The sequence below is a fragment of the Oryzias latipes genome, chromosome 13 (assembly GCF_053564925.1).
Source record: "Oryzias latipes strain Hd-rR chromosome 13, Olatipes_Hd-rR_3.1".
Taxonomy (NCBI): Eukaryota; Metazoa; Chordata; class Actinopteri; order Beloniformes; family Adrianichthyidae; genus Oryzias; species Oryzias latipes.
Genome location: NC_136249.1, coordinates 1,921,148 through 2,497,863, shown reverse-complemented (window position 1 = coordinate 2,497,863; position 576,716 = coordinate 1,921,148). Strand labels below are relative to the sequence as shown.

The 576,716-nt window shown below is 42.0% G+C and overlaps 5 protein-coding genes and 5 long non-coding RNA genes across 18 annotated transcripts; 6 read left to right on the top strand and 4 right to left on the bottom strand.

Annotated features, from left to right (window-relative positions):
• The first annotated feature begins 71,820 nt into the window (after positions 1 to 71,820).
• On the top strand, positions 71,821 to 79,026 carry mrps22 (mitochondrial ribosomal protein S22). The gene is made up of 8 exons (XM_004075959.5): positions 71,821 to 71,984; positions 74,046 to 74,203; positions 74,408 to 74,572; positions 75,334 to 75,477; positions 75,990 to 76,073; positions 77,601 to 77,746; positions 77,844 to 77,952; positions 78,752 to 79,026. Exons 1-8 carry the CDS (start codon positions 71,855 to 71,857, stop codon positions 78,842 to 78,844), a joined length of 1,029 nt encoding a protein of 342 aa, XP_004076007.1. The 5' UTR covers positions 71,821 to 71,854; the 3' UTR covers positions 78,845 to 79,026.
• Positions 79,027 to 79,150: 124 nt separating this feature from the next.
• LOC101158875 (COPI coat complex subunit beta 2) lies at positions 79,151 to 92,606 on the bottom strand. Of its 9 annotated transcripts, none has more exons than XM_023961666.2 (23): positions 92,289 to 92,606; positions 91,177 to 91,919; positions 90,579 to 90,716; positions 90,389 to 90,475; positions 89,737 to 89,863; positions 89,165 to 89,313; positions 88,784 to 88,930; positions 86,585 to 86,684; positions 86,349 to 86,491; positions 85,649 to 85,848; positions 84,052 to 84,162; positions 83,675 to 83,763; positions 83,489 to 83,595; positions 82,797 to 82,940; positions 82,580 to 82,710; positions 82,257 to 82,464; positions 82,059 to 82,169; positions 81,557 to 81,771; positions 81,369 to 81,461; positions 81,014 to 81,194; positions 80,849 to 80,926; positions 79,779 to 80,513; positions 79,151 to 79,554 (listed from the first exon to the last, which is right to left on the bottom strand). In XM_023961666.2, exons 2-23 carry the CDS (start codon positions 91,177 to 91,179, stop codon positions 79,480 to 79,482), a joined length of 3,372 nt encoding a protein of 1,123 aa, XP_023817434.1. In that variant the 5' UTR covers positions 91,180 to 91,919; positions 92,289 to 92,606; the 3' UTR covers positions 79,151 to 79,479. The 9 variants fall into 9 exon arrangements, with proteins under 9 accessions (XP_023817434.1, XP_078786241.1, XP_078786242.1 ...); XM_078930115.1 differs by having other exon boundaries at positions 91,177 to 91,232; positions 92,289 to 92,481; XM_078930116.1 differs by having other exon boundaries at positions 91,177 to 91,229; positions 92,289 to 92,481.
• A 2,176-nt stretch (positions 92,607 to 94,782) lies between these two features.
• LOC101166154 (retinol-binding protein 2) lies at positions 94,783 to 96,580 on the bottom strand. Its single transcript, XM_004075960.5, has 4 exons — positions 96,409 to 96,580; positions 95,325 to 95,503; positions 95,126 to 95,227; positions 94,783 to 94,911 (listed from the first exon to the last, which is right to left on the bottom strand). Exons 1-4 carry the CDS (start codon positions 96,479 to 96,481, stop codon positions 94,858 to 94,860), a joined length of 408 nt encoding a protein of 135 aa, XP_004076008.1. The 5' UTR covers positions 96,482 to 96,580; the 3' UTR covers positions 94,783 to 94,857.
• A 51,818-nt stretch (positions 96,581 to 148,398) lies between these two features.
• LOC144981414 (uncharacterized) lies at positions 148,399 to 150,734 on the top strand. Its single transcript, XR_013647074.1, has 3 exons — positions 148,399 to 149,525; positions 149,595 to 149,699; positions 150,354 to 150,734. It is a non-coding gene; the product is annotated as an uncharacterized LOC144981414 (long non-coding RNA).
• A 1,018-nt stretch (positions 150,735 to 151,752) lies between these two features.
• Positions 151,753 to 152,858, top strand: lpar5b (lysophosphatidic acid receptor 5b). The gene is made up of 2 exons (NM_001293063.1): positions 151,753 to 151,791; positions 151,938 to 152,858. The coding sequence occupies exons 1-2, from the start codon at positions 151,753 to 151,755 to the stop codon at positions 152,856 to 152,858; spliced, it is 960 nt and encodes a 319-aa protein (NP_001279992.1).
• A 12,756-nt stretch (positions 152,859 to 165,614) lies between these two features.
• Positions 165,615 to 569,994, top strand: LOC101159373 (calsyntenin-2). Its single transcript, XM_011483059.4, has 17 exons — positions 165,615 to 166,093; positions 308,615 to 308,737; positions 387,658 to 387,853; positions 408,115 to 408,323; positions 420,920 to 421,069; positions 454,088 to 454,273; positions 455,892 to 456,149; positions 461,322 to 461,443; positions 517,362 to 517,524; positions 527,323 to 527,489; positions 536,889 to 537,037; positions 550,547 to 550,758; positions 554,345 to 554,515; positions 559,626 to 559,771; positions 561,717 to 561,840; positions 565,026 to 565,210; positions 566,437 to 569,994. The coding sequence occupies exons 1-17, from the start codon at positions 166,030 to 166,032 to the stop codon at positions 566,644 to 566,646; spliced, it is 2,835 nt and encodes a 944-aa protein (XP_011481361.1). The 5' UTR covers positions 165,615 to 166,029; the 3' UTR covers positions 566,647 to 569,994.
• Positions 238,975 to 248,968, bottom strand: LOC144981386 (uncharacterized). Its single transcript, XR_013647052.1, has 3 exons — positions 248,830 to 248,968; positions 239,286 to 239,393; positions 238,975 to 239,113 (listed from the first exon to the last, which is right to left on the bottom strand). It is a non-coding gene; the product is annotated as an uncharacterized LOC144981386 (long non-coding RNA).
• LOC144981387 (uncharacterized) lies at positions 270,449 to 273,380 on the top strand. Its single transcript, XR_013647053.1, has 2 exons — positions 270,449 to 270,515; positions 272,094 to 273,380. It is a non-coding gene; the product is annotated as an uncharacterized LOC144981387 (long non-coding RNA).
• Positions 320,995 to 323,494, top strand: LOC110016272 (uncharacterized). Its single transcript, XR_002874420.2, has 5 exons — positions 320,995 to 321,117; positions 321,915 to 321,983; positions 322,501 to 322,575; positions 322,891 to 322,944; positions 323,022 to 323,494. It is a non-coding gene; the product is annotated as an uncharacterized LOC110016272 (long non-coding RNA).
• Positions 473,469 to 475,609, bottom strand: LOC144981385 (uncharacterized). Its single transcript, XR_013647051.1, has 4 exons — positions 475,476 to 475,609; positions 474,544 to 474,733; positions 474,335 to 474,464; positions 473,469 to 474,159 (listed from the first exon to the last, which is right to left on the bottom strand). It is a non-coding gene; the product is annotated as an uncharacterized LOC144981385 (long non-coding RNA).
• Positions 569,995 to 576,716: the final 6,722 nt, after the last annotated feature.

Below are 576,716 nucleotides of genomic sequence, written 5' to 3'. Positions count from 1 at the left end.
TTTTGAGCGTTCCATTATAAAATGGATCCATCAAGCCGGTTTGAATCTTCCCATTTTTTGGCCCCCGTTGGTTTTAGGTGCATAGAAAAATGGAACGAACCGGTTAGGGCGGCGCTACTGTTGAAACCCGTTGATTGGCTGAAGGTCATTACGACAAAAGAAAGCGTCTGTATCCTCTTCACCGCCCGCAATCTTCTCTTAAATATTATTAAATGCTTTGTTTACACCAAGAACCAAAAGCCAAGTGGAAAGAAATGAGCTGCAGGATGACCTCCATTGTTGTTGTTGTTGTTAACTTCACTCCGCATGTGCCATGGCGGTCCAACTTTAAGTGAAAACGCCCACCTGAATTGCCTGGACCGTTCTGAACCAAAACGGACCGGACCGTTCAGTGGAAACGAGGCTGTAAAGTCCACTCCGATCATCTTTTGATCTGTTGTTTAAGCGTCCCCAGTGGTTTTTTAATTATGATTATGTTATTTTAACCCAAATCAAAAAACCTCTGTTATGTTTCAGGACAGTTTCTGCAGAACTATGGAGTGATATTTCTGCCACCCCGTTGCACACAAAACTTTCTAAGTCGCAAGTGAAAATATTAAGTATTTGCTTTTCAATTATTTTTTATTTTGCTTTCAAATTTTTTTCTTCTGTCAAAAACTTTTTTTGCGTTTGCAAGACGCGTGTTTTGACATGCCTTGTGTCACATCTAGTTTTTTTGCTGTCTTTGATTTTGTTGACATTAGTTTCTGTTTAGTGTGATAAAGCTGACATCAAACAGCAGCTGATTGGTCCAGAATCTAACCAATCAAATCGCCACATTTATCTAACATGGTGTCTGCTTTCAGAAACGGAACCAGTTCTTTTTACCCTCAACATTGTCTCTTTGGATGAAGACTTTTTCATTTTTTTAATCATTTTAACAATAATTCATACTTTTTTTCTTTTTTAGCGTTGATGAATTTTTAGTAAGTCAGATTTGTGAATTTATGGCTGAGGATCTCCTGAAACTCTAAAGTTTATCTGCTGACATTAAATCAACAGGCCTGTGTGTGATCTGTGAATCCTGCAGAGCAAATTATTGGTAAAAAGTTTGATTTTCTTTAAGATCTGTTTGTTAAAACAAACAGAGTTAATTTTCACTGTGTCTTCTGTTTTAGAAGTCGTGAGAGTTTGTCCAAAGTTTAAAAAAATACTCATGAGAAAATGCTATTTTCTCTTAATATTTCAACATTTAATGATTAAAATCAAACAATAGTTCAGATACAAATCCTAAAAAAATGTAACTTCCTGCGGGACGGAGTCGGAGCTTGGACGTTTTTTTTTTTTGCTGGAGACATTTTAAACATGTTGGTCACTACACTGACATGAATAAATACTAAACTCTGTTTTATTTTAGCTGCTTTGCTGCTCCTTTTGGGTTTTACTCTGAGAGAAAGAGGCCAGGATGGTTGAAAACGGCAGAATCCCGTTAGAACAGAAGCGACGCACCAGCAATATGAGACAGAGACACCGGATTGGTTAGAATCTGGACCAATCAGCAGCTGTTTGATGGCAGCTTTGTCACATCCAACTGAAACTTAATTTTCAGAGATAGTAAAAAAGTGAGATGACACACAACGCATGCGAAAAAAATTTGGCGCTGGCAGTGGCAGTCATGTCACGCTAAGTCACGCTCAAAGCAAAATCAAAGATAGGACAACGCATGTGAAAACGTGTTTTGCAAAAGCAAAAATAGTTTTTGAAAGCAAAGAAAAGTTTAAAGCCCAAAAAAATGAAAGTAAAATAAAAACTAATTGAAAAGCAAATATTGAATATTTTCACTTGCAACTTGAAAAGTGTTGTGTGCGATGTGGTGGCAGAAATATCCCTCCATACAGAGCGGCAGCACTTCTTGAGAAATTCCCCTCTAAGTTGTGGGCAGAACAGTTGGTGCAAAGCAGCTCCACCTTACCTTACAGTCCCAGTTTCTGAGAGCTCTCTGTTTACAAACAAAACAAACAATATTGGAGCTATCCAGCAGTACAGTATTGAGCCAGACGCCAGCTCAGACGAGGAAAATGAAAGCGTCCATGGATCTATTGGTCTGCATGCATCAGAATGGAGCAGAGCAGGGAGCTTGGTCCGTGCAGCGTATTTTCTTCCTCACAAATAAGCTTTTTCAAACAGCATTCTGCTCACTATTCATAGCAATTTGAATAAAAAGACACACTTACACACCCTCAAAACTTAGAAATTGAATTTTTAGCGTCAATTTTTTGCTATGTTCTCCATTATCAGAAAATGCCACCAAAAACACCAAAAACATCATTTTCTTCAGAGCGGGTTTTTTAAAGTCATTGGGAAAATAGCTGAAGTCTTTTGGTTTTGTGCTACAGTAGGCACAGGAGATGATACTCCCCTCATCTGCTTTAATGCTCTTCTGCAGCTCAAACCCCATAATATATTTTTTTTAAACGGTGCCTTTTCTTGATCATTTAAGAGATTCCGCTGTTGCAAAGATCAACTTTTCAGAAGGAGAAAAGTTGTCCTGAATGCCTCAGTTGAGCAGTAATCAGGAGCAATCATGCATCTGTCACATCCTGACCTCCGTCTATCTGTCTACTCTGAATGTGTTGACACTCACTCTGTTCCTGATATCTGGGAACAACCAATCCCACATCCCCCTCCTCACCTCTCACTCTGCCCCAGCCTTTCCCTTCCCTATCGCCGCCGAGGACACAGGCCTCATGGGAACCGCCTATCTCCACCCGGCGCACTATCAGATTGTTGACATGAACAGATACCCTTCGTTCAAAATATTTTGCTTTTCCTAACACTGACATTGGCCTACATGGACCTTCATCTCTATCCCCGTTGGGATAAACAGCTTCTGTGTGGTGGGCGTGGGTGGGTGTGAATGTTTGTGGGTGTCCACATCTGCTGACAGGTGCATTAAATAATCACTTTAGGCATTTTTTGGAGATTGAAGCCAAATGGTTAGTGTGTGTGTGTGTGTGTGCGTGTGTGGGGGTGTGTGTGTGTGTGTGTGGGTGGAGGTGGAAACAGAGGGAAAGCGAACCGATGTGAACTCTTGGCAGATGCTGCAGTGAGAAGACTTTCAGTGTACAACTATGACTTGATTTTCACTGAACCAATGAAGATGTGAAACAAAACTGGCATTGATCTTCACCAAACATTTCTGGTCTTGTTATCTGCTGCTTGTCCAGTTCTTAAAAGAATTAGCATAACTGGTAAAATGAGACCCATGCGGAGGTACTTGCACTATTCCTGACGGAAAAGTCACTTCCTTCCCTGTTCTCCCCTCCATCCCACACTCTCGCCTTGGAGAAACTACAATAAAAACAAATCAGCCATGTTAGACCCCAGAGAACCCCAGTGGCTAAACACGCCACTGCAACCGCATGCTTATTTTTACCTGACACAGGAAAGAGTTCACTCATAACAAACACTGGGCGAGGTGATGACAGATCTCATTAACCCTATTATGAATAAAAGGGGGAAATCAGGTCAGGGGTGTGAAAGGGGGTGAGTGGAACGTGTGCCTGGACGCCTCCCTGAGGTCCGGTCTGACCTTCAATGCAACCTGATGTGGAACACACACCCTCAAAACAGAAACAAAAACACAAAAGCATAAAGGAGCAAACTTTAAACTACAAAAATGTTGAAAAATGACTTTGCATATATAAGCTCAGACTAAAACCCAACCATGACATTTGCCTCACAAAGTCACTGACAGATGAGTAGTTCCAGGCCAGTTGTACCTGTTTCCACAATGGAACAAAGAGCATGTGGCTGCAATGTGTGCTGACAAGCCACTGATCTGATAACGCGTCCTCATGTGACCTAGAAGACGCGCACTGAAACAACAAGGGCTCCTGAGTTTCAGACGAAACTCTAAGATGGAAATGTCAGATCAAGGTGACATGGTCTGTACTTTTCTGGAGTTTGGCCTGAGTCAGATTCCGGGCCAGCCTTATCGCTGTAACAAAGAACTGTGCTAAAAACATTTGTCGTCTTTGGCTAAAAAAGTGATTTTAAGATGTTGACTTTAAGGCTTTGCTATTTTTCCCCCCAGCAGGTAGCAGTGGACTGCAAACAAAACAAGAAACAGTCGTCATAGTTTTAACCAATGTAGTAAAAAAAAAGAGAGATAAAAATCAAGTCAAAATCAAGATATAGATATTTTTTAAAACAGCTGTGTTAAATTGTTTTGCATTGGTAAATCCATCAAAAGAGAAGCTATGTCTTTTAACAGATTATGACAAAAGCATAGACTGTCCTTTAAAAAAATATCTGGCTCCAGTCAATTCAGTCGCCATTTTTTTGCAATATGGTTGAAACCAGACGTCAATAAGTAGTGATTGGTCTGAGTCGGTCTGAGTTAGATTTTCTATGCAAACTACTCTTGCTAGTCAGGAGTGAGCTTGCTGGAAGGCCACACCCCCTACCACTTGGCTACATGAAATCTGTCAATCCAACGTTTTGAACGATCGATGTGAGATCACACACTTATATTGAGGCATCTGATTGGCCAGTTTATGACTTGAATAACTTGCAATGAAGAAAAAATGTCATAAAACAACAAGAATTATCAAGAAGATGTTAAAAAGGCGTCAGATCCAGAACGGTTCTTCTGACCAATAATATGACTGAGTTACAGCTGTTTATTTCTCTATAGACGTCTATGCGATTTTGACTTCTTGGAACCAGCGGGCACTTCCTGTTTGGAATGCCAGGAGGGGAGGAGTCACTTAGTCTGGTTCCCTTCAAGAGTCCATGGTTAAAATTGAAGCTATTGATAGATCTGTACAGACTGGCAAATGAACTATAGTCAAAAATAACACAATTAGGAAAAAGCCGTCCCACTAAAGCCTGCATGAAGACTTGGCAAACGGCCACAGTTCTGATAAGTGCCCATTAAGAAACAAATGTATTCCCTTTTAAGAGATTTCAACCAATTTCCTGAAGTCCAGATGCTCCTTTGAAGAGCGGGACTACTGAGAGGCTGCGTGTGCCACTGGGTCGCCAAGGTGACGGGACATTCAGGCAAGAAAAACAGGAAGCCAGTGTAAGGATTAAGTCTGATTGGACCCCTTCTTGTTCGCGTGCCGTGAGATAAGAAAAGCTGCTGCCAACCCACCCCCTTCCCCCTTAATGGAAGCTCACAATGACCACGAGACCTCACGTAAAACCTGAAACTTTTAAATTAAAAGCAAGTCTTTCATATAAACAACGAGAACGACCTTTTGTTCCCAACATTTTCTGATCCAATAAATTACATCCTATTCTGTTTGAGGCAGATGCTCTGGAACATGGTGCAACCATTTATAACCATGTCACTTTACCACCAATTTATATCATAGAAGGCCAGGGAAGGTCAGTTCAATTCAATTCCATACAATTCCATTCCATTATATTTATACACCCCAACATTACAACAGTCGTTTCAATGGGCTTCATATCCTTAATTGTATAATAAACATGAATCATAAAGAACATGAAGTCATAGAATTCAATAGGTAAAAGCTAAACTAAACCAAACAGACTAAACTAAACTGGGCATCCCTGCCCTTAGACCCTCCTTCGAGGTCATGGAAGAAAACCACCTCTGTTCTCCGTTATCTTACCTGATTCCTCCTCTTCAGGTCCTTGGAGTGTATCAGACAAAACACCTGTTGGTCAAATTAGAAAAAAAGGACCATTGCATCAAACAGTTACTAAAAATGCTTTTTAAAGTTAAACATTTATAAAACCCCTACAATTAAAAACTGTGTTTTTAACATGTTCTCTTGCCATTTTTGTGATGATGAAGGAAATATATAGAGAAAATTAACCTTAAAATTGCCCCTCTGAGTATTTCTTTATCCAAATCTTTGTGAACCAGGAGCAGACGGAAAGAAAAGCACCTTTGAAAAAGGTGGAATTGTCATGTAGTGGCTACACTGGGCAGGTCAGAGTCTCTCTGCTCTGCTCCATTCTGATCCTCCACCTGCAGACACACAGACCCATGAACGTCTTTGTTTTCCTGGTCTGAGCTGGAATCTGGATCAGAACTGGACGGATTGATCGCTACAATACTGATTCCCATTTTGTTGTACTGGTAAGGCTTGGTGGGGGGTGTGGGGTTACTCCAGTTTGCACCAACTGTCCCACCCACAAGTTTCTAATGAACTGCTGCTGCTCTGCAGAAACTATGTCCTAGATAACGACACAGCTTTTTTTTTAATTGGCTAAAAACAGCAAAATCAAAATAAATTAATTAGATTTTTAATCCACAAAAGCCCCCACAATATTTTAAAATTGTTTATATTTTTAAATCTAAGTATACAGATAAACTATCAAAATGTCAGTTCAGAAGTAAAAAACAAAAAAAAAGGAAAAGGAAGTGTCCATCACTATTTCAGAGAAAGAATGGTTTTCAATATGTGCATCATCTCAGTCTTCTACTTCTTTATTACACCTTCAATTAAAAGCAAACAATCAGCCGATCCACAGACGTGCTGGAGACAGTGTGACACAGTAAAGGCAAATCACTCTCATATCTTCTGGAGCTGTTCGCAAATAGGACCATTTTGGCTTTCTGTTCCATCATGTTTTAACAAACGCTCTGCACTGTACAATCCCCTTCACTCAGGCAGTATTACATCTGGGTAAAATCTCTGAAACAGTCACTCCTCAAGATCAGTATTTGGTGAAAATATTGCTAATTGCAGCAAGGAAAGCAATAACCAGAAGATGGCTTAAGCCAGAACCACCAACCCTCACAGACTGGACTGAAATAGTGGAGGAGATCTACATCATGGAAAAGATGACTTTTGTTTGAAGATTGAGAGAAGGACACTTTAAGGAAAAATGGGACAGATGGACTGTATATGAAAACTCACTGGCCACTGTATGACCTGTTTACATTTCTGGAATGGCGGCTGTCATGTCTTATTTTTCACCTTGCTTTTTTTTCCCGCCTCACTTGTTTTTCTTTACTCTTCTTCTCTTTATTTGTAAGACTTATTTTGTTTTATGTCATGTACTTTTGTGTTACATCTTGTTTAAAAAAATGAAAAATAAAACGTAAGTAAAAAAAAAAACAGTGTTTTTTGCTGGTTCAGCATCTGCTAAAATACTTCATTGAATAATTTCAATGTAAAGTCTGTCCAGTTCTGCTCACTAGGTCCTTCAAGTTCAGCCTTTTCCATTTTTTTTGGTCTCTTATTAAACTTATGAATGTGAGTCAATCCTTCAATCTGTAAAAAGAAGCATTTCTGAAACAGAAAATCCTCATCGGTTTAGTAAGAAAAGGTTACTGTGAAGGACGGGGCAACCCATTAGAATTGGAAGAGTCCTATAAAAGCACCCACGTGAAAAATAGATCATTAATATAGTTTTAGATGCAACGAATATGAGTTTATTTTTTAACATCAACCGTTCAAAGATCTACTATGGACAGCCAGCTGCTTTATGGTTCAACCTTGAAGGAGCTCTGGGGGGAAAATTCAGCACGTTATCTTTCTAGGTAGACAAAATCTTCTTAAATTTTGTTTTGGGAATGATTCAGGAAAAAAAACCTTAAGAAAAAAAATAAATTTTGTTAAAATAAAAATGTTACAACTGAGGTTCACAATGTAGAAACACATCTTTATGGCATTTAACACCTAGATTGTGGTTGTTGTTGTGTGGGAAATACAGTTTTTTCACAAAAATACTGAGTTGGAAAAAGGCACCAACACTGCTTAAGATTAAAAGTCAAATCATCCAGAATAGACATCAAATAGCAAGATACACGCAGTGACCTTGTAGGTTTAAAGTCATCCTTAATCTTCATCTCAACCCCAACCCCCACCAGCTCACCTGAGACCCTGCTGCACCTGAGAGAAGAGTTGGTTGACAGTCTGAGGGCTTGTCACAACACCAGGTTGCTCACACTTGTTCTAGGACAAAGGCCTCAACACCTGTGGGTGCAGAGGTCAGAGCGGAGCTCTGCAGGGATGGTGGGGTGGAGGGAACGTCCCAAAGTGAGCTTAGTACTTGAAGGTGTTGGAGAGGATGAGTGGTGTTTGGAGCGTAGCTGAAGAGGGAAATGAAGGACAATGTGTGGAGCGGTCGGTGCTGCTGCCTCGTCATATTTTCCAGGTGTGCGCCACCGTCTGGGTTCATCTGCCCTTCCTCCTGTCAGCTATACCTGCTCTTTGAAGCCTGGGGAGTCTTTCACTCTCTCTATCCTTGTAGGCCCACATTCCAGTAGCACACACGTGCACATACAAAAACACACCTGCACACACGCACACAGACATGAAGAAGCACAAACAGACAGAGGAGAATGTAGAATGAGGAGGGGATGGAAGGAATAACAAAGGAACAAGAGGGGAGGGAAGGATAAGCAAACACTTACTGTGCTTCAAAGAGATGAACCCAACACTGAGTGAAAGCAGAGTCAATCAATAGAAAACTGTTTCCATCCATTCTTATGTTGATTGCATACTTATGTACAGCTAAAATATTTATTAGTAAGTAAAATAATATTTGCAAACTAAACTAAAATTTATGAACAGCTAAGTGCAAATCCTTGCCAGTATCACTATGGAGCCCTAGACATGCCATAAAAAAAGGATTTTTCCTTCAAATTAAAAATGTTTGGCCAAAAACTAGCATTTTGTGGCAGCTATTTAGTATTTCCTCACCACTAATTAGCTTTTTATGAGCATTTTGTGGGCACCAATTAGTACAATCTGCTCACAAATTAGCCTCCTAAATTTTTGACGATCTATTACCAATTTGTGCCAAACCAGGCGTTGTCAATAAGCAGTGATAGGTCCAGGTCAGTCTGAGTCATCGTTTCTATGCCAACCACTCTCACCAATCAAGTGTTCTGAACATTTGATGTGGGACCAGATTCTTTCATTGAGTCAAATTTGAATTTACCATTTGAATAACTTGAATAACACAGAAAGAATATTAAATCCGAGGATTAGCAAGGACAAGTTGAAGAAAGGTTACTTTGACCAATAGAATAGCTGTTAATTTCTCTATAGAAGTCTACAGGATGTTGGCTTCTTGAAAACCATGAGTACTTCCTGTTTGGAACGGGGGGGGGGGGGGTGTGTCAGTCTTTTCAGTTGTAAGTCAATAAATATTTTTTCTCCCACATACGTTGACACGCATCTCCACGCGTGCTCCACAAATTGATTCATAAAAGACTCAACCAACTTTGTGGCGATTCGATACAGTACATATGGATGTAATCTGGATACATTTGGCGTTTGGCGTGCCTTCTAACAGACTTAACTTCAAATTTTAAAACCTACATTTTGGGTCATTAACACTCTTAAGTTCTTTGTGAGTATTAAAGTGTCATTTTAATGTATTCAGTGTCAGGAACTGATGGTGTGGGATCCAAAATGCAGGAGCCCAGGCTTGGTGACAGAAACTCAAACATTTGATGAATTAACGGGAACATGACCAAAACCACAGAGAAGCAAAAAGGGTGACAAAGCAGAACAGAGCAGATGACCTGACACTGCGGAACTAAAAAACAGACCTAAGAGAAGATTAGCTAAATGAAGACCGCTGTGGATGAACAACCTGAACCAGGTGTGACAGACAGAACATGACAAAGACAACATAAAAACCAAACTACACAACAGGACCCCTCCCCAAAGGGGCAGATACCCAAAAATCTGAGATGAGGGGACCTGGAGGAACAAAGCAAAGACCAGTCCAGAAACAGTTTGGGTTCCTGTAACCTAGCAGAAGTTAGAGGTGACGTGGTAAAGCCCTCCTCAGGAAAAGACATAAAGGGGATCGGCCGCGGTGACCCTTTTCTGGAACAGGGAAAGTGCACAACGGGGATGAACGGTGACCATCCTCAGGGAAGATGGTGGAGTTTCCTCAGCAACCTTCCTCAGGAACAGACATGAAGAGGAGCGACCCCGGCGATTCCTCCACAGGAACGGAACAGGGAAGACGGAGCAGCGGTCCCGGTGACCCTCCACAGGAATGACTGGGTGGACGTGGAATGGCATCAATCGAACATGGCTGCAGGAAAACCCATCTGACGTGGAATGAGACGGCGTGGTCTGCGGGGACCAAAGAAACCCTGCCACTGCAGCAAAAATTCTCCTCCAAAATGCATGGCATGGTGGCTGAAACTCAGACTTTTATTAAATATACTTAAACATGACAAAACACATGGAGACAAAAGACTGTAGCGAGGCAGAGCATTTGCTTTACCATACAGGTGACTTTGGCAGCACATTCAAAACAACACAAAGTGTTTCACTCGACATCTACAGGAGTTCTGAGTCTCCTATGAGTTGTAAAAACATCGGCAACAGTGGGCCATATGTAAACCAGCACACCACGTTTGACCAAATTTCACCAACTTTGTGTCATATTAATAAGACTTAAAGTCAAAGTTAATGTGGTAACTGAGATTCTACAATCTCCATCAAAGTTTTGTCTCCAACTACTTGTTTGCTGTCTCAGGTTTTGAACATAGAGCCAATCCCCAACTGCCATTCCTGAATTTGACATAGGCGACACCTGTACATATCAAATATTACTGTTTCCCATAGGACCACTGGAGGACAGTGCCTGAAAAGAGTCATTTCATATCGACTTGCCGGCTTAAAAGTCTAATTCACTCCAAAATAAAGGTAAATACAGCCCCGCATCAAAAACCTTTGAATTTTTTGCTGTGTTTTCTATTTGTAACAATTCTGGGAGGGGGAATAGTTTTTAGAAAATTAGCTTTAGTGATTTGTCTAGAGGTCAAATTTGATCATATTTATAAATATGTTTTTATTTTAATTGGCAGGTGGGTGATGGCAAAGCGGAAACCTAATAGGTGATGTCAGAGAATTTCCATTCAGTGTATCTAGGAACACAACTCACAGAGACAAACACACATATGGAAACAACGTCCCCATGTATTGTGGTGATGATGTCATTTGAAATCATGCAGAATTTATTTCCAGGCTTTAAAGGTTGAAGGGTGAGTGTTTGTGCATCGGACTCATTAGTGTCAAAACATGCAGAGGGTACATGAAGAAAAAGAAACACCAAGTTTTAGAAAAGGAGTTTAGTTTTGTTAATAAACATGTTCTTTACAAGTTCCCAGTATTTTCAAATTTCCATTTCAGTTTCTGTAACTGATGTGGTCTTGATTACAATCCCTATCTTAATAGAAATAAAGCTTCACCTTTATTGTAAGGATTTGATAACAAGTGCTAGGACATTTATGCGTGTAGTCTTGTCTTTTTGTGAGAAATTCATAACTTTGTAACAGTTTCAAGCTTAAGCCTGAATAACCTTTAGTATCATATTTGATACTCTCATTTTTTAGACCCGCATATCATATGAATGACTCAAAGTTTCCTTTAAGAAACTTTGTGTATAACTTAATCCATGTTTCCTGCCCTGTAGTTCATCATCCTTCCACTAGGGGAAGCGGAAGGGCTTTTCCTGCTCATTTCAAAATGGCTGCTACCGTTAAATCTAAAAGAAAAATGTTGACGTTAATTTTTTTGGCAACTTTTCAAAGCTATATGGTAAGTATGACTCACCTACAGTTGTTCAGTTTTAAACTGAGTTTTTTTTTGCCTGAGCCTTAATGTCAATCTGTCTCTTTTGGCGTTTCCCATCAGGGGTCGCCACAGCGAAACAACCTCTCCTCTGAGGATGAGTTGCATGGTTAACTTGGCAATGTTTTATGCTGGATGCCCTTCCTGACGCAACCCTCTCTATTTATCTGGGCTGGCACAGAAGCAGAGAATGGAATAGGGAGCAGCCGGGATTTGAACCCTGGTTTCACGGACAGAAGGCGCCGTAAACCAGCACGAGCTATAACGGCTCCTTTCTGAGCCTCATTGCCAATATTACTTTAAAAACGTAGGTAAAAACATATCGAATCACCCAACATATCATAATGGATACTGTCTATAACTAATAAAAACTACATTACAAAATTTGTCTTGAGTATTTCCTCAAAGGGTTTAAGGGGTTAATCTTAATTCCAACAAATGTAACATTTCTGTCAATGTTTGTTGATGTAGGTGGCTTACTGGGTCAACTAAAAGTAATTTCCTGGGAATACAACTTTAGCCTTCAATTACCACAGATTCAACAATAACAACAGTGATCAGTGGGACCAAAAAAGTGCTGTTACCAAGGACATTCTCTAACCCCAACCTGGATACAAGAACATAACAAAGAAATCATTGCTGCTTTAAACTGCAATCTCCATCTGAAAACATCAACTTACCTGAATGTCTTCTTTTGTTATCAAAGCCAGTTTGGGGTCTTATGTAACCTTTAAGAAATCAGCTCATGCTAGAAAGCCGATTCATCTGGTTTCTTTAGTGTGTACCAACAAAAAAAGTGTCAAAGAGAAAGTGTGTTAGAAGAAGTGTGTTTTTTCTGTCTTGGCTTCAGCCATATGGACTATTTCAAGAAGCTTCAGTTGTTGAAAAACAGAATACAAAGTTAGAATCCATTTTTGTAAAGAGCGAAAAGAGAGCATGATGGGGTCATCTGGTGCAATTTTGCTGTTTGACCTCTGTACTTGATGGTGTCGTTTTTCATTTCAGGTTAATTGGGGCAGAGATGACGATGCGTGTGCTGGTGCGCTTCTGTGCACGTGTTTGTGTGTGTCAGAGTTTAGGTCACGCTTGTATATCTCAGTCTCTCGGCCAGGTGCAAGGCAACTCTGCAGAGCTTTTATCCCAAGCCGATCCCTGGGAATGCAGGGAATTTCTCCCAAACACTCCTGGTCACAGTGCCCTAGCAGCTCCTACTCTCACACAGATGCACCTCCCCTGCCTCCACCTCCTCCAACCCCGACACCATTGACAGACACAGCCCAAAGAGCAGACACCTGGCTTCACACACACACACATTCACACACCCTGGGGAACTTCGGTGAAAGTCAGGGATCAGCAGAAACACTCTAGAGAAACAGGAGAAGACAGAAGGGACCAGATGCGAGTCAGTACTCAACAAAAGAAGGAGGCGGAGGGATGGGGGACGAAAAAGTGAGACTGAGACAAAGACACGGAGCAATGATTGACATGTAACCAATCAGGAAACGGCCCATCGCCATTAGGCGCAAACATTTTATTGACAGGCTTTTTTCATATGTTGAACATCATGTTCAAGGCCAACAACACATGCATGTATGAGGGTGTAATGATTTATTTTAGCTACGATTCCATTGCTGTCATAATTTGTGATTCCTTGGATTTCTTCCAGATCATCAAGTGGAAATGAACTCTGTGTCCAAACAAACAAGTAACCAAGAATGAATGTTAAATCCATAAAGTTCAGCTCACTGTTGTTTTTCCACATCCAAAGAATCCAAAGGGAACATTCTTAGAACATTCTAGACACTGGATGGTCACATGACTTTACTCAAAGTCTGTCCACACATTGGACTGGAATGATGGACTGATCCGTGTTAATGACATCGCATGTGTGTTGTCCGCTGATGCACTTTGTCGTTTTTATGTGACAGTAAATTAAACCTATCATGTCTCTGTCCAAATGGTATTTTCTAAGATTGTTACCATTGATGTGCTTCATTTTGAATCCGTTTTTAATGGTATAATTCGATTCGATTACCAACTGTCCTCAGACAGATTGATCAGGTTGGATCATAGGAATAGAAATCAATTTATTGATTGATTGAGTCCATTAATCCTTACACCCCCGTGTGTGTGTGTTGGTGTGTAATTCTGCAAGTGTGTTAATCCCCAGCTAAATGAGTCTGGAAGGATTGATTGTGGAAGTGAAAAGTTTTGCACCGTTTGTGTGTTTTCACACAAACAGTGCATGCATGAGGCCATGTATGAAGGACAGTCTAAGCAGACAAGCAAGAGTTAACTGAGTCTCACTGCCCGTCTGTCTGTCAGGAGTTAACACCACCTAAGCGTGCTGTCAGGTTCTCTTCCTCTTCTTTCTGTTGCCTGTCAGTCAAAGCCCTACAACACAATACCACACCTGCGTCATTGTGTACAGATTTGATAGTGGGTGGATTCAAACGAAGAACAAAAAGTTTTTGGTCCCCTCCCATCCACATTTAGATGGGACATAAAGAAAGAGCGTAGCTTGTGGAAAACATCAAACAACGTGGAGGCAAATTTCTGTGGCGTGCAACTTGGTCCCGTCTTTCTGTTGTTCGGAGTGGCGTGTGCGTAAGTCTCTTGACCCAATTCACATGCTACAAGAATGAAAATCATTTCACTCCTGGGAAGAAGCTCCTTCATTGATGTGCACACACATACGCACACACACACACACACCCACACACACACACACACACACACACACCCACACACACACACACACACACACACACACACACCCACACACACACACACACACACACACACACACACAGACTTGAGCCAAGCATTATCCAAACACTGCAGGGCATGAATCCTCACTTCAATCCCCTTTTCACTCAGTCTGTGTCGGCACTTATGAGGCCAAAGCAAACATTAGGTGTGTTACGCTCATCTCTCACACACAGCCCATCCTTTTCAGACCACCTGATGTTCTCTTCAAAGGTAAGAGCTTTTCTTCTGAAATTGGTGCAAGTTCCAAAATACTTTAAAACGTCTCAATGTTCTCTCAGGATTCTATTCAACTATTTTAAACAGAGACTTGCAGTAGATATCTTTCAATGGTTGGTATTTTCAGCCCGTACTCAGAGCAGAGGCAGGAAAAACCAAGTGAGTTCACTGCTGATGCAGACAGCAGGTTAACAAGGCTGTGAATGTCAGCCGTGCTGCAGCGGTGCAGCTGTGCGGCGTCTCCGTCAGTCCGACAGTCTCTGTTTCACTTAGAATTCCTTGGCGGCTCGAATAGACCGACAGCCCCCCCCTCCCCACAGGCCCCACAACGCCGACCTGTTATTGGTTCCCCAGGGGGGCCCGGACCTCCCCCACACTTACACTGATACAGACATTGCTCTTGTGGGGGACGGCCTAGCTGTTGTGTGTTTTTCTGTTGCTGCATGTGAGCATATTTTAAGATTCTGACAGAGAACTGATAAAAACCTGACAGAAACGAAACTTGGCCCAAAAATTGTTACAGAACCAAAAGCAAAACCACTTGAACAGCCACTCCGATGGAAATGGCGTTTTTGGTGTTTTTAACATGTTCCTGTGGCGTTTTTCTGATGGTGGATGACATATTTTAAGAAAGTTTAGCTAAAAATAATATTTCGGTGTAATTTTTAATGTAAATGGTTGTAAAACAGAAGCAAACGAAAAATTGCCGTTGAAAAAAGGGCTTAGCGGTACATCTGACTAAAACTACGCTGGGAGGGCCACAGTCTCCCTGCTCTGCTCCATTCTGATCATCCACTGTCAGATCAACAGATCCATGACCGTCTCTGTTTTCCTGGTCTGAGCTGGAATCTGGATCAGAACTGGACGGATGGACAGATCTGATACTGCTGCCATTTGTGTTGCATCGGTAATGTTAGGTTGAGGAGGGCTGTAAGCTAGCAGGAGAGCATGAACAGATGGATGTCGGGAAGTAGCGGCAGGCTTACTCCACACCCACAGTCCCACCATCGTAGATGGAAGGGGGGGGGGGGTGTTCCATGCCAACAGTCCCGCCCACAGGAAGATTGCTAATGAACCAATGCCGCTCTGCAGAAACAATGTCCTAGGAAATGACACCAGTTTTTGGGATTTTGCCTAAAAACAGCATATTCATAGTTAAAAGACTACTGGCAATGTTTTGACCAGAGATGAAAAGATGATCGGAGTGGGTTTTTTAAGCAGAAGTAACATACATGGACTGAATGAAAAAAGAGTCCAGAAGAAAGCCTTCTTCTTAGACATCCACCTAAATGTGCAAATCCACAAAAAACTGGCAAAACAACTTGCTTTATTATCAGAGTTTATTAAAACTAGGCAAAAGTTTTTGATACAGCTGAAACTTTTTAGAAGTATCTTCAGTACTGGACACACTGCGAGGCTTTAGAAATAATGGCTGCTTCATCGACTTCACTCTTATTCTTCTAACCAGCTTTGCACATGAGGGGTTTGCTTGTGTTTTTACATAGTCTGATGCATTTTTCTCAGGGGAGCTTCATAGCAAATTTACTGGATGGTCAGTAAATGCAGCTGAGACAATTTGACATCATTAATAACAAATTTTAAAGGTACGGAATGCACTTTTCTTTTGCTTGAGGAATTTAATCTTTTTATCTTGAGATGGAAGATGTGTTGTTTGGATCGCAATAGTGTAGATTGTAATGATTTCACATTCTAACAAGAGCTTTATGTAGAAAAATAAAAAAAACATGGTAACACTTTATATTAAGATTCCTTAACAAGCTTTGTTAACACATTAACAAGCATTATAATAGAATTTTTAGGGTGTTAGTAAACATTCATTAGTACAATAAATCTACTAAGGTTTATTAAATTACTTAGTTAACACATTTACAAGCATTATTTAAGGATGTTTTTAAGATGCTAATGATACATTTATTGGCATTATAAATGTCTGACAAATTTCTCAGTGTTTGATTCTGCTGGCTGGGCACACACTGGCACGGAACTGTGTCAGTAACAGGTGTGTGAACCCAGCTGGCTGGGAGGAAGACTGTTAAACGGTGGTGGTTGGAACCCAGGATTGTGACCATGAGACTTCAGCCAGTTTGTTTTGCTGTTTGTGTTGTTTGGTTCTCAGCTATGTGAGGGTTGTGGGGACACTTAACCCTCTTAGGTGGGGGCAGTGTAGCGACCTGGGGGTTAGCCCTGCCTTCAGCCCCTAAGACTCATGGGAAGTGGGGAATCTTGGTGTGAAAACCATGAGTGAGAGGGCTGGGAATAGAAGTGAGGGCCATGCTGTCTGGCTGTATGTGGTGTGTTCAAATAAATGGATGTTGATGCTGAAAAGGAGACTTAGCTTCTCTGCCTTTTTCTACCTCTCTCAAAACAGTCCGGGGTCGTGCGGTGAATGGGGTGTGGACAGCTCTCCAATGAAGCCACTTTATTAGCAGCTCGGCTATAGTGACAGATCAGCGGGGTCGCTACAATATCTTACTAGCATCTTACACATTAATGAAACCTATTAATTTGTTAAGTTAGTTAATAAAACTTATTAAGCTTATGACCACTTAGGCTTGTGTGAGACATCTATAATGCTAATAAATGTCTTACCAGAACCCTAAACAATAATAATACTTCTTAATTTGTTAACAAAGGTTGTTAATAAATCGTATTAAGCTTATTAACACTGACACATTTGTTAGGCATCTATAATGCCAATAAATGTATCATTAGCATCCTAAAAACATCCTAATAATAATGCTTGTAAATGTGTTAACTAAGTAATTTAATAAACATTAGTAGATTTATTGTACTAATAAATGTTTACTAACACCCTAAAAATTCTATTATAATGTTTGTTAATGCGTTAACAAAGCTTGTTTAGGAATCTTAATATAAATTTGCAGACGTCATGTGACCTTCAGATTAGCCCAAGTAACTGCACCCTTTAGTACACAGACGCTTTACCTCAAAACAATATACACTCCAACACACACACCCAAACACACATACACAAGGAAGGTGGGCCCTCTGATCTTCTGTCCCCTATCCCATCCCTGGAGGGGATCCTTCCTGGGCCCGGTGGCCCTCTCTTCATGCAGGGAGAGGGATCCCTGAGTTCTCTGGCAAGAGCATGAGCCGGGGATCACATCCCATCTGAGCCTGGCGCTGTTGGGGGCTATTCATCTGGTTGGGCTGGAGCTTGCAGTCAGCTGTGCCTCCCTGCTCTCTGGCTCTAGGGGGCCCTGTGGCTGCTGGCCCTGGTTTGGGTGGTGGACGTGATTGCCCTGCGGGCAAATTTCCTCTCTCTTTTATACCGCACATGCTTCGGGGGGTCCTGGCTGCTGCTGCTGCTTCGGCGGCGGTCTTGGTGTGGGGATGACCGGACACTCACTCGAGCACAGGTGCTATCTCACCTTTGCACAAATAGTAAGCATGACTGAATGGAATGTTTCACATGTGTTTTTTTTTTGCAAGAGTATGTGTGCGTGAGCTGTATTGTTTTGTGTTCATGTTGACATGTTTGTATGTGAAACCTGTTACCACCTGTTGGAGCCAACAGGTGGTAATAAAAACAGGTGGACATATATACTTATATGTATATATGCTGGAAATGGTCGCCAGGTCACAGGTGACCAAGCCTGGGCAAATGAACTGAACCTGTTCTTTAACAGATTTGATTCTGCCCAGCCCCCCGTCTCCACCCACTCGGCCCCTTCTTCACACCTTTCCAGCTCAGGCGTCTCCTCCCAGCTGCAGCTGTTACCACCTCAGCACCAAACAGTCCACTCTCCCCTTCTTCCAACAGAAGCAAAGGGACCCCCCCAACGACTCACAGCACCAGACCAGCCACCGCCCACCCATCCTCCAACCCCCTTCTGCCTCACCCTGAATCAGGTTAGGATGGCGTTAAGGAGAACAAAGGCCAGGAAGGCAACAGGCCCTGACAGCATCACCTCCAGGCTCCTCAGGGAGTGTGCAGACCAGCTCTGTGTGGTGATGCTGTTCATATTTAATATGAGCCTCAGACTGGAGAAGGTACCAGTCCTCTGGAGGACTTCCTGCCTGGTTCCGGTTCCAAAGGTACCTCGTCCTACGGAACCGAACCACTTCAGACCTGTCGCCTTGACTTCCCACCTGATGAAGGCTATGGAGAGGATCATCCTCAGCCATCTCCGCACTCAGGTGAGCTCAGCACTGGACCCGCTGCAGTTTGCATATCGACCAAGCATCGGGGTGGATGACGCCATCATCTACCTGCAGCATCGGGCCCTGTCTCACCTGGAGGCCCCTGGGAGCACTGTGAGAGTCATGTTTTTTGATTTCTCCAGTGCTTTCAACACAATTCAGCCATCACTGCTGAGGAGGAAGATGGAGGTTGCAGGTGTGGACCAACATCTGGTTGCTTGGACCATCAACTACCTCACAGACAGGCCACAGTTTGTGAGGCTGCGTGACTGTGTGTCTGATGTGGGGGTCTGCAGCACGGGGGCACCTAAAGGGACTGTGCTCTCCCCATTCCTGTTTACCCTGTACACATCAGACTTCACCTACAACTCCCACCACTGTCATCTGCAGAAGTTCTCAGATGACAGTGCCATTGTGGGCTGTGTATCAGGGGGGGATGAGCAGGAGTACAGGGGGGTCATCACTGACTTTGTTAGCTGGTGTGAAGTTAACCACCTGCTGCTTAACACCAGCAAGACAAAGGAGCTGATCCTGGACTTCAAGAGGTCCTCACCATCACAGTCACCGGTGAACATCCAGGGTTCAGACATTGAGGTCGTGGACACATTTAAATATCTGGGTGTTCACCTGAACAACAGACTGGACTGGTCCAACAACACGGATGCTCTGTACAGGAGGGGCCAGAGTCGCCTTCACCTGCTGAGGAGACTCAGGTCCTTTGGCGTGTGCAGACAGCTGCTGAGAACCTTTTACGACACTGTGGTGGCCTCAGTGGTCCTTTATGGAATTGTGTGCTGGGCGGGGGGCAGTGCAGGCAGAGACTTGAAGAGGCTTAACAAACTGGTTAGGAGGGTCGGCTCTGTCCTGGGCTGCACACTTGAGTCCATGGAGGAGGTGGCGGACAGGAGGATGTTAGCTAAGCTGACATCCATCATGGATAACCCCTCCCACCCCCCTACACCAAACTGTAGAGGCGCTGACCAGCTCCTTCAGCACAAGACTGTTGCACCCTCAGTGTAAGAAGGAGCGCTACCGCAGGTCATTCCTCCCCACAGCCATCAGACTGTACAACACCGTGTCAAAGTGACACTCCACGGTCCCAGGGGTGTTTTTCTGTTTAGTCATTGATTCATTTACTTTTGTTGTAGTTGTTGTTTTTCAATTTTAAATTGTTTTTTGTTCCTGAACAGTTGTTTGTTTTTGTTCTTGGTGTGAACTTCATTAGTTATTTCTGTATTTTGAAAAGATTTGTATTTTTTTTTTACAGTTTACATGTTTTGCAGACCGCATGTTTTTTTACACTTTTGCAGCTGTATTTATTTAATATTTATTTCTTTATTTAATAAGAATCTCATTTTTGATAATAATTTTTCATAATAATTTTAGTAATATTTTTAATTATCTAATATAAATGTAATTTGTGATGTCCTTTATTGATATTATATTATATAGATTATTTCTGAATGTCGTGTTGCTGCCACAGATAAATGAAATTTCCCCATTGTGGGATTGATAAAGTCATCTATCTATCTATCTATCTATCTATCTATCTATCTATCTATCTATCTATCTATCTATCTATCTATCTATCTATCTATCTATCTATCTATCTATCTATCTATCTATCTATCTATCTATCTATCTATCTATCTATCTATCTATCTATCTATCTATCTATCTATCTATCTATCTATCTATCTATAAACTAGACAGTTGGCATGGATTCCAGAACACGCATTCAGCACTTTTAGTATATGATGTTGATACTGGATTGTCATTACCTGAAACTAGTGCATGCACCTACAGTTTGCATATTACCAAGGTTGGATCTGACTCTCCCTTTTATTGCATTTTAATTTACCGACCTCCTGGCCCTGCACGGGTATTTTTAGATCAGTTTGCAAAGTTTTTATCAGTTATTATCAATTTTAACTCTGTACTCATAATAGGTGATTTTAATAACCACATTGATGACTCTTCCTGTGTCTCTGCTTAAGAATTATTATTTATAACTGAGTCTTTTAATTTGATTTAAAAAAATACACTGGACTAGTGGCAAGTAATTCTCAGGTTTGTGATCAGCACTGGAAACAAAAAGTTCTGTCTTGAATGTATAGTCTATCCAAACTGTCTTGCAGCTAATGATCCCAGCCCTTCAAGACTGGAAAAGTGGTGATTTACGCAAAGTTAACACTTCAATGATACTTAATTTGGAATAAAAACAGGACTTTATGAAAATATTATGAGGCAGAAAGGCTCATTAGTGCTCCAAAACCAGCAAAAACATGATGTATAACTGGAAAGTAAAAGATCAAAATCATGTTCCACCTTGACGTGGTAATTTACATAAACAAGAACTGGGCGAGGGAGCGGAAAGGAACAGGGTAGTGAAATCAAAGAAGGAAACAAAAAACACTTCTTTTTGGCTCCACACCAAGTGCGCAACAATCTCTCCATCATTGTCATGTCATCACTCAATTAAAAGGTTAGGCCATGTTTATTCTCCCTATTAGGAAGATCTGAAAAAACATCAACAATCTCTTATTACCAAGACTCATTGCCTCAGGCAGAGCCACTGCTAATTGTGGCGCGTGTGTGTGTGCGTGTGTGTGTGTAAGATCTGAAACAACTTTTATTTAAACTTTGACAATTGAAACACCATATTAAGCACATTTTTCTCAATTATAAGACTTCACATGCCTGGAGGGGGGCCTGTTTTTTTTTTTTTTTACACACATCACTTTTCTGAAGTTCTCAAGACAGGTCTATCTTTTAGATAAACAATCTTTTGCTCATGATTCATTCTCCAACAAGATGCAGAGATGGAGAGCTTTTCCTACAACTGAGCAAGGAAACTGCATATCAGAGGATGATGGCAGATTAAATTCTTCAGAGGTTGGCTCGTCTGGTTCCTGGTAGTTACTGACAACGTATGGGTATTTTTTAGGTACAAATTAAATTTTGCGACAGAAATGACAAAAAGTGCAGTATAAATGTTTCCCTAATTTTTAACTTGTTTCCTTTAATTTTGTTTTGAAAAAAATAGAATAAGATAATGACACTCTCACTCACACACTTGTGTTTGCATTTCCTATTTCCTAAAGTTGTTTTGGTGCATTATTGAAGGCTAATATGCAAATTCCCACAATAGCGCTTCTATACTTGCTGTCTGAGCTACGGTCCAGCTACAGACATGAGGAGAACATGGGCTTGTGTTCAGACTTCATGGAAAACCATCTGTGCATATCTGCCAGTGATTGTGGAAGCACATGCAGTCACTGTCTGTTGGAAATACAAACAGAATGCGACTTGTTTCTCCACTTCCCAATGGGAGGGACAGTTTAGACTTCCTGTTTTTGCTGCCATGATTCCCTGCGTTGATCAATAACAATCTGACCTATATTGTCATGCTCTTAGGATGAAATCTGTTTAACATGTGAACATATTGGAACTGTTTAAATGGAGCCAATTTAATACGCAAAACATTAAAAACGTAAAAATATATAAAGAGTAGGGATGGGTATCGTTAAAGTTTTAACGATACTACTAATCTTATTGATACTGCTAATCGATCCGGTATTTTAACAATACTCTTATCGATACTTTTTGAGGACGAAAAATAAATAAATAAATAAATAAATAACAAATTAAGAACATAAAGTGTCTTATTTCCTCATTATGCAGTTTTTTTTAACAAAACATTTTACTTTATACATTTAACAACTTAAAAAGTAAAATACATGAAAAAATAAGAAAGAATAAACATAAACAGCAATGTTTTGACGTATTGCTGTCATGATGTAAATATAAAACAAATTAAATAAATGTTTGAGTTCATAAGATCATCCCAGAGAAAGTCTCTGCTTCAACTCCTGCAGTGAAAGCTGCGTCTAAATCTGATGGCCGTGTTTCCATCTGACAGAGTTTGAAGCCCAAACCCCCTCCCCCGCCTCTATACCTGTTCACCTGTTCACATCCTCTGCAGCTGAGAGTTGTTTTTTCCGCCCCTCCAGTGTTTTCTATACAGAGAGCACACAAAACGGTCATCATAGCAGCAGGTTAACACGATAGTCGGGGCGCTCTAGCACAGATTTCATTAATTTTACGCGCACCACGTGCTGTCTGAACAACAGCTCCGCCCCCTGTGCACACAAATAGCCAGACAGACCTCTCCTCTTCAGCGAGAATAAAGAAATTAATAGCATCATTAATTAACGGAAAATTGACTGACTTGGTGAGTTAAATATGGCAGATAACGTTTATATCTTGTGGGACACAAAAAAAGACTTCTCCAGTACAGATGGCAGAACCGTTGAGGTCAGATCTTACTGCGGTCTTGAAGAATGTGGCCCCGGGGCTCAGTCAATACCGGGGCTCGGTACCCATCCCTAGGAAAGAGTAAAGAAAAACTACAAATCTTCTTGCTCATTCGGCTTTTCCCATCAGGGGTCACCACAGCGAACAAGTTGCATGGTAAATTTGGCAATGTTTTACGCCGGATGCCCTTCCTGACGCAACCTTCTCAAAGCAACCGGGCTTGGGACCGGCACAGAGGTAGAGAAGGGAACAGGGAGCAGCCCGGATTTGAACCCTGGTTTCACGGATGGAAGGCGCCGCAAACCAGCACGAGCTAAACCGGCCCCCATAAAGAAAAACTACAAATAAATTATAATAAAGTGAGTTTTATTCTTGTAAATATGTTGTCACAACAAAACAGACAGCATCACACATCTGCAAATACACAAACAAACCCAACAGAACATGATTTCTACTTGCACTCTTTATAAAATAACTACTCTCTGCAGAGACTTTTTTCCTTCACACCACTGGGATAATAAATATTCTTTTAAGGGTTAACTTTGAAAAAAAAGTGAATTCATTCATTCATTCATTCATTCATTGATTCATTCATTCATCCCACTTCAAACTTGTTATGACCACATCAGAACTTAAAATACAAGAACTTTGTCATGGTGCCTCTGGCAGTCTACTCTCCCCCCTCCCCTCTCTGCTCTGCTGATTGGAACCAGCTGTGGATACTCACCTCATCATGCTCCAGCCTTCTTAAGGAGATCCAACCCCAGCATTCATCGCCAGTTCGTTACTCCTAATCGGTGCTTATGTCTGGTCGCCCAAGCTTAGTCTTATGGTTCAAGTCTGTCCTCGTACTTAACTCGCTTTGTCTCTCAGGTTTTCGTCATCACGAGTATCCACCTGGTCCAGCCTCCACGCAAGCAGCTCTATCCATCCTGGTTCCATCACGCCACGCCACGCCACGCTCCTGTCTCTCGCCATCCTGTCCTTCAAGACTCCAGTCAAAGAACCTCTTCGGGATCGGAGACCATTCGCCTCAGTTCGGATCCTATTCCAACGCCACGCAGTATCGGCAAAAATACTGACGTCATCGTTCCTGCCTATGAACAATACTACACCACTGAGAAAGCATTAAATTTGTTGGAACTACAAATTGCCTCGAATTTTCTTTCGGGTTCCAGCGTCTGGGTCTGCCACGTCATACGTAATCATGACAGAACGAACTGGCCTCATTCCAGACCCAGCTGGAATGAAGTTCTTCACCTCACGGCTAATAAACAAAGGATTTTTCTGGATCTACACGCTAACGTCTTATCTCAGATGTCAATCATCCAAAAGGATTTATTTCATTGCGTGGACGAGATATTCCAAGCTCTGAGCGAATTAACTGGACAATCCTCTGCTAATTCCACAGCTTCTGCTTCACTTCTAGTTCCTAGCAACCCAAACCACCTTCCACCACCACCTAGAATCAGGAAAATTTCCGGCTTCAACCCGAACCTTTCCACGGTGATGTTGAATCATGCAGAGGTTTCCTCCTTCAATGCCAACTTACTTTTCAGCAAGCTCCTCGATATTATCAAGCAGATCACAGTAAAATAACTCTGCTAGTGAATTCGCTAAGAAGCAAAGCTTTACAGTGGGCACAAGCCTTCCTGTTGTCTAACGCCATTTATCAACTTCCATTTGATCGTTTTATTGGTGAATTCAGACTGGTTCAGACCCGCAAGGAAGAAAAAGAAGCTACTCCCCAACTACTAAATCTCAAGCAACCCCACTGCTCAGTAAGTGATCATTTAATTGACTTCAGAATTCTTGCTGTGGAAGCCGGTTGGCTGGACGTAGCCTTAAAAGGCATTTTCTACCAATCATTAAATGAAACCATCAAAGATCACTTGTGTTCACATCCACAGACTAATTCGTTTGAAGAGCTTGTTTCCGCAGCTCTACGTTCCGATATTCGGCTCCGGGATCGACAGGCAAAGCGCAATCGCCAAGAGAAAAAAGTTTCCTCCAATTCCACCATACATTTGTTTTTAGGTGTGTGGTTATCCTGTGGATTATCACTTTTTAATGCACACCCAACAGCCAATCAGAATGGAGTATTCACCCGGACCATGGTATGATCAAACTTTTTCTTTACAAAACACTAGAATTTTCAATTATATACATACGGTATGTGTGTATAAATATATAAATATATATATCCCTTTTTTTCAAGACACATCTAGAACTTGTTGCTATAGGTGTTGGTCTCTACGTGTTTCTGTTGTTACCAGGTCAACAGGATAAGCCGGTAAATTTGGAAACAGACGGTGAAAAACACCTATGTGTCTTGTCCCTCCTCCTCCTGTCCTCATGGCTCCTTCCCTCCCTCCCTCCCTCCATCACTGGTCTGATATACTCTTCTTGTAGGGTCTAGATATGTATCTTCTCCCAAATCTAAGGCAGGACCCACACACACAGAACCACCCCTATTGAACGCCACAGAGCAATGAGTGTATGCCCCCGTCAGAGGCTTGTATGAGAGAATGTCAAGCAATGCGAGATTGCGTCTGAAGGCAGGAGATAAGGCCGGTGCTGTGATGCTGCGGTTTGTAGGAAGAGTGTGTGTTGTGGAAATGGTGCGTGTATGGTTTGCAAGAACGTCGTAGGCATATGTGTCTGAGCAGAGCAGGAAGCAGAGCCTCCTGTGTAGAGATGTGGGAGATAAAGGAGTGTACAAGTGATTGTGTGTTTGTCCTCATCTATGTGTGTCACCAGGGAGGTGGGACAAGGTTCAGTGGCAGGACAAGTTCGTCCATGCTGGTATTCGTGAGAGGCTTCTGGGCAAAGATGGGTGAAGAAATGATGGTGAAATGGAGGCAGAGAGGTGATGGTAGGGTAACGCCTAAACCTGGTGCTGCCAGAATGTGTGTTTAAAAAACACAAACAAACAAGAAGGCTGTGCACCTCACTTCCTACTGCTGTTCTGGTATTTCCTTTGTTTTCATCTTACTTTTTACACCTATGTAAAAATGTAAAGGGAAACTGATGCCAGAGACAAGAATTTAATCGGCACTTGAAAATGAAAGAAATTTGGTGTGTTTGTCACCCTGTCAGAACCCGTGACGCTTTACTGAGGTCAACCTGTAGGAACTAGTTCTCTTTGATGGGTGAAGTCATTGCAATTAGACCATAATCAGACAGATGTTGATGATGCAATGTGTTTTAGCGTGACCTAAAGGAATTCACTCTTGCCTTAAAGACATCACTACAATTGTTTATTTGTCTTTATAAAGTAACACATCATTTTAGAGAGTAATTTTCTGCAAGCATTTCAATTGATGCGATTCATTTTGAGCTCATGGCAAACTGTAGAGCATTTATACATGCATGTGAAATGTGCATTAACATAAACAAAATTTACAAAGTTATTACATATTGGTGTACATTAAGTCATTAAAAACTATGATGGTCATGTAAATGGTATAAATAAATTATTGATAAATAATTAAAAAATACAAACACACATATGTATTCATTTGTCTTCATAACCTAGGGTCATGGGACAGACATGTATACATAATATAAATACTTTCTTTCATAAATTCTAAACCATAAATTCTGACCGTTACTGTTTTATTTACCATTAAACTACACTTGCACTTACTAGAATATGGTTGCAATATCATAATTTATGCAACCTAAATTAATAAGCATTTTAAGTTCATGCAAAATCTGTATTTTTTAATAATAGTACTGTAGTCAACATGACTATAGAAACCATTTTCCACAGGTGATGTCAAACTCACAGTAAATGGTTGTACAGAAACGTCTGTCTGCGAGAACTTTCACAAGTCTGGTAAAATACATCAACTGTTTGCTTTGGCTTTGTCAAAGTGTCCAAGTACATAAAAAAAAAAGTATTCCTATATCTTCATTTCTCACAGAATGAACAATTTGGGAAAACTGAACATTTTCAAGATTTGAATTTTGTTTGTGGCTGAAAAAACGTTTTAAAAAGCCAGAAAATTGGAAAGATCTTACAGGAAAACAACTCCAGCAAATTCACCAATTTAGGGAATATTTTTGTTGATACATTTGTGTGTTTTCAGTTGCTTCATTCTTCAACCCCACAAAAGTTTATAAAAGAAAGAAATAAGAAATGAAATAAAAACGTGTCTTGAAAATGATTGAATTAAAAAAAAGAGATTTAGGTAAAAGCTACAAGTCATGTTTCATTTTTAAAAAAACTTCCCTTCTCAAGTGCTGTGTTGGATTTTGGATACAAAAAATGGGCCACAGACAAAATCACATCTTACTATGTGATTTGGTTATTAATTTGGGAACAGCTATTGAAGGAACTCCTAAGACCCGAGTTTTGTATGATAAAATTATTTCAGTAAATAACTGACCTCTGGAAGCCAAAACCTGCCCCCCAAAAAGTTCAAATCCATCCTGCAGATGACTGGAAGCCAAAGCAAAGACCTCACACTTCACAGTGGGTACCCTCTGTCTGGAAGCCAAGCACACGGAAAAACAACAGGAAAATGAGAAGAGTTTGACTAACGCCCGTCACGTTAAAAGGCCGTTGAAGCCGTTTACATCTGACCCCCCACGCCTGAAAAGAGACTTTAGACAGACACAAAGCCAGCCGCTCAAACCCAGTGGATGCAACACACACGTCTGACTCCCTCGGCACAGGAAAAGAATGATGAGGCGACTGATAGGAGCACACAAAAGCTGCGCCCCTGCAACAACACACAAACACAATGAGCATTGAAAGCTAAGCACCCGCACACCCTGACACGGCTGCAGAAAAGCTAAAAGTGGCTCCTGTTAAGAAGTCAGTTGATCTGGAAGCATGTTAGTGTAAATCTGAGCTCTGGCTTCTTGAACCCATGCATATCCTTCCGTGCTCCCTCAGTGTGTGTACATGTGAGTGTGTGTTTGTGTGTGCATGTGTGTGTGCGCGTGCAGGTGTGTATGTGACAGCTGTGGGTGTGTGTGCATGTGTGTGTAAGTGCGCACGTCCAGGTGTGAATGTGTGTGTGCAGGTGTGTGTATGAGTGCATGTGTGTGTGCATGAGTGTATGAGTGGGGGTGTGTGTGCATGTGTGTGTAGTGTCACAAGCCACATTCTGACTTGGCATCCGTCTGGGTGTGTTCAAGTGGTTGAAGCCACTCCAACAGTTGAGAAGGAAAGGGCAAATATGTGTTTGTTGTCCAAAGGCAACAAAGGAAATCAAAGTATTTGCACTCATGTCTACACTTGCCCTGTTATATAAACTTTCTGAAGACACTAAAAATAATCAGGCTTATAACAAACTTTTACAAAAATCTCCTTTTCTTAACACTTGAATACTGTTTGATGTATGAAATATTGGTTAAGGTGCTTCCAAACTGTCTGAAGATTAGTCAAACGTTGAGGTTGAGATGGAAAAGATTCCTGCCTGTGAGCTTTCAGTTGAAATTCAAACTGGCAGAGACGTCCTGAGCACATTCAAAAGTAGTCCTGACCGGGAAGACAAGCAGCCAGGAACAACAGAGATCAACCAGAAAAGGAAAGTTCTGACTGTACACTGCAAAAAGAGCAGAAACGGATACTAATCGTAAAAAGAAAATCAGCAGAAAGAGGTACAATTATCTCTCTATGCAGCAAATCATTTTTTTAACAAATCTAATACCATATTTTACGAACTATAGGTCACACTTAAAAGTCTTTTTTCCCTCTTTGTTTTTGCAGTATCAGTCTGGTTCTGTGCTTGTTGCAGACCGGGTTGGGAGTTACAGCTGTCACTGCCCGGTTTGTGAAGGCTTCCTGTTTGGTGCTTCTAAATGGGAGCAAATCTTTTTTTATATATGCTTTTTAATTAATCAATTACACGGTTTATAATCTTTTTCAACAAATGCACAAAAACGTAAAATTTTCGGCAGCTAATCTAATTAAAAATGCTTTACTGTCGCAATGATGACCCCAAAGAGGAAGTGACGTAATGTCTGCTCATGGGGGGACCAAATGGATGGCTGTCATAGAACAGGTAGCAACAACAGGTTTAAATCAGGTTAGGTTATAATTCACGAAAGTGCAGTGTTGCCATATCCAGTCAGGGCTTTACAGCCCAAAAGTCATCTAAAAACCGTCAAGTCCCACAAAAAACTGCCCAAAAAGTTAATCAGGGATCAATTAGATATAATTAGCAGTAATTATTCACCATTTATTTATTACTTCCCATTTTGATTGAGATTGAAAGTCCAACTATGAGACTTTCTTAAAAATGATATTACATCCACAGTTTAATATCTTATCATAATTAAAAGCGTAAATATTTATACGTATTTGTGAGACGTGTTACAGAGCGGCTGGATTTTTAAAAACCTGCTCTTGTGAATCTAATAGTTTTAAGAAGCATATTGATGAAACATTCAAAACCAAATCAAATATCAGCTGAGATTCCTCCAGGAACATTTTGATGCTTTCCTAGTTATGTGCAGTACCAACAGTAAAAATCCGTTTGAACATTTAGAAACAAATGATATAAATGTTGTGTCTTTATCACTAAAAGCTGATTTCCTCACTTCATGTCTTTTCAGTGCAGTTTTATGTTAGAACTCAACACTAATTAACGTTAGAGAAACTATTATATGGAGAATGAAGACATGTCATAGAAAATGTTAATAATGTCTTAAAAAAGAATAAAGCATTATATCATCAGCAAATAAGAGCATAAAGGCACAAATTCAACCCAGTTTACAGGATTGTGAGATCTGCTGTGAGGCGGCTTCCCTGTCAGTCTGCGCTGTAACTGAACAAGAAATACACAAATTACTCCGATTTTAGGGACAATGAGGACTGAAATGATTCATATAAATTGCATTTATAGGTACATTAGTGGGAACTTGTTAAGTTTATTATTAGTTGTTTATGATAGAACAGATAAACTATATTTATCCCACAAAGGGGAAACTTTCTTGTCCTCGGCAGCAAATAAAAGACATTCACAAATACAAACAGCAAAAAAGTGGCATTCACAGAGGATAAAGTGATGTAGTAAATGACAAGGGTGTGTGGGGTCCTGTCTGTTGTCCCTCCCCTGAAGCATTTTGAAGAGGAATTACATTTTTGACCACAAATTCAGAACCAAAACCACCCAATCTGGCAAGTGGCAAATGCTTCCAATGTGGCTAAAGTGTTGCATGAAGAAACAAATTGTAGTTACTGTGTTTGGGTTAATGTGCCTTATTTCGTTGCGCCTTTTATTTTATATAACTTTAAAAATAGCCCATTCATTGATGGCGTGCCTTATTGCGCCTTTTAGTGCGAAAATTATGGTAATAAGATTTCAAAATCTAGAGTCAAGGAGTTCCACACAAGCATTCAACAAGGGAAAAATGACCTAAAAAAGCGTAACTGTTACATAGAATGACTTAAAATGGAATGATATACAGTTTTTTGTTTTTTTGTTTTAAGCAAATGATTTGTACTTTTTTAAAGTTTTTTTTTTAACCTAATTGTTGTTCCCTTTGCTTATGGAGACAAAAACTAGTGTTCATATTGAATCATCGCATTCATTGCGATGAATTAATTACAGACAAATTAGTGAATAATTTTTTTACTGAGTTAAACTTATTTTTCATGTAAAACTATTGCCATTTTCTCAAGTATAAAACAATTTTACATTTTGACTGCTTTTAATAATAATTTGCTTATTACTAGATCCATCGTGTTGATTTTGAGAAAAGCTTCTTAAGCTGTAGTGAAAAGTTAAAAAACTTCAAACCTGGTAAAATATCTTGAATCTCTAAAGCGTGAAGGTTTTAGGTCTTTACAAGTATCAGAAAGTTTGCAGAGTACATAGCTGTGATTCTGCCCCATTGGTCACATCTCCAGCCCAAACGATTTGGAACTGATAACAGACTGTCACAAAGATAGCATCTGCTGGCGTGTTGCACTTTCAGGTGAAAGCAGTGGGATGGGGTGGGACCAACGGGGCAGAAGGTAAATATTTGGTCTGCCTTAAGTACTGCTGCTCACATTCAGAAGAGCAAAACTGTGTGTCTGACACGTCTCTCCTCGCAGAGAGTCAACCTGACCGCTAGATAAAGAGTCAGCTCGCGCTGGGAGATGAAGAGCTACACAGTGAGGGAAGGGTAACAAAATAAACACACAACAAAACCAAGGAGGGCTTTTCTTTAAGTGCCTATCTCCATCAGAAACATTTACTGTACCGTAGCACAACAAATAACGAGGTGGCAAGTGAGCAAAAGTCTAAACAAGGCTACTGCGAGCCCACATGGAAAGACAGAAGAGGATGGAGAGCGCTCTGATGAAGAGACCAGTTGAAATACTCTGTTTCTTAGAAGTATGAGCAGTGACCACATCTTATTTGTTTATTTCTTTGTAGGAATCTGTGTGAGTCAGCAGAAAACGGCAAAAGGTGCCAAAAGGGAAAGGCAGAAACATGCAGACACAGGAGAACGAGAGGCCAGCCGATGTAAAGATTACAAGTGGGCTAGAAAATAAAGGGGTTCAGTTGGCTAAAGATGAAGAGATAGCTCAGTCACTGAGGTCCAGTGTGAAAGAACGCCTTTCTATAGACTTCAGAAAGCTCTCAGTACAGGAAAGCCAAAGCAGCTAGCAATTTATTTATTCAACAAATAAAAAAGCAGGCATGACGGCGATCATTCCGAGCAGATATCTATTTTATTTGAGCTCTTTGCAACCTTAGAAAACTACCTTACAATACAACCAATTCACTATTTATTCAAGATTCAAGATTTAAGATTTGTTTATTGTCATTCCACACATAGTATTTGCAGAGAAATACACAGGTGAGATGAGATGTTGTTTCTCACTAGCATGACTGTGCAAAAAAACAGCAATAATGAAAACAGCAAAAAAATAAGATGAATAAAAAATTAAGTAAGTGAAATAGAATAAAATAAAGTAGAGACCAGCATTCAGTGTGAAAGTGACTATGTGCGTTTAACAGCAGTCTTGTTCATGGGGGGCTTGCTAGAGTCTGTGTCCATGTATTGTGGGGGTAATCCTTTTGGTCTTTCTGCAGAGTGGAGTTTGTGAGAGCATGAATGCATGAGGACAGTCCGTTCAACAGCCTCACAGCCTTTTTAGCTTCCAGCTGATGCTCCTGAACCTCCTCCCAGATGGCATGAGGGAGAACAGTCCATGAGAGGGGTGCTGGGGGTCCCTGATGATGGAGGTTGCTCTAGGCAGCGCTGCTCATATAGCTCCACCAGGATCGGGAGAGGTGCACCAACAATCTTGCTTGCAGTCCTGACCATCCTGCTGAGACGTTGTTTGTCCTGAACCTTCCAGCTGCCAAACCGGGATGTGAAGCTCTGAGTCAGGATGTTCTCAATGGTGCCCTTGTAGAAGGTGATGAGGTGAGGTGTTGGAACCCCAGCCTTCCTGAGTCTCCGGAGGGGGTGGAGACGCTTCTGTGCTTTTTTGATGACCATTGTGGAGTTGGTGGAGGAGGCCATGTTGTTAGTGAGTTGCCCCCCCAGGAACTTGACGCTGTGGACCTTCTTCACAGCAGCAACGTTTATGGTTAGATAAGGGGTCAGGAACCTTTTTTGCCGAGAGAGCCATAAACGCCACATATTTTTAAATGTAATTTCGAAAGAGCCATACAATAATGTAGTGTCCCTTTCCCACACGGAGACTTAACCTCTTTTAAGGTTCTTTATTCTGGTTACTGCAGACCGCAACAAACGCCGTACAATTAATTCAGCAACTCCTGAATCTCTCCCGCCGAGACGAGAGCGATTCTCCAGACTTTATATTCACCTGCTCCCGCTCCAGCCCCTCCCATTTCCCTTATTTGGCCCATAGCGGAACCCCATTGGTCCAAACTACCTAACAACAGGCTGAGCGACAGAACTGAGGGCCAATCAGATCTCTGCTTGACGCGTTCAATGAACTCCAGAACTTTTAACGCGGACTAACAGACAAGTTAAACTCAGTCCGCGACAATGTTTAAAACTAAATATACAATGAATGTGTGCATTTGATGTAATTTCAACATTTTTAAAGTACAATAAGTCTGTGGATTCTTTTCAATAACATTGTTATGCTGTTGCTAATAAATGGTGAGTATTTCTCGTGGTAGTTCTGCTGATGGTCTAGTCTGGTTGATACGTGGTGTGTTTCTGCTTCACGCAGGCGTTGAGACGTTAAACGTGATTTCTCTCTCTAAGCACCGCTACTATTGCGCGCCTCTGGCATCGCATCGCGCCGAGGACTGGTCTAATGAAAAAAAAAAAAGTATAATTAAAGATTTGTCTGCGAGCCACATGTGACCATCAAAAGAGCCATATATGGCTCGCGAGCCATAGGTTCCCGACCCCTGGGTTAGATGTTAGTGGTGGTGATTGCCAGATGTCCTGAAGTCAATCACCATTTCTTTAGTTCTGTCCACGTTGATCTGGAGCTTATGTGATTTACACCATACTGCTGATTCTACGATCTGATTCTTTGACCTAAAGTGGATCCAGATCCTCTTCATCCAAACTTCCAGCAGTGAGACTCAGACAGAAATTCCTGCTACTGAACAGTTTTCCAGATTCTTGGATTTCTTCCAGATCATCAAGTGGAAATGAAATCTGTGTCCAAACAAACAAGTAAACTAGAATGAATGTCAAATCCATTCACATGTTAGTTTCCTAAAGTTCACCACTGTGGTTTTTCCACATCCAAAGAATCCAAAGGGAACATTCTTAGAACATTCTAGACACTGGATGGTCACATGACTTTATTCAAAGTCTGTCCACACATTGGACAAAAATGTCTCATCGATCGATCCTGTAGCTTCACGTGGAACCTCAACCCACGTCTGAAGCGCTCCGGCACAGCAGCTCGTGAGGATGCAATCAAAGCAGAGCAAACCAACATCTGTTCAGTGGAGCCAGTATAAAACCCAATGTACAGCTGCATAACAGGCCCAGATACAGTGAGAATCAAAACAAGCATACCATTTGTAAGATCATAGCTGAAAAACAAGCTGTTTAACAAAAATCATCTACAGAAGTAAATATGCCGGTAATGGTCACATGAGGCAGTAAAAAATCCCCGATGTTAATCTCTTTAATCTGTTCTGCTATGTTTAAAGGCAGGAAAACTCCATCCACTCAGTTTTGCTGCAAAGGAATAACATTGTCACAGCTAAACAACACAAGAATTATTTCCCATCAGTCATTGGTATTTCTTATAACATAAAAACGTATTTGAAACAGATTTTGTTTTCCTCCACCAAAGTGAACTAAAATGCACACCGATAACAAAACTAAGAAAACCTCACCGGAATGGAATGCAGTTGTTTTATCTAAGGTACGCTCTTGCTTTTTGTGCCATAACGGGTTAAATGGTCTGCGCCTCTGTGCAGGTTTGCATGGACAAAGAGAGAAGATTCAGTCAGAAAGCAAGAGTAAAATACCCCTCACCAAATCATACATGGGCACACTGCGCTGAAGTGGCAGCAAAACAGTATTAAGGTTAAAAAAGATCATTTTCTTATGAAACATTCAGCCAAAACAGTTCAAACAACCACAGCTAATAAAACCCGCATCGATATTTGTTATTAGAGGAAGAAGAATAAATATTTTGTTCAGATTGTGTTCTAAGTTTGCCATCAGTTGATGAAAAATGAAACATGATTTGTTGTGAACAAATTAAGGAAATTGTTATTTTATCAGCCATAATTGTTTCTTTATTACTGATGAAAAAAGTGTCAGTAATAGTATTTTTCTGTTTTTGTTAATGGACTTACTTCTATTAAATGAGATTAGACACTCTTCTACATCTTTATGACATTTTGACATATAAATAAAGCATAAATATATTGTTGTAACGTAATGATTTTTAAAGCTCTCAAATGATATAAAACAAACTAAAAGGTTTTATAGCAGCAGCCTTTGGTTAGTTAAGCCATAGGTCTACTTTAAATACATGCACAGCATATTTTTTCAAACTACATTTCTTTTTTTTTTAATAAAGTCGACAAAAAGAATTAAAAGCAAAAGAAAAGAACAAAAAAAATAAAACATGAAAGAAAAATATCTAATAATAGTAATACATATATAATTAAAACTCTTGCCTTCACAGACCACACCTTTTGTTTTTTCTACTATTGCGGATCATAAGTCTTTTATTTTTTATTTAAATGCTTAAGATTCTTTGAGAAAAATTGTTTGAGTCTTTCAGAAATTATTAATTAAAAAACCTGCCATGCAAAGACCTATTATACACAAACATTTGATTTCATTTTCATATTTATATTTTTAAATGCAAAGCTCCAACAGAATGAACAGTGGGGTTGGTTTTATGGTCTTTTTATTGCAAGAGCTTGTGACCTAAAAAGCAATGAATACAAAATAACTATTTGTGACAATGATATAGAACGGACACATTTACAGTTTATAATTTAGGGGCTGAAGATGTTTTTGAATTTTGAAAATCATAACACAATACTGAAATAAGGATTTGTGCTATTTGTTGAGTTTTAACCCCAATTTGATGTAGATATTTCCAAAAGATGAAATATTCACATTCCCTCATCCAAACGTTTACCTTAAGCAACATAAAATAAAATCTTTTTATTGAACTCGTTCGGACGGTGGCCCTGAGGAAACATTTGAATCAAAATGCATAAATGCAAAAACACATTAAAACTCCCAACAAGAATTTAAAAAGCAAAACAGACAGCAAAAAACACTTTTACATTTTAGAAATCAAAACAAAATTCCAGAAACTAAAATGTAAAAAAAACAAAAGTAATTTCCAGAAGTCAAAATGAAATGTATGAATGAAATGAAAATAAAAGAAAATAAGAAATAGTAAAAGGAAGGACATCACTGATCGAAAGATGAGGTTTGAGCTTTGAAAGCAGAAGAATGTTTTGTGGTAAAGCGTGAGCAATCACTATAGCAGTGACTGTGGCCAGAGGCTTTAAGAACCACTTCAGTATAAATCACATTTTTAGAGTTTTTAACATGTTCTCGGAGCATTTTTTTTTGGATGAGATGCAGAAAAGAAATTGAGATAAAATTTGCATTTCTGAGTATTTCTGCATTTGAATCGTCATGTGAAAAAATGCTGTTTGAAAACCAACGTATTTATGACGCAGAAACTACAATGGGCAGGTTATAGTCTCTCTGCTCTGCTCCATTCTGATCATCCACCTGCAGACACATAGATCCATGAACGTCTCTGTTTTCCAGGTCTGAGCTGGAATCTGGATCAGAACTGGACGGATGGATGAATCTGATATTGATCACCATTTTTGCTGCACCTATAATGTTATGTTGAGGTTATGAGAGGCTGTGTAAACAAGTGGAGGCTTATTTTCACACCAACAGTCCCGCCCACAACTCAGAGGCGAGTTTCTGATGATTTCTCCTCCCTCTCTGCATTAAAAATGACAGCCACTTTAGGCTGTCAAGTCTTAGGACGCATGGATGTCCCGTACCTTTTCTGGTTTCTTTTGTTTTACAAAACATTTCCTTTTTCAAATCAAATCAAATATACTTTATTGTCCCAAAGGAAACTTGTGTTGGACCCAAATATAATGTAAAGTTTTGCTTTACATAATATTTAATTCATTGTTTTTCTCCTTTTACTGGATTTTATGTTTTTATTGTTCAGTGCTTTGTGATTTTATCTGTGAAAGGCGCTATATAAATAAAACTGACTTACAGTGCCAGTGACTACAAGTTCGCTGTTACACCAATCGCTACAGGAGATCTTTCATACGTACCTCACTCCATTGGACTCCATAACTTGTCATCCATTTGCAATAGATAAACTCATTTAATGTCTGTCTCTTTTACTCCAGAGCTGTCATGCAATACAACAGTTTTCACTGATGTTTCTTTCTGAGTGATTGTTCTGTTTCTCTGTTGCCACCCATTGTTGTATGTTGTATGTTGTTTGTATCTTCAGCCTAACGCTGACACTATAACAACCAAATTTCCCAAGCTGAGATCAATAAAGTATCTTTATCTTATCTTAAGTCACATTTGCGCACACACACACCTCAGTGAAAGCATGGCAGCACGCAACACAACACAACACAACACAACACAACGCAACACAATGCAACGTAACGCAACGCAACGCAACACAACGCAACGCAACACAACGCAACATAACGCAACACAACTCAACCCAAGTGCACATAGACATACAGTGTTTGGTGTGGTGTGCCGGAGTTACACACCTTTAATTGGAATTGTGTTTTGATTTCTAAAATGTAATGTAAAATGTCGTTGTGATCTTTGTCGTACTTGTTGATGTGGTTGATGTGGTTTGCACTTCAGGGCCACTGTACGTTTGAGATTAAACGTCTGTCCTTCCTTCACAGTTTTGAACCAGTCACACAAAGTAATGCTTAAAGTGAAAAGGATGTTGGTATCAAACTCCTATTACCATATTCTCTGCACTCTTAGAAGAACAAAAATCACAGCGCGTCCTATAATCTGGAGCCCTTTAGCCTAAATATGATTCATTCTGGTTGTGCTTCCTGGTGTCAAAGACATTTTTGAGGCTGTTATAGTTTTACTCTATCACGGTCAACACGTAGCAGGATTGGACTGTTTTTTTTGTTACCAACATGGTTGGAAGTTACAGGTATTGAGAACATGCTAACACTGCTAAAACGTCTAATCTAGCTAACATGTCACGTGCTACTAACAATTTTAAGGTATGTCTGAATTCCCTCCCGACCCCCTAACTACTAAAAAACTACCTAGTGGTGGACTATGTAGTGCCCTAGAGTTTAAAATGCTCACTACGTTTTCTTTTTTTAGACCAACTGTGACATCACTGATTTCCCAAAATAAAGAGATAATAAACATTTAACGAAGACTATTTATGAATCCACTGTGTTCTGATGATGAAAACTTGGAAGGTTTATTCAAAATAAATGTTTTTATTTATTTATGTTTTACATGAAAAATTGTTCAAGCGCAATACGTTGTGGTCTATGTAAGCGATCTAGTGAATATTGATGCACACTGGATTTTTGCAGAGACTTCTGGGAATTTTCTAGGGCACTGGATTTTGGACAGCACTATTAAATGGCGACTGCACCACATAGTACACTGAATAGTGAAAGAATTTAGACACAACCCAAGAGTTACTGTGAACCTAGTTAGCAAAGTTTGACTGACTTATCTCGGACTTTTGTCTCGCTGAAGTCACCTTTAAGTCGAACAATTAGGTATTTATTTCCTTTTGACTCAACATCTGTGTTTACAGGAAGGACATGACTAGAGCTGAGTATCAATAAAATTTCCAGAGTCCATTTGATTCGATTCACCAGAGCCTGGATCAATTTGATTCTTTCAATCCACTCGATTTGGTTTGATTTTGAATTTACATGGTTTACACCTTTAGTCAAATTTGTATAAAAATAAATTAATAATCTATATATGTTTTGAAGACATTCATATGAATCTGATACGGTTCACATTATGTCTCCGTAAAATATTATAACCGATGATTGTTTACACCTTACCGTGTTTCATGGTTTCTCAAACTGAGAAGCTCCAACAAGTGTGCAGATCATTAATGTTGTAAAGGCTCTAAACTATGGAAGCGAATCTGTAGCATAATTAAAAAGAAATATCAATTCTTCAAAATGCTTTTTCATTTTTGACTTAAAAACCGCTTATTATGTGTCATAATTAAACCGAAAATGCAAAGAGGGAAATCCACCCTGCAAATAGGGTTGCATTATTCAATTCCACTTAGCATTTCCAGAGGGGAGGCGGGGCGATGACGTCAGTGCTTTCTCCGTGTGTCTGGCTGCTAACAGACACATGCTAGGAGCAGTGGAGCTTTGTGTTAGCGGCAGAGAACTGATGATTGTACACAGCCTCTCAGGACAATGTAGCAGCATTTCCACCTTCTGTGTCGCACCCCCCCCCCCCCCCCCCCCCCGGACTAGCTTTGTCTTTCAACACGATCCAAAGCTCCAGATCGCCGAAGGCGGAAGTGCTACGATCTGAGAAACTAAACCATCATATGAATTTGTGTTTTCAGTGGTGTCCAGAACAGAATAAAGGATGATGTAATTCTACCGGTCGATCGCGATCTACCGGTCGATCGCGATATACCGGTCGATCTTCGATGACATGAGTGTAGATCGCGGGCCAGAAAAGATTTTAAAAAAAAAGTACTTCTTTAAAATCCACCAGCCAATCAAAATCCTCAATGAGAAGTACGGGACTTGATTGACATGGAGATTGGCCAATCGGAGATCGTCTGAAGCATACACCGCTGCAAATGCACATTATGTTCTTTAAAGGATGATACCACGGCCGCGTGTGGGCGGAGTTACTGGTTGTGGTCTGATCGCTGCATGGAGCGATGTGTTTATCAATGCATGGTAGACACTGAGAATGTGGAGAGATCAGGTTTATTATTTTGAAGAGTTCTACTTGGTAATCATGTTTCCATGTTTGAGTTCATAAAATCATCCCAGGGAAAGTCTCTGCTTCAACTCCTGCAGTGAAAGCTGCGTCTGAATCTGACGCTTTGAAGCCAAAGCCCCTCCTCCGCCTCTCTACCTGCTTTTCCTCTCTACCTGTTCACCTGTTCACATCCTCTGCAGCTGAGATTTGTTTCCCCCGCGCTCCTCAGTGTGTCCTACACAGAGAGCGCAGAATACGATAGTCGGGGCGCTCCAGCGCCGCACAAGGATGAAAGAGCCGGACGCAGGTTATAGCGGGGATAGAGCGGGTTAAGAAAATGAATGGAAGAAGGCGGCCCGCTGAAGAAATATTCAATATTGTACACATTTTATTATTAGTCAGAACTATCTTTTATTTAGAAAAATCTTTTATTTTATCAGTCCAGTACGAAAAAGAACATCAACAAAAGCTGTGTTGGGCGGTTTTTGGCTGGGTCTGGCGGTTTTCAGATGACTTTTCGGCTGGAAAACTGTGACTCTATCTGGCAACACTGGCGCAAACTCTCTGTCATCAGCGAGTTTGCCTCTGCCCCGCAGCACGTCAAGTTCCCGGCAGAAGATCGGAGTGTTTATTGAAGCTGCCCCGTGTGCCTCTCCCTGCTATCAGCTCTGCAGGTCTCGCCCGATAAATACGAGCTCATTAAGCTGTTTTTTACGTGGCTCGCGCTTCGTACGGAGCCAGCAGCGCCTTTGAAATGCCATGAAAAATGAACAAACTAAAATAAAATTTAATTATTATAAAATACTCATTATTTTCCAAAGTCACAGGGAGCCACAACAGATGGATGAAAGAGCCACATGTGGCTCTGGAGCCAAGGGTTGCCGACCCCTGTATTAGACTAATGCTAACCCGTCTTTAGGGTCCTTGCAGCAAAGAAAAAAAGCACTGACCACACGGATTTAAAAACATATGAGCGAGCAGCCCCTTAATAATAATCATAACTGTAGTAAAGCACATTTAGAAGATAGTCTCCTGCAGCTTCACGCTGAGTGTGTGTTGGTCCAACAGCAAACATTTAGCATGAAATCTGCTATAGCTGTTGATGGATCCAGCTATCCTCAAACAGCAAAATCAGCACGAAAATAATAGAGAATAAGCGGTGTTGAAGTAGAAAATGATAAAGCATTTTGGTGGATTGCTTTTTCATTTTAGTTTTGAGTAAAAAAATGCAGCTTCATCTTGAAAATGCAAAAAGCATTTCTGGTTTTGACTTTTATTTTTAATTATGCTACAGAATTGCTTCCAGACTAAACTTCCTCGCATTACAAAAATGAATGTTCTGCTTCTCCTGGAGGACATTTCAGTTTGTCCACTAGGTGGAGCTCGTGCTATAGCATTGAACTTCAATCCAGAAGATTCGAATCAAAAACTCTGCTTTATACTACAAATGGTTATTTTTTAAAACGTTTTCTTGAAAGAGTTTGGAAAATTCCTGCCTGTGATTATATAAAGCTGTTCATTTAGTCACCAACGTATGTTTAGGTTGGACGACCGTTAGCATTAGCCGTTCTTTGGGAAATTCCATTAAACGTTAGCATCAAGCTAGCAGACTTTGGCGTTACTGCGTTTGTTCGTCAGGTCACCGGAAAAGGAAAGGCATGAAAGATTGATGTCTACTTTTAGTCAAAGTCAAAGTAAACTTTATTGTCAATCTCTATGATGTTTTCACATACATGGAAATTGAAAATTCGTTTCTCTTCAAACTCCAGTCTAAACAGGGAATCTAACTTCAAAAATACAAAATAAAATAGAATAAGAAGAAAAAATAAATAAAGTGACTATAGAAAGAGAAAAAAAAGAAGCAGAAAGAGGAAGATCAGTCATCTAAACAGAATTTCCCAAATGCTCCACTTCTATATAACACTTTTGCTGTTATGTCAGTCTGAGCACAAGGATCAAACAATGCAAATAAGCAGGTCTTCATTTCCGTGAAGTAGCTGCTTCACTCTGAAGCTCATCACAGGTCTTTTGATGCTCTTGTATTTTGATTGGAATTAGTTTTTCACCCCCCTCGACAGTGTGTACCTTCTAAACAAGAGCCAGCTGTACAAACCTGGGAGTGCATCTCATCTCCCCACTGTTTGCCCCAAAATACCCCATTAGTGGACTTGTTGCTCTTTTTACCCTAAAGCATGAGTAAAGATGTGAGCAGACGTGTTCTTCTTCATGCTTGGATGTGTAAACCCCCTTTGTTATCAGACATGTATGACACAAATGTCACTGATGAGAAACACATTTCCATTCAAATGCTGTTTATCGGTTTCCATTTATGACAGTGAGTGAAATAAAAAATGGAGTTGAAAGCCGGTGTCAGGATGGAGCCTGAGCCGTCCAACACACTTGCCACATAACCCATATGAAAGAGTGTTGCATGGTGGGGCAGCACGCTGATTCAGCTGCAGGTTATTGTGCCTCAAAGGCGCGTTCTCGCAGTGAAAACATTGTGATACATCTGCACGTATTTAACTCTCAAGCATACCCAAACAGAAACAAGACAGCAGATGCACAGGAACGCACATTTCACAGCCACGTGTCACATGACGGAAGGCGAGCAGCAGACATGAAGAAGGCAGTCAGCACGTCTTTCATGAACAAAAATGATAGTTGACTCATGTGATGGTCAATCAGAAGAACTTCTATTTATCCAAACTGTGCTGTGTTTCAACAACTGACCTGTTTAAAAAAAAGCTTGCAAAATTGCACTGAAAGAACAAACATGAAACAGCCAGATTGCAAAAGGTGAACCGTCATTGAACGAGGGAACGCTGCACACACTAATGAGTAGAAATACATACAGTTTCTGCTCAAATGTAAAAACACAACAGTTTGTTTGAAAATCGATTTTCATAGTGTTCTCACTGGTCTTTTAATGATGATTATGCTGCTTTTGGGCAACATTTTAAAAACGTGTCATTTTCTATGTCATTTTTCTGCAGAGCAGCAGGAGTTGGCGTGGTGCAACCGGACCCCCTCCTGCCCCCTCTGTTGTTGAGAGCGCTCTGTTTACACTCTCTCCTGCTAGCTTACAGCCCTTCGCAACACAAAACTAATATTACCAGTGCAACAACAATGGTGATCAGTATCAGATCTATCCATCCGTCCAGTTTAGATCCAGATTCCAGCTCAGACCAGGAAAACAGAGACGTTCATGGATCTGTTGGTCTGACAGTGGATGATCAGAATGGAGCACAGCAGGGAGACTGTGACCCTCCCTCAGCGTAAATAAAATCTTTTCCTAACTGCATTTTTGCATCTGTTCCTGATTTACAACAATTTAAATGAAGAAAAACTCAAAAATATGACTTTAAGCTTTTTTTTGAATGTCCTCCATCATCAGAAAAGTTCTACCAGAACATGTGAAAACACCAAAAACAGCATTTTCATCAGAGTTGGTCTTTAGTCTGAGATGACGGCGTACTCATCCTCGCTCCTCCAGTTCACGTCCTTCATCCCCCGCAGTGGTCTCGCCATCCTCACTAAAACTCACCTCATGCTGGGTTCTGAAGATAATTTTCCCCTCCTCCCAAAAAAGCGACCCCCGTTTGAATCGCTGCAACATCCAAGCAGCAAAGTAATATGATGACACGCTCCATTGCATCTACAGGAACTGAGTATGGTGAGAGAGCTGGGCATAACCCCACATGACCATGTGGCCCACTGGACCTAGGCACCATGCAAACAGCCTCACCTGTCACTTCAGTGCAGCTTTCTCCTCTTCTTATTTGTTCAGTATGTAGTACAAATTTCCCCAGGTTGCAGGCATATACAGATCAGGGCGGCTAACTGTGCCAAACTTGGCCTACCTTATGGACCTTGTTACCCTGCCACAGAGTTCAGGCCTGACAGATCCAATAACCTCTCCACAGTTGTTCAAGGCAGAAATTGCTCGGAGCAATCCATGCCGAAGAGCGGCCTGCACCTCACCCCGCGTTTAAAGTTAGGATCCTTATCGTAATTAATTCAATAAAGTGGTAATGTGCTGCAAACCCGGCCCCCCTTTGCCTCGTCCAGTGTGCAGGGGGATATAGGCTTTCAGGTCTGGGCTCTCTCACAGACTTCAGTGTCGAAGGTAATGGGGAGCAGACAGGAGTCGGACGGTGATAGGTATGTCTGCACTGGTGCGAGTAAAGAGGCCTAATCGAATTTGTTTTAGACTTTAAGAAGGTACATTCAGGGGTTTGTGTTAATAACCTAATAAAAATAAGAAATGGAAAGCTGATCCAAGGTCAACAGTGGAAGGAGGCCATTTTTAATTTTGGAAAACGGGAGTGGGCTCCATATAATTGGCGACCATCCTGTGGAAAGGCTGCAACAACATCGCAGGACTGGTAGGAGATGAAGACAATTACGGCAACAACTGCTAAAGGACTTTCAGACCGATTGAAAGAGGAATACAAAAACAAACCGTCCAGTTAAGTTTTGGTAACGGTTGGTAGAAGTGTTCCCTCGTTTATCGCTGGGCATACATTCCATAAATGTCCCGACTGGTGAAATCCACAATGTAGAGTGACAGATGTTTGAGGTTGTAAAACCCATAATGCCCACTTTGTACACTTTTCTTTAAGCTCTCCATGTTCAAATCTTGGTAGGAAAGCAAGTCCGGGATTAGAGACTGAAAACAAGGATCTGCTTGTGATGGAAGATTTGTATAAGTTTGGCAAACTGAGCACATTCTGTACAGCAGACACGGCACGAAGGAGATTGATTGACAGTTAATCAGGATGGAGAACAGATTGACCTGTTTAAAAAAAAGCTTGCAAAATTGCACTGAAAGATCAAACATGAAACAGCCAGATTGCAAAAGGTGAACCGTCATTAACTAGGGAACGCTGCACACACTAATGAGTAGAAATACATAGAGTTTCTGCACAAATGTAAAAACACAACAGTTTGTTTGAAAATCGATTTTCATAGTGTTCCCACTGGTCTTTTAATGATGATTATGCTGTTTTTGGGGCAAAATTTAAAAAACGTGTGTCATTTTCTAGGGGCAGGAGTTGGCGTGGAGCAACCGGACCCCCTCCTGCCCTTCCCTGTTGTTGAGAGTGCTCTGTTTACACTCTCTCCTGCTAGCTTACAGCCCCTCACAACACAAAATAATAATACTGGTGTAACAAAAATGGCAGCAATATTGGAGCTATCCATCCGTCCAGTTCTGATCCAGATTCCAGCTCAGACCAGGAAAGCAAAGACGTTCATGGATCTGTTTGTCTGACAATGGATGATCAGAATGGGCCGATCTTTTTTAAACGATATTTCTTTATCTGCTCCTGATTCACAATAATTTAAATTAAAAAATACTCAGAAATATCATTTTAAGCTTAATTCTTTTTTTATTTATGTCTCCCATCAGAAAAATTATTATTAAGAGCATTCTACAACCACCTAAACACCAAGGTCATCGGCATGGGTCTTTGAGAACATCATGAGGCGGCAGACCCGTCACCACCACACACAATACTTACGTCCATACAAGCCACACCACCATCAATGTCAACAGTGTTAGTTTTCCTTTTTTACAGAGTTGCTATCTATTTTTACAGCTTTTGTCTTTACATTGTGTGTTTATCCATTTACTATGCTGATGTCGGTTGCTACTGTTCTTTTATATTTAATATATATATTATATATATATATATATGTTTTTATCCATTGCTAATGCTCTATCTTTCTTTTGTACATTTATTTGGTCTTTTAACAATTTTATGGTGCTTATATATACTTCTAATTCTCATTTATGTTAATATTTTATGTTTTTGTTCATTTCACTTTCACTGTTTTAACTGAAACTGTTTTTATTTGGGCTTGGGATGATTGTTTTATAGAAATAAAATGTACTTACTTTGTCTTTAGGGAGACAAAGGTGCCACCTGTGCGGGTACAGCAGATGAAAAATAGTTATTCAGTTAACTGTGCTGCATTTGCAGAGATGCTTTCCAATGTGCAGCGTTTCTGTTAAACAAACTAATAAGTAAAATAGTTATGTCAGAACTAAAGTAGCTTTGCTTCCCATGATCCATTAGCAGAAATAATACAAATATTGTCTCTTAAAACAGAAAAGATGTGGTCACAACGTTTTAGAGTAATTGGGAACGTGACCCGGCTTTAGATGAAAAATACAAGCCAGTCCCACGTATTGTTTTTCCCCAGCTGTAATTATTCAAACAGACTTCTGGAGATGGAAACCCTGATTAGACGGGAGCTGTAGCTCTCTGGAGTCAGCAGGTGTGTGCCAGATTTACCCATGAACAAATGTCCCGTCGAGCAGCTCAGGGAACAATACCTGATCTAGACGCTCCAGGTGCTGTGGAGCCACAGCAGCCGACTACTCAAAGACCTGCTTGTGAATTCCTGTTTGCATTTCAGTTGCATTTGAAGAATTATATGTATATATGTTAGGCAAATGACGGAGATAAAATACAAAATAGATGTGGTGACCTTTGAACGGATGTTTTCCCTCATGAGGAAATAGAAGAGCAGAGCGATAATGCTGGTCTGTGTGGAAACACAGGAGACGTAAAAGCCAAGTGTGGATGCAAAAGAGGTGAACAGGAGTGAGCAGAGAGATTGGCCTCAGATTGGACATCCCACCACCACCATGGCTTATGTTCTGAGCCTTTTCCCTGATTGTGAGCTGTGTGCTGGAACGTTTTGAATTTTGCTGTAAAAATATACACAACTAAAACACAAAACCTCACAAAGATAAATGTTGAGGTTTTAGTTTAAATAACGTATTACACTTGATTTAAGATTGAACTAAATTATTAGTAACTTTTCAAAAAGATGTAAATAAACCTTGAATATCTTGTTAATTCATTATACCTTGAAAATGTTTTTTTTTTTAAGGAGTATCTATAATGAAACAATTAGTTTTGACTTTACATAATATTTTAAAGAAAAGCTTTCATTTGATGTATAATTAGCTGTCTTGTTTCAGACAAACTGAAACATTTTATGGAGCCTATCCTGGTCACTTGTGGTTAAAGGCAGGGGACATCCAGGGGCCTCATTTATAAAGGTTGCGTACGCACAAAAGAAGGCGTACGCCACTCTCTACGCAATAGTTGATATTTATAAAAAGCAATCTTGACAGGAAAATGTGCGGTCCTTCACGCAAGCTCTGACCCAGGCGTACGCACAAAAACGGGTGAAATGAGAAACGGCGACACCGTCGGCAGACGGAAGAAACACGTGAAAGTGAAAATGACAATACTGCCTCTCATAAATAACATGAAGACTTCACAAAGCAAGTCTTACAATTACACGAACACCCGTTTGATCGATCAGCAGTGAAACAAACAAAAAAATCAAACGAAAATTACAACAGAAATTCAAATGAACACTTATTTGCAGAAAGAAAAGTGAAATATGTTCTGCAATATTGGCATGTTGTGCAATTCATCCTCATAAATAATATAGTTAACAGAACGAAATAATGTACAAAACTGATATTCTCGTCAATGTTGGGGAAAGTTGTTTTCATAGTAAAACATTTCTTCATAAGCTATGGAATTATGGTATTCATGCATATGCCTTTAGTTTGTTTTATTTTTGATAAAACAATGTATGGCGTATGTCTCAACCATTCAGAAAGCAACAAGAAATTACATTTGCGCTGATCAATTTCCCATTTCCACGTCGATTATTACCGACATCTGTAGCTTGTCAGATGTAACTAAATGGAGGGAAATAAAATGCCCCATCACAATGCGTAATGACGCACAATGGCTGATCTTGCGCTCTTAGAAGATGTGGCAAATGGAAGAATTCGGAGTGAACGCATCTTTAGACAGCAAGAAGACTTGTTGGCAAACGAGGAGGAGTGGCTTATGAGCCGGTTCCCACTTCCTCCAGCCGTCCTGTTGGACCTCTGCGGGCTTTTGGGGGGGTGTCACCCGGTGCATCTGGTGAGTCAGTGTCCCCCTGCGCCTCAGTCACCACTCCACTTAAAAGGGATTCCCCAATTATTGCCGCCAGTCTCTCATCAAGAGGGGTCAGCTGCGGTGTCCCCCCCCCACCCACTCACCCGTGGCAGACACACTCTGGCGACTTTGATGTCCGACCGTTTCTTTTTTATTTCGGCCACGGTCCGAGGTTGTGAGGCTACAGCATTTACGGCGTCTGCCACCGTCTGCCACTCACGTGCCTTTTTGGCATTAGTAATGCCCACACTGTGCCCCAAACAACACTTTTCTCCTCTTTTCCACCTCGCCAACGATAACTTCTACTTCACATTGAGTGAAGTTACGTTTTTTTGATTTCCTCTCTGTGTTTGCCATGATTTCCCAATCAATGAATATTCATTTGTGGGCGTTTCACAGACTATTTATGGGCAACTATGGGCATACCCTGGTCTAGATGACCCAACTCCCAATGTTAAAGTGCCTAGGATAGCACAAGGGTTAAAAGGTCAGGACAATTATATCCTATAAATTCCACTAGTTTTATTGGCAGATTTGTTTGACTTCTAACCCTGTTTTTGTATTGGACGTATTTTTTACTTAGGACATTTTCTTGTTGTAACCTTCACTCTTGATCGTAGTCTCATACGAAGGACAGGTGTTGATAAACTCTTTTAACTATTGTCTTTTTATCAGTACAGCATCGACTAAACTTTTTCAGCCGCCCAAAATTGATGTAAAGAAACTGTTTGCAGCTAGACTCAAAGCTTGAACCTGTTGCTAGACCTCAGAAAGCTTTAAGGTGGAAGGTCTAGAGAGCATGTAGAGCCTTCAGGCAGCTGAATCTCTGGTTTCATTTTCAAAAGAAGAAAAAATGCGAGTAGATGATACTGGCAAAAAGAAAATGTTATCAACACTTTTCTTTGAAAAATGTCATTGTTTTTCCCTGTTTTGGTTCTGATTGTGTATGTGGGGGTTCTGCGATGGACAGATGAAAGTCCATCAGTTGTTGGAAGCTCATTGGACGTGAAGAAGTCAATGTGAGGTATGAATAGAGGTGTGTGTGTGTGTGTGTGTGTGCTGGTAGGTGGGTGGTTGTTTGGTGAAGGGGGTGACAGCTCCTCAGTGGGCTCAGGATATTTGACCAACATTTGCACCCGTCCACCGCCCCACCTCCCCTCTCGGAGTCTCCACTCAGATTGATGAAATTGGATCAAGATGACACCAATAATTGGCTCAAGCTGAGGCCGGTTCACAGACCCAATGATCCATATCTAACTCTTTTGTTGCGATTGTGTCCCTGCTCCCTCACAGCCCTCCATTTGGAACGGTTTACCTTGGCTCCAACACAAGCATTTCGGCCCAATCCCCCGCCGAACACAACAGCCATGACATCATGAGAGAGACACAAAGGTTACATTTTTTGCAGATGTCTGTAAAAATATCAATGTGCTGGGTTTCTATGGTCACTCAATTCATCCCTTTTTGAGCAGGAACCCTGAGGGAGAAGCACGGGGAAAGCAGATGAGGTGTTTTAGCGTGAAATGTTTCCATTTGATATCAATATCCATGACCTGAGGCAGAGAGAAGGGGATTCAGAACTCCAAGAGAGGATTTCTCCTGAAGAACAGCAACACAAATCTGTGCTTGATCAGAGAGGAAAAAGGAAACATTTGGACACATTTCTAAGAGCAACAGGGATGGCAGTCGCAAAAGAAGGAAACAATATGGAGAGCTTGACTTAATTTATTGGTTTATTTTTGAAGGTAAGGGCTAAGCTAAATGTTTGAACCTCCAATGATGCAAAGTAAATTGTCATAAAGTGCAGCACCATCAGCGCAGAAAAGCTTAATAAGAAATAATATACACCTCAGCGTTCTTGCTTATAACCTGCTGCTGCCTGCTAAATAGGTCTGACATGTTTGTTATGCTTAGAAATTCCTGACTACTGGAATCTACTTTCATCCTTGACATTACTGATTTCTCTGGCCACAGCGCCTCCTCGGCCCTTCTCTCGCCAAACCCGAAAAGAAACACAAACATTTGAAACCTCTGGGAAACAGTTGGGATTTGAAATCCCAATATCTAATCAGTACGGACTTAAATAATGAGGCAGGGCATGGCACCAAGGTCATTGGGATCAATTAAGTCAGGTAAGTGAGGCAGGTTGTTGCTGCACAATCAGATGTCTGTCTAGCACCCTCGGCCGGTGCGTTCAATTACAGTTTCCGGCACTTTATCTAATGTCCTACTTCGGTCCCAGGTTGATCCTGCTGCGCTGCAACCATGGACAATAACTCAGGCTGTCACATCTGATTGAAGCAAAGCCTCGTGGATCCTATTGCTTTGTCACCAAGGTTACTAATCAGATTTCCATCCAGTTCGGCCACATGTGGGATTTCCTGATCAAACGCTGTGACTTGGCCCCACTGGCTGGCCCGGGTCTATTATCTAACATGGTTTCAATGTGACGGGGTCAGACACAGTGTAACGCTCAGTGAGACACACTATACCTGTCTTGTGGGGAAGGCATCCATCGGGTGAAAAGGTGAAGCACATCGCAAATCCTAAACACCAGGAGATGTGTTCATCTTCAAATTGTTGCATGCATGCCTGCCGCCCGACATGTGACACGTTTCAATAACTCTGTTTTTCCTGTAGGCGTTACTGACTAAAAGATGGTGTCAGACTGGGTTTAGACCAATGGCGGAGGGCTACAGTGATGCTTTGAATCACTGTGGAGCCAATCATGCGCTCCCTTGTTTATTGACACAGGTCTGACCTTTGAACTGAGCCTGTGCCTGCCAAGAGGTTTGCTATTAGTCATGGTGGCTCAGTGTGTGTGTATGCGTGTGTGTGTGATAGCGTACATTTGTTTTAATGAAAGTATGGGCTGTGAGTGTGTGCAGGTTTGATTTCACTTGGGCTCCTTGAAAAGCAGCCACAGTTAACATCTGCACGATTTTCAAAGTGACAGAATCTCGTCTGAGTGTAAAAACACACACAAGGCAAACTATAAAAAGACAGAAACTTTGACAGATTTGTCTTTATTTTGGCTTCAGCATACAGGTATTTGGATGAAATGTTTCCTCTGATACGTGATTAAACTGTTTTTTCCTTAGATTTTAAGTCATTTTTGATTGTTTCATGCAAATTTTAACACCGGATACGTCGCTGGCACACTCTTTGATTGTCAGCACCGTAACTCTTTCTCCATTTATGCGTTTATTAAAAAGCATCTGATAACAAAACTATAGAATGAATATTGTTTGATTTTTCATTTGGACGGCTTGTTTTCCCACCTTTAATGTGACTCTTTATGGATGGAAATGATTTTGGTTTCTGCTGGTTTCCGCTGGTTCTGATGAAGAAACGCCTCATTCTGCAATACTTTTCTGCTGATTAAGGTTGATAGCGACCTTTTCAGCTGTAAAGGGTTGCATTTTAGCACGAGGCTGCTTCTCTGTTTCAGAATTAGGTTAATTGCATGAGTGGCTGAAGAGTTATGTGTTATGAGCTAAAGCGCCGGTGCTAAAGGGTTAAACGTCAAGCTGTCCATGGAAAACACAAACATCTACTAAGACATGGATTTATTTCAAATTATCTTAAAAATGTTTGTCTATACTGTATCTCAAAGGAAAGATGGTTTCAGGGATGTGCTTCAAAGAAAAAAAACACACAAGCTAGCTCTGCACTGCATTTTAAGTTTTTGAATGGTGCACCTCTCTCATTTTTAATTATCTTGCTGTGGTGCAGTGGTGAAGCAGTCAACCCTTTGGTTGGCGCCAGCGTTTGGCAGCAACATCAGTGTGTAAATGTGTGTTTGTGGGTGAATTTGTGTCAGATCATAATCACTTTAGTTGAAGTTCAGCTCCAATCATCTTTTGATCTATTGTAAAAGTTTTCCCAGTCGTCTTTCAATTATGATGATCTTTAAAAGAACTCGTTTTCTAGGACATAGTTTCTGCAGAGCGGCAGGAGTTCATTGGAAATTCACCTCTGAGACAGTTGGCACAGAGCAACCACGCCACCTCTTCCTGTCACCCATAGCTGAGAGCTCTCTGTTTACATGCTGTCTCGCTAGCTTACAGCCCCTCACAACCCCAAGCTAGCATTAGAGGTACAACAAAAATGGTTAAAAAATGTTAAAATGCAGATTCCAGCTCAGACAAGGAAAACAAAGACATTCATGGATCTGTTTGTCTACAAGTGGACGCATCAGCATGGAGCAGAGCAGGGAGGCTGTGGCCCCGCCCAGCCACATTTTGCACTACGAATACGATAGCATTTCTTTCTTCTGCACCTGATTCACCATGATTTAAATAAAGAAATACTCAGAAATGCAATCTTAATGTGAAGTCTGAAAAAGGCCACAAGAACATGCTAACAACACCACAAATTCCATCGGAATAGGTCTTTAAACTGAGGCGTGCTGAGCGAACGGTGTCAGCTTCTCCTCCTATTATACCATAAAAGGTGGGATATTTTGTCACATGTACACTTTTTAACGGAGTGATGGAAACTTTTGCAAAGCTGCGAAAAGAATTCCAAACACCACCAAAACGGATCCACAATGCAATTCTGCAACATTTTGAAGCCACATCACCAACAGGCAAAGCAGGGAGATGTTCTTCAGTCAAACATGGAAGCCTTATGGATTTATTTAGTGGGAGGAGAACACCTGATCATTTCTCATTCAAGACCCACTCCAATGAAAACATCCTTTTTGGTGTTCTTAACGTTCTTGTAGCATTTTGTTTTGATGGAGGACAAAGACAATTCAGCATAAAACTGCATTTCTGAGTTTTTTTTACTCAAATAGTTATCAATCAGCAGCAGATGAAAAAATGCAGTTTGAAAACTATCGTATTTGTGACGTGGAAAATACTCAGGGTGGGGCCACAGTCTCCCTGCTCTGCTCCATTCTGATCATCCACCTGCAGACAAACCGATCCATGACCGTCTCTGTTTTCCTGGTCTGAGCTGGAATGTGGATCAGAACTGGACAGATGGACAGATCTGATACTGCTGCCATTTTTGTTGCACCTTTAATGTTGTCTTGGGGGTGTGAGGGGCTGTACAGTAGCAAGAGAGCGTGGAGAGGAATTTGGATTCAGCCCATGAAAACAGAAAGCTCTCACTTATGGGTGACAGGAAGGGGAGTGGAGTTGCTCCGCACCAACAGTCCCGACCACAACTCAGAGGAGGAATCTATGATCTAGAAAACGACACAGGTTTTTAGATTTAGGCTAAAAACAACATCATTTTGTTAAAAGAGCACTAACAACCCTTTGAAATAAATCCAAATATTATCAGAGTGAGTCTTTAAAGACAAACAGAAAAAACTTTTCCTTACAAAAGGACATAAACTAAAAGGTTGAGGGCTCTGCTTACACTAAGGTAAGTTCAGAGGGACGTTTTTGGATGTGACGCTTTCACACAAAGCATGTGGGAAGCACCAAGTGGATGGAGCCGGGAAACAGAGGAAGGCAGGGAAAGTGTTGAATGCTGAGGTTGATTCTATTTCACTTAATGTAACCATGGAGGAGTGGGAGCCCCAGCGCTGCCCGCCTCATGCTATTTCATGTAAATAGCTGTTACTGTCAGGCGCATGTGAGCCAACCACAGACGTGTTATATGACCTGTCTAACTAAACAGCACTCACAGACAGAAATTCCTGCTGCGGCTCTTTTCCCATCACCCAAGTGAGAAACGGCCTCAGCTGTTTAACGGCGAGGGAGAAAGACACAGAATGAGAAAACGAAGTCAAGCTGAGGGGGAAAGGAAACATTTCTTTGGCGTCAGGCAAAATGCCACTACTAAATGTCCAAGATATGAAAAAACATGAAAAAGTCCAGCAAAGGAAAGAAAAACACAGAACTTCTGGAGTGAAAAGTTCGGGTTCATCAGTCCCTTTGGGAAAATTGAAGTGCCGTGGCCTGATTGGCTGTCAGCCTGAAGCTTGATCGCCTGATTGGCTGTGACACATTCCACCGTCTTACTAACGTTAACTCTCAGTTTTGTTCAAATCAACCTGTAAAACGATAAATGTGTGTGATAGATATTTGTGTAAAAAGTCCATAAGAGGCAAAGCAGGGAGTCTGCTTCCCAATTCTTTTTCTTCTTAATCGATTTAGATCTAATTACCATAACCGTCTATTTTGTGTTCCTGGTTCTGACCCGATTGTGTCGCCGTTTCACTGCTCTGTGTTGCATTTGTTGAAGTTTAGGCCTGTTTCCACGTGCACTGGTGCAGCTTGTACCCCCATCAGTCATCAGCCCTGTCACATGTGTCAAACCATCATTTTCACACCATTTTCACCCTAAAGCCCTACGAACTAAAACAATACTCCACATCCTTCAATTGTGCCAACTGTGCCGGCCTCTGCGGCCGGCGACCCCAGATCCCCGGCAATAGGGGCATATCTGCGGGTGCCCCTCCTGTCCGCTGGCCGGCCGCCTGTGCGTGGTCACGTGTGTCTACACCGCAGAGTTGGCAGGCAGGGGAAGCGGACGTTCACACTTGTATGCATAAGCGAGAATCCATTAAGCCCCATTTAAAACAAACTCAACGTGTGCTGTTTCCTTTTCCTATGACGGAGGGCTTTTATCCAGCTGACCCAGAGGCTAGCAGCTTGAGGGCCCGGGTCTCCTTTTAGAGTTGAAAGACAGGGCCAGACCCTGAGGTTGCTCCATGTAGGTGAGAGGTCAGACACAATGCCAGTTTAAATTAAGGCTGTCCACTTTGTTCAGCTGAGGAGGGATACGGTCCCAGGCATGACACGAGGACTCTGCAACTGGAAGTTCACACATCTGCCGAGTGAAGAAGAGATTCTTTTCATGTACAAAACATCAGGGTTTTCTATTGAACAGTGTTTGTTTCAAAAGTCAATTTGGGAAAGCATAAAGAGAGAATGTGACCATATTGTTGCGAGGTGAAAATGTTGCCATTTTTGGTTGTGTGTTGTTGTTTGTGAAACTTTATGGAAATGAGGCGAGTGGAGCGTCGACATGTTAGCATGTAGCATGCTCACGCCAGAATTTGTTGTTTTAAAAGAGAAGCTTCTAATGCAGGCATGTCCAAAGTCCGGCCTGTGGGCCAAACGTGGCTGGTGTTCAAGTTTCTCTGGCTCCTGGCGTATAAGTAATAATATGCCCCCCAACACTTTCTAAGAAGTGGGTGTCCGATTTCTTGGTTGCGATTGGCTAAATGGCAAAACAAGCCGTTGTAAGGCTGTGGCTTCTTGACCATCAGAGATCTAGGGACCAAATGAAGAACAGATCTGTTTGACTCTGCGACTAAAACCACAGCGGTTTGTGCGTCTGAATAGGATGTGTTTGCGTTATTTTGCTGTTTGCATTATTTTAATATAGACGTTTACAGTGAGCATTTCACAGTAAACAATATGTAAGATTTCATAGGAACCCAATAATGTTCATGTCACCTAAAGTTTTTATTAGTTTTTTTGGTTTTATTTCTTCAAATATGAAATTCACTGTAATTTTGGTAAAAATGTATTTAGATTTTTTCTGGGCAAAGAATCCCATTGCAAAAAAAAAGAGTCATGAATTATATTTGTATTGATGTTTTTAGTAAGGATGCAAGTGTTGACCTCGCTGAATCTGACCCTCTTTGTAAAAGGTTGGACCCCCCTGATCTGATGCTTGAGCACGCCCCAAAAACCCTCATGTTTTCTTTGCCTCTTCAAAAAAGAGATTAGAATTTTAGAGTAGCAACTAAACGTATTCAAACCTTTACTTTGACAGATTAACCGATAATTCTGTCATTTAGACTTTTACAGAAAAATTCAACATGGCATAGAAATAAACGTCAAAAACATAAATGAAAAGGACCAACCACAGTTTTGTTGGTGTAATAGTCGTAGTAAAAATATACATTTTAAGGAAAATGTAAGATTTTCTTTTACTACATGTGTGAACATTTTGTTTTTTTTCTCCCAGTTTGAGATTTTCCTGAAAACGGCTGGTATATAAATGACAATGAGATTTAAAATGACACTGCACTCCAGTGTACGCTGCCTCTTCACTCTCCTTATGCATTTTAGCCACTGCAGTGTAAGTTTAGCTAAGGTTTAGGAAGTTAGACAGCAAAATCAAAACTGTTTCAAACATTTAACTTTCCAATTATTTTAATGAATAAATGATGTGCGATCATGATCTTTCTTATTTGCTGGTCTGTTTTTCTTATAGAAATTGAAACAAGTTAAATACGAAAATGTTTGCATTCACACTCTTATTTCTGTATTATTGATACAGTATTATTGTATCAGTAGTTGGGAGATCACTGAATTGACCTAAAGCTGTTTTCACAATCACTGGATGATGACCTTTATTTATTTAAATGTTTGCCACGCCTCTGCCGAACTCTCTATTAGCTCCAGATCAAGCCTTAAAGTCCAGCCGCCCTAAAGAACAAGAATCCTCTGGTGCGGCAGCAAAAGGTAAATGTTCTGGGAGGAGGGAGCCGCTCTACCTGCCCTGTGCTCTGTGCAGCTGCAGCCAGGTTAGGCGCCGCAGATCCTGGCCTCTCCTGTTTATCAAGCCCCAGCATCGGCGTAATCCCTTGTTTCATGTAAAGCTCCAATTGAAAGTCGAGCACTAAAGCCTGAGACTTACGCCGGAGCGCTTTGGCAGAGCACCAACAGGAACTGCTGGGATGATGAGAACAGATAGGGGCCAGCCCAAAAGGTGCATGAAAAAATGAGCTGGCGTAATGGGGGAAACAGGGGGGGGGGGTGAAAGAAGCAGGCCGGGCAGGAAGAGAGCATGAGTTAGGAAGCCATGTCTTCCAGAAGCCAGCCCTGCAGCAGGCTGTTTAACCCCACTCGCTTACAGCCCAACACTGGAGATTGGGCTTGACATCATGTCAGGTGAACAATGGAGTCTGCTGGCTTTGGGTTAACTTCAGAAAAACCAAACCGCTTTACATAACATCCTGAAAACAGGGCCAATTTTCCTTCAGTGTAGTCCGAATAGAAATAGGAGGAACCTGGTGGAAACACAGTGTTAAAGTCAGGATTTTTTTAAATCCCACCCCTATCATCTTTTGATCTATTTTCAAAGTGTTCCCATTGGTTACTTAATTATGACAACGTCGATTTTAGCTAAAATAAGAATAATAAAAAACCTGTGTTGTTTTATTTAGCCATTTCTGCATAGAGGCAGGAAATTCACCTCTGAGTTGTGGGCGGAATGGTTGGCGTGGAGTAAGCCTGTGCTGATACGCCATCAAACCTTTCTTTACACTCTCTCCTTCTAACTTACCAGTGACGTGCTGTCAGGTGAGGCAAGTGAGGCACAGCCTCACCTGACATAGTCGTGATAAACTAGAAAAAGGTTAATTAAGTAAATATTATTTTCCACTGATCTGTGTTAAATATACTATATTTTCAGTCAACTCAACACGTTTTCCACAGTTTCTGAGGTTAAAATCGCTGAATTTGAGTGTTGTGATCACAGATGGAGCAGAAACTCTGGGTGAGGCTCTGAAGCGCTGTGCCTCATGTCTGACACCAGGACTCAATGTTAACAGAGACGTGCGGTATGAGCCCTGCTATAGGCCCACAGAAAAGGCTTTAGGTGAGCCTGGCCTCACCAGCAGGGGGCAGACGTGAGCGGACAGCTGCTTCGTAGCTACAATGGTGCGTAGAAGCAGACGAAGGACGTCTTTCTCCATTGAGAGGAGAAACTTATTAAACTAAAGGAAAATCAGGAAGACTTTCCAACAGATCATAGAGCTTTTTGTGGAGAAGGATCGACACATGGACTCAAAAAGTGAGGCCAAACATGTGTATAATGTTTGTTTTTTTAAAAATAACATGGGAGTACGTGGATAAAAATGTAAGTAAAATCATTGATTTTATTTTTACGATCATTTTCACAGACAACATTTGATAACTGATTTAAGCTCTAGAATTAGAAGTTGGAAAAATACCAGAAATAGTTCCTGAGGGTCAAATGTGTGCTGAACACACATGTATACTTTAATTTGTTTACAGAACATATGAAGAATTTATACACATGTCTATAAAAGTAATATTCTCTGTATGACAAATGTGTTCTTGTGTGTTTCTTCTATGCTGTTATCTGCTGTTGGATGAATGCTGAAATATTTAGTTCTCTCATGGTAAATCTGAATCAGGAGTCAGTGCCTCACCAGCCATCAACCTCACCACACGTCACTGTAGCTTACAGCCCCTCACACCCCCAACCGAACATCAGCGGTGCAACAAAAATGGTGGTCAGTATCAGATCTATCCATCCGTCCAGTTCTGATCCAGATTCCAGCTCAGACCAGGAAAACAGAGACGTTCATGGATCTGTTGGTCTGACAGTGGATGATCAGAAAGGAGCAGAGCAGAGAGACTCTGACCCTCTGATTGTAGTTTGTAGCTCTTCCAACTGCATTTTTTTTTGTCTGCTTGGAATTCTCAATGATTTGAATAAAGAAATACTTAGAACTACAATTTTAATGTTAATGTTCTTTATATATATCCTCCATCTTGAATACAATGCTACACCCCCCCCCCCCCACCACACACACACACACACAATAAGTTAAATCAAAAAGTATTCCAATAGACCCAGGAACAGGCTAACATTCACATCCCAACAAAGACGCCGTGTTTGCACAAAGCTGCAAAGGTATATTTAAAACAGTCAAAACAATATCCATACACACATTTTCCAAAAGAGATTCAGATCTAATCTTTCCCACATTTGGAACACTCCACAGGAGTGAGAGTTTAAATGAAGACTTAAAGAAATGTCCAATGATTAGGGCCAAACTGCACAGAGTGTTTTATCCGCTGACACACAGCGTGGCGTTTGGGATGTCGGCCTGGTAATTTGAGGAGTGTGTGCGTTCTGGGGGCTTTTCAGAGCACCGGCTCAGAGTTAAGTAAGAGCAGCTGATCTTGCATCATATACTTCAAACATTCCTGAAATTAACAATATGTCAAAGGCTACAGAGTGCTCTCCAGCACACACTCCACCAAGAAACAAGGGATCAGCCCTTCAGTTAAGACGGCTGCTCTCTGTCCATGAGGAAGCTTTACTAATGTTATTCTTTCCCTCATTAAAGGCGCAGAGAACAGCCCTTTAAATCTTAATCCACCAACTCTGTTATCATAAGATAACATTCTGAGGCTGCAGGGGGGAGGTTCTCACCAGTGGCGGACATTGCAGATGTTTCGAGAGCTGTCCGAGGCCAGCTGTTGGAATGTTTTCCCACCGCATGAAAAGACAAGGGCAGCAGCACCATTGGTTTTCCCCACTGGGTCACGTGACCCAGGTCATGTGACCGAAGAGAACCTGACCAGTCGGTTTGGCAGCTGACCGTCGCCGCTGCGGTCGTCTCAACCGGGCAGACACTTGTCGGCCCTGGCCGCAGATCTGAGGGACGGCGACGGTCCGCCACATCAAACGCTGGGAGGCTCCCACTCACTGAGGGGGGTCATCAGACTTCTGGGCCGGAGATACGCCATGGCGGACAAACGGAGGTCACGTAGAGGAGCGCAGTTAGTTACACACCCACATCGTTACGCACCACTGCAGGTCGTGCGGTTCAGTTTAAAGCCATATTTTGGTTTTGGGCTGAAGAACCAAACTGAATTAAAATAAAGTCCATCTGTCAAATGCGACACATTGGAAAAAGACGAAACGGGTCATTCTGAAAAGAATCAAGGTCAACGGCAACGTCATGATTGATGCTGAAAGCTCTGTCCAAACACATCTTATGGGCTGCTAATTAAGATTAAACCTTTTCGGCACAGAGCGGGAACATTATCCATGGGTGTAGGGTGTCTGGACATATGAGTGACACAAAACGACAGCGTGACATGAGCAAGGAAGGAGCCAATGGAAGGTGAGGCCATAACCTCCACTTTTGCCAGTTTCAAAGTTACAGTTGGAACAATTTTCCTTTCTGTCAGCTTCCATAAACACATTTACCAAAGTATTTAAAAAAAGACTAAATTTGTACACCTAAAGTTGTTTTTACAGACTACACTGTGTTGGGAAGAACACAAGTTACTTTGTTCAACTGAACTTTATACTTTTTCATTACAATTTCACACAAAGCAGAGGGATAACATCCTGTCATTTTCTGCTTTTAATAATTCTTCACAACAATCAAGTTTATTCAAATGTAATCTATCGAATGGCTCTTCTTTTCTTTTGTCAAAATCAGTTTATATGTGGGTGACAGAACAAAGCAGTTTTGTTGTAATTATTTATAAATATTTTCCTTAGAAATGTCAGAGTGACTTTAGAAAAAGGTTCCAAACTTTTGTCAGAGGAACATTTCAACAGCTTTATTTGTAGAAATGGAAGAAATGCTGTCTGACCTCTCATGCTGCGCCCTCTAGTGGTGCATTTTGTAACACCTAGACCGAGTGGCCTTTGAACAGAGAAACATTCAAAAACGATGTTCAACATTCACAAAATATATATGAAAAATGACTAAAGACAAAAAAAGTGAGCTTTCATCCTGTTAGCACTTTCTCAAAGGTTTTGCCTTGTCACATCACATGTTACTCTTCTTCTTTTTGTGTTTTCTCTGTAAAACTTTAGATGAGAACACATTTTCAAATTTCCTTTCAATCCATCTCTCCATACTCGCTTTATCCTGCGCGGGGTCACCAGGGGTGGAGGTCCATTCCTGTCGTCTTTGGGTAAAGGCCGGCTACCCCAGGTCGAGTCACCCGTCTGTTCCAGGGGCTTTGGTTCATTTATTAGAATAAAGGTTTAAGATTCGTCTGTCTGCACATTTTTAGGGACCTCACAGAAATGAGACTTTAAGCAAAACTTTGTGTCAAAAAAGCTCTCGGAGCAATCTAAATGATGTCACTAAGTATAAAAAGATGTTTGCGTCTGAATCAGGACAGGCAAAAAAAATCAAGTCACAACACAGAGGTTTTTTTTAAAGACAGCAGACAAACAGTCCTTCAAATGATGGCAGGGAAGGACTTTAATCTATTTTTCATAGAGAAATTCCAAAACAGGCTCCTAGCAGTGCCCTGCAACAGACTGGTGACCTGTCTGGGGCGTGCCCCCCCCTTTGCCCAACAGTAGCCGGGACAGTCTCTGTCGACCCTGTGACCCCGAAAGAGATTTAGTGGGTTAAATAGATGGATGGATAGGCTTATAACGGCCTGGTCTTCCAATGAGTTTCCTGATTGCAATTCTGAGCTTTCAGATCCAATAAATGATTCAAATGAGGCCTGGAGGTTTGAACAAGCGCAGGTTTATGACAGTAAAATGATGAGAGCATTACATTTGCTTGATGAATTTACATAAAACTTTAAGTTTATAGTTGATTAGTAATGGATTATCAAATCCCATAATTCACTTCCAAGACTGTTGGCTGCAAAAAGCCTCTTTAGCCTTGGAGTTGTCATTTTAGGAAACACATGTTTTTGTGTTTCTTGCCACCGCAGCAGCGCCGCCCTGCAGCCCTCCTCCTGGCAGCACAACAACAACAACAGCAGCTGTTAGCATCTCGCGTGCTGACAGCAAGCGCGCCCCTCTCCTGCGTGACAGACGTGACAGTTATTAATCACCTTCTTTTCCGGCTGCTTCCAACAAGGCCCGGACATGCGAAAAGGCTGCTGGTCTGCGGTTGAAGGGCCCATGGCTAAAATTAGCAGCCGTTTCAATCAGCAGACTGATTCAGGGGGAGCGAGTGTGTCGGCGTGAGGGTGTGTGCGTTAATGAGTGTTTGTGGCTGTCAGTTTGAGCGCCGGGGCAGATCAGAGGACTAATCCCTCAGTGTTTCCTGTTTCCGAGGGATTCTAATTCTGCTCCCCGATGAAGATAACATTTGTACTTTTTAATCAGCGTTCTGACCTAATCATCACTGGCATTGTGGAACATCAGACAGGAGGTAGATTTACTCTGTACAAACACCCACAAGCATCTAATACGGAACCCCCAACTACCAGCAGTCAAGCTGGGTTGACCTCTGACCTTTGAAAAAGCTGGGTATTAGCTACCTTATCAGTGCCACGCTCCCCCTGTCACCTCGTCTCCTAACCACCCCAATCTCGAATTATAAAAATAACAAAGTTGGTGTAAAAATAAGGGGGGGCAGTGCTTTGAGCTACTTCTCACATTGCATTCAACCCAGTTTAACCCAGGTGGGCAGCTTTAGTCTGAAAAACAAATGCACCAGACTGTGAGGAGGACCCTGAAGTGAGGCTGCCTTGTAATTACTGTGGTTAGGTTGCTTATTCCTTTTCCCATCAGTGACAAAAAGCTGTAGTTTAATGAAAATAACGTGTTTTGTGTCGTAAAAATCTATGTAGAGCCTTTTGTAACCTCAATACATGCAAACGTGGCAAAACAATGACATTGTCTTTTTTACGAGTGTTTGGGTTTAAAGGGCCACTCTGATGAAAATGGAGTTTTTAATCTAACGTTCTAGCAGCCTTTTCCTCAGGATGGAGGACATGGAGACGGAATATTAAGCTTAAAGTTATACAGTAGTTCTGTTTTTGAAATGCTTGTGAATCAGGAGAAGATGAAAAAACTCCATTTGAAAAAGATCATATTTGTGATGTAGAAAATGTGCTGGGTGGGGGCCACAGTCTCCATGCTCCGCCCCTTTCTGATCATCCACCTACAGACAAACAGATCCATGAAGGTCTTAGTTTTCCTGGTCTGAGCTGGAATCTGGATCAGAACTGGACGGATGGACAGATCTGATATTTGGACCCCATTTTTATTGAACCCGTAATGTTAGGTTGGGGGTGTGAGGGGCTGTAAGCTAGTGGGAGAGAGTGTAAACAGAGAGCTCTCAGCAACATAATGAGGATGGGTTGTTCCATGCCGTAGGTCCCGCCCACATTTTAAATTTCTAATGAACTCCTGCTGATCTGTGGGAACTATGTCCTAGAACACGACACAGGTTCTTTTTTATTTGGGCTGAAAACTGCAGAACTTTTCTCTGCACAACCATGAATCCCACAAAAACGCTGGATTAGGTTGTTGATAATTGTATCCTATTTTAAAAAAAATTAAGTTTGTTACTAAACCTTTTGTGGACGGTTATCTATCCTGTTAATACTGTACAGTGGCTTCACTGCAGCCTGATAACATTTTTAATTTTTTTTATTTAGTTCCCACAAATCAATAACAAAAGTAAAACAATGTAATAGGAAAACTTCTGACAATGGAAGGTAAACAGAAAGAAGAAAATATTATTTAATTAATAAAGCCATTGGTACACTTTTTTCTCTCTAAAACAATAAAAAACTCTTGTGTTTCCCCAGTGTGGTGAAGGGTGCAGTGGGCTCTGGTGGACACCGCACCTGGGTGGGTTTGTCTCCTCAGACAGTCTGAACAAGAGCAACAAACCTTTTAAACCTTTAACATCTTTTTTTTTTTTTAACTTGTCCTGTCCAACAGCTGGGCAAACAGATGAGAGCTGAGGGCCTCTTGTGTTGGACATATTTTACTTTAACATCATGGGTTATTCATCTTCAGACAAACCAAAGGTATGTCTGAATAAACCCCTTTTGTAATCGAGGCCAAACTTTATTCATTTCAATTATGTTTGAAAATCTTTGGTGTTGGACCGGACGGAAAAGGAAAGAGGGGAAGAAGAGAGGGATATTAGAGGGGGGGGGGGGGGGTAGGAGGGTGATTATAGAGGGGGGGCGGTAAAACCATGAAGCAGCTTAACCCTTGTTCTATCTTAGATGACCCCCCCCCCCCCCCCCCCTTCCATTGACGTGTTCTCCCTACCATGACAAAGGTGGATAAAGGTGGAAAGATTTCATGTAATCCATGGACACCAGTGAAGATCACAAATCATTGAAGAAAAAAGGTTCAGAGCACTGTCTAGTGGGTCTAGATGACCCAACTCCCAATGTTAAAGTGCCAAGGATAACACAAGGGTTAAAGCAACAAGTTTCTGGATGGTTATTATCATTACAGTGAGGTTCAGATGTAATATACGTCTATAAGGGCGGGGCCTGTCCACACACTCAGATGTTAGAACATACCTGTTGGCTCCAAAAGTGTCCACATGTCAACATGTACACAAAACAGATAGTGTTCACACACACATACTTATGCCTTCAAACCAACTAGTGTGAAATGTTTCATTCAATCACGCAAACTATTAGTGCAAAGGTGAGCTAACACCTGTGCTCAGGTGAGTGTTCATGTTCTTCTAAAATGGATGGTGGAATGTGAAAAGAAAGAGGGAGAGTGCCCAGTCATCCCCACACCCAGACCCCGCCACAGCAGCAGCGGCAGCCAACAACACCTGTACGGTAGCAGATAGAGAACAACTGCCCCCCGCGTGATCACATCCCCCACCCAGGCCAGGGCCAGCAAGACCGCCATGGGGCCCCCAGAGCCAGAGAGCAGGGAGGCATGGGGGGGACAGATAGTGCAAGCTCCAGCTCAACCAGGAGAGCAGCCCCCCCGCCACGCCGGGAGGGCCCAACGCAGGACCCCGCCCCAGAAGAGCGCCCACAGCCCCAGACGGGCATCTCATCACCACCCAGGAGTTCTGGCATCCCCCCACCCCAATCCCAGGCACGAGCCAGGACCCCCCAAGGAAGACCCGCCCCGCGTTCCAGGCAGCCACCCACCCGGCCCACGGTTGGTCCAGGAGAGAGCAAGGCAGGGGCCAGCTGTCCCCGCCCAGGAGGAGGGCACCCAGGAGAAAAGGGGGTCCACAGGAAGTGTTGTAAGCATGGCCCGACCAGCCCCCCCCCCAACAGTTGGATCCGTTAGCATCTTTTACACATGTATACACTGTATGTTCCAGTTCTGGGTCACAGGGTTGCTGGAGCCTATCCCAGCAACTGTTGGGGGAAGGCGGGTCCACCCTGAACAGTTCTCCCGTCAATCACACAGACACAGAAAAGGGAGGTTGCATGTATGAATCCTCAAGCATGATGATGCAAACACGCATCAAACCACTTCAGCTCCAAAATGATTTTCCTAGCTGGAAGTAATGAGGCGTCAAAGGGCTATGCATCCTCATATAGGAATAATGAAAACTAGGAAAGTAAGAATGAACTATCATAATTAATCTGAATGCAAAAGGACAAGAAATGCTGAATAGTAAAATCTATAAATAAAATCATATCAGCTTTTTCAACCCTAAACATCCGATGTGACAAATTGTGTAACGTCCGGCTGGACGTAATGTAAAATCAGAGACGTCCGTTTCCAAATGTGAAGCCTTCTGTGGAGCTTAAATGGTTACCGTCGACCGCGACCACGCCAAACAGCACAAAACGAAAGACTTGCCCTGACGCCGTCTCCTCGTTCGTTTTCCGCTGCACACGCTTTCACCACACTCCTTTATATTCCCTGGCTCCTCCACCCCCACCCACACTCTTCCAATCACATTCATCTAATTGACTGGAGCACCAATGGAAACACAGAACACAACAGAATCACTCAACGCTAACTGAGGACAGCAACAGGACAGATTAACACAGCTCAACGTCGGTCGCTGCAGAATTCAAGCACAGCTACATGAGAAAAACCTTGTTTCTCTACACGTGTTTGAGCGCAGAAGTCGTCTGTAGGAAGCAGGAATCAGTTAATCTAAACAGATGGATAAAGGTCAGTGAAGGTGCAGGCCAACTCTGCTGTCATCAGCATTCATACCTCATGGGTTCCTTGACTCTGACCCCTCTAACCTCAGCTCCCTCAGCCCGACACACGTGTGTGATTGCTCACACACACACACACACACACACACACACATACACACAATTTGAACTTCATCTGACTCCCTCATTTGGCTTCTCCTTGCTGAAACTGGCAGATACCAGACCTCCATCAGAAACCTTTAGAAAAGTTGAGTCTACGCTAGAATCATAGTCTGCTGAATGCCAGTCAATTTGCCAAAAAGGAGCAGAACAGATTTCTTTTTGATAGCTTCTTATTTTCACTTGTTTGAACCTGTCAATTGCTCTAGAAGCTCGTTCGTTCGTTCATTAATTCATTCATTTATCTTCTTCTGTTTTGTCCCTTTTGGGGTCACGGGGCTGCTGGAGCCTATCCCGGCCACTTGTGGGCTAAGGCAGGGGACACCATGAACAGGTCGCCAGTCTGTAGCAGCTAATGATGATAATAAGATAATTATATTCTATTGTCGGTCCTTGTTATGCCTTTGTCACAACGGTCTTTTGGGGTGGATACGGGCAAACCTGTTCAGGGTGCGTGGGTGGTCCACTATCAACATCCTAGACTGCTGTTTTTTCTATTGGCATGCGGGGGGGGGGGGGGGGGGGGGACAGGTCGTAGCGAACACTTCTGCATCACACACGGGTAAATTAGAGTGAAGTAGCCTGTGACACCAGAATGCTATGACCCCAAGTCTTTCACACATCAGAATAGAGCTGTGAAAGTCTCTTCCAATAGGAGGTGATCATGCGCTAGTACACAGTAAAAAGAAGAAGAAGCCCCTCCCTTCTTGTCCAGTGTGAACACTGAGGGCTAAATGGCCCAAAGCGCTTTACGGTCACAGACCCGTTCACACATTCACACACTGGTGGCGGCTCCACTGCCAAACACTGGTGCCAACCTACCACCAGAGGTGAGGGGGGGTTCAGTGTCTTCCCCAGGGACACTTTGACACATGGCCGGATGGGGCGGGATTGAGCCTGCAATCTTCCGATCAGGCTCAACCACCCTACCACTGCACCACAGCCGCCCCTACCCGTTCAAGAACTGTGTTTAGCGTGTTTGTGAACATGCTCGGTGTGTCTATAGCTTCACAAATACTGCAGAAAACACGCACGGCGGTCGTGTTTCTATTTTGATGACGTCCCTGTGGAAGCCCAAACGAGCCTCAGGGGACCTGCAAGACACGCCCCTTTAGATGACCCTCTACAGGCCCGGACAACCCAAAACTACGGCTAAGGTATTGCTCTAAGCAATGGACCTCGACTGGAGATCTGATGTTGACAAGAACACTAATCATTCTGAATATTGTGCCCTTTGGAACAGATTTGGAAGCTACAAAGATGTGTGACTTCTGAGCTGGTCAAACATCTTGGGTGTTGAATGGCTGTCTGGGTGAGCAGAGGGAGGAGTTCGGGGACCTTTGGATCAGTACCCAGAAGGACAGTCCTCCTGTTCTGGAGATGGAACGACTTCTTTCCATCAACATGTCTTTGCCAGGCTGCCGGAGACGAGGATGCAGTCTGCAGGTGGACCTCAGGCTGGAGGTTTGCACGTGGTGAATGCCGCTGCAGTCTTCTGTGAATTCCTGATGTCCTTGAAGGTAATGTCACTGTGCCCTCTGCCCCCCTCCCATCCTCTGTTCGCTCCCTCGTCTCCCCCTCACGGCCTCCCCCTTACGCCTCCTATCGTTTGGTCTCCTCTGACCTTCTGTCTGCCGTCTTTTCCATCCTCATTCCTCTTCAAAGACGGAGGGAGGAGGAGGAGGAGGAGGAGAAGACTGGCCTTGAGCGCCCACTCCCAGAGCCACAACAGCTCACACACAGGTGCATATCACACACGCACACCCACACACACACACACCCACCCACACACACACACACACACACGTTTGTACTCACATTGCATTACCAGAAGCTTCAGATTCTTGGTTACCTCACACTGAAATGTGTCTCTTCTTCATCTAAACACGTGTAAAAGTAAATAAAACTCAAAAGCGGTCATTTCTTTGTGTCATTTGATTGTTTATAGGAGCCTACAGTTTAAAGACGTGCGCCAAATTTTGGCAGTAAACAGTCAAAATATTATAGCTGACAAAGGTCATGAAAGAACACAGCAGCGATAAAAGTCGCTATCGCAATAGGAGACCAAAACTTAGCCAGAAATATTCAAACATCTTCTGATTTTTTGTGTGAAACAGACAAAAAAACGGAGTAACAACTGAGCGTAACGCACAGAGTCCAGATACTTTCATCTTTAAGCAGCTGAGATGTTTCTGAAACACACGTAATCCAAATTAGTGAGTCAGGAAATGATCATTTCTGTGGAAAAAAGGCGAGATATTTGTTAAATGTGGTGGTGCCTAGATTACACACTTACCACTGAAGTGAAGTTATCAGAATTAATAGATGACAAAGCCAGGCTTGGCGGCGCGGTGGTGCAGTGGTTTGCATGTTCTCCCTGTGCATGCGTGGATTTCTCCGGCTTCCTCCACCGTCCAAAAAACATGACATAACAAAAGTACTGTTGCATTTAAACATTACAATATAGTTAAAATGATTAAAAAAAGGGGGAAAGGTTCCATAAAAATGTATTTTATAAATCTTTAAACATCAGCAAAAATGTTTTCATGATTTTCATGACTTTATAGTCGTTTGTCATATTTATGAAAGTCAAAATTAATCATGAAGTAGTTTTTTTTTATAGAAAAAATGATTTTATTTCCACTGTTTCAACAATAAGATTGAAGAGTTTTCAGTCTTGGAATGCTTTTGGTTTCATGTTCGGACACTTTTTTAAACCTTTCTGTCAGGATCAGAAACATGATTTATAAAACTGCTGATAAAAAACAAAAATGGTTTTTCCCTCATGTCCTCTGACAGTCTTCCATTTCTGTGGAGGACAGACGTCCTCTTCAAACGTTCTGCTCTCTCACTTTCCCTCTCTGCAAACACACACACACACACACCCACACACACACACACAAACACACACACACACACACACACACACACACACACACCTTTCCGCTTCACCCTGCTATGAACCTGCTCTCCGTTGACCATGCAGAAAGCTAAATAAACACAAGTGACGAGTCATTCCTAGTGTGCCCCCTGTACCACCACCACCAGCAGCCCCGCTCCTCCACCCTCCCTAGCTCACTACCCCCCCCCCCCCCCCCCCCCCCACACACACACACACACATGTCCCACACTCAGGTTTCACCTCCCAGCTTCCTGCTGATCCCAGCTCTGACACACACGTCATTCAACGTTTTGCTTTTCTGCAGAGCCGTGTTAGAAATTCCTGCTATCATGTGAAAATGGGAAGAAATCAGATTCAGGGGAAAAGGCTTTCAACCTAAAAAAGATTACAGAGTTATTTAGAAATATAGTTATAGGTAATTCTAAAGTCTGAAAAATAAGTTCCAATGAGTTTCAATTCCTTGGTGTTGATTTAGATCATGAATATTTACATCTACATATATGTGTGTGTGTGTGTGTGTGGGTGTGTAAAAATATCTGAAGTTGCAGGTAAAATCCAAAAACCAAAGAGAAATGTCTATTTTTGTTCATTAATACTTCCAGTATTGTAGTGAAAATACAAATCAATATTGATCCAATAATTAAAGTTCAAGAAGACTTTGTTTTTTATGAATATACTAATTAAAAAATTCAAACACATCTTCGTGGCTTTTATGCATGTGAGGATGTTGAAAACGTAGTTTTGGGCCTTTAGGTGTAGTTTGTCGTTGTTTAAAAGAAAAGAAGAGTTTTTTAGTTTGAGGAGTGTTTATTTTTATGCTTTAATCAGAAATGTAAAATGGAGATGTCTTTCTGTTTCTGGAACAAAACTTTGGGTTAATTAGCTTAAAATATAAAAAAAAATGAAGTTACTGTTAGTGACACTGAATAATGTATTAGTAAAGATGTGTGTATACGTGCATGTGTTTAGATGTGTGTGTTACTTTGTGCATGAATATATATTTGGATTTTCATATTTGTCAACTTGTTGTTGAGTTGCTTCCTGTGTGACTTGTATTCTTTAGGATCGATAAGTGTGATGCTTCGGTCTTGTTAATGTTGATTATTATTGAAAAATGGTAAAATTGTTTGAAGCGTTTGAAGAAGCAAATAAACGTCAAAATAAGCATAAACGTCTTCAGAAACTCCTGATCTGGACCCCGTGCGTGTCTCTGGCGCTCTGGCGGCGAGCTTCAGCTGCAGGATTACTTCCTGTCAGCACTGTGACAGCTGGGTACATCTGGCCGTGTAGGGGCCTCCTGCATCTCAATTCGCACGTCGTTTCTTGGGTGTCTGGGCCCCCGGACTCGCTGCCACTGCTCCCCTCATTACGGACGGAGCCACACCTCCATCTGTCCAGCTAATATTCAAATCCCACTACAGATCTGGAGCTCAGTCGGAGAACCGGGAACGTTGGGTGTCGTGAGAAATAAGATCCTGCAGGAGGAGCTTTTGGTTTGGTGGATGTGGCTACGCTGTGTGGTGAAGGCACGGTGGCCCCGGCAGCTGTTCTTGGGCTTATGGAGGCATGCCAGAGACCGGACTACTGTGTTCTGTAAAATATGGGTTGGAGAGCAGATTGAGACCCTAGAATGAGGCAGTATGGATCCGCTGTGCAAATCCTCCAGGGTTAATCCCATAATATCTTGTTTGTCATTTGACATATCAGCTGAACTGTCCTTTCTGATGTTGTTTTAAGCTCTTTGTTAAAAGATAGTCTTCAAGAATCAACAGCTAGAACTAAAATATGTAAACATTGCTTTTAACAAAACACAGTGTGTTTTATTCGTTTAACACTGTAATGTTTGCAAGTTTTCTCCCAAATCTTGGATGCATACATTTATTTAGTGTGTGAATGTTGCCATATCACCACATTTCATAAAACATGCATGTACAAATCTTTATGCAGATACCTTGACTTATGATATAATTGCCTCAAGAAACTTTTACAATGAGATTTTAAAAATTGTGTAGATTTTGCTTTAAAAAGTTGTACGTTATTTGTCCCATTTTGTGCAATTCATTAAAAAAATAAAGCTTTGTAAGATACATTTTAGGAAACGAACAGGTTGTTGTGGGGACAACGACAAAATAACTGTGTTGGGAATATAACTGGTCTGAATGCGTGAAAATGTTTCTTGAGGTAATCCGCTGTCCAGCAGAGGACGTCTGCTGCCATTAAAAACACATCAGTGTGTCACGGCGATCCGCTGCAGCACATGTTCCCTCATTACCACCACACTACTCTAGTACCTCCAAGACTCATTACTGCTTCTGCAGAGAGAAGCTGGACATGCAACATCCATCATATAAAAGAGCAGATCACATGTTTACAATTTATCTCAATGAAACTATTTTACAGCTGTAATTGTGAAGAACATTTCTAATTCATTAAAAATAAAGTTCTCATATTTCTGGAAGAACTCATTGCTCTGTGCACAGCCATATCATATATATTGTGTCATTTGTCATCAAAAATAATAAATAATAAATAAAATAATGGAAACCTTTTTAGAAAAATTTTTGGCTTTGAATAACTTGTAAACAGTTATTAAATCAAAGCTATATTCCAGCTTTAGATAAAGTTAGAAGGGATGAATAGAACAGAATAAAACATTATTGATCCCACAAAGGAGAAACGATAGAACTATTAGATTAAAGTAGAATGAGTTTTACTTTTATCTAAAAAGTGTTACAAGATAGTCAATGTCTGCATATTTATTAGCTGTTTTTTTAACTACTTAAAAATAATTATTCCAATATGTTTGCAGTATTTAAATGTTTACCCTGATGATCTGCATGTGGAGCAGCGTTTGTTCTTGATGACACTGCAGAGCAACGACTATGGTGTCAAATTTATGCCTAAACTATTTGGCATCAAAACTGTAAAACCAGGAATCAAAACCCGAATTCTGCAAACCAAAGAAACTGTTCCAGATTATTTAGCATTATTCAGATGTGCAACAGGAGAACACAACCTAAAGTCTATTATTTCCTGTTTAACAGGGAAAAGATAAATAAATGACACATTTGTTTTTCTATAAAAAGTTTTCTGTTTTTTCTTCTTCTTTTTGGGGGAAAGTAGTTTGGAGTTATCACCCAGACGTCCAGATTCTGCAGCTATCAGTCCAGAACAGCATGTCATAGTCAGGAATGTGTGTAGGCTACACCGAGCTGAAGCACAAAGATAAATGCAAATGCTGCAGGACTCTGATATAATATTGCTGTCTCCAAGATTTTAAAGTCCTCTGAGAACATGGCAGATGAGAGGAGGGCGCCTTTTCTCCAGGATGACGGGGTTTTGGCGGGTGTGCGGGGCTCTACCGCCACCTGGCGACGAATGAGGAAACGTCACAGAACACTAATCTGTCCTAAAATCTACCAAAAATAAACATAGACTTGTTTGTTTTATTTATTAATAAATAATATACCAATGATTGTAACTAATATAAATTAGTTCCTTAGTTAGTTTTAAGGCATTTCACCCTAAATTGTGCTTAATTTACAGTTGGAGGAATAATAAAGTATTTTGGAATTAAATTATCACAAATTCTGTTCTTCGGATCAACTAAAAGACGTTTCGATTCTTATCCATGTCATAGAGTCAGTTCTTTTTGACTTTCATTTGCACAAAATGATTGGTTGAACTCACTACATTTCCCACAATCCCTTGGCGTTGGTCAGAGGTCACGTTGAGGTAACAACAAAGATGGCGGCGCTCGGTGCTGTGCACTGCATGTTTCGGAGCTTCACCCGTGTCAGAAATGTGCACAAAAATAAGAAAATGTCGATGTTGAAGTGGAGCGCGAGGACGTGGTGTAGTGACACGCAGAACACAGGTATGGTTTCACGAGGCTGAACTTTTTTTCCAGCGGAATGAATGATTGTTTTGTTAGAGATGCTGACCTTGGGATGTGTAGCTTAAAATACAACAGATTTTCAGTCTCAGATCATTAGATAAAGTTTTAATGTTTTTGTTTGTCTTTAAAAATGAAAGACTTCCAAACGGAGTGTCTGTGAATGCGAGAACAAAAGGATGCTGGGAAATGTTTAGCAGTCTGTTACAAGCCGACGAACTGATTAGGAAAATTAAAGAAGTTCTTCACGCAATTCAAATTCAAAAGGGGAATTCTAATGATTAGAAAACCTTCTATAAAATAAACTATATTAATGACAGGAATTGCTTGTATTTAACAGCAAAATCTGAAAATACACACAAGTGGGGAAAATATGCCAAGTTAGCTTGTTAAATTTTGTCACAATTTCTGGATACATGGACATTTATTTCTACTGTTTTTAATTATATGATATAAAAATATATTTTTTAAACAAATAAAACGGAATAAAGTGGGACAGTGGCTCAGTTTTCGCTGAGGTGTGTCACACAAAGATGCTAAGGGGCTGCAACAAGCCAACATGCCATTGAAGGACCTGCAGCACGTTCTGCCTGCTGCTGATGAGACAGTGCAGACCTCTGCAAGCATTTATTTGTAAAGGAGCATGGCAGTTAGAAAACAGCTCTAGTATTGATCTTCCTCTCAAAGAGGGCAGCATTGTAGGACCAAATCCCAGCTGTGAAACACGGAGTTGGAAGTGTCATGATTTGAGCCTGCTTTGCTGCAAAGAGAGATGATCAGATCTTCATTCTGTTAAAGTGATAAACTACATTTACAGACGACTTTGAAATATACAAACCAAGTCCCACCCCAACCATCATTTGATCTATTGTAGGAGCGTCCCCAGTAGTCTTTTAGTAATGATTATGCCGTTTTCTAGTTAAAATAAAAAACGGTGTTCTGGTTTTCTAGGACATAGTTTCTGCAGAGCAGCAGGAGTTCACTAGAAATTTGCCTCCGAGTTGTGGACGGGACTGTTGGCGCGGAGAATGCCTGCCCCCACTTTTTCTTTCTTTACAATCTCTCCCACTAGCTTACAGCCCCTCACCCCCAACCTAACATTGCTGCTCCAACAAAAATGGTGATCAGTATAAGATCTGTCCATCCGTCCAGTTCTGATCCAGATTCCAGCTCAGACCAGGAAAACAGAGACGTTCATGGATCTGTTGGTCTGTAGGTGGATGATCAGAATGGGGCGGAGCAGAGAGACTTTGGCCCCGCCCAGAGTATTTTCTACGTCACAATGTTCCTTCACGGCCTTTATCAAATAAACCAAATGAATAGATAAAAAACAAGCTTTTTCCAATGGCATCTTTACATCTGCTATTGATCCACAATGTTTTGAACAAAGAAATACTTTCCTCCTCTTTCCTCTATCATCAGAAAAATGGGGCAAAAACACCAAAAACACCATTTTCATTGGAGTGGATCTGTAACCCTTGTTCTATCCTAGGCACTTTAACATTGGGAGTTGGGTCATCTAGACCCACTAGACAGTGCTCTGAACCTAACCGGGGGACATCCTGGACAGGTCACCAGTCTGTGACCGGGTCACAATCACACACCCATTCACTCTCACATTTACACCTAGTGACAATTTAGAGTTACCAATGAACCTATGAAGCATGTTTTTGGACGGTGGGAGGAAGCCGGAGAAAACTCACGCATGCACAGGAGAACACGCCAACTCCACACAGAAAGGTCCCCCATTGGTGTTCTGGTTCAGGTCCCCCAGCCGGGACTTGAACCGGGGACCTTCTTGCTGTGAGGCTACGCTAACCATTCAGCCAGTTATTGTGTTGTAGTGTAAATACTTTCTTGTATATTACGGAGATTTAATGTAGTTTAGTTGCTCTTTACCACAGCTGAGCCTTTTATTTGTGTTCTTTACCCACTTTCCTTATCCACTTTTGTTTACAACCACTGCCTGATGTGGGTGTGAAACGTTTTGTGTGTGTGTGCGCGTGTATATGTGTGTGTGTGTGTGTGTGATCTCCTCTGCAGCTCCAGGAGAGAATGTCCAGCCCCAGTTCACTGATCCAGCAGTGCAGGAACTCCTCACCAGAATAACAGGCCTGGACCTGCAGAAAGTGTTCCGGCCCATCAAACAGGAGCTCAAGCCCCCCACGTACAAACTCATGACAGATGAGCAACTGCAGCAGGTTTTTCCTACAGCTCCTCCGTCTTTCTGCTGGTGTTTCCCGCCCTGGTCCTCGGGGAACACTGTCCTGCACGCAGGCTCCGCATTGCAGTGGCAGTCATCCATGTGTTTGAGCAGGACAGTATAACATGAGGACCAGGGTTGGGAAACACTCCATTATTATCATTTTGAATTAAGTTCCATCATATCCTCTGTTTTTCTTCAGGCAACGCAGCAGGCTGCCGAACAGGCCAAGAAGCTGCTGCAGATGCCGCCCGTTCTCCCAGAGAGGAAGCCCATCGATGATGTTCTGACGGTGGACACCATTCTGGAAGGGATGGACACTGCCAGATATGTCTTTACGGACATTACCTACAACATCCCACACAGGGTACACGAAGCCTTCCTCTTCGTATGCAGCAGGTGTGGCTGCTCTGTGCCAGAGGTCTGCAGCCTTTCGGGGTGAAAGAAGCATAAAGAGTCCCACTTCACCGTTAAAAAAGGAAAAAAAGCACTTTATTTATGCGTTTGTGGCCCTTAAGGCATTCATTTATAGAATGAAGTTTACAAATACAAGTAAAGAAGATCCTTTCAAAATAAAATACACCCTCTGTCAGTAAGCTCTTCCTGTTGCAGCAGATTTACTTAAAAAGAAGCTAGAAAGTCAAACTTAACATTTTCTTTCATTGACTTTGATGCACCGTCCGTCTTTTTCTCTCCTATAATTAATTATGAACATAACATGGGTGTGTTTTTGAAGAGCTTTGCCTCTGAACATTAACTACACACTGCTGTGCAGCAGAAGATGGGAATCGAGCTGAAGCACGCTGACGATAGATTCAATCTTTTACTGTCATTTTGCAGTTATCTGACATTTTGGAAATTCCAGCTGAATATTAGTGAATAAACTTCACCAAATTCACCAAATTTACACATCCATTGATCAATAAAATTGTTAGGATTTTTGAAAGCCAACGGGCCACATGGAGGGACAAAAGAGCCACATGTGTCTGTGGATTTTCATGTTGTTGACCCCTGGTCCATGTGGAACAAGTTTCAGGGAAAACCAAAAGTCGTGCGGCTCGGCTGGATTTTCTTTTTGGCAGTGGTGTTTCAGCACAAAGACGTAGACGTTTTGCTGTCATCCCGCAGGAGAGGTTCATCGTCGTTCGAGAGCCAAACGGAAGTCTCAGGAAGGCGACCTGGGAGGAGAGAGACCGGCTCATCCAGGTGTATTTCCCCAAGGAGGGGCGCAAGCTGATGCCTCCTCTCATCTTCAAAGAGGAGAACCTCAGGGTAGGAAGCTGCAGACATGCAGCGTGTTTCTGCTTTCAACACAGATGTGACCCAATCTTCTGTTTTCTGGATGTCTGACTCTAGAAATCCTGCTGAGTCTGCAGGACTTCTGCTGCTTTTTCATAGAACATGGTGATTCTTTCTGACACTTTTACTCTCCAACATGTGGCCATAAATTAAGGAGAGATGATCTGCAAATCATCTAGTTTTTTCTTTTAGAAATCATATTCAAAATTCATATTTTTTAAAGCTATTTCTTGAATTTTGACATTTAAAAAACAATTTTTTACAGATATTTTAATATTTCCAAAGTTTAATCATAAAAGTGCTACAGTTGTTCAATTTAAATGAATAGTCATGGCAGATTTTCATAATCAAACACAATGGGTTTTAAAATGGGAATATATGCTTTATGAACTTAAATCAGTTTAGCAGGGGTGGCAGAGATGCCCATAAACCACGGTTGAAGGTCTTCTGATGTCTTTTGACATGAATATCCTTTTGTGGTGTAGATGGTGTTTTCCCAGGACCGTCATCAGGACGTGTTGGACTTGTGTCTGGTCCAGTTTGAACCAGACTCTGCAGATTACATCAACGTAAGACGACCTCCACACTCTTTAGGTCAAACGTTCAACAGTTTGTGTAAATTGTGACAGCAATGTGTGAAGGTAAATGTGTTGCTTTGGGTGTGCATCTGGGGGCTGTGTCACACACGTGTCATGTGAAGATGACGCGTGTCTGCATTTCACTGTCACAACATGCAAAGTTACACGCCTGGTTTGATAATCCCACATGTGAATTGAAAGTCAAACAGCTTTAGAACTTGCAAAGAAAACCACTCGCTTGTAAAAAACAAAAACATCCACATTTGCTGAATGTCTTGTCAGTTGCAAACAGGTGTCTCTAGAGGCAAATGCTCAAGTCTGCCCCCTGCTGGTGAAAATAGTCTTTACATCAAGAGCATTTTTTTAAGCTTGAGCCATTTGTTTCAGAAGAGACAATTTTAACCCTGGAGAGGTACAAAAGGAGGGGCGGGCACCAAAAGCAGGTTAGCCAATCGGAATGCTGAAACAGCAATTGGCTAATCAAAAAGAAAAGTAACTCAAATTAGGAAGAACCTAAAGACTTTAGAGAAAACATTGCATTATGCGTGTGCAGGCCCGCTGCTAAAGGGGGGTCTGGGCCAGCCCATCCCTAAATCAGACCCCTCCCCCTAGGACAGATAGCTATCATTGACTGTACAGTCAATTGGACCTTGGCTTAAAAAGTGACCTCATGATGCAGAAGCATTAATAGAACTAGGGAAACGTAGTATGTGAAAAAACACAACCGTGTCTGATAACGGAAGAACCAAGAAGTCAGTAAAATCCTCCCAAAGACGTTAAAGCATTTAGAAACAAATGTTTCTTTATCTCTAAAAGCTCAGCTTTATATCTTCTCAGTGCAACTTTATGTCAGAACTGAACACTGACTAATGATAGACAAACTATTCCCTGGAAAATGTCAACGTCTACAAAATAATAAAGCGTTACATCATCAGCATACGCGAGCATAAAGGCACAAATTCAACCCAGTTTACAGGAGTCTGAGATCTGCTGTGAGGCAGCTCCTCCTGTCAGTCTGCGCTGTAAGTGAACTGATGAGTGTTGGACAGTACAAGATTCATTTGTGCTTCACACACAAGAAAACACAGAAGTAACACACTTTACCCCTCAGACCAGCAAAATAAGCTAACAAACATGTAACAACAATGCATTTCTGCTTGTTTCAGTGCAGTGATGTCATGTTTAAAGTGAATCTCAGCTCATTGTTGGTATTCATCCAGTTAGCATGACTGTTGTTTTCATTGCAGTCCTTCTACATATGCTAACGCTATTACACACAAGAATGTGTGTAAATAAAAGAATTTAGACTTTTTTTTTTAAATTATTACTTTTTTAATTTACATCATGGGGATCATTCCATGAACACGGGACAGAAATGGAACTAAAAAAATCTATTTTCTGAATCATGTCCTCACTGGACACAGAGTGAAGAGAGGAAAAGACATTTCCTGTGTACATACTCGCCTTAAGTCGCTATAGGATGTGCCTAAAGATCTTACACCTGTGTTTCATGCCAAGGTCCACAGAGCCACATATGAAGACCTGGAGAAGCAGGGTAAATACCATTTGCTCCGGTCCACCCGACACTTCGGGGGCATGGCCTGGTACCTGGTGAACTCCCGCAGGGTTGATGGGCTGATAGTGGACATGCTGAAGAGGGAGCTGTGAGTCGTGGTTTACAATCTGCCATCCTGTACAGTTGCAGCACACCATTGAAGATTTCTGCTGAGCACTCTGCTGTGGATGTCTGTGTGTTTGCAGTCTTGATGATGCCGTGAGCCTCGTGTCTCTTTTCCACATGGTCCATCCCCACAGCCAGTCTGCCCAGGAGGCTGCCAGCCAACAAGCCAGTGGGACTGACCTGCTGAAGGCAAGAACAGCTCAGCTGGAACCTCCTGACAGTTCTGGTTTAGTGCTTCGCTCTTTGATCCACATTTCATGGAATTGTCCTCACTGCAGTCAGAACAGTTATTCAGAGCTTAAGTAAGGCCAACCCCAACTCAAGCTCTCCTGTCTGGGTGGCTCATGTTTTTCTCCAGTGTGTAGGAGCAATCAGGTCACATCCAGGTTGCATCCGGGTTGCATTCAGGTTGCATCCGGGTTGCATTCAGGTTGCATCCGGGTTGCATTCGGGTTGCATTCAGGTTGCATCGGGGTTGCATTCAGGTTGCATCCAGGTTGCATCCGGGTTGCATTCAGGTTGCATCCGGGTTGCATTCAGGTTGCATCCGGGTTGCATTCGGGTTGCATTCAGGTTGCATTCGGGTTGCATTCAGGTTGCATCCGGGTTGCATTCAGGTTGCATTCAAGAGAACAGCAGCAAAGTGTTGCTTGTTTTGCAGACATTAGCAAAACCAGCCCTGCTGCGGTTATTTCCACGGCGTGTTTAAAGAAAAGACAGGTTTGAGTTTGGATGGAACAAGAAGAAACGTACTTCTTTGCATCCATATCTCTCTGAAATCTAATGGACTACCATATCAGTCTGTATTATCCGGTGATCGCGTTTCCATGGCAGACTTGCAAATATCCGATGACTGCATTACCTGATTTCTGTGGGCATGCAAACAGGCTCATCTTCACCTGGAGGTGTTCTGCTAATGTTACACCTAAAGCTTGCACTTTGGAATCATGTTAAAGCGGCCATAACTCTAATCTAAATGTTTCTGCAGATCTACGCACAGAAGGAATCCCAAAGGTCGGGTTACATCAAGCTGGCCCTGCAGGCGTTCGAGCAGAAGGCCGTCGAAGGCTCATCTGTCTGATGACACACCGGGATGAACGTCCAGACGTTCAGACTGCTGCCGAGGAAGATTTGACCGCCTCTGTTTCTATGTGATGGTTCAGAATGCCGCTCAACTTAGAGCAAAGCAGAACCCCCTAGAAACCCCCACCTGCAAGAAGACATGACTATAGCAGATAAAATAAAACCAACCTTTGTACCGAGTTCCACACTTCTTTTTTGTTCTTTCAATTTTCGATTCTAAAACAATAAAGCCTTCACATTGGATGCTTTATTTAAAGACATAAAGAACCAAAACTAAAAAGATGAGACAGATACTTGTGAAGTCTTTCATCAGCTGCATGAAGTTGTTTTTAATGCAACTCTTTGGGACATGGTGGCTGGTTTGGCATTTATGTGAACAAAGTGTTCATTAAGCCTTCAAAAGATTTGTTTTGCCTTAAAACAGAAAATACTGAAGGTTCTTGGACTGATCCAAGGGGTTTGGGGAAGGGAAGAACATGGCTTCAAGTCTTTTCCTCATAGAAAGTTCACACAGAAAGGAGCTTTTAGTCAATATTTGGGATGAAACAGAAGCAACTCTCAGCTTCTGACTCTGCATCAAACCAAACACCTCCCAAAAGTCATTGCTATTTTTCCTAGAAAAGTATTAAACTTCTATTCACTCAGCAGATCTTCCTCCAGACAGACATCTGTCAGGTCCAAGTTCTCCATGTCCAGATCATCTAGGTCCTACAGAAAAAATAGAAGTAAAGTAGTAGTATTTTCTTAGGATCTTCTGTTATCAGACACGGTTGTTTGTGCACATACCTGACTGTATGTGCACAAACACAACTGTGTCTGATAACAGAAGAAGCCAGTAACAATACAGACACTATGATTGTTATTGAACTAAAGTAGTAGTAGTAGTAATCCTTTATACAACTTGGACTGTCCTCCAGTGAAAAAAAGTCTACCTCATCAGCAACGTCTCCCTCCAGGTCTTCTGCTGATTCTTCAGACTCTCCCTCCTCTTCATTGCTTCCTGCAGGGGGTTCCTCCATGGCGCAGACCTCCAGAGGAACCTGCTGTTCTGGCTCCTCTTCTGGTTCTAGAGTTAGTCCCACGCTCTGTTTGCCTTGTTCCTGCTTCGGCAGCACCAGTCCTCCTTCAGCTGCAGACTCCACGTTTGGACTGTCTTGGCTGCCGGCGGTTTGGAAGGAGGGGAACTCCTCTGTTGCTGTGTGTGACAGTTCAGGTCCTAAAGCTAGTTCACTCAGACTCTTTTCCATCACAGCTGAGACTTGTGAGGAGGTGGTCCCTGCTTCCAGATCATTATAATTGGAGTTTTCTTCACTCACTTCAGAATCTGCTGAAATTGTAAGCTCTGCTGCTGCTGCTTCACTTGGTAATTCTTCACCTGTCAGGTTGCTATCATTTAGAGATTTGCAGGCAGTTGATTGGACATTTTGGACTGGGCTGGACTGTACCATCTCTGGCTGTGAAAAGCCTTCCTCAGATGTTGTGTTGGTGTAATCTTTTGTGGCTTCTCCGTCAGAGGGGATGCTCTGCACATGTGCTGGCTCACCACGTTCAGCGGTTGTGGATTCCTGTTCTAGTGTGACAGGCTCTTCCTGCGCGGTTTCTTCTGAATGTGGAAGCTCTGTCAGCACAGCTGGAACGGGAAGTTCCACCTCTGTCTTCACCACTTCCTGCACACACAAAAAAATAAAATAAAAACAGAGATCCCAGTTTCATGAATTCTGGAGCTGAAGGGAGTGCGGCATAATCACAATCACAATTCCTCTGGGAATACTTTTCCAATAAATCAAAAGATGGTTAAAATGTTGAAGCAATATCAGTATGGCTGTGTTTTCTGGGTGGGTGGAGGTGTTTGTGAAAAAGGAGAAGGACATTGTTGTTACTTGATTTTTAATGCCAGTGTTGCAGGACTGATATTTTCAGGTGTTTTTCACACAACGTTTTTAAACCTTTATTGAAACACCACAACATAACGCATGATACAACAGCACATGCAGACTCTTACCAACTCTGCTGGCTTAGAAATGTCTGCTTCAGGCCTAAAAGCCCGACATTCTTCCAGAACGTGACGATCCTCGTTCGGCTGAAAAGTGAGAATAAATAATTCAACAGATATTTGTGCAGCTTGCTTAGGTTAGAGTGAAGTTAGTCGATGGTTTCTGCCACTGACCGTGACGAGTGGGTACTCTGCAGACGGTCTGACCCTGACTCCAGTCTCCTTCAGGTACTGCTCAGCCAGCAGGGATTGCTGGATCTCAGGGAACAGGTTGCTGTACTCTGCAGGGTCAGCTAAAGCATCTGCTGCCTTCCTGTTAACCTTGGACAGACTTTCCTTCCACAGCTTCACCACCCTGGAGAAAATGAGCAAAGCTCACTTGTGATGTGGGAAAGCTCTGATGAAAACAGCATCTTTAACCTTTATATATATATTTATACACGTGTCTGTCCTCTTGCAGATTAATTTGTTGAGAAAGTCAAATAGATGTGGGCAAATGTACCTCGTGCTTTTTGCCAAAGCATTTTACCTGGAGACCTGGCTGGGTATGTATGTTCTTGCCAGGAATGCAGCTTCTGGCAGTCGATCGGTTTCAATAAGAAGGTCCAGACATTTCTCCAGCCTACGCAAGCAAACTGCCGTTAAGGAAATGGTACCGCGGCACATGAACCTGTTTACAGTAGTGGTTCCTGCTCCTAGGTTTTAAAAAACACCCACCTCCCCTGTATGAAGTATGACAGGAAGGCCACGTTGGTTCTCCCATCCTTCTGCGCGCCCTCGGCCAGTTTGCCCACCATTTCCACGTTCCCAGAGGTGGTTGCCAGCAGCAATAATCCCCCATAATCCCTTGCTCGGTGCAGACACTCCTGAGCCAGGGTGAGTTGGCACTTAGTGGTAGCGAGTTCTGCCAGCTGCCTCCACTTCTGCTGTGACTGAAAACCGTGCAGGCCAAGGGGGATTATCATGGGATGCCAAGCTTAAACTTTAACAACAATGAACCCTCTTGTTTCCACTGACTGTGACTCATAAATTATGGATGAAAAGTACTTCCGATTATAAAATTTGTTTTCATTTTTAGTGGTTGCAGATCAGAGAAAATCATTAGCCTCATAATCCAAGCAGAGCAAAAATCAGTTCATGGCATTGTTTTTGGATTATTTGAAGAATAAGAGATAAGATATGAAATCTGTGCGTTTAACCAAACTGAAGGGTCTCTGACCTCGGCCTCCAGCGCCAGTTGGTGGGCTGTGATCAAGTCCTCCAGCTGCAGAGCCAGTTCAAACTTGTGTTCTGGGTCAGTGGACACGGCCAGCGCCTGCGCCCTGTATCCCTGTCCAGAAGAAGAAAAGACGTAAAAACATCAGGCCTTTTTGTGAATGAAAGTCAAACAGACAGATGATTAGACCAGTAAACTCGCCTGCTTCTCTAAGAAGCGGGCGACTCTGGTTCTCTGGTCCTTGGGGATCGTGGGCAGAACTTTGTCAGCAGTGCAGAAATCCTTCCTCATGACAGCTGTCTGATATTCCAGCACAGAGAGAAGCAGGGAGTAGCTGATAATATTCAGCTCCTTGTCACCAAGGTAGAGACGATTGTCTTTTGGGATGTAACCCAGCAGATACATGATCCTGCGGTGCACAGGGGAAGACAAAACTTTTAACGCAACCTTATAGAATTTCTTGTTCATTTTATTTCATCCTCTGAGAAATGGTGTAAAAAATAGCAATAGATTTTGTCTGGGACCTGTCCAGGTGGGCTATGGTGATGATCTCCGCTCCAACATAGTATTGAAGTCGGTTCAGAGAGCTGGTGTAGATGAAACAGTCTCCCACCCATAAGCCTGTCTTCACCACCTCCTGGACCTCCCCCACCACCTGGTCAGGAAAAACACAGGAATAAATGGAGGATCAGTACAGGAACCGAGACATCTCGTGGGTTTTGTGAAAGCAGTACTCCTGACCTCAAAGGCATCCTCTATCCCATCCTCTGTCATTCTGTCTTTGGACTCCTGAGCTGCTGAGATTTGCTCCGGCAGGAAGCGCAGCAAAAAGAAAGACTCGTCTGTGGCGATACACAGCAGCTTCCCGGACTCAGACCAGAAGATCTGAAGACATGACACAGCTTTTACTGGAAGATAAAACTAAACATGCAGTAAAGCCTCAGTCATATGCACCCATACGGTGGTTGACGTTTTGTGACGATTATTTGAGTCCACTTTCTTGTGAAGATAAAACGTTGATGGTTTCTTAAAAAATGTACATTTTTTGGACAAAAATTGTTTAGACGCAATGCATTGTGGTCTATATTTACCGATTTAGTGAGCATCAATGCACCCTGGTTTTTCGCAGAGACTTCTGGGAAATGTCTAGGGCTCTGGATTTTGGAATTGTAGATTCAGACAGAACTACACAATGGTGAACACACTATATATTGAGTAGGGAAAGAATTCGGACACAACCTGTTGTTCCTGTTGCCCACAAAATGCCAATACAAAAATGTGTATGAACATTTCCCCTTCTGGTGTTTACCGAGTGGTCTACGATCCTAAAATATTGTGCAGGCAGCCGCATGCCTCGTACCGGTTGCCTTTTTTTGTCCACAGACAGCCGTAAGGGCAGCTGTGACTAAGGCAGAAATTGAATTTTGACTGACATGCTTTGGTTGGATCTCGACACGGCGGATCAGGTGGAGGTTCTCCCAGTCGTAGAAGGCCAAGCCGTTGTTTGACTTCACTCCCAGTAAGAAGCCACCGAAGATTTCTGATAGGTGACAACAGAACAACAGTTATTGAAATTAAAAGTCATTTGTATTGTACACAAAAACACAAACAAAACTTACCTTCTGCTCCAAAACTGGGTTTAAATGTTTTCTTTGGTTTGAAATTCTTAAATATTTTCACCACGTTGTTGCCCTCCCTGGTGGCATATCTGTACATTCAACAATTGCATTAAATAATCCCGTTAAAGAGGTACAAAATCATCAATAACCTTTCACAGAAACTTGACTCTCAAACCAACTGACATGAGTATATTTAATCTGGCAGCATGAGGAGTTCACTGTCCTCAGAAACAGGCTTTCCTCAGCTGGACTTACTAAAATAGTGAAACTTCATTTCAGTGTTGGTTCTCACTGCGTCTCAGGAAGAGTCCACGCATCGAGAAAGAATCCTGAATTCTGAGGAGCAAATGTGTTGATTTGATAAATGGGAGACTTACTGTGAGGAGTCATGAGCCCAGACAAACTCCTCAGCAGAGCCGAAACTTTTACTCCTCAAGGCCACGGCAGTGTAGATGATGAATTCCCCATCTCCAGACACGACAACAAACCTTCCAAAACACAGAAAATCCATGCCTGAATGTAAAGAAGAGCTGGCAGGAATCCATGCTATCCATACCTTATGCCCAACTCACATGCACGTAAACGGGAGGTTGACCTGTGCATAGCCTCACCAAGCAGCCTGCCTTCTGTAGTTTTATTGCAGGACATCTGCATGCTTTATCTGCACAGGTTTGGCCTGCAGACAGCCTGTATCCACCAGTAAAGGCAGCTGTGACTGAGGACAAATGATGCCACTTCTGACAAATTGATTGACTGATTGATTTATAGTTATTCATTTAAAGTTTAATGATTATATATTTGATTAAAAAGGAAAGATCAGCCTTTTGAAACTGCAAGGCGTGGTTCTGTCTCAACTTAGTTTTCCTGGTTCTAAAGGATCGATTGACCCTCGTGATTTCACTTTCTTCTATTTGCTGGGATATCATTTTATTTTCTTTTGTTTCAAGTTTTAGGTCATGTACTGTCTATGTTTTTCTCTTTAATGTCTTTGAATAAACTGTTTATTTGTTTCCTTCATCAACAACAATACCAACAGAACCAAGGACACTTATTTTTCATGTCCAATTTCTGTAGAAGCCTCCTCACTACCAGCAATGCAAATTCATTTTCTAAACCTGAATTTCTCCCAACCACTGGATACAACTGAATAACTCCTTTTGGTTCCAAAGGAGAGCATTTTTGGAGCATTAAAAATATTTTTTTCTCTCTGGTAGTTAGTAGGTTGTGACTCTACTTATGCTAAATAAATGTGAAACGCTTTGCTCTTTTGAGTATCATGGATTTTATTTGACAGACATTCTTTTGATAGATTACAACTGATGGATTTTAAATTTGCACCTAAAGGTTTTCACTGATGTCAAAGATTTATTTTTAATTTCTATGTTTGCTATTTATTTTTGATTTACATCTAAGCGAACCAACCAGACATTGTAGTGGTGGATAAAGAACAGAGGAAAGCCGTTGTGGTGGATGTGGCAGTGCCAAGAGATGGGAAAATCAGGAAGAAGGAACATGAGAAACTGGAGAAATACCAGGGACTCAGAGAAGAACTGGAGAAAGCATGGAAAGTGAAGGTGACAGTGGTGCCTGTGGTAATTGGAGCACTCGGGGCAGTAACCCCCAAGCTGGAGGAGTGGCTACAACAGATACCTGGAAAGACCTCAGACCTCTCAGTCCAGAAAAGAACAGGAACAGCTAAGATACTGCGCAGGACCTTCAAGCTCCCAGGCCTCTGGTAGAGGACCCGAGCTTGGAGGAGAAACCACCCGTGGAAGAGGGAGGGGGCGTTTTTTATACAACATGACATTCATATATATTATGAAATGTTAGTGTTTATATTTCACAAAAGGTAAAAATACAATAATGAAAAAAAGGAGGATTACAGCTTTAATATAAGATCAAAGAGGTCATAGTTGTATTTCAATGACAGTCTTTTAAATATTGGTCTACCCATACATATTTTTTCTCACTAACCTTCCGTTGGGGCTGTGTTGGAGGGTTTGTGGGTAAATCTCACAGCTGCCCATGTCTTTGACGCCCAGTGGGAGCCTCTCTCCGTCTTTTACCTCCGTGTCTCCCAGAGTCCTCAGGCTGGCCTGCTGCACCTCGGAGTGCCGCGCCCACATGACCTTCCCGCTGGAGTCCATGGACATGGCTGGCTCCTCTCGACCCAGCTGGGGTTTTTGTGGGAAAGACGAGGTGAACATTGTGGCAAATGAAAGGACAACTGGCCATTAAGTAATACTGGGGATTGGCCATGGGCGGTCACCTCAACAGGTCAATTCTAATCCCTTCAGTTTACACAAGCTGCCATCAAATATGACTTCACTTGTGAGAGTGGATGGTGCAACGGTGCAAAGCTGCTGTGGAAGATAGGAGGGTCATGCCCTCTATTTTCTGTTGTTGTTTTTAACAGTTTGAAACTGAATCTTAACAATTGTTTTGCAACAACAGCCATTATTTTGAGCCGAGTCTCAGCCACCAGGGTCACACTAACAATCCTCCCAGAGTCGGTGCTGCAGGATTCATGAAAATATCTGTCTCAATGATCAAACTCAGGCTCATTTTACCAAACTTTTCATTATTTGGGTAAACACTGAAGGTCATTCTGGTTCTAAATACAAGTCAGAGGAAACTAAAATGTGGAAATGTTATCGTATTTAGCTGCAGACACCTTAATGATGATGCTGCCTTCATCACAGCCCACAGCCACATAGTTGGTCCCTGGTCTCCCACAAATGCACCACACCCTGTTCATGTCATAGTTAAGGCTGTTTTCCAATCTGTAGGTGTTGGAATGCCAAACTCGAACAGTGCCTGTAGAAAAAAAACACACATGGTCCCGCTGCACTACACAAATGCATACACGTCTGTGTGTGTGTGTGTGTGTGTGGTCTGCATTACACTCACCGTCCTCTGAACCTGTGAGAATGATAGGCAGCTCAGGATGGAAGCTGACACCAGTGACGTTCTGCATGTGACCCTCCAGGGTCTGAACACAGGTTTTATTCTGGTACACAAAAACACAACTGGCCCTGTCAGACGTATTGTTTCCTTGGTGATGCTCTGAAACCACGAATGTTCTTGACCTATACATCATAAATTGAACACCAAATGGCTAAGGGCTGTGTCACACAGCCACTTTGTACATTCTTTCCCCTTTTTCCACGTATGAAATTTTGATATTTCGTGATCCAAGCGTGATAAATGTAATTCACAAGTGTTTCGTCAATTGTCGACGTGCACAGATGTCCGTTGAAGGTCTCGGCCGATGGCTCTTTATGTGAATTCTGTTTTGAGCTGTTCAAAAATTTTGGTCAGAATTACGCAGTTTACTGGGAATTTACGTAGTTCATACGCAATTATTACGTACATCATACCCAATTGTGCATGATTTTTGCGAGATTTGCAAATTTGCGGCTTTCCACAACCGTTCCACTTTCGTGTCTAATAAAATTTTCATCCATGTACCACCAATGTATAACTTTTGTATCGCGTATATGCCGCACATATCACATTAAATTTAGAAATATTATGAATTTGAATTGTGAATTATGAATTGGCATACAGGTCAATATTAAATTGCAAATGCACAGTGCAATATTCATGCACAGTTCATGCATGATTCTATTAATGTGTGACGGTTATATAAATCTTAACCAATCTGAACCCCTCCCGTCCATACAGAGTGTTGGTCAGGTCTCTTGCAGGACGGTGTCTTGCTTCATTCTCTATCTTGTCCGCTCTCTCTCTCTCTCTCTCTCTCTGTGAAGTTAGGTATTTCCTTTAACTTCTTCAGTAAACTTTACTTCAGAGTTTAAAAGACAATTTTATGGGTAGAGTTTAATCACATACTCTAGTCGTAGAAATAAATTCAGGTTAAATGATTAATTGCACTATGGGCGTAAATTCCAGTCATGGGTGACGTTTCCAGCAGGTATCACATTCAGCAGCGACTGGGGCGATTCCAGTCCAATGGCCATGTGACCACTGTGACGCGAGCGATTGCAAATACCTTTGAAGTAAAAACTGGTGCGGACCAGAGGAATCCGACAGTTTAACCCTTGTGCTATCCTAGGCACTTTAACATTGGGAGTTGGGTCATCTAGACCCACTAGACAGAGCTCTGAACCTTTTTTCTTCAATGATTTGTGATCTTCACTGGTGTCCATGAATTACATGAAATCTTTCCACCTTTATCCACCTTTGTCATGGTAGGAATAACACGTCAATGGTCATCTTGACCCTATAGGATAGTACAAGGGTTAATTATAACGAAGCATCGCGAGGGCCCATGGCAGGTATGGACCATGGTGTTGACGCGATGTGATTTCTGTCCAGGACTCTGAATGTCAAAGTGAAGAAATTCAATGAAGCACAGGTTGACGTGTTCTTTGGGTGGTTTACTCGTACTTCACCCATGACTTTAATGTGGTTCAATCCTGATACATCTGTGGAAATGTCACAGATGAATCAACTTTTCTTACTTTTTCTACGTATTTTCACCATAATCAGTTTTCATCTGTGAAATATGCATGAAATGTACAAAACGTGGCCTCAAAGTCCAACTCCAATCATCTTTTTGATCTATTTTCGAGTTTTCCCAGTGGTCTTTTCATTATGATTTAGCCTAAATGAAAAAACCTGTTTGGTTTTCTAAGACATACTTTCTGCAGAGCTGCAGGACTTCATTATCATCTTTTACACTCTCTCCGCTAGCTAACAGCCCTTCACACCCCCAAACATTAGCAGTGTAACAAAAACAGTGATCAATATCAGATCTATCCAGCCTTTCAGTTTAGAGCCAGATTTCAGCTCAGATCAGGAAAATAAAGACATACATTGATGTAGTTGTCTACACAACAGAATCTACCGAACGGTTTGAATAAATACACATAAAAGCAATTTTAGGTTTGTTTTCTTCATGTATGTCCTCCGTCATCAGAAAAATTTATGTAAAAAACACCAAAAAATACAATTTTCAACAGTGATAGTCTTAAAAAAGATGCATGACGAGGGTTTGCTAGTTGGCTCACCATGACACAAATGGAAGGAGGCTTTTTAGTGTTGCAATTGTTCCTGTGTTGCACACCACTTATGTGTGATTACCTGATAATCCCAGATTTTGACAAGGTGATCATCAGCCCCTGATATGAGATACGGCTTGTCTCCTCCGCTGTAGTAATCAACACAGTTCACTCCCTTCTCATGACCCTCCAGAGTAAAGTTGGGAGTCCTGGAGCCCAACTGCCACACCTAAGGGTTAGCAAGAGAAATAGGTTTTTATTCAATAGCAGACTAAACTCCTGCTGTTAGTAAAAATAAACGGGAATTTTCTTTCAGATATGGCAAAAAAACAAAAAGCATTCCAGTGTGTTTCTATGTACATTTGGTTATTTTACATGAATCCAAAAGGAAACAATCTGTTTGTGTCCATTTCAAGATCTAAACAAGATAAGTAAAATCATTTTAAAAAATACTTTTCAATACCTTAATGGTTCTGTCCAGAGAGGCGCTGGCAAACTGGTTGTTGTCTTTGGGATTAATGACAATCTGCATGACGTAGTGAGTGTGTCCCTCAAAAACCTGACTGCACAGCCACTTCCGCTCCCAGTCCCACAGTTTGATCAACATGTCATCTTCAAAACACACAAACCCCTTCAAATGAAAAATGGATGCAAGTCTTTTGGAATTTTCTTGGTGTGTGATTTAAGAAAGCCCAGACTGTTGTCAAAAGCTATGGTTAAATCTCACAATAGTTATAAAAATGTCCTATCGTTCTGAGCAACTGCAGTTAGGGAATAAGAGGTCACAGGAATTTACACCATCTTCAAGTTATTGAACAACAAAAAATCTATAGGACAAAAGTAGAAATTCCAGTAGATCCTTAAGCGTATAAAGAAAAAAAATGAGCGGCGACGATTTTGGAAAAATCCAGGCCAATGGTAACAAAATGCAAGGAGTGCAGATATCTGCCTACAGACAGTATCTGAGGCAACTCTACAAAACAATTCTCCAAAACTAACTTAAAGGGCAATTTGTGGGAGAAGGAGGCTGCTGACCGCTGCTGCTGAGGATGTAGGGCTGTGTGGGGTGGACCAAGATGCAGCGGATGTAGTCGGAGTGAGCCTCGAACATGTTCACCTTCTCCAGGGTGTTGTAGTTGAACACTCGGACAAACATGTCGTCCTGGGAAAAAACACAGAAGAGTGTCTGCTGTGCACAAGTGTGATTTGTTTCAAACATGAATCACTGAAGTCCTGTTTCAATCATTGATGATTTTTCAAGTTTCCCAGTGGTCTTTTTATACTAATTATGCTGCTTTTAGCCAAAATTAAAAGGTTGACATCAATTTGCCCCTTTGCTGAGAGCTCTCTGTTCACACCCCCAAGGTAAAATTAGCGGTGCAACAAAAACAGCGATCAATATCAGATCTATCCATCCTTCCAGTTCTGATCCAGATTCCAGCTCAGACCAGGAAAATAAAGACATTCATGGATCTGTTGGTCTGCACATCATAGTAGAGCAGAACGGAGCTTCTGGCATGTGATTGTGTTTTCTACGTCACCAATACACTCTTTTTCCGACCCTCTGACATTTTTCATCTGCTCCTGTTTTACAACAATCTGAATACATCAATTCTCAAAATGACTCTAACATGTTTAAACCACCAAAAGCTTGACTTTCAGTGGAGTGGGTCTCTAAAGGACCTACCGCTCCGGCGATGATCCAGTGTTTCCTGGCAACAAACTTGGCCACTCTGACGGGCAGATCGCACACCTCGAAGGTTTTCACCTTCAACTGTACACACACACGAATAAAGGCCTGTGAGTGACACACGAACACTCTAGCGGGGAGTCTGAAGGGATCTGAAAGAGCAGTGATGGGATGAGGCTGGTGTTACCTGCGTGTCGTGGTTCCAGACCATAACAGTGCCATTGTAGAGACTGACCAGCATCCATGGCTCGGTGGAATGCAGGTCAACGCTCTTCACGCGCTCTGAACGAGCCGTCAGCCAACGCTTGATCTCCAACCGCAGAGGCTGTTCAACACAATGTAAGGACAGGAACCACTCCCAAAGTCATGCTAACTATCAGCTGCTGTTGTTTGCGTTTGGATAGTTTATTCCTCTGGTACTTTTGCACTTGTTAGGTTTTGGGTTTGGTTATTAAAAGGTATTGGTATTTGGTATTAAAAGGTGTGTCTGCGTGTCTTTTGCATTTTTTATGCATGCCTGCTCAAGTTTTTCTCATGTCAGTGAACACAGGGCTTCTCATTTTCCTGTTTTCAGGTTCCACACTTTTCCCTGTTTTCCCCTTTTCCCTAACTTCTTCTGTATATTTAAGAAACGCTCTGTGTGGATGCAGCATGCAGGTTTATAGCAAAAAGCCCAAGAGAAAAAGTACAGTTCAACAAGCTTCAATAAACAAATCAGCACGCATGCTATTATGAGAGGAAACATGAGTCTGAAAAGACGATTTGTTGTTGTTTTTTGTGCTCACCATAACTCCAGATGACTGCGCTGCTGTTTGGTAAAGAAGCTGCTGGTTCTGCTCTGCTGAAGTTCCTCATCCAGAGGAGAAACTTGATTACAGTCAAAGGAACGACAATGACAAGAACTTGCACCTCAGATTTTCACAATAAAACTTGGAATTTAAGTACACACTGTGAGACAGCAAACAGGCAAATAAATGAAGATGCTTGGAAAAAAAATGTCAACTTTTCTTGAAATAAAAAGGCGACGCGGAAAATACTGGGATAGTTGGACAGAGAACACTATTTTGGCGCGGTCCAGCACAAAACATTCGCATTTGGATTTATCTGATGAAAATGTCCAGGGTGTGTTTGCACTCTTCAGTTGCTGGGTAGATTCCTGCAGCACCCAGAATGGGAAGATGGCAGAAGGAGATGAAGATGAAGAGTCTTTTGTTAATTTGTTGCTTCATGATGAAACAAAAACACAAAATACAAAGTTTGCCTTTTTGGTTTACATTTGTTGTGTTTTGTCATTAAAGTTAGGTAAAACTCATGTATGTTTTCGTTTATTATTTGATCTTCTTCAAGTCGCACGTGATCTTATTTGATCTGTTTTCAAAGTGCTCCCAGTGGAAAAAAAATGGTGATCAATGTCAGATCTATCCATCCGTCCAGTTCTGATCCAGATTCCAGCTCAGACCAGGAAAACACAGACGGTCATGGATCTGTTGTCACGGTGCTTGTCAGTTCTCCTCCCCCTCCCCTTCACCTGAAGATTGGAACCAGCTGTGGACACTCAGCTCATCTACCTCACCGCCTTCTTAACCCTTGTGCTATCTTAGATGACCCCATCCTTACTTTGACGTGTTCTCCCTACCATGACAAAGGTGGATAAAGGTGGAAAGATTTAATGTAATCCATGGACACCAGTGAAGATCACAAATCATTAAAGAAAAAAGGTTCAGAGCACTGTCTAGTGGGTCTAGATGACCCAACTCCCAACTATAAGTGCCTAGGATAGCACAAGGGTTAAGGAGATCCTGCCCAGCATTCCTTGCCAGTCCGTTACCTACCTCGGTGCATTTAGACTCCTCTGTCGTTCTGGCTAAGTCTATGTTCTGGCTAGTACTTACCTTACCTTGCCTGTTGTTCCATCTCCAGGTTCTGCATCCACGAGTGTCCATCTGGAAGATCTTCCTCACGACCCGTCTCGGCTTCGCCTCACGTCTCGTCACGCTCCATCCTCGCCTCGGCTCCCAAGACTTCAGGCTGACTGTGGTTTTCCCCTCTCGGCAAGACTCGCCCCGCTCCAGCCGCGCCTCGTTTCCTGCTACGAGCCCAAGACTCCACAAGCAGCGGCTACGCTCCAAGCTATCGAACTTTTACTGCTTGAACTTTGGTTTCCTGCCTGGGAAAATTAAAAGCTCTCTGTTACACGCTATTCGCCTGAGTTTCCTTCCGGGTTTCAGCATCTGGGTCTGTCTTGTCATACATACCTTGACATCTGTTTGTCTGCAGGTGGATGATCAGAATGGAGCAGAGCAGGGAGACTGTGGCCCCGCCCAGAGTATTTTCCACATCACAAATAAAATCTTTTCTGACAGCATTTTTTTTATCTGCTCCTGATTTAAATTAACAAATATTCAGAAATGCTATTTTAAGCTTAATTTTCTCTATTTGTCCTTCATTATCAGAAAAATGCAACCAGAAAATTTTCTTCTACACGCATGTTTAGATTGTTCTGTCAAAAGTATTGTTCTGGATTTTTTTACCGTGAGAAAATGGTTTGTTTTTTAGAGGTTTGAGATTTAATCAATAAATTCAATCAAACTTCACTCAAAGTAGTTATTGCGTATTTTGCAGCTCACAGTGCGTTACAATTAAAAACAAAAAAGACAAATTCAAATAAAAACCCGCCCTTTACCCTCCCTCCTCCTCTCCATTGACACACACATCCCATAACCCCACGTACAATACTTTTTATTATAGAGGCTTAAGGCTTGGCTCTGCTGTGAGGAAACAGTGGGGATCTCAGCCACCGTACAGGAACATTGCCACAGCGCCCACCAAGACCGGGACGCCAACAGGGTCCACTTCACAGCTCCAGCCGCCTCAGTGATGGCGAGCACCAGGGAATAACCACGAAAGGACTCAACAAGAAAGAGGTTAGAATTACATACATAAATACATAACATGATCAATAAAATTAAATACATGAAAGAATAGAAAATATATATCTATTAATAAGCAGGTTGAAAAGGATAATAATTGTGTAACAAGACAAATCTGTTCTTTGAACCTTTTTTGTCTTAATTTTTTTTAAACATTTTCTAAACAAAGGGTTCATTTATTGTTGATTCCCATCTATTTTCCTCTTGATTTTCCCAATGGTTTGACACTTCCAACACCTGTTCTTTTATTTTGAAGGTAGAACCATGCATTTCCTGTTTGCGAACCTGGGACTTTTTGACTTTACTGGCTCTGTGTTTGGCTACGTGGATCCTGCAGACTTCCTGTGAGAGCAGCACCAGAGCCTGCAGAGGGGCTGCAGGACACAGGGTTGTCGAAAGTCAAGGACAGACACAAAAGCTGCATGGGTTTCACAAAAATAAGAATGTATTCACCTTTTTCTGTATTTGCTGACTTCATTTTGAATGAATACAACTTTGTTTTCATATATTTTTATAATTTTCCAGCGCATTCCATTACTTTGGCAGTACAACAGTCCATCCTGTCCATGTGTCATCTGAGGAACAGGGCAGGAAAAAGTAATCCTGGAGTCCCCAGGACCCACAAGCAAAAGTCCACCTGACACCTTCACTGGGAACAGTGGGGCAGTGGTTAGCACTGCCCCACTGTTCAAATCCCAGCAGGGACTCCTCTGTGTGGAGTTTACATGTTCTCCCTGTACATGTGTGGGTTTTCTCCAGACATTCCAATTTCCTCCCACTGTTCAAAAACATGCTTCATAGGTTACTCTAAAGCAGGGTGTTCACACATTTTTGGCAAACGAGCTACTTATCAGACAGGGAGCTTCGATAGATACCTCTCTCTCTCTTTATATATATATATATGTATATATTTATCTTTAAAGTTGACAACTTCTACTAAATCTTCAGTCAAAAATACTACTAACAACTCATAACTACGCAGTAAGAGTACACAGATCTTTGTGAGGAGATAACTTTATCAGAGTCTGATAACAGAGAAAATGTGTGTTCAGTGTACTTAAACATGCAGTGACGTGTGTCTCAGAGGATGTTCGATTGACTGCTCTGCATGTCAATCAAGAGACGTACTTCATGATGGGAATGATTATTTGCCGACAGATTTTTTAAAAGAAAATATATATATATTGATTATCTATTTTTGATGGCCCCGCTCTTCCCACATGTGCTTGGTCGATCGACGTAACTAGCACCGCGGTCTAAAGTGCCCCAGGTGTGAGTGTGTGTGTGATCGTGTCTGGTGACCTGTCCAGGGTGTGACCCGCCTTCTCCAAGCAGTGGGTGGGACAGGCTCCAGCAACCCTCTGGCCCAAAAAGAGACAGAGTGGCTTAAGGGAATGGATGAGTTTACCATTTAATAAAATCAAATTTTGTGTATCACGAAGAACAAAACCAAACAGGGACTTTTCTATAAATTGTAATAAATCTTTTTATTTGAGTTCTCCACATTTAAAAAGACAAAAAGTGTGTTTTCTGCTCTCACTTCGTCTTCTTAAACACCTGGTGGCAGACTTTGTCCAGAACCCTGATTTCCTGAAAGAGAAGGCACAGACCTTTAGACCTAAAGAGCAACTTCTCACAATTGAACGTAACTGATATCTTGGCATTTCTGATAAATGGACTTTTATTGTTATTGCCCACAGATATGAGTCTGTATAGCGGAAACAAATGTCAGCTTGTCAGAGAGCAACAAAAAAACCTTCCCCTTGGTTCATTTGCCCCCTTTCTTTAAAAAGAAATGATGTACCAGGTGCAGCTCGTCTCCCTCAATCCATTGTGTCCAGCCACGATTTTCCTTCTCCCCCTTTTGGACACAGAGCAGCTTGTCTCCATCCCATGTAACCAGAGTCTGTGACATCACCACACAGTCACACACGGGACAGGGGCATCTCTCATCACTGACAGTGCTTTAGATCATGTTTGAAGAACGGGAAAACTCCTCCCACCTTGACTTTCCGGTTGTCCAGGCCCTTGGTGTTCTCCTCAAACTCCTCACCGACTGTGAAGTTGACCTCATAGTTCCTGAAGGTGCTCAGGGTCTTCGTTTCAAACTTGTCTCCGTTTTGGACAATGACTTTGGTTTGATGCAAGTGGTTGGCTATCTTTCTGGTGGCAAAGTCAATGTCTGCGGGTCAGAAACAGATGCGGCGGGTCAAACGAGTGGCCACAACCACACACACAGACACGTGCATCCTCCTGGTTTTTGCTTGTTATTAATGCACAGCTGCATCCAAAGCAGACACACAGTGATAGGACACTCATCCTGATTCCTTTCATTTTCCTTCTTCCAAATAATTTTCCACTAGGCCAGCACAGGTCCTAAATGAGTTTCACCAAAGCCCCTTTAAGTGTTACACAGCGCCTAAGTTAAACACCCATCTTCCCCATTAGGATGTTCATACTCTACCTTGAATGAAAACTCGATTTCTTTCCATCACTCACCCAGATTCTACTCAGGGTGAATGATATATTTTACCCAGATGGAGACGCTGACGATTTCTTTGTGGGCTGAGTGCACCGTGGTTGCTTAATAAATTGCAGATTGAGCCGTAAATAATGAAAAGTGTTCCTAAGGCTGATCAATGAGGCGCCAGGAGGAGAAGAGTCCTTCTTTTTCATTTTAAATTTGTGAGCGGGCCCGCTGCCAGATCCAGGGCCAGAGTCATTCTTTTTTCCTTTCTGCAAATCAGGAGGATGAAAATGCAAAAAAAACTCAATCAATATGTGTTTGGCGTGGTAGCAGACAGCAGGCGCTCAGAGTTGGAGGTACACTGAGCCTGACAGCAGCTCAATAAGGAAATGAAGCATTAGCTCAGCACTCTTTTTTTTTTAAGCCTCCTTTCCCTCTCACTAATGAATGCGCCTTCATCCATCCTGTCACCCCCATGCCAGATTCTTAAAGTGCTCCTTCTTTTCAGCCATGTCTTTAAATGTCATACTCTAACTGATGCCTGCTTTCAGAAAAGCCTAGAAGCTGCTTCTCCTTTTTTCTTGGCAGTCTTTCATGCAATATGGGTGAGATAGACTTACCGAGGGCTTTCATGACTTCTTCAAAGTTGTCATTGCTCACCATCTCCCACCGCCCATTGTAGTCTGCAGGCATTTTTGACAGGTGTTAGGGAGCAAGTGCACGCTTGGCTACAGCTTGGCTACAGCTCTGTTGTGGAACTGGAGACAGAGAGAGTGCCTTCCAGGGCCCAACCCCTTATATACACTCCATTTGTGCGTGCATGTGTGCATGTGTGTGTGTGTGTGTTTGTGCACTAAAGGACAGGGTCCGCCTGATAATCCCTTCAGAAAGATGAGAGTTGGGCGTGTAAATCATGCAAACTTCAGATTTCGTTGTTGCATTTCGAACGCTTGGAACAGAAAAAGAAAAAAAAAGCAACATGAAATTGTTTGCTGCAGTTAATGCGCACGGCTCCCTTCGTGCATTAAGCCCTAACGCTCGATGTACTGGGCTTTTTCCTTCAATTGCTATTCCCTCACAGCATGCCATCTCATGTAATTACTTCCTCTAATGGGTTCAAATGGAGGGAAGATGGAGGGATGTTTAGAAATATTCACAGACAACCTCAAACCCATTTTCTCTTTTTTAAGGGTCTGCCATGAAGAGATTCTTCTCTGGATTTAAATCCACTTTTAACCCTTCATAACCATTCATTTTTTTATCCTTTACTTTAACAGGACATCTGTTGAGATAAAGTCTCTTTTTTGATAGAGACCTGGCCATTGGTCGATACGCATCGTTAGCATGATCAAACGTTTCCCTAATGTTTTCATCAATCATCATCATTGCACTAAAGGCAGTAAAAGGGCTTTTCCTGCTCACTTTCTAAATGGCTTCTACCATGACATCTCAAAAACACTTTTGCTAATTTTCAAAACCTTGTGGTCAGACTAACTAATCTATTGTTCTTCATTTTTAAAACTGGGTACTTGGTGTATTAAAAGAAAACAATATTTGTTGATAATAATTTTCAAAAATCCAGTAAAAATGTGTGCATCACATTTGAGACAGTGAGCCAATGAGGGGCTTTTTTCCTGAGCGTCCTCAAGTCAACATTTTTTGAATCTCAAACTAATATTTTTAGCACAAATGTGACAAATCGCCCCACAGATCATCACTGATACTATCTATATCCCACAAACAATGATATTGACATTTTTTGTGGATTTCGGCGGCCGTGGTGCAGCGGTAGGGCGGTGACCCATGATCGTAAGATTGCAGGTTCGATTCCCGCCTTGCATGCCCATGTGTCGAAGTGTCCTTGGGCAAGACACTGAACCCCACCTTGCCTCTGGTGGGAGGTTGGCGCCAGTGGTCGGCAGCGGAGCCGCCGCCAGTCTGTGAATGTGTGTGTGCATGGGGGAATGGGTCTGTGACTGTAAAGCGCTTTGGGCCTTCGAAAGAAGGTAGAAAGCGCTTTATAAGTATACGCCATTTACCATTTCATAAAAAGGTCTAAAAAACATCTTCATTCTAAATTTAAAAATTTCTGTCCATTTTTGGTTGTAGTGTTATTTACAAGATTCTTCTCCCATTCGCCTTGAACAGGTGCTCTGCAAGCGTCCTTTCAGGGTTTGACAGCATGAGACCAAGCTGGTGTTTCAGCAGCGGAAGTGACTTCATCCACTAAAGCGGATATTTGAAAAGACAAGAACTTTGTTTTAAAGCGTCACACATCTGGGTTGTTGTTCATGAAATCGTGATGGTCTGTTTGGACATTATCATCAAACCTGTTTCAATGAATTGGAATTACAAGACAATCACATAATGTGTATGTGTATCCTTCTTCAACGGCGCCGCTGTAGTAATGCTGATTGGGTTTGTGGAGCTGAAAGGTGAGGTAAGGTGCTGGTGTCATATCAACACTGATAAGATGAATAGAACCACAGTAACACTTTGACCCAGAAAGAGAACACGTCTGCACTTTTACTTCCCCTCGTTTTAACTTTGTTAGTCAGTCATTGTATTGAATTCTCTCTGGATTTTACCTGTTTACATTTGTTTTTCTTTGACTCTTGGATCGTCTCTCCTGTGGCTAACCTTCAGTCATCAGGGATGCAGCCGCCTCTCTCTACAGCACTATAGACAACATGTGTAACCAAAAACAAGTACCAGATTTTCTGCCCTACAGGGCATTATATACGGCACGCCATCAAGGAATGGGCTATTTTTATAAACGAATGTCATAAATAAGGCGCATCAAACTATAAGGCACATTAAGTGAGACAAAAGACTCAGAGATGAATCCTTACGTCAGTTAGACTTGATTACCTGTTTTCACATTAACTCTAAACCTTGTTTATAACACATGTTAGAAACGTTAGCTGCGTTGGCATGTTCACAATACCTGTAACTTGTAACGAAAAAAAATAAAAGCTGTCAGATACAAAAAGACGTTAGCATATTTACAGAAACACCCCACCTTGTTTGCAACTCAAACAAAGAACCAGACTGACGTTTACCTCCAAATCACTTCAACATCAGGAAGCACAGCCAGAAGGAATCCATACATACTGTAAGGTGCTCCAGATTATAAGGCAAACTTTATTTTGGGAAAAAATAAGATTTTAAGTGTGCCCTATAGTGCAGAAAATTCTGTAAAGTTTCTCCTTCAGAAGGTGTTGGAGAGCAAACGGGTGGAGGATGGATTTCTACAGCTTTGAAGACGTATCTGAGATCGACTCCTCCTGGTCCTGCTGCACATTCTGCCTCACTTTCTATGTGCTGTGGGGGGAAAATAAAAATCATTTCAAACTGGTGAACAAAAGGCAGGGCAACAAGTTAGGGTCCAGCGTGCAGCTTGGAGGAATTCCATGAGATAGTGAGCTGAACAAGATGATCTGTGGTAATCTTGCTTCACACTTGATTCCATCTGTCTGTGAGGTCTTGTGCAATAGGAGCAACCAAACCTGAGAGGCCACAAGAAACTTAAATTCATGACTAATGTATCATTTCATTAAAAAAAATAATTCATTGATTTCTTGTGACAAAGTTTAAACTTTTATTTTTCCATATTTTAACAAAAATGCTTCTTAGTGAAAATGCCACAAAACATTTTTTTAAATTCCATATACGTCAGTTACATATGTCAGATAATGAAAACAGATTTTTTGTGATATTTTCAGGGTTAAAGCAGAATGCTCTGGTTAGACTTTTGTCATGCCATTGCCTCGTTCCACCACACAGGGGCAGTGTTGCTGCAGGAGCTAAAATGTTCTGCAGCCTGAAGTGTCTCACGTGCCACAAGAACTGAGATGACTCAGAGCTGCTGGAATCAGGGGGCATGGGGGTGTTTGCTTATTTAGTGTTGTTAAAAAAAGTAGTTTTCATTAAAAAAAGAAAAAGGAAACAATAAAGATGATTTTGAAACATCACTTGATGATTTTGTGCATGACTTACACTCCTAGATCTGCTTGTTCAGCTTCATACTTATAGACATAGTTTGAATATTCATTTCTGAATCACACCCGTAAGCATTATTTCTTTGAGTGCTCAAACATGCACGATGCACGCACTCATACTCTGGAATCTGGTCACATCTGTCTTTGTGTGCCATAACCGGAGTTCAACATTTCTGCTGCTGGTGCCTATTAGTGCTGCAGTTTGACACAATCTTATAACGTCCAATGCTGTAGAATGGCCCACCCAGTCTAACCCAAATGAAAAGTTTAAAAAAATCTATATGCCATTTGTGTGATTTTGTTAAATATGAGTCATTAGCATGACATTTAAACTAATGCTTTGCCTTTCCATCCCCGTGCAGCTACCACAGGGGCTCCCACATCTCACTCATCTCATCCTCCTCCCTGTTGTTTTAGGGAACATCAAAGGTAAGATTATTCACTATCCTTAGAGGAGATGAACGACTGAGAGCAGACGACGAGAAGCCCCCGCTTCTGCGGATTTCCGCAAAGAGCAGATATGTTTGTAATACATTTGAAGCCCACCCATGGATCGTAATAGTACTGTCTCTCGCTGGGTGCTTTGATGTCCCCGTGAGAATTGAAAGAGCCCCAATGTTTCCATAAAATTGAAAATGATGTTTTGCTTTTATCCTCTTTATTTGAAAAAATAAAGAAATAAAATAAAAAGAAGCTCAACACTAGCTCTACATTTGTATTAGCAGAAGAACAGGCTCATCACAGGAGGTTGCCCTTACCAAGAGAATGTACTGCAATGACATTTTCCTACAAACAAGCTTTACAATATAAAACCGATCACAAAAGTGAGTGCCGGCCCATTTTTTTTTACAACTTGTACACACTCACGAGCTAGCAGCAGTATTTCAGTACTGGAAATCAGAGGTCTGCTGTTTGGACGGGCCGATGCCAACAGAACAGAACCTTTTAGGTGTCTCCAGCACATTCTCATTTGGAGGCACCTGTGGATGTGGAGCAGTCTGAGTCAAGCTCACCAGGGTGAACTGCAGAGGGGAGGAACCTTGCAAACAAATGTCAGGCACTAAAAGGCCCGCCCACATGCCGTCATGAATATATGTATGTATGTGCACACATTTTCAGTGCGGTTGTTTGTATGTCGGTTAGAAGCTATCCTTCTCCCGACCTGCATGCTGGGATCTACAACATGGCCAAGTACACTTGTCTCGCCATAAATCAAATCTCAGGTCTCCACCGCTGTGTCATTCCGTCGTCCTGAGGGTCAACATATCGCAGGGCTGACCTCCACCAATCAACATGAAGCTCCCTTCCTAAGTAAGGGAGAAAGAGGGATAAGCGATGACAATGTTAAATATTTCATGATTTCCTCTTGGTAACTCCAAATGGTCGGAACAAGACCTCATTTTCAGTAGAAACACAGGCAACTGTGGGAATGATTGTAAAAGCCAGGAAAGTTATGTGTTTCTCTTCGGTTTTTGGCTCCTCAGCTCCAAAATAAGGCTAGATGGTGATGCATTATGCATTGGATGTCTTATGTGGAGCTGGAAGGCGCTGTGGTCTTGAGGGACAAGTCTGCAGAAGGGTGTCCAGATGCACATCTTGCAGCAGGTCCAAATGCTAAGAATGAAAAATATGAGTTTTGTTCTGCTCCCACTGGGCTACGAAACAAGCAGTTAATTTTTGGAAAGCTTTTCCCAAACAACAGACAGAACTTTAGCAGATATCTTGTTGTGTGTCAGTCTATACTATAGTCGAATTTAAGGGTTGATCCGTATGAGTGCTGCTGGTTTTTGGGTTGTCTGGGCCTGTGGAGGGTTGTAGAGCACAGATGTGTCTTGCAGTTCCCTCATCTGTCCGTCCGTCCATCATCTTAGGCCACTCTAGTCATTAGTTAGGTGCACTGTCCCCTCACTGACCGTGTGCAAATGCTGTGTGCATGGGGTGTGCCTGTAGGATGCCCAAACAAGTTACACCCCGTTGTCTAATTTCTTTATTTCTAACAGGCTCCAAGCACGGAGCGCACCACATGTACACAAGGCATGTGAACTTATCACTGGTGCAGTGCGTCTGATGTGTTGTAGTGTGACTTCGGTGAAGAGGACGTTGGAGAGGACAGCATAAAAACGGTAAGGATGGAAGTGAGGACGTGAAAGAAGACACCCCCCGAAGTACTTAAGTGCAGGTTTGGGCATGATGCAGAACAACATCGTTTTAGCAAACCTGAAAATGCAAAGCACAAACTGAACTATTAGCTACGTGGAGCTCTGACAAGTCAAGGAGATGCAGCCAAGTGTTCGTGGAACAAGGCGAGGCGGCCCAAGTTGGAAGAGCGACTGGAGCGATGGATTAAGGATGAGAAGTGTGTCTACAGTCACCATTCCACTGACGGCAGGAACGCTTGCAGAGGAAATGAAAATTCATCATTTTCAAGGAGGTCCCTCTTGGTTCTTTCGTTTTATGAAACGGCGCAATCTTTCCATCTGGGCAAGGACTGGCGAAGCAACTTCCAGCAGATTACAATGAAAAGCTGTCTATCTTCCCCTCCTTTTACTAGGTCTTAGTCTTTCACTAAGAATGGGAGGCAGCACCACAGTTTGTGAATGGATTGTAGATGCTTGGGCTAACGTGTCTGCTTGGACTATTGTTTGAGCTTTGGCATCATTGATGAAGAGCCGCACGGCCACGAGACGAACCCTGACGATGACCTGACGCGTTTGATGGAAATGTAGCCTTGCTGTTCATTTCAGTATGTTTTTTAAAAACGCACACTAGGATGCATGTTTTCCCGGAATGTTTTACCGTGCCGGCGCCTTGAAACCCGGTGCGCCTTTTGTATGTGTCAAATACAGAAAAAGCACCCATAACTGAAACTGCACCCTATGGGCGTCAAAATATGGTACATGTTGTTCAAGTGTTGGTACAACCTGTCACCTGCAGTAGAAAAAATAATGTGCATGAGCCTTTTGGCTCTGCAGGCTGAAAAGCAGTCTATGATTTGAAATTTGTTTTTGTTTTTCACCCACATAAATCAAATAAATGAGTGAATTGTGATGACATGAGTTGTTTTAGACATACCACTGTTTTTCTACGCTGATAAGGGAACATTTTTGAGGACAAAAACCTGCAATGGGTGGCTGTTATAATTTGCTGGCACCTCAAAGGCATTAATATACTGTTTCCCAGCATTGAATTGAGCAAAACAGAGTAAAGGTTAAATGAAGAATGTGGACTTCCTGTGGATTGTGTGAGCATGGCATGTACTTATTTGTGCAGTGTCAGGCTCATTTATGCAGAACTTTCCCTTTCTTTTTTCTCCACTGTCTTTATTCCTTTTTTCCTTATTCTGCTGTCCTTTTGCACAGTACTGTACATGTTTTACATTCTCATTTGCACACACTTGTAAGCTGTCAAACTGCATGCTTATATCGGCTTTGCTCGCTCTAAAGAAAGCAGAGGTTCTTTTTTTAGCCTCTGACAACCTGAAGCGTGAAACACTTCCTGTTCTAACACATGAGTGTGCAAAGGCATCGCTCATTGCATGGCAGGAGTCAGGAGTCAAGGTAATATGAGCATCCATGCCAGATAAATGCATCTAGACATTAAAGAAAAACACAATTAGAAACAACAGACCGCAACAAGAATCAACCTTCTCATGTACGAGGAGGAAAGCAAGTGTGATAGAAGACGTCCACCACCCTTCTCTTCTCAAAGGATCTGCTTCTCCCCGTGCTGCTTTTATTAAGAATTCAAGTAGGAGGTGACAATTTCGAGACAAAGAGAAAAGTTCATTAGGGGGTGTCGTATAATGACCCATTTGGTTGATTCTAAGTTCAAACAGTATTCCTTATCAACTCAGGATAGTGTGTCTTAAAACCCCCTCATCCTAGCTGGGATGAGAAAAGGATGAATGAACACACAAAGCTGTTTCTAAAAAGGTAAAAAGGTCAAACTGAGTTAACATTTAAAAATACATTTAAACAATGATAATACAACAATTTCCTTCCCAATCCGCTTAGCCTTCTTACAGAAATATTGTATGTAGTTCTGAAACTGAAAAAATTGATACCTTTGGAGCTTGATTCACAATAATTAAGCCTGTAAAGTCCACTGCATCAAACAATTGACAGAAAATTAAACATTTTCTGGAATTAAGATGTTTAACTAAACCTGATGATGAAATCAACAAACTTATATTTTGCAATATCATTTTTTATGAGCTAGAGAAAGCAGCATATGCAATATGCCACCCCATGAAGCATTGAAACTCTTCTGAAATATAGAAACACATGAGTTAGGTAACTCATCATCTATAGGCAATGGCCAGATGTAGCTACAGGGTCTTTGGCTCAAGGGCACAGATAACTACTACAGAGCATATATTAACTATCTTTATATATCTATATCCATACCTGCTACAGAGTATTTTCCTGGTTTTGCTTCGGCCAATTCTTTTACAACAGTTTTTCCCAGCATAAACAGTCCTTGCATTCCTCTTTCCCTCAGACATCACACCGGTTTTGAAGGTTCGGAGCCATTGGCCGTCCTCTGAGACAGTTGTTGGCCGGTCCATCTAGTGTTCCAGCGGTCAGTAATAGTCTGCGTTTCTGTCGACACAAAAAGAGAAACGGGGGAGAGAACTAAGGCTTAAAGAAATAAAGTCAGGCCAACTGATGTGAGGTGATGTAGGAGGGGGCAAGGGAGGCAGAGATAAATGAAGGAAGAGGGAGCTTATTATAATAGAGGTTATTTCACATTTATTCCACACTGTATGCACATTGTCCTTGCCTCTGATGTGAGCTGGGGGAGTGAAATGAGAAAACTTTGGCCCAGGTTCACATCTAATTTCTTTTTACTTATTTGCTGTTTCCGCTTGTAAAGCTTTCAATCTCAGAGGCCTTGGGGGGGGGGGTGGGGTGGGGGTGGGGGTCCAGATTATCTCTTTCGTTTAGAGAAAATGAGCTAAGCTGGAAGCTACATTACCCCCTCTGCTTTGTGTGAGCTTATTTTTCCCTCTCCACCATTAGTGTGCAAAGGCCATTTGGAGAAACACAGTGGAGTGCCACCATCCTCATCAGTAAGTGTCTGGCAGTCCTGCACTCAATTATCAGCAGAACAATATCGGTGTGATGATTCGGTCTTGGGTTTGTGTCTTTGTGCCAAAGTGGTTGTACAAGGAACATTCTGATGGAGGTTTTAAATACAGCTTTCAGCATGACAGCAGTCATTCTCACTTGAGACCCTGGTATTGTACAAGTAATGTCATGTCATTTTAGTTTGTGGGATATGATGCCACAAAATCTTTGTTTAACCCTTGTGCTATCTTAGATGACCCCCCCCCCCCCCCCTTACATTGACGTGTTCTTCCTACCATGACAAAGGTGGATAAAGGTGGAAGGATTTCATGTAATCCATGGACACCAGTGAAGATCACAAATCATTGAAGAAAAAAGGTTCAGAGCACTGTCTAGTGGGTCTAGATGACCCAACTCCCAATGCTAAAATGCCTAGGATAGCACAAGGGTTACGACACATGTGAATCTTTGTGTTGTTGGTTGAATCAGTTATGTTTTTACAATGCAAACATTGACAATTTGTGTCAAATCAAAGAAGTATTGGAAAACATGACGCGGCAGAACTTTGGTGCTATGTCAAAAATAAAAAAAAAGCCAAAGGGACACAGCAACAGAACATATTTCTTAACGTACAGAGCAATTTATGACTATCTACACTTGGCCTAAGTATTATTTTCTTGGAAACAATTGACATTTTACTTTAATAAATACCTTTGACTCCAATAGAATTTGGTACGAGATCTAAAACGCAGCATTTTGTCAGATTTTTTCATCAGATTAAATGAACACTATTTTTGAACTAATAAGGCTCACCGAACCACAAGGCACATGAAGTGAGACAATAGAGCCAGAGAGAAATCCTTATTTCAGTCAGACTTTATTAACTGCACTCACAGTAACTCTAGACTTTGTTTGTAATACGCTACATGTTAACCGCATTAGCATATCACTATACCTGTAACTCCTAACCTTGTTTGCAACACCAAAAGCAGATGGATACTGTTAAAACTGTCAAGGATTTGAATTCGGACACAAAAGCAGGACGGCAGAAGTTCGAATCAAAAAGGATCTTTTAATCCAAGGAAGGCTCTTAAGCTCGTAAAGACCGAGGTAAAACAAGTAGAACAATCCGGTGACAAGTGAAACCAAAACAGGAGCTTATATACACACACATAAATGAAAACAGGTGGGTAAACAGGTGCCGGTGAAGACCGGGGTAAGTTACCTAAAGAACCAACAGAAGACAGAACATGAGTTAACAAAATAAAAGCCCGAAACCCGGAAGTGAGACAAAGATGTACCGCCCTGGCCCCGGCTCCTGACAGTACCCCACCCTCAAGGGGTGCCTCTGGGCACACCACCGGGCTTGTCAGGGTGATGCCTGTGGTACTCCCTGAGCATGCCTTTGTCCAACATCCTCGATGTGGGTTCCCAGGACCTCTCCTCAGGACCGTAACCTTTCCAGTCAACCAAGTACCGCAGACCCCGGCCCCGACGTCTGACGTCCATGATACCTTTGATCGTCCATGCAGGCAGACCGTCGATGATGCGAGGTGGCGGAGGTTGAGATGGAGGGGGCTGGAGAGGACTAGTAACATGGGGTTTGAGTTGGGAAACATGAAAAACTGGATATATGCGCATGGACCGAGGAAGGCGTAGTCGGATCGCCACAGGGTTGACGACCTTCTCCACCTCGAACGGCCCGATGAATCGTGGAGACAGCTTTCTAGACTCTGTCCGCAGCTTGATGTTGGCAGTGGACAGGAGTACTAACTGACCTGGCACGTAGGTAGGCGGCAGTAACCGATGCCGATCAGCCAGTCTTTTGTTAGCTGCGGACGAGCGAAGAAGAGCAGCGCGAGCCTCCCTCCAGATCCGTCTGCAGCGGCGGTAGAGGTGTTGTACCGACGGTACCGCCACCTCCTTGTCCTGCTCTGGAAACAATTGGGGTTAGCCTAGAGAACCCTCAAATGGGGACATACCCGAGGCAGATGACGTCATTGAGTTGTGGGCATACTCAACCCAGGGCAGAAGGGTGCTCCAAGAGGTCTGGTGCCGGGAACAGATGCATCGGAGGGCCACCTCCAGGTCTTGATTGGTCCTCTCGGCCTGCCCATTTGACTGTGGGTGAAAGCCCGAAGAGAGACTGACCGTGGGACCAAAAGCTGCACAGAAAGTCTTCCACACTTGTGAGACGAACTGTGGTCCACGGTCAGAAACAATATCAACCGGAATCCCATGCAGTCTGAACACGTGTTCCACAATGAGTCTGGCGGTCTCTGAGGCCGAAGGCAGCTTCTTCAGGGGCACGAAGTGAGCTGCCTTGGAAAATTGGTCCACAACAGTCAGGATCACAGTTCTGCCAGCAGATGAGGGCAGGCCGGTCACAAAGTCTAGGGCTATGTGGGACCAAGGGCGGCTCGGAACAGGTAAGGGATGCAGCAGGCCAGCTGGGGGTCGATTGTTGACCTTGTTTTGGGCGCAGATCGTGCAGGCAGAAACGAACTCCCGGGCATCCCTCGCCAAACTGGGCCACCAGAAACAGCGACGCAGGAAGGCGATCGTCCTGTGTACCCCGGGATGACAGGTAAGCCGAGTAGCGTGCGCCCACTGGAGGACCTGACTCCTTACGGCCCTGGGAACATAGACTCTTTTAGGGGGACCCCCACCAGGGTCTGGCTCCCGGGCCTGTGCAGTCTTGATCTCCCTCTCCAGCTGCCAGGAGAGGGTACCCAGAACACAGGAGGCAGGAATTACAGTTTGAGGAAGGGAATCCTCCATAGCCGGTTCCAGTTGTTGGGAGATAGCATCTGGTTTAATGTTTTTGAGCCAGGGCGGTACGACACCACAAAATCAAACCGAGCGAAAAAAGTGACCACCGTGCCTGCCTTGGGTTAAGCCGTTTTGCGGTCCGGATATAAGACAGATTTTTGTGGTCCGTCCAGACCATAAAAGGCTGTCCCGCCCCCTGTAACCAGTCCCGCCACTCCTCCAATGCCAGCTTGATAGCTAAAAGCTCCTTATCCCCCACGTCGTATTTCATCTCCGCCGGAGTAAGCCGGCGGGAAAAAAAAGCGCAAGGATGAAGCTTGTTGTCAGCACCCTGCCGCTGGGACAGCACAGCTCCAACCCCGACGTCCGAGGCATCAACCTCCACAATAAACTGGGCGGAGGGGTCCGGTTGGATGAGAACTGGGGCGGTGGTAAAAAGGTGTTTGAGCCGCCGGAAAGCGGCCTCTGCAGTCTCTGTCCAAACAAAAGGAGAGGAGGTGGAGGTCAAACCCGTAAGGGGGGCCGCGACCGAACTATAACCCCTAATAAAACTGCGTAGGTAATTGGGAAACCCCAGGAATCGCTGAAGCTGCTTCCGATTGACCGGAGCAGGCCAATCAACCACCGCGCTGACCTTAGCTGGGTCCGGTCGCACCTCCCCCTCCGCAATCACAAAACCCAAAAATGACACACTGGAGGAGTGAAAATCACATTTTTCTGCCTTGACGAAAAGCTTGTTCTCCAATAGGCGCTGAAGAACCAGATGAACATGCCGCCTATGTTCGCCGGGACTCCTGGAGAAAACAAGAATATCTTCAAGGTACACAAAAACAAAATGGTGAATGTAGTCTCTGAGTACATCGTTTATCATGCCCTGAAATACAGCTGGAGCATTAGATAGTCCAAAAGGCATCACCAGATACTCGTAATGTCCCAAATGCGTGTTGAAGGCGGTCTTCCATTCGTCACCCTCCCTGATGCGAACCAAATGGTACGCATTCCGTAGGTCCAATTTGGTGAAACACCGGGCCTCCTGCAGCGTCTCAAAAGCAGAGTTCATAAGTGGAAGAGGATAATGGTTCTTTACCGTAATGGCATTCAAACCTCGGTAGTCAATGCATGGGCGTCGTGTTCCATCCTTCTTCCCCACGAAGAAAAACCCCGCCCCCACAGGAGACGAAGAAGGTCTGATAAGGCCCGCCTGAAGAGAGTCAGTTACGTACTGCTCCATTGCCTCCCTCTCGGGTTTGGACAGGCTATAGAGATGGTTCTTGAGCATTGTGGCACCCGGCTGCAGTTCAATAGAGCAGTCATTGATATTCAGGAGGCACCTTGGAGAGGTCAGGTGAGGGCGGCTCCCCTACCGGGTCAGCGGAGTCAGAGTTTGGATGCCGAGCTGAGCGTAAACAGGCCTCGTGACAATGAGTACTCCAACTGACTACGCGATTGGTTGGCCAATCAATGACTGGGTTGTGATTCAGAAGCCAGGGAAACCCCAGAACCACCGGATTATGAGGGGACTCAAAAAGAAAAAAACTGGTATGCTCGTGGTGGTTCCCAGAAAGGATTAGGTGAACAGGTTCAGTGATCTGGTTAACGGTGGCGACCACCTCACCGTTGAGGGAGATCACCTGCCAAGGGCGGGGAAGCGACTTGGTCCTAAGACCGGCCTGTTTGGCTAGCTCAGCATCCAGAAGGTTCTGTTCAGCCCCAGAATCTAACAAGGCCCGAACAGGAAACCATCCACCCTTAGACACAATGTGACCCTCCAAAAGACAGGAGGTGGATTTAGAATCGACGGGCACCTGGCCTCCGCTCGTCAGTGTGCCCACCTTTAATGACGAGCGGAAGCTTTTGGGCAGTTCTAACAGTAATGACCCCGCTGACCACAGTAAAGGCACTCACCTGCTGCCATCCTTCGTCTACGCTCAGTGGGGGACAAACGGCCACAACCCAGCTGCATAGGTTCCTCCAACGGGGCTGCAGCAGGCACTGTGGGGGTAACAGAAGACATATGAGGGGAGGGCTGGACGTAAACGTCAGGGTGTCCCCTGAACTGGGAAACGTCCACCCGGCGCCCCCGCCGACGATCCTGCAGTCGGTTGTCGATACGAATCACCAGGGCGATAAGAGGCTCCAGGGATGAGGGCAGCTCCAAGGGAGCTAAGTGGTCCTTCAGCTCCTCTGATAATCCCTCTAGAAAAGCGTCCGTATGCGCTGCGGGGTTCCACCCGCTCTCTGAAGCGAGAGTCCGGAACTCAATAGCATAATCCGTCACCCGACTGTTACCTTGTGTCAGCTGCATCAGCACCCGAGCCACCTCTCTGCCGGGTTTCGTGTGTTGAAAAACCTGGGTGAAGGCGTTGAGAAAGGCAGAGAGAGAGGCGCAGGTCGCTCCTCCACGTTGCCACTCCGCAGTGGCCCATGCTCCGGCTCTGTCAGAGAGGTGTGATATTATAAATGCCACCTTGGCCCGATCAGTAGGGAAACTGGCTACCTGCAGCTCGAAATGGAGCTCGCATTGAGTGATAAACGCCCGACAATCCCCTGAGTCGCCGGAAAACCTCTCTGGTCGGGCCAGCAAACCCCCGGGGCGAGTGACGTCGTCTGGACTGGAATCACCGGTGTCGGCGCAGAGGTAGAGTGATGTGGCGGATGAAATGACGGCGGCTGCTGGAGCTGCTTTGCCAATGTCTCAATGTGATCACCGATCATGGTCAGCTGTTGCACCTGGCGCCCAGCCATCTCCAGCATACCTCGTCTGAGGTAATTTTGCTGTTCCTCTTGCTGGAGAATGACCCTCTCCTGGGCGTCGCTGCTCATTCGTGGAACTCCTGCGTCCGCTGCGTCCATGATGACCGGATCGTAATGTCAAGGATTTGAATTCGGACACAAAAGCAGGACGGCAGAAGTTCGAATCAAAAAGGATCTTTTAATCCAAGGAAGGCTCTTAAGCTCATAAAGACCGAGGTAAAACAAGTAGAACGATCCAGTGACAAGTGAAACCAAAACAGGAGCTTATATACACACACATAAATGAAAGCAGGTGGGTAAACAGGTGCCGGTGAAGACCGGGGTAAGTTACCTAAAGAACCAACAGAAGACAGAACATGAGTTAACAAAATAAAAGCCCGAAACCCGGAAGTGAGACAAAGATGAACCGCCCTGGCCCCGGCTCCTGACAAAAACAAACATTACTGTGACTACGCTAACTCCAAACTTTCTTACTAATATACAATAAAGAAACACTACATGCTGGCCAATTTGGCGTATTCATATAACACCCAACCAAATATTTTGAGCGAGTGTCGTGAACCTCTCAAAATCGCTTCGACATCATTGAGCACAACAGGAATTAATGTCTCTATAAGAGAGATTAATATAAGACGGACTCTTTGAAAAAAATATGAAGGCTTTTAAGTGTGGCTCATTGTGCAGAAAATATGGAGTTATTAGAATAGTAATGATGAGCTATTTGGTCGTAACAGAGACCTGAGAGCTTCAGTGTGTACAGTAGTGCCATAGCCTGTTTATTTTCTGGTTCTTTACTTTCTTGAACAGAGGTCCCAGATATTGTTGCTGACATTTGCTGGAATAACCTCACAGGGGCTGCAATACACCTTTCACATCTGTTATAGCTCTTCCATTAGCCCTCAGTATTTTTCAAATGATGTTCCTACCAGTATGATCACAACATGTAATATATTTTTGTCATGGTTTTCGAGGATTCGTGACAGACCCAGATGCTGGAACTCGGAAGGAAAACAGGAGATTGTATGCTAAGTAATTGTATTTATTTTCTTGCTGGATGTTGGCCGATGACGAGGATCTTCTGCCGTAGACAACAGGTGAGTAGGAGGAAGACTTGGCATGACTGGAGGGCTTCTGTGGAGGCTTAGCAGGCGAGCGGGCATGAACTGCAGACGTGGCAAGCATGGAGCGAACATGACAGGTCCGGAGGAATTCCCAGGTTACACTCGTGGTGGAATAATCCTGGAACGAGGCCTAGGATAGAGTTATTAGGCGAGAAATAATCACAAGGCGAGAACATGAGTGGCGAGAACATGGAGGAGCAACGAACTGGCGATGAATACTGGCTGTGGATCTCTTTAAGAAGGCTGCAGGTGATGAGTTGAGTGGCAACAGCTGGGATCCTCCGGAGCAGAGCAGAGAGGGGAGGGGGAGGAGAGCTGACAGAAGCACCATGACAATTTTACCTGACAATGTGTAATCTGTGTTATGGTGCCTGTCAGTCTCCTCCCCCTCCCCCTCCTGCTCTGCTCCTGACTCCACCAGCTGGGACCAATTCACCTCATCACCTGCTCTGCTCTTAAGGAGATCCAGACCCATTAGCCAACGCCAGTTCGTTACCCTCTATGGTGACTCTACCTGGTCTCAAGTCTAGTTCATGTTTCCTTTTTCAAGTCTGGCCTTGTGCTTAACCTGCCTCTCTCTGTCTCAGGATTCCAGCCTCCAAGAGTCCCCAGTGTGGATGTCAGCTCGAGTTCTCCAGCAGTCCGGTGGAACCCTCAAGCTTTGCCAAGCCGCGCTTTTACCTCCAGCCACGCCACAAGCCGCTTTGCTCTCCAGCTGCCCACCAAGTCACACCAACCTTCCTGGAAGGAAATAAAACTCATTTCTTACCTTTCACCTATCTTCGTCCTCTCTCTGGGTTTTAGCATCTGGGTCTATCAATCCTTCAAGTCATGACAGAACGAACTGGCCATACTCCTGACCCAGCTGACCCAGAAGGACTCCGCCATGCAGTCAATCAACAAAGAACCTTTCTGGAACTCCACTCCACCGCCATTACTCGGATGACTAAGATTCAAGAAGACCTACTGTCACGGATCAATGGTATGACGCAAACATTAATCAATTTACCCGGACAAATGTTTCATTCCGTCACCACAGCAACACTTCCTACTTCCGGCCAAACTTCCGCTCCCGTTCCGACCCCGGAAAATTTCCGCCTGCAACCTGAACCATTCTACGGTGAAGTAGAAGCATGCGGCGGATTTCTCCTCCAGTGTCAACTTCTGTTTCAACAAGCTCCCAGGTACTACTATTCTGATTCCAGCAAAATCACGCTTATCGTCAACTCCCTGAGAAATAAAGCCCTGCAGTGGGCCCAAGCTTTTCTGGCAGTCAATCCCATTACTCACCTTCCTTTTGAACGTTTCATTAATGAGTTTTGTCTGGTGTTCGATCAGCCAAAAAAGCAGGAAGAAGCCACCACAAAACTCCTCGCTCTCAGACAGCGGAACCGCCCAGTCAGCGATCACATCATCGACTTCAGAATTCTGGCAGTGGAAGCCGGCTGGTCTGATCCAGCGCTCCGCGCTGTCTTCTATCAATCCCTCAACGAAACCATAAAAGATCACTTATGCACGCAGCCTGAAGCCAATAACTTTGAGGAACTTGTCTCCGCAGCCCTGCGCTCCGACGCCCGCCTTCGGGAGCGTCAGCATGAAAAGCCCCCTCAGAGACGTAGGACACCTAAGCCCATACTACCGACTGCTGATGCTCCTTTCTCCCCCTCCTGTCCTGCAGAAAGACCTCACAGCTCTCATGAGGAGCCCATGCAGATCGGCATCTCACGAATCTCCGCCGAGGAACGTAAAAGGCGCCGGGAGGAGGGTGCATGTTTTTACTGCGGCCACCAGGGGCATCAGGTACACCAATGCGAGCTGCGCTTAAACTCCAGGACCCCCCCGCTAGAAGGCAGGCCGCGGGAGGGTACTCTTGCTAAGAACTTTCTCTTTCTACCTGTCAAGTTATGTAATAATGCTAGTATTATTGACCTTCAAGCCCTTATTGATTCAGGCGCCGAACAAAGCCTCCTAGACCATAGCATCGTTTCCCGTTTCTCGCTCCCTGTTGAAAAGCTCAACTCTCCTGTTCGAGCTGCAGGCCTAGGTGGACAACACCTCTCCCTCATAACTCATCGTACTAAGCCCCTATTACTTATCACCCCTGGTAACCACAGGGAAGAGGTTCAATTCTTCGTTACTCACACCCCTCAAAATCCTGTAGTTTTAGGTTTCTCGTGGCTTAGAAAACACAACCCCCAGTTCGACTGGACCAATCATTGTATTATCAACTGGAGTGAGTTTTGCCTTGCCAATTGCCTTCGCTCAGCGGTCCCTACCATTAACAACTCCCCTAGCGGTCAGTCGGAAGACATTGACCTCAGTAACGTTCCCGAGTGTTATCACAACCTCAGCTATGTGTTCAGTAAATCCAAAGCCAGTTCTCTTCCTCCTCATAGACCCTACGACTGCTCCATCCAGTTACTAGATGGTGCAACTTTGCCCAAAGGGAGGTTATTCAACCTATCTGGTCCAGAGAAAGTTGCCATGGAGAAGTATATCCAAGAGGCGCTTTCTTCTGGGCACATCCGTCCCTCCTCATCTCCCGCTGGGGCTGGGTTTTTCTTTGTGGAGAAGAAAGACAAGTCCCTGAGACCATGCATCGATTATCGGGAGTTAAATCAAATCACTATAAAAGATAAGTATTCTTTACCCCTCCTCAGCTCCGTTTTTGACTCCATCCAAGGTGCTCGTATCTTTTCTAAACTCGACCTCCGTAACGCTTACCATCTTGTACGTATAAAGGAGGGGGACGAGTGGAAAACCGCTTTCAAAACCCCATTAGGACACTATGAGTACCTCGTCATGCCCTTTGGGTTAACCAACGCTCCGGCCGTGTTTCAACGCCTAGTTAATGATGTCCTCAGGGACTTCCTTAATTTTTTCGTCTTCGTCTACCTCGACGACATCCTCATTTACTCAAAAGACATCTCCCAACATGAGAGTCACGTTAGGTCTGTTTTGCAACGTTTGGCTGAGAACCACCTATTTGTCAAGGCTGAAAAATGCGCTTTTCACACTACCTCCATTCCGTTTTTGGGTTACATCTTTGAAGCCGGCAGCATCCGGCCTGACCCAGCCAAGATAGAGGCTGTATCCCAGTGGGAACCTCCCACCAACCGCAAAAAGCTCCAGCAATTTTTGGGCTTCGCCAATTTCTATCGACGCTTTATTCGGAACTATAGCTCAATTGCCGCTCCGCTCACACAACTCACGTCCATTGCCAAACCATTCTCCTGGAACGCCACCGCTCAGTCCGCCTTCGACCACCTTAAAAAGCTGTTTGTCTCGGCCCCCATCCTAATTCAGCCCGATCCTGACAGACAATTTATTGTGGAGGTCGATGCCTCAGACTCTGGAGTTGGGGGGGTACTGTCCCAAAGGGAAGTGGGCACCAACAAATTGAAACCATGCGCCTTCTTCTCCAAGAAGCTTTCCCCGGCTGAGAGGAATTACGATGTGGGTAACCGCGAACTTCTAGCCATTAAACTGGCACTTGAAGAATGGCGTCATTGGCTGGAGGGAGCGGCTCACCCCTTCATTGTGTGGACGGACCACAAAAACCTCGCATATCTCCGTACTGCCAAGAGGCTCAATTCCCGTCAGGCACGCTGGTGTTTATTTTTCGACCGTTTTAACTTCACCATTACGTACCGTCCTGGGTCTCGCAACACCAAGCCCGATGCTCTGTCACGAAAGTTCTGTTCCACTGAATCCACCTCCGTCACCAGCGTCCTGCCCCCCACCTGCGTGGTCGGAAACCTTACCTGGGACATTGAGGCCAGAGTCATCCAGGCCCAAGGTGAGGAACCCAATCACCCTGTTCCTCCTTATGGCACGTTATTTGTCCCCAGTTCCCTAAGGTCGGACGTTATCTCATGGGCTCACACTTCACGCATCGCCTGCCATGGGGGAATACATCGAACCATCAGCCTGATCCGTAGACGCTTTTTCTGGCCGACCATTAATAAGGACGTCAGGGAGTACGTGGCCGCATGTTCCATCTGCGCCCGTTCTAAGTCGGCTCACTCTCCACCTTCAGGGCTTCTCCATCCTCTGCCTACGCCTAGCCGACCGTGGTCTCACATCGCGGTGGACTTCGTCACCGGTCTCCCTGACTCCCAAGGTCACACTGTCATTTTTACTGTGATCGACCGGTTCTCTAAATTCTGTCATTTCATCCCTCTCCATCAGCTCCCCACAGCCACAGAAACAGCGGACATTCTGGTTCACCATGTTTTTAGGCATCACGGCATTCGTTTGGACATCGTTTCGGACCGCGGACCTCAATTCATCTCCCAGGTGTGGAAGGCCTTCTGTTCTGCCCTGGGAGCCACAGTCAGCCTCACGTCAGGGTACCACCCTCAGTCCAACGGCCAGGCAGAACGTGCAAATCAGGAGCTGGAGGCATCCCTCCGTTGCATCGCCGCCGATAACCCCGCTGACTGGTCCAAGTACCTAGTATGGGTTGAATATGCCCACAATTCACATCCCTCTTCTGCCACAGGAATCTCCCCATTTGAAGCATCCCTCGGGTTCTCACCACCGTTGTTCCCATCCCACGAACTCGACCTGGCTGTGCCATCTGTGCAGGACCATCTCCAGGGCTGTCAGCGCGTTTGGCAACAGACCAAGGCAGCGCTCGTCCGCACCAGGGAGCAAAACTGCCGGACGGCAAACCGTCACAGGGTGGTGGGACCCGAGTACCGACCCGGCCAAAAGGTGTGGCTTTCCGCCAGGAATATCCCCATTCAGGCCACGTCTCGCAAACTCGCCCCCAGGTATATTGGTCCATACGTCATTGATAAAGTTATCAACCCCTCATGTGTCCGCCTCAAGCTCCCGGCCGCACTCAAAATTCATCCCTCGTTCCACATCTCTCAAATCAAGCCGGTCTCTGACAGCACCTTGTGCCCGCCTTCCACTTCCCCACCTCCCGCCCGTATCATTGACGGTGCTCCGGCTTACACGGTTAGCCGCATCCTGGACGTTCGGCGGCGGGGTCGCGGCCATCAGTTCCTCGTCGACTGGGAAGGGTACGGTCCTGAGGAGCGCTCCTGGGTCTCCCGCTCCCTCATTTTGGACCCCACCCTCATCACGGACTTCTACCGCGCCCACCCGGATCGCCGCCCTGGACCGCCTGGAGGCGGTCGTTGAGGGGGGGGTACTGTTATGGTGCCTGTCAGTCTCCTCCCCCTCCCCCTCCTGCTCTGCTCCTGACTCCACCAGCTGGGACCAATTCACCTCATCACCTGCTCTGCTCTTAAGGAGATCCAGACCCATTAGCCAACGCCAGTTCGTTACCCTCTATGGTGACTCTACCTGGTCTCAAGTCTAGTTCATGTTTCCTTTTTCAAGTCTGGCCTTGTGCTTAACCTGCCTCTCTCTGTCTCAGGATTCCAGCCTCCAAGAGTCCCCAGTGTGGATGTCAGCTCGAGTTCTCCAGCAGTCCGGTGGAACCCTCAAGCTTTGCCAAGCCGCGCTTTTACCTCCAGCCACGCCACAAGCCGCTTTGCTCTCCAGCTGCCCACCAAGTCACACCAACCTTCCTGGAAGGAAATAAAACTCATTTCTTACCTTTCACCTATCTTCGTCCTCTCTCTGGGTTTTAGCATCTGGGTCTATCAATCCTTCAAGTCATGACAATCTGCTCAGTTTGTATCTGAAACGTCCATCCAATTTGGTATGTTCCAGTTTAGGGATTCTAACTAGTACTTCATGCTAACCTCTTGGTTAGCACATATGCCTTGACTGTTAGCATCTTGCACTTACTGTTATGTACTGTTTATAAATAATGTATGCCAAGCATTTATCATGCGTGAGCATCTCTGCACACCCTGCACTAAGTTTCCTGCCTGGTGTGGTAGACAACAGCCAGTGTTGATCTTGTGCTGAGGGCCTGATCTTGTACGGCCATTCTCAACTCTCCTGCTTGAGGTATTCACTAGGTAATTATTCACTGTTTTGGTTCATGCTGATGTAGGGATGTTTTCTTCCTGGATGGTAGATCTGATACATATTTGTTCTTTATCATTTAATGCATAGCCAATGGACGTTGAAGATGGGACCAATCACGTATTGTTAGAACCTTGATATCAATAGATTTAACCAGTTTAGGATCCCAACAGAGCATTCAGAGACAGGTGAGAAATATGTGTTGACAGCCTTAATCAGAACCATTCCAAGAAGCTGACTTCTCAGAACTTCCTTTACCCTTTGATGGCATTTAAAACTTGCTGTTGCACTAATGCGTTGCTGAGTGTAATGAGCATGATTACCAGAGCGGTTGGTGGAAGCAGAATTCTAAAATATTCCAACAGTGTGAAGTAGAGTCTTCTTGTTGGTATAAAGCTAGGTGTCATCCATGGATAGGAGGTGACTGATGGTCACTTCGTTGGTTAATGGTTTATTGGTACCCAGTGAGTTGCTATACAGAGTAGTAATGGGGACACGTCACTTGAATCTGGCCTCCTATGATATTTAGAGTTTTATAAAGATCCCAATGACTGTTCCTGTTGAAGTTCCAACCATTAAAGCCACTATGAGTCATACGCTCCCCTGTATCACCAGGGGTGCTTCTTCTGATCACTTTATTACAACAACACATGATCAGCACCATACGGCAGAAAAAGGTGATTTCTTCACACCAAGCTGCTTTCCTGTTGCAGATTCAGTCTTCCAGCCTGGTGCAGGTCAAGAATTGTGTTTCTGGTGTCCTTAGACAGCTCTTTGGTCTTGGCCATAGTGGAGTTTGGAGTGTGACTGTTTGAGGTTGTGGACAGGTGTCTTTTCTATAGATAACCAGTTCAAACAGGTGTCATTAATACAGGTAATGAGTGGAGGACAGAGGATCCTCTTACAGAAGACGTTACAGGTCTGTGACAGCCAGAAATCTTGATTGTTTGTAGGTGACCAAATACTTATTTTCCACCATAATTTACAAATAAATTCTTAAAAGTCAGACAATATGATTTTCTGGATTTTTCTCATTTTGTCTCTCATAATTACATACAATGATCAAAATTACAGGTCGCTCTTATCTTTTTAAGTGGGAGAACTTGAACAATAGGTGGCTGGCTGAATACTTTTTTGCCCCACTGTAAGTTGATTTGATCCATTTAATAACTTGCCTCAGACACAACGGTCTGGTTGGATCGTAGGAATAGAAACTGATTTGCGTATTCGATTAGTTTTTACACCTCTACTATATTCTTTCCTATAGATATTCGTTTGTGGAATATTTAAATCAGGTGCATGAACTGTCTGTCATGGCAAGCTAGGCGAGGCAGACCCAGGCGCTGGAACTCGGAAGGAAAACACAAGGTGAGTAAGTTGGTAAGTCAAGTTTTAATGATATTCGGAGTTGCTTGAGATCTAGATCTGGCTGGAGGCTGGAGAGCAGCGGGTGAAGTTGCTGGACGTAGCTTGAGGTAGTTAAGGCTTGAGGCGAGGCTGGTGGTCGGAGTTGGTTTTGTGGCGAGGCTGGAGGTCAGTGATGGCTCGAGGCAAGGCTGGAGGTTCTTGGTGTTCCGAGAGGTTCTGTGGCTCAGGCAATCCGGTGACTCAGGTGTCCACTCGTGGTCAGAATGTCCTGAAGGCGAGGCAATACAAAAGTTAGACGTGAACATGAACGTTTGGACTAAACTAGAGACCAGGTTATGCACCATCAGGGACAACAAACTGGCAATGAATGCTGGTTCTGGATCTCCTTAAGTAGGTTTGGTCGGTGATGAGGTGAGTGGACACAGCTGGGAATCATCAGGAGCCAAGCAGAGAGAGGAGGGGGAGGGAAGCTGACAGAGGCACCATGACACTGTCTTTCATTTTAATTAGGTTGTCCTTGCATTAGGCTTAAATTCACTTTATTTCTTTTTTTGTAAACATTTACCTCTTCTGACAACAAAACAGCCAATCAAAACAAATGCAGTATCGGGATTTATCTTCCGATTATTCCTAGAATTTGATCTGTTCGATTGGACTTGGAACTGACATGAGTCACAGAGGGTGACTTAAAAACCAAAGTAAAAGAAATATGATTTTTGTGGATTTATGTAAAAACATGATAAAACAAAAAGTACATGTTTTGGTAAAACAACCTTACATTGGTATTAAATGATGGCATTACAAACTCTAATAAACACTTTTCACACAGAGCACTTCTGCCTTTCATACAGTGGGTTTTAAAAGGACTTGGTTCTAATGTTTGCCAGCAGCACCCTCATGCACGCTGAGCTGATTTGATGTTTTCTTGGCTTTGTTGAGTTCAGAGCTGTATTGTGTTTTCACAGATTGTAATGCCGTTAAAGTGGCACATGAAGCAAGCAAAATGGCTTTTAAATGCCACACCTAGGTCGGAGCTATAATTGTTTATTCTGCTGTTTTGTCCAGATTTTAAAACTTGGCCCTCAATAAGTACCTTTAACCTCAATCTTCCATCTCCCCCCTTGGCCCACGCCGTGCCGTCTCAGTTAACATTTATTGCGAGTTATGGACCCCATGAATAATTGATCCCCGTTCTATTTAAGATCCTGACGGGGACAAATGGTATGGGCCTGAACCGGCCAATATTTCTCCCTCCACTGCCCTAATAGGAGACCCCCTTTACCTTCACTACCGCACTCATTTTTCCTCCCTTTCATTTTCCTCTGTGTCTTCCACCTTTTCCTTTTCTCATACAGTGTCTGTACCTTCTTCCACGTTCCTGACACTATTTTAAGAACTGGATTCATTCCAGATGGTGAAAAAGACTATTACAGAGGCGGAGCTGCAGCACCATGACAAACGATCTCAGCATCATCCTGTAGCAGACAAACGGGTTTTATATTAGTAGTTTTGCAGAGGACAGGCTCCTTGGTGTTTTAAATGGAGGAAATGATGCAGAAACAACAACAGGAGTCGTAGTACATGCCTTACTGACATGAGGTAACATCACAATCACTGATTGTGACAGCAGCTTCTTTTGTCTTTGGATGTAGTCCAGTTTATTACGTGTGTGCTTGGCCTTTGGCAAGGTGCAAAGTTCTGTGTCTAAACCATATCAATGGATCACTGATCTGGATCCACAACATGGTCCAGCTGCAGCTGCAGGAGCCGTGGCAGATCATTAGACTGCATACATGCTGCAAAGAACCCAGGGTTCATATGGGTTCAACAGGCCAGCATACAGCCATAGGTAGGCGTGGGATTCAGCTCCCCACTGACCATAATGACCAATTAATCCTGTGTTGCGCCTTTTCTATTCTCATTGTACAAGGAAATTATTGAGGGAAGCGGAAACATTTTTAGATTCTCACTGATGACTGATGTCAGTCGTCCCTGCTGTATTGTCTCCTCGGAGGGAAAATGCTTCATGTTGGTTCAGGGAATCTTTAGATACTGTCAGGTATCGCTCAACAGCTGCAGACGTAGCTAAATGAATCCAGGTGATTCAATTCAAAACTTCATTTACGCCGCAGACAAGCAGACGAAATGACATTTCAAATCAACCTTTATTTATATAGCACTTTTTCAACAACATATGTCACTCAAAGTGCTGTGCATAAATACAATAAAATTTAAAAACAAGATGACAAGACAAACTGTGCGACCCCCCCCCCCCCCCCCGCAAAAACACACACACATACACCCCCACACACATCAAAAAATAAATACATGTTCAGCTTGAGCTTGATAATAAATAAATTAAAAAGTGATAAAATGATAGAATGTAGAGACCAGGCTTTGTCCTGAAGTGGGGAAACGATATTTTGGGGACATGTCCACATCAGCGACCCCCCAACCCAAGTTCACGGAGAACACTACCACAGAACCCCCCAGATCCGATCACCGATGTGGAGGATCCCTCAGAGGAAAACACTGGAGTTACAAATAAAATATAAAAGTAATCAAATTAAAATACATTTAAAACATGAACAAGAAACAAATAATTACATAAATAAACCTTATTAGTCATATAAAATGGTAAGAGCGACTTAAAAATTAATAGAATAAATAAATAAATAAATGTATTTGCATACACATATAAAACTAGTTAAAAGAAAATAAATAAATAAATAAATAAATAAAAAATCCTAAAATTCAACTAAAAGCTAAATTAAAAAGGTAGGTCTTAAGTCTTCCTTTAAAAACATGAACTGTCTCTGCAGCCCTGAGGCTCTCTGGGAGGCTGTTCCACAGGCGAGGTCCGTAAAAACGGAATGAGGCCTCGCCGTATGTTTTTGTTCTCACTTTTGGAATAACCAAAAGGCCTGTATCAGAGGACCTCAGGGTCCGCGAGGGCTCATACTTTAAAATCATGTCAGATAAATATGAAGGCCTGAGACCATAAAAACATTTGTAAACCAATAAAAGAACTTTAAAATCAATTATGAATTGCACAGGGAGCCAATGCAGCGATCTTAAAACCGGTGTAATATGTTCCCGCCCCCTGGTCCTCGTCAGAACGCGTGCTGCTGAATTTTGCAGCAGTTGAAGATTTGCTATTCTTGTTTTGGGAAGACCAGAGAGCAGGGCATTACAATAATCCAATCTGCTGGTAATAAAAGCATGCATTAGCACCTCTGTACTGGCAAGAGAGAGAAATGGGCGGACTCTGGCAATGTTTTTAAGATGATAAAATCCTGTTTTTGTGATATTTTTAATTTGTGGGATAAAATTAATCGCAGAGTCAAAAATGACACCCAGGTTTCTCACACTGAGAAGTTTTGTAATTCTTTAGTTTAGATAAAACTATCTCTATCTTGTCCTCAGAACCGATCACTAAAACCTCTGTTTTGTCCTGGTTTAGCTGTAGGAAGTTCTCTGCCATCCATGACTCAATGTCTAAAATGCATTTTAAGAGTGTGTTGACCGACTCTTCATCATCAGGAGACACAGCGATGTAGAGTGTTGTTCTCAGTATTATTGTTCTCAGTATTATTGTAAATGACACATTTAGAGGGTGGCTGCTTTTCTTGTTGAAGTGTTTTGTGTTCCCCTTTGGTTCTGTTTCCCCCTCTTCTGTTCTCCTTTCAAGGTTTTCTCATTGTTTATCATATTCTCTGGATTATAAGGCACATGGTGGTGTGGTGCAGTGGGAGAGCGGTCGACCTCTGATCGGAAGATCACAGGCCCGAGTACAGACCAAGTATACACCATCCACCATATTCTCTGTACTATAGGGCACAGCACATTATAAAGCGCTTTGTCATTTTATGACAAAGCCTTTTCAGTGCGCCTCATTGTGTAGAAAATAAAAAACTGTTTTTCCTACATTGAGTCAAAAAAAGTGATCAGTCTTGTAAACATTTGTCACAAATTATATCATAAATTCTGTCTTGAAAAGGCCTTTTTCTGTTGGTTTGTGCATATTTTCCTGCTCAGCTCAGCAAAGCTCTCTCCCGCCTCTCTGTTACCAAACCTTCAGAAGCCTTTTGGGTTCAGTTTAGCCAGCTGCCTTTCACAGCAGCCTCTGTGTGGGAGTGTTTCTGTGTGCAAATGTGTGCATGCAGCAGCTCTGTAAAGGACACATGCCACACCAAGACGCAATAAGAATGGAGAGGCAGAGAGTGGGCCGACCTCTGTCGAGAGGGCGGAGGAAGGAAATCAGAGAGAGCAGCACTGAGCCACATGTATAATTGACAACCCCTGCTTCCTCTCCATAGAGTTTATGACATTTTCTCTCTGTAATCTACTTTCCCTGGCCAACATGGAAGATGGCAGTGGGCTGGGATGTGTGCTGGAAGCCTGCATTGACATGGTCGAGTGAGGAATAAGCTTGGCACGGAGCATGTGAAGTGGAGGAAATGCCAGGGCGGCCTTGACATTCTTTTTCCATCAGTGTTTCTCTTTTACCAAGGGCACAACCGTCACTGATGAAAGTGGAAAGGACGGGAGGCTCCGGGGTGAAGAGACACTTTGCTTTGACAGTGCCTTGTTTCACTTTTGGGCGGATAGGAAGTAAGTCGCTGCAGACATAAATGATGTAAAGCAAAAATGAGAGGAAAAAAAGTTCCAAGGGTTCGGTGCTGACTCAGTGCGATATTTTTCCCCACATGTGAAATTATGCACATCAAAGTGTGTGGGGTTAAAAATACAGTGCATTAGCATATTGCCTCTTGTTCACAACCCTTCAGCCCACCAAAGCAATTACTGATATGGAAACGCAGTAACACAATGAAGTGTGATGGGCAAAAAATGTGTATGTTAATGCATTTAGGCAGGTTGGAGAGTTGTGGGGGAGAATCAGCATGTATTTCAAAGGTTTACTAAGTTAAGAGAGGGACGTGCTGGAATTTTTTTTTTGTCACTTTGCTCCGTGTTTTTGCTCCTTTCATGCAAAACAACAAATTATTTTGCAGATTTTCATGAAGGTGTCAACAAGAGAACAAACAGAGGATTCCTGAACATGTTACACTTTGAAACTTCATCTCAATTGTCAATGATTTTAATAATTCATTGTCATTGACAAAGTCTCACAATGTTCAAAGGTTTTTTTCTGGCCTACTGAGTACTGGGATTTTTCCAAGGTGTTTTGATCAGACAGTAAAGCCCATCCAGTTTTAAGATCTTTTTAAAAATTTAAATTAATTAATTACCATGATAAAAGATGGATAAAAATAGACGGAAAAGATATGCATGATAGTGATTATGAATTGGAGGTGTAGAAAGTGCATTTTAATTAAAAAAAATAGTGCAGACACACTATTAAAACATTTTTAGTGAAGTAATTAAAGGATTCCCGTTTGAATATTTCACCTCAGAGACACTGACAGCCGTGTCTTTTCACAGTCTTCAAAATGTCATTCATCCCGTTCATTGTGTCACTTGTCATTTAGGGGAAGAGCGGGAGTGGAAAAATCCCAAACTGAAAACTAAAGGACATTTTCAAGATGCTGAATCTGTCTTCACTTTGTCAGACAGCCTTTTATTTAGAGGATGACAAAGTGAGCCCACTTTCACCTGGTTTGGTTCACAGGAGATGTTTTGGAACTGCAGGTGTGTCCTTTCACATCACCTGGATAATTGACAGATGAGCAAGAAAATCACAGCTGGTGCAACTAGAGACCTGTGTGATTTGTCAAAGAGGTCAACTGCACAGAATCAGAATTCTTTATTGTCAATGTACAGAGTACATCTAAATTATAACAGCCTCAGATTGGTGTTCCAAGTTAAAAAACAAACAGAAATGACAATAAATATTACTCCTAAAGAGCCTACATCACAAAAATAAACTATTTAAGCTTTAAGGGTATTATAGTGTTCATTCCTCACAAAAACAACCCCAAAGTGGTATTTAGATCCATTCACGCAATTAATCCTCTAGAAATCTGCACCCTGAGCACCAGCCCCTCCCAACCCACCAAAACGAGTGCGTTCTTATGAGCTGATATTGACCATGGCATAAATACATTCATGGTCCGGGAATACGCGATTCTGATTGTACATTAAAAAGTGATATACCACAGGATGACTGCACGCAAGTTCCGGTCACCTAGCTTAAATGTTTTGTATCACTGCGCCGGCTTCTTTAAAACAACCTTTTGGTTCATCATTTGGACAAAAACAAGCGGTAAGAGATGAACTTTCTCTCAGAATTGATGCTTTATTCAACACATTGGAAAGATCAGCATATTTATATCGCAGAATCTTGACTGCAGCGGTGGTGCGGCGTGACACGGACTATTTGTTAATGGTCCACTTTTTGTGAGAAAAGAGATCCTAATTGGAAGAAAAACAAGAGTTAAGGACTAAAAACTGGTTTGTTTGCCATTAACCCTTACAAAGTTTACTTTGAAAAACTTAAGAAAAGCATGATATATGTCCTTTAAGCCACAAGAAATACAGACATACAGTACAGTGCATGGCGTACGTTGCAGCCACACAGACATAAGCAGTTTAATAAAATGCTTTTGACTTCTTTCATTTTTGGAATTGTGTAAAAAAACATTTGGATGTTACAAAAAATCATTGTGGGACTCATAGATCCCCGTCATGACTGCATTTTATATCAGGAACGTGAGGAGCCGATAAGGTTTTTAATTGGAAGTACATTAACACTTTGACGACAGATTGTCTTTCAAGTGTGGGTTTCAAACCAACAACCTCCATGGTATTGCACAGCTGTGAAGCAATAGTTAGTGGCTTTAAAACACCAATAGTAATTAAATTGATGGGGAAAAAAAATACATAAAATTAAAAAAAGGAAAACACTAGATACCAAGACGTATAACGACAGAATGTTAAATTTCCATTGAGCAACGAACAAAAAACGTCTTAACAACACAGTACCATTTTTAAATAACACTGTTGGGTTTAGAATAGTTGTTTTTTCTATTACAAGCATTTTTTAATAAAAAACTATTTTTCATTTACTGTATAGAAGAACTGGACTAAGGGACCCTTCCCCCCCTTGCTCTAAGAAGCCAGGATCCCGTTGACTTATTCAAAGAAAAAAAAGAGTTATTTTTCCGATCTATTCTATTGGTCAGAATAAACATTCTTACCTGTTCATACCTGTTTGTTCTTGGTAATCCTCCTTTTTATCCCTTCTGTGGTGCACGTTATTAAAGTCCTTTATTCAGTTGTAGGGGTGTGGCCTTCCAACAAGCTCACCCCTGATTGGCCAGACTGGTTGCAATAGAAATTTTGACTCAAACCAATCACTGCATACAGACATCCTTTGGCTCCAACATGGTGGCGTCCGTATCCTAGAGAAGCGGCGACTGAACTCACTTTACTTGGTTGGAGCTGGAAGTTTGCAGTTTTCCACGGGTCAAGTGATCCAGTTCTGGTATATAGTCAATCCTTTGTCCTCTGTCCTTAACATATATTTTATGTGATAAATGCTTGTCAAACTTATAGAACACGATTTTTAATCTTCATTTGTAACAATGTACTTTTTCTGGTTGTGTTTTTGTGTAGCCACAAGATGATGAGTACCCACACAGGACAGCAGGGTATGCTGTCCTCCTCAGTGTGTTTGGCAGCTGATGCAGCGATGATGCGGTGGCATATCGCACTCTGCGATCACTGGGAGCCATTATGACTGTCACCTACAGCAAGTGTCATCACTTTTGGCCTGCATTAAGCCGAAGTGAAACCCAGTACAGGATAAGGAGGCATAGTGAAACCCTAAACAAACAAACAAACAAACGTTTAGAGTATTACAAAAGGAAAGCATTCAAGGTTAGCCGACTGAAATGACATGGAACTATGCTGCAGTCACAAGCTTCCCATATATTCTCCTCTGAACTCATTACAGACATTTTATTAGAAAGTTTAAAAAGTTGTTTTAGTTTTTGAAAAACATAGGACATGTAATTTTCAACACGTCACACTTCCAAGCATGTTCACTGAGGTCAACTTTTTCTCAATTTACTTTAAAAAAACACACTTTAACTTTGTAACTATAGGTAAAAACATCACCCAGTAAATGAGGAAATGTATGAGAAAACAAATCAGGAAAAGAAAAGCTAAATACAGTGACCATGTTAAAGAGCCATATTTTAAATTCATGTATTCATGGATGTTGAGAAGTTGGGTCGCCAGAACAATTTGATCTACAGGTTTTGCTGTAAAATTCCCTTTGTTGTCCTAGTGCCAACCAGTTATTTCGTTTTCTACTCTTATATATCCTTTAAATTCCAGATCGAGAGGGAGGCAAACAGCAGATCCAACTGCTCTGAGACAGCAAAGGGCTTCTAGAAGTGGGACTTCCATGAGAATTCAGCCTGAAGGGACAGACAGGCATTTTGTATTTTGAGAAAAGAAAAATTTCACTGGTATAAGGCTTTGGAACTTCCTCATCAACCATCAATGATTTTAATAATTCATTGTAATTTACATGTTTTTGTCGATTTTTTTCGAGTCAATCAGAAAATACCTGCAAAATAGCGAAACTGTGAAAGGTACAATGCGGTATAGCGAGGTAACACTGCATGTCAATTACCTTACCTCGTTCCTGCCGTTGTGGTTAACACTTTTACCTCGTTGTGACCAGTAACTGCAGGTTTTTTCACCCACTTTAGTTTCTCTTGCATTGCTGCTCTTCGCCTCTCACGACACTGCGTTTGACATCATTGCCATCCTGTTTCCTGCCTTCCACAATGTTTTCTATCTTGTTAAAACAAACTTCTAATTCTTCAGCTATAAGGAACATTGGTTTTGCACCTTGGAGGCTCTGCTGTAAACAGCTTGTGCCCATTTTTGTCCATTTATCAACAATTCAAAAAGTTTTTATTCATCTGTTCTGGACTTCCAGTTTAAATGTACTGCTAAAAATACACATATTTAGGAATACAAGTTTATGTGCAAGACATAAAAAACCCTCCATGTTTTTCAATAAGCAGAAAAGACATAAAGAATAATATTTGTTTGCCTTTTGTTTTGTCTAGGGGTGGAGGGGTCACTGATGTCGACGTATAACCACCACTTTATTCTTTACCAACCATTAGAATGGACAAACGAAAAGCCTGAAGTCTGTGCTGTGACACTACCACGCTCCAGTGTGTCCCGTCTCCATGTGCACATAAAGATTTTTATGTTGTAGTTCTGCAATAACAGATTTTGACACCTTTATAAAAAAGTTAAAGTAAAACCACAAATTCCTGCAACCGTATCAGATTCTTTAAGCCATTGGGTTCAGTTGTTAGCGATGGCAGTTAAGTGTGAGTGCCTCCATGTTGGTCTGATCCACCACAGACACTTGCAGCATAAACACTGTGTCCTCATTAACTCTGCACAACAAGGCACTTTCTCCTGTTTCTTTTTCGTAGGTGGTTCTCTCAAGATTGAGTTTCTATAGCAGCGACTCAACAGCAATGCAGTGAGTACATGTTTGAGCTGTCAGTTGGTAAAGAAGACCTAACTTATGGTACAGCAGACCTCTGCCCCTCAAAACCTCATAAAAGTCAGGATCTGCCAAAAAAAGGTTTTTGATGAAGCAGAAGAAGAACATTAGCTGGTATTTTTTTTATTAAAGCCATGATTTAACATGTAGGAACAAAACTTTAAAAGTTATTTTCAAAGTCAGTTAATACATGATCATCTTAATAATATAAAACTAAAATGTAAGCGTTTAGAGTTCCAAGTCTCTAACATGCATTTTTTTGTCTATTTAACTTCTATGCTCCCACTGGCCTAGGTTATAAAGAACAACATTAGTCACCACAGCTTTGCAGATGACACACAGACATATATAACAATGACACCAGAGGACCGAGGCCCTGTACAGGCTCTCGGTAAATGCAAAGAGGACATTAATGACTGGATGTGTCACAAATGACATCACTTAAACAAAACCAAAACTGAAGTCATTGTCTTTGGGGCTAAACCGTTGGAAGTCACTACAGAGTTCAATGTATTCATCTAAAAACCATCTACCAGGCCAGATATTTGGGTGTAGTGATAGATAGAGAAGTTTTAATAAACACATTAAGGCAGTCCCAAAATCACCAGTGTTGCCAGATAGAGTCATGGTTTTCCAGTCTAAAAATGATCTAAAGCCTGCCAGACCCAACAAAAAATGCACAAAAACTGTGTTTAATTAGCCGTAATTAGCAAAAAATAATCATCCTTTTCCCCCCCCTCATTTTAATTAAAAGTCCAACTTTGAAACATCTTTTAATGATATTACATTAGCTATTTCTGCAGTCAATCTGAGCAAAACAGAAGAAAAACAAATTCCTATTGGACTTTATTAGCGACCACTGAAGAACAAAGATGAGCTATGTATGCCCCCCCCCCCCACCTTTTTGTTTTTCTTTTAACTCAAACATCAAGAACAGTTAAATAAAGGCAAAGGGAAAAGAAGAACACACCAGAGGTTCTGGGGTAAATTATTAGCATGAAGAAAAGTGGAAATTGTTCTTGCATTTCAACTTTCATGAATTTCAGTGAGGTCAAATAATCTATTCAAATGCCTTTGTGAATAAGGAATGGTTGGACTTTTAAAAAACGTGTTTTGTAAATAGAAATTGTTTAAGTAGAACATTAAAAACAGTGAGGACATGTAAAAAACAAAAAATAATTCTACAATGCAAAAAAAATTATTTAAAAAAATCAATATGAGTGTACGCTGAGAACATTCAACCCAGTTTACATGGGATAGCACAATCTGCATGAGGCTGTGCTCGGCTGACCTCTGACCTCCAGGCATTTCTGCCCACAGAACTACGGCTCAGAGGATATTTTCCCTTTTTGCGGCCAGTCTCTGCAAACCCTAGAGACGGTTTGCAGTTTCTGGTCTGAAGTACAGTTTTTGAAATCCCCAGTCCAGCCCGTCTGGCACCAACAACCATGCCAAGCCAAACAGTGGGCTATTATAGCCACCAAGCATGTGTTTTGTTTACATGGCCTTCCATAAAACATCACTTTGGATCAAGGACCACAGTTTGTTGCCACGTTCTGGGGAGAATTCTACAAGCTCCTTGGGATCAAGGTCAGTTCTGTTTTCCACCCCCAAAACACCCCCAGCAACCAGGTAGAGCAGTACAATTAAGACTTGGAGACAACTTTACGAGCCATGTGTGTCAAAACCCTGAGCACTTCTTTTCTCAGCTGCTCTGGGCTGAGTGTTCACACAATACCCTCCTAAAGTCTTCAGGATATTCTCATTTTCAAGCACCTCATGATTGTCAGCCATCCCTTTTTCTCCACCAGGAACAATCAGCTTCTACCTCTGGTCCCGCTGCATTTGGGAGGTGTTGTCGCCGTTCATGGAGCGAATATCGACACCAGCTTCTTCAAATTAGGGGAGGTTCACTGCAGTGGCTAACCATAGGTCAGCTGCTCCTGAATACAAGGTGGGGGACAGAGTGTGGCTCTCTTCCTCCGAAAGGGGGAACTAGGGAGCTGCATCCCCGTTATATTGGTCCATTCTCCATCACCCGGATCGTTAACCCAGTGGCTATCAACCTGGACCTTCCAATCAACTTGTGGATCTACCCAGTCTTGTGTGTGTAAGCTGAAGCCAAAGAAAGACAGTCCCCTCACCCAACTGCACCGTCTCCTCCAGCACCCCGTTTGTTTTGGATGGGGGTCTAGCTTCAACTGTCAGCCGCCTTATTGCCTCCAGGAGGGTTGGTTGGGGCATCCAGTACCTTGTTGAGTGGGAGGGTTATGGCCCTGTGGATTATCAATAGGTTCAAGAGTATCATATTCTGGACCGGAACCTGATTCACTGCTTAACCGGGACCACCCTCACCAACGTTGTTGTCCGTCTTTGTGAGGGGGGTTATGTTAGGGGTTGCCCCCTAGTGATGTTTCTTAGGTTCTGTTTTTTGCAGGTTGCCTTTGGCCTCCCCTAAATTGGTCATAAGTGCCAGTGATTATCTAATGTAGCTTCCCTGTTTAAGGACGGTTTATTCTGGGTTTGGTTTCGGAGCGTCTTCTATGCTGTCTCTTATGTTTGGCCTTTTGATAAAATCCTTGAAACCTTCTGGATGTCTTCAAGTCTTACTGGGTACATCCTCCCTGACTAAACGTAACAGGCTTGTCATTTTCATCATAGGTATACCGCAACCATGAAAGACAAAATGAGAAAAAGAATCAGAAAAATCACAAAGTTTGATTTTCAAATCATTTATTTGCAAATTACGGTAGAAAATACGTTTTCTGTCAATTACAAAAGTTCAACTCAATACTTTGTCATATACCCTTTGTTGGCAATTGTTGCACATTTCACTGGATGACAAGACCAGTGTGGGTTTTTGGAAAGTTAGACTTTAGTGAGCAGCTGGAACAGAAACAGCACTCAGTCAACTTCTGTCTCCGTGTCTCATCAAAGAGGCTCAGTAGACGCCGCTCTTCTGGACTGCTCAGTACTTTTACCTTTACTTAAAAAGTAAAACATCAGTAATACCCATCTCGTTCCCACGTAATCATGGTCTTAACCATATTTGCAGAACTGCAATTCTGTTCGTCCGTTAGCTTTAGCTGCTAAGTGCTAGCAATCTCGGTCATTACATTAAAAGCATCACAAACAAATAGTGACACAAACAATATAACAACGGCCAACTTCCGGTACTATCTTCAATCTGGTGTTTCATTTACTGTCTCCGTTTTACTGTTATTCTGCCTACCTGGAACAGAAACAGCACACAGTCAACTTCTTTCTCCATGTCTCATCAAACAGGCTCAGTAGACGCCGCTCTTCTGGCCTGCTCGATAACGGGAATCTCCATCTTGTGGTGAGACTCCCTCCAAAAGACTTTCTATGAGGTTGAGATATGGAGACTGGCTGGGCCACTCCAGGACCTTGAAATGCTTTTTATGAAGCCACTCCTTTGTTACCCAGTCAGTGTGTTTGGGATCGTTGTCACGCTAAAAGACCAAGCCACGTTTCATTTTCAATGCCCTTTGCTGAGGGAAGGAAGTTTTCACCTAAAATCTGATGATACACAGACCCATTCATTTTTCTTTTGGTCCCTTTGCTAAAAAGCATGATGCTTCCACCCCCATGCTTTACAGTAGGTATGGTGTTCTTTGGATGCAAGTCAGCATTCTTTCTCCTCCAAACACGATGAGTATTTTGGTTTCATCTGACCATAGGACATTCTCCCAATCCTCATCTGGATCATCCAAATGCTCTCTAGTAAACTTTAGTAGAAGCAACTAAGTCACCCTTACCATATTTTTGGACCACGAGAATTTTGTTTAATATTAGACATTCTGCATTATAAAACGGTGCGCCTTTAATATGAATTCTACTTGCTGTCCTCAAAGTGAGTTTCTGTGGTGCACGGCAAAACTTTCAAAATGATCAACTTTGATAAACTACAAATCCATCAATCCACCGCTTGATGGATTGTTGGGGAATTATGGGTATTGTTATCAAAAGCCTGGCAGAGTGCTTCAACTGTTTGTAAATGAGTTGCGTAAAGTTTGACTTATGTGGTTGTTTGGTTTTGTTTGATGCACTGCGTGCTGCTAAAATAGCCTACTTTTTGTAATTAAAAGCATTTTTTGCTTCTTTATGTAGAGAGCTGCAAAGTAGGGACCGAAGAGTCACAAGCTGCTCTGCAGTTTCAGGTTGGTGAACGATGTCAGAACCAAATATGGAGAAGCTGCCTTCATATCTGGAACAGACTTCCAGAAAGCCTTCGATCTGACACGGTTGATTAAAATCTCGGTTATAGTTTTCAGCTGAATTTGATTCATTTTCATTTAAAACCGCAGATACTTTAAGCTTCTTTTAAATTCAGCTCTTCTTTACTTTTCTTCATTGATCACTCCTTTTATGTTTCATTTAATGTTTTATATAAAGCACTTTGAATTGTCTTTGCACATGAAGTGCTATATAAATAAACTTGCCTTGCATGTAAATCAATACATGATTGTTTCATGTCTTTACTGTGAAACTAAAATTGTTTTTGCCATAAACTTAAGTTTTATTTCTATTGCGGCATTAGACTTGATAGATTTAAGCCACGTAGCCTTATCAAGACTTTCCTTAAGGGCAAGAACGCAATCTGCAAAAACAAGTAGGATGAGCAACCTGCTGGCAGCCAATCTACAGAGACACTGTTTCTCCGTGTGCGTTCTGAAAGAAATCAGATTCCTGATGAAAAGCCAACATCTTAATCGAATAAGTTCAATTTTCAGAGCACAGTAAAAGCATTTTCCCACTGGCAGAATGGGGAGGGTTATTGGATTTTTTGAATATGAAGTATTTTCTCTCCCATGTGTTCCTCGCCACATGTCATCCGTTGGACGTCTGTGATTGGTTTGGCTTGACTGAAGGAAGTAATTTACACAACAGGAAGTCATTTGATTGTGTTAATTGTGAATAAAGAATGGCTCTGCAAGACTCTTACTGAGAAAAGGGCAGATTAAAGAGCTGAGAAAGGAGAAAAATCAGTGCAAAGAATGCACTCCAGCAAATACTCAAAGATCAAAGATCTTTCTTTTTCTCCTCTCCTCTCCTCTCACACTCATTTGATAAATACTGATCAGCTGGTGATGTTCAGCTATGTTGTTTCCCGTTTTGCTTGTGTCTCAGCAGTGGTCACACAAACACAACAAGCTTTAAACATGATGAAGCAACCCCATGGGCAAGCGCAGGCAATGGTTCAATTTTCAGCCACAGTGTTCTTGTACAGTGATCCAATAACTGTCAGGGTTCTTTGTTCTGCCTTTTTGGGAAGAACAGCAGTCAGTTATTCACTCATCCATTCTCAGAACCTCCTGAATCCCTCACAGGGCTGCTGGAGCAAACCCACTATACTATTGGGCAAAGACAGGGTACACCCTGAGCGGGTCGCCAGTCTATTGCATGGCCAAGATGCTAACATGCACACCAAGGCATGTGAGCCTTGACAATAAGAAAAAATACCATCTAACGTGCGGTGAGGTTCACGACTGGTCTGCTCTGACGTCATCAGTCAGTTTTACAAAAAATAAACCCATTAAGATTATTCACCATTAAGTGTGTTGTTTAAATTCCATTTTTAGCCTTTTTCTTCAGTTTACAAACTGTAGCAATGAAAAAAGCTGATCAGTTCTACTAAGATATTTATATTTATTGCCAAGACTAATACTGCTTTTGTCTTTATCTATGCATCGCTTCCTGAGCCTTCGACCCCCTACTCCCCGGTCAGCACTCAGTTTCTGGTGAATGACGTAAAACCCTAGACAAAGTTGGCTTGCTTCAAGTTCCACAGTCTCTGCTCGTCCTGCAGCTTCCCTGCAGATCGTTGCCCCTGCACTCCTTGATCTGGAGCTGCAACGACGACTGCACTCCACGTACCTATTTCTGCACTGGAAGTGATGGGGCGGTGGACCTCCTCCGAGTTCTATAGAGACTTCAGACTTAAATCAACCAATATGTTAGCAGCAGAAGGAAAATAATTTCTTGGATTATGGATGTTTGAACACTATATTTTGCCAGGTGGAAGTCTCAAATTTAGGATGTTCTTAAGCTCGTATAATATTATGCCAGTGGAAGCGTCGGATTTTGGATGTTAAGCTTCGTGTCGTCTTACAGGTTTGGTTCATGGCGGTTTCAATTTATAGTTCCCTACAGCGTCTTTGCAGATATTGGCTCCATGTTCAATTTGCTTGGGTCTCTTTCTCTTCTATCTAGATAGGGTGTTCTCTTCGTGATGCTGCACCTTTGACCGTAGGGAGCAACCCTACGGTCAAAGGTGCCGGGTCACACATAGTAGTCATACTTGTAAGTCTGTTGAATACAAGTAAAAGAAACTAAAAGAAATATGGAATAAATCTTCTTTACTTCATGAGCTGTCTGACTGAAATGACATTTTTTAAGTTATATTTTTTCTCCCACTACTGTATGTCAGTGCAAATACATACATGGGAGGAAGCTGGAGTACCTGGAAAAGATCAACACATACACGATGAGAACATGCAAACTCCTCACAGAAATGTCCCAGCTGGGTTTGGCATCAGGGCATTCTCGCCGTCGGTGTTTGGGTAGTGCCAGCCTACAGGGAGTCATAAGCTGCATTTCCATTACACAAACAAACATGTGTTTTCTATGCAACTGGAATTGTCAATTTAAAAAGTTATAATAAATAATGAGTTACTTAACATTAAGGAGTAGTTACATTTATTTTTCATTACATTTAGTTACATGTACAAGTTATATCTGGCTCTGGGAATTGTTGGTTGGTGATTTCACAGAGGAGCTGTGGATCTAATATATTGACATGACACACTCACTTGTAACCCTTGTGCTATCTTAGATGACCCCCCCCCCTTACAGTGACGTGTTCTCCCTACCATGACAAAGGTGGATAAAGGTGGAAAGATTTCATGTAATCCATGGACACCAGTGAAGATCACAAATCATTGAAGAAAAAAGGTTCAGAGCACTGTCTAGTGGGTCTAGATGACCCAACTCCCAATGCTAAAGTGTCTAGAATAGCACAAGACTTAATGAGTTGTGACACTGTGGGACTTCTTGTGACGCTTGCTGTGAGGCACCTAAGATAACCGGTTCAAACAAGAAGCACATTGCATTAATTCAAAAAAGTGTTTCCATTGCAGTTTTGCTAAATATGTCAATTTTAATATGTTTCAAAACCTCCTCCACTCCTTCAAGCACATTTTTTCAATAACTACTAGTTTTTTCTAAATTAACGTGTTTTGACAGGTAGGGAGGGCTGGTGATCATGAATGACCCAAAATGCAGAGACGGGAGGCACACGGTCCCAGGGCAAGGGGTGTATTCACAAACAGAAGGGGCTGCTAAGCAGGGAAACAAAAACTCACTGTGGGCTAACCAGGTGAACAGGGCAGAAGACAGACATGGACATGACAGCCAGGGAAGAGACGTTAATGGACCAGCACAAGAGGAAGGCAGAGACATGACTTAAATACAGACAGGAAACAGGTGAACATGATCAGGAGAGATTGGGACCAAGGAAGTAAAACTCAAAAGCACGACGAAACAGGAAACCTTCCAAAATAAAACAGGAAACAACTAAAACATGACAGAAACAAGATTAAAAAAACAAAAACCAATACAAAGAAATCCAAACCATGACATGTTTTCATTAGGCGAATTTATTATCATACTTTAGTGAATTGATAAAGATGAGAGACATTTTTGGACATCCCCCCACGCACAAATCAAGAATAAAATTTTGTTTTGTTCCCCTCACATTTATAAAATGTTAACTGTCAAATGTCAAAAATTACTTTAAAACATGAAAACCCCCCACCTTTTCTCAATGTTTTCTCTTTGCCTCTGTGGTTCCACATTCAGCCATTTTACAAAGGTTGTCGCTCCTCGTTTAGTCAAGCAGTAGGCCATTTTCAAGATGGAAACATCTGTCTTTGTTAAGAGCTTTTTTTCTTTCTGCTGACAGCTTTATTATAGCTCTCTTCTAATTAACATAAGTAATAAGCCTTTATTTTTCTGTGGCCAATGGCAGCCACTAATTGGAAAAAAAGAAGTTAATAAAGAACTGCTTGAGCTTGGGTTTCCAATTTTCTTCTTTTGCCTGTGAATACTACAGCCAGGATGTTTTTTTTTGGCCTCTAATGAAACATGATGCAAGGTTTGGCCTTGTTTTATTGGCAATAGTCTAAACGATTGCCTACATCTGCTGCTTTTCCAAAAGACATTCTTCTTTGCCACAGTGGGACTGTGTTTTTCGTGCCATAGGGGCATTTAAGAACTTTATACATGGATTCATTCTGGTTGTGTTTACTAATGTCAAAAGGTCTTGCCTTTTGCAAGTCCACTGTTGAAAATAAAAAAATCCTTTTCATAGTCTGTCTTGCCTCGATAAATAAAGGTTAAACAAAAATCTCGGTTAAAATGGTTGGTTGGGTGTTATTATGAATACGCTAACACGACTAACGTGTCGCGATGTCGTAATGTGTCTTTTTTTACTAGCAAGTTTGGGAGTTAGCATAGTCACAGTACAGTTTGTTTCAGGAGTATCAGTCTTTTTTTTACATTTTCCAAACAAGGTTGGGAGTTGCAGACTGTGGTAATATGGCTAACGCTTCTAATGTTGCTAACATGTAGTGTGTTAGAAACAAGTCGTAGAATTGCCGTGTGAACACGGTAAATAAAGTCTGATTGAAGAACTTCTCACTGACTCTGTAACCAAACGAAAAAATAATGTTCATTTGCAACAGCGGCTAGATTGTATTTTCATCTTTTGTTTTTCATTTCTTTCCTTCTTTGCAGGTTTAGTTTTTAAGTTTTTTGCTTCATTCAAGTTCATTTTTTTTTCAATAACTTCTTCAGGTTTACAATGTGCATTGTCAGTTTTTTCAAATCTTTCCATCTGTTACCGGCGCCAGCCCTAGAGGTAGCTGGGTGGCACACAGTTGGGGTGTCTGTGTTGCCAAAGGCGGTATGGCTGTGACTGTGGACAAAACCAAAACACGTCTTATCAGGCTGAAGCTCATTTAATAACTGAGCGTTCATTTAAGACAGTTTCACAATGACCAATATTCCATATTTGTAATAAGTAAACACAATAGAATTAATTAATCTTTAACAATGGTTATGAAATAAAAAATAAAATATTCAAAAATAATAAAAAAATAAACCCTAATTCACAATAAACAAAAGTATTTGACTCATAATGGCAGAAATGTTACTACACAAATGCATTCAGTTACTCATTTCAACTTATCCATACTAATGCACTAAGTCCACATACACTCTTGCAATTCAGGCTCATCAAAGAGACCGCTCCACTAAATGGCGGTGAAACAGCGTCGGTATAACACATTTTGAAAAAAACGCCTTTTTAAAAATTTAGGAACATTCATTGATCTTCTCCAATAATCATGCATTACTTTGAAATAAACCACATCACTCCTAACATCACATTTAACACAAATAAAACAACATACCTGTGGACAAAACCAAAACACGTCTTATCAGGCTCAAGCTCATTTAATAACAGAGCTGTGCCTGCACTTTCTTCATCGATTGTCCACAGCGGTTTAACAGCACCGACAGCACTAACTAACTAAGCCTAACCCTACTGGTGGTCATGTGTAACGCACCCAACTCAAACAAATATTATAAGTTACAAGAAAAAGAAGGGGGGTTATTTTCTGTCACTGCTTTTTTATTTTTTAACCTACCACACATCCATCCATTCATCTTCTTCCGCTTATCCGGGACTGGGTCATGGGGCAGCAGTCTAAGCAAAGATGCCCAGACTTCCTTCATCCCGGCCACTTCCTCCAGCTCCTCTGAGGGGACCACAAGGCATTCCCAGGCCAGCCATGAGACATAGTCTCTCCAACGTGTCCTGGGTTTTCCCCGAGGCCTCCGCCCAGTGGGACATGCCCGGTACACCTCCCCAGGGAGGCGTCCAGGAGGCATCTGGACCAGATACCCCAGCCACCTCAACTGGCTCCTCTGGATGTGGAGGAGAAGCAGTTCTACTCTGAGCTCTCCACAGGTGACCCAGCTCCTCCCCCTTTCTCTAAGGGAGCACCCATTCACCCTACGGGGGAAGCTAATTTCAGCCGCTGGTATTCGGGACCTCGTTCTTTCGGTCATGACCCATAGCTTATGACCATTGGTGAGGAATGGAACGAAGATCGAACAGTAAATTGAAAGCTTTGCTGTTTGGATCAGCTCTCTCTTCACAACAACAGACCGATACAGCAACCGCATAACCACGGACGCCGCTCCGATCCGCCTGTCAATCTCACGCTCCGGTCTTCCCTCACTCGTGAACAAGACCCCAAGGTATTTAAACTCCTCCACCTAGGGCAGGGACACTCCACTCATCGAAAGATGGGAAACTACATCTCTCTGATCCAACAGGACAACATCATCTGCATAGAGCAGAGAGAAATCCAGCGTGCAGAGACAAGTCAGCCAAGACACTCCCTCAGCATCCAGAGACTTGAGGTACTCATGGCAGACTTTGCCCAATCCTGGAGCCTTGCCATCGAGAAGCTCATTTAACTCATTTCCTATGCGGAGAAGTGCCTTCAGCCAGAGCGCCTTCTCTGTAACAGCAGCACAAGAGTGGAACTCTGTTCCTCACATGATTAGAGACCTCACTACATACACTCTGTTGAAAAAGCACCTAAAAACTGGTTCACATCACAACAAACATGTCTACATTGAACTATTTTAATGCCTGCCCCTTCTTGTCCGATCTGTCACCTTTGTGTCTTTTATTTCTTTTTATGTTTCTCACTGTGTGCCTTTTTCAATTTAAATGATTGTTTATTGCACATGTATATTTTCTATTAATGTATTTAATTCATGCTTTGAAGTTTTTGGTTGACGATTTTAACACCTGTCTGGGGACTACAGATGAAAAATAGCCTTTGGGCTAACCCCTCTCTACGGACTGATTCTAAGCTGATTCTAATTTGACCCAAACGGTTTCAGTCTGTTTTTTTACGTGTGACTATCAAGGTTGAAAGTTAGTGCAGTCACAGTAACGTTTGTTTTGGAGCTGTCAGTCTGTTTTTTAAGTGTTGCGAACAAAGTTAGAAGTTACAGGTAGTGTGAGAATACCATTCAATTTAACTTATTGGTTGTGGCCAACATAGCATGTTACAAGCAAGTTCTAGAGTTACCGTGAACAAAATAAAGTCTGACTGACTGTTGGATTTATCTGCAGCTGCGTCTCCAGTAAAATATGAAATTGCTCAGACTGTATTTGCTATTTTCAATTTGTTAAATGAAAACACCACGATTTTGAAAAAAACTCAGAGTTACTGCAAGAAGTTTTTGTGGTTTTTGAGAAATCAAACTGGACATATTTAGCAAAACTGAAATGGAAACACTTTTTTTCGAATAGATGTGCTTCTTGGTAGGAACTGGCTGCTTTGGGCGCTGCACACCAAGCATCACAAGACGTCCCACAGCGTCACACAGCTCATCAAAAGTTGAGCGTGTCATGCGGAATTGTTGGATTCACAGCTTCTCTGTGAAATCACCAACCAACATTTCCCAAAAGAGCTTCATCCGTAGCCCCTCCCACGTGTAAGGAGGTCGTCGTGTGAAGATATCTTTCCGTGTTATCAAAAAGGAAAAGGATCCAACTGCGTACTTGTTAGAGATTTTGCAATACCCCTGAACAGGCTTCTCACACGTGTCTCTGTGTGAGGCTCGTTATGGTTACTATGGTCAATGGTGTGGCAGCGCGGCATTACTGTGACGTCATCCCAATGCTCCCTTGCTGTTCTTAACAGAATCAACATAAAACACACTTTTTCTCATTCGTCGCCATCTTGTTGAATGATTTATCACGAGGGTTGGTTTGTGTTTATTTGCATAATAATTTCATGCAAACAGTGTAATTCCAAAATTGTGTTTTTTTCTCCAGAAGTTCGATAACGTTTTGTGCAGATGTGTTAAAGAAACACAGCTTCTGACTGTTTTGTCTCACTTCATGCGTCTCATAGTTCAGCGTGCCTTTTTGTGACACGAGGTAGAAAGTAGGCCATTCATAACCCTGTGCGACCTTTAGTGAGGAGAATACGCTATTTAGAAAAACGTCATCTGTGTTGTCCTGCTTTGCTCTTTTTATGGTTACAACAGTTGCAAGTTAGCAGCTTTTTACTGACAGCAGCATTCTTTTTATGTAGGCATGAGAGCATGGTTCATGGTGAGTTCTGAGGTTGCAGGAAAGGAAGTTTAGATGCAGCAAGCACAGCATTATCTGTCTTTCAATTGCTGCACGTGTCAGACACTTTGCTGGCCAAACCCAGCCTTTCATTGCATCAGAGGCAAAAACCTACAGCAGGACTAACGAGTGAAATCACTATTGCATCTCCCTTGGACTAGTTAAAGAAGAAAATCAAATTCTAAATCTAACTCTAATTCAGGCTGTTGATACAAGTCAACAGTCTAACGTAAATATGATGAAATAAATAAAAAAAACGATATTGGTTATAATGAGCTTATGTAGCATTTCTCTGAAATTATGGATAATTGCCAGTAGAGTAAACCAGAATTCACAAATGTCACTTTTATTATAGTTTTCCTCCACACGCCACTAGATGTGACACAGAGCAGAAAACTCTTATGTTGAGCTCCTCAATTGAGGAACCCACATCTCACTCCTCCTCTGAGCATTTTCAACCTCCCTATAAGTGTGTGTGTGTGCTAGAAAACATCCCATAATAGCTATCATTACAGCCGCCGTTCTGATCTCAGTCTTTCAAAACGTAATGGCTGTGAGAGCTTGAGTGGAGAAGAGTGGTAGATTAGAGATCAGGTGATGGGGTTAAAAAGAGCGGCTTTGGGAGTGATTCAACAAAGTGGTGCCTTTTTTGTCCTCTGGTGGGAGACGCTCAACAAAAAAAAGTCACAATAAGAATAAAGGCTTTTCACAAATAAACACATGATACTATCATTTCTGTTAGTCTATTACCTCTTCGTTCTGTTGCACAGCAACCCAGTGACCCAAATCACCATTAGGTTTGTGACTCTTACTTGTAGTATTTAGAATATATGGTAAATCTGTGTTTGAAACTTGTAAGAAGTTTAAAATAAACATTAAACATTAAAGAGCAGCAACTGATTTATACTGTTTCTTTTCACTCTGTGCTGACTATGTGTATCCTGCTGACACACATTAGTTCTTCCATCGTGGATGTGGTCAACGTGTGTTTAAGTTCTGATCAGCTTTCTTAAAGTCATATTCTTATGCCATCCCTGTCATTTAGTGAGGACCATACATATTTGGACACAGACACATTCTGTCTGATTTAGTTTCTGTAAATTACCACAGTGAATTTTAAATAAAACAACTCAGATGCCATTGAAGTGCAGACTTTCAGCTTTTATTCCATGGGTTGAACAAAAAGATTACATAAAAATGTGAATAACTAAAGCATTTTTTAAACACAATCCCTTCATTTCATGGGGTGGTAAGTAATTGGACAGATGAAATAACTGAAAACAAAATGGTCATTCCTAATATTTGGTTAAAAGCCTTTGTTGGCAATGACAGCCTGAAGTCTTGAACTCATGGACATCACCAGATGCTGGGTTTTCTCCTTCTGAATGCTCTGCCAGGCCTTTACTGCAGCGGCTTTCAGTTGCTGTTTGTTTGTGGGCCTTTCTGTCTGAAGTTTAGTCTTCAACAAGTGAAATGCTGCTCAATGGGTTAAGATCAGGTGACTGACGGGCCATTCAAGAATATTCCACTTCTTTGCTTTAATAACCTCCTGAGTTGCTTTGGCTGGATGTTTTGGGTCGTTGTCCATCTGGATTATGAAACGCCGTCCAATCTGTCATGGTTTTGAGTTTGTTGTCTTGTTTTTCGTCTTAGTTCTTTTTCTGTCTTGTTTTCTGTTTCCTGTTTTATTTTGAAAGGTCCTGTCTTGTCATGTTTCTTGAGTTTTACTTCCTTTGGTCCCCATCAGCCCTGATCGTGTCCACCTGTGTCTTGTCTGCCCTGTCTGTATATAAGTTTTGTCTCTACCTTCTGCTCATGTTGTTCACGTCTTCTTGTCTTGTCTCCATGTTTCATGCCACGGCACGCCAAGTAAGTTTTTGTTTTTGTTTTGTAATCCTGCTCTGCAGCGCCTTTTGTTTGTTGTTTTGCATTAAACCCCCTTGTCCCTGAACCGTCTGCCTCCGCCTCTGCTACTGGGTCCAACCGGCTCTCGAGCCTCCCCCCGCACATGACACAGTTTGGCTGCATTCACCTGGATCTGTGCAGACAGTTTGTCTCTGAACACCTCAGAATTCATTGGGCTGCTTCTGTCCTGTGTCACGTCATCAATAAACACTAGTGTCCCAGTGCCACTAGCAGCCATGCAGGCCCAGACCATCACACTGCCTCCACCGTGTTTTACTGATGATGGAGTGTGCTTTGGATCAGGAGCTTCTCCATGCCTTCTCCATACTTTTGCCATCATTCTGGTAGAGGTTGATTTTGGTTTCATCTGTCCAAAGAATATTTTTCCAGAACTTTTTCAGATGCTTTTTAGCAAAGTCCAATCTAGCCTTCCTATTCTTGAAGCTTATGAGTGGCTTGCATCTTGCAGTGTACCTGTCATGTCTCATCAAGCGTCCTGTTGTCTCGTGTGGGGTTTCCTGTTTTGTTTTGAAAATCTAACCTACCTCTCCTTCCAGACCTTCCCCTTCCTGCTGTGTCTGCTTCCCACACCTGAGTCTGCCTCATCATCCCTGATCATTCCCACCTGTGCTTCCCCTCCTCATGTATTTATAGCCTGTGTTTCCCTTTGTCCTGTGCCTGTTTGTCATGTGCTTTCACCTGCCAAAGCAAGATAATCTCTTGAATCAAGCAATTAAATCCTTAAGCTCTGCATCTGAGTCCAGTCCTGTGTTCTGCCTTGTCAGTACCCTCTGGATCTACTTTCATGCAGTCTTCTTTTGATGGTAGACTTGGATATTGATCCGTCTACCTCCTGGAGAGTGTTGTCCACTTGGTTGGCTGTTGTGAACGGGTTCCTCGTCACCATGGAAATGATTCTGCCATCATCCACCACTGTTGTCTTCCGTGGACGTCCAGGTCTTTTTATGTTGCTGAGTTCACCAGAGCTTTCTTTCTCCTAATACTGTAGCAATTTCTGGCTTGTTTTTTTCTGTTTTCTCAGCTTAATGATGGCTCCTTTCACCTGCGTGGAGAGCTCCTTTGACCGCATGTTGTCTGTTCACAGCATAATCTTCCAAATGCAAGCACGAGTCCTCTAATCAACTCCAGGCCTTTTATCTGCTTCACTCATAATGACATAACAAGGGAATTGCCCACAACTGCCAATGCAATAGCATGGAAGTCAATTGTCCAATTACTTACCAGCCCATTGTTACGGTTTGTTTCTTTGCTCTTGTGGTTTGTTTCCTTTTTGTTCTGTGATGTTTTGAGTTTCACTTCCTGTTTTATTTTGTAGGGTTTCCTGTTTCGTTGTTGTTTTGAGTTTTACCTTGCCCCATCAGTCCTGAGTGTTTCCACCTGTGTCTTGTTGCCTTGTATGTATTTAAGTGCTGTCTTTCCCTTCCTCCTGTGCTGGTCCATATTGTATTCTTCCCCGGTTTCGAGCTTAATGCATTTTTAGAGTGTTTCGAGTTTCTAGCCTGCTGTATGCAGTGGTTTTGGTTTTGTCTTTAGTTTTGTTATTAAAACCCCGTTCTCCTGCAACCTCCTGCCTCCTCTCCTTCTCTGCGCCTGGGTACTTCCCTTAACCCCCCGTTACACCCATGAAATGAAGGGATTGTGTTTAAAAATGATTTAGTGTGTCACATTTTTATGCAATCTTTTTGTTCAACCCATGGAATAAAAGCTGAAAGTCTGCACTTCAATAGCATCTGAGTTGATTTCTTTCAAATTCACTGTGGTAATGTACAGAAACTAAATTAGAAAGAATGTGTCTGTGTCCAAATATGTAGGTTCCTGACTGTACGTGGAAATGAAGTCAGCCAGACGTTGCTAGACATTTCATCGATTCTCTGAGAAAGTCAAAATGCCTATTCTTCTATCATAAAAGATTAACCAAGTCCAGGTTATTTTACCAACCATGAGCAAACCCTAATCATTTGTTTTGCTTTATGTTGAACTTTTCTGCATCTGCATTCTGATGAAAGATTGAAAAGGTTGTGACTAGGGATGTCCCAATCTGATCACAAACCAGGCCCAATGTTGTGGATTCCCAACATGATTAAATTAGATGTTATGAGGACTCGGATGCATATTTTACCCTCATTATTTTGATCAGCGCATTTATTTGCATGAAGTGCAGTAAGAGACGGCAGTGGTTTGAGCAGGAGGCGTATAAATCAGGTCTGATGTGTGGAGATACTTTAAGCCTTTGACACCTGCATCTATCTGGCGGTTGACCCGCATTGGTGCTGAAGGCTTTCGGGTTGTCTGGACCCGTGGAGGGTTCTAGAGAGGAGTGGCCACATCTTACAAGGACGCTCAAGCGTATCTTGCATGGAGGCTTGTACGGCCTATGATTGGACCTTATGATTGTTCTGCGTGTGGTACGTGTATCATAAAGTATTTGTAAGGATAATGTAAGTCGCACGCACTTATTTTGCACGGGTACTTATAGTATAATGCTGCATTCCAGTCCGTCAAAAGGTGTGCGTACTGGCTCCTTCCAGGCTCTTTGCTTGCTGCACACATGGGATACATGTCTGATTTCCTCATTTCCAACCGTGATAGCGCATGGCTCAGGTGGCTGGGTGTAGGACTGTTGCGAAGGAAACCTGGAATTGTGTCCTGGGGCGCGATGAGCCGTGTGGGTACCTAGGCAAGACCCTTTGCTCTGCTGCCTATCTGGGTGTCCAAGTGCTTTGAAAATACAGGATTGTGGTGGGCCGTCACAGCATTTTCTGAGGGCCTAAAAAATATCTGAATCACGTGTTAATTATATTTTGTCCATGTATACTCATTAAATCATTCCAAATGGTCTGTCCATTCCGTTTTATTGTATTTATGATGGTTCTGCTGCTTCCAGACAGACGTATTTTCCCATTGGAGCATTTAACCAATCGCATTTCAGCTATCCTCTGTTCCCAGGCAGGGTCAGAGCTAAAGAGGCCTTCACGATCCGTTCTGAAGGCCCTCTAATGCAAAATAAACGTCAACCATTCATAACCTTCAACCGTTTCCTTTTTCATTTTAATTTTGAGTTATTTGATGCTGCTTCATTTTGAAAATTAAAAAGCATTTATGTTAATCCATTTTAATTGTCAAAGTAGACATTTCTAATTGAATTTTGCTACACATTTACCAGAGAACTTTTTGAAAATGAAATGTCAAATACCATTTTCAATATAATTTTAATGAAGTGACAGAATGAGCAGTGTTGAAAAAGAAAAAGCCGTTTGGTGGTTACTTATTATAATTTTATTTTTGAGTCAACAAATGCAGCTTTACTGTGAAAAGGAAAAAGCATTTCTGGTATTGATGTTTCTTTTTAATTATGCAACAGAAATGCCTCCATACTTCGAGTGCTGTGTAGTTCAGCAGTCAGTATTATCAGCTTTGCAACACTTTAGCAGCAACTTTGTTTTCTTCACACCTATGTTTTTTTGCCTCCTTACACCATACGATTTGCAACACCCACACCCCACGTGCATGTTGTCTAAAGGGCAATCTTCTTTGTCCTCAGAGAAAAAGCTGCATGTGTCAGCAATGTCCCCTGCATGCATTTAATAGCAAAGCTGCAGATCAGGTACATGTTCCAAAGTACTGAGAGGCAGTGAATGAAAAAGTAGGGCACATAGGAAAAACCCACAGAGTGTTCCGCTTTGCTGTCTGTGTTTTTAAACTTCAATGACAGCATCAACACTTTGTGCTTTTAATTTTTTTTGCTGATTTGCGTGCCATACTTTATCCCTTGCTTCAGAGGCAAAAGAAGGGTTAGACTCAACCCCAGTGAGTTCATTTGTTTTGTTTGTTGGTATAAATCCATTGTCCTTATCTTGCAGTTTTTACAGCCTTTTAATATGTGAGTGTGGGCTGAAGCATCCTGTGGTTGCAACTTTATCTGTTCACCTTCACTCACCTCTTTTGCTAGGGAATTTCTTTTGCGGTTGTAATCTGTGCACTTGACCTCTTGATGTTCTTGTCACTTTTCCTTGCAGAACCTTCTTGACTTTTTTGCTTTGTTGTCCATCTTTCACTTGGATCATCAGTGACATAAAACACCAAAGCTGCGTCCACACTGCCCTTAGCAACACCCATTCAAACAGGCATTTTCAAGAAAAGTCTTTGTAACACACTTGTTTTGGGCTTCCGCATTCAAAACTCCCACATTCATGATAAAAAAACTCCTGGCCACTGAACACGGGTTGAAAGTCAAAGCAATCAGAGTTTGACCCATCAGGGACTTGAATTTGGAAGTGATGTTTAGATGGCACCCATTCTATTCATGGAAGTATCAATAATTTGAAAATTGACCATTGAGGAGAAATTAATAATCGCAGTTTGTGTCGGGTTTCTATGACGCCAAGTCTTTCATTTATCGGAATAGAGCTGTGAAAGAAAACACCTGGAGCGAGATTCATGAGATTTGCACAGCTTTGACATTTTACACCTGGCCGCTTTCAGCAGTAGGTGGCAGACATGTGTTAGGTAGAAGAAGAAGAAGGAGCCCCTCCCTGCTTGTCCAGTGTGAACATCATGGGCTAATTGTGTGTTCAAGGATGTGCGTTTAGTGTTCTTGAACGTGCATCACATGTCTTTAAATGTGCTAAAGGGGGTGGATCGATCCCTGCCTTCCCCAGCCAGCTGCTTCCCCCCAAGCACGGCTAGTCTGCAGCTCACTGCTCCCCCTGGGGATGGGTCAAAATGCAGACAACAATTTCCCCATTGTGGGATGAATATAACAAAAGTATATTAATTAAATTAAAGCAGGACACTCAATCGTCAAATATCACGTTTTTTTTTGTAAAATATTCCAATTTCAGGAGAAACAAAAAATGTTAAATTGATGCAAAACATTATTTTTTTTATTGCCTGTTAAGAAGAGGGGGGGCCGCCTCGCCCTGTGAAGGCAACACGCTGCCGTTGTGAAGACACGTTTTTAGCAGCAGGAACGCGCCTCTCGTTTCCTTCCCCTTTTCAGCTCATGGTACAGACCGATTCTGGCCGCTACACCAGGTGGAAGCTCTTAGTATATGTATCATTTGAATATGACATTTTGCTTTAGACAGTTTGTGAGATTTGTGTGAGAAAATGTAGGTTATAAAACAGTTTTGCTTTCTCCCAGTCATGCTTAAGTGCCTTTATGTTTTTAGAAATTTCTTTTTATTTCTAATGGTGTTTAAACACAGGAAGGATTTGGAGTTCTTCATGGTTTGTAAATTGAGTTGTTTTTCTAATGTAAGTAGTTTTGTCAGACCGGTGCATTAAAAGGATTCATGCCTGTTTTTCAGAAGGAGAGCTGACGAAAGCGTGAACAAGCAGAAGGAGCTGATGTTCCTCTATTAGACTCCCGTCTTCGTTTTTCACACAGGAAGCTTGTTGTGACTTTAACCTGAGATAGTTCTGAAACGTGTAAACATGAGTCATTTAGGGTCTGACAGTTCAACTTCAACTTGAGTTTACTTTTGAGTGTACAGCTCAAACACAAAAAAGGCCAGCGGGGGTGGCAACTTGAGAAACTATTGAATCAAAAAGACCAAAGAGAGAAAAAAACAGATTGATGGTCAGCCTTATAATCTGGTGGGCGCTGTAGTGTGAAAAATAAAGGAACTACAAATTTCCTTCATTTCTACAGTGGCCACCAGGCGGACCATCAATGAACAACCTATTTTCAAACTTACGCCACACAGCGAACTGTCAGTCAGTCCGACTTTATGGACAACCCAGTCTCATCCTAAAATGTGTAGTAGCTACATTTGTCCACATGGAAATGCGTGAGTTTTACAAAAACGCCCCCTAAACTGTGAGGGGGATACGTTTCATTTAACGTATCCCCCTCACAGTTTAGGGGGCGTTTTTGTAAAAATCTCACGCATTTCCATGTGGACAAATGTAGCTACTACACATTTTAGGATGAGACTGGGTTGTTATGGACAATGTTCACAGAAACTCTACAATGTGTTTGAAACTCGCCACATGTTTGTCACGTTGGAAGAGTTAGCCATGTTAGTCTTGCTACATTACCTGTAACTCCCAACCTTGTTAGTTACATGTAAAAAACAACACACTCCCACACGCTACATGTAGCCATGTTAGCATATCAACAACAACCAACCATGTATATTAATCCATATTTATAATAATGTCATGACCTGTAGTGAATTGTGGGAAATAAAGCTTGTGTTGTTGTCAGTTGCAGCAAAGGTTAGTGGGTCACTTCCAGGGATGACGTTGCCCTGTTTGTTCATGTTGTTTGCTTTGGATTCTGTTTTTTTTAATGCCTGCTATTCATCAGGCTGCTCAGGGTTGTCCGGTGTTCAGGACACGAGTACGCTTAAAGTGTCACTCCAAATGTCTTTCGAACTGAGTGTTCCCAGAGGTCGTTCACTTGTGATGATGCTGTTTTTAGACAAAATGCAAAAAAACTGTGTTGTTTCCTAGGACAGTTTCTGCAGAGCGGCAGGAGTTCATTAGAAATTCACAGCTGACACGGAGTTAGCCAGCCCGTGTGTCATGTGTTCATTTCTTTTTCAATTTAAAATAAAAAACAACAATTCTATCATTTTTCATTTGCAAATTACAATCTAGGAAGATTCTGATGTGGTGACAGAAATGTTTTAGAGCAGTAAAACGAAAGCGGAAATATCAACCACCTTTTACACCAGTGAGGTTTGGAAAGTGTTCAGAAAGGTTTGTAAGAAGATTCTGTATGCAGCAGCAGCTGTGAAGAAAATCAAACAAACCTGAAATGCAGTCCCGTCATCCACATGTGAGGTAAGGATGCACATTTGTTTGATTCATTGTCATGATCTGACTAGAGTTCAGAGTGACCCAAATGCTGGAACCCAGAAGGAGACTCGGACAACGAGGTAAGTTTAGTAGATTTTATATAGAAAGGTGAGTAATGGCTTTCTTCTAGAGGAAGCGCGGCGGCTGACTGGAGGAGAGCGACAGCAGGATTCCGGAGGCGAGACAGTGTGAAACCAGAGGACTGTGAGGACCAGGTGAGTTCCAGAGATGATTCTTCCTGAGACAGAGACAAGAAGAGCAATGAATAACATGAAGCTTGGCAGCAAACAGGAGCATGAGCGGGCCAGACTATGCACCGTGAGAGGAACAACGAACTGGCGTCGAATGAAGATCCAGATGCTCCTTAAGAGGGCAACGGCGATGATGAGGTAAGTGGTGGCAGCTGGTGTCCAAAAACAGAGCAGGCGAGGGAGGGGGAGAGTAGCTGGCAGAGGCACCATGACATTCATAGACGAATAGGTAACTAATAAAGCCGTCATTCGGCGTTAACTGGGATTTCTGGGTGGGTGTTTGCAGACAGGTCCATCCTTCAGCCATAGCTTATTGACAGGTTACCGGTCATTGGTCAGAGTTAGGGTGGGGGGTCACGTGGGCAGGATTCTCAGACAGGTGTACCAGCGAAGCTGTCAGATAAAGCTAACAACATTCATGAATGTTTCTTATTCACACCTATAAAGATTCAGGAGTCTTCATTGTGATTTCACCACCGCGATAAAACAAAATTTGTGTCTCTGGTCCCGGTTCAGCCGTTTACAGTGCGATTATGTGCGATGGCGAAGTAAGAGACGTATCAAATGTGACATTAGAGTGTGTTTGTAGGTTCATCAGAGAGTTGCATACTAATAACAAAACATTTCAGATGTTCAGGCAGAGGAATCCCAAAGTATTGAAGAATGTCTTTTTATAAGACTGAAAGATTGTAGGTTAATAAGAATGTGGTGTTTTGACCCTTCCCTAAAGCTTTCCTGCTATAACCTGTTTTCTCCACATTTTGCTGATCTTGACTTTTTCCTGATTGACAGACCAGCGGCAGCTGATGGTTCTCTGTGGGGATTTCAGTAAAGCTGGAGTTCAGTGCTGGGGAAGCTGGATGAGCAGAAACTGGGGTCCCTTCTCCTCTGGAGGAGATCTGTTCTCAACAGAGCCCAACATGTGATGATGAGCAGCGATGTGGCCAGACTTTGACTCTTTTGATACAATTGTTAACCACAAACAGACTTTTCCCATGATGCAATGCTTCATCTACTAAATGTGAATGATAGGTACAATTCTGAATGTAAATGTAAAATTTGATTGAATGCATGAAGACGCCCATAAAATAAAATCCCCAACTGTTTTTTTTTGTTTGTTATTGAAAAACATAATTATGTTAAGTTTGTAATAAATATACCGCATTGATACAATTTTGTTTATTTTCATATCCAATATTACAATCCCAAGAAACATTTCTAAACAACAGCTTTGAAAATGTCAACTTTGTTAATAAAGCTTTAAGACTCAAAATGGAGCCACTAAACTCCTTAAAAAAACAAGTCTAACATGAACATCTCCAACTGCAGTTTTGATTTGCCGAGCATTAAGTGTTTGCTGCAATTCCTCACAGATGTGGTTTCCAGGTCATCAGCTCGATGCTTCAGGCAGGAACCGTGGCTCCTCTTCCCCAAGACATCCTGAACAACCAATCAGGCTGCAGGTCCAGGAAAATGGCTTTTCCAAAAGAACCTGCAACTAAAAGCATTTTTTAGTTTAAGGTTAATTAATAATTAATGGTTATATTGAACATAAATCGGTATTCTCTTGTAGAGCTGCCATCTGTTCTTCTGGAGAAGCACAAACTTTTCTGGGACTTTGTTTCTAGAAACTTGATCTGCAGAAATAACACATTTTAACTCAATGTAGTATTTTATGTACTTTTGAAGTTTATCACTTAAGTGTCCATTCAAGTATATGATTCAAATGTCTGCAATGCACTTTAATGATATATTTTATGACATAATAACTTGTTTACTGATTTTAATCTTGAGTTCATTTCAGCAACACTGATGACATACGCATAATTACTGTATGAATGACAGAATCATCCCGGCTGGCTAGAGCTTCTTCTGTCATGTTATCACCAAAAACAGGAACGGCTAATCGTCAAAACAGTTCAAGTCTCTATCGGGTTCCTTTTGCACATGCAAGACTTTCAGACTTTCATTCCTGGAACGTCTGCAGACACATCGTTGCTCCCGAAAAAAGCCATCGATCAGAGTCTCTCGCTGGCTTTGCATCAAAAGAGCCTGAAACTTTAGCTTGTTTTCTTTTAATTATTTTTATATATTTTTTAATCATTGTCACAGAGACAGAAAAATGACTTTTTGGCCAAACCTTAAGAGGGTAGTTTGACAGTTTCTTGGCTTATTAGCCCTCTCTTAACCCATGTGCGAGGACTGCTGTGCTGCAACTGTTTTCCGTCCTGTCAGAATTACTTCCTGTTCAGAGATCTGCAACGTCACTGCAAAAAAAAGAAAAAAAGCCTTTGATTGTGGCCGGCACGGAGGAGTGTTCACTGTGGTTTTTGTTACCGTCACCTTTCCACTTACTCCACTCACTCACCACCGAAGTTCTTTCACTCATGCCTGTCTGACAAGAAGCAGAGGACTTACAGAATGGAAAAAAACATGGTTTTTGCTGTCATTTTTGGACTTGTCATTGCTCTTGGTTTGCCTCTCAATGTGGTTTCACTGTGGATTATGCTCCGTCGCCATGGCCTCAAGTCGCCCAGTGCTGTTTTCATGGTCAACCTGGTGATCTCAGACTTGCTGCTCATCATCACTTTACCCCCAAGGGTTTACTTTTATGCGACAGAGACGGGGATCAGCAACGAATACGTGTGCATCTTCTTCACAATGCTGTTTCGCAACAACGTCCGCTCCAGCTCCATCTTCATCACCTTCATCAGCGTGGACCGCTTACTGGCGGTCGTGTATCCTCTGAGGTCTCGTCACGTGAGGACTTCGGCCAACGCCTCGAGAGGTGCCGCTCTGGTTTGGCTGGTGGTGCTGGTGGTGAATATCCCGGAGGGTTTGGCTTTCACTCGGAATTTGAGGCAACGCTCGGCCAAAAGGGCTTGTTTCGATTTTTCAGATAGAAACACCTCGACGGGAAACAACAGCTCATTGCTGGATTCGAGGCTGAACAGCTCATCGGCGGATTATTTTCAGCTGGTGCTAACATTCACCATGTTGGCAGTCAATATTGTCTCCACTGTTCTGGTGTCACATACGCTCCAGAACCATCTGAAGGAGTCTGCAAGGGTCAGCAACAAAATGAATGTCATGCTGATTTTTGCCATGAACCTGATGATGTTCATCGTGTTCTTTTTGCCAGTATCTTTGGTGGTTTTCTTTAACAAATGGAGACCTCATCTGAGTTGCCTCGCTAGCGTGAACTGCTGCATGGACCCTCTGTTGTACTACTTTTCTTTTGATGGCTTCTGGAAGAAAAAAGAGGATGTGGACACATCTCTTGCAAGAGAAATGTGAAGGCTGAACCCCTGGTGGTTTCCTAAACTAAGCATATGCCTGTTATGCTGTAAACTGTCTTTAATGCTGCATTTTGCATTTGAATGTGAGGCTGGTTGTGACATGCCACATGGGTCTGCTGCTGCTCTGGAAATAGGAGAACAAAATCAGTCAGCTTGTTGGATGAAATGTTTAAAAGTAGTATAAAGCTTTTTTTTCTTAATTGTACAGTTATCAGTCAGCAAACCTCCCTTGCTTTTGAATGACAACAACTCAACAGGGAAGACTTTCAGGATGACTTCAAGTCAGATAAGTTTGACTTGCATCTGTAAAATGTTTTTGACCTTTTGTGTTAATTCACCTTTTGGCAGATTTTAAGATGGCAACCGAGGTTGTTGTTGGATCCTTTTTTCTGGCAGCATATCCATTTCTAAGTCAGGACACACTGAACTTCAGCAAAGCTGCCACATAGATGGGCATCTGTGTGGGTGCGGGGGGGGGGGGGGGCTCCCCAAAAAGTCTAAAATAAAAAGATTGCAGATGAAAAGCCATAAATCAGGCTGTAATTGTGGATTTTTTGTTCACTGACATTTCCTACTTGCAGGTCCGTGCATTTGTGCCTGACTGATAATGTTCGCTCATCTTCACAGATGAACCCTTCAACACCAGAGATGTCATGACTTCATCAGACATGCTCTTTGACATTCCAGATGTTTCTGACTGTTTATGTGATCAACGTGAATGAGCTGATTTTGACGGCTTTGGATTTCTGCTTTGCACCGTGATGCAACACTTTAGGAATGGAAAGTGCAACGCCACTTTTCCTCGCCACAGAATCAGCTGGTTTACGTAGATTACGTAAACTTTTCATCACTGTAAAGTGTTGTTTATCAACGCGAAGCTGCTTTTCTCCGCTGCAGAATCCGCCTGCATTACCTTAATTGGGGAAAAAGTTGAAGAATTACGGCAGTAGAAAGAATGTAAACGTTGGAGCTAAAACTCGGGTGTAAAAGGGTTAAAGGCCAGTGTGGGGGTAGGAAGTTACGCACCCACCATGCATGTGACGTGCATTCTAGAAACATGCTAAAAGCGGAATCTTGAACTCACATTCAGCCAACGGTGCTCACACTGGACATGCAGGTAGGGGCTTCTACTTCTTTTTCTTTTTCTACTGTTTACTAGCTATTGTCTATATGAGAGAACTGGGCTGAGTAATCCTTCACCCCCCCCCCATGGCATTTCAAACAGGAAGTACCCGCTGGCTCCAAGAAGCAAAAATCCTGTAGACTTTGTAAAAAAACGAACTGCTGTTACTCTGCCATTCTATTGGTCAGAAGAACCGTTCTGGATATGATAGCTTTTACTTAACAACTTGTTATTCCTAAATGTTTTCATGAACTTTTTTCTTTATCACAAGTCATTCAAGCAATAAACTGACCAATCCGATGCTTTAATAAAAGGACACTGGCCCCCACCTTAAACATTTGATTGACAGATTCTCCTGAGCTGCTTTCAGTGGAAGGGGTGTGGACTTCTTACAACTTAGTGACAATAGTTGCCATAGAAACGTTGACTGAGATCCTGGACCAATCACTGTCGTCTGTCTCCAACACAGTAATGTTCGTATCCTGGAAAATTGGCGACTAAATTGGCCTCATTTAGCCAGATAAGTCATTTTCTGTGTGTGACGACCCACCTGCTCCGTCCAGTTCTCATATACAGTCAATGTTACTGTCTCATGTCCGTCACCTGCAGCTGGAAGAGGTGTGAAATGTCAAAATGGTGCCATTCGTGAATCTTTTCTTTCACAGCTCTATTCCATTAAATGACAGACATGGTGTCATAGAATTCCAGTCAGACAAAAACCACAATTATAAATTTCTCCTCCATGATCAATTTTCAAACGATTGCCACTTCTGTGGATCCATAAATCACTAACAAATCAATACGTTTACGTATACTTTTCATTGGTAGTGCCCGCTTGAATGTGCGATGGGAACATGACACGTGCTGTCAAGTAAGGCAGGAGTGATCCTTAGACAACAAATACAATACATAGAATAACAAATGAAAGTGTTTGCCACGTACCTGCTGCCAAAATCCTTGTTTGCTCAGCTTTGCTTGTGCTGTGACGGGGCTAATTTATTTTTACTTTAATATTTATTTTCTCAGACAGGGTTGTAGTTATTTCAAATGGACAGCTTCTGCATTTTGCAAATTAAATTTCATTTTTTTTGTTATCTGCTTGTGTATTAAGGTCAAGTTCATGCTTGTTTGGAGCTCTCCATCTGTGAGGGACTGATATCCACATCTGGAGGGATGCTGGGATCTGACTGGGTTTTGAATGTGTCTGTTAAGTCCGGTCACGGTCAGCTAACCCTGTCCCCTGGAGGTAACAGCAGAAAGTACTCAAAGATTCTGCCTTCCTCTTGCCCATGCAGACACACACAGTTCTGACGTTTCAAAAGAAATGGAGTTTTCTCTTTTTGAATTGCGAAAGTCAATAAAAACACAAGAAATTCTCACAGACGTCATCTAAGTTATCGCTGTGGTTTCAAAAGTGCTGATAAATTTCTGTTGGACCAAATGAATCTCTTACAAAAGCCTCCAGTTTAACCTCTAGGTGTGTTTTTTATGTATTTATTTTATTTTGCTGGCACACACTAAAACTAGGACTCAAAATAATGTTTTTTTTATAAATAGAATTTAAAAACAAACATCTCCAATTTTGAACTAGAAACATAAGCTGTGTTTCCATTGACTATGAAATTGCGCAAATTGGATTTATGATAATAAATTTGCATAATGGAAAGACGACGATTTAGCAAAAGAAGAAAAACGTTATTGTGCATGGACGAGGTGGTTTTTGAGGTGAATTGAAATGGACATATATTGAAAAACTGCAATGAAACACGTTTTTGTTTTTTTTAAAGGAGTCATGTGACCATCAACCGGATGGCGATGAGCTTCTTGGTAGGAACTGGCGGCCTTGGGCGCTGCACACCGACGCCACCAGAGGCCCTTCAGCGTCACACAGATCTTCAAAAGTTGAGCGTGTCATGTGGAATTGTTGGATCCACAGCTCCTCTGGAAAATCACTATTTCTCAAAAGTAGCCCCTCCCACGTGTGAGGAGCTCGCCGCTCCATGGCCTGAATTAGACGCCAACGTCTCCTTTGATGGATGATGCTGAGCGCTAGTGCCGTGGCAGATATGGGAATCTATCTGCTGTCAATCAAACTGTTGGTCACTTCCATGTTTCTGAATGTCTTATTGCGTGAGTTGGTTTGTGGATTGGATTGGATTATGATTCAATGGAAACAGTGGCACTGGGAAATTGTGTTTTTTGTGTGACATTTTTAGAATTTTAACAAAGTTTTGCACCAATGTTTAGTGAAACACAACTATAAATGCTACTAATGGGAAAGCTGATTGCATCTAATAAAAGTACAATATTCCTAAAGAAGGAAGGTTTGCACAAAGTGAAATTTCATAAAGAGACTCAATGTTAAACAATTCTGTCAGCAGCGCCATTTGAACAGCTTGGTCAGAGGTTTGTTTAAACCCCTGTCCTTGCAATATTTCAGTGGGTAGTGTAAAGCATGGTTGTTCTTTAAAAAAAAGAACGGTTTGCAGCAAAAAGTCCAAAGTATTTCGATGATGCATTATATTTAGAAGGTCCTTGAAGCAGTTTTTTTTCAATACACAGGATGTATGCAAAAAAACACGCATACCAGTTCCTTCATTAAAGCAAAGTTTCTGAATGACTGTTTACCTCTGCTTGCCTGTGTTTGTGCAAACAACTAGTTTTATTCACACATGTAGAGAAACGGACCACAGTGAGCATTTTCTTTAGAACCACTGATCCTTTACAAATGTGAAGAAAGGAAAGGAGCAAGTTTTGTAAAAATGCCTATGGGAATGCAGAGATCAATTGGGTCTGTGGGTCTAACTTTTGCAGAAAGCGACTGAAAAAAAGGGGAAAAAAAACTAAAAAAGATTAAAAGGTTCAAGTAGGAAACTTGTGGCATCAGAGGTTACAGAAAGTTCCCCGCAGAAGGTTTTTTTCAGGTCTACCTGTCTGAAATTAAAAAACTGTGGTTTGAAATGTATTTTTGCTGTCAAGGTTCATCTGTAGTATTTGAGGCTGAGCTGCATGGTAGTGCAAAGAAATACTAAATTAATAAACTTAACAAGAAAACATTAGAGCTAACCACATATTTCCATATTTGGCAGATGTTTGTATTTATACAAAAACATGAAGACAATTTTGGAAAATGTGTGGGTTCTGCAATAAAACAAGCACTGCTTCTTTCATTCTAAAAATGAAGCAGACAGCAGTTGCAGTGGAATACAGGAAAACTAAACATATTCATCCTATGACCATAGATGTGTTTGGATAGGATCCCGTTGTGCCAAACACTGCATGCAGTTCCCCCCAGCCTTTAAATTGAAGACAGAAGGCAAGTGAAAAATAGATGACTTTGTGTCATTTCCATCATTTAAAGAGTGGATGGTTTGCTTTTTGGTGCTCGGTAACAGTAGTGATCGGTTTGCAGGGATTTTAGCCGATGACAACGACTTTCCCAATCTCTGCCAGTGAGGCGAGGCAAAACGGGGCCAGGAGGCAATTCTCCCAGCTTCAAACCTCTGGGTGATGTCGGCTGCATCAAAGCAGCACCACGACACCTCCTCTGAGAGAGCCAGGGGGAAATCGCCAGGGGGATGATGGTCTATCTGCCTTTTTCTTCCTCCGTCTCCTCCTCTTCCTCCTCCAGTTCAAGACAGCTGTCAGTGGGAGTATGCTGAGGCCCTGCACCCTGTCAGGGAGAGGGAGGGGGGCAAGTGGGTGGATAGAGAGATGTGACAGTGGAGTGATTAGTCCGTGTACAAAGCAGAGGGGAGGACAGACACATCACCAGAAACAAAGGCAGGGTGGAAGAGCAGATAGGGGATGAAGGATGGGACAAATAGAGACATGGGAGGGAATTGCTGGAGACAAAATGACTTTCTGATTGAGGAGCAGATGAAAAAAATACAAAAAGAGGAAAACCCTGTTAGATTGCCTAAAGGCAGAAGATGCAAGACGGGGTCTAGAGGTGTATCCACCGGAAAAAGAATGAAAGCAGCAACTTTCAGGAGCCGCTGGCTCGGCTGCTCCGCTGTGTCAAGTTTCTCTGGTGAAGTTTGTTAGAAAAAAAGAGTTCATTCCAACAATTTAGACGAGCTAAAAGGGCTGGTAAAAAAAAGTGGAAGCCATTTGCCACTTCCTATGATTATTTTTGAAAATGACTATACAATGGACCATTAGTTTTACCAGGCGGTGGTGGTTTTGTTCGCTCCATGTGTTGCGTAAATGATTGACTCGAGACATAAAACTGTGCTCCAGTTTCCTTTGAGCACCCGCCCCCTTTTTATTTGACAATATGTTTGACAGTATCAGTCATTTCCTTTGAACTGTCGCTTTTTCTGTGTGTTTGGTCTTTTGTGTGTTTCCGGTCAAATCCATGGAGGTTTTTCCAAAACTAACGCATCCATTAGTGCACCACCAAGTCTGCTTAGTAACAGGAGTGCCTGAGCTGCACCACACTGACTGTTAGCCTGTGGTAGTGAGGCCAGCTCATTGGCGCCCGCTGTGCTCTGCAGCAGTGCATCATAAATGAAAAGACAAGGAGCTGAGAGAGGCCTTGAGATTCTGTTTAAAAGTCACCCAAAAATCTTCATGTTTCTTGTTAAAGGCCCACTCCGATGAAAATGGACTTTTGAACATTTGTCTGGTGATGGGGGACATATAAAGGGCACCGTAGGTGTGTTTATCAGTTTTTGCTACTGACAGCAACGTAGAAGAGAAAGCACCACTCAGTCTGATCAGCTGGTGGAATCCAGAACCAACACGAAGGAGGATCTGATCGTTCTCCTCCTGAACTTTAGGATATTTTTCTAATTTGCATCAAGACAATAACAGAAGGGTCGTCTAATTTTATTTTTTCCCCCTTTAGACTAAAGCGGGACAGTAAGTCATCAGGGAACCATTTTAGGCCCCACTCTTTTTCAAGCCACAGACGTTTACAGTTATGCAGATGATACTCAGCTCGATGTGACCCAGTCTGCAGATGACCTAGATCCCACTGACAAACATCTTGAATGCATAACTGATGTGTAGGAGTGGTAGGCAGCTAATTTTCTAAAACTCAACAAGGGCCAAACAGAATCTCTGATCATTGGGCCTAACAGAAAAGAAGCCACGCTCAAACTTCAAAGCTCTGGTTTTAAACTTGGGAGTTTTCCTTGATGCAGATTCTAACTTCAAAAACATCGAAAACAACTGAAAGTGCTTAAGAGTGGCTGCTTCTGTGGAGATTTTGACATGTAAATTAAAGACACATCTTTTTAACTTAGCTTTTAAAAGACTTGTTTATTTACTTATTCTTTTATGTACTTATTTACCAGGCTTTTAAGTATTTTATGGTTTATCATTTGTACATGTTTAACCTGTGTCATGATTCGGACGTGAGTTCAGAATGACCCAGATGCTGGAACCCGGAAGGAGGCTAGGACTCAACGGTAAGTTTCAAGAGGTTTAATCTGAACTAGGTCTTGACAGGTTTATCTCTAGGCAAAGAGCTGTGGCTGGCTGGAGAAATCTTGAGGAGGAATTTCCTTGAGGGAGTTCTGCGGCGTGGGCGAGGCTTGAACCATGGCGAGGAGAGGCGGCTGGCTGGAGGTTTCTTGAGGCGGATAAACAGCAGCGTAGGAGGACAGCGACCAGGTGAGGATCCAATAGGTTTAAGTCCTGAGGTAGAGCGAGAAAACACTATGAGCGTGAGGCAGTGAGGCAATGAGACGTGAGACATAAACATGAGCTGACCAGACTATGCACCATAGGAGGAACAACGAACTGGCACCGGCTGATGATCCTGGAGGAGCTTATGAAGGCAGGTGTAGATGAGGTAAGTGGATCCAGCTGGTCGCATCCAACACAGGAAGGAGGGGGGAGGAGGGAGTAGCTGACAGGCCATGACAACCTGTCTATCTCTTAATCTCAGTGCTTCCTCAAATTTGAGCCAAAGCTTTTTCATCCTTCTTCTGTTTCCTCCCATTTCTTGTCTGTAGTTTTATTGTTGTTGGTTTTAATCTAATGTGTCTCATGACTTTTTTTTCTTTTTTATTGTTTTTAACTAACGTTGTGTTCGACAGCATGTTGAGGAAAAGTGCTATATAAATAAGTTGGTTGATTGATTGGTCAAACTGGGACACAAAGACACAGAAGAACAGATGGAAACAGCCGTCATTCAGCTGCAGCTGCTGCAGAAGACGGTGAAGCTCACCGTACCGGGAGAGTCTCTGAATGATGTCATGGAGACGTGATCACCGATGCTTTTGTAGAGCTCTTTAAAAGCTTATCTCTCCTGTCTTCCATGCATTATAAATGAGATATGCAGATAAACAGTCAATGCTTCCACGCACTGGTGAGGTTATAATGGTTTGACCGAAGCATCCTACTTTTCTCCCAAAAGTGCAACTTCTGCTCCAGTTAATTAATTATTATTTTCTTCTTTTGGTTGCAGCGACTTATATTCTGGAAAGACTTGTGGTGCAGAAAGTGTGAATCAAGCACAGATAACACAAAAAAAGCTGTTTGTGACTTAAAAGTTAATTTTTCTCCAAAAGAAAGAGAGCTGACCATGGCCCCTAAGAAAAACCAGGACTACGAAGATCTTAAAAAGATTCTTGATTATATCAAAGATACGTTGTATCCTTTCATGGAGCAAGTGACCGCTAAGCTACCTCCTCTCATGGAGCTAATGGAAGACTTCCGTAGATTCTGAGCTCAAAACGAGCAACAAGAAAACCGGGTCGACATTCTGGAGGAAAGACTGGACGATGAGGAACAACAAGTAAGGATGAATAATGTCATTCTCACTGGAGTACCGATCAAACCCCGGGCTAAGCTAAATGCAGCTGGAGCTAGCATTGCTAAAGCTAATAGCGCTAGCATTCCTAGCAGTTTCTCTGAAACGGGGAGCGATGGAGAGTCTGTGGAACACCAAGTGGAATCATTTATAATTCTAAAGGGATTTCCCTGGATCTCAACACCATAGAGACCCGCCACCGCTCCCCAGGAGAAAGGAGACGGATAAACCAGCGATTCTCATCAGGTTTATGAATCAAAAACACAAGCTAGCTCTGATGAACCAAAGGAGGAATCTGAAGGGATCTGCTGCTTATCTGAACGATCATCTGACCTGAAGGAATGCTGAAATCTCCAAACATGCCAGGCTTCTCAGGAAGCATAAGCAGATTGAGAACACTTGGGTTAAAGGCTGCAGGATTTATGTCAAACCACTCGGTCCACCGGACCGGGCCAAGGTTCTGGTTGTGAACACCATGAAGGACTTGGAGAAGTGCTTGGTCACGGACGTCTGAGCCAACATGCAGTAATAAATCAAAGAGCCAAATCATTTCAAGAAATATGACGCCTGGATTCATCACTTTCTCCAAAAGTCTGACGTAACCTGATTCTCAGCAGAGAGTTTTGAACTACAGACAATTTGACCTCAACTTACAGCACAGCTGATATCAGCTGAAGAAGGAAATGGACCTGAATTTAATGTCTGCAGACATAACATCGAAGAGAACTATTAACTCTGTTTAAACCCAGAAGAACGGCTGTTAATCAGCAGAAGAAGAAATACCAACCTTGGACAATCAACAGATTATGGCCCCTTTTTATTTTTACTTCACAGAATTACCTAATTATAAATACATTAATAAATCAATAAATAAATAAATAAATAAATAAATAAATAAAGAAATGCTTAATCAATTCTTGAAAATGGTTAAATTGATTTCTAATGATATTACTTCACTTGCTCCAAAAATTGAAAAATTCACTCAGGATTTTTCCTAATGTAGCATAATTTTGCACATATTTTAACTTTTGATACGTACAGTAAATTTTGCTATGAAAATTTTATCGTTTTTTTTTTTAATCATATAAATGACTTTCAAGTAACATAATCTGCATATATTTTAGATAAATGATCTGCATTTGCCATGTTGATTTCTAAAATAGTTATTTTTACGTAATTTAAGTAATTTATCTTTGTCATGTGCTTTATTGATACTTAATGATTCTTAATTCTGTCTGGTAAAAGCTAGGAACTGGATAATGATAAATCATAATAAAATGGTTACGGTAGAACGGGGTGGGATTATATAAATTCACTGTCATGGTGCCTCTGTCAGCCCTGCCCCTCTCTGCTCTGCTCTGGAGGATTCCCAGCTGTTGCCACTCACCTCAATAGCCCTGCTGCCTTCTTAAGGAGTTCCACAGCCAGTATTTGTCGCCAGTTCGTTGCTCCTCCATGGTGCTTGTCAGGTCCTTCATGTTCATTCCTAAGAAAAATTCTTGTTTTAGTAATTGTGCCTTATCATCTCGTTTCCAGGACGTTATCACCACGAGTGCTACCTGGGATTCCCTCCGGGACGGTCCGATCATTCCACGCTTGCCTCGTCAGCTGTTCATGCCCTCACAGCCTTCACAGAAGTCCTCCAGCCACGCCACATCTTCTTGCTACTCACCTGCAATCTGAAACCAAAGTTCCCGCTTTTGGAAAACCACCTGCAAGAAAATTAAATCTAAAATACTTACCAGAAATCTCTCCTGTTATCCTTCCGGGTTCCAGCATCTGGGTCTGCTTCAAAGTCTCAAATCATGACATTCGCTTCCTTCCACTCCCTTTCTAGTAATATTTATTAATATGTCTAATTATCCTCAGTTTGATTAGTTATTGTATGAATGGATAAATGATGATTGTATTGTTGTTGTGTATTATTCTTATTTGATTGCTTGAAATAAACCATTTCAAATCAAAATGTAGAAACTACTCTGAGTCTGCCCGCTCTGGTCCATTCTGATCATCCACCTGCAGACAAACAGATCCATGAACGTCTTTGTTTTCCTGGTCTGAGCTGGAATCTGGATCAGAACTTTGTTGCACCGGTAATGTTAGGTTGGGGTCGAGGGGCTGTAAGCTAGCAGGGGAGAGTTTAAACAAAGAGATAATGGGAAATGAGAAACTAGGTCCTGGTAAATGATAAACAGCATCTTCATAATTAATAGACCACTGGGAGCGCCTTGAAACAAGATCAGAGGATGATGGGAGTGGATCTAGAATGTAAAAACTTAGAAAAACCTGGTTTTGGGCTAAATTGGGGACTGTGAGGTTTACCGATCTTCTGCAAGCTGGCACTGATCGTACTGAGGTGTTTAGGTGAGGAAACGAAATGAAAGCTTGGACACAATTTATTTATTACACCACAGCCGTCATATTCTCTGTGTTGTTTCCATCCCTTTTATCACCTGCAGGAGGTGGTGGTAGATCGTGTGCAGGGAACACAGGCTCTGCTTTGGTGGGTTACACTATTGCAAACGAGGTGAAAGACAATTTTCTCCACACTCTATGTGGACAGACCAGCACAGTGTAACATTACATTAGTATTAGAGCGTGCAATGCTCTATTACCCTGCTGGTGGATACAGTGGCCTGGTGGGCAAAATGGGTGTTGGTAATGAAAAACATAGAAAACCTGGGGAGCAAAAAAAAGGGATTCTGGGAAATTGACTATTTGGAGAAGGTTGTAATTTTAAAGATGCCTTAATGAAAAACATTGCCCAATGCAGTCCACTCTCAAACCCAATTCAGCAGAGCCCAGCTGCACCATCTTAGAATATTACTTCTTTAACAGCATTTTCCACAATATCAGACACATTTCTGCATTTCTGGGTTCCAATAGCTCTGATTTGAAGTTGATATTTGGCCAAAATGGTAAACATATTTTCAAAACTTTAAAAAACATTGTTCAAGAGACAGAAATAAGAGTTTTGAGAATATCTCGTCATCTCCATATCCCTTCCCCATGTGAACTGGAGGAATGACTTTGGTCAGCCATGTGACAGGAAGTGAGTCCGTCAATCACATCTGTGTGTTCTCTGGGCTTAGTGTTCCCTCTCCATCCCTGCTGGTGCCAGTCGCACCTTCTTCCCTCCACAATCCTTCTTCACCAAAGGTAGTCCAAAAGAAAAGACTCCTTCAAATGGACTTCTGAGAAAAAATGAAAACGTAATAATTAATCCCATCACTGCATAAACATGCACTCATTCGCCAACACACTGACAGACAAAGGAAAAGTGAAAAACGGCTTCTATTTGGTCTCAAACAGGAAAATACAGATATATTTATAGGCAGACTATGTTTTTTCCTCAGTGGGCTGCTTTTCATACATATTCTATAACAATTAAAGTTCCATTATGATCATCTTTAAATCGATTGTCAAAGTGTTGCCAGTTTAAATATGTTGATACAGTTTTTAGCCAAAAGAAAAGCCTTGTTTTCTAGGACACAGTTTCAGCAGAGCAGCAGGAGTTCATCAGAAATTCACCTCTGAGTTGTGGGCGGGGCTATCGGTGCGGAGTAAAGCTTCCCTCATTTCCCGTTATCTCTTTGTTTAAACTCTCCCCTGCTAGCTTACAGCCCCTTGACCCCAACCTAACATTACAGGTGCAACAAAGTTCTGATCCAGATTCCAGCTCAGACCAGGAAAACAAAGACGTTCATGGATCTGTTGGTCTGCAGGTGGATGATCAGAATGGACCAGAGCGGGGAGACGGTTGGCCCATACACTTCACAAATATGGTCTTTTTCCAAACAGCATTTTTTCATCTGCAGCTGATTCACAACAATGTGACAAAAGAAATACTCAGAAGCTTAATTTTCTTTATATATATATATATATGGCCTCCATCATCAGTAAAATGCCACAAAACACGTTAAAAAACCCCAAAACAGATTTTATTGCAGTGCGTCTTTACGTCGAAGGTGTTCATTGCTTCAAAGTAAAGGGAAAATCTCACCAAATGTTTGCTCAGTTCAAAGCCATTCGAGTGTCGAGGTTATGTTCAGTGTTTATAACAGATTTTAGCCCACTGTCACCCACACAGGTCCTCTCTGGGGGAAGGAAGTTCCTGTTCTCTCTACTCTCCTGACATGTTGGGTTTTTCCCCTGTGAGCTTTTTACTGCTTCAGTCAAAAGCAGGCTCCTCCCCCGTTAACTCTCAACTTTATGTTTTTTTTAAACAAAAATTGTATTTACTATTTGATAAATAATAATAATAATAACAACTCAAGTTGTTTGTCCCTGCAGATGCAGAGGATGCTGCAGTGGTTTATGCACTTCTCTCTCTGGAAAGGGCTTTTGGATAGACAACAGCTCCACCAAAAGGACATGTTTTTACCTTCTACACTTCTAAGAAAGGTGTGTTAAAAACAGGCTGATGGATGTCTCAAAAACTGCTGACGTTATAAAAATTCACCAGATTAAAGCTTTTAAGGTTTGTGCCAATGGTTCCCACCATAAATCTGTAATTTACCTATACAAAAAAAAACATTGAAAAGCAAATGAAATGATTATTGTGTTGTGTGTTGAACAAAAATGTAACAAAATAATGTCACTGCTGTTGTTATTGGAATATTAAAGCACACATTCGGTCAATGCAGGCTGTGTTTGAGGTGTTGGAGGACAAAAGGAGTTTTTATTTGTTGGCTGAACTGCTGAGGAATTACGCACTGGTGTGTTTGGATAAATGTAAATCTACTTCCCGCTGAGGACTTTTTGCTGGGATTCTTTCTTTGGGGTTTAATAACGAGACTTGAGGCTCCTTCCTGCTCTCTGCGGTGTTAAATCTTTCCTGCATGGAGGAGCCCGCAGCTCTGACTGAGCTGGGACGCTCCACAGAACAGGAGGAGTCGGAGGAGGGTGGGATGAGATGAGGAGACGAGAGAGAGAGAGGAGGAGGAAGAAGAAGAAAGTGCTTGAATCCATCTCTCTCGTCCCCGTGACGTGGCTCGCCGTGGACCCGCGGCTCTCCGGTCCCGTCTCAGCAGAACCCACTTTGGCCGCCGTCCCGAGCGTCCACGCAAACCGCGGTGCGAGAGCGACGCACGGCTACGCAAAAAGGGGAGGGGGAGCAAGGTGCGCTGCGGGCACCCGCTCCTTCTCCATCCACTCCACGCGGCCCGCCTCGTCCCGCATCCCTGAACTGTGAGGAAAGCGCGTAGAGAGGAGCGCATCCCTGACGCGGAGGAGCGCATCCGGAGCGCACCCCCTCGGGCTCGATCCCCCGCCGAGAAGATGCTGAGATTGGTCTGCGTGCTGGCCGCGGCGGTCTGGGGGCTGAGCGCTGCTCACAGCAAAGGTAAGGCAGCTGAAGGGCAGTTTGCTCCGCGTGGCAGCGCGCGCGTGCGCGGGGGTGCAGAAGGATGCCCCTCTGACACAGATAAGTCAGCGCAGATTGCTGCTGATTGCAGTTGATCTGTTTTGATGGTCTTCAGAAAAAGTCCTGCAGCGCCTCTTCTCTTTGACCCCCCCCCCGGACTGTAATCAGCAGATAACTGCGCACCTCTGGTGACATTTGAAGTTTTTTTTTGTCGGTCCCAGCTTTAAATAAAAGTGTCTGTGTGATTCACAGTGCGTTTGAGATATAATCATCCAGGAGCATTAGGTCTAATTATATCTTCCTCCTAACATCTCTGCATTACTCTATCCTGTAAAAGGCTCAGATAAAAAAAGACATGTGGGTCTTTTGGTTTAAGGAGCAGCTGATGTTTGAGGCAAAGTCCAGTTTTGAAGCTCTGAACATGCAGCTGCAGGTCTACAAAAACCGAATCTTAGGAAATTACAAACCCCCCTGACTCAAGATAAACATGTTCCAATTTCTGCCTCGCCAGAAAAATAATTGTACTGGGAAACTTTTTCAATGGCAAAATAATTTTACTTTGTCTGGGAAAAGATGTCTAGTCTAACAATTCTTGGTAAAACTGTTTTCTTCTCCCATTGGCAGATTTTTTACTTATTTAACTTTTTTATTTCATTTGACAATTTTTCTGACTTTTTTCTGTAAAACTGCAGAAATTATTCACAGCTTCCTTGCAGGAAGAATTCTAACCTTCAAACACGGATCATTTAACAAACGTGCTGCGGTTTCTCACACAGCTTTGCTTTCCTTAACGGTCCTGCTGCTGCACGGCTGTTCTGACAAGTGTGCCCTGTGAGCTGGTACATCCGGCAACAGGTTCTTCCTAATAGACTCCCTGTAGACCTGGGAAGGCTTTTCCACCTTGAAATAACACGCTGACACCTGTCAGTCTCACCCTGTAGCAGAAAGACACCATTACTGCGATGAGCTGGCGGAGTGCTGCTGGCTGGAGTTTGCGTCCTCTCGCTAACACACCTGCTGCGGGCCGTCACCTGCACCGGAGGTCAGGCTGCTGTCTGCCATGCAACTGCAAGGAGCAATTTGTCCAGGAGCTGCGCTCAGGAGTGAAGTTATGTTACCTATGAAAGAGCTGTTGACTGTATCTGAGAACTGGACCGAGTGACCCTTCCATCCTCACGTTCCAAAGACCCACCTGCTCCAAGAAGCCTAAATCCCACAGACTTAAATAAACAGCTGTCATTCTATTGGTCAGAAGAACCATTTTGGATCTGATACCTTTCAAAACATGTTTTTGATAATCCTCATTTTTTCACCTTTTTTTTTTTTTTGTAGTGCAAGTTATTCAATCAGGGTTCGATTCCCAGGAAGCGCGATGAGCCTCATCCAGTGTGGGTCCTTGAGCAAGACTCTTCACACAACTGCCTAACTAAGTAGCCACAAGGGGGCCCAACTCTGGGTCTCCCTGTGCCGGTCCCCAGCCCGGATAAAATATGTGGTTGTGTCAGGAAGGGCATCGGTCGTAAAAAATCTCTGCCAAACCTGTGCAGATCAGTGAAAGCTGATTGGCTGTGGCGAGCCCTGATGGGACATACTGAACGGTGAACAACAACAGCATTCAGATGCCTCGATAAAAGGATGTGACCTTTTGTCAAACGTTTAGAGCACTGTCAAGTGGTGGGGGTGTGGCCTTCCAACACGCTTCTGGTTAGCGAGAGTTATTGCTTTAGAAACGATGACGCGGGCCGATTCGGACCAATCCCTGCTAATCGTCTGGCTGGAGCCAGAAGTAAGTCACTTTCCATGCTGACGTCACACTCAGTCGGTCCAGTTCTCCTGTACAGTCAGTGGATAGAATGGAAGAATGTCATTTAAGGTAAATGGCCTTAGATAACATAAGTATGTTGTTGTGAAGTAGGATGTAATAGTTCCTCCTTAGAGCTTAAGTGTGAGGTAAACTAATTACCTCAGAGCTAAAAGAGGTGAAAAAAACAAGCATGCCATACGTAAATTGATTCCCAAGAGCTACTGTACCGAGCAATTAAAAACACAGAAACACACAAGTGTTCTCTTCCCAAACCTCCTCTATCTGCTGTCTATCGCTAAATAGCCATTGCTGCTTTTAACAGTTAGTGTCAGACCAGGCCTAGAAAGGAATCTGTGAGTGGGGGTGTTTCTTAACGCTGCATCTGCTTCTTTATTTAGCCTCCTAAATGACAGCAGAAGTAGAAGATTTGTGTCACACGTGGAGGGGAATCTGCCTCCTTAGTGCCAAAACGGGAGTCTGTTTTCCAGATAACTTCAAACTGCCAGTGCTCCTGGTTATCCACCGTGTCATTCCAGAGACATACGCATGAGCGAGTCTCTTTAATCATCCTGGAATTCTCTCTACAGAATGCACAGGAGCGTGTTTTTTGCCTGTCTGTGTGTGTGTTTAACCAGACTTAAATCACTGACAATTCCCCGTGTGTGTTCAGGAGTATTTTTGCTTGTGCACGTGCTGTGAGACTGATAGACTGAAGCCAACATTTTGACAGTTGCCAAGTATGCAGAAACCAGAGAGGAGGTGATGCGGTTTACAAAGGCATTACTGCATTCACAGATACACGCCGCGGCTCCAACCATTTCCCCGCCGCCGACCGTGTTGCTGCACGACAGCGACAATCCTTTGGCAGCCGAGCAGAAAGAGCTGGAGAGTTTTTGCCAGTTCTGCCCTGAGCCCTGCTTTTGTGTAATTCCAAGCAATATGATCTCTGAATTTAGATAGCTCATTACCAGCGCAGTGTTATTTTAATGCAGCCACCCACTGTGTGACACTTTTGGGGGTGAAACCTTTTTGCTGCTTTATTATATCCAGATGAGCAAACTTTACATTTCATTCTGTTATTGAGCGCGCAACCAGTTACGTGTCATGTTCTGACACTGGAAGGGCCTTCCTGGCAACAAGCCATGCCAAGCTGGTGTGAAGTTGTCGGACAGACTGAGACACTGCTAGGAATTTATACCTTTCGATGTGCGACGTTTCCGGGTATCGAATTGTTTGTGGCACAGTGCTTTCATGAGGGACGGAGAAAGCCAAGAGGAATAGTCATTTGAGGTTGCCATTAGCAAATAAAAAGGGGAGTGACAGGAAAAAAGGGCAGATTTATGGTCTCTCTTTGTAACTAGGAAGTGCATTAGGGGAGCACTCCATAAATCCTCCAGCAGGGCTTTGACTCAAGACGTGGCACAAGTCCCATGTGGCCTGCTGCAACCAGAGGATGCAGGGCTCAGTCCTTTTCTCAGCTTCTGCAACTCTCCGTTCAACATCAGAAGTCGCGCTTTTAGTTTGGATCTTGAGGAAAACTTGTATTGAGAAAATGGTTTCGCAACATTTACATGGCGTTTTGGGCTTCCGTGTTGAAAACGCTGGCGTTCACAGGTAGCTGTGCAGGTTTCTTCAACTGTTTTCAGGCTCTACATGTGGCCTGAATGCGTGTTGCAAATTGAAGCAGACAGAACTCTACAGGTTTGGTGGTGACGCATAGATGGCGTCCCTTTTAAATCACAAGAGTGCCAACCGTTATAAATGTATTCAAAGGAGAAATGAATATTTGCAGTTTGTGCCAGGCTGGGATTCTGTGACACCAAGTCTTTCCGATTGGAATTGACGTGAGAAAGAAAAAGTCTGGATTCACTCTGCTTTAACATTTCACACCAAGCCTCTTCCAACTTTCAGGGGGGGCTATCACATAGTACATAAGGAAAAAGAAGCCCCTCCCTGCTTGTCCACTGTGGGCTGAATGCGTTGAAGAACCGGCGTTTAGCGTTCTTGTCACATAGCTTGTGAAGATTGCTTCAGGAAATGGAGCGTTCTTACAATCCCAAGAGGACTCATTACCAGATTTGGTGCAAGGCAGGTGATGATGCAAAATCAGGGGGTCCTTGCCTTAAAGTTCAACTTTTGGTTATTTGTGACCAACAGGGAATTTATAAATGTTTTTCTTTTTACTTGAATACAAATAATGCCTCGGATAGCTCTGAGCGGGTGACCCTCAGCGGCAGCATCAGAGACAATTCCTTATGAAAGGAAACAATATCTGAAAGTCTCAGATGGCGTTTTGGGAGTAGAATAATCCCTAAGCATGAGTGAGTAGACTGCGCCCCGCTGTGAGGTGTCTTATCCTTTTTTATTTATCGTTTGCTTCATTTGATTGGTCACAGATGACCAGACTTGGCAGCAAATATTCAGGCTGTCAAGGCTTATTGATTCGCCCCACAGACCGAGTGAGAGGATTTGATCAAAGACAAGGCCAGGCCCTTTTTCTCCAGATTAAGAGTGAAAGTCAAGTTTCCTTTAAGATACTGAGAAAAGGTAGATTTGGAGAGCGAGGGAGAAAGGAGATAAGGAACAGAAGTTTTCCTGAAGGTGAAACCTTTTTTCCTAAAAGCAGATTCATTTCTTTTCCCTGTACTGTCCTAGATTTGCAAATAATCGTTCATTTTCTGACAGTTGATGGTCTTTTCTCTTGTAATTAAAGTTACTTTAGAAATGATTATCGTAGTTTATGTGGTTGCAAGATTCAAGATTCAAGATTCAGGTTTTATTGCCGTTTGCACATGCGGTACATCAGGATTTTTCTTTGGCATCTCTCATGTCAGAAGTTAAAAAAGGACAAAAGAAAAATTTATTTTTGCAGATGTATAAACACATGAAACACATGAGGAAAAGTAAAAGAAACCACAGAAAATGGAAACGTACTATTTATATATATAAACTTAGTTTCCACAGCAGTTATCTTTTTATCATAAATGCAATTAAAACTAAAATCTGTATTGAACATATGCTGAGTTAATAATTCAGATCTGGGAATGATTTTTCAGTCAGCTGACTTTACAGAAAAGGGGCGGGTCAAAAGACGAGCCCTGTGTTTGCAAACAGCTGCGTTTCATGGCTCTTTTTTGCATATTAACTACTTCAAAGACTAGCCATAGATGTTTTTTTATTAGAACTCGTAAACTAGATCATCACTCAACATAAAGAAACTTAATATTAATGAAAATAATCCCCCATCTTTTTTTTTGGCGGGGGCTGGAAACCCCTCTTGGATGGGTGTAGCCTTCAGGCCCTGAGGCGAGACCATCATGCCTCACTGATCAATGTAGCTGCTGCAACTTGCAACTAAATCTCCCAAGAAGGAAGCCAGTTATGATGTGCAGAGAAACACGGCAAGACTGCTTTCAGGAACATGTCAGACAACGGCGGACAGATGTTCCGCTCCAGCGGGAGAAGCAGCCTGGAATCATGTTTTCCAGGCCAGTCCAGGCAGGACAGTGCAGTTTCTTTGCTTTTTTTTGTGCACAATGTAAAACAGTTTGGCTTCAAGAGGCCAGAGGCGGCTTTTCCTCCATCTAAAGAGAAGAGGTAACTTAGGCAACAGCAACCGCTGCCTTTTAAGCAGCTAAAGCCTTAGAGACAGAAAGCAAACGCGTTGTGCTCTCAGTCAAGCTCTGTTTCAAAATAACTCTAGTGAACTGTTGACTGGGATTTTGTTCAAATACTTTAAACACATTAAAGCTCATTTTTTCAGCATTTGTGTCCCTTATTGATTGTAATCAAAGACCCACTCTGATGAAATCATCTTTTTGGTGTTTCTAACATGTTCTTGTAGCATTTTTCTGTGGATATAAAAAGAAGATATAAATAAAGAAAATTCAGATTAAAAATGCATTTCTGAATGTTTCTTTATTCAAATTGTTGTGAATCAGGAGCAGATGAAAAAATTCAGTCTGTGTTTCTGATGTAGAAAATACACTGGGTGGACCACAAGCTCCCTGCTCGGGATGACTATGTATCTACTACTGTGAGCTAACCAGAAGGAATCTAAATACTCTGATAAAACATCAGAACTACACTAAATCTCTATTTAGTTCATTTAATGTATTTATTCAGAGCACCTTCCACCACCATCCACGAAGGCCCAAAGTGCTGCACACATTGTCAAACCAAAAAATAATACAATGACAAAACATAATAAAGTATAAAAACAATGAAGCAAGAAAAACACATCAGCATGCAGATATACAGAAGAGGTTTAGGGCCGTGGAGAGAAATTCAGATGTTCACCCTGATACTTGACAGCATACGTCCATTGTAAAAAGACGTTTTATGTCCGCTAGCATAGTCTGTGGCTCTTTTATTGACAAATTCCGCGTAAATAAATCTGTTTTTACTCATCTTCTGTGAACACAGTGGCTTCCTCTGGTAAACTTCAACCCGCAGCAAAAAACTGAAAGAGGACATTTTCCTTGGCTCCACTCAGCATGTATGCCTCCACAGTGCTGCTAAAGCTAACTGCAGGAAGTAGCTCACAGGCTTCCGTAGTTCATATTTCTGAGATTAAAGTCAGAATTTCCTGTTCACTTTTTTTTCTTTCTCCATGGCCCTAATCCTCCTCCGTACAGATACTAGGGCACGGCGGTGGAAGGACAGTGTAGCTGAGACGGTGGCCTCTTTGATAGATGCTAACAGTTTGTTCTAGAGTTCAGGAGCAAACACGCGGTCCTGCAGAACTTGCATTTGGGTCTCAGAACCAGTAGCACACACTGGTCTGAAGAATGTAGGTTGAAGTTAAAAGTGATGCCATGTGCCTTTAATGCGCTTTACTTTACTTTTAGAAATACAACTTTTGTAAAGGAGAGCAGGGCACCAAAGTGACAAACTGTGTATTTACATTCAGTAAATGCAAAAATATTAGGTGTGACAGATTACCTCATTTTTTTAAGTTAAGTGCCGCTTTTTGAAAAGAGTTTTTAAACGGTCTTATAGAGTGGAAGATTCAGTCATTAAAAGACCTCTGGGAACTTTATTAAGATCGCTCCAGAGAGGATTGGAGTGGGTCTCTAACACATTAGAGCTTATTCTGTTCTTTACTTGTGTCCCTGTTATCAAACGAATCCACCAAAGTATTCAAATATTCGTTTTGAAAAATGTTCATTAGAGAATGATTTACAATGGTAAATGGGACTTTTTACTTTGTTATGTAAAACCTTAATCATCAGATTCTCTGACTTTCAGGTGTTCAGGTTAAGTCGTCCCTTCACCTTTACATCATTATTGTGTCTGTGTGCGTCATGCAGTGGTACGGCCTTTTACATCCACTTTCTGTTGGTAATCAGCCTTGAAAGGTCGACGTAAGTATCCAGCCTGACTCTAACCGTGTCGATTAGCTGTGAGAGCTCTTCTGGATCTTCCAGAGTCCTCCGTCCGCTTTCTTTGTCTCTCCGAGCTGTGTGTTCCTGCTTTCCAACCACTTAACTCTAGTTTATTCTCACCAGTGGACTTGTCTGCCACTTTTCAGAGGATGACACACACACTCACCGCTCTGTAACGAGTGGCAAAGGGGGGGCACGCTCACTCCTTTTCTGACCTGTCCCTCTCCACCGGCTGACCTCAGAGGCAGTGATCACACACAGAACATAGCAGGAGGGTTGGAAAGTTGCAGAACTATCATGAATCTTGTACCCTAACAAGTTTGGCAATCTCAGTCGACTTCACATTTTTCAAGTGGCTGCAGATACAGAGCAGCAGAGGACATGAAAGAGGGCATCTAGCCTTTATGTGTGCAAAACATCCATCCGTCTCACTTTCCTCAGCCAATCACTATTGGCTGAGATTCTGTTTTGTGGCAACCAGAAGTCCAGACATGACCCAGTAATCCCTGTGTGTTTGGGGCCTCAGGGAGCTCTTCAGATGGTCCAAGCACTGTTCCTTCACAGGTCAAGGTCAGAGTTGACTCACTTCTCCAACTATGTTTTCATTCAGACTCACTTCACGCTAAATTTGCTACAGGTGAACGGGGCAAAGCTGTTACAGTGCTTTCAGAGCAGAAAGCTTTGTCAAACACGGCATGGATTGTTGGTTCCACTTCCCTCACGGGCTGCTGTGAATGTGGTATGAAGTCCCACTCACATCGTCTTGTGATTGTTTGTCAAATTTTGTGACATTTTATTCTAGCATTTTGACCAAAGCTAGTTAAGGAAGTTTCTTCAGGAAATATTTTAAATTAATTCAAGTTAAAAGAATAATACAGAAGCACTAAGAAAACAGTCATAAATACTTTATGGCTAAACCAGCGACTAATCTAACCGTCCAGCCGTCCCCCAACTCCATCTGGATGAAGCTCGTCTGCTGGACTTTATATATGTAGTTGTAGATTTAGATAAGTTAATTCTTCTCTAAGAGTTCTGGTAAATCACCTGTCCGTCCTGGGGTAGGATCCCTCCTTCATGTGGACACCCCTGAGGTTTCTACATTTTTTATGGAATTTGTTTTTTTAGGAGATTTTCCTTACAGAGAAAGGGGGGTCTGAGGGCAGGAATGTTAGTTTAGTTTAGTCTGTTTAGTTTAGTTTAGTATTATCCTATTGAATTCTATGCATTTATGATCCTTTTGATTGCATGTTTATTATACAATTACCTGTATGAAGCCCATTGAGACGACTAATAATAATACCCAGCTGGCTGGGGGAAGCGGGGATTGAACCACCGACTCTTCGGTCATTGGACGACCTGCTCTACCACCTGAGCCACTGCTGCCCTGTTGTAATGTTGGGGGTATATAAATAAAATTGAAATAAAATGAATTAAACAAACAAAATATAATGTTATGGTAATCATAATTTCTTGAAGCAGCTGTAGAGATTTTTAAATGTCTTTGTTACCCTTAAGGCAGACTTTTTATGCTTTCAGTCCTTTTAGTCCAGCCAACAAGACCCTTTTCAAATCAACCAGATACTGTGCTGTATCTAAAATGTTCTCTAAAGGAACCGTGTGTTACAGAAACACTAGATGAAATTTTCAGTGTGCTGCATTTTGACTGCAGGACAGTCAGGTCAGCTCCATGTGAGCATTAAGCTGCTCATTTCTGTACTGCAAGCAGCATCACACATCCCTCATTGTCAGTCTGCACACACGAGCCCATTAAAACCACCAGCACCATGTATTTGCTAATAGTTTGCAAGGTTAATGATCATCCACGGGTATTGGGCTGCTGGTGCACATATTAATCTTAGAATAATTGTTATGTTATTTATTGGAGCACATTCCCCTAAAAAACAGAGGCAAACAACTGAGATGAGCAAAACACACAAATATGTGCCACACAAGTGGTCCCTGTGTGATTTTTTCTTGATGATTGTGTTAAGTGCTCGTCTCTTCTATGACTGTTTTTCCTGTCAGTGCTCAGTTTCAATTAATCTGTCCATTCTCCTGCAAAAACAACAGTTGTCATTCCATATGCTTGTTCTTCACAAGCTGTGCCGTAGCTGGCAGAAATTCCTGTGTAAAAAAGCCATTCATGAAAACAAGACAACAATTCACATGATTGAACTGGCTTTAGTTTTACGTGGGATGTCCCTGCTGACACACCCGGACTTGGGACTGGCACTGGTAATTGTGCATTTTCTTCCACAAGCACCACATTCGGCATGGATGAACCATCCCCTCTTTCAGAAAAGCACATTAACCACAAGAAAGATTTTGTAATATATATATATACATAGTATGTTTAACTGTAGTATATATAATAGTATAATAGTATATAATAATCGTGTTCTGTAGGTCCCCCTCAAGCTAAAAAACGCCATTTTGTGCATGAACAGTCCATAGTGTTTAGACGTGGGGCAAATTGAAAAAGTATATTTTCGTAACAAATATTTTTGTGATTTTTTTTTTATTTGTGGCTAATATGTTTTTCTGATCCTAAGATACATAAAGGCCAAATTTGCTTTTTATATCACAAAATGCACAATTTGTCTGAAATATCAAACTTACCGGCTGTGCTATGGCAAAATAAAGCACTGCACTGCGCCCCCTTGTGGTGTAGAGACTGTAGTGAGACAGTGTGGGGAAGATTCATTCATTCATCTTCTTCTGTTTTGTTCCCGTCTGGGGTCACAGGGTTGCTGGAGCCTATCCCAGCCACTCTTCTGTGAAGGCAGGGGACATCCTGGACAGGTCGCCAGTCTGTCACAGGGCCACAATCACACACACGTGCACATTCACACCTATGGACAATTTAGAGTGACCAATGGACCTATGAAGCATGTTTTTGGACGGTGGGAGGAAGCTGGAGTCCCCGGAAAAAACCCACTCATGCACGGAGAGAACATGCCATCTCCACACAGAAAGGTCCCCCATTGGTGTTCTGGTTCAGGGACTTAAACCTTCTTGCTGTGAGGCAAGAGCGCTAACCACTGCCCCACTGTACAACCCTAGTATGGGGAAGATTTAACCAATATGGTCCAATGCTCTATACATTCACCCATTCACACACTGATGGTGGGAGAGCTGCTGGGGTTCAGTGTCGTACCCGTGGACACTTTAACAGGGCAAGAAGAGTGGGAACAACCTTCCGCACATAGGTCAACCGCTCTACCTCTGTGCCACAGCTCCCCCAAGAGACCAATTATGTTGATGTTTTAGAGACAGTGTCTCTGAGAAAAAGAGGTAGCAGAGATGAAGATGTTGAGGTTCTCTTTTGGACCGGGTTGGATGAGGAGGGAATCCATCCGAGGAACAGATAAATGCAGGGAAGCAGATGGAGATGTTTGGACAGTGATTCTATTGGTTACAGGATGCTGAGGTTGGAGGTACCAGGGAATACGACTGGAGAAAACCTGATGTCTATGACTGTAGTCAAGGACATGAGGTGGTTGGTGTTAGTGAGGAGGATGCAGAGTCTTAGGATTACATGGAGGTGGATGATTTGCTGTAGCGACATAGAAGACGGACAGATCCCCTCCAATGAAAATGGTGTTTTAGTTTTTTTTACATATTCTTGCAACATTTTTCTCATAATAGAAGACATTTATAAAGTAGATTATTTCAGATGAAAACTGGATGTTTGAAAAAGCTCAGACTCATGACAGTCATTGCCGTGGGGGGGGGGGGACAAATCTGAAGCATCCACCTGCAGACAGATACTTTTACGCCTTCATTTTCCTTATCTGAGCTGGAATCTGTCTCAAATTTGGCTAGATCTGATTTTGCTTACCTCTTTTTTTTGCTACACTAATGTTAGCGTGAGCTTTTTGGTGCTTTGAGCTAATGGAAATGTAAACAAAGGCCAGAGGAGAAAATTAGCATAGCTAACTTCAACGATAACAGTCCTGTTATCTTTTATTTCATAGAAGTGCTAAGGTGGAATTGATAATTGGGGTTGGTGACGGAATTCTATAACAATGATCAAGTCTTTCATATATCAGAATAGAGTCTTCAGCTTTACAATATTTCAAGATTTCAGCGCCTTTCCTTCAACTTTCTCTGCTGCTTGTCTTTGCAATGCTGCTCCACTTTTATCTTTTGTGGTGTTTGTTTTGTGTGACCTTCTCCTTGATGCTGCAGCTTCCCAATAACGTAAATATATCTTTGTAACATTATCTTGCCCAGAATCATGTTTGTGCTGCATGATCACACTATGGAGCCCTTGTTTGATCTTGCTAGGCTTTGTTACAGAGAACATTTCCATGTTTTCATAGTCAGTTTAAGGTGACCAGCTCCTGCAGCATTAGAGGCATAAATCACAGGCTCTGCACCTCCATGCCCCGCAACTTCTTTGTGTTTATGAATGCTTTTAGTTTTCTGTGCAATATGACTTTACTTTTCATTTTTCTTTGTTTAGACAATATTTGCTCAGTATTGTGGTTGTTAACAGGCGACTTTTCAAATCTATCACTGCCTTTTCTTGTCTTTAGAGAACAGGGCGTCTTGTTTTCCACTATAAGCATGCATCCGCAAGTCAGTCAAGTTCAACTGTCGCTTTTTGTCTTTGCAAAGTTTCTCTTGGATTACAGAAGCCTTTCATGTTTCCACGGATAAATAGTATCTTTCAACACAGAAGTATGGAGTTCCTTTATGCGGTACTGTCCTTCCTAATTTAACATGCAGTAACGTTAGTTTTTTTTTTCTAACACACAAATTCATTTTCCAGAGAAATTTTTGGTTATTAGAAATCTAATTTGGCTGGTGGAGCTTGGATGTTTGGCTTGTAACCAAAACAGTGAATGTTTCCAATCTTCTTCTAGGCTGCCTTTCCGGCCACTTGTGGGCGAAGGCAGAGTACACCCTGGACAGGTCACCAGTCTGACGCGGGCCCACAATGACACTAAAAAACAATTTAGAGTAACCAATTAGCCCATCAGATGTGTATTTGGATGGTGGGAGGGAGCTGGAGTCCCAGGAGAAATCCATGTATGCACAGGGAGAATATGCAAACTCCATGCAGAATGTTCTTCAGGTGCCCCAGCTGGGACTTGAACCAGGATCTTCTTGCTGTGAGGCAAGAGTGCTAACCACTGCCCCACCGTACAGCCCCCCAAAAAGAAAAAAATGTTGCGCTTACAAATGTGTCCTCCATCATCAGACAAATGCCACAACAACATGTTAAAAACACCACACGTCTTCTCAGTCTTCTTTGAAGTTGGCCTTTGAATGGCTTGAATTCTATTATTGTAGATGGTTATTCTACTGCTTATTTATGGATGTTGAAGTTCAAGAAAAATTTTTTTGCATAAGTACTTTCCACAAGGACAGCAGGCGTACATTTCACATTCAGACACAAACCCAAACCCTGCTGCTGTCCTTCGTCAATAACACTCGACGAGAAGCTGCATCAGGGTAGCTGTCCATGGTGCTGAAGGCAGATTTGCAGGGAGATTTAGCCTTTTCACTCATTCTTGTCCCAGCATGACGGAACATTTGCATTCCATGGTGAACATTGATCCTGGAAGGGCTGGAACTTCTCAAGGACCTATTGAAGGCTTAAGATGGCCACATCCTGACAGATGAGATGCATCATCTAAGCAATAGCCATGAAGTGGAAATGTTTTTAACATTTTGTTTCAAAGTGAGGAGTAAATATGGTGACATTATGAAGGATAAAGAGAAAGTTCTTTAGGAAAAATCTATGATTTAAGGAATCATTTAGAAGATAAATTACCCCTTTTTTGAATTTGTACATTCTGTCTTTGCGAACCTGCTTCAGTCTACAGGAAATGTTGAATAGCTGAATAGAGAGGAGAGCCGTAAAAACAACATTAGGGCATTCTTGCTGAGATGGTTTTCTTATCCATAAACACAAACATACATTGCTTACTTAGATTTGAAAACATTTTTATAAAAACCACTCCTGGGATGAGCACAAAGTGGTCATGTTGACATCAGAACCCGTCTTTTTCGCTCTGTAAGGCCCATTTAAAAGCCTTAATTCTGTCTAGAAAAAACAGCAATCCCCCCTATAATCTGAAGCGCCTTATGTATGGATGAATTCTGGTTGTGCTTACTAATGTCAAAATGATTTCAAGAGGTACGGCGCTCTGTCAAAATATCGGTCTATTTTTTTATTTATTTTCCCAAACAAGTTTGGGTCTTATTGTGAATATGCTAACGGACTGATGTGTAGCGGTGACTAACAAGGGTAGAGCTAGCATCTTCACAGGAACGTTTGTTTTATAAGTCTGTTTTTTTACCTGTTGCACACTAGTATGTGATACTTCAGAGAGCAGGATTCCTTTCTGGTGCAAGCTTTATTGAATCATCTGTGAGGACGGCTGAAAGAGTTCTGTGACCTTAAAGGTCAGCTGACTTCCAGAATATGTTCAGGGAGACAAACTACAGAGGGTGTAATACTTCTAGTATAACTTTCTGTTCTCTTTTAAATAAAAGGACTACTAACAAACTTCTGGCATCAATGATGGTGAGAAAAGCCAGCTTGTTGGCCAGCCCTGCATAACATGAATTAAAAGCAGAACAGAACAAACTCTTAAAAACATGCACAAAAACATTTTCATTGTTTATGTTAGACTGATGGCCATACTTGACTTTATTAATATGTGTTTTTTTAATTTGATTTGAAATGGTTTATTTCAAGCAATCAAATAAGAATAATACACAAAAACAATACAATAATCAGTTATCCATTCATACAATGACGAATCAAACTTAGGATAATTAGACATATTAATAAATATTGCTTGAATGGAGTGGAAGGAAGCAAACTTATATAATCCCACCCCGTTATACTATAACCATTTTATTACATGATTTATCAATATCCGGTTCATAACATTTATCAGACAGAATTAAGAATTAATTAAGTATTAATAAAGCACATGACAAAGATAAAATAATTAATTATTATGTAAAAATAACTTATTTAGAAATCAACATGGTAAATGCAGATCAGTTATTCGAAATATATGCAGATTATGTTACTTATAAAAGTCATTTATATGATTAAAAATTATACTATATCCGTAAAATAGACATAACAGTGTCTCAAAAATCTTCATAGCAATAATTGCTCAAGTATCAAAGTTAAAATATGTGCAAAATTACATTTGGAAAAATCATGAATCAATTTTTCAATTTGTTGGAGCAAGTGAAGTAATATAATTAGAAATCAATCAATTTAACCGTTTTCAATAATTGATTAATCATTTGTTTTATTCTTTTTTATAATAAAATAATGCTGTGAAGTAAAATAAGATAAAAAAAGGGGCCATATTCTGTCGATTGTCCAAGGTTGGCATTTCTTCTTCTGCTGATTAACAGCCGTTCTTCTAAGTACAAACAGAGTTAATAGTTTTCTTCACTGTTATGTCTGCAGACATTAGATTCAGGTCCATTTCCTTCTTCAGATGATATCAGCTGTAAGTTGAGGTCAAATTGTCTGCAGGTCAGAACTTTGCTGAAAATCAGGGTCATTTCAGACTTTTGGAGAAAGTAATGAATCCAGGCGTCATATTTCTTGAAATGATTTGGCTCTTTGATTTATTACTGCATGTTGGCTCAGACGTCCGTGACCAAGCACTTCTCAAAGTCCTTCATGGTGTTCACAACCAGAACCTTGGATCGGTCCTCTGGACCGAGTGGTTTGACGTAAGCCCTGCAGCCTTTAACCCAAGTGTTCTCAATCTGCTTATGCTTCCTGAGAAGCCGTGCATGTTTGGAGATTTCAGCATTCCTTCTGGTCAGATGGTCGTTCAGATAAACAGCAGATCCCTTCAGATTCTTCCTTTGGTTCATCAGAGCTAGCTTGTGTTTTTGATTCACAAACCTGATGAGAATCGCTGGTTTATCCGTCTCCTTTCTCCTGGGGAGCGGTGGCAGGTCTCCATTGTATTTAGATCCAGGGAAATCCCTTTAGGCATGATAAATGATTCCACTTGGTGTTCCACAGACTCTCCATCGCTCCCCGTTTCAGAGAAACTGCTAGCAATGCTAGCGCTATTAGCATTAGCAATGCTAGCTCCAGCTGCATTTAGCTTAGCCCGGGGTTTGATGGGTACTCCAGTGAGAATGACATTATTCATCCTTACTTGTTGTTCTTCGTCGTCCAGTCTTTTCTCCAGAATGTCGACCCGGTTTTCTCTTTGCTTGTTTTGAGTCCGGAGCCTCCGGAAGTCTTCCATTAGCTCCATGAGAGTAGCTAGCTTAGCGGTCACTTGCTCCATGAAAGGATACAACGTATCTTTGATATAATCAAGAATCTTTCTAAGGTCTTCGTAGTCCTGGTTTTTCTTAGGGGCCATGCTCTCTTTCTTTTGGAGAAAATCAACTTTTAAGTCACTTGAAGATAATTGTTTAGCTGCTGAGAGCCACACGCATCCGTGCTGTAACCCAGAACCGGAAAAAAAAAAAAAAAAAATGTCTTTAATATGTGTTTAAAGTCATAAGATATCAAGTTGTTTCCTTGTTTGGATTTTTTTTTAGTATAAAGTATATGTCAAAATAATAGTGCTGCCCTATATCTACTGGCAGGCCTGAATATCACGGGTGTAGTAAAGCTTTGTGAGTCATGTTATTAGAAAAAGACATTTATCAGCTGCAAATGTGAAAAAAAAAGAAAAAACAACTATGGTTGCTAGGGAACTATCACCTTGATGCCAATACAGCCAACCTTGATCATTAAAAAATCTTCAAAAGCAGGTGAGCTTGTGTGTGCGTACGCGTGCACGTGTGTGTCAGTGTGTGGAGAGAATCTGGCTAAAGGCCAAATTTGATCTCTCCCAGGCTGTTCTGTCTTTTCCACCCGCTGAAGGAATGTGGCCGCAGTGATCCACCAATCTGCAGCTTTGTGGAGTTTTTACATAGATGTCTGCATACCATGTGTGTGTTTATGTTTGTGTGTGTCTGTGTGTACAGCATCACGGAAAAATCCCCATCTCAAAACAGGAAGAACAGTCATTAAAGACAAAGACCATCATTCCGTGACATCTATAGTGAAATGTTTGCACAAACACAAGCACACTGGAGGTTTTGAACAAGTACAAGCAAAGAAGGCTTGTTACAGATGCAGCAGTGCTATCCTCCTGCTCTATGTAGGCCACTGATGTACACACACAAACACACACACACACACACACACATGCACGTTACCGGTAAGGTGCTTGGCCGTTTCCTGAGGCACCACCTTAAAACCAGTAAACGCGTTCACACGTGTGTGCATGGGTGTGTGTGTTCACAGGTCCAGGTCTCACCCAAAGGGGAATGAACTCTCTGCTGAGCTGTTTCCTTTTTTTAACTGGACACTCAGGGCCTCCTTTGTTCCATGGATAACAGAACCACTGTTGGTACCAGGAGCACCAAACACGCATTCTCGCCGCTCTAAAATGAATGCCACAGATCTCCAAACTCGCATGTGCCCACATCTTTGTCGTGATTTAGACCAGGTGTCACAGGGCTTCAGCTCATATTTTTGTGTTGAATCTCTTCCTCCTGTGCTCTGATCTTGCCGCAGACGGCAGCCAGGGAGTTGCCTCCCACTGTGTTACCGGGAGGAGGATCTGGGTCATTGTGTATCTCTGCCTCCCACTGCTTTGCATCCTCTCACTCCTCCCATGTTCTTTTTCTGATTAATCTGCCTCGATCTAATTTTCAGCTATGATTCCTTCTTGTTTTCCTTTGTCTAATCTGTCAGTCAATAATATCTCGACCATAATCTCCCTGCTTTTTGTTCTTTGTTCCTTCAGTCCATCGTTCTCATCTTCTGCCATGCTCCTGCTGGGTTCTTCCTGGTGTAGCATTAACGTGAAGGTAATTGCCTACAGCAAGGCTTAGCCACGGTTTAACACGGTGTTATTTCCCTCCCTCAGGATCTGTCTCCATCCTCTCTCTTTGCGATTATATTCCACACTATTTTTTTTCCATTTAGAAGGGCAGTTGTTTAAGGACACAAAAATTAACGTGTGTTTTCATTTTGTGCTCATGGGAGCTCTTTTTTGTTGACTTTTGTTGAGCTGTGCTTTATCGAGGCGAAAGCTCCCCTAAAGCAATGATGACACTGATGCAAAAACATGCAAGATATTCTGTCAACAAGCGGAATTCTAGTGGCATTCTTGGTTTCCTATGCCTCATTTGGTGCATAGCTTTAAAACAAGCAGCCTCTTTCCGTTCTGTGGTTTCCCTTATGAAAAGCAAAAATATATCATTGGTTCTTATCATGCCTTGTGATAAATAAATGCACCCTTTAAATGATTGATAATATATATATCAAAAAGTGCTGTTACACATCAAAGGTCACTGAAACTGTTCATAGAAAACCAGTTGGAAGTGGAACCAATGGTTCAAAGACTGTGAGGTGGGTGTGAGATGAGGTTCTGTCAATTCCTTCCAGTTGATTAACTGATCACTGGTGAGCCGGAACACCTCTGTGAAATGCAGCATCCTCCCAGTTTGGTGGTCTGCAGCAAGTTGACCAGACACTAACGACGATTGAGTGTTTGACCGGAGACAACAGTTGCTTTGGTCACTTCCACAACTTGTTCAGGATTCCTCAAACAATTTGGGGTGTTACATTCTGCTGTAAAAAAGATAAGTAACATTTAGCAAACATATAGACCCGCCCCTGATGTCACAGCACCTGCATGAATCCCCTCTTTGGCATTTTGGGCGTCAAATTTTGGGAGTCAAACAGAAAGCATTGCTGCCATGGATCCTTGTCATGTCAATCTTCTGTCCGCTCCACTGCCTGCCTTTGATCACTTCCCTTCATGTTGTCGGCTAGTGCTGTAAGTGCAGCTACAGATCAGAATCCATGTCCCCCCCACCAACACACAAACAACACAGAGCAGAGGCCTGGGGAAGAGGATGTGGTGTGTGCATCCAAAGGCTGGGTTACATTTAGTTAAGAGGGTTTTTTCTATATTGACAAAATAAAAAAACATTCATATAACAACCAAGCTATGAGCATCAAAAGCATTAATATAGAAATACTAATTCTTCATCCACGTGGTGCGGGTTAGGATACTATTCACATTTAATAAACACATTCAGGCTCTGCAGGAACCTGTGATGCTGTTTCCTCACATTTGCATATTTTTGGCAAAAGTTTTTTTCCTTTATTCGATCACCAATAAAAACAAAAAAAAAAGGACAGGTCCCAATACCGATTCAGCAGCGGCACCTTTTCAAATGTAACGGATCTGCACCGGTACCAGATAAGACCCAAACGGGCTTCAGCAATCTGTGTTCTGTCTCCAGCTTCAAGATTTTGGAGTGGAACTTGGAAGAGATATCTGGTGGTAAACTCTAGATACTAGTCTGGTCAGGCAGATGAAATGTAACTCAAAAAATGTAGAACCAAAGTCAATCTACAAAAAGAAAAACAACATCACATGTTACATCATTAAGAAGTATAGATCTATTGTTTTCAACAAGATGTTGCAGAACTGTTTCAGGTGTCCAAATCCTACAGTCTTAGGTCTAATCTGGGCCAACAGCATCAGATAGTGGAACAGGTCTAGAGCCACTGGAGCTGAATTAAGTCTGTAATCACACTGTCACACTAACTGTTCAATTCCTTCTTTCTAGAGTGACTTCACATGTCATTACTAATTCTGTTTGTTATCTGCCTGAAAACTGCATATTGAATATAAAGCTTGTTCTCTTGGTTCTTAGGTAGAGCAGTTGGCCTCAGTTCCCACCCTGCCTGCCCATGTGTCAAAGTGTCCTTAGGTCAGGCACTGAACCCCGCTTTGCCTCTGGTGGTTGGTGCCACTGTTTGACAGCGGAGTGTGTGAATGTGTCTTTGCATGGCTGATTGGGACTGTGACTGTAAAGCGCTTTGGGCCTTGGAGGAAGGTAGTATAGCGCTGTATTAGCATACACCATTTATTATTTAAACAGCACATTTTTTTGGCAGGACAGACTAGATTCTTTGGTCAATGTTGAAACATACATTCTATAATTGTCCCATGTTGAATAGATAAAAAAAAAGATAAAAACCTTTGGACATTTTTTGTGGAACTCAAATGGGAAAAATCATACGTCCTTATATTGAACAAACACATACATACAAACATGTATGTTCATATGTGGGTAACCCTTGTGCTATCCTAGGCACTTTACCATTGGGACTTGGGTCATCTAGACCCACTAGACAGTGCTCTGAACCTTTTTTCTTTAATGATTTGTGATCTTCACTGGTGTCCATGGATTACATGAAATCTTTCCACCTTTATCCACCTTTGTCATGGTAGGAAGAACACATCAATGGAAGGGGGGGGTCATCTAAAATAGCACAAGGGTTACATACTTTTGTTTGAAGATCACCCTTCTTTGTAACCAACATATCACTGTTATGATGTGAGCTATGGCTCACTATTCAAACTCTCCCACTTGTTCAATGGTTTGCTCTTCAAGTTGTTTGTGTATCTGTATGAGATTTGTTCATAGAATTGCACAGAAAGGTGTTTTGGTGTGTTTTTGCATGGAGAAATGTGTATGTTTGCTTGTGTGTGTGTGTGTGTGTGTGTGTGTGTGTGTGTGTGTGTGTGGAGCTTGAACCCCTTGAGTTCTCATTATAGTTGGAGCTGATGGCCGAGCTCTGGCTTAACATCTGTCTCTGAGAGTGGGGGGGCCCCACACTGAGTTCTTAGTGAGGAAAGATCCAGAGAGGTGAGGCTGCTTTCTGCGCAGTAACACGCCACGAGAACTTTACAGCGTGCTCCCTTAAAACAGTACATCAATCCAAGTACACAAATTTAAATTTTTCACCAGGCAAATAAAAAATAGGTTTCACAAAAACAAGCCGACTGTGCAGAGGCTTTCAGAAATTCTCTTCACCTCTGATTCCCACAAAAATGAAAGAGAGATGTGGGATTTTCAACAAGTGCATTTTTACTGAAGGCTCTGACATAACTAAAAATATGGTCTTTACTCAGATAAACAGTAATTATAACATGTTGGTGCTTTAATATTTAAATTAACCCCATTAAAGTTACATAACACGGCTGCTCTGGGGAACACTTGCATGTCTTCCTGAAACACTGGCGCTTGCTTTTCCTCTCATGTTTTCTGTAGCTAAAATTATTACAATCTTTGAATTACCCGTCTTTTTCTTATCAGTACAACATAAATCTATTATTTTGCAGCGTAGTCTGTTGCTTATTTATAAAGGCATAACAAACCCAGTTAGCTTTAAAGGATTTTAGAGTCTCCAGTGATGGGAGGGTGCTCACTATAATGTTGGACATTTTTGTAAACGTCTTTTAATTTTAAAGAATTGGTCGTCTCTCTCTTGAGAGAAAGGTTTTTTCTGTTCTTTAGAAAAAATATTTATTAAAGCTTTCATCCAAAATCATCATTTTTATGGGATGTAGCTGGAAGAATCTTTAATCTAAAATGTATCCTATTTTTTTTTTTAAACTGTGGAAAAAAAAACAGATCCAGCAAACACTTTACATACAAAAATGTAGATATTGCACGTTATTTTAGTTTAACGTGAATAAGAATATTAGAATTTGGATGAGTGTTTCTGCATATGAGTCCATCTCTGTAGAAAATGTCCTGGTGCTGGGACTCATCTTTAGGTTCTCTGAATGTATTTAACATCAATCTTACAACATTTAGGTCAGGAAAACTACAAAAATGTTTTGTTTTTACAAATACATTTCCCTACATATAGTGATTTAAAGTAGATAAAAGGTAAATAATTTACTGCGATAGTAAAACACCTGTTCTGCACACCTGTCCAGGCTCTCTATGTGCTGATCTATCAGTCTGGCTTAAGGTTTTAATCACGGCTTCACCGTCACTTTGCGTGCTTGGTGACATGAGTGCCATCGACTCAGAAGGATTAGCATTTATAAACTGGAAAAACAAGACAAATATGAATGTAAGTCATTACAGAAATCAGCTGTTTGATCATATCAGCTTGGAAAAAATGTCAGCCCAAAGTTCAAGTATCTTAGAAAGAACTGAGTCTCTGACTTCACGACTTAGGCAGGCACCCTACCCCTTTTTACATTCCATCATCCACATAGGCTGAACAGAAGCACTCACCTGAGCACAGGTGTCAGCTCACCTTTGCACAAATACTAAGCGTGACACATTGAAATGCTCTACATGTGTTGATGTGTAGGCATAAGTAAGTGCTTGTAAACTGTAGTTGTATTGTGTAGATGTTGACATGCTTGCATATAAACACTTTTTTGGACCCAACAGGTATGTTTGTAACATTTGAGTGTGTGTGTGGACAAGCCCCACCCCTTTTGACTAACATTTATACCTCAAAGCAATGATGGTAAACTTCCAACACCCCTCTCTCTTCTTCCCTCTTCTTTTTTTCTGTCTGGTACGACAAAGAAAGGATACAAATATAATTATTTTAAAATAAGGTATAGCCTAAATTACAAAAGGGGTTTATTCAAACATACACTTGTGTGTCAGATAATTCCTAACCCCCTGTTGTAACTGTAAAATCTGTCCAACAGAAGAGGCCTTTAGCTCTCATCGTTCTGCTGTTGGACAAGTTCAAAGAAATTCTGACCATATTGACAGATTTTCTTTAAATGAGCAGATCAATCTGCCAATAGGGTAAGAGAATGGTCTGACCAGGAACTCTTGGCCGGGCAAAGGAAGTGGAGGCGGGATTTAGCAAGTCTATGGAGGTGGTAAGCCCCGCCCTGATGAGAGCCTGACAGTTTGCATTTCAGTTTGAATTTTGACACACAGAAAGCGTGATGCTATGCAAATGAGCATGCATTACACCTGGAAAAGTGCTTGCAAAGATTGTCCTGAATAGATTAAAGACCATTGCTGAAGAAGTACTTCCTGAGTCTCAGTGTGGTTTCCGGGCTGGTCGTTCCACTTCAGACATGATTTTCACTCTGAGACAGCTGCAGGAGAAGGCAGCAGAGCAGCACCAACCACTTTATATAGTCTTTGTAGATTTTACAAAGGCTTTCGATACAGTCAATCGTACAACTCTATGGAAGGTCCTTGAAACCTATGGTTGCCCAGTCAAGCTTGTCAACATTATTAGGCAATTTCATGATGGAATGAGGGCACAGGTTTCAGTTGGTGGTGAACCCAGTGACACCTTTCCAGTTAACCATGGCGTGAAGCAAGGCTGTGTACTGGCACCAACCCTCTCCTCTCTATATCTTACAGCTGTACTGGATACTATGAAAGAAGGCCCAAACAAGGGTGTCTTCATCCGCACAAGAACTGATGGTAAACTTTTCAACCTCGCCCGTCTTCGTGCCCACACTAAGACACAGGAGATGTGTGTCAGAGAACTACTTTATGCTGATGACTCAGCCCTTGTAGCTAGTAACGCATCTGATATGCAACAGATTGTAGATCGCTTTTCCTCTGCAGCTGAGATGTTTGGATTGAAGATTAATATCTCTAAGACCAAACTACTGTATCAGCCTCCCACATTATCCAAGAAACACCCAGAGACGATTATGATCCATGATGAACCACTGAAGTCAACAGAGAGTTTTTCTTACCTGGGCAGTACCTAAACTAACTCAAACTCAGCTGATCTGGAAGTGGAACGGAGAATACTTTCTGCCACTAAGGCCTATGGTGCACTACAAAAGAGACTGTGGAATTGCCATGACATCAGTACTAGTACCAAAGTGAAGGTATATGCAGCCGCAGTCATCCCCTGTTTGCTATACTCCATTGAGTGCACCACACTCTACCGCAGACATATCAAGGCTCTAACACGACTTCAGCTTCGCCACCTTCGCTTCATTCTCAACATCAAGTGGCAAGATCGTATCCCAGATGTTGAGGTTTTGAGACGTGCCAACACAGTTAGCGTTGATGCCCTAATAACATCTGCACAACTTCGATGGGCAGGGCACGTGTGTCGGATGCCCAACAATAGATTACCCAAAGCAGTATTCTACTCAGAACTTTCTCAAGGAAAAAGGAGCCGCGGTGGACAGAAACTACGCTATAAAGATGTGCTAAAGCGACACATGAAGAGAGCAGGCATCCCACACTACAACTGGGAAGAAGAAGCCATACAAAAATCCAAATGGCGTGCAACTTTAAAGGAAGCCATTATAACCATTGAGGACCAACGCCAACGTGAATACCAACAGGCACATTACCGGCGTCACTCCGTAGCAACTTCAACCGATTTCAAATGCTTGACATGTGATCGCTTCTGCAGATCCCGTGCTGGACTAGCAGACCACATGAGAGCCTGTCATTTTTAATCCTCAAACTCAACACAGTCAACTTCGACACACGAAGGACAGCCCCGACGACATTACACCAAGGAGTGCTGTTTAGCAATTTGATTTGAATTTGACAAATCAAATTGCGGGGGACAGCTGTTTGACCACCGGGGGACAGTCTATCAGCTGTCCCCAACTTACCCCCTTCCTCATATGACCTCATAATAGGGTGAGGGGGTGGGGGGCTTAGCCTGCGATGAGCCTTGGGGGGGTGTTTACTAGGCAGTGGCCCCCCTCCTATGGTTGCCGTATGGAGTGGGCCCCCCCTCTTTCGGTTTTATTTGCACCTTAGACATGTAGGGCCCTTGGTAGGGGGGGTGCTTGGACATCACTGCCAGCAAGCAGCGGATGTCCTCCTAGCACCCTACCCGCCAATTTTAACCGCACCTTAGACATTTAGGGCCCCTTGGTGGGGAGGGTGAGGGGACGTCACTGTGAGTAATCAGGAGATGTCCCCTTAGTGCCCTACCCTCCAATTTTAACTGCACCCCCCTTAGTACACACACCCCTCCCCCCTCAATATATACATCCCAACATAAACACACACACATGCACACACACACCCTCTCAAACACACATACACGCACACACATTTTGCAAGGAAGGTGGGACCTGGGTCCGTCTGTCCCCTGCTTCTTCCCTGGTGGGGGGTGCGGGCCCCTTTGCAACGGCGGCCGTGTCCCCGGGGTGCCGGCTTCCTGGGCCCGGCGGTGCTCTCTCCGCGCGGTGGGGGAGTTCACATCACATCTGAGCCGGGGGTGTCTGGTCCCTGGGGGGTGGGTTCTGGTCCTTGCTCCTGAGTGCTGGGCCCCGCCAAATTTCCAACTGTGGCCGAGCCTGGTCGGGCCATATTTATAACACCCCTTGTGGGCCCTCTTTTTTTCCCCGGGGTTCCCCCCTCCTGGGCGGGGGCGGCGGGCCCCCTGCCTCGCTCTTCCCTGGACCAACCGTGGGCCGGGCGGATGGCTGCCTGGAGTGCGGAGCGGGTCTCCCTTGGGGGGTCCTGGCTCGTACCTGGGGTTGGGGCGGGGGGATGCCCGGAAGTCCTGGGTGGTGGTGGGGTGCTCGTTTGGGGCTGTGGGCGTCCTTCTCCGGTGGGGCTCTGCGTTGGGTTCTCCCGGCGCGGCGGGGGGGCTGCTCTCCTGGTTGGGCTGGGGCGGCGCTCTCTTTCCCTCCGTGCTTCCCTGGCCTCTGGCTCTGGGGGCCTTGCGGCGGCCCTGCTGGCCCTGGCCTGGGTGGCGGGCTTGGTCGCCCGGGCGGCGGTTGTTCCCTGCCGGTTCCCGTGTGGCGTTGTGGGGATTCCGGCTGCCGCTGCTGCTGCGGTGGGGGTCTTGGGGTGGGGATGGCTGGGCACTCTCCCTCCTTCTTTTCACGTTCCACCATCCATTTTAGAAGAACATAAAACCTCACCTGAGCACTGGTGTTAGCTCACCTTTGCACTAATAGCTTGCATGACTGAATGACTGAAATATTTCACACTAGTTGGTTTTAAGGCACAAGTATGCGTGTGTGAACACTATCTGTTTTGTGTACATGTCGACAGGTGGACATTTTTGCAGCTAGCAGGTGTGTTTATAACATTTGAGTGTGTGTGTGGACGGGCCCCGCCCTTTTTGTACTGCATTTGAACCTTACCATAATGATTAACAACCAGTAAACTTGTTGCTTTATGCTGCTTCATGGTCTTATCCCCCTTCCCCTCCTATTATCACCCCCTAACCCCCCTCTCTCTAGCGTCCCTCTCTCTTCTTCCCCTCTTTCCTTTTCCGTCCGGTCCAACACCAAAGATTTTCAGACATGATTGAAATTAATAAAGTTTGGCCTCAATTACAAAAGGGGTTTATTCAGACATACCTTTGGTTTGTCTGAAGATTAATAACCCCTCTTGTTAAAGTAAAATATGTCCAACACAAGAGGCCCTCAGCTCTCATCTGTCTGCCCAGCTATTGGACAGGACAAGTTAGAAAAAAAAAAAAAAAAAAAAAAAAATTTGATTTGAATTTTGACACAAAAACAGGATGGCATTGTACAATGCAATGGATGTGAAGTTACTTTCAAAAAGATTTAAAGCAAACCATGTATTAAAATGTCATTTTTTAATATTAAATTGTAAATGTGAAATGCATTATTTGAATTATGACATCAAAAACCTATGAGAATTTAAAATGCAATTGATTTTGTTTTTACTTCATATTTTATTTTTTAATTTTAATGTTGAATTCTAAATTGCAAAATGTATTTTCACATCCTAAGCCTGAATTGCATCTTGAATTGTCAATTGCAAATTGCATATTGCTTTGAATTATGCCTCATTCTGCTAAAGAGAAGAGTTTAAAGGCTGTTCTGCAGCCCAATCCAGACGAAGCTCTTCTATTTCTCTAGGAGGGTTAGCACATCATGCATGGAGGGCTGTGGCACAGTGTCCTCTGTGGATCTGCTAACAAACTGGAGAGAATCCAGGTTTGTGTGCAGCAGTGATGTGATGTGACACCAAACCAGTCTCTCAAGACACCTTCCTCCCACTGGACAAAGTACAACTGGCCAGTAGACATTTAGGCTGGAGATGTGAGGTTTTTCCCAGCAGAGGCACTGTGGTGGGGGACTTTAGACATTGAGGTGCAGTGAACAGAGCCAATGACTGATGGAAGATCTTGGTAGGGAATGCAGCCAGTTGTTTTGCAGTCTTTCAGCACCCAGATTGGACCGTGGTCTGGTCCAGTGGACTTTGTCAGGTTGACAGACCTCAGAATGCGCCTTACCTCATTCTCCTTTGACTGTTAATCTACGTTCACACCACCCTCGGAAGTGACCACTTTGAATGATAACGCCATGTAAATGTGCATAAATGTGGGTTTTGGGATTCTATGTTCAAAACCCCCATAGTCATGGTTAGCTACACAAATTTCTGGCTTTCTGTACAAAACCGCAGTCAATACATACACTGCAAGTTTAACCACGTTGAGCTTTGACCAATCAGGGACTCAGATTTGATAATGAGTGTGGATGGTGTCCTTTTTAATTCACAGAATTGCCAACCATTAGAAAATTCACCACGGGGGAGAAATTGTTACTTGCAGTTTGTGTCTGGCTGGAAATCAACGACACCAGGATTTGCACTGTTCGCACAGAGCCTTTCCCAACTGCAGGTGGCAGAAATGTGAAGACATAAAAGAAGCCTCTCCCTGCTCATCCAGTGTGAATAACCTGGGCTAAATGTGGAGTTCAAGAATCGGTTCACACACGGAGCTTTAGGGTCATGTCACTGTGGGCCATCAGTTGTGTTCTAGCTGATTCTTGGGACTCCACCTCCAAACCCAAAAAAACTTTTGACATGGTTGCGTGAAGAGGTCCGTCATGGTATAGACAACCCTGAAAAGAGTCATGGATTACAACACTATAATTCTTGGCCTCTGTGGCTTCTTTTTAAAGCGGAAACAACGTCAGCACACCACTTTTCTCATCTCCTCACATGTCAGCGAAGGATAAGGAGATGAGAGATAAAGCAATCCGTCTCTGCCTCATAAATGCACAGAAACGTTTCTTTCTAATTCCTTCCTACATCTCAAGAATTAAACTTGATCTTTGCAGGAAAACACACAGCTGCTCCCCTTTGCTCCCCCACTATTTACACACATATCCATGGCCACACAAAACACACTATTTAAATATCAGTGAGTCATCGTCTTTGATGATATGCTCCAAAAACAAATATTTCATATCTTGCTGTCTGGCATTTCCCAGATGATATATTCAGGCACTCCAGAGTGGACCACCTGATGCTGGAGATCTTATGACAGAGCTGTTTGGGTGAACGCGAGTGTGTTTTGTTAGAGAGACATGCCACTGCTGTACGCCCTCTGAGTCTTTCCAGGGCTCAGTCGGTTCTTTTCCATTTTTTTGAATTGTGGCAGTCATCCCCTGCCGCCTATTGCCAAGAGGGCCAAACACATGAAAGGGTGCGATTGCACAGAACGCACACACACATGCATGTAAACACGTTACCCCTCCACCTTTGAAATGCTCCCAACTTCTGCGGCTTGCACGTGTTGCTCTGTGTATATGTTCTAAGGTTTGTTGTGGAGGCCTACTGCGTGGCGAATGACTTTTCCTCAGCTGGGTGTGGAATGTTTTAGTGGCATCAGTGCTTTCATCTCCGCAGTTGCTTGATGTGGTATGTTCATGGATTGACATCATAATGACACTGCCACTTTTTTTCTCCATTTCCAACTCGCCAGGAGGGTCTCAGCTTCATTCTGAATTATTTAAAATAAATAAAATCATGCTGTTATGTGTTGCGAATACAAAATGAAAGCAAGGAAAAAGTGAGAGGCTGGCTGACAGGTTAGAATTTGGCAAAACATTAAGAAAGACGGATGTTAATGATTTTTGAAGTTGCTGTCTGGTTAAAACATAGATAATTTTTAATTTAAAACCCTATTATTTCCTTTACTGCTCTTTTTTGAGACATTTAACACTTGTTGCTGGCTAAGCTTGACGGCCAAACAAAACTGAAGTGTGATTTTTAGCAACAACAACAAAAGAAAAAGCAAACACAGAAGGCAGCTTTGGATTGTTTAGCCAGAAAAGCAAAAGATCACATTTTGTGGATTTATTTTTGTGAACCAAGCAGCAGTACATTTGAATGGATCTACAGCATTTTTCTCACATTTTTTATAATTCCATACACATGCTGTTTTATTGAGAATTGTTTCACATCAATGAGGAACTTCAAATTGATTGATTGATTGATTGATTAATACCTTAAGACATCTTCGGTTTTGAATTGGCATTTCATAACTGAAATTATATGAATTTGAAACTAATCTTTCTTGATGGAAGTTTTCTGATTTCTTAATTCATTTTGAATCCTTTTTTGTTCTTGAAACAGAAAGTCTGCTTTTGCGTCAGCTCCTGTTCACGTTCCAGACCCCAGATGGACTGCTCAGAGGGGAAGCATTTAAGTGGCTTCCACCCACTGTCCAGAAACCTGTGATGTCGCCGTGTCAGTCTTCCAATAACCCGGCAGCTTGTCTTGGATGGATCCACAGCTTCATTTCAGACAGATAGGCAAAAATTCTATCCCTACGGCTTCTCCCTACCCCTACATTTAGCCGTCCAAAGGAGAGTTATAGAGAAATAGGGGCAATGTCCAAACTACTAAAAGAGAGTGCAGCACTATCCAGTGCCCTGAATGTTAAAAGCAATTCAGACACCACGCTCGCTACTTTTTTTTTTTTTTTTAAACGCCGGACATGACGTCATCGAATTCAGAAAGTTAAAATCTCATTAATATGAGCGTTTGTCAACAATTATTTATGAGCCCACTGTCTTCTGAGGATAAAACGGTAAATGGCGTTAACTTATAGCGCTTTTCTACCTTCCTCGAGGCCTAAAGCGCTTTACAGTCACAGTCCTATTCACACACTCATTCACACACTCATTCACACACTGGTGTGTAAAAACGTTGATCCTGACGAGTTCCGACACAATGCATTGTGGTCTATATTCACTGATCTAGTGAACATTGATGCACATGGTTTTTCGCAGAGACTTCTGGGAAATTTCTAGGACACTGGATTTTGGAATTGTTGATTCGGACAGCATTAGAAAATGGTGAACGCGCTATAGAGTGCACTATGTAGTGCACTATGTAGTGAGTCGTGAAGGCATCTGGACTCAACCAGTGTCTTCTAATTTGGACGTCACTTCCACTTGATGACATCATAAATAGTTGCTGGTCACTCATGTTAGCACGTAGCTGACAGCGCTCAGAAAATACCCAACATCAGTTTTATAACTTTAAAAAGTTATGCTAAAATAAAGAGTCATTTACTTACATTGACATGTAAACGTTTTGTTCTTCAGAGCACAGTCACGTGAAGAAATGCGTTTTCATTACCCTGGTGGCAGAGGGTTACAGAGCCCTCTGCCACCAGGGTTTCCCTTTCAAAAAACTAGTTCGCACAGCCCTATCCCTCCAAATGCCCCTCTTGGAGGGAGAAGCCAGCGGGGTAGGTGAGAGATTCAGATTCAGGCAAAGTCTTCATAGTTTAGTTTTAACCTCCAGCAACCACAAAGAGAATTAGGATGGCACTGATAATAGATCATTATTACTAGGATTAGTAGGGAACATGTATTTGAAAAAATCTCATATTTGCAGAAATACTTGATTATAATAGATTGTGTTCACTGTGGCAAAAACCAAACCATTTCAGAAAATACCTATTTTATTTTTGGTTCATCAAGATGAAATGGCTGGCATTAGACATGGTGTTCTTGTGAATTAGAACATCTTTGCATCATTGATAGCTGGTTTTTGAAAGTTACTCAATAACAAGAAGTGGCAATTTCCTGAATTTTGTACGGGGTTTAGGATGTAGATTATTTGACAAATTTATGTCCAAGAAATGGCATGCAAGAGAAGGAATACTGCAAGATGTAAATGCAAGGTAAGAAGGCAACATGAAATATTAAGGCTGGCCCTCACAGAAAATACAGATAGAATCTGAAGTAGGGCAAAGTTGTTTTCCTCTCTCTGCTTCTATTTTGAAAGCAAGGTTTCCATTCCCAGTGGGGTAACTTTGGATTACCTTTGTTTTCTGCTGTGCCATGCATGCCACCCTCAGCTCTTGTAAGTGAGCCTCTCCTAAAAACTCATATTTGCTCTTTTTATTTTACATTCAAACTTGTTTTTGTCTTTCTTTCATGTGTTTTTTTCCTAAGCCTTTGGGGCTGCATGATGAAATGCGGAGCTACAGTTAGCCGTGCTGAGGAAGGATTAAAACCTTCGCCCTGTGACTTTGTTCAAAGAAGATGCCGTTTGATGTGAAGGCAAGTGGCTCATCCAGCGCCCAGACTGGAGAAATGAAAAATGAATCAAATTCATGGTGTCTGACATCCTGATATGTAAATACACACAGTCAAACATGTGTGCGTGTGAAAATGTGATTTTCCTTCTTCTGATCTTTCTCATTGTCTATTTATGTGCAGACTTTCTTCTCCTCCTCAGCTCCTCCGTTGTACATAGTGGATTAAAGATGGATGTAGCTGGAGATTCCTGAACATCCATTTTGCATCTTGAAATTGACAGCTACCTCTCAAAATTCTTCTGTTTGGGATTTTTATCATTTTTGATGAGAAACTAAGAATCTTTGTGAACGAGGGGAATACCCTGCAGCAATAAATCCCCTAATTAGAGTTCAGATTTCACAATGACGAGCTTGTTAACAATAACATTTAAATGAAACATTAAAAAATTCCAAGATTCGGTTGTCATTAATGCAAAAAAATGGCCAAGCTTGTCTTTTTTTCCCCTTAATTCATTCTTTTTTTTTTCTTTTGGGGAAAAGTTTCTACATTTTAAAGGATGATTCTGTATTGGCACGTAACAACATGAGGTGAAATTGTTTTAGCGCAGGTATAAGTTGTGATTTTTTCTTTGTTGGGAACAAAGTGGTATATGTGCTTGCAGCAGTTGGTCATTGTCTTGCCTGAAAGGTTCCATTCAAACCAGGGTTGTGCTTTGGGTGTGACATGGAACGATCCAGTAAAGTGGTACAGTGGTTCTGTAGAGATCCACTTTTTTCATGAACACAAACGTATCACTATTCACTATACTTACTTTCCTATAGCGACATGATCATATAATCACCTATTCCTGATGTTTTTGGTGAAAAGTGCTGTCCCAAATCCAATGTGAGGTATTTTAGAAGGATGACTACCAGCAATCTGTCCATTACAACGGAGTATTAAAGTCACCTAAAAAAAATAAAAACACTAGATTTAAAGTTGTAAATTTACGATTTTAAAGTTGTAAATTTACGATTTTAAAGTTGTAAATTTACGATTTTAAAGTTGTTAATTTATTACTTAAAACCTCATAAATTTACAACTTTTTTCTAGTAAATGTATGAGATTTAAGGTCATAAATGAAACAAAGGAGCTTTCAAATACTTGTAATGTTATCAATAAACATTCAGCTTACCTGAGAAGTCGGTCTGCTGCTGCACATGATGTTCATTTGCTAGACAGTACCGTAGCGACCTGGGGGTTAGCCCCGCCTTCAGCCCCTAAGACTCATGGGAAGTGGGGAATCTTGGTGTGAAAACCATGAGTGAGAGGGCTGGAAGCAGAAGGTACTTACATGCTGTTTGGATGTTTTTGTGTGTTCAAAATTAATGATTCCCCACTTCCCATGAGTCTTAGGAGCTGAAGGTAGGGCTAACCCCCAGGTTGCCACAGTATCTTCAATTCTACTTTAATCTTGTAAATTTAGAAGATTTAAAGTTGCAAATTTATGAGATAAAAATGCATAGATTTATGAGAAAAAGCTTGTTTATATTGTGTTAAAATGTGACATAAAACTGCACTAAATACAGACCGTTAGGAATGCAGTACCACTGTCTCGATAGAGAGGGCGCTCGTGAGCTCGCGTTTGTTCCTCATTTGTTAATAAAGTTTATTCAATAAGAGCCAGAATTTGATGTTTTGCCTTGACTGACCGTAAAAGTGGCGGATGTAATCTCAGTCAAAATGATTCAAAGGTGGACTTTTATTCAAAATATGAAGTGATAATTGATGGATGACCAATGCTGAACAACACGTCTTTATTGAGACTTCCAACTAAACGGAGATAAGGGGACTTTTCACGTTAGAGTCACGGAGATTTGAGTCCAGAAGGAGAAACGAGAGGACTTCATCTACAGGTAAAGGTCTGACCTGTGTGTGTGTGTTTGTGTGTGTATGTGTGTGTGTGTGAGAGAGAGAGAGAGAGAGAGAGAGAGAGAGAGAGAGAGAGAGAGAGAGAGAGAGAGAGAGAGAGAGAGAGAGCATCCACCTGTCTGCTATAGTCTGTAGAATTCACTTTGGTGTTTTTTAACTTTCAAATTCATGAGAAGTAAGCTTTTCACTTTTCACTTTTCTTCTTCATTTTCATCAATTCTGGGATCAATGCGTCGCTAAAGCAAAGCTTAAGCTAACAGGGTTAGCCTCATGTTGTGGGGAAACATGTTGTTCCATGGATAATGATTTGAACTTTTTGTCTATTAATAAAACAATACCAAAATAAAAAACCAGTTTAACTGGAACTGTAATTTAAAATTCATTTTGGACTTTAGGAAGGCGACTAAGGAATAAAATCATTTTAGGGGAACTCCAGACTGATTTGTTCAAAAATCTTTTCAAGCCCTCTTTCTCTTAGTTTCTGTGGATGTCAGTTTAAAATACAGTTTAGTATTTTGTTTGTGAATAATTTGAAATATGACGGGTGGTACATACATGTTCTCCATTCTAACCTTTGTAAATGTGGCTCTGAAAGCGTCAGGGCCTCACCGGCCACAACCGTCACCGCTCTGGACACCCTCTGTGTCTTCCATGCATTGTGAATGAAACACAACCCATGTAGTGATCAGGCTGAAAACATCTGGTGGTAGCTCCTCCCACACGCGGCTGGGGCGTCACGCTTATGAACACATTTTTGGACAGGCGTCGGGCTAAAAGAATCAGAAATCGCCAGAAGTGGTGAAAAAAACGGCGTTTTGACCATCAAAATTATTCAAGCAGCAAATTTGCTGCGCGGCGAAGGAGAGACGGTTGATGCCAGATCCACAGACTCCCAACAGATCCTGTTGAATAAATGACTTTGTTTTCCTACCATACTTCAACACCTCCTTCTCTTTGTACACAATTTAAAAGTGCAATCTATAAATAAATGTAATAATTAATTAGTAATGTTATAGTTAATTACATATTAATTAGCCATTACACCTGAACGCATATTCATATTAATTAAAAATATACGTTCCTGTTTAATTTACTTCTTGGAAATGTGATTTAAAAACGAATTAGCGACTCCTTAACTACTACAGAGAAAAGATCCTGGAGCTGCTTCTGCTGATGTGCAACATTTTACAGTAGGAAAGTGTTGCATTTCACATAAATCAACATTTTACGTTAGTATTGGTGCAAAGCTGATGTGAAAAGCTGCTTTCTCCATGTCAGCATCAGCTGATTCACGTTGGTCACATAAACCTTCAAAGAGTTATTGTATGTTATTTAGGTGTCACCAACATCAAAGGGTCAAAGGTCAAGTGGCGTCTGTTTATGCGTTTTTCTTCCTTCATTAAGGCCGGATTTGCTATACAATTCCAACATACAAACACGTGTTCACATGCTGATGGTGGCAGAGCCGGCATGCAAGGAGCTAACCATACCACCAGGAGCTGTGTGCGGCACAGCGTCTGCCCAAGAAAACAACTGAACCTGCAACCTTCCAATCAGAGGTGGACCAGTCTTACAGCTGCCCCATTACTCGTGGCCGCACAGCTGTTTTTTCCGGTCGTACCTGATTTCACTTGCTTGTAGGGTTGGGCGATGTCCCCTAAATTGGCAGTGGACGATGTTTGCAGTCAACCATCGGGATGGACGATGATATCGTCGGGGGGGGGCTATTTGTACTTTTTCGTTCTTCTATATATATAATTGCCATTCGTCATTTTACTTTATTTATTTTATTTCCCAATAATGACTCATCCACGATGATCCAGTCTAAACTGAGGGAAGTGACTTTAAAAAAAAAATCAAATAAACAAAATAGAAAAGAAGTGGTCCGGTCCTGCGTTTGATTAGACCGGTGGAGCGAGCGACCGTGTCTCTAGCAGAGCAGACGGACTTAAAGTTTTGTGCTTTAGGGGAAGTAAGGATGCTTTGTTACGTGTGGGAGATTTAGGACTGTGATCCGTCCCGCAGCTCTGCGTGAAAGAGCAACCGGAATTTAGGAGAAGCGGGTCTCCCGGTAAAAGTGTGTGTCGGGGCAGAGCTCGGAGCGCTAGCTAACGCAGTGTGTAAGCTTCGAAGCAGAAAGGCCGCTCAGTCCTTAGAAACCGTTCAAACATTTGTGTTTCCAGTCGTGTCCCGACAAAATAAAGGCTGATGTTATTCCCACATATTTACGTGCAGCCAAGATGCAGATTGTAGCGTTTAACGCATGGATTTATGTTCATGCTAATGTTGTTAGCCCGTGTTAGCATACTGCTAATCCTGGCTTCCGGCTCCGTTTTTCAACAGACAAAGCACTGACCACACGGATTAAAATGATGAGCGAACGGGCGCTTCATAATAACCGTAACATTAATAAAAGCACGTTTAGGAGATCATCTTGTATAATAATAATAAAATAACCGAGCTGACGTATCTATGTATGTAGCCACTCGGCGGAACTAAGTTTCGCTTCCGGTTTTTAAAAACACTGCTGCGAATGTGCGAATGATTTATTCCGACTGAAAGTGTGACCCATGTGAATGTTTTTTATAATCTGAAAAAGTTTTTCTGGGCCCATCTACACGGTTGGATTCTAATCCGACTATTGATCCCATCAAGTTATTTTGCACATGTAACCGCGTCTTATGGTGTCAACTGGCAGCGTGTCGGGGGCGTGGCTTCACGATGGTGTCTCTCCATCGGGATGTCAGTCAACCATCACGATGCTATCTTCCATCGGCACAACCCTACTTGCTTGGAAAACCTTTTTTTCTCCTTCTCATTTTCCCTCAGAAAATACCACTGAAAGGGCAGCTCAGAACTCCGCCAGTGGTCAATAGAGGAACTGCAGTTTTGGGAATTTTAGCAGCCTTACTTTGTATGTTGCTGCATGCTTTCGTTCCTTTTGACTTTTTTATGACAATATTTTTTTAATTAAAAAAAATGCCACCATAACAAAGTAGAACTTCACACAACATGGATTACAATAACAGGCCCTTCTCCCAACAGTTTTTCACTCTTGTCTCCATGTGAGACAATTCAAGGTCTTGTAGAAAGAGCGCAGTCAATAAAATGTCAGCAGGAGGAGAAAGACGGTATCTAATGGCAAAGAGGATTTGAGCTGGTAGCTGGAGATTAGGTCGCTGTGTTTTACTGGGCCAATTCTCCCAGCCTGGCACTCCTTTTCCTCCATTCCATCTCCTGGGTTTATGAACAGGGAGGTGAACATACAGTTACATGGGTGAGTGGATCTGGGACAGAAGAGTGTGTCGGAGTGTACGTATGGCACTGAAGATGTGTTTGCAGTCTGGGTCAGCAGATGCAGGCTCTTCAAGGCTAATACATGACACATTTCTGTGAGTTTAAAACATGACAGCAGTGAGGACACCGCAGGGAAAGCAATGAAAGCCACTCACTCTAATCTTTCACCACCTTTATCATTTTAAACTCTGACCTTAAACCGTCACAGGTCATTGATTTTGAAGCTGACTCTTCTAACGATCCAAATCCAAGCAAAGGAGGCTAATCTGGATTAATACGATCTATGCAGATGATTTAAAGTCCAGATTACTGGAAAGAAAGGTCAGTCATTGCAATTCATGTGGCAGTGAGGCAAACCTCAACACTGCTATGGAAGTAAATGTACTGTAGCTAAAGATGTCACAACTAACCAAAAGAGGAAAACCTTTTTTATTTTTCACTTATCTGATGCTCTGCTGAGTCAGCAAGCATGCATGCCCCTGTTCCTTCAAGAATTCAGGTCCTCTAAAGCGCAGACAAGATTAGGAAGACAACTCCAAAGCAAATTTGACAAATCCAGCCCGCTTTCCTGAAAACAAGGATTCTCTGCATGTTTCTGGGAGGGTCTTACCAATCAGGCGGGAAATGCTGCAGGAAATGCTGATTACAGCAGAACAGCAATACTGCAGGATCACATCAGAAGCACAGCGCTCTTCCGAAAAAGAGAAAAACGTTTTAGACGTGTCCAAGAATATGTCAAGGGCTTTGGACGAAAAGACTAAGGGCCCAGTTTTTTAGATACCAAATACAGAATGTAAAACTGTTTAGATTGAGATTTTCTGGCCATTAACTGAGACTGATTGCACAAAGGATAACAGACCCACCATGGCATTGAAGGAGGGAATCGTGTGTTGCGCATGTTAGGTCAATGAGCTTTGGACCGGAGCACCAGCTGGATCATCTGAAGTAATCTGCTGTGCTTGAAGATGGTCTGGTATCTGCTGTAGACACTATTCGTTCTGTCACACAGCTTTTAAGCTGGTATGCTCAAGCCATTGCAGCACACATCTAGCCTGCGTCTGCGCAGATGATGGACAGCAATGCCTTCATAGGTGGAAACCAACACGGGGTTCAGGTGGTGCAGCAGCTCCAGAATGCAGCACTAAGAGATTTTTGCAGTGAGTTAGTGGCCCTGCGACAGACTGGCAACCTGCTCAGAGTGTAACTGGTTTACCTGGGTTGGCTCCAGCAAACCTGTGACCTCAACAGTGGATGGATTCATGGTTATCCCAGTTTGGCGCCCTCGTTCTCCTCTTCTCTTTTTCTGGGTTGCTCTATTCAGAGGGTTCGTTTTTTCCCTTTGCTCTGCTTTGTTTGTCATGAATAGTGTGGTTGAAAACTCAAAACTTGACTTGCTTCACCGGTTCAACGGGCGTAATACAAACATGAAGTCACAACCCGTTTCATAGAAAGACAACCATGCAGTCACTTGGAATGAATTACTTTCAAACCACAGAGTAGTACATTGTCGTTTCAGACAGAGTGTTGCACAATTTTACTGTTTTTCTGTGATCCATGAACAGAGTTTGAGGTACCGCATGTTCTATTGACGCCTTTCTGTTCAAGCCCTTTTGTATAGGTTCCACGTGACTTTGAATCTGTTTTGATGATGGCTGCACGGTGGAGTCGTAGCATACATGTGTGGGTTTTCTCCAGACAACTCAGTTTCCTCCCGCAGTTCAAAAACCTGAATTGCTGGTCAATTGGTGACTAAATTGTCCCTTAGGTGTGTGTGGTTGGTTGACCCTCTGATGGACTGGCAACCCATCAAGGGCTTACCCCGTCCAACACTGGCTGGGATAACTCCAGTGACCAAGTACCATTAGCTGTCACACACACCTAGGTGTGTGGCAGTTGTTCCCCCCGTCCCCTGGGGGAGCAGACAGACCTAGCCACGCTCAGGAACCATTTGGTGGATTAACCCCCCTTAATGCTGAGTGTCAAGCAGAGAAGCATTGGGTCCCATTTTTAGATGGATTTGAACTCACGACCTTCCAGTCACAGGGCGGACACTCTACCACAAGGCCAGTGAGCTGGTTTAGAAGATAGGTGGATGGGTTTCATTGATAAATGAACAAAACAATCATCATTTCTGCATTTAACCTCACCTCATCTTTGTTCGCAGTCATGCGCTCATGTAGAGTTTCATCAAGTGTTGATGACTGCAGTCGTCAAACATCTCCAAACTTCTTTTGATCTATTGTAGAAGTTTTCTTAGTGGTCTTTTAATTAGGATTATACCAGGATTAGCCAAAATTAAAGAACCTGTGTCGTTTTCTAGGACATAGTTTCTGCAGAGCGCCAATAGTCCAACAGAAATGTGCCTCTGTTTTGAGGGCAGGACTGTTGGCGTGGAGCAACCCCGCCCCCCTTTCCCCTTGCTGTTGCAGAGCGTATTTTCGACATCACAAATGAACTCGCTTTCCAACGGCACTTTTTTCATCTGCTCCTGATTCACAATGATTTGAATAAGAAATATTCTTCATGTATGTGCTCCACTGTTTGAAGAGAGAACAATATACATCCGTTTATGTTCTTGTAGTATTTATTCTAAGGTTTTGACTTTTGTGATGTGTTCAGTAAACTGCATTTGTTTTTCAGTCTGGTGCTGCTTCAAACAGGAAGCGGTTACTCGTGTGGCTCAAATGAGAGAAAACCAATAAAGAGCTCTTAGTAAAAAACAAAAGGAGCTGAAAGACAGAAAGGCTTCATCTGAGTAACGCTGGCATTTGACCTGCCATCACTGCTGTCTGGTCTTCTGCTGCGTCTCTGCATGCGTGTGAAGGAAAATGCATGGCGGCCTGTGCTTCTGCTGCCTGGCGGCCGACTCCTAGCCTCATACTGTTAATTTGTCATCCTTACAGCCCATATCGGCCACATTCAGCTCATGCCGTCTTGCTTGGCTTTCACCATTCGTTCGCAGTTTTGCGGTGCCATTACCAGCACCGGCTGCCACGGGCAACGGGCCCGACGCCCTGGGATTGGAATGCAGCTATGTGTATGTGCTAGTGTGGGTGGTGAGATGGTAGGCAATCTGTCGCTTTTTTACACTTTATATTCCACTCTTTGGGTGCTCTAACTCTTTGACCATTGACCGTCCCGTGCTCCTTTTGCCTGGATTACATCTGCTTTTCTTTATCTGTCTCTTTCCTTTCCCCGCAGGACGCCATTCAAGCCGTAAATCTCAGCGCCAAAAAACTCTTTAAATTTTCTTTTAGTCTGAGTTCATGCAGGGTTCCTCTTCAATCTGTAAAAGTTTAGAGTGAAAATGCTATTGATCTGCGTACTGGAAGGCATGATGCTGCTATCAGTGTGGTGATGTCAGAGGATGGCACACAGGCGAGCGGACAATCCTTCCCTCCCGACTGCCCAGACACACCGTCCACGCTATTGATCCATCACTTAGGTGTTGCTTTTTTTCTCCATCGATCTCTCCGCCTGAAACCTGGCCAACGCCTGTGGAAAAAAAAGGTGGCCTAAAATGAAGGCAGATGGAGAACTGCTTTTGATCCAAGCTGCTAAACATCCCATTCTCCTTTAACAAGCGCACTTCACGGGTCATTCAGAGGCCAGGGCTGTTATCGGCAGAATCCTGCTTTGCTTACAGATCACAATCCTGCCAAACGACAGCAATGGTTCCAACAAGAAAATCAATGCCTTTTCCACCCCCCGTGGGGAGTGGGGGGGGGGCTTCTAAAAGCGTTTTTTAGCCGCACTTATTAATCTTTCAGCAAGCGCCTCTCACTCGTTCTTTCCAACTTATGCTTAACTCTTGACAAGCTGCTCTTATCACTAAGAATCTGCGGAGCCCTTTTGTGTAGAGATGACTGAGCCTTTGTGCAGGGTGTAGAACTTTGCCCTTTAATGGGTTTTAATTACAGCACTCTATGATGAAAAGGGCCAGTTCAAAACAGTCGCTTCTCTCTTTTGTCTGCATTTGTTTTGCTCTTTTGACCTAATAATATAGAATTTCTGGGCGGCTGGTGGCTGATTGAAATAAACCTCAGTAAAGGTCCATGAAAGCTTCAGAAGTTTATTTGTCTGCCTCACTCAACATGACTCAAACACTTACAAATCTGGACGGTTTCCAGAGCGTCCACTCTTCTTGACAACCCACTTATGGAGTTAATTGGATAGGTCTTGGAAATATGTTGTTCACTTTGTCTAGTCTTTTAGCCAAAAGAAGGCAAGAAGTATTTAGGAGGATCTGGCTGCAGGCCCAGAAAACCGGCTAGGAGCTGTTTGAGATGTTTTCTCCAGCCCATGATAGACGCATCATTTGAAGCCAGAGCATGGATGAGTTGTGGCAGCCTTTGTGGAATATGAGGGATTTTCTCGGCTCCTAGCTCATGGGCAGCACTAAGAGATAAAATAATCCCCCAACAAGTGCAATATGAACGAAATCCTTGACAGGGAAAATCCCATGTTTACTTGGACACGCAATTCTACCATCTCCATTGCTGCTAAAGCTGTTTGAGGGAATGGACATGGAGGTTTTAGTTGGATTTTTTCCAATCTTTTCCAGAGTATCCCCCCCGTACCCCCCTCCCCCTCCTATCCATCACCATTTTTATGACTGTGGGAATTTATTTATGAACCAGTGTCTGCAGGTCAATTCATGTTTTTGGATGTAGAAAAAGAAATCTGACTTAAACTCAATAAAATGTTGTAGATGTTGTTTTCTTGAGTTTATGTTCTAAGGCTCCTTCACAGACTATTTGTTACAGAGGAACATTCATTACTGATGGCAACCTCACATATTGTTTTTTTCAATGCATGTAGCAGGTTATCAAAGCCCCACTTCAATCTCACAGATCCTAAAAACACATGTGCACAAACAAATTGAATAGCATGAATCAATAACAAAATTAAATTAAAGTTACTCTGATATTTTAAGCAGCATTTTCTGTCAAACCTTTTGCAGATAGAGGTGGACACTGAACCAGAGCACTTTTATTTTTACACGTTTCTCACACTGTTTCTCATTCCATCCAGGATTCAGATTCAGTGTCACGACTCCTTGGAATCCATTCTAGAAGTGAATTAGTCTGATCTTCCTTTTAGTAAACATTTAGTTGTTTTGCAGTGTGCATTTTGATGCTTTTAAGTTTAAAAAGATACATAGGACATTTTGGACAGCTTTACTCATCAAGAGACATAATGTGACTTAACCTGAGTCCACCTTTGATTGGTGGGTGAATCGTTGCGTTCTGCTTGCGTCTGATTGTCCTTGAGCTCCGCCGTTGTACTACCGCATGATGTCATCACATCATGGTGAGTGGGTGAAGTGGCCCAATATCAAGCAGTTGAGTTGAGTTCAGCTCAGCAGGTGCATTTATTCACTGAACCGACTGATTAGGAGTTTGACCCATGAGGTGGAAACCCATTTATACCTATTAAAATTAGCAGAGCGCCTGGAAAACACGTTTCTGTCGGAGGATGCTGCTTTATTTCACAGTTGAAATGAAAATAATCTAAAACTAATTTACACACTAAAACTCAAAGTTTTCCCCTTCGGATTGTGATCCTAACCTCAAACAAGTTTAGCAAATTTCCCCAACTTTTTACTGAAGACGGCCATGTCATGCTACTTTAAACAAATCTAATCTGAATCCTGTTGTGCAGGATTACTGTGAGGTTTAAGCCTGTTATGTTCACTCAGGCAATCCCTCCATCCTCTCGCTTCTCCCCTTGTCTGTTTCAAGCTGTGCAGGTGATGCCTAATGTTAGTTCTCCTGACTGATAAACAAGTCAGGGTTTGGTATGATACACATTTTTTAACTGATAAACTGCAAGGCGGCGTGACCAGCAATCGACCTCTGAAACAGGTCTTTGGACTCTGGGAGGAAAGTGAAGGGCCTGGAGAAAACCCACAAATGTACAGGGAGGCATGCAGACTCCACAGAGAAGAGCCCAGCTGGGTCTTGAACCAGGACCTACTCACTGGGAGGTGACAGTGCTGACCACTCCACCACTGGACACTTCATACCTAACAAAATAATGCCAAAGCCTACAGCAGAATAGTTGTTTTCGTCAATATAATTGTTTTAGCAATTATATAATTCAATATAATTGTTTTATCAATTATATTAAATATAATATAATAAATACAAACACCCCCATCGACATTTTACACAGAACCGTGGACGCTAAACACAAACATCCTGGTTGGCTAAGGCTACGTTCACACTGCTGGGCTTAATGCTCAATTTTGATTTCTTTTTTTTTAATTCGATCTTTTTGCAAGGCCGTTCACATTTAGGATTAAATGTGAACTTTTGTGATCTCCTGTGTGACCGTGAAATGACCCAGAAGTGACCCGCATGTGCAGAAGAGTCCTCAACGGGGAACGACGTCACTTTTGTTTGTGGAAGTAGCTAACGTTAGCAATGGATGTCAACAACGCTGGGCTGATCCCCCAAAATGGGGTTTTGGGGGATCAGAGCGGAGGAGCAGTTTCCAGCTCTTCTTAAAATGGACAGGTGATATGTTGACGGCCACCTTGTTTGTTCCAGTCTTTAACCTCTTTGTATTTGGCTCAGAGGCTTTTTATTTTTCATTGGCGTATGAGTCAGGATCGTCTGTACCCACGCTCGGCCATTTCGCTGGAAATGTTTTCAAAAACCGCCCGGTTGCAATAAGAGCCCTTGAGTTTGGCCTAAATAGAGCTCCCCCCCCAAATATGAATCCAATCGGATCTGTGTCGTTCAGACTGTCATGAACAGATCAGATACAGGTCGCATAGGGGCAAAGAAATCAGAATTGGGTCATTTCAGTCTGCGGTGTGAACGTGAACTAGGACACTTTTATGGTAAAAAATCCTGTAAAATGATTTAGGATGGGACTCCCAGCCTAAAGCCACTGCAGAGTAAATGACGGTTTCACTCCCTCGCAGTAAGTACTTTAGGTTTTACTGCATAAAAGCAGAAAAACTGCGAGCTGCCGCCTTCTGGTCTTCCCAGCTTATCATAGTGGTAGATTTACTGGCATCAGGAATTCAAAAGGTCTTCCAGAAGAAATGTGTGAGGTAAAAAGCAGGTCATTCAGGAGATGGGGAAGAGAAATGTTGTGAAATCAAACTCAGAAACCAAATGGAGTTCTGACTTTTCGAGTATTTAGTTTCAAAACCGATGACATGAGCTAAATATTTCAAGCACATATAACAGATCAATGCTGGTCTGAGTTTCATTTTGCTTGTTTTCTGGTCTCTGTTATGCTGTTGTGATGACTCTTTCACAGCAGAACAGGGGAGAAAATATTAGGGAAAATATTGCAGCTCTGCTACCTTGACTATTCTGTTATTGTCAGTTGCTCTACCTGTGCCGTTTGGTGGATTCTGTCTCGGCTGCAGTGACACGGGGTGGATGGTTTGTGTCGCAGGGGGCGGAAGAGGAACGGAACTCACACTCAAAGAGCTTTTCTGAGCCCAACAGCACGAGCTATTCTCTTACTGACACTAACAGTAAAGACCCCTGACCTTGACTGTTGATGACTAAGTATGAAGGAGAGCTGACAGATGAGATGGAGAGCGTGCGATCTTGACAGAGACAGAATTGTGGCGCCTCTGAAGCAGAGAGAGAGGAGCTGCTTCAGAGCGAGCGAGGATTAGATGTGGAAAAAGAAAAACAAATTGAGGAAGGGAGATATAAAAGATGAAAACAGCTGAAACTGATGTAAATGTGAAAGAAAAAGACCTTGATTTGCTGCAGGATTTTGGAGACATTTACATTTTCTCCTCCATTCTGAGCCTCTACTCAACCCTACTTTTTATTTCCCCAATTGAGCTGTCTTCAGAAAATGAATCTAGATATTCAGAAATATTGGTCTTAGCTGACTGAGTAAATTGTGTCTCAGTATTTTGTTACATTATCTTCAGAGCAGGCGGTGGGCAAACAGATTCAGGGTCAGGAGACAGAAGATCAGGTCCAGCGTCTGTAATGAAGGCAGAGTGGCTCTAACGATACTTCACACTGAGCTGAGCTCAGTGCAGTGCTATAGATGAAGAGCTTTACCCGTCCTGAAAGGTCTTTTAAATAATCTAAAATTTTTATCAAAATGACTCTGACAGTTTTTAAACCCAGAAAGAAGCTCTATCTCTTTTCAGGCCATTTCTTTGCATTTTAAATACTTTTTCTCTGCTAAACATAATTTTTCCCATAGACTCTGCAATTCATCATCATACTATTATTATTATTATTATTATTATTATTATTATTATTATTATTATTATTATTATTATTATTATTATTATTATTATTATTATTATTATTATTATTATTATCATTATTCCAGTAAGGTTGTTTACTTTTACATATTCCTTTATTGCTTTTATAGTTCTGTTTTGGTCTATTTTTATCCATTTCTTTTTTGAAAAGGTTACAAAACCATCCATAACAATGGTTCAGATTTTCCTGTTTGTTTATCTTCCCTCGGCTGAGGACCAATTTCACATAGAGACTCACAACAGACTTCTGACTCCAGAAAATGAACAGGAGGTTTTTTGATTGGCTTTTTATTTTGTAAACCAATTTGCATATTATATAAAAAAATTGTTTCAATGGTTTTAAGATGCAAATAGATCACTGAATGATCAGGGAGTTTACTTCTGTCGTCAATTAGGTTCATCAGATCAGACTCGTTGCTTTTTACCAGCTCCAAAGGGGGGAGGACTTCAAATTTAACACACTGATTTAAACCAGTGTGCGGGGTGACAATATAATCCACCACAGCTTTACCCTTAAAGGGCATAGAGATGAAGCCATCATTCTCTGGATTTACCCTCCCATTCAAAACACAACATTTAGAGTCTTTAAGAAATTCAACAAAAGTGTGTCCATGATTGTTTAATACTGTATTTAACACAAATCGTGAGGGAATATCATCCTCATCCACAAAGTCTTTTAAACATCCTATGCGACTGTTCAAGTCTCCACAAATGTAAACAGAATCAGCATCGGATGCATAAATTAGTGAAAGTAAATGGGCAAAAAAAAGATCAGCATTGCGCCCCCAGGTAGAGGTTTCAGGGGACAGTAGCATGAGATTACTAGAAAAGAAAATTGGGACAAACCATGCTCAAAACGTGAAGACAGAATCCCGTCATAGGTTTTATAAATTCTCATAGAAAAACTGTCCAAAAGAGTATTTTTCACAAATATCCCCCCCCCCCATGCTTGAACAGCTTTTCTGTGCACAGTCTGATTGTTTTCAATCCAGGTAAAGCCATCCAGCTCCGGTAATAAACTAGATGAGTCTCATTTAAAGAAATAATATCAGGCTCTAACAACATGAGAATATGCGCTCTTAGTTCACAGTTATTCAGCGTCCAGCCGTTCACATTCCAGTGAACTAAAACGAATTCAGTCCTTACAGGCTGAGCGTTGTCTTGTCACACTCCGGCCCCACGCTGCTCTGGACTGTTTGCTGTTTGGGACGTTTCAATCAATCGCCCATTTCCAGCCACATGGTGGTCTTTAGCCAAAGAGGGAGCGCAAGTTTGTCTCCATGAGTCTGTATGCGTGACACTTTGCAGATGACACATAAACTCTCCTGTAGTTTCCATGATCTTTTCACTTCAAATGAAGAACAGCCACTTTATGCTCCATCGAGGCGAGCTCCACGTTCACCAGCCCAGGTTGCCGTCCTCTCGGCCTTACGCGCTCCGTGGCCACCAGCGTTGGCACCGGGTCCCAGTGCAGTCCATCCTGCAGCAGCTCCTTCACTTTGGCCTCGAGATTTTCTCCGTCCACTTGAGGCAGCCTGACAATAATCAGTGAAACATCTGGGTCAAAAGATTTTCCCCGCACTTCTATTTTACTCATTTTAGTTTCAAAATCGCCCATTCTGGAACTCATAATTGAAACGTCCAAATCCAGATTACTGCGCACTTCCTTCATCGCCTTCTCCAGCTCACTTTTAGAACCCTGGAGATGTTTCCCACTGGTGACCGGAGGGGGAGACAGAGTTCTGACTTCTGACAGTAACACTGTCCAGTCGTGAACCGCAACAAGAATCACTTTAAGCTAGTAAAGTGTGAAGCTGCTACTCTCTGCATCAGAATCAGCGAATTCACTTTGTTACGACAGGTCCAAGTACAAAAACTGGTCACCACACATGGAGGGTTGCATCCCAAATCCAGCACCCTGAGCGTGTGCACTAGCCACATAAGAACATAGAACCAGATACAGATTGACAGAAGGGTAATGGCGAAGAAATTTCCCTATTTCCTCTCCCCGTTGCTGAGAGTTTGGAGCAGGGAGCTTGCGGCCTGCCCAGCATATTTTTTGTGTTGTAAATATGATCTTTTTCCTAAAAGCGTCTTTTCATCTGCTCCTGATTAAAAAAATACTCAGAAATGTAGTTTTAAACTCATATTTATTTATATATGTCCTGCATTATGAGAAAAATGCCAGAAGAACATGTTGAAAACACCAAAAAGACACTTTTCTTTAGTTTGAGTCTTTAAAGCTTCCACTGACTGGAGAATTGGAAACTTAATTTTAGTGGATTCTTGTTCTTAAGGGGTAATATAATTTCAAAGAGGTCATCTGATGATGTTCAACATCATCTTAATCATTTGGTAAAATCTGTTGCTACATCTTCCTTTGCATTTTGTTGGTCTGTAATTTGTTTTTCCTTTGCATTTACTGTATCTTCCTGTCCTAGATCATATGATCACAGAGAATAGAAAAAGAAAAAAGAGTTAATCCTCCAGGGATTATGGCATCTGCCTGTCATCCTCAGGTTTTCATGTGGGAAACGGATGTAGGCTGGACGGTAAGAAAACCACAGAGAGAAACACAATCACTCCAGTGAACTTAGGTTGTAGAGATGACAAAGGACCAAAGCTAACTAACAAATCGTCATTGAAAAAGACTAACAGGCTGAGATCAGGACGAAACAATGACAAACAAAGTGCAGAACTAATAATATTGTTGCCCAGGCAACAGAAAAACTGAGGAGGAAAATAACAAATGAGAAGCAAACGGGATAAAAAACAGAAAAGTAACGACATACATGAGTAACAGCAGCACTACAAAATAAATAAACGCATTATTAAGAAGAAGCACAAAAGCAATAAAGTAAGCCGCAGTTACAAAAAAAGGAAAGGGTTAACGCTGACATTTTTCATAAACAGGAATTCATGTAAATAAACCAGCAGAATACTGAAACGTGTTATTACCAGACAATGCACAGACAGACACCAGGCCCAGATATTATATCCAGTCAGGATTTTAGAAAACGAAGCAGAAGAAACAAAAGATCACAAGCCGTAATCCCTTGACCATCTTACCCTCATTAAACCAGCAAATTGTGGTTGTGTTTGATCAGTTGAAGGGCTGTGCAGACTAAAGATAAGAACGACAAGTCTGCACTGAAAGACCCCAGAGGGGCTGGACTGGAAGCTGAATCCAGGCTGCTCACGGACACCACAACATAAAAAACCTACAGAGCAGGTCTGGGCAAAACAAAAAGGGAAATAACATTGAAAGAAACTATCATTGAAATACATAACTGAAATGATAATTATAATTCTGATTTTTAGTCTTTAGTCAGGTTTTCTTCTTTGTCATCTCTGCTCCTGTGACATGATGTCGGACAAAAGTGCTGCTATAGTTTTTTTTAAATGTCGTGTCTGATGTTTTTATGATGTTCTTGTGACATTTTTCTGATGAAGGAGGACAAATATATATATAAAGAAAAATAGAGCCAGAGCCGGGTATTGAACCAGCAAGCTTCTGCACAAAGGATTCCCATGTATTTCAATGGAGGTAAATAACCTGGAAATCCTGGAATATCTTGAAAAGTTCAAGGATTATAAGGACCAAAAGTCATGAAACATTGTAGAAGGAGTTACGCGGCCATAAATGGAGAAAGAAACTGCTATAAACCCTTCAACCAATCACTGAGAATAATAAGACAGCAAATCTTTCAAATATCGGAATAGAGCTATGAAGAATAATCCTGGCGCAAGTTCAGGGAGATTTGCAGCATTTTGCACCATGACTCTTCCAACTGTAGGTGGTGGACTTTTGCTAGTAAACCGTAGAAAAAGAAGAAGAAACCCCTCCCTATATTTCAGTGTAAATGTCACGTGCTAAACGCACATGTTACAGGCATGTGACGCGTGTTTCCTGAACACATGCCCAGTGTGAACATAGCACCAGGGGGTTATTCCAGAAAGCAGGTTATGCTAGCTCCCACGGTAAGTTTGAGGCTAAGGAAGTTGATAACCTCAGCTTTCAGTTCCAGAAATGGAGGTATGTTTCAGGTTGTGTCAAGTTGCCATGGCAACTCATGCTCTGAACATGACCTGGTCTGGAGCAGGTTTAGTTGACGGTTAGTTTGTTTTCAGAGAGGTGAAGCAGCATGGCGTGTCCATTTGAAGATGATTTAGTGGATGAAGAAGCTCAGATAATACTTTTTCCACCGTGAGAGGGTGAAATATGGATGTTGGAAAGATGAACCTTTTTACTTTGATCTAACTTAATTATTTACTTCAGTTAAGATAAATCATTTTTTTAGTTAAGTCACCTTAAAAATAACATGTAGTTATCAGACAGTTATTTTACTTTTATTCAAATCAATTCAATTGAGTAGGTGTAACTTTGGTGCTGCTGTTAGATCGGCACCGCAAGGGATTGTGGGATACCATTCCCTTTGCCTGTCTGGACAGATTTGGGTTTAAGTGTAGCTTTTTGACCAAATGTGTTTAGTTGTTTAGCTGTTTTACTGTGTTTTACTGTGTTTTGTGTAGTTGTTTTGTCCTGTTATGTTAAATTCTTTCTGTACCATGAGTGAGAGGGAGGAAGAGCAGGATGAGTTTATTCAGCAGCCCTAGTGCTTCATTAATTAATAATCACTGAAGTTATAATATATAAATATATTTATATTATTATATATATGTATATATATATACATGCCAAAGAAGCTTACCGCACTCCACGAGCGCCTGGCAGCACAAATGAACCAGCTGCTAAGAGATGGGACTCACCACGAATGGCTAACAGAAGGGCGAACGATCCTGATCCAGTAGGATCCCTCAAAGGGTGCAGTCCCATCCAACTACCGGCCAATAACCTGTCTGTCCACAACATGGAAGCTCATGTCAGGCATCATTGCAACCAAGATAAATAGGCACATGGATCAATTCATGAGTAACACACAGAAGGGCATTGGTAGAGACTCCAGAGGAGCCAAACACCAACTCCTGGTCGACAGAACAGTCGCTCAAGACTGCAAGTCACGACACACCAACCTGTGCACAGCCTGGATTGATTACAAGAAGGCCTATGACTCAATGCCACCCACATGGATCACTGAATGCTTGGAGCTGTACAACATCAACAGGACTCTAAGAGCTTTCATAGGAAACTCAATGAAGCTGTGGAAAACCACCCTTAAAGCCAATGGGAAGCCACTTGCACAAGTGTCCATCAAATGTGGGATATACCAAGGTGATGCTCTGTCCCCACTGCTGTTCTGCATAGGTCTCAACCCCCTCAGTCAAATAATCACCAAGACTGGCTATGGATACCGACTCAGAAATGGGGCCAACATCAGTTACCTCCTCTACATGGATGACATCAAGCTATATGCTAAGAGCGAGCGTGACATTGACTCCCTGATCCACACCAACAGGATCTACAGTACTGACATTGGGATGTCATTCGGGCTCGAGAAATGCAGCCGGATGGTGACAAAGAGAGGCAAGGTAGTCCACACAGGAGGGGTCTCACTCCCAGAATGAACAATAGCAGACTCGAGGACAGTTACAAGTACCTTGGAATTCCACAGGCAAATGGCAACCTGGAGCAGGCAACGAGGAAAGCTGCAACAGCTTAATACCTCCAACGAGTAAGGCAAGTCCTGAGAAGCCAGCTCAATGGCAAAAATAAGACCCAGGCAATAAACAGCTACACACTGCCAATTATCAGATACCCTGCAGGAATAATAAGATGGCCAAAGGAAGAGAAACAGACCACGGATGTTAAAACACGAAAGCTCCTCACCATGCATGGAGGGTTCCATGCATGGAGAGCAGAGGATACAGTGCTGGAGGACAGATCCTCATGGGAGGACAAACCCCTGCATGGGATGTACCACCGGACCATAACTGAAGTGGCTTATATCAAGAAGTCCTACCAATGGCTAGAAAGGGCTGGCCTACAGGACAGCACTGAAACGCTCATCCTGGCAGCCCAGGAACAAGCCCTGAGCACCAGAGCCATAGAGGCTCAGATCTACCACACCAGACAAGACCCAAGGTGTATATCTACCACACCAGACAAGACCCAAGGTGTAGATCTAGCACACCAGACAAGACCCAAGGTGTAGGCTGTGCAAAGAAGCGCCTGAAACAATCCAGCACATAACTGCAGGGTGTAAGATGCTGGCAGGGAAAGCATACATGGAGCGCCACAATCAAGTGGCTGGAATAATATACAGGAACATGTGTGCAGAATATGGACTGGAAACCCAAGATCAAAATGGGAAACACCTCCGAAGGTGGTAGAGAATGAGAGGGCAAAGATCCTGTGGGACTTCCAGATCCAGACTGATAGGATGGTAATGGCGAACCAACCAGACATTGTAGTGGTGGATAAAGAACAGAGGAAAGCCGTTGTGGTGGATGTGGCAGTGCCAAGCGATCGGAACATCAGGAAGAAGGAACATGAGAAACTGGAGAAAGCCTGGAAAGTGAAGGTGACAGTGGTGCCTGTGGTAATTGGAGCACTCGGGGCAGTAACCACCAAGCTGGAGGTGTGGCTACAACAGATACCTGGAAAGACCTCAGACCTCTCAGTCCAGAAAAGCGCAGTGCTAGGAATAGCTAAGATACTGCGCAGGACCCTCTAGCTCCCAGGCCTCTGGTAGAGGACCCGAGCTTAGAGGAGAAACCACCCGCGGAGGGTGAGAGGGGCGTTTTTTTTATAAAACTCTTTCTTTTGCTGATGCAGCCGTGTTACTTTTTTGATGGACGTATAATCTTCATACGCCGTCATTAATCTCAGACTCCGTCTCTGAAGTATAGCGCTTTCTTTTTTTTTTTCTCCACTCGTTTCCATGGTGACTCCGGAAATCGGCGATCCATTGAGAATGTCTTTATGTACCTGCTGTGCACGTGCGTTAACCCAGGGTTAGCAAGTGGAGCGTAATTACGCCAACTCATATCTGGTCTTTTGGAACCGACATACCCCGAGTAAGCAAGTTCAGGCGGACTTCAGCCAGAGTTCAGGGTTAAAGTCAGGGTAGTTTAAACATGCTTCCTGGAATACCCCCCTGAGCTCATGCAGACCACAGTTTAACATACTCGCAGTTTCTAGTGAGCAATAGCAACAGTGCTAGCCAACCCAAACGTTGAAAGCATCTCTCGAGCAAAAAGACAAACAGTATGACAATTCCTTAAATGCCACTTTACTTCATCCCAATATTCCAACAGGAACGGTAGGAAACGCTGAGGGGGTCATGACTCTCTGGTCCCTGTAGTGTCATGTACCTCATGGAGAGATGAAAGTGACACAGCTAGTTGCCCCACCAGCAAGTCGTAGAGATGGCATTGGAGTGCACATCCAAATGCTGATGCCTTTACTGCAGCGGTGCTCAGTGAGGCTGTACAGCCTGTTCTTGTCTTCCAGGCACTGTACAGGACAGGGAGCTACAATCGCTATTTAAAGCCTGACTGACAGCGCCGGAGGACATACACAAAAGCCAGCAAGGGAATTGGAGTAAAATACAAATATAAGATGAGCGTGGGTATGAATGAGAGCATAAGGAGGAATGCTTTAGCACTCACTGTTCTCCTCTCCTTCCTTCACTTCTGTGTGATAAAGTCCTGGACGTTGAACAGAACTGGGTTATTGTGGCTGCTTTCTGGACGCTAATGATGTAATCTGTCTCCCGTCATCAGTTCCAGGAAGATGATTGCTGTTTTTCTGTTTACAAAAGCGGTGCGGATGCTGTTTAAACTTTCATGGCTCTTAATCAGAAAGGCTGGCTGAAGGGAAAACTGCATATTTTCCCGCCGCAGTGTTTCAAAGGAGACGTGGACCAGATGGATGTCCGATTGTGCACCCGAGCGCCTCCACACTGATGACTCACAAATCCAAACTGTACGCCTTTTGTCATTTTCAATAACCCACACCAGACTCCAGGCGGGATTGTTTCGGCTGTGCATATTTGGGTTCCAGATGCAGTCGTAACACAATCATCGTCCTCCTTGTCCTTCTCTGAACGCAGTCCTTCCAATAGCAGGTTACTGCAGCAGCCATAAAAAATATGGAAAAAAACAACTCGGATAAAGAGCGCAACATTTTTTGATCAATTTTTATAGTTTTAACATTTTTATATTTGCCATAAAGAACAAATGAGGTAAAATGAGGATCCAATATAAAGTCCCACTCTGAGCTTCTGTCGTAACAGTTTTCAAAGGGGTCATTTCATTATGATTATGCCGTTTTTAGTCTTAAAGTTGTGGCCCCCTCCCTGTATGCTCTCCTGCTAGCTTACAGCCCCTCACACCCTAAGCGTGTCAGCAACGTCGTCGATATCCACCCATCCAGTTCTGATCCAGATTCCAGCTCAGACCAGGAAAACAAAGACGGTCATGGATCCGTTTGTCTGACAGATCAGAATGAAGCGGAGCGGGGAGACTGTGGCCCCGCCCAGCGTCTTTTCTACATCACAAATACGATCTTTTTCAATGACACTTTTTTATCTGCTCCTGACTCATAATGATTTCAATAAAGAAATACTCAGTTATTTGGAGATTTTAAAACCGTACAGTTCTCCTCCTGTGTCCGGGGTTAGGCAGTCTAAGACCCTGGCTCCCCTTTTGTAATGGAATTAATGAAAACATTACAACAGTTCTGGTTTGAGATTTAAGGAGATGTGATTTGTGGGCTGCAGGAATTGGAGCCTACAGAATGAGGAGTGTGGGAGCTTAGCGCCAGACAATTCCCGTGTTGCCCAGCTATAATTACAATAGGATTTCTGCCTCTTCTTCCTCGCGATGATGAAAAGGTTTTATTGTTCCGCCGTTTCATGAAGAAGTGAGCTGAAAGGAGGGATCAGCCCAGGTTGATGAAAGGATTCTCTCTAAAATGCACTGCTGCTGGTTCGAGAAAAAAGATAAAAAGTTTGATTTCATCTTGGAGCAGCAGCGCCGCTCTCCTACATTTAGTCCCCCTCTTCCTTTGCTCTCCTCCTGCCTTTGACTCCAGGATGCACACAGTGGAGCTGCATCACAAGCTCTATGGAACATTCACAAGCGAGTGCCGAAAGGTTTTCTGTCAGAGCGATGTGATCTCCTGAGATGCGTCTCACAATGGGTGTCACTGCTGCTCCCAATGAGACAGCCGCATGTCATGCTGTCATGCTAAGCTTTTAAGAAATGTTTGTGCGCGCGGGCAGACGTTTTGTGTGTCTGGGCCGCTCTTCCCTGTTGTTGCCGCCTTCGGCCGGCAGCCTGTCATTTCCTGTGGGATGTGGCATTTCCTGTTGCCGCGCCTGTTTCAGATGGAGCGTCACAGATGTGGCCCAACAGCTGCCCCGGTTGCAAATGAAGGCAGGAGTTGAAGTCTGGGCAAACTCAATAGTTACACACACACTGCGCTCTCAGCCGAAACTTTGGGTAATTGAAAAAACTACCGAACCTGCAACATTTTCTCATTGAAAAGAAACAACGGCAGACGAGCTATTTAGCATCCGGACCAGGACGGCGTTCCCCGCGTATATTACACTGGCAAGCATCATTACACAGAATCCCGAATGGACTTTTTCCTACAAATGACAACTCTTCAATTAAGTGCCATCACAGCATTGCAACATTTTTGCAAATATTGTGGGCGCATCTGCAGAAAGAATGCTAACATGCAGTGATGACAAAGCAGTCCTGGAGGCAATGCCTCCAGTGTGTTCAGTCAAAGTGATTCAGACGGCAGAGCAACGGAGTGTGAGCATGTGTGTGTGTGTGTGTCTGTAAAGGCTCTGTTTGCAGTTGCTGCATTCCCCGCAACTCTGTTGTGCTCACCATCATCCTTTCCTCCTGAAGTAATCTATTACTTAACATACTTTTTGATCTGTTTAATCCACACACGTGAGGTAAAGGTTTGGGCTGCTCTTCTTTTTAACCGCCTCCACCTGAGTCTGTTTAACCCTTTAGCATTGGAGACATCAGTGGTAACGCCTAAAAAACATGCGCACTTTGTGACACCGAAACTCCTTAACCGTTCACGCGATCAGCTGATTCTGGCGTGGTGAAAAGTGGCTTTGCACCATTATGCACCACATGACTGAGGTAATGGCGCAGAGCCGATTTTCATCGGATCAGCTGGTTGACATCGGTCGACAAATGCAAAGCGTTGCATTTCAGTGCAAGGCTGCTTGTTAGGATTCCACTGGAAACCTTTGCATAAACCTCTGGCCCTCAACCTTTTTCAGAGACCGGACTGGTTTGTTGTCAAACAATATTTTCATGGTCAAAGTGGAAATTACATTTTTTAAGCTTCTGGTTTCTGAAAAATCTCTTTTTCAAAACACATAGAAAGACAATTTGAAAATGTGATAGTTTGCAGCTGCTGAAGATTTTTTTAAACAAAGTTGTTGAAGTTGTTTCTGATTTACAAAAAATTAATGAAGTCAACATTGCAGGGTTTTTCTTCATAAAATGCCAATTATAACACTGAAAACTTCATGGTGTATTTCTCTGACACACAGAGGAGTATTTTCTAAACTAAGGTTTCTTAACAGGTATCTGCCTAATTTAGTGCTGCTGTAGGAACATTCTCAAATATACCTTTTACAATTTTCCAGACATTAGCTCCTTTATTTTACTGAATCTTCATCCTCACTAAAGCATCTGCAGCAGGTTTAAAAAAACCCAATGAAATGTAGTGTGGATTGTCCTAAAAACGTCTAAAAGTGGACGCTAGCTGCAGCCGCGTCTGATTTTTAATGTGTGACGGATAAATAAAGCAAAAAAAAAGGTGCAGCCGTCATAACACGAGTATTTTTTAAGTATCACATTAGACATAAATTGATAGTCAGTGCAACTTTCTTAACAGATGATGTTTAACATTTCATTCAATTACAACTCATGCAAACGTCGAGGTTTGTCCTCCGGGGGCCCCCCCCTCAGTTGACTTTTGGAACCTCAGAGCGGTTCCTTGAGGGGGGGGTACTGTCATGGTTTTGAGTTTGTTGTGTCTTTTTTTTCGCTTTAGTTCTTGTTCTGTCTTGTTTGGTTCTGTTTCCTGTTTTATTTTGAAAGGTTTCCTGTCTTGTCATGTTTCTTGAGTTTTACTTCCTTTGGTCCCCATCTGCCCTGATCGTGTTCACCTGTGTCTTGTCTGCCCTGTCTGTATATAAGTCTTGTCTCTGCCTTCCTCCTGTGCTGGTCCATTAGCCTTTGTCTTGGCGTTCACGTCTTCATGCCATGTTCCTTGTTTCATGCCACGCCACAGTGAGTTTTTGTTTTTGGTTTTGTCATCCTGCTCTGCAGCGCCTTTTGTTTGTTGGTCATTAAACCCTTTAGTCCTGAACCCGTTGGCCTCCCGTCTCTGCATCTGGGTCCTACCGGCTCTCTAGCCACCCCAGACCGTGACAGAAACCTTCCAAAAGCAATTTGTAATCAACTTTGTTAGCTTAAGAAGTTTCATTTTGCGGTCCGAACAGCCACTTCAAGAAGGTAGATGGTGTTTTTAACCCTTGTGTTAACTTGTGGGGTCAAAATGACCCGATCCTTCCATTGAGGTGTTCTCCCTACCATGACAAAGGTGGATAAAGGTGGAAAGATTTCATGTAATCCATGGACACCAGTGAAGATCACAAATCATTGAAGAAAAACGGTTCAGAGCACTGTCTAGTGGGTCTAGATGACCCAACTCCCAACGTTAAAGTGCCTAGGATAGCACAAGGGTTAAAAAACGGCGTTCCTTTCCTCCCATGTGGCTCCACCTGACAGTGCTCGACATGCACTCGGCTTGGCTACGTTGTTCAGATTACACCTCCCCCCGGCTTGTTGCTTCAAGTAATGAAGAAATGCATATGTATAGGCTTTTGCATTTGTCACCTGCTGACACGCCCACAAACCCAGCATGTCTGTCAAACAAGTGCTGATTACTTTCATGGCTTTTTGGAATTTAAACTCCACTGAATGAGGAGTTTTTCTTTCTCCTCTCTAAAGTTGCATTGCTGGGGGAAAAAGTTCTTTCTTTTTTAATGGTCTCTTAAGCAACTTGATATTTTAATCTGTACTTAAACACAGCTCAGTCTCTGGAACTCCGTATTTCAAGGCTTAATCTGTCCTAATTAGGGCTTTTAAAAAATACTTAGGAATCTGCTGCTGGCAGAGCTGGTACCTGCTGGAGCCGTCACAGCGCCCCCCTCCCCCCACTCACCTGCCTCACCGTCCTTCGCTGACGTTATTGGAAGGAGGATTTCTTTTTCAGAGACGTGAGCTCGGATTGTCTTTTAAAGCATCCCTCAGTGTGCACAGCTGTGAAACTCCTTCCATGTCAGGTACGTTCCCATCATCCTGCAGCATGCATGTGTTTATCCCAATAAAGAGAATGCAAGATGTATCATCTCCCCATGGAAATGAAGAGGGCTTTACTGTCTGGGCCACTAACGCCTATTGTTATAGAGGGAAATAATCTGTGAAACCTTGTGTGTGAGAGGGAATAAAGCCAGTAAAGTGCTTGATTAGATCAAACATATCCTTAGCGTCAGCACTCTGGAAGGAACCAGCGGGTTATTTTACTTCTGCACCACCTAAGTGCTAATTGCGTGATTGCTGATGGGCGGAGGGGGTGGTGGTGATGGGAAAGCAGGGAAAGATGGATCTGGCTGTTACAGAGGGAGGGGTAGAGAAACGTCGGTGTTGGAAAAGGGAAAGGTGGCTTCAATGTGACTCTTGTCAAAACAATGCGATCAGGCTCATTCTGAATATTTGCTCTATGATTTTATGGCTGAGCCAGACTGACAGCAACAAGCCCCAGAGAGGAAGACAGGGATTCTTTTCTACATTACTTGTACTTTGAAGCATTTGATCCAAATTGTTCTCAAGAGAGCAGTCTGATTCTTAAAGCTGCTGCAGGAAGGTAAACCTCGGTGTTTTCAGACAGCTACATATGAATCCTTTGAGGGGCTTCTCTGTTCTTGCTGGATTCTTTTGAGATGTTGTGAAGTGGAATACCCAGAATTATGTGAGAATTTATCGATACCTGTGTGCTTTTAAACTGAAAGGAGACAGTTTTTCCAGCATTTGTTGTGTTTTCTTTTTCCTGTCCTCTGCACCCAACGGCTCCATGGGTCCTTTCTTTGTTGTTCCATGATAGGAGTTAAAGATCCTCTCCAATGAAAACTGTGTTTTTGGTGCTTTTAACATGCTTTTGTTGCATTTTTCTGATGGGCAAATTAATGATGGACAGATATTGGGCATATTTAAAGAACATCTACATTAAAATTGCAGAGTATTTCTTTATTTAAATCATTGTGAATCAGGAGCACACACAGAAATGCAGTTTGATAAAGCCTGTAGCCGTGACTTCAGTTCTCCAATCAGCGTGCGCCACAAGCTCCCTGCTCCTCTCCATTCTGATGCATCCACAGGCAAACGTCTTTGGAATCTGGATCCAAACTGTTCGGCTGGACAGATCTAGTATTGCTATCTATTTTTCTTGCACCTATAATATAAGCTTGGGGATGTGAGGGGCTGAAAGCTAGCGGGAGAACAGAGTGAACTTTTCCCAGTTCCAGAGGGAGAGCGGTGTTTGTTGTGGTGATGGCTCTCCCAGCATCCATCCATCCATCCATCCATCCATCCATCCATCCATCCATCCATCCATCCATCCATCCATCCATCCATCCATCTCAAGTCACTCCGGGTTTAGTAGGCTACTCTTGGGCAAAGGTGGGGTGCACCCTGGACAGGTCACCTGTCTGTCGCAGGCCTTTTCTTTGTTCTACATTTCTTGCTGCGTCATCTTATTTCTGGTGTCTATCGTACGATGTGAAGAAGAACCCCAGCTTAGCCACTAAATCTCAATTGTAATATCTTGTTGATTGGTTCAAAGGTTGCTAGAGGTTTTTTGCATCAACTTCAAATGGAGAAGATAAAAATCTACCAATAAAAGATAAAGGATGAAGATTTCACATCTTCAGGCTTATATTAAGTGGAGGGTGAAAGTTTCTCTTGTGGCGTACAATGATGTTTGAACTGTTCCATTTTTCCACTTGGGGTGTTTACACAGCAGAAGTGATACAAGCCTACCAATCACAAGTGGCAACCTGATGCCAATTCCATACCACACCATGATGAAGGGGGGTCTAAGGGCAGGGATGTCCAGTTTAGTTTATTTAGTTCAATTTAGTATTTTCTTATTGAATTCTATGTATTCATGATCCTTTTGATTTTATGTTTTACTTTTTTAATTACCGTTACAAAGCCCATCGAGCCGACTGTTGTTGTGAATTTGGGCTATACAAATAAAATTGAATGGAATTGAACTGGTGGCCACACAATGGCAAGGCACCACAATGGAGCTCTCTCAGACACAAACAACAACACATTAGTGGTTTTCATGTTGCTAGCAAGACTAGTACCAATACAGTTGCAGTTTATTATAAATATGAGAAGTGTTTGTGCAATTCCTATATGTTTCTTTTAAAGAACACTGGATCTTCTCTGTACGTGGAGTCTTCATAAACCTAAAAACATTGAATTATCAACTATTTTGATACCTGCTGGCACCCCTCAGCTGATAAACTTTGCAAACTCTAATGAAAAGCCAATTGTATGGGCTAATGCTAATATGAGAGTTAAAGTATTTGCTGCAGCTTTTCTTGTGGTCAGCAGTCAGAGCAGCAGAAGCGTGTGGTGCTGCTCCTCAACTCCTGAACCGCTCAGAAAATCTTTCAGGCTGTTTCTTGCTTGCTTACTCAGACACACAAAAAGCTGTGGCTTGAATTTCAGACCGGCTACTAATAATGGAATTCTTGTACGAATGCAGTAAATCACAGACCATCCATACGCAGATTTGAAGGCCTGCTTGTTTGGTTGAACCTGACAGTGAACCTGATCCTATCAGGCATAAAACGAAGCAGACCAAATGTTTTTCACACACCTGAGAGTAAGACCTTTGACCAGCCTCCTGGGAAAGAGGTGAGCTGGAGTCACACTCAGTCTCTGAGAAACATGTGGTGATATAACCTGACCAACCTTGGGCGTACACTGCTAACTAACCAAGTATTGGGACCTATTTTCATTAACTTTTATATGACTTGACTGATGTAGTAAATACACTGGGCAGACCACATTCTCAGATCTGCCCCATTCTGATCATCCACCCCAGCGGGGGTCCTTGCTACTGCCGTCTGCCGCTTACCAAATGTGTGGTGTGTGACAGAAAGTGGGACTTTCTTTCTTTCTTGTCTGCTGGGGATTCCTGACCATGAGCGACAAGAGCTTTTCTTTGGGTTACTTTACTCATGAAATTTGCAAATTTACCCTCACTTTGCTGTTGGGTTCATTCATTTCTGGATGTTATGCAAACAACGTTTTGTGCAATTTGCAAAGTGTGTCACTGGAGTGTGGGACATTAGATTTGTGCAAGTGTGTCCACTTGCACAATTCCATAAGTGAGACTGAAAACAGTGCCTTTGTGGAAAAAACAGAAAGGCATTGCCTGCTTCATGTAGAGCGGTGTGCAAAACCCTTTGCAGCGCCGTTTCGCTGGAGCGCCGCCGCGACCGTCAAACTCCAGACATGCGTTCAGGCGTTCGCACCGCAGCAGTGGAGACCTCAGAGATGCTTTCGTCTCCTGAGAATTGGCAGTGATTATTGTTGGTTCTGTGATTGCTATCATTGTCTCCCATCATGGCCATTATCAGCAGAGCATTTCCCCGCATGCTCCTCTCAGCTCAGCGCTCTGTTTACCCTAATGTGAGCTGGGGGGGAAATTGCAGCGCGGGGTCTTCCATAAACACCTTGTTATCTTTCACTGCTTCTCTAATTTTCTCTCCATTCTATCACTGTCGTTCCTTTCTCTTGCTTTTTGATGGGCTGCCGCTCTCCCAATAGAAATGGAGCAAAATCCAATTTGTGTACAGTGTGTTTTCCTTTAAGGCTTATTGCTTTTTTTGCTAATCGACATCCATAGTGGTGCTGAAGTTTGCTTTCCCTAAAGCTGTGTAGCCAAGCAGCATTTTCTCATATTTATTTTTGCATTATTGCCCACAACTGGTAGAAACTGTCTGTTCATGCTTGAACAGGTGTTAAATTTGGGCTTCAGCTGGTAACGTTCACACATTTCTGCTTCTTGGCTCTGAATTTCTTTTTGTTATCAGTTCTTTTCTATGCGCTTTCCCTCAGAGGCGGCCTCAACTTAAGCACTCAGTCAATTCTGTGCAAATAGAATTTCTACAATCCAAATAGAGGAGATTGAAATCCAATGGTGGGTATTTAAAGAGAGTTAATGCTTCCTCAAACGTTTGAAAAAGGAAAAATAAAGTGAAGAAATTCAATGTCAGTTTCCAGATTCTTTGTGTTTAATTTCTGAGTCCAGATGTTGACTCAATGAACGCTGACGCCTATAAAAGAGGATTTAACTGAAAGGTTGGGTGCACAAACTGCCTTCACTTTTTGTTAAATGAGTCATTTCTGTGTATATTCACAACATGGTAATGCGATCACAGCAGATTATTCAGAGGATAAAACTGACTTATGACTCATTTATCACGGTAATGGCACCTTTTTCCTGCTTTTAGTTTGAAATAGAATGATTCCAACACAACCTCAAATGTGCTTGAGTACAGATCCTCTTCCAGCTGCAGAGCATGTTTTATTCTAATTTAATGTCCGCAGATAATTAAAAACATATTTCCATATCAGCCACTGTGACAAACACCCCCCGCAGTGCAGATGTGCTGATCTGCATCCGCTTTTTTTGTTTTGCAGGTCTCATTAAGAAATCAGTCAATGATGATTACCACAAATGGCATTTAATCGGCTCGCTTAATTTGGCAACCGATTAATTGGTTAAGCGCTCAGAGCAAAACGTGTGCAAACTTGGTGGAAGTGAGTGGGTGGACTTGTGTGACCATGTGAGTCGCTGACATTTTTCCGCTCTTTGATCTGTCGTTTCTTCAGTCCTCCAGACGTGCGCATCAGACGGAGCAGTGTGAGAATGCGTGGGATGTTAAATGAGGAGAGGTGGATGTGGGTTGGCACAGATGATACTTGGCTTCTGGTGTCGCCTTGTCGTTGCCTTGAGCTGCTTTTCCCTATGCACACAAAACGCACACAGTCGCACATCACATGACTCCAACCCCTTCTTCTTCTGTGCCCGGGGCTCTTATCAGCAATTCATTTCACCGTATCTGAGCCATCAATCATTGTGGCTTGTCCTCAAATGCTGCTGCGGCTGCCTAAAACAATGAGAGGGAGCCATGTACACACGGGGAGACAGTGACGAGAAGGAAAGAGCGGGCTTTCAATTAAGATTGCCACTGGCAGGCAGTGCTAAGAAACAGAACTTTACCTTACGTGTTGGAAGAAAGTCTCTTTGTGGAGCTGGCACTTGTTTGGTCCTTGCAATAAGTTTATGTTAAGTTTTGTCTTTATGGATTCTTGTATTCATGCAAATCCATTGAACAAGAGGTGGCCTGATGTTACATGTAATGAGCTGCACGAGCATTGTTTGACACGCTTTTAGCATGCGTGTTCAGATTACTCAATTCTAGTGCAAGTAGTTTCAATTCAATTTTATTTGTATAGCCCAAAATCTCAACAGCAGTCGTCTCAATGGCTTTGTACCGCTAATTGTAAAGGAAACATAAAAGCAAAAGGATCATCAATCCATAGGTAAATACTAAACAGACTAAACTAAACTGGGCATCCCTGCCCTTAGACCCTCTTTCTCTGTAAGGAAAAACTCCTAAAAGGTTTCTGCTGAAACAGTACCAAGTTTGTACTGTCGGAAGGGTCTTGGTGTGAAACGTCAAAGCGGTGTAAATCTGGTGAATCTTGCTCCAGGCTTTTCTTTCACAGCTCTATTCCGATACATGAAAGACTTGGTGTCATAGAATTCTGTCCGAGCACAAACTGTAATTATTCATTTCTCCTTCATGATCAATTTTCAAATGGTTGACACATCTGTGTTTTGAAAAAGGACGGCATCCATATGTCCCTACCAAATCAGAGTCCCTGATTTGTCAAAGTTCAACCTGGTTTAACCTTCAATAGATGTGTTCAATGGTCACACGTTTTGTACGGAGATCCCAAAAGCTGAGTTTCAAACTTGCGTAGTGACGCGTGAACGTGGGAGTATAGAACGCAGTGGCCCGAAATGCCCATACATATGTATTTACATACACTTTGCATTAGAAGAGGTCACTTGAACTCCAGTTTCTGAGTCCAATATGAACGTAGCCTGACATAGGTTCCTTCGCTACTTACTAATTTATTTTGCCATTTTGTATTGCCGTCACTATCCACAATTTCAAAATCCAGCTCCCTAGAAATTTCTTAGAATCTCTGAAAAAAACCCAAGTGGCATAGTTGCTCATTAGATTGGCAAATATAGACCATGATGTCATCACGTCTGTTGTCTGCTGTGATGCACTTGATCATTTTTATGCTAAATGGACCTACCATGTCTCAATAGAAATGGTATTTTCCAAGATCTTTATGATGGATGAATTTTATTTGGAAATGATTTCTTAACAGCCTGCTTCAGACAGATCGATCTGGTTGACTTAACCAATATATTGATTAATCTATTAGCCTCAATCAGGGTCACAGTTGACTGCACTCTCATTCACATGGATAAGTAAGAATCACTGATCATCACAAAGGACTTCTAAAGTTTTGGCTTTTGGGAGGAAGTTGCACTAATTGTTGGAAAAAATATCCAAGTCCCAGGAAAATATTTCCTGCTGTGAGATAAACGTATCAAACTCCATGGACCAAATGCATTTTCACATCTCATAACAGTATGTTTTTACCTTGTGTGTAACACAGTAAAAGCTTAGTTTGTCAAGAATTTGATGAGAAGGTTTTTCACATATCTATTCTGCATCGTTAAGTGTATCACGTTATGAACATCTGGAAATGTGCGTTAAAGACAAAGAAGATGGTGACCTTTAAATATTCAGCTGTGGACTGTCAAAACTAAGTCCATCTTTTTTACTACATTTTACCGTTTATGCCATTCATAGCTTATCTTTTGGTCATACAAATACATGCTTTGAGCGTAAGAAAAACAAAAACAAATGGAGAATCACCAGGAGAACTGCATTGCTAGACACTGGTGGGCGTAAGAATCTGCATGACATAAAGTGGCAAAATAAATAAATTATAATACTTCATCAAATTTTGCATTATCATGGCACAGGGCAAATGAGGCAGACAGGAGGAGAGGTTTTATTTTATTTTATTTTTTTACAAAAGCCCATCTAGATCAACAGAAATCCTTATTTAGCATTTCTATTTTTTTTCACAGTTTGCAGGTGTCATTAACACCCTACTACAGTGTTAAGTAAACAGTTGATTTATGAAGTGAAGTATCTGCAATTCATCTATATTCAATTACAAGAAAAATGCCAAGAAAAATCCAAAACAAAAACATGGCATAACTGTCAAGTTCGCTGTGGAAACAATATGCAGGACGCAAGAAAATCCCCAAAAGTTCCTATTTATTAGGAAAAGACTTGAAACACAAGTGAGATGACTTGTAGCTCTCATATAAAACAGACAGAACCTAACGGTCTCTTCTTTCCCAGCAGAACAAGGAAGAGAGCTTAAAGACAGAAAAAAAAAATAGAAATAAAGTACCAAAGACTTCTAAAAAAAAAAAAAAAAAGTAGCAACAACTTGTTTTTGTACCATTTATTTTCAATATCAATCTTGCATTTAATTTCATCATGATCTGCAAGGCTGAGCAGACCCAGTTGCTGGAACCCGGAAGGAAAACAGGAGATTGAACTGAATTAAATGATTCATTGTCCCAGATTGTAGATGGTGACTGGATGATGATCAGAGGGTAAGTGCAAACCATGTTTGTCCAAAGGCGTAGCAGCTCTTGAGGAGAGGTGGGGAGGAGTTGCGTGATTTGAAGTCGTGGCTCAGAGACGTGGCGTGGCTGGAGGTTAAGGATCTCTGAGGATTTTTAGCTGGTATGTGTGGAGGAAGGAACCAGGTTGGAACACATGGAAATGGTCTGTGGACAAGGCACAAACTGGAATTAGTGAAGCAGTAAGGATAGCATAAACTCGATAACATGACTAGGTGACCAGGTAAGCACCACAGAGGGGCAACGGACTGGGGATGAATGCTGGTGAAGGTTCCTCTTAAGTAGAGCTGGCTGGTGATGAGGTGAGTGCCAACAGCTGGGTACAATCTGGAGAGCAGAGTAGAGATGGGAGGGGGAGGGCTCCCAGAGGCACCATGACAAATTTCCGTTTTAACATTTTTTAAAAGAGGGTCACTGACAGCCCCGAAGAGCATGCAGAGCATCTAATTAGAGCATAAATCACCATTCTAGGAGGACCTGTGTGCTGAATTGCACTATTTACTCCCCCATCAGAGTCATCAGGCATTGCCTCAGACAGTGAACAAACCCCAGATGTGAAGCTGCTTCTAGGCTATAAGCAACAAAAACCACTGACCAAGATGCCTATTGTCCTCTTTAACATTTGCTGGGTCAGACTCCTATAAACAGGTGACTTCAAAAAAGTGAAGACTAAAGCTGCAGATGGCCTCAAACCCAGGGATTATTAGGTTTCAGTTTTCCATCCCTCTGTTCCAGCTTGAACAGAACTTGAGAGCCTTTGATACTCCATAAAAGCAGAGGAGCCTCAGCGGTGCTCCTTCTTCCCGGATGCAGGATTTCTATAGGAGCGCATGTCGTATTTGTGAACACATACCACAAGAGTTGGCTTTTACTTGAAAAGGTCTTTGTTTTTGTAGTGCAGAGTGTTGACTTCAAAGGAGATGGGTTGTGTTTTGTACTTTTCCCAAAGGGTTGGTGGGTTGCTGTCTGTTTGTGTGGAAGCATGTACTGCAGGAGTTTTAGCTGCGTTGTTTCGCTTTTTGCAGCGGGCTCCATTCTGCCCTGCTCCACCCAAACAAAAAGCCTGACCTCTGCTTTGGATTCGAGCTGAAACTACCCCCCAGATGCACCTTGTGTTGTGATTATGGTCCCATTTTATTAGCCAACATGATTTTGGCTAAGTTTCCAGCAGTCCATCCTCAATTGCTGCTATAAGGTGATAAGTAAAAAAGATTTTCAGCACTGAAAGACAAGTGGATGCAACAATATTGTGTCACATCTGTTGTGGTTGGACATTGTAAGCTAGCTTTGTCACATGGCATACATGCTTTAAAAACTTGACTGTTTGGTACAAACTTGTTAGAAATGTGATCTATCTCTTAATGGGTCAAAAAGGTCAGTGGCAGTGATAGTCTTGGACACTTCTAAGTAGTATTTGTTATTTTTTCCGTAACAGAGTAACCTAAAGTATTTCTGATACTGTTTTTACCGCATGTTAAACGCGTGGAACCTTGCGTTTGGTCTGTGTTCAGACTGCCATCAAGCGGACCATTCTGGTCCTACCAAAGCTTGAAAACAAAACCGTGTGAATAAAAGTCTCTTCACTTATTGGTCAGGAATTAGGGAGGCGGGCAAAGTAACTAGAAGCAGAAATTATGGAAGTCCTGCACTTCACAATCCTTGTCGTGGTACTTCAATCAAACTTGATGTTTTGCTCATTCATTTGGAACGGCTTTTTACACGTTTTACTCACTTTTTCTTGGTCCGGTGGATGCATGCTGCACGGAGGTTACTGGCAAGACGGCGGCTTTGAAGGAACACTGATAAGTGTTTATGACATATAGATTGTGGGGAAAACAGTAAGATGCAATGTGGATCACATAAAACTGTATTCTGATGAGCCTGCATTCATCCGAACACATTTTAATGACAGGGGTTGACATAGCCCAGAAATTTGCACTGGCCCACAGGGCCAGTAGTTTTTGAAAGTTACTGGCCCGACACCGCGCACAGCGAGACCCGCCGCTCCGCAGGTGCTTGCAACTTTAGGGGGGTCCGGGGGCATGCCCCCCCGGAAAATTTTAATATGGTGCAATTTGGTGCATTCTGGTGACATCTAGCACTTATTTATACACTTTTCAATGACTAAAAATAGACCATATCAAACTTAAATCTGCTCTAGTCTGTTTCAGATGTTTTGAAGAGAGCACTGCAGTGTAGTAGGTAACACTAGTTCAGAAGTTTTCATGCTGCTTCTAATCACTGCTATTTCACATTTGTTCCTAATCAATAGTTAAGAAGTTTTATTGACTTTCCTGCTCTGACTGCCTTAAGGTTCTGCTTTTTGTTACTGTTGCAAAGTTACATTTACTTTTTAGTTACTTTAGTTACCTAATTAAATTAAACAATTGAAAAATTAAATACAATTAAATTACTGAGATCATTCAGCTAACTAGAAATACTTACTGCTTACAGTGTTGTAAAGAAAAACAAAATTAAGTAGTTTGACCTTATACTCCATTTGAGTCTGAGATTCAGGTATTTTGAGTTGCCTTTGATTCTTTGACATTCAGCTTAAAGCTTAGTGGATACAGTTTCATCTTCAATGCATTCATTAATTATCTTGCTGTCCATAGTACTAATTCCACCCGTCACTCCATCTAACATATTCCTGTCTTTTCCTGCCATGTCTTCCACATCTCTGACATGCTTCAGTCTCTCTTCAGTGACGGTGTTGGATTTATGATCATCGCGGTGAAAAACCACCAGGGGGCGCGCTGATATGTGTGTCAGTTTAAATATATCTGCCTAAAATGTAATAATAACCCACTGGCTTGTGCCTTCGTTGTTGCTGTTTAACATTGTTTAGTATTGAATTGTTACATTCAATAAAGTTTGAAAAAAAAATTGAGTGAGCGCGTGCCGCGTGGTGCTCGGCAGTGACAGCCGCGCGCGCAGGCGGGAGAGGAGAAGAAGAGTGATAAAAGGTTTCCCATAGAAACCCTTGAAGTCTGAACACAGGACTAGCAGAAAAACTAAATTATGAAGACGAGGTAAATCTACACGTTTTCGCAAAATATACTTTATTGTAAAAGGTGAAAAATGTATTAATTGTTAGATATTTTAGTGGCCCGAGCGGACAAGTAAAAAATAAAGTCTTGTGGTCCGTACTGCTCGAAAAACAGGACCGGGCCAGCGGACAAATGGCTATGTCGAGCCCTGAATGAGTTGCTGTGTCTCATCGTTGTGGTGTTATGGTATTGTTTACAGAGAATTCTGTTAAAGATCTACATGTTGGCTTTTAGAAGGACATCAGTGCAGCGCTGTGTAACGAAACACAGAAAAAGCACGTATGAAGCGTTTTCAGCTGTGTTAAAATAAACTCGTAAATCTCACAAATAAAGAGCTGAACCCTTTTTTTCTGTCTGATAACACGACAATCGCTGCTTTATATTTGTCTGTGGCTCATCCTTTCCTACTCTGTTTACATCACCAGCCACGGTGGCCATTTTGGTCCAGTGGTTTGTCGGACGGATGGTATTCAGAATGAGGAATCTCAGAGTGAACCGAGTGATCTGCTTTGCTTTAAGGCCCAAAGCACTTTACAGTCACAGTCCCATTCATTCATTCACACATTCAGACATTGATAGCGGCTACGCTGCCAAACACTGGCGCCAACCTACAACCAGCAGAAGCAACGTGGGATTCAGTGTCTTGCCCGAGGACACCTTGACACATGGCGGGATCCAAACCTGCGATCTTCCGATCAGATATTACCATCTTTGCACATGAATTTATGTGTATTGAGAACAACATATACACTCTGTAATAAATACTGAAGAATGCATATGTGTACATGTCTGTGATCGTAAGTCAAGGACAGAAAGTCCCAATTTTGACAAACAGTAGTTTTATTTTTTCACAATAATACCTTAAGTCTTTCTTGGTAACTTGTGAATTTTTATAGATAAATTCAGTCAATAAGTCAGTTACATTTTGGATAAAAAAATGTTCATTATAATTGATTCCTTTTGTTGAGGTCACATTCCCAACACTGGTTTTTAGATGGGAAACGTTCATCTTGCAATCATTAAACTTTTTATCAACGGTGTCTTTGCTTTCCTGGCGATTTATCATTGGTCACCTTTTTTGCCTTTTTCTACTCTTAGTATGAAAAAAGAGGGTCTCTTATCGTATCACAGAGGAGAAATTACACCAGAGGATAAAACAGTTGAAAATTGACTTCTTAGTGTGTTCAGAGGAGACTTTTCAAAGCAAGCTGTGGCATCAAAATACACATTTGCTGTCCTGCAGCTGGTGAAAGTGTCAGTCTGCCTAATGACAAAGGAAGCTTCCTTTCATCTCATCTTTCTCATTCTTTTTGTGATTACCATAATGGCCTGTTGTTCCCCTTCATCTCCCTGTGCGACTGATTTGTTTGGTCTCAGAGACGTGTGGAGTCCCTCTCTTTGTTCCCCCTGTTGGGAGATGTTGGGTTTTGATGGAAGTAGCTTCTGGGTTTCTCTGAGTGAATTCAGCTGAGGGATCGGTTCACTGGGACTTCTCCACTGCATAGTTAACTTTGAGCAAGGATTGCTTCAAAGCCGAACGTGTTCTAACGCTTTTTCTATCAGTCAATTTCCATGATTTAAATCACAAAAAGGAATTTCCAGTCTTATATTTATTTTTGGTCAAAAATTCTGTTTGTTTAATATTTAGAGTGTTAGATTTTCTGGCGCTTACATTTTGAAAAGCCTGCAATAATAAGTCCAAATTCAGGTCTCAAAGAGCTTCAGTGACTCCCACAGTCATTAAGCTCATCATGCTTGTCTGAATTCTCTTATTATCAAATAAAAAGTGCTCATTATTCTAACTGTTGGATAGTCTCAGAGCGTCATTTACTTCCCAAGGACGAAAACTTTATTGAATTTATGCATGTGTAGTAGGCCTGCACAATAAATAATTATTCACGATATCAAGCTGTGCAATATTGCAGAAATTGTCGAAAATTGTGACAGATGGTGACCATAAATGTGCTAAAACAATCTTATGGCAGCTTGAAGTATTTAAAGAATCAAATTAATCCCTTTATGCATTTGACCAATCAGATTGGAGCCCTTCACGTTGTTGACCAATCAGATGGACTCCTTTATATTATTGAGCAGTCAGATGAAGCTCTTAGGCTGCATTTACACTGCAGGTCTTGATGCCCATATCCGATTTTTTTGACGACCCGCTTACATCATCTTTTAAAAGTGACCCGTATCTGATTTTTGCATTTACACTATACAATGCTCAAACTATCAAACGTAGACATTCTGAGGACTACGTAGCAGTATTTCCGCATTCCGCGGTCCTCCTTAAGACTGTTGTGACTGCGGTTGTCATGGAGGCAAGGCGGCGACGGAAGGAGGCGTTGCCTTGGGCGCTCCTGAGGGGATGCACGGGGGAGGAAAAAAGGAGAGCTGCTCGGCTCTCTCTGAGTTTTGAATGAGGAAATGTTTGCAGACGTGATGTACTAACAGTTTGATCCAAGCGTTGAACCTTTCCTGCGCGATGACTTCTCTTTTCCGACCGTAGTCAGAAACACACGGGAGATTTCCTCGGGGTTCTCTTTTCCGTTCTGAACCCTCAGCCTCCAGAGGGGGTTAAGAAAGACTCCAAAACTTTTGGGGGAGACACCTTATTTTAATTTACGGTTCGCCGACACTCCCCCGCTCCGCGCTCACACCCCCTTCTCTCATTACACACACACACTCGCAAGCACGCACGCGCGCGCTCACACACGCGGTCCCCAGCATACACGCCCTCCAAAGAAATAAACGGTTTCTAGCCTATTCCAGATCAACGGTGTCCCGCTTCATTAGTTACCGTTTGCGTCCCGACCGGACATAACAGCGGTTTCCAACTACGGTCTGAAGCCTGAGGCTGAAATGTAACACGCTGACAGCAAAATCAGCGCACAAAAGCACCTTAATAAGTCACGTGATCTCAGTTGGTGGTGTCCTGAGTTGACGTCACTGACGTACGACTCGCATTTACTGGGGAATATCTGATTTGTCTGCTTACATGGCACACGCAAATGCACGTATCCGATTCGTTTCCGATTTATTTCCACATATGAATGAGGCCTGTATCCGATCTGAGAAAAACGGAATCCATATGCTTTTGTCCTGCTTACACGTTCACCGATTTTATCCGATCTGTGCCACGTGAGAGGAAAAAATCGGAATTGGGTCACTTGAACCATGCAGTGTAAAGGCGGCCTTAGTTAGATGTATGTAGACGAGGGTCATTTGGAGTATAATGTACAATTGACTCTTACTTAAGATAAACTGTTGCAGTGAACTAGAAATTATGTTTTCAGTTGTTCTGGTATTTGGATGTATCATAAGTTATATCGTCATCACATTATTGATCACTGATACAGCTAATCAAAAGTTTTCCTCATGTTGTGCAGCCCTGTGCACAATTGTTTATTGGTAGTTTTTTGTCTATTAGTTTACAGATTAATTAGTTAAATGAAGTACTGTGTCTACTGTTAAAAATAATAAATCACTTCTGTCATTCCTTCTTCGAGTTAGCGTCATGCATCTTTTATATGTTTATTTGTTATTGAATTAGTGCTGTTGACCTCCACTTTCCTTCATGTGATTAAACATTCCATAAAAACCAGCAAATGTCCTTTTTTTAATGTTAGATTAAACATTCCATGTCCAAATCCTGACTGGGCACAGTTTTTTTAGCCTTTTTATGTCATTTTAAAAGATGATTGCATTCTGTTCAGCTTCTCTGCCCCCCCCCCCCCCCCCCCCCACCCCACCAAAGAAAAATAAGACTCAAACTTTTTCTTCATTACTGATTAAAATTCTAGATAAATATCAAAGATTTGTGGTTTACACTGTTTTATTAGTGTTTATCTGTTAATTTCTGATTTTAATTCATAGGAGTTTTTTTTAAGAGTATTTTCTGACTTATTCCTCACATAAGCTCTGCAGCTGCATCGATCCAGTCTGCCTACACATTCCAATTCATTATCTGCAGAATTTGGCCTCATTAATGTCCACATTTGCTCCAAATGACTGGAGCAGCCCAGTTTTCTAAAATGGATTTTTTTTCGTGTAATTTTCCTATACGGGATTCAAGTCATCTGTACAAGAAATCATTGAGATTCGAGTAGTGGCACTTCCCGCTATACTTCAGGCAGTTACAATAACCAAAAACAAGTGCTGCATTCAAACGGGGGTTGCTCTAAAAATACATTATTTTCTACTCCAGGTTCTCGGCGACATCAAAGAGGCCTCCCTTTTTCCATCAATCTGGAAAGAGCCTGGTAATTATTCTGAGGAGACAGGAGACAACTTTTTTAGCATTGCAATTAAAGAGGCTTGTTAACATCAAAGGCAGGAAAAGACCAGAGGCTGATTTTTAGACTGAAAAAATATCATCGGAGGATCAGTTTTACATTGAGTCTGGGCTTTAAAATGTGTCTGAGTTCAGACCAGAAGGTACAGATGGAAAATATGGAGACAGAGCAGATCTAGCTGAATGTTTGAGCCAACTGATGAGATCCTGAGCTTTTAAATGTGTTAAAACACAGTAACTGAATCACTTTATTCATAAAATAGAGGGTTAGAGGTCAGTGGAGTGAGAGAAGGAAACAAAAGCTTCTTACAGTCCAATCTTTTGATGTACCGTTTTAGCCAAAATCTAAAAATCTGTCTCGTTTTCTAAGACATACTTTCTGCAGAGCAGCAGGAGTTCATTACAAATTTACCTCTGAGTTATGGGGCGAACTGTTGGCGAGGAGCAACCACACACCCCACCCTCTCCGGTTACTGAGAGCTCTCTGTTTACAGGTTCATTTACTAGCTTACAGCCCCTCACGCCCCATTCTAACATTAACGGTAAAACAAAAATGGCAGCAATATCAGAGCTATCCAGCCCTTTTGACCCAGATTCCAGTTAAGACGAGGAAAAGGAAGACGTTCATGTGAAGGACAGTTTTCGTCTGCTCCTGATTCAAATCGATTTCAATAAAGAAATTCTCCAAAATAGAATTTTAAGCTTCATTTTCTTAATATATGTCTGTTACCATCAGAAAAATGCTACAAAAAACATCAGAAAATTTTTCAAAATGCCAAAAACATCATTTCTATTAGAATGGGTGTTTAAAGTTGTCCTCATTCTGGCTGCTTTTAGGTTCCACAGAGCAGTTCTGACTCCTCGCCAAATGCATTTGATGTAGACTTGAACAAATCTTTGGTTTTCCAGAGCCTCAATCACTCAAAAGTTTTTCCATCTTCTTTGTCTTGTGCTTTCAGAAACATTTTCCCTTGCCTTTGGTTTTCTCTGAACAGGAAAGTGCTTATCGTAATCCCTTTCCTCATGGATGCACAAGCTGATCTGCTTACGTCTTTTTTTGTTGAAAGTCTCCACGAAGGCAGATGGGCAGGTGATAAAGGAAAGACTGGGAAAGAAGTTGTTTTTTTGCTTTTCCCACTTTAGAGACAAGCCTTTGGAATGACCCCTTTCTCACTTTTCAGCGCCAACTCCTGTACGCCGCTGCTTTGGAAAGCTCACCATCCCTGTTTCTGGAGGTTCCTGTAGTTGTTGCAACATGGTGGGCTCTGCCTTGTGGCCCCAACTTTTAGCAGAGGGCAGTAAAGTGGAACAAGTTCATGACTAACCTGTAGGCTTTGCCTAAAAAGTTTGTGTGAGCGTAATCCAGTGCCTCGTTGATTGACTATTTTGCTCCTGTTTGGTTTTAGCCTGATGGCTATTGGTATTGGTTTCATATTCATGTTCATGTTCTTTTAGTAGCACCTTTAGTATACTAGTGAATACATCACTGTGTAAAACTCTAAAAGACTAGACAAAGGCAGCTGTAGGTCTAACTTTAAACCAAGGCAGAGGCTGTGGTTTGCTTTAAAATATAATTTACTACATTTTAGTTAAAACAAAGTTAAGACAATCCTTAATAAAACAACAATCCTTAATAACATCAGTTAAAATATCCTGGAGGGGGAGCTTATCGAGGTGGTTAAAACTACACGAAAACACAAGCAATCAACAGCATTTGTTGGGAAGTACTGCACATGTGATGGGGAAAACCACACAGCACACTGGAACCCACCACCAGACAGCAGTCCACCACCTCGGCCTCACACCTCCTGAAACAGAAGCTATAAAATTACAAAAAAGAAAAATTCTCACAATTACAGACTAAAGATAAAAGGTGATCGATGGTCAATGGCGCTGAGTGAGCCACCCGAACGCCGCCGATCAGCTGGTGGGAACCGTCCACAGAGGGGTCTCCTCCAGCTGGGATTTCCCGTCTGAAACGGTCCCACCACAGCAGGAGTGGGGACCTGTACAGGAATCACAATTTAAAAACAGCAAAGGCAAAGCAGCAGCTTTAATCAATCCCCTATTTGCGGGGAGACAAGGAAGGCGTGCAGCCAAAACACGTTTCTGCAGAAAAGAAATGAAGAAGTTGCAGGAGCATTGATTCTTAAGCGCAGGAAGGCCATCTTAACATACCGGTCACGGAGAGGAGGGGCGGATCTGGGTGAAACAGTCACATCACGCTTTCAGGTTACTGTTGCCACGCCACAGATGCGCCAAAACCCGGCTGATTGCTCGTGTAAACTGTAAACATAAAATAAACTTAGTCTACTAGCCTTAACAGGAACTTGGCTCCAACAGAATGACTATGTTAGATTGAATGAAGCAACCCCCCCCCCCTCCCCCAGTTATAATAACTATCGACCAAAGCCTTTTACTCCAAAGATTAGAGCATGACATCGGGATTAGAGGATCTACCCTCCAGTGGTTTGAATCCTATTTTTCTGATAGGTACCAGTTTGTTCATGTAAATGGACATTCCTCTCATTGCACTTGATTTACCTACGGAGTCCCACAGGGCTCAGTTTTAGGACCCATCCTGTTTGTGCTTAACATGCTACCCTTAGGAAACATAATCAGGAAACACAGCCTTAATTTTCATTGTTATGCCGAAGATACGCAGTTGTATTTATCCATGAAGCCTGACCAGAATGAGAATTTAAAGAAACTGAATGCCTGCATCAGAAACATCAAGACCTGGATGACAATTAATTACCTCCTCTTGAACCCACAAAAAACAGAGGTCATTAAAGCCGCAAGTGGCGTTGTATGGCCCGCAGACGCAACCCGCCTTCCAAGCCCAACTCTACGCACCACCGCCGCCCTTACCGCCCTCACCATCCTCACTGCCCTCACAACCCTCACCGCCCACCTTTGATCAAGGCTAGTCAAAGCAGCATTTGCTAATAATGCTAACTATGCTAATGTGGATAAAAGTGCAAGCATTGCGATCAACATCATCAACTCTCTCAGGAAAATACATCGCTCAAAATGCTAATTATGCTAACTATGCTAGTTATGCTAATGTGGCTAAAAGTGCTAGCATTGCGATTAGCATCATCAACTCTCTCAGAAAAATACATCGCTCAAAATGCTAATTATGCTAACTATGCTAGTTATGCTAATGTGGCTAAAAGTGCTAGCATTGCGATTAGCATCATCAACTGACTCAGAAAAACACATTGCTTTATTGATGAGAGCTATATGTCATGAGTTAGTAAAAAACCCACTTTTTTTTCAAAATGGCAGCTTTTCTGTTGTTTTATCTCCATAGCAACCACTTTGTGTTTTAATCGCCTCGGGAGGAGGAATTAAAAGTAAACCTTTTGTTGTCCTTAGCAACAGTGGTTTTATGGTAACCACGCGCACATTCCTTATTTGTCCATATCCAGGGTTTTTCAATGTATTCAGTTTCAGGCATGAATGCATGCATTAAAATTTCACAGTCTTCCATTGAAAAACATAGGAGTTATAACAATGCGCCACTTTGCTAGCTTGCCACGCACGCACCGGTCAAAATCTACAACTTCTAATTCCAACATTTTTTCCACAGTAGCTTGCCATTGATGCCCAAAAGATTTCGCGAACACAGGGTATACTGGTTTCGTTAGTCAATTATTTAAAAAAAAAGTTCAGAATTTTGTCATTTTTGCCGAGTCAGCGCATTTTTTTGCGACGGTTTTTTGCTTACTACGCCAACATTCCTTTATCGATCTTGTCGTGCGTGACATCGTTTGTTCAGCGTGGGCCAGGGATTCGCATAATTCCTCTTCACGAAATTCCGATAAAAAATGCGCGAGCTAGCTGAGATGGCAACGGTTGCTAGCTCGCCACGCACACGCCGTTCAAAATCTACAACTTCTAATTCCAACATTTTGTCCAGAGTAGCTGGAAAAGTTACGAGACGATTGATGAAAATTCCAGCAACGAGTTATCGTTTGCATCTGGTGCTAAAGGGGCCCATTTTGGCCCATTCATTTTTTTTTGACGGGATCGCTGGCCATGATGTCATCGTCTTCGGGGGGGAGACGTTGACCCTGTGGAAAATTCATTTGCAATTTATCCCAGGTGTGGGCACGTTTTGGTGACTTTTCCAGCATGCGGCGGGGGTCACATTCTCGCTGAAAGGCGGCGAAGTCGTCGTTCCAACTGCGAAAACAATATGGTCCTTGCAGTTAGTGACTGCTGCTGCGGGCCATAATAATACTAGGTTCTAAAAAGCTCAGAGATGCTCTGTCTGATCAGATAGTCTCCCTGGCTGGTGTAAGTATAGCCCAGTTAGAAACCTTGAGGTTTTTTTTTTAAATCTGTGATCAACCAGGTCACAGATTATCTGTGATCTATGACTATTTGTGATTTTCTGTGATCGATCAGATCTTTGTTTTCATTCTAAGATCCTGAACTTAATTTCTATGAAGGTTTGAGAATTTAAACAAGAGAAAAGGAAAAAATGTTCATGTCTGTGTGAGAAAAGTGTATTTATGCAGTGAGGAGTTTTACTGCCATAAATGTCTGGAATCGTTCTCCGTGGATTTCACAGATCACGGTTATTGTTAGAACATAACTCCTGCAATAAACGAGGGAAATCTGTACATGTGAAAAGGTAAAACAGATTTATGCGTAGCTGCAGCAGAAGACAGAGAAATGTGCTTTTTCATGATTACTGGATGATAAACAGACGTGCAGGACACAGAACAGCTACGCAAACTGTGAGACGTGTGAGGAGCTGCAGACCTCAAAGTCTCAGTGGGAATATGACGGGAGAGGAGCCACTATTTATTGTTTTTTTTGGTTTTGGTTTTTTAAACGTATCAGTATATTTTTTCCTGAATTTCTGTCTTTGAATATTATTGAGAGTGTTGTTTGGTCATTGTTTTTTTTCATAAATAATGTTATTTATTTTATTAAAAGGATCATGAATGAATGAAACTTTATTCATGTAGCACTTTACAACTCCTTGAAGGTACCAAAGAGCTTCACAAAAAAGATCTAAAATGGGAACAAAAGTTTTAAACTAAAAACTCTAGAATATTCTGTTTTAGAATTTAATTTTCCATCCAAATGTTTTCATCCAGATTCCATGTTATATCATTCTCACTCCCCACATCTGCTCCTGGTCTGGCCCTTATATCCAAGTTTAGAACCCAATGTGGCCCGTGACTTCCAATAATTGCCCACCCCTGGTCTAAGGGCAGGGACGCCAGTTTACTTTAGTCTGTTCAGTTTAGTTTTGAATTTACCTATTGATTTCTATGACTTTATGTTCTTTATGATTTCATGTTCATTATACAATTACCGGTATGAAGCCCATTGAGATGACAATTGTTGTAATGTTGGGCTATATAGATAAAATGAAATGGAATTGAATTAAAGAGGCCATCTGTCCCATCTAAGTGCCACATCATCGGTTCAGGATGTGACCCCAATTCTGCTGACTCAGGCGAAGTTTGCAAATAAACTCCCTATTCTGTCACTTCATGATGTATGGCGACACGCTCCCGCCCTACATCTGTCCTGCTGAGGAAGCCGCTCAGCTGGTGTGAAGCACAGGTTCTCTGTTTCATTAAACCTCCATGGACTTTAGCATTTTCATTCAGTCTTCCTTCAGCTTCCTCAATACCCTGGAGAGGAGGTCAACATTAATGTCAAGAATTAGAGCTTCATCCAGTGCCGTGTGGAGCATCACAAAGCCGCAGGCGGCAGACAAAGAATTCATTCAAGCAGAAGTTGTAATTTTTCCAACATGTGGAGAATCTTGATATTTAGGGGAGACATTGCATTGAAGCTTCCATGGTGCAGACAAAAGTGGAGTCCTGCCGCTGCGGCATTGTGCTTATGCAAAGGAATGAGGCTTGTGTGAATACTGCATTGCTTCCTACAAAAGCAAACAAAATAGCTTTTTGTTTCATGTTTAAGGTAAATAAATATGCAGATCGTTTGATTTCAGAACAAAAATATGTTTAGAGCTCCTGAGGCCCCAATATTCTACGTTTCATAAGCCTTTCTAAGTGAACTATATCCATATATATGATAATATATTACCTTTCAGTTTTTTGTCTTTTGCATGGAAAAATGAAGTGTAGATCTTTGCAGCATCTTTACCTAATTCGAGTCACCTTGGAGGGTCTTGGTGGTCAGCAGCGGCTGAGGAACGGCTCAAACCTGGGTCCCCCCTCACTTCCAAGGTCAGAAGACAGCGGCTGTTTGCTGCGCATTACACACCCATCAGATATGGAGTGTTATTAGCATTCATCTAGAGTCATGTTTCCTGCAACCTGATGAATGCAAGTCCAATATTGCTGCTTTTTTATCTCCGTCTCTCATCTGCACAGCTCCTTAGAGTAATATCTGTCTCATTAACTGATAAGTAATTTGCTGCATCAAACAGCTAATGGCTAACATTATTTACCGCTGGTCAGGGATTTAAATCAGCTCTAGTTTGTGTTTCTCTTGGTTATTAAAAAAAGTTCAACTTGTTGATCAGAAAGTCTGATGTTGATCATAAAGCGGCAAGAAAAGGGCTTTATAATCAGCAGATGAAAGTTCCACAGTAAATGTTTTAGCTCATGTTCAGCCTATCATCTTTATCTCTCCCTGTTGGAGGAGCACTGCTCACTTATTCAAAGCCATACAGGAAGCGGTGCACATACATGTCCCTGAAGGACCATAAACACCAGGTCAGGAGAACGAGAGAGCTGTTCTAGTGAAATGGATGACCTGTGAGAGCCAGAACGCATTGTTAGGAGATAAAAGGCAGCACTGCTGCAGCACACAAGCTCAGCAACACTTTGTTGTGCAAATCAGTCACTTGTTTTCCCTTTCATAAAAAATCTAATGAAAGCATAGCTGGTACTTTGAGGAATGGGAGAGGAGGTAAACAGAGGAGATAAATTAGCTGTGGTGGAGAATCTCAGACTTTAAAAAGAATAAATCTGCAGCAGGGCTGACAGTGCAAGAAAATACTAACAGTGATGGTTTCTGTGCTGTTTGCTCAAAAATGCTGCATCACTTGAAAAAAAACGAGTTTCATTGTTGAGTGTATGCAGAGCTAACCAGTGACAGTGACTGCTTTAAGCTGCAATCACACCGCCCTCTGCAACGCGCTTCCACGTGTATGCATGTCTACATTCACACGTGGCTACGCGGGTTTCTGTGTTTAAACGCGCAGCCATTGAATGCAGGTTAAAGGCTAAACCAGGTTTAACTTTGACCAATCAGGGACTTGGATTTGGTAGTAGTGTACAGATGGCATCCTTTTCAGCTCACAGAAATGACAACTGTTTGAAATTTGATAATAAAGGAGAAATAATAATTGCAGTTTGTGGTCGGCTGGAATTCAGTGAAACCAGGTTTTTCATAAAACTGAATAAATCTGGGAAAGAAAAAGATTTACACCACTTTGACATTTCACATCAAGACTCCTCCAACTGTAGGTAGCAAACACGCGCTATCATATAGTAGATAACGAAGAAGAAGCCCCTCCCTGCTTGTCCATTGTGAACTCTGTGGTCTAGAGAGGCAGGTTTATGAACAGGTTTAGCACATTCTTGATTGTGCGTCACATGCCAGGTGTGTCCGTAGCTTATGACAGTTCATACACCTGTTAAATATGCTGTTATTAGTATTTCATATAATGTCTATACGTTATGTAAACAGAATATATGAATTTGTTGGAGCTTTCCAGAGCCATATACTGTGCAGTGGAGGAAACAAGTATTTGATTTAGTTGGTTTGCCAACCTAAAAAAAACCTGTCATTCTGTCTTCCTATGGTAGGTTCATTTGAAAGGTTAGGGATAGAAAATTGCAAAACAAAAGCAAAAAATCCAAGAAATTTAAGAATTGTCATACATTTATTTCCATTTCATTGAGGGAAATAAATTTTTGATCCCTCTTCCAAAAAAAAATTGTACTTTGTGGCAAAACCCTTAATAGCAGCACTAAGGTCAGAGGTTTCATGTGGTTGATAAGGAGGTTTCTGCACAAATCTGGAGGAATTTGGCTCCACTCTTCTTTACAAATTACTTCTACAGTGCGTTTCAAATTATTACTCTAATTTTATTCAAGTATAAAAATACAAATGTGTAGTTTTTCAGTTAAACTCCTGAATGATATAGTTTCTTAAGGCATTGGATCACTGATATCAATCTCAGACACCTGTTATATTTAGTTTGCCAGGTGATTTCAATTAACGGAAAAAATACTAAAGAGGGACGTCCCACATTATTAAGCAGACCAACATTTTCAAGCAATATGGGAAAGAAAAAGGATTTCTGTAGCTGAAAGGCGTGAAATAATTAAATGCTTTGGACAAGGGATGAAAACCTTGGATATTTCAGGAAAACCTTAACGTGATCATCTTACTATGAAGAGATTTGTGGCAGATTCAGAGGGTTGGTGCAGATAAATGCAGAATGAGGAAGGTTTCTGCCAGACTAATGCATCAGATCAAGAGAGCAGCTGCTGAAACACCATTACAAAGCAGCAAGCACATGTCTTAAGATGCTGGAGTCCCACAAACATCAAGGTGCAGGATCCTCCAGAGGCTCATAGTTGACTTAATTCTTCTCTTTCTGCCGCCCCCCCCCCCCCCCCCCCCCCCCGCCCCCCCCCCCAAACAACACTCACAAGCAAAAACGGCTGCAGTGGACCCAGATCCACACGAAGACTCATTTTCAAACAGTCTGGTTCACTGATGAGTGCCGTGTAACCCTGGATGGTCCACATGGATGGAGTAGCAGGTGGTTGGTGGATGGCCATCATGTCCCAACAAGGCTATTAGATCAGCAAGGATGGAGGTGGTGGAGTCAGGGTTTGGGCCGGAATCATGGGGAGGGAGCTGGCTTGAATGACGCTTTAGTGTTTTTCTCCCCATTTCCATACCTTTCATTCTCCAAGCTATTATGGCGGTAAACCGTCACCTTAAGAATTTCAGATATTACATTTGGAAAGGTGGATACATAAATGAATAAAGAAACCTATATTTTACATATATGTTATATAACTTATTATATAACTTACAGTACAGACCAAAAGTCTGGACACAACTTCTCTTTCAAATGAATGGGAATGTGTGTCCAAAATTCTGGTCTGTACTTTACATGTTTTTGTTTTATTCGAGAAATTTAGCAGGCTGTAAGATTGGACATTTACTCCAGTGTTAGTCTACACACCTCTGCTGTAAATTTGTTTTTTATGACAAGAATAAAACCTTGAATTTAAATGACAGCTAGGTTGGTAAGATTAAAGAGGAACGCACAGAAACAACAGTTTCCAATTTTCAAGTCTTTTAAACTTGAACTGAGATGTGGGCGGGATGTGGCGTGGGATGCCCCCGCCCCCGCCCATCACTAAAAGCTTTTTCTGGTCTGCTGCCGGTCCACAACACTTCAATAAGTAAATACACAGAAATTCAACTTAAAACTTAATTCTCTTGTATACTTCATATATGTTCTCCATAATTAGAAAAAATCTACAAGAACATGTTAAAAACACCAAAAAGTCAGCTTTTAGTTTTTGGTTCAGAAAAGCAAAAAACGTGAATGCATAACATATAACATGCGATATAAGTTTAGAGTGAAGCCCATGTTTTTGTTTCTACAAATGTCCTAAAGATGGATGGTATAAACCTTCTTCAAATAAAATTTTTATTTGACTCACAGAAGTATTCCTTCTAGTTATAGGCATGGACATAGCTCGATGCATTCTTGTCGTTCTGCTCCTTTCAGCTGCAGGAGTGTCTTATGAGGACGTATTTATACTTTTAGGGGTCTTGGTGGGGCATCAATCTAAATGTAGATCATGTCAGGATAAAAATGCACCTAGATGGCTGCGAACCGGCAAGCTAAAAATACCAGCAGCTGTAAACGACCACAGGGGAGAAAACGCGACAAGAAAGGTCGTCTGCTTTTTAACACAACTCTGTCACATTTTCTCTCCACCTCCGATATTCATTTTTCATTGTACAGCTATCTGGTAGTCTCTCAGCTCTCACACACACACGTCTGTCCCAAACAGGAAAACATCTTGGAGTGCAAAGAGGAGCCAGTCACATTTTCAAGAAAACGTAATTAGGTTTGCATCCAAACTCTGCTCATGCAGGCAAATGTGCATGAATACATGCATAAATGATATTCTGTGGAAATGGACTCTGACTTATTTCGTGTCCTCAAGGTCGATGAGAGACAAGAGACTCTTCCAAAACCACTCACACGGCGGAGTAATGCAGAGAAACAGCGTATGTGACACATTTAAGTCTCTCTTTTCACACTAACCATCTTGAAAACCTGAAGGGCCTTTCTTCCTAATGTAGCCCATTACGTTCCCCTCATCTGTGGCTGAGGAAACTTCTGTCAGCGTCACACTTCCCCATGTGGAGCATTTTGGACTAAGTAGTCCAAATAACAGACCTCTAAAAGCCTTGGGAACAGCTCTAACTGCTTGCCTTTTACTCTTGAAGCTCCTACTCTTCTGCCCACTTTAGTCTCTATTTCCTCCCCACTTTCCGGCTTTTAACCACGTTCCTCTCCCATCATGCATCACAGTGTTATCAAAGCTGGCCACCCACAGTTTCTCAATCGTGCCGATGGAGGTGTGAAATGCAGTGTGCACACTGAAATGCAGCCCACTGGTTGCCAAATCATTTTAACTTACGTTATGATTGACAACTTTGAGAAGTTCAGGTCACCGTGACACAACCCCCCCCCAGCTCACCTGTTTGGAAGTTGAAGAGGAAGGAAACTTTCCATTGCTTCATGTGTCGTGTTTGCTAATGCTGAATGCCTCAATTCCATTTGGCTGTGAGAACTCAATGATCAAGGAGAGAGTACAGCTATGTTCACATCGCCAACAGCAACGCGCGTTCAGCGACCTTCCAATCAAAAGTCCATGGAAACTCATGTCAACCACATTTCGGGCTTCTGCATTCAAAACTCTTGCGTTCCTGCAAGTTTCTACTGTTTTCAGGCTCTACCTACAAACGGATGGCCATGGAGCTGTGTTGGGAGTTAAAGCAGGTTGAACTTTGACCAATCAGGAACTCAGATTTGGTAGTGTCGTATGGATGCATTGACAGAACTGCCAGCTGGTAAAAAAATTGATATTTTCTGTTTGAGCCCGGCTAGAATTCTATTTTTCATTTTGAAAATGTTATTTGTGTGTTTGTGTGTTTTTAAGATGTGCTGACTTTACAATCAAAACAAGGAATATTTAGATTGCTGTTCAAAAGCTTTTTTATGTATAAAAAAGATTTCCTGCAGTTGTACACAGTATGAACATAAATCAAGCAGAAACCCACTCAGGTGGAAATTGTCTTTTTAACAGGTTCTTGTTCTGACGGAGGACATATATAAAAGAAAGTTAAGATTAAAATTACATTTCTAAGTAGAGAGCATGTAAACAGACGGGTGACGGGAAGTGGGGGCGGGCTTGCTCAGTGCCAAGACTCCTGCCCACAACTCAGAGGTGAATTTCTGATGAACTCATGTTGCTCTGCAGAAACTATGTTCTAGAAAACAACACAAGTTTTTTTACTTTTGCTAAAAACAGCATAACCATAATTAAAGGGCCACTGGGAATGCATAGGAATTAGATCAAAAGGTGATGGGAGAGGGACTGTAAACACATAGCATTTTACACTAGAGCATCCTCTTTCACAGAGACATCACGCCGTTCCATCTTACCTTTCTGGGCAGCAGCTGCTCCACATCTGTGTCCGCTCAGTGACGACCTCTGAAGGTGGAACAAACTGTCGGGCCACGGCAGAACCGGCCACTTCAGGCCACACCATGAGGATGCCATTGGAGGCGGAACTGAGCAGCTGCATAAAAAAGGGAGCTGCTTTAACAAACACACTACCGGTTTGTTTGATTCCACTGAACAAAAAACCACAATGTCCAGCTTCAGCTCCAACACAGCGCTGGAATGAGAATGAGAGGGATAAACGGGCTGTCAATAGGGCTAAATTAACACATGCAAAGATGGCTGACCCCCGAAAGCGCCGCCAATTACGCCCAGTTAGGGAAATAACAAGTTGGTCGATTTGGTTTTAATTCCCAGCAGCCACTGCTGCTTGTGGGCAGGAGGCGGACACCGCTTTTTATTTCGATGTGTCATCATCAGTCTAAGTGCTAATTAAAGTGGTCTCCCCCAATGGCCTGGCATGTGTGCACATCCATGTGAACAGATAAAGGATGGCCAATCTCCTCCGATTACAGAATGTCTTCTTTGTACATATTTGGACATCAAATGGCACAACATTCAGCTGATGGGAAGAGCTGCAGCTTAGCAGGAGTGATAATCATCACGCAGACATGATCTTAACATGAGCCTAATGACCTTGGTCTCTAAAATACTTTTTGTTCTTGAGTTTTTAAAAATAATTGAGTTTGTACCATGTTTGCACAGCTTTGAACACATACTGTAAACACTTAAAAGTAAAAATAATTAAATGTACCGTAGACACCCACCTTCTTGGAAACCAGCTGGATAAATAGTAAAAAGTACGGAGCCCGTGCCCTAACATGGGTTAAAAAAAAAAAAATTAGTTCCCACGAAATAATAATCACGTCATAAGTCATTCATAAACACGGATGTGAGCAATACTTGGATTTCTGTCTGTGTGGATCTCACTACAATGCATGGAAGACACGGAGGATGTATAGAGAACAGATTTATTTATTTTAAAAAGCTCTACAAAAGCATTGGTAATCACATCTCTATTGTCGGGGTTCGTTCACTTCCCGGTACACTCTCCAAAAGCCGCTTTCCGTCGCTACATCCGTGTCTCTGTGACCCACATTAATTCAACAGCGGAAAAATGCAAACAGGAATAAAACTGGGGGATCTATTTATTATTGTCTCGCTGAAAATGAGAATAATATCATAAGATTTAGGATGCCCGAGCTTGCTGCTTCCCCGTACCGCAACGGCTGTCCGTCTGCCGGCCAGCCAGCTGTCCGGATGTTGTACTTTAGGGTTGAACAGGAATAATGATATTCAGGACGTGCTGAGGTAACTTGTCTTTTATTAACATACTTGATAGCAGTCACTTTACATCGAAGGCTATATGATACGCATCATTGCATTACACATATCCCATAATGCCTCTCGATCAACCAACGTGTCCCTGTAACTGTGGTGTATTCGAATACAACAGGATAAATGTAAATCAGAATATTATTTCGTGTGAACAAATTCATTATTTTGTGGGAAGGAAATTTTGTTTTTTTTACTGATGTCAGGTCACGGGCTCTTGGTTGTTAATGGGAAGCCTGGCTTACAATGCTCTGTCTGCGGTGCATCTCCGTTGCGTTGACAGACAAAATACAACCTCCATTAATTAATCAGAATGGTTCCATCGCTACTGTCATGTCTGTGTCTGACGTCCATCCCTCAACACAACGCAAGCTTTACGCAGGAGTTCTCTTTCCAGTCCATTGACATGTCAATTTTGTGGCTAACAGGAAAGGGAATACTTTCAAAATAAAACTGTTATTTATAAAAGCTGACCAGCCCACGCGATAACGCACGTTAACACAGAGGACAAAACTGTTGTCCATTTTTGCCATGGAAGACAAAAGTTTGATCTTGGAAGTACAAAAACATGACGTCATTCCTGACACAAACACACATTTTACAATAACTCAGTGAGAAGAGAGTGGAACAAACTACTTCATGGGGGTGGCAGGACAAATGAGTTCCCCTCCACGCTAGGGAGACGCAGGCAGACGGACCTGTGTACGTCAGCCTTCATGTTCTGTTGTCAGGTTCAGGTTGCTATCCACAGCTGTCTCCATTTAACTTCATCATCATCATCTCTTCAAGCTCATCCTTTTTGGTTCTCTCCTGTTTCATGTTTGTTCATGTTCATGTGTCTATAATTCTGTTTTGTTGTTTTCTTGTTTTGACATGACAGAAAGCTTTTGTCAAAACAAGGAGTTAGATTAAATAAACCTCCACACATAACCTGTAAGGTACAGCGGTGGAGAGCTGATCCTTTGGCTGGTCGAATGGGAGGACCTCATTCCTTCTGCAGTTTGGATGAAACTGGATACTTTAGAGAAAACGGATCCCAATAGAAAACAGAAGTGCAAACTTCAAAGATCTCAAATATGACGGTTTCTTGTTGCTGTGACCTGATGTGCTTACATGGACCCCTGCAGAAATGACACATTGCCTTTGGGAAATAGGTAAATCGGCTGCGTTGGAGTGTTTGCAGCTGCTGGACTCACAGCTCCTTTCTTCAAAAATGTCAGCTGAATGTTTTGTAGTCCTAAGGTGTCAGCGTGCGTTGCTGCTGTCGACAGTGATTAGGATTTCTCCACACGCCTGCAGGGGTGTCAACAAATTCGTATGCTGCACTCTATCAAGGCTTTGTGAGGTTAAGAGTGCAGCAGACGAGCTCACAGCGGTTTCATATGAGCCTCTATATGTTTTTCACTGTGAATACAAAACTGCAGGGGGGTAAATTAAAGCAAATTGAACGCCACAACCTGCAGTGTTGTGTATTTTTAAAGCGTTGGGCTCACTTTAATTTATCTATTCTAAAACAGAGAAACATTTTTGAAATTCAGTCCAGTTAGAAAAATCCAATTATCAGTTAATTCATTCTGGTTCACACAAACGTCATCTCAGTTATTATCCAAATAGATTCAATTAAATTGATGGGAATTCACTCTCTAGAACATTAGTTCTACATTTTCAGTTCAAATCAAATAAGAGCAGCTTAGTGCGTTCATGAATGAGAGCTCGGTTGGGGAGACATGTCTGAAATTCAAACTGAGCATCACTGAGTAAAAATGAATGTACTAGGTTTTGGAGTTGTTGCTAGCACCAAGTTTGTATTTTTTACAATTCTAAAAGTCCTGGACTTTAAAATAGTAAAATAATTCTGAGTTTATGGAGGAAAGTGAGGATAAAAAGAGAAAAAATGGTCATTAAGTGGAATTGATTTGGATGAGTGTTGATGGTCAGAAAGGATGACTGGGCTGGTTTAAGATGAGAAAAATAAACAAGAACTTCAAATTCTAGAGGGCGCTGTGGTGCACAGGTAGAGCGGTTGACCTCTGATCAAAGGATCACAGGTTCAGGTCCCACCTTGGCCACCCAAGCACTGAAGTGTCCTTGGGCAAGACGCTGAACCTCACATTGCTCCTGGTGGTTACAGGTTGGCCCCTTGTGGTTCAGAGGAGCTGTAATTTGTGTGAGACTGTAAAGTGCTTTCAGCCTTAATCACAGTAGAAAAAGCTCTATATAAGTATATGTCATTCACACCATATGCTTCAAGGAAGCATGCAGTAGGGCACACCAGGCAACACAATTATGTTCAAGCCATGAAAAGGAGGCTGTGATTGAGAAAATGCTGGGTTGTCAGTCAAATCTTAAATCTGTGCAGCAACTTTAATGTGAACAACATGAAAACATGAATTAGTCTGTTCAAAAGTAAGACTTCAAAAAAAGTCCACGTTTGCACCTGAACTGGCTCAAGCCAGCAACACGTGCTATTCATTCACAAAGCAGGAATTCACATTAACCTTGCATCTTCCTTAACTCATGTACCGTATTCCCCCATCTCACTCTTTCCTTTTCTGCTCAAGCGCCCCCTAGCGGCAGTTAGAAAAAATGCATGAAAAAAAAAGAAAAAAAATGCATAATTTATCCGCATCATTAAATAAGCCGCAGCGTTGAAAGCGTGTGACAAAAGTAGCATTTTATAATCCAGAAATTACAGTAATCAGTTATAATGAGTCCGACTTTAACTTCAGTTCTTGCTATATTTTATAGCACTAGTGGTGCTAAATAGCCTCATCCTCCTCTCACTCATGGTGCAGAAAGAATTAAACATAACAGGATAAAACAACTCGACAAAACACAGTAAAACAGCTAAACAACTAAACACATTTGGACAAAAACCCACACTTAAACCCAAATCCATCCAGGCAAAGGGAATGGTATCCCACAATTCCTTGCGCTGCCAATCTAACAGCTGCACCAATGTTACACCTACTTAATTGAATTAATTTGAATGAAAGTAAAATAACTGTCTGAAAACTACGTGTTATTTTTAAACTGACTTAACTAAAAAAAATGATTTATCTTAACTGAAGTAAATAATTAAGTTAGATCAAAGTAAAAAGTTTATCTTTCCAACATCCATATGTGGTCTTATCACCCTCTCACGGTGGAAAAAGTATTATCTGAGCTTCTTCATCCACTAAATCATCTTCAAATGGACACGCCATGCTGCTTCACCTCTCTGTAAACAAACTAAGCTTCAACTAAACCTGCTCCAGACCAGGTTATGTTCAGGGCATGAGTTGTCATGGTAACTTGACCTACCCTGAAACATACCTCCATTTCTGGAATCGAAAACTGAGATTATCAACTTCCTTAGCCTCAAACTTACCGTGGGAGCTAGCATAACCTGCTTTCTGGAATCCCCCCCAGGTGTTAGCATGACATAGATGAGAAGTGAAAGCAGTATGGCAAAGCAAAAGGGACAAAAGGTTGATGAAGATCTAAAAGCTTTTGAAAACCATATAAAAAATTCCTCAATTTACTAGGAAGAAATCTGTAGCAGAACCGGACTCAGAAAGTCAAAACTTCTGCCTTGGTCCATGGAGGACTGCAAATACCTGCAACCACAAGCAAAGACTTACAAGTCATTTGATGGATAGTGGATGTATGATGTATTCCAAGGCTCTTGACAGATTTATCTGATACTCTGGATCCTGTGTGTATGCAAATGCCTTACAGACAACAATCATCAACAAAAAGAGGAAAAACTGGATGTCTGCTTTTGAGGAAAATCTTACAATTATTCAGATTTTTCTACCCACAAAGGCAGGAAAGCATCGTGTTTTTGTGCATACACAACATTACATATTTAATCATGTGTGAATTTTTCCAAATGCGGTGCACAGTGACACATGGCATTGTCTGGCTCTCTGCCAAGCGTAGAGGCAACTATTTTAAAAATATTGTATATTGTTGTGTAGTAGTTGTGTAGTACCACCATTTGTTTGTGGTTTCTCATATGAAATCCTTGAGTTTGTCAAATTCAAAGGCACATGTTACACTGGGGAAGGCGTTTGACTGGTTACCCAAGGATCCAAACGCATCCATCTGGTGGTTGCAGAGACCCATACATATGCATCACTTTAAGCCTTGAGTTTAAATTGTATGAAAACACATCCATGTATGGCTAGAAACTAGATATTTACATTTTAAAAAATACACTTTGCAGTCAAAAACCCTTCAGGAAAAACCACTCTCTGCACTTTGTTTTATTTATTTATTTCTCAGGTGGATAAGAATATTTGTTAGTGGTAGATTTAACCTCTAATGCCTTAGTCACAACTGCCCCTACGGGTGGACACAGGCTGCCTGAAGGCAAAAAATGGGCAAAACTGTACGCCATGCATGGTTTGCAATATGACTGTTAAAAATTAGGAAAACTAGACAATCAGACGGTAGTTTGTGTTTGCATCCTATGGACGTCCTATGAGTACTTCTGTATCATGTGCACACCCCATGTGTGCAGCATTTGCGGGTCAGTAAGGAGGCACATACGCACCTCACTGACTGGGGCAGGGGTCACCAACCCTGGTCCTTGTGGGCTACCACTCTGCTTGTTTTGCTGCTAACCCCTCTTCAGTAATTGCTTCTCACCTGGATCAGGTGTGTTCAGTCAATCAGAAACTGCTCTGATTCAATCCAGCTACTTTGGAATTACTGAAGCAGGATAAGATGCAAAACAAGCAGGGCGATAGCCCACGAGGAACAGGGTTAGTGACCCCTGGACTAGAGTGTGGCATTAGGGCACTGTACAGCAGCAGCACCTGTACGCCATACGTGTGTCTAACTTAAACTATCCTTACAAATATGTCAAGATACATTTACCACACACACAACAATGGTACGTTCCATTTTCATGGCCACACAGGCCTTCAGGGAACTGCAAGACACACCAGCTTCTATCTCCGGCCCTCCACAAACCCGCAGGTCTTGGGGTGGGGTTGGCTGGGCACTCTCCCTCCTTCTTTTCACGTTCCACCATCCATTTTAGAAGAACATAAACACTCACCTGAGCACAGGTGTTAGCTCACCTTTGCACTAATAGTTTGCGTGATAGAATGAATGAAATATTTCACACTAGTTGGTTTTAAGGCATAGGTATGCGTGTGTGAACATTATCTGTTTTGTGTGCATGTTGACATGTGGACATTTTTGCAGCTAGCAGGTGTGTTGATAATATTTGAGTGTGTGTGAACAGGCCCCGCCCTTTTTGTACTACATTTGAACCGTACCGTAACGATAAACAACCAGTAAACCTGTCTGCTCTATGCTGCTTCATGGTCTAAGCCCCCCTCCCCTCCTATTATCACCCTCCTACCCCCCCCCTCTCTCTAACGTCCCTCTCTTTTCTTCCCTTCTTTCCTTTTCCGTCCGGTCCAACACCCAAGATTTTCAAACATGATTGAAATTAATAAAGTTTGGCCTTAATTACAAAAAGGGGTTTATTCAGACATACCTCTGGTTTGTCTGAAGATTAATAACCCCTCTTGTTAAAGTAAAATATGTCCAACACAAGAGGCCCTCAGCTCTCATCTGTCTGCCCAGCTGTTGGACAGGACAAGTTAAAAAAAAAAAAGAAATGTAGATGTATTTCTTTTTTCAAAGCAAAAAAGTCTGACTTGATGTGTGGGATGCTAAAAGGTTATATCCCACCAGAAAGGACCCCATAACCTTTCATAAAGCGCCAGACAGTCATGGCTGGCCCCAGTGGCCTCACAAGAATCCAAACAGCCAGGAGACACTGTGGACTACACAACAGGTCCATAAATCTCAATGTGATCTGGCTTTCTGAGGGAGAATCAATCACTGGAGACACTTTTCCATTAACTGATAATCACTTTATTCACTTTGTTCGTGTTTGATGTCCCTGATTTTTTACTACAAATACTAGATTCCCAGCAACACAGTCAGGATTACCCTCCTTTAATGGCTGCAGCTCCGAACCAGCTGACCTTATCAACAGTTCACCCAGATGAATGTTAGTCTAACTGGTTTTGGCCCTGCCTTTGTAGCTCAGCACCCCTGAGAACAGTTATCTTTTCCCACTATGCACTGCACTTCCTTCTGCTAACATTTTAAATGATCAGCCTGCGTCTTTCCATCCATTTTGGAAAGCACACACTCACATATTGTTCATTACTGGCTGCAAAGGAAAGGGAAGATGACAATGAACTCCTGATGCTCACGTTTATCTGGCATTTTATCACAGAAGTACAATATTGCTCTGACAAGAGGGTTTACAATTGCTTAAACGCGAAGGAGGATGTGGCAGTTTTGTGAGTTGGGGGGGGTTGTAGAATAAAAAAAAAGAAAATTGCAGCTTTAATATGGCAAATGACAAGGTAACTGAGTGGGTGTAATTTGTAGAAACCTTTTAACTTGGATCTTTATCTTCCATTTCACTTTTTTCCCTGTTTGTCTGAACCCTTTGCCTTTTTTTGTAGAGAAATCAGCTCACATGTTCCTTTACAAGCGAGATAAAGAGTGGGAGGTTAGAATATCAGCCACCTCAGCACGCTCCATTTTACCCGTTCATTGCATTATTTCCTTTTACTACCTTTTACTTTTTTATTTCACTGTTTTTGTTTATTTCTTTACATTAGGGAGAATGTTTCTCTTTGCAGAAGGGACAAAAATGATTGATCCTTTGATTAGGCCAGGCATTTGCAATCTGTAACACTTAGAGCCATTGGGGTCAAATTCTTACTGACTGCAACCCAGTGGGAGCCAAAAAGTCTGACTTCACCCTTCAGAAAAAATAAGATGCTGTTTATGTTTCATTGTGACATCAATGATATAGTTCAGTTTTTTGGTATAAATAAAAAGAAGTACAGAACAAATAAAGAAACTAACCTCTTTTCTAAAATTGAAATAGTTTATAACTTTTGTTTGGTTCCCTGTACGTCCTTTCAAAATAAAAGACACCCTGTACCACATGGATCATCTCGATGCAGGAAATGTAACAGAAGCTAGTTTGACTTTAGCAGAGATTTAAAAAAAATACAGTATTTATTTTACTGTTGTTGATGCATCTCAGCTAAATATTTTTAAGATAAATATCAGACTTTTTGGACTATGAAGGACTCCATGATCTTTTTTTCTATTTTTTACCAATAGAAGAATTGCTTTTTAATCAGGTGCACCTTATCTACAGGCTGTGCTTACTGACCTCCACTTGATTTTCTGTGGAACCCAGCGCAAGAAATCTGTCTAAATGTTTTAGTGTGACTTCAGTAAACTACAAGGCCGAAGGTCTGTATATTGTTGGAGCATTATGGGTATTGTAGTCAGGAGCCTGGCGGAGTGATACACACTGTGCTGCAACAGTTTGCGAATGAGTTGAATAAAGTTTGACTTATTTGACTGGTTTGGTTTTGCTTGATGTGCCTTGTTGTCTAAAAAATACATATTTTAAAAAAAATTAAAACCATTTTATTTTCCTCAGGCAGACTGCCAGAGTGGGGAGGTCAAAGAGCCACATGTGGCTCCGGAGCCTCAGGTTCCAGACCCCTGGATTGGGCCACAAAATACAATCTCTTTATAAATGCTTGCTGGGTTCTAAAGGGCCCTCTGTGACTTGCTGCTGAAGAACTGTGAGCAGGATGTACTTGTTGAAAAAGGGAGATTCATTTGGGGTTCTGTCTGAGTCAGCAGACAGTGATAAATTATCCCAAAGTGGTGCTTCACAGATGGACTCTGGGAGTTCACAGAGATGTTCACCTTAAGCAGATAGACATGGAAGCAGCTCTGAGAGAATAGAGGATGCAGAAAATGAGTTGGGACAAGATGTAGAGGCTCTGAGCTTAGATGGATCCTCGGCTGTCAGTCAGTGGAAGCATAGCTGGAAAAGAGCCAAACTCTTGGACTTCCAAAAAAGATCTAAAAACTGCCTTTGGGCAATAAATGTTTCATTTTTTTCAGACAAAAGTAACATAGGGGTGCTTGAGCAGAGATTTGCTGTTTTGTGCCTCACAGTTCTGCACTTCTTGTGGGTCAGACATCCTTTTGTTTGAAGTATTTCTTTTTCAACCCTCTCAAAAGGTCCAGCTTCATTTATCAAACAAACACATCCGTGTGGTTTTCTTCATGTCTGCTTTTGTGGACAAATTACGAAGGTTTTGTGCTTCCAAAGTTCAGACACACACAAGCTGCCTCCACTGCTTTGGCAGGGTTTGCTTGACCGCCCCCGCGCCAGGTCTGATAAAGACGGAGTCGTGCCAGGCCACTTGCCCCTCGGTGGGAGGTGTGAATCTGGGCAACGGCAGATAAATGTGACAACGCATCGTCGCCATGGCAACTGCCAAATGACAGCACCCTTCCCACTTGCTGACCTGAATTACAGCAACGGTAAAAGGTCAAGCATGGTGTCCTTGTTCTGTCAGTAACCTTTAAAACCTGCAGGGTGCCAAACGGACACATGCAGATGCATTTGTCCTCAGTCATGTACACATTCCACAAGAACCTCTATAGACGGACCCGTGCACGCATCAGTCGTCCCTCTCCTGCACACTGGCAGGAGAAGTGAAGGGTTGGCCCGTACTGTGATAAGTGCTGCATATAATCATTGGCTATTGTTATCAGAGATATGAAGTCTAGTGGAAGATTTTTCACCTCAGCAATAACTATAATTTACATCCACTGTTTCAGTCCATCAGTGTAATAAGCATGTGTGCAAACTGATGATTTTGGCTATAACCATAGCTTTGGACACACTTTACCACATAGACAGAAACTCTCATTTTCAGGGCAACTGTAATGATCTGATGGGGCCACTTTTTCTTTTTATAGGGGTGGGTCATGTTGGTTTAGTAAATGCAAACCAGGCTCTCAGATCAGATTATAAAACTTTATCTTGCTTAAAGAGGGCAATCAGTTAAAACTGAAGTCAAACCAATCTTGCGATTCATGAAAATAATTTTTGTACTGGATCCATTGTGGCACCAGTGCTGTTTTTCCATAGGGTGCCAATAGAAATTGGACTACTGTTGGTAGAAAAAAGGGGCAAGGCGTCCTTTTAGGACCTAGTCCTATGCATCCATAGGGGGGGTTGACCCATACGGGTGCTGCGGGTTTTCGGGTTGTCCGGGCCCGTGGAGGGTCAGACACAAGAACAGCTGGATCTTAGGGTGAGCGCAGGTCGTCTCCTGAGGCTGGTGCGGCCAACTCAAGGGAATGAAGAAAGTAGAAGGTTCTATTGTTGCATGTGGTTAGTGTCTCATGAAGCATTTTTAAGGGTGATGTGAGTTACACCATTTATGATGTACGGGTGATGTCGTGATGTTTCGGTGGTTTTACACGGCACTTCAGTCGTTTCGTAAGACACGCCTGCTTCTCACCTTCTTCACCTTTATTTACATGTTGTTTTCGTGCACACTGCCTGCTGTGCTCGTAGAATAAAATGTCCATGAACTCTTTCCACTACGGTCTCATCTAAGTTCATGCAAACCACCTCTGGACAGCCCGTATCCACCTGTAAGGGCAGGTGTTACTAAGACTTTACATAGATCAGGGGGGTCAAACTCATTTTCACTGAGGGCCTCATCAGCAGAGCGGCTGTCCTCACAGGGCCAAATATAACTCATACATGTAACTAAATGTAATGAAAAATAAACGTAACTACTCCTTAATGTTAAATAACTCATTATTTATTTATTCTAACTTTTTAAACTGACAATTAGAGTTGCACAGAAAACATATGTTTGCTTGTTATTCTAACATAAATCCTTTTACATTTGATTCTGTCAGGTTAGGTAATATTGACAGAGTTAAAGTCCTAATGTTGCCCAATCTGATATTTCAAGTCCCATTCCCCCTAAATATGAATAAATACACACCAATTTTTGTTTTAGGTAATTAAAAGCTTTCATGCTCTGGCGGGCCACATAAAATGACATATAGGGCCACATTTGGCCCCCGGTCCTTGAGTTTGACACATGTGACATAGAGAGTAGGAGCTAGAATAGGAGCTTTGAGGGTAGGAACGTTGACAGGGAAACTGAAGAATTTGCCAACACGATGGATAGAAGAAAGGTGGGTGCCCAGAGAAGGTGTAGAAAGTTGTGTTGAGAGCAGCCGTGCTGTTGATTTAAAGACTCTGAAAAAGAGGAGGCAGAGTTGGAGGTAGCAGAGATGAAGATGTTGAGGTTCTCTTTGGGAGTGACCAGGATGGATCAGGAATGAATCCATCAGAGGAAGAGATCATAGTAGATGTTCTGGAGGAATTCAGGAAGCAGATTGAGATGGTTTGGACAAAAGCGAGCATCTGAAAGCAAAACGGAAGAAAGTTTTATGAAAGATGCATCAATCCAGCTTTACCTTCTCAGAATGGAGAGATTAAGTCTAACAGTAATTTTCTGTCATGTTTCTGAATAAAACATGGATTTAATGATATTTACTCAGAACAACACATTTATTTCTCCAGCAATAGATGATATTTCAGCATTGACACTGTTTGAGTAATTTGCATTTAATAAAACTTGTTTGTAATTCCATAGAACCATCCTCCATCCACACATGTCCTTCTGGCCGTAGGGTCCTCATGTGGACATAAGCTGCTTCTTTGAATGGCTTATGCATTCATCATCCAAATTTTTTCTAGCATTTTGTTATCAAACGAAAGACTTCTCAGATTTAAGTGTGTGATGTGTGAATGCAGCCATAAACCTTTTTCCGCATCTCAGTTGTGTAAAAAATGATGTTTTCGTCTGTTCACCACTTTGATGCCAACAGAAATGCCTCGGCGTGTCCTCAGAGTCTGGTGGACGATTGACATTTGTGGGTCACAGATAATTCTTTTTTTTTCCACACCAATGGAGGACAACGTACCCCACTGTGACACAACGCAACATGAGGTGCTACTGTACTTTTCCCACTTAGAATGACACTCATGTCACTGAAACATCTTCCAGCCTGAATGGAAGGAATTCTAAGAAGCGATTCAGACGGTGAAAATTTTGTATTTACAATGAAGTCTGATTATTTTCTCTGCCTTGTTATGCAAAGGAAACATTTAAACGAGTTGAAGGAATAAATGCCTAAATGCAGTGATGCACCAAAAATAAAATAAAATAAAATAAAAAATGCATCCACAGAGAGGAAAACATATTCTTAGAAGCTGGATTTGATTCATGTCTGCCTGTTCATTTGATCTGATCCAAACCGATGAATGAAGTTGGGTCTCATTTGCAGAAATGCTCAAAGTGGATCACCTGCTTCCGTGCAGGAACATCAAGGTGACGCAGACGCTCAGGTAAAGGTGCAGCTAAAGTGAGCAAACTGTGTGAACAAATGGCAGCACTGCTTGTTGGTTTAAAGTGGCTCCACTCCACACCGCCATCCACCGCCACAGCTCTCAAGAGTTCACTGCCTTTACTCCACACTGTTTAACAAATCCCCCAGCCATCCCCAAATCAATGGCTAAATCCAATTAGTCGTTGCATAAGAGAGCAAGACTGTAGCCCGTCGATTGTTTGGCTGCTGCTGTTTGTTTGCCATGTGAGCCTTATTGATCACCGTGTGAAGCGCGGCAGTGGATCTTCTGCAGGGGGCCAGGGAGAGATAAGTGCTGTCTGTTTTTGCCAGAGACACGGTCACGGACAAAGAAAGGGCGGATCAGAAGGAGATCCTCAGAAGACAACCACAAACTCTCACAGACAGCAGGTGAAAAGAAGAGAAATGTATGAAAAGATGTAGTGGGAATGGAGGGAAGGAACAAGCTTTTTAAACTGTGTCTGAATACCTTAGATTCATCACAGCTCACTTTGACAGCTGGCATTTTTTTCTGTTGCACTTTTCTAAAATAAACAAGAATTTATACATTGCCATAGCAACATGACTTTCAACTTTAATAAAACAAATCCATTTTTTGTGATAAAAGTTTTACAGCTAGATATTGCAGAAGCCCAAATTTTGAAACAGCAAATGCTGTAGCCAGTGATTCTAAGTCTAATTCACACGAGCCAAAAATTATGGAAATATGAAAAGATTTTTAAACGTCTCAGTCTTTGACCATTTTACCAACTTAAAGACCCACTTTCATAAAAAAAGGTCTTTTTAAAATGTCCCTGTGGTATTTTTCTGATTTTAGAAGGCATATCAAAGGAAAATTAAGCTTAAAACTGCAGGTTTGAGTATGTCTTCATTCAAATTATTGTGAATCACCTGGGGTTGTGAGGGGCTGTGAGCTAGCGGGAGAGGGAGGGGCAACTCCAGGCCGAGCCCAGCGGTGTCCAGCCAGTTAGAACATGCCAGAGCAGGGTATGCTGGACAACATGCAGCCCTCGAGGCCTGGAGCAATGGGCAATGGGGGCCGGCCTACTTCACGCCCACAATTAATCTGACCTACTGAATAGACAAGCAGCTTTAAGTGATTTAGTTTTGCTAAAGATATATTTAGAAAAATAAATTATTTTTGTTAAAATTTGTGAAAATGTAAATATACTGAATATAGGCCTCTGGGAGAGGACCTGTGATGGGGTGAGAATCCATCTGCGGAGGGTGAGAGGGGCGTTTTTTATACATATATATATGTGTGTGTAAAAGTTAGAGTATTATTGCTCTAATTTGAAAGTGTCCTAAGTAAAAAATGCAAGTGAATCCTGAAGTACTAATGATTTTCTGCTTCCTCTGCCTCAGCAAGGAGCTCAGTTGAAAGTTAATAAGGTTGGTGGTGGTGGTGGTGGCAGGGGGGGGGGGTCACAGCATCATCCGTGTCTCATCCGGACTGATTTGGGAAGGGCATAAACAAACTGATGCCAAACATGGAGGGATAGAGCTTCCTAGTTTTGATCAAATCATTTCAGAAATACTATTCTGTGTACACACTCTACCGTCTATGCACAGGCCAAACAAGAGCCTAAAGTTAAACGCTAAAACAGGGTTGCCTTGAGCGATTACCTGGAAAGAACAAGACACAATAGCATAGCCTGAAAGCATGTTATTACTGCAAATTAATTCCAAAGCCAACAGAATATTAGAGAGCACATTCATAAAGGTTTACAATGAACAACACAATAAAGCTTTAACAGCTTCTCTGACTCACTTCTGTGCAGACCGTTCTCATACATGTGGGACGATTTTCAAGGTCCAGAAATGTGAACACAGAAAAATTGAGCAGAAGATGTTTAACATATTTTAATGAAGATGTAAAAAAAAACCATCACAGCCAGTAATGCTCTAAATTTCCCCATATTTTTTCACATGTGACGTTTATGAGGTGCAGGTTGTCAGAAATCATAGGTTTTCCCCTCTTCACTTTCATTCTCCATCTGTGTCACCTCTTCCTCTTCACTCACTATTTCAATTTTTCATCCAATATCGCCAGTGCACAGAACAAGGTTGATCAATTATTAAACGGCACCGGAAATCTGGGTAATGCAAGCCGAACGCGCTCACACACACACACACACACACCCATTCGTTGTTCCCAGTAAGCACACACACACACACACATGCACACTTTACACTGTAGATTGATGTGTCAGGGTGAGGATCTTTTTTTATTCTTTTTTTCAGTCTAAAGTTTAAAACGACCATTTTTGAACTGTGACCCTGGAAAAAGAGCAGTTGATCAGTCAGAGGAACTGACCCCTCCCCTCCACACACACACACTCCGTCTACACAATCACTATCTGCTGTCCTGGTGCGGTCATTGATCGATGACTCACTCCTTCCCGTACTTGTGTACATACCGAACACACACGGCGTTATCTTTGAATCGGGAGGAACGGAAAAGGTCACTTTCAAAGGGAACCGCTCCCACCTGACATTTTCAATGGGAGCAGACTGTTTGAAGCATGCAAGTGTGTCAATTATTCATTTGTTTCAAAAACTCTTCAACCAAAAAAGCATTAAGGAATAAACAGACCAAAAAAACCTCCATAAGTGTTCAATCAGCGGCAGTAATCAAACATCAACGTTTCTACGCTCATGAGGACATGGGCTGAATGGAAGCAAAGCTGCCATTTTCCAAGGCAGCAATTTTACAATCCTGAATCCCCATCCTGCCTAATGATTCTATTTGTGTTTGCCATGTTACAGGCAGGGCATGAGCCCAATCACACTGTCTTAGCTTGATTACATCCCTTCAATCAAATGCTATTCACTTGTAACACCACGAGCTGCTGTGATTGAGATGTTCTGAGGAGAAATTGGAGGCCCCACACCAGGAAGAAGCAGAGGTGGAGGCGGAGGTGTGCAGAGCGTTGCTCACATCTGCCGTCTTTTCCGCCCTATAACGGCCCCGAAAAGCCTTATTTTGAAAAATGACACATGACAGTGTGCTTTGAAAATGGATTCTAAATGTTTGCTTTGGCATTATTGTAAATGCGCTAGTGTTGCTAACATATTTTAGGTTACTAACAGAGTTGGCAGTTAGCATAGACACAGTAACTTTGTTTTAGTATTTTAGGCCGTTTAGACTCTCATTCATCCAGGTGGATTCCATCATAGGTTTGAAGGCTGTCATCTGGACTTGGTTTTTAAAGTTGAAGATGTTTCAGCTCTTATCCAAAAGGCTTTGTCAATTCTGAGTCCGTTTTATGTTATGTGTTGCAAACAAGGTTGCGTATTATAGGAATTGTGACGCTAACGTGTAGCGTGTTACAAACACGTTCTAGAGTTACTGTGAACATGGAAGTCTGACTGACGTAAGGATTTGTCTCTGACTATTGTGTGCACCTCTTAGATGATACCTGATAGACCTTTCAATTGACAGTAAGCCTGATAATCTGGGATAGTGCAGAGATGCAGTGTGAGAGAGTTCCCACTCTAATGAAGGGTTATTCTTTTCCACCTTTTCTTTCTCAAATTTTAGTCATGACAGTGTTAACTAGAGGGTTTGACGTTACTTTTTAATTATCCTTGAAGGCTCTGAGAGCTCAGAAAAGTCTTCTCACTTTGGATGTGCAAGCAGCTGACTTGGGAACTTGCAGGCTATGGTGCATTAGTCAGGCATTAATGTTGCACACTGATTCCTGCCAGCTCCCTGTTTTAGGTCATTTTCTCAGAATTTGGTTGGAGGAATGTTCTCACTAATTGGTACCAAGGCTGCATTAGCACACCAACTGATACTCCACTATTGACTGCTGCCAACGTGATGGGCGAGTACGCTGAGCTTCTTTCAAGGCATCTGATCAAGTCTCCAGGGCTAAGCTGTTGCATGGCACAATCGATACTGACTCCAGTGCTGTTGTTCATACACTCAAGGATGTGTAAGTATTGGCCCTTTCTTTCTCTTTGTGCCTCGCCCCCTTTATTCTGTGGCCTCTACTACAGTGTGCTTTCATAAAAGAAGCGGAGAATAATAATAGTCGGTATCATCAGCCGCCTCGCAGGGAATACATCGTCAGCGTCTCCCGCTGCCTTCGTTTCTTTTATTTTCCTTTCTCCTCTGGCCTTCTGTGCATTATTTCAGCGCGCTCTGGCTGTCTCCTTGCCTCCCCCATTCCCAGCAGTTTCTCTTTCTCCGTACCTGCTATTACTGATGAGTCGATTTCACGACTCAGTGGTGCAGAGAGGGTACAGTGTGGTTTAGCGCGAGCGCGCGAGGCTGAGCAACAGTAGCTGTCGGAGCCTCGTGAGGGAGGCGATAATTACATGCACTGGCATGAAGATCACATGCCTCATAAAAGCACAAATGCTCATTTGGGCTCAAAAGCGTCCGCGCTGCTGTCGATTTCCGCTAATTAAGGGAATCCTAAACGATGAAGTTGATTCCTATTAACAGTTTTGATAAGTTAAAACTTATGTGCATTTTAGGGACAGTACCTTTCAGAGTAAAAAATGCGTTTTTTAAATAGTTTGGCGGGGGAGCGGCATGTATGTAATTTTTAAAACACAGTTTTTTGTTTTGAATTTATCCACTAAACAAAAAACAAACATGTTTATATGTTTTTTTCTCTTGGTTGTCAACAAATATTAGCTAAATTATAGTTATGGATGAAAAACAGGCAAATTGTAATTGGCTGCATACGTGATAATTCAGCAAATTGACACCTAATTAGGATTTTCATGAGAACTGAACTGTATTAGTTGGAATTCACTCAGGAGTGAATAATTCATTTGTGAATGAAACTGTATTATGGCTGGAAATAACAGGGAAAAGGCACAAAAAGGAATATTTCACCAACCTACTTTTATGAAGAAACTAACTCAGATCTAACTCCAGACTAACTCAAAAAGTTAGTCTGGAGCCCTGTGAAAGGGGTGTACCTTTTCTGTGGCCCGCACTCTTATGCACACTAAGGATCAATGTAGAGACAGCGATTAGCCTATAAAGCATGTTTGTTTGGACAGTAGGAGGAAGCCGGAGTGCCTGGAGAAAACCCACTTGTGCTCGAGGAGAACATGCAAACTCCACACAAAAAGATCCCAGCTGGGATTTGAACCAGGACCTTCTTACTGTGAGGCAAAAGCGCTAACCGCTAACCACCATGCAGCTGATTCAACATTTAATGACTCCAAATAATGTGTAAATACTGATAATAGAGTAACTAATTGACCTCACGTATGATGTGGTATGTCCAACCATAGGGATTGTCAGAACTGACTAATTTATCTCCACAAACAGGTCATTATTACCTCCCCTGCAGTAGAAAGCCTTCCCTCCTGAGAGGCTGATGTTGCTACAGTTCTCTGTCTCATCACCAATGTCAGATTAAGTTTCTTGCTTTTGCCTGTTTCTTTTTGTTATAGCCGCTCCTTAGGTTACCTCCCTCCTTCCTCTACCTGTCTTTGTCGCTCCGCCTCATCGTGCTGCAGCTCAGTTTTGCTGGGGTGGCAGATCATCGCAATTGCAATCATGGGCATTAAAAAATATCATCTTGGGGGCCACATACAGCCTGCGGGCCACAAGTTTGAGACCCCTGGACAACAATAAGGATATCCTCTATCCTTATTGTTGAGGACAACGGGGGTCTGCACAATCCACAGGTGGAGATAATGAAGCAAAGAGAGGTGTCCTGTGCTGGGGGGGGGCTGAAGAACAAACAAGTAGGATAATCCCAAAATCCTCTCTGGTCTGAGCCAAATTCAAATCCAGAAATCCAATAGACAGTGTCCAAAAAGTCCAGAGGCAGATCTCGTGGGCATGGTGGGAGTCAAAAAGTCGGGAGGCAGACATGGTAAATTCAGCTGTTGAATCAGGTCAGGTCTTGATAAATCCGGGCCAATAGAGTGCAGACAATCTGGGAGTGTAGCATGACGACGGGCTGTTTAACCCTTTAACATTGGAGCTTTAGCACCAGTATTGACCTTCTTTTGATTGCCGTAACTCTTTAACCTTTTACACAACTAAGATAATTCCAGTGGATTCTGAAGTGGAGAAAGGGGCTTTGTGTTTTACTAACATAACTTGTTGCAAAATGGTGCAAAGCCAATATGAAAAGCCACTTTTATCCATGTCATGGTCAACTGATTCATGTTGATTGCATAAATGATCAACGGTTAAGGTATGTCAAAGAAAGTGTCGCTGGTGACAGTTATGGTGTTAAAGGGTTAAGAAGTCAGAGGACACACACATGAAAGTAATGCTGTCAATTTCTGAGGTGGAACTAAACGAAGTGGTGAAACAGGAAGTCCTAAAGAGACAAAACTAAAGCTGGGACAGGAAGTAATGCTAAAACCAGAACAAAATGAGCCGGTTCTATGCGTTCTCTTTAAGAGTCAATATCTTCAAGAGACACTCTTCACTAAAGCATGAAAATGCCTGAAAAATTCACACCCTTCTTTGGTTTGACTTGCTGAGCAGACAGAATCTCATAGATGATGGCATCGATATTCTTTCACCTTCTTTCTTAACCCTTTATAATGTGAGCTGCTGTGGTTTTCTTTCCATGCACAGCTCTTCCATCATCACTTAACTCTTTTCGGTTAACGTCCGGTGTTGAGCTTTACAATTGCCCTCAGCAACGCTCGCTGAAGTGGCCACTTCCAGCATAGACACGCGTAAATGCACATTTCAGCCGTCCGTGTTCAAAGCTTTAATGTTAGCATGTAGCTTCGCAAGTCTCTATGAGCGTTTTCAGGTTTTACATACAGTGCGGCAACTGAACACATGTTGAAAGTTAAACCAGGTCATACTGACCAATCAGGGACTAAAACGTGGTAGTGACATATGGATGGTTGTCCCTTTAAGTTCATAGAAGTACCAGCCATTGGAAAATTGATGATGGAGTGTCGTTTGTGCCCAGCTGGAATTCTATGACACCCAGTCTTTCACATATCACAATCGAGCTGAGAAAGAAAAAGCCTGAAAGAGAGATTCACCGCATTTGCACCACTTTGACATTTTGCACCACACCTCTTCCAACTGTAGGTGGCGGACAAGCGCTAGTAAGCAGTAGCAAAAGAAAAAGCCCCCCCCTCCCTGCTTGTCCAGTGTAAATACCATGTGCTAATCATGTTCAACAATGCGATACACTCGCATTGAGTGTATCGCATTGTTGAATGCATGTCAAATGCCACGTGTGAACGTAGCTTCAGTTTGTTTGCACTCTCACTGTAGGTAAATCGCATCAGGGTTCACTTGTTCAGGTGAGCTTTTTTTTGTCTGAACAAAGCGGACAATCTAAGGAGGCAGACGATGTGATGCTGTCCAAGCCGTGGAGTGTGAAGCCACTCCTCACAAATGTCATACGTGAAAACTTGAGTGTGTCTCTTTGAAGTAATCCAGTTGATGCATGCTGTCGTCAGTCACACAGCTTTGCAACCAAAAGGACTGAATCTAAATAAAAAAGCTCATGTTTTGAATCTGGAACCTATTATTCTGTCTACTCTGCCTCCATCTCACCCTGACACTTCCCAACCTTCACACACAGCACTGCCATGAACTGGCTGCCAAATACATAAGCCAACACTGTGGAGTTTAACCAAGCACAACAACCCCCCAGGCCATTGACAGTGGAGCTGAATTAAAAGAAAACACAGGAGACCTGGGGCCACGGAGCACAGCAGAGCAGCAAGACCACTCAGAACTATCAGTGCAGGTGCACGGCCGAGCCCATCTTCACCACGAGCCCACTCAAACTCTGTCCCAATCCCGGTCATTTAAGGACTACAGATTGTTCAGCATTGGAGCCGTCTTTATGCTTGAAGGCAGAGTGGAAGCTGCCACCTCGACCGCTCCTTATTTATTAATGTTTGCAGATGTGATCTTTCCTAGAAGCTGATTTTAATAGGCTGATGTAGGACAAATACATGTTTTGTGGGGAGCTGTGCTCAGACCTAATTCAATCTTCTCACCGCCTAAATCCCCACCCAAACAGTGTAATGCACATTAATGAGATTTCATAGCTCTTAATGGGAGACAATGGCGGCGTCTGTGCAGGTTTTTTACCGCGTGTGCTCCTTATGCAATTGGGTTTATCACACGTGTGTGTGTGTGCACTGGTTTAGTGGATGTGTGGTCTGTCTGGTTCAGATCTGTTTTCATTAGCTGTTGCATGAGTCCACTTATCCATCTGCTGCGGGGGAAGCGAATGCAGGAAAAGTGACGGACGCATGTCCATCGGGTCCGGTTTGGCAAAAGGGCCGACACAAACAGCGGCTCGCTTTTCCGACTCAGCTGTTCTGTCTTCCGCTCGACTCCCCCAAAGCAGAGCAGGCACTCTTTGTGTTTTTGTTTGTTAGCTTTTCTTGTTTGCTTAATTGTTGCTTGTCTTTGGAGGGTGACAATTAGGAAAGCATAATTGGAAACAGATGTATACTGTTTAAAAATCCACCTTATGCGGCTAAATGCAAATTGCAGCCAGGAATCCCCATAGAAATGTAAATTCTAGATTTTGTCATTTGGTGCTTATCCTTCTGCACTGTGTTATTAGACGGTTAAAGAGTGCTGTGTGTTTTCAAGCAACAAAACCATAAAACAACAGATGTGGCAGAGAATGCCCAAAGTTATTTGTGCAAAAATATATCAAAGATCTATGGTTTTTGTCACAACTAGATGAAGCTCTTCTCCATCTGTCGCTGTGAGAAACTGGAACAGCAGACATGGCTCTGGCTGGACTTCTGCTAATTCCAACACCGGGATTCAATGTGCCAACTTCTGGCCCGTCTAGAATGTTCTTAATATGACTTAATGCCTTTTAGGTCGAAATTTGTCAACTCTAGACCTTTAAAACATTGAAGAATAAACATGATTTTTGAAAAACTGCAAGTGCAATTGATGATTGTTACTGTAGGTGCTTAAACTACAAATGTTTCTCCTTTTTTTCTTTTTGTTATGCAAGAACCAGGTCCAGAATACCAGCGGCTGCAATGAGCTTCCTCCAGAGGGTGCTTCCTTAAAAAAGGGGTGAGAACCTTGGTCACCTGTGGAGAGCTCGGAGTAGAACCGCTTCTCCTCCACATCCAGAGGAGCCAGGATGGATGATGGATGGATGGATGGATGGATGGATGGATGGATGGATGTAGAAACGTGGGTGAATGTGACGTTTATGCACACGTCTATGTAGACGTTTCTCAGCTCGGTGTGAATGTAACAAAAGACTTTAGTCTCTGCTTGACAGTTGAAGTTTTTACAACTTTTTGCTTAGTTCCCTTAGCTTAAATTCTTGTGATGTAATGAGGGCATTAGGTTTCAAACGCCATGGGGCTCAGCTCCCCGCAGCACACGAATGCCTCCTCACTGCCTTACTTTTCTAATCAGCTATTGAAACGATTAAAGTGGACATCTGTGTGTGCAGAGCTGTGATGCTCCTTTTGCTGACGGTGCAGCTTGATAGGCCGCTGCAGTGATAGGACCGTACTGAGGGATGGGGTCAGAAACAGGAAAAGAGGCAGATTTCATCCTGCAGCAGTGGGTAACAAGGGATTACCTTCTGCACTTTCATCTCCATGTTTTTCCTTTTCTCATCTGCTCTAATGAAACACAAGGAAGTAAAATCTCTGTCTTTATCTCTCAGTCTGATGCACATGCAAACGCAGAGTTTTGTTTTTAAATACTTTAAGCTTCTTAGTTCCAAAAAGTGAGAAGCAAAACCAAGGAAACACCACATTTTCTCTTGTTAAAATTGTAAAAAAAAAAGTAGGAGCTCAAATTCTTTTTAACTTAAGATGTATCCTTAATGTCTTTTTTTGAGTGCGTTGCAGCTCTGGCCTCACCTGATCTCCCTGTAATATTGCTGCAGCTTCGTTCATAATTCCTGGAAGTGTTAATCTTGTCTGGAGTCCGTTCAGATCTGCCTGACACGCAGCCAAAAGAGGCTTTCTCTTTGAACTTTTTCTGTTTTGTTTCATAAAAGTTCTTTTTGATGCATTCTGATGATGCATAGTTTACAAGGTTGCAGTGACTTTGCTTTCAGCCCCACACTTTCTGTTTTACTGCTGGGGGTCACATGGTTCTTTTGCTCCCCTCTTTTTCCGCTACTTCTCTTTTATCTTTACAGAAACAGGCAACACCTTCATGCCGGTTTTGCTGTTCCGTACAGAAACCCGATTGGCTATGGCGCTTGACAAGTATTGGATTTTAATTGATTAGTTTCGAGGTAATTGACTGATAGGCACTTGTTAATGAAAATGAGGAGACTTGAAGTCAATTTAATGCCAGTGGAGGAGACCATGGAGGAAGCGCTCATTCATTCATCCAAGTCTTTTCTGTTATCCTGCCTGAGAAGAGCTGATTACCATCCTTTTTCACACCAACATGGTAGATCAGAACCTTTTAGCAGTGCTGCTGCATCTGGATATTGACTTTACAATGAAAAGTATTATTTATCATTTGGGGAGATGCAAGTCCACATCATCACACATCCTCCACCCACTGGGCCAGCAACCAGTATGTCACATCTCCTCTACAATTTGACCTTAGGATCTAAGTGCTGCGGGAAAGCCAGGATTTATTGTTGAACCTAATGTTCCTCTGCATCTTCAGGTTCCAGTGCTCCCCATGTTTGCTGGGATGGCAGCATCCTGGCAGCCCTATGAGACCGGATTGTCTGACATTCTCCTGGAGGTCTGCAGAAGACATCCTAATGATCCTAAGTGCTGACAGGGCAAGGACGTGGTCTTCTCGGGTGTGATCTTTTTGGGGTGCCCACAGTTTGGCCCTTTTCGGACAATCCCTGCATATGTGAAACTTGGCCACATCCAGAGTAATTAATGCTGAGTAGGAGCAAACTCCTACTGGCCTCTGTAGCAGGACTGCTGCTCACTGGTGTTGTTCTGAGCTCAAGGGTGCAGCCCGCATGCACGCTTTCTCAGAAAAGTGTCTGTAAACGCTGTTTGACTTAATGCCAGTGACGCAGATATTTTAGTTCTTTAGAAAGTGCGTGGTTGTTTTTAAACTTCATTAAGCAGAGAGAATATTGACCAGTTCACTGATTAGGATATATATTTTCTCTTGTGCTTTACTTAAAAGTAATGAGTAGAGTGATCTATGTGGAGTAATAAAATCGCTCGTTATGCAGTCAAAACCAGAAAAAGAAACGTTTCTTCGTGCTTTTACGCATCTGAAGATCGTTTTATCAAATTGCAGAATTGATTGGTGTTGGTGGGTGACAAAGCTCTAATTACTTTAGGAAAATAAATAAATATCAGCAACAATTTATTGGACACAATACCGTATCTAGGCAACAGCCAAAGCTTCACCGATAAAAGATTTCTCATGGGAGTCATTCTCATTAAGACATTAAAGTCGCCGGGGATCAATCTCTCTGGACACGGGGCTGGATTCTCAAACTGTGAGCTTTTCCCCGGCTTTCTGTCTGATAAATAAAGATTTGATCTTGTGGCAGCCATTGAAGCGGTGGCTGTTTGCGAACAGTGGGAAAGGCGGGAGGGAAAGGCGCACTGGTCTGTGGGCAGCACAGTGGGGAACCTGCAGCAAAGGGCAAACGGGCCGCTCACAACATGCACTCCGGGGTTAGCATGCCAGTGCTTCTGCATGAAACTTTCATCTCCATCTTTCTGAGGTTTTGTGCAAAGCTCAGAACAAGCCTTCTGTTGGGGGAAAAAACAACTAAAACTGAAAAAACCTTTTTTCTACAGTTTATCCCATTTAAAACTAAGCATGCAAAAGAGAAAATCAAAATGTTTTTTGTTCTGTTCTGCCTCCCATTCTCCACTTTACGTAGCACATGATGTGCTGATGCTATGTTCACGTCGCCCTCGGCAACAAGCGTTCAAGCCACCACTTTCAATAAAAAGTCTACAGAAACGACGCACACGTACTTTTTGAGCTCTTGTGTTCAAAACTCTTGCGTTCATGCTTCACTTTACAAGTTTTCCGGCTCTACACACAAAATGTGTGACCATTAGGGTGGTCCTTAAAAGTGGAAGTTGGAAATTCTAAACTAATCCAACCCATGAAGTTGGTTGGATTAGCTGAGAAAACTCTCCTTGTGAATTTTTGTCTCAATTGGACAATATTTACCCCTCCCTCAGTGACCTTGAAGTTTTCCCCCTCAGCCCCTATGGGTTCCCATTGTCAAGGAATAAAAACAACATAACGATTAAAATTAGAGTTAGAATGAAAGTTTTAACATCATAACTGATCTCAAACAATTTAATCTACAGTTCTACATGTATGAAAAGAACAAATGTCAATGATGAGGAAAGTTGTAAACATTGAAAACATCCATTATATAACTGAGTATAATTGTATTCCTGTTTGTTCTAAATGTAAAAAAAATCTTATAAAAGGCGATATTCAGATTCCATATCCAATCTACAGTCTCTGTCCCAAAATATTTGTTAGTGTTCACTTTGAGACTGCTAAGCCCATCTATTGGCAGCCAGCTTAGTTCTCCTTAGTCTTCTGCTGAGGCACCATACCAGTCTCATTGAGGGAGGGGGCAATGTTGTTGGAATTGGAAAAAAAATTTACAAGGAGAGTTTTTTCAGCTATTCCAACAAATCTCAGGGGTTGGAGCTGAAAAAATATTAATTTGAAAATTTAGCCCTCTGGAAGGACCACCCTAGTGACCATTGAACACGCCTTGAAGGTAAACTAGTTGAACTTTGACCCATCAAGGACTCAGATTTGGTAAGGATGTATGGATGGCGTCCCTTGTAAATCACAAAAGTGCCAACTGTTGATTATGAAGGAGAAATTCTAATTGCTGTTTGTGTCTGTCTGGAATTCAAGACCTAAAGTCTTTCATGAACTGGAATAAAGCTGTGAAAGAAAAAGCCTGAAACAAGTTTCTCCAGATCTGACACCAAGCCTCTTCCAGCGGTAGGTGGGGAACCCCCTCCCAAAACGTGCGTCACATGCCCGCTGTGAACGTGGCATCACACAGATCGATCCAGCTGGATCATGGGAATATAAATCGATTCATTGATTAAGTCCTTAAATAATTACACCCTGTGGATGAGATCATTTTGGTTCTCACTGAAACACTGAATTAACAATCTTTGCATGTTTTGCAAATGAGCAAATGATAAAAAAAACATTGATATTTTATAATTAGATCATGGAGATTTGAAATAGCTGTAAGAAATAACTAAAAAGTCTTTTTTCTGGCAACAGCCGCCTAGAGAGGAAGTGCTGGCAGATGCTGGGACAGAGGAATTGTCCCATGATTAATGGGAAAAACAGGTGAACCCTGATGAAATCAGTTTTACACAAGGGGGCACAGCAGGAGCAGACACAGATAGTGGCTGCAAAACCTCGTCTACGGGAAGATTACAGACCTCTGAGCAAACCGGGAATGAGACGGTAAAATGAAAACTCAATCTGCAGTAAAGGGGAAAGAGAGTTTCAGCTTTTTTTTGTTTTTCAGAAATTGAGCCCCATAACATAACATTCTGCTGAATGGAAGCCTTTTTGCTCTAGGAGTTTCCTATTCACCTGGATTTTTTCAATCTCTTTAAAGAAAAAAAACGAACTCTGTGGCAGCAATTTTCTACCATAAGAGTTAATCATCTGATCAGCGCCTCACTGAAGTCACCTTGTGCGTGAATAATAACACAATTCTGATTGCATATAATAAAAAGGACAAGGCAGCAGGATACTGTGTCATTTAGTGCATTGGGTTGTAACTTCTCCTGAGCCAGTGGACATTCATAGAGATGAATCCTTTGAGTTCTGCCTATACTGCCTGTGTTTTCTGTGTTTTCTTGTTTGGCTGCAGGACGTAAATCACCAAACAAGCAATCAGAGTCTGTTCTGTCTGTTTCACAAAGTGGCCAAAAGAAAAAGAAGTCTCTTGGTCAGCAATTAAAGCATTAGCCATAACTGCCCTTTCGGGTGGATACGGGCTGTCTGGGAGATTTTAAGATCGGAGACCATTTGGAGAGCCCAAAATGTTCAAGCAGGTTTTTTCCTAAGAGCGTGCTGCAGGCGGCAGGTTGTAGTGAACTCCTAAAGGTTCGCCCCCTCTAGACGCAGGCCAAGGCGCTCTTCGTGGTCACGTGATAGGTTACCGCTAAAATAAAACCAAGGAGCTAGCAAAATGAGTAAAAAACAAATGTCTTTGGAACCTTTCTTTGCCAAGGGGAAAACGCCCAGCCAGGAGACAGAAGAGGAGCCTTCCACTTCCGGGGAAAAAAGGAACGCTACGTTTAATAGACACCACTTCTTTTTGCACCATGAGTGTGGGAAGGGGAGAGGATGATGAGGCCTGTGCGATGAACAATGTTATGCGTGTCAAAATTAAAGCTCAGGGTTCGTCTCGTCACGTCTCTGTTCCCCCTTCGTTGTAGTGTTGCTATATTACTCAGCCTACATTTGAAAGACCGGACCGTGAAAACTTTATGTGACATCATACCGCCTTAAGGAACTACAAGACACACCTGTGCTCCCAAACAGATGCAGCCGCTCCTCTCCTCACAAGCCTGGGCAACCCAAAACGCTGCATGTATGGGTCATGTGACCAAGGCGTCATCTGTGTCCCCCTATGACCATCTTCCTCAAGCCTCACGTCATTTGCAGCCTTGCCCTTCGCAGAGCAGCTCTGTTTCATCGCCCCAGAGGAGATTAGTGCTTTTTCAATGTCGTACAACTTGACCTTAAACCCCCCCTTTTCTTCCCCCTTGTAATATCATCCCCGTTTGATGTAAATTCAATTATTCATCATCTTTTGCTCATTAAAAAGAAAAAATCAGACTAGAGGAAGAAAAAGTCTTATTTGGCAAACCTCAAAGGGGCTCCAAAAAACTAAACAAGAATACCATTTAATGCCCAAACTGTGAGGCAGGTGACTAAAAATGGAAATCCTGCTAGATTCTTCGATTAAAAAACATGAATTGTTATTCTTGTCCTTTCTCAATCTGCCATTGCATCCCTCTGACCGCGCTGAAGCGCCCTCGTCCTCTGTGGACGCCACGCATTCAGTCTCTTATCAGCAGAATCAGCCGAGCGCAGCCACTTTTTGGGGAGCAGACAGGAATTTAGCTGACGATGTGGAAGCAATGCCAAGGGGAGCAGACATTAAAAGCAGCACGAGGGGCAATGAGAGGGGCATCAGGAAAAATCCAAAAGTAGTGGGGGGAAATAAAAAAACATTAAAGGTGGGTGTTTACCTTCAAAAAAAGCCACTTTTCTGGTTCTTTTTCTCACATTTGCTGCGACAGGAAACCGTCTGTCCTGTGTGCTGCGTGGTTTACCTGCTGTCTCCAAAGAGCTCACATTTCTGTTAGACTGTCTGAGCAAAACGGCTGAACTGAAACTGTACACAAAGTAGTCCCGTCTCATCTCATTTAAAGCTGCTGCTGTTAATTAGCAGGAAGCTGCTCATCCACCGTTGGCCTGCGTCTTCCCCACTTAGGAAAACACTTTTCCTTAGTGGCTTAACAAGTGAGTGGTAAATGTTGTTATGGGGTTGTTAACCAAAGGAAAATGACCTGTAAAAACACAGAAAGTGGAGCAGGATCATTAAAGTTGCAACGCTGTTGTAAAGTTGTGCAGCTCAGGAGATCACAACCGCTGGGCTGCGCTCGACATGAATTATCGATGTTGATAAGCAAAACCCCGTCTAACAAATTCAAATAGCTTATGATCAGAAAGCAATCAAATGTTGTCCTCTGAATAGCAAAAACCTACAATTGACCAATGTTCAGGGGATTCTTCTGTGTTTCTTGCTATTTTCTATTAAAAATTATCTTTTAGATGCCCTTGAGGATGTCAGCACTGCTGAATTTTCAACAAGCAGAGCATAAATGCAAAATGCACACAGTGGTTTTGTTTGAACTGCTCACTAAGCTGCACTGAGACCATTGACTGTAAATGAGAACTGGACTGAGTGTGATGTCAGCCATAGAAAATTCAATTACTTAATTCGGGCTCCAAGGAAATGAAGTCAGTCGGTGTCGTCTTCCAACAAGCTCACTCATTAAGTTGTCCTAGAAACGTGACTCAGACCATTTGGACCAATCACAGTCCTCTGGCTCCAAATGGCGGCGCCTGTGTCACAGAAAAAGGGCGACGGAATTAGTTTCATTTCCCTGGAGCCGGAGGTTAGGCATTTTCTATGGATGATGTCACACTCGCTTTGTTCAGTGAAATATATGACTATGCTTTGAAGCCAGCGGGTACTTCCTGTTTGGAACGAGAGTGAGGAGGGGTCACTCAGTCCAGGTCACTAATACAGTCAATAATTGATACTTCTCTGCAATCTGCATGCAGTTCACTGCTGGCTGCAAAAGTTTGCAAGGCTGTAGGGGAAAGGATGACAACTGGGCTTTAATCCGAGAAACATGCATGTTTTGAATGGGAAGGGGGTCAGAATGATGGGGTCTTCTGTTTCCACCCAACGGATCTAAGTGATGAGAAACAAGAGACTTTACAAGAATATGGAGAGGGATTCAAATGGAGGAAGAATCTGGTTTGGGGAGGAAAGATGTTCAAGTCAAATTAAAATCAAACTGATCTCATCTACAAAGACATTAATAGATCCAGCTAAATGTGCCAACCCGAGTTTCTTTGTGTTTGTTTTAGGTGGACATTGAAATGAATATTTTACATTATTTTATTACGTCACAGCAGGCCAAGTAGAAGCCAACAGAAAGGTCTTTTCTTCAGTGCTACAAGCTTATTAGCAGATTAAAAACCAAATTATGGGGAAAGTGAATCATGCACGCCTACTGTCTACAACACAAAAGTGAATCATCAGCATTTTGATCATGTTGTGATTGAACACTCACTAATATTTGAGATATTTATGTCTCATCCACACACAGGATAACAGGGAAAGGTCAAGTTAACCCAGAGACATTGGTGTCTTTTTAATAATGGCATTCCGCAAATAATGACTTTGTTGTGAATGCCGACACCCCTTTCTGTGGCGTAAAAGGTTACCGACGCCATTCACTGCAGCTACTTGGTAAAGCTTCCTCTGTGAATCAAGTTTGAATTAGCCTGACTGACATTTCGCTTTTTTTCTCCGTGTGTTTATTGTGTAAAATCTGGTAAAGACTTCCCTTTAGCAACCACACTCTGGCTCATTCACGCCAGGTATTCTGTGTTTATGTTGAGATATAGAGTTCAGTAGAAATATATCTTATTTTTCAACCAGAATTATCAGGCTAGCTGTGCATTTTGCTCCTTTTAAGAAGTTTGGATGTGCGAGGGGTTTTCCTTTTGTCCATTATCACCATTTGCAGACACGAAGCTTTTAACTACCAACAGAAAAACAAAACGCTTTTTTAAAAGCTATAAAACTAGAGTCTATTAGAGTAAGTAAAACAGTCTTTCCTTGACTGACAGTTCAGCTGCTCTAAATACCTTTTGTAATATTGATCACTAATATGGCAAATCTCGAGTTGTAACACTCAGCATTAAATGAGAGTATTTACAAAAAAATTAATCAGGGATCTACTTCTTTAACTGAATGTGATTGATTCTTTTTCTCCATTTATACAAAACAACTCCAACACAATGAGGTTTCCCAGGTAATTATGATATATTGAAATATATACATATATTTACAACATCACCTTTAGTAGAAACCACCACCCAACTAGAACCAGTCTTTTTCTTATTTACACAGTACTTTAAAGTTTCTTTGGCGTCTTTTGTCCCTCTGGACAAAGCAGTCTCAAAGATAGTGGGGCCTGTGACGCTCCGTCCGCCTTCTGATGGTCAACGACTTCTTACCGGATCAGCTGTGATGGAAATCGTGAGACTTTCTGGTGAAGGAAGACCTTAGGAAGTGTGGCAGAAAGTTCCGGTATATTCCTCAGCTTTTTTAATCCATAGAACCATCCGTTGCTTTAATCCATCCTTCAAGCGGCAGTCAAACATCACCCCAGCCAGTTTGTTTTTCCTTCCTCCCTTGGCTCCATCTTTCTCTCTTTTGTGCTGTCATTAGCTGTCATCAGCCACACACCTGAGTAACCGGAAGTCACCAGCAGGAATTCTCTTGGCTGCCATATTTGTAGTCCACAAAAACATAATCCAAAACCAAATACAAATCAAACTATTATAATGTGCTTACCTGGAAACTTAACAATGACATACTGGACCATTAATATTGGTGGATAATTTGGAAAGTATTTACTGTTTTTTATCCCAACAGCGAAATGACAATCCTATATTTGTGTGGCAATGCTACATAGGCCCCCCCTCCAGCTGATGGCTAATCGGGATTTGCTCCATGATACTTTTTCAAGTTTACTACATGTGCCACATCTTCTCTTTGTGAGTCACCTATACATACTTTATAATTAATAGGTCCCAGTTTTCTTATACATGTTGCTGGCCCTTCTCACTTAGGCGCTAGCTTTGCTGAAAGTTATCTGTTGCTTTGGATAATGGATGTGACCAGACCTAGACTAAGTCACCCGTTGGGAAGTGCGCATCTTTCCTACGGTTATTATAGTACTTAGCTTGTCTTTTCTGGTGCAACCCCATTCTCCTTTTAACCTCTTCCGCCATCGTCTACTGTCCTTCAACCAAAGAGTATGCCAACCTCTGATCAGGAGATTGCGGTTTGTGGATGAGTCTCTCCAGTGGTCCGTGGATAGTTCTTCCTAAGGCCCGCTCTGCAGGTGTCTTTCTGGTGGTCTGTTGACATGCTGCATTTATGGCGAAGTGGAATTCCGGAATACATTGGTCCCACGTGGTATGATACTGTCCAACAACTGAGGCAATCATGGTCTTTATGGTTTTGTTGCAATGTTTTGTGAGAATGGTCTGAGGGTGATAACTAGTGGTCAATTTAGGAATGACCACCCCTGTGGTACACAGTTCTTTGATGAGATGATTAGTGAATTGGGGACCCTGGTCTGAGACCAGGTATTTCGGTACCCCCTGGTGGGTAAAAATCTCCTTCAGGATTTTGATTAGACGAGGTGTTCTAGCATCTTTCAAAGGGAACATTTCAACCAATTTGGTGTAATAGTCCACCACCACCAACATAGTATTAGAGTTTTTGCTTCTGGTAAATGGACCCATGATGTCGATTCCCAGCATTTCTCCTGGACTGTGCACTGAGGTGGACTGCATTAATCCAGCTGAGTTGATTTTATCAGCCTTCATACTTTCACACATGTGACATTTCTTGGTGTACTCCCACACCTCCTTTCTTATGCCGGGCCACCAAGCAACCTCCAAAACTCGCAACAGGGTTTTTAACTGTCCAAGATGTCCCCCTAGAGGGTTCTTGTGGAAATATGTGAGAAATTCTGCTCTCAGTGACTTTGGAACTACCAACTGGTACTTCATGCCTTGGTCTTTCCGAGGAGCCCGCCGGTAAAACACTCCTTGACAGGTCTCAAAACCTATGCGGCCTGGAGGAGAATGGTTAAGGTGGGACTGGCGTAGGTCACATACAGTAGGGTCTTTATTTTGTTCTTGTGTGATATCAGATAAATTTGTAGGCAAGTCTGAGGAAACTTTACCAGAAACTGTTGACCATGTTATGGTTAACTGTTGGAGTGATTTAGGACATTCTGTGTGAAATGATGATGATGCAGCAGTATTAGCAGTAGTCCAACACGAAGGAAGTTCATCAGGCTGCAAAGCATAGTAGAGATGAACACCCGGCAGAGATGAATGAACATTAGAGTCAGTATTTACAGAAGGAGAGTCTTTGGGAGGAATGAATGCATAAAATACATATCCACGGTCTGTTTTCAGGCCGTAAGTGTTTTTGGCAAGATTAAGAAGGGCTCCAGACTTTGTGAGAAAATCCAGACCAAGAATCAGAGGGAAGGCCAGATGTCCATCATCCATTATATGCATGTCCAAAGGCCATTGTCCTCCATGCAACTCAACCCTGATGGTTTTCTTCCCCAAAGCCTGGTGAATTGTTCCGTCTGCCATTACAAAGTTCGTTCTTTCCCCCTGTTGACCTGACTCCTTCTTGTGAGCGATGGTTCTCCATAAACCGTCTCTGATTAGGGTATAAGTGCTACCAGTGTCTAACACAGCCTCACACCTCACACCTCTTATGGTAATGGGAACCACCAAAAGTCTTGGGTCCCGGTCTCTGCGATGGCTCGGCTGTCCTAAGGTGACACCAACAGTCCCTTTTGATGTTGTCTTTTTATCAGTTGGTCTTCTTGTTGGTCGGTCTGAGCTAGAATGCACCTTCTGCCAGTAATCTCTAACTCCGGTACAGTCTTTCTCCACCATAGATCCTATTTTCACCAGCTGGGAAACTGATGACACTGTACCACGTAGACATCCAGCGACCTTTGGATTTATGTTATTTAAGATTCGACGCACTATTTCTTCTTCGGACATGTCTGGTTTCCACTTCAGGCATAATGCTCTGTAATCATAAGCAAAATCCCTTATACACTGATCAGGCTGTTGGATGGTTACTCTTAGTTTCTCTTCCACCTCGTTCATGTAATCAGTGGGGAGAAAAGCAGACAGAAAGGCTTCCTTAAAGGTTAACCAGTCAAGTACATCAGCTTTTGTGGCTTTCCACCAACTCAGAGCTGGCCCTTTTAAAACAGCAGAAAGGGTGCCTAATAGCTCATTATTGGGTAAAGGTCTAAGATCCAGGTAGTTCTCACATTGCTCGATAAAGCTTAGTGCATCATAATCAGTTTTGTCGCCAAATGTAGGGAAATCCAACCGAACAGGAGGTTTGGTGTAATATGGGGTTGCACCAGATAGACGTGAAAGCTGTGAGTAGTTTGGAGTGGATGGAACAACGGGACTTGCTGGAGTGGAAGTGGCTATGGTTCTCTGGGCTACAGGAGAATTAACAGTTTCAAGTGACTTTATTTGCTGTCTCCAACGCTCATCACGACGTAGCATACAGTTTACAATATCCTTTTCAAGCCGCTCAACACTAGTTGTAAAAGCTTTCTCTAGTTTGGCAAAGCTAGCTTCCACACAATCTCTGAAATGGGTTTCTCTGTTGAGGGAGCTGGTCAAAGAGTCCCTGAATCTGTCCTCCAATTCTTTTATGTTATCTCTTAAAGATAACACCTCCTGCTTTAAATCAACATCCCCCAGTTGTTCTTGCTGTCCCCCTTGGTTAGTTAATGTAATGTTAGCTCCTTCAGACACAACCCTTTGGTCCTCATCATTTAACTCAGCATCATCATGCATAGACAACTCATCCTCATTTTGTAAATAAAGAGAACTTAATAAAGATGATATTTCCCCAGCTGAATTTGACCGATGAGTGACAAAAGGTCCAGCAGTAAAATCTGGATCTACAGCAGACATAGCATTTGGTGAAATCCTGGTTGGCAACATTTCATCATGACTTTGTTTCTGTGAAGTTGCCATTTTAAATAAATACAAATGCCCCCAAAAAAAATCAAACAACACATTCACTACATTACAAATAAGTCCCCATACTGGCCACCATATGTAACACTCAGCATTAAATGAGAGTATTTACAAAAAAATTAATCAGGGATCTACTTCTTTAACTGAATGTGATTGATTCTTTTTCTCCATTTATACAAAACAACTCCAACACAATGAGGTTTCCCAGGTAATTATGATATATTGAAATATATACATATATTTACAACATCACCTTTAGTAGAAACCACCACCCAACTAGAACCAGTCTTTTTCTTATTTACACAGTACTTTAAAGTTTCTTTGGCGTCTTTTGTCCCTCTGGACAAAGCAGTCTCAAATATAATGGGGCCTGTGACGCTCCGTCCGCCTTCTGATGGTCAACGACTTCTTACCGGATCAGCTGTGATGGAAATCGTGAGACTTTCTGGTGAAGGAAGACCTTAGGAAGTGTGGCAGAAAGTTCCGGTATATTCCTCAGCTTTTTTAATCCATAGAACCATCCGTTGCTTTAATCCATCCTTCAAGCGGCAGTCAAACATCACCCCAGCCAGTTTGTTTTGTGAAATGACAATCCTATATTTGTGTGGCAATGCTACATAGGTTCCTCATATCGTGCAGCCGTAGTCTCTGCAGAGGGCAGGAGGTCATTAGAAATTTCCCCTCTTTGTTGTGGGCAGGAATGTTGGTGCAGAGCAACCCCGACCCCCCTTCCCCTCTCTGTTGCAGAGCAGGGAGCTTTTGGCCCCGCCCACTGTGTTTTGAACTTTTCAAACAACCCATATTTAGAATTGCAATTTTAAGCATCATTTTCTTCATTTATGTCCTCTATCATGAGAAAAAATGCCACAATAACAAGCAAAAAAAACATTTTCATCAGAGTGGGGCATTAAATGTTTCTGTCTATTAATAGTTTTTCCCTAATTTATTTCAATAAAAAAAGGCGTCAGAACTGTTGCTGAGCAACCCAAAGTTAGTCCATTTGGGTTTACCATTCAGTATTTCAGAACATTTTTCAATAAACTAATATTTCATGTTCCTTTGTCTTTTCTGCTTTGTGCTAAGCAGTTGTGCTTTTTCATATTTCCCATTAATTGCATTTTAATTTCCTTTTCTCTTCATGCTACTTGCTGCTCACGCCGCTGCATTTTCCTCCATTTTCAAGCTCTATATTTTGTATGGAGTACCAGATGCTGTAATTTTGAAAGAAAGGGGAAAAATAATAAAGAAAATACATGTAGAGGGTCGTCTCATCAACTGGTATGGACTCAAATGTTGCATTAGCATAATTTAGTAGAAGAAACAGTCATGGGGGAAGAGATTAGCATCTGAAAGGTTTCACTAACACACAAGTACACGTGAGTAGTAAACGGTAGACATCCTAGTGTGGTAAAACTAAACTCAAGAATAGTCCTTAGAATGTTTTCAGGCCTGGCGCATAAACAGCAGCCGATAGCTGATAGTTGACGTTTTTGCTGCTGATGACTGACTTGTTGCTCATTTGTCCTTCAGAACCTCCATGTGGTGTCTGTGACAGAGGATGATTGACGGCAGATTGGCGGCGGGGCGTTAATAGACAGATTAAAGTGCGTGCTAAAGGTATAGAGTTTGGAGTAGCGGCAGCATCTGCTGGCTTCTCCATGTGCTCCACTCCCGGCCTTGGATCAGCTGCATGACCACGCCCCTCTTTCATAGATCCAAAGCAGATCTGCATGCGGTTGGCTTCCTTTGATCCGTTGACAGAAAGCTGTTGTGGATTAATATATGTATATTCATACAACATAGGAATGATGTTGACATGTAGCAGAATGAAAAAAGCAGATAATTCTTCCACATAAATACATTTTTTTCCTGTTCACCTCTTTCTCTGCTCCAGCAGGTTTTAGTAGCATGGAGCTGCCATGAAAAATGAATGAGTCTTTCTCTCCTTCTTTTTATTCCTCTCACTCATCCCCTCTTCCTCCCTGACTGTCATCCTAACATGCACAGCTACATTTGTTTCCAACATTAACAATCCTATCACAGGAAATGGTTGACGGGGTGAAGACAAAGAAAAGGGACAAAACCTTTAGGTTAAGGCTCCATCAATAAAGCTTCAGTTATTCAGAAAAATAAATCTTTTTCACCTCTGAAACAACATTAATTTATGCTTAAATATTAACCCCTTCATGCCTGTCTTTAGTTCCAATTATATAAAAAATAATCTTCAAAGTTTTCCTTGATCAGGGTGAAGCTAAATTTAGTGGAGTCCTGGATTAAATGGTACGTTGACATTGTCATATCAGGTTGTGTTGTAGGTTCTGGCTTCAGTGCTTTGTGTTTGTGTGGACAATATTTACATTTATTACATGTATTTATTTATACATTTATTAATATCTGCGGTGTGTGCTGACATGTGTGTAAAATGAACAATAAGCAGCTTCAATGTGGTCAAATAAATGGAGGACAGCGACAGAAGACTGACCTTTCTCTCTAATCAGCTTCACGTGTTTGTTTGTGTGTGTTTCTCTGCAGTCAGCCTGTAACTCATGTTTGTCACTAAACGGCTTGAACTGAGGACAGCTTATTGTTCCAGATCAAAAAGATGATTGAAGCTAGTGAATGCTAGCTCAGGAGCCACTGCGCCGATCTGCGCTGCGTTTTCATGACCTGCTGCTCCACATCATCCTTGGTTCCTGAATTACGCCTTTGCAAGACTTTTGGGGGGATTCATCTGAAAAGCACCGGGCAGTAATGCCTATCATGTGTGCCTAATCCTGATGGCTTATTTCTAATCTTAACATGCCTTTTCCATATGGTGACTTCGTTAGCACCCCTTTGCCCCCACCCCATCTGAAATGACCTAAGTCCAGCATGTCCTTTGATGCTAAGGGCCCTTTGAGCTGGAGCCAGCTTCCTTATGCTGAGCTTGGCGGCAAGTCTGGCTGCACCTCAAATATTCATGTGAAGCCCCCCCCCCCCTGGAATACCAATGGACCACGCTGTGAAGGGAAACTTTTGTGTCAAGCATCAGCCAAACATGAGCCGTAGAAACGGCGTGTGAGCTGCGTCGCAGACTGTTAAACGGTTCCAGAGCGGCTCTGAGAATGGACCAGTCCACCGACACGTCTAATGGATGATGGTCAGAGGTGCAAGGTCTCTCTTGATTTCCATAAAGGTCACAGGGGGAGTCCTCCTGCTCGCTCTGGCGATGGGAGCAGACTGTAAACATTTTCAGAGGTCTGTGTTTAAACTGAAGCAGGACACTAAGATGGTGACAGATGTAGTCTTATTGCTCTATGTGCCATATATTCAGGATTTGTCTTTTTTTTCCCTTTAATTAATGATACATTCACACAGGCTCAGAAACACGTGTTCAAACAACCACTTCCAATAAACAGTCTATGTAAACATGTGAACACGCACGTTTCACGCATCCGCGTTCAAAACTCTCATGTTCACTCATCGCTATGCAAGTTTTTGAAACACGCACTGATAATTGAACCAGGTGAACTTTGACCAATTAGGGACGTTTCGTGTGGGTTATGTCCTTTTCAAAACGCACTAACCGTTGGAAAATTGATCATGAAAGAGAAATTAATAATCACGGTTTGTGCCGGATGGAATGCTGAGACAGAGAGTCTTTCATTTATCTCAATAGAGCAATGAAGGAAAAAGGCTGGAAAAGATTCATCAGATTTGCACCGCCAACCCTCTTCCAGCTACATGCGCTAGTGTCGGGTAGCGACAGACCTGTGAGAACAACGAATGCTGTTTAACGCACCACACAAGTCCGGTGTGAACATAGCCTTATGCTTTGGAACTGTCGGCAGTGACAAAACACGCTCTAACCTAACCCGAACTCTTTGACCATTTATGCAATCAGCTGATTCTGACGTGGAGAAAAGCGGCTTTTCATTTCGGCTTTAAGCCGATATGCAACACATTACTGACATCAACTGCTGCATAGATACACAAAGCAGATTTTCAAGTAAATCTGCTGATTTTGAAAGAAAGAATAAAAGAAAGTCCCACTTTCTCTCTCACAATAGGTGTGCGAAATTTGTTCTCCACATTTGACCCATCCCCTGGGGGAGCGGTGAGCTGCAGCTGAACCGCGCTCAGGAGGCAGTAGGAGGGGTAAGAGTCTTGCCCAAGGGCCCCCACTGGGTGATGTTAATTGCTCGCCATTGATATGGTAATTGTCCCCAGTACCATTGTTTATTCGCCTTCCAGGAATCGAACCCTGGCAGCCCTCTACCTTACCAACCGAGCTACCCAGCCGGTTGGTAAGGTAGTGTTACATTGATTGTGTAACACTTCACTCCTGTAAAGTGTTGCATATCAGTGCAGGGCTGTTTTTCTCCGCTTCAGAATACACTGGAATTACAATAATTGTGTAAACGGTTGAAGTATTACAGTAGTCAAAAGAATGTCAATTTTTAGCATGAAGATAGGCAAGGAGGTGAACAGAGGGGGAAGCACATAAAACAAACCACTCGCAAGAACTCCAAAGCCCTTATGAGTAATTAGTGTCTTTGCAGCCATAGGAGGGTAGAAAAATGTAGATCTCTATATTGGGCTCGTTATGGATATTGTTGTTGAATATTCCTAAAAATATTCTTTCAAATTTTCTTACAGATTTCCTTGGTGCTGGATTATCAGATGTTTATGTTGGTGATGCTGGAACTACACAACATTTCAGAAAGCATTGCAGACCCTCTAAATGATTTCATTTTCTGAGTTGAAAATAGCTGCATAGCTCTTGCTCTAATTGAGGCAATAGGCTGTAATTGCCTTTGTTGACTTGTCACCGCCTTGGCAAAATAATTGGAAGTAGGTTAAAAAGCGTGTCAACCAGAGCAAAGCCATTCAAATAAGAGCTATTTAAATTGGGGGCAGAGGGGGTGTAATTAGATCACAAGTCAGACTTTTTTTTTTGGATACTCAAGAACACGGTGGTAAAAATCTAAAATAAAAGTGAGAATCCACTTAAGAGCAAAAACAAATCTAAATGGATCATCCAATCCTTGCTTGCTCCTTTTTGTTCCTATTAACGCTCCAATCTGCCAAAGTCACATTAAAGAATGTACCTCTCAGAGTCTTTCAGTCTTTGTTCAGTAAAAATGTACTTAATGATCTTTTGTGATGTTTTATTAAAAAAAAGGAATAAAAGAAAACAAGGGGGTTCTTTTTATGGGTGAAATAACAGCAAATGAGGCAGACAGTAGCTGTCGTAGGCATTTAAGTTTATACTCTAATCTCATCCCTTTTTCAATTGATTTGCAGTAAATTACAACCTTATGATGTGCTTTAAAACGAGCTGTAGGGTTTGTGGTTGGAATTGTGTTCACAGGCACGTAAACCTTGGAAATGATTGATGCAATAAAACAAACGATGGAATAACTCTTCATAAAAAGGCTAAAAGGCCTGATTTACATTTACTGCTTTTCTAGCAGCAGTTAGTGCGAGTTAGAGGATATCAATACCAACAAAAACAGGTGAACTGTCAGCCTTTGTAACATGACTCAGTAGTTTTGTGTTTCTTCAGTGAGGCGGCAGATTTTGAGCAGAACCTTTTGTTGAATCCAGCACTTCAGTTGTTCCTCTTTTTACTATTTCCAGCATTTCTGCATTTTCTGATACCCTGAAAAAAAAAAAAACCTTTCAGTTTTGCTTCAGCGACTGTTTGTTTCAAATGACAATTGTATTGGTATTTTATTCTGTTTTGCAGTTTTCAGAATTTATATTTGGTAAAAAGTCGTAAAAAATGATTTGATTATTTTATTTCAAGCATTAAAAATAACTGAATAGTAAAATAAAACATTACAAAAATGATATATCAAACCCATTCATTGACTAGAAAATAAAGAACATTTACAAAGAATATTCTGTCTTTACTTAAAATCATAAATAGATATGTGAGCAGTAGTTCCTGTTTTCTTCAAGTATATTAAGGAAAACCTAGGTAAATGGACCAATCTTCCTACAGTGGCTTTAAGGAGAGTATAATATCCATGATCGTACCAGCCCTCATGTTGGGAGCCGGTTTAGCTCGTGCTGGTTTGCGGCGCCTTCCATCTGTGAAACCAGGGGTCAACTCCGGGCTGCTCCCTGTTCCCTTCTCTACTTCTCTGCCGGTCCCAAGCCCCGTTGCTTTGAGAGGGTTGCGTCAGGAAGGGCATCCGGTGTAAAACATTGCCAAGTTTACCATGTGACTTGTTCGCTGTGGCGACCCCTGATGGGAAAAAGCTGAAAGAGAAAGAAGAAGGTAATAGCCCTCATGTTGTTTAGTAATGTTAGTGTCGTGTTTGTTTGTTTAGGAGGCGGGTGGAATGAATGTGGATAAAAAAGGAATTAGCTGAAAAATAAGAGAGGAATCCCAAAAGGAAATTATAGAGCTGACTTAATGATTTATCACAGATAATAACAACGATAAAAAACAAAAAAAATTCCAAGTGAACTGACTTCTATAAAAAAAACACAGTAAATGATGTTGTGTGTTGCTACGGCGTTTGAACCAAATCATGTCTACATTTCTGTCACCAACATGTCAGCTAAAGTGAGAAAAAAGCTGAAATGTCTCCTTTAAGACCAAACGGAGCTACATTTTTGAATACCAATGCCATGTGACCCTGACAGGGGGGTAAATAAGTTGCCTGTGCTGTGTTGGACACTGCTTAGATTTGAAATTAGGCATTTAGCATTTCAGCAGCGGTCACGCTGATGAATCTGTTGATCCGCCACATTACTGCACAGGATGGCATTCGCACACACTCGTGTTTGCATGGCCTGGTGTCTCTGGCCCACCCTGTCTGCCATCTGCAGCAGTGGGGTAGGATGAGGGGCCTGTGAGCCAGCCAGCCAGTCACGGGGGACCGGGAGCCACATGCCATATGTGGGGCTGTTCACAGAAAGCAATGCAAGCAGCCTCTAAGCCCCCCACACCTCATCAGCTAAACCCTCGACCAACACTGCACAGCTTCTAGAGAGAAAGCAAGCTCCCATGTAAATCAATGTTTGTGTGTGTCTTCCACAACTTCCTATTATTATTCTTTTCACTTGAGTCCGGTTCCTCTGCAGAAACATGAAAACCAGTCTTAGTCACAGCTGCCCTTTTCAAGGTTTCAAGGTTTTGTTGCCGTTTGCACATACAGTACATCAGAATTTCTCTTTGGCATCTCTCAGGTCAGGGTGAACATAAAAAAAGACTACATTTAAAAACAGAATCAAATTAGAAAAAGTACAAAGTATAAAATATAAATAAATATGAATATTGCAGCATCCCAACCTTTCAGAGGAATTATTGCATTCATGTGGAGTTTAATTGTTTATTGCACTTAGTGTCCCAGCCGGATGGCATGTCGTGTTGGATGATTCAGTTCAGTCCAGGCTTCCTATGGGTGGATCCGGCTGTGTGAGGACGAAAAACAGGCCAGGGCGCAGAGAGGGGTCCACATGAAATTTTAAAATGGTAGACGACTCAGTGAGCCCATTGAGCAAATATGTTAGTGCACATTTTTCTACAGGCATGCTGCACGTCGCATTGAACATGAGTGCAACAACAAAAGGCTAAGTTAGGGTGAAGTGGTTCCTTCCGTTCTTGCACAAACCTGTTGCACATTCCGTACTTTCAGTTAGTAAGGGGGCACTATGCTCACCTGAGGAACGACTACAGCGGGGTGTAAGTGCACCGTACCGCAGCATTTACATCACAAGTGCATGCTAAGTTACTTTAGACTTGCAAATATTTCACAATACATGCTCAACAATCACACCTTACATTTTTGTGACGTCCCTTAAGGTGGCTGCGCTAGCCTCATGGGAACTGTAAGACACACCTGTGCTTCGCTGAAGATGCGGCCGGTCCCGTCTATGATCCTTCACAGGCCTGGACAACCCAAAACGCGCAGCAGCCTAAGAAGCCAACCCTTGTATGGGTGCATGTGACAACGCCATAAAATGTGTGGGCTCAATGACACAAAGGAGGCTCCACAACACGCCTTTTCAATACTTTTTTTGTTAAATATTTTACAAATACATTGATAAAGTGTCGATGCCAGGTCCATGTGTCCATTTTAAAAACGAATCTTTAGAACCAGCGCACACATACCTAACGAGTCTTTGTGGTTAAAAGAAGAAAATAGTGTATGGTGAAATCTGGAGAACCTAAGTGTGATTGAAAGGTGTGATGAACTGCACAGACAGTTTTAAGGAATAAATTAGGCTATGTCTGTATCATCAGGAGCCCACATAGCAGCGAGGCTGTGATTGGGACCTCTGCTCTGTGATGAAGGTAAATTAATGAACTGCAGCCGGACCTGTGCAGTGTTTGAAGGGATTTTTAACAGGTACACATTGTTTATTCCAAAGGATTTCCATAAAAATAGTCAAAGGACAGATTTCTAAACATTGCAGCTAAATAAATAATAGGGTATAATATTTTCAACATATGCTTTCATGAATGTTTCTAAAACATTACCAGAGAGATGTGTATTTTCTGGGTTTCTCAGACACACTTTTCCTTAACCCTTGTGCTATCCTAGGCACTTTAACATTGGGAGTTGGGTCATTTAGACCCACTAGACAGTGCGCTGAACCTTTTTTCATCAGTGATTTGTGATCTTCACTGGTGTCCATGAAATACATGAAATCTTTCCACCTTTATCCACCTTTGTCATGGTAGGGAGAACACATCAATGCAAGGGTGGGGTCATCTAAGATAGCACAAGGGTTAATGTTTTAAGGAAATTGATGGTGAAAGTTGTGCTTAGAGAGACTCAATGCTGTTTGATGGAGATTGTGTCTACTAGATACAACATGACAGCTCTTACTGAGGATTGGTAGAAACACAATGACGTTGGTATGTTCTGCTTTTGAACACGCGAAACCTCACTGACCCCACACATGGAGTGTGTAGATGATATGTAAGCACCTATGGGACGCCATAGGATGTCCGCACAGACCCCACTGACTGTCTAATTTCTTACAGTATCTGTGATATTGTTACAATGAAACTGTCAGCCTGTGATTTTCAATACTCCATTAGGTTTATAAGTGGCTAACACAGTGTAATGCGTGACATTCAGTTGTGCCCTTTCAGACGATGTTATTGCCCTGCATGGAATTCCACAGGAATTTTTAATTTACTTTATAATTTACATTTTTGTAAATAGCATGTCCTATGAATTAAGCATACGTCTATACGCAGATGATGCAAGTCTGTGTCACAGTCGGTCAGTTTCCCCTTGGGTGTTTTGTTCTCCCTCCTTTGTTTTTGTGCAGGTTGGCTTTTGCTCCTGGAGGGCTCCGCCCCTTTTCCTGTCTTTCCTGAATTACGCACAGCTGCCTGCACTTTAGTTCATTTGCTTTGTTCTATTTAAGCTCTCTATTTTACCACTTGCTTCTTTGTACCTGCATTTAGGTCATCCTGATTCTTTGTAACAGTCTGTTTCTTCTTCTTTAAAAATGTTGGAGCATGAGCTCCTCCCTGTCATTCCAGGTGAGTGGGGCACCAAAGAAAAACGAAAGATTTTAAAAACCAAGAGTGTGTTAGTGTCTGAGAAACCCAGAAAATACACATCTCTCTGGTAAATGAGACCCTGAGTTGCAAGAGGTTATCCCGTGTTTATATAAAGATTGAAGAATCAAAACCAATTGAATGAGGATAAACTGTTGAGCATTACACTGGATCATGGACCACAATCTGATTGTTAAAATACTAAGTAGCAACATTTAGATTGTCAAGAGGAACAAAAAAAGCAGTCTTTCACTCTTTGGTCTTGTGTTCCTTGGATTGTGGTCTAGTTTTTTTGCTCAGTGAGAATAAAAAAGAAAGAAAAACTTTACATAGCTACAAAATAGCAGTACGGTTGGCGCTTGACTGCCCTTTCAGAACCAATATCAATTGGATGCATCAAAGTCTGGTAGAGATGAAGGCCAAGGCCAGACTAGTCTGGCTCTATCTGTACAGAAATTATGGACTTCACAGAAACCCGTTAACTTTCTCAGACAGCTACTACCCACCACTTAAACTACTTTTGCTCTTTCCAAAAAATGAATGCACTTAAAAACTGACCTTATGCAAAGGCATCTACTACTGGAATATGCTGCCTCCAGAAATGACACGGTTTTAAAGCTAATTCTAATGCGTTTATTGAAAACTATAGAATATAGTGAAATTATATTAAATGACAGGTGTACTCCAAGTACAGACTCTTTTGTTTTTTTACAATCTCAGCTCTTTTGTTCTTTTGAATCTTTAAGTAATTTTGAACAAACATCTAAACTAACACTATATAGTGCGCTCACTATTCTTTAGTGCTGTCCCAATCTACAATTCCAAAATTGAGTGCCCTAGAAATGTCCCAGAAGTGCATTGATGCGCACTAGATTGGTGACTATAGACCACAATGCATTCTAGAATGACTATGAACACAGTTAAAAAAGTCTGACAGACCTACGGACTTATCTCTGACTCTTTTGTTGCGCTTCATGCACCTTTTAATTGCAAAAGTTAGAAAAAAAGAGCATCCAATGACGGTGCACCTTACATTTCCGTGCGCCCTGTAGTTTAGAAAGTACTACAGGAATGCCAGCGATTATTTCTGACATTGCCTGTATTGTTACTGATATTGTAATGAATGACTTTTTTCGGACACCAGGCTGATGCGGAAATTTGAGGAAGTACATCAACAAGAACTTCTAGATTAGTTCTGGATTTGGGAGCTGAATACAGGCTTCCTCCAAACTCATCAGTCTGTCAATTATTGCATTTCTCCATTGTGTTGATAAATCGTTTAACAGAAATGATGCTAAACCTTCGGGTTCTCCCATCATGTCTCTATATTCTTGGTTCTTTGGTTGTATCAGTTCTGTAATTCAGATAGAAATGAGGCTTCAGGAGGATAATGTTAGCCAAACAGTGAACGCTGCCTCTCCTTGAATTAGTGTCTTACGTTGTCTAATAAGAATAAGCCACCATAACTGGAAGTTGGACTTAATCCACAGAAACTCTCCTTGGGTTTCCTACCAGAATAAATACCAAGTATTTACAAAGTAGCAACATTTTCGGTTCATCTTTTCAAAGAATTGCTTAAAAAACACATCCGCTTCGTTTTAATGTGCTTACCTCCCGCTCTCCTCTATAATAGAAATTAAACTAGTCACTTGATTTTTGGCCGGGTATAAAAGAGGCTGAGAGGATATAAAATAATAAAAGAAAAGAGCCTTTTGTTCTTTTCCTGTTTTTGTGTGAAGCCATTGATTGCTTTGGCTCCTGTGAAAGTGCCACTTAAAGCAGGTTAGACCCAGGGTGCAGATGTGGATAACAAAATAAAGAATGCTGCTCAGTGGGGGAAATTACACAATATTTATTTGCCAGATTTTCAAGAGGACTTAAGTGAGCTCTGCGGTGTACAAGTGCAGAATGTGGGTGTATGTGCTGAATGCCTCTTGTTCTGCTTGTTTGTTTGTTTCGCTCTAAATGCCCTTTAACTGTCTAAAACCCTGAAGCTTTCCTCTGCCCTTGGCTGAGTTACCGGTTCGCCTAAATTTGGTTGCTTAAGTGTCATAATGAAACTTATCTAAAATATCAGAGACCAAATTGTTTTCCCCTAAACAAAACCTGAAGAATTGATCATCAACAATTTCCCTTTTTTTGTTTCCCATTTCCCACAGATGGGAAAAAGCTGTCGGACAAATCCAGCCGCTTGATTGGCTGCTTCCGTCCTGTTGTTGTTGTGTAGATGTGAGACGGCAGTTTGTCGTGTGTGTTTTTGTGTTGTGGTCACCCAGAAACTTTTTTGATCTCAGAGAATTATAAAAGTGTGTTTGAAGGTTCGTGTAGCTGTGGAGCATGCGGGGCAATTCCATACATGCACATCTGAGCTTTATAATGTTGGAATCATTATAATGACTACGTTTCTTATTAAATAAAATAAGTATAAACATCTACACACATGTTAAACCAAACCCAGTTAGTGCTACATCACTGGGGGAAGAGGTCAGTTTGGAAACAAAAACTAAAATTCTACTTGAAATGCAAAACAAAGTTCAGTAAAGCATTTTTTTAAATAAAAAAAGTTTTTTTTTGTATATATCTGTTGTCATTTTTTATGTTAGTAAAATAGGACAACATCAAAGCCAAGTTCCCTTTCATTCATAAAAGGCATAGATATTTGCTATTCAGTGGGGGCCTGTGCCGTCATTCACACAGACGCTTCTTTACCTAGATTATGTGGTGCAAAGTGCATCTCATGTTCCAAACCGCATTGGCCTTGACTTTAAAAGCCCAGGTGATCTAAAAGGATTACAGACTGTTATTGGCTCCACGTAGTCCCCCCCGCCCCCCAGTTTCACAGCCAACTGGTTCACGCATGACTCTGCAGGGAGCCAAAGGTTTGTTCACCAACAGACACGTCCTACTGGAGATTCTGCACATGAGAGGATCTTCAGGCAGACCAGCTGCTTTGAGTGAAGCTGTTTGGTTTTTTCGGTAACACTTTATATTAAGATTCCTTAACAAACTTTGTTAATACATTAACAAGCATTATAAATGAATTTTTAGGGTGTTAGTAAGACATTTATTAGTACAATAATTCTAATAAGGTTTATTAAATTACTTAGTTAACACATTTACAAGCATTATTAATAGGATGTGTTTAAGATACTAATGATGCATTTATTGATATTATAGGTGCCTAACAAATGTGTCAGTGTTAATAAGATTAATAAGATTTATTAACAACCTTTGTTAACAAATTAAGATGTATTAATATTATTGTTTGGGGTTCTAGTAAGATATTTATTAGCATTATAGATGTCTTGCAAATACCTGAAAGTATTAATAAGATTTATTAACATCTAAAGTCAGACCATTGTCTTCTAAATCCATATTACTAAACTGCTTATAAGCTTTACAAATTTATTAATTAAGTTTGTTAATAGTTTATTAATTGTTTTGCAGCACCTCATCTAAAGTGAGGACAGTTTTTACCACAAAAAAACACAAAGCATAAAGATTGTAAAAAGAACTTTATAACATTTAAACAGACTAAACATACACAAATCATTCTGTAAAAGATATATAATAATTTAATTCAGACAAATAAAAAAAATTAAAAACATATAGACTGGTGTTGGATGACTCTAGCATCATAGCTAATAAGTATAAAGTATTAGCATCTATCCTGAGTGAAACATTCATTGCAAATCCCATCACCAGGAGACAGTTCTCTGGATTTTATGCCAACTGCATTCAACCACTGTTGCCTTGCTTCAAAGTCCACAAGAAAGTTGCACAAGCCAGTAATTTTTGAAGACCGAAGACAATAAACCTACAGGAGCCATGCTAAAGCTAACACGCTAACCTGCCCATTTTTGATTCTGAAAGTAATCAAAGATGGGCAGGTTAACTAATGTCACCATTGGCTAATGAATCTGTCAATCAAACTCATCAGCAAAACAAGCATGCTCGCTTTCAGCCAATTGAATGGCCTCAGACTTTGCTTTCACACAGGTGACGAAAAAAGTCCCGCCCATCTTTGATTCTGTACCGGTCGGTCGTTAGCGTGTTAGCTTTAGCATGGCTCCTGTTGGTTTATTGCCTTCGTTCTTCAAAAATTACTGGCTTGTGCAACTTTCTTGTGGACTTTGAAGCAAGGCAACAGTGGTGGAATGCAGTTGGCATTGAATGCAGAGAACTGTGTCCTGGTGATGGGATTTGCAATGAATGTTTCACTCAGGATAGATGCTAATACTTTATCCTTATTAGCTATGATGCTAGAGTCATCCAACACCAGTCTGTAAATGTTTTTAAAAAAAAATTATTTGTCTGAATTAAATTACCATGATGTATCTTTTACAGAACGATTTGTGTATGTTTAGTCTGTTTTAATGTTATAAAGTTCTTTTTACAATCTTTATTCTTTGTGGTTGTTTGTGCTAAAAACTGTCTTCACTTTAGATGAGGTGCTGCAAAACAATTAATAAACTATTAACAAAGTTAATTAGTACATTTGTAAAGCTTATAAGCAGTTTAGTAATATGGATTTTGAAGACAATGGTCCGACTTTAGATGTTAATAAATCTTATTAAGACTTTCAGGTATTTGCAAGACATCTATAATGCTAATAAATATCTTACTAGCGTCTGACAAATTAATAAAGCCTATTAATTTGTTACGTTAGTCAATAAAACTTATTAAGCTTATGAACACTTAGGCTTGTGTCAGGCATCTATAGTGCTAATAAATATCTTACTAGAAACCGCAAAAAATAATACTTCTTAATTTGTTAACAAAGGTTGTTGATAGATCTTATTAAGCTTATTAACACTGACATATTTGTTAGGCACCTATAATATCAATAAATGCATCATTAGCATCTTAAAAAAATTCTAACAATAATGCTTGTAAATGTGTTAACTAAGTAATTTAATAAACCTTATTAGACTTATTGTACTAATAAATGTCTTACTAACACCTTGTAAATTCATTTATAATGCTTGTTAATGTGTTAACAAAGCTTGTTAAGGAATCTTAATATAAAGTGTTACCGTTTTTTCCATCTCGTCCTGCATTCAGGCCTGAATGGAAACATAAGGGCATTTCTCAACAGAGAAATGTTTGCATCTCTGTTGGAAAAGTTTGCAGCATTTGATCAAGGAAGATCTCATGAGAAGGTTAAATTATGATATTTTTGACTAAAACTCGACTGACTTCTTGTTGCTTTTTTCAGATGATGATCTATAAAGAAAATGAAGATTCAAATGACATTTTTGAGCTTTTATTTATGGAAATCGTGAATCAGGAGCAGACCACAAAATGCCATTAGAAAAAGATCACATTTGTGACATGGGGGGGGGCACCGCCCCCAAAAGTCTGGAACACATTTTTCTGATGAATTCCTGCAGCTTTGCAGAAACTGTGTCCAGGAACGGCAGACCAAATGGAGTAGAAATTTGGTTTTGGCCATGGAGCAGAGGTCGCAGTCTGACTGTTTGTGGGTCTGACAGATGTCTTTAACACGGTTAACCAGTACATAGATATACAGTGTGTGTGTGTGCATGTGCGCGTGTGTGAGAAAACTCACTCTTTCCTATAATTATTTGCCGCCTGTAGGGAAATTATTACCAATATCAGCATGGGGAATTTTTGAGGTGGGCCTGGAAAAAGACTGCAGTGACTAGTTACACCACATTATGTTCAGATAGTCCAAATTACTGTGACTTTGAGGCACCTCTGCTGTCAAATTTGACAGTTTCATGCATTTTCAGCAGCTCCTCTTCCACCATGCATTTCATATTCTGTACATATCCATCCATTTTGCATTCTCCCAACTCTCCCCCAACATCTCTGTGAGAAAAGCAGGAAGCTGCAAATGCCACAAATGCACATCCAATCATGGACTCACTGGCATAATGGCTCTCAAATGATGCAGGGAGGAACATTTGTGACTCTGAAACCATTTGATAAAGAGGGGTCACGGTGACTGGAGGTGATTGCATGGAGAAGGGCCTCTGTAGCCGCTGTGGACGTTTGCACGGCTGCTTTCAGGTTTGTGTTTGGATCTGCGTGATGCTCCGATGCATACCACTCCTCCACCATGCCCTCTGTTTCCCTCCTCTCCTCCTTCAGGGGGAGGCAGCAAGGAGGGCTGTTTGTGACTGTATCCCTGCATCTGAAAGTCTTTTAGTCATGTGATGATAACTGTATTAAATCTGAAAAGCTCCCTTTGAGCGCCTGCCTCAGTCTGAGCAGCCTGAGGGAGCGGTCTTGATTAAAGCCCGACCTTTGCATCAGTGTTCAAATGCTGCTGCCCTGATGATGCTGAGAGGATAGATGAGGAAAGAAACGTGTCCTGTAAATGTTTTCTGTGTTTGTGTTTGGTGTTAGAAGTGTGCGCCTGTGGAGTTTTCCAGTCTCTGAGCATGGCTGGCTGTTGTTCCTGTGTCTTTTGTTTACGACGGCTGGAGCGCTCGCCTGGTGGCCCTGCGCAGCATTGTGTGCGCTTGCTGCTTTTCATTTGTCGGGCGCAGAGTCCTGCTGAAAGACAGCTCTGCTTGCTAGCCGGCCACGCCACACTCCTCCGCCGCGCCGCTGAGTCGTGCCACACATGAGAGCGCCCGCCCCCGGCCCAAACGCTTGGCACTCCAGCCAGAATGCACAAACTGCCAGTGGCCAGAAAACAACATGCGGATCAGCACGCCAACACATTTTCACACACAAGCACACCTGCGGCAAAGCAGACGATCCTGCAATTTTAGAAAAGCACAGCACGATCCCAGCGTATCTCCTCCTAACCCCGGGCATCTCCTCAAATCAAGACACTAAACCAGAACACAAAAGCAGGGAGGAGTCAGCTAATATTACCAATGGGTTTCCTATAAGTGAACTGGAGAATTTGGAATGGAGCTGGCGTCATGCGTCCTCCATTGGCGGGATGAGAGGACAGCAGACAGAGCTTCCCGGCGAGCGCCGCACAGGTCAGAGTGTCACTGTCTGAGGGGGGCTGTGGAGAGGCCCATTCAATGTGACCCGGGTGTTTGGGCAGCAACACCAAGGCCTTTGCAGTATGCTCGGACTGACTAATGAACTTACTCTTCCCCCCTCGCTCATGTTTATGCAGGACGTTTCAGCAGCTGCTGCCATTTGAGCTGCTTTTTGCTTTCACATTGCAAATAAGATTATGGAAAAAAGGTTCAAATGCTTTGAAGATTTGGATAAACTAGTAGAATAAGTCGTTGTCACATGGCTTCATGTTTTCATGAAAGTTGCGTTTGTGGTGTTTTTAACATGTTCTTGTGGCATTTTCCTGATGTTAGGAGCAGACAAAAAATGAAATTAGAAAAAGCTCACACGTGTAAAGTACAAGTTACTCCAGCGGGCCAAAGTCTCCCCGCTCTGCTCCGTTCTGATCATCCACTGTCAGACAAACAGATCCATGAACGCTTTTGTCTTCCTGGTCTGAGACGATCAGAACTGGACGGCTGGACAGACCTGATATGATCAACTTTTTTGTTGCACCAGTTATTTTGCGATTATGAGGGGCTGTAAATTAGCAGGAGAGTGTGTAAACAGAGAGCTCTCAACAGGAAGGTGGGGCAGCATTGCTATGCAGCAACAGTCTCACAACTTAGATGTAAATCTCTTAACAACTCCTGCTGCTCTGCAGAAACTATGTCCTAGGAAGCGACAAAGGCTCTGGATTTTGGCTAATCGTCATAAATCAAAGACCTCTGAGAACATTTTTACAATAGACTAAAAGTTGATTGGAGGAGGACTTTAAGCTCTTTATTATCTAAAGAGCTGGTATTTGGAATACAGGAAAGAAGTGAATCCTTTAGAAGAGCTAACTCAAACCCAGCTTGGAAACATGCTGGAAGTCTTTGGACGTGATGACGTCCTCATTCTGCAGATGTTTCCTGTTAAAACCACAGAAGACACAGAGTTCATAAAAAAAGAAAAACTTCTGAAAGAACTCCGGGGTTCTCGGAGGACGCAGATCACTGCCGTCCTGACAGCGGCACAGTTTGGGTCCATGCAGAGGATTCCCAGTGACCTCCTTGATGGACATGCGTGAGCCGGCTGGAGCCGGCGTGAGCTCCCCGTGTCCCTCGCAGCTGTAATTGCCTATCAGCCACAGTAATGGCTAACTGTCTCTGCAAGGTTTACTTTCCATTATGTTGATGTATTCATCGTTGGCCTCGCTGTCAGAGTTTCATTTCCAACATCTTGATCTCAGATGTTCCTCAGCCCTCTACTTTTCCCTCACCTCCACTGCTCACACGCCTGTTGGAAGGTGGTGCACCTTCACCGCTCGGAGCTCCCCGTCAACTCCATCGTCATCTGCATTAAAATGGCGTGTGGGGGGGGGGGGGGGGGTCCCTGTGACCTGCAGCCAACTGAAAGGGCATCAGAGCTCCAACATTCACTCCTCAGCTGTCACACGCCCTGATTATATTAGTCAGGACAGAGGTGATAACTGTATCCGCCTGATTAATTTGATATGAGGAACAAAAATGATTCAGTGGCCTTTAACTCCACTCATTTGTGAAAATTACAAGGACGCGGTTATTACTGAAATGTAATTTGGTTGCTAGATAATAAGAATGTGGCATAAAGGAAGGCAGTAAAAAGCTAGGAATCTGGTGAAATAAATCAAACCAGGATTCATGTAATCTTCACCACGTCCCGCCTGCGTGTAAAAGCAGTTAAGGGAGAGCGTTTAACCCGCGTGACACTAGCAAGCGGCGTGCTTTTATTTTTTTGAAAAGGAAAACTGAATCTCCGCGAGTGAAAACGTCCAGAAACGCTCTGGATTCAAACGCCGGCCCAAATCTCTCGATAAGCCCTTTTTTCATTTAGCCCGTTCCGTTCGCTCAGACAGCGGCGGTTTCACGTGAAACGCGGACAAATCAGCTTCCCTCCCCGTCCACAAGCCCGGGTTATCGCACGCCTTTTACTGAGTGCTTTGAGCCGCCATACGAGGTGTTTGCTTTTGAAAATTGGGGTCACTTGGAGTGGCGTTTTGGCAGAAGTGATGTGAGAGTTTGCTGCTATTTTTTAAGCACTCATCCTTTTGGAGTTCGTCTGCGGCCCGGAGGGCAGCTGAGCGGGAGACCAGCATCACGCAGTTCAATCCAAATATTGAAAGGGCAAATCTCCTAGTTGGAGTTTTGGTGTCGGCACACAAAGCCCGGAAGTTTCAGAGCAAAAGGACAAGTCTGACAGAAAGCCCTGTCTGCCCGTACCTGCAGGGGGGGGGTTCCAGTTATACAATGCTGGTTGGGGCATTTCCTGCGTTAAGTGGCAGAGCAAATGGCTAATCACTTAGTGTCAGGGCTTCAGGCCTTACAGTTATGGGCTCGATCTGGATAAGTGGCCTGCAATGTTTCCCCAAGGACTCTGTCGGACTGATGGGTCCATGCTTTTATTCCCCCACCCTTTTTCCTGCCCCCTCCTCAACCCCTTATAGTCTGCATTATTTCAGCACAGGAGAAGAAGCCCCTCATTTCCTTGGAATGACTCCGGGGCAATTTCAGACCTTCAGCCCATGAACCCAATGCTGTTTGGCAGCTGTCAGCATTCTGGTTCTTATTGCTGCTTGGCTGCAGCACCGGGTGGGGCTAGCATGTGGGCGCTTGTCAGCCGGGACCCCCATTGAGATGCTGTGGTGATTGCAGGAAGGTATCTTCGATTGCACCATCACGTCTGATGAAGAGCCTCTCCATTTCCCACACAGTGTGACGGGGGTTTGATGTGCCATCACTCACCTCAACTTTTGGGCAGAAGCGTTCCTTGAGGATAATCATGATGGCGAGCTGGCTGACACTTGTTTTTGTTACAAGAACGTCTTCCATGAAATTCCCATGCCCTTGCGTCTGGATTTTCTTGTTTCACTTCATCCTTTCTGTTATTCAGCCCTAGTGCAAAACATTTTGGGAGCCTTCGGGTCCGGTGGACTCTGTATAATGCATTCACACCAAAAGCCTCTCACAGCCTGACGCTGGTCCAAAAGGGGTTTATAAACTTTACGCTCGAGCATTTCTGGGAGGAGCTACTGTCTGTAGTTTCTAGCTTCATCGCTACATGGAATTACTGACTGTACGGTAATTTTGTTTGGTTGTTGATGAGAAAATGCCTCCAGTGGTCATTTAATGAACTGCAAGTTTTGTTTTCTCAAATTTGCAAACACAATGTGGAAAAAAGGGCGGCAGTCAGCTTTGAATGTGAAGGCAGCTGTAGATTTCATTTTAGCTGCTGCCATGAGTGTCAAATATGACTATTGGACTTGTTAATTTACACATTCCACTAACATGTTTTCCTGTAACGACTGCTCTCTGATCTTGCAGCTGCTGCAGCCAAAAGCCTGAGTGGGGTTTCTGTAACCCTGGTGCTATCCTAGGCACTTTAACATTGGGAGTTGGGTCATCTAGACCCACTAGACAGTGCTCTGAACCTTTTTTCTTCAATGATTTGTGATCTTCACTGGTGTCCATGCATTACATGAAATCTTTCCACCTTTATCCACCTTTGTCATGGTAGGGAGAACACGTCAATGTAAGAGGGGGGGGGGGGGGGGGGTCATCTTAGATAGCACAAGGGATAAACCAACATTTAAAACACTGCATGGAAGATCCTTTAGGTTCTTTGGGGGCTTTTTTAAACAAAGTTTGACAAACTTAGAGGTTATGACTTTTTGATGCACTTTTGGTGGATCTTATGTAAAAACCCTTTGATGGACTTTAACAATCCTAAAGCGAATAAAATAAAGCCAAAGAGTGAAAGAAAAATGATCAGGCACAATGATAAAAATGGACTGAAAAAGAGCTTCATAGACAAACATCTGTGACAATTGAAATTCAAAACGGAAAAACAAAATCCAAATAACAAATCATGACCAAAGTTGCACAAAATAATCACAAAAAGTTCTGTTCTCCTCAAATCCAATCTCTACCAAATGAACTGGATTGTTTTGGGATGTTTCTTCTGGAAGAATATTCATATCCCATGATGTCAGGGGCATGGTAAATAAGGCACCATGGGTTGTTGTCTAAGTCAGTGTTTTTCAACCTTTTTTGATCCACGGCACACTTTAGCCTTGACAAAAATCCTGCGGCACACCAGCATCCAAAAATGTAAAAAAAAAAAGAAGCGCATAGTCTGTATTGATATACAGTCCCTCCACGATCTCACATGCATTTTTGTTATAATTGTGGCAGAAAAAGCTGGAAGCTGCAGCTGTTTTTTCTAAAAGATGTAATAAAAGTTAAGTTAGAAGATTTAAAAACTGGTTGATGTGTGTTTGTTATGGTTTCAAGACGTTTAACTGGGAAGACTTGTGCGCTGAGACGCTGTCACTTAACCCAATGCATCGTGGGAGATGTAGTGCAAACAGCCGCCGGACGCCAGACAGACTCTCTTCTCTGAGCTTCATTGTTTTGTTCACTTGTTCCACGGTCTGATACCAGATTCTGTGGAAAGCTACACCGCTAAAGACGAGCTTTAGCTGGTATTTTAGTTGGAACTGAGAGACTTTATGAGCAGAATCAGAACAAGGAAGTGAAGACTTTAACCACTTCTGATTGGTCAGACTAATGACTCAGTGTTTTATCAGGCCCTGTTTGGATGAACACAAAGCTGGTATCCTGGAGATGGTAAATATTTGTAGCCCAGTTAATGAGGGCAATTTCTCACGGCACACTAGATGATCAGAAAAACACTGGTGTGTTTTCAACCAGTTAAACGTGGAAAAACACTGAGTTAAGTGATCATCAATATAGAGCTGGGCGATGAAACGATTATTAAATGTATCGCAATAGAACCTTTTCTTTATAGAAAAATGAGTCTCTTGTGATAGACTTTTATTTTGAAGGGTCAAAAATTAACACTTGCCAGAGTTTTTGTCACCACATGCTGAGTTAGTGTTTGTTCTTCTCTTGGCAACACAGCTTCAAGCAACCAAATCCAATCAAAAGTCCATGGAAAAGTGTGTGAAGGAACATTTTTTGCTTCCACGTTCAAAATTCTGACGTTTAATTGTAGCTACACAAGTTTTTATGACTGCTCTATGTAGAAAATGTACACATTGATTGATTGATTGATTGATTGATTGATTGATTGATTGATTGATTGATAGTTGAAAGTTAAGCCAAGTTGAACAATGACCAGTGCACAATTTAAATTCATTAAAGTGTCAACCGTTGAAAAGTGATCATGGAGGAGAAATGAATAATTGCAGTTTGTGTCTGGCTAGAATTCTATGACACCAGGTCTCTCAATTTTCGGACCGGAGCTGTGAAAGAAAACGCCTGGAGACAAATTCACCATATTTACACCGCTTTGACATTTCTCACCAAGCCGTTTAGCACGTTGTTCAGTCTGTCACGTGCACGGTTTGTCAGGAGCTTCAAACAAAAAAGCTGCAGACACAAAGTTTAAGGTGTATTCAGACTGGACACACTCAGTCTGGAACCAGGTACTGCTCTCTGACCCATCTCAGAGGTGGTCTCGGTTCGTTTTCAACAGGACTGAGCTTCGGTTCACTACGAGATTGCTGTCTGAGTACAATCTGTTCTGGGAGTGGAACAACTGGACCAAAGCACCATAGCCGGTGGTCACGTGACATAAACAGCTAAGGAATGAAGAGCCAATGAGCCGCGGACATTTTCCAGCTATCAAACAGAAGAAAGTGTCCAACAGTTAGAACGTTTATTTGAAAACAGCCGAAAAGGCTTCTTAGCGGTCTGCACAGACCAAACCCAAGCTTCAGGACTTGGTCCACACCAAAGGATCTTTTCAGTCTCAATACATCCTTATTGATGGAATCATAATTTGTTACATTTTTGACTCCTAAATGATTTCTCCCAGCATGCATTTCCCAAAATGACAGATGCAATGAGCAGAAGTCTTTGTTATCCAGTGTTTTGGTTTTAGAATGTCAACGCATTGTCCAAAAACTCTGGCCATAAGAGTTTTTTCTTGTTAATTGCACCTGTGGGACATGGGGTGATGACACGTACAAATCATGCTGTCCTCTGAAACCTTTGTGCTGCATTGTCATCAAAATACTCCTGAAATAACACACTTTGGCATTTAAAGCAGAAATCCACTTCCCTCAACTGTTGCTAACAAGCTCATGCATATTGAGCATGTTCTGCTGCCCTAACATGCTGAGAACAAAGTATCCAAAAACTGCCCTCAAATAAGCTGTTGTAGTTTTAAATTGTACTACTCAGTCATTAGTAAATTACATTAAACACTTGAGTAATAGTAGTTGTTAATGATGGGAAAAAAAATTGAGTACTGACTAACAGTTTGAACATTAGAACTCTTGGAATAAAGCAAACAAACCAGAAAGATTAATGGAAGATTAGCAAAACTTCCATTAAGAACCCAGACTCATTTTTCCAGAAAAATGTAATAATGTAACAAACCCCAAAAACCAACCGGACCACTAAACAAAATTCTGATATTCTTTTTTCAGACTGTATCACCATGGGTTCTTATATATTTTATCATATATATATTTATGATCATATATATGATCATTTATGACCAGCATACAGTATAGAGTAAACCAAAAGCTTGGACACACCTTCTCATTCAAAGAGTTTTCTTTATTTTCATGACTATAAAAATTGTAGATTCACACTCAAGGCATCAAAACTATGAATCAACACATGTGGAATTATATACAGAACGAAAAAGTGTGAAACAACTGAAAATATGTCATATTGTAGGTTCTTCATAGTAGCCACCTTTTGCTTTGATTACTGCTTTGCAAACTCTTTGCATTCTCTGGATGAGCTTCTAGAGGTAGTTACCTGAAAGGTCTTCCAACAGTCTTGACGGAGTTCCCAGAATGCTTAGCACTTGTTGGCCCTTTTGCCTTCACTCTGCGGTCCAGCTCACCCCAAACCATCTCTATTGGGTTCAGGTCCGGTGACTGTGGAGGCCAGGTCATCTGGCGCAGCCCCCCCCCACTCTCCTTCTTGGTCAAACAGCCCTTCCACAGCCTTGAGGTGTGTTTGGGGTCATTGTTCTGTTGAAAAATAAATGATGGTCCACCTAAACCCAAACCGGATGGAATAGCATGCCGCTGCAAGATGCTGTGGTAGCCATGCTGGTTCAGTATGCCTTCAATTTGGAATAAATCCCCAACAGTGTCATCAGCAAAGCCCCCCCACACCATCACACCTCCTCCTCCATGCTTCACGGTGGGAACCAGGCATGTAGAGTCCATCCGTTCACCTTTTCTGCGTCGCACAAAGACACGGTGGTTGGAACCAAACATCTCCAATCTGGACTCATCAGACCAAAGCCCAGATTTCCTCTGGTCTGATGTCCATTCCTGGTGTTCTTTAGCCCAAACAAGTCTCTTCTGCTTGTTGCCTTTCTTTAGCAGTGGTTTCCTAGCAGATATTCTAGCATGAAGGCCTGATCCACACAGTCTCCTTTGAACAGTTGTTGTAGAGATGTGTCTGCTGCTAGAACTCTGTGTGTCATTGACCTGCTCTCTAATCTGAGCTGCTGTTAAGCTGCCATTTCTGAGGCTGCTGACTCAGATGAACTTATTCTCCACAGCAGAGGTGACTCTTGGTCTTCCTTTCCTGGGGCGGTCCGCTTGTCAGCCAGTGTCTTTGTAGCGCTTGATGGTTTTTGTGACTGCACTTGGGGACAATTTTTAAAGTTTTCCCAATTTTTCAGACTGACTGACCTTCATTTCTCAAAGTAATGATGGCGACTCGTTTTTCTGGACTTAGCTGCTTTTTTCTTGCCATAATCCAAATTCTAACAGTCTAGTCAGTAGAACTATCAGCTGTGTGTCCACCTGACTTCTGCACAACACAACTGATGGTCCCAACCCCATTTATAAGGCAAGAAATCCCACTTATTACACCTGACAGGGCTCACCTGTGAAGTGAAAAACATTTCAGGTGACTACCTCTAGAAGCTCATCAAGAGAATGCCAAGAGTTTGCAAAGCAGTCATCAAAGCAAAAGGTGGCTACTATGAAGAACCTACAATATGACATATTCTCAGTTGTTCCACTATTATTTGTTCTGTATATAATTTCACATGTGTTAATTCATAGTTTTGATGCCTTCAGTGTGAATCTACAGTTTTCATAGTCATGAAAATAAAGAAAACTCTTTGAATGAGAAGGTGAAAAGCAATCCAAACCGAAAAAGTAACAAGAAGTTCTAAAAACTGGTTGAATATGTATTTCTTCTGTAAGTGAACATGGTAAAAGCGGGTTAATGGCCTTCAAAGTGTTTCATTATCAGAAATTAATGTTCGACGAGACGTGTGTTAGTTTCTGATAATGCACACTTCCTCTGCCTTTAACTCAGCCACCAAGGGTGTAATGGAAACTGTCTTTCTAACAATGACGGATAGAATAAAATGGTGAAAGATTTCATTCTCTCTTCTTGCTTTTACTGAGAGGCTTGTATTTCTCAGTTTTGCTGATCAAGTCTGGATTTTCCTCGTTGCAGCTTTACCTTTTTCTCCATAATGAACATTGCATTTAAAATGTGGGCAAAGGAGTTCTTTTCCCCCAAATGGGATAGAGAATAGAAAAAAAATGAGATTTTCCATGCAGGTATTTTTCAATGCTTTTTTGTTTACCCAGAAACTACCCGTTTTAATTATAACTGGAAATTCTGATTCACTTTGTTGTTTGGCTTTGCGAACAGCCTCAGCTGGTGTGGCTGAGACAGATCCAGAGAGGAGCTGTCCTTTAAACCCTGATGGGAATATCAGGAGAAAAAAACACAGGAGTAGCATGTGGCGGAAATGAATGAAAGTGTGGCAGACACTCCAGTTGGATGAGCTGGAAAAGTTCCACGTTGTGCTTTCATTTATGTCAAGCCGTAACGTTCTCTTGTTTTATATGGAAGGAACGTAAATTACATGGTAGGAGTGGAACGATTGATCAACTAAGACAATGAACTGAATTATATTCCAACAATCCAATCAGAGGCAAGTTATCAATCGAATCCACCTATATCATTATAAAATTGTTTAAAAATGAAAAAAATGATTGTATCATTATTAGAAAATACCATTTGGATCAAGTCATCATCACACTCCAGCTGTCAGGGATCGCTCTAAATGAACTGAAATCACCTTTGAATCATATTGTCAGCCAGAAATTATGACATGAATCGAATTGTTGGTGAAATGAGTAGCAACGCCCTAAATGGAGAGACAGTTGAACACATTGCTAAGAAAGTCATTTTTGTTTCCACAGTGAACAAACACAAGCCTTGGATTGAGACATCGTACCATGGAGTGATCACTGAGAACACGGACGTCGTGCTGCTGGACCCTCCACTCGTGGCCCTGGATAAAGACGCCCCCGTCCCATATGCAGGTATGGAGCATGGAGGATGAAGGTGTCACTGTGAAAGAGGCGGTCGATAAAAATGCAGGTGCAACTCCACTCCGTAGCTGCAGGACGCTACCTCCAAAGCTGTCATGTTCACAGCTTAATTAAAAAAGCTTCTCTATTTTTGCTGTTTTTTGGGAACCCTGCTCCACACCAGAACCATTTAAGCCAGTAATCTCACAGAAACATGCATCACATAGAAGACTCCTAGTTTCTATTTAGCTTGAGTGAAAAATATCCCAAATAAGCCTCATGGTGGCTGAGAACAGTGCAGAAAAACGGGATTAGACTCTTTTCCACTTTGTGGCCATTCCAGCTCATCTAAAGGGTGCCAGCTCTTGTGGGGGGTGTTAGCTGGAGGCTGTGGAGGAGCGAGGAGCCCAGCCATACCTTCAGCAGCCAGGCTGCTAATGTGGCCAAGACGCTCACACGGGGGTGCTGTGCCGGGCAGCAGCCCACTCACAAAGACCCTCAAGCTGAGATGGATGCATGGACGGATGAGAAGGAGGGGAAGTGTGTGTCCAAACGTGCATTTGTCATGCACACTCACAAAGGCTTTTCCCCCCCCCCCGGTCTTTGCCACTGTGTGCGCGCATGCATGAGCTGTGGCATGGCCGCAGGGCCCTGCTGTAATGGCCACCCTACAGGGAGAAGGAGCTAAAGTGATGAGGCAGGAGGGAGGGAAGCTGGCTGGCCAGCAGAGGCCCTTTGGCTCTGGGTAGACTGATAGCCCCGTACCGAGAAAGTACTCAAACACACGTGCGTTCCCTTTCACACATTTGACAGGGGGACAATAAGGATTCTCCAGCAGGTAAAAAAGTGAGAGAGCACTGATAGATCTACTAATAAGCTGGAACAGCCACATTACCAGCCGGACTAATCCCACTTCTCCTGACTTTTTTCATCATCTATAATCCACTTTTGGATTGATTTTCCTGTCATAACTGTTTTTTCTTTTCATCGTACCTATACAATCTGCACACAAACGCTGACACACAACACAGCAGCTTCTCCTTTACCACTTATGCTACATTCACATTGTTCTCTGAAACGCACGTTTGAGCGGACGCTTTACATGAAAAGTCTATGTAAACGTGCACATATGCACATTTTGGGCTTCTGCGTTAAAAACAAAAAAACACGTTCACACATTGCTATGCAAGTTTTTCATTTCCATTTTCAGGCTCAAAACATACAAAATGTGCTGCCATGAGACGCATGTTGAAAGTTAAACCAGTTGAATTTTGACCAACAGGGACTTGGATTTGGTAGTGATTTATGGGTAGTGTCCTTTTGAAAACACAAAAGTACTAACCGATTCAAGAAATTTGCCCCGCTTTGACATTTTATACCAAGCTTATTCCAACTAAGAGTACAGTACATGCGATCGTATCGGGTAGCAGCAATCCAAATTAAACATCTTTTGTTAAATGCTGGTTCATGAACACGTTAAACACGCTCCTAAATGTGCATCACATGCCTGGTGTATACTTTACTGTGGATGGTGGGATCCACATCTTTTCAGTTTGTGTAAATCGCTGGTGCAAAGTGAGACACGTGAGCACAGGTAGCAGTTGAGTCTAATTAATCAGGTCATCCAGGTTTTAATTACAGCCACAGACACTAATGTGCAGCTGACGAGAGTCTGTGGTGCAAAGTACCATGTGCATTGATAAGTGCAAACCAAAACACCTGCTACAGATGCTGAATAGTTCCTAACAGGGCAATAGAATGAAGAGAAATTGCACCAATCTAAAATCATCTGCACATGTAGATTTGAAAGCTTTCTCTCCTCCTCTTCTTTTCTTATTTTTCCATCCCAGTGAACCTGTTCAGTAATCCTCTGGGGCTGCAGAGCGGGGTGCGGCAGTCACCACAGTTACTGGTCTGGAACAACAGGAAGGTGGCAGAGCTGTGTGTGAAAGCTGGCTCCGACTAGCATCAGACAGCAGCGGGGAGCTGCTGCAGCTCGCAGACTTCAGATTTACTTGGGCAGAAAGACAGAGGCTGATAGGCAGCGGTGTGCAACGCTATATGAAATGCTTGGTAAAAGCACAGCTATTTCTCACAAAGTGGATTTGCTTTGTTTGTGATGAAAATGTGGGCGACGCAAACATCTGAATGCTTCAGTAATTAAGACAGTTCCTTCAGACATTCTGAATTTTTTTGTCTTGCAGGTTATCACTGACTTGAGGTCTTTAATTCATGATATGGTAAAACTGTCTCAGAAACGAGAAACTAGTTCTGCAAATGTATGCTTTGTGTGTTAAAAAACTGATGTACGCGGTGAAAATGACACCGGCCCTCTTAAGGCTGGTTAGTACCATTGACTGTGTATGAGAACTGGACCGAGTGAGTGTGACGTCACCTACACAAAGGGTTCACTTCCGGCTTCAGTCAAATGACATCAATTCAATCGTCACCATGTTGGAACCAAAAATCGTCAGTAAGTGGTGGATAATCCCAGTAGGTCTGAGTCATCGTTTCTATGGCAACCACTCTCGCCAGTCAGGAGCGAGTTTGTTGGAAGTCCACACCGCGACCACTTAAAAGCGGCTCAGGAGAAATGTTTCAAGCGTTTGACGTGAGACCACATACTTTTATACATATACAGTCCATGGTTTTTACTGTGATGGACAGTCGTCTGTGTACTTCTTGACATGCCCCTGTTTTTCTACATTTTGACAAAATAAAAATAAGAGTTTGAAATTTGTGAACATCTGTCCCTCTTATCATTGGCTGGTTGAGCTAAACACTTGCGTTTTAAGTTCCCTTTTTTTTGGCAAAAAAATGAATAAATAGAGAAGCTGCGGTCATGCAAAAGCATGGGTACAGCAAATAGCAAACATATGCTATATGCATGAATTACTGCATAATGTGATGCGGCATGAAGGTGTTCGGTCTGTGGCAATGTGTGGGTGTAATGAAAGCCCAGGTTGCTTTGACTGCCGCCTTCAGACTTCTGCATTGCTGGCTCTGGTGTCTCTTATCTTCCTCATGTCAACAGCCTATAGAATTCATTTCAGGTTCAGGTCAGGTGAGTGTGCTGGCCAGTTAAGCACAGTAACACCATGGTCACTCAAGCAGTTTTTAGTGCTTTTGTCAGCATGGGCAGGTCCCAAGTCCTGGTCCCGAGGCCATTATGAGGAATTTCTCTGTAGATGGCTGCATTGATGTGGACATCCACATGCGTTTAACTGACATTATCCTTATAAATACTTCACAATACCACAATGGTACGCTCCATTGCCATGACGTCCGTTAAGGGAGCTGCATGAGCCTCAAAGGAACTGCAAGATACATCTGCGCTCCCCTTAAGATGCGGCCCTTCCTGTCTTCCACCCTCCGCACAACCCAAAAACTTGCATAACTCGTACTGTCAACCCATGTATGGGTACATGTGACTAGGGCAGTTGGGGGGGTGCGATGCGATGCCAGGGAGGGCGCGCAGTTGTAGTGGTTTTAGGCAAAGGTAATACGGGCAATTGCTCGGGGCGCAAAAGGGGGGCTGCGGTGACAGCGGCTCAGTGCTTGGAAAAAATCTGGTCCACTATTTGTTTCCTATTATCTGTTCTATCACAGAGTTTGTTACAGCCTGAACTGCCGTCCCTGCAGCTGCTCCTGTCTGCTGTCACACGCGTGTGTGAGTAGGAGAGGGGAGGGGTTGTGGGCTCAGGCTGCCAGGTGGAACAGCACACGGACAGCTGCCTCTATTGCCCAACACCAGGATCATGGCGTGCCTTTAGATGACTCAGCTCATGCTAATAATGTCATTCTTTATGAACTATTGTAGACATTTTGATGACGTGTCTTTATGTTCCATCAGTGTATTCTTTGTCTGCCTGGTGTTTAGTTGGTGTCAGTATTTGACATAAAGACAGCAGGTAATGCAGGAAAACAGCTGCACTTTATGAGATCAGAAATAAACAATCTATCATTTAGAAAAAAATCAGAACAATATTTTTATCTATTTCTTCAGACTCTTCCACTTTCGGCTTCTCCCATCAGGGGTTGCCACAGCGAATGAGTCGCATGGTAAATTTGGCAATGTTTTACGCCGGATGCCCTTCCTGACGCAACCTTCTCAAACCGGGCTTGGAACCGGCAGAGGTAGAGAAGGGAACAGGGAGCAGCCCGGAGTCGAACCCGGGTTTCACGGTCGGAAGGCGCCGCAAACCAGCACGAGCTAAACTGGCTCTCCAGTTATCTATTTCTTCAGACTAAAAACATTAAATCTATTGTTGCTGCTGTGTTAATGTTCCAGATCAATTTACATTTAATATTATTTATTCACTGAATTATTTTTCTCAGCATCAAATGGCTCAGTTGGTCAAAATGCTTCTGGTTTAAATAATGACTGACAGATTTTTTTATTTCAGGCACTTTATTCTTTTTTTCTGTTTTAGACTAGAACAGGGTTTCTGTGTGGCTAAATAAAGTTAATATTTGTTGAAAGTGGATTTATATTGATTTGTTCTTTTGTTGTTAAAAGATACAATTTTAGGTATACTTACTTAACGTTTTATAGATACTAACCTAATATATAATTTGTTGTGGCGCAAAAAGATAAAACAAATCATGTACAGATCAAACTGTAGAACTGCTTTAATTTATCCTAAAGAAGCTGTTTCTTTGAAATGAAATGTGAATAATTAGATGGAGTGACCCTGCTAAAAGCTGATAAAAGTTAAGACACATCAAATATCAGGATATTATGGAGGCTTTTCAGTCGACTTCTACAAAGTCATTGTTCTGGGCAGGCTTGTTCCTGCAAGGTCTGCAGGGTTAATAGGCAAAAGCTGTGCTAATCGCCCCTGTTTGACACAGCTCAGCTCTTTGCTAGACACCGCGCCATTGCTATTGCCAGCATACACGGCGCTGACAGCCATTCATTTTCTTGTAGCGTAACTTACTATTCATGTGTCAATCCTTCAGCTTGACTGGTCCCCCGAGCCCCACCGCTTCTGCTTGGACTGCAAGCAAATGTCTCACCGGTGACCCACAAAAACACACGCCGCTCTATCAACAATACTGGCAGATCAGATGGATCTAACCCCAACATGTCACACACGCCTCAGCCCAACGCCTGCATTCCTTTTCTGAGTGGCACACGCTCAAATGTACTTTCTTTTTACGGCAGATGGTAAATAAAGACGGCACTTGCATACATTTGTGCCTCTGATCCACAGTTATTATAAAAGGAGATTCAGAAATCATTTTTTATTAAAGGTAAAACCAAACATTTTTTTTCTTAATCACTCTTAACTAAAAATAAAGTCTCCCTAGGCAGGAACACAAATCTATTGTGTGGGTGTCAGAGGACTCAACAGCCTCATGAGGCTCTAAACGCATCAGATCATTAAAACATGATATATTGTCTCTTAAATTTGAGTAAATAGTTATGAGTAAACATGTGGGACGCTAAATGCGCTGTGATTAATTATCCTAAAGTGTCTGCTTGAGAAACAGGTCTCAAGCTAATTATCAAAAGTCTATCATCAACATTGTAGCAATGAATTTGGAACAGTGTGTAGTTAGAGAAGCACACAGCAAATGTAGTGGGTTTTTTTTCTTAAAAGGTCAATATTTTTTACAGCACAGCTGCCATAAATGTGCAGGAATAGAAAAAAAGGAAGTCAATGAAGGAACAGCACAGAAAAGCTTTGAGTCCTTTAACTGCGCTGATGTCAAAAGTGTCACATTGGACAATTTCAGTCCTAATGTGAAAAGATCCCCCCTAATGCACAGTTATTCTCACAGCTTCTCAGCACAGTTACCTGCTTAAGCTTCCACATTGATTCTGCCCTTGCCTGCAGATCCCCACTTGACCTTCATGTCTTCCTCTTCCAAGCTCCAAGGATCTGCTGCTGGGGAGACCGTGGAGCTCAGCGCAATGACCTTGTTGACAGACAGAACAAATCCCTGTTTTTTTCTTCCATTAAGATTGGTTGTTCAAATTACTTTGAGGACCAACAGGTTGTTTAGATCACTGAGCTCCAGACGTATTAAACTGCCAAACTCATTCTGATTTTAGTCCTTTTTATACAATCCACAGCAAAACAAAGCAGAAAATGTGGAATTAAATGAATCAGTTATAAAATGAGAAGTTCCTCTGGTGTTCGGGAAGCAGAGACGCTCGTCGGTCCTGGGTTCTGTCGTTCAACCTGTTGTCAGGGGTTTTAGGAAATAAAGGGAGGGGGCTGGTCCAAGAGACAGAATTAGGGCGTTTGAGGAGCATCGATCCACTAATACATAAAGAATAGAGAAAAAAAACAACTTTTGAGGAGTGATTTCTTCTGATCTTTGTTGTTAACCACAAAATAAAGAAACTTAAAGCAGGTCAAGTCTGGGCGTCTCAGGGCGGGAAAGTGAGAGAGCGACGCTACAGTATTTTCTTCATTATCTATCACCAGAAAACAAATTTTGCATCATTCTTTATCACGAGATACCTGTCATAGTGGATCTCACGAGAAAATGGTCTAAAAACGGCTTCCATAGTTTGGAGCCAGCCTGAGATTCTGTCCCAGTTAACCCTTTAGCACATGAGCTTTAGCTGCTATTTGCATTCTTTCGACTATCATAAAGACATGCATGTGATACGGTGTTTAAAATCACGCTAAACATGCATTCTTGAACTTGAGTGAGCATTTAGCCCATAGTGTTCACATTGGACAATCAAGGACGGGTCTTTTTTTTGCTGCTACAGTCTATTAGGGTTTGTCCGCCACCCACAGTTGGAAGAGGCTAAGTGTGAAAATGTAAAAGCGGTGAAAATCTCCCGAATCTCGCTCGAGGCGTTTTCGTCACAGCTCTGTTCTATTCTAACAGTTTGCTCTTATCCCTACCAAATCAGAGTCCTTGATAGGTCAAAGTTTGACCTGGTTTAACTTTCGACATGTTTTCAATGTGTATTAGTATGTAGAGCCTTAAAATGTGTGTAGCTACGCTGGAATGCAAGAGTTTCCAGCGGATCCTGAAGCAGAGAAAAGCAGTCTGATATACAAGGCTTTACAAAGTCAAGTGTTTACTAAACCAACCTAAATCAGCTGAGTCTGTCATATTTTGTGCCGTTTCGCAATACTTTACGTTTGTAACGTGTTGCATAAGTTAAGCTGCTTCACTCGCGTTTGGTTCACGTCAAACTCATTTTCACTGAGGGCCACATCAGTATAGCGGCTGTCCTCAAAGGGCCAGATATAACTTCTACATGTAACTAAATGTAATGAAGAATAAATGTAACTACTCATTAGTGTTAAATAACTCATTATTTATTTATTATAACTTTTTAAAGTAACAATTACAGTTGCATAGAAAATATAGGTTTGCTTGTTATTCTAGCGTAAACACTTTTACATTTTATTCTGGCGGGTTAGGTTATATGACAATGTTTAAGTCCTAATGTATAGTTGCCCAATCCGATATTTCAAGCCTGATTCCACCTAGATATTAATAAATACGCACCAATTCTTTTTTTAGAAAATGACATGGCGGGCCATATTTGGCCCGCGGGCCGTGAGTTTGACACATGTGACGTAAACGATCAAACATTTAGGGAGCGTATGTTCTTTAGTTGTTACTGGTGACGTCTCCAGTTTGTCCTTGGTAGTCTCTGAACTCACTGTTGTGTTCACCAATCACACCGGCTGTTAACAATGACGCAGGAACGCCACCGACTCCCCCACTAGCATTATTTCTAGTCAACATTTAACGGCTTGAAAAGTTTTATATTTGACTCTTTAGGTTTAAAGCAACAACAGCTATAACACATAAATGTGAAACCACTTTGAAAAAATCCTTGGAACGTCGAAAGGAGCTTTGCCTGATTTTCAGACTTTTTTCACATTGTTCTGGCCAAATCTTTGCTTTGTTTATGAACTTATACATTTTTATTTTGTCTTCAGATGTTTTGTTATAAAACATCTAATCTTAATTTTGTGACTTTTGGGGTAAAAAAATGACTAAATTTACCACTTGGGATGGAGATTGTAGGACCATTTGTGATACATTGTAGGATTCTTGAATCACATAATCATAAATATAGGTAATATTGGGTTGTACTAAAAATATGTTTATCAAGCAAATACTAAGGGTTAACAGGTTAAAGAAATTGTGTTAAAACGGATTTTAAAACGTAAATGAAAAAGGAAAAAGAAACGATGTACATGAATAAAAGACATGTATAGATGGACCAAAGATTGAACCATCTGATATAAAACCTTTCATTTCCTTTAAGTCTCATTTCACAGTCTGACTGTACATGTCATAACCAGAGGCCAGCTTTTAATAAGGCACACTTCTTTCCTGTAGGTAATACTGGGTGAGTCCATATCAGACCTCGCTTCAAAGCTTTGGCTTCAAACCATGATTAGGGAAGAACAGACTGTAACCGTCTTGTAGAAAGATTTTAAATCTGAGGAGGAAAAAGAGATGATCATTTCATCCACTAGACTGACAGACGCCCTCAATCCATCTTATCTTCCCTCCCACCTCAGCTCGGCTCCTCCCCCTCTTTTAGTCGTTTTCCGTTCACTTTGACCTGGAACAAGCCTGCAATTTCTGTCCCTCTTCCTGTGCGCTCACACTCTTGTCTCATATAATTTCCGCCTGTCAGATTTCATTCGGCGCCCGTGAGTTTGGTGTAGCCGGAGTCGCGGGGCGTTCCTAAGTTTGATGAGAGTCGACGCTCTCTTCGACGCACCTCTTCAAGGTGATGCATCACTCTCCCGAGTATGACTGCTCTCTCTTTCTGGAACAGTGTAATGGTAGCGGATGTGTGTGGTTTGTGAGGAACAGATGGAGCTGACAATGTGGGGCCTAAACGGCAAACACAGCAACTCTGTTACCCTCACTGCTGGGCGATGGGGCAGGTCCACCAGGAGCCGGTCCCACGTTTCAGCTGAGAAGCAGAGACGGCACAGAGACTGTCTGCTTTTGGCATTTAGAGTGCTTTATTCACTGGCTCTCAGACAAAGAAAGCAGCGCTCTGCCATTGTTCACATGCTCATTTATTAATGAAGCGCCGGAATGCAATCTGCTTTTTACCAGCGAGTCACACAAATGCAACAATCTCTGTAATGAGCTTCTTTTATGCCTTTAGCTTTTTGTTTGTTTTGAAATATTAAATAAAAAGACTGACAAGCCAGATCTGTTATTTTCTTGCATAATAAAGTTGGGAACAAGAAACACATTTCTGTTATAGATTCTCTATGCGTCCTTCAGGCAAAACTTCAATCTTTAGCTTCCAAGACCCACTAAAGCGACGTACACACCAGGCTTGTGTCGCACGTTCAAGAACCTGTTGAACGCTGCTTCTTGAACCCACTTATGGTGTTCACACTGGACTGTTGCCACCCATACCTAGCGCATGTACAGACAGTTGGAAGAAGCTTGGGGTGAAATGTCAAAGCGGTGCAAATCTGGTGAATCCCGCTACAGGCTTTTTCTTTCACAGCTCTATTCCGATATGTCACAAACTTGATGTCATAGAATTCCAGCCAGACACAAACCACAATTATTGATTTTCCTCCATGATCAATTTTCAAACGTTTGGTACTTCCCTAAATTAAAAAGGAGGCCACCCATACGTCACTACTAAATCTGACTCCCTGATTGGTCAAAGTTCAACCTGGTTTAACTTTAAACACGCGTTTGTATGTAGAGCCGGAAAACGGCTTGCTTAGCAACGCATAAAGGCAGAAGTTTTAAATGCGTGAGTCTGAAATGTGTGCAGACACGTGTCTAAATGGACTTTTTATTGAAACTGGTCACTTTAGTGCACGTAGCCGAGGCAGCTGTGAACGTAGCACAGGAACGTATTTGAATCGGGTTTTTGCTTCTCCATTTTCACCATGAGCACAAAGTAACAGTGCCTGATCTGCAGTGCAAAGGCTGGTTGTTTGACCAATGCTGTGTTGTCAGTGCTGACTAAGCAGTTTGGAGGCCCCAGGCCAACAATAACATGGACCCTCTGCAGCGGTTGCATTACAAAAAAAACTGTGGTTTTTATTTGATGTTTTCATCTCTGTCTGCATTGAACATGATATCGTTTTTAAAATAACATTTACAGGTTTTCTTTGTAAAATAATGGAATCGTTTGGTTGATAGATTTTTTTCTTTTTTAAACAACAAAATCAGATTTTGGTCTCTGGTTGTAACTTCAAACTTGGAGCATCAAACCACAAACAGCTGAATCCGTTTCTAGGCTGTTGCTCCCAGAAATGTTCTGCAGAGTCGTTCTAGTGTTTCTCTTTGTGAGATGATCAAGCTAGCAGCAGCTCACAAACATCTGCTGATTTGATCTGCAGACATTTTGCAGCTGGGATTTAGCTGAACTTTGTGTTGGAGCCAATTTCCTAAGGAGATGTTCAAATAAAACAGCTTTTGTTCAATATATTCTGTCATTTGTAATTTTTCTTAAGGAAAGTAAAATATTTTAATCAAATTTGATTTGATTAAAATCACATTTAGAATGAAAAAATCTGGACTTTTATTTTTTGGCCATATCTTCCAACTTTAAAAATAAACAATCAACAAATTATTTAAGATTGCTCTATTTTTTTAGAAATGCAAATGTTGCAGAATAATTTAGTCGAAGCCAGAGATTCAAAAATATGGATCAGCAACTATTGTTTCTTTCGAGCAACTTTGGTACCAATAATTTCTCCCAACTAAAGGAAAGTAAATTGCAAAATAAATCAATAAAAAATGAGTTTTTCTTTTCAAAACGAATCAAGGCATTTACATGTTGCATGAGGTTAACATCACTGACTGCAAAGTCAAGATAAACACCTCTTTTTCTTTTTGTAAATAGTTGCCACAAGGTTTCACAAGGATTGGAGAAAATGTGACCTTGCCTCATAAAGTCTTTCATCCATCCTTTTTTTATTATCCTAATTTTGATGTTTTTACTTCTGAGAAAGCAATTTTTTGCTTTGCAAAATTCCTTGAGAACATATTCTCATTTATAATGAATTTCCTGTCCAGTGGGAAAAAAAAAACTACCTGTATGAGTGATTGATTTAATGTCAGTGTGTTCACTGCTCATAGAAAAGCCTCAAAGCTCCCAATTAAAGTGTTTTCAAACCGCCATGCGCTCTATTCCGGGGGTGAATTTAAGGAGGAAATCTAAACATCACTTTTTCCTGCATTACAGGACAAAATGGCTTTTTAAGGACCTCACTGATGTTCCGCTCTGGAGCTGGTGCTCCCTGAAAGCATGTGGTTTGTCAATATCATCCTCATCTCTCAGCAGTAAATCACTGCCGAACCACTTGGCAGAGACAGTCTTGTAGCTGCATTTGACCCTGAGCCTCATCCTGTCTTTGCTCAGACTACCTGTTCTGTATTTCATTCCTCACGTCTGAATTTCAGGATGTCATTTTTTTCCGTGGAGTGGACCTCCACTGTTGTGTTTCTGGACACGCCTCAGCCATGGGGTGTCCCAGACTGTCAGTAATGCAGCAGGGGGACATGATGCATGCTGCAAACAAGGATTTAGGATTTAAGAAAACACTCAGGCAAAATTCTTAGCAATTAATGCATTTACACAGGTTCCTTCTCTTGACTAACTGTGATGCAAATTTTTTATCCTGACCTTCCCTTTCTTTAATTCCATATGACCATTTGTATCATATTCAGTACACATATTTGAGACCCCTATCTCATTAGCATGATCCAAACTTTCCTTAAAAAACATTGTGTATAACTTAATCCATCTTTTTTGCCACGCAGTTCATCATCATTCCACTAGGGGCAGTAGAAGGGCTGTTCTTGCTCATTTCAAAATGGCTGCCTTTATGAAATTTCTAAAACACTTTTGGCGGGAAAAGTTTAGCTAATTTTCTAACCTTTACTAGGAGAATAACTCATCTATTGTTATTAATTTTATTAAATTACTTGCTATATTGTGTTAAAAATGTAATGTTAAAAATTAAAACAGAGGGTAAAGAAGGTGTTTTTTCCTGAACACTCATGTCAATACTTTTACATCTTAAAGTAATATTGTTGTGAGCAAAAACTTACCAAAAATCCCAACGTATCATTATTGATACCATCTACACTGAAAAAACGGGAAAAGTGGGGTTGTTCAATTTACAAATACTAAACATGTTTGTTTAATATAAACAAATTATGTTTACCTTCGAAACATAATATAATCTTGAAAATCACACATAATTTTTTGCTGTGTTACTTTTATAAATTTAAATCATGTTGACAAAACATGAAATAGTTATGCTTGATCCTTTGCCCCTTAATTTTGGATAAGTAAACCCCATCGGTGAAGAAGAATTCCAGGAGGAGAAACATTGCAGTCAGCCATTTTAGAGAAGCTGCAAGCACCTGCTGGCCGGAGGAGCTTAAAAAAGGTAAATTAATTTAATCTAACAAATTGATTTAAGGAAATGAACGGCGTTCATTTATCATTACTGTTATTTTTTCACGGGGAAGAGCTTTGTAACCCACTTTTGTCGTAGTTATCAAAGTTAAGGCTCTGCGCGCCACTTTTGTCGCTGGCGGCCGCAGCCCTCTGACGGCAGGTAGGGGGAGGTGAGCGCGGTAAATTCTTTCACGTCGAAGACAGATTCAGCGGTAAACACGGTGATTTCAAACGATGTGCGGGGAAGAGTGGCGAGTAGTTATGCCGTAGGAATTCGCTTTCGACAAAGGGGCAGTGGGCGCTCGCGGGCACGGCGGTTTATTTTTTTCCCACAGGCGAAAACCTTTGCCATGGGGGTTCATCGTCACTAAGTGGATTTCTTTTTGCTAAATTCTGCGTTGAGACCGAAATTGAAGGAAAATGTGAGAAGCTATCATTACTATCATTATTTCGTTTTTCCATACCGTTCCACCATGAGCTAGTTTAAGGACGGCATTATTTGACCAGCAAACAGCACCGCACTTCTGACTCAGTCAGCTGTCAATCATTCTCCGGGCGCGTCTCGTGCACAGAATGCGTTCGGTTTGTCCAGTTTACATAGATCTTTGGTTTCAATCAGAGCTTTGTTTTCATTCTATGATGCTGAACATATTTTTCTATGGAGATTTTAGCTTTGAGAGTTTAAAATGGAGTGAAAATATTTATGTCCTTTTGGAACAAGTGTATAATGTGTAGTAAAAAGTTTACAGCCTTGGTTATAATAATGTCTGTAATACTACTTCACAGATTCCCCCTATTTGATAAATTAATATGGTGTGACGGGGTCCCGCCGAGAAAGGATGCAGAGGAGCCAAGGTGAGGAGGATCTGTTCTTTATTGCCGACACTGATGCTACACGCAGGGCCACGCAGCATACAGCACACACTGTCACTCCTCTCCTTCACCACCTGCAGTGCTCACCTTTAAGTGGGATGCCACGCCCACGGGGCGTTGCTCTCAATCCCAGCCAGGCGGCACCACAGGTGGTAATCATAGCATACAAAATACAAACAATAAAACCCGGTGTGGCCCCCCCTCGGCATCTGACGGTGCCACACCGTCACATATGGGAATCCTTTATGGGTGGGGGGATTAGCTACTCCCGATCTGCTAGTTTAGTTTTGCAGTTTCCATCTCAAAATTCGCGGGTTCTCATTAAGCGTGGTTTGAATCCTGTGGTGGGAGGGGGGTGTCAAATGTTCTTTCTGGTCTAATTTCTTCAGAATATTTTTGCAGCTATTGATTTCAAACCAATGCATGTTTAGTTAGTAAAATTACACAACAAAGCTGTGGAAGTGTCACTCTCTATATTTATTTCCTTATTTATTTACAGTGCTCCTCACACAACACTTCCAACTGCTCCTCCCTGATCATGCTGGGGTCCATGCTCCAGTCTTCACTGAGTCAGGTGGGTCCCCTTCACCATGCATTTACCATATATTATTGGAATTATTGTCTCCTGGATTGTCATCGAATCCTGAGGTAATCAAGATTACCAGCCCTACTCTTTACACACAACTTTTATGCAGAAAGATACATACATAATAAATAATGAAATTGATGATTGATCAGTTATCCTACTACCTCTGTTAACATGACACTAAGGATATAATGATTTTGTTAACCCAGTAACTATAACATTTATTGATGAGCCAAGGGTAAGAATTGTATTTTTCTGAAGTTTTCATGTGAATTTAAAATTTGTTGTCTCTTTGTATTTCAGACTGCTGACCTTCTCGCCAATATAAGCAAGTTCAGGGGTTGATTCAAAGTACAGGTGAGTTGTGTAATCTAGACGTTTTAACTAAACTTCAAATGTAAACTGTGCACACAAATATTTTCTGTGTTCTTTAGAATGAAGACCATGCAGCAATCCAGGAGGCAATCGAGGACACCACGGTGGGAATTTCCCTCCTAATGGAAAGTGGCGAGGAAGAGGACATTCTCATGGTCCACATCTCCCAGGCTGTGGTGGTCGACCGACCAAGTGTCAAGAGTGGCAGTTGCCAAGGCTTTTTTGACCTTATTTACAGCACAAATCTGATTACCATCCTCATCTCAGAAACACCTTTGAGGTAATTCAAAGAAAAACTGTAATAGAGTTGTAGGGCAAAGTTGTGTCTAAGGTTTCAGGCTTAAAGAGCCGACTCTTTTAATAAAAATGACCTTTAAAAAGTTTTTCCTAAGAAGGGATTCCAGCTGTCTGCTTTGGCTCTGTTATCTTCTGTTTAATAAAAATAGCAAGCCCAATTTATATTGATTTGTACTTTTTGCTACACTGTAAACATATTTTTCAAGTTTAGATAATAAAAAAGTTAAATCTGAAATTTGTGTTCAGTGTCATATGTTCATTGGACTGTAATAATGCTCAAGAAAGTATTTGCTTTAAATAATAATCTGCAATTGCAATTTTATTTTTCAATTTAAATTTTATTAAAATAATTTATAAATTAAAATGAACTATGTAGGTAATTTCAAAATAATAGTTTTGCTAAATTTTTATTGTCTTTTAAATTTTTGAAAAAATTATGGTAAATGACATAATAAAATCTTGTTTGTTTCTGTAAAATTATTAGGTGCAGAAACAAAGAAGCATTCATTACGGTAGAACATGATTTTATTATGTGCAATAATTATATTGGTTCAACATGATCTTTTTGCGCGCAACCGATGTCCATGATTTTTTTATGTCAATCCAACAGATCTTTTTTTTCAGTGTACATTCTGCCTTCATCGAAGGCAGAAAGCGTTTTGCAGTCACAGTTACTGTATTTTTCAGGGCTCTGAGTTGCTCTAGAGCAGGGGTCCCCAAATCCAGGCCTGGAGGGCCGGTGTCCTACATGTTTTCCAACTTACCTGCCATTGAAGCTCCTCATTGACTAAACACACCTGATCGAGGTAATTGGCAGCATATAAGGCAGGTTTTCTGGAGAACCAGTAGGACACCTAGACCCCTGGTCTGGAGTCTAAGTCACAGCAGCCAAAAATGTGTAATAAAGAAGAAGAAAATCAGACAGAAGTTGCACTTTTGGGAGAAAATGTATTTACCAAAATATGGGAACAAGACCAGACATTTCATTTTGAACAGGGAAATCATTCATTCATCTTCTATTCCGTTTAGTCCCTTTCGGGGTCACGGGGCTGCTGGAGCCTATCCCAGCCACTTGTGGGCGAAGGCAGGGGACGCCCTGGACAGGTGGCCAGTCTGTCGCAGGGTAAATCAGGGAAATCATTATAACAGAATGTTTGAATATAAATGGACTCTTCACTACTATAACATATTTAGCTTCATGAAACTCAGGAAGAATTGTCTAGTATATTAGCACAAGAAATGAACAATATTATCTATATATAAGCATAAAAACATGCCAACAAGTCCAATAAACACTGTATCACTTCAAATCACTAAATTCGATAAACACTTCCTCATTATTGCTTGGGTACAATTCCGCAGAGCCCGGAGGAAGACGGAGCGGCGACATTCTTCTGTGTTGCTGTCAGTGCCAAACACTGATACACCTACAGCTCTCTCTAGTGGTTGGTACTATTTTGCTGTTTTACCCCTTCCATTGACGTGTTCTCCCTACCATGACAAAGGTGGATAAAGGTGGAAAGATTTCATGTAATCCATGGACACCAGTGAAGATCACAAATCATTGAAGAAAAAAGGTTCAGAGCACTGTCTAGTGGGTCTAGATGACCCAACTCCCAATGTTAAAGTGCCTAGGATAGCACAAGGGATAAAAATATAATATAATTATATATAACTCACACCTGAGTTTATGCCACAACCCCAGCCAAACCATACGGAAAAAAACTAGACTTAATAATTGGTACTTTATTGATCCCACAATGGGGAAATTCTTCTCCACATTTGACCCATCCCCTGGGGGAGCGGTGAGCTGCAGCCTAACTGTGCTCGGGAGGCAGTAGCACTAAGGGCCTTGCCTAAGGAGCCTCACTGGGTGATGTTCATTGCTCAATTGCTATGGTAATTGACTCAGTTCCATTGTTTATTCACCTGCGGGAATCGAACCCTGGATTCCTGCGTGGGAGCTGCTCACCCTACCAACCAAGCCACCCAGCCGCTGACTTGGAATCTAGAGCAGGAATCTGAATTGCTTCCTTACCCCCACAGCTTTCCCTATCCCTACAATCATCCCTCCAAATGGAGAAATAATGAAAAAATTGTGTCTTCAAATTCAGACGTTACTTCCACACGATGACTAGTCGCTGGTCAGCTAAGTTCACACGTAGCTGCAGGTGCTTGGAAAATACATAACATTGGTTTTACAACTTGAAATAGTCCTGCAAAAACCCAAACCCATACTTACATTTAAGTCTAAACGTCAGTGCTTCAGAGCACACCCACGAGAAGAAATGCGTTTCTCCTCCGCCCACAAGCGCAACGCAGATCACCCTACAGGTGGAGGGATAGCCAGCTCTAAATCGCTACCACTCCTCCTTGAAACATCCACCACAGCTTACAATGCCCCTACAATTGGAGAAATAGGAGAGGGGGCACTAAAAAAATATGAACTGTAGCTGTTTTAACTTTTACCAAAGTGGATTTTGTCATTTTTATTCAACTCTTATGATTTTTCACATATTTTTAAAATGATTGCGTGAATATTACTAAATGCATTTAATATTTTGCAATAGTCAAGATATTAGAGATTATGCAATACAAGTGAGTAGAATAATAATATTTATCCTCGTGGGATTCCGTAGCTCATACTATATAAGCATGCTTTACAAAAATTACTCATTTTGGTTGCGTGTAACTGTTTGACACAAGGCTTTTAAGTATATCTATTGATTTTTTTTTGGGTGTAGGACAGCAATTCGGATTTGGCCTAAGTAATTATTGCTGATCATTTGAATCTTCTGTCAATTCTTTAATGTTATTGGGCTGGCACGGTTAAAGATTTCTCAAATGAGCACAGCTCTCACACGAGGGGTGAGGGAGACGGAGTCCATCAGAGTGAAAAACCCAACAGTGCACTGCTTTTAATAAACATCACTCAGGAGATGCGAAAAGAATCCAAAATCTGCTTCGAAAAGAGACTGAACAAAACCGAGAAGCTCTTTTTTCAGCTCCGAGCCCTAGAGTTTATCAACATGTCTCACATACCAATAATCCCACCACCACAAAGACATCTGTCCACTCATCCACCATTGTTTTATGCTGATTGAATGGCTTAATTAATTTTTCAATCAGGAATGAGAAATGAAGGGTTCAGGCGATGTTGACAGCAAGAGCGATGCTCGCACTCAGAGACCTGTTTTTTTGGCTCTGCTTTTTTACGGCTGCATTGCCGCTCCGCTGCTCCGCCTCTTACATGACTTCATCTTTGATGTCACCCCAGCTTGTTCACTCGCATGTAAATCAAAGGCTCATTTAACTGAACGGGGGGGTAGGAGAAAAGGATGATTTCTGAAGCAAAAAAAAAAAAAACGATGGAAAGAAATGATGATTGATGGCAAAACATCCAGCCACTTCTCTCTTTGTCTCTGAGTGATCGGGATGTGAAGGCTTGAGATATAGAAAGTGATTTGGAATAAAAAATAAAAATATTTCCACTTCATGAAGAAATCCAGATACATATGAGCAGAGCTGATACCAAGTCATTGTTTTGCGAATCACAAGTAGGTCTCAAGTCATGCAGCCTAAAATAGGAGAGCCAATCTCATAGATAATGCTCATTATTTTTTTTGATTATCACTGATATCTCTATATACATTCAACAGACCCCAAACATTCATCCAACTCTGTTACCATAAGGGATGTTGCCACAAGAAAAGGGCAGACGGCTGGTTCCAATTGCAGCTGGTTTATTATCACAGCCAAAAGTCCACCAAGCTAAATCAGGGTGAGGCAGGCGAGAGTCAATCACAAGCATGAGATCAAAGGAGATGTAACAGGAGTAGTCAGGATCCAGGCGAGAGTCGGGGCAGGCAGCAGGCAAACAGAGTCAGAGCCAAAACAGGGTCAGGAGACAACAATGTTGGGAGACAACAGGGTCAGGAGACAGAAGATCAGGTCCAGGTATAACGCTTGGTAATGCAGGCAGAGGGGCACAAACAATTCTTCACACTTAGTGAGTATCATGTACATTGAGAGTGCTGTGAGTGATTGCAAATGAAAGTCAGGCTTGTGGCAATCAGAAACGGTGCGCCGGGGTTGGTGGGAGATGAAGTACCTTTAGAACTCCGGAGACGATTCCCGCCGGTGACCAGAGGGGGATACAGAGGTCAGAACTCTGACAGATGTGAGCGACCTTGGGAGCATTTCAGGCAGACTACTCCAGCAGTGCTTTTACTTCAGTTACTCCTCCGGTTCAGTTTAATCAACTCACCTGTTCAGCGTCCTATTTAAGGCCAGGTGCGGTCCAATCCTCTTCTTCCTTTTCCGCGAGCTCTGCGTTTGTCAACGGTTCTCCATGCTCGTTGTTCTCCTTCTTGCTTTCTCAGCGTCATATGTCTTCCCCCCGTTCTTTTTCAGATTTGATGGTTCCCCTTCTTCGGATGAGGGGGCGTCCGTCCCCCCCGTCTGCCCCTCCTTTTTCGGCACTTTCGGAAGCGTTGCAGCTCCCACATCTTTCTGCGCAGCAGCAGCCCGTGTCTCCGGCGTGCATCTGCAGGGGTGCGTCCTGCGGTGTTCAGGTTGTCAGTGGTGCTCAATCGAGTGATGTCAGGGCCTCCCTGATTTCAAGTACAAAGCATCAAATCCAGCTCAGGTGCCGTCCATTGCTACACGAGATGTCGACTTTCCTCATCTACGAATGTCCTTGGTCCCTGGATACACTTCTATTCGCCTGCTCCTCCATGGCCTTCTAAAGGTGCATCTCTCGGGAAATGACTAAAGGTTACTTCTCTCTTACCATTGGTGCATAAAAATTTTTGGTGTTAAGATTACGTGCAGGTTCCATATTTCACTGTCGATTCTCTGTTAGAATCAGTGCTTCTGATGGCTTTCTATGGTGCGATGAATACACAAATAGAACCTTCTCTTTAAACTCACTACTTGATTTCACTTTCTCAGATTTGTTCTTTAAAAGCACCTTTATTCCTTTTATCTCAAGCATTCTAAAGCTGATCAGTTCTACTAAGATATTTATATTTATTGCCAAGACTAATACTGCTTTTGTCTTTATCTATGCATCGCTTCCTGAGCCTTCGACCCCCTACTCCCCGGTCAGCACTCAGTTTCTGGTGAATGACGTAAAACCCTAGACAAAGTTGGCTTGCTTCAAGTTCCACAGTCTCTGCTCGTCCTGCAGCTTCCCTGCAGATCGTTGCCCCTGCACTCCTTGATCTGGAGCTGCAACGACGACTGCACTCCACGTACCTATTTCTGCTCTGGAAGTGATGGGGCGGTGGACCTCCTCCGAGTTCTATAGAGACTTCAGACTTAAATCAACCAATATGTTAGCAGCAGAAGGAAAATAATTTCTTGGATTATGGATGTTTGAACACTATATTTTGCCAGGTGGAAGTCTCAAATTTAGGATGTTCTTAAGCTCGTATCATATTATGCCAGTGGAAGCGTCGGATTTTGGATGTTAAGCTTCGTGTCGTCTTACAGGTTTGGTTCATGGCGGTTTCAATTTATAGTTCCCTACAGCGTCTTTGCAGATATTGGCTCCATGTTCAATTTGCCTGGCTCTCTTTCTCTTTTATCTAGATAGGGTGTTCTCTTCGTGGCGCTGTACTTGAACGGGAGCGGCCCAACGGTCAAAGGTGCCGGGTCACACATAGCAGTCATACTTGTAAGTCTGAATAGAGAAGGCCTCCGATGCACACTTCATCTGACTTTACACACTTATTTTACATTCACATTCTTTTCAACCTTGATGATCAGACAGACTCTCTTCTCTGAGCTTCATTGTTTTGTTCACTTGTTCCATGGTCTGATACCGGATTCTGTGGAAAGCTACACCGCTAAAGACGAGCTTTAGCTGGTATTTTAGTTGGAACTGAGAGACTTTGTGAGCAGATCAGAACAAGGAAGTGAAGACTTTAACCACTTCTGTTTGGTCATACTGATGACGTGTGATTAAGCCTCCAAGAATGATTGGTGGAGACAGTTAAAGGGGCGGGACTTTTCCTAATACAGCTGTAGCTACGGCTAAATCGTGGTATCGTCATTCTTATCAAAATGTCTTTAATAGAATCAAATAAACATAAAGAAAAAAGTATTTTATGATCTTTCATATTCCTAACTACTCAGTGTTTTATCAGGGCCTGTTTGGATGAACACAGAGCTGATATCCTGGAGATGGAAAATGTTTTTAGATCAGTGAATGAGGGCAATTTCCCACGGCACACCTGACCACTGGTTGAAAAACACTGCATTAGATCATTCAACGTATTAGCTCCACTCCTGCTGCAAAATCCACTTTTCGCCACTACATCCGTGTCTCCGTGACCCACATTAGTTCAGGAGGGGAAACATTAAATCAAACTAGAAGATCTTTTTAATATTTGCTCTGGCTGGCAGGCGCTCCGCCCGGATCCCGGGATAGTGAGCTGCTATGCCGGGATCCGGCAGAACGACTAAAATAGCAAGTACAAATCCATGCAGTAAACTTTCCATGTTTAAAAAGTATTCACAATAAAAATGTATCAAATCCCACACCCTCTTTCTATGTAAATTAAAAAAGGTTAATGAAGTTGCTCTGTATTTAAAAAACAAGTAAACATTTTCATCATGAACAAAACAATTGAAAAAATTCATTTTCTCACAGATTTCTCTACCCATACATTTATGCACACAAACAATAATCCAGCCACTTCATTTAAAATTATATTAAGTGAATGCATACGCATACTAACAATGAATTGATAAAATGTTCAAATTATTGTAAATGAATAATTTTATCTAAAAACAATTAATATGCTGCAACAATTATGTATGAATTCTTATCTGTGTGCATTTCCACCTTAAATAGCCCCCTCCAGTGATAATCAATCAGTTCTTCTCCCTATAGAAAATTTGAGAGGTTCTACAGATCAAGTGTATTTACCTGTAAGGAGAAAGTTCTGGTTTGTGATGTGTAAGCTGGTTCAGCCCTCGGCCCCACACTCTCCTGAGTTCAGAAACAGCTGCTGCTGGCTGAACACCTTCACAGTTTACCCAGGATCCTCTCTTCCCTCAGAGGAAACAGCAGCTGCAACTTCATGGAATATTCATGCTGCAGGTCTTTCATAATCATCCTCCCAAACTGCAGTGTGCTCATGTTGAATCCGGGTTCAGACACACTTAGACATGCGTGTTTCCATTAAGTGAAAAAAAAAACTGGGTTCTGAGATGGTATGGGAAAATGGTTTCTGACATTTTTTAAAGCTCCTCTACCAGACACTTGAGGGTCCTGCAGTATCTTAGCTGTTCCTAGAACTGTTCTATTCTGGACTGAGGTCTTTCCAGGTATCTGTTGTAGCCACTCCTCCAGCTTGGGGGTTACTGCCCTGAGTGCTCCAATTACCACAGGCACCACTGTCACCTTCACTTTCCAGGCTTTCTCCAGTTCTTCTCTGAGTCCCTGGTATTTCTCCAGTTTCTCATGTTCCTTCTTCCTGATGTTCCCATCGCTTGGCACTGCCACATCCACCACAACGGCTTTCCTCTGTTCTTTATCCACCACTACAATGTCTGGTTGGTTCGCCATTACCATCCTATCAGTCTGGATCTGGAAGTCACACAGAATCTTTGCCCTCTCATTCTCTACCACCTTCAGAGGTGTTTCCCATTTTGACCTTGGGGTTTCCAGTCCATATTCTGCACACATGTTCCTGTATATTATTCCAGCCACTTGATTGTGGCTGGAATAATATACAGGAACATGTGGTGTGGTAGGTCTACACTTGTGGTGTGGTAGGTCTACACTTTGGGTCTTGTCTGGTGTCGTAGGTCTACATCTTGTGTCTTGTCTGGTGTGGTAGATCTGTACCTTGGGTCTTGTCTGGTGTGGTAGATCTACATCTTGGGTCTTGTCTGGTGTGGTAGATCTGAGCCTCTATTGCTCTGGTGCTCAGGGCTTGTTCCTGAGCTGCCAGGATTAGAGCTTCAGTACTGTCCTGTAGGCCAGCCCTTTCTAGCCATTGGTAGGACTTCTTGATATCAGCCACTTCAGTTATGGTCCGGTGGTACATCCCATGCAGGGGTTTGTCCTCCCATGAGGATCTGTCCTCCATCATCACATCCTTATGTATTCACTAACCACATTGTGGGTCTTGTTCTTGACATATTTATGGATGTTTCATCCTGGATGGTGGCTCTCTCACTAACTAGTCCTCGGCCTCCTTTGCAGCTTTAGGGATATACAGTTTCAGGGAGCAGTATGGTGGTCATGTATGGTGAGGAGCTTGTTTCAACATCTGTGGTTTGCATCTCTTCCTTTGGCCACTGTATGACTATTATTATGAACATATATAAGTTGTTACAGCTGTAAAAATGTGATTGTCACCCACTCTCTCTCTTTCTCCTTTTCTTGTTGGAGCTGTTACAGATGTTATTTTAAGTGGCATGTTGGAGGAACCTAGAGTGAAACACTTGCAAAATGACTGAAAATTAAGTGTACAAGATTAGCTACCAGAATCCAATCTGCTCTCAGCTCGAGTGATATTGTAAAGTTGACGAAGCCTGGGAATTGGTGACAGTCCAATTAAGCGCATTTGCATATCGGGAGGCTTGAATTATTGTCAGCCACTGGGGCATAAAATGGAGGTGGAACTCAGAAAGAGATAGTAGTGATCTTTACTCTGTAGGGGAGCGTGTTTAGAGCCTCCTGCATGAGAAACTGCACAATCTTTGCAACGTAACATTGTCTTCCTTTCTCTTTCTGTTTTTGTGCATTTGTATAATTTTTGAACAAATGCCCAAAAATCTGAACAAATTCGATCAATTTGACTCCTGCGTTACTAGCAGCTCCTTCACCTTTGTTGTATTTTGAATGGGATAAAAAATCACATATGCGTCTTTTGGTTGATGAGCTGGATAGTTTTAAAAGTGTTAAAACACATAAAATGCTAAATTTAAAAAAGAGTTAAGCGTTTTCTGAACTGCTTTATTTTTCTTTCACTGTTCTCATATTTGCCTATAGTGAGTGTGTGAGTGTGGTTTTGTGTCTCTAAAGCCAACAAAAGATGCAGCTTGAGTAAAAGCTTCTTATCAGTGTGATGCATACAAAGAAATACCTGCAGGCTGGATTCACAGACCACTGAAGACCAGCTTTTCTATTTGTTTTTGTTTTGTTTGCCTCTGTTTGCATTAAAATACACAGTTTATCTGTTTTTTTTTAAATATTCCAACTAAGTGATATAATTTTGAATCCCATTTTGACTCCTCTATAGCATTAGGAATGTTTAAATTCTCTGTTGCAGCACCATTTTGCTAGTGGATAATGTCAATGTTTACATGAAATGAGGCCTGGCTGCTCCTAAAAATCTCAGTGCAGATGTTACAACAGTGACTTCTACTGTCAGCCATTTCTGTCCACTGTGACTCATGGGTTACTCCAGCTTGCATCATCAAAGGTGAAGAGAAGTCCAAGGTGAAGGGACCTCACACACTTCAGTTCACACACAGATGTTCACTTTCCTTCTCTTCATTATGTCTTCCATTTTTTTCATGTTTTTCTAACTTAAACTTTATACTACGTTTTTTTTTTAAAGTTTATACTCATAATTCAAAATAAATTTTCAGTGCTGCAAATCCCTTGAATCTTGACATTCCTAAACAGTCATTTAAAGGTCCCAGCTCCTCATCAGAAACCTCAGAACTGTCAGCGTCTGCACTGGGCTGGCTGTTTTGTACCAGGTCAGGTGCCATTATATGAAAGAAATCCAAAATCCAAAACCTGTTACAGGAAAGTACCCGAAGTCGAACCATTTAACATCAAATTTGAAAGATAAAAGAATACATCACATCCGTCCATCTTCTTTCACTCATCTGGAGCGGGACATTCTCTGCAAACGCAATCATAGTTGGCAAATACTGAGAGGTGGTCACTGCTGTCAGTCATCAGTAATCCGCTTTCTATTCTGTTTCTAGGCAGTTTGTGAAGATTTTATCTATCAAGATTGCGCTTTTTGTTGTTATTGTGCTGGGTTTGTTGATGAATGCAGATAGGCTTAAACTGTACCTTGTATGCGTGAAATCTTCTGTCTTAGTGTGATTGTTTGGGTTCAACTAATCTATGTCAAAGTCAGCATAAAGAAATATGACCTTTTATGAGAACATAGCATTTCAATAGCATTTGTGAAAGTTTTCATGTCTGATGCAGGGGCTATGACTATGATGTTACTCTGTTTCTCCATTCTAATCTCTATTGATATGTATTCCATAACATCATTAATACAGGCAGACATTGTCTCCACAACTTTGTGTTTAAGACTGTTGTGTATGTAAAGAGCCCCCCCCCCCCCCCCCCCCCCCCCCCGGCCTTGCTTATCTTTCCTGTACTTATAGTAACCTTTTTCTTCCTTTAGCCAGGTTTCTGATATTGCAATTATTTTGAAAGGTTTGTGAAGTTGGTGCAGGTATTCTTCACTGGTTTGGTGATTCGCATATAAGCTTCTGCTGTTAAAATGTATGATTGAGAGTTTGTGATTAGGATTTGGATGTCTATTGTATTCTTCCTCTATATAATAACTGCAGTCAAAGAAATTGATATTTGGGTCAATGTCTACGTCCATTGTTGTGTATTTTCTAAATTCTTGTTAGATATTTGTGCGCGGCGGACTACACTGTTGTCGTTTTCTATCAAAATGTATCCAGTTCTTTCATTTATTTGATGCGATGACTTTTGCCTGTTCAGGTGGGCCGTTTAGTTTGATCAAAACTTTGCAGTTTGTTGTCCAACGTCAATTGTATTTTTTTTTCTTTTCAGTACAATGTCAGAATTTTTCTTGCTTATTTGTTCATTCAAGTAGACGTTTGTTCCTCTTAGTTTCCTTCCTTGCTTTAGGAGAGCATTTTTATGAATACTATTTGAAAACCGCATTATTACTGCTGAGGGTTTTTTTTTTTTTTTCCTTGGTAGGGGATGGCAGGCTTCAATTTCATTGCTGTTGAAGCCGATGCCCTTTTTATTTAGCAATTCTACGACTTGTTGTTCCACTGATCCTTGCTCTGCCTGTCTTTCTGTTTCTATCCCATCATCTGCCGGTTTAACTGCCCTGGCATAGGAAGACGGTTTGATAGCAAGACCACTAATAACGACATCATTTATGCGTGAATACTGTTTGAGATTCGACACTCGACCTTTAAACTGCAATCTCTGAATCTGTTTTTATTTTTTTGTTACCTGTTCAATTAAGTCCACAATTAGCTGTTGTTTTTTTTAGATGCAATTTCTTCATACTTACAGTTAAACGGTTTTTAAAGCCTTGTTCTTCTTCAGTCATTGCTGCTTTGTTTGCCGTTTTTGGGTGGCATTGTAACTGATTACCTGCTGCAGCTGTTTTCTTCTGCAGGCTGTCGACCTTGTTTGGCGGTTAGCCTGCATTGGCTAGCTTTGGTGTCAGTGCTCGCCACTCGCCGGAGTTTGGTGATAGCCTGAAATGCTCGCCGGTTGGGAGGCCGTGTCTCGTCGGTTAGCCAAGATGGCTTAGCTAATGCTTGTCGCGTTGTAAGAGGCCTCTCAATGGGGTTAGGTGGATGACGCTACTCTCCGGTTTGGTTGGTGGTCAAAATATACCCAAATAGCTCCAAATCAAAGTTTCCAACTGTTAAAGTTTTTTTTTGTTGTTGTCAGGATATTAGAAATTAGTAAGTCCATTTTCTCAGGAGTTGGCACAACCAGGTAGAAGTCTGGTCTAGAATATTAGGCACAAATAAGAATTAGTTTCAACAAAAATTGTAAAGAAATCTAGCTTGTAACAGTCAAAAAAGAAGAGTGGATGAACATGGGTGATCAGCAGTGACGTAACCTTTTCTTCAGCTGAAGGGAGCTCGTGCTCAGTCAGATATGGCTGGAACTGCCAGATGCTGAAACAAGAAGCATTGAGAAATTGCAAAAAGGAGAAACTCTTGGACTGAAAGTCATATTGCCCTGAAAAAAAAACCCACAGGCTTTGAAGAGAAAGAGAATATTTAGTGTTTTTTCACTGGGAAAAGGAAGTAGCATCTCAAGTTAATGCCTCACTGTTGTTTTTGCAGTGACCTTTCCATTCACAACATCCCATTTTATGCAGAAATGAACCATTAGGGAGATTTCCTTTCTTCGAAAGCATTTAGATTGCTTTTTTCCAATAAAACTAATATTGTTCTCCTTTTAAGGTCAGTCTGAAGCCTTTTTGCTTGGACTTTCATCACAAAACAGAGGCTCATGAAAATGGCTCAGTGTGACTGCGGATTTTAAAGGAATCAGCCCTAATGTTTCTGTCAGCAGTTCCCAAACATGGCTGATCTGGTGCAACACTTTCAGAAATTGATTGACAGTCTGTCACCCAGTCATTTAACAGATTTTAAGTTGATTGAATTTAATTGCAGTTTCAAAAAAAGTGTTTTTTAATGTTTTTTTGTTTAAAAATTTGCAAGCGTATTTTCCACACTTCAAAGCAAAAAGGCAAAATAAAAAAACGACAGTGCGCCTTATAATCCAGAGCGGCTTACATGTGGATTCTTTTTTTTTACGTGTTGCAAACAAGGTTGGAAGTGACAGGTATTGTGAAAATGCTAACATGTAGCATGAACAGAGTTAATAAATCGGACTGATGGACTTATCTTTGACTCTTTTGTCTCGCCTCATGACATAAGTTGAAAATAGACCATTCGTTGACAGTGCCCCTTATAGTGTCAAAAACATGGTAGCTAAAGCATAAACAGACAAAAATGAAAGCTGACGAGCACACTGCCATCTTCTTTGCAGTGTTGATGGAACTCTATTGAGAGACACTTGGCTTTCTTGGGAACTTTCAGCAGCTCTACAGGAGCTAATCTTGAACACTTTGGTTGATCACATCACGCTTAATTAAATTTTGGCAGTTTGTTTGCTTTTAAAAAAAAATCCCATTAAACTCGAACCGCTCGTCACATTTCTCATGTTTCATGTCTTTCTTTCCTGCTTTAGTCCTTGTCTGCTTCTGTTTGTGTCAAGAGGATGAAGATAAACACTTGAGCCTGTCTTTTCTTCACCTGAACACTTTACCTGGTTTCCAGCTTCTTATGGTTCCCATCGGTTTGTCATTTCAGTTCGACAGCTCCAGGAAAGGCGTGCATGGCTGAGAGGATTTCTCCAAGTCTGTGCCGGAGTGCATTCAAAATAAAAAAATAAAGCAAAGGAATGAAGCATAAAAATGAAAGCAGAGGTGAAGCACTCAGCTGTCAGCCGAGGCTGTTCTGTAATAAACTACATTAATGCTGATAGGCAGGCCTGCGCTGCACGGAGGACACATATGGAATTAGGATTGCTTTCATCTTCATAGGCAGTACAGCATGTGCAGCTCCACCTGCTTTTAGCTTTGTGCCCATCTTCTCCCAGAAACCCCAGCGGCCCCGCACAGGGGCACGGGAAGAGACTGTCTGAACAGATAGGGAGGGACACAAATTGTTGTCCGCCTGGGTGTAGTTAGAAAGTGATTCATTACTCATGCATTCAGTTCACAGGCCTAAAGGGAGTGAAAGCAGGATATCACCTGCGATGGGCCACAAGGCACTGCTCTGAAATGAGCCATCCCTTTTATTTGGGGAGAGCTAAGAGCCGTAGAGGAGGATTCAGGCCGTAAAAGCCTGTGATTAAATGCACAAGATCAAATCCTCAGTTACTTGGCGATTGCATTTAAAGAGCTGGCCACCCACTTAATGAAAAAAAGAAGATTTAATGGTCTAAAGCTAAAACAAGTAGCCATAAATACTTAGCTGTTTACCCGTTATTAAGGAACCAACACATCAGATGATCCTCTGCAACATAATGACCTTTTAAAAACCATCCATGTAAAGTTCAGTGATTTGTACAATGGGTAGAAACCAGCAAAATGTAACATTTGGAAAAGACCCTTTCCATGCCAGTCTGTTGATAAACTCTGACTTCTATGAAGCTTCTTTGAGAAGATTTGAACAGCAAAACAAACTTTTCATGGAATTACTTTGCTACATCCCATTTCACCTTTGACTGCATTGCTTATAACTGAAGAAAAAAATGTAACGTTGACGTACGTCCAAACAGGTGGCGGACAAGAATTTGAACTGCAAATCAGGTTTGGTGTGAACACACCTTTACTTTATATGACACAGAAGGAATATAGGAGTATGTAGAGATTTACGAAGAGAAAAGGAGCAAACAGGAGGATGAGCAAACAGGAGTTCCGGGTGGTTTTGCGCCCCACCACCACCCGGAACTCCTGGGTGGTGGTGGGGTGCTCGTCTGGGGCTGTGGGCGTCCTTCTCCGGTGGGGCCCTGCGTTGGGTTCTCCCGGCGCGGCGGGGGGGCTGCTTTCCTGATTGGGCTGGGGCGGCGCTCTCTTTCCCTCCGTGCCTCCCTGGCCTCTGGCTCTGGGGGCCTTGCGGCGGCCCTGCTGGCCCTGGCCTGGGTGGCGGGCTTGGTCGCCCGGGCGGCGGTTGTTCCCTGCCGGTTCCCGTGTGGCGTTGGGGGGATTCCGGCTGCCGCTGCTGCTGCGGTGGGGGTCTTGGTGTGGGGATGGCTGGGCACTCTCCCTCCTTCTTGTCACGTTCCACCATCCATTTTAGAAGAACATAAACACTCACCTGAGCACAGGTGTTAGCTCACCTTTGCACTAACAGTTTGCATGATTGAATGACTCAAAGATTTCACACTAGTTGGTTTTAAGGCATAAGTATGCATGTGAACACTATCTGTTTTGTGTACATGTCGACAGGTGGACATTTTTGCAGCTAGCAGGTGTGTTTATAACATTTGAGTGTGTGTGTGAACAGGCCCCGCCCTTTTTGTACTACATTTGAACCTTACCATAATGATTAACAACCAGTAAACTTGTTGCTTTATGCTGCTTCATGGTCTTACCCCCCTTCCCCTCCTATTATCACCCTCCTACCCCCCCTCTCTCTGACATCCCTCTCTCTTCTTCCCCTCTTTCCTTTTCCGTCCGGTCCAACACCAAAGATTTTCAGACATGATTGAAATTAATAAAGTTTGGCCTCAATTACAAAAGGGGTTTATTCAGACATACCTTTGGTTTGTCAGAAGATTAATAACCGCTCTTGTTAAAGCAAAATATGTCCAACACAAGAGGCCCTCAGCTCTCATCTGCCTGCCTAGCTGTTGGACAGGACAAGTAAAAAAAAAAAAAAAAAAAGAAAGAAAGGTTTAAGAAGTTCTCCTTTCTTAGAGATTTTGTTGACATTTGATGTCTAAGTTGCCCAGCAGATACATGGAGAATGGAGTTAAAATGTCATGCCAACAAATGAAGGGCATAAAGTAGCTGAGAAGAGCAGAGCTCATTTTATTACCAGGCCACTTGTTTGAAAAATGTTTTTTAACTCCAAGCTACATTGTTGAAATGTTTTTGTTTGTTTTTATTTTTGCTCTGCAACATTTAAAAACTGGAGCAGTTACTTTGAAAAGACAATATTTCAATGAGGTCATGAGTCACATGAAGAAAGGAAGAAACATTTAGACCTTACTCGTAGCTTTACTTGCCTGGAGTGAGACATCATATAGTTAATCCATTAGAAAGCATACAATGATTAGTAAGCAAACAGAAAACAACACTAGATAAAAACAATAGTCAAACACTGCACTTCCTTAAATTGTGCGCTCGTTAAAAACACTGGAATAGTCTTATGGGCTCTCCGAGGAGATAAAGCATTTTTTTTCTGAGTTGGACTATTTTTAATTGGAACATCTTCAATTTATAAGGCATGAGTCTCAGTTATTTGGTAATGTGACTAACTGAAGCCATGGCAACTAAAATAAATATTAGCTGAGGCCTTCATAATGTAATTTATTGTTTAGTTGTATGAAAAACCTGTTGAGTCTCCTCATTATTCATGCGTGTACTTTCAGGTCCGTCTCCACAGAGCTCGCTCTTTCCCATACAAACTCATGAGAACATGTTGGCAATCATCTGGCAGCCGCATTCACAGTCTTTTATTTAGTTTCAGCTACAGTCTGGTTGATTGTGAAGGTGAACATGCAGTGGATGGGTTGTCATTGGGGGGTTTGAGTGCTGGCCTTTTGTGGGTCTTGGTCCGTAAACGTCTGTTGGCCGTGGATGCCCACAGTCAAAGAATTGCAGTGCAGCAGAATTTCTCTATCGTCATCCAGGGCGCTTTATTTTAGCTTCCCCTAGTCCTGACTATCACTCATTCAAGACTAATGACCCAATAACGGGACACTCACACACTTCTCCCATCCACAAAAAGTGATTCATTAGCAATCATTTATTCCCCAGTGGGAGTTTGTGTTAATTATGATCAATACAGTCCAGTAGGCAATGTCTCATAAGCAAGCACGTGTGCATCTTCCTTTGCGTTCATGTGAGCCTCTGTGCATGTGTGTGGAAAGCCCCTTGGTGATAAGAACAGGCTTTGCACCTCCATGATGGATGGTGTGAGAGTTTCAGCTATCAGCAGTGTTTTACAGGCTGGGAGTGAGCTTCTTTTTCTGACCTGACCTGGTGACAGACAGCCTGGAGCCAAACAAGCAGCCAGCAGGCCTGGACACAGCTGGACAGGCAGCACCTTTATAGTGTTAATGATAAAGCTGGGCTTCATCCGGCCACTGTATAGATGGTCCAGACATGAATGCTATTGAGGACTGAAAAGCTGAAAAAACGTTTTAGCATGGGTGTCGGTCAGATTTAAGAAAGAAAGGAACTTCAGAAGACTGCTCCAGAGCTCGTGCATTAAGATATTCTTTCTGCAATAACAAAGGATCAGGTGACTGTAAAACATTCAAACATTTGTTGCAGCTTTGCAAGTTATTTGAGGCAAACTATGTAGACTTTACAGTCAATTGGAAAAACAACTTGCGAAGCAAAAAAAAATAAATACTGGGCAGCAGAACAAAAAACATTTGTGATTTATTTAACATCAGAAGCAAAAAGATAGTGCAGCAGGGTTGATGGTTAAAGACCCATTTCAATGGAAATCGTGTTTTTAACATGCTTGAAAAAGATCCTATTTGTGACATAAGTCCCCCGCTCTGCTCCTTTCTGATCATCCACTGTCAGACCAACAGATCCATGAACGTCTCTGTTTTCCTGGTCTGAGCTGGAATCTGGATCAGAACTGGACGGATGGATTGCTCCAATATTTTCACGGTTTTAGGTTCTTTGCCTTTGTGTTCTAGTTGTTATTTGTTGTGTGGCGTTTTGAGTTAAATTCCTGTTTTATTTTGTAGGTCTTCCTGTTGTGTACTTTGGTTTTGAGTTTTACTTTGGTCCCCATCTTTCCTGATTGGTTTCACCTGTGTCTCGGCTGTCCTGTATGTATTTAAGTCTTGTCATTCCCTTCCTCCTGATCTCCTCCATAGTATTAGGGCTCCCCGTTCATGTTTTTGGTTTTGTTTATTAAAGCACCTATTCCCCTGTAACCTCCTGCCTCCTCATCCTCTCTGCGCATGGGTACATAAGGTTGTAAGGTTGTAAGGTAGCAGGGTAGCTTTTAAAAAAAAGAACTCTTAGCAGCTTGAAGGGAAGGGGGGCAGGGTCACACCAAAATGATGGTCCCGCCTACAACTCAGAGGTGAATTTCTATGAAGGAGTGCCTTTATAAAACCCATTTTAAGGTCCTGGAGTGGCCTAGCCAGTCTCCAGATCTTAACCCCATTGAATATCTTTGGAGGAAGTTGAAAGTCTCTGTTGCCCAGCAACAGCCCCAAAACATCACTGCTCTAGAGGAGATCTGCATGGAGGAATGGGCCAAAATACCAGCAACAGTTTGGGAAAACCTTGTAAAGACTTAAAGCAAACGTTTGACTGCTGTCATACCAACAAAGGGTAAATAACAACGTTTTGAGATGAACTTTTGTAATTGACCAAATACTTATTTGCCACCATAATTTACAAATAAATTCTTTAAAAATCAGACAATGTGATTTTCTGGATTTCTTTCTCATTTTATCTCTCATAGTTGAGGTTTACCTATGATAAACATGTCAGGCCTCTGTCATATTTTTAAGTGGGAGAACCATCCTTCCATTGGTGGCTGACTGAATACTTTTTTGCCCCACTGTATATGTTTTTGTTGGTTTTTATATTGCCTTTTCAACTCTGTGTATGAATGTGGCCGGCACATGTTCCCCATCCATGTGTGACCTTCACCCACCTTCCTCAATCTGCTGGGATTTATTGGCTTCAAATCCACAGTCGGGTCATACCAAACACCAAAAATTGGACCTAATACCTGTCTGCTCGACAGTCAGTATAAAGATTTGGATGGGGGGGCGATAAACCACATCTTTCCCCCCCTAACAGCAGCGTCCTTAAGAGCTGAGTCAAAAATACTGAGAACTTTACAATTAGCTAAGAGAACCTGAGTTTCCGCTGTGATTTTGTCCGGTAGGGCAAAGGTCACTGACTGAAACCTGCAGAAGAACTGAACAGACAGAAAGAGGACATGCAGGGTTACTATTGAAGCATTTGTGTCTCATAAGTCAAATCCAAAAAGGTTTTTTCATTTTCACTATTAAGCTGCGTCAAATGACTCAAAAACAACAGTAAAAATCAATCCTCCTTTTTCATTTTCATTCTGTCTCTTAATTAAAGTGATGATGCAAAGATCCATCCACAAAAACTGTTGCATTATTCATTTCCTGTCAGCTGTTCCAGGGGGAGGGCGGGGCGAGGACATCAACGCTCGCTCTTCTTCTGCGTTGTTGGTCCAATCATCAAACAGCAAAAGTTCAGCATGGCGACATCTGTGCTAGAGCTGTTGAGGGAGCTGCAGCTGTCTTCGAACAGGAAAACCAGCAGGAAGCAGCAGGAGACGATCTTCTAAATGTGCTTTTATTATTGTAATAATTATTAATAAGGGCCTGTTCACTCATAATTTTTAAGCCTGTACGGCCAGTGCTTTATTCTTGGCTGAAAGGCCTGGAAGAAGGGTTTAGGGTTAAGCTAAAAAACAACATTTAGCCGTGGATGAGCTTAAAATCTGTGCGGGCAATGCCATCATGTGAATAACATGGCCTTTATTTTGTCTGGACACGTTTGGAAACTCAAATTCTCATGATTGTTTACCATTTTCTCAGGACTGTGTGGAGCAGCATTCCAAAGCCGCCTCCACCAGCTCCAAAACCGTCCCAAAGCCGCTACTCTGCTTGGAGGCCCGGTTCTTCCGGGAGACACGGTTCTCCGGACTGCGTCGTCTGGAGCGCACGCCATAACACAGCACCCTCCCCTTACTCCGCTTACCGCAAAAACAAAGCTACGTGTCTGGCTGCTCTGATCAGAGACATGCTTCACTCATGTCGAAAAGCCGGTCGGCCACACAGAGCGAGCGCTGAGGTCATCTCCCCCCTGGAACTGCTGACTGGAAATGAATTATGCAACAGTTTTTGCAGGTGAAAGTGAAAATGAAAATGCCATCCCCTCTTTGCATTATCGCTGTAATTAAGTGACAGAATGAGCGGTGTTCAAGAAGAAAATGAAAAAGCATTTTGAAGGATTGATCTTACATTTTATTTTTGAGTCGTTTGATGCAGTTACTACACTATGAAAATAAAGAAGCATTTCTAATAATCCATTTTAATTGTCAAATGAGATATTTCTAATTGAATTTTGCTACACATTTATTAGAGTACTTTTGGAAAATGAAATTTCTAATACTGAGCGTTTTGAAGAAGAAAAGCCGTTTGGTGGATTGATTTTTCATTTTATTTTTGAGTCAACGAAGGCAGCTTTATTTTGAAAATGAAAAAGCATTTCTGGTATTGATTTTTATTGTGAATTATGAGACAGAAATGCTTCCATAGGTTACCCTCCCCAACAAACACCCACACCCAAACAGCCCTCTAGCCTCTTTGGATGTGTCAAGCCTGGCCTCTCCAGGAACCAGGTGCTGAGCCTCGGGGGGTCTGGCAGCCACCACAACCAGATTATACAGCAGCAGGGGGGGTTCTCTCAGGCCCATGCAGCCCTAATCCACAGAGTGCAAGAACCCCACCCCCCCACCCCCACCCACGGCAGCAAGACGCAAAGCAGGAAGGAGGTCCTGAACAGACAGGAGACTGGCGGCGCCTCCCTACACAGGCCAAGCAGCCTTATCGGCTCATCATGTACGAACTTCAGATATCTAGAATAAAAAGAAAGATGAGGGGAACAATGGTCTCAGAACCCTAATTCCACTCAAGAGATCTAAACTTTATTTATTGTCCTGTCCAACAACAGAGCAAGCAGAGCAGAGCTGAAGACCTCTCGTGTTTGTATTCGAGGCTAAACTTCATTTATATGAATTATGTTTGTATGTATTTTTTGTTGGATCTGACAGGAAACAATAAGAGAGGGGGATGTTAAAGATGGGGGGTAAGGGTACTAAAGAAAGGGGAGAAAAAGAAGTGGGGGAGGGGGGCGGGTAGAGTCACAAATCAATCGGATGCTGAAAGTTTATAACCATTACTGTCAGGTGTAGATGTTAGTCAAAAGGGGCGGGGCCTGTCCACACACATTCAATGTTACAAACAGACCTGTTGGCTCCAAAAATGTTCCCATATAAACATGTCAACATGTACACAATACAACTACAGTTCACACACATACTTATGCATACAAACACACACATGTAAAGCATTTCATTCAGTCACGCCTACTATTTGTGCAAAGGTGAGCTGACACCTGTGCTGGAGTGAGAGTTTCTGTTCTGCTGGGATGATGGAATGTAAAGAAAAAGAGGGCGAGTGTCTGGACCGTCCCCACACCGAGACCCCCGCTGAAGCAGCAGTGGTTGCGAGGACCCCCGACATCCGTACAGTCTAGCAGAAAAAGGAAATTCTTGTTTTAGCGGTATGAGTATGTTTTTATACATGTTTTAAACGAGGTTGGAAGTTACAGGTAGTGTGAATATGCTAACCCGGCTAATGCTTCTAACATGGCTAACGTGTAGCGTGTTACAAACAAGCACTAAGTTACTGTGAACACATAATACAGTCTGACTGACTGACAGACGTTTCTGGAACTCTTTGTCTTGCCTCATAGTTCTGTCCACCTTTAACATGAGATACGTTTCATTGACGGTGTACCCCATAATGCTGAAAATACAGAGATGCTTGAAGACAATAAGAGGAAAGCATTTCAGATTAGGCGAGAACATTTGATCTTGAGATTAGTGAGGGGGAGGGCAGTAGAAGTTTCAATGTGAGGGGGGGGGGGTTTAAGGACCAATGTCCGTTGAGTTTTGCAAACAAACCATTTTGTTTTCTTTTGTCTTGTGAAAGTCTGCAGGACAAAAACCCAGAGATGGAATGGAGGGTTCGGAGCAGAAAATCCCAAACGGGATTTGAAACAGTGAGCTGTTGAGCCTTTGAGGCTGGTTCTCTTAAGAGGGCAAACACATGCTGGGGTAGAATTGCTCTGTGCCTGCCAACCGATTTCTGTGAAAAGGTTGTTGAGTTCTGCTGCTGCCTTCCGCCTCTGCCTGTCAGCAGCAACGCCAAAGCTACTGTACTGCTCTCCAGCAGAGAGGAACTGTCAATCAAAAACCAAAAAACCTCAGTGTCTTCAAATCCTGTATTTACAAATGTCATTTCGCCCTCAGCACTTTAAAATAAATAAAAGGAAAAGAATCCAAATTTGGACTGATGTGCAGTGTGCCTCCATGATTTAATGTTCACTGTAAAAACCTAAATGCCCCGACAGCAGAGGGCTTATGTGTGATGTAACATACTGAAGAGTCGTAGAAATAACTAAAGTAAAACAAGCGTAAAACTTGTCAAAGTCCAAAACTTTCCTTTTCTGCAGATTGATGCAACTTTATCCTCTAAATCTGCTTTTCTTTAATTGTTCCAGTAGTTTGCCAAAGACTGCGTCCCAGTTCATTCTCTAAATACCCTCAAGTGTCAATAAAAAGGCTGGTTCCCCCTTTACAAAAACAGTTTGATTCAACCCAAAACATCTCAAAAAGAAAACTCTACGTAACCACAGAACTAATAAACACTTAATTACTGCTGACAAGGAATATTGGTAAAGCCATAAAAAAAGGCAAATAATGGAGGCAGAACAGCGGACACAATCAATGCCAAATATTCAGACTTTTATGCACTCGAGCTGTTTTCACCCATAAAACCACTCTATTACACTTTATAGCATGCAGAGTGGGTATTTTCAAAACCTCCACCTTCTCTCTAAGTTTTTTGGTGAGTCCACTAACTGGAAAGCATTAGCAATGCTAACCTGTTTTATTTATTTCAATGTTAATAAACCAAAAACCACACAAAGCGGTTCTTGCAAGACTGCTCTCATTTGGTGTGAAAATAATCAAAAAGTAGAAAAAAGTCAGTCATTTCATTTAAAAAGAGCTCAAACTTTTTTAGCATCGTCGGTGGCTTTTTTCCCCCCGGTCCCGTCTGTTTATGTCTCAGCTCCAGCTGACTTCCTGCCATCGATTGGTTTCCCTAATCAGCCATCAAGAAAAAAAAATCCATATTCATTTAAATGTGATGACATTAAAAGGAAATTTACTGACTCAGGGATTTAGATGATGACACAACTGTTGGTTTACCTTTACAGGACTCAAGTATGGCTTAAATATACGCATGCTCGCTGTTTACAGAAGACAGGAAATGCTGCCAACATTGGTATGAAAAGGGTTAAAGAATGTATAAACTGGAGGTGCAATGGTGCAGGAGTCATGCAAAATAGCTGAAAGTGCATCATTTTAAATCGCACCTGAGAAGACAAACATTCAGAGCTTGACGTCAAAATGGGTGAAGTACCTGCTGGGAGGGGCTGCAGCTACAGGGCAGGATTATCATGAGCCTGTAGGCCTTATTGGCAGTGTGTAGTGTGAGTGCTTTGGGACATGGGGTGGGCTTACAGAAGCCCCTGCTGCTCGGTGAGACGAGAGAGAAACATCTGTACATCTCCAAAATACTCCAATAAGTCCAAACAAATGCTTTACAAAGTCACTGCATTTGTCTGCGGTTGCTTTTTTTGCACAATGACACATCCAGAGGACGTTTTCTGAGTGCTGTTCCTGTGGCACCACACCCACAGCGTTGTTCCAGAAGACATTTTCTTCCCAGTGTCAGCTGCATCTTGAGCTTTTTTGTCCATTGAGCTAACAGGAAGGCAGCTGTGGTTGTCGTGGGCGTGTTTGTACATCATGCAGATATGCAGCATTGATCCACAATTGATCTGTGAATCCATCAGACATCCAACATTTAGTGGATGAAAACAAGTTTTGAGGAGGTGTGGGAGCTTGCTAATTAAATGAGATTTTTTTTTTTAACTTTACTATTAATTTAAAAAAGTACGTGGACTAGAATTATGGATATAAACAAAGACTGCTTTGTTGGCTGAATGATAAAGGACAGTGATTTTTCCTGGTCATTTGTCGTCTATCCATAGTGTTTGAGACTTTCCAGAGATAAGTGTGATTGTCTAAGCTTAACTCAGACACGGCTGGTATCTGCTACACATTATTATTCCTCACTATAGGGAGCATTGGATTATAATGAACTGTTTGTTTTTAAACTTAAGTCATATATAAGACACACTGAAGTTTAAGGCGCATTTAGGGAGACAAAACAATCAGAGAAAAGTTCACCAGTCATTCATACTTCATGAACTGCATTCACGGTAACGTGCTACATGTTAGCCGTGTTAGAAGCGTTTACCTGTAACTCCTAACCTTGTTTGGAACATACAAAGACAGAGTGATACCGCCAAAACAAACGTCACTGTGACTATGCTCACTACCAACATTGTTAGTAACACCAAAAAACACAGGTAAACACGCTACACGTTAGCTGCGTTAGTATATTTACAACGATATCCAACCTTGTTTGCAACTTATAAAAAACAGACTGACTGACGCTTTGACAGAGCTTGTGCACCTCTCCACATCACTTTGACATCAATAAGCACAACCAGAGTGAATTCATATACAAGGCGCTCCAGTTTTGAAAAAAAATGAAGGTTTATAAGTGGGGCTTATAGTGTGGAAAATACAGTATATTGGTTTTTAGTACATTCAAAGAGTCCAATCATGGTCAAAGAGGTACAATTTTAAAGTCGCTCAAAAAAGGGAAAAAAATTTAAGTAAAGTTACAAATGTTTTTATGATTAGCCGTCTTATTCGCTCTGGAAGTAGTTTTGAAATGTATCCGTGTAAATCTTATTTCTATTTACTGTTCAGGTAATAAACTCACCTTATTTTAAAGGTGGAGCACTGCTGAGAGCCTGTCATCAAACCAAATGTCTGCTGAGTGGTGGTTATCAGTTTTTTGCCAAAAGAATGAAATAAACTAAGGGAAAAGATGGCAAAAGTCTTAACGGCCTGTGATACGGTCTGTGAAAGGCCTTCAGCTGTTAATCGTTCCGTTTAAGGAGCAGTTTAGCTGCGCCTCAGTTGGATCGATGCCACGCCGAACAGGATGCTTAACTGAGACTTGTTTGTGACGCTCACATTTGCTGAATCTCTCTCTTTTTTACGTTTTAAAAAATACCTTTTAAAAAGATTTTGTTTCAAAGTAATTTAGATCCAGTACTTAAAGTTACAACTGCTACTTGGGTGGTGTGATGTCCTAAAACAGTTGCATCCATCAAAAATGGATCTTTGAACTGCTTTAAAACAAGCAACTAAAAGATAGACAAAGCCTTTTGGATAAGAAGTGAAACGTCTTCTAACTTTAAAAACGAAGTCCAGATGACAGCCAATAAACCTACTATGATGGAATCTACCTGGATGAATGAGAGTCTTCATGGACAAGCAACTAAAAGGTTGTGTCCATAAAGACCAATTAAAAGACGCGAGTTCACGTCTACAGGAATAATGTCGATGAAATCGCTTCAGATGGTTGCTTTTGAATAAGACTACTAGCATTCAATAACCTATTTTCATTTAACTATTAAGTTCATAATATTGAATAATAGTTAAATCTACTGTTGGTCTGCAACTTTAAACTCATTCTTAGTTCAAAACATTCATATTTTACCAAATAGTCTTTTGTTACTATTTATATTAACTATATTTATTGTCCCCTGCGACAGACTGGCGACCTGTCCAGGGTGTCCCCTGCCTTCGCCCACAAGTGGCGGGGGATAGGCTCCAGCAGCCCCGTGACCCAGAAAGGGACAAAACGGAAGAAGATGAAGAAATGAATGAATAAATGAATGTAAATTTATTGGCTTCCCTGTTGACAGTTAGTTGTTTTTCATTTCTATACTTCTGGTTAGCTGACTAACCACATCAGTATCCTTATAAAGACAGCCTTTCATTTGTGGGATGAGCGGCATATCTTTGCCTGTGGGCTGCGCTAAGCACACCTTTTCCAATGTTTTGTGCTGGATTATGGTCAGAAACACAGATGTTTTTTGTTTTTTTTCCAGTCATTTAATTTTGTACCTAGTAGATAATCGGTACAGCGGTTATAAGGCTGCTTGGTGGTGTTGCAGTTAATGCTGTTGGCGTTAACCTAACACCTACTTTTTTTTTTCCTAACAGGGTAATTTAACCAATTACTGTTTTTGTTTTTAACAACTGCATTACAATAACTGAATGTTAATCACAGTGTGTTACATGAATTGATTTAATAAATAGATTTGAGGTATGAAGACCCTTTTTGTCAGAAGGGAAAACTAGGTTACCATGGTTTCCACACAAGAGGGCACATTTCATTATGAGGCAAATTAAGCGAGACTAACGAGTCAAAATAAGCTGTCAGTCAGACTTCATTAACGACATTCACAGTAACTCTAGAATCTGTCTGTCTGTTCTGTTTGTACACGTTAAGAGTTTTTACAACACCAATCCATTCATCCATACAAACATCCATCCATCCACCCATCCATCCATCCATCCGTACATACATTTATACATCCATTCATCCATCCATCCATCCATCCATCCATCCATCCATCCATCCATCCATACATCCATCCATCTTCCTCCGCTTATCTGGGGGCAGCAGTCTAAGCAAAGATGCCCAGACCTCCCTCGTCTCGGCCACTTCCTCCAGCTCCTCTGGGGGGACCCCAAGACGTTCCCAGGCCAGCCCAGAGACATAGTCTCTCCAGTGTTTTCCTGGGTCTTCCCCGGGCCTCCTCCCAGTGGGATGTGCCCGGTACACCTCCCCAGGAGGCATCCAGACCCAGATGCCCAAGCCACCTCAAATGGCTCTTCTGGATGTGGAGGAGAAGCGGTTCTACTCCGAGCTCTACATGGAAGACCGAGCTCCTCCCCCTTTCTCCGCCGTATTGAGGAAGCTCATATCAGCTGTTTGTATTGGGAAACTCGTCCTTTGGGTCATGACCCAGAACTCACGACTACAGGTGAGGATTGGAACAAAGATCGACCGGTTAACAGAGAGCTTTGCTTTCTGGCTCAGCGCTCTCTGCACCACAACAGACCGGTACAGCGACCGCATAACAGTAAATTAGTTATTTGCTCTGTAGACTGTTGAGCAGAACCCAAAACTCCTGTTTATTAACACTATGAGAGAGGAGCTTAACAAGAGCAGTTGATGAAATTCCTCCTTGCCTGTCTTGTTTTTTCTGAAGGCCTGTACGGGTTGGTTGTCTTTAGGTTCCACTCATAAGTCAGCTCAGCTCTGGACGGAAAATCTTCCTTGAACACCTCTCCCTATCACTGGCCTGCAATTACATTGACTGTGTGAACAATAAAGTACAAATGAAATGTCTTGGCTGAAAAATGGCTGCGGTTTCTCACAAAAGTGCTGGTCAGTGACTAAACACAAAGTTATGGAAAAAAAACAGGAATCTGAAGAAGAAGATCCTCTGGGCTGGACTTCAGATGAACCCGGTTCACCACAGCCTTTTATTCATGTAATGGGGGGATTTAAAGCATATAACATCTTTTTCTTTGATCAGACTTGTACCATTTACAGAAATCCTAAAGTACTGATGTTAAAACTAACATTTAAAAAGTAAAAAAGAAAAAATCCCCAAATTCATCTTTAAAAACACCAACATTTTGGATCAGAAAAGAAACATGGAGTATGTTGGGTTGATTTGCTTTAACAGCGTGTGGGTTTGACTGAGTCAGCAGCAGAGATCACGCAGCTCTCCCATCAGTCCTAATAATCCATTTGTGATGATACATCTGCCGTGATGACATGTCTCCTTGCAGTCTGAAGTGCCTCTGCCTTTGCTGGGGCCGTTCGGGACAGGATGTGAAATCGCAGCCTGAGAACAGGATGTTTCATTAGCCACCGGGCCAGCTCAGGTGGTTAAGATAGGCCTTTTTTGATTCGCACCGCTCCTTTCATTTAGTCAGCTTGATTTGCAATAAGCGACTTTTTCCAGGGAGAGAAATCGGTTGTAATTTCACACTTTGCACTTTCTGTCTTCTCCTCTTGGTTCCCTCGGCCCCCCTCGTACAATCGAACTGCTTCTGAAGGACCGCCATCTACGGTCTAGAGCAGGGGTCGGGAACCTATGGCTCGCGAGCCATATATGGCTCTTTTGATGGTCACATGTGGCTCGCAGACAAATCTTTAATTATAGGTTTTTTTTTTTCATTAGACCAGTCCTTCTCGGGCGCGATGCGATGCCAGAGGCGCGTAGTAGTAGCGGTGCTTAGAGAGAGAAATCTGCGCCAGCGCTATCAGTTTACTATTATCTATTATTTCACAGAGTTTGTACCAGCTGGAAACCTGTGAATTGACGTGCCTAAAACTACGCGCTCCCGTCTCTGAGAAAGAGCGCGCAGATGCGGGGACGGGATGTGTGAGGGAGAAAGCAGAGGGTGGGGGTGAGGGGTTGTGGGGACAGGCAGCAGGTGAATCGCGCAGGGATTATAAAAACGTAAAACCCGCTGCCCGTCACTCACTGCGGCGTGTGAGTGTGTGTTTGACTCCAGGTCTGCATGTGATCAGTCTGTCTCACATCTACAGAACATTCAGACCTAAGATCAGGTTTAAAGTCTCAACGCCTGCATGAAGCAGAAACTCACCACGTATCAACCAGACTAGACCATCAGCAAAACTACCACGAGAAATACTCATCATTTATTAGCAACAGCATAACAATGTTATTAAAAAGAATCCACAGACTTATTGTACTTTAAAAATGTTGAAATTAAATCAAATGCACACATTCACTTGTATATTTAGTTTTAAACAAATTGTCGCGGACTGAGTTGGATGGCTGTTGAGCCGCGTTAAAAGTTCTGGAGTTCATTGAACGCGTCAAGCAGAGATCTGATTGGCTCTCAGTTCTGTCGCTCAGCCTGTTGTTAGGTAGTTTGGACCAATGGGGTTCAGCTATGGGCCGAATAAGGGAAATGGGAGGGGCTGCAGCGGTAGCAGGGGAATATAAAGTTGGGAGAAGCGCACTCGTCTCGGCGGGATAGATTCAGGAGTTGCTGAATTAATTGTTCGGCGTTTGTTGCGGTCTGCAGTAACCAGAATAAAAAACTTTAAAAGAGGTTAAGTCTCCGTGCCTCAGTGTGGGGAAGGGACACTACATTATTGTATGGCTCTTTCGAAATTACATTTCAAAATATGTGGCATTTATGGCTCTCTTGGCCAAAAAGGTTCCCGACCCCTGGTCTAGAGGCACGGTTGGGTACAGACGAACCCGTGATGGCCATCCAATGCCAAGTGGCCGGTGTTTTATTTCATATTGATGAAAGAGCCAACTTGGTCGGTGCCCAGAAACAATGCTCTCTAATTAAAGACAATGCTAATTGCAAAGGCATTGATCAGCTGGTTTAGTGGTTTCACAAGGATCATGTTGGATCAGCTTGAAGGTTTTTTCCTGAAATAAAAACCACGGCTGTGTTGATTTTACTTTGTGTTACTGTAGATTATTTGAGTCTATGCTTTGCACAAAGCAGAGTTTTTGCAAGGATAATTAGCAACACGAAAGAGAAAACCTGCCGATTTTGTTACATTTAATGTTGTTCTGCCTAAAGACTTTCCTTAACAGTGAGTTATTTTTATAAAGCTTGTATAAGTAAACATTGCATGAAGAAAACATGATTGAAAGTGCTTACAAATAGAGAAAAACGAGCCATGCTAGGGGTAAAACTTGATGTGTCTTTCAAAAGAAACATGGATAGAATGAAAATGGCTGCTCCAAAGTGAACTAAATGGAGTCTAAACGTGTTGTTGGAAGGGATAACAATGGAGTTGAATGAAGCTGCCGTGGCTCTTCCAGCACTGCGTGCTTCCCATCTCAGGACACTACAGCTCAGTTAAAATCATTGACTTTGATCCAATGAAATGAAATGGAGTCAGAGAAGGTCAGCCCGTGGCTCCTCGTTTCTCACTCCGCTCAAATGCAATAAGAGCAGACCGAGAGAAGCATGGATTAGGCTGTAATCCACCTGCTTCTCTCTCCCCTTTTGTGATTTGCTTGTATTATCCGTCCTCTACATCTCCCTCCCAAACTCAGACAATTTATTCCTGCCTCATCCTAGCTGGGTTGTTAGGATTCAGCGCTTTCCTTTCACTCATAAATCCACTATTATTGTCTATGCTTTATTGAGAACATTAGTCTTTGTTACCAAAAACATTCCAGTAATCTTCCATGTTTTCACTTAAATTCTTTACTTATCTTTAGATATTTGGAATAACTTTTTGATATTTTCCTCTGCTATTTTTGCGTTTCTTGGGACTTGCCATATATCTGTGCTTTTATTTGTTTAAATTTTGCAATTTTATATGAAACATGAAAGAAAATCAAGTGGGAGAATTCATAAATACCAGCTCATGCATATAAATGTCACCACTATAAACTAACGTTTAACATAAAATGTTGTTCCCCTTTCAGCACGTCCCTTCAGGGGTCACCACAGCAAATCAGCTCTCACTGATATGAAACGGTTGCTTTGGCAGAGATGCCCATCCTGACACCCCCCTGTATTTTATCCGGGCTGGGGACCGGCACAGGGAGACCCCGGCTCGGGCCCTCTAGTGTTAGGCTGTAGCGTGAAAAGTTTTTTACCCACACTGGGGGCCCTTGGGAATCAAACCCTGATTAGATTCCCAGACGCGCCCCACTGTTAAAGGGTTAACAATGATTTTGACATGATGGAAACTCATTTCTGAGAGATACACACACGGAAAATGTTTCCACGTCGATGCTTAAAACTTCCAAACACTGAACTCCTCTGTCATCCCTAAAGCCAGGAGATTGTTTGGAGTGTTTCTCAGCCGCTTGTTTCTTCAGGGAGAGTCTGTTTGACGCGATTTATCCCCACTTTTAAGCGACTCGTGTCGAGAAGGAGACAGATGTCCTCGTGTTACACCGCTGGGATCAAGGCGGCTCACAGTGAGCAGAAAATAGAATTTGTTCTCCAAACAGTCCTGTGGGAGAAGCGCAGGAATCTAATGGGAAGTGACAGCAGGAACTTGGGCTGCAATCGTGATGCAGTGATGTGTAAAACTCATGTCAATCTATAAGAAGTAATATGCTGTCAAATGATGGGAATGTCATTAAAAAAGCTTTCCAATTTCAAACTTGTAATATTGATGTTATTTTTGTCTTGGGATCCACACATAAGATGCTTGTGTACCACAAACCATGACAAGTTGTATAAAATGTTAACTGTTATAGTAGTAATGAATGAGCTGTTGTGGCCACTTGAAATTATTTTTCCAATTTTTAACAAGTTTAAAGGCTCCTCCCCCAAGCAATTGGCAACAAATCCAGGGATGGTTTTGGGCGTATTTAGAGACTTTTTGCTTTAGACATGATTTTCCACAGCCTGCTGCTAATCTACAGAAGATCTCTCCTTACATTTACTGCAACATTCAGAGCAGCAGCAGATGCTCTCTGAAGTTTAGGTTGTAAGTTTTTATTTATGTATTTACTTTTTTGTCTGAAATTATGTAAGAAAAAGTACAGAGCCCAGGAGTGAGAAAAATGAAGAGTTAATGGAATTTCATTTTCACAAATGACCAAACAGTATTGCAAACCACAAGCCCAGAAAAATTAACTCTTCTCTTTGTTGCAATCTGTGCGTGCAAAAGTAATAATCTGTGCTCTTGTTTTTGTAGTCCATAGTGAAGAATATACATTCATTCGTATACATTCATACTGTAACTTTGTCAGGTCTACTATAGCATACATTACAACATAGTGACGGGACATCGTCTCTCTAAACTCTTAATGTGAATCCTGAGACTTTGTGAACGCCGCATTACAAAGCAAGGAACATGCTTTGTAATCTGTGCACACAGATTACTGGATCCAGACTATATTTTAATAATCTTTGGGCACAGATTCCTAAACTCAAACTACAGTTTAATAATCTGCGTGGATGGATTGCTAAACTAAGATTACAGGTCTTTAATGCCTCGGTCACATGCAGCTGTGCGGGTGCTGCAGGTTTGTGGCTTGTCCGGCCCGGAGGGTTGTAGACATCTTAAAGGGAGCACAGCTGTGTCTTGCACTTCCCCTGAGGCTCGTGCGGCCACATAAACGGACATCAAGGAACGTTTTTGTAAGGATAATGTAAGTTACACGAGTTTAAGACTCATCACTGATGAGTGAAGCTGTCATACTGCCCCCTTACCCTGCCCTCCAGTCCTTAGTGAGGGGCGTGTACTGGCTCCCTACCAACCGCGCTCAAACGGTGCTCACACAGGGTGTGCAGGTGATACGTGTGTGCCTGTAGGACGCCTCCACACATGACGCTCTAATTTTTAAGGAGCACGGACTTATCACTTAATCAGCACTTAATCAGCACTAAGGGCTCTGTCTGCAGTGAACAAGGTTCGGAAAAAAAATCTGAAATTCTGCACAACACGCCTGAACCTGACTTCTCCCTATGTGTAGTTACAGCGTTCTCTAGGACCTGTCACCTGCAGCATGCCCATAGAGAAAAATCTGACTGAATATTCTCACTTTACGGGCTCACCAATTGGCCTACGATCCTAAAATTTTGTGCGGACCACCTGAGTGCCCCCATACAGGTTTGTCCGTTTTTCACCTGCGGACAGCCTGTATCCACCCTCAAAGGCTGTTGTGACTGAGGCTCTAATCTGGGAGCACAGATTGTTCATCTGTGCTCACAGATTACTGGTCTTAGTTTTAAAATAACGGAATTCCTCTGAGCTGTCGAATCATGAAAACCAAACCATGACACTTTACCAAACCAGCAGCTTTTCATGACGGGTGAACATGGAGGTAGGGCGATTGAGATAACAGAATAATGTAACATGACAAAAAAACAAGGAATGTATGCACAGAAAAAATGGGGAAAGTGAGGATAAACTGAAATATGCACTATGATGTTACCTATGAGTTTGGATTTTGGGTGGTTGGACAGTTGGAGAAAACAGAAACTAAAATGAATCCACACTCTAGGTTGAGTGGTGGTGATGCACCAAAAAAAGAAACAAACAGAAGAAAATGTTTGTGATGCTTAAATTAGTTAAATTATTGTGTCCGTTTCTGCCACCAGGCCTGGTCTCCTGCATTTGGGGTTCTGACATTGAAGAAATGAAGCTGAACGTTTGTGCTGTAGTTTTGTGTTTAGGAGACATTCTTCAGAGCAGGAATCAGCTCAGGAACAAGGATAACCAAAACCAAAGAAAAGAGCTTGAAATGACCGGATGAGTGACAGAAATGTGAAGGGGAAAATGGTAAGGGCTGTAGGCGGTTAGGAGATGGAATTAAAAAAAAGAAATTGAATTATTGCAGGTTAGAGAGATGATCTGGGTGAGCACACACATGTCACCAAAGAGGACCCAGGTTTTCGGCCACAACAACAATTTATTAATAACAAAACCTGGCTGGCCACTGAGTTGCATTTAAAAACTATAAAACACATAAAAACCGTTCTAAAAAGCCCTAGGAAGAATAAAACACCACAAAATGCTAAAACAGGATAAAAACTACTAAAGAGAAATACTAAAATTCCGGGGGACAGCTGACACAAAAACAAAAAGCAGCTCGAGGAGGCCGCAGATCCAGGATCGAGGGCCCGTCCTCCCACCATTTGGCCCGTGATGTCCAGGGAACTTCAGGGAAGTCCACCGTTCACACGCACCAGGACCTGAAGGCAAACACATCTGCCAGCCCCAGAAGCGACCACGGCTGCCTTAGGCCATCCCGAGGAGTGTGAATACGCTGTCCCAATACTTACAAGGGAGGCAGAGTTTCTCTCCGCCGCTGTGCGTATTCCGCGTCACACACTCCATCCCGTGTCGTGTCACTTCTGGCTGGCCTTCCGACATGCTGGGACTCCTGCGTGGAAACACAAGCGGCAGCACCAAAGGCACTCCGACATGCAGGCTGCACCCAGCCTTCTTGTGTGCTTCAACCAGTCTGCAACATTACTTTGTCTACTCACACCATAGGAAGGGCCCCTGCCCTGCCCTGCCCCTGAGTGTCGACTGCATGACAGAACTGGCGGTCCCAGACGCCCAATTGTTCCCGGTGGGTGCGCCCTCCTCACATCATCATCGGATCATCTGACGAGTGGTCTGGCGGACCAAATGCGTCCTCCTGCGCATACAGGTCCAATGGTTCCTGGAGCTGCAGCTCCAGGCGCCTCTGGGGCGTGTGCCCCCCCCTGGCCGGGTGGGAACCTTTTCCCAGAGTCTGAAACTTCCTTGAGCGAGCACCTCTGTTGTACTCTTCTCTGCTCCTATATAATCTCTCAATAGAGAGCAGGTGCATCCAATTAAGGGGCGTGTCCACATGCAGCATGCAAAGGGGTTGAGAATCACAGCAAACGTGCAAACACCATCCAATCATGCAGTCAGTCTCTGTCCCAGCTGCTCACAGAAAGGTGGAAGCTGCAGACAGCAGGAGTCCCTGTGTTCACATTTGCTGTTATGGAAATGTTTTCATGAAATGCCCCCCCTTAGATGACAATGTTTCTTTGTCTGGTGGTTTTTTCTTTTCCTAACAGGAATACTCTTCTTCTGACTAGCTGTACTTAACCAACGCTTTACCAGCAAAGTCACCAAAAATCTATTTTCAGCCAACATGTAAAATGGAAGACAAAAGTCCTGCACACACATTTCTTTTTCTTTAACATTTTCCTGGGAATGATGTGAGGTGTGAGGGCAAGACTGAATGCCCTCACTGGGAGTGGTTGCCCCGGGGCAAACGGTGCTAAACCCAAAAGGCGGGCTTCGCAAACAGTCATGGAGACAAACGCCTGCGAGTGAAGAACGCTGATTTCCATTTATATGATTGCATTAACTCGTCTATCTGCTTCTGAGAACTATGAGCCCGGCTGCAGCGAAGCGGCCAAGATGCATTTTTCATTATTATTTTTTTTTAAACTGATTAGGCAAGAAAAGATCATCCAACCGGCGTGCAGCCAAACCTTCATCTACTGTCTCCTCTGCTGCAGGCAGGGAGTATTCCATTATTAATCTCCTCTTGACACTCAGTCTGTTGTTGTCATAAATAGTTTAGAGGGCCTCGTGACTCACTCCAATGAATCGATGTTCAGACTTTGCTCATTCATATTAATTTAGTCTTTTTAATATTGAGTGTTTTCCAGTTTGACACGTTGTAAATTCATTTCCAGTGTTTTTAAAAACAGCTGTGTTTGGAAGGATTTCTGCAACATTTTGACTATTTCATGGCACACTTAAGCGGGCCAACTGTTGCTTCATGATTCTTTCATGACCTTTTTCTGAATCTTCTTTTTTTTTAGATTATTTTTGCTCCAGCCACCTGCAAGAAGGAGCAAATTGCAGATTTCATAACACAACCTGTGCTGTCCTCTCTGCACTCACAGATGGACTCTAGAATAATATCTTCAGGCTCTAAAAGGGAATCCTTTTATTGCTTTTTTCCCCCACACCTTCTCATTATTGCTTAAATATTTATCTTTTATAAAGTGAAACCCACCAATGCACCTTGAAAAGACCCACGTCTGTTTTATTCTCAGAATAGGCAATAGCTTAAATTTAAACAAACATACCCAAACTAAATGTTCGTTTTGGAATCAAAAACGGTCTGCATAATTTCTAGGAAAAAGTATTCGTGTTTAAAAGTTGGAGAACGTTCCCACTTAAAAGAAAATGTTCAAATTTCTTTAAAGATGCACCACAGGGGCTGCACCTCATTCAGTTGGAAACATGCAGTTCATCAAACCTCTGCGTCTATGAACAGTTTGCAGCTTTAGGCTCATCAGAGGGCTTTCATAGGAAAGATGCATGTTTTATTAGTCAGTCATGCCTAAGCTATAAACACTGGAGTTTATTCAAATGTCAGGTTTTTCATTAGTGTGTGATCAAGATGACTGCAGAATGCTGCCTTACTCAAAGTTCGTTTGCAGTGACTCTTTGTCATGGTGTGTAATGATGGCTGCAGACCAGGACCGTGCCGCAGTTCGACTCACGTTTTCTTTTTATAATCTAGTTCTGGAGGAAGTTTAATTTTGAAAAAAACTACTGGGTTCTTTCCACCAAATCCAACTCATTCTTGAAACATATCCAGTTCTGCGTCAAAAATACATCCACCTGTTTCTAAATGGCTGCACAGTTTAACCCCCCAAGCTAGCAAAGTTCATGAAAAGCAAACGCACTTGGAAAGTTTCTTTTCATAGAAGAAGAGACTAGTCGCAAAAACCAGGAGTCCTTACTCCAAATATGGGTTTATTGTGACAGTTGTTCCCACAGACCATAATAATAATGCAGGTTATTCCATAACCAGCTGTCTTCTTTTTTCTTTTTTGAAAATACTAGTTTTGGTGACAGATTTTTGTGTATGTTCATTCTAAAAAAGTCCGATGAGTCTGACGTTGGTTTGTGATTTTTTGTTTTTTACCTTCCACATTGACAGTTATGGGTTAAGGGAAAATCTGTCACATTTTAATGGTTCTAACACAAAACCTAGTGTTTAATAAAGTTTGAAGCAGATGTGGATATTTTACAGACACTGAAGATAAACTTTGCCCTCAAAAGTTAAGGGAAACTGCAGGGTTGAATAAAAAAAACAAGGAATCAGACTCCCCCTTGAGCTTCGTACAGGTCGGTCCGTGTAAATATTGTCTGGCACTGTTTTGTTCAAACAAAATAATCCTAAAATCCTGAAAATTCAGACTTTTCCAAAAGTGACTGGTAACAAGGTAAACAGGTGCTTTAGGATGTTTACAAAATGGGGAAACGTCATTTTCTGTCATTTTTATGAAGAATTAATTACGTTTTGATTAGAAACTGAACAGAAAATTACCAATGCTTTTGGGGAAAAGTGAAAATGAATTGCAAAAGAAGTCACAGTGTGTTGAACACTGCAATAAATCTGGCCATCAGTAGGCCATTAGCATGTACCATTATCCCTCTGACTGATGCTTCATTCCAAACGAACCGTAAATCTGTGGCTTTTGGAGGGACTTGGGTCCACAGAGGAGCTGATGATGTCTGTCATGAAATGAACATGGTGAGCTGAGGAACTGCCTGAAGATAATGTGAGGGTCATAAACCTTAACAGAGCAACGAACCACCAGGTGGTCTTACGTAACCCTTGTGCCATCCTTGGCACTTTAACATTGGGAGTTGGGTCATCTAGACCCACTAAACAGTGCTCTGAACCTTTTTTCTTCACTGATTTGTGATCTTCACTGGTGTCCATGGATTACATGAAATCTTTCCACCTTTATCCACCTTTGTCATGGTAGGAAGAACACCTCAATGTAAGGGGGGGGGGGGGGGGGTCATCTAAGATAGCACAAGGGTTAAGTAGTAGTGATGCACAACAATGTACTTACCGCCAAAAGGAGAAAACAACTTGAGTGGCATTTCACACACAAGAAAAAACAGCATCATTAAAACTGTAAACTTGAGTATTATGTTTTATAACCACACAGTTTGATATTTATGATAAATAATTCAGTCTTCTCTGCACTACGGAGTGTCATTTCATCTGTTGTAATGTCTCGGTTTGTATTTTCTACAGTTTGACTCAGATAATCACCAACACTTCAGGGAACACTGCACAAATTTAACAACATCCATACAGTAAATTATGATTAAAATTGCTTTTCTGAGTAATCTTTATCCAAATTGTTATGAATTAGGAGCAAATAAAACTGCTTTTGCAAAAAGATTGTATTTGTTACATAAAAAAACACCTCCCTGCTCTGGGGGGGTCTTCCAGAAAGCAGGTTATGCTAGCCCTCACGGTAAGTTTGAGGCTAAGGAAGTGGATAACCTCAGTTTTCGGTTCCAGAAACAGAGGTATGTTTCAGGGTAGGTCAAGTTGCCATGGAAACTGATGCTCTGAACATAACCTGGGGGGTATTCCAGAAAGCAGGTTATGCTAGCTCCCACGATAAGTTTGAGGCTAAGGAAGTGGATAACCTCAGTTTTCGGTTCCAGAAACAGAGGTATGTTTCAGGTTGTGTCAAGTTGCCATGGAAACTGATGCTCTGAACATAACCTGGTCTGGATCAGGTTTAGTTGAAGGTTAGTTTGTTTTCAGAGAGGTGAAGCAGCATGGCGTGTCCATTTGAAGATGATTTAGTGGATGAAGAAGCTCAGATAATACTTTTTCCACCATGAGTGGATGATAAGACCACATATGGATGTTGGAAAGATGAACTTTTTACTTTGATCTAACTTAATTATTTGCTTTGGTTAAGATAAATCATTTTTTTGTTAAGTCACCTTAAAAATAACACGTAGTTTTCAGACAGTTATTTTCCTTTCAATCAAATTAATTCAATTAAGTAGGTGTAACTTTGGTGCTGCTGTTAGATTGGCATTGGCAAGGGATTCTGGGATACCATTCCCTTTGCCTGTCTGGACAGATTTGGGTTTAAGTGGGTCTTTTTGACCAAATGTGTTTAGTTGTTTAGGTGTTTTACTGTGTTTTACCGAGTTATTTTGTCCTACTAAGCTTACGTCTCTGCACCATGAGTGAGAGGGAGGGAGAGGATGATGAGTTTATATAGCACCTCTACCACCAGAGTTATAATGACAATGATGGAAAATTCTTTAATAAATTTTTGCACTCCGTGCATTTTTTCCGTCCTTTTTATTGTTATAAAAATGAGCACACCTGCCGGCTCAAACTTAGACATATGAGAGTTCAAGAAATATAAGTAATTAAGATGGAAAAAAGATTAATGGAGTAATGTGACATTTAGCTAGATAAATACGTAAATATGAGTTGTATAAACAATTATTGAGTTTTATAGACGTATGAAATTAGGTTTAATACATTTAACTAAATTATTTGTTACCAATAGAAGTAATTCATTTAAATTGGCAAAATTTGATACGTTATATATATATATATATATATATATATATATATATATATATATATATATATATATATATATATATATATATATATATATATATATATATATATATATATATATATGGGTCAAAAGGAAAATGGAAACAAGATCAGAAACTGGTGCGTTTACTTTGTATGTTCTTTTTTTTTTGATGATGATGCAGCCGTGTTACTTTTTTGATGGACGTATAATCTTCATTCTCTGTCATTAAAATCTCAGATTCCATCTCACTTCCGTGTCAAGTGTTCCGCTTTCTTTTTTTGTTCTCCACGCGTTTCCATGGTGAGTTCAGGCTTAAAGTCAGGCTAGTTTAAACATGCTTCCTGGAATACCCCCCTGCTCCATTCTGATCCATGAACAACAACAGATCCATGAACTTCGTTGTTTTCCTGGTCTGAGCTGGAATCTGGATCAGAACGAATGTAAGCTAGAGGGAGAGTGAGTAAACAGAGAGTTCTCAGCAATGCGTTGGGGAAGGGGAGGCGGGGTTGCAATAGTCCCGCCCACAACTCAGAGGTGAATTTCTAATGAACTCCTGCCGCTCTGCAGAAACTATGTCCTAGAAAATGACACAGGTTTTTTGATTCTGGCTAAAACAGTAAAATCATAATCAAAAGACCACTGGGAACGCTTTAGATTAAACAAAAGAGGATCGGAGTGGGACTATCAGTACATAGTTTCTTTTCTTTTATCTGCAATTTTCTTTAACTCTTGTCTCTGTTCATAGTTTGAATTATTTCTAATTTTACAGCAGTGGCTTGAGTGGAAGTTCTGTCCATTGCTGACTCCTCTGTTCACCCTGTGACTCTTTTCTTTATCTTTGGTTCCCTTGGAGCAGGACGAGTCTCCTGCTCTGTCACACGCTGGAGTCAGTCAGGAGCAGCCGAGGATTTCCATCCCATTTAAGAAATCTTTGAAATGCCTCATGAAAAGTGGCACCAGTGGAGGGACCATCATGGTTTGGCCTTGGTGGAACCATTTTAGTTGCAAAAGCCAGAATAGATTTACGTACAAACAAAAGCTTTTTTATCAATAAAAAACTGACTAAACATTGAGAGAATGGAAGGACTTTTGCTATAGAATCCTAAAAGATCATGAGAATTCAAAGTCAGATCTCAGGATGTGCAGTATTTCCATTTCTCTGTGTTCATGCATTTGACTGACGCTCGTTTGTGTGTCTGTGTGGTAGAATAAGGTCTGATAGAGCAGAGGTCTCCATGCCATTGGCCGTTCTCACTTCCTGGCGACTTTGCAAACTCTTTCAGAAAACAGATTTGTCCTTTCCACATATCTCTGACAGTTATATCAGGCGGCTGTTGAGCACCAATCCCAGCGCTTTAAGAGAGCATTTCTAAACCCTTTATGGTAGAAGCTATATTTCTTATATGATCTGTAATTAGTTCCATTAGTAGATCCATCAGCCTGGATCTGCATAATCTGTATAATTTTATGGCACGCTGGGCTCCTTGGAGCCAGTTTTTAATTATGGAAAGACTGACCTACATCTGCCCGACTTACAGACTTATTGCTTTAAGTTTTGCTTTCATAGTTGATATTTCAGAATATCATATAATAAAGAAAATAAAGTATTACTCGGGTCACGTTGATGTGCAGGTAAAAGCACCATTTTTCACAAATCAACTGTGATGATAGTATCTCATTTACATGAAGTATCACTTTTTTATTGTTGTTGTTGAAGTAGTTTGATTGATTAAACGCCTGCATGTGAACCCATGCTGTCAAAGCTCTCATTAGTACTGATTCTTTCAATGCCACATTTCTCATGATTGCTGGGAGTGTCATTCATTAAAAATGTCAGCCGTCAGAGCAGATGATTCCAGGACACGGATGATTCCAGGACACGGATGATTCCAGGATACAGAATCACTTGACCGGGATTGGCCTCACTCTTCTTGGCATCCAATATCCACTCTCTTAATTGTTGCAGACTCTTGAAGAGTAGCAAAGACGACCCCTCGTTTATTGAGAGAAAGCCTCTCCGCACAAATCATTCTTTGTGTCGATCAGCGATCCACTTCTGTTTTTAAAAGAAGCAAAATTTGACATTTGTGATGAGTGGGGCTTCCTACGGTGGCCCTGAAGTGCAAATCCCACCAACACATCGCTCGACACAAAAACACGTTAAAGATCACAATGATAATTAACAATGTTTCGGAAAACAAAAGTAATTTCCAGAAATCAAAAGGAAATATCTGCAAATTAGCTGTTAGCTGTATGTCCTGTGGACATCAGAGGCATTTGAAACCGTTTTATTTTGTCCTGTTCCTTTCAAATAAATAATGAAAGAAAACAAAGAGGAGAAACCAGGGGGGTATTCCAGAAAGCAGGTTATGCTAGCTCCCACGGTAAGTTTGAGGCTAAGGAAGTTGATAACCTCAGTTTTCGGTTCCAGAAATGGAGGTATGTTTCAGGGTGTGTCAAGTTGCCATGGCAACTCATGCTCTGAACATAACCTGGTCTGGAGCAGGTTTAGTTGAAGGTTAGTTTGTTTTCAGAGAGGTGAAGCAGCATGGCGTGTCCATTTGAAGATGATTTAGTGGAATAAGAAGCTCAGATAATACTTTTTCCACCATGAGAGGGTGATAAGACCACATATGGATGTTGGAAAATTAAACTTTTTTACTTTTATCTAACATAGTTATTTGCTTCAGTTAAGATAAATCATTTGTTTGTTAAGTCAGTTTAAAAATAACACGCAGTTTTCAGACAGTTATTTTACTTTCATTGAAATTAATTCAATTAAGTTGGTGTAACGTTGGTCCTGGTGTTAGATCGGCACCGCAAAGGATTGTGGGATACCATTTCCTTTGCCTGTCTGGACCGATTTTTGTTTAAGTGTGGCTTTTTGACCAAATGTGTTTAGTTGTTTAGCTGTGTTACTGTGTTGTGCCATGTTTTGCTGAGTTGTTTAGTCCTACTGTGCTTATGTCTCTGCACCATGAGTGAGAGTGAGGGAGAAGATGATGAGTTTATATAGCACCCCTACGAGTGTATAGAGTAATGACATTGATGGAAAATTCTTTAATGAAGTTGTGCGCAATGTGCATTTTTTTCCCGTCCTTTTTATTGTTATAAAAATGAGCATATCTGCCGGCTCATACTTAGACATATGAGAGATCAAGAAATGTAATTAATTAAGATAGAAAAAATATTAATTGAATTGGAGTAATATGACATTTAGTTAGATAAACACATAAATTTGAGTTGTATAAACAATTATTGAGTTTTATAGACGTAAGAAATTAGGTTGATTAAATTTTACTCAATTATTTGTTACCAATAGAAGTATTTCATTTAAGGTGGCAAAATTGGATAAGTTATATATAGATGTATGCGTCACAAGGAAAATGGAAATAAGATCAGAAACTTGTGCGTTTACTTTGTCTGTTCTTCTACTACAAGCAGAAACTCTTTCTTTTGATGATGCAGCCATGTTACTTTTTTGATGGTCGTATAATCTTCATACGCCATCATTAAAACCTCAGACTCCGTCTCACCGAAGTATAGCGCTTTCTTTTTTTCCACGCGTTTCCATGGTGACTCCAGAAATCGGCGATCTATTGAGAATGTCTGTATGTACATGCCGTGCACGTGCATTAACCCAGGGTTACCAAGTCGAGTTTAATTACGGCAACTCATATCCGGTCTTTTGGAACCGACATACCCAGAGTAAGCAAGTTCAGGCGGATTTCAGCCAGAGTTCAGTTTTAAAGTCAGGCTAGTTTAAACATGCTTCCTGGAATACCCCCCAGAAAAGGTAGGTACTGAGGGACATTGCTGATTGGACGAAGACGTTTGTCCATCATTTCATGACAAAGTTATTTAGCATGAATCAATACTGGATCTGCTCCGTACTAATCATGAAACTTTTATTAGTATGCAGTAACACTGAAGACACTTTTGAAGAAACTCAAACACCAAAAATCATCATCCAATCAAAAAAGACCCACAGTATTCCATATTAGGTTTCATTTTTTAACATTTTTGGATTTCTGGAAATAAGTTTTGTTTTCCTAAACATTTCATTTCAATTTTTTGTCCCATTGTTTGGAATAGTATTTTGTTTTTGGAATTTTGTTTTGATTTCTAAAATGTCGTGTTGTTTTTCTATGATTTCTTGTTGCTTTTTAATTGTTGTGATCTTTAAAATGTTTTTGCATTGAATGATTTGTTGGTGTAATTTGTGCTTCAGGGCCACCGTAGCTTCCTGAGTGTGTGCCTCTTTTACCTTTAAAAAAAGGTGAAGAATAGAGGAAAAGAGGTGTGACTAAAGGTTGATCCCAGAGTGAAGATGAAACATCTATGCATGTCATCAGCTAAAGTACATTTCAAATCAAACCTACTTTTTTAACATCTTTCAGCGCTTTGATGACTTTAACTTTTCTAAATGTATTTTTTTACATTTTTAAAGGAATAGAATGTTGTTGCATTTGTGTTTTGGTGCATTATTCAATATGACCCCTTTAGCTTGGATTTCCTAGTATTTGGTTTCTGACCAAAGAGGATTTTTTCCCCCTTTCTCCAGCAAGAAGTTGGCGAAATGACCGTCTTTATTGAATCTATTAACCTTAAGTACAAAGTCTATAGGGTTGGTGTTCAGTTAAGTAGCTCTGAAAGTGTGAAGCTACAAACACATCAGGCATTAGACGCTCAAGTCATGGGATCTTAGATGTGCATTTATCCAATAGTGTTCACACTGGACAAACAGGGAGGGGCTTCTTTTTCTACTGTTCACTACCGCATGTCCACAACCCACACAAGGAAGAGGCTTGGTGCAAAATGTCAAAGTGGTGATAATTCTGCTGAATCTCGCTTTTTCTTTCACAGCTCTATTCTGATACCTGAAAGTGTCATAGAATTCCAGCCGGACACAAACCTCAATTATTAATTTTTATAATCAATTTTCAAACGGCTGGTACTTCCATGAATTAAAAGGGACGCCACCCATACGTCATTACTAAATCTGAGTTCCTGATTGGTCAAAGTTCAACCAGGTTTAACTTTCATTGCAAGTATAATAGTGGAATGTTTTGTATGTAGAGCTCAAAAACAGTTGTAAAACTTGCATAGCTATGTGTGAACGTTAATGTTTTGAATGCAGAAGCCCAGGACGCACGGTTACCTGCGTTTACATTGACTGTCCATCCCAAGCGTTCACTTCAACGTGTAGCCGAGGGCGGTGTGAACGCAGCTTTAGAAAACCTTTTTTGATGTAAAACTAAAACACTTATGTCAAAAAGTGGAAAAAAAAGTCAAATGCAGCAATGGTTTGCCTGACATGGTTCTTAGCCACTAAATTAGTTTTAGTTCAAATAATTCTTCAAAAGGTGAAAAGGACAGAGTGACTTGAAGGGCAAACGAGGGAGGGAAAAAACATTTCTAAAACGGCTGCACTGAAATGGCGCAGACAGGAGAGGCACTTATTAAGTTGCTGAATGTGAAAAAGGCGAATGACGAGGATAAATGAGAGAATGTGAGAAATAAATGACAGCAAAGATGCTGCACTGGCTGTGTCGGCTGGTCTCATTCAGACCTCCCAGCTTTCATGTTGCAGGAGGCATACAGGTGGAAAAAGTAAAAGTACACACAGAAGAGGAAACGCTGTTATTGTCAAGGATGGCACAGCCAAACATACGCAGTTAGAAAAACAGACAAATGCAGTGCATGTGATGCATAATCTTGCTTCCTAATCTCTTCCATTTTGTGCTGGCTTGCTCCAAAGCACAGTGCAATCACACACGTCTGGCAGAGACTTCTCCGCCTCTGCGCTGCCTGGTCCCTGGGCCAATTTCAACAGTATAAGTGAGCCGTAGTGACCCGCTGGTGCCACAATACCTGGGTGAAAGAAAAATTCCAGTCATTTCTCTCACAATGCGCCCGATGAAAACTTCTCTCCATTGACACTACAGGGAGCATTTTGTGCTTCCCAGCATTTTGCCTTTGTGTTTGGGAGACACTGATGCAACCGTTTCACTGCAGACTTGAAGGAAGAAGCTCGCTGTGGGAACGTGTAGAAGATCATGTCAGCCAAGGAAACCCTCAACAGTGATCGATGACTAGAAGAAAAGGTTTTTTACCTTCAGCCATTTATTGCTGGTGTTCCATTTATTGATAGGTGTCTCGACTTTTTGATCTTATCTGGCTAAAAACTAGTGTCTTGCCTGTGAGACAGTGAACAGGGTTTACAATATTTGACTTCCTTCTATTTTTAAAAGGTAAGGATATCTGTTTCCCATTTATTATCAAGACTGACCTTTTTAGAGATTTATTCTGGTAACCTACATCTAATTTAGTATGGTCAAAACATAGTTGTGTCTTGAAAAGACATTTGACTGAAGACACCAACAAACAGCATAGCGTATCTGCCATCAGGAAGGATGTCAGTCGGGTCACAGGCTGGCTTTCGTCTTGTTGCTCATAGAGAACATCCTCTGGGGCATTAGTAAGGGTCATAAACTTTGATGCAGATATCTGAACACATTGAACTCTAAGTGGCCTCGCTTAGACAAGGACACATGTTCTCCCCTGAGGCCATTTTCATGTGGGGAGTTGGGAAATAGAATCTATTGATTTCACTCCGCGTTTAATGTAATTGCCTTTCCAGTATTTTGTTCATGCTTTTGGCAGTTTCTTTTCCTGTCCTTCTTCGGTTCTTATTCAGTGTGAATGTGTTTTTCCCTCATTTTTTCTTATAAAACAGTGGTCCCCAACCCCTGGGATGCAGACCGGTACCATTTATTTCTGTGTTTTTTTTAATAATTTGCTGATATTGAAGGGAGTTTTGCTTTAGAAAACTACTGGATTCTGTTCACCACATCCGTCTGTCTTGACTCAACACGCGACTGTAACCCTTGTGCCATCCTTGGCACTTTAACATTGGGAGTTGGGTCATCTAGACCCACTAGACAGTGCTCTGAACCTTTTTTCTTCAATGATTAGTGATCTTCACTGGTGTCCATGGATTACATGAAATCTTTCCACCTTTATCCACCTTTGTCATGGTAGGGAGAACACGCCAATGGAAGGGTGGGGGGGGGTCATCTAAGATAGCACAAGGGTTAAGCAGCTGCTCGTATTACTAAATCAAAAGCCCAGAGCTAAAAAGCTAAGGAAAAACAAACAAAATCATGTATTTATGTATTTCATGTACTTATGTATTTGGAAAGTTTCTTTGTAGAGAAGAGCCAGTGAGGAGACCGAAGAAAAGCCTTAGGCTTCACAGAAACATAAAACTGCTGTTTACAGAACAAACAGGGATTTTTCCTCTACATGGATTTATGGAGACAGTTGTCCTCATGTAGCAGAAGCCGCTCTGTTTGATTCTCGAATGTTTCACCCACACAGAGACTGAAGTGACAGAACCACGAAGGATCCTCATTTTTTGGATATTTAGAAAATACCAGTTCTACGATGGTTGTTTCATTTTAATTTACTTTTTTTATCCATCACACCACCCTGCGACAGACTGGCGACCTGTTCAGGGTGCCCCCTGCCTTCGCCCATAAGTGGCCAGGATAGGCTCCGGCAGCCCGTGACCCCGAAAGGGAAAAACAGTATAAAAAATGAATGACTGAATATCCACACCTTAAAAGTCGGACGCGGTTAAAGTTAGCATCTGGTTGTAAGCATCCACTTTGACGTCTTAGTCTTCATCACAAAGTCTAAGTTTGAACCAGCCGCAAACATTTTACAGAGAACAAAAATGTAATCAAATAAAGATCCCAATCTGCTGAAGATGTTTCTGATCTGAGAAAACTTGTAAAAGGGACAGGAAGGGGGGATCTGACAAGCAGCTGTTCAGAAACAAACAGAAAATGTTACTGTGTTAAAAATAAATACACAATGAATCAGAATTTATTTAGAATAAAAATATGAAAAATCTTTTTGCTCTGAAAGATGATCAGAGACTGGGTTGACTGTCCTGTGTTATTATGGAATTCAATGAATCTTATTGAATATTTACAAATGAGAAACAACTTCTACAGATCAACATTTTTTTTTCACGGCATCCTTGCCATGTGCAAAAAAAAAAAAAAAACGATTAATGTTTTCAGATTTTTTTAAACTCGATTTCTTGTAGTGGCATTTTAAAGTGAAAAATAGTTTTTTCAGAAACCGGAAGCTAAAAAATATTAAATGCAAACTTCAACCCCGGTCTGTAAAAATAGGTGATCTGAAAAATGTTGGAGACCACTGCTATAAAACGTTGAGGTAAGAGCAATAGCACATATGTGAAAAATTTAAGAATCTCAATGACTGTATAAAATGGGTTTTTGCCATTTTAGGCTGAATTTATAAGACAATTAAACTATGAAAATAATTGATAGTTTAGCCTTATTTGAACTGAGTCCGTTTTCATGTTCCTACATTATCTAATGTTTTAACAAACACCTTGAGCCACGTGCACACCGGGGACGTGACGCGCCCATTTAGCGTGTTCTTTAACGCACTTCTTGGATACCAAATCCGAGTCCCTGATTGGTCAAAATTCAACTGGTTTAACTTTCAATGCACGTTCAATTGCCTCACATTTTGTACGTAGAGCACAAAAACAGTGTGAACATGCAACATCTGCCTCAAAACAGAAAATGAAAAAGAAGTTTTCACATCACTGGAGTGAAATATACATTTTCCTGGCCCTAACTGGGAAAGCTCTGAGTGAACTGTTTCTGAGTCCATTTCACAGCCAGCTGATTAAACGGAGGGGATTGTGCCCATTGCAACGTTTTAGATTGTTGCTACATTGGATGCCAGCTTGATATTGACAGTTTGACTTCGACACAACAAGATTTTGGCCCCTCTCCAAGTTGGAGTAATTGACACAGCCCCCGCTGGGGTTTGTGATTAACTTTATTGATGTTTAGAAGGAGGTGGGGGGCTGAAATAGCACACACTTGGCAGAGCTAACAGACTTTTTAAGCTGCTAAGACAAAATACCATTGATGTTTTCTTGACCGGGGTCGTGCTGCCCAGTAAGTTGGACGGCAGTGTGACACTTGTACATGGAGTCTTAGAAGCTGACATCAGTTTAGTTAGCTTCCATTTCCTTTCTGCATTCTACTCAGTCTGTTTTGGTAAAAATGAATGATACTGTGTACCATGTTTGCGTTGAACTATGATCAGCCTTTGCTACTTATGTGTATCACAGGTCAAACAAATTGGATTACAAAAGAGGCAGATTCAATTTTAAATCTTTTCTTAAGGGTGTATTCAGACTTGAAAAATCCTTTGTTCCAGATCGAGTCCTGAACTTTGGTCTTTATTCAGACTGCCATCGAGCGGACCGCTCTGTTCTGGACCAAAGCTTGGAAACAAAATCACGTGACTTAAAGATCTCTTCCAGCATTGGTCAGGAACTACAAGGGCAAGTCAAAATAACAAGATAAAGACTGACGTGTTGCACTTTATAATTCTTATCAGTACAGTTAACTTATTAAAACTTTAAATTTTGATTACCAGATCTGAACTTTTAGAACAAAGGCTTTCTATTTTGGTACGGCGTGGTGTGCTGCAAGGCGGTTAGACAAGGACGTGCTGTGTGTTTTAACTCAGAGGATGCTAGCAACTGCAGTGATGAGGAGACATCGCGTAAGAATATAGGCTTATATGTGTTTAAGACATATAGATCGTGGAGAAAACAGTGAGAAGCAATGTGGATGTTAAAAGTTATTTTGATGAGCCTGAATTCATCTGATCACATTTCAGTGAGTTGCTGAGTCCCATCGTTGTGTTTCTATAGCATTGTTTTAAGAGATTCTGTTAAGGAACTACAAGGTAGCTTTTAGGATGACGACTCGGGCAGTGCCGCATAACGACACACAGGAAAGCATATGAGAAGCCTTTTCGGCAGTGTTAAAATAAATGTTCAAACAAATAAACAGTTAGAGCCTTTTTTCTTGTTGATACGACAATCGTTGCTTTAAATCTGTCCGCGGCTCATCCCTTGCTTCTTTTCTTCTTTCTTTACATCAGCTACGGTGGCCATTTTGGTTCATTTGTTCCACTCCGAGGCCGGATTGTATTCAGACTGAGGAATCTCAGAGCGAACCGAAGCTCAGTCAGATTTGAAACGAACCGGGACCACCTCCAACGACGGGTCAGAGAGCAGTTCCTGGTCCCAGAACAGGGTCCGCTTGGGTGCATTCAGACTGAAAATTTGTTCCGGATTATCTGGAGAAATAAACTGGTTAACTTTAAGCGGACCAAATGTATCCAATCTGAAAACAGCTTAAGGTTTGGAGAATTCCCATCAAAATACTTTGGATCAGAGCTTTACCCTTAACACTGGATTGTCCCTTGCGACACATAAATAACACACAACAGAATGGAACTCTTCGACTGTTTACACAATCACTGTAAATTAGCTTATTTTGACGTGGAGAGAAGCAGCTTTTCTTTAGCGGCTTTGCATCGAAACACAAGACATTGCTAGTGTAAAGTGTTGTGTTATGGTAAAGATATGGACACACTGGGCATGTAAAGCTCATGGTTCTCACACTGGAAAAGCAATAAAGAGCTGTTTGCTAGCTCATGTCCACCATCAGGAGGCTTGGTGTGAAATGTCAAAGTGGTGCAAATCTTGAATCTTCACAGCTCTTTTCCGATTTACGAAAGACTTGTCGTATAATTCCAGCCGGGCACAAACCGCAATTATTAATTTCTCCTTCATGATCCACTTTCAAACGGTTGGCACTTTTGTGAATTAAAAGGGACACCATCATTACCTTGCTACAAAATCTGAGTCCTTGATTGGTCAAAATTCAACCTGGTTTAACAATGCGTTCAATGGTGGCACGTTGTGTCCGAGCCGAAAACAGCCTTAAAAATCTGTGAGGTTACACATTAATGCGAAAACATAGAAACCTGCGTACATATGCACATTTACAGAGACTTTTCATTAGAGATGGTCAAGTTTAGAACTGGCTAAAACTGAATGTTGGCTATTCATTTTAGGTCAGTAAATCGGATCGTTTAAAATGAACCAATATTGACCATAAATTGTATTGTCAGCCACTAATTACTGTATATGATATGAATCTAATCACAACTCAATCTACATGAATCTGCTAAAAAAGAGGCTTTAATTAGGATTAAGGCGTGTCCCAACATCACTTGGACTTGACATGACTTGAACATAACAGAAAGTTAAAAAAAATGACTTCCTGTTGGAGCCAGATACAAAAACAAAAGTAACTGCAACCAAACAATTCACTAACTACGGGGACATTTGTCTCACCAATAATCTAGATGCTGTTTACTCTAAGTTTAAATCTTCTAAAACGACACCCTTTAGTTCCAAAGCTTTACATGTAGTTCTGAGAGAAAGACAGGCCTTGTAAAAAGAAGCTCTGTGTTCATCCAAACAGGCCCTGATAAAACATTGAGTAGTTAGGAATATAAAATATCTCAAAATATGTTTTTATTTGTGTTTAATTGATTCTATTAAAGACACTATGATAAGAATGACCATGATTTAGCTGCAGCTTCAGCTCTGTTTTCAGTAAAGTCCCACCCCTTTAACTGTCTCCACCAATCATACGTTATCAGTCTGACCAATCAGAAGTGGTTAAAGTCTTCACTTCCTTGTTCTTATTCTGCTCATAAAGTCTCTCAGTTCCAACAAAAATACCAGCTAAAGCTCGTCTTTAGCGGTGTAGCTTTCCACAGAATTCGGTGTCAGACCGTGGAACAAGTGAACAAAACAATGAAGCTCAGAGACGCTAATCTCTCTGCCATCGGCGCCAGTTTTTGCACTACATCTCCCATAATGCATTGGCTCTTCAACTGACAGCGTCTCAGCTTACAATGAGTCTTCCCTGCTAAACGTCTTGAAACCACAACAAACACACATCAAACAGTTTTGAAATCTTCTTAATGAAATCAGAGGTCAACAGTTTAGTTCTCCTTCAAGGTTTGTGTTTCTTAACAGCCAAACATCCCAGAGTTTGGTCCAAGTCATCTTTCTAACTGAAACACTTTTCTAATGATGTCTGGATTGAAGGACAAATTCGCTTTCAGACTTCAGTCACTTTTGAAATATTGAGTTAAACTTAAATGGAAGTAATACAAACTTTTTGTCAAAGTTCCTCCGGTAGTCCTCTCCCCCCTCCCTTCTCTGCCTCTTCTCCCACTGATTGGACCCAGCTGCCGGCACTTTCCTCAGCTTCCCAAATCAACCCTGTGGTATTTAGGATGGCCTGATTCCAGTGTTCATCGCCAGTTCGTTGCCTACTATGGACCAACCTCATCCACCAAGTGCCGACCTGGGTTCATCTCACGTTCCTGATCCGTCATACCATCTCGACCTCAAGACCTCCACCCAAGCCACTTCTCTACTCCACGCTCCACCACCTGCCTGCTTCATCCTCATTCACCTCACCACAAAGATCCCACAGAAAGCAAGAGGAACACTCGCCGTCTGGTCCTTTTTTAGTTTTCAAAGACTTCATCTTTGATTAAGACAAAAGAAAAACTAATAAAAACTTCAACATGTTCACCTTTTGTTTCAGAAAACATAAATGTTTTTTTGTGTAAAATTTATCAAAAATGTTGTGATCATATAGTTCAAAAATTACAGTTGTAGTTGCACCACCATTGAAAAAAAATCACTGTTTAGAATATATTTGTTTTTTGTGAAGTTACATAAAATTGCATGTTAATAAACTGGGGGGAAAAACAACTACCGGGGTAAAACTAATTTAGTTGAAATAACTGAAAAGTAACATGTCTATGAAGACATTCATCCAGGTAGATTCCATCATATTAGGTTTAAAGGTTGTCATCTGGACTTAGTTTTTAAACTTGAAGACGTTTCACCTCTTCTTCAAAAGGCTTTGTCAATTCTGAATTAACTGGTAATAGAGCTGGTTTATATGCGCTCATGGGGGTGGGGTCAGACCTGAAACTGGACAGTATTGTCCACTTAGACTACATGGTTTCGGGTCATTAAGAGTCCTTTGTCCTCAGCTGGGGGTTGGGGAGACAATGACTCCCTCCCCAACCTGGTCATCTCTTTCAGCTGTTAACGACCCAGGTGGAACTGGTTCGTTTGTTTGGGTTTCAGAACATTGCCATAGATGGATAGAAGAATAAACCTGAGACCACCATTCGTATTAAGAGAAAGTTTATCCTTCTTGACAAAGATGGTTTCTTTCACTCCTCGCTCAAACCATCCTTTCTCTCTGGATAAAATTTGGACTTCACTGTTGTGGAACAAGTGGTTTGTGGCCTTCGGGTGGAGGTGCACTGCAGACTCAGGTCCACTTGAGTTGGCTCTGCGATGTTGGTAAAATTGCTTGTGTAGAGGTTGTTTGGTTTCTCCTATGTACTGTTCTTTGCAGTTCTCTTTGCAGTGGATAGAGGACACAACGTTGTAGCTTGGAATTTTGTCCTTCGGATGAACCAGTTTAACATTTAAACTGGTTTAAATGTTGTTAAATTGGATTTTTGGATGAACAGTCCAAAGGACAAAATTCCAAGCTACAACGTCGTGTACTCAGGCAGCAAGTGAGTGAAGGAGCAGGGCGTGTATGCTAAAGCCTAAGCAGGAGATTGAAAGCAACTGAGTATTGGGTGGGACAATTAAACACTCAGCAAGCCAGAGGGAATCCAACACTGAGTTTCAAAACCCAGGCTGTGCATGGAGGTGAGCCCAATTATATCTAGCCAGTACCTCTGAACCTGACACAATACGTCAGACTCCTTCCCTCCAAGAAGGGTGACGTTGCACACCCTAAAACCCCAGTTTCATGACCGCGGTTTAGGTCGTCGAGGCATCAACTGGCATCCAAACCACGTTGTACCGGCCCCTTCTGAGCTCCCCTGCAGGTGGTGGGCCCAGATTAATCCAATATCTTTCTTTCAGGTTAGACCCAGTTGGGTCCCATATTTGGTGCATATTTTTATTTTCAGAGTTGAGTTTTGTTTGAACTTGTGCTTTTGGAAAAATAAACTACTTCAAAAACATGACTTTCATGTCATGTTTTGACTTTAGTTTAAGGCACAAAAACTGGATCTTTGCTGTTTCTGTATTCATGAGGTTTCTTTGAATCGCCCTTAGTCCTGCCTGACCCCCCCAGGAGCTGCATCTGCCCTGTCCCTGATAGGAAAAGCAAATGCCTTTGACAAAGTTGCTCCTGGGGGTAAATTCAGGCACTCAAACCCCTCCACCACGATAAGGTGGCGATTCAGGGAGGGGAAATTTTCAGTCACAAGCCAATCGCTGACAATTAGGGTGGGGAAACCGAAGTACTCGGAGGAAACCCACAGGGCGCTCTTTTCATTTTGAACTAAGAATTTAGTGTGACTGATTTTTTGGGGCCAAATTGAATCATTTCTTTTTGTTTTAAGTTGTAATTTTTGGGTAGTCGTCCTGCACAACAAAAAGCTGGAAGTCGTCGTCTGTGACTCTTCTAGTAGATCCTAAACTATCAGGAACCACAGAATGGTTCTTCTAAACAGGTGGGGGGAACCGAAGCCCTCGGAGGAAACCCACGCAGACACGGGTCCGTCAGGAACCAGAACTGACCCAACAAACCAAGGTGCCGCCCCTTTTTTTCTAGCTAAGTTCACTGACTGATTTTCTAGAGACTGTGGATGAACGACTGTTCAGTTTGAGCTGAACTGTGTCTATTTGCACCTGAAAAGGGATTCAGTCAATCCCTGTGGTCCTGAGGACCAGGGTTGGTAAACCCTGCATTATCTGAGCAGGCGTCTGGTTTGGCTGAGTCCCTTGTCGGGTGCAGACACATGCTGGTTTGGGACACAATGAGATCATGCTGCCAACACTTTGAAAACTCTAAACCATCTATATAACACCAGTCAATTTAGATAAGTGGGGGGAACCGAAGACCTCGGAGGAAACCCACGCAGACACGGGTCCGTCAGGAACCAGAACTGACCCAACAAACCAACGTGCCGCCCCTTTTTTTCTAGCTAAGTTCACTGACTGATTTTTTAGAGACTGTGAATGAATGACTGTTCAGTTTGAGCTGAACTGTGTCTATCTGCACCTGAAAAGGGATTCAGTCAATCCCCGTGGTCCTGAGGACCAGGGTTGGTAAACCCTGCATTATCTGAGCAGGCGTCTGGTTTGGCTGAGTCCCTTGTCGTGTGCAGATACATGCTGGTTTGGGACACAATGAGATCATGCTGCCAACACTTTGAAAACTCTAAACCATCTATATAACACCAGTCAATTTAGATAAATGGGGGGAACCCAAGCCCTCGGAGGAAACCCACGCAGACACGGGTCCGTCAGGCAACAGAATTGACCCAACAAACCAACGTGCCGCCCCCTTTTTCTAGCTCATTTTGGGAAGCCATTTTACACAAGAAATACAGACATTTTAACCAAATTAAACTCCATACCTATCTTTTCTAAACCTTTAACAGCCCTAAGTTACCATTTTTAAAAACATCATCTACAGTCTATAATGTAACATATCCATATTTTTGTATGAATCTGATTTAGAAGAGTCACATGAACAGATCTGGACATATTTCCAGGCTTTTGATTGTGCAGAATAGACACATTTTTTCTTTGCGAGTTTGAATTAGAATTTAGAATAAAATATTATTTTTAAAGATACAATAAATAAATAAATAAATAATACGATAAAAAAATAAAAAATAAAAATAAAGAAACCCCCCAAAGGTTAAAAAAGTAAAGCATCAGAAAAAAAAAAAATTAAAGTGTCGCTGGGTTTGCTGGATCCAATCCCAGCACACAACTCACACACTCCTGATGCCCAATAAAGACTTGTAGAGTCTCAGAGAAAACAGTAAAGTTCTGTCTCTGCCGGTTGATGCTCCTTAGCTGAAGCACATGGGGACCTCCTCACATTAGCTTTCGGTGGTTGGGAGTTTAAAGCGTCTTTGGAAACTGCTTTTAGGTCTTGGTTTGTCCATTATTGGAGGCAAGGGTGTCAGAGGAGGAAGTTTTACTGGAGGAAACTGAAGCTCGTCCTCATCGGCTTTCAGCTGCTGGGTCTTTCCAGCATCTGTGAAGACTAGTAGGTCCTGCTTGGTAGGTCTTGATTCTTTGATTAACCAAGGTTTGGGTATCAAAGTTGGAAGTTTTAGTGCAGGAGGACTCAAAGGCTTGGTCAACACAATTCTTGGCTGCTGGGTCTTTCCAATATCCATTGAAAGCAGCTCTGAAGGACTTGGGTGGTTTTCAGGAGGACTCAGACGTTTCTTCAAGAGAACTGGTAGCTTTTGGATCTTTCCAGAATCCATGAAGCCCTGCTTTGGTTCTGATTTTCTCTCAAACATGGATCTGGGGATCGAATTTGGCTGGTTTCTAGCAGGACTCTGAGGCTCAAACAGGACAGATGTCTGCTGGTGGATCTTGGATCTGCATTTTGAAACCTGCTCAACCAGAACTGCTTTTTCCTTCTTCAAAGACTCCTGTTCTTTTTTTGAAGCTTCAAGCTTGGCCGATATTCGTTGTTGTTCAAAGATGTCCACATTAAGCTCCATGATTTCCCATGTCAGGTCGTAGTTTATCTTTTTTAAATCTTCAACATTAGAATTCACTTGATGGAATTCTTTTAGCAGGGCTTGAGTTTCCAATTTTGAATTTTCAATCTCCCTTTGTTCTTGCAGAAGGTCTTCGTTTTCCTGCCTGAGGGAATTTATTTCACTTTCTAACTCCTCTATCTGTTCAGAATTGACAAGTTCTTGATCCTGCTGTTGGCTGTCGATCTGAATCACCTCCCGGATGTGCTCGCATTGGCTCTCCAAGTGGCTTTTTTGGGCTTTGAGGTTGGACAAATCCATCCTCATTGCAGAGTCTTGATCGCGTTTGAGCTCTTTTAAGTTCTTCTGTAGAACTGCATTTTGCCTCTGCAAGGCCTTTATCTGATCGCGGTATTCTTTGTGCAGATCATCAGGAGAGATGTCCAGAGTGGTCATCAGAAGAGCTAGCTCTTGTTGGATCTGGGATCTGCATTGTGAAACCTGATGAGTCAGAAGGGACTTTTCCTTCCTTGCAGTCTCCTCTTCTTTTTTTGCAGTTTTAAGCTTGTGTGGTAGTTGCTGAAACTCAAAGATGTCCACGTTAAGCACCATGAGGTCCCAACTCAGGTCGTAGTTTTTCTTTTTCAAATTCTCAACATTGTTAATCACTTGATGGTATTCTTTTAGTAGTGCTTGAGTTTCTGACTTTGACTTTTCCATCTCCCTTTGTTTTTCTAGTAGGACTTCCTGTTCCTTTCTGAGGGAATTTATGTCACATTTGATCTCCTCGATCTGTTCAGAATGGATGAGATTTTGAGGAGAACTGCTGGTTTGATCTTGTTGATGTAGAGTTTCTTCTTGAGATTCAGTTGAAGAGCTGGTAGCTCCAAGACTTTCAAACACGTTGTGAAACATGGCTGCTTATGGATTGAACTGAATTTGCGAAAGAGCTGAAGTTTTTGTTAAAACGCCACTGATCCTGATCGATGTAAAGAACTGCAAACTTTATTTGAAGACGTTTCTGGAAACACGGATTTCTGAATCTGCTTGGAAATCACTCTTGAGATCTTTCCAAGTGCTGAAAGATTCGGTCTGAAATCTCTCAGAAAGAGGGAGTATAAAGCAACTTTTTGATGTCATGACATCATTTGTGACATCACTTGACGTCATTTGATGTCATTTGACATCAAATGATGTCAAATGACATCAAATGATGTCATGACATCTTTCGACAATATTCTCTACTATGTCTGGAGATGATGTCATTTGACTTCATTGTTCTGTACGTGACTCTGGAGATCAAAGACCTCTGGTGACATCACACATCTGTCCGTCCCTCACGTCACATGAATGACGGCAACAGCTGTGATGATGTCAGCCGTCATGGTCACGTGTGAATGACCAAATTGGTGTGTTTTTTTTATCTTCATCCTTGTTGTCAGCTTCTTTTGGATGCTGAAACTACAAAAATTTGAGAATCGTCTGGAAAATGATGTGGATTTTCTGTTTTTATATTCACAAATGAACATGGTAATTGAACGTACAGAGACAGAAAGGAGAGAGAAACTTCAAATCTGCTTCTGTGTTTGCGGCTGGATGCTCATCAAACATGTTGGACCGATTTATTACCACAAGAGGGCGCCAACAATCAATCAAGACAATTCAGTGGAAGTTTGGACTCTCCTTCCGGTTGCGGTTCAAGGTGTTCGGATTTAATTCAATTCAATTTTAACTTTATTTATACAGCCCAAAATCACAACAACAGTCGTCTCAAACGGCTTTGTACCAGCAATTGTAAGGTGAACATAAAATCATAAGGATGATGAATACATATAATTAAATAGGAAAATACTCAACTAAACAGACTAAGCTATACTGGCATCCCTGCCCTTAGACCCTCCTTTGCGGTAAGGAAAAACTCCGACAAAAAACAAATTCCGGAATAAACAAAGAAACCTCAGGGTTGCCCGCATGAAGGAGGGATCCCCCCCCAGGACGGGCAGGCAGGGGTACAGACAAGCCAGGGGTGAGGACCACAGCCAACTGTAGGTGCACGGACGAGCCAACGAAATATACCAGTGCCGAGGACACTGACATAATAAATAATATAGCATGCCAGTGTCTGACAAGTCACACTCTGATCATCTTTTGGTCTGTTTTCAAAGCATTCCCTGCGGCCTTTTAATTATGGTTGTGCTGTTTTTAGCCAAAATAAAAATAAAAAATCGGTGTTGTTTTTTTATGACACAGTTCGCAGAGCGGCAGGAGCTCACTAGAAATGCATCTTTGAGTTGTGGGGGGGACTGTTGGCATGGGGCAACCCCACCCCCTTTCCCCTCCATCTTGCAGAGCAGAGCATGGAGCTTGTAGCCCACTCAGTGTATTTTCTATGTCACAAATTAACTCCTTTTCAAACTAAATTTTTGTCTTATTCACGATTTGAAGAAAGACTTAGTAAGAAATACAACTGAAAGCTTCCATCATCATCAATTCAAAGCCTCCATCATCAGAAAAGTGCCTCGAGAACATTTTAAAAATTCCAAAAACACAATTTTCATTGGAGTGGGTTTTTAAATGTAGGTTTACCCTGATGTACAGAATTTAACCCAAAGTCCCCTGTTTACCTGGGTCTCACATCCTACATGTCTTTCTTGTTTAGTTTTGTCTGCCCTAATGTAAACCTTCAAAATAAACCAGAAAAAGGTGGATGTGCTGTATTGGCTGTTGAGTAAATCACAATAGACAAAGCTCCTGTGAGTTGGCCTCAAGCAACCTTAATCCCATTGATGTTGGCTCCAAAAACAACTGAGTGAGGAATGTGTGCATCAGAAAATTATGGTCTGCACGTCCATTACCTAAATCCTTTTGGAGAACTTAGATACAAAAGGATGTGCGTTTAAAACTTCCTGCTATCTTCAAAGTATGTCAGTGTGTTCTTGATAAACACCAAATGATGTAGCATTAGCTTTGTTAATGTTAGAACTAATATGGAACAGACAACACACTGCTGTTATACACGCCACACTCCACAAAGAGGAAACAGCACTCACTGGCTGGAGCCACCCTGGGCCTGACGTCTGCGTTCAGTTTGCACATCCTGGGATGTAAAACTATACGAAACGGCCTGGATAATGCCAATGAGCTCACGGTGGTACCGACTGCAGAGAAGTGCGGTTCTTCAATGTATTAGAAGACAGCAGGGTGTCATTACTCTGCGCGATGGGCCGTTATTGTAATTAACATACGGGGGGTTGTGTGTGGGTGTGGGGAGGGGTCGAGTAAGTCATTTTACTTAAAACACACACACATGTACATGCACACATGTACATGCACACAGTGGCACCCCATCAACCTCTTCCACTAAACCCCTATTGAGAAAGTGTGCCTTTAATTAAAACCCCTCCCGTCTGAGACACTCCAACCCCCCACCCCCCCACCCCACACACATACACACTGTTGAAAACGCACACCCGAGGTTTCATCTCCTGTAGTCAGAACATGTAGGCTTGATTAGTATTAATCCTTATCTCTAAAGTGGACAGCTCCTCAATTGTGTTTTTTTCCTCGGCTGGCTAATTTCATGAAGAGCATAATTACAGCATTTTCAATTTCTGCCCTCTGCAGAGTTTCCAGAAAGGACTGTATATCTTGGCGGCACAGCCGAGTGCGCTGACGGTGTGTGTCAGTGTGTGCTTGTGGATTCACGGCTGTGCTTTCTGGGACTAAAACAAGGAGGATAATTAGCAGGTTACAGGGGTGAATAATACTAGAGATAATTTGATGTCAAATTCAAATTGGAAAAGCGACCATAATCGTGACAGCTGTGCTCACCACGTGCTCTGCTGCAATTGTTTGGTGCAAAACAGGGTCTGTTTACCAACAGTAGAAAAGAGCTGGAGTTCACACACATTTGTCAGCTCCACAATGTGTTCAATAGCATCGTGATATCTTGTATTTGATTCATTTGCTGTGTTCCAGCAGCAGCAGGAGGATGACAGACATGTCGACTCTGATTACAGCTGTCAAATTGGCGGTGTTTGAGTAAATCTGTGTGTGTGTTCGTGGCTGCACTTTGGTCACTCTCCAGTAGGGAGAAGGGAGCTTCCCCTAGGCAGTGGCCAGGTTCCAATGGCGCCGAGCTTTTCCTTTCATCCGCCTTTGCATCGCTCTCATCCTGCTCGTCCTCTCCCCAACGTGACAGTCACCTGACTGATGGCTCCATTTACCTCGCTGCTTCCTTGAGAACCTTTTGCACAGGTTTCAGCCTGTTTGTGAAAGCACCTTCCTGGCATACTTGCATACATGCAGGCTTTGATAATGATGCCGAGGCCAGGGATCTCTGGCACACCGTGTTTGTCAAGTCTTCCAGCTTAGCAACCACAAGCCCACGTTGGCAGCAAACGCAGCTCTGCCCACGCCAATAATGAGTTCTATGTCCTCCAAGAGTTTGGAGACACGCCTAATTCCCTGGGGTTGTTTAGCGCCGCGGAACTTCTTACACCAACAGGGCGACAGCTTAAGCAGCAAGCCCACTCCGCCTGACTAACAGAACGTCCTTAAATTCATTTGACATGATTAAATGAAACTGCAATAGTCTTCAAAGGGGAGAGAGTTTGCAGTCCGACTTTACTGGCAAATTAACAAGTACAAGAAGTCAGTTAAGCTAAATTAATTTGCCAGTAAAAAAATAGCATCCGTCCAGCCTCAAAAGAGAGGGAGCTGCTTTACACCATGTTCTACGGTGGCCCTGAAGTCCAAATCACTTAACACAACACATTTTAAAGATCACAATGACAAATAAAAAAGCAAAACAAATAATAATAATTAAAAAAACAACATTGCATTTTAGAAATAAAAAAAAAATTCTAGAAACCAAAACAGAAATTTAAAAGAATACAGCAAAATAAAAAATAATTGTTTTGGAACACAGAAGTTTGATTTAAAAAAAAGAAACACAACAAGAAACCAGGAAAGTCACATCAGATGATGACATCTGAGTTTTTTCAAAAGCGTCTTCATGTCCGCATACTAATTAAAGTTTAATGATTAGTACGGAGCAGATCCAGTATTGATTCATGCTAAATAACTTTGTCATGAAATGATGGAAAAACATCCTCGTCCAATCACAGACGTCCCACATTTTCTACTGTGTTTCATTCTCTTAACATTTAATTTTGATTTCTGGAAATTACTTTTGTTTTCCAAAATTTTCCATTCTTGTTTTGATTCTTTTTTTTTGGAATTTAGTTTTTTTTTTAAATGTAATGTTGTTTTTTCATTATTTGTGTTTCTTTTTTGATTGTCTTTAGGATCTTTACCATGTTTTTGCGTTGAGTGACTTGTTGGTGTGATTTGCTCGTCAGCGCCACCGTCCTGTTCCTCCCATCAAAGTCTCGAGTGACAAGAATCCTTACAATAAGCCGCCAGTTGAGAGCCTTTAAGTAGCGTTTGTAAGCACTCCTCTGCTGAGTGGCAGGCGCCTAACATCTGTTCTTCCAATGCCACCGGAATCAGCGCTGCCCCCCCCTCGTTGCTCTCTTTGACCATCAGCAGCACTTGAGGGTTGGCGAGAAGTGATGGACAGACAGGAACGCAAAAAAACAAATGTAATCACGGTGGGGTTGACAGTACCCAGAGCTGTTCCTCCACAGCTCCTCCCCCGGCGGTCACCTTGACCTCCATCTTTGCTCCCCTCATCAACCACAATTAGACCAGCAGGTGAGGACCTGAGCGGTGGGCGTCAGCATATCTGAGACATGTTCCGCTGAAGACAAGCCGCTGCACGTCCGCCTGCATATATTGGTGTTTTTTTTGGCTCCACCAGTGATGGATTTTCCGTTTTCCTTGACTTGTTGAAAAAAGCTGCACGTGGAGACTGTTGCTTCAGTTGTCTGTTGTCGTCAAACTCTGCTTGCTCGTTGCTATTTAATAATATGGCACCAAACTGTTGTTCAGGGGCTCGTTTATCAATAACACATGTTGCTCAGGACGCACACCTCTCACAAAGTGTTTGCTCTGTTCTGCGTTGACCTCTTTTCACTCCTTCTTCATCTTTGTGCATTTCCTGTATCTACACTTGCTGGCAAATTGTCATCTGCCGTCCCAACAGCAGGGGAGGAAGGAGGCCTGGGGGTGTGGTGTGAGAGATTATGACAGGATGAAAGGGCTGAGAAATAAAGCTGCTCTTATCAGAGCTCGCCAGAAGCGATGCCCGCACAAAGCTTCTCTGAAAGCGTTTTAGCCTTTGCTGTTCGTCTTGCTGATACCAGGGCAATTAGCTGGCATGGGTCAGAGTGCACGCTTGGTGAGTTAAGTGGTTTCCCAAAATGTCATGAGCTGCAGTGTAGTTGGGTGTTAATTCTTGGAGGGGAAAAAAGTCCAACTCCACAAGTTGGACTCACACTTTTGTGTGAATTAAATGTCAGCACTCGTTCACCTCCTGTGTTTTCCCTTTTGACAGCTTCTCACTCCCAATTAAATCAAATCAAACTTTATTTATAAAAAAAGTGCTTCTCATACATTGCGTATCTCGAAGTGCTTTAACATTTAGAACAAAAAACCCACAATATTGCATTAAAAACCCACCCTTCACCCTTCCCACTCCCCTCCGTTAACACATACGACCCATGACCCCACACACAATAAATGATTATAAAATAACTCCTCAAAGAAATTGAAGGCTTGGCTCTGCTTTGAAACAGGACTTAGGAGTCTATTCAGTCCAGCCAGCTCGGCGATAAGAACATCGCCACAGTGTCCACTCAGACCAGGACAGCAACAGGGTCCATTATAAAGCCATGACGCTCCAGCTGCCCCAGCAAGGGCAAAAACCTCTGTAACAACCATCCACGAAACCAGCAAGTCCTGGTAGAAAAGATCCCCAAAACAAACTCGGGGGCTAAAATCATGAGAAGATGCTAAAATTAAAGACATTAGATGTAAATTAAATACATTGAGAATAAGATTAAAGCATAAAATAAAATTAAATGCATAAAATAATATGTATTAAAACTTATAGAATAAATAAGCAGATAAGATCAGCTAAAAGTGAAATTAAAGAGGTGGGTCTTGAGCCTCTTCCTAAACACCTGTTGGACCTCATCATAGGAACAACTACAAGTCCAGCACCAGAGGACCTCAGGGTCCGTGAGGGCTCATTCAAAGTAGATCACTAAAATAAAAAAAGGCCCAAGACTGTTAAAACATTTATAAACCATTAAAAGAATCTTAAAATCAGTTCTGAAACGCACAGGGAGCCAGTGCAGCAATTTTACAATCAGTGTAATGTGTTCCCGCCCCCTGGCAGGAACCAGGGGGCGGGAACACATTACACACATTAGACAACAAAAATGGGATTTTGCTGTCTATATATCTCTCCGAGGGCGACGTTGAGCTGTCGTGCTTTACTTGAGGTGTTGCTTCGTGGACCGGCGGCCCACGGGTGAGCGGGCAGCATGGCTGGCCTTGGCGTTTTTCACTCAAACAATTAGAGTATAAACCAGAAGGTGGTGGGATATATATCTGTTTATCAACTTCCACGCAGAGGCTTTTCTGTCACCGTCTGCACTTTCTCTACATTATAAACTACTCTGAAGACGGCAGAAATATTCAAGGTGACCGTCTGTTCTACTGAGGCTTGCTGTGGTGCTTTGGTCAGCCCTTCATCCTGACTCGGCACTGAACCTCTTCCAGTTGTTTTCCACTTCTTTCAATCTGTTGCTTTCAAATCCAGTTCTCTCAGGGAACAGCAGCGAGGGGGGGTTCAATGTAAACCTGTTTCCGTTAAAACCACCTCCAGTTCGTCCAGAATGCAGCAGCAGGACTGTCACACATCACCCTGGTACTCAGAATTCAGTTTAAACCGGCACTGTTTGTTTTTAGACCTCTTCGTTGTTGTCCCAGTTGACTTAAATGGGCTTTTAACTGTCCGCAGCCATTCTAGACTTTTACGGTCTGCTTGATCACGACAGAAACAAAATGAATTAAATGGTATTGAAATGGTTGGGAAGCATTTGACACACTGAAACTAGTGACATCTGAAAGTGTGTGTTCAGTCATGTGTAGCAAGAAATTATTTTATCTGTCTTTAATAAATATTCATAATGTAGTTGTCATATAGTGACGTTTTATGTATAAAAAATTACAAAACAAGTACTGTTTGTTTGCTAGATTAGTATGAAAATTATATCAGATCAATGTCTGATTGCAAATGCCAGTAAATGAAATGCTCAACCAAACTGACATAAAAATGTTCTCCATGTGCACAAAGGAATCAAACCACAGCAACAATTTCCTCCTCTCCCGAAATGATGGAATTCTGGCTCTTCTTCTAGAAGACGGTTCGTCTCTTCTGGCTCGGCTCCCTGCAAAGAGCCGACTCTTTCAGCTCCCAATCAGCTCTTCAGACTGTTCTGGTGCTTTAATTCATTCATTTTTAACAATAATCTAAAATTAAACAAAATTAATCATTAATGCTAAAAAATAATATATGTATGATATGAATATGCATTCATTTGTAAAAAGATAAATGATAAAATACAAAAACTACAATCCTGCTCACAACTATGTAGTTTTTTTGAATATTTTTCCTTTTAAACAAATTGAAAGTGAAACAACACAAAACACTGCAACCCCAACACAAAATATAAATTAAAATGTGCAAAGCAAGAAGAGAAAATAATCAATCACAATAAAAGTTGTGATTGGTTTAAAATGACCAAGCGTCTCAGCTTCAGTCAGGAATGATCTGCTCTGGTTTTAAGAATCTTTTAGTTCTCAGGCGCAGGTTGTTTGGACTCGCTTCGATTCTCTGTCTTCCTCGTGCTCGGTTCGTGTGCGGCTGCTTGGACTGAAACGAGCGTGCAACTTATAGAGAAAAAAAATATCCGTACTGCTGCTCTCTTACCGCCACAAACAAAGGATGAGTGACGTCTCTCTATAAGAACGGACATATCGATAACCCCGCTCTGAATTCAAAACCGGTCGCTGCTGATTTGACCACTGATGAAATGAAATGAAACACAATCTGAAGCGAGCGCTCGATGTGCCACCATTGACACTTCTGCTTTGAAAGATCATTACAGCGTCGGGCCGCCCGCTCTCTACCTGAGACCCTCCATCAAACAGCCATATTCTGAATGGAGCATGAAGGCTTCACATTGTTGTCCAAACTGGTGGCACAATCCGGACCACTTCCTGAATCAGTCACATGGTACAGCCAGACGGGAAAATGTCACATTACTACCTTTACCACTGTTTCTGGCACAAAGCGGATCAGAGTGGAGGTGTGGAGCCATAATGTTGGATCACAACCAAGGATGCAGGAGCAGAAACCTTAAACTAAAGAGCATGTTAGTGTGTCTGCAGAACCTGGAAGAGTATACTTTCCTCTGGATAGCAGAGATATTTTTGCAAATGTTTTGCCGTGTATGCTCTGCTTGGGCCATGCAACCAAAGAATAACCCCAATATTATTAATTGATTTATACATTTTCCAATGGATGTGACGCTCATCTCTGTCTGAGCTGTTGCAAACAGAATTTCATAGAAAGCAGCTGCAGATATTTCAGGATTCAGATCTATAGCTGGACTGAATCTGTCTGCTTCAGATTCATACATTTGAGAGGAAGTCCTAACAGTTTCCTCCCAGTTCACTGCATCTCTCCATCCATGTGTGTAGGGGAGATCTGTGCATTCAACATTCATGGGCTGGACGCTCCATTCGAAGCGGTGGTGCTGAACGGGACATCTGGCGAGGGCCAGCTGAGGGCGCGGAGCCTGGTGGACTGTGAGCTGCAGAAGGAATACACCTTCATCATCCAGGCGCACGACTGCGGCTCTGGACCCCGGGGCACCGAGGGCAAAAAGTCCCACAAGTGAGTAAAGCAAATGTGAAAGTTCGGCAGCAGATTTTGTGCTTCTTTCACTCGGTTCCAACTCCAAAATGCTATTGAGAAGTAATCAGGTGACGGGATGTGAGTCATGGTGGTGCAGCTATGAAAATGATTATTCTATATGTGGTGTTTCCCTAATTCACTTTGAGGGTTCTTCTAATCGTTCTGTCTGAACAGCAAATATATTATTATCATCACTTAGTTCAGGAAGGCCTCAGAGCCGACCACCAGCCTTTCTGCTTCCGGGGCTCTGATTGTGGTGACGGGTCAGAGCAAAGGAAAGCAGTGAAACTGTAGTGAAAGAAGATCCGTGTCCAACAGCTCAGAGTCCTAGCAAGCTGCAAAGACAACTTCAGTCAGGCTTTTTGATTGGTCCTAAAATAGTGTTAGATTTGTATTTGATCTACAAGGAGGAAGGTAAACTCACAGCAAGCCCTTCTTTCGTTCTGATTTATTTGGTATTCCAAAAAAACTGATGATACTTGCGGAACAGCCAGAGTAGATAAGCATTGGAGTGCAGCTACATTCACACAGCCCTCACAAAACTCTCACGTTCACATGTCAGTGCAGGTTTCTAAGGCTGTTTTTGGGTTCTACTTAAAACACGTGACCACATTGAACATCATTTGTTCGTGCCTCGTACTGGTCTGCCCATTTTTCCCCTGAAGACAGGTCCTAAACACTGTAGGGGGCGTTGTGACTGAGAGGGAAGGACGTTAGAATCGACAAATTAAAGCTAAAACTAAAATAAAACATACCTTGGATATGAAATGCCTGCTGCTATCGCTGCCGCGACCGCTGCAGCATTTTAAATGTCCCCACTGCTGTGGGGACATTTTAAATGGCTTGTCCTTCTGCTGGGAACTCTCAGAGGAAATGGCAGGACAGGAGAGAGGATCAGTGATGACACAGGATGCACTTGAACTTCTCTCCTCCTCTATCCCTCTTTTTGTTCTTCTGGCTGAGATCAAGTTTACATAAAACTCCTTTTCTATCAAGTTATTAATTTCTTCCTTGGTGGCAGCTCCTGCTGCTGCGTTTGTGTCTGTTTGCAGCCTCTGTGCTGCAGTATTCACAGCCAGTGTGAGTACCATAACCATTCGGCCTGCAATAACCATTCGGGGTCCTTTCGACTGAGGATGACGTCACACTACGGTAGCCCCACTTGGACAAACTACGTAGCGTGGAGATCTGCTCGGGCTCTACATATTTTCATTTCAAGTTTCAGATTTTGCCACAACACACTTTGTAAAAAGATCTGTGGCTGTTAGAATGAACCTGCTGCTCCACACGAGAGAACCGTGTCTCTGAGCAGAGCAGCTGGAGTCTCATAGCTTCGTGTTTGCAGGCAGGGAAGATGCTTTGTTACAGTGTGTGGTCCGGAGAAGGGTTGGGAACGCAGTCCATTTTGCTGCAATACACTTAATAATAATCATAACAATAATAAAAGCACGTTTAGAAGATAACTTTGCTCTGTGTCAGAGCTCTGTTTGTTTACAACGGACTGGAATAGTTTCTTCTTCTATGGTGGTATAGTAATTTGTCTAGACCAATCACTATCTGACACGTTATCGGACCAACGGACCCAAGAACCAAGGACCCAGAACGGTCGTTGCAGGCCCGGTTATGGCACCTACACCGTATCCCTCCGCCCCCCACCCCCCAGCATAACAAATCTGTCTGTCAGTGTTGCCTTTTCTTTCGTACAAATGGGATGTTTTTTTTTCTTCTCATGATATCAAACATTGAACATGTGCATTTTTCCACAAAAACAACAACTAGTCGTCATTCATTCATACTTTGTGCTTCTACAGGAACCTGACTTTTCCTAGTTTAAGCACCAATAAATCCAAAGCAAACACATTTCCCATTGGAGTCTCACCACTTCAAACTGATGCTTTTCTGCTGGCAGCTGAAATCACTGAGGTGGTTTCTGCTCAGGTCATATTTAAAAGAATTGTGAATTATCCTACAACAATCCAGAGGTCATGTCTGCCACAAGGCTCATCAAAATGCAAATTTTTCCCTTTTTTTGCCACTATACATCCCATGTAATGACTGTTTAGTCTGTCTCTGGCAGTTTTTGTCATGAATTTGGGAAAAGACAGAGTTAAAAAGAAGTTTTCACCTCTCCTGGAGTTTTTTTATGATTTTTATCATAATCAAGTCATTGAACCTGAACACATTAACAGGAATGCATCTATAGGACCAAAAAACAGTTTTTCAAGCCTTCTTTACTAGCTCAGTGGCCTTCTGGTAGAGTGTCCGCCTTGAGACTAGAAGGTTGTGAGTTCAAATCCATGGTCCAGTCATACCAAAGACTCTAAAAAAGGGGACCTGATGCTTCCCTGCCTCACACTCAGCACAAAAAGTTGGATTGGGGGGGTTAAATCACCAAATGGTTCCTGAGCACGGCTGTGTCTGCAGCTCACTGCTCCGCCAGGGGATGGGACAAATGTGGAGAGCAACTTTGATACACCCAGATGTGTCTCAACTAATGGAACTTTAGCTTTTTTTATTTTTCAAATAAAAGACCTACAGTAAAAGTTGCAGGAGGCAAAACATGCATAATAAAGAAGAAAATATGATATAAGAGTCGCTCTGGAGCAGCGCTGCTCATTCCTGGTCCAACAGATCTACCGCCCTGCTTGTTTTCCAGCTCTTCCTGCATTGCTTGCTGCCGATTACCTGGACCAGGTGTGTTCATTCAATCAGACTGTAGAGACATCTGACTGAGCTAATTGGCAGCCAGCAGTGCTTTAAGATCTGGAAAATAGTTAGGATGGTAGATGGGCAGCCCTCTGGAGTATAAGTTGTACTTGTGGGGGAAAAGTGCAACGTGTCTGAACCAATCTTCCAAACCTGGTGTAATGCTGCGTTCACACCGGACGCAACTTACGCGTCACATTAAAGTCCTCCACCTCTGTTTCATTGTGCATCAAGCACGTCTGCTTTTGTAGAATTTAATGCACAATGCTCCGACTTTTTTGCTTAGACGCCAGCGTCACGTTTTTAGCCTCAACACTACATGAAAGCGTTAAATCTTACTTACTATGCACGGAAGACTACAACGACATTAAGATAGAATGCCGTTTGAAAAAGATCCTATTTGTGACGTAGAAAATAGACTGGGCAGGCCACAAGCTCCCTGCTTCAACCTCTCAGCACGGGGAGGGAATGGGGGCGGGGTTGCTTCACACCAACGGTTCCACCTACAACACATTTCTGATTAACTCCTGCCGCTCTGAAAAACAACAGATTTTCTGATTTTGGCTAAAAAGGGCATTATCATGATGAAAACACCACTGGGGACACTTTTAGAATAGATCAGAGAAGATCGGAGTGGGACTTTCAGTACTTCAAGCTGATCTGCTCTTGGATTATGAAGCAGGATGATGCTTAAGAACCAAGTCTCCTATTGGACTCCAAAGCAAACACAAACAATTCAATGTGGTTTAAATAAAAAAAAAAAAAGGTTTTCTAGAAGAGTAAGCAAGAATGCTCTACAGCCACGTGAAACTGACTTTAGTGATTGCACTGATGAGGATTTGAATTGTTTATGTAAGGGTTAATGGCCGACATAAAATGCATATCACTATTTAACGCACGCCGTGGAAGCCTTAACCGTCCGACGCGAAGTGCGTTAAAAAGTGATAATACACACTTTGAAGGCCTTTAACCCGCTTATAACATGGTCACTTACAAAATTTGGTGATATAAAGCGATATATACATGCTGATCTTTCTGATGGGTTGAATAAAGCATCAGTAGAGAAAGTTCATCTCTTATCACTTGTTTTTGTCCAGATGATGAAGCTAAAGGTTGTTTCAAAGAAGCCGGCGCAGTGATACAAAACATTTAAGCCAGGTGACCGGAACTTCTTTTTTCACAGTGCGGTTATCCTGTGGTATATCACTTTTTAATGTACACCCAGCAGCCAATCAGAATAGAGTATTCACCCCGACCATGGTATAACCTTGAATAAATTCCATGTTAGGATTGCATTATTAGTTGTTGGAGGAGATTTCTACTAAAATATGTTCATAGTTTGATCAACTTCAGACAAATTTGAAGAAAAAAAAAATCTGAAGGCAACAAATGCTTTCAGCACAGAATCAGCAGGAGGATTGTAAAGAACCATCTCTATGAACTCGTTTGGATGTACCGTCTAGTGATATTCCTTTAATTGAAAGGCCAATAGAAGCTTCATCCTCTTCTGTGTAATAAGCAGTGATCAACCTGATTGTTTCATCAGCCACCCGACAACATGTTACATTAGCAATCAAGTGTTAATAAGCTGACAGGCTGGGGTTGTGTCTGTCTGTGCCTGCTTGAATTTGAGTTTTTGATTTTTAGATGTGTTTTTTTGTGTTCCACAGCCAAGTTGAATCAAGGATTTCCTTGTGGAGATGCAGGATCTCATTTTTAAACATGTCAAGTCATAATGCATGCACTTGACTTATGCTGTGAAGAAAAGGTAAAATGTTTTGTGTTATATAAATATATATCTCAGTTAATTGGAATACTGTCAAAAAAAACTACAGTAACTGAACTGGAGACAGTTCTTGGTCCAAGGACAATCTCTGTACTGAAACCACAAACTAAGCAATCAACAAACTAGTTTGGACTCAACTTTAGAATCACCACCATAGTAAGGATCCCCAACAACTGACCCTCTGGTACAGAGACTCATTCAGGTGTTAGGTGTGATTTCAGCCCAGCTACATCATCCACATTCATAATCAGATACCCGCTGAACACTAAAGAGTTCCAGACTCTACTGACTGGCATCTAAAGACACGATTTGTCTCCAGGTAGCATTTCACTGGCTTTCTTCCTACATTTTATTCTTTCTTCTGATTAATTCGGCTCAAGGGATGCTTTAAAAGTCAAGACATTTTCATAAGATCCACTTCTAACATTAGCCGCGGTTACATGGGCAGAATATCTTGATCGGATCAATGGTCGGGTTAAAATTCACCCGTGCACATGGGCACAGAAAACCTTTTTCCGATTAGAACAAACGTTCCCATGGCTCACACTCTCGTTCGGAATGAATCATTTGGGCATGCGCAGTAGTGTAAAAATCACCCGGATGCGGATATAGGTCCCGTTGTAAACAAACCGCTTCCATAGACATTTATGCAGCAGCTCGGTAACATACGAGACGATCTTCCAAACGTGCTTTTATTAATGTCATGAATATTATGAATTGCCTGTTCGCTCATCGTTATATTTAATCTGTGTGGTCAGTGCTTTTTTTGTGGAAGAATTAAGCTGGACGAAAGCTTAGGACAGACTAACACGGGCTAACATCATTAGCCTGATGGATGGACACAAAATCCAGGACCGTGCGAGAAACGCAGCAATCTGCAGCTTTCTAAGGACTGAGCGACATTTATTTCTGCTCTGAAAGTTCACACAGACCGCCCCAAAGCCACTCTGTGAGCTGGCGCCCCGAACTCTGTTCGAACACGGGTCCTCCTGAGTCCTGCAGCCGCTAACCCAGAGCGGCGGGACGGCTCGCAGTCTGAATTCTCCCACACATAACAAAACAACAAAACGCACACGTAACCCCCCCCCCCCCCCCCCCCCCCCGACACAACATTATTAATCCAGCTGCTCTGCTCACTCGGGTGCCAGTGGACCGAGTGAGCGCTCCTCCTCCGAATCTCCCCCGTGAGGGGTGTAAGAGAGGGGAGAGCCAGCGGGGCGAGAGCGGAGCGGCGCTTTTCACGGGGTGTCCGCAGAGCTGGTCGGTCCCGTATGCGCTCCAAAGCTTTCTCTCAGCGAAACACCGTCTATGCGTGACGTAAACCAGAGCAGCAGTGACACACGATCGGAATGACCGTTTACATGCTCCACGATCGGATAAACGATCGGTATAACCCACCTATCTCGATCGGAAAGAAATTCTGATCCGAATGAGTCTGACCGGGGCAGAGTATTCCGAACGGCGCGTTTACATGACGCATTTTCTTTCCGATCAGGCGTTCATTCCGATTACTTTTGCCCATGTAAACGCGGCTACTGACACATGTATTTAACAGTGGCCTTTAGGGTTAGGCTTTCAGAGGCTGTCTGTCACGGTTTTATGCAGTCACAAGGTTTTGTGCTCCTGTAGTTGTGTTTGTTTAGGAGGAGTCTGGGATAGAATCACACACTACCTATGTGCATAAACAGTTACAGATGTGAATGGCATTGTTGAACACCCTTTTGCTAACAGAGGAAACCTACAATTGTCAATCAAAAATAACGTTAAACTCACAGGGAAACCCAATATTATTCTCTCAGCTACTCCTGGGGGTTTTTCTGTGTTTGTTTAGGGGTTTATCCTGTTGGAAGACCCATGACCTGCAACTAAGACTGCATTTTTTAAGACTAGGGAGGATATTTTTCTTCCAAATGCCTTAAACCTTCGACACTGGAGATGTCACAAAGACACCTGGTTTCGTGATCAACGTGAAGCAGCTGATTCTGAAGCAGACAAAAGCGGCTTTTCATGTTAGATTTGGGTTGCATGACGGTACAAAGCCACAGAATCAGCTGATTTACATTGAGTGTGGGAAACACTTCACAAGTGCAGAGTTTTGTATATCAGGACAGGGCATTACATTGCAGAAATGGTTGAAGAGTCACCATCAGCAAAGGAATCAATCAATCAATAAATCTTTATTTATATAACACTTTACCATCTGCCAGACATCCAAAGTGCTGCACAAGTATAAATACACTGAAATCAGGTAAAATTCAAAGAGGCACAGTAAAACGATAATAAAATCATCAATAAAGGAAAACACACACACACTAAAAAAAAGGTGGCTAATTATCATTCTCTCTGGTGTTAAAAGCCAATGTAAAAAGATGAGTTTTTAGCAGAGATTTAAAATCATTTAAGGATCTGGCAGATCTCACTGACAGGAGAAGACGATTCCAGAGTTTAGGAGCAGCCACTGAAAACGCTCTGTCCCCCTTGGTCACAAGTCGAGTCCTTGGAACCACTAAGAGCATCTGGTCTACAGATCGCAGAGCTCTAGGACGATGGCTCTGCAGGAGCTCAGAAAGATAAGGAGGTGCCAGACCATGTAAACATGTAAACTCTAAAACCAAGAGTAAGATTTTAAAATCAATTCTAAAGGAAACAGGCAGCCAGTGCAGAGAGCACAGTATTGGTGTGACGTGATCACGGCGTCTGGTCCCCGTTAGAACTCGGGCAGCTGAATTCTGGACCAGCTGAAGACGGCGGGGGAGAGACTGGTCGATCCCGGAATAAAGGGAGTTACAATAGTCCAGTCTGGAAAAGATGAATGCATGAACAACCCTTTCCATGGTGTCATGGGGGAGAGATGGCTTCACTTCACGGATTAATCTAATTAATCTAATGTCAACACTGGAGCTGAAGCTCCGGTGTAAACAGTTAATACTCTGGATCTTTCATTGTTCCAGCCCAGAATTAAGGCACCTTGTGGCAGATGCAGCCAAGCAGCCCCTGACCATAACAGAACCTCTTCTATGTTTTGAAAAACTGTTTTGTTTTTTCTATAAAGCATTTGTTTACATAGAAATGAAGGAAAATAGCAAATTTTGACAGAGCAAATGTACAAAAACTTTAGTTTGATCTCTTCTTCTGAACAATATTCTCGTAGAAGCGTTCTGGATCATCCATGTTAATTATTACATTTTCAAAAATTTGACTTTTTGTCTATTGCTTTCAATAGTTCTGTCTTCCTTGGCCACTCCTCATGAAATACAATTTGACTGAAACAAGAACGAATAGTGGGATCGGACACTGATGCACATTGACCTTGAACTTGATGATCTTTGAAAGTTGTTCTGAGCTTTACAGTTACACTCCGATGGTCTGTCTTTGAATTTTGCCATCAGTTTCTCTCTTGTAACCAAACAATATCGGCAGCTGTCGTCTCTCTCAGGAGATTAGACAGAAAATCCTAGATAAGCATGGAAAAGGAAAAGGCTACAAAGCTGTTTTAAAGCAGCTTGAAGTTGCACCAACGACTGTTGAATGTATGCCTTTTTTTGGGGGGGGGGGTGATCATTGACTCATTTAAAGTTTGTTGCATAAATAAATTGTCCTGTAAAGCAATCTGAGCCATAAAGCCAAGTGCAATCCGTACTATAAGACAACACCAAGCCTAGTGTGGAGTTGTGTTTCGTTACACTCATGCACATATGTGCATACCTACAAATAGGATAAATAGGCTCACTAAAAAAAGTAAAACTGGGCCAAAAGCTCTGCCTTGTTTCCACAAGCTGTCGTGTTAAATATCTGAAGTGGGAAGACCAAGCAGGGGACTCCACACAGATAGTTCCCTGTCAACGCGTCGCCTCTTTGTTCTACCCACAATCTTAACTTCACTCTTGTCATATTTGATGCTAATATGAGTCAAACCTCATTCTGTCAAAACCTGTGTGGTGATGTGACTGTTATTCTGGGGAAGTCAAGAAAAAGGGGAAAACGCCTTGAAATGGATTAAATATGTTGTTTATTCTTCACTGACAGGATGTTATGGCAGAAAATGGCCTCCTTCCACAAATGTTGACTATTGCCTGGAGCTACACCCTCAGAAGCTTTCTTCCTTCAATTACCAAATGGAAGAAAGAAGCGCCCGTGTCGTTAGGATTCAAAGCTCAATCAGAAGTCACTCCACTCTGGGAATCTTCCCACTGTTGTCAGCAAAGCTGCCATTTGGCGTTTTTACAGGCAGTAAAAGCTAAAGATTCTGGCTTCTCTTTTTGTTTTCTAGCAAAACAGCTAACAGCACACAACAGTTGAGCCACACTTCGTGGTGCAGAGTCAGCAGCACAGCTTACAGCACTAAGAACTGGACGGGATGACAATACAATTAGAGCTGCCTTGGTTCTGACATCAGTCCGGCCCCCGTGGAGCAGTGGAGCTGAGCACTCCTGGTGAAGCGGGAACCGACGGTGTTACAGTACCTTGCGTTGCTTTTTATCCCCCCTGCCGTCGTTAGCGTTGTTTATTTCCATCACGGTCTTTACCCAAGGAAAGTGATGATTCAAGCCCCCAGGCCAATTCTTGACAAAGATTGATTGAGTCTTTTGCCTTTCCATGGGGGCATGCGTGCATGTATGTGTGTGTTGGAGCCGTTCCATCAGTACTTTGCATGAGGGGCAGCCAGTAGTCGGGTGCTGAGAAATAATGAGTACAGATGAATTTGTAATAGGGTGTGGAACAATACCAGGCTGACATTAACATGCATCACATGGCTTTAGTATTCAGCAGGTATCTGATTATGAATGTGGATGATGTAGCTGGGCTGAAATCACACCTGACACCTGAATGAGTCTCCAGCACTTGGAGGGCTTTTCATTTCACGATGAGAACTTTCTATCGCTCAAGAGGTACTGTAACTTAGTTTTGGTTCAGTTAACGCTCTAGTTATAACGTTTAAAACACTTACCAAAGGTTGATTCTCATCCTACTGCCGCCAGAGAAGGAGCGAACGAAGGAAATACCCTTTTTTTCCCCCAACAGCAGATCCTTTAAATTCTGCAACTTGTAAGACGGGGACTTTATCAGCGTTTCACACTGATGGTTCATGGAAGTCAGAGTGAGGGAGTTTTGGAGGCCACATCTTGAGTTCCTGTCATGTTTCTGAAAAATGTTTACAGTGTAGCACAGTGAGTTACTCTGCTGTAAGTTGCCTTTGCCATCAGGGAATTCAAGAACTGTGTCCTGGTGTGTGCAGCACAGCAGTTTTTAGCAGAACTTTGACCAAAGTACTGCACTGCCTCTACTTTTTTCCTGCGCTAATACTTTATTTTTTGAATATATATAACTTGTGAAGGAGACGTCTTACTATGAAACAGTCGTTCTCCTGGATAGTTCAGCCCAGATTGCCTGATGTGTGTAGGCTCCAACAAATCCTCATTAAGGCAGCGTTTTAAAGGGCCAAAGCCAGCAACAGCAGCTGCTGTTTAGTGTTTAAGTTTAATGTGACATGAAGCCTTGGTGCTGCGGTGCATCGCTGGTTGTGGGAAAAGATAGCCAAGTGGAATGAACCAGCCTGCAGTAACAGCAAAACTGTTAATAATCCCGTAGTCACAACTGGCCTTACGGTTGCATAAGGCTGTCTGTGGTGGAATGGGTAAACCTGTACGGGACACTCAGGTGGTCTAACTTAACTTACAGGTTTTCTTTTCCTTTGGGTCTGCGCTAACTGCGTCTTTTATGCTGGTGCGATGAGCTCAGACCATAGATGAAAAAATCCTAGAGCCTACACCTTGATAGTGGTTTAGGGCCAGTCCATGACAAAACATTGATCCATGCAGGGGGAGTACTGGGTGGAGGAGTACTGGGTGGAGAAACCATCTAGAAACACCCGTGAATTTTAAAAGCAAAAACATGACTGTGATTGGCTGAAAAGAGAAGATGGAAAATTAGTTATTGGTTTAGAGGGAAGGTTTAATTGATGAGTGGCATGTAGCTTTCCCAGAATTAAGGTAGATCTTCCTTTTTAACATTGCACCAAAGCTTCACTACCAAATGCAGACAGTGGTGTGTTCCATTTTGATGATGGTGGCCGTACGTGCCTCAAGGGGACTGCAAAATACAGCTGCGCTCCCTTTAGATGCAGCCACGCCTCTACGACCCTCCACGGGCTCAGACGACCCAAAAGCCTGCAGCCCCCATCCGGGTCAACCTCCTATACGGGTGCAAATGACTAAGGCTAAAAGCTGGTTAAAACTGTTACTATACGCTGTTTAGGACATTATAAATGATTGATTTAGGTTTGTAAGTATCTATGGATGCAGACATTTTAATATAGTTCCATTGTTAAAAAAACATTAAATATTACATTAAAGAAAATATATGGTCTTGGAATTTGCGCACATAATGTTTATTCCTCCATTTTTACAGTGCATTAAGGGTGGTAATCCAAACCCGCTGCACTTGAGTTTTATGGTAATAATAGATTATCCTACTGGTTCATTAGACAAAATGGAAGCTCCATTCTAAAGGTAAACGTCTGGACGTATTTTTGCAAATGAAATGTTTTGGCTGTCTGTAAACACGGTGACCCCTGCTGCTTCTAAAAACGAATTTTCTCAAAATCTCTACAGTCTTAACAACAAAATAACTGAATTTCTTTTCCATGTTTGCAAATAAAAATATTTGACATCTAAGCAGCTGAAACAATGCATTTGCATTTCAAATGTATTACTCAAATCAATGTGTTTTTTGTGATTCATTAACTGCTGATTATGATGATAAATGTTTGGATCATTTCTTTTAGATATCTCTTCAATCCCAGCATTTTCAGATGTTTGGCACGTTTATTCTAACACAAAAAGGCTTTTATATGGAATTCCTCCTCTTCCTTTTAAATTCATAAAACAAACTTTTACTTTTCCAGCCTAATATATTCCCTATAAATGCAGCTTTTCTTTATTTATGTCAAAAATGATTCATGTTTCCTTATTGTTTCTGTAACAGACAGGGCTCAACTAGTCATTTAATTACAAGCATCTAGCCTGAATTTGCTGTGGGAAATCAACAATCTTCACCACAACAGCAGTGTTTATGCAGTATGTTCAGCAGAATGATTCTGCAACACTCCAGAGTCTGTGAACATTTTCTTGGCGCTCTTCAGTCACGCAGGAACTTTTTCCTGATGTCAAGCACATACTCATCTAAGAGCTCATAAAGCTTTGAAGCATTTGCATGTTGCTCTATTCAAGTTTTTCCTATGAAAATTCTGTAAAAGCATGAATGACTTCCTTTTTCTTTTTCCCATATGGCGATCAAACTTTTTTAAATCTCCATCATCCTGACAAATGTCAAATTAGGGTGACTTCCCCTTGTAATCAAAACATATTTGCTCTAGACAACCTTTATTTATTATAAACCAGGTTTTAATTCAACTTTTTGTGTTAATTAGTCCTTAAAAACTGAGTACATAAACATTTTGCACTCACTTTGTCCAAACACAATGAGCTTGATTGTTTTAGCACCTTGATTAATGTGCAAAATGTGGCAATCAAGTCTCTTGTTAGAGTCAATTCATGTACTCAGGTAATTACTGGCAATAATGAAGCCTATTTTATGTTGCAAATCAACAACCTGACTAAAACAAAGGAACATTTTGGAAGCATCGCAGGTTGAATGAGCAGATTTCATTGCAACCAACATCTTCTTGGGCTCCTCCCACGCATGTTGGACGAGTCTCGTGTGGGACAGCGCTGATGAGAATCAGTGTGTTGCCTTTTAGTAACGGGCTGGCAGTGATAAACAAGTTTACCAGTGTCCTTCAGAAATCTTAAAATTAAACAAACATATTTTTCCAGATATAAAAAAAAACCTTGTTGTTTATTGAACAGAAAGAGCATTTATCTTTCAGGAACAATGAAGTCATGAAACATGAAATCACACAGTCTGGAAAGAGAAGTGCAAACAACATCAAACAGAAATCTGAAGTTTGCAGCACACAAGGTTTCATTTTGAAAAAACAGTTTCCGAGGCCACCGTAAAACGTTTTACACATTGAGATGCTTTGCTCTGACAGCAGAGCAAACTATTGCCATCTTCAGCTTCCTTTCACGTTCATTTTAAAACAAAAGGAACTATGGTGGAGCAAAAAGTAGTCCTCAAAAACAACAACCTGGGGTTAAACCTTTTAGAAAATTTTATAAACCTGCAAAGAACATGTTTCAATGTTCTTTATTGGGACATGCCATGTGTCCTTCAGCAGTTATTTATTCCTGGAGGTCCTAAATCGAACTCCTCTGCTGCTTTATAGTGAGTGTCCTGTCAAAAGAGTTTGAAACTGCCAGATGCATGACCGACATGAAGCACACAATGACTGTATATAGGAACTGGACTGAATGACCCCTCCCCCATTATGTTCCAAACAGGAAGTACCTGCTGGCTCCAAGAAGCCAAAATCCCATAGACTTTTGTTAAGGGGCCTGCGTAACCTGGTTGGTAAGGGGAAGGACTAACATGGAGGAAACCAGGGTTCGATTCCCGGGGGGGAATGAACAAGCTAGCAATTGAAATGCTGAGCAGTTAACACCACCCAGTGAGGGCCCTTGGGCAAGGCCCTTAACGCTACTGCAAACCAGCATGAATGTGTGAGAACTGGCAGCCACGCCTCTACCATCACCAGGTATGAATGAAGAGGGAAAGAATATGGACACATTATAAGTGCTTTGAGCGTCTGGAAAAGCACAGATAAATCCAATCCATTATTATTATAAAGAAAAGAACAGCTGTTACCCAGTCACTCTATTGGTCAGAACCATTCCTGCTCTGATACCGTTTTTAACATCTTCTTGATAATCCTCTTTTTTTATGATATTTCTGCTGTAGAAAGTTATTTACGGTACAAACTTCCCAGTCAGATGTCTCAATAAAAGTAGGTGGTCTCACATCGAATGTTCAAATTGTTTGATTGACAGAGCCACTAGGGGTTTCAGCGTGACAACGATCCCAAACACACTGACCGGGCAACAAAGGAGTGACTTCGTATAAAACACTTTAAGGTTCTGGGGTGACAGAAAACGTTCGACTGCTGTCATTGCCAATAAAGGGTATATGAACCTTGTGCTATCTTACATGACCCCCCCCCTTCCATTGACGTGTTCTCCCTACCATGACAAAGGTGGATAAAGGTGGAAAGATTTCATGTAATCCATGGACACCAGTGAAGATCACTAATCATTGAAGAAAAAAGGTTCAGAGCATTGTCTAGTGGGTCTAGATGACCCAACTCCCAACGGTAAAGTGCCTAGGATAGCCCAAGGGTTAACAAAGTACTTAGTTAAAAAATTTTATTGACCAAATACTTATTTTCCACCATAATTTACAAATACATTCTTGAAGTTTCCGACAATGTGATTTTCTGGATTTCTTTTTCTCATTTTGTCTCATAGTTGAGTTAAGCCTATGGCAAGGCAAGGCAAGTTTCTTTGTACAGCACAATTCGTACACAAGTAATTCAAGGTGCTTCACAAAACAGAAAAATTAGATCAAAGATTTCAAGGACAGCATTGAGCTCTTTTGCATTTCTGTCATGATGAAAATTACAGGCCTCTCTCATCTTTTTAAGTGGGAGAACTTGCACAATTGGTGGCTGAATGAATAGTTTTTTGCCCCACTATTTAATAATAATAGTATTTCTTAGTCTGTTGTGACCCTTTTGACTTTTAAGGTTGTGGCAACATTTGAAGCTCCTCCCATCAGATGGCATTTGGTGGTCAGATAGGTCGGTCGGTCGGTCGGACGGACGGACAGATAAATAAAAATAAATAAATAAAAACAGTTATCAGGTGATGTGACACTGTCACCTTGTTGTGAGGAGACATGGTTCAGAATAACTACCGTAATTTCGGGGCCTAAAGAGTGCACCTGATTATAAGCTGCATCCATTTCATTTTTAAAGGATAAACAATTTTCTACACACCTGTCTATAAGTCGCATGTGCCCACATTGAAACATGTGTTGTAGAATGGGGATGTGTATGTGCTGAAACCGCGCGCATGTGATAAAAAGAGGAGGGAGCGCGTGTGTCAGGATTAGTTAGCCCTCTGGCTGTCACTTCCTGTTTTATTTTGAAGGCTGTCTTTTCTGTCTTCATTTCCAGTTCCTGCTGTGTGATCTGCTTCCTCCCTAATGTGCTCCACCTGTGCCTCATTGTCTTCCCTATATAAGCAGTGCTCTTTTCTCAAGCCAGTGCCAGATTGTCTTCCTTTCCCTGTGAGCAATCCAGCCTTAATCTCTCCAGAGTTCATAGAGCAATTTGTTCCTGATTCAGTCCTCTTTTGGATGGCCTCCTGAACTTATATTAAAGACTCTGATTCTGCCACTCCCTGACTCCACCATTGTGTCCGCCTGAGCTGCATCTGATAGCGTGCAGCGCAAGAGGGAGCAAGAGAACGCAGCAGAAGTGTGTTGGGAGTGCGCATTCATGTTTGATATACAGAGTGAAGGGGAACTATAATAAATGAAAGTTTCCCCCAGAAGAACAATGAGTGATTCTCTATTAACCCACTCTGGAGGGTCAGAACGGGGAAGTGAACCCCAAAGGAAGATCCCCCTTTGGTGGATAGGATCTCCCCTGCATTTTCCGACCACAGTTAGAAAGAAAAAAAGTAGTCGCAGGAAAGGTTCAACACATGATATATTTACAAAGAAAGACGGTACACAGAAAGAGTTTTCAAAGTTTTAATAATATACCTGAGCTTTTCTTTCCAAACATTGCCTGTGACGGGGCAGTAACACGGCAGCAATACAGTAGTAACAGCACCAACAGGGCTGGTTAAAAAAAGATTACAAGTAAAAGTCACTGAGAGCAGCAGTAACTTATAACGCCTGTGTATTGAAACCATGGAAGTCTTCCTCCTCAGTGTCAGATTGGAATAGCGTCAGACATTCTTCACCACACACTCTCAGTCTCTCCTTCGTTGTTGCTGTCAGTGTCACTCTGAGGTAAATTCTCTCCTGAGCTTGCGCTGTCGTCTCTGTCACGCAGCAGACCGGCTTTTCCAAACCCGTTGGTAATGGTGGATTTTTTCACACGGCTTTTAATGATTGCTTTTAACTTGAAACCTGCGTCATCTGCATTTCTTATTGCATTTTCCATGATGAGGGTCTGTTCATGCTAATCACTCACAAAGCAGGAATTTACATTAAACTTGCATCTTCCTCACACATATACCGTATTCCCCCTGTCTCACTCTTACCCTTTCTGCTCAAGCGCCCCTAGTGGCTGTTGGAAAAATGCATGAAAAAAGAATGCATAAAAATTCATAAAAAATAGAAAAAAATGCATAAATTTGCCGCAACCTTGAATAAGCTGCTAGGTTGAAAGCGTGTGACAAAAGTAGCGGCTTATAATCCGGAAATTACGGTATATGTTCTTGTGTTTACTATGCATGACAAGCATATAACTGCGTGTTCCTCCTAAATGCATTTGAGTATTTACTAAAAATGTAAAAAAAAACATTTATATCAATGAGATTAAAACTGGCCTAAAAAAGGAAAACAGTAGCCAAACAGTTGCCTAACCAAACTCCAAGTTGGGAGCTCAGTAGCTAACTCTTCACACACATTTATGAGATTGCGAATAAAGCTGGTGTAAAATCTTCAAAAGGGGCCAGGCTGGTGGATGAGGTGAATGCATTATTACCAGGAAGCGTATGAAAGTAATTCTGCTATAACTCACCAGTCATCATTACCTCTTATTTACTCTAAATGGCTCGCCGATAAAGTTTGCTCTATACGTTATCCATCTCTTAAGGGGAAATAATGATTGTCTATTTGAAAACAATAAAGAGGTTGTTAATTCTCAGGTGATTTATGCCCACAAGCCTGGATCATTATTAGGGCCTCGTGAGACTCCTTATTAAGATGCAGTAACAGACAAAATGCGACGAGCTTGTTTTTTTTTTTCATTTTCTGTGTGAGATTTCAGTTTAATCTGGTGTCACTACCTGTCCCTGATTGTCGTCCCCCACCCCTTTTGTTAGTGTCTTTTTTTATTCTATTAAAGTGTTTTCCTGTGTGTAACAGGGCTTGTGTTTGTGTAGGTGTGACCGGCAGCGATAAGACAGTGTGAAATTCCATTCTGCCTCAGCTCCGTCTCTTCCTCTGATGTTGTTTTCTTCCCGTCTCCCACAAGCCTCATTGTAAAGATAGCCCGCTCTTATTTTGAAATAGTCGTTTACCAACAGTTCCAACAGCCGCCAGCAAATTTCATAATCCAAATAATTATTTTAGATCTTTTTTTTTTCATCGCTTCAAATTTTACATTAAAATCTTTCAGAAAGTTCAATGAACTATTTCTTTTGTAACATGTTGCTCCCTTAAGCATTGATCATAAGCTCCATACATTTGCTGTGGGTTTTGGGTGGTCCAGGGCCGTAGAGGGTCATAGAGAAGCGTGGCCACATCTTTAGGAGAGCACAGGTGTGTACTAAAAGCTCCAGACGCGCGTTGAGAAGCCAGTGTCTACATCTGCACAAGTAGAACATAATGTTTCACATGTGTTGGTCTAAAGGCATAAGTATGCGTGTGTGTTGTAATGTGTACATGTTGACATGTTTGTATGTGAACAAGTTTTGGAGCCAACAGGTATGTTCATAACTTTTGAGTGTGTGTGGACAGGCCCCGCCCCTTTTTGATCTGCATTACTTGTAAACCTGACCATAATGAAGCGCTAAATTGGGTTAAAAGCAATCGAACAGGGAGAAAACTATTTGTCAAGATTGATGAATTTACATCAGAAACCTTAGAGACAAGTTGTGGTGTCCCACAAGGATCAATTCTGGGCCCGCTGCTATTCAATATTTACATCAATGATATATTCAGTGTTTCAAAACTTTTGAAACTCATTATTTGCTGATGACACATACATATTCTAATCTACAGACAATCATAGGGAACTTATAAATGTGGTAAACACAGAGTTAACCAAAATAAAATCATGGATGGATTACAACAGATTACTTTGAACCTAGATAAAACCAAAGTGATGTTTTTTGGTAACTACAACGCCAATACCGAGCTCTCACTTGAAATAAATAATGTCCTAATTGAAAGTGTTAGAGAAATCAAATTCTAAGGGTTTTTTATCGATGACAAACTAAATTGTAAGCAACACATCAGACACATACATACTAAAGTCTCAAAAAGTATTTCAATCATAAATACATCTAAACATATATTAGGATACCACAGTAGACATTTATTGTACTGCTCCTTAACCCTTGTGCTATCCTAGGCACTTTACCATTGGGAGTTGGGTCATCTAGACCCACTAGACAGTGCTCTGAACCTTTTTTCTTCAATGATTTGTGATCTTCACTGGTGTTCATGGATTAAATGAAATCTTTCCACCTTTATCCACCTTTGTCATGGTAGGGAGAACACGTCAATGGAAGGGGGGGTCATCTAAGATGGCACAAGGGTTAATACTGCCATATTTGACCTACTGTATAGAAATTTGGGGTAATAATTATAAGAGTTTACTGCATCCTCTCTTTTTACTTCAAAAACGAGCCATCACAATTGTACATAAAGCCGGATATCTTGATCATACAAACAATTTACTGTATCACACTAGACTTTTAAAACTGTATTACCTTGTGGAGTTTTACTCTGCGCAACTTTTATACAGAGTCAGTGGGAAATCGTTACAATTCAATATCCAAAAACAGTTCATAGAAAATGAAGGAGGAACAAACTGAGTGGATGTAGGAACTTCAAGATCAAACTGATAAGAATCACAAAGAAAAGATTCTGTGTGTCGGTGTATGAAACTAAACTTTGGATCGGGTTCAGTAATGAGCTCAAACACTGTTCAAAAATCCAAATATTCAAAAAATGTAGAAAGAAATTCTGATTTCATTATATAAAGACAAGAGTTAAGGATCAACAGGTGTTTGACTAATTCCAAATCCATGTGTGAACTTGATTTTGGTAAAATAATCAAAGCTCTTTTAATCACAATCAACGAGTATTAGATTGTAATGTGCAATAATGATTACTGAAATGTTTGAATTACAATCAATAAGCTATTGATTTTCTTTACTTGATCTGAATTTGTGGCAATAATTACTGGTTTATTGTGATCATGTTTTCTAATAATAATCAATGTTTATTACATAATGGTTACCGTTACTGTTTACAGAAATCATGAATTCATGTTTTCTGAAGATGATCAATCATTATTGACACTGGATTTTTTTACTTGAAAAGAATCTATCGGATCAGAGTTGGATTACAAAAACTGTAAAACTATAAATTGAAATAACTCAGTAGGGGTGGGATTATATGAGTTTGCTTCTTGCTGCTTCTTTTTAAGCAATAAATCAAGCACTATTTGACTTTAGTTAGTGATCACTGTATTTAATTAAGCAAAATGTGATTTAAGTGACTATTTTTGTTTTGTTTTATTTTCTGTCTTTTTAATCTATGCATTTCAACATTTCTATAATAAGTTTGATAAATATGTGTAAATTCATTCAAGCATTGTAGCTTTGACTACAATGCTTGAAATAAATCAATCAATCAAATCAATCAATCAAAGGATTCATAACCCCTGTTATTTAAGTAAAATATGTCTAACATAAGAGACCTTCAGCTCTCATCTGTTTGCTCAGATGTTGGACAGGGCAAGTTAGAAAAGAATAAATAAATAAAAGCTCCAGACACGTGTCTGGATGGAAAAAAGAAAAATATTAGGGAGTTTAGAATGATCAGATTCTTCTCCATGTTGGTTTAGGACCATCTGCTGATTGCGTCATCAAGTTGTCATGTGACGAAGCTGAGATCCTGATTGGTTGGCCGAACTTTGTTTCTTTGTTCAGATTATTTAACTCTTTACGTGACACAATGCCCAAATCACACCCCAACACCCAAAGTACACTGCTGTTAGGCTGAAGTGCAGTGCCCGTCACTCACATTGCACCGCAGGACCCCTGATCTCGTCTGTACATTGACTAAACATTGAAACTGGAAGCCCCTGATACGTGGATCATGTTCGGTGTGGATGGAGCTTAAGGCTTTAACACTAGATCGAATGAATCTTTGTGTCGAGGAGTTATTAGTTTATTATTGTCTGGATCTAAATACTATTATCAAAGTAATCATTTGTACAGTTGCAGAGACATGCTGAGTATTGGAAAAATTAAGAAAAATGTTCCGCAAAAATCTTATTTTCACCAGATATGACAGTACAGAATATGAGACAAAAAGCAAAAAGCCTTTGTTATATTTAACTACTTCAACAAAGGCAAAAAATCAAAAGCATGGGGAATGGGGTTTATGAATTTAAAATAAAGTTTTTTTCAATGCATTGTTGTTCAGTGATTTCAGTTGTGTATTCGTAGTACTTTTAGTCATAATCAGATAACTGCATGTTTTTCCAGTCCAGACCTTTTCAAAAGACTTAACTTTCAGTTTTACTGTTTTTTTTCTTGTCAAAAGTTCATTTTGATCGTGGGGATTTATACCCGAGATTACTTTAGTTTAATCACAATTTTTGAGAATGTTGCATTCCCAGGCTGTAGTATGTTGACCTGTAAATGGTCCTATCAATCATATTGTCAGTAAAAAATGAGAACATTTTCCATTTAAATGCCTGCAAATATGAATTTCTTTAACAACAACAAAAAATGTACTGTCAGAAATTTGGCAGCACTTTATGCAGATGATTCTGTGCTAATCCCTGATTTCTTCCTCTTTGTGTTGTTTTCAGGGCAGTGGTTCACATACAGGTGGACGATGTGAACGAGTTTGCCCCCGTGTTCCGGGAGCCCCAGTACCATGCTGCTGTGACGGAGGGCAAGATTTATGACAGCATCCTGCAAGTGGAGGCAACAGATCAGGACTGCTCCCCGCAGTACAGCCAGATCTGCAACTACCAGATAACAACCACAAACAGCCCCTTTGCCATTGATCGAAATGGTAAGTCAAAGCAAGGATGCCAACTGGCGCAAAAAAAAAGATCCAATATCAAGTTATATATCGTGTTTTAGGCTTATGTAATATGAGCTAAACTAGAAGAATGAAAGGGAAGAATGAAACATTCTGAGAGATAGAAGTCTTATGTTTTGCTTTACCTAAAAGTTGTTGGTCAATATTTTCTTCTCATAAAACAATATCCTTGCATAGAAATGAATTTGTTTGGTGCATCCAAAGAGAACTGACTGTGCCAACGACAAAACACAATACTCTGACAGATGTTCCTCCCCAGAGTGAGACGTGTTCTTCCCTTTTTCCAAGGGCAAAGTCAAACTGCAGCCCGAGAGACATCACTCCCAACAAATCAGATCACAGAAGCATGTGTGCAAACATAAACACAAAAAACACTATCCTACACAGGAACAGATAAATGGATAGAAAAATGTCTGCTGACATGCCCACATACCCTACAGATCTTATGACATTGACAGTGTGAGGCTGGAAAAAAAATGGTTGACTATAGACTGTTGTGATTTGATCAGTTCAGTTTTTTCCTGGATAACCATTAATACCCAATAAACATGGTTAAAAACATTTTCTTCCCCTTTTAAAATCTTCCTTTTTTGCAAATATAGAAAAAGAAAAAATTTTCCCCTGGTTTTGCTTTCAAGTAGACATTAAATTGCATTAATTTGGATCAGAAGTGGTTTATGTGTCTTTGCATCTGCATCAAAGGGTTTGCATTGTGTTTGTGTGATTCAGTTCAGATTTGGTTTCTCATTCAGGAAAGAACTTTCACTCCCAATTTTCGGAACAAATCACTTAGACACAATTAAGTTGTTTGGGATTAAAGGAACATAAGCAGTAGTGCTTGCATACGTAATTGTGATTAAAGCAACGATATTGTCTGGTTGAGATGTTTGACTATATAGTCAGTGCAGAAAAAATAATACTTATAATTGTTTCCTTTGTGACCCATTTATGACCTGATGGTTTTTTACAACACCAGGATCTGGATATTTTGTAGTTAATGAGTGAAGCATCTATTATACCAAGACACAGCTGTGAAACTTGTTTGGAAGCATGTTTAGGAGGAAACCAAAGGCAGAGTGAACATTGTTTTTAAAAACTAATGAGTATTAGTCTCAAATGATGGTGTCCAATGCTAGTCGTTAGCGGCTGACGTCTGGGTCATTTTTCAGCCTTCTTTGTTTCACCGTCTACCAAGTGTTTGAATGAGGTGTTTCACCAATAAGCAGCGGCAGAGGCTGGGTTAGATGGAAAGGAGGAAGGATCCTCCTTGACTGGAATTTAACACACCTGGTTTCAGGCTGTAGGCCAACCAACAGTTGACATTTGTTTTCATGTCGATAAACGAGATTTAACCAGCCTAACAGGCTTTCTTTCAATGAAACTAATGTGAATGTAATAATATAATCAAGACTAAATATGTATGAAGTATCAACACTAACCATCAGTCAGCCCATTGATGTTGTAGAGCAGTGGTCCTTTTCCCGGCCACAACCCGGTTTAATGTCTGACAAGGTTTTCACGGACCACTCCGAACGGGACCGAAGTTGGTGTTTAATATTTTTAAGCTTCCGATTTCTGAACAATGTTTTTTTCAAATTAAAATGGTACAATGAGAAATTTAGCTTTGAAAAATTCTGAAAGTATCAGAAAATATTTTACAGTGGATAAGGATTCAATGAAAAAAAGTTAGTTTCAATTTTCAATTCAATTCAACTCAATTCAGTTTTATTTGTATAGCCCAAATTCACAGTCATCTTGATGGGCTTCATTGTTGTTGTTTTATCAATTTCAATAAAGGCAGAATTAGTTTTTTGTTTCATAGTGTACCATTCTCAGAGCATCTTTTAAGGCAAAAAGATTTATGATGTGTTGCTTTTACATAAATCCTGATTAACTGTGTATTTTTTTAACACAGAGAAACAATTTTTGTGCTAAAGTTTCTCGACAGATATCTGCCTAATTCATCCTTGCTGTTGGAAAATTGATAAATGTGTCTTTTACAAGTTTACACTAATCAGAAACAACTTATTTGATTGAATCTTTATTCTCTGAAGTCCAAATGAAGTCACAAGTTCTGTTTAAGTCCATGTCAAGTTTTTCTAACATTTTATAACGTCAACTCCAAAGTCATCAAATTTATGGCTTAAGTCTGACTCTAGTCCAAATCATGTGACTTGAGTCCACACCTCTGCTTGATGTCCTTGTACTTCATGTCTGAGCTCAGTTAATGCCACCATTAACATGAGCAGACAAAGAAAGACATCTCGTTGCAGGAGGAAAACATGTTCATATTCCCAGCCTTTTTTCAAAGCTGTTCCTATGATGATGCAAGTGGAGAGTCCAGTACCTCAGCTGAGCTGGTTGCAGCTTAAAGATTTGAGCAGGAAGAGCAGCAGTGCCTTCAAACTTAAAGCTGAAATCTTCTAAGTACTGTGAAGAGAGGCGATCCAAGTGTTGCATTTGTAATGGTCTTTCACATGAGACCAGTGGATGGGGAGTGAGGTCAGGTGAAGGTGCCACTGTGATGTCATCACTGTAAAAAAAAAAAAAGCAGCACAAATGTGCAGAGCTGTGAGCCGTCTAATTGGCTTAGATGAGTAATACTTTATTCCAATCATAAATCAGGAGCAGATGAAAAAATGCAGTTTGAAAAAGAGCTTGTCTATGATGTAGAAAATACTCTGGGCAGGCCACAACCTCCCAGCTCTGCTCCATGAACGTCTTTGTTTTCCTGGTTTTAACTGGAATCTAGATCTAAACTGTACGACTAGATGGCTCTGATGTTGATTACCATTATTGTTGCACCGCTAATGTAAGGTTGGAGTGTGAGTGGCTGTAAGCTAGCAGGTGAGCACACAACCAGAAGCTTGATGGGAAAGGGGTGGGGTTACTCCACGCATAATGACTTGCACACAACTCAGAGATGAGTTTCTTACCAACTCCTGCCGCTCTGCAGAAATTACGTTCTAGAAAAAGACACAGGTGTTTTGATTTGACGGCGACATCCTAATTTAAAGTCCACTATGAAGGCTTTGAACATACACCAAAAGATGATCAGATCGGGACTTAAAATATAGACTAAGGGGAGGTGGGCAACATCAAGACGATAATGTACTGTACTGAACTTGGCAGGATAATTATAAAAAAAGAACGACGAGGGGAATTCTCACAGATGGGTAAACAGAGAGGCTGGCATGAAGGTAAACTGCCTCTCCCAGCTGTTGTGGAGCACAGCCAGTCTCCTGACACGAGAAGTTAATGAAAATATTGAAGGAGTTTAAAAACAAACCTCTGAACACAGAAAAGTGTAAAAGTGCAAAAAAACAAGACAAGAAAACAGACCAGAGCATGAAGTGAAGCCACAAAACAGCAAGTCAATAATAAGCATTGAGCTGGAAAATTGTGAAGGAGCATAGGGGAATATCATCTGTGGATAATGGAGAGGACCGGAGGACGAACAATGCCATTTTGTCGTGAATTCAAGCCCATATACCCGTACATCCATATTCAGACATATCAAAATTCACATCCATCTTTTCTCCCCACCATACAAAAACCTCAGGAAGTGCCAGGGCTGTAATTCATCTTAATGTAACTCATTCCAGATGCATTTCAACTCACAACCAACTAAGGCCAATTGTGTCTCTTTCAATATGCTTTCTGCTCTGCATGTGATCTCAGCGTTCTGCCTCACTGCACAGACTTGGCTTCCGTGTATAACATTGTCATCAGTTTGCATGGGGAGAATCTTCAATTATTTACAGGCACATTTGGACTAATAGAGCTTCTTTTATGCATCCAAGCCGGCGTGAAGTTTGGAAAATGGCCTCTGTGGAAGTCAGGAGGCTCATAAAGGTGTGGCGCTGATTGTTCTGTAGGTACTAGCAGCTGTTTTACTTTTATCATTCAGGGTTCATGCGCACTGCAAGGACACGTGTTTGATTTTGAATACAGATACATCTATAGGAAAAAAATCAATTTTAATAGAAAGATGAATGGAAATAGTAATTTTCAATCTTAAATGAATAGCAATCTGCATCACATCAATGACCCGGTTTACATCAAAGTAAAAAATCTCATCACTAATTTCTTGAATCATCCTATTTTTGGAAAACCAACTTTAATGAAAATAGTGTTTTTAGCATGTTTTTGTGGCATTTTTGGGATTGTGAAGGACATGTATGAAGAATAAATTTGCATTTCTGAGTACTGTATTTTCAGATGTGGAAGTAAAAACAGAAAAAAAACATACAAGTTGCTCTGCAGTATAAGTCACACTTTTGGGAGAAAAGTGCAACGCTTCTAAACAAATCTGCCAAACCTGACTTGATGCTGCTTTCACTCCGAACGCCATTCATGCTTCAGGCTTGTGTCAGCTGCCTCTTTTGACACGCATCAAATTTGATGTTCAATGCATCAAATTTGTGTGTGCCTTACCTACAAAATATAAATACAGACAAGGTAAGCTCCCCGTGAACCGCCACCTTAACGTGGTGGGGGAGTTTGGGAGCTCTAGTGATCCCAGGAGCTAATCTGTCTGGGGCTTAAGCCCCTGGTAGGGTCTCCCATTGCAGACAGGTCCTGGGTGATGAGTCAGACAAAGAGCGGTTCAGAACCCCTGATGAAAGAAAAAGACAAGGACCCAATTACGTCGCCCGGATTGGCGTCACTGGGGCCCCACTCTGGAGCCAGGCCTGGGTTTGGGGCTTGCAGGCGAGCCCCTAGTGACCAGGGCTCTCCCCACGGACCGCGGTCGGGCTTAGCCCGAAGGAGCGACATGGGACCACTCTCTCATGGGCCCACCACCCGTAGGAGACCTCTAAAGGGGCCGGTGCAATGTGGTTTGGGTGCCAGTCAAAGGCGTGTGCCTCGGCGGCCCAAACCCCGGTCATGGAACTTGGCTTAAGGGACATGGAATGTCACCTCTCTGGGAGGGAAGGAGCTTGAGCTTGTGCGAGAGGTTGAGAGATACCGTCTAGATATAGTCGGGCTCACCTCCACACATAGCCTGGGCTCTGAAACTCAGTCCTTAGAGAGGGATTGGACTCTATACCACTTTGGAGTCGCTCATGGTGAGAGTCGGCGTGCTGATGTGGGCTTACTCATGAGCCCCCATCTCAGCCGAGTTCACCCTGGTGGACGAGAGAATAAAGTTCCTTCCACCTTCAGGTGGGGGACAGGTCTCTGACTGTGGTTTCGGCTTACGGGCCGAACAGCAGTTTGGAGTACCCGGCCTTCTTGGCGTATCTCGAAGGGGTACTGGAAAGTGCCCCAACAGGGAACTTCATTGTCCTCCTGGGAGACTTCAATGCCCGTGTGGGCAATGACAGTGGCACCTGGAAGGGTGTGATTGGTAGGAATGGCCTCCCAGATCTGAACCCGAGTGGTGTTTTGTTATTGGACTTTCTGTGCTTGCCATAGTTTGTCCATAAAAAACACCATGTTCGAGCACAAGGGTGTCCATCAATACACCTGGCATCAGGACCCCTTAGGAAGGAGGGCAACGATCGACTTTGTAGTTGTTTCATGCAACCTTCTGCCTAGTGTCCTGGACACTCGATTAAAGAGAGGGGCAGAGCTGTCCACCAATCACTACCTGGTGGTGAGCTGGATTCGCTGGTGGGGAAGGAGGCCGGAAAGACTTAGGAGACCCAAACGCACTGTGAGGGTCTGGGAATGTCTGACTGAGCCCTCCGTTAGGGAAGTCTTTAACTCCCACATCCGGGAGAACTTCAGACAGGTAACGAGGGAGGCTGGGGACATTGAGTCCGAGTGGACCATGTTTTCCACTTCCATTGTTCTTCCATTCACTTCTTCCGGTTCTCGTACAAAACGCCAAGCAGGCACAGAGCAGCTGCACTTTTCAACTCCATTTACTATATGAAAGCGTGAATATTGAGAAAAGCAATTCCCAAACATGCCACCCAAAAATAAAACCAGTGTCAGAGGAATATGAGGACTTGAGGAAGATGCTTGATTTTGTGCTGGAAGAGATCAAAGCTATAAAGATTGTGTGAAATACTGTAAATAATGTCCTAAATGAAAGTGTTACAGAAATCAATTGTCTCTGCCGCTATACTGTGGTCGCAAGTTCTCTGGTGCCGGTCTCGGCGATAATCTCCGAACCCGGTGATGGACACCAGAAGTATGGGATGCCGTCAAGCTGAAGAAGGAGTCCTACCTGGCCTGGCTGGCTTGTGGGACTCCAGAGGCAGCTGACAGGGCTGGCAGTCTAAGCGAGCTGGCCCAGGATGTTGCAGGGGCAAAAACTCGATCCTGGGAGGAGTTCGGTGAGGCCAGGGAGAAGGACTTAAGGTTGGCCTTGAAAAGATTCTGGCAAACTGTCCGGCGTCTCAGGAGGGGAAAGCAGTTCTTTACAGGCACCATTTTCAGTGCAGGTGGGGAGCTGTTGACTTCGACTGGGTACATTGTCGGGCGTTGGAACAAATACTTCACTGACACGCCTTTTTTTGAGGAAGCATAGAATGTGGACTTTGGGGTGAGGCTGTCTATCAGCCGGGCTGAAGTCAGCGAGGTAGTCAATGAGCTCCTCTGTGGCAAGGCTCCAGGAGTGGATGAAACATATATATATAAAAATAAATAAAATGCCCCCTCACCCTTCTGTGGGTGGTTTCTCAAACGAGATCGGATCCTCTACCAGAGGCCTGGGAGCTTGAGGGTCCTGCAGTATCTTAGCTGTTCCTAGCACTAGTCTTTTCTTGACTGAGAGGTCTGAGGTCTTTCCAGGGATCTGTTGTAGCCACTCCTCCAGCTTGGGGGTTACTGCCCCTAGTGCTCCAATTACCACAGGCACCACTGTCACCTTCACTTTCCAGCAGTAGTAGAACGTTTTTTTGTTATCAGTTGACTTGATATAGACGCTTACATATTACAAAATAATATATTACAAAATAATTTAACGGTCCAGAATTCTGGAAAGCTGCAAGGTCACAGTTTTTTATCTAAGCCCTTCATTTAAATGCATCTCAGAACGCTCAAGGCTATGCTGTAGCTACGCAGAAATGAGGAAAGCACAACTCTTCTATCTCATCTCACAAACGAGCAGCTCAGCGTTGGGTCTGGTCATGTCTGTCTGACACATCACACAACTACAAACGAGCGTAAAACAATCTAGTCAACAATTGTCCTCAATTTTCCTGGAAAATAGTTCTGTTTTAATGGAATGTTGGCCAGGAAAGGAAATATATGTGCTTTTACTCAGAAGTTGTTTTTTTTTTAAAAAATCTTGAGGGATATTAAGAAAGCAAAAAACGCTTGATATTCTGGGGAAAAAATGACTGCTTTCTCTCTTCCATATTTTCAGAAAAACTCCTAAGAATAAACATGCTTTCAAGAGCTCAAGAACATGATAGACAACCTCTGCAACTCTATAGATCATTTATGTTTTGAATCATTTATTTTCATGCTTTTTTTGTAAATGACATCCCTAAATCCCCACAGTAACCATAACTCCAGTAAAAGGAAGCTGGCTTTGGTGGATCTGGATAAGTTTACACGATAAATGCAGCTGCTTTGTATGCTTGAAACGTTTTCAACTGAACTCACTGTATTTTCCGCAATAAGGCAGAAATACAGTAATGCGACAGAGTCTTATGGCCAGTTTACAAACATTAAATTTCGACTTGTAATTTAAAAAAAACATTTTTGTAAACTGGCCCTAAAACTCCGTCGTACACCAACGCCGCTAACGAATGTGTTTTTCTAGGTGTTGGAACAAGGTTGGGAGTTACAGGTTATGCGAATTTGCTAACACGGCTTCTAATGTGGCGAACGTGTCGTGGGATTCAAACAAGTTACTGTGAATGCAGTTCATGAAGTCTGACTGACAGATGGATTTATCTCTGACTCTTTCGTCTCGCTTAATCTACAGTTCAGATTAACAGTTCGGAGGGCCTTATGTATGACATGAGTTCTTATTTATGCCATTCCAGAGTTTGGGAAAGCAGTTTGGAAAGCACAGTAGTTTGTTTCTAGCAACAACAACAAAAGCAGAAATAAGGTTTTATTGCTTATTTCTCTCTGTGTGACACAGAAAAAAAAAATGCAGGAGGTTTCTATAGCACAGGGATGTTCAGAAAAACAAAAGACCTTTTCAAAGTCTGAAACATTAGCAACTCTTTGATGGAAACAAGATCCTAATTTTAAGATGCCTCAGCATTAATCAAACCAGGTTGTGGGATAGACTCTTCCCATCCTCTCTGCTATATCTCATTTGCTACAGTGATTATATTGAGACATTTCACTTAATTTGACAATGATCCACAACGATGGTTTCAAATTAAAACAAGCATCATTAATCCTTCAGCCACATGTGCTGGCTCACATCTAAAGCAAATAAGCACATACACACGTACACACCATACTTTAGGACAGATTATGATAGAATTTGATTGATGCCACACAGGAAAATTACCTTTATGTTCAAACAATAAATTCCTAGTTTTGGAATTGTGCAGCATAGTATGTCTGTACCGTTAAACTCCTGGTATTGGTTTCAGTTAGTAATGAACCAGTGCCTCATAAATATTCAACATTCTGACTCGTAGAAACTGAATTAAGAATTATTGTTCCCAACTTTTCCCCATGACTCTGTTACTGTTTTCAGAGATTTGAAGTAAATTTCTATTTACAGGGGTTTTGAAATCTACTTCAACTTTGAGGTTTTGCAGCTTTTGGCAGATGCTGGTATCCCAGTGAGACACAGCTTTAAGTCAGAGTTAAGACAAAAATCCTGTAAATGTAAACATGTTATTAACTTTCTAATCGTAATTTTAGATTAACATGTCCTTAAAAATGAATTTTGAAGTCATCAGTTCTATGATTTCATGTATTCTTTTTTTTTTAACTACCAGTTTAAAATGTTTATAATTGACTTCATATGAACTGCTCCAGTTGAAGTGAGACCCCACATTGAATGTGGTTCATTGCATAGTCTAATTATGGCTTAAATGCACTTGAAGGTCACCTCCTGCAATGATTATTAACTGTGCTGCATGCATTACATTTTCTCAGAACTCATTTACTGTAAAACAATGAATGTTTTTATCTTGTTACTCTATAACTTCTAGACTGATATAGACCAGGAGACTAGATTAAAAGAATCTTTTATTGAACATTAGCAGATGATCAGGTGATCTAAGGCTGATTATAAACAGTAACTGATTGCAGTGTATCTTTTCTATTCCCACTGGACCACTATGGATGAATTATTCTATGTAAGGGTTAATGGCCGACGAAGTGTGCAATTACTACTTTTTAACGCACGCAGTGGAAGCCTTAACTGTCCTCCGCTTCGCGTCGGACGGTTGCTTCCACGAAGTGCGTTAAAAAGTAATAACGCACACTTCGAGGTCCATTAACCCGCTTATACCATGGTCACTTACAAAAGCAATACATATTAACCAGGTTTTAGTCCTTAATTCTTGTTTTTTTTTTTTTCCGATTTGGATCGCTTTTCTCACAAAAAGCGGACTATATGTTGCGCCGCATCACGTAACACATAGTCCGCGCCGCGCAGCACCACCGCTGCAGTCAAGATTCGGCGATATATATATGCTGATCGTCCCGATGGGTTGAGTAAAGCATCAGTTCAGAGATTAAGTTCACCTCTTCCTGCTTGTTTTTGTCCAAATGATGAAAAAAAGGTTGTTTCAAAGAAGCCGGCGCAGTGATACAAAACATTTAAGCTAGGTGACCGGAACTTCTTTTTTCACCGTGCGGTTATGAAATGAAAATTAAATGAAATATCTTTATTGTCATTGTACATGTACAACAAAATTACAGTGCAATTTTTTCTGGTTTTAATGCACACCCAGCAGCCAATCAGAATCGAGTATTAAACCGGACCATGGTATAATTTCTTTTAATGTATTTATTTATTTAAATAGATAGTAAAGTTGGTAATGTTTTCTTGGATACAGCAGTATTTTAATATGAGAGTAAAGGGATACAAATCAGCACTCATTACACTACATTTAGGGGGCTGTAGATTGCATTGTAGTGTGGGGGAGGTAGGGGTGGAGCTGTGGTTGCATCTGGGTGGCTGGTGGGCGGTTCCTGGGTCCTTTGGGCCCTGGCCTCGTCCATGGCCCGCGTCTCTGTGTCCAGCACCCGGTCGCCACAATGGCTGCCGCCTGGTATGGTGGAGCGCGCCTGTCCTGTGGCCGGGGGGCCCTGACAGAGGGGTTGCCCAGGCTCCCCGGTGCAAGAGGGGTCCCCGTAGGGGGGGGGCCTCCTCTGCACCTGGCTGGTCGGGCTGGGGAGGTTCTGGTCATATTACATGGTACATCCATGCAGCGTGCATGTATCTCCACCCCCATGTGCATGTGCTCACTGCCCCACTGCTCCCTGTCTGCTTTATCCCTCCACCCAACCCAAAATGTATTGATGGACAGATGTGTTCCGCTCATCTTCATGTCAGATTTTCACTCTTGGATGTAACCTTTCCCTTTCCAGCAGATCTAACATAAATGCTATGAAGCTTAAAATCATAACTTGTATCCCCTAAAGGCACGTACACACCGGGACGAATTTCGCGCGCGATTTTCACCGACGTTTAACGCCTCGTGACTAAACAAAGGGCACCAATGTGAGTGTGCACACCGACGCGAAAAAACGCCACCTGTCAAAGCGTCAAAAAAAAAAACGCCTCGGGTTCGTTTTTTTTTTTGACGCCTCGCGTCGAAATCTATTCGACCAATGAGAATGGCGCTTTTGCTCACGTGTCTGGAGCTTCTGAAGTTACAGTAAAACACAACTTGGGGGCGCTCAAACACAAAACTGCCTTGCTGAGCACACATACCAGCGAAGAAGATAGACGCCAAGTAGCGTCTACACTGCCACAAAGAAATAATGACGGACATTCTAAAACATCCCCGAACCAAGCAACAGTTGGAGCTACTGGTGCTTGAAATATTCATGTTTCCTTTGTATTATTCTGACAACCGTGTAAATACTTGCTCTCTTCTTCTGAGTGAAAAGCGACTTTAAGAAGCGTAAAGTTGCGCAGCGCCACCTTGTGCACAGGAGTATTTCTGTTTTACATTAAGCGCCATCTAATGTCAGGGAATGAAATTGCATGTTCGCTCGGCTCATCGTCAGCGAAAATCGCCTGGGTGTGAACACAAAAAACGTGGCGAAAAACGCTGGCGAATAACGCCTGACGAATATTCGTCCCGGTGTGTACGGGCCTTTACTCTCTCCCCCCTCTCTCTTTTTTTTCTACCCCCCCCCCCCTTTCACACTTTTTCCCTCTCTCTTCCCTCTTTAAAAAAAAAAGAAAAAAATATACAAAAAATTTAATAAATAAATGAAAATAATAAAAATGCAAAAAAACAAAGAAAGGTTTATACAAGTACAACACAAAAGGCCTTCACCTCTCATCTGTTTCAACGACAACAAAAAAGAGAAAAAAGGTTCATGCACATTCTTCTTTATGAGCATACTGCTTGTAACAGGTTGTAGCAAAACAACGCTATGGTAAGTGTGGGTGAAGTTAGTGAGACGCAGTGGTGTTGGAGCGACTTTTTTATTTCTTCAACCCCACACTGTGCAAGGGGCCTGTTGGTGCACAATGCGCGCTCCTTGCACAACCTGACTGTTAGAAATAAGGGAATGTAGCAATCAGAGTGGTGTTTTTTGGGCATCCCACAGGAGTCCTACGCGCACGTATCACCTGTGCACCCTGTGCGTGCAGCATTTGGAGTTAGTAATGAGCCAGAGTGTGGCATAAGGAGACCATGTATCAGCATCACCCATACGTCATAAGTGAGTGTAACTTTCATAACCCTTACAAATATTTCACCATACAGTAGGCACACCCATGACGATGGTATGTTAAATTTCATTACATCCCATAAAGTGCACATATCATGCTTTTCTCAAGCCTTTCAAAATAAAGTATTTCTACACAGTAGAGAAACGTTTTTAGTCAGCCACCAATTGTCCATGTTCTCCTACTGAAAAGGATGAGAGAGGTCTGTAATTTTCCTCATAGGTAAGCCTGAACTATGAGAGACAAAATGAGAAAAGAAATCCAGAAAATCACGTTGTCTGATTTTTAAAGAATTAATTTGTAAATGATGGTGGAAGATCAGTGTTTTGTCAATAGCAAAAGTTCAAGTTTTGACTGCTGTCATTGTTGGTATGACTGCATGATGATGATGGTATGATTGTTGGTTTGACTAAGATGGCCTGGCGCTCAGAGCGCAGGGTTTTATAAGATGCGTGAATGGATCAAAGTTCGACACTGGGGTTTATTTATTGTGAGCAATGAACTGTATAATACACTTAAAAGCTCAAAAAAGTTGTCTTTGCATGGGATAGGCACCTTTAGGTGACCGCACGAGTCTCAAGGAACTGAAAGACACGTCTGTGCTCCCTTGAAGATGTAGCTGCTTCTCCTAACGACCTTCTACTAACCCAGACACCCAAAAACCCGGAGCACCCCTATGATTCAACCCTGTGGGAAGGGTTTTAGCCACACAACAGGAAGACATCTTTTTCTATTAAGACACAGAATGGAATTTGTTTTTTCCTTCCACCAGGTAACATTCGGAACACAGAGAAACTGAGCTACGACAGTCAGCAGCACTATGAGATCCTGGTCACGGCCTGGGACTGTGGCCAGAAGAGAGCCTTGCATCCGGTCCCCGTGCACATTGACGTCAAGCCGGTCTGCAAACCTGGCTGGCAAGGTTAGTCTCCATCATATCGGTGTGTTTGTGTGCAGGGCTTTGAGACAGATCTGAGTCCGCCTTCAGAGTGGGATTTTTTAAGTTTACACAGTTGTTCTCATTATGTTCACAGGTGCGCGTTCTTTACTTTAGTTTATTGAGCGACATCAAAGTCTGTGCCGTGTCTGCCTGCTTTGTTTTTTTTCCTCCGTTTGTGCTTATAATCTCAAGTTTTATCATTTCTTGTTTGCCTTTTTTCCATTTCAGTTCCCAGCTAGTCTATTTATTGCTTTGCCTTTTCTCTTGCTCTCCTTGAGGAATTAGCCTGTCGAGTTGGGCTGGTGTGATAAACAACACTTAAGGGCCACTGTGACTCAACAAATACGACTTCTAGCACATCAGTCGAGAGTCGGACCAACTGTAACAAGGCACGGAGTAATAGAAAAGAGAAGCACCTGTGCACTGCAACTCTACAAGACAGGAAATTAGAATGACAACACATGCAAATGTGTTGACGGTGCTATCACTCATGTGATGGGAAACACATGTGGGTTGTCATTTCTCAGCCTCGTGCTTACCGTTTCTGTTCCACAGTGAACAGAGTCAGATAGTTTTGGGGAAAAGTTGAGGTGCATGGACTGTGCTGCGAATCGTCAGTAGCTGTGGTTCCAAAATATCTTTGATCGGAGCAAAGATCGGATTAGAATTGAACTGTGTACATGGGCCCAGAAAAACCTTATCCGAATATAAAAAACGTTTACATGCACCACACTTTCGGTCGGAACAAATCATTTGGGTATGCGCAGAAGTTTTGAAAATACCGGTAATGACCGTAGAAGAAATATTGAGTTTTGTCTCAAACTTACCTGCAGCTGGATGATCATCTAAATGTGATTTTATTATTGTTATGATTAGTATCAAGTGCTTGTTTGCTCATAATTCTTTTTAATCCGTGCTTTTTTTCTTGACGAAATGGATGCCAGAAGAAGGGTTATGATTATTTTGAAGGGGCCACAGTGGCTTAGGCAGTTGGGCAGGTCGTCCAATGATTGAGGGGTCGGTGGTTTGATCCGCGCTCCCCCCAGCGAAGTGTCGCCGTATCCTTGAGCAAGACACCTCACCCTCCCTGCCTCCAGAGTGGCTCCACTGGTGTATGAATGTTTATGAATTTCGTGGTGATGGTCAGAGGAACTGGCAGCCATGCCTCTGTCATCATTTTTGATTTGATTTGAAATGGTTTATTTTAAGCAATCAAATAATAATAATACAAAAAAAACAATACAATCATCGGTTATACATTCATACAATGACGAATCAAACCTAGGATAATTAGACATTAATAAATATTGCTTGAAAGGGAGTGGAAGCAAGTGAACTTATAGAATTACAACTCTGTTCTACTGTAACCATTTTATTACATGATTTATCAATATCCGGTTCATGACTTTATCAGACAGAATCAAGAATCCTGAAGTATCAATAAAGCACATGACAGATGAATTACTTAATTATTATGTAAAAAATAACTATTTTCGAAATTAACATGGAAAATGCAGATCAGTTATCCAAAATATATGCAGATTATGTTTCTTATAAAAGTCATTAATATGATTAAAAAATAATACTATAACAGTATAATACACATAACACTGTTTCAGAAAATTTTCATAGCAACATTTGATCAAGTATCAAAAGTTAAAAACGTGCAAAATCATGTTTCATTAGGAAAAAATCATGAATCAATTTATCAATTTTTGGAGCAAGTGAAGTAATATCATTAAGAGTCAATCAATGTTACCATTTTCAATAATTGATAAATCATTTGTTTTATTATTTTTTTGTATTTCTTATGTATTTTTTTATAATAAGGTAATGCTGTGAAGTAAAATAAAAAAGGGTCCATAATCTTTCGAATGACCGAGGTTGGTATCTCTTCTTCTGCTGATGAACAGCCGTTCTTGTGAGTACAAACAGAGTTTATAGTTTTCTTTGATGTTATGTCTGCAGACATTAGATTCAGGTCCATTTCCTTTTTTTTTTTCATTCCATACGGCAACCATGGGAGGGGGACCACTCACAAGTAGCTCCTACCCAAGTAGCATCGCAGGCTAAGCCCCACACCCCCTCACCCTAGAATGAGATTATATAAAGAAGGGGGTAAATCGTGGACAGCTGATAGAATGTCCCGCGGTGGTCAAATATCCCCCACCCCACCCCCCCAAGCAGGGCCCCCCGCCAACCCCCCCCAGCAGAGGCAAGGAAACCACCCCCCAAGCCAAGCCAGACCACCACTCAACGTCCCCCACCATACATCCCCACACCCGAGCCCAGGAGACCGCGCAGGGCCCCAGCCTGCCCCACCTAGGCACCGGACCCGACCCCCCGACTGACGGAGTCCCCACCGCCCCCCGCCGGGCACCGGAAGGCTCCGACCCCCACCCCGAACCACGGCAGAAAGGCAAGGAGCAGTGACGACCAGGCCCCCCACCCCCTAAGTCATGGAGTTGGCTATGAGAGACCATAGAGACTGAATTCTTTCAAAGTTACTTGAACTTTGAGCTGACATTTTTTCCAAGCTGATATGATCAAGCAGCAGATTTCTGTGTTGACTTATGTTTATATTTTTCTTGTTTTTCCAATTCATTAAAATAGTTTTTTTAGCAATACAAAGAGTTACGAAAATGATAGATACTAATCCTTCTTCTACATCGATGGCACTCATGTCACCAAGCACACAAAGTGATGGTGAAGCCGTGACTGGAACCTTAAGCCAGACCGATAAATCGGCACATACCTGCTGCCAGAGAGCCTGGACAGGCGTGCAGAACCACAGTGCATGCATGTAACCGTCAGGTAGATAGCTGTCACAGTGCTCGCAAATGTCTGAGAATGGAGCAGAGCAGGGAGACTGTGGCCTGCTAAGTGTATTTTCTACTAACAAATACAATCTCTTTAAACTGACTTTTTTGTCTGTTCCTGATTTACCAATGATATGAGTAAAGAAATACCACAGAGCAGGCATGCAAAAACACCAACACACTAGAACCAGACTTAGCTGTCGTTTGTCAGATTCATCTGCAGTTTAAACCCCCGTTGGCAGTAAATGAGTTTATTTAAGTGTCAAGCATTTACATGGATGTATGAAAAACATCAAAGCCCAGTGTGGATAAAACAAGTTCTCCCATGACCCTCGGTGAAAATGCCGCCTTTGAAGCTTGCTTGCAGTGTTGTTGTTTTTTGTGTGAGTTTGCAAATTTCAACTTTAGCCTTCCATCCCTGAATTATATTGAGGAGACACACAACTATGAACAGGCAAGGCTGCAGGCTCTCCTGTGCAAAGTTTAGTCCGCACACGGGGCTTCGTTTGGCAGCATGGAGGGAGGGAGGGATGGAGGGGGGAAGTAAATGCCACATCCACAGATCAGGGGACATTTAATAGGCCTAGTGGCTGTTGTATTAAAGCCACACGTCTGCGGGAATGTCAAACACACTTTCACGCACGCACAGTTTATTTTAACAGAGAAGATGTTCGACTGGGTAAAACTGTAATCTGTCGCTTCATATTAGCCATGGTTTCTGCCTTTGAACAGCTGCGCTTAGCTGTGTGTTTTTTGTGTAACCAATCACAGACTTTCACTTGTTTTTGGATGCTGATGAAGAGTGCAGCTGAAGGCACACAAGTACACACTGCCAGTGCTTTTGTATTCATAGAAACGTGGATTTTGAAGTGCTTTAACAACCACAGATGTTCTTGAAAAGTAGGTGGAAACCAGAAACTGCTGGGTAGAAGAGTAGGCTTGTGGTTGCCTTACAGACCCGATCATCTTTGATCACAAATATGATCTTTTTCAATCATCTGCTCCTGATTCACATGATTTTAATACAGAAATACTCAGAAATGCAATATTGAGCTTAATTTTCTTTATAAATGTCTTCCGTCATCAGAAAACATGCTAAAAAATGCACACAAAAACAATTTTCATTCTAGTGGATCTTTAAAACTGATTGTCAAAGAAGAAAAAGAAAATCCTGCTGTTGCTTAGCGTTAAACGTCTCCAAATTCCATTTCCTGTCCTGATGTTCCTCCTCTTCCTGCTTCCTTGTGTTCTATTTGGTACTAATTAGGTTACCATGCCAAGAATGTTACGATAATTATACTGTATCTCTCTTGGCCTGCACGGTTGAAAAGTGGTTAGTGATCTCACCTTACAGCGAGATTTATCTGTCTGTCTGTCCGTCCGTCTGTCTGTCTGTTCCCACAAAGCCCATAGGAAGCTATGTATGTCACAACAACACAAGAATACAGTGTCTTGTTCTCTTTCATCACAGTGCTTATCAATTCTGTTGAGTTTATTACAGCTTGTTAAGAACACATGCCCCGTGTCAAAGAGCTTTTTTTACGGCAGCTGTTAGCCTCGTTTCTTCATTATAAATTATTGTCCCCAATTCCAAATGTTTCTGCTTTGTTTTTGCTTTAAGAAAATACTCCCTAAGAACATATTTGACTCATCCCCTCTTTGACAATAAAGCTATGTCTGACAGTTGTGCTGAGTCAGATCATTTGAACTGTTCCTTTATCAAGCTGAGTAGAAAGAGAACAAAAACAGCAAGCAGAAATGTATCTTTTGCTTCATGAAAATAACCTTTGAAAAATGACCAAAAATTCTTTCCAGCTGGGAAGCTCCTGTTGCCGACTCACTATGCCACTAAACAGATTCCCACCTAGAGATTCTCAACCTGATTAAAGCTCAAATCTGCATATTCATATCAATCCATTGTGTGTTTACTGCTCTTCTTAGCATCGATGTGAGTCCTGTGTTTGAGTGCCTGAAGCAGGCTGAAATTAAAAGTGACCCCAGTGTTTTTTTCCTCAGTCGAAGCAATCAGCATAGACCTCAGACTGCAGGTCAGGCTTTCTCGCCTATCAGGATATAATTAGAGCCCAACTGCATGGTGTTTATGGGACATATTTTTGCAGGTTGTTTGCAGATTGTATACAGTAGGTTGCTTGAAATATGTTAAACCCTGATGGAGAAAGTCTTACTTTTGTATTTGAAATTTCACCAAAGCTTTCATTGGTTTTGCAGTTGCTATGGAAACAAGAGGTAAACAACAGGCACCGAAGAGGCCAACCAAATATTTTCTTCGGGAGATGAATAAGTGAATTTGGAAGCAAAAGTCTTAAAACATATAGGCAGAAACTTTGCATGTCTGGTGTTCTCTTTACAGAACATTTGATGTTAATATTCCTCCAGGTTTTGTTGATTCTTAGGACACAACTCTCAATAAAATCCAATCTGCTGTTCTGAGGTTGTAATGGATGTGTGAAACTATCCAAAGCTCTTTTTGGAACGCTTCTAAACCCATACATACTTTCATGTATGCATGAGGGAATAAGTGTCTGGAAGCCAACAATCTGGATCTCTGATAAAAACATAAAGAAAGTCATTTGAGAAAGAAGACGAGAAAAAGAAACGGTTCTGTTCTTCTTTCTCCCATTTCCTCCTCTTTGGCTTACTTTTTAATCTCAGACTGCGGCTGTTTGCAGGTCTCCTTTGCACTCTTCATTCCCGATCTGGCTTCAGCTTGTTTTCCTCTATATTGCAGACGTGATTTTGCTTTGTGTTGCATTTTCCTGCCCTTAGTTGGATTCTTAATCTGTGTTCTTTTCTTCTGCTTCAACCATCTGCCTCATTTTTTTGCCCAAAGTTATCCTTTGAATTTCTGTCTCCAGACACCCCTGCTGTTTGTGGCAAAACTCCAGACATGTTCAAGCTGTAAGAAGGGAAGTCACTGTGAGCTAAAGGGGCTGCATAGATATGGGGGGGGGGCATAAGGGATTGTCTTTGCTTTCCCCCCCTTGGATTTAAATAATTTCTGGGTGAGGATCTACATGGCAAATAAATTGATGCCTCATGGTCTCGCTTTGAATGTTTGCGAAAATTATTCTATTGTACAAAAAAAATTCTGTTGTGAAGAAAGTTGGCCATATAATGAGTAACGTCTCTAGTGTCCATGCTCCCTTGAATCTGGGATTTGTTCAGAATCCACAGCTCACTGACAGTTAGATTGATTGGTAATCTCTAAATTATGGGCGGGACTGTTGGTGCAGAGTAAGCCTGCCCCCACTTCCCATCACCCATCTGTTTACACGTTCTCCCACTAGCTTACAGCCCCTCACAACCCCCACCTAACAATAGCGGCAAAACAAAAACAATGATCAATATCAGAGCTATTCAGCCGTCCAGTTCTGATCCAGATTCCAGCTCAGACGAGAAAAACAAAGATGTGGATCTGTTTGTCTGCAAGAATGGAGGGAAGTAGGGAGCTTGCAGCCAACCAATTGTACCTTTTACGTCACTACAGGCTTTTACGAACTGCCTTTTTTTTGTCTGCTCCTGATTCACAATTATTTTACTAAAGAAATGCTCAGATATGCAATTTTATGATTAATTTTCTTTATAAATGTTTTCCATCGTCAGAAAGTGTCACCAGAACATGTTAGATAAAACAAAAGAATTTTCATTATGTTGGGTATTTAAGGTGTACCTACAGAACAGTGAGGCTGTACGTTATGGTTTTTTGAAAGAGGGGATTCTAAAGTACATCAATGTCAAACTTGGTGCTTGTATCACAAAATGCACGATTATTTTAACAACCGGTTCCACTGCAGGAAGCATTTCACATTCCCAGCTGGATGCTACATTACAAGATCCTTTTAGGTTCTTGTTTTCCTCCCAACAATCCAAAGAGCAAGCAAGAGGTGAAAGTTTATGAAATCCTGAAGATTTGCATCACCTCTGAAAAGAAGAGAGACATTTCCGAATTACATAATGTAAGTCATTCTCTGCCCTGCAACGGACTGCTGACATGTTCGGGGTGTACCTCATCTGTACCCAACAGCAGCTGGGTTGGCTCCAGCAGCCCCGTGACCCCAATGGGGTGATGGATGAAGTCATTCCCTGTCTCACTGCATTCTTTTCTCTTCTTTTAATTCTCATCTTCATTTCCATCAGATTTCCATCTGTCTATCTATCCTGCCCACTCTCACTGCTCGATCCATTTCTTGCTAAATTAGACGAAATTTTCTTAATTTTCCTCCTGCCCTCACATACAGTGGAATTCGTCTGACCTTCAGTGCTGAAGAACCATGAGGATCTGATTAAAAACTTTTCGCAAAAGAAGACGGAGCCGTATCAAAAATTAGCATGTAATATTTAAATGAAGGTCACTGTCTTCCCGGCACGATAAACCAAAAATAGAGGAAGCTACAAGCTAAGTAACAAGTAACATTAACCTAGCAATCAAAGAAAGTGTCAGTGTATGGGCACTGGCAGAGCAGAGCTTCAGGATGGTCCACTTAAGGTGGGCTTATCACTGTTGAACACTTCAACCACTAATTTTATAGACTTTGATGTGTAAAAGAACTCCAGCTTGTTAAAAGGTGAACCGCTCCTTCAAATCAAGTCTTTTGATGATAAGCTTCACCAAACTAATCAACATGTTAGGCCCGGAGCTTGTTGGGAGACATCATTAGGAAAAGGTCCTGTCCTCATTCCTTGTCCCACCAATTAGTAGCCAAGGACTCCTCAGAAGAGCTGCCCGGTACTGTGAACATGAAACAAACTGCAGGAAGATGGCAAAAAAGTGCATTGGAGAAACAGTTTTCTCTGTTCATTAGGAGACTGAAGTGGTGCGTTGGGCCTCTGCAGATACTCAGTTGAGCTCCATCCAGATTATTTATGAAGGGCCAGTCCAGTTATGACCTGATAATGGACTAAACAAAAACACCACACGGAACTTGATTAACTGAGCGTTTTAATTATTCCCAAACAATCTATATCATTGTCATTCAACTTAGTCCAGATCATTTTGATTGGGCCATTATGACCAAAATGTGTTTCAGTAGAAGTCTATATCTCATAGATCTGTGTTCCTACCTATACGTGTGGTCATATGCTTTGGTTCATGATCAAAAGAATAACATCTCAGATACGAGCTGCTAAAATGGGTTTCCTCCACAGGGGGGCTGACTTTGGGACAAACGAGAAAAAAACAAGGCACATCAACAGCTACATCTACACTTAAAGCTGCGTTTACACAGCCCTTGTTCAAGCGGAAGAAAGATCCAAATCTGCTTGTGGAGTTTTGTTGTTTAGTGAGAACACATTTGACTTGTGTTGTAAGATGTTCGATTGGCTCTTCTGCGTGTCCATGCATTGACATACTTCACAGCAAGGATAACGATTGGCTGCAGGCAAATCTTTGAAAATATACATACATTTAATTATTTCTATTAACCGTTCGATGGCAATCAACGTATTGGGCCCCCCTGGTTTAGAGCCTGTATTTTATCTGCTGTGAGCTTACAAATAGCAACACAACATCAAATATCTACATGTGAATCCACTTTGGTCTTTGACTATACCTGCTTGGCTTAAAAGGGTTTAATGTATAGTGCCACTTCGTTGTTACTATAGTGTTAAATTATCAATATCCAGCACTACTGAGACTGAATACATGAATAGAGACCCAATTTAGTCTGAAGAGAGCTTTCAAAGCATTTGGAAAGCTGTAGCTTTGCGTGGTCTCTTGTGAAGTTTTTATTATTTATCAATAATACAGTATTCCCCTGTCTTCGCGGCGGTTAGGGACCAAAGGCATCCGTGAATATGAAGAATACTGAGAACCCCCACGCCACCCAGCCCAGCGCCTGAAGAATTTCCGTCACCAATCCTTCCTCATCAAAACCCTTCTGAAACATTTCTGAGGATTTGTAAAACAATCAGTAAGAAACACTGGAACATTGATCTACAAAAACAGTTTTTTTTATTCAGATCAATAGACTGTAGCGTACTTTATAACACACATTAGGAGTGTCTCTCTGTGCCTTAAAACCAGGGGTCCGTGCATCCTCCTTCATCAATTTAGTGTCGGAGGTCCTGAGGTGCCATTTGAGCGTCGGGCACGGCTTTCCCCCCTCAGAAATTCCCGCAGCATCTCAATCGGACGCAAAAGTCTAATACAAGCGTCTTAAGTTATCTGAGCTAAAAAAAAAGATCCGTAATACGTAAACTAGTATGTTGAAATGCGAAAAGGCAGGGAACACTGAACACCATGGGCTATACGTGAGTTTAAGCGGTGTCTTTTTGCTTTTAAGCTCTGGGAAATCACTAAAGAGCCATACCAAGAAAAAGCTGCAGAGATAAGATTCTTGAGAAGACATGCTGCAGGGATTACAGGGTGGATCTCTGCTATCTTTGGACCCCCCTGGGATCCCCTTCCGCGAGGACAGAGGATATCCTGAACCTTTTTGCTGCCTTCCCGAGCAGAATGAATACAATAGGGAAAAAGGTTATAATTTAAGTTCTTTTTTTCTTGTATGTTCAAAGAAAATTCCCAAGATTCAAAAATTTAATGGTTGAATTTAAAATGGGTGGGGTGGGATTCCCCACTGTCTTTCTGAAGACTCAACCACCTGCTGAATGAAACTAATTCAATTGGGATAGAACTCTTTTCTTCAATAAAGACATTTAAAGGACCTATACCATACACACACACAAACCTTTTTGAGCTTTTAAGTGTGTAATAATGTTTATTCCTCACTATAAACCACCCCAAAGTGGTACTTTGATTTGTTCACATATTACTGAGTATTCCTCTAAACACCCGTGCTCTGAGCACCAGCCCCTCCCAACCAACAAAAACAAGCAGGTATTTAACAGCTGAAGTAGAAAGTGAACAACCCCTTCCAGGAAGAATCTGCACTGCCAGCCCCGCCCCCAGGCTAACAAACACTCTCGTTTACTCCATGGATCTAGCGGTGATCGCCTAAAACTCTTTCATTTTAAATGAATATACTATCGTATATCTTCCAATTGTGTCCCGTCTCCAATAGCCACTGGGTCTAACAGGTGTTTGATACTTTAGACGCCTGACTCATTTAGTGACCGGGATCCTTTAACCCCCCCACCCCAACCCCAGGTCGAGCACAGCCGTGCAGACGTTGTGTGGCTGTGGTTTTTGTGTAGTACGTACTGTCATGATCCCGGGCCACTCCACCTTGGCAGCTCATCTCAGCAGTGCTATCAGCTGATTTACTCCACCTGTGTGCCTGCCTTCATAAGGACCTGCAACACTTCAGTCAGTGTCAGCATACCTCGCACAAGTAAAGACTGCTGCTCCAACTGCTGGCCGTGTTCGTGTCGCCCCCAGAGGCTCCTTTTTTACTGTCCTAGCCTGGTCCAAAGCACACCTTTTTGTGCGTTAGCATGTTTGTTTTCTTGGGGTCCAAATCCAAAACCCTGACATGGTATTTGTTTTGTGTAGCGATGGCCAAGAAACGCTCATTCGATTTAGCGCTTAAACTTTTTGCAGTGGAATACGCCAAAGAAACATATCAGCCTTTATTTTGTCGGGACACGACTGGAAACACAAATCGACGTGATCGTTTTTACGGTTTCTAAGGACTGAGCGGAATTTTGCATTGAAAAGCTCATGGCCTCCGTGTGAGCTGGAGACATGTCCTGCTGCTCGTTCACATAGAGCTGCGGGGCCGATGGCAGTCTGATGGCTCCCACACGTAACAACGCACCCGCCCCTCATACACAAAACGTACAGTATTAAGTCCGATTGCTCTGCACAGACACGTTTTGCTCCTCCTTGAAGCCGCCCTGGCCAGAGGTGTCGGAGAAGATAAGAAGGGGAGCGCGCGGGGCGAGCGCAGAGGCGTCCGCGGAGCAACAGTGTTTGTTGTGTAAGGAAACTTCTGACACACGCGCCGCGCTGAGGCGCGCGTATTGCGCTGATGCGCGCTTTTCAGTCGCCGCTGCTTTATTTTACCGGTGTGTTTTTTTAACCAGTCCTGTTACTCCTATGACACTGCCGCGACACAAGTGGAAGGAGAGCTGTTCCCGTTCACCCCTCCATGCACTGCTGATACTAGCTCATTCTTAAACATGTACAACAGTGTGGCGAGCCCGGCGTTGGCCCCGCCTTTAGCCCCTAAGACTCCTGGGAAATGGGGAATCGCGGATGTAAATTTCTTCATCATAACTGAGGGATGTAATGTCGATTATATGGTTACTGTTTGTAATTTTATGTATGATACCTAGATTGTCAATAAGTAAAAAAAACTAACTAAATAAAAAAAACATAACTGAGGAACTTGTGAACAGAATAGAGGTCCATGCTGTTTGGCAGATGTGGGTATGGTCATATGCATGAACCTGAGGCAAGGCTGACTCCTCCCACAGTGTGCTAATGCATCACACTTACTCTGGGAGTCAGGACGTGACTTCTCAGGTTCACCATGTTGCCTACTACATGCGGCTTGTACTCTGACGTGGCTAATATATGTTTAAAAATAGTTAAATACGTGAAAATGGGTGGGTGCGGCTTGTAATAGGGTGCGCTTTGTAGTCCGGAATTTACGGTAATTAATTCTGGTTGTGTTTACTGATGGCAAAGTGATTTTGAGAGGTACATGGCATCATGTCAAAATGTTTGGTTGGGGGTTATTGTGAATATGTGCTATTGAGTAGCGGGTTAACGTGGCTAACGCTTCTAGCAGATAAGGTGTTACAAACAAGCTCTAGAATCATTGTGATCTCAGTTAATAACATGTGACTGACTGACTGAAGTATCTCTTTCTCTTTTGTCCCATTTAATGCACCTGTTTCAGTGTGCCTGTTAAGTGGACCATTCATTGACGGTGCACCTTATGTTCCGGTGTCCCCTATGGTACCTTAAGTTCCTTGGGTCTGGATTAGAGGATTCTTCTTTGGGGATCACTCCCACTCCTATCGAATTACATAAATGCCAAAAATTGAAAGGGCGTAAAGACAACTAAGCGGGCGTATTTAGAAACTGAGTGAGTGAACCTTAAAACTGTGATGGCGCAATTCTAACCAAGCGACCCCGTATTTTACAACTGAACGGCTGAAATCCTAACTGAGCAGTGATCCTGCTCGGTCAATTCTCTTTTGCGCCCTCACCTGGATTTACGCTCAGTGTTAAGGGGGCGTTTTTGTCACTTGGGGGCGGTATTCAGGGGTGTGTATGTCACTTAGGGGCAGGAACCTTTCTGGTTGTTCTGATTGGCTAGAATTTGCATGTCAAGCAGCGGGGCGGGACTTTCATTTTGGGTCTTTAATAGAAAAGGAACGGCGTCTGTAACGTGGATTAAAAGCATTAAAACGGTAACAAATGCAGTGAATTTCACATGAGAAAAACTTACAGCACAAATAAACCCGCTGCACTTTCTTACCTTAGTTTTGGGTTGTTGGTTAATGTTTTAATCCACGTTACATCCGCGTTTTTTTTTCTATGATTGCCTCTAACAGGGGGGGGGACAAACAAGTTTGACACAAAGAGCCGACATTTCTAACTGTGATATTTAATGAGCCACAACACACACTGACCTGCCAGACAAACACACAATTAAAGCCATGTTATTTCTCATAACCCCCTCCTCTCCTTACAACAGCACTGGATTAAACGGCGCCGTTTCAGTTTAGTGTTTTTTCTGTATTTAACGTTAACACACATACCGGTGAAACGTGCATGCTGGTGTGTGTTTAAAAAAGGCAGCGAGTGCAAAACTGAGTTGGTTGTGATTTATTTTTTCAGTCATCAATCAGCATTTATAATCCATCAAAGTCCTCATCTTCTGCATCTGAAACAGCTGGACTACATCTCTATCAGACACGCCGGCTTCCCTTTCCTCATCATCAGAGTCCGTCTCTTTGCTATGCGGCTCCAAAGAACAGTGAAAGCAGACGCCTCAGGCCAAGTTTAAGTCCTGCAGTCCCAAAGTAACTTGCCGGCGCTGCGTCCCGGTAAGGGGGGGGAGGATGGCTCTTTTCACGGTCATCTGCTGATAGCAGCGCTGAGCCTCGAGTCGATCTTCCAACACAGGCCTTTCCTTTTTCGCGGAAACTCAGCTGCTGCTGCGTCTTCTTGTCTTGTCGGAGTTGGTTTTCCAGCGTCCTCTCTTCCGAAACATGGATTCATTATTTTAAATTCTCTGGCAGCTGAGGTTCGATAAGTTAGAAAGATCTCCACAGATTCAGACTTCCTGCTTCAAAAACTCTTCTGATAAACGTTCAAATGTGTCAGCAAGTATCTCAATACTTTTGTATTAACACAGAGAGTGAACCACAAATGCATTTCTGAAGAAAAAAGATTGTTTTTTGCCTTTTAATCAGAATTGTTCGCTTTAAGCTGTGAATGCAGACATGCAGCAGCCGGCTGCCAAGGGACCGTCAACAAAGTGCAACCTCTGTGAACTGTGAAACACCACTGTGTAAAAATCAATAATCTTACAAAAAGATCATAAAATTATTATAAAGCATATTTTTGTTACAATACATATTTTGTAGGAAAGTCCATCTTCATTTTATCTTGTTGCATATACTTTTTCAAATTTTAATAAATATGAATCATGACTAAAGTTATCAGTAACTTGACATGACCTTATTGTCATACTAAAATAAAGAATATGTCAATAGTTCACTTTGTTTATTTATAGGAATTTTTCATATTTACAAATGGATCAGATGTGGTCAAAAATCCTCAATAGCTCTGAAGATGCCAGAATTTTTTTTTTTGCATAATCTTTATTTTAGTAGGAAAATATAATATAATAAAATAAAATAAGGTCATGATTAGTCAGTACAGGAAGTGTTGTGTCAGTAACTACAGCATCTTCAAAGCCATTGAGCATTTTTGACCACATCTGATCAATATTTTAATATGAAAAATTCCTAACAATAAACAACGTGAATTATGACATAATCTTTGTTGCAGTAGGACAATAAGGTCATGATTAGTCAGTACAGGAGGTTTGGCAACAGAAGCTTTAGTATCTTCAGAGCTATTGAGCATTTATGTTATGATTCATATCTCTATTAAATTTTAACTTTGACCTTCTAACAAAATTTAGTATAATAAATAATAATGTAGCATGACTATGCTGATGAGTCTTCATTACCAGTTCATATAAATATAGACATTTATTCACTTTTTAAAAGTTCACTGATTTTTACAGAATGGTGTTTCACAGAGGTTGCACTTTGTTGACGGTCCCTTGGCAGCCGGCTCGCTGCTCTGTTTGCATTCACAGCTTGAAACGAACAATTCTGATTAAAAGGCAATAAAAACGAAATTTTTTCTTTAAAAATGCCTTTGTAGTTCACTCTTTGTGTTAATACAAAATGAGTGAGATACTTGCTGACACATTTGAACGTTTATCAGAAGAGTTATTGAAGCAGGAAGTCCGAATCTGTGAAGATCTAATTTAACCGAACTGCAGCTGCTCTATTCCCGTGTTCCTCCGCGTAGCTGATAGCTGCAGTTTAAACTGTGCCTCATAATCGTGTCTCTTTGCATTTCCAGGGTTTCCAAACGAAGTTGTTCTGCATTGTGCTCATATCTGCTCCTTTGTACTATGGGGGGGGGGGGGGGGGGGGGGGTCTTCTTTCACGGCCTTGTGGTTGTGAAAGTACTGAATATAGAAAATATGATAAAAGGCAGAGAGCCGCACGCAGCTCAAGAGCCGCCTGTTAACCCCCCCCCCCCCCCGCACTGAAAAATAAAGGTCCCGCCCCTCTGCCTCGCCGATAGGCCATGCAAATTTCAGCCAATCAGATCAACCAGAAAGGTTCCTGCCCCAAAAGTGACAAAAACGCCCCCTTAACACTGAGCGTAAATCCACATGAGCGCGCAAAAAGGAACTGACCGCGCAAGATCACTTCAGGGTTAGAATTGTGCCAGCGCGGTTTTAAGGTTCACTCACTCAGTTCCTAAATACGCCTGCTTAGTTGTCTTTACGCCCTTTCAGTTTATGGCAGATTTGTAATTCCATACACTCCCACCTGCAAGCTTTCATTTGGACATCTTTTGTCTGGCTTTCAAATGAAAAAGTCCAGGAGAAGACAAAATAAAAAGCTTTAAGGCAATAAAAACACCATTGCAGGACTATTCTCTGCCTTATTTTTTTGGCGGTTTTCAGCCGGTGCATTGCACTTTAAGGCACTTCCTCACTGCCTGTACTTCTAAAAAAAACCCTGTGGCTGTGTCCATCTTTTACCATCCGTGATCTAGATGCATAAAATTCTTCTCTCATGAAACATTCAGAAAAGAAAGTTCCCACACTCCTCCGTTACATCTCAGAACCTTTTAACTTTTTGTCCTCTTTTTATTTTTTGTCAGCACCACTTTGCACAAAGTCCTATACGTAAAGATTCCAGCAAAACAAGTAAGAGCTCCGTGTGCTTTCAAGGAAGGAAATAAAAGTGTGTTGAAAGGCTCACGAGGAGCAGGAAAGAACAAAAATGGAGGCTGTGGGGCATTGTGGAGAAGGGCAGATGGAAAAGGAGAGGGGAAATCAGAGGGACGGCGGTCTTTGATGTTAAGGGACATGGACGAAGACGTTGGTGGAGGGAAAAGGATGAAAAGTGGCTTTCTCACTGATGGCTGTGTTGGGTAATGATGACACCCCCACCCTCCATACACTTGGTGTCAGCATTTCTGTAAAACCCACACAGGCGCACACACAAAACTCACAGAACTGTCCTCTCCGACATCAAAACATTTAGCGTGCACATTCTAAAGCGGGCCAAAGCTTACTGACGACACACACTCATGAACACTAACTCTTCCATGCCCTCCAGAGATGGGGAACAGCATGAAAACGTGATGATGCATCATTTTCTTAAGCACCTCTATCCATCTTCGCTTCTTCTTTATGTCTCGCTCACAGCTTTTTCTTTTTTCTTTTAAAGAGCATGGCAGAAACTCACCTGAACTGGAAGGTTGTTCCCTCCACAGAAACGGGGTTTGTTCACATCAAACAATAATGCCTGAAACGATCAGTTTGTTTTTTGTTTTTTTCACACGGCTTTGAAACAAACATACTTTCAAGAAAACGTTCATTTTTTAATCATTTCTTTGTGGGGGTAACAGAAGACACTGTATTTTCTGACAAAGGTCAGAACAAAATGACAAAAAGAACAAATGTTTGTCCCTGAATACTTAATGACATAAAAAAAGGCATTAATACTTACGAGCAGCTGTGGGGCAGTGGAGGGGTGGTCGACCACAGATCAGAATATTGCAGGTTCAATTCCCGCCTTGCTCCATGTGTTGAAGTGTCCTTGGGCAAGACAATGAAGCCCATACCTCTGGTGGAAGGTTGGCGCCAGTGTTCAGCAGCGGAGCCACCTCCAGTGTGTGAATGGGACTGTGACTGTAAAGCACTTTGGGCCTTTGAAAGTAGAAAAGCGCTATATACGTATACACCATTTACAATATGCTAAATCCTACAATAATAATGGATTTAATTTATCTGCACTTTTTCTTGGTACTCAAAGTTCTTCCAATGTGTCCATCATTAATCCATACTTGCTGATGGTAACTACTGATGCAGCCTCAGCTGCCCTGGGTAGACTGACAGGGGCATGGCCGTCTACAGCCCCTCTGACCATTACCGGGGCGTTCACACACCAGTGGAGCCGCACTGGAGGCAAGCAGGGTGAAGTGTCTTGCCCAGGGACACAACGACAGCTGGCTGGGGGGAGCGGGGATCCAACCGCCGACCTGCTATACTGCCTGAGCCACTGCCGCCCAAACGCTGGTATAGACTACTGGATCTTCAGAGATTTGACTGTTCTTTGCCTGCATCCTCCTTTTTTCTTTGTTTTCTGTAGATCAAATGTTTGCATAACTGGTACATGCAGATCAATGCTCCATTATATTATTAACCTTGAAAGACAATTTTTGAAGAAAGTCATTCGTTTTTGATGCCAGAGAAAAGATTCCAGTATTTTTTAAACTATAGGGCGCACACGGTTAGCCTTTGAGGCAAAATGAATGGTCTACAATCAAACATATGCCATATAAAAAGCGCACCAGTATAAGGCGCATTAAGCGAGAGGAGAGAGTCAGGGATAAGTTCATCAGTTAGTCAGACTTTATTACGTTCACAGTAACTTTAGAGCTTGTTTCCAGCATGCTACACTTTAGCCAGGTTGTTGTATTCACAATACCTGTAACTTGTAACCTTGTTTGCAACACAAAAAAAACCCAGTCCCAAACGCTACATGTGAACCACTTTAGCACCCAACACCCAACCAAACATTTGACAGACCGTTGTGCATCCCACCACTTAAAAATGCTTCTGCATCAGAAAACCAGAACCAATCCACTTATAAAGGGCTCCGGATTATAAGGAGCACTGTTGTTTACTGCTTTTAAATGCGCCTTATAGTGTGGAAAATACGGTAACATCTTTACTAAAGAACAAAAAGAACGTCATTGAAATCTGAGAAGGTTTAATGTGACCTTATGTGACTATGTAATTGAATAATGTTGGCACATTGATAAAAAAAAATGTGGAGACATGGGATGAAAAGGGTCATGTCTTCTGTTCCCATGTTGTTTCATCTGTGTCACAAGTGCAACACATGGATGTTCCATATTAAACCCAAACAACTCTAAATGTGAGGCAATGATAGACCACCCTTTTGCCATTCGCAACTAACACAAATGTAGTCACAGGAAAACAAACAAGGCCACTCTCAGGATGCACTTTAGGCATTTTGATCATGTGCCAACGAAGGCCGCAAACCTGATATCACAGTGGATCATTATGCAGCTTGTTTTTCATTTTTTTTGCTAGTCATTTATTTGATAGGAATTTTTCTTGTTACAGTCACATACTTGCACTGTGCTTTGGATTTGACTGAAAGGTCATTTCACTTTGTGTAAAGTTGTGCTTTGTAACGTAGTCTGCTAAGAAAACCTGATTTGTAAAGCATTGCAAAGCTTGATTGCATTTTTCTATTTGGACCCGCGTGGACGGCTGTGGCTCAGTCAACAATAAATCATCTGCTGACTGGAAGGAAGCCAAGCGCTGTGCCGCCGAATGCAGGGCTGCTTCCGTTTCCATGCAGCAAGAATTATGGCAGCCTTTGAATTAAAGTACAAATACTTTATGCCACGCATTACTTAATAGGACATTATCGTACAGATTTTCTCTCTGTACCCACATTGGCTTGCAGCTTTTCAGATGTAAAATTTTGCAACAACATCATAACTGTTCATTAACAACGTCTCTACAGATGCCTCCATCTTTATGCTATTTAATTTTCTGTAGTGTATTTTATACACAAACTTGTTTTAATCTGTAGTTGTGGAAAATGCAGAATTTTGTTGAAGGTGACATTTGTCAAATGTTTTTTCCAACTTTGATAATATGTTACTACCAAGCAGGTAAACCTTGTCTATATGTAATGAACAGATCGTATTTTCTTTGGGATAAATTCACCAAGGTTGGGATAATTTTTACTTGTTCCTCTAGTCACCCCTGTGTTGTTTTATTACAGGTTACCTTAGGTTTGCTCCTATGGTACAATGAACTTATGCCTTAGTCACAACTGCCCTTACGGGTGGATACAGGCTGTCTGCGGGGGAAAACGGGCAAAACGGTGTGGGCCACCTGCCCATAGATGAAATGCAGGCAAGTTGTACAGATTGTTCCTTTGTTCAACCTCCCTGAAACCTGCAGACTGTGCGAGGGGTAGTGCTGTTCAAGTGATACATGCGCTTTCCATGCATGCAGCCCGACTGTCAAAAATGAGAGAATTAGACTGTAGAGTGTAGTTTGTGTGGGCATGGTATAGGCATCCTACAGGCATTTATGAATTTATGAATCAATTATGAAGTAAGAGCCGGTACGTGCAACTATTAACAACTAGAGTATGGTGTAGGGCAAACATATGACAGCATCACCCAAAGGTCATACTGTAGAACATCATCCTTACAAATACTTCACGATGCACTTTCCACAGACACCACAATCGTGTGTTCAATTTTTTCATGACATCCCTTAAGGTGGATGTATGCACTTTAAGGGAAATGCAAGACACACTTGCGCTCCCATTAAGATGTGACTGCTCCTGTCTTGGACTCTCCATACAACCCGAAAATCTCTCGTACCCGCCTTACACCAACATTTTAGACTTTTTCAGAGACAGAGACGTCAGTTTGTGGCTGGACGTTGTTTTTTAGAGGCTTGACGTGCAGAGGGCCAGCACTGGCTTCTTCTCATGGCTTTCATTGACATTTTTAAAGGTAAATTGTGTCACAGTGCCTCTGTCAGCCTACCTCCCCCCTCCCTGCTCTCTCTGCTCTGCTGATTGGAAGCAGCTGCCCATCATCACCTCATCACCTGCCGGCCTTCTTATGGAGATCCACCCCAGCATTCATCGCCAGTTCGTTACACTCTCCGGTGCTTTTGTCTGGCCTCTTTGTCAAGTTAAGTACTTCTTGTCTGGCTGCCTACTTACCTCGCCTTGTCACTCACCTTCAGGTTCCACTCCACGGGTCTCGCTGGTCACCAAGTGTGGTCACCAAGAGCTCCACGTCTCGCTTCGCTCCAGTCTCGCTTCGCTCCAGTCTCGCTGTCCTCAGCGCCACACTCCGTCCTCGCTGGCAGCAGCCGCCTCAAGACTCCAACTCTGACGTCAGCGGCATTCATCAAGATCAACTTACCTTTATCTGCAAGAAACTCTGTTACATTCTTGGATCTCAGAAAATAAATTCATTCCAAGAATTCCTGGTCCAAGTTTACTTCAGGGTTTCAGCTACTGGGTCTGCTACATCTCTGACGTCATGACAGAACAAACTGGCCAACACCCAGACCCAGCTGACCCGGGAGGACTCCGCCTCACCGTCACGCAGCAAGGCTTAGCTCTCTCGGCCTCAATCAGATGGCTTCAGCATAGCAAGATCTGTTTCGACGCCTGGATGGCATTTCACAAGCCCTGATTGAACTAACCGGACAACAGTCGGCTAGCGCTACCGCTAGCACCTCACGTCCTTCAGCCGGAAGTTAAAACCCATCCGCCGCTACATGGGCTCAGGAAAATATCCGGTCTGCGGTCAGACATCCGGCTCCAGGAACGTCAGGTGGAACGGACTCAGCCTTCCCCTCGAACCTTTGGACCACCCTGTCAAGGCGGCTGGTTTAGGGGGGCAACTGCTCACTCGCATCACCCATCGTACCAAGCCTGTTCAACTCATCACCTCCGGTAATCATCATGAAGTTATGCAGTTTTACATCACTCAAACCCTCCAGTCTACTGTCATCCTAGGGTTCCCCCTGGTTACGTAACCACAACCCACAGTTCGATTGGGCCAACCACCATATCACCAACTGGAGCACTAACTGTATGGTCTGTCTTCGCTCCGCCATTCCCTCGGTGCCTCCCAGTCACGATCCGGTCCCGGAGGTCATCGATCTCACCAAGGTACCCTCCTGCTATCATGATCTAAAGACTGTGTTCAGTAAGGCCAAGGCGGGGGCGCTATGCCCACACAGACCCTATGATTGCTTTATCGAATTATTGAGCGGCACCACCCTACCCAAGGGTCGTTTGTTTAATCTGTCCGGCCCCGAAAAACTCGCTATGGAAAAATATATTCATGAAGCCCTCTCTTATGGTCATATCCATCCCTCCTCTTCCCCAGTCGGTGCAGGATTTTTCTTTTTCCAGAGAAAAGACAAATCCTTACGGCCCTGCATCGACTACCAAGAACTTTATCAGATCACTGTCAAAAACAAATATTCTCTTCCCCTCATCAGCTCCGCTTTAGATCGGTTCAAGAAGCGCATGTTTTTTTGTTCGCATGAGGGAGGGGGACGAATGGAAGATGGCCTTTAACACACCCCTAGGGCATTTCGAATATTTGGTGATGCCCTTTGGGCTAACCAATGCCCCTGCAGTCTTCCAACATCTCGTTAATGACGTTCTCCGTGACTTTTTGAACCTGTTTGTTTTTGTATATCTAGATGATATTCTCATTTACTCCCGTGATCTAGAACAACATACCCTCCATGTCCGCCAAGTCCTCGAACGCCTACTGGAAAACCAACTCTTTGTTAAGGCGGAAAAGTGCGAATTTCATGTGTCCACAGTTTCGTTCCTCGGTTTTATCATCGAAGCTGGGAATATCCGTCCCGACCCGGCCAAGGTTTCCGCCGTTTCAAACTGGGAACCCCCCGAGTCCCGGAAACAGCTACAACGTTTCCTCGGCTTCGCCAACTTCTATCGCAGATTTATACGTAACTACAGTAGCCTTGCTGCCCCCCTTACTCAACTTACTTCGGTCAATAAACCTTTCATCTTGAACCCAGAGGCCCAAGCTGCGTTCGATAAATTAAAGAGAATGTTTATCTCCACCCCTATTCTCATTCAACCCGTCCCTCAGCGTCAATTCATTGTAGAGGTAGACGCCTCTGAGTCCGGTGTAGGGGCCGTCCTATCCCAACGTGAAGGCTCCACTGGCAAACTTTTCTCGCAAGTTATTCGCGGCTGAACAAAATTATGACGTGGGTAACCGCGAACTTCTCGCCATAAAACTTGCCTTAGAGGAGTGAGGCTTGAGGGTACTGAACAACCCTTTATAGCAGGGGTCAGGAACCTATGGCTCGCGAGCCATATATGGCTCTTTTGATGGTCACATGTGGCTCGCAGACAAATCTTTAATTATACTTTTTTTTTATCATTAGTCCAGTCCTTCTCGGGCGCGATGCGATGCCAGAGGCGCGCAGTAGTAGCGGTGCTTGGAGAGAAAAATCTGCGCCAGCGCTATAAGTTTACAATTATCTATAATTTCACAGAGTTTGTACCAGCTGGAAACCTGTGAATTGCCGTGCCTAAAAGTGCGCGCTCCCGTCTCTGAGAAAGAGCGCGCAGTTGCGGGGACGGGATGTGTGAGGGAAAAGCAGAGGGTGGGGCTGAGGTGTTGTGGGGACAGGCAGCAGGTGAATCGCGCAGGGATTGTAAAAACGTAAAACCCGCTGCCCGTCACTCACTGCGGCGTGTGAGTGTGTGTTTGGCTCCCCGTCTGCATGTGAGCAGTCTTTACATCTACAGAACATTCAGACCTAAGATCACGTTAAAGTCTCAACGCCTGCATGAAGCAGAAACTCACCACGTATCAACCAGACTAGACCATCAGCAAAACTACCACGAGAAATACTCATCATTTATCAGCAATAGCATAACAATGTTATTAAAAAGAATCCACAGACTTATTGTACTTTAAAAATGTTGAAATTACATCAAATGCACACATTCACTTGTATATTTAGTTTTAAACAAATTGTCGCGGACTGAGTTGGATGGCTGTTGGGCCGCGTTAAAAGTTCTGGAGTTCATTGACCGCATCAAGCAGAGATCTGATTGGCTCTCAGTTCTGTCGCTCAGCCTGTTGTTAGGTAGTTTGGACCAATGGGGTTCAGCTATGGGCCGAATAAGGGAAATGGGAGGGCAGGAGCAGGGGAATATAAAGTTGGTAGAAGCGCTCTCTCTCGTCTCGTGTCGACAGGAGAAATTCAGGAGTTGCTGAATTAATTTTACGGCGTTTGTTGTGGTCTACAGTAACCAGAATAAAGAACCTTAAAAGAGGTTAAGTCTCCGTGCCTCAGTGTGGGAAAGGGACGCTACATTATTGTATGGCTCTTTCGAAATTACATTTAAAAATATGTGGCGTTTATGGCTCTCTTGGCCAAAAAGGTTCCCGACCCCTGCTTTATAGTATGGACAGACCATAAAAACCTTGCCAACCTCCGTACCGCCAAACGCCTCAACTCCCGGTAAGCCCGCTGGTGCCTCTTTTTCGACCGGTTCGATTTCACCATCACATATGGGCCAGGAAGTAGAAACGTCAAGCCGGACGCTCTCTCTCGTATCTTCTGTGCAAATGACAACCAGGAAGCTACCCCCATAATTCCTCCAACCTGTATCATCGGCAATCTCATGTGGGACATTGAAACACGGGTCTGCAGGCCCAAGGTGAGGAGCCCAATCATCCCTCCACTCCGGCTAACACTTTATATGTACCCACCTCTCTCCGTTCCGATGTCCTGGTCTGGGGACACACCTCCCGCATCTCTTGCCTCGGAGGTGTCCACAGAACTCTCAATCTCCTCAGACGCAAGTTTTAGTGGCCTCCGTCCCAAGGTAACACCATTATCCTCACCATTGTCGACCGGTTTTCTAAAGCAGCCCAGTTTATTCCTCTGCCCAAGCTTCCCACCGCCACTGAAATGGCCGACATCCTGGTTCCGGAAGTGTTCAGACATTATGGCATTCCCAAGGACGTTGTTTCCGACCGGCGACCCCAATTTGTGTCCCAGGTCTGGAAGGCCTTCGGCTCTGCCCTTGGCGCCAGGGTCAGCCTGACTTCGGGATACCACCCCCAATCCAATGGGCAGGCCCTCCGTTGTCTGGCGGCTCAAAACCCATCTGACTGCTCCAACTTCTTGGTGTGGATCGAGTATGCCCACAATAATCACCTCTCCTCCGCCACTGGTATGTCTCCATTCGAAGCGTCACTCGGGTACTCACCACCTCTGTTCCCCTCTCAGGAGTTAGACCTGAGTTACCTACTGCGTGTTCAACGCATCTGGCACCAAGCGAGGGCAGCTTTCCTGCGCACCAGGGAGAGTAACTGCCGAATTGCCAATCGTCGCAGGGTGGTGGGTCCCGACTACCAGCCTGGCCAGAAAGTGCGGCTCTCTTCACGGAACATACCACTCCAGGCCACATCACGCAAACTCCCGGTGGCTCTTAAGGTGCACCCCTCCTTCCATGTGTCCCAGATCAAACCCTTTCAGGAGAGTCCTCTGTTCTTGCCGTCCGCTTCCCCACCACCCGCCTGGGTCATCGACGGCGCTCCTGCCTTCACGCTCAGTCGGGTTCTGGACATTCTCCGCTGGGGCTGCGGCTTTCAATTCCTGGTTGACTGGGAGGGTTACGGTCCAGAGGAGCGCTCGTGGATCTCCCGCTCCATGATTCTGTACCGTACCCTCATTGAGGATTTCTACCGGGCTCACCCGGATCGCCGTCCTGGACCAGAAGGCGGTCGTTGAAGGGGGGGTACTGTCACGGTGCCTCTGTCAGCCTACCTCCCCCCTCCCTGCTCTCTCTGCTCTGCTGATTGGAAGCAGCTGCCCATCATCACCTCATCACCTGCCGGCCTTCTTATGGAGATCCACCCCAGCATTCATCGCCAGTTCGTTACACTCTCCAGTGCTTTTGTCTGGCCTCTTAGTCAAGTTAAGTACTTCTTGTCTGGCTGCCTACTTACCTCACCTTGTCACTCACCTTCAGGTTCCACTCCACGGGTCTCGCTGGTTGCTCCTCGCCAAGAGCTCCACGTCTCGCTCCGCTCCGGTCTCGCTGTCCTCAGCGCCACGCTCCGTCCTCGCTGGCAGCAGCCGCCTCAAGACTCCGACCATGACATCAACGGCATTCATCAAGATCAACTTACCTTTATATGCAAGAAACTCTGTTACATTCTTGGATCTCAGAAAATAAATTAATTCCAGGAATTCCTGGTCTGAGTTTACTTCCAGGTTTCAGCTACTGGGTCTGCTACGTCTCTGACGTCATGACAAAATTGTATTTTTACAGCGAGCCTTGAGTTCCACAAATGCTTTTTTTATAACCTCTAACTGCACTCTGAGTTTAGAGGAAAGCTCCAGTGTTCTTATATCCCAGCAGCTTTTTTTTATGTTTTGCAGCTCTTGAGCCAGGCCTGGTATTTAGCCCACTGGCTGCTTCAGGTGCTTTAGAAGGACTTTGGTGAACTTCCAACTTTGCACTGGTTAAATTTGAGGTGAGCGTATGCAAGTGGTCATAAGTTGTAGCTCCAGTTCTCTTTTATAATTGTAATCATTTTATTAGGACTGTGTGAATGCCACCCTGAGACAGACTAGCATCTTGTTCAGAGTGTACCCCGCCTTTGCCCAACAGTAATTGGGATAGGAACCAGCAACCCAGTGATCACAAAGTGGATTCAGCAGGTGCAGAAAAAGGATGGATGGATTGTCGGTTTGCAGAAACTTAACTCTGATGTCTGTCACATGAAATCTAAAGACTTTGCGACTGAGTCTGTCCAAATGCACAGTTATGTAAGCTCAGATGCCATCTTGATGCTCCTTCTTTGAGACAGCTGTGGTACAGGGGGCAGGAGGAGTCCACTCACTTGCCAAAGTGCCAAAGTTACATAGACATTTTAGGCTTGAGATTAGTAAGCTCAACATAGCAAGCAAAACAATAACAGTGCTGGAGAATTTTACTCAGATATCCTAAAAAAAGGGAATTAAATACAAAAACATTTGGTTAGGATGACTTCACTCCTTTGTTTTCATTTTAACGAGTGAGTTACAAAGATATTGTGAAGAAGTCCCTTTTTTTTCATATATTCCCAGCTCTCACGAGGAAGCTGCAGAGATAAACAAGCTCTGTGTGGTTGTTTTCACGTGTGCCTGCATGCGCTCCTAAAATAAATACACTTTTGCTCGGGGTTCTGAGGACAAGCACAACCTCGGTAAACCTTACACCAAAGCCTGCCCTGCTTTTAAGAATACATCCTTCTAAATCCCATTTTATTGCACTTCGGAAATACATTTTATGAGGTATAGATCTTTTATTTTACTTTAGCTTTTGCTGCTTTTACTGTTTTGTTGAATTTTTTTTTAGTTGATTTCTCTTTTTCGGTGATAGCAGCATCAGGGCACCATAGAAACTCTTAAATAAGGGTAAATTATTCAACGCAGACACAAATGCAGCCCAGCAGAAGTTCTGCAAGATAACAGGGCTCCATGCATAATGGTAGGTCTTAAAATAAACACTTCTCCTTCGGGGTGAATGTGCGTGCGCACTTTTCCCAAAGCCAAAAGTAAACACGCTTGCTTTCACTGTTTACACCACCAAGAGAGAAAAATATGTCAAGATCTTTAGACATCGCATTGGAAAGACAGTTTTTAGTCTTGCAAAAAATATATCTTTTAGTATTCATTTTTATGGTTCACGCAGAAATTGGATGTGAATCCACTTCCAGTGATTGGAGCTCTGAACCTCACAAACCTCACTGGTTTCTGGATCACTTGTTAAAAGTGAATCTTTCAGTGACTGGATTCAATTAGTTCAGGAGTCTCAAACTTGATCGGTCAGGGGGCCAAAATGCAAACTGCACCGAAGGTCGCGGGCCAAACAGGATAAACCTTCATTGAAAGTAAACTTTTAAAATGTAAGCCTATTTTTTACATAAAGATGAATAGAAATAGGCTGAAAATATTATTTTGGAATAAATCAACTCAAACCTTAAATAACTTAAAAATATATCCTGTCAAAATTATACAAGTTAGAAATAAAGCAAACGTTAAAAGAAAAAAACATTGACATTTCTTTACTCTTTAGTCGTTTTATATAAAAACTCTGATTTTAAAAATAAAATTTAAATATAACAAAAGATTTTGCTGTCCATAAAATATATCCTGTCAAAATTGCTCATATTGAAAAAAAAAATATGCAGCATAACAAAACAAACAGAAGCTGGAAATATGGATCAAATGTGGATTTGTGTACTTTTTAGCAATAAATCAAATTCTGTTTTCTTTGCTCTTGAATTTTATCAGAGCTGGACGCCTGGCATCATTTTTTGTGTTTGTTTTGAGGTCCTGTGTTGTGGAGATTCTCAGGATGGACTGCAGGTGATCATCAGTGAGACAACACCTGTCTCCTGTTTTGTTGGTCTTCTGCTCTGAGAAGAGCTTCTCACACAAAAATGTATGACCAAACATGTCCAAGGTTGGAGCTGCATGTAGATGGAGCTGGGGCATTTCTGCAGGAATAGACAATCAAATGTGCAGCCTTGCAGTGCCGTACTTTGTCTTCAGTGTCGTACTTTGTCTTCAGTGTCGTACTTTGTCTTCAGTGTCGTACTTTGTCTTCAGTGTCGTACTTTGTCTTCAGTGTCGTCCTTTGCCTGCAGTGTCGTACTTTGCCAGCAATGTCGTACTTTGCGTGCAGTGTCTTACTTTGGCTGCAGTGTCGTACTTTGTCTTCAGTGTCGTACTTTGCCAGCAGTGTCGTACTTTGCCTGCAGTGTCGTACTTTGCCTGCAGTGTCGTACTTTGTCTTCAGTGACTTACTTTGTCTTCAGTGTGTAACACTCTACACATTGCTTACAAGTGTCGTACTTTGTCTTCAGTGTCGTACTTTGCATGCAGTGTCGTACTTTGCCAGCAATGTCGTACTTTGTCTTCAGTGTCCTTGTTTGCCTGCAGTGTCATATTTTGCCTGCAGTGTCGCAATTTGCCAGCAATGTCGTACTTTGTCTTCAGTGTCGTACTTTGTCTTCAGTGTGGTACTTTGTCTTCTGTGTCGTACTTTGTCTTCAGTGTTGTACTTTGTCTTCAGTGACATAATTTGTCTTCAGTGTCGTACTTCGTCTTCTGTGTCGTACTTTGCCTGCAGTGACGTACTTTGTCTTCAGTGACATACTTTGTCTTCAGGGTCGTACTTTGTCTTCAGTGTCGTACTTTGTCTTCTGTGTCGTACTTTGCCTGCAGTGACGTACTTTGTCTTCAGTGACGTACTTTGTCTTCAGGGTCGTACTTTGCCTGCAGTGACGTACTTTGTCTTCAGTGACATACTTTGTCTTCAGGGTCGTACTTTGTCTTCAGTGTCGTACTTTGTCTTCAGTGTCGTACTTTGCCTGCAGTGACGTACTTTGTCTTCAGTGACATACTTTGTCTTCAGGGTCGTACTTTGTCTGCAGTGACGCACTTTGTCTTCAGTGACGTACTTTGTCTTCAGGGTCGTACTTTGTCTTCTGTGTCGTACTTTGTCTTCTGTGTCGTACTTTGTCTTCAGGGTCGTACTTTGTCTTGAGTGTCGTACTTTGTCTTCTGTGTCGTACTTTGTCTTCTGTGTCGTACTTTGTCTTCAGGGTCGTACTTTGTCTTCAGTGTCGTACTTTGTCTTCTGTGTCGTACTTTGCCTGCAGTGACGTGCTTTGTCTTCTGTGTCGTACTTTTTCACTGCAGCTTTAACACTGCAGCTCCATTAGCTCCACCTGAATCTGCACAAGTGCAGTTTCCACAGCGACGGCGAACGGGTCTCCTCAGCAAAATGCGTATTTGATGTTTTTCTAATAGAGTCGTCTTATATTACATTCTTTAATTAAAGCCACATTCATTCCATAAACGAGACTCCAAAAACTGGTTTACCAGTAATGTCAGAAAAATCCATTCTGCCTCCAATCGGTTTTTAAAGGCTCTGCTTTCAGAATCAACTTTTTCAATTCAGGATCATGAGGGTTACTGGAAGTGTTTACCACGGCAGCCGAAGCGCTGCATTATGGGATCTGTAAGGAAAATGTTATAGATGCAACATTTCGCCAGGCTTTTAATAACAATAAAATAAAAAGGTATCCGTTTTTATTTACACGGTGGCCTAGATGTTCCCCGCGGGCCTTGACTTTGACCCATGCAACTCAGTTATCATCATAACAACACTTTGTCAGTTTTCTTCTACATTGTTCCATGGTTCCATGAACATTTGGGTCTGCATTTCTGTAAATGGAGATTTTCTAAGGATCGATGTGCTCTTAATGCTGAGAAAAACAGGCAGATATTTATCTATCATAGAACACAATCAGGGAGACGTCTGATTGTCCCCGGCTCTGTTCTGCTGCAGAACAACAACCCCAAACATACAGCCAAGCTCATTAAGAACCATCACCAGCGAAAAGAAGTAGTAGTAGTAGTACTGGAAGTGAGGGCATGGCCCCCCACAGAGACCTAATCTCAGCATCATTGAGTGTCTCTGGGATTCCATGAAGAGACATGAAAAACCCTGCATCCACAGAAGATCTCTGGTTAATTCTCCAACATGCTAGAAACAACCTAGCAGTATAGTTCCTTCAAAAGCTGTGAGCAAGTGTATGTAGTAGAATGGATGGTGCATTGAAAGCAAAGGATGACCACACCTATCATTGATTTATAAGGGGTTTGTTCACTGTATTTTTTTTGCATTGATGAAAATAATTGCTCAACACTTTAATTTTTGAAGCATTCACACCTGCTGTATACATTTTGCCAAATTGTATTTGTCCATGACCAATTCTGTACATTTTCCCACTTGAAAAATGAGAGGTATGTAGTGTTTATCACAGATACAACTGTAAGAGAAGGAATGTAGAGGAAGAATACCGGAAATCAAATTGTTTGATTTTCAAAGAATTTACTCGGGTAATGATGCAGAAAACCAGCATTTGGTCAAGAGCAGAAAAGTACCTGAATTAATTGTAATGTAGCCCTGGTAGACTATGACAAAGGTCACATATTTCTTTCAGGTTTGAATCAGGTTTACATAGTAGCTGCTCTTTGGTCCATTCTTCCACACAGATCTTCTTACGTGCTGTGATGTTTTGGGGCTGTTGCTGGGCAACACAGACTTTCAACTTTCATTCATCCTTTCCCTAATATTGATCAGCTGATTTCAGCATATTAACTTGAAGATACAGGGCTTGTTTAAAAAACCCTTTTGAATAAGTGATTTGATGAACCTTACTGTCCTTTAAAACTAAAAAATTATAGGACAGTCACTTTTTGAAACACTTTGGTAACTGTATCTTTGCATTTGCATTGAACTAACAAAAAAAAACACAAATTAGTGGACTGCACAGATTCATATCAGGTTTGCTGTGGAAAAGGACGTCACTGTCAATCACAATAACAGTCTGACCGGATAGAAAAGCCCAATTCCCATTTGACAGGACAGAGTGGCAGCAACATGACAGATGTTTTTAGTGCTGCACTCACTGCATTCCAACAGCAGTGCTCCTGCTGGAGAGCCATTAGCCAGCTACAGACGGTTGGAAAGACAGTCGCTTCATTCAAACCAGGGCTTTCAGTCTGCTTCCTAACAGTCTACTTTGTTTTGCTGGTTGGAAGGAAAAAAGTATTGTGCTTTTAAAAAAATAGACAAAGTTTTAATCTCAGGAAGTGTAAACGAAAAATACATTTAATGTGAACTGTAAGTGTCAAACATATCATTAGCTGCATTTCCATCACACACCTGCCCAAAAAAGATAAATTACCAACTTCTTAGTCTGTGTTTATTTGTCAGAAAATCTATTTAAAATCACCCCAAACTAGAGACTATTGTAAATGTGTGACACTGCAAACTGTCTGCTCTCATAAGTGCAGTGTGAAAGCAACTAAACAAAATTAAATTGCTTTTTTTTTTCTTTTTGGATTAACAAGTTGGAAAGTTTTTTTTAAAGATATTTAACCCTTCAAAGACCGATGATGTTTTAAACTTGTTCTTGTGGCACTTTTCTGATGATGCAGGACACATATTGAAAAAATGAAGTTCAAGATTGTATCTCAGAGTATTTCTATTCAAATTGTGAATCAGTAGCAGATGAAAAAATGTAATTTAAAAAAGAGCTAAGAGCTTACAGAAAATAAGCTGGGCAAGCCACAAGCTCCCTGTTTGGCAGTGGTGAGGGGAATGGAGGCGGGGTTGCTCCACACCAACAGTCTCGCCCACAGGTCAGAAGCACATTTTTGAGGATATACTGCCGCTCTGCTGAAACCATATCTTAGGAAACAACACAGGTTTTTGATTTTAGAAAAAAAACAGTTATAATAACAAAAAAAATGCTTTGAAAATGGATCAAAAGAAGATCGGAGTGGGTTTTTATCACCGGAGGCGTCACCAGTAACAACCTTTTCAACATACATTCTTTGACATACTGTAAGTCTTTCATCATTCATGGAATCAATGAATGAAGCAGCTGATTCTGACACACAGACAGGTGGCTTGCATGTTGTCTTGCAGCTCCTTTGCAAAGGATTCTGGGAATTTGGGTAACGACCTGTTACCAAGTAACTACTGGGCTAGTATCATCGATATCAACACTTTTTCCTTGAAATATTTGATTATAAAAATAATTTTGAAAATGCACCAACAATAGGCACTAATGAAATAACAAAGTCACTAGTAAAAAAGTTAAAACAAAATAAACAAAAGCAACACTGTTATAAAGTCATGGTAAAGTCGCATTGGTTGTCACACACCAAAGTGTGTGAAATGTGTTCTCCGCATTTGACCGCTGGGGGAGCGGTGAGCTGCAGACACAGCTGCGCTTGGGAACCATTAAGTCATTTATCATTAATTATAGAAAATATAAACAACAACAATAAAAAGATCCTGCCATTGCATGTAAAAATGTGGCTCTTTAATGACCCTGCTTTCCAATATAGGACCCTATTGGGTCCTATATTATTTATTTTATACATAAACGACCTTTGTAAAGTTTCTGATTTGTTAAATTGTGTTTTATATGCTGACGACACTACTTTGTATTTATCTGGAGATAACCTGGAAAAGCTTCTTTCAGACATAACAAAAGAATTATCCATAATCAAACAATGGTTTGATTCAAACAAACTGTCTTTAAATCAAAATAAAACCAAGTACATTATATTTGGCTATAGAAAACGGGAAAACATCTCTGAGTTAAAAATTGAGGATGTTGTTCTTGAAAGAGTAAATGAAATAAAATTTCTGGGAGTAATCTTGAATCATACATTATCATGGAAACCACACATAACTTATATTCTCTCTAAATTGTCCAAATCATTAGCCATCCTACATAAAGTCAAATATTTTTTAAACACAGCTACATTATATATTCTATATTGTTCCTTCATGATTCCTTATTTGACCTATTGTTTAGAAATCTTGGGGCATTGTTACAAGTCAAATACAAAACCTATTTTTATTCTGCAAAAAAAAGCAATTAGAATTGTAAACCACTCTTCATACAATCAATCCACAAAACAAATATTTCCTAAATTAAGGGCAATAAAATTTTATGATTTAGTTTATCTTAGTACTGGAATTTTTATGTTTAAAGTTAAAAAACAATGTGTACCTGCCAAAATACTGAGTTTGTTCGAAATAAAAGTTGATAATTATGATTTTCGAGGTAAAGATATGTTTAAAAAGAAAGTGGTCAGAACTAACGCATTAAGGAATAGTATTTTTGTTCAGGGGGTCAACATGTGGAATTTATTATCAGACGAACTGAAAAATGCAAAATCCATACTGCACTTTAAGAAAATGTATAAAATTAAAATGTTTCAAAAATACCTTCTGGACTGAGAGACTTTGGTGGTTGTGAGGTCATTTTGAGAAGTGTTTGTTTTGTTTTTGTTTTTTGGTTTTTTCATCTTTTTTCTTTTTTCTTTTCTGATTTAAGGTTCTAACAGTTTGTAGGTAGATGTAATGTTTGTATTCAGGGTTGGGGAAATAAGCCTTGGCTTCACCCAACACCTTTTTCGGTTAATTTTGTTCAATGTTTATGTTATGTTTATTTATTTATTATTATTATTATTATTTTCAATGTTTATGTTGACATTGATCAGTGTCAATGTTTATGTTGATGTTTTTAAGTTTGTTTGTTTAACTTAACCGAAATAAAGTTTCTCACACCCTCTCTCTCTCCTCTCTCTGATTAAGCATGACCTCTGCATACTAATTCAATTCGTTTTAAAGAAAAACTGTGGCGAAAGTATCAATCTCATCACGCTGCTATCAATACTTCACCTTGGTATCGCCACTATCGAGAGTCAGATCAGTCTGCCCACTCCTACCTTTGTACATAATGTAAAGAATCAGATTACTTACGTTGAAGGGGAGAAGCGTGTCACTATCAAAGCTGCTTTGACCCACTGCAGTATCCGCTGCTATTACGTTAACTGCATACACAGTTGAATGAAGAGTTACCGTAGTGGAAAGAATGTTAACACTGAAGCGAAAGCTTCTTCTCCATCTTCTTCTTCTGCTTATCCCGGACCTGGTCATGGGTTCTAAGCAGAGATGCCCAGACTTTCCCTCTCCCCAGCCACTTCGTCCAGCTCCTCTGGGGGCACAACGAGGCGTTCCCAGGCCAGCCGAGAGACGTAGTATCTCCAGTGTTTTCCTGGGTCTTCCCCGGGCCTCCTCCCCGAGGGACATGCCCGGGACACCTCCCCCAAAGCGCTGGTGTTAAAAGGTTAAAAAATGTGGCCCAAAAAAGGATGATGTTCTATGGCAGCCCATCCAACACGTGCTTTCAATCAATGAAGTACTTAATGTCAGTATTCATTCTCCTTCTCCTCAGGTCTGAATAAGCGAGTCGACTACGAGCCAGGAACAGGCAGTAAGCAGCTGTTTCCCAAGATGCACCTGGAGACGTGTGGTGAGCCTCTGTCCTCCGTTAGGACCACGGTGGAGCTGCAGACCAGCCACATCGGGAAGGGCTGCGATCGAGAGACGTACTCTGAGAAATCTCTGCAGAAGCTTTGTGGTGAGTGTGATTTTCTTTCAGAGTTTTTTTAATAGAATAACAAAGCGCTGCCTCTGGTGAATTCTGCAGCAGTAAATTGGTGTCGAGGTATGAGGGTCGGATATGAGTCATTGATCAAAGTCCACTACAAGTTTGGGCAGTAAATTAGAAGCAGGTCTCTGTTCAAACAGTCTTTGGTCTAAGGAGCAGGGTCAGACAAGGCCAGGGGTGCCTCATCCTCCTTTTAAAATAAAATCTAGAAGTCATAAGCCTGTGTTCATATCTCCACTTGTGATGAACTCTTGTGCTAAACGAAGGCACCAGAATTACAAGTCAAAGCTGTATCGCTAATGATGCGACAAAGCGAGGGAATTTGTCGGCCCAGACGGAGCCGACGGATTCTTTTCAGTGACTGATGAGCCGCCCAGCCACCAGGGCCCAGAGCGCCAACAAAGACTTAGAGCCCACCCCACGTTCCCTCTCCTCACTCACACTGCGCAGCCAGTGGGGGGGCTGGAGTTATCACTTCACCAAAGGCCTTCACAAGTCACATACTCCGGCTCATCTAAATGCGAAGCACCCTCTCCCTGCTCTCCATGGCTCTCAGTCCATGCATGGTTTAACACTAAAGAGTCCTTTTCAGGCACCTCATAATTGTTATCTGATAGCGGGCAGAATAAATTGTAATTGCTTTTTTAAAGCACAATCAATTTGAGATAATGTACAAAGACATTGGGCAAAGAGTCAGCTGCAGCTGGCTGCTGAAGGAGTTGATCCATGTTTACTCACTAAGGGATTATAATTACTCCAGTCAAAATGTTAGCGTCGCCGTGACTATAAAATAGAATAACACCCAGAAGTTTTACAGACGGGGCAGAAAAGAGCCATTAGTTTGGTTATACTCAGGAGAAATGGATTTTAACGGATATTTTTTCTCTGTGAGAAGAAGCCACAGTAAAAGGACAATAGCATTTATTTTTCACACTGTTCACAAATGATTCTCCAATGTGATTCAGCTGCATGGTACGTATTTGTCCCTGTCACAAGGAATGGATTGGATAGATTTGTAGAGGCAAGTCAAAAATGTAGCCCCGCACAATGAGCAGTGTAGCAAAAATAAAGTATTTGTCAAGTAGACAGGCTTGGAAACAAAGATGGCTCAGCGATCGGCATGCCGAAGTTGTTGTCCAGAAGGAATGATGGCGACAGGAATGGAACATTTCAGTCAAATGCAATAATGATTGGTGTATTTTGTCAGGATTTGTGGAGGCTGGGTAACAAATGCCAGCCATAAGCAGCAAGCATTGGTGACAGATATGCCACATACCACACTCATGTGTCTGTCTCAGCGGGAGCACGCAGCGTCGCCTCTTGCCCAGCAAGCACATATCTCTGCGTTTCCATAGTGGCATGCTTCAGCTGCAGTATGTTTATGAGAGCTGACTAACTCCTTTTCTTTGACAGCTTATTTGCTATCAATCTATCCTCACATCCGTTATCTACCTTGTCCCATCGATTAGGCTCCCCTTCTGCTTTTCCTAAGTGATTACAGCCCTTGGTAGTACAGCATACAAATGTGCTATGAATGTTATTAACACATCTCGTTGTCTTGTTTTTTCCTTTGACAATGACCCTCTAGGTGCCTCCTCTGGCAGTACTGACCTCCTTCCTGCTCCCAGCGCTGCCACCAATTGGACAGCATCCCTGCTTTCTGACAACGGGAGGGACAGCGATTTGATTTTCCGATTTGATGGTCATCAGGCCGCCAAAATCCCAGACTGGGTGGTACCACAAAATCTGACCGACCAGTTCACCATAGCAACATGGATGAAACATGGACCTATACCTGGGCTCAGAGCAGAGAAGGAGACATTACTCTGCAACTCTGACAAAACCGGTGAGTCATTCGTCATTCTCTGAACATTCTTGTCTGCGAATCCTGTGGGAAGACCAAAATAAACAATCCATTAATTCTTCCCATCGAGGTTATTCATCTGTGACACAGATATCCACACATATCCAAAGTCAGTGGATGCATTCAAAAATATATGTTTCAAACCACAGCAGGAAGCTGTTTGCAAAAGAACATGGTTTACTTCCTTGGGCAAGAACATGCTATTTTTACTAAAGCAAACGTTGCTCTAATACTCTCATCTGACCCTCTGAACTAAAAAAGAGGCTCCACATGCTTTCATTTGCTATGGCAACATAAAATGAAACTCCTCATTCCCTTTAATCACTTTTTGGTTAGGACACAATGCACACCTGTGCAACGACCTGCTTCTGAAGGCATTTACAAGCAATGACAAAGTATATGAAAATTGAAGGAATGATTGAAATATAGAATTAAAAGGTTTAGAAAAAAAAAGCCTGGAAAAACAATAACATACTGTTGAGGAGGAAACCCTGTGTCAAATGTGTCTGTGACAGCTGAGACAGCAACTGTCTGCCAGGACTCCTACGCTCCACAATGCCCTGATTTGGGTTAGTTTTTCACTCATTTCGTTTATCAGAAATCTCTACTCACAGCCAGTGGCGGTTCTGGCACAAATGACGGCCTGGGCGAGCCACACCAGTAGTGCCGCTCGGTCCCCCTAATAACAACCCAGAAAGTACAGTTGCTTATTATGGTTTACTTTATTGTTCAAATATTAAAACAAATAAAAATTATAAAAAATGCAACTACAGGCTTGTAAATTCTTACAGCAAATAGGACTGTCGTAAAAGAAAATACAAAAAGTAACAATAACTCTTACATTGATAAAATCACACATGTATAGTTGAGGTTTAAAACGACCTCCATTGTAAGATTTAAAAGAACTAAATACAACTACTGCAACTTAAAGCTTGAGACAACTACTGTTGTAATATTGGGTTATATAAATAAAATTAAAAGGAAAGTTCTCATAGTGGTGAAGGCAGCTTCTTCCATCGTTGTCAATTCCTGGGAAAAACAAATGGCTGGCTCCTCAATTGGTCCTCTGGAAACCAGATGTGTTGGGTTCCCGTCATTCGTGGACTAGGGCCAGTACTGATGCCCCCTGTAATGGATGGGGATGTTTTTGTGTTTGTAATCCTAAAAAAAGCACATACAGTATATTATGGATAAATAAATGTGAGCGTAATTTGTTTAGGCATTATGGATTGTCATACGTTTTATGAAATTATAAACACACTGTCACTGACTATGAAAATATATGCCATAGTGGCTCAGGTGGTTGAGCGGGTTGTCCAATGATCGAAGGGTTGGCGGTTCGATCCCCGCTCCCACCAGCCAAAAATGTTGTTGTGTCCTTGGGCAAGACACTTCACCCTCCTTGCCTCCAGTGTGGCCCCACTGGTGTGTGAATGTGTACGAATGTCCTGGTGATGGTCAGAGGGGCCATAGGCGCGAACTGGCAGCCACGCCTCTGTCAGTCTGCCCCAGGGCAGCTGTGGCTACAACAGTAGTTACCATCACCAAGTATGAATGAGGAGTGAATGAATAATGGACACAATGTTAGCGCTTTGAGTGTCTTGAAAAGCGCAAATAAATCTAATCCATTATTATTATTATTATTATTATCATTATATCTACTTCACTAGTAATTTAAATGATGTGCAAACCTGATGTTTCTTGCTGATGTGGATCAGATGCAAATGGGTATTTGACTAATTGCTTGGATATGAGTGAATTCCTTCCGTGCCGCCCCTGACAAATGTTGCCCTGGGCGACAGCCCATGTGGCCCACATCAAAAACCAGATAAGCAGATAAGATCTCTGCAGCCCTGAGGATCTCCGGCAGTGAAACAGGTGAAGATCGTAATGGCAGAACGAGGCCTCACCATAAGCTTTGGCCCTGACATTAGGAAAAACTAAAGGCCACCACCAAAGAGCTCATACTTTAAGAGTAGATCACTTCAATAAGAAGGCCCAAGACCATTAAAAGATTTATAAGCCATTAAAAGAATCTTAAAATTAATTCAGAAACCAAACCCTTTACATGTAATTTAGCTAATTTGTTATTAAAATTTGAAGTATTAGCAATTAGCAATCCAGTTTATCCTATATTTAACAATATATATATTCTTTTGATCAGCATTTGCACCACAAGTTAGTGGTCCACTTCAAAGAATGAAATAGCACTTTTTTTAAGCCTCCTGTACTTCTGGCTGCTCAGAGTTTTGTGATGTATGGGACACCAGCCAGCTTAACACACGTTTTTAAAGTGGGACAGGTAGTAGTTGCTAGTATCCCACTAGCTACTATTGTTGAGTTCTGCTCCATCCAATCCAGAGAGCCTGTAGGCAGCCAGTACAATATGTCAGGTTATAATGCAGTTGGAGTCTGTGTGTCATGGACACTTGGGTAAAGAGAGGGTCAGAGCTGTCCACTGATCACCACCTGGTGGTAAGTTGGGTTTGCTGGTGGGGAAGGAGGACTTGATTGACCTGAAAATACGGTGAGGGTCTGCAGGGTACAGTGGCCCAGAGGGGTCACAGCACAACACATTAACTTACCACACAACACCTTAACTCACAACACAGCACATTAACTTACCACACAACAGATTAACTCACAACACAACACAATAACTTACCTCACAACAAAACACATTAGCTCACAACACAATAACTCACTACACAACACATTAACTCACAACACAACACAATAACTTACCTCGCAACACATTAACTCACAACACAACACATTAACTTACCTCGCAACACATTAACTTACCTCACAACACCTTAACTCACAACACAACGCATTAACTTACAACACAACACCTTGACTCACAACACAACACAATAACTTACCTCACAACACAACACATTAACTCACAACACAACAACTCACTACACAACACAATAAGTCACAGCACAACACATTAACTTACCTCACAACACCTTAACTCACAACACATTAACTCACAACACAACACAGTCTAGAGGGCTGCATTGGGATTGGGTCCCGCCGGGTCCCGCGGGACCCAACGCAAATCTCGCGGGATTGGGCGGTTTGAATTGTACTGCGGGCGGGAGCGGGCGGCAAAAAAAAAACTCTGCGGGATCAGTTTTGCCATGAATATCTCATGAATATATAATAGTGGACTACTTTAGGCTGTGCGGCTGTTGGATTCTTATGTACTGAAGCTCCGTGAACGCACCAGGTAGAGACGCCCAATGGCCACTGTCATCTAACCTGTTGTTGGGGGTGTGCAGCGCCCCGCCCCGCCTCTTAGAAATTGTGTTCTTTAAAGCCTGATACCGCGGTCCCGTGTAGGCGGAGCTACCAGCTAGAGGTTCTGGTCTGATCGCTGCATGGAGCGATGTGTGCATCAATGCATGGTAGACACGAAGAATGTGGAGAGATCAGGATTATTATTTTAAAGAGTTCTGCTTGATAATCATGTTTCCATGTTTGAGTTCATAGAATCATCCCAGGGAAAGTCTCTGCTTCAACTCCTGCAGGGAAAGCTGAGTCTCAATCTGACGCCGTGTTTGCATCTCTCTGACAGAGTTTGAAGCCAAAGCCCCTCCCCCGCCTCTTTACCTGCTTTTCCTCTCTACCTGTTCACCTGTTCACATCTTCTGCAGCTTAGAGTTATTTCCCCCGCGCTCCCAGTGTATTCTACACAGAGAGCGCAAAATACGGTCATAGCAGGTTAACGTTAGTCGGAACGCTCTAGCGCAACAGAAGGATGAAAGAGCTGTCAATCTATCTGGCAACACTGCGCGGGATAAGGAAGAAGCAGAGGTTTCCTGACAGGGACACGATGTCAGTTGATGAAGCAGAAAAGAACCTCAAACGAGGTTCATCGTGTTCAGATCTGCGTGCCAATGCCCCACTGAGGCGCAAAACAGCAAAAACGGGAAAAGGCTGAAGCTAAAAAAATATATATATTTTTCCGTCGGGAAGAAATTAATTCATAGATTTTCAGCTCTGTTGAACCATTACAATGTTTTTCTTCCTGCAAATGACTTTGACCTGCATCTATCCCAGCTGGTTCAGCGCGCTTCAGGCCGTCTCTCTGCGCGGGGACACACGCACACTTTTTTTACCGAACAGGATTTGTGAAAACATATTTAATGATTATGTTGCACATTACACAAAAGAGGAATGCATGAAAAGATGAGACTGGAGGAGGGACATGAATCTCTTTAATAATATCAATAAAAATACGTGTTTTTTTTCTGCGGGACGGGAGACGATACAAAATCAATGCATCTCTATTACTGTGCGGGACTAAATTCTATGAGTTTTGCGGGTGCGGGCGGGAGTGGACATACATATTGCGGGTGCGGGCGGGAGTGTAACGCATACGTTGCGGGAGCGGGCGGGATTGGTCAGAAATTTGGCGGGTGCGGGCGGGAGCGGGATGAAGAAAATAGTCCCGCGCAGGGCTCTAACACAGTCTGTAATTTGGTGTGAAAGTAGTTTGAACTAGAGATGATTGTTAGACTAAAGAAGACTCCCAATTACCTGTGTGTTATTCAGCCAGCCACTGGTGAATTGCGCCCCCCTCACGCATTTTTGGACCTGTTATTTTCCAAAGAGTACTGCATAGAGGTCAGGGGCCAATTTTCCGTGTTGTGAAGCAGAGGGCGTCATTTAAGACTTACAAGGAAACCTTCCAATAACGAGAATGGAGGTTATCCACTATTTATATTACAGAAAGGAAATACTTAATGATTTTTTCCCCTAGTCTGTGCCGCCCCTGACAAATGCTGCCCTGGGCGACAGCCCATGTTGCCTATATCTAAAACCACCATTGCTCACAGCTAATTATAATTCCTATTTTGTGCCCAAATTTGGCATTACAAGAAATTTGAATTTTTGAAATATTATAAACAAAAACCTGTTCCTCTGGTTTTCAATTCTTAGTCAACAAATTCAGATCCATTAAACGTAGATTTAATGATTTCAGTAAAAAAGACGTAGAGCTGGGTGACAGTTACTCTCATTGAGAAAAGTCCAACTGTCAGTGTCTCTCGAAAAACGACCTGTCATGTAGGATTTGCCTGACAGTAAGTTGTAGGTGTGGTGATTTGGTCCCTGTTACCTACATGTCTTTCCATCCCACAGAGATGAATCGCCATCACTATTCACTCTATGTCCATAACTGTCGCCTGGTATTCCTGCTGAGGAGAGACTTCATCCAGGCGGACGCCTTCAGACCGGCAGAGTTCCACTGGAAACTGGAGCAGGTAAGTGGCTCCTGTAAAAGTGCAAACAATTGAGGCCACAGCTTGTTTATCCTCAGTTAGCCTTGGTTAACATGGTAAGAAGTTGTGCTTATCTATGGCAGCTTTTGCTATGCTCAGGTTTTCAATTTATTACTATTTGTATCTTTAGGTTAACTGTTAGGCATGCAATGAAAAACTTTGTCGACATTTTCTAAAACCCTGACTCCTACACAGGTGACATTTCCCAGGTGGAAATTGGTAAAAAGTACAAGTATTTGATGAGCCACAGAAGTCAGCTTTCGCATTACATACTGCAATAGCCTCAGCTACAGTAAGAATAACTGGAATGCCCCCACTTTTGAGTTATTGTCATAAAATGAGCTTTTAATCAACAACAACAATGTAAAAACATCCTTACAAGCAAAGACTCAATGCTTAGGCTTTATCTAAAGACTTTTGCATACCTAATACTGCAGGAAAAATGTCAGCGAAAATATTGCGTTTAATTAAACAATCTGTAGAAAAGAAAAGTTATCAAATTTTACCTAAGGTCGCACTCCAATCATATTTTGATCTATTTTCTAAGTGTCCCTGTGGTCTTTTGATTATGATTATGCCGTTTTAAGGCAAAGTTGAAAATAAGTTGGTTTTTTAAGAAAAGTTTCTGCAGGAGTTCATCAGAAATTCACCTCTGAGTTTCGGGTGGGACCGTATTAAGCCTGCAATCATTTCCCATCAACCTTTTGTTAACACCCTCTTCTGGGAACTATCCAGCTGTGCAGGTTTGATTCTGATACCCGCTTAGACGAGGAAAGAAAAACATATACGTTCATGGATCTAAAGTTGTGAGGATAAAAATCTGTACATTTTCTTAAACAAAATCATGAAGCATTGACATTGTAAAAGTTTGTGTGAGGATTGGGAAGGTATATTTTATCTCACAGGGACATGTAGATTTCATGTTAATTTGGCAAAATGTTTTATTTTTCTCTTCTGACTTAGCTAGTGAAAGAGGGGGTCGAGAGCTGCATCCATTATTTAACAAAACGTGAATGCTAACAAAACGGGAACGCTATAGCAAAGAACAAAGAAGGGTTGTGTCTTTGTTGGCGTGTGTTTGGTAAATGTGTGTAGAAACGGCTGTGAGTTGATCAAGGGGGTTATGTAGAAGTTAGAAAAGTTATTATTAGTATTAAGTTAGATTGGTGACTTTACCAAACCCCACCCTCACACAAGGACACAAAACAATACAATAATTTTTTTAAATGTAATTTCAAATTCATTCTTTTTTAGGAATATTTCAAACCTCAAGCTTCAGTTATCAAGAGATTTTCAATTTATTTTACGAAAAACCAGTGAACAATGACGTTATTATAAATAATGGGTGAACAGCAAACAGTTTCACTAAGATTCATTGAATATTGCAGTTTTGGTGGCTGTATTTGTGTTTTGAAGTGTCCTTAAGCAAGGCATTGAAGCCCACATTGCTCTTGGTGGTCTGCATAGCATTTCTGACTGGGACTGCGAAAGCATGAAAGTGGTGTATTATTACATGACGCTTCTCTACCATTCACTACTGACGTTGGCTGTCATGTAAATTCAAACAGATAATGTCAGAATATTGTCTAAAGAAATATAAAACACATTCAAACTGCTAAGTCTTTTCAGATATTGGAATAAAAAAGCATCTTGTGGAATAATCAAGAATCTTATAAGAATTTCTACAATAGTTTTAACCCTTTAACACCGGAGCCTTAACTTAACTACTGTAACTCTTCAACTATGTCTAATTATCTAAAGTTGATACATCTTTGTATGAATGTATAACTGCTGATTGTATTGTTTTGTGCATTATTCTTGCTTTGATTGATTGAAATAAACCATCTCAAATCAAATCAAATTTTACACAAATATGGTAATGTTTTATAGTAGAGAAGTGCTTACACAATCAAAGTAAATCAGCTCCGCCACTATGCAAAGCCTAGCTATCGTGAAGTGTCACATAACAGGGTTGATTGCATAAATGGTCAAAGAGTTGCAGCAGTTCAAAGAGAGTGTGTTCTTTAAGGGTCGCCAGCAACGTCTCCGGTGTTAAAAGGTTAACCACAAGCAACCATAAAAATCTGTCAGAAGCACAAAAAAAGCTGTAGAAATGCCTCATGTTGGGTCAGGTTAAACCTTTTCCAGAATGTTCAATTTTATCAATCTTATTTTTCCAGGTGAATTGCCTAAATATATGTTAATAAACAAGTCAAGCTCACTCTCACTGTGTCTCACTGTGTCAAGAACTCTCACTGTGTAAAAAACTCAAAATAAGTGTTGTCTTAAATCAACCACATGTTTTTACTCCACAAGACTCTTTTAGTGAAATAAATGCCTTCTTTGGACAAGAAAATTGAGATTTTTCCTTTCAGTTCTATAAATGAAAATGCAATTTCACTGAAAAATATCAAGACTGAACCAAACCAAGGTGTTAAGTTCTACAGCTTCATCCAAGGAAAGCAGATTGACAGCTTCTGATTCACGAGTTGAAACCATGTTAATGTATACGGATCTGTTGTTTCATATGAGAAAAAACATTGACATTTTCAGAAAAGACATGCACATTTACAAGAGTTAAAATTAGACATCATTATTGATTTCATATACTATGTCAAGTCAAGTCATCATACACAATCCTCACAAGTATGTTAAAATATTCATGATTCTCAAAGAAAAAAGAAAAAGAAAAAAAAAACTTCAAAAAATGATTGGTTTAGCTGTTTTCAAACTGAATTCTTAGGGAAAAAATAATTCAACTGCTGTAGCTTGTGCAAGATTTGAAAAGCGAGAGGCTTGGAAATGTCAAAATGCAAGGATCTTTAAATTATAGTATATCACTGATGACTAGTAATGAGGAGTGGGAAGTACAGATGGAAGCAGAACAGATATTTTCCGTCCAGGAATGAACAAAACTAAAGTCCTGTGGCGCCAGTCTGGAAGATATTGAGAAAATTATAAACAGCCTCACTGTACATTAAGCATTAGTCACAGGCGTTGACCATATGTTTGTTTGTTTGTTTGTTTGTTTGTTTATTTATTTATTTATTTATTTATTCTTTTACAGTTACATAGTCATATTTCATTGTACGTGGGAGCCATGGGTCATGTGGTTTAATGGAGGGGAGTGGGAAGGGTGAAGGGTGGGTTGGGGTTTTTATTGTAATGTTGTGTGTTTACTGTTTTTAGTGTTAAAGCGCTTCGAGCTGCACAAAGTGCATGAGAAGCGCTATTTTATAAATAAAGTTTGATTTGATTTGATTTGATATGAGTGCTGCAGGTTTTTGGGTTGTCTAGAGGGATTTGGAGGGGACCCATGGTGGGCTGTATTGTAATTCATGCAAGGAGCCCACACTTATCACATGACCAGCACTTACTGGTTCGTTGTGCTTTACGCAGGATTTAGGGGCATGATAAAAGAAAAGAAAACTTCCCCCTTCCTCCTTACTTCTTCCTTGCATTCTTTATAGGAATTTTCTACAACTTCTCGCTCTAGGCATGTCCAGAGAAAGAAAAGTGCATGAACATTTGTGTGCTACGGACTCACCAAGCGATCTACGACCTTGCTGTTTCATGCAGGTCACTTGCATGCCTCGTGCAGGTTAGCCCATTTTTGCCCGTAGCCTGTCCATATCAAGCCATAATGCAATTCAGTCTAAGGCTTTAATCACAGGAAATGCTCTTTATGGGTCTCTGCATAGTGTTTTTCTACAGTAAATGTTGATGGGTGTAAAATTGGGAGTAGCTGCCTGCAAAGGAGTCATTATAAAATTTAGCTAATAAGTCAAATATCTGCGACTGGGGTGCGAAGCAGAAACTATCTCAAGCCCGTCATTGGTTATCTTTTAACAGACTCTGGGCTTTCTGGGAGCCAGTCTGAGACCAAGCTAGATACTTATGAAGCTAACTTACATGCAGTTATTGTCAAGAGGAACCTCATGAAAGTCCAAACGGGGCCAAATGTCTAGTCAAAAATGTTAAAAAAAAAAATAGGTGGGAATCTCAAGGCAGGGTTTCACCCCAGTGACCCTACGGGAGCTTGCTAAAGGTTTTTAATGACGAATCCACAGTTACTGCACTCATAAAATCCCCTGAGGAGGACAAAAAGACCAAAACTGTTTTGACCCTGCACGTATGGTGGACACTTGCCATCATTGAAAACAATCAAGAGTATTCGTCTCACCTGTGATGCGCTGCATCCCCTACTGCAGCCTCAGTTGTCTACTCGTTCCAATGATCTTCACGTCTCGTCAAGTTCATGTTTCAGACCCAGCTATTTCTACAACCATGGCTCTGTCTAGCCCTTAGTTACTTTTACCATTAATTAATTCATCGTTGGTCTCTTAAATATTCCTTGATTTGTCATCTTCATCAACATGTATTTGCGGCCGACTAAGTTTCGATCCTCCACCAAGCTCCTGCGAATTCCCCTGTCGATCTCTCCAGTTTACATGATCAGTCAAGTCATCGTGAGTTCCCACACTGTCCTCTCAGTATCAAACTCTGTTTGTGGGACTGCAGCTCAAACGGACTTCCTACTTCCTGTTTTGATTCCTTGGCTGTATTCCCTAAAAGCTTTCCCCCACTGCTACCTTCATAAAATAAAAGATTTAACTCTCACCATATAAATTCATCAATACATCTTTATTAGCCACCTGCCTAGTGCTGAGTTGTTTCTGGGTTTGTCCATTTTCTTAGCGTTCGGGTGCTACATGTGGCCACCTTTTTGTTTGTAGCAACAAAAGTGAATGAGACGATGCCACAACTGACCAAAAAACAGTTTTTGTTTACAAATTGCTCTTTGTTAATTCATTTTTATCAAAACTCTTATTTGCTAACCAGTGATATGGTATACTGGGAGCAGAGCTCAGAGGGTTTTTGAGTATTTTTAAGGAAATAATGTAAATAGCTAATGAGTGTTGGAGTCATTTTTTTATTAGTGATTCTCTGTGTTTCATTCATTATTTACACCCTGCTCATATTTAGACAGTACTGTTTTCTGTAGAAAATGTTCTCAGAAGTATTACTTTGGTCATAAACTTTCAGAATAAGTATGTTTTAACTCCAAAAATGCTTGAGTTTTTATAACAGACCCAAGAAAAAATTAGTAACCCGTGCAGTGTTCAGTTTTTCTGTCTAAGCTGTGTGTTTTATTTAATTAGGATGTTTTTTCCTAGTTGTTGAAGAGCTTTCTGTGTAAAACACTTGTGCTCTGTTTTTCATTTATTTAGAACAATAGAGTTCCTATGTCCAAGAAGATACCCAACCTGTTTATTATATCAGCCATTGATTATCTCTGTGAGTGTTGTTACTCTGAGGGAAGAAAATCCATGTTGGTGTTTAAAAGGAAGATTTTAAGAAAGGAAAATTTTTTGCACTCAAAAACCAGAAAGCATATGAGCTGAAACAGGAGTATTTTTTACTATCATGTTTCATTGACATCACTGAAAACAGAATAACTGTGAACCTTTTTGGTCAACCGTCTTCCTCATAATGTCATTGGAAACAGCTTTGTTACTACATTTTTTTGAAGTAAATCCTTTGGAAAACTGAAAATAACCTTTTAGATTTAGCTCTGCGATTTGAAGGCATAACGAACATTTGACTTGGTGATAGGTGATATCACACTTTTAAGATACTATACTGATTACTTTTTGCATTAAATATTCTACACTTATCGATACTGATTACTGGTAATTTCTGATTGGGGGGTCATTTGTTTTCCTAAACAAATTATTTATCTTAAAAACAAACACCATAACAACTGGCCAGGTAACAACTTTAACCCTTGTGCTATCTTAGATGACCCCACCCTTACATTAACGTGTTCTCCCTACCATGACAAAGGTGGATAAAGGTGGAAAGATTTCATGTAATCCATGGACACCAGTGAAGATCACAAATCATTGAAGAAAAAAGGTTCAGAGCACTGTCTAGTGGGTCTAGATGACCCAACTCCCAATGCTAAAGTACCTACAATAGCACAAGGGTTAATGCGCAAGTTAAAAAATACTAAACTGTTCTTTCTAAACCCACCAACTCGTGCCGTGCTGTGTTGTTGTTAAGGGTAACTGTATCTCATATATAAGCTGCTTTTACCCAAACAAGTTCATAGTGCTTTTATTTTGGTAACTTAAAATAGATAAAGGGAACAGTCATCATTATCTGATTTCCAAAAAAACTATATTTCACTATTAAAGAAAAAAATTGAATGACTGTACCTTAACCAATAAGGTTCTGAAAGTAGTTAATAAAGTGCTGTTTATTTTCAACATTCTTAATGTAGCTTCGAAGTTACAAGCAACAAGAGACAGCCATGCATATCTTTCACTGAGACATAACTGAGATAGGGATTTGAAGTAAGGATATCAAATTGAGACATATTTGAGCGCGACGTAATATGTCTCATTTTTCTCTTACCTGAGATCTGGATAAGATACAGCTGTGAGAGAATTTTGAGATCTTACACAGTGCTCACTCTGAGACTTATTTCTCAGCAGAAATTTTTGAGAAGAATGAGAAAAGCAGTTTAGTCTCAAAAAGTTTTCATTTATGTCTAGGAGACGTAAATGAAAATGAAATGAAAATTAAAACACTAATTTTTCCAGAATCATTAAAGTGTGATGATGAGGCAGCATGACAGGATGAAGGAGAGGCTTTAATGTGGCTAAGATGCTTTATTTACTGACAGTCTGCTCTGCAGCTGCAGCTCCGTTTTCTTGCACGCGGAAGTAAGCTAGTAACGCTCATCGCCACGACGATGGCCTTTTTTCAGAGCATTGGAAACATCACTCTGATCCACCAGGTCGCTAAACTACAATCTATTGCTGGGAGCTCCAACGGCATTTTGGCTCCGTGCATTAGTCCTTGTGCAGATGCAGAGCTTCACTCATTCTTATATGAGCTTCTAGTGAGAACCACAATCCGTATTTTTATATGTTACTAACAGCAACATGACACAGAGTTTCTGTTTGGTACCTATTCTAAGTAAAAACTAAGTAGTTCATGTCTCGTAACAAAGAAAAAAAGCTGCCTCTGGCTGAGGTCTTCCTGTAGTGTTGTGGTGTAGAGCTGCTCAAAGAGGCTCCATGTACTCTGCTGCCAACTAGTGGTTGGAGGTTCAAGTGGAAAACAAGAGTCAGACGCTGAAGGACGCTCATCTGTCATCCTGACAGAATTTTGAATCCATACATGTATCGCCAAATGAACTATGTATATCACAGAATCAATTTTTTCTAACACCCCTAGTATTTTCCAAGATCGGTTGTCGATTTGTCTCATTTTAAAACAAATTTTTTAATGGTAGAAGTCGATTTGACTAACAACTTGCCTCAGTCAGATCAATCTGGTTGGATGGTAGAATAGAAATCAATTAATCAATTAGATCGATTAATCTTTTACCCCCTTAACATAATCACTTGATTGACACACAGAACGGTCAATCGTAAATCCTCTGATAGATACGTCACTGCACATGCTTGTTTCAATTCACTGAGGGCAAATCCTGTCTGTCATCAGAAAGTCGCTACCTGCACATCAAGTCCCCGTTAGATGACCACTCTGGCTCACTGGGATGTTTATTGAGGCCCGGATCGCCTCACGTGCCTCCGCAGTTCCTGCCCGATGGATCCGAGCTCACTGAGGCAGCAGTAACATCCGGTTCTTGACCACTGCACACGGAGCTAGCCGCGCTTTAGAAATGCCATTGTCCTCCCATTGCACGGTTTACAGCAGGAAATACGATAGTCACTGCTTTCTGATTTTGTAATAAAACACCTCATCTGTTAATACTAAAGTATCTGCTCACAAATATTTGTGTACTCTTACTGTTTAGTTTTTGAATTATCAGTACATATATGTACGTATATATATATACGTATATATATATATATATATATATATATATATATATATATATATATATATATATATATATATATATATATATATATATATATATATATATATATACGTATATATATATACACGGCTGGGTAGCTTAGTTTTAAGGTGAAGGACTGTCATGCAGGAAACCTAGGTTCGATTCCCAGGGGTAGAATGAGCAATTAGAAATTAAAATAGAAATGGGGCAATTACCATAACAATGGTGAGCAATTAACATCATTCTTCAGGTCCTTGGGCCTACCTCACAACAATAGAGACAATGAACCACATGTCATGCCGGCTCAGACGTCGCCCAACCAAACAAGGTTTGCGTCTGGTGCTGGGGGAACAGATGGAAATGTACTAGATGTGAGAACAATGTTCTGTTAGAATGCTACTACTCAAGTAATTCCACCCAGAGGGGTTACATGCACGAATGTGGAATGAATGGATGCTTCCAACAATCAAGGCTAACTGCCAAACAACTGGTCGCCCAATGCTTTAACATCCACAAACGGCAACTCCTATCACAACTTGAGATTGAAGCGATTCAACAAGGGAGAGCCAGAACAGAGGGTCAGAGAGAACACTTTACCACACTCCCACTCTGAGCTTGGGTACACAGACCCAACAACTACAGATATGCTGAGTGAGGCAGCAATTGACCTGAAAGCCAAGATCATGTCTAGAATGAAGCTACAACGCCAGCTACAACGGTTAAGTGATGTACCGCCTGAAAGTCTACTGGAAACTGTGAATGAAGCATTGAGGGCAATTCCTACCACAACCATCACAGAAACCAATGAACTGGTTTACACTTCAGCAGCAGTGATCCTTGAGATGCTTGGCTATAAGAGAAACCATGGAAGAATACAACAGCCACCATGGAAGCAACGGTTAGAGGCCAAAATCAAGGCAACTCGGAAGGATGTGAGTAAGCTGACAGAGGCTCAAAGAGGTACAATGAGAAAGCAAGTACCTAAGAGATACAGCCAGATGTCCATACCTGAATCACTGGAAACTGCCAAACAAAGGCTCTTAGCCTTGAGCAGCCGCCTAAAGAGGTACACAAGAGACAACGAAGCCAGACGGATAAACAGGCTGTTTGCAACTCAGCCTGAGAAGCCAGCTCAATGGCAAAAATAAGACCCAGGCAATAAAATACGCACTGCCAGTTATCAGATACCCTGCAGGAATAATAAGATGGCCAAAGGAAGAGATACAGACCACGGATGTTAAGACAAGAAAGCTCCTCACCATGCATGGAGGGTTTCATCCCAAATCCAGCACCATCAGACCGTGTGCTAGCCGCAAGGAAGGAGGCCGAGGACTAGTGAGCGTAGAAGCCACCATCCAGGATGAAACATCCAAGATGCATACATGGAGCGCCACAATCAAGTGGCTGGAATCATATACAGGAATGAACTGGAAACCCCAAGGTCAAAATGGGAAACACCTCCGAAGGTGGTATAGAATGAGAGGGCAACGATCCTGTGGGACTTCCAGATCCAGACTGATAGGATGGTAATGACGAACCAACCAGACATTGTAGTGGTTGATAAAGAACAGAGGAAAGCCGTTGTGGTGGATGTGGCAGTGCCAAGCGATGGAAACATCAGGAAGAAGGAACATGAGAAACTGGAGAAATACCAGGAACTCAGAGAAGAACTGGAGAAAGCCTGGAAAGTGAAGGTGACAGTGGTGCCTGTGGTAATTGGAGCACTCGGGGCAGTAACACCCCCAAGCTGGAGGAGTGGCTACAACAGATACCTGGAAAGACCTCAGTCCAGAATAGAACAGTTCTAGGAACAGCTAAGATACTGCTGGACCCTCAAGCTCCCAGGCCTCTTGTAGAGGACCCCAGCTTGGAGGAGAAACCACCCGCGGAGGGTGAGTTTTTTTATATATATATATAGATATATATATATCAATATATATATATATATAGATAGATATATATATATATATATAGATAAATAGGAAGATTTTTAAGACATTCTCATCTCACATGCCAAAAAAGTGTGTGCAGCCCTGGTCTAGAATGTGGAAATTGAGTTCTACTATTTAAGATGCAATTACACCAGGAATTACTTAAACTCAGTACATTTTATTGAATATATTAAATCAAAAATTCTGTGTCACCGGTGGTCAAGCAGAAAAAAAATAATTCAAATTCAAAGTTGGGAATGTCCAAGATTTTAAAATCCCAATTTCTAAATTTCCAGTTTGGAGGTGTTAAATCAAGTGAGCTTTTACTCCTAAAATACTTTCTATAGAAACTTTGAAGCTGTGCTTAATACAGAGAATAAAACTGAAGCTGTTGTATCACAATCTGACAGGTTACAGGAATTTTAGTAAGAAAGGGGAAAACCATTGACAGGTCACCTTAAGCCTGTCAGCTAGACAAAAAAAAACAACTGGGATAATTGAGATCTAAATGATGTTTGCAGCTGGAGTCCAAATTGAACGTGGAAAGAACATCATTACAGAAAGCTCCCTTCTTATAAAACAGAAGAAGAAACAAGCAAATGCTTGAGGGGTTCACACTGATTTCATATGTGGACAGCAGTGGGAAATATGAAATTGAATCAGAGACAATATTGTATGAGGTGCCGTGTAGGACATTATTCAGAATTAGCATTCACATACACATGTGAAATCTCTCACACACACTAGTGAAATGCTTGTATACATACAACTGAAAATGTATTCATTCACATACACATGTGAAATCTCTCACATACACATGTGAAATCTCTCACATACACATGTGAAATGCTCTCACACACACTACTGAAAATGCTCTCACATACACATGTGAAATGCTCTCACACACACTACTGAAAATGCTCTCACACACACTACTGAAAATGCTCTCACACACACTACTGAAAATGCTCTCACACACACTACTGAAAATGCTCTCACATACACATGTGAAAATGCTCTCACATACACATGTGAAATGCTCTCACACACACTACTGAAAATGCTCTCACACACACTACTGAAAATGCTCTCACACACACTACTGAAAATGCTCTCACACACACTACTGAAAATGCTCTCACACACACTACTGAAAATGCTCTCACACACAATACTGAAAATGCTCTCACATACACATGTGAAAATGCTCTCACATACACATGTGAAAATGCTCTCACACACACTATCCAAAATCCTCTCACATACACATGTGAAAATTTCAATAAAAACGGAAGGCATTTCAGTAGAAACAACGTTTTTTTTTTTTACTTTATTGTTAGAAACGAAGTTGCTCGACTGAAGGCATTTCAGTGGAAATGAACCTGTGTCCGAATTCCTGCCCTGATCCCTAACTACTAAAACCCTATATAGTGCAGAACTATATAGTTCTATATAGTTCTCTGAATTTAAAAGCAATTCAGACACCCGTGCTCAGTACTTTTTTCTTTTGGGTGTTGTTCATAACGCGCTTGACACGGAAACAAAGTGGCGCATTACCGCCACCACCTGGTCTGGAGGCGAACTACTCCTATTTAACGCGGAGAATGACACTTATTTGTCAGAGTAAAAACATAATAAATATGAACATTTTACAGAGACTATTTATGAATCTGCTGTGTTCTGATCATGGAAAACGTGACTGATTTATAAATAATTAAATTACAAACACTTTGGTGTTGATTTAATGTATTTGTTCATAAATAAACCCCCAAGTTATTTTTTCATGCCAATATTTATTTTGTTTTTGTGCCGCTGAACGATTAACGGGCTCTTGCAAGGAGGCATTTTTTTCTGTAGTTTTCTTACACCTTACTGAAAATGGCTTTGAAAATGAATCTGTCCGTGTTCCTGGCAATAATTCAACCGTTTTTCGTGAGATCAAACTGAAAACGAGCAGATATGCAGCATCACAGGACGGCAAGGACAAGCAGACATCTCAGAAGATTTCCTCTGGATGCCCTGACCAGACAGAATAACTTGTGAGTTAAACTTAAAGCTTTTTTTTTAGTTAAACCTAAACTTTAACTTAAACTTTGTTACTAATCATGCTCAAGGTTACACAGTCTGCTGGGTAAGAGTTTAACATTCTTTTTCAAGTGAGTTGTGTAGTCCAATTACATGAAACACTTGTGAGTTCAAAGTTTAGAATTTTTTATTCAGAGTCAAACCATATCACTTGTTTTAAACAAAAACAAAACAAAAACTTTCATTTTTAAAAGTTTAAATGAAAATCCAAAAACCCAGCCAAATAAAAACCACGAGATTTTCCAGAATTAATAAATACTTCATAATCTAAAATGTAAGACATCAAAATAAATAGAAACATTAAAAAAATGTGATTTAATTTCCTCAATGAAATAATTAATGTTGCATTTTCCAGGGTCTTCCACGTCTCTACTGCTTTACCAACACAAAGGTGTCTGTCCTGGCCCTTTACGCTGACGGTCAGTCCGACACAAGACTGGATTTTCGGTTGACCCGCAGGACCATCGAGCATCTGGGTCGATGGTCCTGAAGCATCAGCTTCGGGTTCCTCACACTCTGGGGGGTCACAGGAGACTGACGTCCTGGTGTTTCTTTTCTGGCTGGCGTGTCGCACATCTTACAGTGTGGTAGCCAGAGTCTTTGACATGACACGGTCCACCGTGAGCGATGTTGTCCACAGGACGGCAGACCGCATCCTCCAGCTGATGAGCAGGGTCACCCAGCTTCCCAGTGGGAATGAACTACCATAAGTCGCCTCTGGATTTTAGCAGCTCGCTTGGTCTTTCTCCTTCCAAAGGGTCACAAGGAGCATTGATGGCTGCCACATAAGAATAAAGGCCCTAAAAGATAATGCAGCTTGTTATTTTAACAGGAAGCTTTTTTATTCCATTAAAATGCATGCTGTATGTGACTCTAATGCCAAATTTATAGATATTTTTGTTGAGAATCCAGGATCAATCCATGATTCACAGGTTCTACGTAAAAGCCCAATTTATGTAAATCAAACAAACCCACCTGAAGGATCCTTTTGGGTGATGGTGGGTATCCCTGCATTGCACATCCCATCATGCTGCTGACACCCTACAGGGAACCCATGAGGAATGCCATTGAGGCAGTTACAACCAGAACCACTCCAGAACACGCTCTGTTGTGAAGAGAGCATTTGGCATGATAAAGATGAGGAGGAGAGCAATATTTCTGAGGGCACTGGAAGTAAAACCAACCTTTGCAATGAAAATCATTGCCTGCAGTTCAATTCTGCACATTCTGTGCATCAGCAAAGGCGACTGCTTAGCCACAGATGTTGAGCCACAGCAGGACAACACCAGGAACATGCAGGACGAGCAGAGTCACGTCTGTCTGCAAGGACAAATCTTTGCTTTCCTTTCAGCTCCAACTGTGACACACATGACTCTAGAAGACCAGGATTATTGTTAACATGTATAAAAATAAATATTAACATATAAAACGAAATTCTAAATATGTACATCTGATATTTATATGAAAATCCTTTTAAGATTGTTAAAAATAGCTCAGATTTAAATAATACATGTAAATTATTCATTTTTGTTCATACATTTATTAAACAAATTGGAAAAACAATGGCTGCATTACATTTTAGAACAATAATTTCAACTCAAGTAAACTTAACAGACTCTCCTGTCGCTGTTCCTCCCTTCTAACCCTTTCCTCCTCTCTCTTCTGGGTCTTTAACATAAACCTTTAACCCAGTTCGACAACGATTAACCGTTTATTAAAATGAAGTCAAATCTGATATGTCTCTACGGTAGAGACATATCAGATTTACCCATCTGGCACGAGCTAGCTTGAAAACAAACAGGCTATCTTTCTCCATCCGCAAATGGATCGGATTTTCCTCATCCTCGTCTGTCCCTACATATATGAACACATTTAAAACATGTGTTAATAACTTGTGACTACGGTTAGAAGTCACTGCTTTTTGATGTAATATCTAGCGTTTGTTTTTAGCCTTCGGCGCTAATTCGCGTTAGCGTTAGCTTTAGCATTACTGAAATTGATGAGCTTCAAAACAATCTAGGTTGTTGATTGAGGAATATAACATATTAAACACATCATCCTAAGTATTTACAAATATATTTTACAACAGATACTGGATATTTTTTAATATACTTACACGTTTCGGTGGTTTTCCTTGCGCAACCGGCTGCCATTTTCGAATGATTCAGACGAATGATTATCTCGCGATAATCAGCCAACTTCCGTTTCTACTGAAATGCCTTCCGTTTCTGTCGAAAATTTCAGTAGTGTGTGTGAGAGCATTTTCACATGTGTATGTGAGAGGATTTTCACATGTGTATGTGAGAGGATTTTCACATGTGTATGTGAGAGGATTTTCACATGTGTATGTGAGAGGATTTCAGTAGTGTGTGTGAGAGGATTTCAGTAGTGTGTGTGAGAGGATTTCAGTAGTGTGTGTGAGAGGATTTCAGTAGTGTGTGTGAGAGGATTTCAGTAGTGTGTGTGAGAGGATTTCAGTAGTGTGTGTGAGAGCATTTCACATGTGTATGTGAGAGCATTTTCAGTAGTGTGTGTGAGAGCATTTCACATGTGTATGTGAGAGCATTTTCAGTAGTGTGTGTGAGAGCATTTCACATGTGTATGTGAGAGATTTCACATGTGTATGTGAGAGATTTCACATGTGTATGTGAATGAATACATTTTCAGTTGTATGTATACAAGCATTTCACTAGTGTGTGTGAGAGATTTCACATGTGTATGTGAATGCTAATTCTGAATAATGTCCTACACGGCACCTCATAATATTGTATCGTATCAATCCATTCCTGCAGCAAAGGGGGAAATGTTTGCACTCCAGTTGGGATTTTATTATTTTTTTCTGTGATTATTTTTTTTTTCATGAACCAGAAGGTGCAGATGACTAAGACTCCTGTCCTCAGGGCGCTTTTCAACTGAACGTTTGCAATAACAGGAAAAAGGCGTAGAATGCCTAAACAGTGTGATCACAGAATCTGTTGGTGGCACTCATCAGGGATAAGCAAAGATTTCACCAAAGCACATTCACCTGCTAGTTTTGTGGCTGCACAGTTAGGCAGTAGCCCGAAGGGTCTCACCCATGGCGCCCAAACTGAATGAAGCTCACCGTCCAAAAAGAAACAACTTACAAGGACATTGTAGAATAATCCTAATTGGTTGGTCAAAATCAACAAAAAAGTGCATATTTACACCACCGTGTCAATAACAGATTTATTTCTTTACTTTTGCAAACAGCTTGGCTTTATTTTCACTGGCCGTTTGCTTGTGTCCAGGCGTGTTGACCAGACTGGATTGTCCTGAGTGCTGTTTGAATGCAGAGCATCTGGTGTTTTGGAAACAGCAGATGTGCTGCTGTTCAGTGTCTTTAAAAAGTCCTTGTTGCTGAATTTCAGCGCGTTTGGGGAGCTCCTGTAAAACAAAAGCAGGTCTAATCTTTCTGTAAACTGAGGCGGTAAGCCATGGACATTAGCGGATCGGATTCAGACAGAAACTGAGAGTCTGTGTCACCACAGCTACATGGATCCTGCAGCAGCTTTCCATCTAACCATCACAAAACCCTTCATGCAGTGCTTTGAGCTTAAAAAACAGCATGCACAGCCGGCTTAAAGTAATATGCAAATGAGGAAAGGTCGTTTTGTTGTGCCAGGCATGATGGGTTTTCTTTTTCAAAGTGATTGTAAGGCCAACATACAAAGTAAAGCTATAAATTAAAACCTGCAACTTCACCTATAAGCAACGGCGCTGATGAAGTCAGGATTTATTTTATTGTTCACAAAAAGGTATGATGTGTTTGTTTAAAACCAAAAACTTCAAATCTAAAAGCTTTTTGAAATTTTCATGTTAAATTTCATTGAAAACTATACTAAAATGGGGGGGCGGTCTGCGCCATTCCTGCCTCGATGTAAACAGCTGGTGTTTACAATGAGGTTCATGTGAGTTTAATGGCCAATCACAGGGACGCTATGGTCCCTAAAGCAGGAGTTGGGACTTTTTTTTTCAGTCTATCAAATCAGCTCCTTCATAAACGAAAGCATGAAGAGTTCTGAAGCCTCATTGTATTGTTGAACTTAAGCTTAGATATGCCCCTTTTTTTCGACTTAATAAGAAAAACAAATCTAGACTTCATAAAAATGACGAGTTTGCTCAACAAAGCAATGCTCTTGTTCATTTTTGTCCTCTGACTTTGTCTCTTGTCCAAGAGGACAAAATCAATGCAACATTTAATGTCCATGTCCCTGATTTGTCTGCACCTGGTTACCCCTTGAAGCACCGACTCCAGCAGCAGCTTGTTCATGACTCTCCCCCAAATCCGTACAGAGCTTTTGTTTCCAGACCCTCTAAAGACTGCAGTTCGTCTGCTTATTTGTGCCTCGAAAGTTTCCACACAGCCCTCTTTAAACAGAATCTTTGGTAATGAACATTGTTCTCTATTGTCTGCTGTGTTGATGCTGCTCCTCTGGACCACCATTAGGTCTGCAATTTTCCCATCATTGTGCAGCTTATTGATCTATATTGATTTTGAAATTTTTCTGACACCGTATTTATGCAGAATTGAAAATTTGACAAATATCATATTTTTGCAGTAATTCACGCTGACTTTGATTATGCCTAATGGACAAAATGAACATTTTGCACTGAGTGACAAATCTAAAAATCTAATGGTTTAATGTTTTAAACATAATGCACACTCAGATTTGATCCGTTTGTGTTACAGTTGTGTTCACATTGTGTGGTCTGTTCTGGACAGAACAGATGTTGAGAATGAAGGAGACAGAGTACCGTGGATGTGTTGCTGTTTTACCTTTTCTACGTGAGGCAGGCGCACTCACCCTCAGCATTTGTCTCCCCATGGGGAGGGGCCACGTTGAATGATAGACGACTACTACTAAAGGGCTTGCTAAATTTAGAGCTCTGCTGCAACAACCTGCACCCAAACACATGCACGCACCCCCATTTTTTAAAGAGTTTCCCTCATTGTCTAGCATCCCTGTAGAGTCTCCTTACACACAGCTTCAGTCCCAGCTCCTGTTTCACCCCTCCACCAAAGTCCCTATGCTCCAACACAACATCCACTCTTCTGTTTGTAATGCCTTAGCACATGCACCCTTACGCCACATTTACAAAGGTCCGTCACGGTGTACGTCTCCCTTGTGTTACGTGGGGAGTCGGCTTCACGAACGCCAGCAAGTTAACATTGCATCTACTGCTTCCCCCGGAGGAGTGGTGTGTCCTGACTCCCCGGGCCAATACGTTATCCAAAACTTAAGCAGTCAGGGTCCTTGCCCTCTCCTCCCTCACTGAGTCCTTGTGAGATGCATGTTTTGTGTCATACATGATGTCATATTTTTGTACTTCAATAGTTAAACTTATATCGTCCATGGCGAGAATGGTCGATGATGTTAACATGCATTGTCATGCTGGCACGTCCCCTTGAGTGTAACATAAGGTTTTATTTTTAAAAACCCGGACCAACTGATACTAAATTGAGGTGTAGACGGACTGGAAATAGAAGTCCAATGTAAAACTTGCGTTGCGGTGCAGAAGGACGGACGTCAGAAACAGACATGACAGAGGCGATGTAAACGTTCTGATTGATTAACGAACGTGCTACTTTTTTGTGTCAACACAAAGCGGTGGAGATGCACAACAGACGGACCAGAGGAAATCCGGCATTACGGGGTTTGACCCGGATGGGAGCTGCAGGTTTTTGGGTTGTCCGGACTTGTAAGGAGTTGCAGACTGGAGGAACTGCATCTTAAAAGGAGCACAAGTGTGTCTTGCAATTGTCTTGTGCAGCCACCTTAAGGGACACCATGAAAATGGAACGTACCATTGTCTCAAAAGTATTTGTAAGAATAATGTAAGTTACACACACTTATGAGGTACAGATGATGCTGTCATACGATGGCCTTTACACAGCAATCCAATCGTTGGGAACGTGCTTGCACTGGCTCCTTACTGACCCCACACAAAATGCAGCATGCACACGGTGTGCACGTGATAAGTAAGTGCTCATAAGATGCCAGTAGAATGTCGACACAAACTAAGCTCTAATTGTCTAATCTCTAACAGCCAGACAAGCAGCACACAAGGAGCACGCCTGTGTCTTACTGTCCCTTAAGTGTTGTGTAGGTGTTTGTTACAACCTGTTGCCAGCAGAATGCCTGTAGAAAGAAATGCATATAAAAACATTTTTGCTCCATGGTAAGGGGGTCCAAACGTTTTGCAAAGAGGGCCAGATTTGGCGAGTTGTAACTGTGTGAGAGCTGGCCATTAAGCCGGCATTCTTGAACAATTTTAATGAAACTAAATGCAAATTAACAGTTTAATGAACATTTTTGTTGCAGTGGCATTTTATACATTTGAATTGAAATGAGTGTGAAGTCCACATTTAACCCACACATTATCCTTGGGGTCAATTTGACCCCAATTCAATGTTTGTCATTCACAAAATAATAGTTTAATTTTTTTGTTTTTACTTCGTATTTCATGACTTTTCCTAATTTGATGGGACAACTGATTAAGAAAAATATTATTATCATGATGATATTTCTTTTCAATGTGCTAAACACATATTGCATACATTGGTGATCCTTTGGGGTCAATTTGACCTCCCTTTCCCTCATATGTTTATATCATATAACATCAGTCAATATGCTTCACTCTGTAAGAGTCATGACTTTGCACCCCAAATAAGAAAAGATTTGGATGAAACATTTTCAAGTTTCACTAACTCTAAAAGTTTAACCTAATGGTGGCGCTACAGCAAAGGTCATCTCATCACCAAAACCAAAAGGGTTCATACTCACTGTGGTCATTAATGTTGTCAGTAAGTTTTTGGAGATTTGTATGAAAACTTTTCTAGATACATTAATTTTAACTTAAAAGTTGGCCTGATGGTGGCGCTAGAGAAAAGGTCAACTCACTGATCTGTTTCATTATCAAGGGGTTATTGATGTATTCAACAAAAAACATTTTATGGTTGACAATTTTATGTAAATCCTTTTCTGGAGGCAAATATCCCTGGGGTCAGATTGACCCCAAGGGTAAAATGTGTCAGTAATATCTGAGGATAATACAAGGGTTAAAGACTAGAGATAAAATAAAGAAAAAGTTTGTCTGGAAAATAAAAATTGGTCGACATTAAATCTCGGTTCATATGAAAAGTTGCTGCTGTAGAGGCAAACCTTGAAAGATTGAAAAAATGGTTCGACTGTCCACCTCTTGATGTCTATGGTATGGACATATACAACTGATGCCTAGCAATGATAAAATGATCAAATGTTACGTTTCATCCCCTATTATTCAGATTATTGATTTTATAGCATGAGCTTGCGGGTCGGGCTGGACTTTGGACATGCAATCCTCTACAGGCTTACCCAGCAGTGTAAAATTTCCTGTGGGCAACCTGCGTGCCTCGCACAGGTTTTCCCACCCACAAACAGCCCATATCCACCCATAAGGGCAGTTGGGACTAAGGCATTAGACTCTGTGTGTTTGGGGGCATAGTCTTTCTTCAGGGTAGGGGTTTTTTGCACTGTGATGTCAAAGCTGTCCTCACCACCCTGGGAACACATACTGTTGCACCTGCGCTGTTGTGCAGGACGATCTGCACCGGTCCATGAGTATAACATTAAGATCTTTAGATCCCTCTGAAGTACAGCTGTCACCAAAGTCTCTAGACTTTCTTTGATTCTCACTCAAACACAGTCACACTAGAAAAGTGGCTTTTTTCCCCGCTGACTGGCAGCCATGTAGATGGCCTTGTTTGTATTCAGGTTAAGGAGCTTATTGACAGCCAGAATCGATAACCACACAGAGATGGGGAGCACAGACAGAGGACAGGGGAAGAAAGAAACAATGAAAAGGAGAGAAAAAAAAGCTAGTTTGTGGTTAGAAACACCCCAGGGGACAAAGATTAAAGAAGAAAAATTGCTGGTTAGAAGGATGGAGGGAACGAAAGAAGTGCCAGAAAGACATATCAGGCTACCAGGACAGAGAGATGTAAATATTTATAACATATTGGGAAAGTAGCTGGAGGGAATAAACAACAGCCATCACTCTGATAAGACTCAAACACAATCTGCTCTGGAGATTTGCTATGAAACACACGCTCACTAAATAGTTTGCAGAGATACAAAGATGAAAAACACGTTAACAAAGAGGCTCTTGTGTATGCACACATGTCCAACTATCTGATCATCTGATTGTTGGAAAAATAAAACCTCAAACAACAGCATATGTTCCATTTGATCCTTTGTGTAGATTAAAAAACAAACAGAAAAAAGAACACTAAACGCTCTCATGCACGTCAAGACTGTCTGATGGTAAAGGAGGAGCAAAAGACATGGTAGAAACTCAACTCAACCAGAGCTTTAGCCTCAGTGTTGACAAGGCTGCCTAGCACTGCTTTGCTATATTTTGCGTCAGTAATGCATTTCATATGAAAAGTGATGCGATGATGCCTTTCAGCCCGGGTCTCCCTTGAAAAAGAAATCATATCTCAATGGGACGTCCTGGTAAAATAAATTTGAATTAAAAAAAAAAGCCAATGTGAAGAGCCGTTTTCTCCGCGTTAGAATGAGTGGATTCACTTTGATTGTGTAAATGGTCGTTGAGATACGGTTTTGGGGTGTTATTTGGGTTAAAAGCTAAACTTAAGCATGATTATAACATTTAAAAACTAATTAATTAACAATAACTAAACATGACATGCCTAGACTGACTCCAAAAATGTATTCCTGCTCTATTTTCCTTGGTGATTGTGAAACTAATACCAGGTGTCTTGTCTTTGTAGAAAAACAGAAAATGATCAAAGAAAGTCAAAATGAGAAAAATAAAGCTAAGATAACATAAGAAAAACGTTTAATTCACTTATCTTTTATTTTTTTGAGATACTTAATTAGGACTATCTCATATTTGCTGGTTTTGGGCTGCATGGTGGAGCAGTGGTTAGCACTCTTGCCTCACGGCTGGGGAGGCCTGGGCCCAATGCTGGGGGGGGTGGGGGGGATGGTTGATTTACCACCGGGGTCAGTCCTCCAGCTGTCCCCGACCCTCTTCCTCATATAACCATTTATTAGGATGAGGGTGATGGGGGTCAGCCAGCGAAGCACATGGGGGGGAGGAGCTTCTTGGCAGTGGCCCCCCTCCCATGGTTGCTGTATGGAACGTGCCCCCCCTCTCGGTTTTAATTGCACTTTAGACATCTAGGACCCTTGGTAGGGGCCAGCAAGCAGTAGATGTCCTCTCATTGCCCCCTCCCCTTTCGCCAATTTTAACCACACCCTTTAGTACACACACCCCCTTTACATCACAAATACACACTCCAACACACACACTCACTAACACACATACATCACACAAGGAAGAGGGACTTCTGATCTTCTGTCCCCCGCCCCATCCCTGGCGGAGGGAACCTCTGTCACGGCAGCCCTGTCCCTGGGGTGCTGGCTTCCTGGGCCCAGCGGCCCTCTCTCCACACAGGGAGAGGGAATCCCTGAGCTCACTGGCAAGACCGGTGGCCGGGGATCATATCACATCTGAGTCAGGGGGTGTCCGTGTCCCGGTGGTGTGGGTTCTGGTCCTGGCCCCTGGGGGCCGGCCTTTTTTATATTTTCCAACTGCGGGTGAGCCTGGTCAGGCCACATTTATAACACCCCTTGGGGACTCATCGCTCCTCTTGGGCGTCCTCCTCCTGGGCAGGGTGGCTGCCTGGGGCTGGGGGTGCCCCTTGTTGGGCACGGTGGGGAGGCTGCTCAACGGGTCTGGCTGGGGCTTGCACTCTCTCCCCCCTGCGCCCCCCTGCTTTCTGGCGTTGGGGGCCGCTTTGGCGGTCCCGCTGGCCCTGCCCGGGGTGGTGGATGTGGTTGCCCGGCAGGCTGTCTTTCTCTATCTGCTGTACTGTGTGGGTGTTTGGGGGGTCCCGGTTGCAGCTGCCCCGTGAAACACCAGTGGGGTACCTCTCCGTGTGGAGTTAGCGTGTTCTCCTGTGCATGCATGGGTTTTCTCCAGCTTCTTCCCACCGTCCAAAAACCTGCTTCATAGGTTCATTGGTTACCCTAAATTGTCCCTAGGTGTGAATGAGAGTGCATGGGTGTGTGATTGTGGCCCTGTGACAGACCAGCGACCTGTCCAGGATGTCCCCTGCCTTCACCCATGATTGGCTGGGATAGGCTCCAGCAGCCCTGGGACAAAACGGCTTAGAAGATGGATGATGAATCATAGTTGCTGGGTTGAAAAATGCATGGACCCTTTGGACATTGCCGTCTACTGCTCAGTATTTTGATTTCGATTCAGGTTGTACTGGAGCTTCATCTTCCAAAAGCATCTCACTCTGACAGCTGTGTTTGCAGTAACACCTTTTAGGTATTTTCAGCAATGATCAAATCATTCAGACCGTCTTTTTTTTTCAGATTCACATTCATGTTGGACTCATTGGATTCATTCCACCTGCTGATCACGTTATTAACCCTTGTGCTATCTTAGATGACCCCCCCCTTCCATTGACGTGTTCTCCCTACCGTGACAAAGGTGGATAAAGGTGGAAAGATTTCATGTAATCCATGGACACCAGTGAAGATCACAAATAATTGAAGAAAAAAGGTTCAGAGCACTGTCTAGTGGGTCTAGATGACCCTACTCCCAATGTTAAAGTGCCTAGGATAGAACAAGGGTTAACACGTCACAGGCCACAGCTGAGTTCCTGATTGGTTGCATCCTCTTTGCCAAAGTGTAGATATTTGAACTCTCATCACGCCAGACTGACGCTCATATTTTGCAGCAGGACCTCTTATTGCGTCTCCACATTGACCTAACATTGAAACTGGGAATTGAAACGACACAGAAATGGCGTTCGCTGTGAACACAGCTCTATAGGCTTCCTACGCAGAGCAACATGGTTGAAAAAATGAAGAAACCGTATGACATGCCTGCATCTCACCTACTTCCCCCTATGCGTGTTGTATAAGTGTTCACTACGCCTGCGTGCCCCATACAGATTTGTCGATTTTTCGTCCACAGACAGCCTGTGTCCACCCATAAGGGCAGTTGTGACTAAAGTATGACACACAGGAAGGATTTAAGAGTTAACATGCTGTAGTTTTTGAGTTTTTTACTCACCAGACAAGCATAATTATTAAAATAGATGAACCCTGGTCTGCTTTCAATGCGATAAGGCAAATGATTCTTTGAAATTTCTGCTTTGCTGTATGTGTTGCTGGGTGTGTAGTCGACTTTAAATACAGTGTACCTCTTACTTTATAAACAAACATTTAAAAAAATATACTAATGAGTAGGCGTCAAACCTGCCTGGTACGACCACAACTCACAGCATGGAAGCTGACAAAATAAAATGCAAAATAACATTTTAATCAGTGTAATCGGGTGATGGCCGCTCTGACACTGTGACCCTCTTACTGGCAAATGACTCATTCCTCATGATCAGCCTTCTCATATCTACATAGGCGTCCTTTTACTTTTGCAAGCACAGTCCCCATCGCAAATGAAATCAGCCATTAGGACTGAAAAGCATTCCATGAGCCACATTCATGCATTTCCATCATTTTTATTTATATCACAACCCACCAACCCAGGATGTTATTGCCTCCCTTTTATGAGAGTAGGAAGTACTGTAGGTCTTCAGTAGGTGGAAAGAGTGCTGGAGAGGCCTCTAAATGGCAGGACGGAGGGGAAATAGCTTTGACTACTGTGTGCATGACAGAGTGTCAGTGAGAATCTGCCTGGAACATAGCTGGGTGTGCATTGATATAATGGTGCACAGGGGTGTGCAGCATGTGTTATCCATGATGAGGACCTTCATGTTTGGAGCTGCATCTTTATGGATTAACTCATTTTTGGAAGTGTGTGAGGACCAAACCAAGTAAAAGTAAAAGTAGATCCTAAGTCGAATTTCATTCAGGGCAAGTATTACTTTGGTTTAGGTATTACAACCCCCTTTGTACCCAGAAAGTATAACATGTGCCTCATTCCAGGCTTATGAAGCAATATCCAACACACCTGGAGTACTTGATATCATTTTAAATGCATTTTTTGTGATTGAGTTTCTTGTTGCTCCAGTTTTAGGACATCAACACATGTCAAAGATTGGTATAGTAAAAAACCGCCGGTAATTTGATAAAACTTAAATATTTATGAGAAGCTTTTAAAGTTTTGATGGTCATTGGCATATTGACAGAAATACAGACCTGGTAATGTGGGGGTGTTTTTAAAAAAATGTCAGGAAGGATGTTTCGGAAAAATGTTGAGCTGAGGACTCGTTCTTTGGTCACGTGACCTAAAAACCATCAGCTAGGCCTACCTTCTATAAGTGGCTGCTCCAACCACTAAATGGAAACCTCCAAACAAAGTTTACCCGTCAACACCGGAGATGTTGCTGGTGAAGCCTCAATAACAAATGCTGTCTGACAGCTAATTTCTTCTGCACGATCAATGTCAATCGGCTCATCCTAACCTGGAAAAAGCAGCTTTTCTTGTCGGCTTTGTTCCATCATGATGCACATTACTAACGTAAAGTGATTCACAATGTCTCATGGCTGCTTTTCTCCGCAACAGAATCCGCTGATTAATTGATTGCATAAGTACCTCAATACTGGTAAGTGTTGCATATCAGCGCCAGGCTGTTTTCCTCCATTTAGGAATATGCTGGAATCATGTTAGCTGCGTTAACGGTTGAAAAGTAACGGTAGTCGAAAGAATGTCAACACTGGAGCTAAAGCTCTGGTGTTAAATGGTTAACATAAAATGGACGACTTTGAAAAGCTCCTTTGCAGAGAAAAGACTCTGTTAAATTCAGGTTTCTCCTGTTTCTTCACTGACAAAACCAGGAGTTGTCATTTGATTTTCACAAATCGGAAACATTTCCAGCAAATCAACATCTTTGATCTAGATTTACAGGCCATTTTAAAGTTTATTAATGTCCCAAAATCAGAAGTTAAAGGAAAATCCGACTCCCCCTTTGACCTCGTGTGGGCCAGTCCGTGAAAGTGTTGTCTTCAATAAATTTGTTATGGACCACTGATGTTTGGCAAAGAAAAAGTAGTCTTAATGACTGCAAGTTAAAGTTGTGCCCATATGTTTATTGGTTCTTTATTCACTTTATGTATTCACGAACATTCAAAAGTCATTGAATTAAGTATGAATGCATTCTTAAAGAATAGATCAAATAACAAACTGAAAGATCGATCTATTCGTTTAGGTTTCTCAACCTTAAGATCTTAATTCTCGACTTCTTATAAAAATTTCCGCCAAAGGCTCTTCCTGACCGAAACCTAACAGACCAGAACTTTGCACTTCCCTATCTGATTTTGGATGCTATTCTAGTTTCATACATATTTCTATAACCCCTTCAAGTTCTATAAACCCATGTTTTGGCATCTTTTTTGTCTTCCCGTGATTAGAAAAACAGAACATTTTAACAACCACAGGGTTTTTTCCAAGAACTTTTAATCATGTTTCCAATTTTAGATTTGTTCTAATCAAAAGTAAGTAATCAGATTTCTTTCATTTTTTTTCTGGTTGCTTCTTATAAAATTCAAGCGATTAAAAAAAAAAAAGAACAGCCCCAGACAGCCTTCTACTTCCAGAGCTTCACAGCTCTCAGCATGTTTTCCTCCACTTTTTCCAAAGCTGATCTCCAAATTTATCCTACATTTGCTTGTTCTGTGTGAACTCATTGCTAGACCGGTCAATACTACTTAAGCATGAGGCGATTTTACAAGTCTTTCCAGACTCATTACTGCTGATCATAAGTCAATACTATTGAGCGTTAGTGAGGCTTCAGTCTGTGTGGAATCTCGGTGGGCCTGCTGTGAGAGCAGAAGGTGTTGAAGGAACCTCCCTGCAAAGCCGTATACAGTATATAAAAAGGGGTTTTGGTTACAAAACATGGAGGCTGCAGCAGTGCACGTCTGAGTGGCACGTGCACGGCTGCATGGGGCTTGTGTCATGAAGTGTGTTGGTGTGAAAGGCAGTGTCAGAGCACTGCTGTCTGCCGTTCATCATGTTAACCTGGACAACGCTCACCGAATCCGTGAGTGTCGCCTCCTCACCCTTTAGCCTTGTTTTTTTCCCCTCATCCAATTTGTCTTACTTTCTCACAAAATAGCACTGCCCAAACTTTCCTGCCCAGACTTTCTGCCTACTCGAATCGATTCAAAGAGGAACCGCTTTGGCGAGGTGAAGCTCCTGCATCTGAACAGCTCAGGTACTGCATGGATTGACAGTTGCTGTCAGAATCTGGAACAGAGATCTATCGTTCACACCCCCCACCCCCCCATGACCTTCACTGCTGTTGGAGAAAGAAGTGAGAAAAATGGGTGACAGAAAGGGGAGACGAGGACAGAGAGGCAGTGGAGTAGGTGGGGTAGGTGGGTGGAGAGCTGGCACGCGGTAAAAGTGTTGGTGATGTTGTCTGACTTGAGACGTTCTCGAGGAGCCGGGTGATGAATGTAAAGTGGTAGCAGGGATGGTGTGATAGTCTTTCACCCCGCGTGTCTCCTTCCACCTGTGAGCTAAAGGTCTGTGACAGCTTTCACCTGGGCTTTGTTTGTCCTGACAGCTCAAACCTGTGGGACCGTGTTCTGCTGTTTCTCTTTCCTGTCTGTTAGCCAAGTCCTCGCCAATCCCATCCTCCATCCTTCCATCCAGGGAGCCTCACTCTGTGCTCTAAACCACCATCAGCCTTATTTGTTCCAGTTCTCGCGGACAGTCTGAAGCTAAACCAGACACTTTAGCATGAACTAGACCACACGACTGCAGTAGAGACGCAAAACGTGTGATGAGATGGATGATCACTATGAAATATAAACCAGGATCACCGAGAGGTGGTCATGGTTCAGAGGTAGAGTGGTCATCCTCTGATTAGAAGATTGAATGTTTGGTTCCCGCCCTGCTCATCCATGTGCCAATGTGTCCTTGGCAAAGACACTGAAGCCCCACGTTGCTCCTGGTGGGTATAGGTTGGCGCCAGTGTTCGGCAGCGGAGCATCCATCAGTGTGTGAATGTGTCTGTAAATGTGTGAGTGCATAGATGAATGGGAATGTGACTGTAAAGCACTGTGAGCCTTCAAAGAAGGTAGAAAAGCGCTCTACTTGCTATTTACTATTAGTTAGGTGCATCAATACAAGGTTGACACATACGATTGCTGCAGGTTTTTTTTTTTTTTTCTAAACTTGGTCTGTCCAACAGCTGAGCAAACAGATTAGAGCTGAAGGCTTTTTGTGTTGGACAGGTTTTACTATCACAAAAAGAGGTTATATAGCTTCGAGAAACTAGAGTATAGATTTGTATAAACCCCTTTTTGTCGTATTATTTTTTATTTATTTGTTACATTTAGTGTGTGTGGGGAGGGAGAGGGGAAGAATGTGAGGGGAGGGTGGAAGAGAGTAAAAGGAAGAAAGGTGAAAAGGTGGGGGATACAAGCACTGATTTGAATAAGTTATTATTTTAAGCTGTAACAATTATACCAGATCTGCTGGAAAGACAAATATTACATCAAATGTGAAATTCTGACACTAAGATGAGCGAAAAAAATCTGTCCATCAATACACTGTAGGTAAGGAGGAGGGATGAAGCAGACAGGGAGCAGTGTGGCAGTGTGCACGTGCATGTGGGGGTGGAGATACATGCATGCTGCCGACGTGAACCGTGTGTTCATAAGGGGAGCCAGATCCTACCCCGCCAGACCAGCCAGACCAGGAGAGGGGAGGAGAGCCCCCCAGGCCAGGAGCCCCCCCAGCATCCGGACCCAGGCAGCCCGGGAGGGGAGGAGGAGGGGACCGCCCACCCCACCAGCCAGGCACAGAGAGGGCCCAATGCCCAGAGGCACAACCGAACCCAGTGTCCGGCCCCCAGGCCACAAGACAGGAGCGCCTAGCCGTACCAGGCGGCAGCCATGGGGGCCACCGGGCGCCGGACACCGAGACAAAGGCCAGGGACGAAGCCAGGGCCCCCGGAACTCATGAGCCGGCCACCACCCGACCGGCGCCCCGTCTCCGCAAGCCAGCCCAGGCACGCGACCTTAGCAACCCAGGCACAGAGAGGGCCCAATGCCCAGAGGCACAACCGAACCCAGTGTCCGGCCCCCAGGCCACAAGACAGGAGCGCCTAGCCGTACCAGGCGGCAGCCATGGGGGCCACCGGGCGCCGGACACCGAGACAAAGGCCAGGGACGAAGCCAGGGCCCCCGGAACTCATGAGCCGGCCACCACCCGACCGGCGCCCCGTCTCCGCAAGCCAGCCCAGGCACGCGACCTTAGCAACCCAGGGATCGCCACGCACCCACAGCCACACTACAACAGCCACACTACAACCCCCCCCCCCCCCCCGCCATAATATCTGAGCCCCCCTCCCCAACCCTCTCAGTGCCCTCCCCTCTCTGTGATGGGGAGGGAAAGCCCCAGAGGGTCCCAGCGAGCCAGCCCCCAGGTCCGTCCTACCCATGCACTCACGCACACATACTCACAATCAACTGGTTACCCTCCCTACCCCCGCCGCCACGCAGTAACCCCCCCACCCCCACCCCCCCCCCCACCCCCCCACCCCCCAGCCGGCCGACCCCCAGCGCCATATGCCCGACCATTCCCACAGCCGACAGGATACCCATAAGCCCGGCCGCCCTGAGAGGACCAGGCGGGTGAAGACCGGCCGCCCCCCGACCCCACCCATGTATGGAGGTGTGCTGCAGGTTTTTGGGTTGTGCAGGATCGTGGAGGCAGCTTCATCTTAAGGGGAGCACACTTTAGTCACTTTAGTCACTTGAGGCTCTGACAGGCACCTTAAGGGACGCCATGAAAACGGAACGTACAATTGTTGTGTGTGTGGTGAGCGAATTGTGACGATTCGTAAGGCTAATGGAAATTGCACGCACTTGCACGTCTTATCTCAGTAACATAAAAGCAAAATAACAGATTTGTTTTTTGTTTTGTTTTTTTCTCAGTTGGCAAAAATACCTCAACTAACATAGTAGCCTAATCACTTATTATTACACATTCATTCACAGAAGCCAATGGGTCAGAAATAAAATGCATGTCACTTTAAATTGGTTTATTCACTTTTATACAGATGAATAGTTTAACACTAGAACGTCCGTAGGGCAGCCATTTGGCTTTTCTACCTACAATGTCCAAGGGACAGCCAAGTGGCTGGATTAGTTAAAATTGACATGCCCAAAGAGTAGCCTTCAACATAGTTTGCACATGAACAGCACAGCCATTAAGTTGTTCTTTTGGCATACAAAAAGCACAAGCCAAGTGGCTGCGGAAGTTTTCACTTTTTCTCCTCACCTCTGTCACTTCTAGTAAGAGGTCACCACAGTTTGTTTGTTTTTTTTGGCGAGATTTATCGTTCATGCACAAGAGACACTTCTTTACCGACATAATACTGAAATGTTCAAGCAAAGAAATCATCTGGTCAAAGTCATATCTTCAACCCACTACTTGTCTGTGGATACTTGGTACTGCCCCAAAATGTCCTTTCTGCATTTGCCACATCGTATACTTGTAGCAATCAACAAAGCGCACTCTGGCATTATTGTTCTTGTACTGACTATTCACCTGGCATATTGCCCGTTTCCCTTTGCCAGGTATGGGAGCTTGTCACCAAACACGGTATTCCTTTTTTGCCTTCTCAGCTCCCGCATGTACCTGTGCGAGGTTTTTTTTACTGATTCTGGAAGCTCCCAGTGAATTTTGCCTGGTTGAAAGTTTGATGCAGTTGGCAACAACAAACCCACAAACATTGGAGATTGCAGGAAACCTGTCAGTCCCAACTTGTTCCATGCGCGTGCCCTTGACATCAAAGTGTAAATGCCGCATGATATCTTTGAAGTGGTTTCTGACCATAGTTTTTTTAGATCAGTGGATTTCCCATTTTCGCCAACCATCTTGCATTTTGCGTTTTGCATGGATGGAAGTTTTATCCCCCCCTCACAAGGAGGATGGCAATGAACCCCAATAGTTCAGGGAGGGCCATGAACCAGCTGTCATCTTCTGTCTGACGTTCATGCTGAACAACACAGTCCCGAATAGTCTCAAGCATGTTCAGAGTGAGGAAACACAGGAAACTCTGTAAGCGAGTCGACACCGTACTTCTGACCAAAGCAGTTGGCTCTTCCTCAGCAGTGTAACATTCAATTGTGCTGTGATGGAGAGGCCTCCCAACCTTTTTTTGAATGCCACATCGTGCCATCTTTTGCTTTTTCTGTTGGCACAGTGTGTCTCCTCTCTGTCGTCCTCTCTTTTCTGATGGCAATGAAATCTCCTCATCTGTGATCTGATTTCTGAGATCTGAGCAATGAAAACCTTCAGCAATGTAAAGATATATGTTTTTGCACTTGTTTATTTTTTTTGTTTGTTTTTTGTTGAATTCTAGTTGAAACTATAAATTCCAAAACATGTCAAATAGGCCTCCTTTGCCTCCCCAGTCCAAGAAACATGCGGTTAAATTAAATGACTAAATTTTTCATAGGTGTGTATGTGAGTGTGCCTGGTTATTCATCTATGTGGCCCTGCAATGGACTGGTGACCCATCCAGGGTGTACCCCTCCCCAGTTGCTTGTGACTAGCTGGGATGTGCTCCAGCAGACCCCTGTGATCCTGACCAGGATGAGCAGGCACAGAAAATAAATGGATAGACAACTGCTAGAATCAGCAAATGAGAACAAGATGTTCATGAAATCTTATCAAAAGAAATATCAGTCTGAGTCCAGCTAAAGGACTATCTCTTCTCCCTCAGAGTCAAATGGGTTGACTTGCTCCAGGATCATTTTCAATGTCTGCTCAGGGTAGTAAAAATAAGGCATCTTGGTTTTTCAGTTGACAAACTGGGAGTCAAAGTTTGTCAGAGCTTGGAGGCTCTTTTGAAGCAGAAAAACCTCCCCCACCCTGATCTGAGTAAAGAATGTGGTTAGCTAGGACATGTCTTCATCCAGATGATCAGGTAGTTGGTGCTGCATTTACAAATGAAAGGTGGCTAATTGAAGGCTGTTGAATTAGTCATTTCGAGCCACCCAGCCATTTGGCCGTACTCTGGACGCTGCAGGGGGAGTGAAAAATCCTGGGCGTTCTAGTGTTAAATCTGACACTGAAGCAATCCTGATAAGAAACTCAAGAGGGGCTACGGAGAAAAAAAAAGAAACATCCCACCTTACATGTAAATGTGCAAAACAATGAAAATTTAAACTAAATTAAACTTGCAAACATTTGTGACCATAACGAGAATCTGGAGTTAACCTCCCTTTCTCAAATTTGGTGATGTCGGTGATTTCATCAGTAGCGACTTGAAAATACAATAAATGACTGGATTCCTTCATCAAGTCTCCTCAGAGATGTTGTATCTGTAATTGTAATCATTGACAGACCCATGTTGGCAAAGGTCGACTGCTTAATGTGGCTCAAGACTTCTGCAGCCTTCAGCATTTTTTCATGTTCATCATCTGAAAATGGTTTGGATGTTTGCTCCAACTTGTCTGCAGTAAGGTATCTGTCACTGCTCCATCAGTGACGTCACGGCTGCAGTAAATGCTGACGGTTCTTTCAGTCCAGCTAATAGTTGGTAAATCTTCTCTTTTCTTAACTGCAAATGGTGAAACGGCACTTTTTTTTTAAACATCCCTATATTTTTTACTCTTCACGAGTGGGCCAGATTAAACTTTATGGCGGGCCGTATATGGTATATGGTGGGCTATGATTGACGCCCCGTACTTCACAAATACTTTACCCTTGCGTGTAGTATAGGTCATAACCTGCTCTTCGCAGCATGCCCGTAAAATTTGCGTGAACATTTCTGCTCTACAGGCTCACTGAGTGGTCGATGACCTTGCTATTTTGTGGGGATCACCTGCGTGCCCCGTACAGCCTTTACTAGTTTTTTACCTGCAGACAGCCTGTATCCACCTGTAAGGACAGTTGAGACCAAGGCTATAGACAAGTATTTTATTATAGGCATGCCAACCAACAGCTGGACAGACACATGATCATGATGAATCCACCCGTGTTCTGTGATTCCATCAACATCTGGTTTGAGATCTCCTGTCGTTTGGCCGGCAGATCATTCATGGACATTACAGTACTTGCCATTCCCGCACCCAGACAGGACTCCTGTCTCCTATGTAGCCTAAAGGCATGAATCATTTGAAATTGACCTCTAAGATCTGAGTCCTCAAGATCTAAGCTTGCCCTTCTCTTTCCAAATCCCACTTAAACCCAGTCACACGCTGCACACACAGCTGAGCCACCGGTGCCAAATTTAGACTTAGCCTCACTTCTTTCTGCTCCTCTACCCAACTCAGATCACAGAGATCCTTTCTCATCTGAAAGTGAAGTGGCCTTAAGAGATGTTTGCATATTAGTCGAGCAGGATAATAGAAAGCAACGATATCATGAAAGGAACAAAGACACAGGGAGCACAAATATTCTACAATTTCTTTCTATTTATTTATTTATTCCTCTGTTCATTTCAAATTGAACAGTTTGGGTTTTGTTTTCAATCTAAGAAATACAGCAACAACATTAATGAAAAACACTGTCACCATGACTAGAATCTTTTCAATATATACTCCTTTAAAACAACACAAGTGCAAAAATTAAGAATACTATCCTAAATAAAGACAAATTTAACAAAACCTGCATTTTAAAATTGTATCAGTAACAGATCCTTTTCTTAGTTTGTATAGTGGAAAGTAAATCAACTACATCAGCTTTTCGTCTTTTATCATTCTTAAATCAGATCAAATTGAGTTCCTGCACACAAAAAACAATATAGTAGGTTGTGAGCTAATAAAGTGGCACATTGGTCCTGTATTTTTTTTGTGTGTAAATTTTAAGAAAATGATCTATTTACTGTTCGCATTAACTCATTTGGCCATTCACATACAATTAAAGAATCCAAATTTAAAAAAATACAACTGTCCATAGAAACACTAGACTGTTTGGGTTAAACTTCCCTTTTATGGATTTTTTCAGTAAAAGCAGTTTGCTCAAATCAACTAAAACAAAATAATGACAAGGACTAAAAACTCCCATGTGGGTCACTTGTCTCTTTTCAAAAGCAACCAAGGTGGGACGCTCTTCATGATCTGCCTCACTCCAATTACCATGAAAGATAGAAACCTGTCAGATTTTACCGTGTGTGTGTGCTTGTATACCTTGGATGTGTCTGTTTGTGCGTGCCCCATTACCAGCTTGTGGAGAGGTCATTGAGCGTTTGACTCCTGGTCTCTGCCGGGAGCGCTTGTATAATTGCTCCTCTAATTAGTCACTTTAGCTGGGCGGTAATTTATAGTCACCTTCAAGTACACTGCTCCTGTGGATGCAGAAAAACACCAGTGCATGTGGTGCACACAGACACACAGGCGTGTGCCAGAAACCAGCAGTTCACCTTTACTCTCTTTATTTATTTATTTTTCAAATTTTGGTTTAAAACAAACACAATTTTAAAAAGTCATAACAATTTACAATTATTTTCATTATTTTTAGATAACAGTAAGTTTGCTCCTAATTTTTCAGTAGCAGAAAAACGAGATAGATGGATGGATGGATAGATAGATAGATAGATAGATAGATAGATAGATAGATAGATAGATAGATAGATAGATAGATAGATAGATAGATAGATAGATAGATAGATAGATAGATAGATAGATAGATAGATAGATAGATAGATAGATAGATAGACAGAGTTATATATTTATAAATATAAATGTACTTTTTTTCTAAGGGAGTAAGCAGCAGCATGCCTGTTTTTGTGAAGAGTGCACAAAGTGACATCTTGACCAAGGAGACAAAGTTGTTTCTCACAGTCTTGTTAAAGAAAGTTGTAGGTAAGATTGTGTTCACCTTTTTGACCTGCATGGGGAAACTCACACTGGACATTTTGTGTACTTGTGTTGGTTTTGATGTGCCTTCAACTTTTGTTTACTTTAAAAGAAAATTTTGGGTTTGTATTTTATACTTCTCTGTGGAAACAAACTGACTTGATTTGGACCCAACTCAGTGTGTTTTCCATTTTCCTGTAAAAAGTCTTGATTTATTAATTATATATATATATATAACCTACTGACTGTATATATGTCTTAAAAGCCAATCTCTTAAATAAAAGTATGTAAGTGTAGTCAAAGAGGGACAATTAGTGAAAGCCATATATAAAGGATGGGCGGATGGATGGATGGATGGATGGATGGATGGATGGATGGACGGACGGACGGACGGACGGACGGACGGACGGACGGACGGATGGATGGATGGGTTCATTTCAAGCATTAGTTGTAGACAATGCAATTAAAAAAATAATAATAATAATAAAAAGATACACAGATTTAACAAACTCTTCACAGACATGATGAACTCTATAAATAAACTCTTAAGTCGCATTTGATTCATTAGATATAGTAATCATTAACCAAGTCGAGTAGAGCTTGATGTATTGCTCGAAAAATAGTGGTAAAAAGCAACTTAAATAACCCCATCCCTACTGAGTTATTTCATTTTACAGTTTGCATAGTTTTCATAATCCGTTTCTGATCGGATCAAGTGCAGCAGGTTTTTTTTCAAGTAACCAAAAAAAATGCTTATTGAATATTGTCTCAAAGTATTCTTAGATCTTTTCAGTAAACATTAATGATTCACATTTTAGGTAACCGATATGTAATAATCGTTGATTATTATTGCAGATCAAGTAAAGAAAATCGATAACTTTGATTGTAATTCAAACTTTTCAGTAATCATTATTGCACATTACAATGTAATACTCATTGGTTGTAATTAAAAGAGCTTTAATTGTTTCCCCACAATCAAGTTCACACATATATTTGGAATTATTCAAACACCTGTTGATCCTTAAATCCTCTTATCTTTATACAGAAAAGATTACCGTAGAGTGTTTTTTTTAATACATCTTGAATATGTGGATGTTTGAACAGTGTTTGAGCTCATTACTGAACCTGTTCCAAAGTTTAGTGCCACACACCGACACACAGAAACTTTTCTTTGTGGTTCTTAACAGTTTGATCTTGAAGTTCCTACATCTCCTCAGTTTGTTCCTCCTTCATTTTGTAAGAACTGTTTTTGGATATTGAATGGTAACGATTTCCCACTGACTCTGGATAGAAGTTGTTGGTGTAAAAATCAACAAGCTCATAGGTCAAGTTTTAAAAGTCTGAATTGAAAAAATTAATTGTTTGTATGTTCAAGATAGCTGGCTTAAAGTGCAATTCTGAAGGCTCTTTATTGAAGAAAAAAGAGAGGATGTAAAAAAAAAAACATAAAAAAAAATCCACTATCTGTCACACACCAGGTGTGTGAAATTTGTTCTCTGCATTTGACCCATTCCTCTGGGGGAGCGGTGAGCTGCAGAAAAGCAATGCTCAGGAACCATTTGGGGGTTTAACCCCCCAATCCAACCCCTTGATGCTGAGTGTCAAGAAGGGAAGCATTGGGTCTCAGTTTTAAAGTCTCTGGTATGATTCGGCATGGGTGTGAACTCATGACCTTCCGGGTACAGGGTGGACACTTTAACCACTCAGCCACTGAGCTGGAGAGCTGGCTGTAGAAAACCTTTAGAATTATTGTTATTATTAATTATATGGTAATATTAAGGAGCAGTTTAATAAATATCCACGGTCATATTCTAATATGTTTTGATTTATTTGTGATTAAAATACTTTTTGAGACTTTAGTTCGTATGTGTCTGATGTGTGGCTTCACACTTAGTTTGTTATCCATAACAACCCCTAACAATTTGATTTCTGTAACACTTTCAATCCAGACATTATTTTGTTATTTTAATTGACAGCTCAGTGTTGGGGTAGTTACCAAAAAACATCACTTTGGTTTTATCTAGGTTCAAAGATAATCAGTTTTAATCCATCAATGATTTTATTTTGTTTTTGTTTTTTTGTTTTTTTTACTTGTCCTGTCCAACAGCTAGGCAGGCAGATGATTTTATTTTGTTTAACTCTGTGTTCACCACCTTGATAAGTTCCCTATGATTGTCTGTAGAATAGAATATTTGTGTCATCAGAAAAAAAAAATGATTTTTTACAAGTTTTAAAACATTGATTATATTATTGATGTAAATATTGAATGGCAACGGGCCCAGAATTGATCCTTGTGGGACACCACAACTTATCTCTAAGGTTTCTGATGTAAATTCATCAATCTTGACAAATTGTTTTCTTCCGGTTAAATATCATTTGACCCAAGTTAGCGCTAGTCCTCTTATCCAGTACCCTTCCAGTTTGTCAAGTAGGATGTAATGATTGAGAGTCAAATGCTTATTTTAAATCAATGAAAATCCCAGCTGCATATTTATTTTTTGTCCAGAGCATTTGTGATTTCCTCCACAGCATCAATGATAGCCAATGAAGTTGATCTGTTTTCTCTAAAACCATATTGGTTTTCATTTATAATGTTATGTTTATAAATAAATGTAACTAATTTATCATTGAATATTTGTTCAAAAATTGTGGAAGAATAGAAAAGGTCCATAGTTTGTAAATTGCTCCTATAGACGGGAATAATTTTTTCAATTTTCATTTGATTTGTGAATCTTGCAGTTTGTAATGATAAGTTACAAATGTATGTTAGAGGGTTAGAGATACTATTAATGACCCTTTTCACCACTGTCATATCTACATCCTCACAATCTTTTGAGTTTTTACTCTTGAATTGATTTACATTGATATCAGCTCATTTTCGTTCACATCAGAGAGAAAGATTGAGTGTGGGATCTTTCGAAGGGTGGATTATTGTCTTTGCTAGTTTTGCATTTTGAAATTCATTCATTGATGTGATAGATTTTACCCTTCTCATCTATAAAGTAAAAAGTATAAAGTAATCTGGGTGTGTTCACTTTTTTGTCCCATTTTAATGATGTTATTTAAAATCTCCCAAACTCTCTTCACATTGTTTTTTCTTTCCATTCAGTAGGTTATTGAAGTACTTTTTTAATGTGCCGTGTTATTTCAGTTAGTTCATTTTTGTATGACTCATATTTTTGTTCAGTTTCTCTTGGTCTTTGTTTTAAGATTTTTATTTTTTGAAAAATACAACAACTGTTTTACAACTACTTTAATGAAACTCTTTTCTGACAATGCAATCCCATCTTGGTTTGAAACAGACACTCGTTCCAATCCCTTATATTCATCAAAACCTTCCTTTCCTTCTTATTCAATCTGCCTGCATAAAAGGAATTTCATTTTTCCTGGTTCTTCCTCTTCCCTACCGCTGTGTAAGTCACCTTGTTGCTAATGCTCATCAATCTCTGTTAAGGTTCCCTCCTCCGGTACGCCCTGGATGCCCTTTCCTCTTAGTTCCATTTCTGGATCTTTTTTTTTACAAAAATTAAATATTGATGGAAATGTTACAGATAATCCTAAAACAATAGCCAGCTTTTGCACTGACTTCTACACAAAACTTTATGAATCTAATTATTGTGAAAAAATTACCAATCTCTTTTTAGAATCTCTCACACAAATTAAGGTAATTGATACTGATTTGAAGGAATCCTGTGATAAGCCACTATTGATACGAGAAGATTTATCAGCTGTTGAACGCCTCAAATAAAATAAATCTCCTGGCACAAACCTCTGAAATTTACAAAACATTCCCCAAACAACTTGCTCCTTTCCTCACTCTGTTCTTGGAAAGCTTAGACAAAAATGTCCTTCCTCCTGCTTAAACCCAGGGCCTTATAACATTATTACACAAACCTAAAAAGGATTTACTCCTCATAGACAATTGGTGTCCAATCTGCCTGATTAAAAATTTCTATAAAATACATGCCTTAATCTTTGCTGAAAGAATAGAAATGGTTTTGGATCATCAGGCAGGCAGGCGGGCCTGGCTTAAATCTGGATCCAACTGAGCTAGAAGCACAGACGATCAGACAGCAAGTGGGTGAAGGGGCAGGGTTTATATGCTAAAGCCTAAGCAGGAGATTGAAAGCAACCGAGTAATGGGTGGGACAATTAAACATTCAGCAAGCCAGAGGGAACCCAACACTGAGTTTCAGAGCCCAGGTTGGAGGTGAGCCCAACTATATCTAGCCAGTACCTCTGAACCTGACACACAACCTCAGACTCCTTCCCTCCTAGAGGGGTGACGTTCCACATCCTAAAACCCAAGTTTCATGACCGTGGTTTGGGTCGTTGAGGCTTCAACTGGCATCCAAACCACGTTGTACCGGCCCCTTCTGAGCTCCCCTGCAGGTGGTGGGCCCAGATTAATCCAATATCTTTCCTTCAGGTTAGACCCAATTGGGTCCCATATTTGGTGCATATTTTTATTTTCAGATTTGAGTTTTGTTTGAACTTGTACTTTTGGAAAAATAAACTGGTTCAAAACATGACTTTTATGTCATGTTTTGACTTTAGTTTAAGACACAGTTTCACACTGTTTCTGTATTCATGAGGTTTCTTTGAATCGCCCTTAGTCCTGCCTGACCCCCCCAGGAGCTGCACCATCAGATGAAGGTTTGGACCCACCATAAGTCCAAACCTTCATCTGATGGTGCATCTGCCCTGCCCCTGATAGGAAAAGCAAATGCCTTTGACAAAGTTGCTCCTGGGGGTAAATTCAGGCACTCAAACCCCTCCACCACGATAAGGTAGCGATTCAGGGAGGGGAAATTTTCAGTCACAAACCAATCGCTGACAATTAGGGTGGGGAAACCGAAGTACTCGGAGGAAACCCACAGGGCGCTCTTTTCATTTGGAACTAAGAATTTAGTGTGACTGATTTTTTGGGGCCAAATTGAATCATTTCTTTTTGTTTTAAGTTGTCGTAGTGGTGGGTAGTGGTCCTACACAACAAAAAGCTGGAAGTCGTCGTCTGTGACTCTTCTAGTAGATCCTAAAATCAGGAACCACAGAATGGTTCTTCTAAACAGGTGGGGGGAACCGAAGCCCTCGGAGGAAACCCACGCAGACACGGGTCCGTCAGGAACCAGAACTGACCCAACAAACCAACGTGCCGCCCCTTTTTTTCTAGCTAAGTTCACTGACGGATTTTCTAGAGACTGTGGATGAACGACTGTTCAGTTTGAGCTGAACTGTGTCTATCTGCACCTGAAAAGGGATTCAGTCAATCCCTGTGGTCCTGAGGACCAGGGTTGGTAAACCCTGCATTATCTGAGCAGGCGTCTGGTTTGGCTGAGTCCCTTGTCGTGTGCAGATACATGCTGGTTTGGGACACAATGAGATCATCTGCTAACACTTTGAAAACTCTAAACCATCTATATAACACCAGTCAATTTAGATAAGTGGGGGGAACCGAAGCCCTCGGAGGAAACCCACGCAGACACGGGTCCGTCAGGAACCAGAACTGACCCAACAAACCAATGTGCCGCCCCTTTTTTCTAGCTTATTCTGGGAAGCCATTTTACACAAGAAATACAGACATTTTAACCAAATTAAACTCCATACCTATCTTTTCTAAACCTTTAACAGCCCTAAGTTACAGTTTTTAAAAACATCATCTACAGTCTATAATGTAAAATATCCATATTTTAGTATGAATCTGATTTAGAAGAGTCACATGAACAGATCTGGACATATTTCCAGGCTTTTGATTGTGCAGAATAGACACATTTTTTCTTTGCGAGTTTGAATTAGAATTTAGAATAAAATATTATTTTTTAAAGATACAATAAATAAATAAATAAATAATACGATAAAAAAATAAAAAATAAAAATAAAGAAACCCCCCAAAAGTTAAAAAAGTAAAGCATCAGAAAAAAAAAATTAAAGTGTCGCTGGGTTTGCTGGATCCAATCCCAGCACACAACTCACACACTCCTGATGCCCAATAAAGACTTGTAGAGTCTCAGAGAAAACAGTAAAGTTCTGTCTCTGCCGGTTGATGCTCCTTAGCTGAAGCACATGGGGACCTCCTCACATTAGCTTTCGGTGGTTGGGAGTTTAAAGCGTCTTTGGAAACAGCTTTTGGGTCTTGGTTTGTCCATTATTGGAGGCAAGGGTGTCAGAGGAGGAAGTTTTACTGGAGGAAACTGAAGCTCGTCCTCATCGGCTTTCAGCTGCTGGGTCTTTCCAGCATCTGTGAAGACTAGTAGGTCCTGCTTGGTAGGTCTTGATTCTTTGATTAACCAAGGTTTGGGTATCAAAGTTGGAAGTTTTAGTGCAGGAGGACTCAAAGGCTTGGTCAACACAATTCTTGGCTGCTGGGTCTTTCCAATATCCATTGAAAGCAGCTCTGAAGGACTTGGGTGGTTTTCAGGAGGACTCAGACGTTTCTTCAAGAGAACTGGTAGCTTTTGGATCTTTCCAGAATCCATGGAGACCTGCTTTGGTTCTGATTTTCTCACAAACATGGATCTGGGGATCGAATTTGGCTGGTTTCTAGCAGGACTCTGAGGCTCAAACAGGACAGATGTCTGCTGGTGGATCTTGGATCTGCATTTTGAAACCTGCTCAACCAGAACTGCTTTTTCCTTCCTCAAAGACTCCTGTTCTTTTTTTGAATCTTCAAGCTTGGCCGATATTCGTTGTTGTTCAAAGATGTCCACATTAAGCTCCATGATTTCCCATGTCAGGTCGTAGTTTATCTTTTTTAAATCTTCAACATTAGAATTCACTTGATGGAATTCTTTTAGCAGGGCTTGAGTTTCCAATTTTGAATTTTCAATCTCCCTTTGTTCTTGCAGAAGGTCTTCGTTTTCCTGCCTGAGGGAATTTATTTCACTTTCTAACTCCTCTATCTGTTCAGAATTGACAAGTTCTTGATCCTGCTGTTGGCTGTCGATCTGAATCACCTCCCGGATGTGCTCGCATTGGCTCTCCAAGTGGCTTTTTTGGGCTTTGAGGTTGGACAAATCCATCCTCATTGCAGAGTCTTGATCGCGTTTGAGCTCTTTTAAGTTCTTCTGTAGAACTGCGTTTTGCCTCTGCAAGGCCTTTATCTGATCGCGGTATTCTTTGTGCAGATCATCAGGAGAGATGTCCAGAGTGGTCATCAGAAGAGCTAGCTCTTGTTGGATCTGGGATCTGCATTGTGAAACCTGATGAGTCAGAAGGGACTTTTCCTTCCTTGCAGTCTCCTCTTCTTTTTTTGCAGTTTTAAGCTTGTGTGGTAGTTGCTGAAACTCAAAGATGTCCACGTTAAGCACCATGAGGTCCCAACTCAGGTCGTAGTTTTTCTTTTTCAAATTCTCAACATTGTTAATCACTTGATGGTATTCTTTTAGCAGCGCTTGAGTTTCTGACTTTGACTTTTCCATCTCCCTTTGTTTTTCTAGTAGGACTTCCTGTTCCTTTCTGAGGGAATTTATGTCACATTTGATCTCCTCGATCTGTTCAGAATGGATGAGATCTTGAGGAGAACTGCTGGTTTGATCTTGTTGATGTAGAGTTTCTTCTTGAGATTCAGTTGAAGAGCTGGTAGCTCCAAGACTTTCAAACACGTTGTGAAACATGGCTGCTTATGGATTGAACTGAATTTGCGAAAGAGCTGAAGTTTTTGTTGAAACTCCACTGATCCTGATCGATGTAAAGAACTGCAAACTTTATTTGAAGACGTTTCTGGAAACACGGGTTTCTGAATCTGCTTGGAAATCACTCTTGAGATCTTTCCAAGTGCTGAAAGATTCGGTCTGAAATCTCTCAGAAAGAGGGAGTATAAAGCAACTTTTTGATGTCATGACATCATTTGTGACATCATTTGACGTCATTTGATGATGTCATGACATCTTTCGACAATATTCTTCTCTGCTATGTGTGGAGATGATGTCATTTGACTTCATTGTTCTGTACATGACTCTGGAGATCAAAGACCTGTGGTGACATCACACATCTGTCCGTCCCTCACGTCATGTGAATGACGGCAACAGCTGTGATGATGTCAGCCATCATGGTCACGAGTGATTGACCAAATTGGTGTTTTTTTTATCTTCATCCTTGTTATCAGTTTCTTTTGGAGGCTGAAACTACAAAAATTTGAGAATCGTCTGGAAAATGATGTGGATTTTCTGTTTTTATATTCACAAATGAACACGGTAATTGAACGTACAGAGACAGAAAGGAGAGAAAAACTTCATCAAATCTGCTTTTGTGTTTGCGGCTGGATGCTCAGCAAACATGTTGGACCGATTTATTACCACAAGAGGGCGCCATCAATCAATCAAGACAATTCAGTGGAAGTTTGGACTCTCCTTCCAGTTGCGGTTCAAAGTGTTTGGATTTAATTCAATTCAATTTTAACTTTATTTATACAGCCCAAAATCACAACAACAGTCGTCTCAATGGGCTTTGTACCAGCAATTGTAAGGTAAAGATAAAATCATAAGGATGATGAATACATATAATTCAATAGGAAAATACTCAACTAAATAGACTAAACTAAACTAGGCATCGCTGCCCTCACGTCTAAAGAACATTCATACCAACCTACCATCACGTTTAACGGATGAAAGTTTCAATGCCTGCATGAAGCTGAAACTCACCACGTATCAACCAGACTAGACCATCAGCAAAACCACCATGCAGCACCAGAAGTCACATTAATGCTAAGAAATACTCATCATTTATTGTCAACTGCATAATGTAGCGTCCCTTTCCCACACTGAGGCAAGGAGACTTAATCTCTTTTAAGGTTCTTTATTCTGGTTACTGCAGGCCGTAACCAAATAACTGATGTTATTATTGCTCGATCCACAGCAGTGAAGCAGTCTAACATTACAGAAGTTTGTGCCCTCACTTCGACCCCTTCAGCCTGCTCTGGGCTGATGGTAGAATAACTTGATTCAACTGATGTCTAATATTTTACTATCAAAAAATGTAAGAAAATCATCACAGCTGAGAGTAACAGGAATATGTGGTTCTACTGAACTCTGAGGAGCATTTAAAGTTTTTGTTTGATTTTAATATTTCAGATTTGCCTCAAGAACATCTCAGTGGTTGGGCAAATCTTTGACATTGTTGCTTGACAGGTGGAGGAGTTTAAATATCTTGGGGTCTTGTTCACTAGTGAGGGAAGACCAGAGCGTGAGATTGACAGGCGGATCGGAGCAGCGTCCGGAGTTATGCGGTCGCTGTATCGGTCTGTTGTTGTGGAGAGCTGAGCCAAAAAGCAAAGCTCTCAACTTACTGGTCGATCTTCGTTCCAATCCTCACCCATGGTCATGAGCTCTGGGTCATGAACAAAAGAACGAGGTCCAGAATACAAGCGGCTGAAATTAGCTTCCTCCGTAGGGGGGCTGGGTGCTCCCTTAGAGAAAGGGTGAGAAGCTCAGTCACCCGCGAAGAGCTCGGAGTAGAACCGCTTCTTCTTCACATTGAATGGAGGCAGTTGAGGTGGCTGGGGTAGCTAGTCCGGATGCCTCCTGAACGCCTCCCTGGAGAGGTGTACCGGGCATGTCCCACTGGGAGGATGCCTCGGGGAAGACCTAGGACAAGTTGGAGGGACTATGTCTGTCGGTTAGCCTGGGAACGCCTCAGGGCCCCCCCAGAGGAGCTGGAGGAAGTGGTGGGGCGAAAGAAGTCTGGGCATCTCTTTTTAGACTGCTGCCCCTGCGACCCGGTCCCGGATAAGCGGAGGAAAATGGATGGATGGATGGATGGATGGATGGATGGATGGATGGATGGATGGATGGATGGATGGATGGATGGATGGATGGATGGATGGATGGATGGATGGATGGATGGATGGATGGATGGATGGATGAAAAGGTTTTTTGGTTATAACAAACATTTTACCAGATTACAGATTTGGAAGATGAAGCTTTTTTTTCACAGAGCAGTGCAGGCTGCACTTTGCTCCTTCCACATTATGAACACAGAAATTGAGAGCAAACGCTCAAAGGCAAACCAGACTACACAAGCACATTAAAAGTACATAGAAGCCGCAGTCAGAGCAGGACGTGTTTGAATCTATGCACTATGCTGCTGTATGCTTTTTTAAGTTTATTTATTTATTTGTGTGTAATTGTCTTTTGTCTTGCTTTTGTTTTTAAAAACAGAAAATGATTTTATATAAAGCACTTTGAGTCACATTAGCTCGAGAAGTTCTTAACAAAAAACAATTGATTTGATTTGATTGCTGAATTTCTTTGTCTTGCTGAATGCGTCTTTTTCAGCGAGACAAAAGTTTGAAACTAGACCATTCATTGACAGTATGCCCTAAAATAGTGCAGAAAATTTTCAAAATCAATAAATGTAATGCAGCACACTGGATTAGGATAAAGGGTAGAACATAGAGATAATATGATTATTATCAATAATGTTGTATTTAATTACGCTCACTTGCACATTAACTACATGCAAATGACATGGGGCTCCTATCTGACCACTTTTGGAATAAAAGGGACTTTTAATTTTTCAACTGTCCTCAAAAAGAGCTTTTGAGTGTTGACTGGGTTTGCAGCACTCAGCTCTGACAGCTGTGAAAGGCCTGTCCTCCTAATAGCTGTCTTCATCTGTTCTGCCCGCATCAACTGGTGGTCTGCCTTTTTATACCCCAAGACTAATTGGTTTCATTATGAGAGATAAGTGTGGGCCGTGGGAGCTTACCGTACTTTTAAGACACTGTTCAATGTGTTATTCTCCTCGGCTGAAATTTGACAGTTCCTACACAAAAACAGCAGGTTTTCTCTCACTTCCTTCTCAGTTTTCATTCCAACTTTCACCCAAACTGTTGTCAAATGCCTTCCTCACGAACATTTTTGGTTTTGAATTTCTGTTCTGTCCTCTCCAATGCCTGTTAGCTTGTGGTCTTCTGTCAGGACCTTTACTGTCTTGTTTTTCTGTGTCTTGTTTGACGTTAAGGAGCTGGGTAGGGTGACAGATAACTGAAAATCCTTTCAACACCAAATGACTCATGGTACTACAGTCAGATTCTACTGGAAGGGCAAGAAACAAATAAAAGGGAGCAAATAAATGGAGACGGTGAGTTAGAAGAAGGCAGATAACCCTTCTGTTGTTTTCTTGCTGACTAAAGCCCCAGGAGACGACCAGAGATCTTTGATGTCTGTTGTCCCCTTCCATTACTTCCCTGTCTTCCCGCTGTTTCATATCCCTCCTTTTTCCTTTGTGTAGTTGTTTATTTCCTTCTTTCCTTCCATCTGTCAATTTGCATCAGGCAGGAAGGTTGAGGCTTTGGGGAGTATTAAAGTTTCTGCTTGTCCCTGGCGAGATTATTGTCTGAATGAGCTGTTGAAACGCTCCTGTTCGCTTAGACAGCAGTTAAAAAAAAGGATGTGGTACCTGGAAGCAGAGCCGACAGTAAAACTTTGATTTTACCTTTGAAGATTTCAGTGTTGCTGCATTGGTTTTGTTCAGTTGCGAGTGGTCCAAACTTGCAAATAATCTGCAGTGTTAGGCTCTAAAGGTTTGATCTTGCCAGCTGGCTATCTTTATAGTTTCTTAATGGACATCAATTTCAACATTCTATTTTTTTTATTGTAAAAATATCATAAATCCAAAACAGGGATTTGCCTATTTGCTTCCAAAAACTGAACTTTCACCTAACCCCAAACAAATGTTTTTTCAAAAATTATCCAACTACTAACACTGAAATTATTTCTTACACCCTTGTTAGTGCGTCTACATAAGCATCGCTTTGCAGTTTTTCTAGAGTTACGGAGGATGCCTGTGTAGTCTCAACGACGTCCATACAGTCATAGAAAATGTCCAAAGTAAGCAGATTACAGACCCACTCCCATCACCTTTTCATCGATGGTGAAAGCGTTCCCAGTGGTCTTTTAACGATGTTTACGCCATTTTTGGCCAAAATCAAAAAACCTGCGTTGCTTTCTAGGACATATTTTCCTCAAAGCGACGGTATGATGATCAACATTGGAGCTATCCATCCGTCCAGTTCTGATCCAGATTCCAGCTCAGACCGGGAAAACAAAGAGGTTCATGGAGCAGAGCAGGGAGCTGGTGGAACGCGGTTCTACATCACAACTCCAAGCTTTTTAAACTGCATTTTTTCATCTCCCCCACATTCACAGTGATTTAGATAAAGAAATACTCAGAAATGCAATTTTGAGCTCAATTGTGTTTAAATATTTCCTCCATCAAATAATGCATACGTCAAGAACATGTTAAAAGCACCAATAGCATGGTTTTCATTGGAGTGGTTCTTTAAGATTACTGGGCTTGATGGGTCAAACATGGCTAACAAGTAGATGGACACTTTGTTTTTTGTTTTTTTTACTGTTGTTTTAATTATTTCATAATCCAATGATATGAAAAAACAATTGTTTGACTTTTATTTGAACAGATGTTTTACTTCATTAGGGTCTAAATTGAGTTTATCCCTCACTCAAGATGCCACCCATATCTTTCAGTCTAAGATTCTTTTTTTCTTTACTTTATTTTGGTAAAAATTAGAGAATTACATTTGACACTGAACTTAAATGGTGAATGTTTCCTTTTGAAAGTACAGGCATGAGCACCATAATTGAGCTATTTTCCTTATATTTTTCGTTTTTCAGAATAGAAAACAGTCAATCCTTTCATTTGAAATTGCATTGGTTCACACAATGAAGCTCTGTTAAACACTGGGCTGCTGCCATCAGGGTTGCTCCACATGTTCCTTGTTTTAATGCACATTCATTGGTACATGATTGATTGATAACGTTTCATGCCTTTGATGATTTCAAATGTCAACCCCAGCTTTAAATGTCACAACAAAATATTATTCACCTGCAGCTTCTGGAAGAGAAAAAAACACCTCACAGGCGACATGGATGGTGCATAGAGGGAGAAAGAGAAGCAGACTTCTGTGTTGCTTATTGAGAATTATTGGTACTAAATTGGTCAGATCTGGATCTGCAAAGGACTACCATTTGTGTGTGTTTTTTTAAATCACTAATGTAAATGTCAACATAAACCACTACAAGTTTACTTTACAACGTTTAAATTGCACTAGCCCTTTTGTGTTGTGTTGACCAACTCAGGAGAACTCTGGTTGTGTTTTTGCTTTCAACATATTGAGAGCTCTGACTGCTGGGGCCTGGACACATTCCAAAAATACTTCATTACAACATATAGTGCTTTTGAAATGTTTTTTTAGCTTCTGTTATGTGCTAATGTCAAGTTGTCCTTATGTCCTAAATAGCCAATTTAAGTTAATCCTATTTGCTTGAAACACATCTGCACCTCCGTGGAAACCATAAGCAGATTTTACCTCTCGACGATCCTTAGCAATGTCCCGGCAGATCAACATGCTGCATGTGCGTGAAGCAGCTGTGCGGAATGATCATCAGCCGGCCAGATGTTGTGTCTCGTACCACCATAACAGAGAAAATGAACCACGCTGATTAGAACCCCATCTGCCGTGCTAGCATGGCGTTAATAAGCAGGAAGCAGAGCGCTCTTCATTAGAGAGGGAGGTTACCCAAGGCTAAGTGCTCAAAGGCTGTTCCAGGTTTTATGAAGGAGCTGCACACAAAGCAGGAGAAGGGAGACGGAGGGCCGCTTGTGGGCTAGCTGATAAATTCGATGAAAATACACAGCAAAGCGGGCTGAATGGTTAAGCATGTAGAGGACCGGGACAGTCCAGCAGTTGTTTGGTAAAAGTTCAACAGGTGAGACCCCAATGCATGTTGGTGCACTAATGTTTAACCCATGTGCTATCCTATGGGGTCCAGATGACCCGATCCTTCCATTGACGTGTTCTCCCTACCATGAAAAAGGTGGATAAAGGTGGAAAGATTTCATGTAATCCATGGACACCAGTGAAGATCACAAATCATTGAAGAAAAAAGGTTCAGAGCACTGTCTAGTGGGTCTAGATGACCCAACTCCCAATATTAAAGTACCTAAGATAGCACAAGGGTTAAAAAACAAATTTCAAAACCAAAGTCACTCAAACACAGAAAAATAAGGTGCAAAAAAAATTTTTTTAGAGAAGGACATACTGCTCAGACATCCCAAGATTTTAAAGTTGAAATCAGTGGTCCCCCAACAACAGACAATATTTTCACAGAGCGGCCTGTGCGAAGCTGAAGTCAGCATCTAACTTTTATTTGGAGCCTTAAGTTTCCCTTAGCTTTCAAGAGGAAAGCTGATCTTCATTCTCTAAAATATCTGCAGCTGCTTTAAACTTTATTTGTACACTAGATTTCATGTCGGACCCATTAAAACAATATCTAGATTTTATAGATTTAGATTTGATTGATATGAACCGTTCAAGCAGCTGTACATCTATTCTTTGAATAGATATACGTTTGTGTTTTCTTAACTCTGCTAGCTTATAGGGTTTCAGTTGAGCGGTCGGCTGCGCTGTTAAGGGAAGTAGTGGATGGATTTTTGACACGTGACCGAGCGACTTGAAATGGGTCAAAGATGAGACAGATGTGGTGGAGAGAATCCGGTAGCTTTACAAAATAAAACTTCTCTCAGAATCAGATTTTAATGGAAAAAATGGAGGTTGATTTTTCCCTGCAGGCTGGTACCAACTGCCCCATAGATTGGTACTGGTCCAAGGCCCGGGGGTTGGGGACCGCGGCTCAAAATATTCATTATGCAGCAACATTGAAGAGGGAGGAAAGACTAAAAGTGTGAATCTGTGCTGTGATGTGCAATTTTCACACTAAAATATTCTGTACAAAGTCTCAGTGTCTCAAGAAATTTGTTAACAGACTTTTGGCGAAGGAGACTTGTACCTTTGAGGAACAAAGAAATCCTCTTTTACTGTCATGTTCTTTAAACTGGCCCTCTTTCGTGCCACTTGTTTTGTAGCCATGCTTGCACTTTGCTCATTAGCCCACTCAGGTGTTTCCAGGTTTGAAATCACTTACTGAATTACTGAACATGTTTGATCTGTGTAATCAGTAGGAAATAGGACAGGAATTGCTGATAAAGGGTAAAAAAGATTATTCTCATTTGCATCCACTCACCCTTTAGGAATAAATGTCAAATTCGAATGCTTGATGAAAAGCTGGTGGAACAGCTGGCAGCCCCTTCACTGAACACCTGAATTTTAAAGGCAGTAAAGTTTGTTGGGGTTTTTTATGTCTTTAGGGGTGGAGTCTACAAGAGTGTAAATCTATCTATCTATATACCCAGGCTGTGTCCCACCAAAGTGGGGTAGCCTAGACAGGGCATCCATTCTTACCACCCTCCTTCTCTTCCCCAAACCCTCCTCCTTCAGTGTCTGTGCGTGTGTGTGTGTGTGTGTGTGTGTGTGTGTGTGTGTGTGTGTGTGTGTGTGTGTGTGTGTGTGTGACTGGTCCAAGGCCTGGTCTAAGCCACACCACACTGCACCAGGGTCAGCTGCACAGCCCAGTCTGGGCACCTCCACAGCAGGGCCTCAGCCAAGGCTGGTTTCCCCTTGCCGCTTCATCCCAAGACCAGACCTCTACCACACCCATCCATTCATCCATACACAAACTCTCTCCACCCATCCCTGTCCTGAACAGCCTCTCTCCCCTGCACCACAGTCATCCTTCTTGCATTTAAAGCTCTTTTTGCACCCTCTGTCCATCCCATTCGCGGTCTTCCTCTAATTCTCACTCCACTCACATCAGATTCATATACCCTTTTCACCAATCGCTCCCTTTCCATTCTTTCAACATGTCCAAACCGTCCCAGTGCCTTTTGCTCTGCTCTATAGGCCAACTCTCACATCACACCAGTTCTCTCTCGGATAACTTAATTTCTCACACGATCCATACGCGTCACACCACACATACTCCTCAAACATCTCATCTCAACTACATTCAGCTTCCTCTTTTCCGCCACTTTCAGACTCCATGTTTCAGCCCCATATAACGCTGCAGGCACTACCACACCCTCATACAATCTCCTTTTCCCATCCTTTCCCAGTGACCTACATTCAAACACTCTCTTCATTCCCCCCCATATCTTTTGTACTTCGTTCATTCTAAACTCTACCTCTCCCCCTATTCCACCATCCACACAGACACACGACCCCAAATACTGAAAACACTCTACCTCTTCCAACAACTTCCCATTTAATGCTACATTCAATCTACGTTTACCCTTTAACCTCGTACACCTCATCACCTTACTCTTTTCCACATTCACTCTCAACTTCCTTCTGTCGCACACCCTTCCAAACTCCTCAACCAGACGTGCCAAGTTCTCTTCTGAGTCAGCCACTAGTGCGGTATCATCTGCAAACAGCAACTGATTCACACTCTCAACATGCTCACACCCGTTTCTAACACCCTTTCATTCACCTCTTTTACCACACCATCCATATACACGTTAAACAACCACGGAGACATCACGCATCCCTGACGCAGGAAACCACTCACTCATGCTATTTCCCACTCTCACACGCTCGACTGTTTCTATAAAAACTCTTCACACCTTCCAACAATCTACCATCAATACCATACATACTCAACACAACCCACAACGCCTCTCTATCAATCCTATCATACGCCTTCTCTAAATCCATTAATGCCCAAAACACCAAGTCGTTTCAGAAAGTCACTCTCTCCTCTTCATTCCTCTCACTGCCAGGACCATATGCACTCACGAACGCCCACAACTCCTTCAGAAATTTCACTTTCACCCACATCAGTCTTGGTGAAACCTCCTTCCATTCAACCACACATCGTCTCACCTCACAGCTCACCAGCGAAGCCACACCTTCTTTTGCTCTCCCGCTCTCCACACCAGACATTCTCCCACTCACACTTCCAAACACACACTCACCCTTCCCTTTCATCTTTGTCTCACTCAGTGCTAACACGCTCATTCCCCTCCTTCCAAACATCCTTCCAATCAGATCTCTTTTGCTTCCATCCGTACTACACCCCCGCACATTCAAGGACCCAATCTTAAGGGTTTGGGGAGGTAATCTCCCCTTCCCAACTCTGCCCTGTCCGTATTTAGGAAGATAGTTACAGGGGAGAGGATTCCCAGTCCTCTAGCTCCGCTCGCTGAATTCCTGAAACCTTATTGTATCTATAGTAATCATTTGGGAAGCTCATGGAAATGCTGATTCTTGCAGGACAGGAGGATGTTATTCACCTTCTGGCATATTCCTTCAGGGCTCGCAACAGCAAATCAACTTTTACCGAGTCACACAGGTGGTTTGGCGGATTTTAATGCTGACACAACCCCTGATTTTATCCGGGCTGGGGACCGGCACAGGGGAACCTAGACTGGGCTGCCCCTGTGGCAGGAGAGTGAAGAGTCTTGCCCAAGAACCCACACTCGATGAAGCTCATCGCGCTCCCATGGAATTGAACCCTGATTTCCCATGTGCCAGTCGTGTACGACTCTCTGACAAACAATTAGTTTGCAAACTACATAAATAAATAATGTATGGTTATTTATTCCATGTTGCTCATGGGCAGTCCCTCCGGCTGCAGTTTCTCTGGCTGTCCTGCTTTAAATTCCTGCCTGGGGGGTTGTCCTGAAGACCCTTTTGGTCCTCTGAAAAGTCTCTAGATCGTTTGTGTGACTTTGAGGAACACCTATAGAAGAGGCTGTGTCGTGGATGTTCGTATGACAATTAGGAGACATTTACCAAATTTTGGTCTAGAAAAAAGTTTTATTGTTTAAATATTGACTTTACCTGAAGATGAAAAAAAAAACTCATTAGTGAGTTTTGGGAGCGATAAAGACAGTGAAATGAATCATTCAGGAAAATACAGAGAGGTTTCTGAATGGATGCTCAAACCTTGACTTGTGTCCTGATCTCAGACCAGCTAAGAGTTTCTGAACTCCAGTCCTCATGGACCACCATCCTGGATGCTTTGATGTTTCTTTCCTCTAATGACGACCATCAACTCTCTGCAGAGCTTGATGATGAGCTGAATTAGGAGTGTAAACAGGGTCACCTAACAGTGTTTTTCAACCTTTTTTGAGCCACGGCACACTTTAACCTAGACAAAAATCCCTCGGCACACCAGCATCCAAAAATAAAAATAAAAAAAGGAGAAACTCATTGTCTGTATTGATCTACAGCTCCTCCACAATCTCACACACATTTTTTTGATCATTATTGTGGCAGAAAAAGCTGGAAGTTGCAGCTGTTTTTTCTAAAAGATGTAATAAAAGTTAAGTTAGAAGATTTAAAAACTGGTTGATGTGTGTTCGTTGTGGTTTCAAGACGTTTAACAAGGACGACTCATTGTGCGCTGAGACGCTGTAGCTGTAACCCAATGCATCATGGGAGATGTAGTGTGAAAACTGCCGCAAAAGGGCAGACAGACTCTCTTCTCTGAGCTTCATTGTTTTGTTCACTTGTTCCACGGTCTGACACCGGATTCTGTGGAAAGCTACACCGTTAAAGACGAGCTTTAGCTGGTATTTTAGTTAGAACTGAGAGACTTTATGAGCAGAATCAGAACAAGGAAGTGAAGACTTTAACAACTTCTGATTGGTCACACTGATGACGTATGATTAAGCCTCCAAAAATGACGACTTGTCGTATTTCAGGCAGATACTCGCTGCAGTGTTTTACAGGTAACAACCCTAGGGCGGTTCAGTCGATTAACTCACCTGCTCAGCGTCCTATTTAAGCCCAGGTGCACAGCTGTTCATTCTCTTTCTTATCTTCAGCGCTCAGTCTTCGCCGATCTCCGTGCCCGCGGGTCTCCTTCTCTTTCGGCGTCTTGCTGTGTTCCCCCGTCCTTCGATGGATGATCCCCATTTTTCTGATGTGGGTTTTCGTTTCGCTGCGTCTGCTCTCCTTTTGCGGCGATCAGCGGGCGGCTGATGGCGCCCAGCGCGTTCGTTTTGCCGCGGTCGCGTGCATCTGCAGGGGGTGTGCTTTCCGCGATGTTCGGGTTGTACGTGGCCCGCGATCAGGAGCAGTCCGGGTCCTCTCGTCTGCCGTGGTCAGCCGAATTTCTACGGTGAGCGGCATGCAGTTCTTTTCCCGTGTTGTTTTTCTAAGGCTACACTCTTGCTTCCTGTTTACTTCGGTGACGTCACGCCCCTAAGGACCCTGGGAATTGTAGTTTTGCCTCATGATCCACTTCATGATGCACTTCTGATTCCTTTTCTGCTGCGTAGTTCTGCGTCGTCTGGTTATTGTTTCAGGGGTTGTGGGGTCTTTTCTGTGGTTGTGAAGGCTAGCGGTCCTCGTCTGGACAGGTTTCTCATGCTGGCTGAATTTGTTGTGGCTTTTAGCATTTTTTCTGTTGCTGTTTTATTCTTTGGGAGCTGAGTGTGAATCTTGACTGTCTTTAATTCGATGCTGGCTTTATTATTATGGCGGTTCTTCTGTTTATTTTCTTCGTTTTGGTAGCTGCTGGTTAGTCGGAATGTGAGTTAGTCTCTCTTGGACCCGTCTCTGCTCTGTGGACATTTTCCCTATGATTGGTCTCTCTTATGCAGCGTCTATGGCTCATTTTATTCACTCTGCGATCCTCGTTCGTTGCCCCCGCACCTTCTGCATCTGGTTCTGCTCTGTGTACCCCAGTGGGTCCTGCCCTGGCTCAGGGACTTGCGTCGGCTGCATTGGTGAGTGTGTCAGTCTCGTCACGGCCTTGTTTTTTCGGCTGGACAGTTAATATGTTATTCTCTCTCTGGTTTGGTTTGGAGGTTTGTGGAGGCTATGCGATGGATTCTTCTGGGATATCGTTTTCAAAGCCGCCACTGAGGGTGGCCCCTAGGAAGTGTTCAGGTTGACGTGACTTGATCTGGACCTGTTAGCGCCTCGCAGTTCATCTTCTGGGCATCAGTGGCCTGGTTCCCCATGCGCCTTCAGGATTAGTATATATTTTCTTCAGCTGCCCATGCTGTCTCCACGATTTTCCTCCGAACGCGATATAAGGCTGAGGATGACTGTTATCGCTGATGATCTCACTGTTCTGCCTCTATGCCTCTCAGTGGCGTCTCTTGGCATTCAGTTGGCGCTCGAAGTGTTTGTCGGTTTACCTTTCAGCTGTCGTGGCAGTCCTCATAATATCGACTTTATTATCAGAAGCCCTGTACTGGATATTTGTAGGCGATGGGTCCCCTTCATTTTGTGAGTTATTGATGATTTCTCGGTGGCCAAATTTCTTCTATATCCCTGGTCTTTTGAATCTCTGTGGAAAATATTTTATTTTCAAATCTGGGTTTCCACGTTGTCTATACTGTATGGTCCTCCACCCGTCCGGATTTATTTTTCTTCTATAGATCTGGGTGGTTCATTGATGCTTGTCTCTCCCCATTATGTCATCTCTAGCTTTTGTGCAGCGTGTCGTTTATTCGTTTTTTGGTTGAATATGATTTGTCAATGATTGGGCCACCTGACATTTGCTGTGGCTTTGGTCCTATGGTCATCCGTTCATCCTGTGTTCTTGTTCTGGGTAGTTCGATCCTGGGCCCCGTGTTCCTGTTCTGGATTTTCGTGTTTTGCGTTTGATCTTTCCCTCTCTATGCTTGGAGTAGTTTTGTTATGATGACTGTCGTGTCTTCAGGCTCCCTCCACTTGTTCTTCTGAGTCTGCGCCTTCTGGTTTGGGGGAAAAAGATTTAAAAAGAGTGGTTTGTGTTTGTCCGGCCGCCAGAATCCACAGCTCTGATGGTTTTTTTTTAAGGGGTCATCCGGTTATGAGAGATTTCAGCCTTGGAGATTATGTTAAGGCTGTTTCAATAGTGAATAATAGTATTGTGTCATCGGTTGACTTGGTTACTGTTTAAATAACACCTTGAGCAATTTCTACCCTGACCATAGGAAATATATCCCTTGCGCTCTCAAGCTTAGTTCAAGAGTTAAATCTTGTTTCCACAAGTCAGTCTTCTATCTGCCTTGCTTAAGCAGATGACACTCTGCTAGATGCTTCCCCATTTAGAGGCTCGTTATACTACGCCTCTAATGCTTAAGGTTCAGTCTAGCAAAATACTATCAAAACCTATGATCCCTCATGGCTCTCAAGTTCTCTTTTGCAGTATCCAGACACCCTTGGCTAATTAAAATTTCAGTAGTCTGTACTTTGTTGTCCACAAATTTGAGAACCACTAATATCAAATACAAAGCATCAAATCCAGCCGAGCTGCAATCCTTTGCTACGTGGGATGTTGACCTTCCTCATCTACAAATCTCCTTGGCTACTCTTCCCATCACCTACTCCTTGATGACCTCCTGAAGGTCCCTCTGAAACTACCAAAGGTTACTTTTCTTATCATTGGAGTATATAAAAAATTGGTGTTAAGATTTCGTGCAGGTTCTATATTTCACTATCATTTCACTGTTGGAATTTTTGATTATGGTGGTTTCTATGGTGCGATAAATCCACAATGGGTCTTTACCTTAACTATCTACTAAATTTCACTTTCTCAGATTTGTTCTATAAAAGCACTGTTATTACATTTATCTCAAGCATTTTGAAACTGATCAGTTTCTGGGTTATTTATATATTCTTGTCAAGACTAATACTGCTTTGTCTTTATCTATGCATCGCATCCTGAGCCTGCGAACCCCTACGCCCCGATCAGCTTCTCCATTTCCAGAAAATGATGTGAAATAAATATTTCTTACTGCAAGAGTTGTCTGACTGAAATGACGACTTGTCGTATTTCAGGCAGATACTCGCTGCAGTGTTTTACAGGTAACAACCCTAGGGCGGTTCAGTCAATTAACTCACCTGCTCAGCGTCCTATTTAAGCCCAGGTGCACAGCTGTTCATTCTCTTTCTTATCTTCAGCGCTCATTCTTCGCCCCTCCCTCCTCCCCGGCTTCCACCTGTGGGCTTCGTAAAGGGGGGTTTTGTTACCCAAAAGTTTTATGGAAATTTCTCATGGAATTGAACGGAGCCTTATGCCAAACGAAAAGATGTGAATGCCAACTTAAAGAATGTGGAAAATTAAGTATGTCAAATAAATATTTCTTACTGCAAGAGTTGTCAGATTGAAATGATTAGAATGATTGACGGAGACAGTTAAAGCGACAGTGGCTCAGGCGGTTGAGCGGGTTGTCCAATGATCGAAGGGTCGGCGGTTTGATCATTGTTTACAGTATGGGTCTTCCTTCTGCTATATATTCCTAAAACTTTAAAAAAGCTTTAAAAAGAAATAATCTAATCACTGTGCTGATCTGCTGCTGTCTTTCCTCAGATTTGCGATAAGGAGTGGCATTACTACGTCATCAATGTGGAGTTCCCAGCGGTGACGCTCTTTGTGGACGGAGTCACCTACGACCCCTACCTGGTGACAGACGACTGGCCCATCCACCCGTCGCAGATTGATGTACAGCTCACAGTTGGAGCCTGCTGGCAAGGTGGGTGGGCAGGAGAAAGATAATGAAAACGCTGGCACTGATGAATTTTACCATGGGATGTTGGGAAAAAGTGAAAAGTTAGGAAGTCTAAAAGAAGTGGATTTGTTCTGGACATTCTGCTGCTTCTTTATTTGAGAAATTAATTTTTCAGGAAGATTGCCTTTATTGTTCTTGGATTTTAATGATTCATTTAATTAAGAGGACTACCCATACTTGATTTTCCTTTAAACATCAACTGAAAAATATTTGGTCCAGTTTCTTTTCACTTTTTTTTCTTGTGACAGCGGCACACGCAAGTTCCTTTCAAAATAAAATACACCTTGTGTTAAATGAGATTCTCCTGCTGCAGCAGATTTAGTATTGCATGTAAACTACATACTTTATTTAAATATGACAATAATAATAGATTTGAGTTGAGTTATTTGCACAAACTCATTTTCTTCGTCTTCTTAAGACGATCTCTGAGGCTCCGCCTTTCGCTCTTTGTGGGTGGCACCCATTTCCCGACGTCAGCATAGAGGCAGCGTGTCTGTGATTCACCCATGAAAACAAACATCTGAACTTTTGCAAAGATGGATGGACATATTGTGCACATGAAAGGAAAGCGTTTTTCTGCTTATCTGATCAGCTAACACATGTTTGTAAGTATTAGCATATTGGTTATCAGAAGACATTCCATGTCTTGCTTCTATGATTCACTCAGACCAGTGAAAGCGCTGTTCCTGACAGGAATACTGTCAATATGGGGCTGCTCCTTTTTTAACCCTTGTGCTATCCTAGGCTCTTTAACATTGGGAGTTGGGTCATCTAGACCCACTAGACAGTGCTCTGAACCTTTTATCTTCAATGATTTGTGATCTTCACTGGTGTCCATGGATTACATGAAATCTTTCCACCTTTATCCACCTTTGTCATGGTAGGGAGAACACGTCAATGGAAGGGGGGGGTCATCTAAGATAGCACAAGGGTTAAAGAGATTTCAAAGCTAAATTTCCATTTTGGACATGCAAATAAGAAAACTATCTTAAAGTTCAGGAGTAGAATGACCACATTCTCCATGTTGGTTTTGGGCTCCCCCCTCTGATCGCGTCAATACGTCACAAGTCAAAGCTGAGTCCAAATTCCTCACCCAAGTTCAGATGTTTGAACTGTGGACACGCTGCTGCCAGACCGCCGCACAACGCCTGACACTCAAAACGCGCAGCAGGACCACTGATCGCGTCTGTACATTGGCTTCCATTGAAACTGGATGCCCCCAACACATGAATGGCGTTTGGTGTGAACGCTGCTTCAGGACGACTAGTTTTCTTCCATTTGAATCAAATTTGCTTTTGAGAGTCTTACTGTATGTTTGGATAGTCCACCCCACTGACTGTTTGACAGGAATGGAGGAGTCGTGCGTGTTTGTTTTTTTATCTATAACCAGATGCACACTCACTCTTTGCTTCATAATTCAAATTCTGTGTTGAGAGGGTTGATGATCTTGTGACAGGATCATTGTTTCTACATAATTTATGTTGCACTTTAGGGTTACAATTTTTAGGTGCACCTCACCTTCACCCTACAGTAGCTGAGATAGGCTCCAGCAACCCTGTTATGCCAGAAAGAACTTAGTGAGTTTAAAAAAAGGAAGGATGGATGTGAAGTTACACTGGTTGTCATATCAACAGGTGCTTGTTTAAGGAAAAAAAGTTTACTTTGTGTAAATAGACCCAATTTTGACCCAACTCTTTTACCCTTCCCCCTCCTCCTTTTCTGCCTCACCCTCCAATTTCTTTCACCAAATCTTATTCAGCTTGTCTTCAGGAAAATTAGGGAGGCCTTGGGTAGACAGGAGGCTTTTTTGCTCTAATACAACAGGCACTAAGCCTCAATAAAGACTGCTGCTGAAACCTCAACATAAGCATTTGCCATGACAGATTGGCTTTTCAAAGTGCTGCGCATTAAGTGTTCATCGTATTGATTGTGAAGACCTTACAAAGATGAGTTCATGTGTCAGCTGGCTGACTCCTGGAGCCTCCGCTCAGAATCTGTCTTAAGAAGAGACAAAGCGCTGGCAGAGCTGCAGGACAGATTATCTTTGGATTCCTTTGCTTACGGGTTCGCTTTGCACACAGGCATTCGGGCTGGTGATTTAAAGTTCAGGGAGGGTGGGACATGATAGGCCGTGATGGCAGAGTAAATAGAAAGATTTGTCAGCTCTAACCAGCACGCTGACATTCTGCCGTGTTTAATTCAATTTAATGATTTAATTTCACGGTTCATAACACAGAATTGGCCAGTCAGCATTGCCTAATGGGAGCAGATTCTGTCCTGACCACAGCAAATGAATTAAATGTAAAATTAGGATATTTTATGTATTTATCCAAGAAAACTGTTCTTGATCAGTGTAGTTTCCCAGAGTTCTACTTATGCCATAGTCACAACTGCCCTAACAGGGCAAACCCTTTATGAGCCACACAGGTGGTCTGCGCCAAAATTTTAAGATTGTAGAGCACTCAGAGAGCCCACCGAGCCAAAATGTTCATGTACATTTTATTCTACAGCAGTGGCGAACACTTAAACAACATGTAAGTAAGGGTGAAGTAGGTCTGACGCAGGCGTGTCAAACGGATTTTTCATTTTTTTTAAACCCTTTGCCCTGTGAAAGTAGCCTAATGTTGCTGTTCAAGTACATGCTCATTGTGCGCCCTTGTGCACTCCCTGCATGCAGTCTGACTGTTAGAAGTGAGGAAATGTGACAGAGTGTAGTTTCATTCTACCAGCATCTTACGCAGCCGATGCTGGTAGGATGCCCACACAAACTACACTCTGATTGTCTAATTTCCTCATTTCTAACAGTCAGAATGCATGCAGGGAGTGCACACGGGCAGACAAGGAGCGCACACCTCACTAAAATGTGGCTTTAGGGCACCGTACAACAGCATCAGTCCTACTGTATGAGTGCGTGTAACTTACATTATCCTGACAAATCCTTCATGATACACTTACCACTTGCACCACAATGGTACTTGTCATTGCCATGACGACTCTTGTCGTGACCACACAAGTCTCAGGGGAACTCCAAGACACACCTGCACTCCCTTTAAGATGCAGCGGCTCCTGTCTACAACTCTCCATGGGTCTGGACAACCCATGGGAGAGCCCCTACAAGTCAACCCCGTAAGGGTGCATCTGACTAAGGTCTTAGAAACGGAATGTCTTGCTGCATCATAATTTGTGTGGATCAACAGTAAAAAAATAGCTGTCTTCATAGTTTATATGCTGTGGAGAAATGGACTAATCAATATAGTGATGAGTAATGTTTGTGTGCACAGGAGATGAACACAGACATGCTCCAACCAGAGTTCAAGAGAGGTTGAACTCTGTCTTGAGTTCAACCCTAACCCCTCTGTGATTATTTCACACATGAACAAGCAAGAATGTATTTATGTGTATTCAGACTGGAAAGGTTTGTTGGTCTGCACCGAGTACGCTTAATGTGGTCTGGATTGAGTCCTGAACCTCGTGTTTGGTCTGAATTCAGACTGCCGTCAACCAGAACAAGCTTGTAAACAAAACCACCTGACTAAAGATCTCTGTAGTCATTGGCTTGGAATTCCGAGGGTGAGGCAAAGCAATGAGAAGAATAATAATGGAAGTTCTGCGCTTTGCAATCCTCATGGGATTACAAAACATTGCGAGGTCGATGCTGCACCGACAAAGTAAAGCGATTTAGATGCTGGTCATCACGATGTGTTAAATAAAGCATCAGATCAGAGAGGAAGTTCTCCTCTTACCACTTGTTTCTGTCCAAATGATGAAGCTAAAGTTTGATTTAAAGAAGCCAGAGCAGTGATACAGAACATTTAAAATATGTGACGGGAACTTCTTTTTTAGCTGTGCATTATCACTTTTTAATTCACACCCAGCAGCCAATCAGAATCGAGGATTCACTCAGACCATAATATAAACATGTTTATTTATGCAATGCATAACACACAGGTATGCAGGCACCTGCACAAGTATGCATATTTTAAATTCTATGTTTATTGAAGACTCACATCCCTCACTTAGAGTTGAGTAATGGTCCTATTTGCTGCAAATTCACACTCCTCCACTCTCATCTGTTTTGAGAAGATGCAAATAAGTGACTCCTAGTGACTCCATGGAGCGCAGTGAGACATCCAACATAAAGCAAACAGCAACTCCATCACCCTCACTTTCATTTATAGCATCGTTGTAAAGCTGACGTCTTTTTTCTTTAACCAAATACCAAACTAGTATCACCTCTCAGAGTGAGACTACATAGAAGGAAGGTCTAAAGTACAAAAGGCAAGATAAGGAAAATGAGATTCAGACACTGATTAAGGATGGGAAGAGGCAAAGCATGAAGGGAAGAAACCATATTTAGGATTTTGTGTTTTAGAACTATGTAGCAAAAGAAGAAAAAGGCTATTAAAAATTCAACTCATTTTACCACAACATAGCCTGACTATTCTGGCAGCAATAGAGATGCACTTTGCTGTAAAAACAGCATTTTCTCAGTGAAAGTGCATGTTGGTTGAAGAAATGTAGGCCACATTATAATATGCTAAAATAATTGGGCCTTCTCGTAACGGTTACACAAAACAAAAGGAGTTTGGTGGGATTTATTAGTTTTCATATAGGGCCCAATAACCAACTGTGACCTGACATGGGTAAAAATAATTACAAATTCCTTCCAACTTAAAAGTAATGCACCCTGTATTTTCAACCAAAAAATAAACGTAAATGCTTCTGGTTTCATATTTACTGAAAATAAGATAACTGGTTTAAAATAATAATATAAGTTAGGGTTAATTCCCAATGAAGTGTGTATTATCAGAAATTAACGCACGCCGTGGTAGCCTGAGCGTTCTGAGCTATGTTTTTACAAAAAGTGGACATTTTTTACGTGGAGCGGCGCCTTGTCACGATAACATGTCAAGGCGCCACTTTGCTGGCTGAGCCGGCACCAACCTTGACATCAGCAGTAGAGGAAAGCGATATCTATACTGATGGTCACAATGGGTAAAATATAGCATCAGATCAGAGAGAAAGTTCTCCTCTTACCGCTTGTTTTTGTCCAGATAATGAAGCTAAAGGTTGTTTTAAAGAAGCCGGCGCAGTGACACAGAACATTTAAGCTATGTGACTGGAACTACTTTTTTAGGCGCGCGTTATCACTTTTTAATGCACACCCATCAGCCAATCAGAATCGAGTATTCATTTGGACCGTGGTACAAATAAATTATATTTTGACACTGCATCATTGATGTTTCCATTATAGCGACCATAGCGAGGTGATCACTACGCCCCAGAGAGCCTCTGTCTGCCACTGGAGCGGTTTAGCGATCTCCGGCGGTGGAGCTTGCTTTGCTTGCTTACTATGCCGGCACGTGTAGCTGGTTGGGCGGCAGACAAAGTGCTATGCAGGATGGGCTGGAAGCCAGCTCGGGCCTCCTAAATCTTGTGATATTTTAGTTTTTTTCATCGAGACAATTACAAAAAGATCTTGTTTGATTCTTGTTTTTATGTTTCCGTTCTTGAACTAACGTGGGTCACAGAGACACGGAAGTAGCGACGGAAAGCGGCTTTAGCAGTGGGATGGAAACTTACTATACCGGGAAAGACTGAATGATCTCATCAACCAGACGTGGAGTCGTGTTTACTGATGCTTTTGTAAAACTTAAATAAATCCTATGTCTAAACATCCTCAGTGTCTATATATATATATATATATATATATATATATATATATATATATATATATATATATATATATATATATATATATATATATATATATATATATATATATATATACACAGAAAGAAATTAGTATCTGGTGTAAATGTTCACATCCCTGTTTTTGAATGACTTCGCGTGAATCGCGTGAGTTGATTTGTGTTTGTTTAATGGAAACTGTGTCATCACACATTTTGCAAAGAAAAAAATCTAACAACAAATTAAATGAGGAGATTCGCTTCACTTTCCACAAAATCAGAGCTAGTCAGAAAAGAGACTTCCCGACATGTAAACATTTCCTGTTGATGCGGAAAAAAGGCCGTCTTTTGGGATTTTCTTTATTTTAATTACTATTTTGTGGGAACGAAATAATCTGCATATTTGGAGGTGGTGATAAAGGTTAAACTGTTTTTTTACAGTATTTTAAGGTACGTTTATGAGTCTTCCTCTGAAATAAATAAATGAAGTCAGTAGGTGTAATCTGCTCTCTAAGGGTAAGAGGTCCTCTATGAAGTTTAAAGAAAATTGTGGCTTTGGATTGACATCAGTGACAAACATGAGCACTTATCTTTATGATGAAATGTCCATTGAAATTAGACTGTACATTGGCACAATGTATTTTGAATTTTAAAGTTTTGTTTTTTTCTCTTTTTCCATTGTATTTTGTTCCTTTATTTGAGACGTTTTAGCAACATGCAAGAAAACAATCTAAGAATGAAGAGTTTTAGGATAATTATTCCTATTGAACATGACCTTTTCTCTTTATCATGGGGGCATAGGTGTTTTAAAAATATACTTTTAAAAAAGTAATGAGTTTTAGTCTGCTCTTCTTCTGGTTTGGAGTCAGTGAAATCTGCAGCTACAGCTCTGACCAAATGAGCTATATGTGTAGAATTAAAATGAAAGACCAGAGATCCGATCTGGAGAGTTTTCAGGTGTCGCTCTGTCTGCCAGAGCGAGAAAAGACTTCATCATGTCTCATCTTGGAAGGCAGACAAGCAAATGACAAGCCAATAAGCTGATGAAATCCTCTGGAGAGATCCCATCAGCTGCTGGGACTTTCTGTCTGCCCTCAGGATGATAAGGGAGCTCTATCTGACTAGTCACTGTGCACAATCTAGCTGCAGGTCAGCAATCACAGACAGGACTGTAACTTGAAGGCCTCCAGTTGCTGCACTCCATTTCTGTCACATTTTCACACCTGGGGAGTAAGGTATGATGAAGTGCTTCCAGGAGTGCTCAGTTGTTCCTCAGTGTTTGCTGACTGGAATTTTTCACCGCTTCTTTGACAGTAATACAGATTCCTGAGGCATTAATTAGGGGAGCCTGATTAAACATTGTTTCCGCACACACTCACACCAGTGTCTCATAAAGTGGCCAAACCTTGGGTAAAAACAGACATGATAGAGTTTGGCTGATTCAGCAGCAAACAGCCAGATTCCCCTGCTCTGATGATAAAGTGGCAGCCAAAATAAACCAAAAATAAATTCTAAAAGCAGATACAAATACTATAATAACCAATTTATTTGCATGCATGAGCTAAAGTGTGCATGTTTCTTTTCTATTGACACAGAGGAAACCTAGTTCTGACTATCGTAATTTTCAGGACTATAGAGCGCACCTGATTATATCACACATGTGTGTTGATGATATAATATATCATCAACAGGAAAATAAACAATAAATTAAAAAGCAACATTTTTAGCAGTCCTCGCTCAATCAAACAGAGTCCTCTGGACTTTTCTGCTCTGAAAAAACATGAATTGACTGCATCAGATCTGTGATTTTATTTGACAGATACTAGATATATTAAAAATGTCACTATCTCCAAGTAAAACAGTGATGGCAGGTGTGATCGGGTGACCGGGTGAAGTACTGCACATATATTTGACAGAAAGGTGATTTCTTTCCTACCGTTGGTCCTCACTGACAAGTTTTAAATGGAAAGAATCTTCCAGAACCTTCATGTTTCAGAAACTCACTCCCAAAGAAAGACACAGGAGGAAGAGATAAATGAAGGGAAATGCAAAAAGTGAAGGTTTAATACCCATTGCTACAGTAACCTTTTAGCTAATGAATTCTGGAGGCTCCTCTGGCTGATATGCCCTTTCTGCAGGTCAGAGCACAGAGCTTCAATGTTTGGATTTCTTCTCCAGCCTTTTTCAGCCATGATGGAAAAGCCGCTGCTGCTTTTATTACTACAATTTTATGGAGTTATATTTAGGCCACCATGTTGCACACATACGACTGAGTTTTAGGGCCAGTTTACAAAAAATAAAACATTTTAAATTACAACTTTAAAGTCGGACATTTACGAGATTTTAAGTTGTAAATTTACGAGAACAAAAATCATAAATTTACCAGTTTTTTCTCGTAAATTTACGAGATTTTGAGTCGTAAATTTACGAGAAAAAAAGTCATAGATTAACGAGGAAAAAACACCAAAGTATTTATCTGAGCCTAGCTTGAAGATGAAATATGTGGAGCCTTTGTGAAGCTTTATTTGGATAGATTTAAAAAACAAAGAGATTCTGAGTCTTTTGGCGACTCAAAATCAGATTATTGTCAGTGGAGCCGTCTTTCCGGGGTTCAGTGTCGGTAAAGCGGCGTTTCATATGTAAAATAAGGAGCTCAGAGACACGTTTGGGTGTAGAGGATCGCTGCAGCCTTTATTCTCCTTTTCATTCACATAACCTGAAGTTCATCTGTCACCTTACGTCATGAACCTGTCATCAGATCACCAATGCGGAAGTAAACAGTGTTACATACACCCACTCCTCCAGATGAAGCGTCCCGTTTGATCATTAAAAAACAAAGATGAATGAAAATAGTCTGTTATATTTGCATTACAACGTTGAAAAAGGCAAAAACTGCTGCTCCTCCTCAGACTGAAGCGTCACACAAACATAGAGATCTTTTCTTTGGAGGAGGAAGAAAGGATTGAAGCAGACAGCTGCAGGGACACCGATGGCTTCATCAGGCTGCAGGGATCCTGCAAACCAACCATCAATAAATAAAACTTTAATAAATCATAAATCAAACAAATGAGCTTCCAAACATTTATCAATACGTTATCAATAAACATTCAGCTCACCTTTTCAGTTGAGTTTAGTCGGTCTGCTCTGCTGCTGCGCGGCGTTCACTAAGTGCTCTGTATGCTCACTTCCACTGTAACCTCGTAAATTTACGACTGAAAATCTCGTAATTTTACTTCTTTTTTTTTGGGTGGTCCTAAAATTCCGTCGTACACACAAAACTTTCTAAGTTGGAAACGAAAATATTAAATATTTGCTCTCAGATCATTTTTATTATTCTTGACTCCAAAACTTTTTTTTATTTTTTTATTTTCTGCTTTGAAAAAATATGTGACAGTCATTCATATACACAGCAAACCTTAACAATAGTAGTTGACTTTAAGAAACAGATTTGTCCTATTTTTGTAAGAAATTGTGAAAAATGACACTTGAAACTAGAGATGGGTGATAATCAGTATCAATATTGGTATCAGCTGAGATTTGCATACTTTGAGTTTATTGGTATCGGTCCGATATTAAAAAATCTACCGATGTTCTTCTGACTGTCTTCAAAAACACTTTATTTTTTAAGTGAAGTGTTCCTAATATATTGGGAAGTTTATGTTTACAGTCATAGTCGGTAATTGACAGTTTTGCGGTAACTTTTAGTTTTGATAGGGACACATGTTGTTCCTAATAGATCTCTGGCAATGGGGAGCTTATTGATTACAGTTATGTCCAATATTTATGAAATGGTCTGAATGCCTACAGATATATCTGTATGAAAGTTTGAATGTGATACTTGTTCAAATGACATCCTTTGCTGTATGTTAAAAAGGTCAAGTACAATGTGATTGTCCAGTAAAAGAAAAGTTGTGCATTTCTATTAAAGAAAAAAAAAGGAAATCTTAACTTTGTGTTACTGTAGACACTTGTATCGGCTATCAGCCACAGTTGCAGGGGAAATATTGATTATCAGTATCGGCCTACTTGAAACAGTTTTTGACCTGAAGCTGACTGTACATGTTGTGTGTAGGTGGGGAGGTGACCAAGCCGCGGTTCACTCAGTACTTCCGGGGAAGCCTGTCTGGACTGACCGTCCGACCTGGGAAGATTGAGAGTCAGAAAGTGATTTCATGTCTACAAGCCTGCAAGGAAGGACTGGACATTAACTCCCTGGAGAGCCTGGATAAGAGTATAAAGGTTTGCACACAAACACACAAGCACACACAGGAAAATGAGTCACTGAAAGTGATGCCAGAAGGTTTTTTTAAACACATCAACTCAGGGACAACAGTGCCAAATCAGTTTGTTCTGATTAGGATTTGAAATGGCTGATTCTAATTGAAATATGTACAAGACACTATAATCACTCAACCTTCCTGCAGGCGCTTCAAAACCAACTGTAGCCGTCTGCTCCAGTAAAGCAGCTCTTATTTGAAATCTGGTATGATCTGTTAGATTTTAGCTTGAATCATAAAAGAGACAGCTTAACATTTTAATGCAGGGGTCACACTGGTGAAGTTTCATGATTTGATTCCATAAAGGATGAGATCAAGTTATGCTGTGTGGTTGTTTTTGAGCAGATGGGAACTAAAAAATCCCCCCCAAGAAAAATAAAAAAAACTATTTTCTTTATGACAAATCATAGAAAGCTATTTACTTTGTACTCGTATGTACCCGTATGTAGTTTCAAGCTTATAATTATTGTATTTTCTAAGTCACTGTGGTGAAAATGCTGTTTTAATCATGTTCTTGTGACATTTTTCTGACGTTGGACGACATGTATGAAGAACGTTAAGCTCAACATAGCTTTTCTTTGTATTTACTTTATCAAGTCATTGTAAATCAGCTTTCATTTTATACCCAAAAAAGTACGGGAAGGGGAGATGGGGGCGGGGCTGCTTGAATTTCTGAAGAACTCCTGCTGCTCTGCAGAAACTACGTCAAGAAACAAGAAAAATAACAAGAAACAAATCACACAGATTTATCAAACTCATTACAGAAAGGATGAAATACTTTGATTAAAAAAACAAAACCAAGACAGACTTAGGTCACCTTTGCTACAGTAAATGTAATTATTATTAACTAAGTTCAGGTAGACCTTAATGTATTGCTTGAAAAGGAGTGACAAGAAGTGAATTTATATAAGTCAACCCCTGCGGAGTTATTTCATTTTATAGTTTACATGGTTCAAAACATCAACACTCAGAATACATTTTGATATTATTCCAGTAATCATCCCTAGATCAAGGTTTCAAGTAACAAAATAGAGTGCTTATTGATTTTCTTCAAAAAGAATTCTTACATCATCATAAGATGATTGGAGCGGGACTTTAAATAGATACCCTGCAAGCAAATATTACAATGTTCAGGCTGGTAAGAACTGTTGTTCCTTTCTTTGTTGCTCGCTACAAAATGCTAAACCATGTTAAATCCTGACAGACAGACACTTGTGTCATTCATCTTTCCTCGACACATCCCTTTTATTAAACCGTTTCTGCAATCCCAAACCTTCTGCTGCTTTTCTATAGAACACATTCTGACTCTACAAAACAGATAATCTCCTTTGGGGAGCACATGCACAAACATCTAGGTCAGTTGACAGGAAAAAGCTATTTCTTTTGAATCACAATTGCAAACTCACCCATGGAAGTCCTCTGCCATCCTCCCCCTCCCACCCCATTTTACTGGCGGCCTAATCCATCTCCCAGTGCTGGAGAAGACAGAGGCCAGACAAGATGAATGGGGTTTGTAGATCCAAATCCTCCACCCCCCCCCCCCCCCTTAGCCACCCAGCATCAGCCTGCTTTAACACTCTTTCCAGCCCTCCTTTCTTTACTGTGGCTTTTCACTCCAACAGCTTTTCTCAGTGCTCTTGTGCTGTGATGCAGTAAAAAGATGTGTGCCAGTCTTTTCAGATGACAAGGTGGGATGAGCTGAGGGATATGGGAGAGAAGAGAAGGACAGCCTCTCCAGGGCCGGAGCAGTTTATCTTTAGAGGGCCCTTAGATTTTCTTCTTAGCCAAACACTCGTCAGGTTCCAGTGAGTCATCGTGAGGCTTAAGGAAAGCATTTAGCTGAACAGGTAAAGGGCTGGCACTTCACAATCAGTGAAGAATAGCAGGCAAGGAGGCTGAAGAGGAGGCAGACACAAGGTGTTGGGATGAAGAGCAGCAGATAAGAAGAGGCGGTGAAAGATGTGAAGATGATAGGGCTGAGGAGTATGCAGAACTAGACAAGATGCTGAAGTGGTGTCACCCTCAGGTACCGGGCATTCAGGTGTGTCCCAGCAAGAGGGAAGGATTCAGCTAAGTGTTTCCAGGAAATGATGCATCTGCAGAGAAGGACAGATCAGTCAGAGCATTCAAGACGGTTAGGAGCCATCCTGGAAATGGATGTCCAAACAAATGTAGCTTGAGGTCAAACTGTGCTATCAGCAGAGCACAAAAAACAAAATCAAAAACAAACTGGATCTCAGACCTACAGGCCCAAATTAGAAATCAGAAAATTCCGCCATGTTTAAATGGTAAATGGCGTATACTTATATAGCGCCTTTCTTCCTACAAGGACAAAGCGCTTTACAGTCACAGACCCATTCACCCAGTCACACACACATTCACTCACACATTCACACACTGGTGGTCGCTCCGCTGCCAAACACAGGCGCCTGCCTACCACCAGAGGCAAGGTGGGGTTCAGTGTCTTGCCCAAGGACACTTTGACTCATGGGCGTGCAAGGCGGGAATCGAACCTGCAACCTTACGATCATGGGACGACCGCCCTACCGCTGCACCACGGCCGCCCCACGAGTACATGGCGGAATATTTAATGTAATGGCAGGTTCTGCTGCATGCTTCAGTCAAACAGAAGACACTTAAGAAAATAGCCTTTGTTAAATTGAGTTGAACAGGCCTCTGCTTCAGAGATGTTTTCACTCCATGTGCACACTTGGTGACGCCCCAAATGAAAAGGACACCCTAGTCCTCAGTCAAAACATGTTGATTTAGAAATAGAGAAAATGTGTGAAAGAAGACTAAAGACAGGCCTTCATTAGAAACTTATCAGATCGACTGTCGAGTATGTTGGTGAAGATACAAGTATTTTAGGTGTTCTCTGTGTTTTGTGCAGGCACAGAACCTTTAACGCTTTGTACTTGTTACCACAGAAGGATAGCTGGAGGCGGTTATGAGGTTACCCATCGGAGTCGGTTAAAAGTGGGTCTTGGAGGATGAACAAATGGCTGTAAAAGCATAAATCATGATTTAGAACAGCCAAAGTGAAAAACGGTTACAGAACACTGAGAAATCTCTGGATAGAAGAATGTTGCTGCTGCTTTGGCGGCGATCTTGGTGTGGGGATGACTGGACACTCGCCCTCTTTTTTTTTACATTTCCTCATCCACCTCAGAAGAACAGAAACAATCACTCCAGCACAGGTGCCATCTCATCTTTGCACAAATAGTTTGCATGACTGAATGAAATTCAGGTTTGTTGTTCGTGTGATTGGTTTGTATGCATAAGTATACATGTTGACATGTTTATATGTGAACATTTTTGGAGCCAACAGGTCTGGTTATAACATTTGAGTGTGATGTGTATGATCATATCAGCTTGGAAAAAATGTCAGCCCAAAGTTCAAGTAACTTTGAAAGAATTCGGTCTCTCTGGTCTCCCATAGCTAACTCCGTGACTTAGGGGGTGGGGGGGGCATGGTCGTCGCTGCTCCTTGCCCTTCTGCCGTGGGCCGGGGTGGGGGTCGGGGCCTCCGGTGCCTGGCCGGGGGTGGTGGGGGCTCCGTTGGTCGGGGGGTCGGGTCCGGCGCCTGGGTGGGGCGGCCTGGGGCGCTGCGTGGTCCTCTGGGCTTGGGTGTGGGGGTGCGTGGTGGGGGGGGTGGGGTGGTGGTCTGGCTTGGCTTGGGGGGGTGGTCCCTTTGCCTGTGCTGGGGGGGGTTGGCGGGGGGCGCTGCTCGGGGGGGGGGGCCCAGCGGCGCTGGATGGGCTTCCCGTCTACACCTGGGGCTGGGATCGGCCCTTCCCTGGCTCTGGGGCGGGACGGGACAACCCTCTTGGGGCCCCCGGTCGCTCTGGGTGTCATCCGCTTCGGCTGCGGGGTCTGGAGGTGGGGTGGGGTGGGGGTCTTGTCGGCCCTGTCCTGTGGGGGGGCATTCTGGGGGAGGGGGGGGGGCACTATTGGTACGGGGCAGGGGGGGTTGACGGGTCGGGGTCTCCGCTGAGGCCATCGGCGGTTTCCCCGGCCGGTTGGCTGCCTCGGTCCCGTCGAGGCCTGACTAGAGCTCTTCTAGGGCCGGCGTTTGGGGGTGGGGGCCTGGGCTTGCTCCGGGGGGGGCCGGCGCTTTCTGGCTCCCCTCTCTCTGTGTGGGGGTGGTGGTGCTGGGCCTGGGGTGTCTGCGCCTCCGGGGGTGGGGCCCCGGGGCTGGGTGGGCCTGGCCCCCTTGCTGGGGGGGGGGGGGGGCGGGGGACGGCTGTTTGACCACCGGGGGACAGTCTATCATCTGTCCCCAACTTACCCCCTTCCTCATATAACCTCATAATAGGGTGAGGGGGTGGGGGGCTTAGCCTGCGATGAGCCTTGGGGGGGGGGTTTACTAGGCAGTGACCCCCCTCCTGTGGTTGCCGTATGGAGTGGGCCCCCCCTCTTTCGGTTTTATTTGCACCTTAGACATGTAGGGCCCTTGGTAGGGGGGGTGCTTGGACATCACTGCCAGCAAGCAGCGGATGTCCTCCTAGCACCCTACCCGCCAATTTTAACCGCACCTTAGACATTTAGGGCCCCTTGGTGGGGAGGGTGAGGGGACGTCACTGTGAGTAATCAGGAGACGTCCCCTTAGTGCCCTACCCGCCAATTTTAACCGCACCCCCCTTAGTACACACACCCCTCCCCCCTCAATATATACATCCCAACATAAACACACACACATGCACACACACACTCTCTCAAACACACATACACGCACACACATTTTGCAAGGAAGGTGGGACCTAGGACCATCTGTCCCCTGCCTCTTCCCTGGTGGGGGGTACGGGCCCCTTTGCAACGGCGGCTGTGTCCCCGGGGTGCTGGCTTCCTGGGCCCGGCGGTGCTCTCTCCGCGCGGTGGGGGGGTTCACATTACATCTGAGCCGGGGGTGTTCGTGTCCCTGGGGGGTGGGTTCTGGTCCTTGCTCCTGAGTGCTGGGCCCCGCCAAATTTCCAACTGTGGCCGAGCCTGGTCGGGCCATATTTACAACACCCCTTGTGGGCCCTCTTTTTTCCCCGGGGTTCCCCCCTCCTGGGCGGGGGCGGCGGGCCCCTGCCTCGCTCCTCCCTGGACCAACCGTTGGCCGGGCGGATGGCTGCCTGGAGTGCGGAGTGGGTCTCCCTTGGGGGGTCCTGGCCCGTACCTGGGGTTGGGGCGGGGGGATGCCCGGAACTCCTGGGTGGTGGTGGGGTGCTCGTCTGGGGCTGTGGGCGTCCTTCTCCGGTGGGGCCCTGCGTTGGGTTCTCCCGGCGCGGCGGGGGGGCTGCTCTCCTGGTTGGGCTGGGGCGGCGCCCTCTTTCCCTCCGTGCCTCCCTGCTCTCTGGCTCTGGGGGCCTTGCGGCGGCCCTGCTGGCCCTGGCCTGGGTGGCGGGCTTGGTCGCCCGGGCGGCGGTTGTTCCCTGCCGGTTCCCGTGTGGTGTTGGGGGGAATCCGGCTGCCGCTGCTGGTGCGGTGGGGGTCTTGGGGTGGGGATGGCTGGGCACTCTCCCTCCTTCTTTTCACGTTCCACCATCCATTTTAGAAGAACATAAACACTCACCTGAGCACAGGTGTCAGCTCAACAGACTGAATGACTGAAATATTTCACACTAGTTGGTTTTAAGGCATAAGTATGCGTGTGAACACTATCTGTTTTGTGTACATGTCGACAGGTGGACATTTTTGCAACTAACAAGTGTGTTTATAACATTTGAGTGTGTGTGTGGACAGGCTCCGCCCTTTTTTTTTTGTTTTTTTTTTACATTTGAACCTTACCATGGTGATTAACAACCAGTAAACTTGTTGCTTTATGCTGCTTCATGGTCTTATCCCCCTTCCCCTCCTATTATCACCCTCCTACCCCCCCCTCTCTCTAACGTCCCTCTCTCTTCTTCCCCTCTTTCCTTTTCCGTCCGGTCCAACACCAAAGATTTTCAAACATGATTGAAATTAATAAAGTTTGGCCTCAATTACATAAGGGGTTTATTCAGTCATACCTTTGGTTTGTCTGAAGATTAATAACCCCTATTGTTAAAGCAAAATATGTCCAACACAAGAGGCCCTCAGCTCTCATCTGCCTGCCCAGCTGTTGGACAGGACAAGTTAAAAAAAAAAAAAAAAAAAAAAAAAAAATAACATTTGAGTGTGTGGACAGGCCCCGCCCCTTTTAGATTCATTATACATTTACATCTGACAGTAATGATTATAAACTTTCAGCAACTTGTTGCTTTATGATACACATCTCAAAATCCCTTCAACATCAGTAACAACAGCCAAAAAAAATCCAGCTATAAGGCGATCTGGATTTTAAGGCGTACTGTCGTCTCTTGAAAAAAATTACGTTTTTTTTATTGGTGTTCTTTATAGTGCGGAAAATATGGAAGCTTCAATATGTCCCTTCATGGTCATTGAATAAGAAATAATTTTTATATTTGCACAAAGAAAAGGGAGCTTTAAAACATTAAAGGACGTTTTTCACTGTTAAGTGTGCATTTCTGTTTGCTTAATTATCATGCTGCACGTCGATCAGTTCTTTTTTTCTGAACAGACCATCAAGGTCTATTTATAAAAACCTGAAATCTACCCCCCAGTGGGTGATCCATCACAGCAAGCATTAGGTCTGTTTGTTTTAATCAAAGTGACAAAGCCATTGCATGATAATGGAGCACAGCCATGATGTTCAGATTGATGGATTACCTGACTTCCCTGAGTCTCCGTGTAAGCAGATGTTCACTCGGAAAAGCATTGACAGTAAAAAGGCAGCTTATCGCTGAGGGACAAATGCTCGTCTGTTAAACTTTTGGAACGGAATACCTGAGATGATCAACCTCGTTTGTAAACTCATCTCTTGACAGATGTAAATGCTTTTGGAACACACACACACACACACACACACACAGAGAGAGAGAGAGAGAGAGAGAGAGAATATGACATATTTTCAGTTGTTTCACACTTTTTGTTCTGTATATAATTCCACATGTGTTAATTCATAATTTTGATGCCTTCAGTGTGAATCTACAATTTTCATAGTCATGAAAATAAAGAAAACTCTTTGAATAAGGTGTTTCCAAACTTTTGGTCTCTGCTGTATGTATCTATAATTTCTGTTTTTTTTCCCATGTTCTTGCTTTAAGAGGCTCATAGTTGGTTAGCAGCTGATCCTTCTTGGCTTTAGCACCAAATGCTTGACTGCCTGAAATCATGGACTGATTTCTCCGCATCAGCTTTAGATGTCAATACATGATTTGAATCGAATGACATAGCATTTTGATGAAATGCCAAAGTTAAACTAGCGCAGTTAGTTTGATCATCTCAAGAACTCCAACTAAGAGGTTTATAATTGTTTTTTTCCCTCAAAAATATATTTTTTTTCTTTAAGAGTTAATATCAATCTTGCAAAAGCAGTTGCTCATAAAACTGTGAGAATTAAAGGTTTAAACAGATGTTTTTTTCATTTCACGCATCACTACTCTCTTTGTATTGCATCTTTATTCATGTGTCTCTCTGTGAATCAATTTTGTCTCTTCATTTCCCTCCTGTATGAAGCAGTGCTGGAGAAGAAAAAGCTGCATTCATTTGAGTTTGAACGGCTCCTCGTTGTCCCGATAAACTGATGTAATGTGTTTCCTACAGAGTCACAGTGAATCAGAACTGCTGGAGTCAAGCCTCTGTCAGTAAAGCCATACGTTTGTTCTCACAGTAACAATAAAAACAATCAGATTTGTGTGGCAGTCCAAATGTGCAAACACACAGTAACACTTCAAATGAAGCTAAAGGTGCAAATAAAGAAAGACAAGATTGTTATTAGAAGTCTATGCAGATGAAATGAGTAAACATCTGAATTCTGACTCTGAAAATGTACCTTTTGTAAATTTAACTCTTTTAAACAAAGTGAGTTTAAGTTTGTCTGGTGACATTTTAAACATACACTGCCTAAAAGTTATCTTTTGATCTATTTTAAAAGCATTCCTGGTGGCCTTTTCATATGATGATATGATGATGAAGACATTTTGAGTTATAAATAAAAAACCTGTGTCATTTTCTAGGACATGCAGAAGATTCTCTAGTGTTGTGAGTAATTGTGTTGTGTTTAGTGTTGTAATGAGTGTGTTATTTTGTGTTGTGAAATCTGAAGTATTGTGACCCTTCTGGGCCACCGTACAGAGCTTTTTGAACAATGTTTTAATACAGAAATACTCAGAAATGCAATTTTAAGCTTAATCTTTTTTTAGGTGTCATCAATCATCAGAAAAATAAAGTATAAAGAACATTTTAAAAACACAAAAAACAAAATTGGTCTTTAAATTGAACCTGCAGTACTCCAAAAACAGTTTTTAAGTCATTAGATGTTTTATGAAAAGCCTAAAAGGGGGGTTTGTAAAAAAAACAAATAGCAGAAACTCTCCATACACAATTTCAATCCCTTATTTTCTAAGCCTTCGGGCCATTGTTAAAATGGACTGAACTGCTTTTGTACACTTGTTGGTGTTTCTTTTTGCAGACTTGCTTTGCTCCAGTCAAGGGCAGCTTTTCTTTTTTCTTTTCTTTTCTTCATTTTCCAGATGGATCACTAAAACTACACCCAACAAGTTTTCCTTTCTAATCGTTGTCTCTGCTTTCTGTCATCATTCACCTGAACCCATTTATGCCTAGTTCTTTTTGAGTCAGCGCTTGTAAAAATGTGAATGTTAATGTCATTGTTGTTGATATAATTGTCAAAAAAAACAATCCAAGCGTGTTTCTTGTTAGTAGATTCTACCTTCCAGCACGTATCAGATAAAGACCAGAAATTTAGATGTTGTGATACTGAAAGAGTCTGGAATTACATCTAAGCCCTTTAAAGGTATTTAGGGATTATCTTTACTTAAAAAATGTCTAAATATGTTAAATAATGAGGAGAGATTAGTCATGTCAAGTTTAATCTCCAGCCGGAAGAAAGCTTTCAGTTTATTGAACGCACGGCTTTGCCAACATCAGTTGTTCCCAAAGCCATCTGTATAATCAGCTGTTGTTTTTACTAAATTCACACTCATACATGACCCTCAATGATAGGTCGTCCCTCCTTGCTCCCACCTCCTTTTGCTAAAGGTCGGCAAACGTGTTTACTACTTCCTACAGTTCTGATTGATCTGGGGAACAAAGTGGAACAATTAGCAACTAAACAGTCATGTCTATCTCCAAAGAAATGGCAGATAAAAAAGAAATAAAAAGTAATGCAACTGCACTGTTTTGCACATTCAAGGCTGTTTATTTCATTTCAAATGTTGATTCATCTTGTGAAAAAAAATGCACAATCTCAATGAATGTTGGTATGAATGATTTATTCTGCAACAAAAATGTCTGTTTTGGGTTTTTTCCCCTCTAGTTCCACTTTAATCCAGCTCAGTCCATCCTGGTAATGGAGGCAGACGACTTGCAAAACATGAACACTGCTGTGAGGAAGGTTGCCTACATCAACTCCCGCCAGTTTCCCACGCCAGGCATTCGACGCCTGAAAGTCTCCACCGCTGTTCAGTAAGTGCACCACCTTTTCCTTATTCCAGGTTGTTTTCTCCTCCTTCTCTGTGTGCGTTTCCTTTGGCCGCATCTTCTCTGGTTCCTTAAGTAGCGTCTGCAAGATATCAGGGCTGTTATCTCACCTCTGCGCTTATGTTAAGTGTCACAACAACACGACCTGACGGGATGTAATAAATCCCTCTGTGAACACTGATTTACAGCCCTCTTTCTCTCAGGGTTTCGTGTATCTCTTTTTCTCTGCTGTCACTTCCCCTTTCCTTAATGCACCGCATTGGGTTCCTTGTCATCTCTGGGGGCCAGCCTTTACATTTTCATGTCTTGTATTAATAATTCTGGAAGGGTTTTGCGAAAGGCGTCGGGGTTGCCTAAACAAGAGTGTGCGATTATGCATGTGAGCAGAACGCGGAGAGAGAAGCTGGCTGCTAGCTCAGCCTCCCTTGGCGGGTTGTCATTAAAATTCATGATTGTTTGAAATATATGGAGACCCCTGCAGCACCGCTATGGCTCCTCTTTCTCCTGACGGTGTAAACGCACGACCGCACGCTCAAGGACTTCAACTAGCGCCACGGAAATGTGTGTGTTTGACGTGTGTGTTTGACGTGTGTGCGGCGCAGCCTGCTGGTAATGAAGCACAGTCGTCGAAGCTAGAGGCGTACAGATTATCAAGGAATACATTATGCTAATGAAAGCTAAGCTTGCATCATTGCTAAGTGTTGTGTAAATTAAGTTTTTCTGGCAGACTGCTGACTGGAATGCTGGCTGCCACAGCTGCACGCCTGACTGCGTGGAAGATGTAGAAACAGTTTAATGCACTCCTTGCGGACGTGTTAGGCTAATGTGCGAAGGGTTTTCCACTTAAACACCTGACTGGAGATTCAATAGTACTGTGAGCTTTCAGTGCGACTCCAGGAAACTTCCCTTTAACTTCATGAGTTACCAAGAGCCTTAGAGTTGGCCTCCTTCCAGAACTTGTCAGCAAATGTTGGAAAAGCTGCTGCCGGTGGTGGACAGCATCACTCTGCTCTATAAACTAAGGAGCTGAACGCTTTGTGGCAATTAAAACTGTTTTTTTGCTGATGCCCAACACAAATTGCAAAGAAGCTAATGAAGGTTCATGCAGGTTTTTTTGTCATGTAGAGTTTGATAAACCATACAATTTGAGAGTAGTTATTTCAATCTTGTAATACTGTGGTCTCTCGCTGTGTCGCGGTTCACCTTTCGCAGTCTTGCTGATCATGTTCTGTGTTCTGATTGGCTGGTGACTTTATCATGCCGTGTTTTCTGCACGTGTAGCTTGACAGGGTGGTCGAGTGTTCATCACGATCAGATGTTTGTTTTCATTCTATAGTCCTGGACTTGTTTTCTGTGAAGGTTTGAACTTTGAGAGTTTAAAGAGAGAAAAGTGTGAAAATGTTCATGTCTGTCTGAGGAAAGTGTGGAAAACGCGGATGAGGCATAAAAACAAGCACAAAACAACTTGAAAAAGGGAAAGATCATAGATAAAGTCCTGCTTCCTTTGCAGAAATCTGAGGACCAATAGCGCGTTATGCCAGTCATGCTCCCCCCACTGGGCTCTGCAGGTATCACTGATCGAACACAAGTGGCAAATGCAACAAAACAAGTCAAAATGAAAACAAATGATGATGAAATTATTAAGGGAGCAACTCCAACATTTAGACTCTACACTTTACTGTGTTTCAAACTGAACCGTCTTTGCTGGTTTAAAGCTTATAAGGACATGAAAGTTGCCCCCAAAATTTCCTGTAACTCGGTCCAATCAAGCAAAGAGGAAACACCTGCATGAGCGAAGCCTGCAGGAGAGGCACAGGTGTTACTAATGATCTACCAAACAGTTCTGCACGCCGCACTTCACGGATCTCATCGAGCTTCAGCCCATGGGATTCAGGACAAGAACCGAAAAACAGAACTGAAAAGATTAGCAGAAGAACTATTTACATCATTAAAAGTTGGTTCTGTTTATCTCAGAGTCGCTGAGAAAAAAAAGTTCAAAAAAAAATGATGAAGAGCTTCTTTAAAACCATCAAAGTTTACATGGTTTACGAAAAGCTGTAATGCATCTCTGTGGGAGCACAAGAATATGTAAAGAAAAAAAAAGATAATTCCCGAGAATTGGACTTCAACAAACGCCTCCTAATGTGCCATTTTTGCTAGATATATTTCTGTTTGCATAAAAATGTCCATAAACAAAAGATTTCTAGGAAATGTACATATATAGGTATTTACAAAGCTACTGTTTTTCATTTGGCCATTACGTCTCCACACAAAAACATTGCACTGGTCTTGAATTTAAATTGATTAGAAATGTCAAAAAATAAAAAATAAAGTACAAAAGACTTAAATTTAGGGAAATATAAGGTGGCATGTTGTTCATTTTTAGCATTCATGCATAAAAGTACTTCCTTTCAGTGAGTTTTTATGCAGTACATGCATAAAAAGGAAATGTTAACTTCTGGAAAAATTGAACCTTTTTTCAATCCTTTACATAGACATAATGCAGACAATTTAGAGTCAAACATGTTGACATTTTCCTGCTTGACAGCAAAGCAAATGTAAGACTGTGACCATGCTCAGTACAGCCACAACATGCTGCACTGGCCACTGCACCACAGCCAGGAGGCAGAAGTGATCGGTTAGTGCCCTCATTCATTTTGAGCAGCTTCCAACAACTATAGTATTATATTTACATACTCCAAGCACACATGGCTCTAAATGTTGCCGAGGGCCGTATAGGACACTTCGTGAACCATTCTAGTCTGGACTCAACTCTATCATGAACCTGATGCTTCTGCCGACGTGCACACCAGTGACGTGCGGTGAGGTTGATGGCTGGTGAGGCACCGACTCCTCTGGAGTCAGATTTACAATGATTAAAAACTGAATATTTCACCGTTCATCCAACAGCAGGAAACAGCATTAAAGATACACACAAGAACATGTTTGTCCCACAGAGAATATTTCGTTTATAGACATGGATAGAACACCCTTCTTGTCTATAAATTATTCATATATACTGTAAACAAATGGGAACAATGGAATAGATTGACTGACAGAGGCGTGGCTGTCAGTTGGCACCTACGGCCCCTCTGACCATAACCAGGACATTCATACACATTCACACCCCAGTGGAGCCGCACTGGAGGCGGGATGGTGAAGTGTCTTGCCCACGGATACAACGACAGCTGGCTGGGGGGAACAGGGATCGAACTGCCGACCCATTTGACGCCCTGCTCTACCACCTGAGCCACTGCCGCCCAAAGTAAAGTACACAGATAACTTCAAATTCTAGTGCTTTAACCAGTTATCAAATGTTGTCTGTGAAAAAGATTGTAAAAATAATTCTTTTAGGCCTAAAATTTAGTTTTTGAAAAAGTCTTCCTTATTTTCTTTTAGTGTAATGAGTTTCTCCCTCTCAATGGAGACAGACGTCCTCAGTCTGTTGTGTTTCCACGCACCAGTATAGCTACAAAGCAGCTGTCAGCTCACGTCTGCCCCCTGCTGGCGAGGCTCTCCTCAATGGCAGCCTTTTCTGTGCCCTCACAGTCAGCGCTCTGACGGCACGTCACTATGGAAGCGATTCTGTAGGAATTACATCATCCTTTATTTTGTTCTGGACACCACTGGAAACACAAATTCATTTGATGGTTTCTCAGATCATAGCAGCATTTCTTTTTTTCTTTTTTTTTTTTTTTTTAATTACTTGTCCTGTCCAACAGCTGGGCAGACAGATGAGAGCTGAGGGCCTCTTGTGTTGGACATATTTTACTTTAACAAGAGGGGTTATTAATCTTCAGACAAACCAAAGGTATGTCTGAATAAACCCCTTTTGTAATTGAGGCCAAACTTTATTAATTTCAATCATGTCTGAAAATCTTTGGTGTTGTACTGGACGGAAAAGGAAAGAGGGGAAGAAGAGAGAGGGACGTTAGAGAGAGGGGGGGTAGGGGTGATAATAGGAGGGGAAGGGGGATAAGACCATGAAGCAGCATAAAGCAACAAGTTTACTGGTTGTTAATCATTATGGTAAGGTTCAAATGTAGAAAAAAAAAGAAAAAAAAGGGGCGGAGCCTGTCCACACACACACTCAAATGTTATAAACACACCTGCTAGCTTCAAAAATGTCCACCTGTCGACATGTACACAAAACAGATAGTGTTCACACGCATACTTATGCCTTAAAACCAACTAGTGTGAAATATTTCAGTCATTCAATCATGCAAACTGTTAGTGCAAAGGTGAGCTAACACCTGTGCTCAGGTGAGTGTTTATGTTCTTCTAAAATGGATGGTGGAACGTGAAAAGAAGGAGGGAGAGTGCCCAGCCAACCCCACCCCAAGACCCCCACCGCAGCAGCAGCGGCAGCCGGAATCCCCCCAACGCCACACGGGAACCGGTAGGGAACAACCGCCGCCCGGGCAACCAAGCCCGCCACCTAGGCCAGGGCCAGCAGGACCGCCGCAAGGCCCCCAGAGCCAGAGGCCAGGGACGCACGGAGGGAAAGAGAGCGCCGCCCCAGCCCAACCAGGAGAGCAGCCCCCCCGCCGCGCCGGGAGAACCCAACTCAGGGCCCCACCGGAGAAGGACGCCCACAGCCCCAAACGAGCACCCCACCACCACCCAGGAGTTCCGGGCATCCCCCCGCCCCAACCCCAGGTACGAGCCAGGACCCTCCAAGGGAGACCCGCTCCGCACTCCAGGCAGCCACCCGCCCGGCCCACGGTTGGTCCAGGGAGGAGCTAGGCAGGGGCCCGCCGCCCCCGCCCAGGAGGGGGGAACCCCGGGGAAAAAAGAGGGCCCACAAGGGGTGTTGTAAATATGGCCCGACCAGGCTCGGCCACAGTTGGAAATTTGGCGGGGCCCAGCACTCAGGAGCAAGGACCAGAACCCACCCCCCAGGGACCAGACACCCCCGGCTCAGATGTAATGTGAACCCCCCCCACCGCGCGGAGAGAGCACCGCCGGGCCCAGGAAGCCGGCACCCCGGGGACACGGCCGCCGCTGCAAAGGGGCCCGTACCCCCCACCAAGGAAGAGGCAGGGGACAGACGGACCCAGGTCCCACCTTCCTTGCAAAATGTGTGTGCGTGTATGTGTGTTTGAAAGGGTGTGTGTGTGCATGTGTGTGTGTTTATGTTGGGATGTATATATTGAGGGGGGAGGGGTGTGTGTACTAAGGGGGAGAAAGCAGCATTTCTGCTTTCGGCGATCGGGAGCTTCGCGCTCCGCTATGCAAAGGCAGCTGCCGGTCCGAAGAAAAAAAAGCTTGTTCACGGTGCGTCCGAAGGAGGACCGCAGAAGGCCGACATGCTGCTACGTAGTCCTGAGAAGCTGTGTACAATCATCATCATTTTAATTAAGTGACAGAATAAGCAGTGTGGAAGAAGAAAAAGAAAAAGCATTTTGGTGGATTGCTTTTTCATTTTAATTTTGAGTCAAAAAATGCAGCTTCATTTTGAAAATGAAAAAGCATTTCTGGTTTTGACTTTTATTTTTAATTATGCTACAGAATCGCTTCCATACGTCACTGATTAAACTGAGTCCTTCAGTCAGACATGAGGCGAAGCTCCGGAGCCTCGCCCGGAGTTTCCACTCCGTCTGTGATTGCGCAACATTCGAACTGAGTGATTTTAACCTCAGAAACTGTGGAAAACATGTCGAGTCAACTGAAAATGTATCTTTAACATGGATCAGTAGAAAATAATTGTCACTTAATGTTCTTTTTTCTATTTATCACAATGACAGGTGAGGCCGAGCCTCACTTGCCTCACTTGACAGCACATCTCTGGTGAACACAGCATACTAAGACTTTCCAGGACAGTTTCAGACATCAAAAGTCCAGAGTTTAAACGTTTAAACCAAATCATGCCCCACATATCCTAAAGAAGATTCCAGTGATTTGGTGCAGTTCACCCAAACAATATTCCCTCTGACTGCTGGTGGGGGCTCAGGACTCCTGGGCGGTGGCCGGCCTCTCATCTGGGCACCGGCGTAGGTCTCGAGCGATCAGGGCATTGGGTATAGGCCCGGAGCGTCTTGGGGCGGGACGGGTCCCTTTCCTGGTGGGGGCTTCCGGGGGGCTGCGGGGTCTTGACCTCCGGTTCTGTTTCTGTGGTGGCTCGTGGTTGCTCCCGGGTGGGGCTCTTGGATGGCTGGATCGGCCCCTGGCTCTGGGGTGGGGGGTGCCAGGCCCCCTGCCTTTGCTGGAGCATTCAGTGTGATGAAGGTACACTCTAAGAAGCACACATTCATTCAACCCACCTGCTTGTTCACTTTTGCACAAATATGGGCATGGGTAGTGTTTTTACCCTGTGGTAGTGTGGTGGTAGTGTGGTCGTGTTTACCCCCCTCTTCTAGATTATTGCTTATGCAGATCTAGTGTGTGTCTGTCTGTGTGCAGAATTCTAGTGAAATAAATCTTCCATCATTAATGTATGAAAACACTCAAAACCTGTAAATAGTTGTGTGCAGACTATTTGTTGGTGTGTGTCTGTGAGAACTAAGTCATGAAATTTACTTATGACACACTTGTGTTTTTATTCTGTATTATCGATACAGATAAGATCTTCTGCGTTGTGACTAAGTCTAATCATGAGTCTCACACAGGGATTGCCATCCAGGATGAGGGAGTTTATTGTGTGAAAACACAAATACAACAATACAATCAATTCTGGTCTCATTTCCACAAACACCTCCTCACTGTGACTTTTTCATCTTTGGCACATCGTCACTCACTAGATGGCAATTTTCTATTTTTTAATCACAAAACATTAATTTAAATAACAAAACAATACACCCAAAGCAAATACAAATAAGATAATATGAAGCAAATGGCAGTCAATTATTTCTGATCAAAGTAAAAGTCTCCTACCAGAACCTTCTCATATAAACAAAATACAAATGACAAAAGTGATTTGGTGAAATTACAAAGCATAAAGACTAAAGAAAAAACAATCCAGGTCTTTACATTTTCACCCAAACGCTGATGAATAAAACATTTTCCAGAATCTGAAGATACTTTTGGATTTTTTTCTGTGAGGTCAGATGGCTTTCATTGTAATTATTGTATGTTTTTATGCACCATTTTGAAAAGGCTCTGCAAAAAGAAGGAAGCAAATAAAGAAGACGTATCCGATGGTGTTCATGCTTTTCATTCTAGTTTAGTCCAATTCAGCACATACTGTTGGTGAGTTAATATAAGCAAACAGCAAAAAGATATCTTTTCCAAAAGATGAACAGTGGCGGTCGGTCTGCCTCGACTGTTTGGGCAAAAGAGAAAAGGAAAGCGATGAAACAAACACAGGAACAAAAAAAAAGGATCTTCTCTATGATCTGCTTTCTTCTTCATCGTTTCCTGTCGTGTTCCTCTTCCTCTGACATCCACTGATCTGAATCAGTGTTGGAGCTGCACTTTAGCAGGAACACGCTCACATTCGTTATCGCGTCCAGTCACGCTCACATCCTCCTCTGTGCTGCAGGAAGCTCACGCCGCACTTTGACGCCTTGTTGCAGCAGATCGTCTTTGAGCAGCAGCCGCAGGGGTTTATCAAGCCGTAGCAGCCGTCCCGACGGAAAGTTTCACCAACAGCCTGTTGCTGCTGAACCACAGCTTAACCCTAAAGATGTGGTGCATTTTCATAACTCCTCTTTGTCTCATTGTGTAATGTGTTTCTGTCTGCCAGCCGGCAACCTGTGAACAGGTTACCAGTCAAAGAAATGCTGCTGCTGCTGCTGCTGCTGCTGCTGCTGCTGCTGCTGCTGCTGCTGCTGCTGCTGCTGCTGCTGCTGCTGCTGCTTCTTTAAGGAACATTTTAATTGTGAAGGAAAAGCAATTTTGAATACAATGAGAGTAGAATTTGATGTTTAGTAAGTAATTTATGCATTATTGTTGTAGATATGTATTCTTTTAATACTGTATTATATTTAACCCTATACAACAACCCCTTTCATATGTCATGCGTTAGACCCCTTTCTCAGTAGCATTTTAAAAACTTTCCTTAAGAACCCGCTGAACATAACTTCATCCATGTCTTCTGTAGTGCATCATCATTCCTCTAGAGGCAGTAAAATGGCTTTTACGTATTGTTATTCATTTTTAATGACTAACAATGACTACAAAATGTGTTGATAATCAATTATAATCCAGCTACAGCATGTTCTAAATGTGTGAATCAACTCTGAGAAAGTGAGCAAATAAGGTGTTTTTTCCTGAACACTCATGTCAATATTTTTGTATCTCAAACTAACGTTGTTGTGAACAAAACTCATATCTCTCCATTTAACGGTTTTTGAGATGATGATGAACTTTTACAGTTACACTGAGAAGGTGGCACGTGTTTCTGCAGCGATGAGAAAGCAGAACGTGTTGGAAAAAGATCTCCAAACTGCTGCCAGCGGTATCAGTCTTCACAAACAAACAAAGGTGTTAATTAATTTCTCAAAATGCAATTAATTTTGCTTTGAATGGATGCCTAATAACATCCATTACTGTGGGCCTGGAAGAAAATCATCTTTAGAGAAGTGCCTTTGTGTTCCCCTGTCATATTTCTTTGTAATTAAGTTGGACTGGCCCCAGGTTAGTTTGTCACAGGAAGCTCAACTCCACACATCACTGAGTTTGTATCTCCCACTGCTCCAAACAACGGCTTAGTGTTGCTAACGGCCTCACAAGTAGAAGAGAAAGGAACGATTGTGCCCTGAAACAAGTTTGTTCAAAGCCGGCTTAAGATAACTGTATCATCTGAAGATACAAACCTTTGTTCTGAAAAGACCCACTCAGGTGAAAATGCTGTTGTTGGTGTTTCTAACATGGTCTTGTGGCATTTTTCTGATGATGGGGGGCAATTTAAAAAAAAGTTAGGCTTAAAATAGCATTTGAGAGTGTGTCTTTATTCAAATTGTTGTGAATCAGGAACAGACGAAAAACAGAGGTTTTAAAAAGATTGTGTTTGTTTGTTGTTTCTTTTAACTTGTCCTGTCCAACAGCAAACAGATGAGAGCTGAAGGCCTCTTGTGTTGGACTGATTTTACTGTTACAACATGGGTTATGGATCTGCAGACACATATTTGTATAAACCTCTTTTGTGTTTGAGGCTAAACTTTTATTCGTAATATTGATGTTTGTATACATTTCTTGTTGGACCTGATGGGAAAAAAGAAAAGAGAAGAAGAGAGAAGGATTGTAAAGATAGGGGGTAAGGGTACAAAAGAAGGGGAGACAAAAATAAAAGAGGGTTGAAGAAGTTTGAGGATGATTATCCCTTGTGCTATTCTAGGCACTTTAACATTGGGAGTTGGGTCATCTAGACCCACTAGACAGTGCTCTGAATGAAACACATGAAATCTTTCCACCTTTATCCACCTTTGTCATGGTAGGAAGAACACGTCAATGTAAGAGGGGGGGGGGTAATCTAAGATAGCACAAGGGCTACACAGGTAAATATTTCAAACTGCTTTCATAATACAGTAAAACCGGTGGGGGATAGAAGAGCTTCAAAGAAGAAGTTACAGGTCTGTGAGGGACAGAATTCTTATCTTTCTAAAGCACCTAAAGAATTTCATTTCACAAATACTTTATTTTCAAATAGCTTTTTCCATCCTTCCTCTCACAGTTGAAGTGTACCCATGATGAACATTACAGATGTCTCTCAGCTATTTAAGTGGGACAACTGGCAAATACTTTTTGCTGCAGTGTACATCCACAGCCATACGACTGACAAGTTTAAATGACAGAAACCGAAAACATTATCTGCTCCTCACGATGAATGGGAAATCACTACTTTCCCTCTAAAAACACCACCTGTCTCTGCTCTATTTGTAACTGCTGGGCTTTTTGTCTGGACTTGTGAAAATGTTTGTGGGCAGAAATGACATGAGAACCTTTTTCCTTCACCACATGTTTACCGCTTTTGATTGTGAAGTAAAACTGACATTAGAATAAACCTCAAATGAAGAGGTGATTCAACAGTCTTGATTTAACTCTTTATGTCCTGATGGAGACAGCACCTATATTTGGAAAGTGTATTGCGAAGAAAAAAACAGCAAGAAAAATAAATCAGATTGACACAAAGAAGAAATCAAGTTATTTCAGGAGCTTCTGGACCTCCGATAGACAGTCCTGAGAGCGTTCAGCAAGATTTGCAGCTCTGCAGCACCAAAGAACGGCAATCTAGGTATTATCAGAAGCTGCTGAAGTGGATGGAACATCAGGCAGAAGTTGTTAAAACGCATGTTTATATCAACAGAAGTGAATTGCAGCAGAGAGTCGTTCACAAACACATCTGCAAAAGCTCCAGAGGCAGTAAAGAAAGTGACGGGAGAGCAGTCTGTGAACAGAACCTCAGGAGTCACAACCATCCTTCCAAACACCTGCAGGTGGCACAGAGGTGGGAGAAGCCCTCACATACAGTGGAGGAAAGAAGTCTTTGATCCTTTGCTGATTTGGTTGGTTTCCCAGTTTTTCCCAGTCCCCCCGGTAGCCTGGGGGGTACATAAAAAGTGGGCCATTCTGCTCCACTGGTCATTACAAACTCAAATTTTGAGCACAAATTATAAAATTGTCAATTTAAATATTTACAAGTTTTTAGACAACACGCCTCCCAGAAGACCCAGCAAGGGCAGAGAACCCCAGCGCCCAAGAAAGCAAAGGTCCAACCCCAGCAGGAGTCTTCATCGGATGAAGAGCATCAATGCAGCATCAATGCTTCACTTGGACCCACAGGATCACCAGATTAACATGCGGTCATTGCCCCCGGCCCATCTCAACAGCCCTCGTCGATTGTCTGCACCTCTACTGTGTGATTTGTAACAGTCGGACAGTGGCAGTGGGGGTGGCTGGAGGGTGACAGTCACCCCATGCCCATTTTGGGGACCTTCCCATCAGTAAATTATTGTGCTGCTGCCTTCCTGCCCCCCGCCTGTCACTGGACTGCCACCGCACCTCCAAATTTGCCTGAGCGGCCACTGACCCATGTCTACAAGTTGCCCAGTTGCCGTAAAATTTTAACTTTTCCTTTTTCTTAGGTCAGACTGGTTCTTGCATTTGAAAATTTGCTAATTAGTTTTGCTTATGTTATTTAAAAGAGCTGTATTATTATTATTAATAATATATTTGTTAAAAAACAAAAAGACAAACAAACAAACTTTGTTCAGGCAACAAAGTTTTATTTTAATTATGACAGTCTTAACTAAAAATGACTAGAACTAAATATGTTAAATAAAAATAACTGATAGAAAAATATTTAATAATAAATAAATGTTAAATACTGTCACTTTTTTATTTTGAGCTAAGCAAGAGCAAAAAAAAAACCTAGTCATCACTGGAGTCACGTTAATTCAAAATATTTCTGAATCTGAAAGCAAAAGCAGCTTTCCAATCAAGTGGAAAAGATTTCCATAACATATAGACGTATAATTATGATTTCCTGCAGCTGCTCACTAAGCCTCAGCAGGGGAGAGAATCCTCTGTAGTCCCGCCCACTGACAGATGTTTGGCTGCTTGAAAAGCCTTTGTGAAATGTAAACTGAGAACAAATCTGCCATCTTTTTGTGACTTTTCCATCTCACATCCTCCCAAAAACCAATGCACTCCAGCCCCTCCCATCCCATCTTTTTTTTATTTTAATATGCCGTGTTCTCTACTTGATTGGTATTCAGTCCTTCGTCTGCCTGCATCAGCAAATCCATCAGGAGTTCAAGCTTATTGAGTTCAAATCCACGTGTGAATACAGCAGCTCAGTGTGTGCACAGGAAAGCATTTACTCTCAGCATGGCTTTGTGATGAACTCAGCCCTAAATCCTCTGGAGCTAACACATGTTCATGGCTGCATGCTATCAGAAGCTACCAGGCGTTCAGACAGACAGACCTGCATGTATGAACACACAGCAGGTGCCGTGCTGCAGGTGTGCTGCCTTCACGCTAACATGACGGAGCATTCAAGCCCCTGAGTGGCGCCACAGCGGGCTCTGGATTGGAGTGAACACATTTTGATAAAAAGCTTCCAGTAAATGTTGGTTTTCCTTTGGGAAAGTCGGAGACTTTTCTTAAAAGACTTCTTTTGTTTGCGTTCTGGAGCTCATTCTGCAGCCGCCGCCGTACAGCTGAGCTATTTTGGACTGATCTCGTCTGAGCTTTGGTGCTGAGTTCAGTCAAGTTTGACCACGCTGGGCTACCAAAGGCTTTAAAGTCCCACTCTGATCATCTTTTCACCGGTTTTCAAAGGGTTCCCAGTGGTCTTTTGATTATGATTATGACGTTTTAGCCCAAATCAGTAAACCTGTGTCGTTTCCTAGGACATAGTTTCTGCAGAGCAGCAGGAGAAATTCAGAGAGGGAGTTGTGGGCGAGACCACATGGCACGGAGCAACCCCACCCCCATTCCTCTCCTTCTTGCTGAGAGTTCTCTGTTTACACGCTCTCCTGATACCTTATAGCCCTGAAAACCTCAACCTAATATTTATTTAATAAAGATTAAGAATAACTAGAAGGAGCTGCATTTCCAGAAGAAAATGCAGGGTTGAACGCTGTATTGCTGAATGAAACTTAAAAGGTAAAACTGGCAAGAAAGAAATTATCAAAGTTGAGCATAAATAAACAGCACAATAACAAAAAAGATATTGTTATGAAAAATGCCAGCGATGGGTTTCGAACCAGCGTATCGAATAAGGATTCCCTATGTATTTCAGTGGAGGCAATCCTGGAAATACTGGAATATCTTCAAAAGTTGAAGAATTTTAAAACCAAAAGTCATAACTGGAATAAGCTGAAAGAGCTGAACATTTGAATAGTTGAATGGTTAAAATAGGGGAGAAATTGTGGGAGTTAAGTGGCAAAACATGGAGGAAGAGACTAGAATGAAGAAAGAGAAACAGGAAAACAAAGATTGAAGGATTTATAGCATTCAACCAATAATAACTGCAAGCAATGTCAGATCTATCCAGCTGTACAGCTTAGATCCAGATTCCAGCTCAGACGAGGAAAACTATTTGTCTATTTGTTTGACAGTGGATGCATCTGAATGGGGCAGAGAAGGGAGCTTGTGCCCCCCCCCAGCTGATTTTCTACGTAAAAAATGTAATACTTTGAAACTGCATTATTTTCGTCTGCTCTGGTTCACAATAATTTGAATAAATAAATATCCAGAAATGTGACTTTTAGCTTAATGTTCCTTCTATATCGCCCATCCTCAGAAAAATGCCACAGAAACATGTTAAAAACACCAGAAACCAGGTTTTCATTAGGGTGGTCTTTGAGGTACTGCAGACACAAGGATGTCATGTTCAAAGTCTGGATTGGGTCATCAATGCGTAACTAAAGCCAATACTTGAACCACAGGGTGATCGGCTGCAGCCGACCCCTGAATGGTGCGGCTGAAAATCCAATACGTGCTGCTCCTCTGCGCCTCAGTAGAAGGAGAAAAAAACCTTGGTCGTATCCTGTCAACAGATACAAGTTTGAGTCCAATTGTTAAAAAGTCTCTTCCCTGCATGTCCAGGTGCTTTGGGGAAGACACCTGTATCACCATCCCAGACATGGATGCGGTGGTGATGGTGCTGCAGCCCAGCGAGCCCCGGATCACCATCTCTGGAGCGGAGAGACTCAGCCGGCCGGCCGCTGACTTCCGGGCTTCAGGAGGAATCTTTCTCTTCCAGGACCTCCACATCATCAGCACGGTTACCAGAGCCGACACCACCGCGCACCGCACAGGTACACGCCTTCAAACATCTCCACAGACGTAGTTCTTGTTTGTAAAGTTTGACTTCAGAAAGTTTGGGAGCAACAATGCAACTCCCCTCGAGGACAACTCTGTCTCTGTTCAATATTTCAGCAGGTGTTGTTCGTTTTTCGGATGAATTCCTGTCTGCATTTTCAAACATCACCTGTCTACAACCTTCAGAGAAACAAAACAAACATTTAGCAGCACCTCTAGAGGCAGAAGCCGCGCAGCAGTGAACACTTCTTCCATCTGGAACATCTGCACAAACTCTGAGATCAGGAAGCTGCTGTCATAAGTTCTATTTTGAAATATGATAATATGTTTGTGTAAATTCTATCAAAGCCCAACTGAGGGATGATTCTGCTGTTGTGAGGATCTGGGCGTGTCTGACAGCTCACAGCCAGACCGGTCGGTGTTGGTACATTCACACCAAATCACTGAGCTGAAGAGAAATTACACCTCAACAGTTTACCAAATGAATGGCATGAACTGTTTCATTTGGGGTGGAGTTAGTGCAGGATAAGGATCCAACTCCAAACAGGATTTTTGTATGAAGAAACCGTTGCTCTGTGAGGTGTATGTTGGATTTCTCAATGACTCACATTTCTGAAGGTAACATTTACCATGTCAGGTCAAATGTATGCTTTCAAAGCTAATTTAGTTTTAAGGAGAATGAGTAAGACAGAAAAAGAACTTCAATAGAAATAAATTAAGTTAGGAAAAAAGAATCAGTTAATTGTGGTGCAGTGGTTAGCACCCTTGCCTCACAGCAAGAAGGTCACTGGTTCAAGTCCCGGCTGGGGGACCTGAACCAGAACACCAATGGGGGCCTTTCTGTGTGGAGTTGGCATGTTCTCCCCGTGCATGCGAGGGTTTTCTCCGGGAACTCCACCTGTCATGTCATTCGAGTGAACAAAAGTTAAAAGCAGCTTTTAACACCTGAGAGGCAGAACTTCTTTTTTTTGTACATAGAAAACCCGCTCAGAAAACTTTATTAGACAAGAACATTCGTATATTTTTGAGGGTCAAAATCTAAACAGAACTTGTTTTATTGTCTTTAAAAGCTGCACTGCAGAAATGCAATTTTAAGCTCAATTTCTGTCCTTCATCATGATGATGATGCCACAAGACCATGTCCAAAACACCAAAATACAATTTTCATGGAGTGGGTGCTGTGGTTTCCTTTCTGCCTGTTTTTACAGTCCTCCCCTCAAATCCTCTCATGTACCTTTAAGAACGAGCCCGTCTTCCCACCCCAGGCACTTGCAGTGTCAGCTACAGCAATTTGTCCGTAATGCCTTGCCAGTTGTTGAGTCATTTTCTCTCAGCACACCGTTTCCTTCTCCACACAACTCTTTTGGCCCTTTCTTGCTTCTTTGTTCTCATGTCCGCCCCTTTTTGTCCCCATTACACTGCAGAGCTCTACCTGCTGCGTAGGGCCTGGATCTACCAGCAGACTCATTCTCTCAGTCGCATTGCCATGACCTGCAGCAAATGAGTACAACTCGAAAATCCAAGCCGCAGTCCCACAATCTGACCACAGAGGCGGGAGCCGCCCACCTGAGCCCCGAGCCCCGCCGCCGGCAGTCAATTAGGAGCAGATAAGCCGAGCGAGAGGGAGGCTTTAGCTCTCCATTGTGTGGTAATGTGCAGAGGAAGAGGAGCGGAAAGTGGCATTGCTTTCAGAAGGTAGAAAAAGTCTTTCTGTCTGTGTAATAGAAACCACAGCTGGGAGGGAGAGATTAGCTGGACACCAGGAAAAGACAAAATAGAAAGAAAGAAAGAAAGATGGAGTGAGTTTGAGGCTGAAACTGTGACAATGGAGCCCCATAATAGGCAGATTTTGTTTTCTCCCATGGCTTAAAGGATTCAAGATAAACTGCCTGTTTCTTTTCGCAGGGCAAGCAACTGTAGAGCCCCCCTTTTGCCCTCACCGGAGCTTTGCCTTTCCAATCATTCGTCTCTTCCTTCAGCCACCACAGCTCTGTCTGTCTGCTTCTATGACAAAATGACAGAATCTCCCTGAGGCTTAACCGGACACCTTCGGTAAAACCCAAGGTCACACGGCAGTTTTCCTCTTTTGATAAAAATAACCAAATGTTGAGAACATTTGTCTTCATTGTATGGAAGTTGGATTTCCATTTCTATGGTGCACTTGTTGATATCTACACCCTCGGCCACTTTATTAGGTACACGTTGCTAGTACCGGGTTGGATCCCCTTTTGCCTTCGTAACTGCCTTAATCCCTGGTGGCATAGACTCAACAAGGTTCTGGAAACATTCCTCAGAGAGTTTGGGTTTGAGTAAAACTTTACTTCTTGCAGTTTCTTCTCTAGTTTTTACTCTCTGGAAGCTTTAAGAGAAAAGAAATGTCCTCTTTAAGGTTTGCTGTTCATAATAAGCTCTAATAAGCTACATCTATAGGCAATCATTTTAAATGGGGTAAGTCTTGGTACACATTAAAAATTAGAACCAAAGATGTACACTCTTAACTAAAGAATTACAAAACTTAAATTAACAGTCCATTTTTATTACGGTTGTTGTTTTGCAGTTACTAGCTCTCCTCCCCAGTAGAACCTGTAAACCTTCAAGCTGGGATGATGAGCTGACTAAGAAAAAAGCTTTGGGCCCCTTGTGGGGGGGATCCCTGCAGAGTGTCAGGAAGAAATGCAGCATCTCCTCGTCAGAAACAAACCTTCCCTCACTGTTTTGCTCACTCTTCCTGTTTTTCTCTGCATCCTACTGTATGTGGCACACCAGCACACACACACACATATTTCTGTCTCAGCCCACTGGGATGTCGTTAAATGGGCATAGCTCCCTCTTTCCCTTGGGATCCCGGAGCGTAGGGAAAGGCAGGGTAACGATGAGAAGTGGAGGCTAGGGTTTAGTCGACTGTCATAAAGCTCCCAGCATCTACCTGGAGCTGCTGTGATGGGAGCTGTCGGAAGGAGCCGTGAACACAGACAGTCATGGGCTCCTGTGGTTCCGAGTTCACGGGTAATTGGAGTCCAGGAGTAGCTGTTGCCATCATGTCCTGGACTGTTGGAATATGGCTTTTTCGAAGCATGTGGCAGCTGCCTCCACAGTCTTTTTAGCATGGCAGCTGCAATTACCAAACAATTAAAAGGGAATTTACTGGCACTGATGTTTGTTTGGCTCATTAAGTGAAGCCAGTCAAACCAAAGGAGCACGACTGGTTTGATCTGAGCTGCAAAACCATGTATTTCAAAGAAAATGTCCCTAATTAACCCTTGTGCTATCCTAGTCACTTTAACGTTGGGAGTTGGGTCATCTAGACCCGCTAAACAGTGCTCTGAACCTTTTTTCTTCAATGATTTGTGATCTTCACTGGTGTCCATGGATTACATGAAATCTTTCCACCTTTATCCACCTTTGTCATGGTAGGGAGAACACGTCAATGGAAGGGGGGGGGTCATCTAAGATAGCACAAGGGTTAAAGATAATGAGTCCAGATGCAATGCTTTTATATCAAAAATATAGAAAAGGTCACACAATCTATATGAGCTCAATGGTTATGTATGGACGTTTGAATCTGGTTTGTGTTGTTTCTAGCACATCAGGGGGGTGTCCTGGAGGAGATCATTCACAACCTGGACTACTGTGATGTCCTGGTGTTGGGGGAGGAACTGAGTCCGGAACACGAGTCTCTCCAACTACATCGAAGCTCCATGCTGGGAAAACACCTGGACGCCACCAATTCCACCTCTGGCATGTCCATATATGGTAGGTCAACAAACAGTATGGCTAGTTCTGGTAATTTTTTATTTTTTTTTTGGGGGGGGGGGTTATACTTCCAATCCAATCCAATCCAATCCACTTTATTTATATAGCACATTTCTCAAACAAGCTGTTTCTAAAGTGCTGTACAGTGACCAAAAACCAGACAAAAGATTACCAAACAAAGTACACCAGTAAAATGAATAAAAATGAACTAAAAATAAAAGCAAGATAAAAACACATTAGAAGTATACTTCTAATGCTTCAGTGCATTCAGTGCTCTGACCTCGAAAAATATAAATTGCGGGTCTAAAGAGAAAAATCCATCCTGTGTAAACAATTTCTTTTGCCAAGAGAATCCAGGCTTGTAAATACAGAACTATATGCATGTCTTTTGGTTAAAAACCATTCATGTATGTTATCCAGACAGTCCATAAGTTAAATACTGTTTTTCTCTATATAAAGTATTCCCTCATTTATTGCGGTAGTTAAGTTCAGAAATAATTTGCAATAGGTGAAATCTGTGAAGTAGGATTACAGATGAAGGTTATAAAACTCCTGACTACACACTTTATACACTTTTCCCAGACAGATATGAACATTTTCTATATAGCCATGAGGGGCCCAAACAGGGTCTCATTATGCTGGTTCCAAGCTCGGATGAATAAAAAGAGTTGTGTCAGGAAGGGTTAGGGTTAGGGTAAAATCTTTGCCAAACCAAAATCTGAGACCAATGATATCCATGCCGGATCAGTCAAGGCCCTGGTTAACAACAACCACCATCAGTACATTCAGCAACAAGGTGCCGGTGGAAATTGGGCCACTGTTGGTCCAAGAAGGAGGACAGCAGGCAGGAAGGGAGAGAAGAGGAAAGTCATGAGTGTTGGACTGAGACTAGAGAATGTTGGAACTATGACAGGAAAAGGTAGAGAGTTAGTTGACATGATGCAGAGGAGGAAGGTAGTCATACTCTGAGTCCAGGAGACCAGGTGGAAAGGTGGCAAGACTAGACACTTAGGAACAGGGTTCATGTTGTTCTATCATGGTGGAGATGGGAGGAGAAATGGAGGGGGAGTTATCTTAAAGGAGGAGTTTGTTGGGAGTGTTGTGGAGGTATAAAGAGTGTCAGATAGAGTGATGAGTCTGAGGATAGAAATGGAAGGTGTGGTGGTTAATGTTGTTAGTGGGTTTACCCCACAGGTAGGATGTGAGCTGGAGGAGAAGGAGACATTCTGGTTGGACCTTGATGAAGGGATGATGAGCATCACTGGAAGTGAGAGAGTTGTCATTGGTACAGATTTCAATGGACATGTTGGTGCAGGAAACAGAGGTGAAGAGGAGGCAATGGGCAGGTTTGGTATCCAGGAAGAGAAGAGACAGGAACAAAGAATGACCTATAAGAGTGGAGGTAGAAGAACACAGAAAGACTACATCTGGTGTAGACGGTGTAATCTGAAGGAGATCAGTGACTGCAAAGTAGTGGTAGGTGAGAGTGTTTCCAGACAGCATAGGATGGTTGTGTGTAGGATGACTCTGGAAGATAAAGAAAGAAAGGGCCAAGGCAGAGAAGAGGACAACCTGATGGAAACTGAAAAAAGAAGAATGTATGATGACTTTTAAGAAGCAGTTGAAACAGGCTCTGTAATAATAATAATAATAATGTGATCGGGAGACAGGTAGGAGTGTACTTGGTGTGTCACCAGGAAAGACAGCTGATAAGGAGACTTGGTGATGGAAAGAGTAGGAGCAGGTGTGTATACGGAGTAGGAGGCTAGCTAAGAAGAAGTGGGACACTGAGAGGACTGAGGAGAGTAGACAGAATTACAGGGAGATAGTGTGAGGTGAAAGTAGAGGGGTCAAAGGCCAAACTAGGGGTTTATGATGACTTGTATGCTAGGTTGGGTAGTAAAGAGGGAGAAACTGACCTTTACAGATTAGCAAGGCAGATATGAAAGGACATGCAGCAGGTCAGGGTGATTAAGGATGGGGATGGTGATGTGTCGACAGGTGTCAGTAGTGTTGTGGAAAAATGGAAAGAATAATTTGAAGAGTTGATGAATGAAGAAAATGAGAGGACAAAAAATAGAAAGTGTGACTTTTGTGGAGCAGGAAGTAACAAAGATTAGTAAGGGTAAACTGAAGAGGGCATTGAAGAGGATGAAGAGTGGAAAGGCACTTGGTCCTGATGATATACCTGTGGAGATATGGAAGTGTCTAGAGATGGAGTGGAGTTTCTGACTGGGTGGTGCAACAGGATCTTGGGGGGTGAGAAGATGCCTGAGGAATGGAGGAGAAGTGTGATGCTGCCCATTTTTAGGAATAAAGGAGATGAGCAGAGTTGTGGCAACTACAGAGGAATAAAGCTGATGAGCCAAACAATTAGGTTATTGGGAAGAGTAGTTGAGGCTAGACTAAGAGCAGAAGTGAACACTTGTGAGCAGCAGGATGGTTTCATGCCAAGAAAGAGAAATACAGATCCAATATTTGCTTTGACAATAATTATAGAGAAGTGCCGAGGTCAGAGAGCTTTACAGTGTCTTTGTAGATCAAGAGAAACCTTATGACTGGCTACCCAGAGAGTGACAGAGACGTGTGTTAGATCAGTGTTTTTCAACCTTTTTTTGAGCCACAGCACACTTTAACCTTGACAAAAATCCTGTGGCACACCAGCATCCAAAAATAAAATAAAAAAAAAAAAAGGAAACGCTCATAGTCTGTATTAATCTACAGTCCCTCCATGATCTCACATGCATTTTTGTGATAATTGTGGCAGAAAAAGCTGGAAGCTGCAGTTGTTTTTTTTCTAAAAGATGTACCGGTAATAAAAGTTAAGTTAAAAGATTCAAAAACTGTTTGTGTGTTCGTTGTTTTTTTAAGACGTTAAGAGGAGAGACTCATTGTGCGCTAAGACTTGCGCTGTCACTTTAACCCAATGCATCATGGGAGATGTAGTGGAAAAATCCGCCGACCGCAGACAGACTCTCGTCTCTGAGCTTCATTGTTTTGTTCACTTGTTCCACGGTCTGATACCGGACTCTGTGGAAAGCTACAGCGCTAAAGACGAGCTTTAGCTGGTATTTTAGTTGGAACTGAGTGACTTTATGAGCAGAATCGGAACAAGGAAGTGAAGACTTTAACCACTTCTGATTGGTCAGACTGATGACATGTGATTAAGACTCCAAGTATGATTGGTGGAGACAGTTAAAGGGGCGGGACTTTTCCAAAAACAGAGTTTAAGCTGCGGCTAAATCGCGGTACCGTCATTCTTATCAAAATGTCTTTAATAGAATCAAATAAACACAAAGAAAAAAGTATTTTAGGATCTTTCATATTTCTAACTTCTCAGTATTTTATCAGGGCTTGTTTGGATGAACACAGAGCTGATATATTAATGAGGGCAATTTCCCTTGCCGCGGCACACTGGTTGAAAAACACTGTGTTAGAGCATTTCAGGACAGCTCTGAGCCATTTCCTGTTTGCAATGGTGATGGACAGGCTGACAGATGAGGTTAGATGGGAATCATCATGGACTATGATGTTTGCAGACGATATTGTGATTTGTTGTGAGAGCTGGGAAAAGGTGGAGAAGAAGCTAGAGAGGTAGAGGTTTGCCCTGGAAAAGAGAGGAATGAAGGTTACTTCCAGCAAGATGGAGTACATGTGTGAAAGACAGGGACCCAAGAGGAAGAGTGAGGTTACAGGAAGAAGAGATAAGGAAGGTGGAGTATTTAAAATATCACGGGTCAACAATCCAGAGGAATGGAGAGTGTGGAAAAGAAGCGAGTGCAGGCAGGTTGGAATGGGTGTAGAAAAGTGTCAGGTGTGAGAGCAGCTGAGAGCAGCCATGTTGTTCAGCCTAGAGACACTGAAGAAAAGTCAGGAGGCAGAGCTGGAGGTAGCAGAGATGAAGATGCTGAGGTTCTCTTTGGGAGAGACCAGGTGGATCAGGAATGAGGACCACACGTTAGAGGTTCTGGAGATGACAGACTGAGACGGTTCTGACATGTCCAGAGGAGAGACAGTGAATCTATTGGTGGAAGGATGCTGAGTCTGGAGCTGCCATGTAAGAAGAAGACCAAAGAGGAGGTTTCTGGATGCAGGGAAGGAAGACATGAAGGTAGCTGCTGTTAGAGGAGAGCATGCAGAAGACAGGGTTAGATGGAGGAAGCTGAATGGCTGTGATGACCCCTGAAGGGAAAGGCTGAAAGCAAAAGAAAAAAAAACATGAATATTTTGGCACTTTTCTCTCTTGTTTAATCTCTCAAAGTTCAAACATTCACTAAAAAGATAATTCCAGAATTATAAAATGAAAACAAAGATCTGATGCAATTCAGAGTTATGTAGATTTAGCAATTAAAACACATTCACTTCAAGAGACACAAGATGAAGGAGGTTGACTGGCAAGGTATTCAACCAATCAGGAGGCAGAACACAGTACTCTGTTTAAAAAAAAAGCAAAACTCGGAAAAATGGCGGGAGGTGAACTATAGCGAGAGAATGGAGTATTCCAACAGTCCAGACACATTTTCTGACTGCGTTTGGCCCTGCCACCACAGCCAGATCTGCTGACAATGTTAGCTTAATGCAGCCAGTTCAAACTTGACTAAAACTTTGTTCTATCAAAATAAAAGTTTTGGCTTCAAAATTTGACTTAAAGCAAACAAAATCTCCACTGAAAAACACCCCCCCCTCTTTAGAATTCAGGAAAATCCCTCTTTATTCCAGGTCTTTATCAGCCCACAGGCCTGTTTTCCCTTTAACCCTTGTGCTATCCAAGGAACTTTGACATTGGGCATTGGGTCATCTAGACCCACTAGACAGTGCTCTGAACCTTTTTTTCCAGGATTTGTGATCTTCACTGATAACATGAAATCCTCTCCACCTTTATCCACCTTTGTCATGGTAGGGATAACACATCAATGTAAGGGTGGGGTCATTTTGACCCTGCAAGATAGCACAAGGGTTAAAGCAGGTTATCTTGGATTGTAGGATGCAAAGACTTCTACCATGTTGATGACTGAGCTACATGTGGCTCATGTCTAGTCAGAGCAATGATGCTGCAGGGTTTCGGTGCACTAGATTCCATCCCTAATTGCTTTGTCATTCCAATTCACAGGTGTGGACTCCATGTCAACCTATGAGCAGGTAATCCGACAGGTGCGCTACTACAACTGGAAACCAGAACAGCAAACAGAGAGAAGGTTTCGCCTGACCTGCTCAGAGCTCAATGGTCGCTACACCAGCAATGAATTCAACCTGGAGGTTAGTTCCTCCGCTACTATTCCGTCTCACTGCTGAAGCCTTTACTTTGGACGCAGCCTTTTATCCACAGAACATTACATCAGCAAACCTATCCAGTGTAAGACTTTTTAAAATAAAATGCTGCTTTCAACATTAACAGATGCTTTTTTTGTTAACCCTGATTTTGTTGTTCATTGTGGCTCAACTTTCATTTCCCTTTTTGTAGAAATATTAAAGTCAATGGTGTTCCTCGGAAGGATTAATACAAATGTACTTTTTAATCAATATTTTAGTATCTTTGGGGTTTTTTTTAGTCTGGTATTTTAAGCCCTAATTGTTTGCTCTGAAAAGGCATTTTCCTAAATGCTTTAAAGACTTCACCGTTGGAAAGAAACAAGTGCGTTGAGGTCAGGGAGGTTTCTGTCTTTTGTAACGACGGTTTTATTCTTTTTCTGCGCTACAATCTCTACAACGAGGCTAATGGTTCAAGATTAAACTAACTCAGAGACATAAAATGTTCATTATGAGAAAATAAAACAAACTAGTGTCCGCCAGGACCGTTTCTCTTCATGGAGAACAATAAATAAGAAAACTATTGTCCTGAAAAATATAACTCAAGTTTAACAGATGTGTATTTTATCAAATTTGACCTAAACCTCAACCTTTGTTTCCTCCAGCCAGGACTTCCTTGGAAAATAGATTCTTAATCTCAATGGGACATTTCCTGGGTAAATAAAGGTTAAATAAATAAAAAAAAAATAAACCAAAACCAATCAAATTTTAAATGTCAAGCACAAAGAAGATGGATGTATAGAGGGCTTCGGTAGAACAGACAGCAAGGTAGATTGTTTCAGAATTTACTCTGAATATTGTTTGAATTGTTATTTTGATCAATTCTTTGACTTATTTAAGTGTTTCTGGTTGTGAATTATTACAAATCTGCTTTTTACAGTTATCATTTTGGGCTGTGCTTTTTACAAACCAGAGAAGACTTGGCACAAGTGATTCAGGGTTTCACTCAAAACTAGATGTAAATGGTAACATGGCGTCTACTCACTATACATAGTGCTTTACTACCTTTTTAGCAGGTTTAAAGTGCTCTACAGTGACAGTCCCATTCATCCATGCACACACTCATGCACACACTCATGCACACACTGATGACTGTTCCGCTGGCGCCGACCTATAACCACCAGGAGCAATGTGGGGTTCAGTGTCTTCCTCGAGGACACTTACTGTAGGCAGTAAGGGCAGAAACCAAACCTGCAATGAGGTCAACCACTCTACCTCTGCACCACGGTCACCCACATGGCAAAAAGATGGAGAAAAGAAAGTAGGATTGGTTAGCAGATAATTGCAAATGTTGAAACAGCATGACACGGCCTCCTATACTGTAGAAACATGATCAAAATGCAAACGATCATTAATAAGCACTAATATTATGAAGTGATATTTGTCACCACATTGCAAACAAAACTTTCTAAGTTGCAAATAAAAATATTAAATATTTGCTTTCAAATACTTTTTCTTTGCTTTCAATTTTTTTTACCCTATTCTTGATTATAGCATTTTAAAGCAAACATATTTTCATTTGATACTTAGAAAGTATTGTTTGCAATGTGGTGGCATAAATATCACTTTATCTCATATTATTTTCATGATGCTTCATGAAGTTCAAACTGCAAGAAGTCGATTGTGCAGGCAAATGGACGTCATGAAAACAAAATAAACCTTCTCGGCACACTGACAGAGCAGTCTTCCACATAAAAAAATGTGTTACAGAGCAGCGCAGAACTCTTCGTCTTCCCCTGAGGTGTTTGCACCGAGCCCAGCCTCTGTGACAGCACCAACGTTCCCACACTGCTCTGTGCGATAAATGTCTCAATCGGCAAAACGTGTCAACAAGCCAGGGTCTGTCTCTGATCCCCACTCCAGTTCAGTTTCTTTCTGCTTGTCCTCGACTCAGGTGAGCGTCCTGCACCGGTCAGCAAACATGGAGCATGTCAATCACATGGTGGCCCCCCCTCAGTACATGCAGGTGGTTCACCACCCGTCCATGATCAGCGACTCGTACCCGAGCCATGCATCAGGTAAGGAAAGAGGCTGATTTTAGGATGTGACTCCAAACTAATAAAAGCCTAGAAAGCCTTTTTTTCTTCATGAAAGAGGAAGGCAACAGAAAACTGATCACCTCATTAGACACTACGGCGATCATTTTAAGGAATTTCCATAACTACATCCCCCGGTCACGAATATCAGTCAGCAAAGGCCAGCTTTAATGAAACTTCCTTCCTTCCATCAGTTACTGACAGTTTTATTAGTGTTAATGAGTGAAATTTACTGTCACATGGTGAAGAAAACACTGTGCTTTGGTTCTGAGGATCTAGTAGAACAATAGAAATGTTTGTGTCATAAACAGACTCTGTGTGGGAAATAGAAAAGGCACGCTTTTACTGCATGACATATATGTCTATCTATAGATAGCAGCCAAGCAATACTGAGCAAACTGAGCAGAGAAAAAACAAGAGGCATCAGCAGTGGTCCCACTAAAGGAATTATTCCTGTAGGTCTTTCAAGAAACACTCGCTCCTTTTGACTTATTTTAGCGTTAATTATGATTGTGATATTTTTAACCACAAAAGAAAAACTGTCATTTTCTAGGACATAGTTTCTGCAGAGCAACAGGAGAAATTCACCACTGAGTTGTGGCAGGAAAGGCATCAGGCCAAAACCGCTGACTACTAAAGACATAGACACAGAACTGAAGACCCAGAGAGGCTTCCTTACCCTCCAGTGTTGACATTCTTTAACAACCATGAAGTCGGTTTGTACTTCAAAGTGATTTGTAATCACTCTGATCACATTGGTCACAGGGCCATCGGTGCGGAATCGCCCTGGTCGCTGAGGAATGTGACACCCACTGATGACATCACCCGCTACTGGAACTTTGTGCCTATAGAACAATCTTGTCCAAATCGCATCATTTAACCTGAACTTATTTCGAGTGATTAGAGAACACCATGATGGAGCAACTCTGTCCAGAAAAACGTCTTTTCAACACTAAAGATGATGAAAACGTAAATGAAGAAGTAAAAGTAAGTGCCCCAAAGTTAAGCCTAAATTACAAAAACACACATTGTAGGTCAGAAGATTCATAATCCCTGTTGAAACAGTAAAATCAGTCCAAGACAAGAGGCCTTGAGCTCTGATCTGTGTTTCTTAGCTGTTGGACAGGACAAGTTAGAAAAAAGTCATCTGTAGGAGCGTCTTTGGGACAGACATATTGGAGGACGTGTTTGTCCACTGTAGACAGTGATGCATTTGTTGAAAGACTCTTTACAGATGACACTGCAGTCAGAAAGCCTCCAAATAATAAAGGAATTTTGATTCCTGAAGGAGAAGAAGCCTAACAGAGGCTTAAACACAGAAAATCGCTCCATAAGACTCAGGATGAATGTGAAAAAATGATGTCAGCTATTCATCCCAGGGTAAACAACATCCAAGGAAACACTCAGCCCCACTTTGTAAGTTTGTTTATCGCACTGCTCCTCATGTTGTTGCTTTCTTTTCTCCTCCTTCTGTGAGGACGGGAAATCGGCAGCAAAGAGAGCACAGGAAGGAGGAGGAACACTAGTCTTTATCTACCACACGAGATTTAATTATTCATCAGTGTCTAATGGATTCTATTTAGAGTCCTGGAGAGTTCAGTGGCCAATGCTGTTAACAGCTCTGAGAGCTGGAGGGAGTGTGAGTGAAAAGGAGGTCAGGGGAGCACGGAGGGCGGTGGGCGGCGGCTATCACAGAGCAGCAAGCATGGAGGCAAATTTACTAAATGAAAGGAGAAATATCCGAGTGAATCTTCAGACAAATTTGCTTGTGGCATCTGGGCAGATTTCAGCGGCTGATTTCAGCGTAGGCCTTCAAAGAATGAAGACGGGGATGTGAACGTGTGCAGAACGCCCAGAGGTCTCTCTCGGAAGACGATCGGATGCTGTTTGCTGTGAAAGTATAGATTCAACTGTCGTTTAACCCTTGTGCTATCTTGGACGACCCCCCCTTCCATTGACGTGTTCTCCCTACCATGACAAAGGTGGATAAAGGTGGAAAGATTTCATGTAATCCATGGACACCAGTGAAGATCACAAATCATTGAAGAAAAAAGCTTCAGAGCACTGTCTAGTGGGTCTAGATGACCCCACTCCCAATGTTAAAGTGCCTAGGATAGCACAAGGGTTACAGGGTCCTATAAACACATAGACACACAGAAAAGCAGAAAAAACAGATCAGATAAAAAGAAGAGTTGCTTGTCATCTGAACTGACTGAATGTGCTCAGAAACATCCTCCAACTGTTTGCCATATTTTCCGGGGTATAGGGCACATCGGATTGTAAGGCCCACCTTCAGTGAATGCACACTTTTTGAACGTATGTCATGAAGAAGGTGCACCTTCTCATTCATTTGAATGAGAAGAGGCACTATAAGATAGATCTGTCTGCCTGTCTGACTCGAGGTGTGTAGATACGCACTAAGGTCACTTAAAAGTTCTACTTCAAAGTTGACAACTCATACTTAGTCTGTTTATGTACTAAGAAATGTACTATGAACAGCTACACAGCAAGAGTACACAAATGTTTGTGAAGAGTGTCTTCATTCACTAAATGACATGCATGTACACAGAGGCAGAGTGTTTTAGGTAAATATTTACAGAAGCCTGAATTAAAAGGCAGATTTTCAGACTATTTTTTCTGTCTAGCAGTCTTGGGTTGAAGAGCCAGCTGCTGTTTTTTTCCTTTCACTGAAGAGCGCTCTAATCACAGCTGGAGTTCATGTTGATGGGAGCAGTCACAGTAAGCCAGTGCAGTAAAGCTGTGTATTAAACGGTGATAGGAGCTAACAGGTGCTAAACAGCAACAGAGGGAAGTGCACAGCTGGATTAGAGCTCACTGAAGTAGTCTTCTTTCTACATTAAGCCTCATTTAAACTTTGGTTTGCAGAGAAGAAAAGATCCTGATGCAGAGACATTTTAAAGCTCTGGTAGGACTGAAGAACCCACCAGAACGAGCGTTTTATGCACTCGCCTTTGTGGATGAGAGGATATACTTGAAGGTGAAGTGCAGGAAAAACATGTTTGTTCGATTTCAAGAGAGGACAGAGGAAAAACCGAACAAAGATTCAATAAACTTTTTCATTTTCAGGGACTTCTAATTTTAGGAGAAATCTGTGCTGGGGGGTTTAAAATAATTGTAGCTTGTTACTCTTTTCTTCCTGCTCTTAGGTGTACCCAGTGCTGCCACAGTGATTATCGTGGTGTGTATCGCCGCCCTGGTGGTGGTGGTGGTGCTGGGCATTTACCACATCCACGTGACCCACCAGCAGGAGGTGAGGTTGGAAGACACGGCTAAAGAGGAAGACGAGAGCTGGGATGACTCCGCTCTGACGATCACAGTCAACCCGATGGAGGTAGGAGAGTCTTTTGGGGGGGTGTTCGCGCTAAGGTGGTGATCAGAGGCCTCCAACCTTTTTTAGGCTACGGACCAGTTTAATGTCTGACAGGATTTTCACCGACCAGCGTGTACATGGCTGAAGTTGGCGTCAGATTTTTCTTTTTTTAGCTTCCAGTTCCTCTTAACTTTTGAGGGTGAAGTAAATCTTCAGCTTTAAAGCTTTATTTGTAAATTTGATTTTATGTAGGAACCATTAAAATGTGATATAGATTTTCCCTTAATCCATAACTGTCACATTGGAATAAAATAAATCAGACGCCAATTTCAGCCTCCTCCAACGTTTAAGGTGCAACAGCTAGACACAAAAAAACAAAAACTACACGCACTTTAACCCTTGTGCTATCTTAGATGACCCCCCCCCCTTCCATTGACGTGTTCTCCCTACCATGACAAAGGTGGATAAAGGTGGAAAGATTTCATGTAATCCATGGAAACCAGTGAAGATCACAAATCATTGAAGAAAAAAGGTTCAGAGCACTGTCTAGTGGGTCTAGATGACCCAACTCCCAACGTTAAAGTGTTAGGATAGCACAAGGGTTACGCAGCTTTATCAGCAGCGTCATGGTAACATTAGACAGCCAGTTTTCTGTTCAATGCAGCTCTCTTTTATTTTGTAATCACTGGCTCATCTTCTGTTTCCTCACTGGACCTTTTCTTTGAAAAGAAACGTTCCAAATACGTTTGTTTTTGCTATCTTTGCTAGCCTTTGTGTTTAGCAGTCAGCACAGCTGTTTTAGGAACATAGTGGATGTATTTTTGACTCGTGACAGAGTGACTTGACAGATCTTGATGTCTGACTGACCTGATCAGAATCAGATTATGAATAAAAAGGTTAAAATGTGAGTCATGTTTCTGTCCCAGGGACCGGTACTGGTCCACTGCCTGGCGGGATAGGGACCACTGCTGTAGAATAAATATGAGCAAACTAAAAATGTAAAAGGGTATGTGATGGAGGTGTTGTGTGTTATGAGTGGTAAAAATAATAGAAAACTTCTTGTTAGTGTTGGTTTGATGAGTACAAGAACGTTTTCAGTCAGAGCTCTAGCAGGATTTCTGTTTGGTACTCCCATCATTTTGGGGGTTTCCGCCCCCAAACTGATGTATTTGCATCATGTTTGCCAGGGATTTGGTCTGCAGTGACCAAAAAGACCAAACTGTACTCCACTGCTGTTTTCTCCCCAGAGCCTGGAGGAGCCCCAGGCCCCAGAGGAGGAAGCAAGTGAGGAGGAGGAGGAGGAAGAGGAAGAGGAGGAGGAGGAGGAGGAAGATGACGATGACATCACTAGCGCCGAGTCAGATGACAGCGAAGAGGAATTGGACGTCCAGCTACCCCGAGTGCAAAGCTCGAGCAAGAAGAGCCACAGCTGGGACAAAACAACAATAACTTACTGAAGCACTCTATTCCTGTGACACACACACACTCACTGAAACACACCTTCAAACCACATGGCTAAAGAAAAAACAAAAACTTTTTACGAAAAAGTAGGTAATATCGCCCCCTACTGGAAGATGACAATAAATCATGCATTGAAAGAATTGAAGGTTTTGTCACCTTTACAGCTGATAAAAATAATGCAAGACTAAAGCTTTTTTCAACATAAAGGTTTGCTCACACCCCCACCCCCTTCCCATCATTAACACACACAGCAACACAATTCAGTTCCGACGCATCGAATTTTACGCTGAGATTTCTGATGTCCCACATGCAAAATGCAAAAACAGCCTTTATTTATGAAAAACAAACAAAAAAAGTTGTATAAGTAAAGAAATGAGACTATTTTTGGTTTGAGTATTTATTATTTATCAGTCCTTATTGTAGCCAATGTGGCAAAGCCAGGGGATTTTACAGAAAAAAGCAGATTTTCAACAGTACACAAAAATAAACAAAAAAAAGGAAAAAGTAGTCGTGACGTCCTGTTGAACCAGCCGCTGCTTCTGTGAGCTGGCCTTCTGGGTTTTTGGGGAAATAAACTAAAGTCTCCTTACATTTTTATATCCTCACTTTGTGTAAATATGGAGTATACAATAACCCCTTCAGAGAAGACTACCCTGTACCCTTTACCTGCACACAGCAGGCCCCACCTTTTCATGTGTCTGTGCACACCCATGAGCCCCTGAGCCTGCAGGAGTCCTTCCACAGCTCATCCTTGTGTCTGTAGTTCGGTGTTGGCATCGTCCCAGCGGACGTCAGGGCTGGATTTGTTCGGGTGGACGTGCCGCTGCCCCCTCATTGACCAGCTCAGGCCAGAAACGGCGTGTGACATCGTTTCACTTCCCTCACTTGCAGTGTAAGACGTGAGCAGCAAAAATAAAAACGTGAAGAATAAAACTGCAATTGGAGCCCAATAGCTGGAAAAAACAAACAAATTCCAACATAGCTTGAGAAATGTTCACTTAAAGTACAAAAAAAGAAGAATATCAACTATATTTAGCTGAATAATAAAGTTTGAAGAAAAACGTTTTTTTTACAAAACTCAGTCGCTGTCTCTCTGATGCTACGTTCACATCAGGCATGTGGCACGTGTTCTTGAACACGCCAAACACGCATTCTTTAATGCCCTATGGTGCTCACTCTGGACATGCAGGGAGGGGCTTTTTCTCCTTTTCTACAGTTTACTAGCGCATGTCCGCCACCCTCAGTTAGAAGAGTCTTGGTGTGAAATGTCAAAGACGTCCAAATCTCATGAATCTCGCTCCAGCCTTTTTCTTTCACAGCTCTATTCCGATACATGAAAGACTCGGTGTCGTAGAATTCCACATGGACACAAACCACAAATATTGATTTATCCTGCATGATGACATTTCAAAGAGTATGCCCTTCCGTAAAATTAAAAGGGAAGTCATCCCGACATCCCTACCAGATCTGAGTCCCTGATTGGTCAAAGTTAGACCTGCTTTAACTTTCAGCTTTTGTTCAATTGCCACACGTTGTGTATGTAGAACCTGAAACCGGTCGTAAGAACCTGGACAGCGATGCATGAGCGAGGGTTCTGAACGCAGAAGCCCAAAACCGTGTTTACAGAGACTTTTCATTGGAAATGGTCACTTGAATGCATGTTGCTGAGGGCGGTGTGGTCTTCAAGGCTCAGCTTCATGATGGCGCGCGTGAGACTCGCACAGAACTGAGCTGGTGACAGTTCTCTCTAAAAATGAGATCAGGCAGAAAAGCCCCCCAGGCCCCAGGTTTGGTTTCACTTTCACTGGTTTGGTTCTTAGAATTTTGGCTGCTTTACTGCGACGATCAGGACCTGTGCTGTCGTGAAGAATCAGTGACTGAACAATTGAATTTATTGATCATCAGGGTCATGAACCCGCTTCCCAATAGAATCCCAATACAACAGAGTTGTGTGGAAAAAAGTTTCAACCTTGGACGTTTTAGGATTTTCCTTTCTGTTGCAGATTTCTTCCACTTCTTCCACTCATGTTAACGTCTCTTGGTTTTGGAAAATTCTACCAATTTATAGTTTCATTAAACTTTTTGCATCCCAACTAATTCATTTAACATTTCTATAATTAAGGCAATTTAGCAATTAAACAAACAAATTTGAGCTTTTCCGAATTTAAACGTAAACATGAAGAACATCAATTGAATGAATAGTAGTCATAAATTGTATTTTTGTTTTGTTTCTTTCACAAAGCTGACGCCTACAGGCAGATCTGTTGCTTGGAATGTAATTGATTAATTCAGATTACCATTTCCCAAATCCTGTTGTATGTCATTTCAATCAAAAGTGTTTTTTTATTGTCAATGGGAATCCGTTGAACTAAAAAGACAGAAGTTTGGTTTTCTGGTTCTGTTTTGCCATCGGTGGATCACGTTTCCACTTACAGCCTTTCAGGTTGAACTGAAATCCTAAACTAGAGTCTGTTCTTGGTCGTTTACATTTCCTTTTCCTGGTTAATTGTTCTAAAACATTTCTGATGAATCAGGTTTGTTTGATTTAGTGACACAGCAGTCCGTCAGGGTTTACTGCATTTAAAAATATCAACACAGTCGTGGCGATCAATACTGTAACCTGTGCAAATCGATGTATTGAGATTCCAAAAAGGATCAATGATTGGAAATTTTAATAAAGCATTTCAGTAAGGACAAATAAATTGGTGAGCGGTCCACGCCGGCTGCTCGAGGAGCTCCTGGATTTGAAGTGGGAGGAGTGGAGAGCAGAGTCACGTCGCACATAATCAAACGTTCTGTTTTTGCATCACCGTGAAAACGCAGTTCTCTCTGATCATGGCCGCTCTGACTGGAACGTCTGAAACCTCGATAGCACAGAATCCACCAACCACGCCGTTGGGTCTGTAAGGGAAAACCCGTCACGTGTGTGCTGTCTGAGTCCCAGAAGCTGGGAGACGGCGCTCGCCTTGCACAGCTGCTCTGTGGGCATGGAAACCTATTGTATGTGTAAACTGTAGCTGTATTGTATGTTCATGTAAAGATCTCAGATGTCGTTTGAGAGTTTTCCTCATCTGCTGTGACACATGGTCTTGTGATTTCACCTTACTCCTAGCACCCCCCCAACCCCACCCCTCACTTGAAACCTTTGGTGGACTTGCATCGGCCTCACTCCTATTGTTGTCCTGACCTTTGTTTTAGAAGAGGGCGATGGAACGAGCATCGAATCCTTGTGAAACGTGTCAACGCTTTTTTCTTTCCTCTGGACTCTTTGGTCTGTTTTCCTTTGGAATGGTCACTGCAGCACTTTCTGTAAATTGGCCAATAAAACTTTGTTTTAGAATCAAGCTGTGGGTCCTTTGTGCGTGTCTGCGTGTGTGTGTGTTCTTTGTGAGGTCATTATCTTGTTATGAAAGCAAAAACAGTCAGTAAACTAGTCAGTAAGTAAACAGTCAGTAAACTAAAAAAAGCAGAAATTACTTTTAAAATGAAGCCATAATAAAAATCTTCATAAAAGACACTACAGGTATTTTAAATTGGTTATAAAATCATATAACTGAACTTTATGGTGCATTATCTTGATTGCTTCCAGTGGGTTTTGCATGTATGTTCTTTGCTGCAGACCACACAAGCATGTAAAATACAATGAGTTTAAAACTCCACCAGTTTAAAAACCTACTTCGATGAAATGGTGTTTTTAACATGTTCTTGTAGCCTTTTTCTCATGATAGAGGACATGTATATAAAAAGCTAAAAATTGCAATTCTGACTATTTCTTTAGTAAAACTTTTGTGAATCAAAAGCCGACAGAAAATGTTAATTGAAAAAGATTTCAATGTAAAGAGCAGTAATGTTAGGGTTGGGGCTGTAAGATAGCAGGAGAGCTTGTAAACAGCTCTCAGTTATTGGTGATGGGAAGGGGGGGTGGAGTTACACTGCCCACAACTTAGAGGCAAGTTTTTAGGTTTGTCTAAAAACATCATTAAAAACCCATTAGGAATGCTTTGAGAGTAGATCAAAAGATGATCAGAGTGGGACTTTTTGGGACATTTCTGTTAGCCTTAGTTGGTCAACCTGACAACCCAGAGACGAGACCCGGGCGCAGAGCAGCAGTGGAAAACGCTCCTCTGAGCCTCCCTTAGTGCTGGTGCAGAACCCATGCAGGGAAAGTCAAGCAGTTATAGCTTTAGCTTATGTGCTGAAAGACAAGTTAAAGGAGTGAGACACAGTAACCTAAAGTGACAGACAGCAGTCTGTCACTTCAACAATAACAAGCAGAATTATGATGTCATTGCCGTAATTTCAGTACTATAAGGCGCACTTAACCCTTGTGCTATCCTAGGCACTTTAACATTGGGAGTTGGGTCATCTAGACCCACTAGACAGTGCACTGAACCTTTTTTCTTCAATGATTTGTGATCTTCACTGGTGTCTATGGATTACATGAAATCTTTCCACCTTTATCCACCTTTGTCATGGTAGGGAGAACACATCAATGGAAGGGGGGGGGGTCATCTGGACCCCATAGGATAGCACAAGGGTTATTAATCCACTCTGGAGGCTCTGAGGGTCCGAAGGGGCATTCACGTGCCTGCGCCTTAACACTCAGTGCGCCTTTTGTATTTTTCAAAGACTGAAAAATCCCCCGTAACTGAGACCGTGCCCAATGACCCGGTGCGCCCTACGGTCATGAAAATACAGTTAATGTGGTTTATTAAACATTAGATCCATTTCCTCAAAGTGGGTAGCTTTGTGGTAGCGGCTGGATAGCTCAGTTGGTAAGGTGAAGGACTGACATGCAGGAAACTAGGGTTGATTCCCAGGGGGGGATGAACAATTGTGAGCAGTTAACACCACCCAGTGAGGGCCCTTGGGCAAGACCCTTAACGCTACTGCCTACCTGCATGAATGATCCCGGTGATGGTTAGAGGGACCGTAGGCGCAAACTGGCAGCCACGCCTCTACCATCACCAAGTATGAATGAAGAGTGAATGAATAATGGACACATTGTAAGCGCTTTGAGCGTCTGGAAAGCGCAGATAAATCCAATCAATTATTAAAGTCCCTCTATATTCGTAATTATTTATTGGCTTCCCGGCCCACATTCAGAATCTTTAACTGACTTTTCTGTTTTATTGTGAATCCAGATTCCAGTTGGTTCGTCCGTGCTACACGTCTCTCGCCTCGCCCCCCCCCCCCCCCCCCCCCCCCCCCCAACTCCATCTGGATGAAGTAAAGGTAAGATCGGGCTTAAAAAATCCAGCCTGACGCGACACAGGCCCGCGGGCATTAAAGCCGAACCCGACCAGAACCCAACCAAATTAACTTGATTTGCAGGCTCGAGCCCGAAGCAAACCCGAAATTTCAATTTATCCCATAGTATTTTTGGCAGAAAAAAACACAAGATTTAAGGTTAAAATAATCTACATATTTTTATGATCATGATAAATGCATTTGCACAATGAAATAACGCTGGAACACAGAATAAGAGGCCAAACAAAGAGAGTGAGAGAGAGATCTTGATGCGTACTCGCTTAACCCTTGTGCTATCTTAGATGACCCCCCCCCCCTTCCATTGACATGTTCTCCCTACCATGACAAAGGTGGATAAAGGTGGAAAGATTTCATGTAATCCATGGACACCAGTGAAGATCACAAATCATTGAAGAAAAAAGGTTCAGAGCACTGTCTAGTGGGTCTAGATGACCCAACTCCCAACGTTAAAGTGCCTAGGATAGCACAAGGGTTACACATGTAACAGAAGAACACGTGTTCTTCTCTAAGAGTTCTGGTACATCGCCTGTCCGTCCTGGGGGAGGATCCCTCCTTCATGTGGACACCCCTGAGGTTTCTTCTTTACAGAGAAGGAGGGTCTAACTGGGATACCCAGTTTAGTTTAGTCATTTCCCATTGTATTCTATGACTTAATGTTCTTTATGATTTCATGTTTATTATACAGTTACCGGTATGAAGTCCATTGAGACGACTATTGTTGTAATATTGGGCTATATAAATCAAATTGAATTAATTTTAGACCAATTTCCATCTGAAAACAGAACTAATATTTGGCACAAACTCCAAATCTCTACATTCTCCAGTAATCCATGTGTGATGAATGCAAACTTCCTGACTGCAGCTCAACACTAGATCTATGGTTTGTAAAGTGTCTCCATCTAGTGGACAGTAACTGTAATGCACAGCACACCATTTTTTTCTTTTTTTCTTAAAACGCGTGTTTACTGCTTCCCTTGAGTGATGCTTTTCACACTTTTAGCCATTATATCCTGAATTAGTGATAATGTCAATTATTTATTGAGCCTGACTGAGGATCAGCAGGATGTTTTTAGAATGGTGGATGCTTGAAAAGTTCAGCCACAGATCACACAGGCACTGAGAGCGTGTGATCAAACCAGTGTAGATGAATGAGACTGGGCATCCCACTGCTGGAGCTATGAGTCTGCAGCACACAGCTGAAGAATGAACTAGTTTTTATGGTGCAGTTGGTTATTTAAATTTCAACTGTTGGTATTTGGAAGAAAAAATGTTCTTAAGGTTCTTGGTGAGCTGTTTCAGCTGCTAAACCAGCATTTTTGTCTTCTTTTTTGTGTCCTACATACAAGGCCCTGAGGCTACAAGATTCCCAATATAGAATATATGGATTTTAAAAGAGGACCACTGTGTGCAGGTGTCACTTCTTCCAGCAGGAAGTGGCCTCAGGGCAAACAGGAAGGAGGTGTAATGCCTCGGCTGGCCTGGGATCTCCTCGGTTTCCCACAGACGGAACAGCTGGCTGCAGATGATCCCAGCTCAGAAGGTGACAGTGATGTCCACATGTCCAAAGGAGGGGCATCAGTGATGTTGGGACATTTTTTTCTCTTGTCTTCAAATCAAACAATAAAAGATTAAATAAAGAGAATGCATTAAAAAATGGTTCCAAATTGCCTGAAGCTTTTGCATTTTTAAAAAATGTGGTTTTAAACAACTTAAAACTTCATTGGCTGTAAAAGACAAATTAAGTTGTTTTTTTTCCATTATCATCAGCTAGGAGGCAGATTTAGATGCACATAAACAGGATTTTTGAAAAGAAAATGCAGATTTAAAGACTATGATGAGTTCACCTTTAATATTATTTTAACTCTGTTGCATTTGTCAAAAATACATAACAAAAACAAGAAAAAAAGCTTTTTGGCATCAAATACACAGTTTTATACAGGAAATAAATCATGCCTTTTAGCATTGATTGGTCAGGGGTGCGACTCCTACTCAACTGCAACTTATGTAACCCTTGTGCTATCCTAGACACTTTAACGTTGGGAGAAGGGTCATCTAGACCCACTAGACAGTGCTCTGAACCTTTTTTCTTCAATGATTTGTGATCTTCACTGGTGTCCATGGATTACATGAAATCTTTCCACCTTTATCCACCTTTGTCATGGTAGGGAGAACACGTCAATGTAAGGGCGGGGGGGGTCATCTAAGATAGCACAAGGGTTAAAAATTATTTTAAACATAAACACGCTCATATATTTGTTTTTTCCCCACCAACAACCGGTTGCCCTCTAGCAGTTGTTTCCCACCAACAACCGCTAGAGGGCGCTGTAGGTATGTGAATGAGACAGACATCCTTACTGGACATAATGTGTGACGTCACCCATAGAAAATGCCTTATCTCCAGTTCCAGTGAACTGTTGGATGCTGAACTGGACAGCATTTCATTATATTTTCAGCAGCAGCAGCATTCATTTTCTAAATATGTGTTTTCTGTTAGTTTCAAACTTAAAACTCAACTTTCTCATTAAATCCTTTAGTCCTTTAATTGGCATTGCTTCTTTTTGAAGGCAAAACTAGTTTATTCATTGCTTTAACTTAAGTTCTGTATTGATTTTGTCCCTGTATTTGGTGAGTTTGCTGCAGATCAGCAGTAAATGAAAGCAGAAAGTGGCTCCTCTGGAGATGGAATCAGAAACCAATGGAAGCTTACACATTTTCAGTGGAAAGTTCAGGAGTGGATAAGAGGAAAACCAACGTCCATCTCTCTGATAACCTCAAGACAATATGAAAATATTCAAGTACTGTCACGAGTACAGGGAGACTCAAGAAAATGGAAAAACCTTTTGGAAGAACAACCCCACCTTTGGCTAAAATAAAACAGGGTTTGACACAAAGCTCCAGCTGAGAACAGAAAACCTGTTTCCTTGTTGTAAATACTGGGAGCTTAACGGCTCAGCCTCCTGTTCTATGCTGTGCCATGACAAGCTGCTCAAAAGGCCAGGGGGGCACATGCTGGGGCCCTTGAGGAAGACTAACTTTAAGTTGCAGATTTATGCTCGACTTTTCATACACTTATTCTTAGAAATAGTTGGATTTCTTAAGGTATTCTGGAGATCAAACTTGATTTAATCAGTTATGAATTCTGGATTCTAACTCTTAAAGTTTCACATTCAATAAGCAAACTTCAGGTGTCGTTTCTTTTTCCATTTTTTAGGACATTGATGGAACTTTTTAACGTTTTACATCACTGTTTTTATTGATTCACTGCAAAAACGTGGAAATAAGTCAAAAATTCTAAATAACAGAACAAATAATCTGTTAGTGGGGTGAGAAAAATGGTTTTACCTAAAACTCCTTTTTTACAAAGACATGTATTCTTAAATGAAGATTATTTTGTTATTAAAAAACTTTCTTGATAGGACCATTTCTTTAAGAAGACAGAAAATAGGACCATCTTTTACTTTGCAAAGATTGTGTTTTTGCAGTGAACTGAATCAATCTGCAGATTGAGGTTTGTTTGCTCATCATCCTCCATCGTCTGTTTCTGACATGATCCTGCATCCCTCATGTTTGGAACTCCACATAGGCATTTGTACATTTGCATAATTTATAGACGGATTCAGTCTCATCTTTCATGTGATGCATGTCTTCATGTCTTGAATATAGAAGGAAAAAGCAGCTGCAGCGAGGATGAAAACCCAACCTGTGGTCCAAACAAGTCAAAGCTGAAGACCGAGAAGCAGAAGCTGTTGCATTATTCAGAGGCTGGGAGTTGTTGGGTGAACCAGCATCTTTTTTTTACTTTTCCTGTCCAACAGCTGAGCAGACAGATGAGAGCTGAAGGCCTCTTGTGTTGGACAGATTTAACTGTTACAACAGGGTTTATGGATCTTTGGACACACCAGATGTTTATTTTGATAACCGGCATCTCTGCTCTCCTCTCTTCAGAGTCACCTGTGGGTTCCTGCACATCAGGGTCAAAGTATCCTCATTTTCAGGGAAACTTTGCTTCAAGCGGAGCTCCTGTTCGAGCACGGATGAGCTCAGGGAAGCGGAGAAATGAAACAAACCGGACCGGAGGGGAGCATTCACAGAGCTGAGCAAAGGAGGAACAAAGGGATCACACTGGAAGTGACGCCACTTCAGGTAAGGTAAAGAAGTAACACCCCTCTGATTGGTTCACAGGTGAGTTTGTATTTTACACCCTGGAGTGATGTTCTGGATTTGCATTTTAATCTTCAACCACAAACTCTAGCAAATGAGCCAGGATTAATGTATTAATATTAGTCATAAATTCTTTGTGTTAAACCCTTATAATATACTTAAAGCCCCGCTCTGATCACAACAGGGTTTTTGGTGTTTTCAACATTTTTTTCATGGAGGATGAAGAAAGTTACGTTTAAAATGGCATTTCGGAGTTTTTCTTTGTTCAAATCGATGAGAAATTTGATGAAAAAATGAAAATGAGCTTATTTGTGAAATACGCTGGGGTGTGAGTTGTGGGCGGGGTCGCTCTGCGTCAACGGTCCCGCCCCCAACTCAGAGGTGAATTTCTGATGAACTCCTGTCGCGCTGCAGAAACTATGTCCTGGAAAACAACACAGGTCTTTGGATTTTGGCCAAAAACAACATAATCATAATTAAAGAGACACTGGGAGAACTTTGAAAACAGATCAAATGACGATTGTGGGACTTTAAGAAAACCCCTAAATGAGACATTCTACAGATAACTGAAGAAATTAGATAGAAGCTCATTTGCAGAGCATTTTTTCAGTATTTTGTTGATCCTGTGGGATTC

Excerpts from the sequence above, each read along its gene's own strand:
- LOC101158875 (XM_078930115.1), bottom strand. The coding sequence starts at position 92,334 with ATGGACACTCGTGGATGCAGAACCTGGAGATGGAACAACAGGCAAG. Across the intron at positions 82,711-82,796 it reads GGATAGAGGATGCCTTTGAG|GTGGTGGGGGAGGTCCAGGA; the intron begins GTCAGGAGTACT and ends TTTCCTGACCAG. Across the intron at positions 81,772-82,058 it reads AACTGGCGCTGGAGGCCGAG|TCACAGCAGAAGTGGAGGCA; the intron begins GTCAGAGACCCT and ends CACGGTTTTCAG.
- LOC101159373 (XM_011483059.4), top strand. The coding sequence starts at position 166,030 with ATGCTGAGATTGGTCTGCGTGCTGGCCGCGGCGGTCTGGGGGCTGAGC. Across the intron at positions 454,274-455,891 it reads ATCTCTGCAGAAGCTTTGTG|GTGCCTCCTCTGGCAGTACT; the intron begins GTGAGTGTGATT and ends ATGACCCTCTAG. Across the intron at positions 456,150-461,321 it reads CTGCAACTCTGACAAAACCG|AGATGAATCGCCATCACTAT; the intron begins GTGAGTCATTCG and ends TCCATCCCACAG.
- mrps22 (XM_004075959.5), top strand. The coding sequence starts at position 71,855 with ATGGCGGCGCTCGGTGCTGTGCACTGCATGTTTCGGAGCTTCACCCGT. Across the intron at positions 74,573-75,333 it reads CCTACAACATCCCACACAGG|GAGAGGTTCATCGTCGTTCG; the intron begins GTACACGAAGCC and ends GTCATCCCGCAG. Across the intron at positions 76,074-77,600 it reads ACTCTGCAGATTACATCAAC|GTCCACAGAGCCACATATGA; the intron begins GTAAGACGACCT and ends TTTCATGCCAAG.
- LOC101166154 (XM_004075960.5), bottom strand. The coding sequence starts at position 96,481 with ATGCCTGCAGACTACAATGGGCGGTGGGAGATGGTGAGCAATGACAAC. Across the intron at positions 95,228-95,324 it reads TGGACAACCGGAAAGTCAAG|ACTCTGGTTACATGGGATGG; the intron begins GTGGGAGGAGTT and ends GTGATGTCACAG. Across the intron at positions 94,912-95,125 it reads AGGGAGACGAGCTGCACCTG|GAAATCAGGGTTCTGGACAA; the intron begins GTACATCATTTC and ends CTTCTCTTTCAG.
- lpar5b (NM_001293063.1), top strand. The coding sequence starts at position 151,753 with ATGTGCGAGGACTGCTGTGCTGCAACTGTTTTCCGTCCT. Across the intron at positions 151,792-151,937 it reads CTGCAACTGTTTTCCGTCCT|TTCTTTCACTCATGCCTGTC; the intron begins GTCAGAATTACT and ends TCACCACCGAAG.